Below are 576,716 nucleotides of genomic sequence, written 5' to 3'. Positions count from 1 at the left end.
AGAATCCCACTTGACAGAGGAGCCTGGCAGGCTACAGTCCATAGGGTCCCAAAGAGTTGTACACAATTGAAGCAACTTAACACCCACACACAAGATCTTTGGGATGGGGCTTCCATGCTGGGATTCATTTCAGTTCAGTTGCTCAGTCATGTCCGACTCTTTGCGACCCCATGAACTGCAGCACACCGGGCCTCCCTGTCCATCACCAACGCCCAGAGTTCACCAAACTCATGTCCATTGAATTGGTGATGCCATCCAACCATCTCATCCTCTGTCATCCCCTTCTCCTCCTGCCCTCAATCTTTCTCAGCATTAGAGCCTTTTCCAGTGAGTCAGCTCTTTGCATCAGGTGGCCAAAGTATTGGAGTTTCAGCTTCAGCATCAGTCCTTCCAATGAACACCCAGGACTGATATCCTTTAGAATGGACTGGTTGGATCTCCTTGCAGTCCAAGGAACTCTCAAGAGTCTTCTCCAACACCACAGTTCAAAAGCACCAATTCTTCAGCGCTCAGCCTTCTTTATAATCCAACTCTCCCATCCATACATGACCACTGGAAAAACCATAGCCTTGACTAGATGGGCCTTTGTTGACAAAGTAATGCTGGGATTAGTGTCCTTCTAAGAGAAGAAGAAGACTAGAGCACTTTCTCTCTCCACTATGCGAAGATACAGCAAGAGGACAGCCATCTGCAAGATAGGAAGAAATCCCCTCTAGAAACTGAATCTGCAGGTACAACATTGATCTTGGACTCTCCGGGATCCGAAAGTGTCAAAAATATATGTCTGTTGTTTAAGCCACCCAATCCATAGTATTTTGTTGTATCAGCCCAAGCAAACCAACAATTTAGAATATAACATCTGTTTCTATAACATCTTCACTTTCGTGAATGTTTTTTTTTAATCTATATAACCTCCACTGGTTTTAAATCATTAGTATTACAACGTAATTGAGTGTTTCATTTTCAAAACAGTTTGCGAGGGTATGTTGACTGTAAAGAATTTGCTTTCTTAAAAAAAATAATGCCCTCATGTATCTCCTTCCACCCTCTAATATTTCTATGAAGCTCCCACTTTGAATAGCATTCTGACATTTGTGATCTAATTCTGAAATGTTATTTCCTCCTACATGTGAATAAACATAAATTCAGTTGTGGTTCAGGCTTGCCCTTACTATTAAAAAGAAGTTATTGAAAGCAATTGTCACAGATGAAAGATGTATTTATAAATACCATTTAAAAATAAGTACCTAGTGTTATAGAAACATTAAATTTTATTTCAAGATTCACTAATGTTTCTATCTTTGTTAAATTTGAAAAATAAATCTCAGTGAAAGCAAACTGCAAAATATTCTGCAGTATATGCCTCTAGAGAAAGGCCACGTTCTACCATGGCCATGTGTCAAGGCTAATGGATATCTTCAAAGGTTCAGTTGCAGGACCATAGACCAGGCTGGATTCATGCTGTTTTATAATTGCATGCCCGGGTCTACCCTAGTTGGCTAACACACTGTACTAATGAGGCCAATGGCAACAGTTGAAATTCCCAGGCAGGCAATTTGCTCTTCTCTGCTGGTGGTGAGGGCTGTAATACCTGTACCAAGTCCAGGCATCAGAAATGTGTGTCAATCATCTCAGTGTTGAGAGACGGTGCCAATGACTTAATGGCAATCTGTCCTTTCCATTAGAAAAATGTCTCAAAGCACATGTGCAATTCATGGAGGGAGAGAGGTGTCACCTTCAACTACAATGAGTAGAACATTTCTCATATTAAGACAACAAATAAAATTCCTGCCAGAAGCAAGTCATAACTGTCACCAAGAATGATGACCTTAAATTAGACTCCACATGAATAATTTCTTCATTTTTCATCTTTGACCAAACAGCACTAAATTTGCCATTAAGTAAAAACTATGTGAAGTACGCATTTACCTGCTTCCTTCCTGTCTCCCAGAATTGTTATGAGAGTGAATCAGATGGTATCTTGGAGGCATTTTAAAATAATAAAATATTAATCTCAATTGTCCCCTTCTGACTCAGCAGGGGAGTGGATATATTGAGTTTTTACAGTACGGAAGCAGCAGGTGATGTGCAATTCAACCTCCAACAACAGTGTATCCAGAAAAGGAAAACAGAATTTCAACCCTGCTATTTGCGTAGAACAGTTGAGTGAGTAAATAGTCAATTAGTCCATGATGTGGACAGAGTCGTGGATACTTCTGACATCATCATTCTCAGATGTTCTTTCAGTTCAGCAGTATTCACTATTGAATGGAATTCAGAAGATGGTCAGCTCACCTTAAAAACCACGTATAGCTGATTGCTTTGCTGTGCGCCTGGAACTAACACAACGTTGTAAATCAACTATACTCCAATAAATTTCTTTTAAACTATGCAGTCTTTGTTAACAAGGTCTTCAGCCTTTGTCACTGGAACTCGGTCCCACCTGAGATGTCGGGGACCTCCTTGGCGTGAAGACCCGAAAGAGATGCTTGGATGAGTGACTGAATATGCAGTAGGTCCTGAAATAAAGGAAGGGTACGAGAGAGATGGGAAGGTCCAGGGTCTAGCCTTTCAATTTGTACCCAAGTGAATTCAGAATCCACAATTCCCTTGAACTGTCTTTCCCATGCACACGTGATCATTCATTTAAATTGTTCTTCTCACTTATGTCTAATTGCTCTACTTCCTAAATGTCACTCACATCCATCCCTTTCACTCCATCCCCTCTGTAACCACTCTGGTTCTGAACACTTCCTTTCCCTTCCTGGACTATGCCAACTGTCTTGTAATGGAAGTGCTCCCTTCCATTGCCCTCTTCTATCCTCTTGGCCATATTGCTGCAAGAATGATCTTTAGAATAAAATCAAACAAGCCCTAAAACATTCAGTGCCTCCCTATTGCCCTTCAAATATAGGACAGTCTCTGTAAAATGGTTGGCAAAGCCCTCAACAATGCTTCCCTGGTGGCTCAGACAGTAAAGCATCTGCCTGCAATGCAAAAGACCTGGATTCGATCCCTAGGTCAAGAAGATCCCTGGAGAAGGAAATGGCAACCCACTCCAGTACTCTTGCCTGGAAAATTCCATGGATGGAGGAGCCTCGTAGGGTACAGCCCATGGGATCGCAAAGAGTCATACACGACTGAGCAAATTCACTGGTTCAGTACTGGTTAACATTACCACTGAAGTAACAATTCTGTTTGATTACCTCTGTTTTACAGCAATGGAACCTCATTTCAAAACTCTTCCCATTCATCTGTCAGTGAATATTTAGGTTGCTTCCATGTCCTGGATAAAGACGATGTGATGCATGTACACAAAAAGGAACAAAATTGGGTCATTTGCAGAGATGTCGATGGAACTACAATCTGTCACGCTGAGTGAAGTAAGTTAGAAAGAGACATTTCTCCAAAGACATACAGATGGCTAACAAACACATGTAAAGATGCTCAACATCACTCATTATCAGAGAAATGCAAATCAAAACCACAATGAGGTACCATTTCACGCCAGTCAGAATAGCTGCAATCCAAAAGTCTACAAGCAATAAATGCTAGAGAGGGTGTGGAGAAAAGCGAACCCTCTTACACTGTTGGTGGGAATGCAAACTAGTACAGCCACTATGGAGAACAGTGTGGAGATTCCTTAAAAAACTGGAACTAGAACTGCCTTATGACCCAGCAGTCCCACTGCTGGGCATACACACCAAGGAAACCAGAATTGAAAGAGACACGTGTACCCCAATGTTCATTGCAGCACTGTTTATAATAGCCAGGACATGGAAGCAACCTAGATGTCCATCAGCAGATGAATGGATAAGAAAGCTGTGGTAACATATACACAGTGGAGTATTACTCAGCCATTAAAAAGAATACATTTGAATCAGTTCTAATGAGGAAGATGAAACTGGAGCCTATTATACAGAGTGAAGTAAGCTAGAAAGAAAAACACCAATACAGTATACTAATGCATATATATGGAATTTAGAAAGATGGTAACGATAACCCTGTATGTGAGACAGCAATAGAGACACAGATGTATAGAACAGTCTTTTGGACTCTGTGGGAGAGGGAGAGGGTGGTATGATTTGGGAGAATGGCATTGAAACACGTATAATATCATATATGAAACGAATCACCAGTCTAGGTTCGATGCATGATACTGGATGCTTGGGGCTGGTGCACTGGGACAGCCCAGAGGGATGGTACAGGGAGGGAGGAGGGAGGGGGGTTCAGGATGGGGAACACGTGTATACCTGTGGCGGATTCATGTTGATGTATGGCAAAACCAATACAATATAGTAAAGTAATTAACCTCCAATTAAATAAATTTATATTAAAAAAGAAAGAGAAAAACAAATATCATAAATTAAGGCGTGTACGTGAAATCTAGAAAAATGGTACAGATGAACCAACAGCAGGCCAAGGATAGAGATGCAGATGTAGCGTAAGGACCCGCGGACATGGGGTGGAGTGGGGACGGTGGGGTGATGAAGAGGCGGATTGGGAGATTAGGATTGATGTATACAAACTACCACGTGTTAAATATATAGCTAGTGGGAAGCTGCTGTATAGTACAGGGAACTCAGCCCAGTGCTCAGTGGTGACCTAGATGGAAGGGATGGGGGTGCGGGAGGGGGAGGGTGGGCTACAAGGGAGGGGATACGTGTATACATATAGCTAATTCACTTTGTTGTACAATGCTGTAAAGCAATTATACTGCAATTTGGCTCAGAGGGTAAAGGATCTGCCTGCAAGGCAGGAGACCCAGGTTCAATCCCTGCGTCAGGAAGATCCGTGGAGAAGGGAATGGCAACCCACTCCAGTATTCATTCTTGCTTGGAGAATTCCATGGACAGAGGAACCTGGCAAGCTACAGTCCTTGGGGGTCACAAAGAGTCAGACAAGACTAAGCAACTAATGCACACAATTTAAAAAAAAAATTCTTCCCACTATACATCCTCTGCTCCAGTCAAACCAAGCTGCTTCCAGTTTCCCAAATGTGCCATTCTTTCCATTTCAAAACTCACGGATGTATTTCCTTCTGATGAAGCATCTCTCTCCATAACTCCCCAGTTCACTTGACTCCTACTCACCCTTTAGACATCAGCTCGAATGGCTCTCTCTACTTTATGGAGGAGCTCCCCATGACCCCAGGACTTGGTGCCAATTCCTTGTTCTCTGCTTACTTAATACCTTATACCTCCTGACACTTGCAATGAATATTCATCATACTAATTGTAGCAATCAATTTAAATGTTTTCTTTCCTGCCAGGCTCCAAGCTCAGGGGGGCAGGGATAGGATGTGTCTTGCCAACCTGTGTCTGTCATGAAACAAAAGCTCCATGAGTGCAGGAATTTCTCTCATTTCAACTATATCTCTATCACCTAGAGCAGTTCTGAAAATAGCAGACATGAAATAATTCTTGTTGAATAAATAAACTGACAGTCAACACTGAATAATGACAGTTTCAAAAGAACCCATGGTTCTTCCACTATGTGAAGGCACAGCAAGGAAGCACTGGGTGTGAACCAGGAATGGAGTCGTGCTGGTGCCTTGATCTTGGACTTCCCACCTTCTAGACTGTGAGCAATAAATTTCTGTTGTTTATAAGATTTTTTAAAATAGAAAAATAATCCCTGATGGAAGCTCAAGTACACACAGAGCTTTTTTAAAAAACGACCTCAAAACAATCAAACTCATAGGAAACATTTAAAAATCAGAATGGTGATGATTTTTTTATTTCGGGAGAATGATCTACATCTGTTTTCTGCTCAAAGCACTCTCTCTTAGTAAGCAAATGTTTTCAGAGATCAGGAAGTTATTCCACAATCAGACGAGACTGGGCATGTTCAGAGTGGCATGGCCATAGACTATTCATGATCAGAAAATTAATTTGAGAAGGGTTAGCAGTCCTAGGGGACACCTCCAACAAGCTAGGGACACCAGACACATTGTATTCCTTCTTTGTGTATGTTTCCTTTTAAGACAATTTTTATTGAAAAAATAGTTGAATTACAATGCTGTATTAATTCCTGTTGCACAGCAAAGAAACTCAGTTATACATATATGCATTCTTTTTTATATTCTTTTCTACTATGGCTTATCACAAGATATTGAATAAAATTCCCTGTGCTATGCAGTAGCACCTTGTTATTTATCCATCCTATATATACTAGTTTGCATCTGTTAACTTCAGATTCCCAATTCATCACTTCCCCCATCCCACCTCCCCCTTGGTAACCACCACCTGTGTCCCTGATCCTGTTTCTGTTTCATAGATAAGTTCATTGGTGTCATATTTTAGATTCCACATATAAGTGATATCATATGGGATTTGTTTTTCTCTTTCTGACTTACTTCACTTGGTATGATAATCTCTAGTTGCATCCATGTTGCTGAAAATGGCATTATTTCATTCTTTTTTATCGCTGAGTAACACAATGGCACCCCACTCCAGTACTCTTGCCTGGAAAATCCCATGGATGGAGGAGCCTGGTGGGCTGCAGTCCACGGGGTCGCTGAGAGTTGGACATGACTCAATGACTTCACTTTCACTTTTCACCTTCATGCATTGGAAAAGGAAACGGCACCCACTCCAGTGTTCTTGCCTGGAGAATCCCAGGGACGGAGGAGCCTGGTGGGCTGCCATCTATGGGGTCGCACAGAGTCAGGCACGGCTGAAGCGACTTAGCAGCAGCACCAGCAGTATTTCGTTGTGTATATGTAGCACATCTTCTTTATCCATTTACCTGTCAATGGACACAGGTTTTTTCCATGTCTTGGCTATTGTGAATAGTGCTGCTATGAACACAGGTTGCATGTATCTTCTTGAATTATAGTTTTGTCTGGATATATGCCCAGAAGAGGAATTGCTGGATCATACAGTAACTCTATTTTTAGTTTTCTGAGAAACCTCCATACTGTTTTCCACAGTGGATACACCAACTTACATTCCCACCAACACTGTAGGAGGGTTATCTCTAACTAATGGAGGCCACGGCTAGGGGATGGCAAGAGATGGATCTGATCTAGATATATCCAGCAAAGTCAATACTGCTGTTCAATACTGATCAATACTGTGTCTCAATGCTCAATCCTTCGTGTATGGTCAAAGCACAAGCAACAAATTCTTCTGCAAAACAGAGGGTTAAACTATTGAATATCTACAGTCTCTTTCAGACTTAACATCCCTTCAAAATCATAGAAACTCAAAGTCGAATAAAATCATGGGCTTTGTCATTAAAGAATCCATCAATATGTGACCAGAACTAAAAGCCCCAGAACTAGGAGTCTCATGATAAATCTTCTTTCTGTGCTTTCTTTATTATATTCTGAGAAGATCAGTGACAGTGTATAATTGGCCTAATTAAGAGTTACAAGACCAATTTCGAAAGACAAAACACATAATTCTAACCCTTACATTTAGCATACAGTGTAACAGATAATTTTTCTAGAAAATTTGAAGAAGAAAACCCACTTTCCCCTACTTGTTTACAGTGTTAGACTTTTTTTCTATCTCTCTGAATATCCAAGGCTGAAATATGACCTAATTTATAAAAAGAACTGGGCTCACTTGCTATCACAAAATGAATAACATTTTTTTAAACGTTGTAATATAATCAGAGACCTGAGATTATAAGGAAAATGCTCTCTTGGAGAGATAAGTTTAGTAATAAAAAGAGTTCTCTACAACACCAGGCTCCTATAACACAGGTCTGACTTTTCTTCCTTCTGCTACTGCCCTGTCCATACAAACAAGGATCTGAGACTGGAATCAGATGAAGGACATCTGCTGAAGAAGAAGAAATTAGCCTAAATGAAAGATAGTGACTTCCACTGAGTATAAGGGAGAGTCTTGATCTTTGCTATGATAAAATGCTGAAGTAGGCCAACCAGAAGTCTTAAAATTTCTATCTTTGAGAGATTTTCCATAAAGGCTAAAAAAAATTTTCCATCTGAAGCCCTTCATTCTTTGGTTCATTTCTTTGTGAGAAATGATCAATTACCCTTCGGCTGACTCTCTAAATATGTACAAAGCATGTTTCTCATCCAAAAGGCAGGACTCCGGACCACGAGTTCTCTTTAAGTTTGTATTTCTCAAATGTTGTGACGTGTGCATAAATATGTACACGGATACAATGGCTAAGAAAATATGAGCTGGAGAAGCCTGTTTACACAGAGAGAGACTGAGCCCATTGTTGCCTCTCAGCTATGGCTCTTTGTGATTGGGACATTTCTGAGAAATGAGGGTAGGTGGTCCTGTGTTAGTTACTTCAGAAGGGAAAATGGATAGTGATCTTTCCATTACCAAAGTTATCAAAAAACTGATGACCATCTGTCAGGTACTAGAAGAAAGTCCCAAATATCGTTTGAAGAGAAGGCTCCTAAAGGATACCTTCTATGAAAACCATTGACCAAATTGTTGATGAGCAATGTTAACTGTAGACACCCTGAGAGATAGAAAATGGGTTAGAGCCATTGATATGCGTGCGCGCACACACATACCACAATCTCTCTCTCGGGAAAGAATTAAGCTTAATTCTGCAGCACTAGTTTGATTTCTGTTTTTTAAAGTGTGCGATGTTATGCCAGATTCATGCTTCAGCACCCTAAAGAGGAGATGCGAGAGAGCAACCGATAGCTTATGGTGAAGGATGTCGGATTCATGATCTCCAGAGAAGATTTAGCTTCGGGACCAGAGACCAGGCTTGACCACTCAGGGCTCTTGTGTGGCAGAAGTTTTATTACAGTGAAAAGAGACAGAGAAAGCTTCTGACATAGACGTCAGAAGGGGGATGGAGAGTGCCCCCTTTGCTAGTCCTAGCGAGGGAGTTATATACTTTTTAAATTGGTTATTACAATAAATCAAAAGAATGTCTCAAGGTTGTCAAGATCTTACCAGACCCACTCCCGCAATTTACATTTTAAGGTAACAGGATTAGTCAGAAGGTTTTCAGGAAGGAAAAACTGTCCTCAAGCAGGATACATTGTTATTATATAATCCTTAGTACAGAGTTTAATCTGAGTTGTTTTGTTGTGTAATCATCAGTTCAGGGTTTAAAGAATAATTTTTTAAAAAAGTTGTATGTGATATTTAAAATACTGAAATGTTTAAAACATACATAACATACGATTATATTTTAAGACTAAGGAATGTAGAGAAAAAAAAGGCGTTTGTCCTTTCCTCCTCCTTGAGAATTCCAGACTCCTCTCTCCCCCTTGGGGACCCCAGACTTCTTATCAACCTACCTAGAGATTGACCCTCTCACAACCAAGGGTGATATTCAACAACGTATGTAGCATAGACACTAGCTAATCAGAATGGGTTGGAACAAAATCCCAGTAGTCCCATGCTATGCCAAGGGTTGACCCTTATTTACTGGGTCTGGAGACATCCAGGGGTTAGAGTCAGGAAAACTGGGGGCAGGACCACTTAAAGGGAAATTTTGAAACAGTGACTATTTATCCACTGGTTGAGAAATATTTTCCTATTTTAACAAGCAGTACCGACACAGTAGGTGCCTAACGATCAATCTTAGAACAACCACCACCAGTGTGAATCTAGATACTGTCAACCCCGTGACACCCACTCTCCTCCTTGACAGAGAGGTCGAAAGGAATGAAAAGAGAGGCAATTCAGCTTAGTTTATCTAGGCTCTTCCTCCTCTTTTGTGTGACACAGCCATTAATAAGTGGGGAAAATGTTGGTTGGATTTCACAACATACAAGGAAGATCTGGCTGGAGGGCCAAATACAGAGAGGATTTCAATGACTCCATATCAGATAGGAGAAGCTAGGAAACAATACTCCTAGCTTTTATTTTGAGATCAGTGCTGTTCACCCACTTAACAATTTTATTTCACTTTATACAATAATGCCTACAATAATTAGCACCTTTGTGGCAGCTGGAAAAAATTAAAAAATCTAATTAGGTGTTAAGGAAAGTATAAATTAGGAGTTGTGGAGAAATGCCAACTTTTTAAAAGACCAGCATAATTTCAAGTCTCATTGGCCATTCAGAAAAAGGCAAGAAAGAAAGAAGCTTCACACAAGAGTCACTAGTTTAGGTAGGAACAAATGTACAGAAGCATTAGTTGGCAATGATGTTGGCAATTTATATGTAATTAATATATTGATGCCTGCCATGCCCATCCCGCCAGCTTCACGTACTCATTCATCTACTCAAAACATATTGAAACCTTCCCATTCAACCCTCTAAATATACTTGTAAAGTGTTCTAAAAGTTGAAAACCACCATATCAATGTTTACTTTAATCTCATAATAAGTAGTTGGTTCCCCTTAAAGCAGAAATTATGTCATAGCCTTCTATAAAACGAATTTTAATTACTCAAGCAACAATAAATCTATTCTTCTTTTAAAAAAGAAAAATACCAAACATTAAGGAAAGAGTTGAGGGCTTTCCTGGTGACTCAGTGGTAAAAAAAATTCTGCCTGCCAGTGCAGGAGACATGGGTTCAATCCCTGGTCCAGGAAAATCCCACGTGCCATAGAGCAACTAAGCCCAGACATCACAGCTGTTAAGCCTGCGCCCTAGAGTCCAAGAGCTGCAACTACTGAGCCGATATGCCGCGACTGCTGAAGCTCACGTGCCTAGAATCCATGCTCAGGAGACGCCACCACAATGAGAAGCCTGCACACTGCAACTAGAGAGTGGCCCCTGCTCACTGTGACTGGAGAAAAGCCCTAAGAACAACAGAGACTCAACACAGCCCAAAATAAACAAATGCATAAAACTGTTAAGCAAAAAGAAAAAGTTGAGTGGCCACATAATGTATTATCCCAACCAAGGCACTCTTGAGGCTGACGGGAAAGACCTTTAATTGCTATACCAGGACGGCAAGTATAACCTAAGACCCATCACACAAATTGGGACATGGGTAAGAACATTAGGACAGATAAAAACCCTGATGAAAACACCATGAGAAGATCCTCTTGGGTCTTACCTAATAAAGGGTGGGTCTTCCACCTTCCCCAATGGTAACTACTCTATAATTTGAGATGAGTGACAACCTGAAAGTATTTAAAGTTTATAAAATGTTTGCTAGAAAGAGAAATTTTTATAGAGCCAAGGAAGGTAAAGCAAAATAAAGAAAATGGAACTGAAACTCCCTCCCAGAACACAGCATATGCTTATAAAACACAAATTACAATTTTACCTGAGGGACCAGTTCCATGCCCACTCCTGTACTTCTCACTTTCCAACACTTCCTACCAGCACATTTTAGCTCCTTTTAACCATGCTTAACATTGGGACTTCCCTGGTGCCCAATGAATGGTAAAGAATCTGCCTTGCAATGCAGGGGACACAGGTTTGATCCCTTGTTGAAATGATGAGATGCCTGTGTTCAGTCGCGTCTGACTCTTTGTAACCCCATAGGTTAGCCCACCAGACTTTTCTTGTCCTTTTCCAGGCAAGAAGGCTGAAGTGGGGCACCACTGCCTTCTCCAGGGGATCATCCTGACCCAAGGGGTCAAACTCGGGTCTCTTGAGTCTCCTGCATTGGCAGGCAGATTCTTTACGACTAGCACAACGTGGGAAGCCACCTGGCCTAGTGGTAAAGAATCTTCCTTGAAGTGCAGGAGACATAGGCTTGATCCCATGTCGAGGAACTAAGATCCCACACGCTGAAGCAATGAAGTCCATGAACTGAATCTACTGAGCCCACATGCTCTAGAGCCTGAGCCACAACTGGAGAACCTGCATGCCACAGCTACTGAGCTCACACGCCACAACTGGAGAGTCCATACCTGTGTCAGAATTTCACACAGGAGGCAGGAAGATCCCACCTGCTGCAACTAAGACCCAGTGCAGCCAAATCAATACATAAGAGACATAAACATCTTAAAAAAAAAAAAATGTTTAACTCTCATCAGTTTGCCTTAAGTGGTATTTGCAAAAGAGATCCACCTTACTATGAACAGGCTCTTAGAAACCTCTGATCAATTCTTTTTCTGCTTTACATGGCCTTGAAGCACTCTTATTTTCATTTTTGAAAGTAAGTCACTCCCAGATATCTCCCCACCAATACTGTATTTCCTTCTGCAACTGAGGCAGAGATGCACTTAAATTGGAGGGAAGACATTATTGCTTAACTTGCAATGTTCTAAAGAGAGCAGATAATGTGCATTCAATACCCCAGAGGTGAAAGTTATTGGGGAAAACTGCTCATCACCTTTCATTCTTTGCTCCTGTTGGCAGGAGAGACACATCCGACAGGTGAGGTCAGGAGACAGAGCTGAGCAGTGCCAGGCTCAGTCGCTTTAGGGAGACATGGCCTTCAGATGAGACATTCTGTTCAGCTAAAGGAAAGGAGCTCCCTGTTGTGTGGGCTGAGCCAGGGTCAACTGGAGGAAGCATTTTGAACTTAGCAGGAGTATTTCTAAGCCTCTTAAGCCCACATTTAAATCCATGTTTGCCCACCAACTTAATCAGTAATAAAGCCAACTTTCTTTTTACTCTCCATCTGTCTGTATTCTCTGGCGTGTCTCTCTCTTGGCTCTAGAATCTGGAGAGAAAGATAAGTATCATTTATTGGTCATCCAAAGTACCACATGGAGCTCTGATTGATGAGGTTTCATAACAGTTCTTCTTCATCTGTCAGCACCATATTCAGTAGCCGTGGGGGTGTTAACCCACATATGCCATCTTCCCTTGCAACTCTGTGACTAACATACATTTCCATGTAGTTTCCCAGGGTCAGCTGTGGAGTAGAGGGTTATAGGATAGAATGTCCTTTCTGTTCATAGCCATAGAGAGTAGAAGTTTGTCATCCTAAAAGCATAAGCATCACCACCTACTGCAGTAGACTTTCACTTTTGTAAAAGCATAGACTATTCAATGATCAAGTAGATAAGAAATGTCTCCCTAGGAAAATGCACCTATTCACAAAGTTTGACATCCAATTTTACCATCTTCCTGAAGCCCCTGAAATAATGGTTACAAGTCCTGCAGCCTACTCAGATGAGCACATGACCCACATGCCTCTAGTCTAACTGGCTGGCCGAGAAGGACAGGATCCTAGATTCTCAGGGACAAAGCTTATCAGAACCGACTTCTCATTTTAGGCTCTAGGAAGCAGACCTAGATTAATTTTGGTTTAGGCTGTGACATGCAAATCCCTTTAAGCTCCTTTTGCAGTTAATATTTCAAGTGCATAAGGCCTATTTCCCCTTGTGTAGAAACCCTGAACGTCTTTCCATCTCAAAGTTGTATTTCCTCTGTACTAACTTTACAGGCTTCCCTGGTGGCTCAGCAGTAAAGAATCTGCCTGCCAATGCAGGAGACACAGGTCTCATCCTTGGCTTGGGAAGATCTCCTGGAGAAGCAAATGGCAACCCTCTCCAGTATTCTTGCCTGGGAAATCCCATGGACACAGGAACCTGGCAGACTACAGTCCATGGGGTTGCAAGAATCAGATACAACTTAACAACTAAACAATAACAACAACAACTTATTCTACAGATGGAAAATCAGGGACCCCAAAGAAGTTCCTTCATGTTTCTGGAACAATTAAATTACCCTCATGAGGATATCTGATGCAAGTTGTCTTTTCGAAGTAAAAAGAGACCAAATATAAATAGCTTGAAAAAATATATCATGCCTAGATCTGATAGATAGAGTGCCTGATGAACTATGGAATGAGGTTCGTGACATTGTACAGGAGACAGGGATCAAGACCATCCCCATGGAAAAGAAATGCAAAAAGCAAAATGGCTGTCTGGGGAGGCCTTACAAATAGCTGTGAAAAGAAGAGAGGTGAAAAGCAAAGGAGAAAAGGAAAGATATAAGCATCTGAATGCAGAGTTCCAAAGAATAGCAAGAAGAGATAAGAAAGCCTTCTTCAGCGATCAATGCAAAGAAATAGAGGGAAACAACAGAATGGGAAAGACTAGAGATCTCTTTAAGAAAATTAGAGATACCAAGGGAACATTTCATGCAAAGATGGGCTCGATAAAGGACAGAAATGGTATGGACCTAACAGAAGCAGAAGATATTAAGAAGAGGTGGCAAGAATACACAGAAGAACTGTACAAAAAAGATCTTCACAACCCAGATAATCACGATGGTGTGATCACTAATCTAGAGCCAGACATCTTGGAAAGTGAAGTCAAGTGGTCCTTAGAAAGCATCACTATGAACAAAGCTAGTGGAGGTGATGGAATTCCAGTTGAGCTGTTTCAAATCCTGAAAGATGATGCTGTGAAAGTGCTGCACTCAATACGCCAGCAAATTTGGAAAACTCAGCAATGGCCACAGGACTGGAAAAGGTCAGTTTTCATTCCAATCCCAAATAAAGGCAATGCAAAAGAATGCTCAAACTACCACACAATTGCACTCATCTCACATGCTAATAAAGTCATGCTCAAAATTCTCCAAGCCTTGCTTCAGCAATAAATGAACCGTGAACTCCCTGATGTTCAAGCTGGTTTTAGAAAAGGCAGAGGAACCAGAGATCAAATTGCCAACATCTGCTGGATCATGGAAAAAGCAAGAGAGTTCCAGAAAAACATCTACTTCTGCTTTATTGACTATGCCAAAGCCTTTGACTGTGTGGATCACAATAAACTGTGAAAATTCTGAGAGAGATGGGAATACCAGACCACCTAACCTGCCTCTTGAGAAATCTGTATGCAGGTCAGAAAGCAACAGTTAGAACTGGACATGGAACAACAGACTGGTTCCAAATAGGAAAAGGAGTACATCAAGGCTGTATATTGTCACCCTACTTATTTAACTTCTATGCAGAGTACATCATGAGAAACGCTGGACTGGAAGAAACACAAGCTGGAATCAAGATTGCCTGGAGAAATATCAATAACCTCAGATATGCAGATGACACCACCCTTATGGCAGAAAGTGAAGAGGAGCTAAAAAGCCTCTTGATGAAAGTGAAAGAGGAGAGTGAAAAAGTTGGCTTAAAGCTCAACATTCAGAAAACGAAGATCATGGCATCTAGTCCCATCACTTCATGGGAAATAGATGGGGAAACAGTGGAAACAGTATCAGACTATCTTCTGGGGCTCTAAAATCACTGCAGATGTTGACTGCAGCCATGAAATTAAAAGATGCTTACTCCTTGGAAGAAAAGGTATGACCAACCTAGACAGTATATTCAAAAGCAGAGACATTACTTTGCCGACTAAGGTCCATTTAGTCAAGGCTATGGTTTGTCCTGTGGTCATGTATGGATGTGAGAGTTGGACTGTGAAGAAGGCTGAGCGCTGAAGAATTGATGCTTTTGAACTGTGGTGTTGCAGAAAACTCTTGAGAGTCCCTTGGGCTGCAAGGAGATCCAACCAGTCCATTCTGAAGGAGATCAGCCCTGGGATTTCTTTGGAAGGAATGATGCTAAAGCTGAAGCTCCAGTACTTTGGCCACCTCATGTGAAGAGCTGACTTATTGGAAAAGACTCTGATGCTGGGAGGGATTGGGGGCAGGAGGAGAAGGGGACGACCGAGGATGAGATGGCTGGATGGCATCACTGACTCGATGGATTGGAGTCTAAGTGAACTCCGGGAGTTGGTGATGGATAGGGAGGCCTGGCATGCTGCAATTCATGGGGTGGCAAAGAGTCAGACACGACTGAGCAACTGAACTGAACAGAAGCTCAATAGATGATCCTTATTTGAGAATTGAAAAGATACATTAAAAAAAAAAAAAAACAACCACCCACTGTTTTTTTATGTAACACTCACTATATATTTTATATAAACATATCATTACATGAAAATTTGTGGCAGCACTGAAGCTCTGGGCAAGTAGCCTAAGTGATTCTAAGCCACACAATCCAAACACCCGTGTCACAGAACTCCACACCCCTGCCACAACAGCACATCACCCTATCATGCCTTTCCCTAATTTAGCCAGCACAGCTTAAGTTCTTTCTAATTTTTCAATAGCTCTTTCTTCTTCCATGACTGTAGAAATCAGTCTTCCCTTCCAAAGTTTCTCAACCTTGTCACTTGATGAAGTGAAAGTCATTCAGTCATGTCTGACTCTTTGCGACCCCATGGATTATACAGTCCATGGAATTCCCCAGATCAGAATACTGGAGTGGGTAGACGTTCCCTTCTCCAGGGGATCTTCCCAACCCAGGGATCGAACCAAGTCTCCCACATTGCATGCGGACTCTTTACCGACTGAGCCACAAGGGAAGACGTGTCACTTGATATTTGGGGCCAAACCCATCTTTGTCAGGATAGTGGAAGTGGCACTCCCAGCCATTCTAGCATATTTAGCAGCATTTCTGGTCTCTACTCCTGGGACACTTGTAGCCCCTTTCCTCTCCCCAGCTGTGACAGCCAAAACATCTCTAGCTATCACCTGACGTCCCTCAAGGGGCAAATCACCCTTGCCCCAAGCTACGAACCACTGCTTTAAGGTAACCTGCTTGAAATCAAGAAAACAAGTCTAATTTAAACTTTGAAAAGAGCCAAGACTTGAAGGGTCCTCAGAGGACTCGTCCCTCGTGAGAGGAGGCTGCTTATTTCCTTCCCAGTGATTTTCTTAACCCAGGAGGACCCTCCATATGCAATTCACTGGAACTTATTCCTTATGACCCTGGAGCCTCCTCTGCTGTGTTTCAGGACCATTTCCTCTTGTGGTCTACCATGTCATCCTTGCTGGCTCTAAACTGTCCTGTAATAGAAGCACTCTGTGTTTGTGGGGAACACCAGATTTATTTCATTCAGACAAATAATCGATGCTGGGTTTTCTTAATGAAAGGAGATGGGGCCACTGGGAAGAGAGTGGGGAAGTGGCTTAGGGAAATGTGCCTGATGAGCAGAGTGTTTGATCCAGTGATTCTAGAAAGTACTTTGCAAAGTTGGGTATTTCTGAGATAACCCTCCGGATGCCAATCTTTTATATCTGAAATCAGAATCTAGCCAAATGGAATCTGGGAAAGAGTTTTCCAGTATAACTGCCCGTGCAGTATTTGCATTCAAATTCCCTCCATCTCACTAATTTATGGCAGAGCTCCATTCAAATCCAGAGCCAAGAGACAATAAGGCAGCTCATTAAAAGTCACCAGGGAGTATTCAGGAAACATGCAAAAGGAACATTTCCTTATTTCCTCTCCCTGGAGTCTTATTTCCACTCTAAGATTTTTTCCACTTCTGCTAGTTTGAACAATTAAAAATGAGCTTGAAAAATAACTTACTGCGATAATTCATCTCTGAACTAGTTTTTCTTTTAAACTTTTATACTTCCTAAAGGGCGTGTGATTCAGTCCCAAATTCCAAATGAGCAAAACGAACTCATGGTTTTCCTCTCCAATTAAATAATTCATGTCTCTAATTCTAAAGCATCCAATTCAAATAATAAATAGGCAGGAACTCATCTAGCACATTCATTAGAAATTCACCTTCCCCCTCCCCCCCCGCACCCCACCTCCACCCCCATCCCTATGATGGTGATTTCACAATTTTGGTAGTTGTTTAGAGCCTGTTGAGCAGCAAATCAATACCTCATTAAGTTATTTCAAATAGGTGAACTACAGCTGTTACAGCTCATGAGCATGAAATATGGTTTTATCAATAGAATCCCAGGTTCTGTCTACACAAAGACAAAACAATTGGGCAATTTAGTTAAGTCTGTTTAAAAAAAAAGTCAAATGGGTTGTTTGGTATTGGATAGGCCAGACAATAATTTGCCTGTTATTTTTGTCACATACACAGGCCACAGAACTGATGGAGACTGTCATGGTTTTCATAGTTCATTTCCTTGAGTTTCCATAAGACTATAAGCAGAAGAATGCCTCTTCCGTCCTTCAGTGTTGCCAAGAAAAGTCCCCTGCCAATCGCCCATGAGCCTGCTCCTTGCTTATCTGAAATGACCTAAGCATGAGAGTGACCAGTAATTATTCAATGAAAACTGAGCACTTTCTAGGAAGAAAGTCCAAAGTTAGAGAAATTTTTTAAAGATTATAAGATATGGATCCTACTTTCGAATGGCTTATGGTCAGGGTAGGGAGCCAAGACTGGCATACATGGAAGAAAAACCAAAACCTACCAATAACCCAAGGCAGACAGCATATAACTCATTGGTCAACAGTGAGGACTAGGGGCTAAAGTTGGAGAAATCCAAAAGAGAAGCAAGTCATCAGTAAAGGTCTTGCAACATCAAGAAACAAGCAAACATAACTTGTTAGTTAATGAAGTATTTGCCTAAATTACAAATTGATTAAGTACACTATATCTAAAGTACTATTCTTCCATAATAGGAGAATATGTTGACTTTGTTAGCAAATCAGTCTGCTGTACTGTGCTTAGTCGCTAGGTCATGTCTGACTGTTTGTGGCTCCATGGACTATAGCCCACCAGGCTCCTCTGTCCATGGGGATTTTCCAGGCAAGAATACTGGAGTGGGTTGCCATGCCCTCCTCCAAGGGATCCTCTCAACACAGGGATCCAACCCAGGTCCCCGCATCACAAGTGGATTCTTTATCAGCTGAGCTACCAGAGTATCCCAAGAATACTGGAGTGGGTAGACTATCCCTTCTCCAAGGAAACTTTCTGACCCAGGAATCAAACTGAGGTCTCCTAAACTGCCAGCAGATTCTTTACCAGCTAGTCCAAGTATTACAAATTAAGTGTATGCATCTAAAATCAGGTACTAATTGAGGGATAGAAGTGGACTCATAATTACAAAATAATCCAAGGACCAGAAAAGAAAGATCTGACTACTTCTGGCAGAGGACTAGCTCCAAACAGTGAATTCTAACCTTTTAGAGGAAATAAAGTTGCTCTTTACCTTCAACAATAACAGGAGACAGTCAAAGGGCAAACTGAGGATTCTGGAAGCCTCTCATCTACAGAGCCTTCACATGGAGGGCATGGCAACCCACTCCAGTATTCTTGGGATTCTCTGGTAGCTCAGCTGATAAAGAATCCACTTGTGATGCGGGGACCTGGGTTGGATCCCTGTGTTGAGAGGATCCCTTGGAGGAGGGCATGGCAACCCTCTCCAGTGTTCTTGCCTAGAAAATCCCCATGGACAGAGGAGCCCGGTGGGCTACAGTCCATGGAGCCACAGTCAGACATGACCGAGCGACTAAGCACAGTACAGCAGACTGATTTGCTAACAAAGTCAACATATTCTCCTATTATGGAAGAATAGTACTTTAGATATAGTGTACTTAATCAATTTGTAATTTAGGCAAAGACTTCATTAACTAACAAGTTATGTTTGCTTGTTTCTTGATGTTGCAAGACCTTTACTGATGACTTGCTTCTCTTTTGGATTTCTCCAACTTTAGCCCCTAGTCCTCACTGTTGACCAATGAGTTATATGCTGTCTGCCTTGGGTTATTGGTAGGTTTTGGTTTTTCTTCCATGTATGCTAGTCTTCACACAGCTTTGCTGAAGGCTCGTATAATTTATTTTTTACATGTAAAGTGAAATAAAATGTGCAATCAAAACCGACATCAAGAAATAGAACCTTGCCAACACCATGAAAAACCTTCGCAGTCACTGCCCTGACTTCTAATAACAGAAGTTAGTTTTGCTGGCTTTTTAGTTTATACAAATGGAATTATATGACATGTCTTGGCTTCATTTGTTCAAAATTATGTTTATGAAATGTGTCCATGTTGCTGTGTGTAGCAGTAGTTATATTCACATTGTTCTCTAGTATCTATTATATACATATTAATATGAATATACCACAATTTAGGTATCTATTCTACTTTTGAGTATTTGGGCTGTTTCTGATTTGGGGATATCAAAAAGAGTGCTGCTATAAATATTCTTGGTAGATACATGTCCATACCTCTGTTGGGTAGTACCCAGGAGTGGGACAGCTGGTTTAAGAGGCATGTATAAGTTCAGTTTTGGTAGATATTGTTAAAGAATTTTCCAGAGTGGTTGTCCCAACTTACCCTTCCATTAGTAGTCCAAGAAAATCCTAGTGTCTCCATATCTTTGGTTTACAGTCTTTCTCATTTTATCCATTCTTGTTATACAGTGGTGTCTGGTGGTCTTAATTTGCATTTTTCTGAAGAACAATAATGTTTAACCACTATTTCTTATAAATATAGGTGATTTGTATGTATTATTTGCAAAATGCCTATTCAAGTCTTCTACCTATTTTTCATAGCTTTTCTTATTGATTTTTAAGAATTCTCTACATTTTGTTGTAAACACCATCCCCATTATATGGCCTGCCCCAGTGGTAAGTAGTTTCAGAGTTAGTGAGTTCAATAGTTTACCAATATCAGCTTCTGCATAGGGCTCGTGACTTTTCCTCCATGGTTTCAAGATAGCTACCACAATGCCAACCAATATGTCCTTCCATAACAATGTTTTTGCAAAAGCAAGAAGGAAGGAAGAAGATTTTTTTTCTTACATGTTTATTTCTTTTTATCTGGGAAGAAAATCCTTCCCAGCAGACTTCTCAGGTTTTATGAACCAGATTTGGGTGGACAATTGGATGTCAACCCCTAAAACAATTACTGGCAAAGAGGAATGGGTTTGCTAAGATTGGTTAAGAACAATCTAATAAACCATCACTGACAGTTCGCTGAACAAAATTGGTATTCTGTTAGCAAGGAAGAATAAAGAAGGGAATTTGGCCTTTGGCTAGGAACCAGTCACATCCACCACACTCCCCAAGTGGAATTTGACTGAATTAGAGGAAAAAGCAAGATTTAAAAAAAAGTCACTTAAAACAGTAAATTGTTTCAATTTAATTTTAATTTTAATTGGAAAACATAATAGGGTGTTCAAGGTATTTATTTATAGCTAATAAAAATAACAAAGACTCTAGCCTAGAAATAAATCTATATCCCTAGTTATCTCTAACATACAAAGAATGGGTTTAAATTACTTTAGAAATATTAGTACAAACAGGCAAATATAATCACAGAGATAGTGGCAGGTCTTGGTATGATTTCACCATTTTAATGGAAATAACTATCCAATTAACTGTAAATTATTAGATTAGAAATTATTTGAGAATAACAATTATGTCTGTATTAACACAACACTGTGCAATTATGGACACTTTGACATTAAACCAGTGTGACTATATTGCCTCATTTGAACCTCTTAACAGCTCCATCATGTAGACAAAGCAAATGCTTTCATCTCCATATTTATAGATAGTGAAATTAAAAAAGGTACTGCTGCTGCTGCTAAGTCACTTCAGTCATGTCCTACTCTGTGCGATCCCATAGACGGCAGCCCACCAGGCTCGCCCGTCCCTGGGATTCTCCAGGCAAGAACACTGGAGTAGGTTGTCATTTCCTTCTCCAATGCGTGCATGCATGCTAAGTCGCTTCAGTCATGTCCGACTCTGTGCGACCCCATGGACAGCAGCCCACCAGGCTCCTCTGTCCATGGGATTCTCTAGGCAAGAATACTGGAGTGGGTTGCCATTTCCTTCTCTGAAGAAAGGTACTAGTAAGGTGAAATTAACAAATTAAGAGAATGCATTCTCTAACAGCACAGAGCTGATTCACATAGTCGACTGGAACTCAAGCCTCTTGCTTCCCATTTATCTGCTACATCCATGTATTTATCAATTCATCTATTGACATATGTAATAACATATGTAATAATATTGCTCATTTATGATGTGCAAACTAATAACGTGTACGTATGTTAATATTTTTAAGCTAAAGATTTTCCTATTTAACTGATGGTTATTTTGGAGGAGGAAAGAGAGAGAAAAATTTTACCTATTCATTTACTTCATTGTTTACTTATCTAACAGCCTAGAAAAGATATCAGGAAGTATAGTGTGGCCTTAAGTGTCCTGTGTAATTTCTAGGACCTGGAAGTAATAAACTTTTCTTTTGCAAAGTGCCCTGATAGTTCATCGTTAAGGGCATCTTGCAACCGTAGTAGTCCAGCCACAACAACATTAGTTACCAATGGGCTGAAACCAGCACACAACAAACGGATTTGCCCATGTTGAGAAACTAAAGGAAAAAAGGCAAAGGAAATAAGAGATTGAAGATCGAAGAAGAAGAAATCTGAGGGAATAAGGTCAAATATCCAGGTGGAAAACATAACCTTGTTAGGAGGAAGTATCCATAATTCTGGGATTGAGTGACTAATAGAAGGATGGGTTGGAGAAAATGTATAGTGAGCAAGAGACTGTGAAGATAGTAAAGTGAATGTCAACGATTTTTGGAGAGCATAAATAGCAAGATGATAATAATAAAAGTGATCAAAAGTATTTGGTGTGCAAGACATTTTGCTAATCATTTTACGTGAATCACCTTATTTTGATCCCTTTAATAACCCTATGAAGTATTATAGATACTATTATTATTATGCTTGTTTTGCAGATGAGAAAACTGGAGTTTGGGCAAGATTATCTTGCCCAAGATCACATGAGCTATAGAGCTTTTAGCCTCACAAGTGGCACAGCACTGAAATTCTGCTACACTGAGAGCCCTAGTTTCAGTGGCTCCATCTCTTAGTGCCAGAGAGAATATGAGGACCAGGACTTGGAGAACTTCCTCAGAGTGCTGGGGAGAGATGTACATCCTCACCTGGGCAAGGGATGCCAAATGACAAGTACTTTAGGTATTTTTTTAATATATTCCACTTGCTAGCAAGCATGGTGTGAAATATTCTGGGTTTGCCTAAGCCTTCAATGGTATGTGACCTTAGTGTTCTATTGTCTGCTGCTGCTGCTGCTAAGTCGCTTCAGTCGTGTCCGACTCTGTGCGACCCCATAGACGGCAGCCCATGAGGCTCCCCCATCCCTGGGATTCTCCAGGCAAGAACACTGGAGTGGGTTGCCATTTCCTTCTCCAATGCAAGCAAGTGAAAAGTGAAGGTGAAGTCGCTCAGTCGTGCCCGACTCTTAGCGACCTCACGGACTGCGGCCCACCAGGCTCTTCCCTCCATGGCATTTTCCAGGCAAGAGTGCTGGAGTGGGGTGCCATTGCCTTCTCCAGTGTTCTATTGTCTAAGTTGATTATTCTTAAAATACTGTGTAGTTAAACTAGCATTTAAAAGAGTCAATTTTTGCAATCTCTTTTGAAAATTAAAGTAGCTGTCTCAGCAACAAACCAGGAGACTCAGCATTTCAACTGAAATGTTCAATATCTTCCCATTAATTGTCTCGTCTCAAATAAGGAGCACAAATCAAATGAGTCGACCAAATCTGATAAAGTCTAGATTATTCTAAAGCAGCCTATATTGAAGACACAGATGATACTTTTGGACCACCATTGTTGAGGAACAAGCTTTTATTTGTGGTTCAAAAGAGTGAATATGTTACAGTCTTCTACAGTTTCTTTATTCACACGTTCAAGTGAACTGGAGAATTGGATGAGGAAGCTAAAGAGAGAAATATCTTACCTGGTTAGAGTTTCATGAGATCACAAGGAAGAGGATGTTAGCTCTGTGTGGGTGAGGGGTTTGGGTATCTCCAACTGCCTATTAAAACACTACCTCCTTCATCCAAGGTGGATGCTCAAAAACTGGTTCCACAAAGGAATAGAAGAGAGCATATGTGAATACCAGGAGGACTTAACATCCCTGCCAATACATACAGAATCTAAGTAAGTTATTGATTCATTGCTTCTTATCTTTCTATTTTAAAAAATTACCACACCATTTTTTATGTTATAGTCATCATTACCTGCCAGACTCCTCCAAAATCCTGGAAGATTTTGCAGTCACTGTAGCCCCCAGAGCTTTACATAACATCTACTTCATAGGAGATACTCAAACAAAAAATAGAATTAAATTGAAAGTATCAGTTGTAGAAACTAAGGTGAAAAATATTTAGGGAGTGGCAAGTAATGTTATCAGTCTCCTTAGATCTAAAATATTTTTACTATATTCACCAACTGAATATACTAATATTTTGGTTCAACATAACAAATACTTGTTTTCTTATTATTGGTAAAGATACTCCTATTCCAGAAGTTTTAACCTTTTTTGGGCCATGAATCCTTTTGACAGCCTAATGACATCTATATTCACAATTACAGTAAAAGCTCAATTTCAGTCAGAGTTCTGAAAAATCAGAAAGGTAATTTTCCCCATTCATGTCTGCAGCCTCCTTGAAAGCTATGTGGCACATGAACACCACGTAAAAAAAAGTCCTGATGAAATCAATTTGAAATACATATTATGTCTACAGTGTAGGTAATACTGTCTCTTTATTCTGGCTCCATTTTTTAAAACAATCTTCCAGATTTATTGTATATATTCTGTATTGTATATAACCTCCTACTGTTCCAAACATTTTGAAAATAAGTGACCTCTATAAGCAATTAATTTTAAATAATTTTAAAAGGTCTTTCCCTAAAACTGATGTCACTAGCCAAAATACCCCTGTGCAGGTGTGATGAAAGCAAATCTAATGACCCCCGACTTCCCTGTCTTTCTTGTCAATGTTTCCTAATCAGCCACACTTTTTAAAAATTTATTTTATTGAAGTATAGTTGATTTACAATGTTCTGTTAATTTCTGTTGTACAGCATAGCAATTCAGTTATATATATACACACACATTCTTTTTCATACTCTTTTCCATTTGGTTTATCACAGGATACTGAAGACAGTTCATTTGCTATACAGTATGGAGAAGGAAAGGGCAACCTACTCCAGTATCCTTGCCTGGGAAACCCCCATGGACAGAGGAGCCTGGCAGGCTACAGCCATGGGGTCACAAAAAGTCTGGCACGACTTAGCAACTAAACAACAGCAGTAGGGTAGGACCTTTTGTTTAATTATTCTATAGATAAAATAGTTTGCAACTGCTAATCCCAAACTCCCAATCCCCCTCCCACCTCCCTCCCCCTTGGCAACCACAGGTTTGTTCTCTATGCCTGTGAGTCTGTTTCTGTTTCATAGATAAGCTCATTTGTATCATAGTTTAGATTCCACATCTGAGTTAAATTCACCCATTCCAGTCCAAAGCCAGTGGAGGTGATGGAATTCCAGTTGAGCTATTTCAAATCCTGAAAGATGATGCTGTGAAAGTGCTGTACTCAATATGCCAACAAATTTGGAAAACTCAGCAGTGGCCACAGGACTGGAAAATGTCAGTTTTCATTCCAATCCCAAAGAAAGGCTATGCCAAAGAATACTCAAACTACCACACAATTGCACTCATCTCACATGCTAGTAAAGTAATGCTCAAAATTCTCCAAGTCAGGCTTCAGCAATATGTGAACCGTGAACTTCCTGATGTTCAAGCTGGTTTTAGAAAAGGCAGAGGAATCAGAGATCAAATTGCCAACATCTGCTGGATCATGGAAAAAGCAAGAGAGTTCCAGAAAAACGTCTATTTCTGCTTTATTGACTATGCCAAAGCCTTTGACTGTGTGGATCACAATAATCTGTGGAAAATTCTGAGAGAGATGGGAATACCAGACCACCTGACCTGCCTCTTGAGAAGTCTGTATGCAGGTCAGAAAGCAACAGTTAGAACTGGACATGGAACAACAGACTGGTTCCAAATAGGAAAAGGAGTACGTCAAGGCTGTATATTGTCACCTTGCTTATTTAACTTATATGCAGAGTACATCATGAGAAACACTGGACTGAAAGAAACACAAGCTAGAATCAAGATTGCCGGGAGAAATATCAATAACCTCAGATATGCAGATGACACCACCCTTATGGCAGAAAGTGAAGAGGAACTAAAAGGCCTCTTGGTGAAAGTAAAAGAGGAGAGTGAAAAAGTTGGCTTTAAGCTCAACATTCAGAAAATGAAGATCATGGCATCCGGTCCCATCACTTCATGGGAAATAGATGGGGAAACAGTGGAAACAGTGTCAGACTTTATTTTGGGGGGCTCCAAAATCACTGCAAATGATGACTGCAGCCATGAAATTAAAAGACGCTTACTCCTTGGAAGAAAAATTATGAGCAACCTAGATAGTATATTCAAAAGCAGAGACATTACTTTGCCGACTAAGGTCCGTCTAGTCAAGGCTATGGTTTGTCCTGTGGTCATGTATGGATGTGAGAGTTGGACTGTGAAGAAGGCTGAGCACTGAAGAATTGATGCTTTTGAGCTGTGGTGTTGGAGAAGACTCTTGAGAGTCCTTGGACTGCAAGGAGATCCAACCAGTCCGTTCTGAAGGAGATTAGCCCTGGGATTTCTTTGGAAGGAATGATGCTAAAGCTGACACTCTAGTACTTTGGCCACCTCATGCGAAGAGTTGACTCATTGGAAAAGACTCTGATGCTGGGAGGGATTGGGGGCAGAAGATGAAGGGGAAGACCGAGGATGAGATGGCTGGATGGCATCACTGACTCGATGGATGGGAGTCTGAGTGAACTCCGGGAGTTGGTGATGGACAGGGAGGCCTGGCGTGCTGTGATTCATGGGGTTGCAAAGAGTCGGACATGACTGAGCGACTGAACTGAACTGAACTGAACTTAGATTCTACATAGAAGCCTTCCACCGAGTCGATGGACACGAGTTTGAGTAAGCTCCAGGAGTTGGTGATGGACAGGGAAGCCTGGCGTTGCTGCAGTCTGTGGGGTGGCAAAGAGTCTGACACGACTGAGCGACTGAACTGAACTGAGAAGTGATATTATATGGTGTTTGTCTTTCTCTTTCTGACTTACTTCACTTAGTATGACAATGTATAGGTCCATCCATGTTGCTGCAAATGCCATTTTCTTGTCTTTTATCAGCCACATTCTTTGCTTGGGGAGCAGAGTGATGAACCAAAGCGCTACTCTATGCTTATAGCAACCACCGGGACTTTCCCTCCTGAATTCAGCTGCTCAAGCCACAGACCTAAAACATGAACGTGAATTGCAAGGCCGGTGTTTTAATCATGTGCACATCCATGCCTCAGGTTTCCCCTTCTCCCTCGTTAGTATATGCAGGTTTCTTTAGGGTACATTCTTTTTATCATTGAGGGTGTAAGACTTTCACTAGAAATTCTGAGGACAATTTGAAAATTTTCTACTGTCTTTGCCATGAACTCCTAGATGAATAATTTCTCTTTGGTAAATTGGAGAGAAGAGCTGAAAGATCATTGAAGATTCTTTACATTGTCCATTAAAAAAAAAAAAAAAAAAACCTCTTGAATTCTTTCCCCAAGTATTTCATTGAGAAACTAATTCAAATAAAGAAATCAATTCTTTAGCGGCTTCTTTTTGACAAAGTATACAAGCCTCACTGCTATATATTATGTAGTTGGACGTGGGTAAGCACTAAGCCATTTCCTTAGACTGTATTCTTGCATTAGTTATTTTAGAAATACAGAAGCTGTAGTAAGAAATGAGCTGTACCTTTTTATTACTTTTCTTCCCTCTAAACTAAATCTTCTTCCAGTGATCCGTGTCTATATCCTCCAAAAGTACGGCTTGAAAAATGGGCTCAGGCCACATTCTTCTTCAGGACGCTTAATTTGTTCTGGCCTTTCTGAAAAGCAACATCATCCTTGGGATCCGCCAAGGATTACTCCTCAGCCTGAATGGAGTAATGCCCCTGTCGCGTGTCACTAGGTTTGCAAGAGGAGCAGGAAGCATCATGGAAAACAGAGAGAATCCTTGGCTTTCAGATGGCGAGTGTGCCTGTCGAGTTCTCCACCTTGTGCCTCTCTCCAGATCCTAGTCAGCCCTGAGACATTCATTTCCTCCTTAGCTGAGGGCTCTGTTGGGAAAGAAAGGCTGGCCAGAAACGTAACCAAAACCCTCTCTGGCAAAGCGTTTTTTAAATTGTTTGAAACAGCATGCTGGCTGTATCTACCAAGGGAGCCATCTATTAAAATCACAGTGGCTTCTGCAGGAAGATCACATTCTGTTTCATTCTGTTTACAAGTTAGGGTTGAATGGCTTACAAACCAGGCCTTGAGAGCAGACCACTTCCTTTAACAGACTTTATCATATTTTGATTCATCCACTGATTTCCGTTCCCTTCACACTAATGTTTCAATTACTATCCAAGAGGAGTCAGGGCCGGGCTACAGCAGTGCCTCGCTGGACCCCAGCACAAGTGGAGCATGAGTTCTATGCACAAAAGGCCTTAGCCTGTGTCTGTTGTCACAAGACTAATTTATTCTGAGAAACTGCTTTATCACCCATGGCCCTGGCACTTACTAAAATCTCCAGCAAACTTGAAGACATGACTGCAGAGCAAAATGGATTCAAATGTACATTTTTTCAACCCCTATTCATTTAGATTTGAGATTTTTAAACATTTTTTTGTGACATGGATCCCTTTGGCATTTTTGTAAAATTTGTATGCTCAGAGTAATAACTCTACAAAATCATAAACCAATAGTGTTGAAATACCATCATCAACATATCTAAATAAAAATTTGAGAAATCTGGGTGTCTCTTCCAAAGTGTAAGGAGCTTAGAAGTTGCCTCTCAGTCTGTACTTTTAATAACAAGTAAAAAGCTGAATAACTGAAAAATCAACAACTCTTCTTAGATCTGTCAGAGAAGTGAGGTCACAGGGCAAAGTGCTGGCCCCAATATTGGAGAGACAGATGGGCACAAAGGAAGAATGACAATTTATTGAACAGAAATCCATGAGCAGAAAACATGCTGGGACCTGTGCTGAGGTAGGAAAACCCACACTGTAATTTAACTGATGGAGGCTCAGTTTAGACAAGAATTTAAGAGTGAAAAACAGGCTTTCCTGGTGGCTCGGTAGTAAAGAACCCACCTGCCAGTGCAGGGGACATGGGCTCCATCCCGGCATCAGGAAAGATTCCTTGGAGAAGGAAATGGCTAACCACCCCAGTATTCTTCCCCAGGAAATACCATAGACAGAGGAGCCTGGAGGGCTACAGTCTGTGGTGTCACAAAGAGTTGGACACACTTAGCAACTGAGCATGCATGCAAGAATTAAAAGCTACAGGAGGATTTGGTCTAAAGGTGTGGTGGTGGGGAGTTGGAGATGGTCACTTTTGTGAGTTTTACCTCTAGGAACGAGGTCCTCATCATGAATGTTGGGGAAACATCCCCTTGTGCTTCTGGAAAAGCAATCCATTTAAAATACTCCAGAGTATTCTCTTTTTAACAAGGCCTGCCCTCAGAAGAAACTTAGCCAACCAGAACTACCTGCAGAAAGGGAAATTCCCAACTAGAGCCAACTCTAGCCTTCCACATTGAGGAAAATAAATACCAAGTTGCAGCTACATTTAGCCATCCATTTCCACCTGAAGGGGAGAAAAAAAAACTGGAAGAACTGGTGAAGTTCACAGTCCAGAGTCACAGGCCCACCTAAAGACTCAAACCCAGTCATAAAACTAGAGCCACATCTATTACCACACAACTGAAGCATTTGACAAAACCCAATTACCATTCGTGATAAAAAATCTCGGCAAACTTGTACTAGAAGGTAACTTCCTCAGTTTGATAAAGAACATTTTTAAACACCTACAGCTAACTGTATGATTAGTGGTGAGAACACAAAGCTTTCTGCTCAGATTAGAACAAGACAATGATGTCCTCTCTTACCACTGCTTTTCAACATCATACTGGAAGTACCAGCTATGCAATAAGAAAAGAAAAAGAAGAAAAATGTACACAGAAGGCTGGGAAGAAAGGAATAAAACTGTCTTTGCTTGCAGATGACAAGATCATCTATGTAGAAAATCTGAAAGACATTGACTCAAAAAGATATTCTGACACTAATAGGCAATAACAGCAAAGTTGTTGTTTTACAAGATTAAAATACAAGTAAATTGCTTTTGTATATATCAGAAATGAATAAGTAGGTTTGAAACTTTAAGTTACCATTTACATTAGCATCCTCCCCCTAAAATAAAATACTTAGGTATAAATCTAACAAATACGTACAAGATCCATGTAAGGAAAACTATCAAACTTTAATGAAAAATCAAAAAAAGAACTAAATGCTGTGACCAATTCATGCTGATATATGGCAGAAACCAACACAATATATGAAGCAATTATCCTCCAATTAACAATAAATAAAGAATTTTTTAAAAAATAAGGAAAAAAACTAAATGAAGGGAGAAATATTCCATGTTCATGAATAGGATGACTCAATATTGTGATGATATCATTTCTTTCTAACTTCATTCATAGACTCATTCCAATTCTAATCAAAATCCTATCTAGCTATTATGTAAATATTGAAAAATTGATTCTAAAATTTATACAGAGAGGGAAAAGATGAACAGCCAATACTGAAGAAGAAAGTTGGAAAACTGACATTACCTAACTTCAAAACTCATTTATAAAGTTATAGTAGTCAAGAGGGTGTGATACTTGTTAACAAACAAATAGATCAATGAAAAAATTAGAGTCCAGAAAATGATTCACATAAATATACTCAAACAGATAAACCTAACTGACCTTTGACAAAGTAGGAAAGGCAACACAGTGGAGCAAAGATAGTCGAAAAGTGGTGTTGTAACAGCCAGACATTCACATGCAAAAAAATGAATCTAGACACAGACTTTACACTTTGGTTCTTGGCTGGACAATAGGACCAAATAGATTTGGTTGTTCCCAGCAGACATAAGAGATCAAATTGCCAACATTCGCTGGATCATGGAAAAAGCAAGAGAGTTCCAGAAAAACATCTACTTCTGCTTTATTGACTATGCCAAAGCCTTTGACTGTGTGGATCACAATAAACTGTGAAAATTCTGAGAGAGATGGGAATACCAGACCACCTGACCGGCCTCTTGAGAAATCTGTATGCAGGTCAGGAAGCAACAGTTAGAACTGGACATGGAACAACAGACTGGTTCCAAATTGGAAAAGGAGTCCATCAAGATTTTGTCACCCTGTATATTGTCACCCTGCTTATTTAACTTCTATGCAGAGTACATCATGAGAAACGCTGGACTGGAAGAAACACAAGCTGGAATCAAGATTGCCGGGAGAAATATCAATAACCTCAGATATGGAGATGACACCACCCTTATGGCAGAAAGTGTAGAGGAACCAAAAAGCCTGTTGATGAAAGTGAAAGTGAGAGTGAAAAAGTTGGCTTAAATTTCAACATTCAGAAAATGAAGATCATGGCATCCAGTCCCATCACTTCATGGGAAATAGATGGGGAAACAGTGGAAACTGTCAGACTTTATTTGGGGGGGCTCCAAAATCACTGCAGATGGTGACTGCAGCCATGAAATTAAAAGACACTTACTCCTTGGAAGAAAAGTTATGACCAACCTAGATAGCATATTCAAAAGCAAAGACATTACTTTGCCTACTAAGGTCTGTCTAGTCAAGGCTATGGTTTGTCCTGTGGTCATGTATGGATGTGAGAGTTGGACTGTGAAGAAGGCTGAGTGCCGAAGAATTGATGCTTTTGAACTGTGGTGTTGGAGAAGACTCTTGAGAGTCCCTTGGACTGCAAGGAGATCCAACCAGTCCATTCTGAAGGAGATCAGCCCTGGGATTTCTTTGGAAGGAATGATGCTAAAGCTGAAACTCCAGTGCTTTGGCCACCTCATGCGAAGAGTTGACTCATTGGAAAAGACTCTGATGCTGGGAGGGATTGGGGGCAGGAGGAGAAGGGGACGACCAAGGATGAGATGGCTGGATGGCATCACAGACTCGATGGACGAGAGTCTGAGTGAACTCCGGGAGATGGTGATGAACAGGGAGGCCTGGCGTGCTGCGATTCATGGGTCGCAAAGAGTCGGACACGGCTGAGTGACTGAACTGAACTGAACTGAACTGATTCTTATTTTCCTTACCAAGAGTCAAATTCACACACATCTACATTTGACATTTAAATCATCTGAAACATCTCACTTTTCTGCAGAATGAAGTGAAGTGAAGTGAAATTTGCTCAGTCATGTCTGACTCTTGCGAACCCATGGACAGTAGCCTGCCAGGCTCTTCTGTCCATGGGAATTTCCAGGCAAGAATACTGGAGTAGGTTGCCATTTCCTTCTCCAGGGCATCTTCCCAACCCAGGAATCGAACCCAGGTCTCCTGCATTGCAGGCAGATTCTTTACCAACTGAGCTATGGGGGAAGCCCACAGAATAGCTTCTATAGAATAGCTTCTAGGAAAATAAAGATAAATAGCTAGCTCCATGTGCTAGAACTGTCTCTAAAACAACTGATGTTCCATTTCCATATACTCATTCATTCAGCCAACAAATATTGTTGGGCACCTACTATATGTCAGGAGCTGTTCAGGTACAAGGATTATAAAAGTAAAAACATAGAAGCTCTGCCCTCATGGACTCACATTCTAGTTGAAGGGCAGGAGAAAGATACATAGTAAAGAAATAAACACATAATATGTCCAGAGAAGATATGAAAAAAATAAAGAAAAGAGTATTTATTATTAAGAGATAAAGGTAGGTGCAAGACAAGCTTGCATTGCTTGACATTTTCCAGTTACCTTAGAAAAAGTAGGTAATAAAACCCCATGGACTGGAAACAGCTCAGTCGGTAAAGAATCTTCTTGCAGTGCAGGAGACCAGGGTTTGATCCCTGGGTTGGGAAAATCCCCTGGAGAAGGAAATGACAACCCACTCTAGTATTCTTGCCTGGAAAATGCTATGGACAGAGGAGCCTAGCAGGTTACAGCCCATAAAGTCTCAAGAGTCGGATATGACTTAGCAACTAAATCATCATAATTATGTAAGTAGCCTTAGCCACATTACATGAATTCAGATTTCCTCAGATCAATGTATGACCTCCACAAAACCCTACACAGAAGAAATTCTAGTAGACCATGCTACTTCATGAAAGTGAAAGTCGCTTGGTATTGTCCCACTCTTTTTGATCCCGTGGACTCTACAGTCCATAGAATTCTCCAGGCCAGAATACTGAAGTGAGTAGACTTTCCCTTCTCCAGGGGATCTTCCCAACCCAGGGATCGAGCCCAAGTCTCCCACATTGCACGAGGACTCTTTATCAACTGAGCCACAAGGAAAGCCCAATTATGCTACTTCATAAGGAGATGTTATCCCCAAACAGAAACAGTAAAAAGGCATAGATTATTAAAATAATTACTGAATGTATGCATATTAGCTCCAAGTTTTTATTACATACAAAAGTTGTATTCATGAAGAGTCTAGCCAATTTTCCAAGTTTATGTTCATCTTGATATTAAAAAAATATTGTTCAAAAAGTCCAGTGACTACTTACTCAAGGAGGGGAATACAACCCTTAAAAATCCTAAAATAATGCAAAAGTTTGAACTGACATTATCTTATAATCAGAACATCCTTTCAGAAGAAAGCTCAACAGCAAAATATCTCCATAAGTGTGTTTTTGTAGTACTTTCTAATTCCCACGAACATATTGCTAGAGATTTCTGTGTGACTTCAGTACCCACTGCAGGAGGCAGAATTTATGGGAAATTCCCAGAACCTATGACTGTGATGAGATGTCACTCCAGTGACGTGTGATGTTATAAGGCACAACTAATCTTAAGCAGGTAGATTACCTGGATGGGCCTGATCTAATCACATTAGCCCTTTGATGGGTGAAGTTGGAGGAGGCCACACAAATGGGTTGGGAATTCAGCAAGTAAATGGGGACCTCAGTGTTACACCTGTAAAGAACTTGATTCTACCAACACTGTTGAGATCTGCCCCACGGCCACAGGGCCGAGGTTTTGTACCAAGGCCCAGAAGCAGAGCCCAGACCAAGGCTGTCTCCACAGCTGACTGAGCCCCTTTGTAACCACTACCAAAGACAGCCTTCCCTCACCCCCTGCCACCTCTGATCATCACCAGCAGGCTTTCTGACCAAAAATTAGGTAAAAATGCTCACCCCAGTAATCACACTATATCGCCCTAACCAATCACCAGAAATTTTGTCTTGAGGATATAAAAATTGGCTATTAACCCAGGAAAAGTGACGCCTTTCTCTGGCCTGTCAAAAGGTCGGCCCACTGCATTTACTGTGCCCTGGTTATCGCTGCTCTTTGCTGTTAATAACCTCACTCCCTTCTGAAATGTTCTGTGTCTGGAAAATTCTTTTCCAGCCCGTGCTGGGACTGCCTCAGCAACCACTTGAATGAGCTTGGAGCCTTCTCCCAGAGCCTTCAGAGCCCCCAGACGTCTGTGAATTAACACATTGTGAATTAATAAATGAGTGTTGTTTTAAAGCCACTAATTTTGCTGTAGTTTGTTACGCCGGCGTAAAGAAAATGAATACTCCCACTTACCCTCTTCACAGCAAATGTCTCTAAACAATATTTTCTGTTTCTATTGTTAGGACTGTTTCAGTTGGGTGAACAACTGAACTGGCTGTCACAGTATTTAAAGCACAGTATCATCTCTCCTTATTCCATTGACCTTGTTTGTCTCTGCTATGGCAGAGTTGGTTTTTTGCCTTGCGCTGGTGCAGTATCCATTCATTAACATTTCCTCGGGGTCACTTTATGCTCTGTATCATTTGGTGCATTGTTAGCTGCATAGTTTGGAATGCTTGAAATTTTATTAGCCTGATTTCGCCATCCTTTTAATAATCATCGCCTATATTTAAAGTTATGCCATTTTAACAAAAGTGTGATATGTCAAATCAGACTACGAGTGGAATTAGTTTTATTCTCCACATAATTAATTGTTTAAATTGTGAAATTAACTTTTGTTTTGACATTTGGCAGCTTCAGCAAGTTGAAGGAAAGTGGTGGCCCTACAAATCATTATTGGATTCTGAAGTCGTTACCGTGTGTCTTGTGCATAGCTAAGCTAGGTATATAGCTTGCTTCCCGGTTATGGTAAAGTGTGAACGTCAGGATCTCTTACAAAACTTCACTTGTGATTCATGAGCTGGACCCAGTAAAAACTGACTATCCTTTCCAAACAAACCTTGAAGTTTACAAAGCTCCACTGTGATTATTTCATTAAAGGATCTCCAACAGCAAGGAAGAAAGTCATGGGTTGGCACCAGAATCAATTCTCTACCCGATAGAGAAGAATGCCAGGAACTAGCAAATTAAAATCAGGAGGGGAAAAAGACAAAGGTGTGCAAACGAAAGGAAGCATTGAATACCCGGTCTCCTCCCACCAAAACAATCTGAAGATAGTGAATGTAAATTGAGTCAGGAGGAGATGAAGAGAAAGTCTGTAAGAAGTCAACTAAAGGACCAAACTGAGGAGTCTGTGGTGACATTAGCAGAAAATAAGAAGCAGTTTTGGGGGCCCTCCTGGTGGCTCAGCTGGTACAGAATCTGCCTTCAATGCAGGAGATCTGGATTTGATCCCTGGGTCAGGAAGATCCTGACACAACACTGTAACAAGTTCAGTAAAGGCTTCTTTAAAAATGGTCCACATCAAAAAAAAATTTTTTTAAGTTCTTAAAAAAAAAAGAATCAACAGTGTCTTGTCTGTTTGAAACAACCAACTGGTATAGCTGGATCATAAACATACAATACCTAGTCTGTCTATTATATGTGCTGTGCTTAGTTGCTCAGTTGTGTCCAACTCTTTTCTACCCCGTGGACTGTAGCCCGCCAGGCTCCTCTGTCCATGGGGATTCCCAGGCAAGAACACTGGAGTGGGTTGCCATGCTCTCCTCCAGTGGATCTTCCCGACCCAGGGATCAAACCCAGGTCTCCCACATTGCTGGTGGATTCTTTACCAGCTGAGCTACCAGGGAAGCCCAGATACAGGTAGAAGGTAGATGTAAAAATGAGAAGCCGCTGACTTGGAGACGTGCTGTTATATTTAGGGAAGTAAGGAGAGAGTCCTGTCTGATCTCCAGACTGCATCAAATCCTAAACAAGGCTGACTGCCCTGAGACTCTCAACAACTTTCCAAAATGGCAGAGCTGCTTCAGTTCCAGGATCCCATACAATCTCTTATCCATTTAAAACAATAACAACAACAAAAACACATGGGTTTTAAGTCCACCATTATTATTCTGAGGACTTCCTGATGTTTGGAGAAGGATGAGCAGATGAGCAACACCAGTGACAAGGAGGGTGTCATCACAGCAGTTCCTGAGGTGCAGCTGTTAGGAAGTCAGGAGCTCGTGTCTGCGGATCCAGGTATGTGACGTAACATCTACGTGGGGAAGCTGCCACACCCTCCTGGTCTTCCAGAGAATTCTTGTGTGAAATTTCCTGGCTTTAAGATGTTACCTCAATTTATAAGAAGATAATGCCAGTGAGGGGGCACTAAACATGCCTCCCACCTAAGCGTGGCACACCATGACCTCTAGACTAGGGTTTGAAAGAAGTGAAGACATTGCCTTCAAGAAGCTGCACTCGGAAGATGGTGCAAAGATAAATTTCAGCGCAGATGCAGTAGAATTTCAGCAAAGTTCTGCGGGAGCAAGAAGATGGACCATTTATTCCTGAGGGAATCAGGAAAATAATCATCAAAGTACCATTTGAAAAATAAATAAGACTTTCTCTCATTTTTTCAGTAATTACATGACTTTCTGAAGTAGATGAATGAGGGAAAGGCACTACGAGTAAAGCTAAGGTGAATGATATCTCTTGTAAAAGACTGTATTAGTTTGCTTTGTTGGTTGGTTAAGTTGTGTCCAACTCTTGCAATCCCATAGACTGTAGCGCACCAGGCTCCTCTGTCCATGGGATTTCCCGGGCAAGGATACTGGAGTGAGTTGCCATTTTATTCTCCAGAGAATCTTCCTGACCCAGGGATGGAACTCAGGTCCCCTCCTGCTGTAATAAAATACCACAGGCTCGGTGGCTTAAACAACAGAACTGTATTGGCTCATACTTCTGGAGACTAGAAATCTGAGGTCAAAGAGCCCACAGTGTTGGTTTCTCCTGAGGCCTCTCTCCTTGGCTTGCAGACGGCCGTCTGCATCTTCCCATGGCCTTTCCTTGCTTCCTGCATCCCAGGGATGTCTTCCTCTTTGTATAAGAACACCAGTCCTGCTGGACTAGAGCCCAACCCTAACAGCCTCATGTTCACTTTATTACCTCTTTAAAGATACTTCCTCCAAATACAGTCACATCCGAAGATACTGGGTATTGTTGTTGTTCAGTTGCTAAGTCGTGTCCAACTCTTTGTGACCGCATGGACTAGAGCACACCAGACTTCCCTGTCCCTCACTATCTTCCAGAGTTTTCTCAAACTGGGGGTTGAGGATTCAAATATGAATTTTGAGGAGACACAATTCAGTTCATAAGAAGAAATGGAAGTCTAAGGAGTTAATAGATTCAGGGTGCCTGGAATCTATACACAAAGGGAAGAGAGTCCTGGGACATAGACTAGATATGAAGTTCTGACACCTGAGTATGAAGACGGCCATGTCCTGCCAAGGCATTAGGGCTTGTCCTGTAAGCAAGAAAATGATGTGATGTGACTTGAGGCCTAGGAAGATATTACAGGACATACCTGTAGTGGACTGGAACAGGGAGGTGGGCCAAGCAGCAAGGCTCAACAAATAAGGTGGGCAGGTGATAAACTGAGGCAGCATTAGCATGGGCAAGAGGAGCTTGAGCACAACTAGTCAGGCTTAGGTGAGTGGTTGGTAGTTGTATTTAGAGATAGGAAAAGACAGAAGTCAAAGATCTCTCATAAATTCCTAGCCTGGGATACTATGCCAGGTGCATCAAGAGAAAACCATCAGGAGGTAGATCTATTTAGATGTCTTTTTTTCCCCATTTATTTAATTAAAAAGTTTTGGTGGCTTCAGGGCATAATGAGTTCAATTCTTATTGGTAGATACAAGATGCCTGGAGGGTATCCAGGGAGAAATGAAAAATACCTTCAGTTGGAAATATGTGTAGGGTAGAAGTTAGGTTGGTAAATACAGATTTGGAATCATGAGCATATGGGTAACAGCTGAAATTATAGCAGAAAACATCAGCTGGTGAGCAGAAGGGAACAACATAGGAGTAGATGGTGGTGGAATCAGTTAAGGAGCAGCTAAAGGAAAAGGAGTTGAGAGACTGAGAAGGATGATCGGAGAGTGAGGGAAGACCTGGAGGGCAGCGAGCGTCCTGGATGGTGCATAGGGGAGAGGTTAAGGAATTGACCAGTAAGGCCTAGTGACTGTAGTTCAGTTCAGTTCAGTCTTTCAGCGTGTCCGACTCTTTGAGACCCCACAGACTGCAGCATGCTGGGCCTCCCTGTCCATCACCAACTCCTGGAGTTCACTCAAACTCATGTCCATTGAGTCGATGATGCCATCCAACCATCTCATCCTCTGTCGTCCCCTTCTCCTCCCACCTTCAATCTTTCCCAGCATCAGGGTCTTTTAAATAAGTCAGTTCTTTCCATCAGGTGGCCAAAGTATTGGAGCTTCAGCTTCAGCATCAGTCCTTCCAATGAATATCCAGGGCTGATTTCCTTTAGGATGGACTGGTTGGATCTCCTTGCAGTCCAAGGGACTCTCAAGAGTCTTCTCCAACACCACAGTTCAAAAGCATCAATTCCTCGGTGCTCAGTTTTCTTTATAGTCCAACTCTCACATCCATACATGACTCCTGGAAAAACCATAGCTTTGACTAGATGGACCTTTGTTAGCAAAGTTATGTCTCTGCTTTTTAATATGCTGTCTAGGCCAAAACAGATCATCGAATTGGAAAATGAGGTTGACTACAACTGATTCAGGTCATCCAGCTTGCTTTGACGACAATACCATAGGCTGAGTGGCTTAAACGGCAAACATTTATTTCTCATAGGTCTGGACTGAAAGCTGGAGGCCCAAAATCAGAATGCTGATACAGTCAGATTCTTGGTGAACACCCTCCTCCAGGTTAACACAAGCTGCTTCCTTAACATAGTGGCAGAGATGGGGAAAGAGAGAGAGAATGAGAGAGAGGGGTCTCACTCTGGTCTCTGGTCTCTTCTTATAAGGGTACTAAGTACTAACCCCATCATAGGTGTCCTCTCCTTGTGACCTCATCTAAACCTAATTACCTCCCAGAGACCGAACCTCCTGATACCATCCAATTGGAGGCTGGGACTTCAATATATGAATTTGGGGATACGCAAACATTTAGTCCATAGCAATAACCTTGGCAAAAACAGTTTTGGAAGAATGAGGTTAGCAGATGCTCTGGAACAAGTTGAGGAACAAATGGGAGTGTAGAAAGTGGACTGAGTATGGAATACTTTTTCATGGAGCCTCATTTCAAAGGAAAGGAAAGACACAATGTCTGGAAAGACTGCTGCTCAAGCAACTGTGCAACCCCAGAAAGACAGGAAAGATGAGGCAATTTTTAACAAAAGAAATCTTTACAAGATGCCCATCAAAGAGACATTGTCACCTACACCTTACGAGTGAGGAAACTGAGACTCAGAAAGGTTAATACATATCTCCAGGTCACCCAGCTGGGTAAGCGAATGAAGCCAGGCTTTTAACCCAAGTCTTTCTGCATCTGAAGAGGCCCCGCATGTGCAAAGGCAAGTAATAAGGTCAGATGTAAGATGTGCAAAGGTCAAGTAATAAGTATGAGTTATAAATGTGAGGGCCGCAGAAGACATATTTGGGCACAGATTACACCAATCCTGAATGGTACTTTTTGGACAGAGGGGGAACTCTGTCCTGAATTGTGCTAAGAAGCATCTGTGACTTGAACTGAAAGCTCTTACTAAATTTTGCTACCAGGTGGCACCTGGCATAATGAGATACTAGTTGGCACCTTAAGAAAACGGAGTCTTACAGAAAGAATCATTGCACACCTGTGCAGCCATCCACAGCCTAGGAAAATGAAGCAACTGCTTCTATTTCTGAAAGATTCCTACAAACTCCTCCTTGTCTAGCTCCAGTCTCCCATCACTCTTTGGATAGAAGAACCTCAGCGTGTGTCAAGATGTGGTGCCATTCTTCAGGTTATGGCGTTTAACCAAAGGTTGATCTCAGACATTTCAGTATCCAGTCTTTTGCTCAATGAGATTAAGGGTAAATACACAGGCAACTGGCTGAAGAGTTAATTGTTTGACTCTCATATTTTTCCTTCATTCTAGAATATTTCACTATGCCTCTGCCCTCCATCTATCTTTGTATTATTCCACACTAGTGAAACTCTCAAAATGGCTAAGGTGTATTTTATGAGGCTCTAAATGGAGGGGTCCCATTTATAACTGGAGCAAAGCTGTGTGGTCTGCATTTAGGCTTAATAGCCAAGTCTCTTTCTCAAAGACACTATCCAGAAAATCCAATTTTGTTGAAGTTGCTTTGCATTTGGAATGCTATATATAGACAGTTATCTCTTGCTCCCAGAAGAGCTAACTAGCCTCAGGTCATTAGGTTAGAAGTCTGAATGCTTATATCATATAAAATACAAGAATAACCCAAAGTTAACAGTACATAACAGTTTATATGTATCCTCAGTCATGTCCAACTCTTTGTGAGCCCATGGACTGTAGCCCACCAGTCTCCTCTGTCCATAGAATTCTCCAAGCAAGGATACTAGAGTGGGTTGCCATGCCCTCCTCCAGGAGGTCTTCCCAACCCAGGGATAGAACCTGAGTCTCTTGCATCTGCAGGCAGACTCTTTACCACTGCACCACCTGGGAAGCCCAAATAACAGTTTGATGCAGCCATGCATTTCATATTTGCTTGTCTGAGACTGGTGACAGAAAGAGTGACTATCTTTTCCAACTATGGCAAAAGTTAAAGCACTCAATGATATGGGAAAGATTTATTTCCCAAGATGAGAAAGACAGAAACCCATTTTTGAAATATACTTGAAGTGTGGTAAATCATTTCGGTCACATCCAACTCTTTGTGATCCCATGAACTGTAGCCTGCCAGGCTCCTCTGTCCATGGGATTCTCCAGGCAAGAATACTAGAGTGTGTGGTCATTTACTTCTCCAGGGGATCTTCCCGACCCAAGAACTGACCCAGGTCTCACCTGGCAGGCAGATTCTTTACCTACTGAGCTACAAGAGAAGATCAGTCCCAAGGGGCGTGGGTATGATCCCTGGTCGGGGAACCTGGGGAAACCCCTTACAGAATGACACTATGCAGGGCCTGGGGGGGATCACCGTCCAGGAGAGGAGGAGGGCAAGGGAACTCCCAGGAGAAGGGGACTGGAGAAGGGTCTGACATGTCTGACATCACTCAGCAACCCAACAGGGCCTCTCTGGGTCAGACAGTTCCCAAAGGGCCACAGCACCAACCTGGGGTCCTAATAGCCCCAGAGCTTGTCTTCTGTATCTCTGGAAGACACTGGGCAGTTTCACGGGGTATGCAAACAAGGCAGGCTCTAAATGGCCAAAAGAAAAAATAATAATAATAAAACTGCTTCCTTGGGCTATATTTAAAAATTGGGGCTTCCCAGGTGGCTCAGTGGTAAAGGATCCACCGGCCAGTGCAGGAGACACAGGTTTGATCCCTGGTCTGGGAAGATTCCACATGCCACGGAGCAACTAAGCCCGTGAACCACACCTACTGAGGCTGTGCTCTAGAGCCCAGGAGCCACAGCTGCTGAGCCCGCATGCTCAGAGCCTGTGCCCTGCAACAAGAGAAGCCACTGCGATGAGAAGCCCGTGCACTGAGACTAGAGAGTAGCCTCCACTTGCCACAACTAGAGAGGAGCTCACACAGCAGCGAAGACCCAGCACAGCTGAAAATAAATGAATAAATCATATATATTATATGTAAGATAAACTATATATTATTACATATAATTTATTATATATTATATAATATAAACTATATTATTATATAATTTATTATATATTATATAATATAAACTATATTATTATATAATTTATTATATATACTTTATTTATTTATATATAAAAGATCCTATAAGCCACACACACACACACCCACACACCCACACACAAAGAAATAAAGAAATGCCCATGATGTTTCTCTTCAAGGTCTTTGCACACTTTCTGTCTGCTCCAAGCTTCCTCCCCTGGCACAGCTGCTTTCTCACTTCTTACCTTATTCCGGTCTCTATTCAGGTGTTATGCGCCTGGAGGGTCCGCCCTGACAGCACCCTTATGCCATGCCTCGCTCACCTACTGAACTACTTCTCTTTGATTTTTCTTCATCTTTATGTGAGACCATGTCTGTTTTGGTTACCAGTGAACACCCAGGGCCTAGAACACTGCATCTGACACAAACAGGCACTGAATGAATATTACTGAATGAGTGAGCAAATGAATCCAAGAAATGCCTGCCCAGGGAAAGAAAACTTTTACAAACATTTTAGGTTCACAGTAAGAAGCTTTCATTTAAAATATACCTTCTGCAAGTTTAACTAACACTTCTGCAAGTTTAAATCATTAAAATACAGTCATGTCTCAGAAGGGAATACAATAAAACTTTCTGTTGAAAAGAGAATTCCCACTGAGGTAAGAAAAAGCAAAAATGATATCAGTCTAGAGGATATTTTACTTGAAAGGTAAATGCTCAAAAACAGTCTTATGATGGAAGCATTTCATCAAGCATACTGGGTGCTTGACAGCGCACTTTCACATAATGTCATTTATGCCACACTTGGCTTAAGCGTGTTAAGATATACACATATTAAACATAACAACTGCACAAAAATGTATATAGAACTTGTCTCATTTTGAGAAAGAGGTAAACCTCCTGGTTGATACTCTCACTGGTATTTATGGGAATTGTGGTGTTAAGTTATATAGGGTCTTCCTTGCCAAATGATCAATTTAATATTCTGCCCCAAAGAGCATCAATCGTCTGAATAATTTCCTCCTTAGAGATTCAGGCAACGTGAGAGGGCATTTTCAGACATTCCTGGGTGAATTCCAGCCCCATATTCACAAATCCATTGATTGGGTTGGGGAAATGAGTGAGGAGAGTGGGGTTGAAGGAGGGATGGGCAGACACCCATGCCAGAGCAAACTGGCTGAATTACTGCTTTCATGCGTTATCCAGATTTACCAATAAAACACACTCTAGCTCAGTTTCCAAAGTGGCACCCCCACTCCGGGGCTTCTTTTCCATTTTAAAGAAAGAAATTCTGCTAGCTGAGTGATATCATTGTGTGTGTGTGTCTGTCTGTCTGTCTGTCTGTCTGTGTTAGTTGCTCAGTCGTATCTAACTTTTTGCCACCCCCATGGACTGTAGCCCACCAGGCTCCTCTGTCCATGGAATTCTTCATCCAGGCAAGATTACTGGAGTGGGTTGCCATTCCCTTCTCCAGGGGATCTTTCCAACCCATGGATCAAACTCAGGTCTCCTGCATTACAGGCAGATTCTTTGCCATCTGAGCCACCAGGGAAGCTGGACATTTGTCCATTTCTAAATATACATTATCTGTCATTAACTCAGCCCCAAGGTTTGGTTTCATTTTTTCATTCTGGAACCTTGGGCATCTTCTTAAGCAGAAATCTGCAAATGCTCTTTTGGAATTCCTCAGGGCAGCCTAAAAGGGAAATTTCATAAAAGTCAGAAAAAAAAGTATTCACAACCATCTTACACACTATGCCCCATCCAGCTACCCAAGTTAAATCATTTTTATTCTTTAACAAAACTTTCTAGTTTTTCAAAGCATTATAACTTATTTTCAAGATTTTAATCCATGTTCCTAACACACAGACCTGTGATAAACTCTTAACCTAACCCACATAGCAGAGGAGCTACAGACACAATTTTAATCTGATAGAACTTGAGGTTGACCTTTTTCAGTCTCAAATACAGTCCACAGTCTCCCAAGATTAAGGGACTCAGAGCAAAAAGAAGATGAAATATGTGTCTAGCATTTCAGATAATCTTGCCTTCTGGACCCTAAAGGCAGTCACTAGTTTTCATTCATTAATTTGCTCAGTCATTCGGGAAACACCTACTAATGATACAGAAGTATAGCAGGTGCTGGAATATCTTTGCAGGATCTGATGATTCAGATCATCATTCCGTGATCTCCTGTCTTGTTTGCACTCACACCCCTCTCACCCTGATAGGCACAGCCTCTTGCCCTGTGGTTTTCAGAAACCCAGTGGTCCACATTCACCTAGCAGACCTGTCAGAGAGAGGTCATCTCCTAACTTCAAAAAGCAGACATTTCTTCAGGCTTATAATGCAAGTGGATCCATAATAGTCCCTGAAAGGGATGCTGTCTTTATCTTCTAGGGTATTTCAGGATGCCTATGGGGGAATGCTCACTAAATTTATTGAAAGATCCTTGATGGACTAATTTCATTATACTACGCTGGACCCAGGAAATGATGCATCTCAAAAAGGTCAGATCAGATGCACTATGGCATTGGATATTTTCTGTAACTTCTTCCACTGTGAATAATTTATCAAAAAGCATTCTCAAATTCTGAACAACACAAATACAAAATAAATTATTAACACGCACTTCCCCAACCTAATCTTTTCTTCCTCTTTGACTTCATCCCCCTCACTGCTCTTATCATGACTCAGGAGAAAAGTCTCTATTCTGGGCTCTTCCGTCAAAGAGCTGAGTGCTCAAAAGGTTTGTGTCTTGCTTCCCTGTCAGTGAAGGGAAGGGTTGAATTAAATGAGTTTATGGCCTGTCAGCTCTTGAGAGTTCATCATTTTCATATCAAGATTTAGGAACAAGTGTGTTTCTTTTTTCCCCTAATGCAATCCAGCTGCCTCTCTGAATGAGAGTTTGAGAAATCTCCACCTAGGGTCAGGTGAAAATCAGTCCTTAGCATAGAAAGATAAGTTGCCACTGGTTACTCACATAATAATTTCTCCACGTCATTGGTCGCATTTGCTCGGAACTGGAAGAAGACAAGGAGAAAGTCAAGTGCTCACCAGTGAATTCTCAGAGAATATTCCTCCTTTGCTCCCTTACTCTTTGACTGCATCTGGGCCTTTCCTTTGATGCCAAAAAGTTGAACCTGGTGGATACGCTTTACCTTTATTTCCTTCGTCCACTTCCCATCTTCATCACTCCTCTCTTGACCCCGCCCACCCCTTCTCCTTGTTCTTTTCAGCTACCAAGCCAGTTGCCATTCTCCCGATCTGAAATGGAACTAAAAGACTGTGGAGCGAGTGGACGAGGGGGGGGAATATGTGTGGGCATTGTCTGGTGGAAACGGAAATATAATTAAGACAGGGAGTGACTGTCATGAACTTATTTTTCCTGTTTCTACTTGTTCCTGGTCCAAGAGTTTTTCACGGAGATGATGTGCACTGTGGGTCTGATGCGCATAGAACAAGAGTCAGTGTAAATGGTGGATGTCTAGCCTCTGTACTTCCTGTAATGAATGCGCAGGCCAGCGATGTGGGGCCTCCCGGGAGTCGGAAGTCTGGGACTCCACAGAGGATCCGTCATAGCATATGCAGGAGGACCGACAGGGAAAGGGAGAAGCGTGATGGAGAGAGAAACACAGGGAAGAGAGAGAGGAGGTGCTTTCAGTTCTGACGGTATCCATCTTAGTATGTCTAACCCAGGAAGAGTGGCTTGACTGCTCTTGGCTTGGCCTGGGAGGAGATGACAGCAAATTTCAAAGATCTTTTTCTTCAGTTCCTTTAAAAAGATAACTTCATCCACAAAAATTATGCTGACAGTCCAGTTTATCCTGCATTACTGAATGGCATATTATAAAATGGAAGATACATTATGCATCATTAGGAAACAGCACATCTAATATGTGTGAGTTCTCGTCAATGGTTTCTTAAGGGGCCATGCAGACGAGACTGAACTTTGTTCATTCGGGTTTAACATTTATTGTGAACACATCAGACACAAGGCACTGGAGCAACAAAAGGGAGAAGACGGGGTCCATACCCTTGAGACACTGATGGTTCTAGTGGGATAGGATATTGGTTAGTCTTCTCAGTAACAGAAACTGCTCTAGCTATTTTCAACAACACACACACACAAGAGGAATTTTTAAAGGAGGTTAGTGAAGTAGCTCAGAGAACCACCAGCCCAGCTGAACGTTTTCACTGGGACTAAGAGAGGGCACCACTGCCAAGGTCATGCTGAGAGGCGGTCAGTTTGGGCCATTGGATGCTGCTGTGGTCATCGTCACTGCCACCACCAGTGGACAGCGAGTGACCTCTGAACTCTCACTCTGAGTATTGTCAGTATCCCAAGAGTCAAAGCCCCAGGTCCAACCTAGGGCATATCTGTCCCTGAGGCTTCACCAGATGTACACAGTGCCAGACTCTCCCTGAACAGAAAGGGGAAACAGATGCTGCCAGACAAAATATTTGTAAAGGATCAGTAATTACTGTGTGGATATAGAGGCATTCAATACAAAGTGGATGGTGCTGTAATGGCAAAGGAGAGGGCTTTGTCAAGGGGTCAGGGAAGGTTCACAAAGGGAAGCTGAGTTGAAATGAACAGGCGGAAGTAACACAGGCAAAGACAGAAAGACGTGGAACAAGACGGCAATCTGCGAACGTTCAGCATAGCTAGAGCAGAGGTTTTCAGTCGTGGCTTCTCATTGGATGCTGCTCAGGGACTATTTCTGGGGAGCTGCTCAGGGGAACCCCCAGACCAGCTACACCAGAGTTTGGGGATGTGGCTCAGGCACCAGGTGCTTCCGATGGGCAGCCACAGTTGAGATGCACGGTGGTGGCGGTGGTTTAGTCGCTCAGTCATGTCCGACTCTTGAGACACCACAGACTGTAGCCCTCCAGGCTCTTCTGTCCATGGGGTTCTCCAGGCAAGAATACTGAAATAAGTTGCCATTTCCTTCTCCAGGGGATCTTCCTGACCCAGGGATCAAACCTGCCTCTCCTGCGCTGCAGGCTAATTCTTGAACACTGATTCACCAGGGAAGCCCTTGAGATGTACTGAATTGAGACCAAAAGGGCTTCTTTTCTGCCCTACTTCTCACTTAATTCTTCTAACTCATCACCACCACCATCCTGCTCTAAGGTAGAATTTTGCTTTCGATTTTTTCCCCATAGGGAAAATCAAGCCAAAATTCCCCTGAAAGTACAACTCTAGAACTGAGCAAAAACAAGGAAAAAATTATTGCTTTTAAATATTTTCTCTTTTGGAACCATAATAGATTCTTAGGAACAAAGAGAGAGTATTGAGAGTATTTTTAATTGACATAGATGAAGCCCCAGTAAATAAACTGTGAGCCGAATCGATAGGTAAAAAGAATTCGATATTTAATAGTGATTTAAAAATTGTATTGGCCAGTGTTACCAGTCTTCTTGGGCCTTCCTTGTAGCTCAGTTGGTAAATAATCTGCCTACAATGCAGGAGACCCAGGTTCGATTCCTGGGTTGGGAAGATTCCCTGGAGAAGGAAATGGCAACCCACTCCAGTATTTTTGCCTGGAGAATCCCATGGATTGTAACCTGCCAGGCTCCTTTGTCCATGGGGTCGCAAGAGTCAGACACAACTTAGCAGCTAAACCACCACCACCACCACCAGTCTTCTTAAAGAGTGTTTTATTAAATTCTACATAGAAAGATAAATTGTCACAGAGCTTGTCACAGAGCTCTCTGAACCCAAGATTAGAAGGTTTAATTTCAAACTTTCCCCTAGAGAATGTGGATCTCAATATCCTACTCATTGTGAAAATTTACTAAGAGTGCAAGTCACCTAGTCACTCATCACTATCAAGAAAATGAATCAGTGTTCAAATCTTTGTATATTAAAGAGCAATCAATACGCAGGCTTTCAGCTGACATCACTTTTTCTGAGTGATCAAACAACCATTCGGGTTTCCCAGGGACTGAGGGGGTTTCTGGGAAGCAGGACTTAACTAAAGAAGTCCTGAAGAGACCGGGATGGGCTGATCATCCATGTCATCAGCTTCTCCCGCCCAGCATTTGAAAAAGGAGAAAAGGAAAACTAGAATCTCATCATTTATTTGCTGCCTTTATCCTCAGCCTATAGAGGCAGCTGACTTCTACAGTTGCTGACAGGCAGCACTGCTCAACACATTCGGGGTGCTTGTGAAGTGTGGCTGATGCTCTGACAGCAAGACCCATATGCTGGCGTTGGTGGTTGTTCAACATCAACTTCAGGACTTCAGTAGAAAGTCTTCGAGACGTTGTTTCAGACGAATTCTCTGTGGGCTGTTGCTTGAGCGTCACCCTCTCCAATCTCTGAAGACAAGGAAACTGAGAAGGGGGTGGCTTTGCTCACCCGCTGTCTGGCAGGCGGGCCACTTGCAAGCAGTCTTCCCCGCTGACTTCAGCATGACGGGTGCACACTCCCCAGGCTTTTAGGAAGGCACGACCGCCCTCAATGCTCATCTTCCTTTGACACTACCTCCATCCAGAGCTTTCACCGTCTGTGTTGCTTGAAAATGGAGATGATGAACAGATACTTTGTGGAGGCACAAAATAGATTCCCATGGCCAGAAGTATGGTCAGAACCTAAGCCCTTCTGAAAGAATTCCAGGAATCAAGAGTAGTATATTCAGAGTCAGCATTCTCACAACCTACAGGTGGGAGGTCTGTACATTATCCTCTCCATCCTGTATGTGGTAAAAAAAAAAAAAAAAAAAAAGGAAAGAAGCTACTTTGTCAGCTGACACTGGAGCGCTCCAGTGAGTTTTCACTTATTCCATGATGTGACCAAGATTCCAAAATGTTTATGGTTTGAAGGAATTATTAAGATAGATCTTTCAGGGGCCCCACACGAAATGAATAATTTACTCAAGCTGGGGCAATAGAAGAGTCTAGCAATGGTTCTGTTTTCAAAGATGTGGGCAAAGTTCATGAAAACCAGCAAGGGCTAGTATACGTCATTCTAAGACCTAAATAGGCAAGCAGGGAAAGGCAGTGACAAGGTCCCTGAAAGGAAGTGATGAGGACCACCAGCTTGGCATGGTGGCCTTCAGTAGAGGGACACAGAAGCCCGTGGAGACTTGGCAGGGAGAGAACTGAAGGAATAAATGTCTGAATCTCCCTTGCCTCTCACCCTCTGATTTTCTAGTAATGCCCCCACACCCTTTGCCTGAAGCTCCTCAGAAGCCAGAGGACAAAAAAACCCATGGATATAGCCCACTCAGATCGCTTTCTGGGACTCAGAGCAAGGTGCAGATAACTACAGAGTTACTCTCGTCCCTATTCTGTATGCTATCACTATTTCTGGGAAGGCTGGAAATTTGCATTGCTGACCTTGGCTTCCCTGGTGGCTCAAAAGGTAAAGAATCTGCCTGCAATCCAGGAGACCCAGGTTTGATCCCTGGATCAGGAAGACACCCCTGGAGAAGGGATGTGGTTTTCCCACCATTGCTTACTTTCATTACTTAACCTATTTATTTTATTTATTTTGAGCCTCCTTGAGAATTCTAGAAACATCTACTTCTGCTTCATTGACTACGCTAAAGTCTTTGACTGTGTGGATCACAACAAACACTGGAAAATTCTTAAAGAGACAGGAATACCAAACCACCTTATCTGCCTCATGAAAAATCTGTATGCAGGTCAAGAAACAACAGTTAGAACCGAACATGGAACAACAGACTGGTTCCAAATTGGGAAAGGGGTAGGTCAAGGCTGTATATTGTCACCCTGCTTATTTAACTTTTATACAGGCTACATCATGCAAAACGCCAGGCTGGATGAAGCACAAGCTGGAATCAAGATTGCCGGGAGAAATATCAATAACCTCAGATATGCAGGTAACACCACCCTTATGGCAGAAAGCAAGGAGGAACTAAAGAGCCTCTTGATGAAAGTGAAAGAGGAGAGTGAAGAAGCTGGATTGAAATTCAGCATTCAAAAAACTAAGATCTTGATATTCGGTCCCATCACTTCATGACAAAAATAGATGGAGAAACAATAGAAACAGTGACAGACTTTATTTTGGGGGGCTCCAAAATCACTGCAGATGGTGACTGCAGCCATGAAATTCAAAGACACTTGCTCCTTGGAAGAAAAGCTATGACCAAACTAGACAGCATATTAAAAAGCAGAGGCATTACTTTGCTGACAAAGGTCCATCTAGTCAAAGGTATAGTTTTTCCAGTAGTCATGTGAGAGTAGATGTGAGAGTTGGACTACAAAGAAAGCTGAGCACCGAAGAATTGATGCTTTTGAACTGTGGTGTTGGAGAAGACTCTTGAGAGTCCTTTGGACTGCAAGGAGATCTAACCAGTCAATCCTAAAGAAAATTAACCCCGAGTATTCATTGGGAGGGCTGGTGCTGAAGTTGGCTTTGGCCAACTGATGTGAAGAACTAACTCGCTGGAAAAGACTCCAATGTTGGGAAAGACTAAAGGCAGGAAGAGAAGGGGACGACAGAGGATGGGATGGTTGGATGGCATCACTGACTTGGTGGGCATGAGTTTGAGCTCCGGGAGTTGGTGATGTACAGGGAAGCCTGGTGTCCTGCAGTCCACAGGGTTGCAAAGAGTTGGACACAACTGAGTGACTGAACTGAACCAGTATGTTATAAGCTCCATGAAAGCAAGAATTTTGACACATTTTTACTGCTGTATTCTTAATGTTTGTTGCAGTGCCTGGCTCACAGTAGGTGTCTGATAGATATTTGTCCAGTTAATTGCTGTTTAGTCGCTAAGTGAAGTCTGACTCTTTTGCAGCTCCATGGACTGTAGCCCACCAGGCTCCTCTGTCCATGTGATGTCCCAGGCAAGAATACTGGAGTGGGTTGCCAGTTCCTTCTCTGGGGGATCTTCCTGACCCAGAGATTGAACCTGCGTCTCCTGCACTGGCAGGCAGATTCTTTACCACTGAGCCACCAGGTAAGCCCCATCTAATAAATTAACTGTTCATTAATTAATGTCCGTGTCTAATACCTATGTTGGGCTTCCCTGATACCTCAGTTGGTAAAGAATCCACCTGAAATGCAGGAGACCCCTGTTCAATTCCTGGGTCAAGAAGATACCTATGTCAGCTGCTGGTATATTTCTGCATGTATGTAGTAAGTGCCTTGCAAATGCTTTTTAACATGATGTTAAAGCCTTAAAGCACATTTCTCTAGCCAAATTCCACCATTGCCCTGCTTAGGGAGTAAACATTTAAGGAGATGTTTGAACCAAACACTTTCTCTCTGACTCATGACCAAGGCCCCAAGGTCAAGATTACAGCTGTAAGTGTCAAGGGTGCCCATATTCCAAAACAGTGATGCAGTCAAGGAAGAAGGCTACATCTTCTCCAAACCAGACCCCCAAGGGAAGGTCACAGAGAGATGCCGGGTTCTACTCTGAAGTGTGAGGCACCCCTTCTCAGCTCCAGAAACCAAACCTGATAGCAGAAGCCAGTTCTGAGAGACACACCTCAGCTTTCATCTCATTCCCTGTGTCTGACCTCATATACACACAAGAGCCCCTGCAAGCCCTGAGCCTCAAAGATGTGCACCGACCCAGCCTTGCTCTCCAGACCTCTCCCCCAGGGCAACATCTGACATAAAGTGGTGCTCATCCTTCTAGTTCATCCACTAGGTGTACAGCTGATTAGAAATACTTCCATTCATACGTACCCTTTTTGTTTATGCCCAACCTCCCATGCTGGGTCCCCTCACCTCTGATGAAAACAAGAAGCCTGATGAAGATGAGACTGATTCTACTGCAATGCCTGCCGCCTCTGGGAACTAAGCAAAGTCAAAACGCTGAACTGGAATGCCTCCTGCCTCTTTATTAACATGTTTGGTTCGTGACAGGCTGCTTGAGCTGTGCTTCCTCCAACTTCTGCGGAAAAACGTGGACTGAATCACGGTTGAGTCCAATGAAGGCTGCCCTTCCCAGTGCAATCCTCCAGAAGCTGTGTCTAGGCAGTTGCCTGGCCACCTGTCATCCTGGCCCACTGCCCATGGACGAAGAATATGCCCATGGTTTCTGGCATCCAGGCTTCCCTGGTAGCTCAGTTGGTAAAGAATCCGCCTGAAAAGCAGGAGACCCCGGTTCCATTCCTGGGTCAGGAAGATCCGCTGGAGAAGGGATAGGATACCCACTCCAGTATTCTTGGGCTTCCCTTGTGGCTCAGCAGCAGAGACGCCCAGGAAGATGGAATATGCTGAATCAGTCGCATTGCCTTTCCACACTCCACCCCTCTGCCTGGAAGCCCTTCCTGATCACACCTGTTGACAATCTCCTGAGGAGCAGAGTCTGTGCAGCCCATGGCATAAGGGAGCACCAGCTACTGAGTAGGGTTGGTACCGTATTTCTTCTTGACAGCAGCCCCTACATTTTTTAAAAAAAATTGGAGAACAATTGCTTTACAATGTTGTGTTAGTTTCTGCTGTACAACAAGGTGAGCCAGCTATAGGTATACATATCCTCTCCATCTTGAGCCTCCCTACTTCCCACCCCTCTAGGTCATCACAGAGCACCAAGCTGAGCTCCTCGTGCTATACAGCAGCTTCCCACTAGATGCTTTGGGAGAGGAAGGTCTCTGAAAGCTCAGCTCCAGCTGTTAGATCAACCCAGCTATTACATTATCCAAAACCACCTAGGAAGAGTTCCCCAACAGGGGAAGAAGTGGACCAGCTGTCTTGGCCATCTGCTTGTGAGCACTGGTTGCCCATCTGCAGAAGAGAAATAATTCGGACACTGTGTCATCAACAGGACTGGGTGTTTACTTTAACTGCCAATTCACTTCCCTGTATGACTTGTCAAGTGAGAGAAAAACTTGCGTATAGAAACCACACTGCCCCCGATACTCAGTTAGCCGCATTCCTTGGTTTCTGTCTTAGGACAGAATGCCATTTGATGGAGGGAGGGAGTGCAGGAGGTAGAGTGGGGCCGTTGGGATAGAGGATATTTAATTAAATAGATGATTTTGCAATCAAATCGGGGTCATGATGAACTTGTTGCTCTGCACCATTTAATAGAAAAGAGAAAAATGTGCATCTTCAGGATACTTGCACCTTCAGTGGAGGACTCGGGGAGGTCACTGCAGTCCTATGAAGCTAATCAGGTAGCATTTAGAACGTTGAACAGAAACTTACTCTCTCCCTCCTGCGAAAGGAAGGAATGTCATAGCTTCAGTGTCATCGTTATAGAAACACTTGGTGCCAATTTGGAGGTGAAACACATGTAGCCAAGTAATGGAAGCACCCTCAGGCATGTAATACCCTGGGGCGGAGGGGGGCAAACTACCGTGAATCTGGTTTAGTTGATGTACGATCCCATCTGAGAGTCTACGGGAGTAGCCTTTCCAGGGCAGTGGGGAATGTGTGTATGTGTGGCAGAGGGATCAGTGGGGAAGGATGCCTTTGCCTTGCTCTATTCTGAAGCCACAGGAGGTAACCCATATCCTAGTTGATTCTCTGTAAATTTCTGTTATCACCACAGGACAGGCCAATAATTGGGTGAAGAGGCTTTAAGGCAAGGAATAGCAGCTTTATTTGGAAAACTAGGAGTCCAAGAGGATGGTGGACTAGTGACCTAGAATACTGTCTCATCAAAGTCTGGATGCCAGTTACTATTATAGAACAGAGGGTGGGAGGAGGCGAGGAAGTAAAGAGGCCATTCGTCTTGCAAAGTATCTCCTGGCTTGGCCAGCATCAGAGAGAGAATATGTTGATTTCTTCTTTTCTGTAGCCATTCAAGGTGGGCAGAGGCAGAATGTCTCCCTGTGAGCTGAACAAAGGCACTTAAATTTAACATTCAGGCAGAGGGGCAGGTTCCCAGAGGCAGGCCATTAGGTGTGCTTACAGCTATAGCTACAGACAGCAACCTCCAGTGATTATAGTAACAAAAGGAACGAAAAGCCAAGGTTGAAGGAAAAGAAACAGATCCAACGTGGAGTCCAATTCTGTTCGTCCCTGATACATTTCTGCCTTCATGGCATAAGGGAATTGTGAAAAAGAATGACAGAAATACCTCCCTACCAGCCATTTCTCAAATACCAGTTGATTCGTGGAATCGGTGTCTGTGTGCAGGGCAGGCTTTCTGTTTGGGGCGCACCCAGGCAGGAGAAGACCTGATTCACCACTTGCATCACCCAAACCACCGCACACTAGGGCGCTCTGATCCTGCAGCTCTCCTCTTCTTCCTTCTCCTGCTACGTTCTTCCAAGATACTCATTTATTTATTCATGATGCGTCGAAGCTTCAGTTTATGATGGTCAATAAAGCAACATCACTATTAAATGATGCAAGCTCTCTCTGCTGGGGACATTGCCAACCATGAAAACAGTACTCTCTCTCATCTTGCTGGATTTCTTTTCTCCCTTCACACATGCATCCCTGGTCACCAGCTTTATTGTAATGGCACAGACCATGATCCATGGTTTGCTGAGTTGAGACCATGCAATTTACTTTCTTTGAGACAAGAATTCTGACTCGAGCATCTCCAAGATGTTGGACACCATTACACAGATTTCCATCCATTAAGTAGATCAGGAAATTACTTATTCCTTTCACTGAGATTCTCTACATGAATTGAAATACAGAATAAGGCACAAGTGTCGATTAAGAAATAATATTGATTTTCCAGCCACAGTTTATGTACTTAAAATATGTTCATATTCAAACATACATGATGTATTATCAGAATATCATGTCACAGTCTCTTTCTATTCTTAAGCAGAAGGAGTCCTGCATCATTGGCAGACTTTCTAAATGGACTTGGCAATTGTGATAAAAAGATCTTAAAGGTCTAGGATAGGAAAAGGAATATCCTGATGGGAAGGACATGGCTCCCCACAGCTGGAAAATGGCTTCTTCCTAAACCACACGCTCCCTATGCCCTGTGATCCCCGTGAGAATTCTTCAGCCTGACTCGATATCACCTAGGAACAAACCTCTCCAAAGTAAGCTCCTCCAGCAAGCCTCTGCTATTCTGATGACACTCACTGCTTTCTTCTTTGCACAGAGGTCTTCAGTAGCCTTGCTTCTGAACATTTCTCTCATCCTCCCGTCCCTTTACTTACTTTTGTCGTGAAACCCTCCACATTCTAGGGGGAAACATCTTGGATGAATGCATCCAGACTTGTCCCTTCAGCATTCTCTCCCCTTCCCCATCCTCTCCCCGTATTATTTTGCATCACTTCATTTGCAAATATATACTTTGCATTTCTCTTGTGTCTTGTGTACACATGCATCCGTGTGCTTGTGAATGTGATGTTTCTCCAACTGGGTCTACAGATTCAGGAACTGTATTATTTATCTTTCATATCTCTGCTTTCCTAGGGTCTCTAATTGCAGCCATGAAATTAAAGATGCTTACTCCTTGGAAGGAAAGTTATGACCAACCTAGATAGCATATTCAAAAGCAGAGACATTACTTTACCAACAAAGGTCCGTCTAGTCAAGGATATGGTTTTCCCAGTGGTCACGTATGGATGTGAAGAAAGCTGAGCGCCGAAGAACTGATGCTCTTGAACTGTGGTGTTGGAGAAGACTCTTGAGAGTCCCTTGAACTGCAAGGAGATCCAACCAGTCCATTCTAAAGGAGATCAGTCCTGAGTGTTCTTTGGAAGGACTGATGCTAAAGCTGAAACTCCAATCCTTTGGCCACTTCATGCAAAGAGATTACTCATTGGAAAAGACTCTGATGCTGGGAGGGATTAGGGGCAGGAGGAGAAGGGGATGATAGAGGATGAGATGGTTGGATGGCATCACTGACTCGATGGACATAAGTTTGAGTGAACTCCGGGAGTTGGTGATGGACAGGGAGGCCTGGCATGCTGCATCATGGGGTCGCAAAGAGTCGGATATGACTGAGCGACTGAACTGAACTGAGGGTCTCTAAGACAGTAGATGATCAAGACGTGTGCCCAACTGAATGGTGGAGGGCCTCTCTTGAAATCTTAAAACTCAACTCCAGAGTCACCCTTCTTGGGAAATCATCCATCTACGTAAGTCCATGTTAGGCTTGCATTTTCCTTCACTGGGGTTTTTAGAGCACTTGACTTGTTCCTTTATTGTTATAACATCGCATACTCCATCTTGTAGTATATATAGTTGTGCATACATTTCTCCCCTCAGGACCAACTGTGTACACTTGTGCTAGCTTCACATGCATTGCCTCTAACCCATACAACAATCATTCTACGTAGATATAATCAATACTGTAGCCTGATGGGCTACAGTCCATGGGGTCGCTAAGAGTCGGACACAACTGAGTGACTTCCCTTTCACTTTTCACTTTCACGCATTGGAGAAGGAAATGGCAACCCACTCCAGTGTTCTTGCCTGGAAAATCCCAGGGACAGGGGAGTCTGGTGGGCTGCCATCTATGGGGTCGCACAGAGTTGGACATGACTGAAGAGACTTAGCAGCAGCAGCAGCATCTATTTTAAAGACCAGAAAACTGTAGCTTACAGACATTAAAAGCAATAAACACTGTATCATAACCTGAGATAAGATATTGCTTACAAGATAAGACTCCAGACCCTCTCCTTGTGTTTCCTTTCAATAAAAGTGAATGCCAGGAGTGGAACCCTCCAGGCCTCTCTCTGCCCCCTTACCTCTTCCTCCTCAGGAGATATGGAGCATCCTGATGTGACGGTTTAGTTTGGAGGGAGAACCTGGACACACTTTCCTCCTATTTCTCCCTCTCCCTTCCCTTCCTCCAGAATAGGGAACACTGAGCTTCTCTACTTTACATACCTTAAGTCTTTTGGAAGTAGCCATAGTTCCTGTGGCTAAAGGCATGAGGGGTTACAAGTGCAGAAATTAACCATTTATTTTATTATTAAAATAATAAATGTAAAGTAATAATAGTGACTGTTATTTCCTGATCACTTACCCTACACCCTAGCATTAAGACCAAAAGCTGGAAATTGCTCTGTCAATGTACTTATTGTATATTTTTGCTATTTTCTTAAAGCTCTCTTAGTGAGCACAGAATATTATTCTGACAATCATTTTGGATGTGATTTTTAAATATTAAGTATGGATGGCTCACCTTGCTTCCAAACTTAGGAAAAAAAAAAAACGGACACTCTCTTTTGTGGGTGGCAGTCATGTGTAGTTTTTGATCAGCATGTGGATAAACTGTCATTTGAGGAATGAAAATAATTCATTTAGCCTCATCCAAGGGAACTGATGTTATATGGCATGTCAGGCAATAATTCACTGGCTTAAATGAGATGATCAGTTTTGACCCACACTCCCCACCTTAAATGCCCTAACCTGTTTACTTGGAGTGGTGGGGAATTGGATATAAATTTTTAAGCGCTGTCAGAAAAGACTTAGTATTTTGATGGGAGGGAGAGACAGCTGGAATAAAAGCATGGTTTAGGAGGAGGCAGAAAAGACGCAGGGAGAACAGCCAGTAAATTTACATGGAGGAGGCAGGAGGGCAGATGAGAAGATGGGTACCTTGAGGACTGGGCTGTGATATGGGAAGTTTAATGCAGGTGTGGTGATAAGTGAGCATGTTTGCTAACGGGATTTGAGCATCAAAGAACTGAGTAGCAAATAGTCTTTAAGATGTTCCTAAAAAGCCTGGAAATTTCCTACAGTGACAGTGAAGAGGTCACGTGGCAAAGTGGCCTTTGAAGGAAATTCTCTGAAGCTCTCCTTCTGACCCAGGAGAAGAGGAAGCCAGAATTCCATGGAAGTCGACTAAAACCCAATGTGCTGAAGGAGTTCCCTGGTTGACATCACCTTCTGGTGCAGAGGATGTGGCTTCAATCCATGTTCGGGCTGGTCAGGGAGCTAAGATGCCACAAGCCTTGAAGCCAAAAAAACAAAACTTATAATTGAAGCAATATTGTAACCAATTCAGTAAAGACTTTAAAAATGGTCCATATCAAAAAAAAAAAAAGAAGCTGTTCCCAGCTCTGCTCCACTCCAGTCCTGGGCAAAAGAAGAATTATTAAGGTAAAATGTAATAGTACTCATGAACGGAGGGAAAAGCAAACTAAGATACTTGAAACTAAGATACTGAAGTACTACCCCTTGACTCAATTCAGTTCAGTCACTAAGTCGTGTCCAACTCTTTGTGACCCCATGGACTGCAGCACACCAGGCTTCCTAGTCCGTCATCAACTCCCAGAGCTTGCTCAAACTCATGTCCATCATCACCATCTACAATGATTTTGGAGCCCAAGAAAATAAAGTCTCTCACTGTTTTCATTGTTTCCCCGTCTATTTGTCATGAAGTGATGGGACCAGATGCCATGATCTCAGTTTTTTGAATATTGAGTTTTAATCCAGCTTCTTCACTCTCCTCTTTCACTTTCATCAAGGGGCTCTTTAGTTTCTCTTCGATTTCTGCCATAAGGATGGTGTCATTTGCATATCTGAGGTTATTGATATCTCTCTGCAATCTTGATTCCAGCTTGTGCTTCATACAGCCTGGCATTTCACATGATGTACTCTACATATAAGTTAAACAAGCAGCGTGACAATATACAGCCTTGGCATACTCCTTTCCCAATTTGGAACCAGTCCATTGTTCCGAGTCTGGTTCTAATTGTTGCTTCTTGACCTGCATACAGATTTCTCATGAGGCAGGTAAAGTGGTCTGATATTCCCGTCTCTTTAAGAATTTTCCATAGTTTGTTGTGATCCATACAGTCAAATGCTTTAGCATAGTCAATGAAGCAGAAGTAGGTTTTTCTGGATGATCATCAATTCCATACTTATTGCAACAACCCACAACCCCCGCCCCAACCCAGCCACCCAAGAAGACTGCTCACACAATTACAATAGATCATCTGCCAGGAATTGAATCAACTCCTTAGTCTGTGGGTTATTTTCTGCATCTTCTTAAGGTCTAGTTGTTAGTTGTTCAGTCATGTCTGACTCTTTGCGACCCCACCAGGCTCCTCTGTCCTTGGATTTCACCAGGTAAGAATACTGGAGTGGGTTGCCATTCCCTTCTCCAAGGGATCTTCCTGACCCAAGGATTGAACCCAGTTCTCCTGCTTTGTAGGAAGATAGTTTACCAACTTAGCCACCAGGGAAGCCCTGTTCTTAAGGTACAGTTAGGTTAACTCAGTAAGTTAATTTATTAGGCATGTGTCAAACTTTAATTTTTCCCTCTAGTGCCACAAAATTAAAAGACAAAAAATAAACACAAAAATATTTTCTCCCCTCTGAGTTAGTTGACCTAATATGAAATTGCCTCAAATGACATTTCCTGATATGTGTTCAGTTGTTAAGTCCAGTTTGACTCTTTTCAACCCTATGGACTGTAACCCACCATGCTCCTCTGTCCATGGGATTTTCCAGGCAAGAATACTGGGTGGGTTGCAATTTCCTCCTCCAGGGGATCTTCACAACCCAGAGATCAAATCTATGTCTCCTGCGTTTCCTGAACAGGGAGGGGAATTCTTTACCACTGAGTCAACTGGGAAGCTCTTCTTGGTACAAGGTATTTCAAATATGTTGACAGTCTAAAACAAAATGCTAAATAGCATTGCCTTCATCCTGCATTATGTAATCATGGTGGAAAGGGGTGAGGGCTGGAGTTCAACTGTTAATTAGGAATATTCTGGATACTACAATTTGGTTTTGTAAACAAAAATTACTAGCTGAGTCATATTTGTAGATTTATGAGAACTTTGGAAAAGACAGGTTTTCTTTGCTAAGCTATTAATTAAGTTTACAATTGTCAAAGTAACTGTCATTTTGATTTGTACATAAAACCAAAATGATAAAGACATCACTGAAAAATAAAGTGGGATCTTATGACTACATAAAGAATAAGCTTAATGATTTGCAGGCTCAGCTGATTAGCTGACTCTAAATTTTCCAACTCATCAGACCAGTTGTTTGACTGAATTGACTGCTAATTCATTTTAGAAAATGAATAAGTTAACCCTGTAAATAGGACTTAAATTGCTGTTTTGGATCCTGATTTTGCTTTCCAAGAAAGGTAGCTGTGGCAGCTACCATTCATCAAAGATTGCAATTTCTTTTTTTTTTTTAATTTTATTGAAATATTGTTGATTTACAATGTTGGGTTAATTTCTGCCCCTTCATGGACCACAGCCTTGTCATGGCGAAGGGGCTTGTATAACTCAACGAAGGTATGAGCCTTGCTGTGCAGGGCCCAAGACAGACGGGTCATAACGGAGAGTTCCGACAAAAACATTAACTTCTGCTGTACAACAAAGTGACTCAGTTACACTTATGTATATTCTTTTGTATATTCTATTCCATTATGGCTTATCACAGGATATCAAATACAGTTCCCTGTACAATACACTAGCAGGACCTTGTTGTCTAATCATTCTACACATAACAGTTTGCATCTGCTAACCCCAGACTCCAACTGTCGTTACAGGTCTCTTTCTTTCCTCCTGAGACACTGCTCACAACTCAGGTGAACCACATTCAATCAATGAAGAATCACTCATGTTCTTAGTAGTTATGTCATGGACTGCTATGAGACACTGCAGCCAGCCAGCCAAGATGAGAATAAAAATGGAAAATAGGGAAATAGAGGTGTCTGTTTCCAGAAGGGAGAGCGAGGCCTCCCTATTGTTCCAACTCCCTGATGAAAATTGTTATTACCCCCATGGATATTAAGGGATTGCAGGGAAGTGGACTGGCATCACTACAAATGAATGCACACAGCGATGGAAAGTGCTAATTTGTTATCAGTGTAACTACATGAAAGCTATCAACATAATTTCCTCTGACAAGTGGCTCATTCTAGGGGAAAAACATGAACAAGGAAGCCACTGTGGTTAGTTATCAGACATCTGCAAACTGGTTTTTTTCCTTCTCCGACCCCATGTGCTGGTATTGCTGGCTGGCTGGATAGCATTGACGGTAGGCAAAGGGAAGGCTGTGATTTACTGAGACATAGGCTCTTGTGTAAACACAGCAAGCTTCATTATCACTTAGAGAAAGTGTCTCCAACGGGGTGACAGCTCATGTTATAAATAGTGTTTTCTAAAGATCCAGAAACAAAGAGAGCTGGGCTTGGCATTTGCAAACACACGGCAGACAGACCTGGGTGAATTAGTATACGCCACAGAATTATCTCAGCCTCCTAATGGTGCTAACATTTATTTTTACTTAATCGCAGAGAATGACAACTGGGAGAGGAAGACAATAAGTATCAAAGAGTGAAATCTACCAGATAGAGAGAACTCACATCCTGCCCAATTCCAGCCTCTCTTGGGAGGCCTGTGTGTCAGCAATTAGAGAGGAAAGAGGGGCGGCGCCATCTTCCTTCAGCCCTGCTGTTGACCCCGTTGCCTGCTCCTTAGGTCCCAGATTCAGCTGTGAGTCATCCGTGGTAGAGAGGGAGGGGATGGGGGAGCAGAAATGGAAGCCCTCCTCTCTTATCTCTTTGTGTGGGCTTTATTTGAAACAGGCTAAATATAATTGAAGCTAATATTATTAGCGTGCATCAACTCTCAGATTGTTTTTTCTAAAGACCCATTTATTTGATACATACATTTTCCTAAAAGCTTTTGCATGACTTCAACGCTTTCGACTTTTGCTCTATTAACCTAAAGTGGTCAGGAAGAAAAGGATTATTCCAGAGCAGCAGTGGGTTCTTGATTGAAGATCTCTACTGATCTCTGACATAGACTACTGGAGTCATGTTATTTTTCAGGGTGATGTTGCAATTCCGAACAAACAGGACTGAACGCTTTATTATTAGAATGATGCGTGCATTCATGCTCAGTAGCTTCAGTTTTGTCTCACTCTTTCTGACTCTATAGACTGTAGCCCGTCAGGCTCCTCTGCCCAAGGGATTCTCCAGGCAAAAATACTGGAGCAGGTTGCCATGCCCTCCTCCAGGGGATCTTCTTGACCTAGGAATCAAACCTGTGTCTTAAGCCTTCTGCATTGGCAGGCAGATTCTTTACTACTACGGTCATCTGGGAAGCCCGTTATTAGAATGACGCTCCTCCCCAAAAAGGCCTACAGTCAGAAACATGGAGGAAATAGTTTGACAATTTAAACATGTTTATTGCTGATCTACTAACAGTTAAACCTTTGTCTCCACAATTCAAGAAACTTCTTTTTTCCGCTTTTTCCCAGCCCTCCCACATATACTCTGTGCAGCTGTGATGATACATGTAATTGCATGGCACAGTGTTCAGTAAATATAGATGCTCAGATATTGCTAGCTATTCTCCTTAAATGTGTCTTTCTAACATGGCTAACTCACAGGACTGAGGACTGATTGGTTTTGAGATCAGTACAGAACCACTCCAAGAGAATGAGAAAACAGCTGATTGCCACCAACATGGTGAAGAACGGACTTCCCAGGCGGTGCAGTGTTAAAGAGTCTGCCTGCCAATGCAGGAGACGCAAGAGAGATGGGTTCAATCCCTGGGTCAACGCTCTCCAGTATTCTTGCCTGAAAAATCCCATGGACACAGGAGCCTGGCGGGCTATAATCCATGGGGTCACAAACAGGCAGACAAGACTGAGCAGCTAACACACACATACACACGTGGTAAAAAATGAAGAGTCTATGTGTTCACATTGAACTCGAATACCAGTTTGAGCATGTAACATGACTTTCTCACCCCAACGCTATGAGTTTCTGTTCATCTTCTGTAAAATATAGTAAATAATACATGACAGGACATTTTTGAGGATATGAATTGGAATATGCAAATTAAATATTGAAATTAAAATATATAAAACCCCTAATGCAGTATCTGGCACATAGTATGTACTCAAAATGTTTATTATTAATTTAAGGAAACACATACACTGGTAATAAAATGATTTAAAAGAAACAACAGAAGTGTTTTCAGTGCACATGTCATAAAAGTGTCTTTTCTTGAAGGCATCCTTGCAGTTGCTGCTACTGCTGCTAAGTCACTTCAGTCGTGTCTCACTCTGTGCGACCCCAAAGACGGCAGCCCACCAGGCTCCCCTGTCCCTGGGATTCTCCAGGCAAGAACACTGGAGTGGGTTGCCATTTTCCTCTCCAATGCATGGAGTGAAAAGTGAAAGTGAAGTCACTCGGTCGTGTCCGACTCTTAGCGACCCCATGGGCTGCAGCCTACCAGGCTCCTCTGTCCATGGGATTTTCCAGGCGAGAGTACTGGAGTGGGGTGTCATTGCCTTCTCCTATCCTTGCAGTAGAGCAAAGCAACTCCCTGCAAATGTGTTATGTCAATTTCACTATTTGAACAGAGCAGAAAAGAGAGGGAAAGGGCCACCCTTTCAAGAAATGGGGAAAGAAAACAATGTTTCAGTGTTGGAATGTGTTCTCAAATTAACCGTGTGTTTAGACAAGGTCAAGTGAATGTAGCTGCTGTGTCTCTCGTAGGTCACGTTTGACTCTACCCCATGGACTGTAGACCTCCAGACTCCTCTGTCCATAGAATTCTCCAGGCAAGAATTCTGGAGTGGGTTGCCATTTCCTCCTCCAGGGGATCTTCCACACCCAGAGACTGAACCCTGGTCTCCTGTATTGTAGGCAGATTCTTTACGGTCTGAGCCACCAGGATTCCCAGCAGCCCAAGTGAATGCAGGCTCTTTACAACTGCCCCTTCTGAGGCCGGGTTTCAGATCTGTAGGGATGAAATCATGCCCTCTATATTTCTTGCTTAGGTCACTCTTTTCTTGGCTATAGATGAAAGGACAAATAAGCTAACGAGAACTTGAATCCAAGAGCCTACTGGATCAACATATTTTCCAAATGGCTGGAAAATCTGCAATATTTCTAACTGTAACCAAATGCAGTTTCAGCAACTGGTGACTCAACAGCCAATAAATTGAGGGGCAAGCTTCGGTAGAGAAGAAATTTACTTTTTCAGAAAAGTGGCAGTCTGGGGAGATAGTAGACTTAGGTCCAGAGACCAACTCCAAAGATCCTGCTCGGCCAAGATGATTTTTAAAGGGATAAAGGGGAAATTATCTTAATGAATCATTGAGGCAGGAGGTCAGATTTTTGCTCATCTTTCCATTACGTGCAGATTTGCTGGCTTCTCCCCATCTTCCTTGAGATGCTGTCCTACCCACATGCGTGTGTGCATGCTCAGTCACTTAGTCATGTCTGACTCTTTTGTTACCTCATGGACTGTGGCCCACCAGGCTCCTCTGTCCATGGAATTTTCCAGGCAAGAATACTGGAGTGGGCTGCCATTTCTTCCTCTGAGGCATCTTCCCAACCCAAGGATAGAACCCATGTCTCCTGCATCTCCTGCGTTGGCAGGTGGATCCTTTAACACTGAGCCACCTGGGAAGCCCCCTGCCCACATGGTTCAGCTGAAACTGGATTTTCTTTTGCCCAAATGGTCCACTTGCAAATTTACTAAGGCTAACCTGGGGGTAGAGGGTCTTTCTCTAACTACTAAATTCTTCCTTCTTACTTTTCCTAATCCAAGAAAGGAACCACCAGGTTAGGTAAAGTATTGTATATATTTAGTAATATTGGTTGTATGTTGTATATATTTAGTAAAGCAGAAATCAAGAACGAAGTTAAATGTTGCTGAATGATCTCATCTCTGTGATTAAGGTCCAAAGAAAACAGGGATGATCAAACAGAAAAGAGGCAAAGGAGCTGCTTACATACCTTTGTTTTCCCATCAGAATTACATCTCCTTCAGACTACTGATTCGAAAGGACACAGGACCTAATCTGTAATCTGATACCAATTTAGTCACACAGTCATGTTGGCAAATGACTAAAGGCCACTATGTAAGAAGCAGACATTCCTTTCCTAATTCAGCCACATAACCTCAAACTGAATATTTGAATTAAATGACACCAAGTATGAACCTGAAAGTTCAACTTCATATTTGGGTTCAGGGAACTGTCCAAATGAAGACCATACCTGTTACTTGTCAGATGTCTGCACATCCTGGCTGATTTCTAAATTCTAAATTTCTAAATATGGCTGATTTCTAAATTTCTAAATTCTAAATTCAAATTTCTAATGAATTTAGAAATTGGTTACAATACTCTAAGAAAACAAATTTAAGTGCATTAGAATATGGAGGGTAGCCGAGGATTTGGGAAAGAAAATATTGCTTGAGAGCCAAGAGAAGAAAAGGTGCAGTTTTCTTGCAAGAGGCCACCTTCAAGCCCTTGGCCTGGTTTCCCAGAGACCAATGTAGGAACAAAAAGGCTTTCATTGGTACCACTAGGGAGGCAGAAAAAGGCAAAGAAAAGTCCTCAAGGACAGAGGAAAGCTGGCCACTGCAGGGGACTCTGGCAACGGGGACCTCTTGTGGCTGCCCAGGTATTTCTGTAATTTCCGGTGGGTATGCCACCCTCCCACCTGCCTTTTCCACTTCAACAAATATCATTAAGCACCTACTGTGTGCCAGGGAGTGCTAGGTACTATGTGATCATGGTGAATAAAGGAAAGGTCTGATCTGTGCCAAAGTTCAACTCTGGAGGACGTCTCTGGTGGTTGGGTGGCTAAGACTCTGTGGCCCCAGAGGAGAGGGCCCAGATTCCATACCTGGTCAGGGAACTAGATCCCACATGGCTCAACTAAGAGTTCACATGTCGAAACTAAAGACCCTGCACACCGTAGTGAAGATTGAAGATCTTGCTTGCCACAGCTAAGACCTGGCACAGACAGATAACAACATCAACAAAAAAGTCAAAGTCCAACTCCAGGAACTATGCAACATTCACACATGTGGATCCCATCACATCCGAAAGAAGTCCCATCTTACCAAGTAGACCCAAGAATTCCAGTGGCAAAATTCTGTTTCTGGGTTTGAGCTCCTTGAAGACAATTACCACATTACATATACTAAGCCCAGTGCCACTCACATAACATATTCAGAGTGTATTGTGAATTAATTAATTAATTAACTTTTGTGTGGACATTTCAATGGATAATCTTACAGTATTTTATAATTACAAAACATCACATCAAATAAATGCTATTGTTGTTTCATTGCTAAGTCATGTCCAACTCTTTGCAACCCCATGGATTGTAGCCCCCAACCAGGGTCTTCCGTCCATAGGATTTCCCAGGCAAGAATACTGGAGTGGGTTACCAAGCCCTCCTCCAGGGGATCTTTCTGACCCAGGGATCGAACCCACATATCCTGTGTCTCCTGCATTGGCAAGATGGATTCTTTACTACTATGCCACCTGCAAAGTCCAATAAGTACTATGAGCTGTGTGCTTAGTCATGTCCAGCTCTTTTCGACCCCAAGGACTGTAGCCCACCAGGCTCCTTTGTCCATGGGAATTCTCCAGGCAAGAATACTGGAGTGGGTTGCCAAGCCCTTCTCCAGGGGATCTTTCTGACCCAGGGATCGAGCCCAGGTCTTCCACATTGCAGACAGATTCTTTACCGTCTGAACCCCAGGGAAAGTCAATAAATACTATAATTTGTACTAATATTATGCATATTATTAAAAGAATAATACTATAATAAAAGGGCTTCCCCAGTGGCTCAGCTGTAAAGAATCTGCCTGCAATGCAGGAGACTCCAGTTCCATCCCTGGGTCAGGAAGATCCGCTGGGGGAAGGCATGGAAACCCACTCCAGTATTCTTGCCTGGAGACTCCCTTGGACAGAGGAGTCTATTGGGCTACAGTCCATAGCGTCAGTCGAAAAGACTCGGAGACAACTGAAGCAACTTAGTGGGTGTGCATCAGTCAGTTCAGCAGCTCAGTCACATCCAACTTTTTGAGACCTCATGGACTGCCGCACACCCAGCTTCCCTATCCATCACCACCTCCCAGAGCTTGCTCAAACTCATGTCCATCGAGTCAGTGATGCCATCCAATCATCTCATCCTCTGCCATCCCCTTCTCCTCCTGCCTTCAATCTTTCCCAGCATCAGGGTCTTCTCCAATGAGTCAGTTCTTTGCATCAGATGGCCAAAGTATTGGAACTATTTTACACGTGGTATATCAATCCTCTTGTGCTGTTGGCAGGAATGTAAACTGGTACAGCCACTGTGGAGAACAGTGTGGAGGTTCCTTAAAAACTAAAAAGGGAATTACTCAAGCAGGCAGGCATGCATACACTGTAATAAAAATTAATTATGGTTTTCTCAGGGTATATGCCCAGGAGTGGGATTGCAGGATCGTATGGTAGTTCCCTTTTTAGTATTTTAAGGAAGCTCTGCACTGTTCTCCACAGTGGCTATACTGGTTTACATTCCCACCAACAGTGCAAGAGGACTAATACATGCTGCCACCTGTAACACAGCCAGCTAGTGGGAACCTGCTGCATAACACAGGGAGCCTGGCGCTCTGTGAGGCCCTGGATGGGGTGTTGGAAGGGCCTTCCAAGAGGGAAGGGATGTGTGCATCCATAGAGCTGACTCACTTCATTGTGCAGCAGAAACTAGCACCACATTGTAAAGCAACTCTACCCCCAATAAGAAAAAATTAATTAAGATTCAGTTGAACAAACAGAACATTTCCTAGTATTTGAAGGCCTCTCTATATATATCCTGAATTATCTCTGAATTCTCTCTCATATCTTATAATTAATATCATTGTGTAAAACCTTGGTGTCATTTAAGACTCCTACTTCTCCTTTATTGCTCAATTCTACTGGCTTCCCCATCTAGGCTTGTTGCTGGAAATAAACTTCTGCCGCTAAAGGACCTTCCATGGCTCTATTTTTCTCCTCCATTATCTCATCTAGATTATTGTATTCACTGTCTCCACCAGAAAAATTTTCCTTCTTCACATTTTCCTAATTAAATGAACCTTCACTATGGTTTTATTCCTGTAGAAGAAAATCTGAGCAGTGAGATAACTTTTGTGGCTGTTTCAGTGCATTTCCAGGCTGTGGAAACCATAGAGGCCTCTATCTCTCGGTACATACAGCACACGCAAGGGAACTGTGACGACAGATCACATTTCTTTTCAGTAGTTTATACAAATGAAAGCTGCTGGCAGTATGTCAACCACTATTATTGATGCTCTCCCTGTACAGGGCACCAGGCAATGAGCTGAGGGGCATCGAAACAAATGTAAACAAGAACCATGAGGTCTACAGTCCACACAATCAATTCCCCTGGTTACAATGGTGACTATTTGACATCTTTGTTATGTTTATGGGGACCAACAGACAGAATTGTTAATCCCCTATTGTCTCTCTAGCCTTTAGCCCTTTAATTGATAAAGCCATAAATAATGCCATTTTTGAACCCTAGTTCAAGGGGAATTTGCTTTCTCCCAGCCCTCACCCTGAGGATAACAGAACAGATAGGAAAGGCCACTGGGCTTGAAGACTGACTCGAATGCTTCCCTGACCTCCTTAAGTCTATCACACCTCTCCAGGGACACTTATTTCACCAATTATTTAAGGGAAACCTTCGAAACACTTACCCTTAAAAGTTATGATCATCCCATATGCACCTGAAGTTGTAAAGAATTCCATTTTTCCATGTTGAAAAGTACGACTGGAGGGACTTCCCTGATGATCCAGGGATTAAGGCTCTGCCTTGCAACATGGGGGCAAGGGTTCTATCCTTTGTCAGGGAATTAAGATCCCATGTGCCTAGAGTGACTAAATCTGAATGCCACAAATTCTGAGCCCAACCATCACAGCTAGAGAGTCCGTGCACTCCAACGAAAGATCTTACCTGACCAAACTAAGACCCAACGCAGCCAGATAAGTAATATATATATTTTAAAAAAATAGTACACTAAGTTTTTTTGTGAAGCTGGCAGAAAAAATTATAATGGGCTGAGAGTGGTTGTGTAATTTGATTCCTTTTAATTAGCAGGTAACTGAATGAGATTAGGATTCAGCTGAACAAACAGAACATTTCCTAGTATTTGACACCCTCTCTATGTATATCCTGAGTTGCCTCTGAATCCTCTCCCATATCCTATAATTAATGTTGTGTAAAGCCTTGGTGTCATTTAAGACCCCTGCTTCTCCTGTATTCCTCACTTCTCCCTTTAGCTCTCACCCTTGGTGATGGACAGGGAAGCCTGGCGTGCTGCAGTCCATGGGGTCGCAAAGAGTCGGACACAACTGAGCAACTGAACTTAACTGAATGAGATTACTACTGTTTGGGGAACCATCCTGGAGGGGGAATGAATTATACAAATGAGCCTGGAACCCAGGGCTGGTGCTGTTCCACCCAGAAGCAGGATCTGGCAAGTCTGATTTCTCAGAGTATGTCAGAGTTCACGCTTGTGTCACTTGACAAAAAATTAGTCCTTTTCATTTCTTATACAGTAACAGAAACAAATAAGTCACTATTCATGCTGTGTCAACTAACAAAAATGAGGGGATATGAGAGTCTAATCAGAATAGTCAAAATTCTGGAGACCGTGGTTCATCCTGAGAGCCAGCAGCAACTGCACCTTTCATCAAACCAATCGGCCTGCCCCGTCGGTTTCTCACCATGTTCAATTGTTGTTCAGTTGCTCAGTCGTGTCTGACTGTTTGCAACCCCGTGGATTGCAGCATGCCAGGCTTCCCTGTCCTTCATTATCTCCAAAAGTTTGCTTAAACTCATGTCCATTGATTCAGTGATACCATTCAACCATATTTAACATTCAACCATGTTCAATGAGGTGGCCAAAAAGGGACAAATATTATTGACTTGAAGATTCACTGTTTCAGACTAAGCTTTTGAGAGCATAGTTACTAAGTGAGTAAATTGGTAATAATTTTAGTTTGCATGGGATTTTTCAGGTTTTATCACTAAAAATCCTGGATCCCAGGAAATCCCAGTCCCATGCATACTGGGATGCTTGTCCCACTGGGAGGTGTAGATCAGAACTTAGGAACTCAGGGTTGAATCAATAGCTTTTTCCTCTTGAAGTGAAAACAAAGGGCATCTTTACAAAAGGTAAAAAACTGAATCCATTAAAGGGATTCATTATTCATTCATCAGTTTTCTTAGTGAATCATCTAGCAAGACTTCTGTCAAACATCTAATCAAGGGCAAATCTGAGTTGGGTCACCTATAATGAAACTATCGCAGGGAAAAAGTGGTTGGAAAACTTGACAAGCAGTTCATCAGGGCACAGGTGATGAGGCTTCTGTGACTTAACTCACATACATGTGTTGAAAATTCCAGCATAAGTAGAGACTACCCTTGCTGTTTAGTCTTTCAGCCATGTCCGACTCTTTGCAACCCCATGGACTGCAGCATGCCAGGCTTCTCTGTCCTTCACTATCTCCCAGAGTTTGCTCAAATTCATGTCCATTGAGTCAGTGATGCCATCCTACCAGTTCATCCTCTGTCACCCCCTTCTCCTCCTGCCTTCATTCTTTCCCAGCATCAGCATCTTTTCTAATGAGTTGGTCCTTCCATTCAGGTGGCCAAAGTATTGGAGCTTCAACTTCAGCATATGCCCTTCCAGTGAATTCAGGGTTGATTTCCTTTAGGGTTGCTGCTGCTGCTAAGTCTCATCAGTCGTGTCTGACTCTGTGACCCCATAGATGGAAGCCCACCAGGCTCCTCCGTCCATGGGATTTCCCAGGCAAGAGTACTGGAGTGGGGTGTCATTGCCTTCTCCTCCTTTAGGGTTGGCTGGTTTGATATCCTTGCTGTCCAAGGGACTCTCAAGAGTCTTCTCCAATACCACAGTTCAAAAGCATCAATTCTTTGGTGCTCAGCCTTCTTTATGGTTCAATTCTCATATCCATACATGGCTCTTGGAAAAAAACATAGGTTTGACTGGATGAACCTTTGTCAGAAAAGTGATGTCTCTGCTTTTTAATATGCTGTCTAGGTTTGTCATAGTTTTCCTTCCAAGGAACAAGCATCTTTTAATTTCATGACTGCAGTCACCATCCACAGTGATCTTAGAGCCCAAGAAAATAAAGTTTGTCACTGTTTCCATTTTTTTCCCCATCTATTTGCCATGAAGTGATGCGACCCGATGCCCATAGCCAGTCATCATTCTTCTCTGAAAAAAAATTTGAAGCCTGTTTCCCTGGTTGATGACCAATAAATCAGTTACCCTTTTCATCTGCCATGTGATTGTCACAACCTGTATGAATCAGGTTCTCCAGAGAAGCAAGAAAAAAATAAGATATAGACATATACAGAGGAAGAGACATTTTATTTTAAGGAACTGGCTTTCCTAAATGTGGAAAGTTCAAAGTCTGCAGGGTAGAGGGGCAGGCTGGAGACCTAGGGAAGAGTTGCAATTTGAGAATGAAAGCAGAATTACCTCTTCCCCTAGCAAAAAGGACTTCAGCTAATTGGATGAGGCCCATTCATCCACTTTATGGTGGGGGGTGCCAGGGTGTTAGTTGGTTTTACTGAAAGTTTATTGGCTAAAATCATCACCTTTTCTAAAAAAATAAGTTCACATAAACATCTAAAATAATGTTTGACAAAAATCTGGACACTCACCAAGTTTAACACAGAAAATTGACCAGCATGTGACCCAAGTGGCTTAACCTCTCAGTAAGAGACACTAACCCAGGGTTTCACAAACTGTAGTTGAAAATGTGGCCTCATGTCAGTTGAAACTCAGGTTATCTTTCAGGAAATAATACTCAACTCAGTAATAACCAGAGATGGGTAGGAAATTTCTGCTTTGTTTACCCTGTTTGATTTTATTATAACAAACAGGTACACATAGTTTACAATGAGGACTTGCATGCACTTTTAAAATGAGTCTCATAAAATGAGATTTCAAGGAAAAGTGTTTTTTTCCATAAGCTCTTTTGGTCTATGTGCCCCCATCTTTCCCAGATACATTTCTACTTAAACTTATTTTTCTTTGTTGTTTTGTTGTCTAGTTGCTCAGTCGTGTCCAACTCTTTTGCAACCCCCTGGACTGCAGCCCACCAGACTCCCCTGTCCATGGTATTTACCAGGCAAGAATACTGGAGTGGGTTGCCATTTCCTACTCAAGGGGATCTTCCTGATCCAGGGATTGAACCTGAGTCTCCCACATTGGTAGGTGTTTTCTTTTTTTTCAATTAGCTTATTTATTTTAATTGGAGGCTAATTACAACATTGTAGTGTTTTTTGCCATACGCTGACATGAATCAGCCCTGGATATACATTGTGTCCCCCATCCTGAACCCCCCTCCCACCTCCCTCCCATCCCATCCCTCAGGGTTGTCCCAGTGCACCAGCCCTGAGCACCCTGTTTCGTGCATCAAACTTGGACTGGTGATCTATTTCACAGATGGTAATATACATGTTTCAATGCTATTCTGTCAAATCATCCCACCCTCACCTTCTCCCACGGAGTCCAAAAATCTGTTCTTTATATCTGTGTCTCTTTTGCTGTCTTGCATATAGGGTCATCATTACCATCTTTCTAAATTCCATATATATGTGTTAGTATACTGTATTGGTGTTTTTCTCTCTGACTTACTTCACTCTATAATAGGCTCCAGTTTCATCCACCTCATTAGAACTGATTCAAATGTATTATTTTTAATGGCTGAGTAATACTCCATTGTGTATATGTACCACAGTTTTCTTATCCATTCGTCTGCTGATGGACATCTAGGCTGCTTCCATGTCCTGGCTATTATAAACAGTACTGTGATGAACATTGGGATACATGTGTCTCTTTTGATTCTGGTTTCCTCGGTGTGTATGCCCAGCAATGGGATTGCTGGGTCATAAGGCAGTTTTATTTCCAGTTTTTTATGGAATCTCCACACTGTTCTCCATTGTGGCTGGACTAGTTTGCATTCCCACCAACAGTGTAAGAGGGCTCCGGTAGGTGGTTTCTTTAACATTGTTATGAAAAATTGCTGTGGAGCGTCACCTTATTCATCTCAAGTTTTTGGCCACCTTGATTAGGAAATTTTCCATCAGCTGTCTCAGTGAAGCCTGACCACTTGGCGCTGGTGGTATAAAACAGTTTCAACTTCATTCAGCAAAGAAAATAGGGACATGATGGGGTTCATTATTCTTAACCCTAGTAGGCAAAGGAGTCAACCATGTCTGTGAACACAGAGACCTGAGTCCACAGTTCACTCAGCCTCTGTCTGCTTCCTGATTTCTGGAGGCAATACGGAGGGACAGGAAGCAGTGGGAATTATGGCAAGCCATCACTGAGAAATGAGCCAGGACATGTGTCTTCAGCAGAAGGAATCTATGAATTAGTGTTGTCAATAAAAACAAGAGCATATGTCTTCCTTCATCCAACAAACATGCATGGAGCACTTACTGTTTACTAACAGCCCTCTTCTAGGGGTGTTGGTTAGGGTATGGCTTGTATTTGGTTTGTGCTGTCGGGGTGGGTGTGGGAAGTCAAGCTGAGATAAAAGGTAAACGGATGATGGGGAAGCTACAGCAGTGGGCTTCATCCTAAGTGTGCCTGTTGCATAATTGAACTGGATCATCCATTGCAAGGCTTCATGAAAAACCAGCTGTAGAAAGCCTTTAATTTAAAATGGAAAAACTCAATGATTTCCTCCTACTGGAAATTTAGAAGGGGAAAACCTCTATTATCTAATAAATTATCTGCATTAAAAATGCATTAGTCATCAATCTTCATACCATCTGCTGACAGCTACATTGCTTATTTAAAAACAACACTGTCCCCTTTCTCTGAGCGGAATTTTTATGGTTCTTTTGAAAGAAACTCATTACATTCAGCCATGGAGGAAAGCAAACTGCTTTACAATAAATTTAGTATGTTATAAATAAGGGATTTTTTGCATAATATTTTAATTACTATTTTAATTTAAGGCCTAATGCATTGCTGCTCAAAATGTCTACTGCAGAAACCTGAGGAATATAGACCTTATTGTTGCTGGTAAACTCTAGAAAAAAGACCAGCATTTATTTTCCTTTGCTCTAACTTGATGACAGAGGATTCTTAGGTGCCCTGTGAATTATCCATAACAAATGGCATTTCCCTCCTTTCTTTGAAATGTCCCTGAGCCCAGTTGTCCTAGATACCCGGTTACCCATGGTTAGATAGGCAGATGCTTCAAAAGGCACAATGGCTCTTGTAAGTGTGTATTAATATGCTGTATTTGACTCTTTTAGAGCTCTAAGTGTTTCCATGGTTCTTTGTACAGCATTTCAGGAGATGCAAAAAGTATCATAAAAACTAATTAACAATGGATTTGTTTGTTTCAGACAAGTGGACGATTTCTATCTTTGGTTGCTGAAGAAGTATTATTTACAGCAGTAGTACCCAGCCTCTTTGGCACCAGAGACAGGTTTCACGGAAGACAATTTTTCTGTAAACCGTGGGCAGGGGGATGGTTTCTGGATGATTCAAGTGTGTTACATGTATCGTGCACTTTATTTCTATTATTATTAGATCAGCTCCACCTCAGATCATCAGGCAATAGATCCTGGAGGTTGGAGACCCCTGATTTAAACACTAGAAGAAGCTGGTACCCAATAAATGACTCAGAACTCCTTCTAGAAGGCAACAGTCCACTCTACTTCCTCTATGTCCCGAGGGACTGAGTAGGAAAGGTGCTTCTGTACAAACAAAGCAGAAGAGACACCATATTACACAACATCCTGCCAAGTGGCAGGAGGCCATTGGGAAAAGTGAATGAGAAGAAGGAACCAATCAGGGTTTGGGAGAAGGAGGAGGAGAGTTTCCCGCTGTCGGGAAGTGAGGACTCAGGAGAAGGTCGTGAGTAAAGGAGGTGAACAGTTATCGTGGAGACTGTGATGAAGAAATGATGGATAAACAGAGCCAACTTCAGAAAATAAGAGAATTTTCTCTTGTTTTGGAATACCTTCCTCTCTTTCCACTCCCAGGGAGAATCAAGTCCAGTGTTTTCCTCTTTCCTTTCTCTTCTCCACTCAAGTTTCTGTTTCTTTAGGGTCCAGGTGACCAGTTCCTTCCCATGGACAGTGGTCAAAGGAAAACCTTGAGTCCACTTCCCGTTTCCTCCATCTACTGGATCTTAGGCAAATCTCTTCCCCTCTTTGACCTCAGTTTCATCTGGTATAAACTCGGAACACCAGGACACAGCTCACAGGACAAGAATGTATAATGCTTTCTCCAACACTGTTGAGGTCCAGCCCAGGGCTGGGTGATTGCCCAATTTCTTGGGAGGAGGAATTCATAACTTTGACCCCTGATCCTCTGTGCTAACTGCACACTTCCCCTTAGTGTATCCCCCACCTGCTCCAAACCCTCGAGTCCACACTGTGACGGCAATTCCCTGAGTTCCCAACCTGCCTAACTCAGTGCAGTTCAGTTCAGTCACTCAGTCGTGTCCGACTCTTTGCGACCCCATGAATCGCAGCACGCCAGGCCCCCCTGTCCATCACCAACTCCTGGAGTTCACTCAGACTCACATCCATCGAGTCCACGATGCCATCCAGCCTTCTCATCCTCTGTCGTCTCCTTCTCCTCCTGCCTCCAATCCCTCCCAGCATCAGAGTCTTTTCCAATGAGTCAACTCTTCACATGAGGTGGCCAAGTATTGGAGTTTCAGCTTCAGCATAAGTCCTTCCAATGAACACCCAGGACTGATCTCCTTTAGGATGGACTGGCTGAATCTCCTTGCAGTCCAAAGGACTCTCAAGAGTCTTCTCCAACACCACAGTTCAAAAGCATCAATTCTTCGGTGCTCAGCTTTCTTAATAGTCCAACTCTCACATCCATACATGAAAAACCATAGGAAAAACCACTGGAAAAATCATAGCCTTGACTAGACGGAACTTTGTTAGCAAAGTAATGTCTCTGCTATTCAATATGCTATCTAGGTTGGTCATAACTTTTCTTCCAAGGAGTAAGCATCTTTTAATTTCATGGCTGCAATCACTATCTGTAGTGATTTTGGAGCCCCCCCAAAAATAAAGTCTGACACTGTTTTCACTAGCCTAACTCAGGTCACCTGTAAATCAGACAGGTCATCAGAATCACCTGTAAATCTTCCTCAAAATAGAGATTCCAGGAACCAATGAAAGCAGAACCAGTGAAATTACTGAATCAGAATCCCAGAGGCAGAAGGCAGATGGTGCTGGTTCGTGATCTGACTGATGCCCACACAGAAGACAAGGAGAGACAGAATAGAGGGAGCTGGTCCAGACTGGCAGGTGGAGGGTCTCAGAAGAAAGGGAACTCACATACCATATACGAGGCTTGCTGTGGTTCCTGCAAGACCCGTAGACCTCCACATATGCTCACATCAAACTTTATAGGAGGCCTTAACTGGATTCAGCCACTCACTGCCCTCTCACGGCTGTGTTCTGGAGGACAGCTCCCACCATGGGAACGATGGGCAGAATGTATGTTCCAAGGACAGGAAGGGGTGATGAGGAGCCTCCGATGACCCAAGTCCAGCTGGAGGGTTGACCAGTGGTCTCATCCTCTCAGTGACCTCCTGCAATAGGTGGGATATGCATTTCTTACAGAAGCTCTCCATCTAATAACTCTGATGCGTCATCAGGCTTGGGCTGCATTCAAGGTCTATTTCCTAGTGAGGAGCATTGTGTTAAATACCTGCTTTCTGTGGCCATAGCTTTTGGTGAACTGTAATGTTCTAGAAGCTTCCATGGTGGTTTTCCTCCCCTCGGCGTTGACTGAGTTCTTTTCCTCCCATTTCACTACCACATGTCTGTGCCCTGCCCTGCCTTTCCCAGACTATCCAGTCCTCTGCATCCAAGCCCAGCTTTTCCATAAGCCAAGTTGACTGTAACCTCTTACTTATTCTTTCCCCTGGAACTTAGACATCTGATTGCTCAACATTTGGAGTACAAATCTGACTATGTGTAGTGGTTACTTGCTTTAGCTCTTACTTTAAGACTGTACGGCTATTTCCTCCCAAGCCTCCTGGCTTCTGCGGCGCATCAAGAATCCTTCCAGTTGGTCATGTGAATCCAGAGGAGCAGTTTCCCTTTCCTGACCTCAATAGAAATACCTTGCATCCCTTATTAGGAGCCCACTCCTCAGGCATCTTTAGCCCTTTCAAAGCAAATCCAGCCTGTCTTGGATTTTCTGGCTAGTGCTGAGTCAACAGAGTACAAATGTCTCCTTGGCAAGAGCCTCAGGAAAGGCATGATTAAAGAGGACACGCCTCCCACACGTCTGTGAGACATCTCACTCATTATCCAGACCCCCCTGCCTCAGAGCCACTCATCTCCTCTGTCACTTCACATCTGTGGATTCTGGGCTTCATCGATACTCCCTGGGCACTTAAATACATCACACACACACACACTGAACTGAAAGGAAGAGAATGAAGGTACCGTGTGTGTGTGTGTGTGCGCGCGTGCACGCGCGTGCACGCATGCACGCACGCACGCGCACATGTCTGTGTAGTCTTAAGCCCGGTGGCCAAGGGCTATTTCTGGACTATGAACTATGTCTGTGTTTCTGATGAGGGAGCTGCCTTGGGCGTAGAAGCAAGGAGCCCGAGTGTGCAGTGGAAGTTGGAACAAAGAGACTGTACCAGGATATTTTCAGATGCAGGTTCCTACCTAATCACTCGAAAGTAGTTTGAACAATAACAACATCTATCTCATAAAGCAAGAAGCTCAGAGGAAGAGTAATTCCCAGACTGGTGTGACAGTTCAGGGATAGCATCTCAGGCTCTTTCTATCCTAATCTGCACTTCCCAGTATTGGAATGTCCCTTCTTGGAACTTCAAGAGGACTGCTGCAGAGAGCCAGGCATCACCCACAGTTATAACCACGTCCAGTGAAAAATATTGGTACTTCCTCTTATGAATCTCTTTTATTGTTGTCCAGTCACTAAGTCCTATCTGACTCCTTGCCACCCCATGGATTGCAGCACACCAGGCTTCCCTGTCATTCACTACCTCCTGGAGTTTGCTCAAATTCATGCCGGTTGAGTCAATGGCGCTATCTAACCATTTCATCCTCTGCCGCCTCCTTCTTCTTGTCCCTTCAATCTTTCCCAGCATCTGGGTCTTTTCCTACAAGTCAGCTCTTTGCATCAGGTGGCCAAAGTATAGGAGTTTCACCTTCAGTACCAGTCCTTCCAGTGAATGCTCAGGGTTGATCTCCTTTAGGATTGACTGGTTTGATCTGCTTGCCATCCAAAGGATTCTCTCTTTTTATTAGGAAATCAACTTTTCTTAACATCTCTCACATATACATACAGCATTTTTTCCTTTTAGTTCCCTGCAGCCAGGACTGGCTTCAAGAGAATCATCAAGACGATTTAGGAACATATCTGGCTTGTGTATATCATGGTGGGAAGATGGATCTGGCAGGAAATAAGAAGCCATGGGACAGAGACAGGGATAGGTTTGCTGTTGGGTAAACAGCCAACACCAGTTGTTCCAGGGGCTCAGGACTAGATGAAGAGAAGGATGGAAGAATTTCCTGCCTGAATCTTGGATGGTCCCTCTAGGTATATATATAAAACAGATTCACTTTGCTGTCTACCTGAAACTAACACAACATTATAAATCAACTGTATTTCAGTAATAAATTTTAAAAAGTATTACCTAATCAAAGAAAAGCTATGACCAACCTAGACAGCATATTAAAAAGCAGAGACATTACTTTGCTGACAAAGGTCCATCTAGTCAAAGCTATGGTTTTTCCAGTAGTCATGTATGGATGTGAGAGTTGGACCACAAAGAAAGCTGAACGCCAGAGAATTGATGCTTTTAAACTGTGGTGTTGTCGAAGACTCTTGAGAGTCTCTTGGACTGCAAGGTGATCAAACCAGTCCATTCGAAAGGAAATCAGTCCTGAAGGACTGATGCTGAAGGTGAAGTTCCAATACTTTGGCCACCTGACACAAAGATCTGGCTCACTGGAAAAGACCCTGATGCTGGGAAAGACTAAAAGCAGGAGGAGAATGGGACAAGGATGAGATGGTTGGATGGCATCACTAACTCGATGGACATGAGTTTGAGCAGGCTCCAGAAGTTAGTTATAGACAGGGAAGCCTGGTGTGCTGTAGTTCATGGGGTCACAGAGAGTCAGACGCGACTGAGCTACTGAACTGAACTGAATTGATAAGTGGAACTAATTTGGATACCAATTGAAATATATAAAATAACCAGGAAAATGTGAATTGACAAGATATCTGACAATACTAAAGAATTATTTAAATTATTATTAAATTATTAATTATTAAATTATTAAAAATTATTATTAAGAATTTTAGATGTGACAACAATATTGCAGGTATTTTTTAATGAAGCCTTGTCCTCTAGAAATGCATCCTGAAATATCTTCATATGAAATAACAACTGGGTCTTGCTTCACAAGAGCTTGGAATGGGGAGGGAATAGATGAAACAAGATTTTCTGGGTGTGGATGACTGTTGAAGCTGGTGATGGGAAGCCAGGGTTCATTAGATAATTCTTACTACTTTTTGATATACTTGAAAATTTGCTTCCCTGGGCTTTCCTGGCGGCTCAGCTGATAAAGAATCCTCCTGCAATTCGGGAGACCTGGGTTCGATCCCTGGGTTGTGAAGATCCCCTGGAGAAGGGAATGGCTACCCAATGCAGTATGCTGGCCTGGAGAATTCCCCGGGGTTGCAAGGCCTGGAGAATTCCATGGACTGTGTAGTCCATGGGGTCACAAGCAGTTGGACATGCCTGAGCAACTTTCACTTTTTTCACTTGAAAATTTGCATAAAATAATTTTCAAATAAAATTACATAAACACTTTCTAAACACAAAAATTTCACTTTTGAGGAGTGATACAAATTATAGAAAAGATGTTTATTTTAAGATTACTTGTAATGGAAAAAAACTAAATATTGAATCATGGGTTAAGTAGATTATAGTAATTCCTTTCAATATAACAATATGTGCCCTTCAGTTATGTTTAGGAATAGTGTTTAAAGACATGGGAATATACTTACATAATATTAACTAAAATATATATCAAGATTATAATATCTCAAATAAAAACAAGGTACATCACATAAAAGGATGTTTCTAAATTGCCTTATCACCATGATTTTTATTGAGGGGAGTATGACCTTGTGGTTAAAAGGGCAGGTTCTAGAGGGAGTTGGAGCCTCAGCAGAAGTGATCTTATAAAATAAGAAGTCACATTTGTATTTTTTAAAGACATGGAAACTTGGGCCCAAAGCGACCAAGTGGATCTCCCAGAGGCCTGTTGCTAGTGAGAGCAGCCAGTCCATATATTGAGACCCCCATAGACCGTATTTCTATCTCTACCCTAGAACCCCAGTTGAGCTGGAAAAAACAATCATCCATTAACATCAGTCCATCACTTACTGTGTGTGTTCATGAGAGAGAGATTTTGAAAAAAGAAAAAAAACCCAAAAGAGAGGCAGAGAGTATGTGTGGGGTGGAGGAGGAGTTTATCCCCAGATTATTGGTTTCTAAACTGTTGGACTCACCTCCTTAAAGCAGAGATTATGCTCAGTTTAGTCTTCAGTGGAACTCTATTTTTTAAATAAAACTTATTTTCATTTTTAAAATAAATATAGATGGTTAATCATTGTCCATTTTTATTGGATTCAATTGATATCTTTAAATCAGTTAGACAAGTAGGCCATTAGATGGAGCTGGCACCAAGACCATGGCAGCCTGTGTAAGCCAAAGGCATTCCAAACCTGTAAAGGCCTCAAGTTTTGAAATCAAAATCTAAGGACAACCAAACACAAATAGCCAACTAGGATTTAGGCTACAACCAACCAATCATTTTCTCACTTTGTTCCTGCCATTTCTGTATAATTATCTCCCCTGATCCTGTCAGCAGAGCATTCCTAACCACTTCCAGTTTGAGGTTGCCCAAGTGCTTCCTGTTAAATTACAAAGAGATTAAGTTTATGAATGATTATAATTATTAAAAAAAAAAAACTAAAAAAAAAACAAAAAACAAAACAAACAAAAAAAACAAATAGATTTTTGTTCCAGAAATCTCTTAAAATCTGTAATATGCCTCGGTCTTTTTTAAACAGTACTAAAAGTCCAAGGACTTCCCAGCTGGTACTAATGATAGAGAATCCACCTGCCAATGCAGGAGATGCAAGAGACACGGGTTCAATCCCTAGGTTGGGAAGATCCTATGGAAGAGGAAATGGCAACCTACTCCAGTATGCTTGCCTGAAAAATTCCATGGACAGAGGAAAAGTACAAATCAAATGACTGCCAGTAAATACAATATTTTAATGTGAAAAGAGGGGACCACATAATAAAAACTCTTTTCTTACCATATAAAACCTACTGGCTGGTGGGGTTGGAGAGACACAGGGAAACTCTGGGAGGTATTGGCTGAGTCTATTGTCTCGATCATGGTGATGGAATCACAGGTGTTCCGAGATGTTCAAACTCATCAGATTGTCCACATTAAATGCATGCAGTTCTTTGTTTATCAATTGACCTCAATAAGACTATTTTTTAAAAGAACAAGTTAAAATAATTATAAGTCAAAAGGCAAAGATGAAAGGGGTTAAAATAATCATTGGAAGATATAAACAAAGGGAATAATAGTCAAGATTGCTTAGTAGTAGGATTTCCCTGGCAGTCCAGGGGTTAAGACTCTGTGCTGGCAGTGCAAGGGGTGCAGGTTCAATCCCTGGTCGAGGAACTAAGATTCTGCATGCCAGTTGGTGTGGCCAAGAAATAAACGAATAAATTAATGAAAGCATCCAAATAAAATTTTAAAAAGAGTAAACTAATTTTTTAAAAAGGATTGTTTAATAAAAATGTAAATCATAATTGACATCCTCATACATGCACAAAAAGTGGCAAATAATTCATGTTCACCATCCTTGCTAACTTCAGCAGGACTAGAAAACTCCTGGAGTCAAAATCCAGGATCTTGGGCCCAGCCAGGAGCCCAGAAAGACCAAAACCTCCTCCAATTCTCTCCTAACAGAGGAGAATGCTCCTCCTGATCAGGAGTTCCTAACACCACCTAATCCCAAGAAGCAATTCTTACCATCGGGGTGTGTGTGGAGACCTGCAGGAAGGGATCTGCCTCTGGAGCCAATACCTATTGGCTCAGCCTGCCAGCTTCCAGCAGAAACTAACTAGGGGGTGAGGGTATTTGTAAAGGCTTTTCTTCTCCCCCAGCTCAGGAGTCATCTTGGTGATCATGGCAACACACTTAGAAATGAAACTCAAATGTGACTCAAGGGCTTTGACTGGTAAGATGGGCGAGAAGGTTCCATAGGGGGTGCACTGGCCTACAGAGGACACCCCAAATGATCTACGGTTGTCCACAGGGCCTAGCAAAGCAAGGCTGGTTCACACAGGCAGCCCCCAAGGCTGACACACCTGGGAGCTTCTGAACTTCTTTTGTACTAGAATGAGGAGGGGCAAGTTGCTACTGCAAAGGCAAGAGATCACGATGAGATGCAGACCACGAAGCAGAGCCCTCCTTCCCTGCCCACCCCACCCCCCAGTCCAGCCAGATCTGAGCCCCAAGAAAGAGGTCTTAGGTCAAAGCATGAAGTAGCTAGGATCAGGGACCAGGGGGCTGCTTATATAGAAGGCACTGTTCCATTTACTCCACATACAAGATGTCATTTAATTCTGACCATCCTTGAGGGAGGTACTGCTATTATCCAGACTTTACAGATAAGGAAACTAAGTCACAGAGAGGGTAAGCAGTTGCCTCAAAGACACACAGTAAGAGGGAGAGCCCAGATTCCAACAGAGAGCGTCAAATTCTTAACCACTGAGCCACATGGCCTCTTAACCACATGGCCTCTTAGCCGCATGGCCTCAACTCCACAGGCAGCAGTGCTGTGACATGAGACAACATGCCCTGGTCCTCCCAGGAACCCAGAGATATGAAGCGGAGCAGGACCTGGGGGAGGCCTGGGAACAGGGACTGCAGTGGCCCCTTGACCAGGACAGTGGAGCTGATGGAGTGAGCCAGAAGGTGCTGCTCACTTGGACACACCAGACACACCCAGGGTCCAACAGGCCCTGGATCTGCTCTGGAGAGACAGGTGCTGGGGTCCCGGGGACTCAGGTTTCCGGCTCTTAAAGGGAATGGTCCCAAAGAGGAGAATGAGAAACCCAGTAGCACTTCGTTTACCCCTCCTCCACGCCTTCCCTGTACCCTGTCCTATGCTTCCCAGGGCAAGGCAGTGTCCTCGACGGCTCAAATTACTACCATAGCACGGAGGAGCCCAGCCATTACCATAATGAGCCAACTGCATCATTTCAGAGATGTGCTCAAGATAACCACCAACCTCGCTGAGTCCCCAAGACTTAGCAACACCCTCTGGGCTCCCAAACTGGAGCAGGGAGACTGGCTTTTGGTGAGATGGGAGCTGTGACACATGAAATGGTAGTTTGCATTTATGATTAAAAAGAAGGAGAAGCAGCAGCCGGATCACTATTTTCCTGGGAGCCTGGGGTTGCCTGTCAGGTGCATCGAAGTTGTCTAATTGCGGCCACCAGGAGACCATAGGGTCCCCTGGGGCAGAGGGAGCTGGCAGGGGGAGAGCCAGCCCCGCCCTCGCTGGGGATGCAGATGACCATGCCATCAGGATCTTGCTTCAGTTAGGAGATGCCAGCTCCTCCTCTGCAGGCTTCCTTGTGTCGGGAAGCCAGAGCATTATCATTCCTCAGTCATTCTGCAAGTTGCTGAGGCTTGAAATCTCCCACAGAGGCGGCTGTTGGAGCATGGCTTCTGGGGCCGCCCACGTTAAATTGCTTCACACGGGAGTACCATTTATGGGGCCTTTGCTCTGTATTTAACGCCACGGCCAGTGATGGACTTTTGCTGTTGAAAAGTGCTCCGGTCCCCTGCACATCGCTTTATAACTGATGGGAGAAGATGTCCTCTCTTCGGTAAATTGTATCTGGCCTTTCCAGCCCTGCAGTAATTAATGTTTGTTCTCATCCAATGGGCAGATTCAAAGAAATACAGCTCTCATTAGCTCTCGCTCAATTAAGAAAAATGGTCCTCGGCCCCCACGACTCAAATGCTACAAAGCTGGAGTTGCTTCAATTACATGGCTGGGAGGACCAGGAGGGCATCCTAGCCATCTCTGGGGCTCCAGCCCCATCCCCAGCAGCATCCAGCCTCCTCTAGTCTCCTCCAGTGGCCCCCCCCACCATGCACATTCCACACCCATTTCCTAAGGAACCCGAAGGACAATAATAGCTAGTGTTCGTTGAGTGCTTACTAAGTCCCAGGTACCATCCTAAACAACATGCGTGGACTAGTTCATAAATGAGACATATGGACCATCACAAAAACACATGAACCAGCTTTTACAGGATGAATATGAATTAGCACATCATAAATGATGCAGATGAATCAGTTCATTTAGACATGGTCATGTATTTATGATGCCCAGAAGTCATGAGTTGGACAAGAACTATTTGGGGGATTTAAGACTATATGTTTATATTCTTCCTTAAAGATTGTGTTTGAAATAAACACATAAAATATTTATATTCTCAGAGAAAACTTACAAATCTTCTAGCATATGTTGGTGGTCTCCAGTGTGAGAATCTCTCCCTGTAACATAATAATACGTTTTCATTCTCTCTTCAACTTGAGCTGATATAAACAAAGACTAAACAGTCTTTAAAGGAATTTGGTTTTAGTTTAAATAGGCAAGACTTCTTTGAATTGTTCTTTTTTCCTCATTTATTTTTGTCAAAGTCCATGTATTTTCAAATTAATTTTTATTGGAATATAGTTGCTTTACCATGTCATGTTAGTTTCTGCTGTGCAGCAAAGTGAATCAGTTATGTTGCTGCTTTTTGGTCACCCTGTTGTGTCCATCTCTTTTGCAATCCCATGGATGGTAGCCCACCAGGCTCCTCTGTCCATGGGATTTCCCAGGGAGTCAGTTGCCATTTCCTTCTCCGGGGCATATTCCCGATGCAGGGATTGAACCCAAGTCTCCTGCCCATGCCTGTTGCATTAGAGGCAGGTTCTTTACTGCAAAGCCACTGGGGAGCCCCCAAATACATAGATCCAGTCTTTTTTAGATTTCCTTCCAGTTCGGTTCAGGTCAGTCACTCAGTCGTGTCCAACTCTTTGCCACCCCATGAACTGCAGCATGCCAGGCCTCCCTGTTCATCACCAACTCCTGGAGTTCACCCAAACCCATGTCCATCGAGTTGGTGATGCCATCCAGCCATCTCATCCTCTGTCATCCCCTTCTCCTCCTGCCCCAATCCCTCCCAGCATCACAGTCTTTTTCAATGAATCAACTCTTCACATGAGGTGGCCAAAGTATTGGAGTTTCAGCTTCAACATCAGTCCTCTAATGAACACCCAGAACTGATTTCCTTTAGAATGGACTGGTTGGATCTCCTTGCAGTCCAAGGAACTCTCAAGAGTCTTCTCCAACACTACAGTTCAAAAGCATCAATTCTTCAGCACTCACCTTTCTTCACAGTCCAACTCTCACATCCATACATAACCACTGGAAAAACCATAGCCTTGACTAGACGGACCTTTGTTTGCAAAGTAATGTCTCTGCTTTTGAATATGCTATCTAGGTTGGTCATAACTTTCCTTCCAAGGAGTAAGCGTCTTTTAATTTCCTTCCATTTAGGTCATCACAGAGCATTGAGTCAAGTTTCCCATGCTACACACTAGGCTCTCATTAGTTAACCAGTTTTATACATAGTAGTGTATAGATCAATCCCAATCACCCAATTCATCCCTTCCCCCTTTTCCCCTTGGTAACCACAAGTTTAAGAGTTGAACAGGAACTTGATTAAGAGTTCAGCTTCTACTTCTGACACCTGTGAGCTGAGTGGTCTTGGCAAGTCAGCAGGTGGAGACCTACTTTGCTGTAACTGATCAAAGCCAAATAGTCACCATGTGCAGCTCCAGTGTTGCTATCTCCATGGACCAGTTCCCTTTAATATGTTCCCTTTCCTATGTTCCCTTTCCTCAGGATACACCGTAGGCAGCAGATTCCCAAATGGTAGTGAATGGACCAGGGGCATGAGGGAACGGAGAGAATGGATCAAAATCCATCACTACCCTTGAAAATAATGCCTGTGATTTATATCTGGCCATCTGCAAGTTGGGTTTGAAAAGAATCAGCTGTGGGTGTGTTAACTGGCAGGGCCTCTCTGGAGGACAATTTGCTAGTATGTCAGAATTTCAAATGCATGTCCCCTTAGACCTAGAAATTATACTTCTAGGAATCTATCCTAAAGAATGGAGGTAGAGGGTGTATGTACCAGGATATTTATGGCCATATTGTGTGTCCTAGTGTGGGACTGAAAACAACCTAGTTGAGGGACCTACTAAATAAATTATGGTATATTTGTTCAATGGAATAGTATGTAGCTATAAAAAACAAAGGCAGTTTTAACTAAATTTAAGTGGAACAATCTCCAAGATATTTTGCAAGCTAGAAAAAAAGCAAGAAGTTATCATTGGCACATCATTTTAAAATATCCATACTCATTTGCTCATCCATGAATAGAATATCTCTACAAGAAAACAACGCTTGGTAATAGTTGCTCACTCTGGGGAAAGGACTTGGGTGGCTTGAGGTCAGGAGTGAGGGGGATACTCATTTTTGTTGTGTATCATTTTGCATCTTGAATTTGTGACATAAGATGAGCCAGGTGGGGACTTCCCCGGTAGTCCAGTGGTTAAGAATCTGCATCCAGTGCAGGGTATGCAGGTTCTAGCCTTGGTCAATGAACTAAGATCCCACATGCTGCGGGGCTATTTGTGCCACAACTGGAGAAAAACCTGAGTGGCACTACTAAGATCTGACACAGCCAAATAAATACTTGAAAGAAAAAGAAAGAGGGAGACGGTGGGCCTCATTCAATCAGCTGAAGAACTCAAGTTTAGAAAAAAAAAAAAAAAAGATTGATATTCCTCCTAAAAAGGAAGAGGGAGTTCTGTCTCAAGACTGCCTTCAGACTTGAGACTGCACCACCAACTCCTCTTGGTCTCAAGCCTGCTCGAGTGCCCTGAAGATGCCAGACTCACCAGCATGCCACAGTTGCATGCCTTATTTTAATTCCTTAAAATAATGAGGGGTGGGGGAGAGGTGTGTGGGTTCTGTTTCTTTGGCTAATACACTGTCCCGAGTACTATCACACATCACACCTGGTGTGCTGCTGCTGCTGCTAAGTCGCTTCAGTCATGTCCGACTCTGTGTGACCCCATAGACAGCAGCCCACCAGGCTCCTCCATCCCTGGGATTCTCCAGGCAAGAATACTGGAGTAGGTTGCCATTGCCTTCTCTGCACACCTGGTGTAGCCAATGCTAATCTCTTATTTCCAGGTCCAGCCAGCCAGGCTGGGAGGTCTCTGTGAACAGGCACTCTATCTCCATCATCAATGTTTTTCCAACACTCAGCAGAGAACCTGCATCAGGAATGGGAGCTCACTAAAGATGTTGCCGGGAGCCAGAGTGAGGAAATCCGCCCATGGCAAAGGTCATGAGGAAGGAGGCTCCGGCATACGCAAAGGCGGGATCGAGCCTCAGGAAACCCCCTATTCCCGAGCATCTATCCCCAAAACCAGAGTCTACCTACTTTACTGTTTCATGCTCTCACCTATACCTCTGACTTTACGGGGGGCTAACCCCTATTACCTCTCTCAGAGAAGGAGTTAACTTACAGCTCCAAGTCAATAAAAATTCCTGGGCATGACAAGAGTGTTTCAACTTATGAACTCCTCTGAAGGTTATCTAGCCTGCCTGTACAGGTTTGTCCAGCCACATGTGATTGTTTATAGCCTCCCAATCGTGAGAGGCATGAGATGTTTTAGACTTACTAAAGGCAGATTCTTTTGGGAAGTTAGAAATTATTGGTATAGTGGGTTGGTTAGGAATTATATTGGTGAAGGGTTTTTCATTTGTTGTGCCAATAATTGCTGCTAATTCCCTGCCCTGGGTGTGACAAGGGTGTCTCAGGTCAAACCTCTCTGCTGACAGACTAGCTTGTGTGACAACCTCTCAACCATAAACAGCACAGAGTTTGGAGTATTTTGAAAGTCTTAATTAGCATAGGGCTTTTCTCATTGTTGAGTCAATGATTGCCGCCAGGCCTCCATATCCTTAGGCACCTGGGAATATATTAATGTATTTGGAATATAGAAAAGGAAATATAGTAGTTTTTGATGTTAGCAATACTAGACCTTTTGAGTTAATGAGTTTTCTCTTTTGTTATAGATCACTGTACTTTGTTATAAATCACTGTGTCCTTGCTATGTAAAAATGTAACTTTATTATTATCTTAAGACTAAATAGATCTTAAGGGGAACATTGGTGAAGGGTTTTCATTTGTTGGGCTGATGTTTGCTGCTAAATCTTCATATTCCCTGCCTTTATAATGAATATAACTAGCATATAGGAGAAATAAGTATTAACCTTTAAGATTAATCATGTTAACCTTAGGTTAAATAAATTCCTTTCTTGATTGTAACCCACTACACCCTTACCCTATAGGAATGCAACTTTATCTGCTACCTTCAGAGGGTGATGCCTGGTCTAAGAAAAAACACCCTTGGAAAAAATAAGTTTTTTGGTTATCAGAAAGAAAGGATCATAAAATGTCAGCAAGCCTCATGGCCAGAAGATGATGTAAAACCCCTAAGACCTTTATGTATACTTTTATGTGGAGCACCTGATTTTGATAAAAGTCAGGACTGCTGACCCCCACATGACTTTAAAATTTCCATTTATCTCTATGTGTAACAAAAGGTATATAAGCAAACCTAAAAAATAAAGAAATGGGATAAGTTTCTGGAAAGACTGGTTCCCCCGTGTCATTCTTTATTGCTCCCCGTTTTTCTGGCTGAATTCCCATCTGGAGTGTGGGTGCTCACCACATCTACTTAATTGCCCCGGCTTTTAAGTTCCGTGTGAGAAGGAGCCCAAGGAGGGGCACCTTCCGATATTCAAGTGGCGCCGGTGGCCCAACGTAGATGGTGCAAATTCCTTGTCTTGGAATTTTATTGGTATCCCACATAAACCAAGTTATTCAGCCTCTTTTTCTCCACTAATATTTCCTACTACACTATCCATTTCTAATCTCTCTATATATCTGTAATTAAATAAGTTTTTTCGTAGGACGCCAACTCTGTCCCCACTTCGAATTACCCTGGATCCACCGGGGCTAGACCCCGGCAAGATGTGTTGTTGAAGGAAGCAGCACTTTTAACTTTTTTGTTTGGCCTTACCGTGTGGTGTGTGGGATCAACACGCAAGATCTTATTATATGAGTTCCCCTACCTGGTATGGAACTGTGCCTGGTGCAGTGAAAGCACAGGAGCTTAAGCACTGGGATGCCAGGAACGTCCTAAGGAAGCAACGCTTTTAGTGGCGAGTTCAGATACTAAATACTTGGGTTTGGCTCATCTATAGATCAGCATGTAAATGAGCTCATTGATGAGGGGAACACAAAGAAAAAGAATAGAGAAAAAACAACCTTCCCCATTTATTGCCAATTTCCAGGACACTTCATTTTACATGTTTCTTCTTATACAGCCATCTGAAGACCTGTCCAAGGCAAGTCACTGTTCAGAATCTACTGAGCTGACCATGGTAGACAGGTTTCCCCAGTGTCAGACTTAGCCTACACTGACTCAAAAAATCAAGAATTCTCCCTGGAAATAAGATATATAAATGGAAAAAATAACAAAGAAAGATGTTAATATTATCATCCTCCCTTAAACCTCAAATGTGTAGAACTTGATCAACCATTTGAAAAGAAAAAATTAGGATCCTTGACTCCAAGAGCAAAACATCATTCCTGAAATGCAGATTGAATTCTAGATCAGAAACCTCTGCAGATATCTTCCCCATAAGTTTTCATCATTTGCCATAGTTTTAAAGGATTACAGATGAATTCATCCTTGAAAAGTCACACTCTGAATCAATCTGAATTCTCAGGTGTATAAAGAACAGTTGGTTTAGTTTTCTGATTAATAAGACCATTCTCATTGTGCACCAACACCAACAACTGTGTCCCATAGGAAAACTGATTTATAAGTGTGTCAAATGGAGATTTTATTTTACTTCCTGTTTTCACTGCTCTGCCATCAGCTGTCACCCCAGAACCTACAGGCTATCCCCTAGGAGAAGGAGGCAGAGAGCATGAGGCCCTCAGAGGTTATCCTTGAAAGCAGGACATGCTCAGCTCTGACCTGGTCTGTTGAAATCAATAGAACAGGGTGTAGAGAAATGAGGCAGATGGCAGAGGGTAGGTACATCAGTATTTTTCTTTATTAAAGAATTTGTATTGAATCCTATTAAAGAACAAGGGGATTAAATTGACCATGAGAGATACAAAAAGTGTATGCAATGAATCATATCCCAAATGAATTTGCATCAGCACTATAGGATTTATTGTATAGGTTTATTTTTCTTTTAATGAAGTTATCTTGTTTCTTTCCATTCTAGGTTATGTGAAACAGTAGAGTTAGAAGTATAAACAAGAGACTATATGACCTGTAGTCCCACCATCAAGAGACACCACTACTGATATGTTAGTATATTTGATCACAATATTTTCTTCATGTGTTTTTTTAATAAAATTGTGAAGCCTGCTTTTTCCACTTAACACTATAATAAAATAATTCTGTATGTTATTGTAACTTCCTCTTCCTTATGAGTTCACTTTATCCTTGTGTTGTGAGATAAAACCTCTTCTAGGTCCCCAGAGGTAGTAGGCAATAGAGCTAGGATTCTTTTCATGTTCTAACCACCTATAAAGCCACCTTCTACTATTTCAGACAACCTTAAAGATAGCTATTCCTTTTGACCCCATAAATCACCTTTTGAGAATCTATATGGAATGTGAAATGTACAAGATGAACTTGGGATATCTCAAAGTGCAAAAAAGCAAGAAACTATTAAAGACGAAATAGATAATGTCAAAAGGAAGCCAACATGAAAGAGAGCCCATTAGGCAAAATGGAACATTATGACTACTAAAAGAATAATAAACATACTCAATTAAAATATTATGTATATATGTGATTCATGATATTTTCTTAAACTTGCTAGTTGCCACTGGATGTCATAAGGGCACTAACTCATTGCTCTGGAAATTGATAAATATATGGAAAGAATAAAGAATTGGCCTGCGTTTCCTATACAAACTCTGTTTCGAGGAAGCCAAGAAACTGATGAGGATGAATTATTCTTTATAGAAGAATTATGGCTAACTAACGCAGAGAATCATGGCTAATTTGCTGACTAATTATGGCTAACTAACTGGCAAGAGAATTGCATTCAATCCTTAATGAAACTCTGCATCTAAGCAATGGTCATCAGTGAATCCTAAAATTATAGGTGAAATGTTCTTAAGAAACTCGCAGGACATTCTGACACCACCTGGACGAATTGGTGACATTTCTGAAAGTGGGGCAACCAGATTTCCTAAGCTCTTGATATGATTCCATGGGAAGTATACATCCTAAGAATTAACATGACCCCAAAAAACATCTGAACTTAAATCAAGTCTCAGGTCTAACTACCAGTTTACAGCAAACACAAAGAACAGAGGTGCAAAGTAGAAACATCATATAAAAATAACTATACACTTCCAATAACAGGTACAATTCTATAAAGGATGAGTAATTTGATTTATCCAACAAATTCAATGGTATGAGAGGGGAGGGGGGACCACATAGATTAAAATAGTTAAGAGGTATGGCAACCATGCAGTCTATGAACGTCATTGATTCTTATTACTTAAGTAGATCAACCGTAAAGAAAAATTTGAGATGACTGGAGACATTTGAATATAGATTGGGTATTAGAATATGTAATATCTTATTGTTATTTGGGGTATAATAATATTCAGGTAGTTATATTTTAGAGCTTCCCTGGTGGCTTAGACTATAAAGAATCTGCCGGCATTGCAGGAGACCAGGGTTTGATCCCTGGGTTGGGAAGATCCCTAGGAGGAGGGAATGGCTACCCACTCTAGTATTCTTGCCTAGAGAATTCCATGGACAGAGGAGCCTAGTGGGCTACAGTCCATGGGGTCCCAAAGAGTCGGACACAACTGACCAACTAACACTCAACTCAACACTCATATATTTTTATATCAGTGTTATATTTTTGAAGCATATTAATTAAATGCAGATAAAATATTTTATGTGGAAAAGGATGCAGTGTCTGATATTTCTTCAAATATTCCAGGAAAAAAATGTGCGTGTGTGTGTGTGTGTGTGTGTGTGTGTGTGTGTGTGGTGGGAGCAGGAAGGAGGTGGTAAAGATGGGTAAATAAATAAAATTTGCAAAATGTTGATCATTGTTGAAACTGAACAATGGGTGCCCAGGAGTCTACTACACTATTCTTTCTACCTGTGTGCATGTTTGGGAAATTCCCTAATAAAAAACGTTAACACTAATAAATGATATTTAAGAGGACATCAGGACCTATAGAAATAAAATTCCAAACTTGCCAAGGACTAGAAAGTAATGAAATAAACAACCTGAGGAAAACAAAACTCTCATAAACTCTGCAACAGGGGAAGCCACCACAATGAGAAACCTGTGCACCGCAACTGGAGAGTAGACACTGCTCACTGCAACGAGAGAAAGCCCAGCACAGCCGAAAACAAATAAATCTATATTTTAAAAAACTAACAGTTCAAGAAAAAAATTCAGTGAATTGAAAGATCTACAATATGCTCAGTGAACATGTCTTTCTCTTTGCAAAGAAATAATTCGGAGGTGGAAAAAGATCAATTTGCAGATCAGTTGTCTGTGATCCTCTTTAAAGAGGTTAAGGTGATGTTTGGATTTTTTTCCCCAAAATCCGATGCTGGAAATCCAAAAGTGAAGCAAAATTAATTGTGAGTGGAGGGAAGAAAAGAACAATTCTAACAACCCTTCTCTTCCAGGGAGATAGTGAAGCAAGCTAATAGCATCCAGGGGTTAAAGATAACTCCATTTACCATCTGCCCACACAGTCTATATAATGACAGACCGAGATCAAATTTTTTTAAAAAAACTTCCTACATTAAAAAATACTTCAGAAACATCTATCCAAACAACAGATTAGAACTTGATTAAAAAATAAATAATTGAAACACCAAAAGCTCACTGAGAGATGAGATGCTGTGTGGAGATGCCTTCCCATTGAAACAGAGCCCTTTGTGTTCAGCACAAGGTTTTCTGCTGAATGAAACTACTGAATATTTTAATTTTCAATTTGTAAGGGAAAATTATTCACTCTTACTCACAGGCCTATTTTAACCCCAGAGTTACAACAACTGGGAAAATGCATTTGTAAGATGCCTAAACCAGAGTGTGGTCTTAGGTTCCTGGGGACCAGCTTCTGAGATGGAAGGTCACACGCAGGGGCTTTTGGGGGGAAGTGCTCTCACATACCTGCTTTGAGGGCTGAGGGAGGCAGGATGGGGAGTAGGGAGAAGCTGAGCTGGGAAGCAGCTGCAGAAGGAGCCTTAGTGATACCAGAAGGAGACGGCAAGTAGACATGGCCCTTCGGAGACCCTCACAGAGGCAAGGGGGCCAGGCCTTTGTGTCCTTAAGGAGCCCATCTCCAGATGCCATTGGAAATTGGCTGTAATCTTGACTGAGGCATCCCCCTTTGGCCAAGGGCCATTCCTGAGCAGGACTCACTGGTGAGTACATTTGCAAAAGTCAGTCAACCCTTCCAACTACCCAAGCAATGGATGCTTCATTCCTGAAGCAGAGACCCCCTAGATCTATTACAGCTCACTCCTCAAGCCCTCCAAATCCAATTCCTATATACACTGATTTTGACTCATGTGGGAATGCATGCGTGCTAACTTGTTTCATTGGTGTCCAGCTCTTTGTGACCCCATGGACTGTAGCCCGCCAGGCTCCTCTGTCCATGGAATTCTCCAGGCAAGAATACTGGAGTGGGTTTCCATTGCCTCCTCCAGGGGCTCTTCCCTCCATGTGACTGGATGATCACTTTTTCTGGAGGAAATGTTAAGAATAAGAGAGATTGTTGGGATGAACTCCAGCCTCTGCCACTGCAGCTGGTACCACTGTCTCCCTCCCAGCAATCCTTTCTAGAGCATCCCCACTAGTCAGGGTAGCTTACCTGTGGGGTGAACCAGTTCTCATCTCTGAGCGCTCCGAGCCCTCAAAGGGTGACCTTGAGGACATGGCCATGGTGGTAAATGACCAAAGTCAAGCCATAGCTGCTCTACTTTTTCTTTTAGCTTTAAAATGTGGCCAAGGAGTCCCAAGGAACAGCCTAGTGAATCACGTGGGTGGATGTGGCTGTAATGAGGCAGCAGCTGTAGCTTCAAGCCGAATGCAATTCTCACCGTGTCCCCTGATAGGAGCAACCTCTCCCTGAACACCAGGGCCCAAGAGACCAAATGTGCAATGACGAGGAACACAAATTCCCCAAGCAGGTCATTGAGAGTAATGGTCAGTGGGCCCGGCCTCCTTCCAATCCTTGTTTTATGGAGCAATAAATTCCACCTATTGGGAGCACAGCAGTATATAACAGACGTTGATTTAATGCCACCCAGTCTTCCCGGGGTATCATCTCCAGGCTGTCACCTTAGCTGTGTCTTCCAGAGGCTCTATTAGGCAGGTGGCTTCTGGATGGTGTGTTTCTGTGTAGGTAGGCTCCAGTTGCTACTAAATGGGATTCTTGGTCCAGGGTCACATTGTGTATAATCCCATGCCAGTTTATCAAATAACCTACAAACTCATGGGTGGCAGTTCCGACTGAGTCCATTTAGGTAGGAAAGGCAAAGGCAAAGAATACGCATTAATTCTGGTCATTGCCACTGGCAGATTGAAAGGGATCCCATGCCATCAAGTTGCTAACACGTAACTGGCTGGTCAGGGGAGGACGTAGCTTTGGGGTCTCAGAGTTGGAGTCTGTGCTGCCGGGTTGGATATGTAGCAATGGTAATGCACTAAGTCTGTTCTCAATGATCAGGATCCTGGTTTTACTTGTGTATTATTTTTATTATGTTTTCTGGCTGCACTGGGTCTTCGTTGCTTTTCTATTTATTTTTTTTCTTTTGCATTGGCTTTCTCTAGTCGCGGGGAGCAAGCTTCTCATCGGTGCCGTCTCTTGTTTCAGAGAACAGGATCTAGGTGCATGGGCTTCAGCAGTTGCATCACTCGGGCTCAGAAGTTGTGGCATGGCATGTGGAATCTTCCTGGACCAGGGATCAAACCCATGCCCCTTGTGCTAGCAGGTTATCCACTGCACCACCAGGGCAGTCCAGGATGCTGGTTTCACATGGGGCAGAGTGGCAAATTAAATGGGGGCCTGATGGGGCCCACTACCCTGGCAGTGTGGAGTCTGTTAAGGGAGCAGATATTGCCGCCACTCTCCCCATCTGTGATACAGTTTTTTTTTAACTACTCTCTCAACCATAGTGGGAACATCTCAGGGTCCTCCTCCATGTGGCCTTCTCCTCTCAGCAGCTCATTCTACAAACAAGAGAGACAATGAAGAGATTCTGGCAACTATGCAGGAAGTCCATTTACTGACACATTCAGAGACTGAACCAGTGATCACCAAGTGGACCCATGGAGCCAAAGAACCCACTGTGGACAAGACTGGGCCTGGATATCTTACTACCTACCCCCTCCCAACTAGGCCCAACTTGATTAAAGAGCCATGATGAAACACAAAATCTCTGCATATCAATGGAAACTGCCATGCCCAAGAGTCTCTGAAATCTTTGGGAAGCCACTCTATAGTTACCCAAGGAAAAGTTTACCCACAAACCTTTGGATAAAGACTAGGAAGATTATTACTGTTTGCCCTTGCCTTGGTATTGCAGGATCCTTTTTCAAACCAGCCTTCCCTTCAGGCGCCAGCTTTGAAGGTGAAGGAACAGCTCAGGTCTGGAAGATGGCCATGACTTTTCACTGGGGAGGATTGTCAGCATTATCTTAATTAGCCACTCTTCTTCCTGCCCTTAACAATATCAGGTTCTATTGGTCATCTTCATGGCTCTCTGTGAGTGAGGGGCCCCTAAACTCATTTAAATTGCATCCTCTTTGCTTCCAATATTTAAGTTTTGCTACCTGACCTCAAAGCCCTAAGAGCTATGATTTTTTTCAGTAGTCATGTATGGATGCGAAAATTGGACCATAAAAAAAAGTGAGAGCCAAAGAACTGATGTTTCTGAACTGCAGTGCTGGAGAAGACTTTTGAGAGTCCCTTGGACTGCAAGGAGATCAAACCAATCAATCCTAAAGGAAATCAACCCTGAATATTCATTGGAAGGACTGATGCCAAAGCTGAAGCTCCAATACTTTGGCTAGTTGATGTGAAGAGCTGACTCACTGGAAAAGACCCTGATGCTGAAAACAGATTGAGGGCAGAAGAAGAAGGGGACGACAGAGGATAAGATGGTTAGATGACATCATCAACTCAACGGACATGAGCTTGAGCAAACTCTGAGAGACAGTGAAGGACAAGGAAACCTGGCGTGCTGCAGTCCATGGGGTTGCAAAGAGTCAAACACAACTAAGCAACTGAACAATAATGACCTGACCTCTGACAAACTGAGATCTCATCTTCATTGTTTCCAGGGAGCCCAATTCTGTATCAGCATCTTTTATAGCATCAGCCCTGCCTGCAGAGGTCAGCCCACTAGACTCTCAGGGAAGAGGATGTCGCTCTCACCAGTTCATTGCTTATAGCCTTGGTAACCAGAGCATCCTCTGGGTGCCCCTATAAAACACAGTGAATCGGTAGATTTTCCAATCATACAGAGCATATCCACTCTGGCGTGCCTGCTTCTTGGAGAATTTTGATCCCTTTCTCCAGCGTCAGCCAAGGCACTGCTCACATATATCCTCCACTTAGCACGGTCATTGCTTTCCTAAGCTTCCAAGAGCCAACCAAGAGAGTGTTAATAAACCCTATATGTCAGGAGAGTTCTTTCATGTGGAAATCCTCCTAATCCAGGCCCTTCCAAACTCAATCCCATGTGTACTCTTCCAGTTCTGCTAGTATTTACTGGCTAAGACCTTCATCTTCTTCAGTGTATTTTCCCTTTACTCCCTTATCAGAACCGGCACTTCTCCTGCTGGGTTTTATTATGACATGACTTGAGCTCTGCTGCTGCTGCTAAGTCACTTCAGTCGCGCCCAACTCTGTGCAACCCCGTGGACAGCAGCCCACCAGGCTCCTCTGTCCACGGGATTCTCTAGGCAAGAATACTGGAGTGGGTTGCCATTTCCTTCTCCTCAGGGGTCAGCAAACTTTCTTCGTAAAGAGCCAGTCTTGTTTTAGACTCTGTTGCAATGATTCGAGTCTCTCACTCTGGCATGGCAGCAGCCACAGACATGATGTAACGGAATGAGCAGAGCCGTGTTTCAATAACACTTTATGCATAAAAAAACAGACTACAGGCTAGACTTGACCCATAGGGTGTAGTTGCTGATCCCCATTCTGGTTACTGGTCTAGTGTCCAGGGATGGAGGTAGGGGTGGATCTTGACTTGGGAGCTGGTGTCATGCTGATGGTGGACAGGCTGCTGCCTCATCTTCAAGTAAGGGGGCAGAGCTAACTTTTCATGGGGAGGAGCAGGGCCAGGGGGTTCAAGGGCATTTGGAGATTCCAGAGTTTTAATAGTGCATGAACACAGCTGTCTGCATCTCAAGTCTCAGCATCTCATTTATTCTCAATTAGGGCCTTGACCTTGGCATAGCAGACTTGCTGGGGCTGAAAAATTCAAACTTCTCTGGAGCTCTGTTGGCCTTCTAATTAAGTCCAAGTTTGAATGCTGGCATTTTTTCTTGCCTCTGGCTGCAGGAGATGGGAGTCTCTCTATAAACCTCCAAAGCCTTTTGGCTCTCACACTTAGCCTCAGATTGGTGATTAATCACTTCAGCCTTTCACTGCTTCCTCTAAGTCATTCTACAACACTCAGCAACAGCCATGTAATTCCACTGTACCTACGATTACCACTTCCCTTGAACCTCTCAGATGTCCAGATCCTCCACCCTTCTATGCATTCCCTCCTGGCTGTCTCACCACAGTGAAAGTTTTAACAATTGCAGGGCTACAGAGTGCTGGGGGCTAGCTGTTCTCCACCTACCCCCAGAGATGGTGTTCTCATTGGCTGAGGTCAGCTTGCCAACAAAGGTGCAAACATGCATACTAAGTCACTTCAGTTGTGTCCAGTTCTTTGAAATCCTCTGAACTTAGCCTGCCAGTTTCCTCTCTCCATGGGATTCTCCAGGCAAGAATGCTGGAGTAGGTTGCCATGCCCTCCTCCACAGGATCTTCCTGATCCAGGGATCATACCTGCATTTCTTACATCTCCTGCACTGGCAGACAGGTTCTTTATCATTAGCGCCACCTGGGAAGCCCCATGGTTTTTCCACTAGTCATGTCGAGAGTTGGACCATAAAGAAGGGTGAGCACCAAAGAATTGACACTTTCAAATTGTGGTGCTGGAGAAGACTCTTGAGAGTCACTTGGACTTCAAGGAGATCAAACCAGTCAATCCTAAAGGAAAACTCATTGCAAACACTATTGCTGAAGCTGAAGCTCCAATATTTTGATCACCTGATGCTAAAAAGACCCTGATGCTGGGAAAGACTGAAGGCAAAGGAGAAGGGAGTGGCAGAGGATGGGATGGTTAGATAGGATCACTGACTTCATGGACATGAATTCAAGCAAACTCCAGGAGATAGTGAAGGACAGAGAAGTCTGGGGTGCTACAGGCCATAGGGTGGCAGAGTTGGACATAACTTAGGGACTGAACAACAACAATATTCTGGTGACCCAGCTCCGGATCTCACGTAAGAGCTTCCTGGGACCTTTCCTACCACCATTGGCTTTAGTTATGCTTTCTTGAACACACTGTGAGATGGAGATTTACATTCAGGATTTTTTTTTTTTTTTTTTGTAATAGGGAGTGCCTTGGGGATCTTTACATATAAGGAAGTATAAGAAAAAGGAATCCATAGTGGGAGAAGTTGGAGAGAGGAATCCATAGTGGGAGAGCTATGTTGCAGTTGCAGTGAAGGCCTCAGACGGTCCCATGGAGAGCTCTGGAGCTGGGGAAGCTGTCAGAGTTGACTGAATCTAGGCAAGGGGACCAGCTGCTGGATGCAGAGGAGATGTGGCCTTGGTCAAGGCAGCCTCCTTCTGCTAAGGGCTATTCCCAGAGACAGGCTCAACAGTGAGATATCGGAGGCCAGTTCTCCTGGCATCTGAGGCAGTGCCTCCGTCCTGGAGGGGAGATTAGGCAGCATACCACAGTATCCACTACAACACATCATTGAATTGTCGAATGTCTCCTTCGATGGTAACGAAACCAGATAGGCATCCATGAGCCCAGGTTTACTGTCCTACACTAGTTAATACGGATCTTGGGAGAAGCCCTGGGCTCAACTAAATGCTGTGATGGTAACTGCTGTTTCTGAAAGAATTCTAGGTAATGAAGGCAATGAAGAATCAGTGGTTTACTCTCCAATAGAAACATTGAAGTCCACTTTTGAAGGGTAAAATTAGAGGAAAGAAAGAGGAAGGGAGGGAGGGAGGAAAATAAAAGGAGAAATATCAAGTCCTCCCACCTCACTGCAGAGGCAATCTCTACTGAAATAAACACCAGTAGTTTAAAAAGTTAGTATTTCTGCTCCCTTCCTTTTAGCAAACATTTGCTGCATTTTGACATGGTCCAGGAGGGGACATTTTAATACCAGGATGCTAAATTTTTACATGACAAGGAAACCTGGCGTGCCACAGTTCATGAGGCTGCAAAGAGTTGGACACGACTTAGCAACTAAATAACAACAAAGGGATGTCAGTGACTCAGTTTCCCCACTTGGATAGTTGGGGATATTACCTACCTCCCGTACTTGTTGTGAGAACATGATGGTCTAACACTTCTAAAAGTACACGCAGCACTATCCGGCACATAATACGCTCTGTTTCATTGTAATGAATGTTTACATATTATATATTCTTGTTTATATTGTGAAAAACTCCCCCATGCTTCAAGATCAATCAAAAGAAGACACTACCACATTACCCACATAGACCTCCTTCATTGAATCAGAAACCAGAAAGACATCCTGGAAGGGGACTCATGCTTCAAGCATACATGTCAGAGTCGTTCCCATCTGCTGTCGGTTTCATATTCCCATCACCAGTCCTAAGAAGAAAGCGAATCTCTTCACAAACACTACAATCCCTTGCTTCTATAGAGTCTTATTCTCCACATTTGCAGATGCTGGGTTTAGAAAATGGATGCTCTTGGTCAGGGCAACATATATGCGACACATTACTCCAGGTGGAGATGGTATTGCTGATGGAATATCAAACATGGTCATTAATAATGGAATATCATGGAGTTAACATAATAATGAACTCCTTGGATTTAGAGGTCTTATTCAATAAAATCAAAATTGCAGATTTCCTTCACCAACAGGCCTGATGTTTTAGTGTAATTTAGTGCTTTTAATATTTGCTGCTGTTGCTAAGTCGCTTCAGTCGTGGCCGACTCTGTGCGACCCCATAGACGGCAGCCCACCAGGCAGATGCTAGCAAATAATATGTTTACATAGCTATTCATCATCATAAGGAAAGTTGATTTTCTCTTACCAGAGTTATTTTTCAACAATCAACTGAAAGAACACATCTAGCAGGTCTATGCTAAATGAGCATTCTTTTCCTCCAAAGAAATGCATCAGCTTTTCTCAGGAAATAGTTTATAATAAAAGGTTGTTTGAAAGAGTTGAAAAAAAGTTTGATTTTGCTGAGTCGTGTAGTGAGTATCGAGCCCAGCGTGGAGATACTGGTTTTCCCATGCTGTCAATTACTGACGTATACCACAGAGAAGTCATGTGTCACCACCCAGAGCACCCGGGTTCTTGTGTGTAACCCAGATGGGAGGGAAGAGGTGAGTGGTGAGAATTGATCTGATTCTGTTTAGAGTGTCACCAAAGCCTCAAATTCCATGACTCAAGCAGCACAGCTAATAAAAAGCACAGTGATGAAGAACAGCAAGACTCTGGCCGCTATGCCTGAGATTCCTGAGCCGTACAATGGGAATAATAATCGCATCTACTTGATAAGAACATTGCAAAAATCAAGTAAGAAAAATAATGTATGTAAAGGCCTTGCTCTTAAAGCCATATTGACAGAAAAACTGCACCTAAAGTTGGCAAGTGGAAACCAAAATGCCAACTGGGCGAGACATGTGATGGTACAACAGTCAAGTGTGCTGATCACTGTTGTCATGTAAACCCAATGGTGTAAAACAACTTTCTGTCTTCTAAATTCTCACAGCTTCTGTGAGTCAGGAATTTGGGGAAATCTCATTTGGGCAGTTTTGCGGTGGGATCTGTCATAAGGTTATGGTCTGATGTCAGGGGACGCTGCAGTCCCTTGAAGGTTTGACTGGGTGTGATATGCAAGATGCTGACCTTGGATGCTGGCAGTTGGTGTTGGCCGCTGAGTGAAATGTCAGCTGGGACCACCAACCAGAACCCCTACAGTCACCTCTCCACATCACCTGGGCTTTTGTACAGCCTGACCTCGAGGGAGGTGGGGGTCAGACTTCTTCAGTGATCAGGGGCCAAGAAAGCAAGGTGGGAGCCAGAATGCTTTATGTGATTATCCATGGAATTGGCAGCATCACGCCCGCCACATTTTACTGGTTATGAGCAAGTCATCGAAGGCCAGCCCAGTATCAGAGGCAGGGGAGGCAGACCCTACCTCTCCATGGGAGCAGGGTCAAAGAATCCACAGGCATGTTCTAAGGTTGCCAAACAAGGTTTATAGAAAAATACTCATTTCAGTCTCTACTGTCTCTAAAAGGGCTTCCCTGGTGGCTCCAGGGGAGATCTGGGCTGGATCCCTGGGTCAGGAAGATCTCCTGGAGAAGGGAATGGCAACCTACTCCAATATTCTTACCTGGAGAATCCCATGGACAGAGGAGCCTGGTGGGCTACAGCCCATGGGGTTGCAAAGAGTTGGACATGAACGAGTGACTAACACACACACACTCTCTTAAAAGAATTTTTTAAAGTGACATATTGGACACATTGACCTGAGCAAATCCCATAAGATCATATCATGTTTCTCCTCACTGTCCCCCAATCCTGCATAACAGAACAATCTAGCCCACCTCAGTCTGAGAACAAGGGCAAGAAGAAAGAGAGGAACCCAGCAACTGTCAATTGCATCTCACATACTGTTGCCTTGTGCCAGGTCCCATTAGCATTACCGTGGGGTTTTACTCTGTTAGGTTATCAGCGAGGCAACTGTAACAGAAACTCTACCACACAGTGGCTTCAGTTCATCTCACATAACAGTCCAGCCACGTAGGGTCAGCAAGGCAGCTCCACTCCAGGATGTCATTTAGAGACCCTGGATTCTTCCGCACGATCGCCCTGCTGTCTTCTGGGGTGTCATCCTCACCTGCACAGGTGAGAGTGCCCACAGCTCACCTCCGGGTGGACAGAGGGAAAAAAAAGAGTCAGAGTGTGAAAATGCTGTTTGTCTCCAAGTCAGAGATGATCTGTACTTAGACTGAATCCAACCTCCACTCACAGCCACTGGCCCTAATTGAGTCACGTGACTGCAGCTTGCCACAAGGGAGGCTGAAAAATATAGTCTGGCTGGGAAGCTCAGTGCCCAGGAAGGAAGAACACATCTACAGAACAGTCTGCCCTACAAATAATCAAGAAATTATTATCCCTACATGGACATGTTTGCAGCATTTAACAAGCTAATCAAATCTTCCTAATCTCTATCAATTTCAGTGGCATAAATAATTCACTTACCAGCTAGAAATGACTCTAATTAAATGACAGGTACTCTTCAGGGCCTGGTGGCTCGGAGGTTAAAGCGTCTGCCTGCAATGTGGGAGACCTGGGTTCGATCCCTGGGTTGGGAAGATCCCCTGAAGGAGGAAATGGCAACCCTCTCCAGTGTTCTTGCCTGGAGAATCCCATGGACGGAGGAGCCTGGAGGGCTACAGTCCATGGGGTCGCAAAGAGTCGGACACGACTGAGCCCCTTCACTTCACTTCACTCTTCAGTGCACTTTTAAAATATCTCTAGGACCGCAAGCCATTCCCTTGCAAGAATGTCTGCCTGTTGAGTTGGAAACACAGCAATTACCTGGTCTTCTACAATTGAATAACTGTGAACTCTGAATTAATCATGGCCAATGGAATCCTATAGAGTTTTGAAATATCTGAGGACAGCAATGAAGAGTCCACAAGTGACACAAAATTGGTTGAAGGCCAAATTCGTTCACATTCCAGGTAAGAAAAAATGATATCTTCTTTTATGTGGTGACATTTATGTTAATTCTATGTGCATACATGTTAAATTTCACGTTTCTAGATTTAGAACAAGATTCTTTCACACCTGCTGTAAATCAAAGGGACCTGAATAGATGTTTACAGCCCTACTAAGTGTGAACTTCAGCATAAGAAGCTGCTAAAAATTGTTTATGAACATGCTACATTAAGAACACTGGACAGGGGCCTCCCTGGTGGTCCAGTGGCTAAGACTCCACGCTCCTAATGCAGGGGACCTGGGTTTGATCCCTGGTCAGGTAATCAGATGGCTCAGATGGTAAAGAATTCTCCTGCAATGAGGGAGACCTGGGTTCAGTCCCTGGGTAGGGAAGATCCCCTGGAGGAGGGCATCCAACCCATTCTAGTATTCTTGCCCGGAGATTCCCATGAACAGAGGAGCCTGTCAGGCTACCGTCCATGGGGTCACAAAGAGTTGGACATGACTGAGCGACTAAGCACAGCACACAGGACAGGTAACCAGATCCCACATGCTGCAATAAAAATCCCACATGCCACAGCTAAGAACCGGTGCAGTCAAATAAATATATAAATAAGAATACTGGACCAGAAATCTCTGGCTTCCTTTTGTTGTCTGCTTACCAAAGCTATTAAACTTCCCTAAATCTATTTTCTCACGTGTGAAATAGAAATATTACCTACACCTCACAGTAGAGAAACAGAAAATGTTTCTTTACACTTTGTACAGGGTACAGTGACGCACTTTACACTCCATAAAACACAAACGCAGTGTTCACAAAGCAGGAAGAGCCCACGGTGCCATCACTAGACGAGCAGTCCAACCCGTCAGCAGAGCTGCATGGGACTTGGGTAAAATTCATGGAGACGGGACGAGATTACAGTCTCTCACTTTTGATCCCAGTCTTGTTATCTCCACCAAAGTCAGACAGATCCACTTTCAAGGACCAGCTGATCCTGGGGTTACTCCCAGGATGAAAGAGTCCACCCAAGTCACGGTCAGTCAGCTGCAGCAGCCAGCGCTAACTCAGTCCTGATGCAGAACCGCTATTAAGATTACTTTCATATCTGCTGTCGGTTTAGACAACTATCTTATAGTCGCTATTAGGAAGCTTGATGAGAATGAAGTAAAAAATTTGCATTTAGTAAAAATATACTTTGGAGTTACTTTGGATAAATATTTAATTTTTAAAATGTGAACAAATAATTGGAGAAAGGGAAGCAGTATGTCAACAATACATTGTAAGTAGTCAAATTCAGAATGATGAGTGTGAGGCTAAGGATGGCAGCTTTGCCTTAGACTCTAAGCTGGTAGTCTGACAGGTTCTGCCTCTTCTCCAGTGTGACTGGCTTAAGACACCAGGTAAAGAACATGTGGCCTTGAAAGGACTGAAGCGGGGAGAACTGATGGCAAACTGCTGTGTGGCAATGGGCCAGGAAGCCCCAGGAAGCCCAACTACACAAGACAGACTTGGGCACAGTGCACCCAGAGAAAGACAGACACATCAAAGGAGAGAATTACAGGGGAATTTCATTACCAGACATGTCCTCAGTTTCCTGAACCACAAAGAAGTGCCCCCTCCCAAACCAGCTCATTTCTCATGTTCTTTATTTAACCACAAGTTGTTCAAATCTTCTTTGCCTTCATTCCCAAGCAGAAGTTTACTCCAGAAAAGCACATAAACTGAAGTTTTAAAAGTTATTAACACGATGTAGGTAGCGGTGTAGTGGATCCCTTCACAAACTTAAGTCAGAACCGGTCTTTGGAGCCTGGGAGGAGATAACAAATCAATGAAATATTTCAAACTGTCCTCATCGACACTCAAGAGGTAAAAAGGTCTCAAAATTAAAAGGGCACCTATACAAAAGAGGCACACCAACAGTGCAGGGCTGATGTGGGACCAGAGGCTAGACAGGAGGTGTCAGCTGCAAGGGCAGGGAAGTTTTGTGTGCAGGACACAGTACGGTGCCTCCCAGCAATTACATGATGAATTAAGCTTATGAGGCTTAGTGAAAAAAATACTGAAAGAGAAACAAAACTGACAAGAGCTATATAGCACAATGTCATGTACCGACTCTGTGACTCCAGGGACTGAACCCCACGAGGCTCCTCTGTCCTTGGGATTCTCTAGGTTAGAATACTGGTGTGGGTTGCCATTTCCTACTCCAGGGTAAATTCCGGACCCAGGGGTCAAACCTGCGTTTCTTGTGTCTCCTGTATCGAAGGTGGATTCTTTACCACTGTGCCACCTGGGAAGGCCACATTAAGTATAAATTAAAAACATACCCCATGCCAAGCAGTATCTCATTTCCCAGGACATAGATTCAAAGATGTCAAACACAGCAGGATGGAGGACTGTTGTGTGACAAGAATGTAAGAAAACAGTGTGGAATGGAATAAAAAACCAGGGAGCCCTCCACTGTTGGATAGTGAGCCCTGTACTAAAGAAATAAAATTAATTCAATTCTGCATCCAAGATTTAAAGAAAAATAAGCGTCTCCATAGCAATCAAGGGCTGGTGAATGTACGGTAAAGGTAAGTACGCTCTCTGGGCATCTCGGAACCCACTCCTCAGGGAGACCACTGCACTGACCAGACACCCCCTTACTCAGCGGGGTCCCTGCTCCACCCCAGAGAACTTGAAGCACTTAGTCTGTGCTGGGGACTGAGTGACTGATGGGTCCACTGCTGATTTAATTCATCACACAACCACCTGGGAGGTAATAAACACCTCACTGTACAGATTTTAAAGATCAAGTCACTTTCCAAAGTCAGAAAGGTAGCTCAGTGGATGTGAACTTCACATTTACTTTCATTTCCAACAGACCATGGCCTTTTCCCTAAACCACCTATACTGAGCATCTCTTCAGAGATTGAACCCTGAGACCGCTTTTGTTTCTAAAATGAAAACTCAACATTTTACATTTATTTTCCTCCTACTCGAAAGGGAGCACTGGCTCACAGTTAGAAATAAAGAGGGACTTCTTCCCTCGTGATCCAGTGGTTGGGAATCCACCTTGCAGTGCAGGGGACTCAGGTTCGATCCCTGCTTGGGGAACTAAGATCCCACATGTTGTAGGGCAGCTCAGCCCGTGCACCACAACTACGGAAGTTTGAGAGCTCCAGAGCCCGTGCACAGCAACACGAGACCCCTCATGACACAATGAGGATCCTGCATGCTGCAACTACGACCTGATACCGCCAAAAATAAATAATAAAGTAAAAAGAACTTTTACAGCCAGCCATTGACATGCTTTTTTACTCTGCTTGGATTTAATGAAAGTGCCCAGAGATCGTCGCCATCTCGGGAGCCACAGTACATTCCAATGAGGGACACTCCACTCTGCTCCCCCAGAAGCTTCAAAGCACCTAATGCGGATCGTGGCTCCAGGACACAGCAAGGTGTTCCTCTGAACATTAAGCCAGGCTCAGAGCAGACAAGTCACTCCTGAGTCCCCCACACTACTCTGACAGCCCTAAATCAGCTCCAAGCTGACACTACACAGCACCTCTCAGGAGCAGGGCAGGGCCTGAGTCCAGCAGAGACAGTACTCACTGGATGAAAAGATGACCCCTCAACCCTGTCAAAAAACGACACGGGAGAGCCAATTTGATCCTGGCTTTTAATATCAGGTCAGGACAGAGGAAGTACAGGGGAAGTGGCAGCGGGAGGGCCGTCGTCCCAGCCCCTGGCCGATCAGAACAGCACCTGGGGCCGGAAGTGCATCTGCCGGGTGGCGTTGTTCTTCATCCCCATCTTCAGCATCCACTTCGACTTCATCCTCTGGACATACTGCATGTCCCGCTGGCGCACCAGAGCTGCTCCTGGGGTTGGGAAGGGGGTGAAAATGAAGCAAAGGACAGTGAGCTGTGATCAGAAAAAACCCAACTTGGCAGAGAATCAAAGCTGGTTTCGGTTAAGCGGGCTCTAATACTTAAACAGGAGTTATTATCTGATGCCTCTATCCAACGAGCCCTGGGGGGTCCCGTGCGCCTGCCACTGTGCACCAGGACTGCTCTCTATATACATGCCTCTTCAGTTTTCATCATCTGAAAAGGTCTAGAAGCCCAAAAGGTGAAGACCACTGACCAAAGGCCCGGAGAAAGGCAGACTACAAACCAAGTCAGACAAGAATTCCTGACAAGACTAACAGGAAGTCTGTCCACTAATTTAAGTGGCCTCACAGCTCCCAGGGGGTCCCAGCAAGGGAATCCACGTGCATATATAAACACAGAGGCCTTGATGATGGATTTCGGTTTCGGCGCCTTCCAGGCCATTGGAAAGCACCTCTCCCCACTCCTGACTTCAGTGGACTGACGTTCTCCTTGAAGATCCAAGCATAACGAGCTGCACTCAGCAGATATCAGAATAGATTTAAATAATTTCATACTGATGATATTTCAAAGCTGAACAATTTCAGTCGCATGCTCTAGCCCTCTGAGCCTTACTAAGCTTTCTAAAGAAAAATTTCAAAACGAAGGACGATAGCCGGCCTTTATTATGTGCATGTACTATGTCACACATGCTTTATGACATTCAACCCGCACGACTCTATAAGTAGATATTATTAATACCACCTCCATTTTATCAGTGAGAAACAGAGGCCTCGATTAATTACATTACTCAGACTCTTTGTATAAGAACGTATAAGAATATCAGGTAAGTCATGTTTGACTCCACAGCTCAAACTATGTTGCCTCAAGGACATTATTTAAGTCCTCTGTATAACCTGCAAAATTTCAACCTTTGATGATTACTAAGCAATTACTTTTGCAATTATACCTCCTAAAAAAGTTAATGGTTTACAGGCAGTTTTAAAAAGCTACTGTGCTGAGGAATATGAAATTTTTAAGTCACGGAGCTTTGGGTTTATCGCCATATATGTCTCAAGTGGTCATAGGCCAAGAAGCTAAGTTCCCCCCAGAGAGGACCCATAAGGAGAGAGTGAAGAGAACCACATCGGCTGAGCCCCTTTGTGTAACCCAAGTTCCTGTGCTAGCCCAGCAGGTCCCCACGGGCGTACCTGTGCTGCCAGTCCATCCCAGGGCTCTGTACTGCTGCAGGACCCGGCCCACAGCCTTCTGATTCTTAGCAACCGCCACAGCTCTCGACAAGCCAAACCGCTGCTTGTAGTATCTCATCAAGGAGCGATGACCCAACCTGGCACCTGGTTTTCAAAAGAACAGTACTGAAGCACGGAGTTGGATCATTTTTCAAAGCAGAGTTATAAAGCAAGGGCTTTCCAAATCACTTTTCATGTTAATCTAGCTGGAAAACGCATGTGCCAGAAAAAAAAACACTGTTCTACCAGCTGAATAAAGGTGAAGCTGTATGCTAACCAATGAGGGAAAGAAGATAAACCCGAGCAGAGACACTGAGGGACATCCCTGGTGGTCCAGTGGCTAAGACTCTGTGCTCCCAAAGAAGAGGGCCCAGGTTTGATCCCTGGGCAGGGATCTAGATCCCACGTGCTACAGCTAAGAGTTCACACGCCACAACTAAAGATCCCGAGTTTGCAACTAAGACCTGGTATAGCCAAATCAATGAGTAAATAAATATTAAAGAAACAAAACCCTGGAGAAGGAAATGGCAACTCACTCCAGTACTCTTGCCTGGGAAGTCTCATGGACAGAGCAGTCCATGGCATTGCAAAGAGTCGCACACAACTTAGCAGCTAAACAACAACACCACACAACCAGGCAGACTGTGATTTGGGGAAATACTTCTTGATGGAAATGTGGCATAAAACAGAGAGTGAAGTGACCTAGCAACATGGAATAAAGAGTTTTGTAAAAAATTAAAACTTGTGTATAGAAAAATTCCATGGACTGAGGAGCCTGGTAGGCTACAGTCCATGGGATCGCAGAGAGTCGGACACAACTGAGCAACTTCAGTTTTTCATAGAATAATAGTTGCAAATATTCAACCAATTAAGTCTATGGCTAAAGGAGAAAAAAAAAACAGTAGAGACATTGCAAAACAGAGATAATGACAAGTCACTGTCAAGTGAAAAATGCAGCATCCGTACTTACAATACGTCTCCACAGAAATTCACATGGCCGTCCCTACTAATACAGATAACAGGATCCTAGGAGACAAGGAATTTTAACTTTCTTTAAAAAGATTAAGCACCAATCCTGGCCTGATGTTTAGTTCTACAAGCCACAGTCTGGGTTTAGAAGAAAAGCCAATCCACTTTCCCTTTGCTAACATTCCCTAATGCGGTGCTTCTCAAACAGGGGGGCCTTTATCCCCAGAGGACACATGGCAGTGACTGGAGTCACTGCTGGTTGTCACAGGTAGAGGGAAGCTCCTGACACCTAGTGGGTCGAGGCCAGGGATTTGGCTAAACACCATACAATGCGTAGGACAGCCCCTCAACGAAGAATTATCTGGCCCAAAAGGTCCACAGTGCTGAAGTGGAGAAACCCCGACCTACTGCTTTCTAAATGTTGACAGCTTTTTGGGTAGAAAGACCATGAACAGAATACTATAACTATTATAGATGGCTATATTTGCTTTTAGAATCTAGATTTTTAACCTACTAGAAAAAACTCTATCAGGTTATTCTGTGTGAACTCCCGGTACTTGACAAGCTACCTGTGCAACATTTTGCTCCCTACACAGGTATGAATAAGTGATTACTTCCAGGTGATTGATTTGTGACCAGACTCAGGAGACAACAAAAAGAGAAATTTTCAATTCCATGATGCTGTGGTCTCTGGATACTAACATGGATGAAAGATGTCTCCCTGGACCCGATTGTTCTGGCGGGGGAAGAATTAACAAAGCTCCCAGACCACCAGAAACAAGTGAGACAGCGATGGAGAAGGCTCACACTTACACAGAAGCTTCAGCAGGAAAGCCCAGCAGTGCTGATAACGACTTTCTATGTATAATGTAGCTCAGGACGCTCTGGGTTTGCAACAATGACTTCCTCAGAATCACTGAATGATAATGCTGCTCATTAGCACTTACTAAACTGATTTATTTACATTTGTAAGCAGCATTTAGAAATACGTAATCTTGAAGGCTGCGTTTTAAGACATGTTTGAAGAGGGTTCATGAATCAGTGCCAAGGTTCCTGATACCTGGCAGGAGAACTGTAAGCGCTGCTTAGAGCCACCCTTGTCCTGTGGCAATGACAGGAGCGCCTGGCAGTAAGCACCTAGCACAGGCGCTGAGAACAGCTCAGCTTCGCACCAGAACACAGCGTGCCTGTCCACAAGTAACAGATGGGAAGTGTCTGAGTCAGGCTGAAGCTACCACCTGTCCATCTATCTTCTGCCACAGTAATAACTGCCTACAAGACTGTCCACTCCTGATCGAAAACATGATACAAGTGAACTTAATAAAACAGAGCGGACTCACGGACACAGAAAACAAGCTTATGGTTCCCGAAGAGGAAAGGGGGTCAGGGAAGGAGAAATGAGGGCTTTGTAACTGCAGTAGCAGATATAAACTACTATGTATAAAACAGATAAACAACAATGTCCTACCACACAGCACAGCAAACTATATTCAATATCCTGTAATAAACTATAATGAAAAAGAACACATATACACATATTTATGTAAAATGTAGAATCATTTTGCTATACACCAAAAACTCACACAACAGCGTACATCAACTATACTTCAATTAAAATGAAAAAGACTGTCTACTCCTACTTAACAAACAGCCTAACATTTGACATTAGACAGTGACAAAGTATCTCTAAGAGTAATTTCCCTAAGATTGATTATGTATCTCTTGTGGATCCAGTGGCAGATTCTTCTGGCTAGTCAGCAACTAACTGGAGGTGTCCTCACACCAACCTGCTCCACAGGAACTGAAGAGCCGACCAGTCTTGGATACGAATGCTCACAGCACCCTCTACTGGAGCTCTATGTCACTGCCTCTGAGACCATCAAGATCACAGCATCTGGTCCCATCACTTCATGGCAAACAGATGGGGAAACGGTGGAAACAGTGACAGACTTTTATCTTCTTGGGCTCCAAAATCACTGCAGATGGTGACTGCAGCCATAAAATTAAAAGATGCTTGCTTCTTGGGAAAAAAGCTATGACACACCTAGACAGCATACTAAAAAGCAGAGATATTCCTTTGCCAACAAAAGTCCATCTAGTCAAAGCTATGGTTTCTCCAGCAGTCATGTATGGAGATGTGAGAGTTGGACTATAAAGAAAGCTGAGTGCCAAAGAATTGATGCTTTTGAACTGTGGTGTTGAAGACTCTTGAGAGTCCCTTGGACTGCAAGGAGACCCAACCAGTCCATCCTAAAGGAGATCAGTCCTGAATACTCACTGGAAAGACTGATGCTGAAGCTGAAACTCCAACACTTTGGCCAACTGATGCAAAGAACTGATTCCTTAGAAAAGACCCTGATGCTGGGAAATACTGAAGGCAGGAGAAGGGGATGACAGAGGATGAGATGGTTGCACGGCATCACCAACTCAATGGACATGAGTTTGAGCAAGCTCCGAGATTTGGTGATGGACAGGGAGGCCTGGTGTGCTGCAGTCATGGGGTCCCAAAGAGTCAGACATGACTGAGCGACTGACCTGAACTTGACCTGAAGCAACTACAATCAAGGAATCCCAACTACTTGCTACTTTTGAAACCAGTTTTATGCAGACTCTACTAAGGGTAGTTGATTAAATATCACTATGCTCTCCACATTAGAATCCGAGAAATCAGCTTCATGCTAACGTCCACACTGACCCAGTCATATATATATAACTGAGCATAATCAGAGGTTTCTGAATGGTGAATTTGTTCAAAGAAATAACCAGGTGATTGAATATACTGCCATAATACCACCACACGTCTAAATGGTGTTTATTTGAGAGTTCCTATTTCCTTGGTTCATTAAAAAAACCCAAAGCAGTATTGAGGGAGAAAACCAATGGACAATAAACTGTCATATCTCATTAAAACGAAGACTGACTGACCAGAGGATGACTGGTTTTTAACATGAGATAGTAAAAGTATACGTAACTGTAGAGCTGGAAAAAATTTCAGAATATTGCTAGTTTCTGGTTCACTAAGAAAGCCATGTACTATTACTATTTAAATGAATTCTATTATAAGGTTTCAGAAGTCAGTCATCTGTGAAGAAGACCCAGGAAGGCAATGAATGATGTGTATGTAGATAGTTCCTTTTCTGGCTCCAGGTCACACACGCTTTTTAGACACTACATACAGACTCTCCCCGGGGGGTGAAAGGAATACACTTATCCACGTGGTCAAAAAAATCTGTGTAGCCACACAGGTTACTTGATGCCATTATGGCCTTTCCCCAGGAAAATGTATGTACAGGAAGAGATGTGCAGAGCCTAGTCACCCCAGGTTGGGGCAGTACCTGGCAGTCGGTTAGGTCTCTCCTGAGGCTGTATAATGGTACAGAACTGCCCAGTACTCAAGGACCACAAGGGTCACTCACTACCGCCAAGTCTCCCTCAAGAGCATCCGACACTTTAAAACAGCATGACTCGGTATGTGGACAGGCAGCTGTCAGTAAGGAAGTTCATGTTTTAAGTCCAGTGGTTAAGACTTTGCCTTCCAATGCAGCGGGTGTGGGTTCGATCCCCAGTTAGGAAGCTAAGATACCACTTGCCCCAGAGCCAAAACATAAAACAGAAGCAATGTTGTAACAAATTCAATAAAGATTTCTTTAAAAAAAAATGTCCACATAAAAAACATCTTTAAAAATAAATAAAACCCAAGAAACTGGACCTACAAGTTAATCTCATGGCCCTTTCTTCTTTGATTGTGTGAAGAACAAGCAGAGCAATCTGCCACCTGGGGCAGTAGGCAAATCTGATGCGTGGTCCCTGAGGCCACACTGGAGCCCAGGATGGCTCCTTCAGCTCTCTTTACCTGCCCCGTGGCAGACCCAGGGAAGTCACCTTGCTTTTAAATCACCTCCAACTTTCCAGTCACTCAGTCAACAGACGTTTACGTGGCTCCCGTGTGTCTGAGGCGCTGTGCTGAGAGGAAAGAAGCCAGTTTGGTCCTCACAGTAACAGGGACAGAAGGCAAGCGAGTCAACAAGTGCCAAGAAGAAGAGACCCGTCGTGAGGGCCGTGCGAGTGTCCCGGGAGCAGAGGAGACTCTCCTCACCCAGGGCGGGAGCTCAGCTCAGCCGCTTGGAGCAAGGAACCCAACTTGAGTCTCAGAGGAAGACAGGCAACGCATGTACAAAGGCCTAGAGGAGGGAAACTTCACGTGGGCAGGAAAAGGAAGCACACAAAGACACTGGGTGACAAAGTGACCCTGAAGGCCAGGGCTTCCCCTGGGAATTCCAGAGGGAAAAGAAAATAGAAAGAATGGAGTTTGCTTCAGAAAGAATGTTCTGGTGGCCAAGTGGAAATCACACTGGAGAAGGCCAGAGAGGAAGCTTTCATGGTAACACAAATGGATACGGAGGAAAAAAAAAAAGAAAAAATACTCAAAAGCCAAATTCCTAACTAATTAGGAACTGCAATTAGTCACCATCTGGATTTAGGAGAGGAATAAAGGATCCTGAGAAGACACCCAGTTTTGGCTTTGGTGAACCTGAGGAGCCTGGATCACTCTGGGCAATGTGTTGTCCAGATAGCTAAGGAGTCTTTAAGCTTCTGAAATTTTAAGTCCAGGTAAAAATTTCTCTTAAAATAGGCTATATATCTTAAAAAGGATATGCTCACTGTTGAACAGACTTTTGTCATGTAAAGTGCTAAAGTGGCTGCAAAACGAAGCCCACGTCCCCAGTGATCCTGCTACAGCCAGACACTGCTGGCAGGGACTAGCTCATTCACTTTCTCAAAGTCTACTGTGATCTTAGTCTCCCAGGTGGAACTAGTGGTAAAAAACCCTGGTGGGTTCCACGGGGTCGCAAAGAGTTGGACATGACTAAAGCGACTTAGCATGCAAGGAAGGGGAACCTAATAAAATAAGGGCCCAACACATAGTTTTTGAAAAAGAAGTTATCAAACTTATTTCTGAGGTTCTGCATTAGTATTTTCACCAGGGGAAGAGGAGATTAGGTCCCTTGTGATACACTTAAGCCTGTTTTGCTACTGTGTGTTGCACGGGCCATGATATTCTGCTGCATTATAGCTTTCTTATCACTGTAGAGGAGTTATATCCTCAAGACAGGTTCTGCCAGCACTTTCCTCCAACTGTCACTGTATAAAGCTGCCCTTCACCTTAGAAGGTTATTATTCCGGGTTAAGCAGGGCTGTCTGTACCTAAACAGCAATAATCCATGTGGAGAGCAAACAGCACAAGGTGGTTCCTTCATGGCAGACGTGTATCCACTGGCAGCATGACTGCTCCTGGCCCCCATTACAGCAAATCTCCCAGGCAGTGGAGGAAAGGTGGAATGGGCTCTTCACTGACGAGGTCCATGATCTAAGGCAAATTACTCATCCTGTCTAAGCTTCAGGTGACTCATATGCCAAATACGGACAACAGAATCTAACTCACAGACTTGATCTAAAGAGAAAATAATGTATCTCCCTGAATATGCTAACTTCTCAGTAAATATATTATTAGAACCTTATCATATCATTCCATTCCCTGTCCTTCTAAAATGTATATTCTCTAGCTGCTCCCATTCCTATCAGCTAAGCATAACACTATAAACAATATTTCACACTTCTCATAGTCATAGCTTTCCTTCTTTTCATATCTGGGACAAAATTCTACCATTATGAATCCTGTTCCCCAAAGGAGAAGGCAGAATTCAAACTCCAAGTCTTTCCCTGCACCCAGAGTATGAACAGGAAGCCTAGGTGCTGTCAATCATATCCAACCATGCCAGACTAACACACACAGTCTGAACAACCATGGAAACAGGAATTAGTTCAAGGAGTAAGGGCAAAGTCAAGTTTAACAAGAAAAATCCAGAGGGACCAAAAAGCTAGATAATAAACAGAACACAAAAGGTTTATGTATTGAAAAGAAAGGAAATGGCCGATTAAAGCATTATAAATCACAACAAAGTAAGGAAAACACTGATGCAACTTAAACAAAACAGCTAAATCAGAGCTATGGGGCTCGCTTCAGAGTTGACCTTGTCCACAGGAACATAAACACACACTTGAAGTTGTAGGTTCTCTCCCCACAGCGTGGAAGGGAAGTGATGGGAACATGCTTCTCCGATAATCTCAATGGCGTGAAACTACGTATTCTGGACAAATGCACTTACCAGAAGGGAGAATCAGCTCCATGGTTTCATCGTCATAATCCAGGGTCTTTTCTGAGGGCAGCTCCTCAGTCTCATCATGGTCCTCGCCTTCTTTGTGATCAGGGTAGCTACTCCTGGAACCATGGAATGCCATTAACACACAGACCAAGACCCCAAATCTCATTAACATACTGCCAACCTACCAGATCACTAAAGGGGTGGTGGGCGGGGGTTAATGTCTACAGGGACTACACTGAAAGCTTCTGGAGAGGAAACAATTTGCTAGCATTTTCTCTTTCGGAGAAGGTGATGGCACCCCACTCCAGTACTCTTGCCTGGAAAATCCCATGGACGGAGGAGCCTGGTAGGCTGCAGTCCATGGGGTCGCTAGGAGTCAGACACGACTGAGCGACTTCACTTTCACTTTTCACTTTCATGCATTGGAGAAGGAAATGGCAACCCACTCCGGGGTTCTTGTCTGGAGAATCCCAGGGATGGGGGAGCCTGGTGGGCTGCCATCTATGGGGTCACACAGAGTCAGACACGACTAAAGCGACGCCGCAGCAGCAGCAGCATTTTCTCTTTAGTAAAGTAAGCAAATAGCCTATGAACTCAAATTGGATCCCAGACCTAAATGTAAAATACAAAACTATAAAAAATCCTAGAAGATAATAAAGGAGAAAACCTGATGACTTAGGGTTTGGTGATGACTTTTTAGGCATGACACAAAACGCACAGTTCATGAAAGAAAGAACTGATCAGCTAAACTTCATTCAAATTAAAAACTTCTGCTCTGTGAAAAACAGTATCAAGAGAATTAAAATACAAGACGAAGACTTGGAAAAAGTATTGACAGAAGACACATCTGATAAAGGACTGTTATCCAAATGTAAAAAGAACTCTTAAAATTCAACAGTAAGAAAATAACCCATTTGGCCAAAAATAGGCCAAAGACCTCAACAGACTCCTCACTAAGAAGAAACACATGGCAAATAAGCATATAAAAAACATGCCCCACAGCATATGTCATCAGAAAAATGGAAATTAAAACAGAGATACCACTACACACCTATCAGAATGGCCCAGACCCGGAACATCTAATGCTGGGGAGGGTCTGGGCAGTAGGAATCCTTCGTTGCCAGCAGGGATACAGGAGGGCACAGCCACCTTGGAAGAGCTGGCCACTTCTTGCAAAATCAAACATACTTTTACCATAAGACCCAGCCTGCCGCTTGGATTTACCCTAAGGAGTCAAAAACTTCTGTCTATATGAACACCTGCAAGTGGATTACAGAAGATTTATCCAAATTCCTACAACTTGGAAGAAACCAACATGGACTTCAACAGGCGACTAGATAAACAAACTGTGGTACATCCATGCAAGGGAATAGTTTTGGATTACACCAAAAAAAAAAAACAACAAAACAGAGCTAGCAGGCCATGAAAAGACACGGAAGAACCTTAAAAGTATGTTACTGTGAAAGAAGCCTGAAAAGGCTACATACTGTATGATTCGAACCATACAATATTCTGGAAAAGGCAAAAATATGGAGACATTAAGTATCACTGTTTTCTAGGGGTCAGGTGAAGGAGAATGATGAACAGGCAGAACACAGAGGATCTGTAAGCAAATGAAACTACTCTAATGGTGGATACATGTCATTATATGGACATCTGTCCACACTCACAGAGTAGACAACACCAAGAGTGAACACTCAACTATGGACTTTGAGTGATACCTGGTGGGTCAACTTGGTTCATCAAATGCAACATATGTGCCACTGGGGGAGGCTGATGATGAGGGAGGCTATGCACTTGTGGGGTACGGAGTACCTAAGAAACTGCTATACCTTCTGCCCAATTTTGCTGAGAACCTAAAATTGTTCTTAAAAACAGTGAGCAAATAACCTACAACAACTCTTTCACCTGTGTTGTTTCTCTCCAGGAAGGCTGGCAAACAGGGGAAGAGGAGGAGACTGCACAGTGGGAGATGCAGCTCTCAATTTAAGTCCTTAGAGAAACAAGTTCCAGAACAGCGCCGTCCAGGAGAACTCTGTGATGATGCAGATCTTCAGTCTGCGCGTCCAGTATGGTGGCTACTTTCAAAACACATCTGCTTTTAAGCACAGGTCTTGAAATGTGGGTGGTGCAACTGAAGAACCGGATTTTTAAATTTTTAATTTAATTAATTACCCCAAAGAGTGACATGAGTACATCTAGAAACTAGCAAATTAAGACACTGTAGTTCTAGAAGAATCTCTGTCTTTCACAAATACACACGGAAAATAATTGGAGAAACTCACACTAAAATGTTAACAGTAAGGCAGATAAGTTGACAGGAATGGACAAAACACCAGATCGGACACTTCACAAGAGATATCCAAGTGGTTAAGATACCCAGTTAACATACAGTAAACGGTTCTCAACTGCATTAGTTCTCATCAGGGAAATGCACATCAAAACCACAATGGATATCCCTACACAGCCACCACTTTTACCCCTACACAGCCACCAAAGTGGCTATAATGAAAAACTGTCAGGACAAGTGAGAAATGAGAAATCAGAAGGAAAATGCAAAAGGACAACTTAAAAGACCAGGGCATTTCTGAACACCTGTATCAGGTGGACTCTGCACTCCTGGCATGGTCATGACACACACCTGCTTGCAAAGCACACCTGTGCTAGGTCACAGGCACACTGACACTAAGAACCAACCACTCAGGCAAAACTGAACTTCGGACCGTTGACACCACAACCAACAAAAACAAGTTTTCAAACCAGACAAACTTAACAGTTTGGGCCCAAGATCGTCTCTTTGTCAGATATGTGTGTTTAACTCTGTGATACTCAGTTTCTCATTTACAAAATGACAGGAAATAACCACCATATAAAAGTGTTCTAAGAGGTATTAAGAATAGGATATCCGACAGAGCCAGACAGTTACCAAGCAGGGGCACAGGTGAGGACAGTGCAAATGTGATGAGTTTGCTTCGCTCCATGTTACGAACCAGACTCACCTAAAATCATAGAAGTCCGCAAATTCCAAAAGAGCGTCCCCATCTGTGAAGAGCTTACAGTGACTCCGGTCATTCATGTGTGCCTGTACCGCCTCCGTGGAGTAGAAGGACTTCCCTCTCTCGTTGCACCACAAGCAAATCTTCCCAACACCAACTTTCTCTCCTGGGGAAAAAAGTTGAGAAAAAGACATGAAAGCAGCTTTTTGGAGCCAGATTATATCTCATCATCTATCTCATCACAATTCAAAAAACAGGCACCAAGTTTTTTATTTTCACAAAATCAGCAGGTCATTCAATCCAAGACTGGTGAGAAACACAAAGTCCATGCCCCCCAATAATGCAGGGTTTCATCATTAAAAAAGAAAAGAACATTATACTCACCCAAATATTTAATCAGTCCCTTAAGATCTGAAAGATATTCTACATCAGGAATAAAGAAGCTGTGGACTTTGGTCATATGAGCCACATTTTTCGTGAGGGAGCTTGAGTGATGTGGACAAAACAAGCAGTCCATTATGGGGATGGCACCAAGCGGGGTGCTTCCTCCTGCCTCTTCCTCCTCTGCATCCTGCTCCTCCTCCTCCTCCGCGGCTTCAGCATCCTCACATTCCAAGTCCTCATCAAAATCAATATCCTCCCAGTCTTCAAGCCAGAGATTTCAAAAACAAAATTAGTAGAAGATGTCAGTGTTAGCCATTCGTTTACCACTCACCAGTCTGCATGGCTAAGGAATGCCTTAGTCTTCCTTGTTCAGGGCACAGTAAACCCCTTGAAGGGGGCTTTGGCTCCTTTTCTAGGTATATATGAACACTTTCAATCAGTGCTAGTGGGATGTGAGACGCCATAGGGGAAGAAAGGGGGAAAAAAAACCTCACCAAGTCAAGGAAGCTAGGTTGAAGGCTCAAACCTCCCGTTTCAGGTTAGTTAGCTGATTCTGAACTTCTCAGTGCACAGTTTTACTAAACTAAGTTAAGTGCAAAGCCATCATAACTAGATACCCAATAGAAATAACACATTCTACAGCAGAAGGTGTGGAGGGTAATGTGTACCCCTCTGCATATGTTAAAAATCTCCCCATTCAATAAACAGAGAAAGGATCTATTCATTCTACAAATATTTACTAATATTACCCTCCACCCATCTTATGGTTTCAGTATCTGAATCTATTTAATACAACAGTGAGGGGACGACAGAGGATGAGACGGCTGGATGCATCACGGATGCGATGGACATGAGTTTGAGTAGACTCCAGGAGTTGGTGATGGACAGGGAGGCCTGGCGTGCTGCAGTCCATGGGGTCGCAAAGCGTCGGACAAGACTGAACGACTGAACTGACAACTGACTGACTGAACTGATAAAATGCCCTGTAAGGATGCTGGCCACACCGGTCAGTTCAGAATGCATGGAAACCACCTTCACTCATCATCTTCACTTAAAAACTGACACCTCCCCGCTCCAACCTCAAGGATAAACTGAAAACCTGAGGACCAACCCCTCCCTCGCCCCGCCCCCCAGGCCGGTCCTCACCGTCCCCATCTAGGTCTTCTTCACTCTCTTCCTCCCCCTGCTGTTTCGCCAACTTCTTCGCCTGCCGTTCAAACCACCGCAGCCGGGGAGGTTTCTCGCCCGGGTCTCGCGGCTGAGTCCCACGTCCCCCGGCGGCCACGGGACACCCAGGCTCCGCCTCGGGAGCTGGCGCCGCCTTCTTGGGAGACGTGGACGGCTGAGCCTTGATGACCTGCTGGATGGCCGCGTTCACCGCATCCTTGTCCACACTGTCCACGCCCAGCCCTTTCTCCAAGTTCTTCTCGTTCATGAGCGCCACTTTCCGACTCACCGCCTGCTTCTCGAGCTCCACGTGCCGCCGGGACCTGAGGTGGTTTTCGTAGGCCTTGAAGGAAGCAAACTTCTTACTGCAGACGGTGCAGTAGGTGGCCGCGCCCTTGCTCTCCGGCTCCGCCAGGGCCCGCTGTGCCCGCACCCGCTCCTGGAAGCCCTCGAGGCTGACGGGGGCCATGCCGGCCACTTTGCGCCTCAGGTTGTAGCGGTGCCAGTCCGTCTTGTAGTGGACCCGCTGCGCCTCCGCGTCTCCCAACACCGCCCGGCAGGTGTTGCAGGTGTAGGTCGCCATCACCAGGCGGGAAATAAAGCGCGGCCGAGGCAGAAATCTAGCAACTAGAGGCCTGACCACACCATAAGAGCCGGACTGCGAGCTGACTTCCGGACTTCGTGTCATCCCCAGTCGGACAGGAAGTCCCGCCTCTCAGACTGTAGCCACGCCTCCGCTGCGGAGAGTCCCGGGAAAGTGGGGGAAGCCAGTGACGGATCCGGCCCCGCCCAGTCGGCCTGAGATGAGTGCTGAGTCAACAAAAGTGGGCGTGGCTTGAGGTGGTTATTGATTGACAGTCCTAGCCCCGGCAGAGTTAATGTCTGGGTTTGTTTTTTTTTTTTCCTGTACGTTGAAACCTGAGGCCGGGAAGGGGGCCGCCTCGCGGAAACCGGGCTTGGGGAGTCCAGAGGACTGATGCTGTTGACCACCCGGCGGTCGAGGGCTTTCTGAAGTTCGTGCCCCTGCAGCCCCGGGAGTGGGTCTCACGAAAGCCAGGGCTGCTGGTTAGACCGTCGGTTGGACCGTCTGAGCCCTCGCCCCGAGGGCTGAGAGACTCAGGTTGGAGGCTGAGGAAATTCACAGGAAAACCAGAGTCCAGGCCAGAGCCTCGGCCTTTCTAGGGCGGCCCTTCCAAGAAAGGGCGCAGGGGAAGCTCCTGAATCAGTAGTTTGCACCTGGGAGCACAGAGCCCCGTCCAGCTGCTGCCCAGTAGGAATAGAATCCCGGACATGCAGGTCATCTTAAATCTAATAGTAGCCATGTTTTAAGAAAACAGAAACAAAGACTTAAGATGGCCATTTTTTTTAACCCCATATCATGGCAAATAGATGGGGGAAACAGTGGAAACAGTGGCTGACTTTATTTTTCTGGGCTCCAAAATCACTGCAGATGGTGATTGCAGCCATGAAATTAAAAGATGCTTACTCCTTGGAAGGAAAGTTATGACCAACCTAGACAGCATATTAAAAAGCAGAGACATTATTTTGTCAACAAAGGTCCGTCTAGTCAAGGCTATGGTTTTTCCAGTGGTCATGTATGGATGTGAGAGTTGGACTATAACGAAAGCTGAGTGCAGAATTATTGATGCTTTTGAACTGTGGTGTTGGAGAAGACTCTTGAGAGTCCCTTGGACTGCAAGGAGATCCAACCAGTCCATTCTAAAGGAGATCAGTCCTGGGTGTTCATTAGAAGGACTGATGTTGAAGCTGAAATTCCAATACTTTGGCCACCTGATGTGAAGAGCTGACTCATTGGAAAACACTCTGATGCTGGGAAAGATTGAGGGCAGAAGAAAAAGGGGATGACAGAGGACAAGATGGTTGGATGGCATCACTGACTCAATGGACATGGGTTTGGGTGGACTCTGGGAGTTAGTGATGGACAGGGAGGCCTGGTGTGCTGCGGTTCATGGGGTCACAAAGAGTTGGATATGACTGAGAAATTGAACTGAACTGAATCCTGTAATAAGCCCAGTATAGCAGGCTTCCCAGATAGTGATAGTGGTACAGAACCCACCTGCCAATGCAGGAGACGTGAGTTCAGTCTCCAGGAAGATCCCCTGGAGAAGGACATGGCAACCCTCTCCAGTATTCTTGCCTGGAGAATCCCATGGACAGAGGGGCCTGGTGGGCTGCAAGCCATAGGGTCACAAGGAGCCAAACACCACTGAAGCAACTTAGCAGGTACAGCACACATCCTGAATATTATTTCAACAGGTAGTCAAGACAAAGGATTTAATGAGACATTTACATGGTTTGTTAGTACTAAATCTTGGGATTCCAGAGTGAATTTACAATTAACGCCCACCTCACTTTGGACTCAGAGAAGGCACTGGCGACCCACTCCAGTACTCTTTCCAGGAAAATCCCATGGATAGAGGAGCCTGGCAGGCTGCAGTCCATGGGGTCGCTAAGAGAGTCAGATACGACTGGGCGACTTCACTTTCACTTTTCACTTTCATGCATTGGAGAGAATCCCAGGGACAGAGGAGCCTGGAGGGCTGCCGTCTCTGGGGTTGCACAGAGTCGGACATGACTGAAGCGACTTAGCAGCAGTAGCAGCACTTTGGACTAGCTTCATTTCATGTGCTCAGTTAGCTCTGTCCTTTCATTTGTCCCAGCCCAGTTCTATAGGAGGCACTTATGTTGACGGAAAGGGGAGTTCTCATACTTCTGTGCACAGCCTAGCTGAAGCAATCAGCCTGTTTCAGAATTGAATGGCTACATGTTTTGAATACAAGGGAGCCAGAGCACCAAAGAAAAGACTTTAAAAAAAAAAAAAAATCAAGTCTAGTCTTGCATTCTTCTTGCTGAAAACCTTCCAGTGGATTCCGTTGACTCATGATAAAATTTAAACACCTTCCTGCTCTGGTCTGAATGTTTGTGTTCCCCCACAATTCATAGATTGAAAACAGTGCCCAGGATGATGGTATTATTTAAGGTGGACCTTTTGGGAGGTGTTAGGGTGTGTGGTCAGATTTCTCCCAATGGGGTTAGTGGTCTTCTAAAAGAGACCCAGGAAAGGATACAATAAGTCTGAGACTACAAAGAGGGCCCTCACCAGACCATGCTGGCACCCTGACTTCCAGCTTCCAGAATTGTGTGTGGGGAGAGGGGGGGGCAGTTGTTTATAAGCCACCCAGTCTGTGATACTTTATTGTCCATGCATGATAAGTTGCTTCAGTCCTGTCCCAATTCTTTGCGACCCTATGGCCCGTAGCTCAACAAGCTCCTCTATCCATGGGATTCTCCAGGAAAGAATACTGCAGTGGGTCGCCAGGCCCTCCTCCAGGGGATCTTCCCAACCCTGCATTACAGGCAGATTCTTTACTGTCAGAGCCACTAGGGAAGTCCAAAGTGACAAAGAGGGTTCCCTTTCTATTCTAGAATGCCCACTGTACCTACCCCTGACCTCCTGCCCTACCCTGCTTACCCCCTTTAGTCACACTGACGCTTTATCGTTCCTCTAGCAAGGCTAAGCAAGCATCTTTTTGTTGGTATTATGTCTCAGAAATCATTTACTATTCTGCTTGAATCAACTGTTGCTGTCTTGCTGCCTTACTTTTAAGGTTTTTACCCAAATGTTTTTATAGGAGAGGCCTATCCACACCCTCTTGTCATGGTAGTGCCTACTCCCAGCTCATAAATCTTTCCCGAGCATACCTTTTCTCCACAGCAATGTGTGTGTTAGTTGCTCAGTGGTGTCCAGCTCTTTGTGACCCCATGGACTCAACAGGCTTCTCTGTCTATAGAATTCTCTAGGCCATACTACTGGAGTGAGTAGCCATTTCCTTCTCCAGGGGATCTTCCTGACCCAGGGATTACACCTGGGTCTCCTGAACTGCAGGAGAATTTTTTTTACCATTCTTTACACATCACCATACTAGACATGTATTACTCCATATCACATTACCCCCAACATCTAGCAAGAAAACAGACCTTGCTTATTTCCATTTCTGTAAGTCAGGAGTTGGAGTAGCCCACCGTCTCAAAAGTTGCAGGACACAGAGCTTAAGTCACATCAAGAATCTAAGGCAGCTGAAGATCTGACTGTGGCTGGTGGATCCCCTCAGAAGAGGCTTGTTTGCACACCGATAGCAGGAGGGTTTGTGTTCCTCCATGGAGCTGCTTAAGTGTTCTTGTAACATGGCAACTGGCTTCCCTCAAAGTAAGCAAAATGGAAGTCACAATGTCTTTAAGTCATACTTGGCCATTTCTACAATATGCTGTTACTTACAAAGGTCAGCCCTAGTCAGTGTGGGAGGGGGTATGTGAGTACATGAATGGGGTGTCTTTGGGGACCAGTTAGGGAAATTGGCCACCACTAGGATTTGTTGTTTGTTTCTGATTTCCCAATTTTAGCACTGTAAGTCCAGTATCCCATGAACTGCTTCCATTCTGGGCAGACCAGAATAGTCAGTCCCATTATGGGTTAGTCCTCCATTTCCAGATTATAAGCTCCCTGGGAACAGGGATTCCTTTCTTTGCTATGTACCCCAAAACTAGAACAGTGCTGGCACATGGATTATTTAGTATGTGTTGAACGATTCTTTTGTGATAATTTTTATTCCAGAAAATTCTGAGATTATCAAAATCTTTTAAAATAGCTGAGTCCTCTGGATACCCGTCTTAAGAAATGTAATTAGTATGAATCCAGCAGGGATACACAAAACAATGTATATTTTCAAGCTTTCTCTAAAATTAAAGCAGAGAATGGTTATGTTCAGTAAAGAATTTCTGTTTTCTCTTTTCCATTATCTGTGGTTCTTCAAGCATCTGTTCCTTCTTCAGGTCATTATTTCCTCCCTGCCTCCTTCCATCTATTTCATGACTCATTTCAGCATCTTTAAACTCACCGGGTGTTTTTACTTTTCCTTCAAAGGGACTCTGCTTTCTCCATCATGTGAATTTCCCCAAGGGCTGCAATTCTATTACTTGGTCTCCTGGAGAGCCTTCTCATTCCTCTTAGTCTACCCTCAGCACACAGAGATCGTTACAATAATTCTCCTCAGCCATCTTTTCTCTCATGTCACTCCTTCTGCTCAAAAATGGTTATCTGTTGCCCATAGATGAAGGTTATATTCCTTTGCCTGGTTTTCAGTATCTCCTATCACCTCTCCTCACTACCTGTATCTCCAGGAATGTTTGTTTTTTCCCAGACTACAAAACAGTTCTCTAGCACCAGCTAGTGTCCTCCAGCTCAACTTGATTCTAACACTATCTACCTGGAGATGAAGTCAGATCCCACAGGTCAAAATGCTCAGTCCTGCATGGCTGACCCCACTTCAGAAGCCAATTCCAGGTCCAGGTTGTGGTGCTTCTGACCAACTGGCTGTAAATCAGAGGTTTCCAAGACGTCCTCTTCAGTCTTGAGTAATTTACTAGAGCAGCTCACAGAAATCTGGAGACTAGTTTACTCATTAGATTACCAGTTTACTACAAAGGAAACAGGGGTGACTGCTAGGTAGCTTCAGTCGTGTCTGACTCATTGCAACCCCCTGGACTATAGCCTGCCAGGCCCCTCTGTCCATGGGATTCTCCAAGCAAGAATACTGGGGTGGGTTGCCATTTCCTGCTTCTGGGGATCTTCCTGACCCAGAGATCCAACTCACATCTCCTGTGTCTCCTGCATTGCAGGCAGGTTCTTTATCATTGGGCCACCAGGGAAGCCCTACCAAGGAAACTAAAGGATGTAAATAAACGGCCCAATGAAGAGATACTTAGAGTGAGGTTGGAAAGGTCCCAAACAAGAGATTCTCTCTCTCTGCAGTTTTGGTTATGACATCCTCTCAGCTAGCCTACAGGGCTGTCCAAAAGTCACCTCATCAAGATAACAAAGACACATTTATCATTCTCATCATTGAAGACCTTCCAAGGGTTTTAGGAGCTCCATGCCAGAATGGGACAAAGACCAAATATCTGTATTTTATTATCACAAAATCACATACATAATATCCTACTGGTTCTAAATTAACACACCTATGTTTGAGATTTTTCTGTCTTGTTAAGGATAATAAGAAATTCACAAGTAACTAATAGAATAAAGATGGGTCAAGTACAGTGAGATACAAAGGAAGTGGCGATGGGTATTTAGAATAGAAAAATGGCATCAACTAGGGAGATAAGTTTTCGTTAAGGAGTTGACATTTCAGATGGGTACTGAGGGAGGTGGGGATAATGAAGACTTCATCTGTAGGTGGAAAAAGGGGCTAGAGAAGAGATCCTGTGGACAGAGGAAAATAAGGGGCATATTTAGGAAGATTACATACCTAGCTTGTGTGATACAAAAGATATGGTAAAGAAAGGGAAAAAAGACAAGGAAGTATTAAGGTATCACCTTTGGGTAAAGAGTTGAATTCTAGAATTTGCCGTTCACTTTGCAGTTGGTAAACAGTAGAGACTCAGAGTGTTTCTGCTTTTATGGGCATGAGGAATATAACTGGACCTTGAGTAAATCCAGCAGCAGTATCTGCAATTGATTGGAGAAACAGTAGAAAAGAGGAGGTCTATGGCCAACAGGTCCCTGATAAAAGTGAGCCCACTGACCAAGAGAACTTTGAGTTAAATTTCTCCTCAACTTATCAAGGTACTATGTTAATGTGTTTTCAAAAGTCACTTCTGAAGATTTTTAGGTGAAAACAGTAAAAATGTTGCAGAATGAGAATATAAATACTGCTTTAAACCAAGATTGACCTTCCAAAAGGAACTTGAGCCCTGCTTTATCGTTTCAGATCAAAATGCATGATCAGTGTATGCTTTTCCCATTGTATGGTTTTGCTCAGCATTTCCTATGAGAGGTGAACTAGACATCTTTCTATAGCTCCTCTACAATTAAAAAGAAAATCCATGCTTCCCATTTTAATGACTGTATAAATTCTCATAGTAGCGGATCTGTAGTTTCCCACTGAACTGAATCAATCACTAGGTTTATCGTTAGCACATCTTAAAACCAGAAACAGGATTATATGTAATGTCCCCTCCACCCCAACCTGCCAGAAACACATACACACACACATAAGATGAAAACCCTCAACATCCCGATGTTTGATAGACTTAAGAGTACCATTATTACACTGTGTAAATTTATAGTCACATACGGCTTCCCCGGTGACTCAGTAAAGAATCCGTAAATTTGTAAAGAATCTGCCTGTATCGCAGGAGACCTGGGTTCAAGCCCTGCATCAGGAAGATCTCCTGGAGAAGGAAATGGCCACCCACTCCAGTATTCTTGCCTAGGAAATCCCGAGGACAGAGGAGCCTGGCAGGCTACACTCCATGGGTAGAGTCAGATATGGCTTAGCAACTAAACCACCACCATTCTTCAATAAATACTATTAAAGTGCATATGTAGTTAGAACGCAAGTGTCCACAGAGAGTTGGTATGTCTCCACCATAGGGCTGGTAACACATTTTTCTACCCTACCTACCTACCTCCCTATCCCCAACCCCTTTTAATTTATAGTTTATAACATTTGGTTCTAGCTTTATTATTTATACCATCAAATCTTGAGTTTATCTCCTTGTAAGCTTCAGCCCATGGGATCACAAAGAGTCGGACAGGACTGAGCGACTGAACTGAACTGACTGAAGCTTGTAACACATTCTCTAATTATTTGAGTTATTTAACTTATTTTTCTCCTCATAGAAGAAACTGAAAAGACCTTTAAACTTTCTGACTTCATGGCCCAGAGTATTTTTTCCAATGAAGAAACATACACATAAAAAATGAAACCTGGTAACAAACTATTTTATAAATACGTGACTGTATTTTTCTCCATGTCCAGAAACTCTTGCTGAAACAGAAGTCAGGGATATTCCTCGCAAACCCACACAGCTCATAGATCTAACACCAGGTTTCCATTTGTACCGAAATGGGCAAGATGATGAAGGCACAGGCTCACTTTTGTATTGATAAAGGACATCAAACACAGTCATGAGGCACTAGTAACACGGAAGCATCGTCAATCACGAAAAGCAAGCGGTCAGAGTCTTCAGTCACTTCTCTCCCTGTAACATTTGGCAAAATTTAGTCTACATATTTTAATACCTCAGAAAGAAAAACTAAATATGAGATGCTACATTAAAATGTCAGATGATGTATTATCACTCTTTAGACACAGAAGGGAAGGGATGAAGTAAAGAGAGGGGACCGCAGATTTCCTGTATTCTTGGATTATCCTTCCTATCTGAGGGGCTCAGGTGTCTGTGTGTATCTGTCGAAATGCCAGCTCTACCTGAAGATTGAAGAGATGGTTGGTAGCTGCTGACATGGTCCCTCGTCACTATTAAAGGTTTCTATCGCACAGAATTAGCCTGATTTCTGCTCTTTAGTCCTTTGTTAAAAACCTAAGTCAAATTTGATGATTTATAAGTGATCTAAAATGTTTAAAGTTAAAGAAAATATATATTCTAGCTTCCTAAGAAGAAACAGATTACAGGTTTTGACTTCAATGGCAAATAAATACACTTGAAGGCCAAGCAAGTTTCTCTCCTGCCGGGGAGTCGGACTATGAAAACAGTTCTTATTTCTCTATGGTGGATGACCACATCACTCATAGAACATACCAGGAACTATTTTAAGAGACTTTTTCCGTAATATGAAAGATGAGTGTTTAACCTAGTTCTGAGCAGGCAGAAGAGATCTGCACCCACAATGTCCTTATCACAAATACATGACAACTGAAACAAGGAAGTGCAGCCTATCTCTGTTTACATCAAAACCATGTAGACACGTGATATCTAAGTACTTGCTTTCTACGCACTAATATCACCCATTGCCAAGACTCGAGCTGGCTGTCAATGGAGCATGCCATTTACAAGGAAGTCTAAAGTCTACAACTGCAGAAATAACATGGAAATGTGTCAGCCTATCCAACGTAAATATATTTTCAAAAAATTATCCTAGGAAATTGATTTTAATAGTATTTCCCAAGTCTTTCAACCAAAGTGACTTTGACAATTTTTGTCTTTTTATGTCAAAAATCCACCAAAAATTTTTAACTGTGTCCAAGTATTAGGAACAAGGAGCCAATATAGCATGTGTTCACAATTGTTAATATTTCAGTGAGTTACAATAAACCTGTTTTTGCATGCTTGAAAAATTGTGAAGAAAACGTAAGGAATACTTATGGGAGGATCTCAATAATTGGGTGTTTTCATTTTACTTTAAAAACAACCTCTAATATTCAACTCCGACAACACAGTAAGTGGGTGTGTATATATATATATACATATATATAAAGTCATTTCCATGCTCATTACATAAAAATAACTATGAGAAATATCAATCTATCAGTGTCAGCTGACATATATCCAATGAATTCACTGCAGAAGGAGGTGGGGAAAGACCAAAAAAATTCTAAAGTAATCAGTAAAGCTCACAGTTTGAAAAGATCTGATTTTCTTTTTTTTTGCTTGCTTGAATTTTTTTTTTGGTAGTTTGTGCTCTGTCATAATAAGCCGATTCCCAGACTAATGGCCTCCGAGCAGATTTGAAAGGAAACCTGCAGACTTCTTATTTTGCTGGGCTTCTGCTTCCTGGTCTTGTGACAGTCCCAATTCACTCTCAATTTGATCAAGCTCTGACTGGTCCAGGAGTTCAAAGTCATCGCCCTCCTCCGTGTCTGTGTCCTCCCCCAGGCTGGGAGCAGCCTGAGACAGCGCTTGGCGCACACCCGCTAACTGGTCTTTGACTGCGGCGGTCACTGCAGCCGTGATGACGTCCCCAGCCAGGTTGCTCATCAGGTGCAGGGTCTGGTCACTGCTCAGAGGAAGGGTGAGACCAGCTGCTGACTTCTTCTCTGTGCTGCGCCTGGGACCGCTGTCCAACTGCTCCTTTTTTCTCTTGAGCTCAGTGGGCAGGCCAAGGCTCAATTCATCTTCATCATTTGTTCCTGTGCCATTTTCTAGTGATGGAAAATCTGAAAGGTCTCGAGAGAAAACTTCCTCACTAGGTCGGTCAAGATCTGTAAAATGCAGAATAGAAGTTGAGGCTTAAGCACCATAATAATTTTTTTTTTAATGATTCAACTTTTAACTGAAGAAGCTGTTGTGTTTAGTTTTTGTGTCTGACTCTTTGGCAATCCCATCAGGCTCCTCTGTCCATGGGATCTCCCAGGCAAGAACACTGGAAGTGAAAGTGAAAGGCGCTCAGTCATGTCCCATTCTTTGCGACCCCATGGACTGTACACAGTCCATTGAATTCTCCAGGCCAGAACACCTACCCCAGGGTAACCAGCCTACTCCAGAAGAACCCTCCAGGGGATCTTCCCAACCCAGGGATCCAACCCAGGCCTCGCTCCATAGTGCATGGGGTTGCAAAGAGTTGGACAAGACTGAGCGACTTTCACTTAAGAATACTGGAGTGGACTGCTGTTTCCTTCTCCAAGCGGGATCTTTCCAACCCAGAGATCAAATCCAGGTCTCCCGCATTGCAGGCAGATTCTTTACCATCTGAGCCACAGGGAAGCCCCTGAGACAGGATGCTTAAGATCAAAGGGTTTGTTATCCTGGTCTTGCAGATGTTTAGAGCTTGTAGAGCTTGAAAGGAATTCAGTGAGCCTCTTGCTCTAATACACTTTAAAGATGAGGAAATTGAGATCCACAGAAATTATGTCACCTGCGCAAGGCCATATAGTAAGTTAATGACAAAGGCAAGGCTACACGTGGGTTTCCCAGTCTCTCAATCTGTATTATTTCAACATCACACAGCCTTCTTCCTTCCTCTAGGAAAAGGAAGTGTGTTCTTGCCTATAAAGACATGTGTAAAATAATTCATTCATAATCCTTTATTATAATTGCTTGTATTTTCAGTATATGGTTAAAATGACTTGAAATAATCCAATGAGACTAGCAAAAGTTATTGCACAAGAGTTGTCTTAAATTTTATTTTAAATTGTACTTTACCTAATTATAAAAAAGAAGAAAGCTTTTTTTTTTTTTAACTAACTTGGAAGAAGAATATGAGCAATGCTGGAGTCAGCTTTTGATTCAGGAAACGTGTCCCCCATGGTTCAGTCCCTCTCAATGAGAGCTAGCCCTGGATACATGGGATTAGCTTTTCTCTTCCTCTCTCCCACAGCTGTGGTCTTTCCTGGTGGCTCAGACAGTAAAGAATCTGCCTGCCATGCAGGAGACCCGGGTTCGATCCCTGGGTTGGGAAGATCCCCTGGAGATGGGAATGCCTATCCACTCCAGTATTCTTGCCTGGAGAATTCCATGGGATCACAAGGAGTTGAACACGACTGAGTGTGTGTGTGTCTCACTATTTCCTATTACTGCTATAAATAATGCTACCAGATATTCCAGAATTTTTTTCATTGTCAATTATTTGTTTTCAAAATAAAGGCAGAATTGGACATTGACTGGCTTAGATTTTTTTCTCACACTCTTAAATAATAGATTTTTAGATATAATTCATATCCTATAAAATGTGCCCTTTTAAAGTGTACAGTTAGGTGGTCTTTGGTACATTCACAAGGCTGTACAACATCTCCACTGTCTAATTCTAGAACATTCTCATCACCCAAAAGGAAACATATTAATTACCAATCACCCACCAGTCCCTCTTCCCCCAGCCCCTGGCAGTCACTCATCTAATTTCCTTCCACATGGACTTGTCTGTTTTGGACATTTCATATAAGTGGAGTCACACAATGCATGGACTTGCGTGTTTGGCTTCCTGCCCTCAGCATATCATGTTCAAGGTTTATCCATATTGTAGCAAGTGCCAGTGTTTCTATAGCCCAGTGATATTCCATTGCATAGTTGTAGCACACTTTATCCAGTCAGAAGCTGACACAGTTAAATACTTTTGCATGGGCTCAAAATAACACTCAGAGCATCTACAGGTGTGAGCATACCATCAGAAGTGTCTGTCTGTGGAGTGTATCCTTCTGAGAGGTTGAAGGTCCCATTGTCCGTCCAGGAGATCTCAGACACATCGGTGTCAGACACAGACAATTCTTTGGCGGCAGTGGTGAGGCTAATCTGTATTAATATAAATGCCAGTGACACATTTCAAACTTTTATGGGATGTCTTTCTAAAAATCCAACTAACACCGAAAATGTCAGAATAGTAAGAACCAGATGAGTATTTTCCTTTTAATAGTTCAATCATCTTAGGGAAATAGGAGAAGTTGTATTAAGAAAATCATTCCAGTTTTGGTACAAGTAGATACATTGACAGGCAAACCACACAGGAATGAATTGAAAATTGAACAAAAAATACCTTAGGACAAAGAGCTGAAAAGTCTAATTCACTGTCATCTTTGTGACTTTTTTCTTTTTCTGCTTCTGTTGAGAAAAAATTTGGAAGCTTTCAGTTTCCTGGCCAGCTCAGAGTGTATTTTATCCATTATTTATCCTGATCCCACAATCCTCATATCCTCCATTGCCTCCACGTAATTAAATGTTTGCACATCCCGAGCTTCACATATTTGCAAGTGTTTGGTTTCCGAGGGAAATGGTCCAGATCAGTGGCTCTCACAGTGTGGCCCCTGGACCACAGCAGTAACAGCAGCACTGGGAATCTTTTAGAAATACAAATTCCCAAGCCCTCCCAGAGACCAACTCAGTCAGACACTCTGGGGGAAGCCATGAAATCTAAACTTTAAGACGCTCTCGAGATACTTCTGGAGCTCGCTCTAGTTGAGACTCTATAAGGCCAGAAGCCAAGTTAAAATGTGAAAAAGGATCGCGCTGGCCTTCCTCCATTTTCTTTTCCTTCCCCTCTTCCATGGCGCCCACTCTCTGCCCTACCTGTGTCATTTATTATTTGCAAGCACCTACCCCAAAAGCAAACAATGTCAAGAAAGTAAACAATAAATAGCAAATAAAGGCCTCCGAAGCCTTTCCTCTTTCCCCCGATAGTTTGGATTAAAAAGCCACTTTATTATATGTGTGAGAAAAGAATAATAAATGCCTAAGTAGGAAAAAGCTATGTTACTTTGTGGGGGGATCTGCTTCTGTAATAATATGTGGTTAATGGCTAAAACACCCTAAAATGCATTCAAAGTGATTTCATAATAAATGAGCCAGCAATGCCTCATTTCAGGTGTGGAATCTAAAATCCAAATGTTACCTACCAGATCTCTCACGTTTCTTCTGGTTAATATATTCTCTGATTCCAAAATCTAGTTTCAGGAGAAATGACTTGATTTTGCTGTATATTTTTTGCCCAATATCATTACACTTGAACAGTGGACACAAAAATGCACACAGCACTGAAAGATAAGGAGGAAGAGAGGTCAGGGGAAATGACCTTGCTTTCCAACTACCTATTAGTATTTCACAAAATTATTTCAGTTCCTTTACTGACAAACTGGGGTTTTTTCCCTTGGGGAAATGCCTCTGTGAAATAAGTTCATAATTTCATTCTTCTCCTTGTAATGAAAACATTTTCTCCTACACAAACACACAGACACACCCCCCCCATGATCACTGTTCTCAAAGACTTGAAATTTGATAACTCCATCCACTCAACCCTCTTATACTCAAAATTCATACAAAGGTTACATGCTTCTCACACAACAGTCCTAGATGAAAATATCAACTCTTACTTATTTGTTAAATGACATTTCTCCATAGAAAAGTTATCACTATCCATTAGCCTCTCATCAGTCGTATTAGGATAACACCACATCTCTGGGGGTTGCTGTGAAGAATAACTGAGATGAATACAGACCATCTGAATAACGCCTGGCCCTTATTTAGACACTCTTTCCCTGGCTCTCTTCTCTTTTCTCTCTTAAACAAGGCAGCTCAAGGGCTGAAACATCCCACATGAGTTCTACTTGGGAGAATGAATTTGAGCCCTGACCATTTGCCTCCCCTTGTGGCTCAGTTGGTAAAGAATCTGCCTGCAATGAGGGAGACCTTGGTTCAACCCGTGGGTTGAGAAGATCCCCTAGAGAAGGGAAAGGTTACCCACTCTAGTATTCTGGCCTGGAGAATTCCATGGACTATACAGTCCATGGGGTCGCAAAGAGTTGGACATGACTGAACGACCTTCACTTCACTTCATCTGCCTTTTGTGCTAGGCTTTTGGAATATGAAAAGAAATGAAGATCAACACAGTATGCCCTAATCAATATTGTATGCCCTCGTGTTTATTTCTTTGCAGTTGTTAGGACACATGCCCATTTACCTTTTTTAAATAGGAGTTGTAAACTCAAATATCTTTAGAAGCCGAGGAGGTATATGTGAAATGTAAAGGCTGGTGCAAGAAAAATAGGGAAATAAGAAGGTTAGTTTAGTGGAGAGTTGCTGCCCCATCTAAAAAGGTGGCAAGGCCAGAATGTCACATTTTTCAGGAAAAGCATGAAGTCACAACTTCCTTACAGCACTTTCGAGTTATAGCTGATATATGATAAACTGCATACATTTAAAGTGTACAGTTTGAAACGTTTTGACACATGCCTATAACTAAGAAATTGTCATATTGACAAATAATGAACATGCCTGCCAACCCCTAAAGTTTCCTCCTGTTTCTCTTAGCCCTTCCTCTCCTGCCTTTCCCCACCCCATCCACCCCATCCCCAGAGAATCACTTATGTGTGTTGTCACTAAAGATTATCGTGAATTATATACAAATGGAATCATACAGTGTGTAGTCTGTTTTTTAACCTGGCTTTTCCCACTCACCTAATTACTTTTATATTTATCCAGATTATTGCATATATCAATTTTTTAGTGTTGAGCAGTAATCCACTGTATGGATATATCACAATTTGTTTACCCCCTTATCTGTTGATGGACATATGAATTATCTTTTCATTTCAACTACTACAGATAAAGTGAAAGTTGCTCAGTCGTGTCCAACTCTTTGCAACCCCATGGACTATACAGTCCATGGAATGCTCCAGGCCAGAATGCTGGTGTGAGTAGACTACAGATAAAGTCTCTATGAACATCTGTGGACAAGTCTTTGTGAAGGTGTATGCTTTCATTTCTCTTGGGTAAATAAATACCTTGCTTTGAAATGGCTGGGTCATTTGAAAAACTGCCAAATTGTTAGCCAGAGTGGCTGCGACATTTTACCGATTCATGAGAACTCTAATTGTTCCCTATCCTGCCTAATACTTGATACAGTCAGTAGTTTTAATTTCCGCCACGTTGGCGGGGGTATAATGGTGTCTCATTGTGCTTTTTTTTAAAAAAATAATTTTACTTATTTATTATTTTCGGCTGTGTTGGGTCTTCATTGCTGCTTGAGCTTCTCTCTAGTTGGGGCGAGCAGAGGCTACTCTCTCCTTGCTGTGCAAGGGCTTCTTAATGCTGTGGCTTCTCTTGTCGTGGGGCACGGCCTGCAGGGTGTGCAGCCTTCAGCAGTTGGAGCACATGGGCTCAGTAGCCGTGGCTCCCGGGCTCCGGAACACAGGCTCAGTGGTTGTGGTGCATGAGCTTAGCTGCTCCAAGGCATGCGGCATCTTCCCAGACCAGGGATCAAATCCATGCAGACGGATTCTTCGCCACTGAGCCACCAGGGACGCCCTCATTGTGCCTTTAATTACATTGGAGCTGCCAGTCATGCACAATGGCAAAGGAATTAATGTGTTTGGGGGGAGGGGGTGGAGAGTATAACTTTATTGTTTTACTGACATAATTTAAAATAAAATGAGTCGCTTACAACCTTGCTTTTTGACAGTGATTTGTACAATTGTGGAAAAGCAACATGTCTCTAGAAAAAGCAGAAACTTTGAAGAGCAGAAAATTAGTCAACTTGCTTTATAATCAAGAACTCATACCCACTCTTCTAAGCTATGGAAGTTCTTATAGACCATGAAATAACATCGTATGTGTTGTATCAATTAGCCGAACGTTCTACACACTTACACAGCAGATAGCTGAGTATAACTCCAGGAATGTAACTTCCCAAGACGGTAAAAAAGGTGCACACGCTGCAGACCAGGAGACAAAACTAGAAGTAACAGAAGTAATGGGACAGTTACTCACTCGCTCATAACACGGAGACACTTCAGAGCACAGGATACACATACACTCATTGATCTATCTGTCATCTATCCTGTTATGGCAAATGTTCTTCCAACAGTGTTCTCTGCACTCAGATCTAATGACTGCTGTGTTCAACGAGCCTTAATCCACTTTCACATTTAATATTAATCATTTTGAAGGTTCCAGAAGTTAATTTCTGGCACAGAGAACATCTCCCGTTAATCGGCTACATTGCTAGATGCGAGAGACCTGAAGAGTAGTATGTGCCTAGAAACTTCTTTCACTCATGTTCACTCTCTGAAAACAATGCAGCCCAGGAATGAAATCTGAAAGTTCAAACTACACCTGTAAGTCCATGGAAATCCACAAATCCAGCAAAACATGTTAGAGAAATTAGAGGTATTTACATAAACATAATAGCAATTTATCCAGCTGGTAAGCAATTGTGATTGCAGATTACCAGTAGATTGTAGGATAAATCTAGTGGCCATTACTATCCTCCTTTCTCATCACCTGCTCCTCAAACCGATTCCACTCCTAGGTCACCTGGAAACCTAGGGTGAAATTCAGTTATTTTCTTTCTCTCTGTCAGTTGTGGCCAAAAGAATCTCCGTTGTTTTAGGAAATTAAAACATCAAGACAGAAAAACTCTCCCATAAAGTCTTCACTTCTTTTCCATACTCTATTCTTTAAACTATCTTACTCCTTTGCTTTAAATTATGGTACTAAATTTCACTGATAAGCCAAGAAAATTCATTAAGAGAATTTCAAAATAAGTCATGAGGACAGCATGTATAATTCTGATCAATTACTGATAAAGAGAAAGAGGAAGTGGGTCTAAAATTCAGATTAATTTTGATTTTTCATTTTTGGCACAGGGTTAACAAATTCACTAGTCAAAAGGAAAACAGATGAAACTATGGGAACAAAATTAAGAGTTGTTTCTCAAGTATCAGGGGTCCTTGAAGAATATGGAGCTCTATTTGCAAAATGGAAGGGGAAAGACAGTAAAACTTAAAAGAACAAATAAAGGCATTACTATATACAGAATTCAGTTTTGCAAAGGGATTTCATATTATCCACTAAATCTGTATTAAGAGCATCATCATCTTAGGCTAACTGACTTGGGGCACATTAGTGTAACCCAATGCAAAAGTTTAAGCCCAGAATCTTCTGACAATGTGTTTAATCATCTCAGTAAAAGAAGCAACAAAAGCATGACTTATTCCACCCCCACCACCATATTGGTATCCTAAAAATTGCCTTCAGTGATTAAAATGATTTATCCATATATAATATTGCAATGTTAGTATGCTCAAAATGTGTCCAAGTATAGTTCTACTCTTCACTGAAGGTTAGATTTCCTGTAAGGAAGGGATTTTAAATGAGGACATTCCTAGGTCCTTCCTTCCAATGACAGGGGGACGTTCAAGAAACCTGGCTACAGCCCTGGAAGGGGAGGGTCTACTGATGGCGCTGGACCTCACCCGTGGTGTCAGGATATAGCAGGAGCTGCTTCTACACATAAAACACTACAGTTGCATTTCTCCATGCAGCCCCTTCAAACCACTCTTGACTCTGCTCCTCATGGGTTTTCATCTTCATTGGAAAAATACTCATTTCATTCATATGATCCCTATGGATGTTTCTGCCATAGGTTTCCTTTCTCAAGTAAATCATACAAGAGTCTTCACTTTTTAGACTGAAAGTGAGATTCAGTTACCGCGAAAAGCATCCTCAAAGGGCTACGTGTTCATTCTATCTCCCTTTGACTTGAGAACTAGTCTAGATTAACATAAACTGAAATTCTTTTTTTAATTAGTTGATTTTTAATTAAATGATAATTGCTTTACAATGTCGTGTTGGTTTCTGCCATAGGTTAATGTAAATCAGCCTTAGGTGTACATATGTCCCCTCCCTCTTGAACCTTCCTCCGACCTCCCATCCCATTCCACCCCTCTAGGTTGTCACAGAGCCCCTAACACATTATCTTTGGTCTGACTGAGTGAGAAGACAAATCATCATTCATTTTATTTTAGCTAATAAGCTACATAGATATTGATAAAATAGAAATCCAATTCCAATTAAATTATAAGGTTGAGGACTTTCTGGTGCTAACACACTAACATTTCCAGACCTTGCTAATATCAATTTTTATGGCACATTTCCTAGTATGTTACATTCAGAGTTGGAGAACTCTTACAAGCTGATGAAATAGGTTAATTCATTTGTTTCCAACTTTATCGCACATCTTAAAGCACACACATCATTCTCCTTCCCTGGAAAACTTGCCTTGCCAGGGCTCTGCTGTTTAAACACAGACATTTCTTGAAGAAATATGCTGAAGTTCATCCATGATTCTGCAAGACAGTGGCTGAACCCGGGTCTTTCATCCGGTTTAGAATTGATAACTTCCCAGCTAAAGAGAGAAAAAGAAAACAAAACTTTTAACTGAACTTTGGATAATTCACTCAATAGTCACTGCTTCAGCAGATATTCATTGAGCACCTCCTAGTGACTACACTGTCTGGAAAAGCCATATAAATTCAGAGATGGACAAGTCAGATATCTGTCCAAGGAAGTTCACAGGCCAAGGCCAGCACAGAACTCCATGATTATCTGGTCACAACAAAAGAAAAGCATAGGGTGGAGGCTCTGGGGCATCCTTGAAGTTGTCACTTTTACAGTACGATCTGGATTTGCACTATTTCCTATAAGGGCTTGGAAGGGTTCCAGACAAAACAGTGTACAGCGTGTGCAAGAGGCCCTGGTGTGAGATGGAGCTGAAGCACCATTGAGCCTGGTGTGGCTGCAGCAGACCAAACCAGAGAACGACATTGCAGGGAGCTGGGATGATAGGAAGAGACCTTGTGGGATTCTTAGCAATGTTTTAAACCTTAAGGATACAGAAGCCACAGCACCTTGAAAGAAACCTTGGAATAAATCTTATCATCCTCAACATCAAAACCAATATTGCATTTTCAGTACACCCCTGACCCTTGCACAACGCTGCACTGAGTCCATGTATGTACAATTTATTGTTGGCCCTTCATGTTGGTCGTTCCCCTGCATCCAAGGATTTAGCCAACAACAGACCCTGTATGTTTACTATTGAGAAATATCCACTCTAAGTGGATGCACACAGTTCAAACCCGGGTTGTTCAAGGGTCAGTGGTACTCCATGTTGGTCAACTCAGTAGAAAACTGTTAAGTTCAACAAGATCTCTCAATACCCCATATTTTTCTAGAGTATCTTTTCTCAATCATCTGTACTGTGGGTCCCCGTCTTCATTTTTTTCTACAGGAACTAAAAACTGTTCACAACTGCTCCAGGAGGGAGACATGCAGACACTGGGCATTTCTTACAGTTACAAAGCCATCAAGTTCAAATGCCACTCTTAAAATACTACCTTAACACATAAATATACCAAACAAGATCTACCAAGGGCCCCCAAATTCAATCATTTCATAGATAATTTTAAACCAATGTGTCTAGTAGAGGACACACTGTTAGTGAAGTGTCCTCTGAACTGTGACTTCAAGGGTGCCAGAGTGAGACTGATCTCTAGATTGGACTCTAGTACCCCTGGTGGCTCAGATGGTAAAGAGTCTGCCTGCAGGGCAGGAGACCCAGGTTCGATCCCTAGGTGAGGAAGATCCCCTGGAGAAGGGAATGGCAACCCACTCCAGTATTCTTGCCTGGAGAATCCCATGACAGAGGAGCCTGGAGGGCTACATTCCATGGGTCGCAAAGAGTTGTACTTGACTGAATGACTCACACGTCCACACACTTTCACTTTCAGTTCAGCGGTTCCGTTGCGTCTGACTCTCTGCAACACCATGGACTGCAGCACTCCAGGCTTCCTTGTCCATCACCAACTCCCGGAGATTGCTCAAACTCGTGTCCATCAAGTCTGTGATGCCATCCAACCATCTCATCCTCTGTCGTCCCCTTCTCCTCCTGCCTTCAACTCAGCCCGATGATAAATCAAAGCCACTTTGGCCCTTAGATGCTCAACTACCCAGAAACTGTTTCTTTTTAATAAGTTTTCAAATCAACACCATGACAACTATAAGCAATACGATTTCCCTTTTTAGTATAAATTTTAAGCTAATTTAAGTGAGTTCGACAGCATTAAAAGAGCATTAAAAAAAAAAAAAAAAGTATTGTCCTTCCTCTTTGCTCTATCAGCCTCGACCAAAGCTCTGCCAGACAGTCACTGAGCCTCCAGTGTTCAGGCGGATGCTACTCCATGAGGTAGACATTTGCCAAATGATTTCCCAGCTATTGTAAGAAATGAACTTTTGGGGACATTTAGCTGTCAGTGTATGTATTCATAAACTCTACCCACTGAGGACTCACTGAGCAAGCCTGTTGACACTGGTGACCAAATCTAGCACTAGGTCTGCATATCCTGTGAATGACTCCAGACCTATTAAAAGAAACAGTGAGTGCATAGCTAGGCGGTCACTATCTGTAACAAAACCTTGCCGGTATATCAACTCAGTGGGAAATGATTTTGTACAGGGGAGTAAAAACTGAACTGGCTACTAACCTATGGCTTCTTTTCTACAATAACATAGGCTTGTTAACAAATTGCCAAGGGTAGGCTCCTCTGCGGCTGGCTCAGTGCATGACATACTGGGTTGGCCAAAAAGTTCATTTGGGGTAACATCTTGTGGAAAAATCCCAACAAAATTTTTGGCTAACCTAATAAATAAAGATTTTAATTTCTACTCTCTAGGCATAGTAAGTAGTATATGAGCATTTGGTTAAATTGATTGGCAAATATAATTCTAACAAAAATCTATGAAAAACATAATGGAACTAATTTGATTATTATTATATTAATGATTAGAATGGAATGAATGAACATTTTGTATTTTGAAGCAAATTTAAGATATACTTGCATTAGGATAATGAACAAATAAAGTGAGCTGTGTTCAGAAATGAAAGACGGAATGGAAATGAAGGAACACAGGTTCCAAGTTTGTACATGAACCTTGGGATCGTAATATTGAGGGGGAAAAAAATCACAGAAGAATACACACAGCATAATTTCATTTTTATAAAGCTCCAAATCACATTAAGCTAACAGTTCTTTAAGCAAGGAAACGTTAAAAACAGAAAAAAAAACAAAATTCAGGAGAGCAGTTACCTCAGATGAGAGTATGTAAGGAATAAGACTTAAGATGGCAATTCTTGAATATCCTTATGTTATATATCTTAATTCAAGTGCTGGATACACAGGAATGATGCATCAATATCACTGTTCTTAAAGCTATATACACGTACACATTCACACCCTTGATTTAAAACTCCTTGATTGTTGCTGCCTTTCAGTCACTCAGTCGTGTCCGACACTTTGCGACCCCATGGACTCCAGCATGGCCAGGTTTCCCTGTCCTTCACCATCTCCTAGAGCTTGCTCAAACTCATGTCCATAGAGTCAGTGATGCCATCCAACTATCTCATCCTCTGTCATCCCCTTCTCCTCCCACCTTCAATCTTTCCCAGCATCAGGGTCTTTTCTAGTGAGTCGGCTCTTCGCATCAGGTAGCCAAAGGATTGGAGCTTCAGCTTCACCATCAGTCCTTCTAATGAATATTCAGGATTGATTTCTTTTAGGATTGACTGGTTGGATCTCCTTGCAGTCCAAGGGACTGTCAAGAGTCTTCTCCAACACCACAGTTCAAAAGCATCAATTCTTCAGTGTTCAGCCTTCTTTATGGTCCAAATCTCATATCCATACATGACTACTGGAAAAAGCATAGCTTTGACTATATGGACCTTTGTTGGCAAAAAAAGTCTCTGGTTTAATACGCTGTCTAGATTCGTCATAGTTTTTCTTCCGAGGAGCAAGCGTCTTTGATTTTTGATGCTTAAATGTATAATCATTCTTTTAATTAAATGAGTAACATTCTTACATGAGTACATCCCACTTTACATCTTATAGTCAAAATACAAATGTTACCTCCTGTCACAGTACTTTGGGACAACAAATTCCACTGGTTACTCATCTTTACTTTTAACAAAATCCCCTTAGGGAGTTCGCTCATGGGCTAGTGGTTAGGACTCAGTGCTTTCACTCCATGGCCAGGATTCAATCTCTATGTGGGGAACTAAAATACTTGAGGCTTATCAAAACATCTTTTTAAATGCCTTAAACTATTCTAATGATACCCGCATTACTGTAGAAATCACAAACAGAAATGAGAAATTCATTGTGTAAATCATGAAAATATCATCTAACCAAATGGGTTTTGGAAAGAGTATAAATGTCTGAGATAAAAATAATGTATAGATTGTCCTGAATAAAATTTAATGGAAATATGACTTAAGAAGAAAATGGGAATTCAAGGGCCAAGAAGAGATGTCACTCTACATGTACACTCTAAATAAAACATGCACCTGGCACAGTTACTTTCTGGGAGTTTCATAATACTTTTCAATTTTCCAGTGGCTAATTCTGAGGACCAGTGGGCTATACATTTCTATTGTCTTCCATTATATGTAGTCTACCAGTAACTGACATCACCACAGTTCTATTCAGGTAATTCAGTTACATAATATATTTGAATAATACAGTTATATAATTTAGAATGAGATGAGACACTTGATGGCAAATTTTCAAATTCCCTTCTTTTATAAATGGGGAAAGGGAGATCCCTATTTTTTCAGCTAGTTTAGGGCAGAGCCTGATTTCCATGTTCCTTTAAAACATGTGCCCTCTTCAAGGGAAGAATCCGTTCAATGACATCTTGGAAGAGACCATGTATTGTAATTTAGAACAAGAAGGAACACAAGCTGATCAAACTCACTCCTTTAGAGTCAGGGGGAATGGGTTGTGACCAAGACCAACAGGGCATCATTAGGACCAACTCTTTACAGAAAGAAAAGAGTACTTCCTGTTCAGAATCCAAATGTTCATCAGAACATAAGAGTCATGCTTGATGGGTGGTTGACAAGTTAATACAGGTTACAGTTGCACATACGTACTCACATGCATGGGTGCACACAGGCTCTGAGTTGCTCCCGAAACAAACTCTAGGTTTTCCTAGAGAGCCTCCTCTGGAAAACGCATAACCAGAGAACGGATCTGCTGTGAATACTGGACGATGCTAGGGAGACAGATCTTTTACATGGCCTGTGGCTCCCTTCCCACCATCCCTGGCGCTGATCAACGGGCAACGAAAGACCCAACCAAGAGAAAGGAGGCTGAAAAATGGTGTGAATCTTGGCCAAATTCTTCTTCTTTTTTTTTTTAATCGTTAAAATTTTTTTTAAAACTCTTTATTTTGCATTGGGGAATTGCTGATTAACAATGTTCTGATAGTTGTTAATCAGCGACTCAGCCATACATATACATGTATCCATTTCCCCCAAACTCCTCTCCCATCCAGGCTGCCACATAACACTGAGCAGAGTTCCCTGTGCTTTACAGTAGGTCCTTGTTGGTGATCCATTTTAAACACAGCAGCATGTACATATCCATTCCAAACTCCCTAACTACCCCTTACCTCCATCCTTCCCCCCAGAGATCATAAGTTTGTGAGTCTGCTTCTATTTAAGTTCATTTGTATAATTTCTTTTTAGATTCCACTTATAAGGGATGCCATATGATACTTCTGCTTCTCTGTCTGACTCACTAAGTTCTTCACCAAAAAGTGTTAAGGGTTCTATGACTGATGTTCATTCAAGAGGGAAAAAAAAATAGATACCAATGGCTTCAACATCAATATTCCAGGGCTAAGGATTTTTCCTCCACAGTTTCAGAGAGAACATGCATTTCTTTTGCTGGTCTACCATTTTTTCTTTCCTTCTTTCCTCCCTACCTTCACTTGCTTCCTTCTCCCACTAATTTTCTCTCTCTCGAAGGAATGAATCTTTGGCACACTCCTGCCAGGAGACAAGGACCACGTGAGAGTCCCTCCAGCATTACCATCAGCCCCAGCTTCCCAGACTCTCCAAGAATTCAGGTCACATGGTTCCCGGAGAAGCCATACCTCCCAGCCTTCCCATCTGTCACTTGGTCTCTGCCCAAGAGTCTGCAGCTGTGCAGAGCTTTCCAAAATGTCCATTTAGTTACATTCTCCTTTTCTTAAAAGTTGATTTATTTTTAATTGAAGGATAATTACAGTATTGTGTTGGTTTCTGCCATACATCAACAGGGATCAGCCACATGTTTACGTATGTCCCTTCCCTCTTTAGCCGCCCTCTCATCCCCATCCCACCCCTCTAGATGGTCACAGAGTCCCGGTTTGAGTTTCCAGAGTCATATAGCAAATTACAGTCTCCTTTTTAAGAGAAACTAAAGGGATAGATTTTGGACAAAGAACATGCTCAAGACAAGCAGCTGCTTACTGAAGAACCAACACGGTTCCACCAGCCTGAGAAGTTCTAAGGGAAATGGCTCCTGAGACAAGCAGCCTCACTTTGCCCCAGAAGGGAGCTCTGGGTTCCCAGGAGAAGTCGGAGCCAACATCTCTTCTTTCTGCCTCCACACCTGTTGTGTGTGTGTGTATGCGCACACCATGCACTCAATCATGTCCAACTCTTTTTAACCCCATGGACTACGGCCTGCCAGGCTCCTCTGTCCATGGAACTGAGAAAATGAAAACTAAGTGAAAATGAAATTCGCTCAGTCGTGTCTGACTCTTTGCGACCCCATGGACTATACAGTCCATGGAATTCTCCAGGCCAGAATACTGGAGTGGGTAGCCTTTCCCTTCTCCAGGGGATCCTCCCAGCCCAGGGATCGAACCCAGGTCTCCCACGTTGCAGGCGGATTCTTTACCAACTGAGCTATCAGGCAATTATTAGAATACACTTAGGCATAGATATTACATGTGGCCAAAGTAATCTCTTAAGGCAGTTACTACGTGGAAAGTATGTGTGAACTCCAGGGCACTGTTTAAACAGTGGTCATGGCCTTACTCCAGAAACTCTGGTAGAGCAGGCCTGGGGTGACCTCAGAAATCTGCCCTTTGAAAATAGCATTCCAGGTGATTCTCAGGCAGGCATTTCTTTTCTTTAAAATTAGTTTTTATTGGAGTACAGTTGCCTTACCACACTGTGTTATTTTCTACCATACCAAAGTAAATCAGCTATCTGCTGTTGTTCACTCGCTAAGTCCTGTTCAATTCTTTCTGACCCCATGAACTGCAGCACACCAGACTTCCCTGTCCTTCCCCATCTTCCAGAGTTTGCTCAAACACACGTCCATTGAGTCAGTGATGGCTATCTAACAATCTCATTTTCTGTCAACCCCTTCTCCTCCTGCCCTCAATCTTTCCCAGCATCAGGGTCTTTTCCGATGAGTCAGGTCATCATATCAGGTGGCCAAAGTATTGGAGCTTCAGCTTCAGCATCAGTCTTTCCAATGAGTATTCAGAGTTGATTTCCTTTAGGATTGCCTGGTATACATATACATATATCCTTTCTGTTTTGGATTTCCTTCTCATTTAGGTCATCACAGAGCAGTGAGTAGAGTTTCCTGTGCTATACGGTAGGTTCTAAATACTATCAGTAGTGTGTATATGTCAGTCTCAATTTCCCAATTCATCCTGCACCCCCTCCCCTCTTTGGTGTCCATTAAGTATTGGTTCTCTACATTGTGTCTCTATTTCTCCTTTGCAAATAAGTTCATCTTGAGTCAGGTGTTTCTTATCCTAAGATCAAAATAAGAAACACCCAGTGAGAAAATCACATAGCATTCTTGTTTCAAAAATAAGAGACAAGAGGGGAATTCTGCTTCAGGCAAGATGGTATAGCAGGGACCCAACTTGTCCTTCCAGAGCAGGGAGGTGCCATCCCCTCCCAAGGCAGGTCCTGGCAACTAGCCGAATTGAGGAGGCAGACGTGAGAGTAAACAGAGGCTGGAGTTGGCACAACAGTGTGTGCAGGGGAGGGGGGTAAGAGCTTGAACAGAACACAGGCCACCTCCAGGGTCCCCTGGACTCTCCAGCTGAGGGTGACCATGGTACGAGTGAGGAACAAAAAGCATCAGCAAGGATGTGAGGGAATGAGGGAAGGGAGTCCTGTGCTCACAGGGCTGGGGAGGACACTGGATCCCACCGACGGGACTAGAAATGCTCAGAATTCACACAACGGGGTAGAGTGCTCAGAGGTCCGACCTTGGTAGCGGAGAACAATGAGTCCAGACTGAAATGGACTAACACGTGTTGTGGTCCTAACACGGCTTAAAAGCAGGGTCTCAAAGGATCCAACTGATTTAAAGTAATTTAACTGTGTTATGCTGTTGTTGTTTAGTGGCTAAGTTGTGTCGACTCTTTGTGACCCCATGGACTGTAGCCCGCCAGGCTCCTCTGTTCATGTAATTTCCCAGGCAAGAATACTGGAGTGCGTTGCCATTTCCTCCTCCAAACTCTGTCATACGTAGGAATAAAAAGTGGTGAGTTTTATTATGGACCAAACAACCCACATGGTCAAACTGGGATCTAAATGATTTTCTAATTTTTTCTTTCATACCTTTTTTATGCAGTTGAGTTTTCATTTATTTATAACATAGAAACTTACACAAACAAAAAACTTTTAAGTATACAATTTACAGTCTCATCAAAAGCCACCAAATACCTAGGAATAAATATTACAAAAGATGCATAGATCGCTACACTAAAAGCTACAAAATATTAGTAAGAAAAACTTAAGAAAACCTTAGTAAATAGAGGAATATGTTCGCGGAGTAGATATATTGGCATATTGTAAATATGTCAATTGTCTCCAATTTGACCTACAAATTCAAAATCTCATCAGATTTTATGCCAATTGGCTGCCTAATCCCAAAATTTACATGAGAATTTATTTATTTTTTAAGCAACACACTTCTTTAGACTGGGAAGTCCAAGATCAAGGTGCTGGCAGACACAGTTCTTGGTGAGGACCCTCTACGTGGCTTGTAGATGACTACCATTTCGTGGTGTGCTCGTGTGACTTTTTCGTGTGCACACGGAGAGACAGCCCTGGTGTCTCGTACTCTTTTTTTTTTTTAATAAATTTATTCATTTTAATTGGAGACTAATTACTTTACAGTATTGTAGTGGTTTTGCCATACATTGACATGAATCAGCCACGGGTGTACATGTGTTCCCCATCCTGAACCCCACTCCCTCTTCCCTCCCCATCCCATCCCTCAGGGTCATCCCAGCGTACCAGCCCCGAGCACCCTGTCCCATGCATCAAACCTGGACTGGTGATCCATTTCATATATGATAATGTACATGTTTCATTGCCATTCCCTCACATCATCCCACCCTCGCCCTCTCCCACAGAGTCCAAAAGATCGTTCTATACATCTGTGTCTCTTTTGCTGTCTTGCATACAGGGTTCTCGTTACCATCTTTCTAAATTCCATACATATGCGTTAGTATACTGTATTGGTGTTTTTCTTTCTGGCTTACTTAACTCTGTATAATAGGCTCCAGTGTCATCCACCTCATTAGAACTGATTCAAATGTATTAGAACAGCCAAGGAAATCTTGAAAAAGATGCATCAAGGTTCAGACATACGCTACCATATTTCAAGATCTATTGTAAAGCTATTAAATATACATGCACACACAGATGTATATGAACATATGAGTATAATTTGGTTTTTCTTTTATCTTTTGTTTACTCCTTTTAGTATAGAGGTGATGCACCCTTCATGACATTTGTTCCTAGAAATCTGATGGGTTTTGATGCTGTCATATATGATGTACTCTTTTAATATATGCATAGTGACTTCCTTGCACAGTATTTATTCAACAAAATATCAAACTAACAAATGATAATAGTGGCACTATAGTTCAGCGGTAAAGAATTTTCTTCATCTTTTTTCATTGAAGTATAGTTACAATATTGTGTTAGCTTCACGTATACAGCAAAGTACCTTTCACTTGACTGTGTATCTTTTTTTCTTTAAAAATCTACTTAACAAAAACACTGTCTAAATTTTATATTAAAAGGCAAACTAGCCTTTGCACAGTTTAAGGGCTCCGTACATGAACCAGGAATGCATTTGGCTTTCCGGGTGCAGCACACAATTCTCTCCATTAGGGGGTTCTGTGAGACTAAGAAATGTGACGCCCGGTGCTCTTTAAAAATAGATGGTAATCCTGGAGGAAAGAACACGTGCTGGCAGCCTGTTTTATCTCTTTCACTCCCAAGTGTCTTTGAGCACAACCAAAAATAATGCTGAAATAAATGAATCCTGGCAGAGAACAAACAATGCATTTCAGTATCATTTCCCTTTCGGTTCATTTCAATCAACCTGCATTGAGTGCAGCTGTCTGTCTGTCTGTCCCACCTCAGGGATCTCAAGATGACCAGTGAGTGATCTGACTGCATCTCAACCAGTGAGCAAAAGGGTTAGGTGTGACCCCAAAATGAGTTCTCCCCTGCTCGCGTTATATATGAAACTCACTTTTACAAAACAACATTTCATTGAATTGAGGGCAATTTGCTGGGGGTTGGGGGTGTGGGTTGGTGGGGACACTCAAAAACCAAGCTGGGGATTAGATATACGAGGAGAGCCTGTTGAATATGTTACTATTGTTACATTATTGTATCTTTTATAGGATAATAAATCTTTTTAGTATATACTAGTGAACAGTGGCACCCCACTCCAATACTCTTGCCTGGAAAATCCCATGGACGGAGGAGCCTGGTGGGCTGCAGTCCATGGGGTCGTGAAGAGTCAGACACGACTGAGCTACTTCACTTGCACTTTTCACTTTCATGCATTGGAGAAGGAAATGGCAACCCACTCCAGTGTTCTTGACTAGAGAATCCCAGGGATGGGAGCCTGGTGGGCTGCCGTCTATGGGGTCGCACAGAGTCGGACACGACTGAAGCGACGCAGCAGCAGCAGCAGCAGCAGTGAACCTTGGAGAAGGAAATGGCACCCACTCCAGTGTTCTTGCCTGAAAAATCCCAAGGACAGAGAAGCTTGGCAGGCTACAGTCCACAGGGTCACAAAGAGCTGGATGTGATTGAGCGACTGAGCACAGTGAACCTAAAACTCAGAAGATATTTTTAAAACTGCAAGTAATTTTTCAAAGCAAAAGAACAGGTTTTAATATACCAAAGTTTAAATCTTTGCACATATTTCCTTTTTAATGTTTTTTTTTTAAATTGTGATCAAAGTAACATAACATACTATTTTAACCATATTTAACTGTACAGTGACGTGGCACCGAGTGCATTGACACTGTTGAGCAACTCTCACCTTCATCCGTCTGCTGAATTTCTCTCCTTCCTAAACTGAAACTCTGTCCTTGTTAAACACCAACTCCCCGTCCCCCTCCCCACTCCTCAGCTGGCCCCTGGCAACTACCCATGTACTTTCTGACTATGAATTCGACTATTTGGCCGCCTGATATAAAGAGCTGACTCACTGGAAAAGGCCATGAAGCTGGGAAAGATTGAGGGCAGGAGGAGAAGGGGGCGACCAAGGATGAGATGGTTGGAGGGCATCATCAACTCAATGGACATGAGTTTGAGCAAGCTCTGGGAGATGGTGAAAGACAGGGATGCCTGGTGTGCTGCAGTTCATGGGGTCGCAAAGAGTTGGATACAATTTATTGACTCAACAACAAGGTCCCTCATATAAGTGGAATTATATAGGTGCAGACAGTATGTGTCTGCATCTAATGCATATTGGAATAACTCTTGCACATATTCCTTGAGCTTTAGATTTGAGGAGATAATCACCAACAAGAGACAGGAATCATGGAGCAGATGGAGAGAGACAGAAAGCAGGATAAGGAGTGTGAGGAGTAGGGGTGAGTGGGGGTAGAGGCTACGAATGACTCCTGATGCTCAGTGTGAGGTCATCTGGTTTCTGTTGAGTCCAAAACAAACCCAAACATAGATGCCCTCCTTGTAGAGCCCATTCCCCCTTTTCTGGCTCTAGCTGGCTTCAGTCTGATTTCTGGCATTTACAATGTAAAACAAAGTGCTACATTTTTCAGGGAGGAGGGGTGCAATGGAGAACCGTAGAATATATTTTAAATTATAAGGTAGAAACAACTATTAAAAAGAGTTATGGAATAAGATTCCACAGAGTTTATTATGACAGTTCAGTTTCTTTTTTGCTTCCCTGCGGGCTCAAATGGTAAAGAATCTGCCTGCAATGCAGGAGACCCAAGTTCGATCCCTAGGTTGGGAAGATCCCCTGAAGAAGGGCATGGCAACCCACTCCAGTATTCTTGCCTAGAGAATTCCATGGACAAGGGAGCCTGGCGGGCTACAGTCCATGGGGCCACAAAGAGTAGGACACAACTGAGCGATTTTCAGCTTTTACTTTCTGGGGGTTTTTTGTTTTTTTTTTTTAAGTTTTTAGTACTCGAATGGTTTCATTTGTTAGTTTTTCCACCTTGTTTTATTTGTACTTAAGTATAGTTGGTGTACAATCAACTTGTAATACAGATATACAATATTACATGTTACAGGTATATAATATAGCAGTGCATAATTTTTAAGGTTATACTCTATCTATAGTTATTATGAAATATTGGCTATATTCCCTCCATTGTGCAATATATCCTTGTAGCTTATGCTATATCTAATAGTTTGTGCCTCTTACTCCCCTCTGCTCCTATTTTGCCCTGTCCCCTCCTCCCCATTGGCAACCACTAGTTTGTTCTATTTTTTTGTCATAGTCACTACTTTATTATACTTTTTAGATTCCACATATAAGTGAGAACTTGCAGTATCTATCTTTCTCTGTCTGACTTATTTCACTTAAGATAATACTCTCTAAGTCCACTCATGTTTTTGCAAATGGCAAAGTCTTATTCTTTTCATGGCTGAGTAATATTCCATCATATGTATACACCACATCTTTTTAATCCATTCATATGTTGATGGACACTTAGGTCACTTCCATATCTTGGCAATTGTAAATAATGCTGCTATGAACTCTGGGGTGCATGTATCTTTTCAAATTAGAGCTTTTTAGAAGTTCTATTTAGATGACGTTTAAATAAAGTTTTAATAGAATGGAAGGATGGAAACAGAACAAAAAACTCACACCAAAGAAGACGATGAGAAGCTCAAGTAAAGGGGGTTCCAGACAATGCGAAATCAGAATAACAACTAATTCTTACAAGGAGCCAAGCACCATGCTATGATGTTGAAAACTTACCATCACATTCAATCCTTACATCCAGCCTATGCGTGAGATGCAATTTATTATTCTGTCCTACGGATGAGGAAACTGAGGCTTAGATACATTAATTACTGAGGTCAGAGAACAAACACACACAGAAAAGGAGACCTTCATAAATGAGAATGCTGATCACGAGAAGTGAGACACAGGAAGAACTTCCCGGAATGGAACTTGGCAGCATTTCAAAGATGAGTGGGAAAGAACGCTAGAGCAGTTAACACGGATGGATTACGGACTCCCAGAATGCTGAGCTATAGAACTAGAGACGCTGAAGAAGGTTCAGCTTCATCTAGGTTCCCAGGTGAAGCTCGGGACCCAGGAGTTTAGGTTTCTATTTCCTCTCTCCACTGCTTCAGCTAATTATATTCCAAGACCCTCAAGTGATTCCATATCCCATGCCAAGTCTAATGACACCATGTATGATTTTTATTCATTTATCTGAATGCTTCTATATGTTACCTAACACAATATTTAGTGTATATTCCTTTACACATGTAAGAATATACCATAGGCAAAAAGGCTAAATAATTTGCAAACTAACTTTCACTTACATGGAATGTTTTAATCTTTTCTTCTCGGAAATGCAGCATTACTGTGTCATTAAAATTAGGTAATAAGGAAATAGGGCTCATTTATTCCAAACGTTTCCTGAACTGGCAATTGGTGTTTTGGGTAGAATTCCTTCTGGTAAAACCTGGGTCTTAATGCCATGGAGATCCCTGGATCCAGGCCTACCTTCTGTTACTTTCACGTGACTCACAAGCACCAGTGAGACCCAGGGAGACAGGACTGGGGACCGTGAAGTCATCCAGAATGTGAAACTCCATGAATATTCATCTTGCTATCGGGACAGAAGGATATGTTTGTTGCTGTTGGGCAATGTCAACCCATTAAACAATATTTTTAGCTATTGCTGTTTTCTCTCAAACACATGAACAAGTACACACACACACACACACACACACACGCACACACGCACACCTTTCTACTCACTTATAAGATTTTCCATATCCCTAAGCCCTCATATTACAATAACCATTTCCAAAGATCTTTAGAAGAACTGTCAAACTACCTCCAGAGAAAACACATTATTTTACACTTTCCGGTTTTATTTTTAATCCATACGGATTGGAAGTTGAAGCTGAACCATATTTTATAGAAAGTTAACACATCGATATCCCATATATTGACAAACTTTTGAAGGAGGGAATTTGTTATAACCTAAACTGTCACCTAGCAACTGAGACAAATAGCTGCTTCACCCATCACACCTATAAATAAACTTTGGCCCCGAGCCCTCCATCGCCCTGTCGTTCTCAGTTGGTGACTAATGGTCTCATGTTCTCTGTTGGTAGTGAACATCTGTTGATGTTAACTACTGCTGAATTTTTCTTAGAAAGGTCAGTCAGTCTCCAGTTACAGATCTGGACATTTCTTAGTGCGATGTGTTATGACTGTTTTTAATCCTCCAGATCCACGGCGTGTTCCCCTGCATGCCGGTGTGTTTGCGCGTGAGGGTGTGTAGGCAGAGAAACAAAATAAAAAACAGGGATTTGTTTCCCTGCACGAACACTCACAGAATTAGAACCATGACAAAGCAAATGAGATATGTCAACTGGAGGATTAAATAAGCAAACATGAGATTAAGAAATTATATAGCACTCCTTGTGAAGCCCTCACTTTCTCAGATCAACGAGCCACATGGACATCTTTCTACCCTGCCAGGCACCACTCGGAGGCCCACCTGAGTGTGGGCTCTTCCTGCCCTGAGAAGCTGGGCCTCACCTCCCTCCAGGCAACTTGGTGTTTATTGGAGCTCTTTCTCTCTTTTTATACCACGTCACCAAGGAATTAGAGATCAGTCACTTTGTGAAATTGCCCTTCCTTCCACCTCAACTCTGCCTTGCCACTTCCCCAGGGAGTAGAGATCATCAATGATCAACTTACCAAGGCCTTCTGGAATCCTGGCATTTGGTTGCTCATCACATTACTTTTGGAACAAAAAAAAAAAAACCTTCTTTGTATTGGGGTATAGAGATTTACAATGCTGAGATAGTTTCAGGTGAACAGTGAAGGGATTCAGCCACACATATACATGTATCCATTCTCCCCCAAACTCCGCATCTCAGTCCAGGCTGCCATATAACATTGAACAGAGTTCTTTGTGCTATACAGTAAGTCCTTGTTGGTTATCCATTTTTAATACAGCAACGTGTATGTGTCCATCCTAAACTCCCGAACTGTCCCTCTCCCCCTTCTTCCTACTCCCCCCACCCCAAAACCATAAGTTCCTTCTCAAAGTCAGTAGATCTGTTTCTGTTTTGTAAGTTCATTTCTATAATTTCTTTTTAGATGCCCATCACACTACTTCTTATATGATTCTAGCTTTTATGAACAGATGCCCGCAGTAGTTATTTTCCAGCGTTTTCAATTTTGTTAATTTTTCAACAAGTAGACTTTCCTAAGCCGAGGGCATGAACAATTTAAATTCCATTACAAGCTCCTAACAAGCTCCTACTTGAGACCTTCAAGAAAGTCAACACCCTTTCATTTGTAAACACTGAAATCTGCTTTAATAACTACCCCTGAGGAAAGAAAAGGTTTCTACTTTATCCCTGAAGGACAGACAATACCTGAGAACCAGGAAACATTCTCCAAAGAAAACAGAAATTGTTCTTGGGAAGCACGTTTGCTAATTCAGATATAAGCCTTTCTCTCCATTCTGTTTGGTATCTACATTTCCAGTGAAGTACCATCCAGGATTTACTACAGTTGGAGTCAAAAGAAAATGTCCCCTCCCTGCTTTTTCTTAAAACAAACAAAACCCTTTGGCCTAGCTGCATGAAGCCTAAGCTTCTGTGACAATACTGAAGAATGTATTTCTTATGGTGCAAAATTTTTCATTAACTGTATATTTCCTCACTTTGTTTTTTGAGAAACCTTAGCCATAGCACTGGGCTGGAACAGGTATATACAACTCAAAGAGGCTGAATGATGATCAAGTTCCTTCAAGGGGCATTTTTTTTTTATAAAGGTCAATTAACATCAATTTTGTTTTGAGAATTTGTTGGCAGCCTTTGTGTTAAAGGGATACCTTGGAATATGGCAAATGGGAAGTCAGTGGCTACCTATCATTGAGGTGTTTATCAAAAATGCTACACTGCTGGGACTCTCCTGGTGGGCCAGTGGTTAAGAATTCACCTTCCAATGCAGGGGACATGGGTTCGGTTTCCCGGTCAGCAAACTAAGATCCCACCTGCCATGGGGCAACTAAGTTCAAGCACCACCACAGAAGAAGCCCAAGCACTGTAATGAAGAATATGTCTCACTATGATTATACATATATTTCTTGTCCCTTATATTTCTTCTGCTTTTTGCTTTTGTTATCTTTGTTTCTTTGTTGTTAGGTGTCCAATGGTTTATGGTGTCTATCTTCTCTGTGAATTGTACCTTTCATCATTAAAAGTACTCATCTTTGTTTCATTTAAAAATAAATAAATTTAAACAAAACAAAGAAGACTCAGCGCAGCCACACACACACACACACACACACACACACACAAATGCTACACTGTTAAGTCACAGGCCCCAGTCTCACCTTAGGTCTTTAAAGAGTGAATTTCCCATTTATTTTCTTTTAAAAGCCAGTAAACAATGTTGATGATTCCTACAAGAAAGTGTGGGGAAGGAAATGGAAACCCACTCCAGTACTCTTGCCTGGAAAATCCCATGGACGGAGGAGCCTGTTAGGCTACAGTCCATGGGGTTGCAAAGTCAGACACGACTGAATGACTTCACTTCACTTCACTTCATAAGAATGTGCCCCTACCAAGAAGATCACTGTTACCAGTTATAGAAAAGATGAGAGTCGCATTATGATGTCTTATTGCTTGCCTAACTGGCCATCAGCCTCCCTTAAAAGCAGATTTTTAACAATGAGCTACTGTGTGGATATTGCATGTTTTAATGGTGAATGAGTACAAGGCCATATGCAACAGCAGCATGGCGGAAGGTGGGGGTGTGTCTGGCATGAACTAGAAAGGCGTATGTGGTGGGAGGGGAGGAGAGGTGGGCCTGGCACAGGTTACCGAGGAGCCATGTTTTGTCGGGGGAGGAGGTGCAGTGGTTGATGCTGTGGAGTGAAGACAAACTTCAGAACTTATTTCTCCTAGTGATAGCTTTTCTGGGAAAAGAAAAATGCTAAGAAGCAATTAACACAGCCTGTCTGCTTTTAGAGAGTTGTTATAGGAATGTATTTCCCCTACTTTATCATACACAGAGCAGCAGTAAGAATCAAGCTGATACAGAGAAGGAGAAATAGCATATTACATCCCTTATATGTGGAATCTGAAAAAAAAAACAATACAAAAGAACTTACTTAGAAAACAGAAAGAGACTCACAGACTGAGAACTTAATGGTTGTGAGGGGCCAGGGTGGGGGGAAGGATGGGCAGAAGGGATAATTAGGGAGTTTGGGATGGACACGTACACGCTGCTATATTTAAAATGGATAACCGACAAGGATCTACTGTGTAGCACAGGGAACCCTGCTCAGTGTTCTGCGCCAGCGTGGATGGGAGGGGAGTTTGGAGAAGCATCAGTTCAGTTCAGCCGCTCAGTTGTGTCCGACTCTTTGCGACCTCATGGACTGCGGCACACCAGGCTTCCCTCTCCAGAGTCTTCTCCAAGACCACATGGAGAAGAATGGATACGTGTATATGTTTGGCTGAGTCCTTTTGCTGTTCATTTGAAGTTATCACAACATTATTAACTGGCTTATCAGCTAGACCCCAATACAAAATAAAAAGTTAAAAAAAAAAAAAGAATTTGGCTGATAATGAACTAAAAAGGAGTTACCTTCAGTGCATTTTTCACCACCTTGATAACTGTTATTGTTCATTTTATACCTGAAAAGTGAAGGGGTTTCTGCAAACACTTTATTTAAACATTTCCCCCAACATTTCATTTCCATTCACAATAATAACTTGCTTAGAAACCCTTACTCTTAAAAATTCATATTCCCTTGTGCAATGTAGTTTGATGCAAATAAAGGAGACTGGAATGATCTAGGCTGAACTTCATGCCAGTGAGAGAGGTGCCTGCCATCTCCCCCATCCCCTTTCATCTTTGCAGACACTCACGGCTGCCTCCAGAATGCAAATTCCTTCTGTGGTGTTCAGGAGAATCTAAAGGCTGCCACAGCGATTTCTGGGTGGATAAACTGCCAAGCCAGTACATTGGAGAACACCTGCTTGCCCAATATTGTAACCATTTCTAGGAAGCTACCGACACTGAATCAGATCTCCTAGGAGAGTGTGTGTTCACACCTCCCCAGCTTGCTTGGGCCCCATGTTTATTCCAGTTTTTCCAAAAGAAGTTATGGGAAAAATCTGAACACACTCGGCCCAATATATCCATACCCATTACTCCTTTCCCTCTAGGTCACTGTTTACTGGACTGTCTAGTCAGTAAAACACTACAGGCCTTCATGTTTTTACACACAGAATGTATAATGATCCCATGTTCTGCTTGTACTGTATTGCAGGGGAGCAAAATCTGCCACTCCAAATTGTGGATTATTTTGAGCTGAAAACAACCAAGGCCCAAAAAACTCAGGAAGAAACTTTGACCTTCTCCCTAAAATGCCTAAAATAATGAGATAGAGGGCCTGTCCCAGGAACCAAGAGATATTGAGAATATCAGAGATATTTGAGAATCAGAGATATCTGTAAAGAACATGATCCAAGCATGGTGGGAGAAACTCGGCAGGCCTAGAGATCAGAGTCCACTCTGTGTCCCACTGCTCTGCAGGCCCAGCCAACCTTCACTTACCAAGAATTTGCTTCTGTTAAAATTTATTTGGTCATGCCAGGTCTTAGGTGTGGCATGTGAGATCTAGTTCCCTGACCAGGTATCGAACTTTTGCCCCTTGCACTGGTAGTGTGGTGTCTTAAGCATTGGACCATCAGAGAAGTCCCCAGACATTTGCTTTTCTATCTCCATGTCAACTGCCTTCTAGCCTTAAAAGTCCAAAACCACTACCCTCAACATTCTCTGTGTCTTTATCTAAAGATGGTAGTTAAGGTGAAGGTTTTGGCCATTGTGGAGAGTTACTCAGTTCTCCTGAGTAACTGTATGCACATGCTAATAAACTTCTGTTTGATTTTATCCTGTTAATCTAGCTCATGACAATTTGATTCTCAGACTTGCCAGAAGTACTTAGAAGAGTTGAGGAAAATTTATTCTTCCCCAACACTATAATATAGTTACATGAAATAAACTTGATAAGAGCCTGAGTAAGGTGAAAGAGCTGTTTGATCAGCCTTAATCATTTACTTTTTGTTGAGTCCTGCCCCAAGGCCACAGGTGTGAGGCCTTGTACCAAGGCCACAGAAGTGGAGCCCAGAACCAAGGTCGTCTCCGAAGCAGACTGAGCCCCTTTGTGACTGTTGCCAAAAACCCCCTTGATCATCACAAGCAGGCTTCCTGACTCATATTAGGCAAAAATGCCCACCCCGGAAGTCACCCTATGGCATCCTAACCAATCTTCTCGTGCCAACCTTCCAGCAGGAATTTTCCTTGTCTTGAAGCTATAAAAATTGGCTACTAACCGTCACGAAGTGTTGACGCCCCCTGGTCTGTCAGGAGGTTGGCACGCTGCATTTGCAGTGCCCTCAGTATCTCTGCCTTTTGCTTTTAATAAACTCACCCCCTTCTGAAATGCTCTGTGTCAGCAAATTCTTTTCCAACCCACACTCGGATTGCCTTAACACTTTTTCCCATGTGGAACCATCCAGAACCACAAGGACAAGACTGCTGCGACACGGCATGTAACTGGGCCTGGACATTCCCAGGGTGGTCTCCATCCAGTTAAGTAGATCAGGAAGTGAAAGTGAAAGCCGCTCAGTCATGTCCAACTCTTTGTGACCCCATGGACTATACAGTCCATGGAATTCTCAGGCCAGAATACTGGAGTGGGTAGCCTTTCCCTTCTCCAGGGGATTTTCCTGACCCAGGAGTCGAACCAGGATCTCCCGCATTGCAGGTGGATTCTTTACCAACTGAGCTATCAGAGAAGCCCTAAGTGGATCAGTAAAGTGGTGCTAAATATTCATCCTGAGCTCCATGCAAGTTCATCATCCTTGGAGAGAGTCTTAAAGATAACGGGTCTTCAGGGAACTGACCACAGCCAAAATAAAACCAATGGAGGCAGATGGTCAAAGAAAATCGTCTATAATAAAACAACATGATGACTATTTTAAACAAATATGCACTGAAAGAGAGAGGGAGATCTTTTCATCGTTGTCTTGAAAGATATTCTATGTTTAGAATTGTATGTTGATCAGGGCTGAATTTATCATGCACATTCTTTTTTTTTTTTTCCCTAGCTCATGCTACCATGCATTTTTAAGAAATGGAAATGATAGCTCATCAAAATGTTGGGTTCTAGAAAAGGTAATTGCTTCTATAGACAGATATATACCTTTGCTTCTCTTGTCATAAACAAAAGCCTATACCTTCTAATCTATGTAGCTTTTAACAAAACTATCTCATACTGACATGGTCTGAACAATCCCTGTACATAGCGTAATCACCAGACATCCCAGATGCTAAGAATATGATTAGGTTCACTTAAAAATTAAGTTTATTTTGAATATATAGCCCGAGAGGCCAAGACTGAATCAACTCTGTTATGAAGGGACTCTTTGGAATCATAAGAGGAAATGAAATTAATATTCTTTTAATGAATTATGCTAAAGAATGCACAGCGACCCCAGAAGTCACTGGGGAGCCATTCTGACTACTCCCAGGAGGAACTCAGGTTTCTATAAACTAAGGAACTGGACCAGACTGGATATTAACTGGTTTTGGATAATATTTAGCCTCCTTTGAAATATCTCAGGGATTCAGAGGGTTCATGGGCCCCAGGTTGAGTACAGCTGGATTTGATCATCAATGATACCTTCAGTTCAAGGATTTTATAATCCATCCACATGTTTACCTGAACTCAGGAAAACTCTAGATATGTCCTCTACTTTCATGAAATAAACGTTTATTTTCTACTACAAAGAGTCGACTTAGAAACTGACATTAAACTTTAGAGAGAACTGTTTAAAGCTGACAACGTCCCTTAACACATCCCTGGTGATACCAATGGGAAAAAGAACCTCTGCCATTAGCTATCAGCGACCCATCAAGTACTGACGTCAAAGTGTCAGATCTCAGGCCAAGAGAGGTTCCCAGCAAACAGACCTCCTAATAAGCTGTGAGGGCCCCATCTGCTTCCATTCTCTGAGGCTGTGAGGATATTAAAGATATAAACTGTCCTTATCTGTGGTCCTAGGATGGAGAAACCTAAAACCATATAAGGAATTTTATGAGTTGGAGCAAACTCTGGGAGAGAGTGAAAGACAGGGAAGGCTGGCGTGTTGCAGTCCACGGGGTCGCAGAGTCAGACACGACTGAGCGACAGAACAACAAGGAAGGTTCATCTCTCCTCACTGATTTCCGGGCCGGGCCCTGGGGACCACAAGGCCAGAGCAGACACCCCATCCAGCCAGCCCACCCTCTACAGGCTCAGTCAGCTGGACCCTCGAGGTGGTCCCAGGGCTCCAACCTTCACTGGTTTGTTATCTTTCTTTTCCAAATTTGCTAAAACATGTGAGTCGAAATGCTATGTCTGGTCAAAGCAGGACCTCTGATTTCACTGGAAACATTGATCAGAAGATGGCAGAGATGAGGGTCAGAAGGCAAAGGCAAATTTTCCAGAAGCAATGGGTGCTCTTTACTATCATGGCCTAATTACCTGGGAGTAATTAAACTTCCTATCTTAGATTTTCATCATGGGGATTAAAAGAGCAAACACAACCTACCTTTATCTGTTGCAAACCATGGTCACTTTTAAGCTACTTTTTCAGTATTAGATAACTCCCTATTCCAGTTGTTATTATTGTTTAGTCCCTAAGTCATCTCTGACTTTGCAACTTCATGGACTCAGGCTCCTCTGTCCATGGGATTCTCCAGGCGATAACACTGGAGTGGGTTGCCATTTCCTTCTCCAGGGGATCTTCCTGGACCTGGAAGGCAGGTGGATTCATTCCACTGAGCCACCAGGGAAGCCCTATCTGAGCTCGTGTAGATGATTAATTCTCAGCCATGCTAATGAGAAGTTGGTATGAATATCCTTAGGCTCAGGGTAGAACTTGAATGTTGACTAGAGACTGGAAAACCAAGCAGTATACTTGTGGGTCAGTCAACTCAATCCAGTAAACACTAATGTTTGCATATGTGCTGTGGGAATTATAAATGTGCCAGTTGAATTAGGGCTTAGAACAAGACTGGTGTTCTGGCATAAAATACATCCTAGTGAATTAATAATAATTTCTTGTTTCATTTATTTACAGAGGAATGAGAATTTAATAAGTCAAACAACCCACATAAAGGATCATTCTCAATTTTTATGCCTATTTCCCACGGACCTTTTTAGTTGTTTGTCCACTGTTTAAAAATAGTATTATTACTTTGTAACTGGCCCTTACTGATTCTAATACATTTAACTTAATTTTCATAAACAGCTGTATGTATTAAGAGATAAGTTTGCCTGTTGTGTCAAATGTCAAAGTGACAGGGGTTTAAACAAGAAAGCACTTCTTTTTTCCCTCAGGGACAGCAGAGCACAGTGGTCCAGGGCTGACATGAGATCTCTGTAATGTTGAAGACCCAGGTTCTTTCCATCTTGTTGCTCCATGTTCTCAACATCACATAGCCATCCCACGGTCTATGGGATGGAAGCAGAAGGCACCCCCTCTCCCTTTGAAATCACGACCTGTAAGTTGTATCTGAAGCTTCCAAGCACCTCCCACTGGCTGGAATGTAGTCACATGGCTATGTCTGGCTGCATGGGAGCCTAAGAAATGTAATTAAATTGCTGGAGGCCATCTTCCAGCTGGAACTTGAGATTCTTATTACCAAAAGAAAGGAAGTCAAGGATTTGGGGACAGCCAGTAGACTCTCTGACAACAATACTCCTTTTGATCTCTTACTTCATCAGTTTATTATAATTTATAATTAAAATTATGTGATTACAGTAGTGACAACAATGGCTATTAAGAGATTTGAGAATGAACACACGACTCAGAATGCCGACAAACAGTGGAAGCTGTTATACCCTAGAGTGGAGGAGACAGACGTGTTCTGGAAAGGGCCAGAGAGCAAATATTTGGGCCTTGCTGGCCAGTCTGTATACACAGCTCTGCTTCACAGCATGAGGGCAACCACAGACAGCCTGCAAACGGAAGAGCATGAGGTGTCCCAGGAAAATTTGATTTATAAAAACAGGCCGCGGGTGAATTTGGCCTCAGGGCTTCACTGAACTTCTGGGTACTATGATGATAAAGATCACTGATTAGCCCAGCGAGCCAACCAGGAACCATTCAAAGGACTTCTAGTCCAAGGGTACCTTCCACTTATTGTGCACATACCAAATGCGAGGAACTACATGTTGTTGTCACTAAATCGTGTCTGACTCTTTGCGACCCCATGGAGTGTAGCCTGCCAGACCCTTCTGTCAATGGAATTCTCCAGGCAAAAATGCTGAAGTGGGTTACCATTTCCTCCTCCAGGGATCTTCCCAACCCAGGGATCAAACCCCTATCTCTTGCTTCTTCTGCCTTGGGAGGCAGATTCTTTACCTCTGAGCCACTAGGGAAGCCCAGGAACTACATTAGGAGCTTGGTAACATTTTCTCTAATCCTCACAACTATCTGACAAGGTGGACTAAATGCCCCCATTTTCCAGATGAGAAGGGGACACAACCAAGAGCAGCAGCCCTCAGGACCTAAACCCAGGTCTTTTCAGCTCCAACCCACCAGCCTCTCAAGCCTGTGGTTACCAAAACTGTCCTTTTGTTAATGAAATATAAGCACACGGTTTGTCATATTACTGGTTGAAGCTGGTGAATGCCAGATTTGACCTGTCAAGTATTACGGTGAGAAAAATTTCCTCCGATCTTAAAATAGTCCTTGTCCCAGAAGTTTATCCAGGCCTTAGCAAAAGGCATCCAACCTTCAGACTTTTCACTAGATGAAGCTGCTAAGCTTCAGAACCCTGGTATCTAATGGAGTGGAAAAGTCAAGGTGCCATAAATACCACTGAAAACTTTTAGGGTCTTTTAAAGCTTATCTAAATAAACAAAGATTAGACCCCAGCCCCTCTAACTCCAACCCTGACTCCTCACCCATCTGCAGTGGGCTTCATACACATAACCACTCTACCCTCCCCAAGTACAGCAGACCGTGCTAATTTGTCATCGTACTCTTTCTAGAATCTTCCCAATAGGCCTCACAATCCCGTCAGGGCTCCAGGCCCCATTTCCAGTTTATATGAGTTGGCATCAGATAATGAAGTCATTTGCCACCAAACCCTCAACACTTATGGAACAAACCGCCTCCTATTTTCCCCTCTGCCGTGCCCAAAAAAGGAATTATATGTTTCTTCCTTTATTGTTGCTGCCAATGTCTGTTGTATCTTAGTTTACTGAGCAAATCTCTTCTTGTTTCAGCAAGCAAGTCAGTTAAGTCTAGGTTTATAATCTATTGATGTGTGTATTCCTATATCTCAAGTCTTCCTTCATACAAACAAACACACTTCTAAAAGGAAGTTTTCATAGTATTACAAAGTGGGGAAACTATGACTATTTAGAATTCACATTCACTTTAATCACTTTGGAAGGAAACTTATCTACTACTTATGTAATAAGTTACTCCAGAAACACTGAGTTAATTTCTTAGAGAAGAGAGCCACGTTTAAACATATATATGCCACATAATGGGCTTCCCTGGTAGCTCATACGGCAGGAGCTACAATGCAGGAGACCTGGGTTCAACTTCTGGGTCGGGAAGATCCCCTGGAGAAGGGAATGGCAACCCACTCCAATACTGTTGCCTGGAGAATACCATGGACAGAGGAGCCTGGAGGGTTATAGTCCATGAGGTTGCAAAGAGTAGGATGCAACTGAATGACCAACACGTTCATGCCACGATTAATGAGTTCTGCAGAGAATACTCCCAGTAGTAGATGCTAATAATTCCCCAAAACATAGAAACACATCTGTAACCCCCTCATCTTCTCTGGGCTTCCCTGGTGGCTCAGTGGTAAAGAATCTGCCTGCCAATGCTGGAAACACAGGTTCAATCCCTGGGTCGAGAAGATCCCCAGGAGAAGGAAATAGCAACCCACTCCAGTATTCTTGCCTGGGAAATCCCATGGTCCGAGGAGCCTGGCGGGTTACAGTCCATGGGGTGGCAAAGAGTTGGATATGATTGAGTGACTAACAACAACAATCACAACCTCTTCTCTGAAGATGGAGTCTATAGGCATGGTTTCTACAGGCATAATGTGAAAACGCTCTGACAGATGGGCTTGTTTTCCTTTAAAAAATAAAACACTTGCTTAGAGTTCAACTAAAACACTGACCAGAAGTTCCTTCCTGAGTCAGGGGATAATACCGGTGCATGGCTGCTCATTCAGTTTCAGCGAGCAAAGAGGCTGCATCTCGCTGGTAATTACAAGCTGACGCCTCTGATGCACCACCACAAGTGGGTGTCTGCCCAGCTCTGGGGAGCCAGTCTCCACCCTGGAAACACAGCAACCCATCATAAATCAGAGTTACAGAGAAGAGCAGGCAGGTGGGGGCCTCAGCCCTTCTCTCACCTCGTTCTGTATCTCCCCTTCCAAGGAAGACCATGTGGGCTGGTGGCCCCTCTCCAGACGCTGCTGAATCCACAGAGTAGCATCTTTGGTAGCCCTCTGTGGCACTGTGCCAGTGGGTGACAGTCACGCCCAGGGCAGGGCAACCCTGCAGAAATGAGGTTGTGGTGTGGGGGTAGGGGGCGGGTAGGGGAGCGTGTTCTGCCCGGAGGGCTCATGGGAGCCTCCTTCTAATGGTCCCACGTGTGTCCTCCTGAGCACTGAGCTTCTGTGTGCCTTCCGGGAACAGCCAGGACACGCCCTATCCCACTGTTTCCCAACGTCTGCAATGGGACAGTGTGGGACCTAGATGTACTGCCATGCGTTGCTACATCCGGGCTTTTGGCAGTTTGGGACGAAGAGGTGGGTGAGTACCATGAGTGAGATGGTAGTTCCTGGGCTGAAGGCACCAGGGAAAAGAGACTAGAGACAGAACGGACGCAGGAGAGGATGAGAGAGAAATTAGAAAAAAATGCAGGGAGGAACGGCTCAGGTAGAATCGTCCTAACTGATCATCTCTCTCACAAAACTGGATGAGATGAGGTCACTCTGGCTGAAGAACCAGAAGCCAGGACTCCCCCAGGAGGTCACTTTTATTTTCCTATTCAGAGTTCACTGGTGGTTTCACAAGAACAGCTGGAGAAACATCAACAGAGTTAACTCACTTCTGCCTGAAGGTCTTTCCTCTGACTTTGGGCTGGTTCTCATTATACACTCTTACTAGGCTGTGATGTGGCCAACCGGCCCCAGAAACCAACTGAAACTCCTTGATTTTATTTGAAAGAGCAATGTGACCGCTGAAGAAAACTTCTGATTTTCAAGGCTACCTTCGTTTAAAAGACTGTAAGCGGATGCCCTATTTTCTCAAACACAAAATTGAGGCACTGAATTTCTTTCCCCTTAACTTCAACCTATAACTGACCTTCTCCAGTACTGAATCCTTTTTGCCCCCTTGTCTAAAGTTTAAAACTGGGTGAGTGGCACACTTCATTTTCTGAGTTTTTATACATGTTGCTGTTGTGTCCGACTCTTTGCGACTCCATGAACTGCAGCACGCCAGGCTTCCCTGTCCTTTGCTATCTCCCGGAGTTTGCTCAAACTCATGTCCACTGAGTCAGTGATGCCATCCAACCATCTCATCCTCTGTCGCCTCACCCCCAATCCATCTTACTCACCCAATATCTACTGCTCAGAATTGGCTCCAGACAAAATTTAACCTCTGTTGTCCCCTTCTTCTCCTGCCCTCAACCCTTCACAGCATCTTCGTGTGTGGCAGAGGCTATTCCCTTGATAATTACTTTATCTCACTCTGGTCCAGAAAGGATTTGAGGTCGCTTATAAAAAAATACATAGTGAACAAGGGATAAATAAACAATTCAGGGAGCAGAGCCTGTTAGTCCACAGGCTGTATTTGTATAAAACGGTGCACCTTTTCCAGGAGATGAAGCGTCACTCCAGGGCTTGGGGGTGGAGCCTAGGATGGACGTCAGTGGCCCCCACCTCCACTGACTCTCTCGGCTGGATGCCTTGAATACAACCCCTGCAGCCGTGGGGCCTGTGGCCCTACAAAGGAACAAGACTAAAACGCCTGATGGGAGAGGAAATAGAAGAGCCCAGGGGAAGAAGAAGATAGAGAAGTACACCTGGAGGGTCCCACATACCATCTAGAAGTGAGCTGTGATTTACCCCAAAATGGCTAAATCAGAGATGGAAATATGACTGTTTAGAAGAATCATGGTGCCCATAAGACTAAAGCAAACCACTTAGACAAGTGGGCTTGTCAGGTCGCAAAGAATCTGCCTGCAGCGCAGGAGGCCTGGGTTCAATCCCTGGGTCAGGAAGATCCCCTGGAGGAGGGCATGGCAACCCACTCCAGTATTCTTGCCTGGAGAGTCCCATGAAAGGAGGAATCTGGTGGGCTGCCGTCCAGGATAGCAAAGAGTCAGACACAACTGAGCGACTGCCATACACACACTTAGACAAGGGACAACACGTGCACTGAACTCCCTCCTGTGGGCACTCAGTTCTCTGTCGGATGCACAGGGCAGACATCCTCCTTCCCCCAAGAAAGAGTAAGTACTTTGACTCAACACAGGTCACTGGCGTGACACACTTGCTTACCTGGGTTACATCAATCCCACAAAGAATCAAACAACGTGGACTGAACACACACCCCACTGTGGCCCTATCTAAACCGACCGTCTCGACCAAACCAAACAGGAACGGGCCAATTCTGTACACACCCAAGGGTGAGTCCACCATCTAGAGTGGATGGATTACACACATTGAACACCCTCTGCATGGATCATGACCAGCAAGCAAAATATTCCCAAAGATGAAGCCACAGATGATTGAGGTGTTTTCACTTAAAAGTGATCTATTCTATATTCCCTAAGGAAGTATATAACCTATGCAAGTATTATTATCATTAACTCTTTCTTGAGGGCTTACGATGAGCCACTTATAAAGCTAAATATTTAATGTGGATTACCATATTTCATCTATAAGACAAACTGATAAAGGAAGTATTATTAATCCCCATTTTAATGATAACAAAATGAAATTCAAAGATGCCACTCAGCTAGTCATTGGTGAAGTTGGGATTTGCAGCCAGAACTGGAAACAGCTTTGCATCATCGCACAGACCATGTCTGCACTCTACAGAGGAGTTAAAATAGTTAAGTGTTTATGTGTAAAAATGTGAGCATCAACAAACTAAGAAGTTATTCTATATAAAAAAGTCACCAAGAAACCAGACCACTGGAGCATTCCTCTTAGATGTCACTAGCCTGCAATTTTTTTTAAAAGCTGAAGAGGGAGCCAGACTGTAATTTTTACCATCGATATCCTTTCAAATAACAACTGATAACATTTTATAAAAGTCAATAGTAAGTAAACAAGTTTTCCCAGTCTACAAGTTTTAAAATAAAAGCCCCCAAATTCACTGACATTCTTCCCAAGGAAAAATGGGGTTCATGTCCTCTTCCTTCAAACTGGGATTGACTACTTGACCAGTAGGACATGGTGGGAATGATACTTGGACAGTTTCTGGAACCAGGCCTTAAGAAATTGGCAGCTCAGACTTCTTAGCCTTAGATCTAAGCATTCTCCTGAGAAAAATTAAAGTGGTATACCTTACTCCCATTTATATATGACAAAATAATCTTGAACAACAGAGTAATACTAATAAATGGGAGAAATTCAAAGGTGAGAGTATTAAAAAAGGTTCCCCAAATCTTTAATACCATTGAGAGGTGCTTAGAAGAGGAAGAAGCAACATACAAAACTGTGTGTAAAATACATAATGATTGTAACTTTGCCAAGAAAACCCGTCCAAGGAAGTACTAGAAAAGACGGAATATAATATAACAATCCCCCCCCTTTTTTTTTTTTTAGGGTAGTAAGATTATGATGGATCCTTTCTTACATTCTTTTTTGCATTCATTTTTCTCTCATACAATTTTGGTTTCCCCAATGAATAGTCATAACATCTTTAGTGGGAAAACCTTGCATATGAGTTTTTGGTTCCCAGATGAGCCTGTGCCCTCCCATGCCTTCTATGGGAATCCGATTTCTACAGTAAGGAGACACCGAGTGGCTCCAGACACAGATTTGCCCATGAAGAGACAAACAGCTGGGAGTAAGGGTGGCCTGAACAAGGGGACAGCCCCTCTGTCAGGGACAGCTTCTCGCAGCAGCCTGGGGACAGGCCTCTCGGTGGTCCGCCACACAATAGCTGTAGCCCTCCTCTGGCAATGGAAACCAAGGCCACCTTCATCACATTTTAAGGATTGCAGAGAATGAGTTACCCTGTGTTGATAAAACAGAAATGAGTTTCAACAGGGCTTGACTACCAGAAGCTTACTGGGGAGCCGTGAGGGTTTGGGAAGTTAACGGTTTGTTAACTGGTGAGTAAAGGTATCACCACTAACACACTCTCTTGAAACAAGGACTGATCACATTTTTCTCCAAGCTCTTAATCAATTTCAAATATTAGCCCAGCTGGGTCAAAGCAGGATTTCGAAAATGCTAAACATTGTCTATGCCTGAGAGATATTTTCCACGACTGCATCAAAGGGTGGAAGGAAAATAAACCATTCATTCCTTTGACAAAGCTTTCCTGAATGTCTAGTATGCCTTGAGGATATATAAATGAAGATGGAGCAGTTTTTAATAGAATTAAAGGCTGACTCTTGCACTCCTGACTACTAGGGAAGGCTGAACTTGGGCTTCCCTCACAGCTCAGTTAGTAAAGAATCTGCCTGCAATGCAGGACCCCGGTTTCATTCCTGGGTTGGGAAGATCCCCTGGAGAAGGGATAGGCTACCCACTCCAGGATTCTTGGGCTCCCCTGGTGGCTCAGCTGGTAAAGAATCTGCCTGCAATGCAGGAGATCGGGCTTCGATCCCTGGGTTGGGAAGATCCCCTGGAGAAGGGAAAGGCCTGGAGAAGCCCATGGACTATGTAATCCAAGGGGTCACAAGGAGTCGGACATGACTGAGAGACTTTCACTCCACGTGCACCACTTGTACGTTGCAGCTGACCCTTGCAGGTTTGCAAGAACCAGTTTTTCCAATCTCCTTTGAACCCCACTTTCACTGACCACATGAGGGTGGTTTGAAATTGACCACAGTGGTTGTATTTACATCACAGGAATCAACAAATGCTAAAGAACAGAGAGCCGGTTGTTGAACATTTACCAACACACCACTGACTACAGGGCCCAATGAGAGGATCCTATACACCTCCCCCTCCCACCTCCAGCCACCCTTCTCCTTTCTCCGAGTGTGCTGACCACACTGCCCTTTCTAAGTGTCCAGCCCATGCTGTGGGTCACCACCATATAACTATGCATGTGTCTGACTGCACAGACTCAGGAGGCAGCTGTCTGCCTTCAAACAGCAACTCTTTCACTTAATGGATGTGTGACCTTTATTTTTTAACTTCACCTCTCTGTGCTTATTTCAAAACCAAATGGCAGGCAGCACAAGGACTTTGGCAGGCTTGTGAATGCTGAAATATACTTGCTCAGGGAACCCATCTCAACACAAAGCTTGAGCTGTGTGTGTGGGGGTGGTGAGAGGCGTGTACTGGTCAGACTTCTTTGTGAGGCTTTTCTCATTCTAACTTATTAACTCAGATATGTTCTTAAAATGAGCATTTTTACCTTCCAAATCCATATTTCTATGAGAAATTTGAAACCATGTTAAGGTCCTGAGATCAATTCATGAAAGCATGTATCACCTCATGGCATCTCTCGAGTATTTAGGAGCCCCCCTCCCCCGGCCCCTTGTCACAGACCCTTCCCTACCTTCTCATGCCCTTGAGGACCATCCAAGCCCCTGCCGAGGCCTAGGAGGTGCTGCAGACTTGGTAACCCTCTCTCCTAGTCACTGCTCTTTTCCTGTCTGTCTGCTTCTAATGGGTGTTGGGCTTCCCACAAGGCTCAGAGGTAAAGAATTCACCTGCCAATGCAGGAGAGGCAGGTTCAATCCCTGGGTCAGGAAGATCCTCTGGAGGAGGAAATGGCAACCCACTCTAGTTTTCTTGCCTGGGAAATCCCAGGGACAGAGGAGCCTGGCCTGCTGCAGTCCATGGGGTTGCCAAGAGTTGGGCACGACTTAGCGTCTGAGCACACACACACACAGGATCTTGACCCGAGCTGGGTCTCCTTCCTGGGGAACTTACCCCTCCACATGACCACCCCTTCACATCTCAGCCCCAAAAGGGCACTTCGTCAGACAGGCCTGCTTAAAGACTCTCTCACCGCACACGCCCACCAGGTAATCTCCCACAGGAACATTCTTATATTTTATTCTAACCCTTATTATCAGAAGTATTTTTTTTTACTGATTTTTTAAACTTGTGAAGTCAATCACCCCCATTCAGACTGCGTGCTCCATGAAAGCACAGGCTTAAACCATCACACTGAGCACAGCCATCAGCTTAGATGCAGCTTGATTAAACACGCCCCAAGTGAACCAGGGGACACATTCCACAGAATGATCTCTTGTGGAAGGGCTTCTGTGATAAAACACACTCGGAACTCAGTCTGGTTGGCCTGGGGTCCACACCCTTCAAGACAGTTGCAACAGAAAAACAGAAAAGCGGTCCTTCTGTCCACACGCATCCCGCCCCCCACCCCCAACACACACCTCACTGGGCTCTGAAGACACCCCAGGGCCCGCCTGCTACCTCCAGGGGGGCCCCCAAATGAGGTGAGAGGTGGGATAAGGGACCACGCAGTGCCCAGCCCCCGGCACAAGGAAGACTCTCCTGGCGTTCCTTGATCTGGTGTGCCTCCCCGGCCGTGGCCCTCCCTCCCTTCTCCTTTGGCACTGACTCCTGGCTTTCTGCCTTCCCCACCCAGCATCGGAGTGGCCTTCTCTCACACCCTCTCCCCTCATCTCCTGACCTTGAAACTGGCGTGGAGTCTTTGGAGGTTCTTACCGAAAGGGCTTATGATTGGCGACGCAGTGAGATAAAGAGCAAGGAGGAGGGTCTCTCCCCTGCCTCCCCAGACCCCCGGTGGCTGTGTTCACGTGAAATCCACTGGCGAATGTTCCACACTGCGTCGGGCCCGCTGGACCACAGCCACACAGCATCCGCCTGTGCAGTGCCCTAAGCGTGCATCTGGATACCCTCATGAAGTCTCCCTTCGATTGCTTTCCTCTGATGGAATTCAGGGTTAGCTCACTGCCAGCTACAGAGCCACTCAGCAAATTCCAAATGGGTCTAAAATAACATGAAGGAGCCCTAAATTTGGGACTCACCCAGAACCTGCCGCAATCAAGCTCCAACAACACATTTTGTCAGCAGATTCGAGACTTACAATAGTTATTTCTCTTTCAGGAGTGACACCAAAGGGCATGTCCAGTGACATTCCATCTCAAATTTAGCAAGAGTCAGGAAGCAACAGTTAGAACTGGACATGGAACAACAGACTGGTTCCAAATAGGAAAAGGAGTACATCAAGGCTGTCTATTGTCACCCTGCTTATTTAACTTCTATGCAGAGTACATCATGAGAAACGCTGGACTGGAGGAAGCACAAGCTGGAATCAAGATTGCCGGGAGAAATATCAATAACCTCAGATATGCAGATGACACCACCCTTATGGCAGAAAGTGAAGAGCAACTAAAGAGCCTCTTGATGAAAGTGAAAGAGGAGAGTGAAAAAGTTGGCTTAAAACTCAACATTCAGAAAACGAAGATCATGGCATCTGGTCCCATCACTTCATGGGAAATAGGTGGGGAAACAGTGGAAACAGTGTCAGACTTTATTTTGGGGGACTCCAAAATCACTGCAGATGGTGATTGCAGCCATGAAATTAAAAGACGCTTATTCCTTGGAAGGAAAGTTATGACCAACCTAGATAGCATATTTAAAAGCAGAGACATTACTTTGCCAACAAAGGTCTGTCTAGTCAAGGCTATGGTTTTTCCAGTGGTCATGTATGGATGTGAGAGTTGGACTGTGAAGAAAGCCGAGTGCCAAAGAACTGATGCTTTTGAACTGTGGTGTTGGAGAAGACTCTTGAGAGTCCCTTGGACTGCAAGGAGATCCAACCAGTCCATTCTGAAGGAGATCAACCCTGGGGTTTCTTTGGAAGGAATGATGCTGAAGCTGAAACTCCAATACTTTGGCCACCTCATGCGAAGAGTTGACTCATTGGAAAAGACTCTGATGCTGGGAGGGATTGGGGGCAGGAGGAGAAAGGGACGACCGAGGATGAGATGGCTGGATGGCATCACTGACTCGATGGATGTGAGTCTGAGTGAACTCTGGGAGTTGGTGATGGACAGGGAGGCCTGGCGTGCTGTGATTCATGGGGTCGCAAAGAGTCGGGCGTGACTGAGCGACTGAACTGAACTGAACTGAACTGAAAATTCCCTCTCATGTAATATTTTACTTCTTGCCTGGCTCTAAACATCCCCTCTGTCTGGGGTGCCTTTTCTAACTCTCTTGCACAGATACGGTAGAAACAAACCGTACGAGGCAAAGCAAAGTATATTCTATAGAAACCACCAGCTGCTGAGAGGATGTCAGCAGAATAAACAAGGAGAGGCAGGGGCACATGACTTCAGAGCAGTGTGAGGGTGTTTTCCACTTTCCACAAGTTATTTTCTTTGGGAATAATTATTATTAATAGATATACATGCACTGTGTATACAGGGCTCCCCTTCTTGCCTGTTTACCCTGTAACCAGTAAAACATTCTCAGAAAAAAACTTATGTTTGTTTAGTTTACATCATAAACTGCTAGTTCAAAGTATTTATAATTAGCCACAATTAATTATGATTTAATTGAATTGTGGGAATGTTACATTTCATTAAGGCAATCTTTATTACATTTCTGCCAAGCCTCTCCCTTCAGTCTCTGAAATGATCAGGCCCCCTAGATACTTCTTACAAGTGTTCAAATGGTTTATAAATACATTCCATTCACAAATATTTATTAAAAATGCCTGCTCTATGCAAAAATTTATGCAGTTGTTAGGAATGCCATGATGTAAAGTGAAAAAGGGAAAGTCCTGCGTTCAGAAATATTAAAATGTCATAAGGGGGACACACATAATCCCGGTAGATCACCCAGCATCTCAAACCAAAACTGACATTTAAATATCTCTGAAAATATTTTCTTAACTATTTAATCAATTAGTCTGTGTCCTAAATCTAGGCACATGTATGATTGTCATCTTCAAGCACTTGATTTGATGTCTCCTTTTATATAGAAATCTCTTTTAATAGGCAATTAAATGTGAATTTCATGTCCCTTCTTAGGGACTGGGAAGGAATCTGGAAGAAAATGAAAACTAGAAAACTAAAGACAAAAGTAGCTTTTAAGGACATGATTATAGCTATATTATAGTCCACACACACACACACACACACACACACACACACACATACACACACACAATCATACAACTATGGCTGAAAAGGGATGCTCATACAATGACCAAAAAAATACTGTGTTATTCTTATTCCTAGAGATTTACCAGTTTCTGCTTTCTTTGACGATTGGCAATAATCTCTTGTCCTTTTTTAAAACAAGTTTCTTTCTACTTTTTCACATACAAATTTCAATGACCCGTATCAGAATTCCAATGACACCAATTCACACAGATTTTCACACAGTGCAGTGGGGCTAGAAATGGAAACTTTCAGTATGGACACAAATTATGTTCATATTAATAGGAATAACTACCTGCTTCCTTTCCCATCTCTATACCCCTTCTTAGAGCCAGGTATTAATAAAATATTTGGTTAATGTCCTGCATATGGGGGCCCCAATGATCATATTTTCAAAGACAAGAACTACAGTTTTTTTTAAAAAGTGTTTAATATAAAAATGGGTATATTGGTCTAATAGTTAACTTTTAGAAATGTTCAACAAGTCTTTAAAATGCAAGCATTTTTGCAAAATGTTCACTAGCTTAAATTTCTAACAACTACCACATGAAGTTAAAAATGAAACATCAAAAAACCCCAAGGAGATTTTACAGGGTGTAGGTCAAAGCACTTTTTGATAATTTCAGGCTGTCCCTTCCTCGTTCAAGAAAAGTGCTTATTGGCATATGTTTCTAAGGGTATAGTCTGTTAATTTTAGGTTTCTCTCTTCGTGCTAAAGAAAATTCCCTTTCCTGGAATTAAAGAGTGTGCACTCCTTTTTAAATTTTAATTTCAACTACCTTTTAAATTAGTTATAATTTTTTAAGAAAAGATAACTGGCATAGGAAATAAACTCAAGGAAAAAGTACATACAGATCATTATTACCTTTTGCCTGGTCCAAAGTCTTCACCTTCAGGCATTTCTGCCCTTTAAAAATAATAACCAAGTGGAGAAAGCTGCAGCCCTTCTGTGCTATGGCAGTTTCTTCTCCGCACTGATGATAATTATCAGGAGGGGGAAAAAAAAACCCAGTAGTGAAGTTCTTTCCTTTTGGAGAAAAGCACTCCTCCCCTACTCAGAAAGTAGGTGTTTACAAACTTCTGAAGCACCAGCCTGCCTTGAATGAAGCTGGGAGCCGGGTTATTAGGACTGTCCCCTTCTAAATATAAACAGGTCACCTCTTACTCTCAGGACCGTGACAGGCAGCTGGGAGCAAAGCGCTGCCTGGCTGCCCAGCATTTTCACTCCAGTCCCGTGAGGAGGTGTCACCGCCCAGCTATTAACCTTTAGTGGAATGACTTCACTGAAGCCAGCCTACCCTTTCTTTTTCCTGTTTTTTTTTTTTTTCCTGGCATTGACAAGGCACCCCTCCGAAGGGCGGCGTGGCCACCAGGGGAGCTTCAAACTTCAGCCTGGGCTATCAGATCTCCAACTCACAGGAGGGGCTGGAGGGCGGAGAGCAGATGGGCAGGACTGCAAGAGCCAGAGGCTTGTTTGCTCTGGAAACACTTAGCCACTCAGCAAAAAGATCACTTCTCACACACACACACAAAAGGGTTGGGGGTGGGGGTGAGGGGGAGATACTGATAAACAGTTGTGTTTGGAGCGATATTGTTTTGCAAGAAAACCTTCCTTTGGGTCATCTAGATTTCTCAACTCAGAAGTAAGCACACAAACATGAGCCTGTGAGTTCCTTTGGGCAGTCAGGTTTCTTCTGAGGGACCTCCCTCTGTCATTGGGGAGCAGCCTGACACTGGAACGTGGCTGAGCTGTTGGCCTGAGATGTTTTGATAGCTTGGCCCCTCATCACATGCATGTGTGCGTGCCACGTTGCTTCAGTTGTGTCTGACTCTTTGTGACCTACCCCATGGACTGTAGCCTGCCAGGCTGCTCTGTCCATGGGATTCTCCAGGCAAGAATACTGGAGTGGGTTGCTATACCTTCCTCCAGGGGATCTTTCCGACCCAAGAAAGGAACCCACGTCTCTTACATCTCCTGCATTGGCAGGCGGGTTCTTTACCTCCAGCACTACCTGGGAAGCCCCCAATATCATACACAGGTCATCGATCACCAGGTACCCTCATTTGCTACAACTTTTAGGTGAAGTCGCTCAGTTGTGTCCAACTCTTTGCGACCCCGTGGACTGTAGCCTACCAGGCTCCTCCGTCCAGGGGATTCTCCAGGCAAGAATACTGGAGTGGGTTGCCATTTCCTTTTCCAGGGGATCTTCCTGACCCAAGGATCGAACCCAGGTCTCCCGCACTGGAGGCAGACGCTTTAACCTCTGAGCCACCAGGGAAGCCAACAAAAATTACTTCGTCCTGCTTTCAAAAGAGCTGGGCAAAACGTTGAGATCCCTTTAGAAATGTAACCTGAAAGCTTTGCAGAGAAACTTGAAATCATTTCTTTTCCTGGTTGGCAAAGTAAGGCCACAAGTAAGATCTAATTATTAAGAAACAATATATTTTCTTTAGATGAATGCACCCCAGTGTTCACTGCAGCACTGTTTACAATAGCCATGTAAACAACCACATTTAGGACGTGACCTCAATGTCATCTGCAGATGAATGAGTAAAGTAGACGTGGTACATACATCCAATGAAGTATTACTCAGCCATACAAAATAATGAAATAATGCCGCTTGCAGCAAGATGGATAGACCTAAAGATTATGTGAAGTACATCAGAGAAAGACAAGTATCATATGATATCACTTATATATGAAATCTAAAAAAATTGTACAAATGAACTTATTCACAAAACAGAAATAGTCACAGATGTAGAAAACAAACTATAGTTACCAAAGGGGAAGGGGGAAGGGATAAACTGGGGAGATTAGGACTGACATATACACAGTGTGTGCGTGTGCATGCGTGCTAAGTCGCTTCAGGTGTGTCTGACTTGGTGAGACTATGGACTGTAGCCCGCCAGGCTCCTCTGTCCATAGGATCCTCCAGGCAAGAATACTGAAGCGGGTTGCTGTGCTCTCCTCCAGGGCATCTTCCCGACCCAGGAATCAAACCCACGTCTCTTTCGTCTTCCACACTGGCAGGCAGATTCTTTACCACGAGCACCACCTGGGAAGCCCAATATACACACTACTATATGTAAAATAGATAGCTAATAAAACCCACTGCATAGCACAGGGAACTCAACTCAATACTTTGTAATGACCTATATAGGAAAATAATCTAAAAAAGAGTGGATATATGTATAACTGATTCACCTTGCTGTACCCCTGAAACTAACATAACATTGTAAGCCAGCCATATTCCAATAAAAACTAATTTTAAAAATAAAAACAAAATGGTACACTTTTTTTAGTATTTATTTATTTTTAAAATTAATTTATTTATTCTAATTGGAAGCTAATTACCCCACAATATTGTGGTGGTCTCTGCCATACACTGACATGAGTCAGCCACGGGTGTACATGTGTCTACCATCCTGAAGCCCTTTCCCACCTCCCTCCCCATCCCATCCCTCTGGGTTGTCCCAGTGCACTAGCTTTGAGCGGCCTGTTTCATGCATCGAACTTGGACTGGTGATCTATTTCACATATGGTAATATACATGTTTCAATGCTATTCTCTCAAATCACCCCACCCTCGCATTCTCCCACAGAGTCCAAAAGTCTGTTCTTTATATCAGTGACTCTTTTGCTATCTCACATACAGGGTCGTCGTTACCGTCTTTCTAAATTCCATATATAGGCATTAATACACTATATTGGTGCTCTTCTTTTCTGACTTACTTCACTCTGTATAATAGGCTCCAGTTTCATCCACCTAATTAGAACTGATTCAAATGAATTTTTTAAACAGCTGAGTAATATTCCCCTGTGTATATGTAAAATGGTACACTTCTTAAAATATGTGTTCCATTGTCACAGGATTAGTCATAGGTATTCCCAGCAATATCTCTATATTCAATGTACACTTAATAGTCACAAGTCTCTGAAGTGATTTCTAGAATATAATGAAGAGTGGAAACAAATATTGTCTACTTTCTTTGAGGAGTATTAGCTATTTTGTGACAGAAGCACGTTGCAATTCAAGACAATCCTTTAGTATTCCACACAAGACCTAAAGTTTTAGACTTCAAAGGCTAAGAGTAAGTTGCTGCAGTTACTCAAATACATAACTCAAATACTGTTGACCTTGGAAGAAAACAGTTATAAGCAGAGTTCTGAACATCAGGGTATGCCCGAGCCTCCCAGGATTGGAGCAATGTGCTGTGTTAAAAATTCCAGGTCTAATGAAGTGAAAAATTCATGAGAATATTACCCATGCAACTATTTCCCTTGATCAACCACAGTGCTAATTCTATGTTCTAATTCTCTAACAATTCTATCTCATTAATTTTTACCTTTTTAAAATTCTTATAAGTTCCTCTTGTACTAATTTCTTGAATATCTATGTATGGCTGTGGCTGAACTCAGCTGTGGATGACTACAGAACTGACCACTAGATCCCTGAAACCAGTCTCACAGTTTTAAAGGACAAGTAACTGATCAGTGTGAGAAGTGAATCACTCATCACTACCATAAAATATCTTCTTTAATTTCCTTTAACATTACCTCCTTTAAGCATGCCTTCGTGCATTTTTGAATTTCTTGCTCCAACTGTAAACTCCCCTTTCAGGATATTTGTGTTAATTTCTGAAATTCACAGGAGTGAGGAGGGAGAAAGTAATGGCACAGATAACAAACTCCAGGGTGCAGAACACATGGCAAGGCTTCCTCGCCCCAAAAGACACCTGTGGTCCTGCAGGGGATTAGGATGCCCAGGGTCCCCTCGTCATTACCAATTCAAAATCTACTGGGTGCCCAAATTTAAGGTCTCATAGAATACAGACATGGGAAAGACCCCGAAGGGCCACGAAAGCCATCCAAGACTTTCAGACGCTGGAACTGGGGCCCAGCAGTGAGGTGAGCTGCTGAGGCCAGAGCCAGCAACAGCCTCCAGTCCTGAGGGCTCTTCTCATTCCTCCGGCTGAACAGATGGCAGAGCCTCTCATTCCGGCAAAAGGGCACCCAGACGGCAAGACACGTGTACAGTTCAAGTTCTCTTATACCCATACTCTTTTGAAATTCATATGCGTTTAATTTTAGTCGTATATTTTAAGTGAACATTTCCATTTTCTCTTGCTGTTTAATCACACAGTATTATGGCCTAAGAAAATAAATGCCATTCAAAGCTAAATGTCCACTTTTCTTTTTTAAAAAAATTTAAAAAAATTTTTTTTTTTTTTTTTTAAATTTCGGCTGCACTGTGTCCCTATTATGGTGTTTGGGCTTCTCTAGCTTCTGCACTTGGCCTTAGTTGCTTTGCGGCACATTGGAACTTAGCTCCCTGCTGCTGCTGCTAGGTCACTTCAGTCATGTCTGACTCTGTGCAACCCCATAGACGGCAGCCCACCAGGCTCCCCCGTCCCTGGGATTCTCTAGGCAAGAACACTGGAGTGGGTTGCCATTTCCTTCTCCAATGCATGAAAGTGAAAAGTGAAAGTGAAGTCTCTCAGTCATGTCCGACTCTTAGCTACCCCATGGACTGGAGCCCACCAGGCTCCTCCGTCCATGGGATTTTCCAGGCAAGAATACTGGAGTGGGGTGCCTTCTCCATTAGCTCCCTGACCAGGGATCAAATGGGTGTCCCTGATTACAAGGCAGATTCTTAACCACTGGACTGCCAGGGATGTCCTTTTCCACTTTTCTTAATGCACTTTTTCTCTCCACACAATCACTGGTCTGAGAGCTTTGTTTCCCCCATCATTCCTACAGCGGTGTGGACTGAGACTCTGGAACTTTCAGAATCAAGAGGAGGGACCCCCCCTCTCCTGGAAGTTACTGGGCAATATTAGGATGAATGGCTAAGAAATGGTGGTGGTGGTGGTGGTGGTGGGAGGAGGTGGTTGTCAGTGGTAGAGAGAAAATTACTAAGAGGGGTGGGTTGCCTCTTTGCTGAACTGACCTAACAAAATTCTTGCTGAAGGCTGGCCAGGTGATGAGACATGAGGGATTTGGTTAGGTATTGGTAGGTGGTTTAGTTGCTAAGTCGTGTCCAATTCTTGTGACCCCATGGACTGTAGCCCTCCAGGCTCCTCTGTCCGTGGGATTCTCCAGGAGAGACTACTGGAGTGGGTTGCCATGCCCTTCTCCAGGGGATCTTCCTGACCCAGGGACTGAACCTGTGTCTCTTCTGTCTCCTGCATTGGTAGCCAGGTTCTTTACCATTAGTGCCACCTGGGACAATACATGACATGAGACAGTCAACACTTTATTATAAAATAGGCTTTGTGTTAGATGGCGCTGGGCTTCCCTGGTGGCTTAGGTGGTAAAGGATCTGCCTGCAATACAAGAGACCGGGGTTCAATTCCCGAATTGGGAAGATCCTCTGAAGGAGGACATGCCAACCCACTCCAGTATTCTTGTCTGGAGAATTCCAGGGACAGAGAAGCCTGGCAGGCTATGGTCCATGGGGGTTGCCAAGAATCGGACATGACGGAGCGACTATTGTTTTATTTTTATTTTTTAGATGATGTTGCCCAATTGTAGGCTCATGGAAGTGTTCTGAGCACATATAAGATTGGCTCAGCTAAACTGCAATGTTCAGTAGAGTAGGTGTATTAATGCATTTTTGACTTACAACATTTTCAACTTACAATGGGTTTATCAGGACGTAACCCTATCATAACCTGAGGAAGCTCTGAGTCCTGTCACCCACTAGCTGTGATGCACCAAAGCTGCTTCTGATCTGCTCATGAAAACTCTTACCATTTCTTACCACCCCACACTCAGTGCTGTGAAGGAGGTAGCTTGCATTAGCCATGGCATGGAAACTGGCAAATGCTACATATCAGCTGCTATTTCCTACTGACAGTTGCTAGAAATGTACCCACACAAAACTGCCTGCTAGACATCTGAGTCTGTGTTAAATTAATTAAGTAGGGACGCCATCAGATCCAGGTGGTTCTAAGGCCTGAGAAGCCTACGTAATACAGTCATACCCTGAGCCTACAAATGCTGCAAGGTTAAGAAACATAAGAACAGCTAATCACATACATCCAGCCAGGATTTCCCAAATAAGGGCAACCACTTAGTTCAGTTCAGTCGCTCAGTCATGTTCGACTCCTTTCGAACCCACGGACTGCAGCACACCAGGCTTCTCTGTCCATCACCAACCAACTCCTGAAGCTTGCTCAAACTGATGTCCATTGAGTCAGTGATACCATCCAACCATCTCATCCTGTCTTTGCTTCTCCTCCTGCCTTCAATCTTTCCCAGCATCAGGGTCTTTTCCAGTGAGTCATTTCCTTACATCAGGTGGCCAAAGTACTGGAGTTTCAGCTTCAGCATCCATCCTTCCAATGAATATTCAGGACTGATTTCCTTTAGGATTGACTGATTGGATCTCCTTGCAGTCTAAGGGACTCTCAAGACTCTTCTCCAACACCACAGTTCAAAAGCATCAATTCTTCGGTGCTCAGCTTTCTTTAGAGTCCAACTCTCATATCCATACGTGACTGCTGGAAAATTCATAGCTTTGACTAGAAAGACCTTTGTCAGCAACCACTTAGGCTAAAGCCAATCAGATGATTTCCTCTCTCTGCTTCTGTGTCTTCTTTGTAAAAGACTCATTTGTCCCCAGTTCCCACCAACGGAGCATCCTAACCACTTCTGGTTTGGTGCTGCCAGGTTCAAATTGATATTTTGTCAAATAAACTCTTTAAATGCTTAATATGCCTCAGTGTATCTTTGAATACCTGGAATTCCCACAAACGTCTCTAAAAACAAGTCCAGAGAGGACCCACCGTCTCTCAGCAACTGGCTCTCCCTTATCCTTTCCTGTTCTCCTTTTTTTTTTTCTTTCTTTGGAAAAATCATTTCCCATATCATTCTCAATCTTATTTTTATGATGCATTCTCTTCATAGAATTTAGCAACATCTCCGTGGATCTTCACTACTTGTTGACATGCCAGTTATCTGAATCCCTCCCTCCCACCTAGCAGATACCCTGGGATCGTAGCTTCTTGTTCACTATTGTTTCTCAACAATAGTACAGACTGTGGTAGACCTAGCTCCTAGAACAGCACATACCATATTATCTTAGGGTGATAGTTAGTATTAGTTACATCAGTACGTGAAGAAATGTTCCACATGGTCAACTAAGACAAAAACATGGGGATTATATTCAGTCTTCCCTCTCTGTCACCAGCCAGGGGAGACTTCTCACTAAGTACTATCTACTCTAACACGTGAGCTGTATTTGTAACCACCCTGGAGGCTATGCCTGCTGTACTTATTGTCCTACTTCAGCCCAGCATCCTCTGTTGTTTTGGTAGAGCCCACCAAATGATTGTGATCAAGCACCCCTAGCAGGACACACTCTCCAAATCCATGATGACTTCATCTTCATATATATTTTGATATACATACATGACTTGCAAATACTTTATGTATTACATACATCATATGTAAAACAAAAACACATAGAGATAAAATAAATACAGGCATTCTTTATAATTGCAACCCCCCCAAAAAAAAACAAACTAGAGGCTTATCAGCAAGGGGTTAATTATATTTTGGTACAATGAAATCTTATGATAAAAAGGATGAGATTATGAAAATCTTTCCATAATATAGTCAGCTTTAAAAAGAGACTAGAAAACAAAATGTATAGCCTCCCATTGATGTAAAAATATACAGTTATATATTGATGAAAATATCTTAACAAAGATATGAATGAAGAAATGGAAACTAGGAGACAAGGGGAAGAGGGGGGGAGGGGAGAGAAAGGAAAAATGTTTCAAAGGTCCTATACTAAGCTATTAATTGTGGGTTTTTTTTTTTTCTGGCTTAAGAAAACAATAAATTTTCACTTGTATTCTTTTTGCCTGTTTTTCAGCAACAAATACAAATGGTTCATCTGATAAGAAAATGTTCTTAAAATAGGAAAAAGAAAAAAAGGTTTCTTTTAAGTGGAAGGGAAAAAATTTTCTGTGGTTTCCTGTCACTAAAGGAAAAAAAAAAAAATCTATATTCTTTCAGTTGAGAAACAAGGCTCCAGGACTTTTTCCCACAAGCCAGACCAGAAACAGTTCACGTCTATAAGCAGCTGGCTGTTCAGAAAAAGATTCGTGCTGACTGAAAGAACGAGAGAAAGAAAACAGAAGCAAGCCCTCCCTCCACCCACTGACTTGAGACGACAAGAATTCCCCTTCTCCACCTTCTTCACGTGTGCGTGTTAAGTTGCTTCAGTTGTGTCCGACTCTTTGTGATCCCATGGACTATAGCCCAGTAACCTGCCAGGCTCCTCTGTCCATGGGATCCTCCAGGCAAGAACACTGGAGTGGGTTTGCCATGCCCTCCTCTTCCCGACCCAGGGATCAAACCTGTGTCTCTCACATCTCCTGTATTGGCAGGCGGATTCTTTACCACTAGCACCACCTGGGAATCCCACTGAAGACTTTCAATGCATATTCTTCATAGAAGAAGGTGGGGTCGCCAACACAGAAACTGTTTCCCGTGAGAAGTCAGCGTATACATTATGCACTTTGCAAAAGTGGAATAAGTATGTCAATTAGCATCAAAGCCAATGCATTTCTGGAACAAAGTGGAAAAGGACATCTTTTTCCTCTTAGATTAAAAAGAAATAAAAGGTTCAAATGACTATACACGTATACCATGTGAATAATGTCATCCAGTAGTGATGATCTGATGAACAGTCATAACATCTTACACTGAGAGATGGTACCTGTCTCTTGCTTTCTGGTTGGTGGAGTCATACTGAGACTTGTCCTAGATCTGTGGCTTTCCAAGTGAGAAAAAAAAAAACCAAAACCTATTTTCCCTAAATGCTCTTATGACAAAGCTTAGTGTATAAAAGATACAACAACCCAAAGGAGTGATTCAGGATTAACTGGGGGCAGGGCACCGAGAGGTGGACTCGATTCTGCACAAGGCAGCCCCCGAACTGAGTCCTTGGAAATCCAGAGTTGCATGAGATACAGATGGAAATCTGTGACCAGGATCATCTGGATAGCCAGGAAAAGAAAGTGGGAATCTTTTTTTCTCAGTTGCTTCTTATAATAATTAGGACAGAATCAACCCAGTTGACTGGATAAAGAAGGCTGAGCGCAGAAAAAAATGATGCTTTCAACCTGTGGTGTTGGAGAAGACTCCTGAGAGGCCCTTGGACAGCAAGGAGATCAAACCAGTCAATCCTAAAGAAAATCAACTCTGAATATTCATTGGAAGGACTGATGCTGAAGCTGAAGCTCTAATACTTTGGCTACCTGATGTGAAGAGTCAACTCATTGGTAAGGACCCTGATGCTGGGAAAGACTGAAGGCAAAAGGAGAAGGGGGTGACAGAGGATGAGATGGTTAGATAGCATCACCCACTCAGTGGACATGAATCTGAGCAAACTCAGGGAGACAGTGGAGGACAGAGGAACCTGGTGCGTCCACGGGGGTCACAGAGTCAGACACAACTTAGCAATTGAACAAAAACTCAGTTACCCATTTTATTTTTCTTAAGTTTAGAGTTATGAAGCATTTTCCTCAAATTTCTTTTCATCCAAACATAGCTGGTACTCTAACCAACACATGGAGCCTCTGAGGTCCTGTCCTCCAGCTTTCTGGTCAACCTCCTTCTTCCTTTTGCTGGAGGTACCACTGTAGTCATCCTATTTCCCGGCATGGGACAGTCCTCATTTTCACCTCTTGTCCTGGTATAATCAATAACAGACCCCTTGCACTCTCATCAGTGTCCCTGCTTAGGTCATCAGTTGTAGGATAACCCAACATGTTACCACATTCTTACTTGTTAGAACTTCCATGCCACTAATTTGATCTCAATTCTCGTTTTGATTACCGCATAATTTGCTACTATCTCAACAGGGATGCCCCTCAACTGGAGCCAAGTCTGTGCCACAGATCATTCAGTTTAGCTAGGGAATGCCTCTCACACCTTTCCAGTCTGGTCCATACCACATGCATCTTCTGACTTGTCATCGCGGACTGAACTGCGTCCTTTCCTTAAAAAGATACTGCTGGAGTGAAGCTGTCTGGAAACTGTGGTTTGGACATTTGTGGATGCAGCTGCCCCAGGGATGAAGGAGGAGCCAGCACTCAGGAGTGGAAGGATCAAACTATGGGAGAAGAATCGGTGAATGGCTGAAGGGAAAAGGGGGTGAAGGAGCAGGGAGAAGTTTCGGGGTAGGGAAAAGGGAGGAAGCACAATGAAAGACCCAACAGCCCCCAAGAGGTGAGTCTTGCCAGTGCGTCTTGCTCATGCTGATCTCTGTGGGGCTGTATCTGATGCTCTGAAGTTTAAATCAAATCTTTTTATTGATGTATATTTGATTTACCATGTTGTGTTAGTTTCAGATGTACAGAAAAGTGATTCACTTATATATATATATATATAATATTTTATATATATAATGTTCTTGTCCAGATTCTTTTGCATTAGAGGTTATTACAAGATTCTGAATATAGTTCACTGTGCTATACAGTAATAGATCCTTGCTTCTTGTTGTTGCTCAATCACGAAGTCGTGTCCACGTCTTTGCCACCCCATGGACTGCAGCATGCCAGGCACCCTTGTCCTTCACTCTCTCCAGAAGTTTGCTCAGACTCATATCTACTGAGTCAATGATGCCATCCGATAATCTCATTCTCTGTCATCCCCTTCTTTTGCCTTCAGTCTTTCCTAGCATCAGGGTCTCTTCCAATGAGTCAGCTCTTTGCATTAGGTGGCCAAACCTTTAGCTTCAGCATCAGTCCTTCCAATGAATGTTCAGGGGTTGATTTCCTTTAGGATTGACTGGTTTGATTGCCCTGCAGTCTGGTTTGATCTCATCCAGCACCACAATTCAAAAGCATCAATTCTTTGGTGCTTAGCCAGAATCTTTATCATCAGTCTCCCACATCCATACGTGGAAGCTAGAAAAACCATAGCTTTGGCTTATGTGTTTCTTAATAAAAGTTCATTATGTGTTGTTAAATTTTAAATTGTGATATTTAGGAGTGAATGACCATTTGAACCTATGAGGGAAAGTGTAAGCAATACAAGTAACCATTTGCCGATTCATTCAGCAGATTCTCGGTGGGGTGATGGCAGTTGGGGAGGAGCAAGAAAGGGATGGTGAATTCGGGGTGCAGGAGTAGCCTCAGGAGACTGGAAAGGAAGAGGAGGCTGCCTGGCAACTGCTTAAGGAAGAGAGAGGAGAAGAGGGCTCTGGGAAACCAGCCAGGTGCTGGGACCTTGTGAGTCACATCACCCTGTCTCACTGGCTTGGGTTGTGTGTCTCTGTGTCATTTCAGTTCAGTTCAGTTTAGTCACTCAGTCATGTCCGACTCTTTGCGACCCCACGAACTGCAGCATGCCAGGCCTCCCTTGTCCATCACCAACTCCTGGAGTCCACCCAAACTTATGTCCATTGAGTTGGTGATGCCATCCAACCATCTCATCCTCTGTCGTCCCCTTCTCCTCCTGACCTCAATCTTTCCCAGCATCAGGGTCTTTGCAAATGAGTCAGCTCTTTGCATCAGGTGGCCAGTGTATTGGAGTTTCAGCTTCAACACCAGTCCTTCCAATGAACACCCAGGACTGATCTCCTTTAGGATGGACTGGTAGGATCTCCTTGCAGTCCAAGGGACTCTCAAGAGTCTTCTCCAACACCACAGTTCAAAAGCATCAATTCTTCAGCCCTCAGCTTTCTTTATAGTCCAACTCTCACATCCATACATGATCACTGGTGTATCATTTACTGAGACCCATTTCAATGCACTTAACAGGGTCTCTCTAAAGTCCTATTTGTGACTGCTTCTCCAAGGACCTGTTGTCAATGGTGACTGGTTTCATTCCCACTTACTTCCTCATGCCTTCTTTAGAACATTGGTGATGCTCTTCTCTATCAGAAGGGTTATTTCTTTATCTCTTCTCCCTCCCATCCTTTTCAAACTCCTCCCCTCCCAATTGTATAAAACTCCAGCAGGAGTACAGACATGGTAGAAATCAAATTCCCAAGGCTTGCAATGACACTATTGGTTCAAGCTTCCCATCACAGAATAATCCTGAAGAATAACAATCCTGTTTCTGAATAATCTTGCATGCTTATTGAAAGCTCCTTTCTCAGGCTTTATGTGTATTTCAGGGGTTAAAAGTCCTTGACAGAGAATCTTTAGTTCCAAGAAAGTTAGGACAAATAGTTGTAAGAGAGAAAGAACTCTGGCAGGTCTTACTGCTCTTAGTAAACATAAGGAAATGGAAAATTTCTAAAGCCACAAATCGTAGAGACAGAGGTTTTTGTGGATGGTAAAGCCTGGAGTGACTCAAACAAGAGTGGCACACAGCTCAAGCCAAAACTTATCTCTTGCACTTAAAAATACATTGTAGAGAGCACCAGGTTGAGCTCCCTGGGTTATACAGCAAATTCCCACTGGCTATCCATTTTACATATGGTAATGAGCATATTAAAAAGCAGAGACATAACTTTGCCAACAAAGGTCCATATACTCAAAGCTGTGGCTTTTCCAGTAGTCGTGTATGGATAAGGGTTGGACTGTAAAGAAAGCTGAGCATCGGAGAACTGATATTTTTGAACTGTGGTGTTGGAGAAGACTCTTGAGAGTCCCTCGGACTGCAAGGAGATCAAAACAATCAATCCTAAAGGAAATCAGTCCTGAATATTCACTTGAAGGACTGATGCTGAAGCTGAAGCTCCAATACTTTGTCCACCTGATGTGAAGAACTGACTCATGGGAAAAGACCCGGATGCTGGGAAAGATTGAAGGCAGAAGAAGGGGACAACAGAGGATGAGATGGTTGGATGGCATCACCGACTCAATGGACATCAGTTTGAGCAAGCTTCAGGAGTTGGTGATGGACAGGAAAGCCTGGCGTGCTGCAGTCCATCGGGTCACAGAGTCAGACACGACTGAGCCACTGAACTGAACATATCCGTTTCCACACTCCTCTCTCAATTCGTCCCGTTCCTCTCCTTCCCCACTGTGTCCACAAGTCTGTTCTCTACATCTGCATCTGACCCAATTAAAAATTAATTAATTAATTTTAAAAAACACAATGAAAAACAGAGGGTAATTACAACCTATGTTTAACCAAGGATTATGTAACACTTTCATCTGTTAACCTTCCTTATCACATGTTGCTAAGTCAGTGTTAAAAAGTAGTTTTCATTCCTTAAATAGCACCTGATAAGATGCTTCTTGGTTGTACATTTACCCAGTATTTGGTGGAGAAGCCAAACTGAAATGGAGACTATCCAGCTCCATAGCCTTGTACTAGTTAATCATTATTAGCTTTGAGGGTATGGGCCGGGACCAGAGAATCCCTTTCAAGTCCCATTTCACCACGCATCAACTGACACCCTTGTGACCTTGGCTGGATGAGTTCCACCAGCTGCCCGGGCCTTGGGGAGGGCTGAGAGATCTCAGACACTGAAAGAACCTCCCCTCCAGGTAACTGCGTTTCTGGGAATGTTCTCCAGGCCTGGCTGGCATCCGATGGCCTCCAGGCATTTCTGGAGATGAATCAGTCCCTTTAGAAATGTATGCTACAAGAAAAGCTGGGTATCGGCTGGTCTTGTTCAGTCACTCAGTCGTGTCTCACTCTGCAACCCCATGAACTGCAATACGCCAGGGTTCCCTGTCCTTTGCTATCACCTAGAGTTTGCTCAAATTCATGTCCTTTGAGTCAGTGATGCCATCCAGCCATCTCATCCTCGGTCGTCCCCTTCTCCTCCTGCCCCCAATCCATCCCAGCATCAGAGTCTTTTCCAATGAGTCAACTCTTCGCATGAGGTGGCCAAAGTACTGGAGTTTCAGCTTTAGCGTCATTCCTTCCAAAGAAACCGCAGGGTTGATCTCCTTCAGAATGGACTGGTTTGATCTCCTTGCAGTCCAAGGGACTCTCAAGAGTCTTCTCCAACACCACAGTTCAAAAGCATCAATTCTTCGGCACTCAGCCTTCTTTATGGTCCAACTCTCACATCTGTACACGACTGCTGGAAAAACGACAACTTTGACTAGATAGACCTTGGTCTCTTGCTGGTCTTCATCAGTGAAGAGAGCCTTCACTAACAGATCTCCAGTCCAGGTTCGATGCATGAGACTGGGCTGGTGCTCAGGGCTGGTGCACTGGGATGACCCAGAAGGCTGGGATGGGGAGGGAGGTGGAAGGGAGGTTCAGGATGGGGAACACATGTACACCCACCGCTGATTCATGTCAATGTATGGCAAAAACCACCACAATATTGTAAAGTACTTAGCCTCCAATTAAAATAAATAAATAATTTTTTTTTTTTTTAAAGAGAGAAGCTTCACTGCAGAGACCCATATCTGCTTCTTATGGCAGGGTGGCTCCTTCCAGTAAACTATAGGACCAGCATCTCCTTATCACCTCAGCCACTGTCTGCCCACCTGATAATAAACCTGGCCTCTCAGAAACGCAGTATCTCTCCTTCTGACCACCTCGAGGTTCCAGATAAGGCAGCCCTGAGTGAGATCGTTTCTAGCAGGCATGAGTAAAGCCCTCTCAGTGACTGGCAAAAGAGCAATGCGTTTTAAAAACCCAATGAAACAAATCCAAAAGGTGACCCTGAAGGAAGCCTTAGCAGAGAAACTGGGTCCATTGACACTGACAGGGCAGGGGCTTCCCGGTCATCCAGTGGTTAAGCCTTCGCCCTACAAGGCTGGGGGTGTGGATTGCATCCCAGGTTGGGGAGCTAAGATTCCACATGCTTCATGGTCCAAATACCAAAACATAAAACAGAAGCAATACTGTAAGGAATTCAATAAAGACTTTTAAAAAATGGTCCACATTAAAAAAAAAAAAATCTTAAAAAAAAAAAAAAAAAAACAATTGACAGGGTTCATCTCTGATCTCCAGCCTCTACAATGATTCCCCATGAGGGGCTTCCCCCGGGACCCAGCCCCTCACTCCTAGAAGCATAACAAACATGTTTTATTTTAATAACCTTTTCATTTGGGAATGATTTGAGATTTACAGAAGAGCTGCTAAGATAGTACCCAGAGCACCTGCCCACCCCCCTCACTTAGATTCCCGTGGGTTAACATCTTATGTTACCATGGCACGTCCATCAGAACTACATGCCAGCATCAGTAGATGACTATGAACACCAGATTTTATTTTTAGTTTCTTCCACTAATGTGCTTTTTCTCTTCCAGGATCCCATCGGGGCATCACAGTACATTCAATCATGATACCCCCTGAGCTTCTGTGGTCCAGGAGAGCTGCTCCTCTTCCCTTGGTTTCCTACCTAGACACGTTTTTTGTGTTTGGTTTTTTTTTTGTTTTTTGTTTTTTTATGACCACACTGCACGGCATGTGGAACTTCCCGAACTAGGGATCAAACCAGGGCCTCCTGCCGTGGAAGCACAGGGTCTTGACCGCTGAGCCGTCAGGGAAGTCCCTTTACCTTGACAGCTGTGAGGAGTACTTCGTAGCTATCAGGTAATTTTACAGGATGCCCTCAGTCTGGATCTTCCTGATATTTGTCTCGTGAGTCGACTGAGGTTATGGATTTCCCTGGTGGCTCAGCTGGGTAAAGAATCCGCCTGCAATGCAGGAGACCAGGGTTCGATCCCTGCGTTGGGAAAAATCCCCTGGAGAAGGGAAAGGCTACCCACTCCAGTATTCTGGCCTGGAGAATTCCAAGGACTGTATAGTCCATGAGGTCACAGAGAGTCAGACATGACTGAGTGACTTTCACTATGGATTTGGGGGCAAGACGATGCCAGAGGAGAAGGGCCCTTCCCATCACACTGGGGCTTTCCTTATGTCCACATGACTTCTCCCTGGTGACAGTCACTTGATCACTGAGATTACACAGCATGGCTGCCAGGTTTCCCCATTGCAAAGTTATCGCTTTTCTCTTTCCATACTCTGGTCTTGGAAAGCAACTCCATGTCCCACCCACATTCAGGGGGAGGGAGGTGGTGCCCAAGAGACACAGCTCACCCCCTGAAGGCAGGGGGAGCAACTTCAACTCTTCAGAATTCTTCTGGAAGGAAGACTTGCCTTTTTCCTCCTTCCCTCACTGACTCATCAATTCATGTATGTCAATGAGGGCAGACTCACGAGCACTCAGAGCGTGTACGTGCATGTATGTCAGTCGCTCAGACTGTGACCCCATGGACCATACCCAGTCAGGCTCTTCTGTCCACGGAATTCTCCAGGCAAGAATACTGGAGTGGGTTGCCATTCCCTTCTCCAGGGAATCTTCATGACCCAGGGATCCAGCCCTAGGTCTCCTGCATTGCAGGCAGACTCTTACCATTTGAGCCACCAGGGAAGCCACAAGCCAGTTGCTATATGATGGACTTTTTGGTTGTGCAAACTGTTCAGCTGCCAACCCTGCCCACCCTGCCCTCTTCCACGACTCCTCCTCTAGCCCCTTAAGAGACCTAGAGAGGCCACCTCTTTGCTCCCCCCTTGACTGGCCCAACTCCAGCCCTCACTCTCCAGCTGGGCTTAGGATCAACCACAGTGCACCTGAACCCCCCCCCCCAACATCATCTTGCTTCCTTCCCACTCAGTGTAAGCACCAGCCAAGGGACAATATGGAGACTGAACTCAGAAGTCAGAGATGGGCAGATATGGGAGCAAAAGCCTGAGCTCCACACGTGCATGTCCATTTCCACAGACATGGTGAGGTGGGGGCGCTGTGTGTGTCCCCCTGGGGGGTAACACCAGCCGTGAACAGTGTCCTCGGAGGTGAGCCATCTGCACACCAGCGCGTTCTTACGAAACCATGACCACCTGCTATTTTTTCCTTACTCTCATAAAACGTCCAGGTTTGTAACCAAGTTCAGATTTCCTTTCCACGTGTGCCATGCGTCCTGACGTTTCATGTGTCTTTCCTATTTTGAGTACAGAGGAAGTCCACAGTTTAAAAATGGAAAGGAGACTTGGCTTCTTCACCTGTGCCTACTTTTAGCATCAAAACCATGGCAACATCATACACATAGTTCATCATACGTTTTCACAGCAGATTTATTCTGCCAGGGACGGCTCTCTGATCTGCTTATTTAAAACCAATGCAAATTTTATATCAAACTTGACTTAACTCATGACAATGAAATCCTACACTGTACTGAAAGCTGGAGAGGCCCATGAGAGGTGAAGACGCCCCCGACCCAGCTTCTGTGTTCATCAAGAGCAATAAGAGTGTACACACTGCCTTGGTCCTAAGTCAGCAAAGAGCAAGGGATGGGCAGTGTCAGGGGCTGGAACAGAGGCCAGGAAGCAACATGTCTTCCCACACCAGCCTCGATGGGTGTGCAAGCAGGGACACCACGTTTCCACATGTCTTCCAGGGTAAGCGGGGGGTCCACTTCTCCTCCCATCAAGTGCAGCTGCTGTCACAGAAGGGGTTCACAGGAAGGCGCCCCAACAATGAGAGATAGCTATTCCTGCGGTCTCTGTGATGACACAGGAATACAAACCAGAAGGGCAAAACAGGTTCCTCTAGGGGCATCAGCCTGAAAAGTAGGCTTCACTGGATGCATGCCCACAGGCCCCCAAACAGGCACAGTTCTTTAAAACATGCTTTGCTGCATTGTGCTAGAAATTATCCCTCTAAAAGATTATTTCAAGCTAGAGAAGACACTTGAGAGTCCCTTGGACTTCAAGGAGATCAAGCCAGTCCACCCTAAAGAAAACCCTGAATTTTCTTTGGAAGGACAGATGCTGAAGCTGAAGGTCCAATTCTTTGGCCACCTGATGTGAAGAACTGACTCACTGGAAAAGACCCTGATGCTGGAACAGATTGAAGGCAGGAGGAGAATGGGTGACAGAGGATGAGATGGTTGGATGGCATCATTGATTCAAAGAGCATGAGTTTGAGCAAGCATGAGGGACAGGGAAGCCAGGCATGCTGCAGTCCATGGGGTCACAAAGAGTCGGACATGACTTGGCGACTGAACAACGACAACAAATCCCTCCAAATGAGGAGTTGTCACATGTCTGTAATCTGTCACAGACCAGGGTTGTGCGTTCAACTTTAAAATTTTGAATAGAAAAGCATTAAGAGAGGAAGAATGACTGAAATGGCATCAATCAATGCTGGTTTGGGAAGCTTTTAGATGTCACAGCGGTTGCCTGATTGATAGGGTGGGTAAAAATAATAATAACACTAATTAAAGAGGTGGGTAAAAAATAATAACACAAATTAAAGAGAAAGACATTTATCAGATTTCTTAATTATTTTGGGGTGTGCAACTTCACAGCTTAAGCGGCTGTGTTATTGTAATATAAGCTTAGCAAAAATTTCTCCAAAAAGCAATATACTAGCACATGGATCTCTGTTCAATGTTATGTGGCAGCCTGGATGGGAAGGGAGTTTGGAGAGAAATGGATACATGCATATGTGTGGCTGAGTCCCTTCACTGTCCAGCTGAAACTATCACAATATTGTTAATCAGCTATACCCCAATACAAAATAAAAAGTTTTAAGAAAATTACTAAGTATTCGTGTGCCAAAGATGGAGCCATGCGGTCCTCCAGAGATGGGGGTTGTGGGAAGGGAACTGGGTGAAGGTGGACAAAAGGTACAAACTTTCAGTTTTAAGATAAACAAGTCCTGGGGATGTAACATATAGCATGGTCACTATAGTTAATTACAGTATATTGTATATTTGAAAGTTGCTAAGAAAGTAAACCTTAACAATTCTCATCACAAAAAAAAAAGGGTAGCTGGGGGCTGCCCTGGTAGTCCAGTGTTTAAGACTCTGTGCTCCCAGGTTCGACCCCTGGCCAGGGAAGTAGATCCCACGTGCCGCAACTAAGAGTTCACGTGCCAAAACTAAAGATCTCCAGGGCCACAACTAAGACTTGGTGCAGCCAAACAAATAAGTGATGAACGAATATTAAAAAAAAAAAAAAAACTGCAACTGTACGGTTGCTGTCGTTTAGTCGCTAAATCGTGTCCGACTCTTTTGTGACCCTATGACCTACAGCCCACCAGACTCCTATCAGTAGGATTCTCCAGGCAAGAACATGGGAGGGTTGCCATTTCCTCCTCCAGGGGATCTTCCCGACCCAGGGGCTGAACCTGAGTCTCCTCCTTGACAGATAGATTCTTTGTCACTGAGCCACCAGGGAAGTCCAACTGTATGGCAATGGATGTTAACCTTGTTTTGTAATATGTGTTTGTACTCAATAATGACCTTATACACCTGAAACTTATACAAAGTCGTATGGTAATTATATCTCAATAAAACGGGAGGGGGAGGGATAAAAATAGAGTGAAAAAGTGACTGACTGAAATAGCTGTTTATAGCTTGGATCAATTTCCATGACTTCAGTCCTCTATCACAACTCAGGAAAGAAAATAACTTGTTCTGGAAAACGTGTTAAGGTCAAAAAGTGGCCCTCATTTTAATAAAATTGACTTGAAGGGAGAAGAGGAAAAACAGCATTTTGAAACTAAATATGCATAAGATATTATGCAAATGAGTTGTGATTTTATATCTATCAATACAGTGAGCTAACAGTGATTTCACAATTACTACAAGTCAAAAACTGGACCCTTTCTATTTACATTCCAGGAAGCTGACGTAGGCAAAGTGGCCTGAAACTTTTCCTGGATCTTGGCGATGGAAAGGAGAGCCAACACACATTCAAGGTGCCCTTATGTTGCATATGAATTGTATTTTGAATGGAAGGAGAAATCATCAAAATAGTCCTGGCTGCTGCATGAAGATTCCTCTTCAGGGTTAAGAGGAAGTGTGAGGGTCAGTCAGGGTAAGATCTGGCCCAGGTCCAAGGGGGTGACACAGTGGGGCTTGGGGCTCTAGGTCACATTCTGGAGATGGAGCCAAGCAGGTTTCCTTATGGAATAAAGTTGTGAAATATGAATAAGGTGAAACCACATATGACTTCAGTCTATATACCTGACCCCCATGAAGTCCTTAAAAGCACGTCTTTGAAAAATAGCTAATGGCCTAGGATACCCAACATATTAAAAAAGCCTGGAGAACTTTTCTGCAAAATGGCCCCATACTAAACATTTTCAAATCTGTGGGCCATATGGTCTCTATCACAGCTAATCAACTCCACTGCTGTAGCTCAGTTTTCCAGTAGTCATGTATGAATGTAAGAGCTGGACCGTAAAGAAGGCTGAGCATTGAAGAATTGATACTTTCCAACTGTGGTGCTGGAGAAGCTCCTTGGGAGTTCCTTGGACATCGAGGAGATCAAAGCAGTCAATCCTAAAGGAAATTAACCCTGAATATTCACTGGATTGATGGTGAAGCTGAGGCTCCAATACTTTGGTCACCTGATTCGAAGAGTTGACTCACTGGAAAAGACCCTGATGCTGGGAAAGACTGAAGGCAAATGGAGAAGGGGATGGCAAAGGATGAGATGGTTAAACAGCATCACAAACTCAATGGACATGAATTCGAGCAAACTTGGGGAGATGGTGAAGGACAGGGAAGCCTAGTGTGCTGCAGTTCATGGGGTCACAAAGAGTCAAATACGACTTAATGACTAAACAACTGTAGCTCAGACAATATGTAAAGGAATGAATGTAAGCCACAGTTGGCAAACCTCTGTTTTTTAAACACACCCCCACCACCAGTTAGAGTATGTGGTATTTTTAATTGATTAAAGAAAACCAACAGGAAGGAACTGTTGGAAGGAACCCAATATTTATAGCAATCATCTCTATGGTTTCTATTTTCTTTTGTGATTTTCAAGTATTTTCAAAAATTTCCCCACATGGATATATGTAGTCAGATAAAAATCTACCCCCCAAAAGTGTGAAATTCTACCTTTACAAATCTACAAAGAAACAACAAAGTCAGGATACTGTATTTTGGTGTCCTGTCATTGATCACACTTTCAAACAGAGAGAAATTATATTTTTTAATATAAAAATACTTATGGAAAAGGTCATCAGTAAATAAATTCTAAATCTGTAGATGACAAGAAAATAACCTGTCATGCTTCCTAGAACTGGAGAGAGCCTGTGTGAGGAACAAGGAAGGCTGTTTTTCACTGCATTGGCTGAGTCCCTGGAAAAGATTGCATCTTGACTTAGCAGCTGGATGGTGTGCAGTTCAGGTAAATATTGTGTTGCTATGACGGAAATCGTCCTGCCATGTGGGTCACCCTGTCATATAATTAGTCTCTTATCATATCAGGTGCAAATCAAAGCCGTAGCAGTCGCTGTTAATGTGGTAAATGAACAAACCAGAAACCCTCTCTTCCTGGATCCGCCTCTGATTTGAACCAGCCCACCCTGGTGGCTCAGACGGTAAAGAGTCTGCCTGCATGCAGGAGACCAAGGTTCAATCCCTGGTTGGGGAAGGTCTCCTGGAGGAGGAAACGGCAACCCACTCCAGTATTCTTGCCTGGAAAATTTCATGAAAAGAGCAGCCTGGTGGGCTACAATCCACGGGGTGACAAGCTGAGTGGACATGGACACGACTGAGTGACGAACACTTCAGCCCACCGGAGACCACAGAAGGGTCGTCTGGCAGCATTTTTCAGTAGCAAGAGGAACCTCAGAGAATATGGGCCATCTCGAGGACCCCCAGCTGTCTCACGGCCTTCATTTTTCATGTCCTTCACTGCACACCGTGGCAAACCCGTGTGCATCCACCCGTGGAACTGGGCAGAGGGAGAAATTTAACCTTGAAGTTCATGGATACCGTCTTCAGCCTCTCCCATTCACCTCATCCTGCACACGGTGAGGTTCACGGTCTTCCATCATCCGATACCGTCCTCCCCGCCCAGAAGGCTGGGCCGAGTGGCAGCTCCACTTCCTCCCTGTCCCCTCCCCCCCGCCCCCCCCCCCCAGGTCTTGATCCAGACAAACATGCTGTGGCTCATCTCCACCCCCAGTCCACTGCCAGGAAGCCCACCCTGGCCATCAACCTGTCCTCTGTTGCTGAATGTTCTTTACTTCCAATGCCATTGTGAGTCCTCACCCCCAGCAGTAAACCTGCTGGTGTCTTGTCCCCTCGCTGTGCTGGGCACACGGCATGTTCCTTGAGCAGTAGTACCAGTGACCCCCACAGGCAGCCTGCCTGGATCCTGATGCGGCTCCATCACCCACCAGCGGGGTGAGCTCGAGCAAGCGACTCGCCCTCTCCGCCTTTTTCCTAGTCTGTGCAATGAGGATCATAAAAGTACTGGCATCAGGGGCTGCGAAGACTTAAGGCACACGTAAATGTTGTAAGTGGATTAGACTGAGCGTGTAAGAGTAAACGAGATACTGTCATATGCAAAACATAGAGGACAGCGTGGGGGTTCTGACTGTCCTACGTGTCGGCTTTAAAAACACACACGAGAGACAGAGATTCAGTCTCACGTTTTCCATGTTGCTCTCTCCAATCACAACAATCTTTCCTTTCTCTAACTCTCAGTGCAATATCAATATAAGAAATGAATGACTGACTTGATGGACATGAGTTTGAGCAAGCTTCGGGGGTTGGTGATGGACAGGGAGGCCCAGGTTGCTGCAGTCCATGGGGTCGCCAAGAGTGAAACACAACTGAGTGACTGAACTGATGTTTAGGTTTCCTATTCTTTCATTTTTTTAATGTTTTTTATATTTTGTTTTTTTTTACTTGGAGGATAATTACTCCACAATATTTTGATGGCTTTTGCCATACATCAACACGAATCAGCCAGAGGTATACCTGTGTCCCCTCCCTCAAGTGCCCCTTTCCACCTCTCCCCTCCTCCCCACCTCTCCCCCCAGCCCCCTCCCCACCTCTCCCCCTGGCCCCCTCTCCACCTCTTCCCCCCTCCCCACCTCTGCCCCCAGCCCCCGGTCCCCCTAGCTGTCACAGGGAGTACTGGATCAAATTCCCACTGGCTATCTATTTTACATATGGTAATATATATGCTTCCATGCTAGTCCCGCAAATCATCCTACCCTGAGGAAACTGAAAAAGACACATGGACCCCAACGTTCACTGCAGCACTATTTAAAATAGTTAGGATGTGGAAGGAACCTAGATGTCCATCACAGATGAATGGATAAGGAAGTTGTGGTACACAATGGAATATTACTTAGCTATATAAAAAGGAATGCATTTAATTAAGTTCTAATGAGGTAGTTGAACCTAGAGACTATTCTAAAGCGTGAAGTAAGGCAGAAAGAGAAAGACAAATATTGTATATTCTTTCATTTTTGATCCTTCATTACTGCTGGCCAATTCTCCTCTTGATAATAATAATAGCACCAAGGACTGCTTACTAATGGATCAAGTGCTTTATGTTTGTTATTTCATGTAATCCTTGGAAAATCTTAGGGAAGGTGTTGTTCCAATCCCCTTTCAGAGAGGAAGAAAGAGACGGAGAGCTGCAGCATCTTGCTCAAGGCCGCAGGAGGGACGTGGAAACGGGCTGAGCCAGGGCTGTGTTTCTTCTGCTGAATCACTCCTTGCTCACAGCGCCATTCTAGACTCATCTGAGTTGCTTATTAATTCTATCGTTCGGCTACATGACTGATTCATCTAATAAGATGGCAATTATAGGCCAGACAGCAGGAGGGCAAAGATTAGAAAAGCTCCCTGTTATCACCAAGTCTGTCTGGTGGGGAAGACAACACAAATCAAGGGGCAATTACAAAGTAAGGTGCTGTCAGGACAGGTCAAGGACAGGGTGATACGGAGAGGCACGTGATGAGCACAGGAGGGGGCGGGCTAGAGAGGAATGCAGGGGAGGGGGTGGGGCACGAGATCCCCCAGGCATTAAACAGGATTTCTCCCAACAGACGAGGCAGTGGACAGCCTGCGTCGGGCTTTCCCTGGAGCACGTGTGGCCAGCAACCTGGTTAGGGAGGTCTGTGCTCCTCCGCCCGCGGCACAGTTCCTTTCCAACACGAGGAAGCGGCATCCTTGGGAACCATCGGCCCTTCCGGGCCCTGCCGCACTGTTAAAGGACTTAGACCACTAGGCTGGAGGGAATAGGCCACGTCCTCCTTGGCCTTAGAAACCGTCCTTTAAAAACAGACACGGGAAGGCAGACACTGAGCTGCATCCTGATATCCAAGTGGAGCTAGAGGTAAAGAACCTGCCTGCCGGTGCAGGAGACAAAAGAAACACGGGTTCGATCCCTGGGTGGAGAAGATCCCCTGGAGGAGGGCATGGCAGCCCACTCCAATATTCTTGCCTGGAGAATCCCATGGACAGAGCTGCCTGGCAGTCTATTGTTGAAAGGGTCGCAAAGAATCGGACACAAATAAAGCAACTTAGCAGGCATGCACAGCGTCCAATGGAGACCCAGTGACACTGAATCTCAGTAGCCTGTCTGTCACTCACGTCTGTGGGTATCAGGGTAGTGATGCAGTTTCCCAGGACATCAGAGGTTTCATCTTAATTGACTTACTAGTGTTCAAAATGTTTTTCCTTTTTCATGTTTTTTTTTTTTCCTTTCAGTTCCCTCATGCTGGGTCTCCATGCAGATGATAAAGGGAACACCTAAAGCAATTACCTAAATTAAAAGATGATTGCTCCTTGGAAGAAAAACTATGACCAACCTAGACGGCATATTAAAAAGCAGAGTCATTATTTTGTCAACAAAGTTTCGTCTAATTAAAGTTATGGTCTTCCAGTAGTCATGTACGGATGTGAGAGTTGGACTATAAAAAGAGCTGAGTGCCAAAGAATTGATGCTTTTGAACTGTGGTGTTGGAGAAGACTCTTGAGAGTCCCTTGGACAGCAAGGAGATCAACTCAGTTCATCCTAAAGAAAATCGGTCCTGAATATTCATTGGAAGGAATGATGCTGAAGCTCCAAAGTTTGGTCACCTGATGCGAAGAGCTGACTCTCTAGAAAAGACCCTAATGTTGGGAAAGATTGAAGGCAGGAGAAGGGAATGACAGAGGATGAGATGGTTGGATGGCATCACTGACTCAATGGACTTGAGTTTGAGCAAGCTCTGGGAGTAGGTGATGTACAGGGAAGCCTGGTGTGCTGCAGCTCACGGGGTCACGAAGAGTTGGACACGACTGAGCAACTGAATTGAACTGAAAGCAGTTACCTAGATGTGATTTTTAAAGCATTTTTGCCGGGTGTAAAATCTGCATATTACACTGAATTATCTGCATATTTGTGAAGAAATGTTTACCGATTATCTGAACAAGAAGATAATGGCATGAATTCTTTGCCCGAAGTGATAAGCCAGAAAATTCTCCTTCAGGGCAAAGGTCTGGGCAACCAAAAAGAATGACACGTTTTCTCTACACCCACTGATTTACAACAATGAGCATGTTATCAACAACGAAAAACCCCAGCATTAGAGTAAGTGTTCCGAGTAACCGAGGCTGTGACTGTGAGAAGTGTGTTGTCTACACACACTCTAAGACACGAGATACGAGGTCCCCATTGGTGTGATGCCGTGTGATGGGATGCTCCCCTAGGTTACTGTGTGAAGTGCAGGGTGCCCACGCTTGCCCGGCCCCGCTGCAGAGTGCAGACATATAGAGCGGGTGGAGAGGAGAGGCTGCTCTGCTTATTTCAGCCAACCTTATCAACGCCAAGACCATCAGGTGATAATGTGTGAATGAATCAGAAGGGGTGGCCCGGGGATTTCTGCACTCACAGCAACCTTCACACTTCACTCCTGGCCAGCTCGCATTTTCCTCTGCTGAGCGCTTACCAGCCGCTTTTCACAGGAGACTCAGAACACCCATCTTACTAATTTGTTCAGGGCAGAAGCCCCGTTAGAATTCTACTCTGTCATAGAGATCACTGCATTGCTACAATATCCCTGCCAAACTCCTGCAAGGCGGTGTCTCCTGCTGTCATTTTTCTTCTGGAAACAATGGCCTCTGGTCACTCATTCACTCATCAAGCATTTTTAGGGAGCACGTATTAAGGACCAGGCACTGTGCTAGGCCCTGGGGGGCGGGGGTCACAGGGGCAGATCCAGGAGACACGATCTCCACTTCATAGAGCTCCCAGGGTAGTAGAGAAGCTGAATTTGAAGCAACCGAAGACCAAGACCAACATGTGTGTTCATGCTAAGTCACTTCAGTCATGTCTAACTCTTTAAGACCCCATGGACTGTAGCTGGCCAGGCTCCTCTGTCCATGGGATTCTCTAGGTAAGAATACTGGAGTGGGTTACCATGCCCTCCTCCAGCGATTCTTCCCAACTCAGGGGTCAAACCTGGGTCTCCTGAGGTTCCTGCATTGCAGCTGGATTCCTTACCACTGAGCCAATGGGGAAGCCCACAGACCAGCACATAAAGGCCCGTTTGGTTAAGAGCTAAGACCATTTGGCTAAAAGCTAAGCTCTGGGTCCTAACAACGAAGGATTTAAAGCAGACCACCCATGTGTTTTTCTCTTCTCTCCACCCCCAAATGTGTACAAGCATGTTTGCAGGCGGCATGAGTCCTCAGGAGATCTGAGCACTGGTCAATTTCAGAGGCACCAAGGGCGGGAGCGGTCTCCAAGCTGGCAGGAGCTATAGAATAGGTGTGGGATGTACCCTGCACTGGGTCAGCAGAGCTGTCTGCCACGCCTCAGTGCCTGATTTAAAATCACACAAAGGGACTTTCCTGGTGGTCTGCTGGCTAAGACTCCACGCTCCCAATGCAGGGAGCTTGGGTTCCATCCCTGGTCAGGGAACTAGATCCCACATGCCACAGCTAAGAGTCCCTGGAGTGGGAAGTGGCAACCCACTCCAGTATTCATGCCTGGAGAACCCATGGACAGAGGAGCCCAGCAGGCTACAGTCCATGGGGTTGCATAGAGTCGGACACAACTGAAGCGACTTAGCACTTACACAAGAATTCACAGGCTGCAACTAAGACCCTGTGCAGCCAAATAAACAAATAAATTTCTTTTTGAAAAAGCCACACAGGAGCACATGAGAGCTTTTGAGTCCTTTTCTCTTCTTTGCGGCCCACCTCCTGTGCCCAACCATTTTCTGCCTCTTGCTCAAAACGGACCACCCAAATGCTGGGATTGATGACAATTTTCTGACCAGTTTTCACAAACGAAGAAGCCTGCCTTTTCCCAGGGGTGGCCTTGAAGTCCGTGAGCCTTCTTATTCATCCCCAGAGAGAAGATCTCACAAACTGCCCTGCAGCTGATCAGTGTTGATAACACCCAAACTCACTCCTTTGTGTCTCTGAATCCGATTACTCACAGTCCCAATGAGAGCAACAAGGATTATAAGTCAACCCAATCAGAGTCTGGAAGAGAATGGATACATGTATATGTATAGCTGAGTCCCTTCCACTGTTCACCTGAAACTACCAGAACATTGTTAATCGACTATGTGTGTGCACGCTAAGTCGCTTCAATCGTGTCCGACTCTGTGACCCCATGGACTGTAGCCTACCAGGCTCCTCTGACCGTGGGATTCTCCAGGCAAGAATACTGGAGTGGGCTAAACTGGCTATACCTCAATACAAAATAAAAAGTTTAAAGTTAAAAAAAATAAAATAGTTAACAACAATAACAAAATATTAGAGTTGGAAGATTTTACCAATAATGAGGCTTCCAAGTTCATCTGAGACACCTGGGGGAGGATTTTGGCCAGAAGACCAGAGGAAGGCTTTTCAAATATGGACTTGCTTGAGGGTCCCCCCAGGATGAGCTGTCAGGGTGAGGAGGGCATATCCACAGAAACAGGGCCCCAAGATGGCAAGAGGTCCCATCTCAGCCAACAGTCCTTCTGGACCCTGCCTGCTCTCCCCTTGACCGTCACCCACCCATCCCACTCTCCCTCGAGGGGCCTACCCTCCGACCCTGGACAGTGGCACAGGTCAGAGAACCGCCCTTGTTCCTGGAGCCCCTACTGGGAAGAGCCAGGCCCTTGGCAGGGTTCCATGGGTTCTAACCCTCATCGTGACCCCTGCATTAACTAGCATTTCCCATGTATCAAAAGTGAAGAAACGAGGGGCTTCCCTGGTGGTCTATGGTTAAGACTCTGCTTCCACTGCAAGAGCCCTGGGTTCCACCCCTGGTTGGGGAACTAAGATCTCTTAGGCTGCATGCTGCAGCCAAAAAAAAAAAAATGAGGAATTGAGGCTTTCAGGTTTTGGAACTTGCCCAGAGCCAGGTGCCTAGGAAAGAGAGCTGGGCTGCAACCCCAGGCGGTGAGCCTCAGAGCCCATTCTGTAAATGGCAGATGCTGCCCCTGTTCTGCTTGGATATCTGCCAGCTGCCAGCATCTGCAGTGGCTCAACTGTGGGGCATGGACGTAGGTCCTACATGGTATGTGGCTATGATCACAGATCAAACCAAGGCTCTGGTTCGTCAAAGGGAAAAAAACAGCATGAGGCATGGGTGTGGGCAGCCACGGGGTGACTTCAGGTCCCAGGGGCCCCTCATCTGCAAAGGGGAGTGTGAGGACCCTGCCCTGGGCTGCAGGCAGGGGTGCTGCTGTGGGAGCAGATGGCAAGCAGATCAAATTCAGGAATTCTCCACCCCCAATATAGCCACAGAATACGGAGGAACTCAGCACTCGTGTGTATTCAAGGATCTTCACAGGGAGGACTTAGCTCCTTTTACTGATATCTGTGGCTGTACTTAGTCTGTGATATCTGATATCTTAGGCTGTGTGACCCCATGGACTGTAGCCCACCAGGCTCCTCTGTCCATGGGGATTCTCCAGGCAAGAATACTGCAGTTGCCATGCCCTCTTCCAGGGATATCTGTGGGGACTAACAGAGAGTTCCAGTAGGACCCAAGTCAGAGCAAGACATACAGAGCCCGGCCCCTGGAGACGATTTGAAAAGTTAACCCCCCACCACTCTGGGAGAGGTGACCCTGGCTCTAGATTGCTCTGAATGAAGGGAACCTGAGGGGTGACCGCTCAGGGCAGTGGGAGGGTTAGTGCACCTCCTGGCTCCCTGTGGAGGCTTGTTCTGAGCAGGGCAGCAGCTTTAGATCAGCAGTTCCTCTCATGCGTGTGCTCAGGCCTTCAGTCCTGTAGACTCCTTACGACTCCACAGACTACAGCCCTCCAGGCTCCTCTGTCCGTGGGATTCTCCAGGCAGGGATACCGGAGCGGGTTGCCATTTCCTTCTCCAGGGGATCTCCCAACCCAGGAATCAAACCTGCATCTCCTGCATTGGCAGGTGGACTCTTTACCACTGCGCCACTTGGGAAGCCCCAGGGGCTCCTCTACGTCTCGTGAAAATGATTCCCAAGTAACAGCAGCCGTAGCAGCTGTTCTGCCATGTTTTGTTCAACACAAAACAGCATGTTCTGTTTGATGCTATACATACAGGATCTCCATCAAGCCTTCCCAGAGCTCTGGGAGGGGAATTCTATCACTATACCCATTTTAAAGATGAGCACAATGAGGTCAGGAGACGTCTGAACTCAAGTCTGTCATAAGCAGGACTCTGCCTCTTGGCATGACCTCTGGCCTCCTAGAACACCCTGCATTCTGTCCTCGGTGTCCCCAACCCTGAGAACTGAAAAGGGGTGGCAGCGCTCTTCTTCAAAAGAAAGCTGAGGCCGGCTTGTAAGAACTGGTTACAGACTCGTTTGTATTTCAAAAATTTTCAGAAATGACTGAAATCATCTCTTCAGACATCAAGTTCGAAATGTCCCTATATGCAGCTCAAAAATCTCTGCTTTGCGGGTATTCCCAGGGAAGGACCCCACACTTCACGTCCACGTGGCTGGGGACATTCACAAAGGGGACACAGAGGCAGGGAGGCCCTGACTTGGCAGTCTGTTACAAGGAGCCTGGAGGAAATAAACAAGTTATTTTGTTCCTGCGCTCACGTGCTCTGTCCCGTCGCCAGCGGGGAGAGTCCTCAGAATTCAGCAACTAATCAGATGATGGGCTGTAAAACACACCCCTGAATGTCATCAGAGCCCAGGCATTTGCACCAGGAATCCAGAAATAAGCTGTCACCGCAGGGATGTGTGCCGGCTGGAAATAATTTCCAGAACATGTTTCGTAATCTAAGGCTGGGACTCAGCGAGCCAGACAGGAAAGGTCAAGACCAGCCTCTTGTCCTGCCGGCCCGGCCTCCTCTCCTGTCCTGTCTCCGAGTCCCCTGCTTGCTGCCCGGCCCTGGGCCCCCAGGTCCCATCCACACAATCGCCAGCAGAGCCAGCTGTCCTGGTACCATGTCTCACCGTGTCACTTCACTCTCACTGAAGGCAGATCTCATTGTTTCTTTGACTTGTCTTAAACATGTTTTGAGTAATTGCCAAAATTTGAATTGTCAAGTGATTACTGCTATCAGATTCTTTACTTATCCAATACGCCTAAATTGAAAGACATGTTTTAAAATAACTTTTCTTTTCCAAGTCAGCTTTGCTCAGAGTAGAAAATGTGAATGACACGTTTAAATGAACAGATAAGAACTCTGCCGGAGGAAAGCGCACATTCAAATAATTATTCTAATGTAAAATGTCTAAGTTATCTTCTTTAGATTCTTGACTGCTTTTTTGGTTAGGACAAAGGTTGTGGCTGCTGAAAAGAAAACAGACATTCAGTGAGTAGATTTATGAAAATTGGTTTTTTGGGAATACTTCTTGATGCGGATCTAAGCGCCAAAGAATTGATGCTTTTGAACTATGGGGTTGCAGAAGACTCTTGAGAGTCCCTTGGACTGCAAGGAGATCAAACCAATCAATCAACCCTGAATATTCACTACAAGGACTAACAGGATCAACCTAAAGGAAATCAACCCTGAATAAGTATTGCAAGGACTGATGCAGAAGCTGAAGCTCCAATACTTTGTCCATCTGACGCAAAGAACCAACTCATTGGAAAAGACCCTGATGCTGGAAAAGATTGATGGCAGGAGAAGGGAGTGACAGAGGATGAGATGGTTGGACGGCATCACTGACTCAATGGACATGAGTTTGAGTAAACTCTGGGAGTTGGTGATGGACGGGGAGGCCTGGCGTGCTGCAGCCCATGGGGGTCGCAAAGTCGGACATGACGGAGCAACTGAACAACAACAACAAAAGCAAGTCAAAGTCCAGAGCTTTCTTGATGCAAACTGGGTCTCCCAACTGAAAACAACCAACACAGGCAGTTTCAGCTCCCAGGGCACTGGCCTCTACCCTACTGACACCTTTTAAACACCTGTAAATTTCTTAAGAACAAATCAATGATCTCATTATGCTTGTTTACGATCACAGTCATTCGTGAAGTCAATCACTGATAAAACTTGAGAGAACAAAGTGTACCAGCCTAAGGGGGAGAGGGAGACAGTGGGATCTGATGAGGCTGGACTCAGGGTTCATGCTTCTGTCACACAGAAGCTCCTGTCTCTGCAGACACAGGCCGGAGCTAAAGAATGAGCTCACCTCTACCACAGATTCAATTATGAGCGACAGGATCTTAAACACTGAGAATCTGAAACCCTTTGGTTCTGACCCCTTTAGGAAATCCACATACCTGTAAATGATTCACTTGGTCACTGTAGGAAAATCAAATCTGAGAAAGATTTAGGCTGGTAAATGAGTAACGTGGAGCTGACTGATGATTATATAACAAGGGAAGGGAAGGAGAGGGCTATCGGGGAACCTGTGCCTGACAAGCAGGGGTGCTGGGCACTCATGTCCATCAGTGACCCTGGGATCCAGGGAACCAAACAGAAATGACCTTTCTGAGCACAGAACTGGGGATGCAAAGTGACTGGGAAGACATTCGCCATGGCTGGCTGATACGTCCTGTGTGTGTTTTGTGGGGATCAGGGAAACAGCAGTTGCGTAAAAGGATGATTCACAACAACTAAATCGGAAAAAAAAGCATCAATTCCTTCAAGTGACAAGTAAACAAGAAACATTTATCATGTGGTATCATTGTGCTTGGGAGATTCCAGGACAAGCATCACCTTTGACCCTGCCCTGGCCCAGGGCTTGCTTGTCTGAGGAGACATGACTACGCATCACTTTCTCTCCTGTTCCATTAGCTAAACAAATGGCTACAATTTCACACTGGACTTTGTCCTTAGAAACACAGACGTAAAGGAAGAGCATCCAAGTTTCACAATAAAATCTAATGTACCTGCCTATGCTTTCTTGTTCCAAGAAATACCAAGGGAGGCAACAAAATTATTATTTTATTAAAACATAATCAGAAGTGTGTGTGGAGGGGCCATTATATTCTAGAGTTGAGAGCTGAGGGCAGACAAGGTACGGAGTTCTAACAACTTGGGACTTCCCTGGTGATCCACTGGTTAAGAATCCGCCTTGCCAATGTGGGGGCTGCTGCTGCTGCTGCTAAGTCACTGCAATCATGTCCGACTCTGTGCGACCCCATAGACGGCAGCCCACCAGGCTCCTCCTGTCCCTGGGATTCTCTAGGCAAGAACACTGGAGTGAGTTGCCATTTCCTTCTCCAATGCATGAAAGTGAAAAGTGAAAGTGAAGTCACTCAGTCGTGCCCGACTCTTAGTGACCCCATGGGTTGCAGCCCACCAGGCTCCTCCATCCATGGGATTTTCCAGGCAAGAGTACTGGAGTGGGGTGCCATTGCCTTCTCTGGCCAATGCGGGGGACACAGGTTCAATCCCTGGTCTGGGAAGATCCCGTGTGCACTAAAGGCTGCCCCTCGAGAGCCCAGGTGCCGCAACAAAAGAGTAGCCCCCACTCAGTCTGCGTGCCCCAAAGGAGACCCAGCACAGCCAAAGATAAAAATAAAATACAACCTTAATAACAACTTCATGGGGATAAAATTTCAGAGAATAAACTGCATGCATTTAAAGCATAAGACTTCCTTGGTGGCTCAGACGGTAAAGTGTCTGCCTACAATGAGGGAGACTGGGGTTCGATCCTTGGGTCAGGAAGATCCCCTGGAGAAGGAAATGGCAACCCACTCCAGTATTCCTGCTTGGAAAATCCCATGGACGGAGGAGACTGGTGGGCTACAGTTCATGAGGTCGCAAAGAGTCAGACACGACTGAGCGACTTCACTTTCACTTTCGCTTTCAAAGCATAACATCCGGTGAGTTTTGACAGATGACTGCACCCGTGGAACCACCACCAGAAGCAAGATACAGAACACTTCCAACGCTCTCCTACTGAGCACCTACCTACCTTGCCCTGGCAGCCACTGGTCAGTTTCCATCACTGCCCAGGAGCAATGGTGCCAGGGAGGAGCGCTCCACCTGACTCCTGCCCGAGGGCTTTGTGTGTGTGTGCATGGGGGCGTTAAAGCACAAGCATATTTTATTTTGCTCCACTATATACAATACTAGCAGGGGACAGGGCTTTATAAAGACAGAAGACAGGTCGGGGGTGGGGGGGCGGTTGTCTCAGTAGAACCTGTAAGTGAAAGTGTTAGTTGCTCAGCAGTGTTTGACTATTTGAGACCCCATGGACTGTAACCCACCAGGCTCCTCGGTCCATGGGAATTCTCCAGGCAAGAATACTGAGTGGGTGGCGATTTCCTCTTCCAGGGGATCTTCCCGCCCCAAGGATCGAACCTGGGTCTCCTGCACTGCAGGTAGATTCTTTACTGTCTGAGCCACCAGGGAAACCCTGGTGTCCTCCAAACACCCAGCCGTCTTTGGTGATGGTCTTCCATGAAGGGCAAATGAGAAGATTGAGACCCGCAGCCCAGCGAACTCAGCTCAGAACTCAGGTCTATCCTGTCCATCTCTGCACGGTGCCTCCAGAAAGCATTTCTTTTTGTTTTTGAATGTATGACACATTGTTTTCATAAGTCAAAGGGCTACTTAATCATTTCAACTAAAAGAAATACATGCCACACAGCACATGTGAAGGGACATCCCAGCCACATGGAAGGGTGTGGGAACTAGCTTTGGGATTACCTGGAGAAAACTTCAGAAAATTCCGATTACCTGGAGAAAACTTCAGAAAATTCCTGCCAGGATTTTAGAACTGTCCTGTTGTGTTGGACTGCAAGGAGATCAAACCAGTCCATCCTAATGGAAATCAGTCCTGAATATTCATTGGAAGGACTGATGCTGAAGCTGAAACTCCAATACTTTGGCCACCTGATGCGAAGAACTGACTCACTGGAAAAGACTCTGAGGCTGGGAAAGATTGAAGGCAGGAGGAGAAGGTGACAACAGAGGATGAGATGGTTGGATAGCATCATTGACTCAATAGACATGAGTTTGAGCAAGCTCCGGAAGCTGGTGATGGACAGGGAAGCCTGGTGTGGTCCATGTGGTCGCAATGAGCCGGACAGGACTGAGCGAGTGAACTGAACTGAACTGTGTCTGTTTGCACAGAACAGCTCCTACTGTATTTGTGTCTGTCTCACGTATTGGTATCGATTGCTGTAGCCACTTTGTTTTCTCTTATGAAGTGTACTTGACGTACAAAAACCTGCATATTTAAAGAGATCTATCTGATAACGTCTGACACATATACACACCCAAGAAGCCATCACCGAAATCAATATAATAAACAATCCGTCATTCTCCCCCAGTTTCCTGACACCCTTTTCACTCCTTGCCAATCACCCTTCCCTGACCACCCCACTCCATTCCAAGGCAAGGACTGATCTGCTTTTTGTAACATAGATTAGCTTGCATTTAAAAAATTTGCTACAAATGGAATCTTACAGCATGTACTCTGTTTTGTCTGGCTTCTTTTATTCAGCACAATTATCTTGAGATTCATCCAAGTTGTTCCATTAATTCATCCTTTTTCACTGTAGCGTGCATGCGTGCTAAGTTGCTTCAGTTGCATCCAGCTCCTTCGCGACCCCACAGACTGTTGCTCGCCAGGCTCTTCTGTCCATGGGATTCTCCAGGCAAGAGAACTGGAGTGGGTTTCCATTTCTTCCTCCAAGGGATCTTTCCATCCCAGGGATCGAACCTGTGTCTCCTGCGTCTCCTGCCTTGCAGGCAGATTCTTTACCCGCTGAGCTACCTTGGGAAGCCCTTTTCATGGTCGAGCAGAGTTCACTGTATGGATAGACACAATTTACTCATCCGTTACCTGTCACAGAACAGTGTGGGGCTATTACAAATAATGACACTGTGAACATTCACGTCCAAGACTTTGCGTGGACACGTTTCATTTTTCTTGTGTAAACACTGAGGAATGGGATGGCTGAATCACATGGCAGGTATATGTTTATCTTTTTAAGAACTGCCCAGCGGATTTAGCAAACAGCTGTATATAGTCTGACATTCATTCCATCGATATGAATGTGAGGACACGACAACCACAACTGCTCCGCATCCTCATAAAACAGGGTATACTCAGTCCTTTTTAAAGAAAAAATGGCCATTCTGGGAATTCCCTGGCATTCCAATGGTTCAGATTCCTTGCTCTCACTGCCAGGGGCCCAGGTTCAGTCCCTGGTTGGGGATCTAAGAACCCACAAGCTTTGCAGTGTGGTACAGAACAGAAGAAAATAAAATACCGTTTGTCCATTGAAATTGGTATGGGGGTGTCTCACTGTGGTTGTAATTTGCAGCTCTAGTGACTAATGATGGTGAGCATCTTCTCATGTATCTTAGTTGACGTATCTGTTTAAACCATTTGGACCTCTTTTATTGGGATATTTATTAAGTTTTAGTTCTTTATAGACTCTGGGTATGATTTTTTTGGCAGCTATATGACTTACGACTCACCCCCATCTGTGCCTTGACTTTTTATTCCCTCAACAGTCCAGTTAAAGAACAGAGGTTTTTTTAATCCTGATGGAGCCCACTTTGTCATCTTTCTTCTTTTATGAGTCATGCCTACATCATTTTATCCAACAAACCTCTCCTTGACCCAGGATGATGGAGAGTTCCCTGATTTCTCTTCTGGAAGTTTCATAGATGTAGGTTTACACTTAGGCCTGTGTTTTAACGCCCTTTTAAGTTATTTTTTGTGTGTATTGTATAAGGTATAGATCAGAGTTTATGATTTTGCATAAGGATATTCAATTTTTAAAATACTATTTGTTAGAAGCCATCCTTTTGTTTATGATTTTTAATTCAACTTTTTAAGCACTATTTGTTAAACACCATCCCAGGTGGAGCTAGCGGTAAAGAAACCACCTGCCAATGATGGAGAGATGTAAGAGATGCACATTTGACCCCTGGGTCGGGCAGATCCCCTGGAGGAGGGCAGGGCAACCCACTCCAGTATTCTTGCCTGGAGAATCCCATGGACAGAGAAGCCTGATGATCTACAGTCCATGGGGTCACAGTCGGACACGACTGAACTATCTTGACTTTCACTTTCATCCTCTCTCCACTGAACTGCCTCTGAATCTTTGTTGAGAATTAGTTGTCATATATGTGTGAGTCTATCTCTGGACTCTACTCTGCCTGGATTAGCACAAGTTTTTAAGGAAAAGATAATTCAAAAACCACTTTATTTTTATTTTTTTGGAGCTACACCGTGAGGCTTGTGGGAATCCTAGTTCCCCAATGAAGGACTGAACCCACGTCCCCTGCAGTGGAAGCATGTGTCTTAACCCCTGGACCACCAGGGAAGTCACAGCATAGCTTTAAAATAAGCCTGCTCACTTGGTTTAGCTGGTAAAGAAACTGAGGCCCAAGAGTCGATCTTGTTTACTCAAAGTCCAAACTGTCTTCCATTGGTGACATGTCATCTCTTAAGAGTCAATTCTTTTACATGCAAGGAGAAAGTCTATGCCAAGAAAAAAATTCATTGAAATGACAGAAATCAACATATTTTTATTAAAATACAATCTCATTTCTGTTTACAACCATGAACAATCAGCTTTTAACAAAAGCAAAGACATACATAAGTATATTTCAGTCACAAAGAAAGCACAACTCTCTAAATTTCAGAGACCCCCTTCCCATCTCATTGGCTCCCCTGGTGGCTAAGACAGTAAAGAACCTGCCTGCAATGCAGGTGATCCAGGTTCGATCCCTGGATCAGGACGATCGCCTGGAGAAGGGAATGGCAACCCACTCCAGTATTCTTGTCTGGAGAACCCCATGGACAGAGGGGCCTGGTGGGCTACAGTCCATGGGGGCAAAGAGTTGGACAGGGCTGAGCATCTAACATTTTCACTTTCCCACCCCACTGCCCCTAGCTCAAGTGTCCCCAAGGGCCCTGAGCATCTCTAATCCTTGCACAATAATGCCACCAGCATTCCATTCATTTCTTCACTGCTGGCAAGAGAGGTGGTGAAAACATTTTAAACTCTTAACTATACCTTAATTTGCCTATATACTGTTTAAGAAGCTATGCTCTGGGAGGACTTCCCTGGTGGCCCAGCGGTTAAGAATTCGCCTTGCAGTGCAAGGGACTCGGGTTCAATCCCTGGTCAGGAAACTAAGCACCCACATGCCTTGGAGCATACACCACAACCACGGAGCCCTCCTCCCCTGGAGCACGTGCGTCACAAGGAAAGATCCACACAATGCAGCGACAATTTTGTGTGCTGCCACTAAGACCTGATGAAGCCAAATAAGTGAATTTTGAAAAAGAGAAGCAGCAGCAGCAATACCCTGGGAAAGGAAATAGAAGCAGTTTGGTAAGAAGTGCAGCAAAACGCTGAGGTAAAGCCAGCCCTTCGGAGGTGGACATGAGTCGATGTCTTCCCTCCATCACTTTAATCAAGTTCACCAAGCTGTGGCATCCTTGTGGTATTCTTTTACATGGGGCCAGCACTTCCTGCCTCATGAACTGTCAGGCGGGTAAATCAGGTAAAGCTGAAAGTATAATATTTAGCACATGTGTGCGTGCTCAAGGGCTTCGGTCGTGTCTGACTCTTTGTGACCCTATGGACGGTAGCCCTCCAGGCTCCTCTGTCCATGGGGTTCTCCAAGCAAGAATACTGGAGTGGGTTGCCATGCCCTCCTCCAGGGGATTTTCCCAACCCAGGAATCAAACCTGTGTCTCCAGCATTGCAGGCGGATTCTTTACCCACTGAAGCACCTGGGAGACTCTTTGCGAGTCCATAGACTATACAGTCCATGGAATTCTCCAGGCTAGAATACTGGAGTGGGTAGCCTTTCCCTTCTCCAAGGGACCTTCCCAACCCAGGGATCGAACCCAGGTCTCCCACATTGCAGGCGGATTCTTTACCAGCTGAGCCACCAGAGAAGCCCATATTCAGCACAGCGCCTGGCATATGTTTGGCACTAACAGATGATGGTTCTTCGCAAGTTACCATCATGTTCATCCCAGGCCTTCCCCTTCTATGAGTGTCCCACAAGTCCCCTCTGACTCCCGGGGCACCGTCTAGTAGCTTCTGTTCCAGTCACTTTCCAGCTCCTGTTTCCTTACGTTTCAGAGTCTCAGGCTTCATGTGATACTGAGTCCAGATAATAACCTCTCCTTCTTGAATGCTGGATGGAGGGGTTTCTGTCTGTTGTTATCATAGACACTTCCTTGGGAAGCCATGTGAATTAGCATCTCCTGAGTGTTGTTCTCATGGTGCATCTCACTCCCCTGGGTCACGTGGGGACACTGTTTCTCCGAGGGGCCCGGGAGGAGTGCTGGGCTGGAAGCACCACTGGCTTCTGATGAAATGCATCATACACGTGGTAAGCTAAAGACTTTTATCCCTCAGCATCTAAACAAGTCTGATCTTCACAGGTCATAAAAAGCAAGGCTTTGAGATTCAGATAACTGAAATGCCAAGAGAAAAAAAAAAAAAAGCACTAAAAAATTTTCTTTTGGTACCTCTGTTTCCCACAGAAGAAATCTTGAAAATTCATATTCCTGATAAAGAAACATTTGACATTTCAAAAGAGGTGCACTTTAAAAGCAACATGTTACTTCGAAGATGCTATTATGGTTTAAATGAGATATAACAGGTGACTGGAAAACAGGAATAAGATAGGGTGCAGATTCAATACACACAAAACTTAATGCCACATTAATCAACATGCAACATGTACAAGATAAACCTGGTGGACTTCTTCAAGTATCCCTCCCTTCCTTTTTTCTTACTTTCTCTCAAAATTACCATTTCAAAAAGCAAAACTGAGTCAACCTAAATATAACTGCAGACTTTCTCCCCTCAAGACACAAAGTACCAATGAAAACTTTTCCTGATGATGTAATAGAGCTATTTTCATTCGGGTCCCACTGGCTCTCTCCCTTTAGGAAGAGCAAGCAGCAACAGACTCTCTTTAGAATTATTTAAAAGTGAACTGACAGCTTCAACCCAATTCTGACAATGCACAACTCTCTTATTATTTGTACCCCCTTCTCTGATGTCTGAGAACTTTACCCCTTGTGCCAACATCAAGGGAAATACAATCAGCTCTTGACAGAACATGAGGGGCCATGCCAGACGTCCAGTGGAGTGCCTTATACACAGCAGGCATCTACTTAATTTTGGAAGAATGGAGCTGCTGATTCAAGCTCAAGACACCAACAGGGCAAGTGGCCCCAGAGTTTAAGCAGGAATCCAAAATAGCAGCTCTGTAGAGACCGAAGGTGACCGTGGACACCGTCACCTCCCCTTCTCCATTCATGACCCAAAAGATAGGCATTTGTAAAGTGTTTCATCCCATTGCAAAGATCACAAGATGTTCAAGTGCAGAATTTCAGAGTCAGGCCCAAGATGAAAGAGATTTTAAGGGAGGGAAAGCACAGAGGGTTAACCATCTCCTCAGCAGATCACAGGAGACCTGGGTTTCCTCGGAACAAAAGGAACAGTTTTAATGCATCCCACGTTCACTTCCCACCACCCTCTCACAGAGCCAAGCACATAGCTGGCTTTCTGCTATCTTGTGTTGAATAATAACCATGAGCGTGTTACCAACCATGGAGACAGTTTATGGTCCCCAAACAGTAACTCTTGCTTCAGCAGGATGAATTCTGGCTACAGAAATAGTTGGATGGTTTGGCCAAAGAATATCTCTGGTTCTTCCAAGTTCTCTTTTCAATGTGTACAATGCAACCTTTCCATAAACACAAAGGTATATAATACCTTCAGTTCTGTTAACAGTAGCTTTTACAAAACCCTTCAGCTGTGTCTGAAAGAATATATACAAATACAGCATCATCATGTCAAAAGTCCCAACAATCTCATATCCAGAAATCATGAGACTCCAGGATTGAGGAGAGGAGGATGACTAGGGTTGACAGTCAGGTCTGACCACGATATTGTCTTGACTCTAGGTGTCCCCACCACATGACGCACTCCTCCCCTCAGTGCCTACCACAGAATCAGACCCAATCTAGTGGCTATAAAGTTATCTTCCAAAGGAGTCCAAATTTAGGGACTTCCCTTGTGGTTCAATGGCCAGGACTCCACGCTCCCTATGCAAGGGGCCCAGGTTCAAAGATCCCGAGTGCCACAGTGAAGACTTGGTGCAGACAAATAAGCAAGTAAATAAATAAATATGTAGTTTTTATAAAGAAAGGTGTCAAAATATAAATGATTGAAGGCAGTATGTGACTGAAAATGGCTTAGTCCCCTGCGGTCCACACTGAAATATCTACCACGTCCCTTAAAATAACCCGTGTAATTCGAGAGTCCGAGAGCTCAATTGTAATAGGCAGGAAAGAGAGTCTGTAAAGAATATGAAAAGGAGTGTTTCTCCTTTGTATCTCAGGGGGTCATGAGATGCTAGAACAATTTAACCAAGGGTAGCTGCCTGTGTGTGCTTAGTCGACTGTTTGCAACCCCATAGACTGTACCCACCAGGCTCCTCTACCCATGAAATTTTCCAGGCAAGAATACTGGAGTGATTACCATTTCCTTCTCCCGGGGATCTTCCCCACCCAGGGATCGAACCCAGGTCTTTTTCATCTCCTGCACTGGCAGGCAGGTTCTTTACCAGCTGAGCCACCGGGGAATCCATTTAACCAAAACTGACTATGAAATAATCCCTTCTGTAGGAATCTGAGTGCTGGACAGATTATCTTTATAACTTTGTTTCATTAAAATCTTTCTCGGAGGCTTGGATTACCTGTAGCTTCATTTTACTCTGTAATTCTGTCTTCTTTATGAATTGTATCAACCATTTCAATTCCCTTTCTTATCCTCATTATTAAATTCAAAAGGGTAAAATGGAGGAGATGCACAGGAAGAGAATCTGAGGCCAGGAGGTCACATAAAGTCTAAGTAATGAGCTCAGGCAACATCCAGCCTCACTCAATTCTCATTGGCCTCCCTCTCTCTCTCAAGATCACGTGCTTAGCAGAGGAAAGTTGCTTTTTTCTTTTAATTCTAGAAATCAACTGGCAGTATTAAAAGGAAAAAGCTTTCTCTAGGATTTTACAAATAGCTATCTGTTATTGATTAAATTATTAGCCCCACATTTTAATGAGCAGGATAAAATTCATTTATTGTAAGCCTTACATTCTTTCACCGTTGGAGGACTTCTGTGCCTCAAACATGGGACAAAGACAAACTTATAAGTCAGTCTCAAGCTTTCTATGTGCCCTACACAAAGAGCAGACAAATTCCTCAAACCAGGGTCACTTCCCTCCTTCCCTGCAGGTATGCATGCTCAGTTCATTCAGTCATGCCCAATTCTTTTCGATGCTATGGGCTGTAGCCCGCCAAGCTCCTCTGTCCATGGGATTCTCCAAGCAAGAATACTGGAGTGGGTAGCCATGCCCTCCTCCAGAGGATCCTCCCAATCCAGGGATCAAACCCGAGTCTCCTGCATTGCTGGCAGAGTTTTTACCACTGAGCACCCCCTTCCATGAGAGAAGCAGAAGTGATCCAACCCAGTCATCTCTGTATTCAGGGAACAGCTCGTCTATGGTCAGGAGTGTGGAGAAAGGCAGTCTTTCCAAGTCCAGTTTACTGAGGACCTAGACTTAGGACAGTCCTGCTGTGACCACAAATCAATTTCAGATCGCAATTTTAAAATACAAATTTCTTTTTCATTTAAAGATCATCTCTATTACGGAGTTTTCATTACATATTCTAAGCCTGGTGCATCTATTAAAAGCCCTATAAAGGAAGATTATTTCATTCCAACTCAGCCCCAGGAAAAATAAATGTATTTAGGAGTGTAACTCATTCAAAATAAACATCCATTTCTGACTTGGGGATGTTCAGCTTGATGAGCTTCAGGATTCAGTTAGTTCTCTTTCCAGAGCCGGTGACTCCTGAGTCATGACTGAAAATATCACTCATTTTAATTAAGATAACAACAACATCTGAGCCCACCTTCCCAGAAAAAACCCCAAACATCATGGAAAGGTGTTTTCAGCAGAAGCAAAAATCCTATTTAAAATCAAAAACTTGCACTTGGCCAGAAATGGATACTGAAAGCACTTCTTGTGCTTTAAATGACATTAGAGGGCTTTGAAAGTTAAGAGTTTAAAAATACTCTCTAAGAATACATGCCAAATGACTGCAGGATTATAAGTTCTCTCCCAGTTGTTCAGGTATTAAAAACAGGCACAAGTAAGAATAGCCTTCAAAAAAAAATCTAAAACGGCACATGAGTAATGCAATCTACCCCAATAAGGGGACGGCACCATGGCCCTCTTCCTTCTTTTATGAAGTACCTCTAAGTCATAATGCTGTCCCCTCCCACTCCCTAACTGCACAGTCCCCTTCTCTTTCAAAAAAATATTAAAAAGGACACATGACTAAAATGACAAGTGAAGGGCACATTCTTGGATGCCTCCTTCAGAAGCAATGCTCTCATTGCCGGAGGCACGCAGCCTGCCTAGAATTCAGCTTCCCCAGCAGGCGTTCCAGCATTTGCTGAGTTATCTCACACTATCTTCAATGCTCTAGAAGAGATTTATGGATGAAAAGCAATGCCAATCACCTGCCCAGGTCCACCTCTCCCCCAGACATCATCCTGCCCCGCAAGTGACTCTCCCTGCAAGTTCTACCCCAGCGACTAGGCAGCCTGGACCACAACAGTCCCTCCAAGTACGGCGTCTTCAAGACTCTTTCAGGCCATCTTGACCTCGTGTTCCCTTTCCAAGCTCTCCAATACCTACTTGCCAGTGGGAACATTCTCCCCGGCCATCCTGGGTTCCCTGTCCTTTCTTGGAGCTGCGTCACCTTGCCTGGCATCACTCGAGGCTTCCTGGTTTCAGGAGGTGCTTCTCCCACATCCTGGGGTCAGACAGCATCTTCTTCAGGGGGTGGAGATGTGAGTCGGTAAACCTACCCTGAACCTTTTCAAACAAAGCTGGTTCTTTCTCATCATAAGGAACACTGTAGAGTTTCCCATTGCCGCTATACAAGTTACTAAATTAGTAGCTTAAAGCCACACAGATTTATCATCGCATAGTTCTGGGGACCAGAGTCTAACATGGGTCTGCTCATCTACCTTCCTCCTAGAGGCTCTAGGGAAGGATCTGCTTCCTAAGCTCTTCCAGCTTCTAGAGGCTGCCTGCCCTTGGCTCGAGGCCCCACACTCCATCTCCAAGCCCAGCAGCATCTTTTCTCCTGTCTGCCTGCCTGCCTCCCTCTCCTAAGATCCTTGCGATTATACTGGCCCACGTGGATGATCCAGGATCATCTCCCATCGTAAAGACCCTCAACGTCATCACACCTGCCAAGTCCCTTTGCCATGTTAGGAATAAATTCACAGGTTCTGGGCATTGCATATGGGCATTTTTAGGTGGGTGCTGGGGCGTGACTTGGTCTAGGACACACCTCAGCAAGCCCCTTCCTTTCTTTCTCACGTTTCCAACAAGCAAGGACCTTTGTCCTCAGTATTTCACAGATCAGTTGCTCAACAACTGACCAGAAGTTGTTCTGATCAACTTGTTGTTGTTCAACTCAGAAGAAGCCCTCTCTTCATGAAACTGCAAATTAAGCCATTTTCTGGGATTCTTGATCCAAGGTTATTTACAGCTCTGGTGGGTAGTGGGGGAGTACATATCCCTGGAGGCTCAGCGGTAAAGAACCTGCTTGCCAATTCAGGAGATGCCGGTTCAATCCCTGGGTCAGGATGATCCCCTGGAGAAGCGAATGGCAACCCATTCCAGTATTCTTGCCTGGAGAATTTCATGGACAGAGGAGCCTGGTGGGCTACAGTCCATGGGATCACAAAGAGTCGGACACAACTTAGCAACTAAACAGCAACAACAGAGCTCTGTGGGAAGCTCTTCATTTCCAAGAGAGGAAAAAGTACTAAGTGAGGGAAGGAGACTTTGGAAATCACATAATAGAGAACGCTCAGAAGATTTCTTAAACACTGGGTAGAAATACATAGGAACAGGGTAATACACTCAAAATACTACCGAGTCCTTAGAGGCTTTGAACATCAGCTTGTTTCTCATCTGAGAAGCAGAGTCATCTGTCATTGTTTTGGGTCATCTGTATGTGAATTTCCTCTGCACCCAATCCGTCTTATTCTTCTTTGATGCTACTCTTCATCCTTATTCATTTCAGAGGATGAGATGGTTGGATGGCATCACTGGCTCAATGGACATGAGTTGAGCAAACTCAGGGAGATAGTGAAGGACAGGGAAGCCTGGTGTGCTGCAGTCCATGGGGTGGCAGAGTCGTTATGGTGTGGCTTGACGACTGAACTAACACACACTAAACTGTGGGTTTAACCTGGCATAGACGTGTACAGATACAGATGTGACTTTTGATTGGATTTTCTTGCTGTAACTGGAGCGATACGGATGTTTTCGCCCTGCTAAAATGTGCACATACTGAAAACACTGGTGCCACGGGTCTAGGTTTCAACAGCAGTCACCTTATTCTAAGCTTCTTCAACACCCTGATGGCCCAGGTCTTCTACGCCCTCTAGTGGTGGCCAGCACTAGAACACTGCCAAGAATCCAAGAGAGCAAGGCAATCATCATTCTACTAAAACAGCTGTCTGAGCCAAAGAAATGACAAAGACTTTACACAAGCTTTCAAATTACAGTATTCTGGCCTAGAAAACCATTCACTTTGTGTGCTAAGTATTTGCCTTTCCCCATTTTCTGAGCTTTGGTACTGTCATACGGTAAACTCAGAAAGTGACAGAAGCAGTGGACAGTCTGGTAAAAAATGTCCCAAAGTCCAATGAAAGAGAGCATATAAATCAATTGTGGTATAGCTACAGAGTGGAATATTATATGGCAACAAAAGGAAGGACCCACAGCCACACACAGCAGCGTGGATTCATCTTTTTGAAAACGGTTTAGTGTTAAGACACTGGTTCTAGAAGATGACGTAATTATGGTACCATTTTTAATAGACTTCAAAAGTGGTGCAGTGGTAAAGAATCTGCCTGCCAACCAGGAAACAGAAGAGATGTGGGTTTGATCCCAGGGTCAGGAAGATTCCCTGGAGTAGGAAATGGAAACCCACTTCAGTACTCTTGCCTGAAAATTCCATGGACAGAGGAGACTGGAGGGCTACAGTCCATGGGGTCACAAAGAGTCAGATACGACTGAGCAACTAACACTCACATCCGTACATGCTAGTGGAAAAGCTACATTCTTCAACATGTCAAATACAATCATTAAAAGATAATTAAGGAATATGCAAAGGTATAGACTATGCACCCTAACTAGGTTGCATAGACAGAGATGACAGACAGACAGACAGACAGACAGACAGGACTGGCCTACATAACCCAGAGATGGGCTATTCAGAAGAGAACACAATGGCTTCTCAGGTTCATTCTTATTTGAATTGTCCCAAGACTGCAGTTTGGAGCATAAGGATTGAGATATAAATAAGATATAAATCTTATCTGGATGATACAAAGTTTCCAAATTTTACTGCAATAAGCTTTCCAGGAGCATCTGAGTCAGGAAGCTATGCACCAGGGCCTTTCACCTGCGCCTGCCACCGAGCCTCAGAAAGGAGGAAGCACTTTCATCCCACCCTCCAGTATCACCTGACCTTGGAAATTCATCATTTTAACTTATCACTTAATCACACATTAATCATTTTCTTTACCCCAAACCTCAGAGGCTTAGTATCAAGCGACACTTGGGCTGGTCAGTGCCCCCTGTAATGCCTCTGATGTATCCCTGAGGCTCCGGCCTCTCCTCTGAGCCCCGCTGCATCTCTGGACTTCAGCCCTGACCTGTCTCCAAGGCCTGGGCTGTGCCATCCTGGTAACCAGAGCCCCGTGTCTGAACACCAGCTCACGGGCCGGAGCCCTCACATGAACTGAGTACCTGAAGCGATGTGTCACCCCCCAGGCCCACAGTCACAGGCCTCACCTGCCTGGTGGGACACTCTCCCCTCTGAGTACCTGTCATCTCTCTTCAGGTTAGCTGTGCATGCTCATTATAGGGGGAAAAAATGTGATAAGGATAAACAAATCAAGAAACTAAAGACTACCTGTTTTCCCCTCACCCAGAGCTCCTAGACGTGCACCAGCATATAGCTGCAATGTACCATGTATGACATCACCCTACAATACTTTACATCTACACAGTTTTTAAAAATTAGCAGTAAATGATACATTTTCACATCCCATATTCCATTTTCATACTCTTTACAGAGTATGAAATTAACTTAATGAAACACAATGAAATATGATCTTAATCAGATACATAATATTCCATGTATTCTAGTTACAATAGTTGCATTTAAAAAATAAAAGTAATGATGTAAAACAAAAATCACCCTCACATACAACTCCTGCCCCAGGGTCTTTGCACTTGCTGATTCCTTTGCCTAGAAGCTCTTCAACCAGACATGACTCACAGCCTCACCTCTTCCAAGTCGTCACTCAAAAATAATCTTGCTGAGGACTTTAATACAACTCAACCCTCACTTCCCACCTTCACCCTCCCTAAACTCCTCTCCTGCTTCAGTTTCCCTTAAACATGGCTCACCACTTAACATTATATATCGTAGCAATTTATTTATTTTCTGGCTTCACTCACTAGAATGTGACCTCCAGGAGGGGAGAGTTGTTTGTCTGTCATTGTTTTTATTTAATTCCACAAATGCCTAGAAGTACTGGCAACAAAGGCACTCAATAAATAGTTATTGAAAGGATGAATGAACAACTGGGAGTCCCACGTGGCTCAGTGGTAAAGAATCCACCTGCCAATTCAGGAGATGTAGGTTTGATCCCTGGGCCAGGAATATCTCCTGGAGAAGGAAATGGTAACCCACCCCATTATTCTTGCCTGGGAAATCCCATGGACAGAGGCGCCTGGTGGGATATAGTCCATGGGGTTGAAAAAGAGTTGGACACGACTAAGCAACTAAACAGCTAAAAACAACAAAAACAACCAGTACATTCATAAAAAGACTGGAAAAGCATAAAATTGAAAATGAGTTTAATTTCTAGGTGACAGTTTATAAGGTTTGTTTTCTTTTTTTATCATCAGTTCAGTTCAGCTGCTAAGTCGGGTCAGACTCTTTGTGACTCCATGGTCTGAAGCACAGCAGGCCTCCCTATCTATCAACAACTCCCGGAGCTTGCTCAAATTTATGTCCATCAACTTGGTGATGCCATCCAACCATCTCATCCTCTGTCGTCCCCTTCTCCTCCTGCCTTCAATTTTTCCCAGCATCAGGGTCTGTTCCAAGGAGTTAGTTCTTCACATCAGGTGGCCAAAGTATTGGAGTTTCAGCTTCAGCATCAGTCCTTCAAATGAATATGCAGGGCTGATTTCCTTTAGGATTGACTGGTTTGATCTCCTTGCAGTTCAAGGGACTCACAAGAGTCTTCTCCAGCACCACAGTTCAAAAGCATCAATTCTTTGGTGCTCAGCTTTCTTAATAGTCCAACTCTCACATCCATACATGACTACTGGAAAAACCATAGCTTTGACTAGATGGACCTTTGTTGGCAAAGTAATATCTCTGCTTTTTAATATGCTGTCTAGGTTGGTCATAGCTTTTCTTCCAAGGAGCTTTTCTTTTATCTTTTTTATCATAAGTTTCCCATATTTTCAGTTTTCTAAGTTAGCAAGTATTACTTTTTAAAATCAGGAAAAATTGTTTTAAACGCTACTAGAAAATATGACTATAAATATTGTTTCAGAACAATAGAGAGAGACAAAGAGAAGGACAGAGAAAGAGACAAAGACAAGCAGAGAACAGAAACCTTCAACTACCTGTGAAATTTTAATTTATGTTCAAATAATCACAACAAAGGTCAGGGCAAGTTAAGATAAATATTATTAACTACTGATCATTCTTCCTTCTCTGGTAATTTAAATTTATTAAAGCAAGACTGCTATTAGGTAACAATTAGTCTAGCCTAAGTATTTTATATATTTATAAGTGAACTGTATTCTCAAATCCTTAATAATACAGGGAAAAAATGTAGTGAAAGTGTTAGTCACTCAGTCATGTCCGACTCTTTGCGACCCCATGGACTATATAACCCACCAGGATCCTCTGTCCATGGAATCCTCCAGGCACAAATATTGGAATGGGTAGCCATTCACTTCTGCAGGGGATCTTCCTGACCCAGGGATCCAACCCGTGTCTCCTGCATTGCAGGCAGATTCTTTACTGTCTGAGCCACCAGGGAAAACCAATACACAAGGTCCAGTAGCAAATCAAACCTAATAAGCAAGGAGGCTAAGAGAATCTGAAAACATGAATTAAAATGATCAAAGCTAGAACTTTCATTTCTTATCAAGTGGCTGTAGACACCTGTGGTGTGGCCACAGGACACAGTGATGGACACACAGTTTGAATCATGCAGAAATGGAGTAGCTCTAAAATAATGGGGGGAAAACTAATTGGACTCATTAAACCAGATTATCAAATTAAGGAACAGCCCAAATTATAAAAACCAAAAACTATAAATTATTATAAAATATAATATTGAATGTTTTTCACTTAGGAGCCCTGAGTATTAAGTAAGGGGCCGCTGCTTCCAGACTCACCAAGAGCCTGGCCTGGGGTTTTCCACCCACATTCTGACCTGATGAATCTGCTTGAATATAAGGAGACTATATTACTCATGAAAGGACTATACAGCCGGAAACAGGTCTAGCAATTTATCTCCCTTGTCAATGAAACGTACTTCCTGTTTCATTTTCTTCATTTTATTGAGGTGTAATTGCTGTACAAAGTTGTATAAGTTACAGGTATACAGCACAGTGATTCATAATTTTTAAAGTTATATTCCACTTACGATTAATAGAAAATATTGGCTCTATTCCCTGCGTTGTACAATATATCCTTGTAGCTCATTTATACATAACAGTTTGTACTTCCTGTTTCATTTTATTTTTAATGCCTAAGAAATAGATCCGTTTGCAATTGTGCAGATGCACGTCAGTTTCAAGTAGGGTTTTTAGCTTGATGGGCTCCTGAGGAGGGGGTAATGCCCTTAAATATCTAGCATGAAGCTTTTTCAGGAAGTCAACGCTCTTTATGTAGAGACCCCACTGATGGTGAAGAGACAGGAAGCAAGCAGAATTAGCCCTCTTGTTCTCAAACAGCTTTAAGAACAGTTTGCAGGAAAGACATTTTTTAATAAAATTTTTAAATTTTAAAGTAGAAAAATAAAATGTAAAATTTTTTTTTAACTTTTTTTTTTTTCCAAAAAAGGGGACTTCCCTGGTGGTCTAGTGGTTAAGACTCCATGCTCCCAATGCAGAGGGAGTGGGTTTGATTCATGGTCATGGAACTAAGATTCCCACAAGCCATGAGTGGCACGGTCCAAAAAACAAAAAAGAAAAAACTTGGCTTGTCCTTTTCTCTGTACTTGTCTTCAGCTGGTCTGACTGTCAAAGCACGACTTTAAAAAATGAACACAACAGACTGGAATCTGGATGAAGAATTCTGAGAAACGTTCACACGGCGGCAGCGCTGCCTAGGAGCTGGCCATCTTTCAGTCACTGAATGGGTCTCTTCTTCCCCAAGAGAGGGGAATAAAAGGACTTCGGCCCTCCATGCTACAATAAATGACTACAGAGTTGTGCTCAGTTATGATTTTTGAAAAAAGGAATAAAAGGCCTATTCGCATTTTTTGTGTTGGCAGGGTAGAAGCTTTCAAGGCGGCGCTCTGCCTGCAGGCTGGCCAGACATCTGCAGCCTGAGATGCCACAAGCTCCGATACGCTTGTGCTAAAATCCAGCAGGTTCTGAATTGAAGTCAGCATTTTTCTTCTGAGGAAAAGAATTTTTTCATTCATTCCAGGTAAATGTATCCTTCATATCTAGACTTTCTTTTAAAACTCATGGAGATATGGCTCCCTAACTATAGTCCTGGTTGAAGTTAAAAAATATAGCTTCAAAACAGGATGCCTTATGAAAAAAGGTAACAAAATACAAGTTACGAGGTGATTTTAGACACTTCTGAAAATACTAAAAACTGTGAAATCTAGTAGTTTCAGTGCATGAGTCCAGAATTCCTGCTGTGCCAGCCTGGAGGGCTGCAGTCCATGGGGTCACAAAGAGAGGGACACAACTGAGCAACTAACACACACACACACACTAATAGCAAAGAGGAAACTTTTTAAGCTACCATGTGACTAGTTAATTCTTTTTACTTGGTAATTCATCCTGGCTGTGGAATTTTGACAAGTAATGATGATTCATAAATAAGAAAACGCTGTTTTCACACTGAATGCTATTCCTCAAAAGAGACAATTTAGTAAATGCTAGATGACTCTTCACTTTCAACCAAGGCACGGGTTTGTGCTCCAGGGTTTAATTAATTAGACAGCCCTCAAGTCAATGCTCTACTTGGTTCTGGGCCTATGAGCTGGGGCCAGCTCAGGACTCGGGTTTACAACCAATAGTTCTTGGCTCCTTTTCCTCGGGAGAAAAAAAAAAAAAAACAGAATCAGCTAGAATGCTTTGACTGGCAATGATCTGGAAGCTGACAAGACAAAAGGGCATTTCACTCCACAAAGTGAGGGCACAGAACTGCTTCTCCTGAGAGCAGCAGGGCGGGGGGAGAGAGAGAGAGAGAGAAAGAGAGAGAGCAAGCTCAGAGGAGTCCTGAGATTTGACTGAACTGGAGGTAAAAAGCCCACAACTCTCGCTAATTGCAGCTGGCTCTAGAAAGGCAGTATCTGCTAATTCTCTGCTGTGCCCCCCAAGAGTCAGCTCGAGGTCAGGCACAGTAGACCTGGCCCTCATTACACCCCTGGACAGCTACTCCCCACTTTCTGTGAAAGACAACAGCCAAAGTATCGGGGTTCCAGGGGTGTCTGTAAGAAAACCCCAGGGTTCTCAGCCATAATTCCCCAAATTAACGAAAAAAACAACATTTTCTGTAAACTGACACTGAACCGTAAAACAGAGTTTATGATGAAAATAATTCTTTAATCTGGGTTATAACTCTTTAATCTGGGAAATTTTACATGATCAGTATATACATAAGTAAAAGTACTTCTTTCTGATTTATACTTAGTTACAAAAATCAGGCCAAACTGAAACCAATTTTATGGTTTTAAAGGTAATGGGGACAATTTCTCCTATGTTAACAGGGGTTTTATTCAGTCACGGCCATGGTCACACGAGAATTAAGAGCGATGATACCCCAGGTCAGCTTTCATTTTACTAGAAATGAGCCACAGAAACTGTTAATTTGGTTCAGTTGACAGACCACTCCGTACAAATCCTGTTCAGAATGCAGAGCTGGGCCTTATGTTTATTAAAGAATAAGGTCAAGCACAAGCTCTTCTCAGGACTTAACCACTGAGAATCATATTTGCACAAAATGAACTTTCCAGGTACAGAAACTGGTGTGTGAATGGCATCTGATTAAAATGATCCAGTTTTTATTGTTGGTAACATCAGACATTTGATGCTGGCTTTACTGTTATTTACTAGTTAACTGTAACACATTATATTTGAGAGCATCCTTCATGCACAGAGACATCAGGGCTTCCCAGATGGTGCAGTGGTGAAGAATCCACCTGCCAATGCACGAGACACAGAAGACATGGGTTCGATCCCTGGGTAGGGAAGATAACCTGGAGAAGCGAATGGCGACCCACTCCAGTGCTCTCGCCTGGGAAATCCCACGGACAGAGGAGTCCCGTGTGCTACAGTTCATGGGGTTGCAAAGAGTAGACACGAATGAGCATGCACGAACATGCACACACAAACATGCATGCATAGAGATATCATTATCTTTGTGCTAAATTCTGGAGGAAGTACTTTAAGCTTAGCTGACAAAGCAGATTTTCTCAGACTCTATGGAAATAAGCCATTAGGACTGTAGGAAGGAGAAATTACTTTTCTTTCCAGTTTTATTGAGATATGATTGACATGCAACATTGCACAAGTTTAAGTGTACAATGGTGATCTGACAGACGTACCTGCTGAAAAATGATGACCACAGCAGGTAGTTTACACGTTCTTTACCTCACATTATTATCACTTTGTCATGGTGGTGGTGGAAGCATTTAAGATCTACTGTCAGCAACCTTCAAGTAAACAATGTGGTACTGTTAACTACAGTCACCATGCTGCATGTTAGGTCCCCAGAACTCACTCACCTCATGATCGGAAGTTTGTACCCTTTGACCAACAGCTTCTCACTTCCACTCCCCAGCCCCCTAGCAACCACCATTCTACTCTTTTTTTTTTTCCAATGAGTAACATTTTTAGATTCCACATGTGAGATCACACAGTATTTGTCTTTCTCTGTCTGATGTATTTCACCTAGCATATGCCCTCCGGGTTCATTCACGTTGTCATGAATAACAGAATTTCCTTCTTTTTTTAGTGGCTGAATAATATTCCATTGTGTACATATACCAGTTTTCTCTATCAGTTCATCCATTGGTGGACACTGAGTTGTTTCTATGTCTTAACTACTGTGAATAATACTGCAGTGAACATGGGGCATAAACATCTCTTCAGGGCAGTGATTTCGTTCCCTTCAGATCTAGACCTGGGAGTGGAATTACTGGACCACCATCAGAATGGCTTATTTTTAATTTTTTGAGCAACCTCTATATTATTTTTTGTAGCAGCTATGCCAATCTACATTTCTAGCAACAGCGCAGAACAGTTCTCTTTTCGAGGAGCTCTTTATTAATGGAAAAACTCTACAATGGCATCATGAAGGTAAAGTGGTCCACTCTTTTTTTTTTTTTTTAATTGGGGTAAAGCTCTGCTTTGCAATGTTGTGTTACCTTCTGCTGTACTGTGAAATGAATCAACAATATGTATACATATATCCCCTCTTTTTTTGGATTTCCTTCCCACTTAGGTCATCACAGAGCATTAAGTTGAGTTCCTTGTGCTATGCAGCAGGTCCTCATTAGTGATCTATTTTATACATATTAGTATATAGAAGTCAGTCGCAATCTCCTAGTTCATCTCACCCCTTAGTGCCTCACCTTCCCCGCTGAGGGTCCATACATTTGTTCTCTACATCTGTGTCTCTATTTTTGCCTTGCAAACAGGTTCATCTATACCATTTTTCTCGATTCCACATATATGTGTTAATATATGATATTTGTTTTTCTCTGACTTACTTCACTCTGTATGACTGACCCAGCAATCCCACTATTGGGCATATACGCTGAGAAAACCAAAGTTAATAAAATACACGCACCCCAGTGTTCACTGCGGCACGGTTCACAGTAGCCAGGACATGGAGGCAGCCTAGATGCCCATCATCAGATGAATGGACAAAAAAGATGTGGTATATATATACAACAGAATATTACTAAGCCATAAAAAGGAATGAAATTGAGCCATTTGAAGAGACATGGGTAGACCTAGTGGCTGTCATACAGAATGGTCCATCATTCCATCCACCTTTGAACAGTCGACTTCATGGCCCTTAAACACAGCCCTCAGAGAAGAGGCTGGGTTCATTCTGGGACCAAGCACAAACCACTAGTGCAAAGCTGGGGTGAGGAAGAAGAAAGCTAGGCTGACAGACCTGGGAATCCAGCTGTATGGGCTGTAATGGGAGAGGGGAACGAGAAATGTTGATGTCTAACTACAGCCAAGGGGGAGAGAGACTTCTGAGCTCAACACCGCAGACCTTGCAAGTCAAAGACCCTCATCTGACCCGCCTCACAGGAGCAAAACCCCACCCGCTTCTGCCTGCAAGGATCCTCCTACTCATCACTGCACTTTATTCTTAAAATAAGATGGTTTTGAATGTTTCAATGCTCAGCATGGTGCTCTGTGATGACCTAGAGAGATGGGATGGGGGATAGGTAGGAGGGAGGTTCAAGAGGGAGGGTATATATGTATACTTATAGCTGATTCATGTTGTCATACCACAGAGACTAACACAACATTGTAAAGCAATTATCCGCCAAAAAAAAAAAAAAAACTATGATAAACCATCTGGAAAAAAATACTTTAAAAAGAACGTGTGTGTGTGTGTGTGTGTAAAACCAAATCATTACCCTGTAAAACAAGAATTAATAACATTGTAAATCAACTACTTGGGCAGGTGTGCGAAGTTGCTTCAGTTGTGTCCGACTCTTTGTGATCCTGTGGGCTGTGGCCTGCCAGGCTCCTCTGTCCATGGGATTCTCCAGGCAGGAATACTGGAGAGGGTTGCCATGCCCTTCTCCAGGGAATCTTCCTGGCCCAGGGACTGAACCAGTGTCTCCTGGGTTTCCTGCACTGGCAGGCAGGTTCTTTACCACTAGCACCACCTGGGAAGTCCAAACAACTATACTTCAATTAAAAAAAGAAAAAAAGAAAAAAACCCACTGTACTAGCCAGTACCAGATACTAAGAATCACTGTAAACAATAAACCAAACCATTGAAGAAATGAGAGAAATCCACATTTTAACTTCACATCTCCAGTGTGATGAACAGAAGATGGAATGCAATTATACAGTGGAAAATGCAGTAAGAAAATTGAGGAAAGTATCCTTCTAGTGGTGACTGCAGCCATGAAATTAAAAGACGTTTACTCCTTGGAAGAAAAGTTATGACCAACCTAGACAGCATATTCAAAAGCAGAGACATTACTTTACCAACAAAGGTCCGTCTAGTCAAGGCTATGGCTTTTCCAGTGGTCATGTATGGATGTGAGAGTTGGACTGTGAAGAAAGCTGAATGCCAAAGAATTGATGCTTTTGAACTGTGGTGTTGGAGAAGACTCTTGAGAGTCCCTTGGACTGAAAGGAGATCCAACCAGTCCATTCTGAAGGAGATCAACCCTGGGATTTCTTTGGAAGGAATGATGCTAAAGCTGAAACTCCAGTACTTTGGACACCTCATGTGAAGAGTTGACTCACTGGAAAAGACTCTGATGCTCGGAAGGATTAGGGGCAGGAGGAGAAGGGGACGACAGAGGATGAGACGGCTGGATGGCATCACTGACTCGATGGACATGAATCTGAGTGAACTCCAGGAGTTGGTGATGGACAGGGAGGCCTGGCGTGCTGTGATTCATGGGGTCGCAAAGAGTCGGACACGACTGAGCAACTGAACTGAACTGAACTGATCCTTCTAGTGAGAATTAAATCACTTTGAAAGAAGCACTGGCCAAACAGAAAGGTAAAAGGGTAGCAATCCGAAGGGAACACTGCATGCATACATGTACTCGCTCAGTCATGTCCGACTCTTTGTGGCCCCATGGACTGTGGCCCTCCAGGCAAGAATACTAGAGTAGGTTGCCATTTCCTACTCCTGGGAAGCTGAAAGTAACCCTAATCCCCTTGAATCACATCGCAGACTTTTTAGGGCTGAAATGAATATTCGAGATGATTCTCTCTCTTAACTCTCACTTTGCAGACGAGAAAACTGAGGCCGAGAGAGCAGTAAACTTGGCAAGACCACTAGGAGCAAGGTTAGGACCAGTATGGAAAATCAGTTGCACTTGAATATCCAATCGGGTGAAGTAAAAGAGACCTCCCTAGAAAGGACTATTTCCATGAGCATGGCTCCTCTGGGGACACACAAGCACTTCCCCAAAGGGGTAGAATGTTACAAGTCTTTAAAAAGCCACATTATAAGGAGCTAACCTGACACTGGCAAAGTGAGATCCTTGGTCCTGCCGGGCTCACCAACAGCTAAGGTTTTTCTCCAAACCCTTATCAAATACTCTAATTTCCATGCTAAGAGAATGTGTGCCATGGAAATTCTCCCAGGCACCTTGCAGCTACTTCATAGGGCTGTGGATGGCAAGGGCTATAGTAAAGATAGGCAATGCCTTAACCCGTCTGAGAAGATATTCCATCAAAGAGCTTTTAAAATTCCTTTGAAATTACACCCGCTGACTTGGTCAGATCTTCCCCCAGCCAGAAACAGGGAGCATGCTCAACTTCTCCACCTGACATTTGGGGAAACATTTGCAGACACGTATCCCAGGAGGCTCAGTGTGTCAGCAGGGACAAGACAGAACCCAGGCCCTAGACGGCCAGGCTGGGGTGAGTCTGTGCCCGGAAGGTCACATTTCCCTTCTCAGAGCCAACGTCTCCTTCTGCTGAGTCTCTTGGCAAGTTTACATTGCCCCCCACAACCCTCCCCCCCTGAAAATACGGGCTCCAAAATGAAGAAGCACACAGATGTCAACTGGTCATAAAATTGGCCTTTACACCTGAAATAAACACATAGCTTTTAAGGGTATGTTATATACCAGGTTATGGTTTTGTTTTGTTTTGTTTTTTCATGGATTTTTATAGGCATTATCCTGTCTCCTTTTTGAGCCTTCACTGCACACAGTCCACTTGGATGTAAGTTGAGCACTCAACCCTCTCTTTCAGTCATATGCAAATAATTTGAAGGCAAAACTTAAAAAAATAACTACAAAAATTGGTTTTACTGGGGTGTTAACCCTTACATCTTCTTCACTTTCCCACTTCTCATATATGCAGTTCGTGATATTGATTACTTTCCCCACATAACCTACCCCAGCTCTCTCCTCCTCCACACAGCAGAGCACCTTTACTTCCTAGTGGAGCACCTTTACTTCCGAGTGGAGCACTTTTACTTCCGAGTGGAGCATCTTTACTTCTGGGTAGGGCCTTTTACTTCCGAGTGGACCACCTTTACTTCCAGGTGGAGCACGGTGGATGAAAACGGAACTACTTTGCCTGTGGCTGCACCAGGAGCCCAGAGGCCAGTGGACATTCGCTGCCCCGTCAGGCTTAAATGAACCTCCCACTCTTCCTCGCTGTTCCCAAACCCAGAGCTCTATGAACCGACAGCTCTCTCCTGGTTAACCTTCAGGATCATTCCAGCAGAGTTCCAGGCCTCAAGGTAACCTTGTTTTTCACCCACCTCAGCAGTGATGCTCACACCCCAAAATAAAGTTGGAGAGGAAATCCCCAATGAAACCCATCCCCCAAATCTTCCCTCTCCATACTCCTTCACACACTGTGACTCTCAAGCATGCTTGTAGCCCAATATTACAGCAGTATGCGAGCTACTTCCAAGAGCTAGTCCCAATTTTTATCCTCATCCTCAGTTCAGCTGTATTTTTTTTCCCACTCTTGTAGATTACTTTTTTCATTCTTGTCGCTAAACTATGATTTCAGAGATGCATCTAGGTGGCCCAGTCACCTCCCCAACCCGCCCTTCATCAGTGGTAACATTGAAAGCAAGTTCCCTACCTTTCACTGAGGCTCCTCCACAACTGTGCACCTGCAATAGAAGTAAATGTGAAACGTTAGTGGAGGTATTTTCCTCTTAAGGTATTTCTCAACTTAGAAAGTCTCTGGGCTATTTACAATGGAATGCTTGGATCTTTAAACTCTAGAAACTCTCAAATCATACAGTGTCTACCTCTGGTAACCATAACTCATTCAGGAAAATTGTCCACAAATATCCATTGAGATTCTAATATATGCAAAACCGTTGGATAGGTAGCAGGAGAGATGGAACAGCAGAGAACACATGGTCCTGCCTGGAGGCCTGTACTGTCCCATGGGGCAGACCGAACCTGCACTCAAGTGAACATGAACCAAGGTAGGGGATGTAGGAACTCTAAAAGAAACATAAGCCATGAGAGTTCAGGGAGGACAGAAAAATGTGGCTGGTCATGAAAGCACCAGTGACTGAGGTGGTATTTGAGGTGAACTCTGAAATGGTACTGACAAAAGGACAACTGTTACTTGAGAAAGGAGATTTTTATCTATTCATTCTTTAAGTGTTTTGAGTGTGTATCTAGGCTGAAATGAAATCGACATTAAAATATATATCATGTATATATGTATAAACATACACCTAGATCTCATTTGCTTTCTTAATTCTCCGATGACTTTCTTCATTGGACTATGTCTTGATACTATGTTCCCAGATACCAGCTTTAATGAAGTTCAAGAAAAGAAATGGCCATGTGGCAGTTTCTGCTTTTTTCCATCAAAGAAAGATGTTGTCCCTCCTGTACTTCACTGCATGCTTTTGTGTGCTCGGTCACTTCAGTTGTGTCCAACTCTTTGCGACCCTATGGACTATAGCCCTCCAGGCTCCTCTGTCCACGGAATTTTCCAGGCAAGAATACTGGAGTGGGTTGCCGTTTCCTCCTTCAGGGGATCTTCCCAACCAGGGATCGAACCAGCATCTCCTGCATTGGCAGGCGAGTTCTTCACCACTGAGCCACTTGGGAAGCCCCTCTCAAAGATCTATGTGATAAATTCTTAGAATTCAGCCCCAGGAAGATTCTCAAAATTGCTTACATCCTTTTATCAGATTATTAGAACTGTATAATTGATCTGGGTTCCCTTTCACCTAGATGAACAAATAAAGAAGATGTAGTGTAACATCTTATGGAAAAACTCAAATGAGCTTTTTGGCCAACCCAATATACATATATAGTGGAGTATTACTTGGTCATGAAAAAAGAATGAAATCTTGCCATTTGCAGCAATGTGGAAGGACTTGAGAGTATTATGCTAAGTGAAATGAGTCAGAGAGAAATTCCACATGATTTCACTTACATGTGGAATCAAAAAAACAAAACAAATGAAGAAAGAGAACAGAAATAAATTGATAGATACAGAGAACAAACAGCTGATGGTTGCCAAAGGGGAGAGGGGTCGGGGAGATAGACAAAATAGGTGAAGGGGATTAAGAGGTACAAACTTCAAGCTATAAAATAAATAAATCATGGGAATGCAATGCACACACAGAGAATATAATTAATAATACTGTAACAACTTTGTGTGGTAACATGATGGATGGTAATTAGTCTTACTGCAGTTATCAGTTCATAATGTATAAAAGAGGGCTTCCCTAAGCGCTCAGTTGGTAAAGAATCCATCTGCCATGAAGGAGACCCCAGTTCAATGGTTCAATTCCTAGGTTGGGAAGATCTTCTGGAGAAGGGATAGGCTACCCACTCCAGTATTCTTGGGCATCCCTTGTGGCTCAGCTGGTAAAGAATCTGCCTGCAATGCAGGAGACCTGGGTATGATCCCTGGGTTGGGAAGATCCCCTGCAGAGGGAAAGGCTATCCATTCCAGTATTCTGGCCTGAAGAATTCCATGAACTGTGTAGTCCATGGGGTTGCAAAGAGTTGAACTGAGTGACTTTCACTTTCAATGTATAAAATATTAAGTCACTATGCTATACACCTGAAGCTTATATTGTATGTTAATTATAACAAAAAAAAAAAAAAAGGAAAAATGGTTCCGGCCTAAGGGAGCGAAAAGATTAGAATGATGAAGACAGCAGTACCACCATCATTGAACACAGACTAGGCTGTGGCTGCTCAGGGCTGAGGATGGGGCAGTGGTGAGAGGCTGAGCAGAACACTTGAACTGGGGGCACAGAGCTGGTTCAATGGCAGTGAGGCTGAACAGAAGGAAGCACCCTCCAGCCTTGGCAGGGGTTGGAGACAGCACTTCCAAAGGCTGAGGTCCAAGATGCGATGACAGTCGAGGGGACCAAATCCAGGCCTTCACACAAGCCATGAGGGCACAAGCTGGAATGACAGCGCAGAGTGAACACAAACGCCTACACTTCATAGGCCGTGATTCCAGGTGGGACCACGTTCTGTATCAAATGGATCTTGTAGATTTGGCAGGAGGAAAAGCATAAAGGGACTGTGGTTGGCCATGCTCCACGGGGAGCACATGGGGCTCTGCAGAGTGAGCCCTCCTCCACTGCCCAGGGAAGTAGGTGAAGAGCATCTCAAGACAGTGAGGGGCAGGTGGGGCAGAGTGTGGAGATGACTGGTTCTTTAGTAAAGAGAGAGAAGGTGGTGATAGAGAAGTTGAAGGGTGTGGGAGGAGTTTCCCACACTACAGATGCCTGCCCAGGAACCAGACTAAGGGGTTAATGCTGGGAGCAGGCACTTGGGCACAAAAAGCAAAACAGAAATCTATCACAGCCAGGGGGCATCCACACTAGTGACTCAGAAACCAGAGACATGGGGCCCCATGGGTTTTACAACGATTAAGTTCCAAGGCAGTACAGCCACACTTTGGCTCATCTATTTCATATTAAGTGTCTGAGATGGTGTTAAAGATGTAATGAAGGGAAAGGAGGAGCCAGAAATGCTGTGGGAAGCAGGAAAGTTTGGGGAGAGACGAGGAGACAGATGAGTCAGGGGTCCTTTCTTCACCACTCCTGCTGGCAGGCCAGGGTGTCTCATGAGAACCCAGCAGCTCTAAAGAAAGCCAATTCCCATTTCTGGGTCCAACTTGAAGCCGATTCTGTGCCTCCTGGAGACCAATTCATCACCACAGGGCCCTAGGCTGAAGGCCTATAAGACCAGGCTCCTGCCAACCACACATGGGATTCAATGGGCCTTTGTTCTAAAAGACTGGATCAGAAAGGATGAAGCAAGCACCAGGGCTTCTTCAGCCACAGAGAGGGAGCCCTGGGAATGCACGGGAATGAATCTTGTTTCTCCTTTTCTCCTCATGCAGCAGAAACACTGTATTGAGAACAATGTCCCCCAGTGAAAACTCGGACAGAAAGATTGGTCCATTCCAAATTCCGGCCCTACAGGCAGAAGCGTGAGAGCTGGACTTGGTTAGAGAGGCACTCACAACAGGCCCTGGCTAGAGGAAGGCCCTCAATATGGACAAACTGATGGGTGCCTAAACCCGTGATATTCAGGTGATGGGCCAGAAGCTGAACAGAGGGGCCCATACTGGTGTAGGTATTTCTTTTTTAATGCTCTTGTCTGACCTCTACACAACCCGGTGGTATAAGAAGGATTTTTCATCATAGGATAAAGAGGTTCTGATTATGTAGGAGGATGAATAACAGCCTGAAAAACTATCAGGCCTTAATCCCTGAATCCTTCAAAATGTTACTATATGTGGAAAATGCTATGTGTGCACATTCAGTCATGCCTGACTCTTTGTGACCCTAGAGACTATAGTCCACCAGGCTCCTCTGTCCCTGAGAATTCTCCAGGCAAGAATACTGGAGTGGGAGCCATTTCCTCCTCCAGGCAGTCTTCCTGACCCAGGGATCAAACCCCTGTCTCCGGGAGCTCCTGCGTTGCAGGCAGAGTCTTTACCACTGTGCCACCTGGAAGCCCTCAGATATGGAAAATGGTATTAACCAAATGTGACAAAGTTCTGGGCCATGAGATGGAGACACCGTCCCAGATTATCCACATGGGGCCCAAATGGAATCACCAGTGTTCCTGTAAGACAAGGAAGGCAGAGGAGGATTTGACTCAGGCAGAGAAGGAGGTGTCAGAACCACAAAGCAGAAATTGGAGGGATGTCCTACAAGCGAAGGACACCAGGAACCGGCAGAAGGCAGGTCAGACAAGAGATCTTTCCCGAGAGCCTCTGGAGGGAGCATGGCCCTGCCCACACCTTGATTTGGGCCCAGCAATACTGATTTTGAACTGTAAGTGAAGACATTTCTGTTGTACTGAAGAACCAAACTTGTGGTAATTTGTCACTGCAGCCAGAGGAAGCCAATAGGCTATGAAGAGACCTCTCCACTGCTGTGAAAGGGAAGTCACTCAGTTGTGTCTGACTCTTAGCGACCCTATGGACTGCAGCCCACCAGGCTCCTCCATCCATGGGATTTTCCAGGCAAGAGTACTGGAGTGGGGTGCCACTGCCTTCTTCATAGCTTGCAATTCTTGATATGAAAGTTCCACATGTGCAACAGCATCAAGCTGGTGAGTTAACAACAGGGAATGGTCCTTGTAAGAGTGAGAAAAGGAACAGTTACGAAGTCGAATTTCCACTTCATCTTTGGCCTCCCCATTTGTCCATTCCTTATAACTAGTGCCCGGCCTTGGACCAGATCTGTACACCAATGCAAACATTGGGATGCTCAGCTTGCTATGTGAGTCCAGTTACCCTACTGAGCTAGAATGACTGCAGGTAAAATAGGTAAGTGGTTATTTTCTTTCTTCCAAGAAAGAATATAATCTTTCCTCTAAGATTCCCTTGAGGGAGCTTCTGGAGGGTGAAGATGTTACCAAGCCTATTTGAGAGAAACAGGCTCTTCTCTATTAGTTATAACCCAGGCAGAAACACAGGTGTCGCCATGGGTTGTTCCCACCAACCTGAGTACAAAGCTCTACAGCATGGAGATGCCCCAACTCTGTGCTGTGCTTAGTCACTGAGTCATGTCTGACTCTTTGTGACCCCAATGGACTGTAGCCCACCAGGCTCGTCTGTCCATGGGGATTCTCCAGGCAAGAATACCAGAGTGGGTTGCCATGTTCTCCTCCAGGGCATCTTCCCAAGCCAAGGATCGAACCAAGATCTTCTGCATTGCAAGCAGATTTTTTACCATCTGAGCCACCAGGGAAGCCCCAACTCTAGGCAGAATTAGTATTTCTAGGGCGAACAGAGGGGCTTCCCCAAAGGCTCAGCGGTAAAGAATCTGCCTGTAATGCGGAAGACGTGGGTTTGATCCCAGAGTCAGGAAGATCCCCTGCAAGACCAAATGGTAACCCACTCCAGTAATCTTGCCTAGAAAATTCTATGCACAGAGAGCCTGGCAGGCTACAGTCCAAAGGGTCACAAAGAGTTGAACACAACTGAGCATGCACGCATGTGTTAGGGTGAACAGAAAGCATCGGGTGCCTGGTTAGGGTTAGAAGGGAGACAGTTAGGAGCCTATTCTCTGAAACAGAAAAGAGGGGCATGGGGAGGAGGGGGACAGAGCAAGAAGGAAAAACATGTACAAGAATATAAACCAACCTATATAGATTTGAGAAAAGTGGTAACTGGACAAAACCAAATCTGTTCATGTTCCCAGAACAAGCACCTCCAAACCTTGGAGGTATCACCTCCAAGGAATCACCTCCAAACCTTGAAACACGGCCATGTGAAACAATCTTTCTAAATGGTTTACGCATGAGTTAATTTAAGAACCATATAGACTTAAAATATAAACCGGATTTAAAGTGAACTATAGAGCACTGTGGCTTCCCTGGTGGCTCAGAGGTTAAAGCATTGGCCTGCAATGCAGGAGACCTGGGTTCAATCCCTGGATCGGGAAGATCCCCTGGAGAAGGAAATGGCAACCCACTCCAGTGTTCTTGCCTGGAGAATCCCAGGGACGGGGGAGCCTGGTAGGCTGCCATCTATGGGGTCGCACAGAGTCGGACACGACTGAATCAATTTAGCAGCAGAAGCAGCAGTCCATTTTCCAATGGCTCAGTTTCATCAAGTGGGATGTAATAAATATTTAACTGTCATCCTCACTGTGGCCTACTTGAATATCAAAATGCTATTTAGAATAACAGCGCTCAGAGCCAAAAGAGAAACCAGCACACACAAACCATTTGCCCAGCAGCAGCAGTATGACTAAGGACACATCTGTCAATAAATGATAAATACCTAAATAAATTTAAAAAATTTAAAAGTAACACTTAACAAACATTTAAACTAAAAAAGCCAGTGCCTATACAATCTGTTATTTTGTTCCTTTTCAAAGACCACTTAGTTAAAATGTCTACACAAAGGTCAGACATTCAGGGTCTAGAAAATTAAATGCTATAAAAATGAATTCAAAGTTTTCTTACCTCTTGTTCTAGACAAAATCATATCCTTTATTATCTGCATAATAACACGTGTAAGGATCATGACGGAAATCAGGTGATACACTCTCCATGGAGTCAGTGCAAGGAACCTATCACAGCAAAAAACAGACAAATCATTGTTTCTATTTGAGGATTTTACCTTTTTTAAACAATTAGGTTTACTTTCTGCCACAGAAACATAAAATAGATTCAATAAATGATTTCACTTGTCAAAAGCACCCACAACGTGACCATATGAAAGTTACCTGGGACTTCCCTGGTGGGCCAATGGTTAAGAATCTACCTGCCAATGCAGGGGACACAGGTTCAATCTCTGGCTCAGGAAGATCCCACATGTCTCCGGGCAACTAAGCCTGTGCACCACAGCTACTGAGCTCGTGATCTAGAGCCCACGAGGTGAAACAACTAAATCCTGTGTACCTACAGCCCATGCTATGCAACAAGAAAAGCCACCACGAGAAGCCCGAGCACCGTAACTAGAGAACAGCTTCCACTCGCCGCAACCAGAGAAAGCCTGTGCAAAGCAACCAAGACCCAGAGGAGCCAAAAATTAAAGAAGAAAGTTACTTAATACGCATTAGAGACAATGAAATTAAAGCACCTGAGCCATGTGTACTTTTGTGCCAGGCTTTTCTGCTCTAACTGCCCATCTGGGCAAAGGATTTGCGATCTTGGGTATGGCCCAAATAGCACTCTGCTAGATGGAATAGAATTGACCTGGAGCAGAATCATTATAACAAAGCCAGAGCTGCAGGGTCTTCTCAGGCACAGTCAGTCAGTCAGTTCAGTTGCTCAGTCATGTCCGACCTTTTGCGACCCCATGGACTGCAGCATGCCAGGCCACCCTGTCAATCACCAACTCTTGCAGTGCACTCAAATTCACGTCCATTGAGTCGGTGATGCCATGCAAACATCTCATCCCCTGTCGTCCCCTTCTCCTCCTGCCTTCAATCTTTCCCAACATCAGGGTCTTTTCAAATGAGTTAGTTCTTTGCATCAGATGGCCAAAGTATTGGAGTTTCACCTTCAGCATTAGTCCTTCCAATGAACATTCAGGACTGATTTCCTTTATTTTTTTTAATTTAAATTTATTTTAATTGGAGGCTAATTACTTTACAATATTGTATTGGTTTTGCCATACATCAACATGAATCCGCCACAGGTGTACACGTGTTCCCCATCCAGAACCCCCCTCCCACCTCCCTCCCTGTACCATCCCTCTGGGTCATCCCAGTGCACCAGCCCCAAGCATCCTGTATCCTGCATTGAACCTGGACTGGCGACTCATTTCTTATATGATATTATACATGTTTCAATGCCATTCTCCCAAATCATCCCACCCTCTCCCTTTCCCACAGAGTCCAGAGGACTGTTCTATACATCTGTGTCTCTTTTGCTGTCTTGCATACAGGATTATCATTACCATCTTTCTAAATTCCATATATATGCGTTCAGTTCAGTTCAGTTCAGTTCAGTCACTCAGCCGTGTCCGACTCTTTGCGACCCCATGAATCACAGCACGCCAAGCCTCCCTGTCCATCATCAACTCCCAGAGTTTACTCAAACTCACGTCCATCAAGTTGGTGATGCCATCCAGCCATCTCATCCTCGGTCGTCCCCTTCTCCTCCTGCCCCCAATCCCTCCCAGCATCAGAGTCTTTTCCAATGAGTCAACTCTTCGCATCAGGTCGCCAAAGTATTGGAGTTTCAGCTTCAACATCAGTCCTTCCAATGAACACCCAGAACTGACCTCCTTTCAGATGGACTGGTTGGATCTCCCTGCAGTCCAAGGGACTCTCAAGAGTCTTCTCCAACACCACAGTTCAAAAGCATCAATTCTTCGGCACTCAGCTTTCTTCACAGTCCAACTCTCATATCCATACACGACCACTGGAATAAACCATAGCCTTGACTAGATGGACCTTTGTTGGCAAAGCAATGTCTCCGCTTTTCAATATGCTATCTAGGTTGGCCATAACTTTTCTTCCAAGGAGTAACCGTGTTTTAATTTCATGGCTGCAATCACCATCTGCAGTGATTTTGGAGCCCCAAAAAATAAAGTATGACACTATTTCCACTGTTTCCCCATCTATTTCCCATGAAGTGATGGGACCAGATGCCATGATCTTCATTTTCTGAATGTTGAGCTTTAAGCCAACCTCTTCACTCTCCTCTTTCAATTTCATCGCATTAGTATACTGTATTGGTGTTTTTCTTTCTGGCTTACTTAACTCTGTATAATAGGCTCCAGTTTCATCCACCTCGTTAGAACTGATTCAAATGTATCCTTTTTAATGGCTGAGTAATACGCCATTATGTATATGTATCACAGCTTTCTTATCCATTAGTCTGCTGATGGACATCTAGGTTGCTTCCATGTCCTGACTATTATAAACAGTGCTGCGATAAACATTGGGGTACACGTGTCTCTTTCAATTCTGGTTTCCTCGGTGTGTATGCCCAGCAGTGGGATTGCTGGGTCATAAGGCAGTTCTATTTCCAGTTTTTAAAGGAATCTCCACACTGTTCTCCATAGTGGCTGTACTAGTTTGCATTCCCACCAACAGTGTAAGAGGGTTCCCTTTTCTCCACACCCTCTCCAGCATTTATTGCTTGTAGATTTTCGGATCACAGCCATTCTGACTGGTGTGAAATGGTACCTCACTGTGGTTTTGATTTGCACTTCTCTGATAATGAGTGATGTTGAGCATCTTTTCATGTGTTTGTTAGCCATCTGTATGTCTTCTTTGGAGAAATGTGTTTAGTTCTTTGGCCCATTTTTTGATTGGGTCATTTATTTTTCTGGAATTGAGCTGCATAAGTTGATTGTATATTTTTGAGATTAGTTGTTTGTCAGTTGCTTCATTTGCTATCATTTTCTCCCATTCTGAAGGCTGTCTTTTCACCTTGCTTATAGTTTCCCGAATAGCCAAAGTAATCTTGAGAAAGAAGAATGGAACTGGAGGAATTAACCTGCTTGACTTCAGGCTCTACTACAAAGCCACAGTCATCAAGACAGTATAGTACTGTCACAAAGATAGAAATATAGATCAATGGAACAAAATAGAAAGCCTAGGGATAAATCCACACACCTATGGACACCTGATTTTTGACAAAGGAGGCAAGAATATACAATGGAGAAAAGACAATCTCTTTAACAAGTGGTGCTGGGAAAACTGGTCAACCACTTGTAAAAGAATGAAACTAGAACACTTTCTAACATCATACATAAAAATAAACTCAAAATGGATTAAAGATCTAAATGTAAGACCAGAAACTATAAAACTCCTAGAGGAGAACATAGGCAAAACACGCTGACATAAATCACAGCAGGATCCTCTATGACCCACCTCCCAGAATATTGGAAATAAAAGCAAAAATAAACAAATGGGACCTAATTAAAATTAAAAGCTTCTGCACAACAAAGGAAACTATAAGCAAGGTGATTTCCTTTAGAGTTGACTGGTTTGATCTCCTTGCAGTCCAAGGGACTCTCAAGAATCTTTTCCAACACCACAGTTCAAAAGCATTAATTCTTTGGCATTCAGCTTTCTTTATAGTCCAACTCTCACATCTGTACATGACTACCGAAAAAACTATAGCTTTGACTAGACAGACCTTTGTTGGTAAAATAATGTCTATGCTTTTTAATATGCTGTCTTCTCTGTTCAGTTCAGTTCAGTCGCTCAGTCATGTCCAACTCTTAGTGACACCATGAACCGCAGCACGCCAGGCCTCCCTGTCCATCACCAACTCCTGGAGTTCACCCAAACCCATGTCCATTGAGTTGGTGATTCCATCCAACCATCTCATCCTCTGTCATCCCCTTCTCCTCCTGCCCCCAATCCCTCCCAGCATCAGGGTCTTTTCCAGTGAGTCAGCTCTTCGCATCAGGTGGCCAAAGTATTGGAGTTTCAGCTTCAACATCAGTCCTTCCAATGAACACCCAGAACTGACCTCCTTTCAGATGGACTGGTTGGATCTCCTTGCAGTCCAAGGAACTCTCAGGAGTCTTCTCCAACACCACAGTTCAAAAGCATCAATTCTTTGGCACTCAGCTTTCTTCACAGTCCAACTCTCATATCCATACATGACCACTGGAAAAACCATAGCCTTGACTAGATGGACCTTTGTTGGCAAAGTAATGTCTCTGCTTTTGAATATGCTGTCTAGGTTGGTCATAACTTTCCTTCCCAGGAGTAAGCATCTTTTAATTTCATGGCTGCAATCATCATTTGCAGTGATTTTGGAGCCCAGAAAAATAAAATGAGCCACTGTTTCCACTGTTTCCCCATCTATTTCCCATGAAGTGATGAGACCAGATGCCATGATCTTAGTTTTCTGAATGTTAAGCTTTAAGCCAACTTTTTCACTCTCCCCTTTCACTTTCATCAAGAGGCTCTTTAGTTCTTCTTCACTTTCTGCCATAAGGGTGGTGTCATCTACATATCTGAGGTCATTGATATTTCTTCTCCCGGCAATATTGATTCCAGCTTGTGCTTCCTCCAGCCCAGCATTTCTCATGATGTAGTCTGCATAGAAGTTAAATAAGCAGGGTGACAATATACTCCTTTCCTGATTTGAAAACAGTCTGTTGTTCCATGTCCAGTTCTAACTGTTGATTCCTGACCTGCATATAGGTTTCTCAAGAGGCAGGTCAGGTGGTCTGGTATTCCGATCTCTTTCAGAATTTTCCACAGTTTATTGTGATCCACACAGTCAATGGCTTTAGCATAGTCAATAAAGCAGAAATAGATGTTTTTCTGGAACTCTCTTGCTTTTTCCATGATCCAGCGGATGGTTGGCAATTTGATTTCTGGTTCCTCTGCCTTTTCTAAATCCAGCTTGAACATCTGGAAGCTCACAGTTCATGTACTGTTGAAGACTGGCTTGGAGAATTTTGAGCATTACTTTACTAGCGTGTGAGATGAGTGCAATTGTGTGGTAGTTTGAACATTCTTTGGCATTGCCTTTCTTTGGGATTGGAATGAAACCTGACCTTTTCCAGTCCTATGGCCACTGCTGAGTCTTCAAATTTGCTGGTATATTGAGTGAAGCACTTTCACAGCATCAACTCTCAGGATTTGAAATGGTTCAACTGGAATTCCATCACCTCCACTAGCTTTGTTCATAGTGATGCTTCCTAAGGCCCACTTGACTTCACATTCCAGGATGTCTGGCTCTAAGTGAGTGATCACACCATCGTGATTATCTGAGTTGTGAAGATCTTTTTTGTATAGTTCTTCTGTGTATTCTTGCCACCTCTTCTTAATATCTTCTGTTTCTGTTAGTTCCATACCATTTCTGTTCTTTATTAAGCCCATCTTTGCATGAAATGTTCCCTTGGTGTCTTTAATTTTTTTTGAAGAGATCTCTAGTCTTTCCCATTCTATTGTTTTCCTCTATTTCTTTGCATTGATCACTATGGAAGGCTTTATCTCTCCTTGCTATTGTTTGGAACTCTGCATTCAAATGTGTATATCTTTACTTTTCTCCTTTGCCTTTCATTCTCTTCTATTCACAGCTATTTGTAAGGCCTCCTCAGACAGCCATTTTGCTTTTTTGCATTTCTTTTTCTTGGGGATGGTCTTGATTCCTGTCTCCTATACAATGTCACAAACATCCATCCATAGTTCTTCAGGCACTCTATCAAACCTAATCCCTTAAATCTATTTGTCACTTCCACTGTATAATCGTAAGGGATTTGATTTAGGTCACACCTGAATGGTCTAGTGGTTTTCCCTACTTTTTCATTTTAAGTCTGAATTTTGCAATAAGGAGTTCATGATCTGAGCCACAGTCAGCTCCCTGTCTTGTTTTTGCTGACCATATAGAGCTTCTCCATCTTTGGCTGCAAAGAATATAATCAATCTGATTTTGGTATTGACCATCTGGTGATGCCCATGTGTAGAGACTTCTCTTGTGTTATTGGAAGAGGGTGTTTGCTATGACCAGTGCATTCTCTTGGCAAAACTCTCTCTGGAGTCTCCTGCATTGCTGGCGGATTCTTTACCAACTGAGCTATCAGGGAAGCCTCTCCTCGTGCACAGAGAGTAGATAAAGTAGATGCCCTTTACTTACTATCCTGTCTTAGCTTCTGTTTTATGTCGTGTTCATTTCTTTAACTCCTACCCGTTTTCCCACCCATCTCTTAAAAATAGCAGTTATTAGGAACCCAGTTTGCCAGCCCTTTCTAATATCACTGCTCTTTTGTCTATCTGCCCACTTCCTCTCCAGAAGAAAACAAAGAATTCTTTATGATGAACAGCACACAAACCCTACAGTACTTTTTTGGCTTGTTTGTTTTTGATTGGTTTTATAAAGGAACGGAAAGGCAAAGAAGTCACAGGGAGCTTAGAGTCTTCATACAGAAGTTGAAGCCCATTTTACATAAGTTAGTTGGTTAAGCTGCTAATTAATAGTTCTTTGCAAACCCGTGAACTGAAGCCTGCCAGGCTCCTCTGTCCATGGGATTCTCCAGGCAAGAATACTGGAGTGGGTTGCCATTTCCTTCTTCAGGGGATCTTCCTGACCCAGGGATTGAACCCAAGTCTCCCACATTGCAGGCAGATTCTTTACTGTCTGAGCCACTAGGGAATCCTTTCACTTGGGGCAATCATAACTGAGAAAAATTAACAGATTTATCACTTAACACTAACTGTAAAGCAGTGTACAATGTATTAATATAAAAAAGCAAAGAATACATGAAAACTGCCTTCTAGGAACTTACTTCCTCATCAGAGAAATGAACACAGGCTGTGCTAACAAAATCCAAGGCAATGAGTCTTAATGCTATAGCAAAACATGGGCAAAGAGAAAAGAGAAGCAAAGGAGGAGAAATTATTAACTCCAAATCAAGGAAGATCTAGAAAAGTGGCATTGAACTTGGTATGGGAGGATGGATGCAATTCAGAGGAAAATAGAAGCTAAGTTCCAATTAGTGGATATAACATGAGTAGAAGACTCAGACAAGGGTGAGGTGTGCCTGGGGCATGCAGGTGGTCTGGGATAGCCCCAGCAGAAGCAGAGGGATAAAGAAGAGAGTTGGGAGACTGGCAGAGAGAAGAGATTGAGGTGCCAGGCTTAGGGCTGACTGTGGCAAGCCCTGAGGATATAAAGGGAGTTTGGTTTTAACACTACTGACAGTAGAGAAAAAGCCAAAGATATAGGGTAGGAAAATGAAATTGAGTGATTTAGGGAAATGCCTGAGGGCAGCAGAGAAGATGAAGTAGATAGGAAGGAAACTGGCATTCAAGAAGGTTATGCAGTGTGCTTGGTGAGAAGTGGCCAACATGAGATGCTGGTAAAGTATGGGTAAACCCTCTCCCAGAATGTGGGCAACCCAAGTTCAAGGTCTGGTTCTTATGCTAATTGTCTGTGTGTGACCTGGGCCAGAGTGGGTAAAATAGGTCAGTGCTTCCTAAGTATAGTTCTGCCAACTGTTAGCAGCCTGCCTGCCTGGAAAGCTTGTTAAAATACAGATTCCCAGACCCCAGGCTCCTCCCCCCAGATCCTCTGAAATAGGTGGTTTAAATACTAGTATTTACATTCAATAAATATCTATTTATGGGGGCCTACACTGGGCCACTTCATGGCAAATAGTTGTGGAAACAATGGAAACAGTGAGAGACTTTTATTTTCTTGGGCTCCAAAACCACTGCAGATGGTGACTGCATACATGAAACTGAAAGACGCTTGCTCCTTGAAAGTAAAGCTATAAAAAATCTAGACAGCATACTAAAAAGTAGAGACATTACTTTGCCAGCATGAGAGATGGTAAAGGACAAAGAAGCCTGGCATGCTGCAGTTCATGGGGTTGCAAAGAATTGGACATGACTGAGCAACTGAACCACAACACACTGAAGTGGCAGTTCTCAGAATTTTTGATAATGATCTACTGTAAGAAATTCATTTATATCTACATACATACAGATGAAACCAGCTTCAAAGTGATATTTGTCCTTATAATGTGTGATGACTTCTGACACTTTCCTTCAATTCCACTATATTTTAAAATGCTGACTGCGATTCACTTAAATGACTCCACAAATGAGTTGTAACTCAGTGTGACTCACATTGCATCAGAAGGAATCTGCAGATGTTAGATTATTATGTTTCATTAGAAAGGCCTTTGCTTCAGAGTCAGGTAAAGACCTAGGAGAGAAAGTTCCCTCAAGTTTAAAGATCTTTTGAGATAACCAGGAAGCCATTTAAGGATCTCTTAAAAACCAAAGAAATGCAAAATGAACTGAATCAGTGCTGGTCATTACTTATTCTTTTAGTGGAAATTACAATCTTCCAGGAAGACAAAAATTAGGGAATGATAGGACTTTGACCCATCGCCCTGGCTGCTAATAGCTCTCATTTAGAGGGCATTGCCATAGCAACTCCAAGAGCCTTGAGAATGCCCCTCATATGCCCTGAGCCAGGGACTAGTTGGTATCTTGCCCAAGGGTCTCATTGGTCATTAAAGATCCTCAGCCAAATGAGAATGTAACCCAATCACTATTCAATACTTGGAGTGGAAATGCCAAAATTGTATGGGATTGCATGTCTCCTTGGTGAATGAGTGTCTTTGCAGTCCAAGAGTTAAGAATAGAAATGTCTAAGAAACAAAGTCCTAATATTAATAATTTGTACCTAGGAAAAACCTGCATATTTTTGGTATTTTAGTTATTTACACTGCCTATGAGGATTCATCTCATGGTTCCAATGAAAATATGTAGCATAATTTAGATTTCTGATTTGAAATTCAAATCATAGGAACACTTATGAATGTATTTATTTTATGGGAATTGCCTAATATTTGGCAGATCTTGGTTGTCAGACAAGGTCATTTTTTAAAACTTTTATTTTCGTATCTTTCAAACATATACAAAAAGAGAAACTGAAGTAGAATAAACCCAGCTTCAATAATTCTCCATTCATGGCCAGTCTTGTTTGTTTATATTCCCACACACTGAAGCTCTCTCCTATTTCTATATCTATTTCTGCTTTATTGACTATGCCAAAGCCTTTGACTGTGTGGATCACAAGAAACTATGGAAAATTCTGAAAGAGATGGTAATACCAGACCACCTGACCTGCCTCTTGAGAAACCTGTATGCAGGTCAGGAAGCAACAGTTAGAACTGGACATGGAACAGCAGACTGGTTCCAAATAGGAAAAGGAATACATCAAGGCTGTATATTGTCATTCTGCTTGTTTAACTTATATGAAGAGTACATCATGAGAAATGCTGGGCTGGAGGAAGCACAAGCTGGAATCAAGATTGCCTGGAGAAATATCAATAACCTCAGATATGTAGATGACATCACCCTTATGGCAGAAAGTGAAGAACTAAACAGTCTCTCTTTTTTTAAAAAAAAAATATTATTTTTACTTTATTTTACTTTACAATATTGTATTGGTTTTGCCATACATTGACATGAATCCACCACGGGTATACATGCGTTCCCAAACATGAACCCCCCTCCCACCTCCCTCTCCATAACATCTCTCTGGGTCATCCCCGTGCACCAGCCCCAAGCATCCTGTATCCTGCATCGGACATAGACTGGCAATTCGTTTCTTACATGATGAAAGGGAAACAGGAGAGCGAAAAGTTGGCTTAAAGCTCAACATTCAGAAAACAAAGATCATGGCATTCAGTCCTATCACTTCATGGCAAATAGATGGAGAAACAGTGGAGAAACAAATCTAAAAAATAAATAGATTTATTTTCTTGGGCTCCAAAATCACTGCAGATGGTGATTGCAGCCATGAAGTAAAAAGACGCTTACACCTTGGAATGAAAGTTATGACCAACCTAGACAGCATATTCAAAAGCAGAGACATTACTTTACCGACTAAGGTCTGTCTAGTCAAGGCTATTGTTTTTCCAGTAGTCATGTATGCATGTGAGAGTTGGACTATAAAGAAAGCTGAGCACCAAAGAATTGATGCTTTTAAACTGTGGTGTTGGAGAAGACTCTTGAGAGTCCCTTGGACTGCAAGGTGATCCAACCAGTCCATCCTAAAGGAAATCAGCCCTGAATGTTCGTTGGAAGGACTGATGGTGAAGCTGAAACTCCAATACTTTGGCTACCTAATGAGAAGAGCTGACTCATTTGAAAAGACCCTGATGCTGGGTAAGATTGAAGGCAGGAGGAGAAGGGGACGACAGAGGATGAGATGGTTGGATGGCATCACTGACTCAATGGACATGAGTTTGAGTAAACTCCAGGAGTTGGTGATGGACAAGGAGGCCTGGCATGCTGCAGTCTGTGGGGTTGCAAAGAGTCAGACGCGACTGAGCAACTGAACTGAACTGAACTGAACTGAAGCTCTCTCCACCACATACACAGCTAAATTATTTGAAGCAAATATCAAACTTCACAAAATTTTATTTTTTGTGTGTGTTATTTGCAAATGTCATTTATCTTCAAAAACAAAAAGGGCCTTTTAACCTAACAACAATATCACTATCACATCTAATAATACTGCTTAATGTCCTTAATGCAAACATTCTTTCATGTCATCAGGCACCTGTCAGCATTCCCAATTGCCCAGTCATCTTTTGCACCCATGTGCACACACACACATGAAAATACTGAAAGACTGAACCAGAATCTGAAAAAATCATACACTGAAGCAGACAGATGTGAGTTTTAAGTTTCCTGTAATTTGTAGGTTTCCTGTCTGACCCTCATCTCTCTCTCTCTCTTTTATTTATTATTATTACTGTTTCTGCTTAAAATGATCATGGAAGAAACAGACTCATTTTGTCCAGTAAAGCGTTCCAAAGTCTGAGAATCATTTCTTGTATCCTTGTGGTTTAGTGTAACATTTTCCTTTAGCCCTTCTGCAGACTGTGAAAACTGGTGGTTGCATCTACTGTCTTGACCAGATTTCAGCTCAGTTTCTTTTTCTACAGAGCTGCATGACAGGTGGACCTGTGTGTTCCCATCAGGAGGTACACAGTGACCGCTGTCTCGATTCTGTGACATTAGCAGCCGTTGGTGATGGCTGCCTGGCCGATACTTCCTCAGGGGCTACCCGGGGGTGGGAGCACTTCGTTCTTGCCTCAGGTGTTAGCTGGGTCACGTCAATCAAGAGAAACTTCCCTTCGTCAATGTCGGATGACCAGGAGAGATGGATCTCAAGGCAAAGGCGGGATCAACACTTGATTCCTTCTCTTTATTTACCAGCCTTCAAGAAAATGAGACCTTAGTGCTCTCTAATACTAAGATGTAAGGCAAAGGTAGAGAGGCTGCTCTCCTTCATTCCTTTTCAGTGTTTATGAGCGAGGTGCCTCAGCCCCCGGAGTCTCACCCCTACAGACCCTCAAGTGGCCCATCTTGGCTGGTGAGAGCTTAATCAGGTTGGTTCCTGAGTCCCTTTGGTATAAACTATAGTAACCTTTGATAATAAAACACTTTAAAGGAACAGGGAAAATATAAACTTTACAAATGCAGTTTAACATGTGGAAAGGAGTATAACGAAACTTTTTAATGAAACCGATCTCAGATGATAAAGAATCTGCCTGCACTGCAGGAGACCTGGCTTCGATCCCTGAGCTGGGAAGGTCCCCTGGAGAAGGGAATAGCAACCCACTCCAGTATTCTTGCCTGGAGAATCCCATGGACAGAGAATCTGGCGTGCTGCAACCCATGGTCACAACGAGTCGGACATGATTGAGCCACTAACACACACAATCATTCATCAAAGACTCTCCTGAAAATGACTGCTATAATTTGTTGGATTTATAAACAAAATAATGCTATGATAGCTAAAATTGAAAGCTCAAGAATAACAAGGGTTGCAATCTGACTAAACCAAATTATATTTTTTTAAAAATAGTTGAACAGAGGGCTTCCCTGGTGGTCTAGTGGTAAAGAATCTGCCTGCCAATGCAGGGGACATGGGTTCAATTCCGGGCGCTGGAAGATCCCACGTCTCAGAGCAACCAAGGCTGTGTGCCACAACCTTGGAGACCATTCGCGTAGAGCCTGAGTTCTGCATCAAGAGAAGCCACAGCAATGAGAAGCCCCAGCACCACAACAGAAAGTAGCCCCCGCTTGCTGCACCTAGAGAAAGCCCTCCTGCAGCAGTGAAAACCCACTGCAGCCAAAAATAAAATAAATAAGTAACATCTTTAAAAAACAAATAGTTGAACAGAGTTGTTTCAAACCAATCTTTTCTTTTCTGAAAACTGTCTTATAGGACATCAAAAAACAAAAACAAAAAAAAATCCCTGCCTGCCAGCCGTAAGAGATTCTGATTCTGGCACTCTGTGGCACTACGCAGAGAAAGACTACACTTTTTCATCCAACCCATGATTCCCTCGGTAAGCATCACCCAGTCCTACTGAAACACATCTCGTATGGGGAAGCTCAGCATGTCTTCTGCACCCAGTTCCCTACAGTGTCCTTTCATTACTGGGGGGAAGGGGAAATCCCATTTTCTTCCATAACCAGTGACTGTCGGGCCCTGGGCTAGCTGCGGGGATACACTGATGACTAAATCCCAGAGAAGCTGAGAAGCAGACAAGTAAACAGCTATGTTTAACCCAAGTACTTTCCACAAGACTGTGGAAACAGGAAACAGGACTGATGACCACATAAGAAAGGCAGAGAGAGCTCTCGAGAGAGGGTGGCGTTTAAGCTGTCGACTTCCCTAGAGCAGCCAGACTTTGCCAGGTAAAAAGGCACCAAAGGCATTCCAGGTTGGGGAACGGGGTAAGCAGGGGAACAGCGAGAGGCTTGGACAGGAGAGGGAGAAAGTGCCCTTAACACCGGCCTCCCTCGACCCAGAGGCTCAAGTTCTGCCATCCAGAGCCACACTGCAGTGAATAGCACGGCTGATGTCTAGTGAGTGCAAGCATGGTTCTAGACATCGTTTAATGTAGGTATTCACTCGTTTAATCCTTATAGCAATGTATGTATTCGCTCATTTAATCCATATAACAATCCCATGAGGAAGCTACTACCATTAGCCTGATTTTGCAGAGGAGCAAGGAGAGGTTAAGAAATTTGCTCAAGGCCTCAGGATCAGGGGAGGTGGGACCAGGATTCAGACGGGATCTGGGGATCCAAACAGCTTGGCTCTAAGCCAGCTCTCTCATCACCTTGCAAAACACCTCCAAAACACAAGCTCCTCTTCTTCCTCCTCCTGTTACTACATGAAAACAGCTAGAAGGGCCGTCACCGAGTTTGGAGAGTATGTCTGCTCAGGGTGTGCTGAACTGACTCAAGAGATCCCAAGAGCACTCCTCAGTGACACCGGCCACCAACACCAAGGTTGCAGAAAGTGGGGGTCGTGATCATGCCTCGTCAGGACAAACAACCCTGGTCCCGTCACCTCTTCCCCATGTGTCTAATCCCACTCTGCCCGGGCTCCAGGGTTGACTCTTTTCAGACCAAATGCTCCCACTGGGCATCTGTAGGGGAGCCAGGAATCCCTAGGGGCCTTGAATCCCTTTGTTCTGGATTCCAAAGCTCTACTTATACAGTTTTTTAAAAATTAATAGGCTGTATTTTTAGAGCAGTTTTAGTTTACAGAAAAACTGAGTAGACTGTGCAGAGACTTCCCATATCCCCTCCTCCCCTATACTACCATCCCACATGCAGTGTCTCCTAGTATTAACATCTTGCTTCAGTGTGATACATGCGCTATGACTGATGAACCAATACTGATAGGTTATTAACCAAGTGCATAGATCACAGGAGAGCTCACTCTGTCACACATTCTGTGGGTTCTGACAAATGCAGAATTTCACATATCCATCATGACAGTGTCACCCGGCATATTTTCACTGCCCTAAAAATCCCTGAGCTCCACATGGTCATGCCTCTCTCTCCCCATAAACCCTGGTGACCACTGGTCATTTTACTGTACCTACGAGTTTGCCTTTTCCAGAACGTCATATAGCTGCAATCACATAGCAGGTAACTTTTTCAGACTGGCTCTTTTCACTTAGTATTTATTTAAGTTCCTCTGTCTTTTCATGGTTTGATAACTCGCTTCTTTTTATTACTGAGTATGGAGAAGGCAATGGCACCCCACTCCAGTACTCTTGCCTGGAAAATCCCATGGACGGAGGAGCCTGGTAGACTGCAGTCCGTGGGGTCGCTAAGAGTCAGACAGGACTGAATGACTTCACTTTCACTTTTCACTTTCATGCATTGGAGAAGGAAATGGCAACCCACTCCAGTGTTCTTGCCTGGAGAATCCCAGAGACGGGGGAGCCTTGTTGGGCTGCCGTCTATGGGGTTGCACAAAGTCGGACACGACTGAAGTGACTCAGCAGCAGCAGCAGTAACATCCCATCATATGCTGCACCACCGTTTATCCATGTACCACTGTTTGTCCTCCTGAAGGACACCTTGGTTGCTTCCAATTCGGGGCAATTACAAATAAAACTTCTCTGAAAATGTGTGTGCAGCATTTTGTGTATTCATAAGTTTTCAACTCATTAACTCACTTGGACACAGCCTTTTTAAAAATAGCTCTATCAGCATGCTTTTCAATTTATAAGCAGCTAAAACCTTCACGGATTTTATTTTTCTGCTGCAACTTTTGAATCTCAGTATGCCTTATTACATTGATGCCTGTTTGACAGCCCATCAATCAAACCTACAGCCTTTACTGGTGGCATCAACCACCTTCGTTCTCTTACCCAGTGCCATGACACCCACACATCTGACGTCTGTGTGTCATCTGTCCTCATCCTCATCAAAGACGGATCAGGACTGGGGCCTGGTGATTCCCACGGAGACCTAGTTTACTATTATTAATCAGTACTGTATGAATATGACAGACCATCCAGCTTGCCATTACCTTCCGCCCATGTTAGTCCATCCTGTCCATAAAGATATAATGAGAGACTTTTCTTAAACACCTTGTTGAAACCTGCTGCATTCCTCGGGTCTGAGTGTCTATAAGTGCTGACCTGCTTGGCTGACACTGAGGATCACACTGTGAGGTTTGGGAACATTCTCAGTAGAACCACAACGTTAGGACCTGCCAGCAAATATCACATGGCACAGCCTGACCTGAGTCCAAGACCCAGGTGATCCTGCTGATCCACCCATTCACAGAATTCACGGACAGACACAGTGAGCCCCTCACCCACGGGGGAGTTTTGAAGCAGAAATGGCCACACCCAGGTGGCCAGAGGATTCCTGAACGCTGCTGAACAATGATTCAGAGACGGATTGCGGTCACAATGCAGGATGCCCATGAGGCCCCAGGAAGCAGAGTGAAAAAGCACAGACTTTTAAGAGGAAGAGGCTGTGGACAGGAGTCTCTCATGCTGGGGCCTACGTGGCTCTCCCAGTCCAGTGCAAGGTGAACATGCAGGCGCTGGCAGTGGAGAAATCAACCCCCCCTTCCCACCAGGCTGCAGGCCCCACCCCCAACCAAGGGGGTGCTCCCCAAGACACTGCAGCCCCTATTCCAGGGTGGGTTCGGGACCTGGATCCAGGGCAGGGGTGAGGCTCCTGCCGACTGGTCACTCAAAGCACCGGGGCACTCGGGGCCAGGGCAAAGGTGGTGGTCTGTGTCTCACACCTGCACCCCCGTGAGGAGCGGGGGTTCACAGTGGAACACAGGCCTCCTCTTGTTGATGCAACCCAGCCACCGCCCTGGGGCAGCCATCCTGGGTGGGGTGGGGAGGGGAAGGCTGGCAGCACCAGCACCCAGTGGCAGGGAGGGGATGCCCATACCCCACCCTGGGGAGGAGACCCCACACGTGAGCTGAGGCTCCTTGCTGTCCTTGCTTCACTGTCCTGTTGCACTTCACAGACGAAACACAAATCCCACAACAGAATCATAAGAATCAGAAGACTGAAGCCTCAGAGCATCAGTCTCCAAGTGCAGGGCCTTCTGGGCACCAGGCTCTGCATGTCTGCATAGGTCACACGCCCTTTCAGCCAGCCCTGGAAAGGCTTTTTTCTTTCACTTTAAAATCACTGTTAGTTTGATAAAAAGGTCATAGACACTTGTCTTTCTCCAAATTAGCCGGGGATCCTGACTGTATCACCAGATGCTTCCTAGAAGTGAGAACAGTAAGAAGCCCTACCAGCCCTGTCTCTGGCTCTGATAAACATTGTTCCGCACACGAGCTTTTTATAACCGATTAAATTCAGATACCATTTTAAATTAAAACATCATTTCTACTTACTAAGACAGTTACATGCATATATTTTTTAAATCTTTTTGTTTTGTACAGCGGTATGGATGATGAACAAGGCTCTTAGAGTGTCAGGTGAACAGCCACCGAAGGGACTCAGCCATCCATATACATGTCTCCGTCCTCCCCCCAAATCCCCTCCCATCCAGGCTGCCACACACCACTGAGCAGAGTTTCATGTGCTCTACAGTAGGTCCTCGCTGGTTACCCACTTTAAATATAACAGTGTGTACTACATGCACTTCTTTTATCTGACAATGGATAATCCAGACTCAGAAAACCAAGACAGGTACATACTACACATGACAAACTATAATATACATATACACATCATGGTAGGTGAGGCTTGCCAGGTGGTGCTAGTGGCAAAGAACCCACTTGCCAGTGCAAGAGATGTAAGAGACGCAGATTCAATCCCTGGGTTCGGAAGATCCCCTGGAGGAAGGCATGGCAACCTGCTCCAGTGTTCTTGCCTGGAGAATCCCACAGACAGAGGAGCCTGGTGGGCTATAGTCCACACGGTTGCAAGGAGTTGGACTGAAGCAACTTAGCATGCACACATCATGATAGGTCAATACTACGTATGACAATCATACGTTATATACAAATATATTAAATTATTTATGCTTATACGTATAAAATCATATGTATATATGAATACCCCTCTGTCTTATAAAGACATACTGTGTGGTTTAACAGTTATTGGGAAGGTCAAGTTCTGCATCTCACTGTGTGTACTTTCTTTTAGCAAGTTGTGTCCAATTTCTACATCTCAGTGCAATGATTGCTTTAAAAAAACACTGCATGACCAGGCTGACTCATGTCTAGCTTGTGATAATTACAGTTTACAGATGATTTCCAGCCATACTAGTATAGCATCATTTCTGATTCATTTTTATACTGGAATAAATACATTTGTCTATTTGTTTTTTTCTTTCTGTCCTCTCTCTATTCTACACTTTCTTCTCCAGTTTGTGTACATCAATTTGCATTTCAATCTAGTTTCCAAGTCACCAATGGCCACAGTCCACTTGGTATTGTTGGGATGGTTTATAACACTAGTCTCTGCTCTGCTAAGAAATAAGACCCAACCCATCTGCTCAGAGACAAGGGAGGGTATAAGGAAAACAGACTCAGAGAAAATCTACATGACTGTGACTACAAGACTCTTCTAATGGTGAAAAAAAAAAATAGAGGAGACCAGGGAACTCCCAAATGATGTCCATTTTGGAAAGTACTATGATTTTAAGTAGAAAAATTTCCAATCAAACTATGGGCTTTGACTAATATAAAATCAGTCTGAAATCACTGCCTATAAGCCATAGACAGGGGGATCTTCCCTCAAAGCTCAGTTGGTAAAGAATCTGCCTGTAAGGCAGGAGAACCAGGTTTGATTCCTGGGTTGGGAAGATCCCCTGGAGGAGGAAATGGCACCTCACTCCAGTATTCTTGCCTGGAGAATCCCATGGACAGAGGACCCTGGACACCCCTCCATGAAGATGCTCAGAAAGGAAAACAATGCGGTGGGAACTAAATTACACTCCAGTCTCCCATCATCTCAGCGTCCTGTGCACACGGCATTCAGGGCCACAGCTTCTCCATGGCCCTGCACTGGTTTTAGGCATTGCAAAGATGCGTGGGGCTCCAGGGTGCCTGCTTCCAACTCAGGACTGGGGGCAGGCAGAGCACGGGGCCAGGCTGGGAGAGCCCCAGGAAGGGCTGTGTGGACAGTGGGCACGATGAAAAGGAGGCAAGTGACCTTCTGTGAACCTCTCGGTGGCCAATTACAGCCTGTAAACCTTTTTTTTTTTTTTTCATTAGTTGTGCATCGATTTGATAAGGAAACACTAACTGAATCTTCCATTACTTCATGATGAGTTTTGCAAGGTCAAATTAAATGGCTTGACAGGATACATTTCTTAAGAAGCAAAGAAAGGGATAATTCACAAAAGGAAACAACCATTTCTTTGTTAATGGATGAAAAGGACAATATTTAGCCCAACCCACATGTAAAAACCTAACCCTCCTTTCTGGGTAAAGTATAACTCACTACTTACAATGAAATGAAGGCTGTTGACAGGTAAAAAACACATTTTTTTTTTTTTTGTCTCCAGAGAAAGAAAGACAAAAGCACTGAAACTCTCCAAGTTCTCATGCACAAATTCATCTATAGTGTTAGCTTTGCAGCTCTTTCACAACAGAGGTCTAAAAAGGAAGTTTAGTTTTTTTTTTAACTGAAATATACAGAACCATAGGCTTTGCCTAGATAGAGCTTTATTAAATATTATATTAACATTACATGGCTCTAAGCATAAAAGGGCCTCATACGACTTATCCAACATTATTCAATCTCCAGATCACATTTTTCTGAGAAATAATTCCATCATCTTGTCAAGAGTTAGGCGTACTGGCAGCAGTCCTCCTTAATATCACAAAATTCTGAATCTTCACTGAAGTTGGCTTTAATTTTCCAGCAAAAATACTGTCTGAAGATGCCATGTGAAATTACACACCACCAATGGGGAAAACACAGGCGACACAGGTTCAATCCCTGGGTCAAGAAGATCCCCTGGAGGAGGAAATGGCAACCCACTCCAGTACTGTTGCCTGAAAAATCCAATGGACAGAGGAGCCTGGCGGGCTACAGTCCAAAGGATTGCAAAGAGTCAGACACGACTGAGCACGCACGCCACAAAAGGGAAAAAAAATCTGCCAAATACACTATGATCCTTTGAATTGTAAAATGCATCCCAAATTCAAATCTGTTTAAACATGAAGATATGCCAAGGGGAGGAGGGGTGTATTTCTTAGAAATCAGCTAAATACACATTTTAAATAATTGAGAAAGAAGAGAGTAATCATGCAAACCAGTGAGATAAAGTAACGACTCAAAAAACTGCAAATCAGAGACAAAAATTCTCAAGTGTTAGTCTCCCAAGAAGTGCTTTTTTTTTTTTTCTTTTTCCAGAGAAGTACCTTTGTTGCAATGACCAAAAAAGTGAATCAGAAGCAAGATAGGTGAGCAATATGAAGAAAAATAAAGAGGTGAGCCTCTTGACCCGTGGAGATGAGACATTTTGGAAGCCATCCACAGGCAGGGAAGCATCAGAATGAGGCAATCAGAATGGGTCCACTGCAGTGGAGGAGGGAGTCGGGCTGGCTCCAGGAGAAACCAGTGGTGATAATCCAGTGAATTCAGAGAATGTGCCCAGCTCAGCAACTCACGGTGGACAAACCACAAGACCGTGGGGAGGAGCAGTGGGGCATCTGTGTTCTTGAGCCCAGGGAGTGGGAGAAGCCAAGGGCACAGCTGGAGAGGAACCAAGTCCAACTGAGGTCAAGGCAAGGCAAAATCAGGCCTGTCCTACCCCAGCTCTGCAAAGGAACTGGGAGAAAAGCCACGGGTAAACCAAGTCAGGAGCACCCGGGTGAGCAGTGGGTTTCTCGCACCACCACCTGGGGTACAATATCTGCCCATCCACCATGCCCCACTCCTGTCCCAGGTGGTCTCCGCAGCTCAGTAGAAGCTGACTTCCAAGTAGGGTGAGTCAGTCAATCTCTACAGCCCATTCCAGCTAAGTTACCAGTAAGTTAAAGACTAACTGCAAGACTCTGTCACAGAAAGGAGCTAGAAAAAAAAAAAAGAGATGCTATCAAAGCCAAGCACTGCAATGGGGCATGACGGAGGGAAAGCAAGGGGAAAGGGGGTTTGGGGGGTCAGGGATGGTGGAGACCAGAAAAGGGACAGTGGGACCCAGAAGCACAGAGGAGGGAAGAAAACAAACACAAGGTCAAGCATCTGTTTTCAGCATCACTGTTGGTTTTGTTGTTCAGTCACTAAGTCATGCCTGAGTGTTTGGTGACCCCATGGACTGTATTGCCCACCCCCTCACCGCCAGCTCCTCTGTCCAGGGAATTTTCCAGGCAAGACTACTGGAGTGGGTTGCCATTTCCTTCTCCAGGGGACCTTCCAGACCTAGAGACTGAACTCGCGTCTTCTGTATCAGCAGGTGTATTCTTTACCAGTGAGCCACCTGGGTTTACACAGGCTTTTATGCCAATAGCAAGGAGATATATGGTGTGTCTGCCCAGTGGCAACTGCAAAGTTTGAATTTCAGCCCCAAATCACATGGCCAGTGAGAAACACCTCCATCCTCCTCTCTACACCTCAGTATTTTCATCTGCAAAGTGGACACTGGCTAGATAAGTCCTTCCCCAAACTGACTGACCATCAGAATCACACAGGACACTTTTTCTAAATACAGATTCCTGGGCTCCACGCTGGACCTGGGAGAGCAGAATCCTTGGGGTGGGGCACAGGAGTCTCCATGTTAACAGCCAGGTTTGCAAACAGTGAACCGCAGTGATTCCCCTGGGCATTTCCCATCCAAACATCCTCTGAGTTCAGGAACCATAAACATAGAAGTAATACCTTACGGCTGATCCAAATCCGAGCTGAACTTGGGGCCTCTTCCTTCATAAATAAATAAATGAAAACACTGGTGCAATGCACAGTGGCAGGGGTGGAGGATTCTAAGAAGACTCGCTCTTGGGAAGGGGAAAGGGGGGCCAGACACACAGTAAGGAATTCAATGAACCTTTATGGGTGAGCCTGAGAAAAAAAGAAGCTGAGGTGTCATGAGGACTTACCATGCGCTAAATATTTTCACATGTTCATCTCATTTTATTGTGTTAGTTTCGGGTGTATAGCAAAGCGATTCAGTTATATATATATATATTTTTTTTTTCAGATTATTTTCCATGATAGGTTATTGCAAGATACTGAATATAGTTCCCTGTGTTATACAGTAAATTCTTGTTGCTTATCTCTATGTGTGGGCTTCCCAGGTGGCATGAGTGGTAAAGAATCTGCCTGCCAATGCAGGAGATGTAAGAGACACAGGTTAGCTCACTGGGTCAGGAAGATCCCCTGAAGGAGGGCACAGCAATCTACTCCAGCATTCTCGCCTGGAGAATCCCATGGATAGAGAAACTTGGCGGGCTACAGGCCATAGGGTTGCACAGAATTGGACACAACTGAAGCGACTTAGCACACACAGACACACACCTCTCTCTTGAGCATAGCAGTTTGTATCTGTTAATCCCATACTCGTAATTTATCCCTCCCTCCCACTTCCTTTCCCCTTCGGTAACCGTAAGTTTTTCTACATCTTCATCTCATTTAATGCTCCTACACAACCTGGGAAGCTAGGTATTTGGAAATCACACACTCATAAATAGACTAGGTTAGAGCAACTTGTCAGAAAACGTGCAGCATATAACTGAAAGAGTTGCATCTTCTTGATTCAAGTCCATTGCTCCATTTACATACCATCTACAGAGTCCCTTGGCCTCCCACTTTAACCAACCAATCTAAAGCACCGGAATGTTCTAGATAGCAGGGGAGTGGTTGTTTTGCTTGGATTATTTTAAAAAATTGGGGGCCCTGGTGAGGCATGCAGGGGTCCTCATTCCCCAACCAGGGATCGAACCCACACCTCCTGTGGTGGAAGTGAGGAATCTTAACCACTGGGCCACCAGTGAAGTCCCTAGAGAGCAGGGTTGAAAGAGCAGCTGCCATATGAGCTCCTCTCATTCTCATTCCTCCCCAGACCCCGTTCCAATGCACCCTGTCCAGGGCCCCACAAGGGCCAGACACTCCGCAGTTCTGACAGCACTGCCCCAGCTGTCGATGACCTTACTCCTCCAGCTTCTTCACTCTGAAAACCCGAGGATGGAAGGAACTGGACACCCTAGTCCGGGTGCTTCCATGTGGCTCCCGCCCCACTTGGTCTTGCCCTGTTGGTCAGCCTGGTTCTCCAGCCCATCCCTACCCTGGCCCTTCTCTTGTTCCTCATAAGAAGCCTGGCCAGGACTCTGCCTCCCCAGTTCCAGCCAACCCCTCTCCAGGTGATCAAATCTTGATCACACCGTAATAACATACTGTATTATTAGGGTGTATTATTATTAGTGTATTATAATAATACACTGTACATATATCCTTGTACACTGTACACAGGATCACAGTCTCACCTCAATGGGCCTCCTGGAATGACCGTTCCCTGAGTCAAGATCCTAGGCTCAGCAACAAGATTCACATAGCCCAGACTCTCGCCTCGTTGGTCTGAGCCCATAATGTTCCAGAACTAGGACTGAGGCTTTTACAGCCCTTGGGCCAAGTGTCTGGACTGAACTGCTCATGGCAAGGTCTACTTCTGTGTCAAGGTAAATGAGCCTAAAGTTGCCCCAGGGCCACCCTGCAGAGCTGAGGACCATGCTGTCTCTTCCCTCCCGGCTAGGGAAAAAGACATTCTCTCAGGCTGCTACACTCAGTTAACAAAGACGCCAAGGCTGAAAGAGCTGAACAAACTATAAGAAACTGCAAATTAGAAGAGACAGGTGACTTAAGACTAGAGAAACCATAGTATTCCACCTGACACTTTGTTCGGCGTCCTTAGGATTGGACAGAAGATCACACACTCACCCACTAAAGAGCCAAATATACAACACAGAGAAGCACCAGTTTAATTTGTTTCAAATATCAAAAACATCAAACAGACTGAGCACTGAGTTAGTAACTATGCCATCCTGGAAGGGCCATCTATCGGAAGGCCAAGATCCAGTGTCCTTTATCAGTATACTGAAGCCTCATGGAAGAAAAGTTATGACCAACCTAGACAGCATATTAAAAAGCAGAGACAGTACTTTGCCAACAAAGGTCTGTCTAGTTAAAGCTATGGTTTTTCCAGTAGTCATGTATGGATGTGAGAGTTGGACCATAAAGAAAGCTGAGTGCTGAAGAATCGATGCTTTTGAACTGTGGTGTTGGAGAAGACTCTTGAGAGTCCCTTGGACTGCGAGGAGATCCAACCAGTCCATTCTGAAGGAAATCAGCCCTGGGTGTTCACTGGAAGGACTGATGCTGAAGCTGAAGGTCCAGTACTTTGGCCACCTGATGGGAAGAGCTGACTCATTTGAAAAGAGCCTGATTCTGGGAAAGATCAAAGGCAGGAAGAGAAGGGGCGACAGAGGATGAGATGGTTGGATGGCATCACTGACTCAATGGCCATGAGTTTGAGTAAGCTTCAGGAGTTGGTGATGGACAGGCAAGCCTGGCATGCTGCAGTCCATGGAGTTGCAAAGAGTCAAACACGACTAAGTGACTGAACTGAAGTGAACTGAAGCTTCATGGATCACCCCATTTACCAACATGCTCCCCTAAGAATACGAGTAAGCAGCTTCCCCACACAAACACTCCCTTAATATCAGGAACACCATATTCAGGAGCTATGCCAGGAAAAAAAATCACCCACCTTCATCTGATGCAAAAACATTCAAAAAACTACATACTACCCAGAAACAGTCATCTTGTCATCACATCAACCCAGAATCGTGTCATCACAGTTTCCACAGGTTCTTTCAGGGGACGCAACAGTGATGACACAGGTGGGCGTCTGTCCCCACAAAAGGCAAAATGGGGACATGACTGTTACTTGTTTAGTCATGTCTGACTCTTTGCGACCCCATGGACTGCAGCCCTGCCAGGCTCCTCTGTCCATGGGGATTCTCCAGGCAAGGATACTGGACTGGGTTGCCATGCCCTCCTCCAGGGGATCTTCCTGACCCAGGGACTGAACCCAGGTCTCCGGCATTGCAGGAAGATTCTTTACCATTTGTGCCCCAAGGGAAGTCAATGCCAGTCAAAGCTGAAGACAGTCATCCTACTTGGGTGACTGCCTGACCCACACAGGGTGGGAGATGTTTTCCAAACTTGAGTAGAAACCAAAAGCATGTGTGCAGGTCCAGTGGATGTCCTTCCAGTTGCTAGCACAGGAGGGGAGAACCCAGGCCACCAGAAAGGCCCACCCTGGATTCTGATTGACAGGGCTGCCTCCAGGCTCAAGCCTGTGCTCTGTCATCCAGGTAGGAAAACCCTTTCTGGTTCTTTCCTATGGGTCCAATCTAAAGAGAAAAGAGAGATAGAGACAGATATACGGGGCCGGGAAGAGGGGTTATGCTATTCATCAGTACACAAGGCATGCAAGAGGACCAGCAGCTGCCTCACGGATCCCTGGCCTCAAATGTGTTTCTGGAATGTTCCAAACCAAGAGTAAATTTTGGATATGAATGAATTTTAAAATTTTTACTGTTTTGGCCATGCCTCGCAGCATGTGGGAGCTTGTCTGATCGCAGATCAAACCCACATCCCCTGCATTGGAAGCACAGAGTCCTCACCACTGAGCTGCCAAGGAAGCCCCAGGAACGAATCTTTTTTGATGGATGTCAATTCTTCAGGGTGCCCAACTCCAGCCCCTGGTCCTGGGACCTACAGGACCCCTGAGCAGGCCTCTCCCACCCTCCCAGATGGAGAACACGTGGGAACTTGCCGGTGGGAGGGAGCGCTACTGTCACAAAATTATTCTGCCCTGGATTGGTGGAGCCTGCTCCTGGAAGTGCAGGGCAACCTATAAATCAGGCCTCCAGCCCCTAAAAAGTTATTTTTATTTAAAAGACTATTTTAATGTCTTCTTTCACATCTTATGATGAAAAAAAGAATCACTTTTGATACATAGCACAAACAAGGGGTAACATGCAATTTAATGGAGCATTTTTAAGTGGGAAACTGTGATTCTGAAAATAAGCCACGAGGCCAGGGCACGGAGCCTGAATGAGTTCACAGCCGGGGTGCTGAGAACGTGAGGCGTCTGGCTCCGTAATCCTTACAGCTTTTGACATGCGAGCAAACCGAAGCTCAGAGAGATTAAGTCCTTTAACCGAGCTCATCTTGCTAGAAGCTAGTTCACCTCCAGTTCACCCCTCCTCCTTAGCCTCACACAAGCACACACACAAACACACACACACAGTGAGAGAGGCAGACACACACGCATACACTTGTCTGCCTCCATGAGCATTTATTTCTACTCTATCTCAATCCAAAAAGCAACTGAGAGAGGAAAAATGAAGAAAAGACGATCACTCAGGTTAAGTTTAGCCCACGAGACATCAAACCAAGAGTCGAGATGCAAAATGACAGCCACAAATTTGGTTCTGAGATGACCTCCCTGGGGTAAGAACTTGATATTTCATCACTAGAAAAATCCTTTCTCACCCCCAATAGTAGAAGGCAAACTAAAACAGTGAACATTTCCTCATCTTCTTAATAGGAAAAGAATTGATCAATTAAAATATAGCTAGAAAAACGCCAATGCAGTATACTAACACATATATATGGAATTTAGAAAGATGGAAATGATAACCCTGTATGTGAGGCAGCAAAAGAGACACAGATGTAAAGAACAGACATTTGGACTCTCTGGGAGAGGGAGAAGGTGGGATGATTTGGGAGAAAGGCATTGAAACATGTATACTATCATGTAAGAAACGAATCGCTAGTCTAGGTTCGATACAGGATACAGGATGCTTGGGGCTGGTACACTGGGATGACCCAGAGAGATGATATGGGGAGAGTGGTGAGAGTGGGGTTCAGGGTTGGGAACTCATGTACACCTGTGGTGGATTCATGTTAATGTATGGCAAAACCAATACAGTATTGTAAAGTAAAAATAAATAAATAAATAAAATATAGCTAGTGGGTAAGTGAAGTAGTGAAATCGTAGCAACCACATCAAGCTCACTTTGAAAGCCTGGGAGATGCAATAACGACCTGAACGACAATGCATCCCTGACTTGTTAAAAGTGAAGTCAGACAGAGAAAGACAAACATCATACGCTATCCCTTGTATGTGGAATCTTTAAAAATGATATAAAAGGTCACAGTTACAAAACAAAATAGATTCACAGACATAGAGGACAAACTTATGGTTACAAAAGAGATGGGACGGAGACAGGGTTTGCGACTAAATATAGACACTACTGCGTATGAAATAAACAACAAGGACCTAACATACAGCACGGGCAACTATACTCAGTATCTTACAACAGCCTACAAAGGGTCTGCCTGCTGGCTCGGACTGTAGAGGATCCCCCTGCAATGTGGGAGACCCAGGTTCAACCCCTGGGTCAGGAGGATCCCCTGGACAAGGGAATGGCTACCCACTCCAGTATTCTTGCCTGGAGAATCCCACGGACAGAGGACCCTGGAGGGCTACAGTCCATGGGGTCACAAAGGATTCAACACGACTGAGCAACTAACACTGTCACATTTTCGCCTTCATAGAGGAAAAGAACCTGAAAAGAAGATAGATGTGTGTGTGTGTGTGTGTGTGTATGTGTGTGTATAACTGAATCACTTTTCTGTACACAAGAAACTAACACAACATGATAAATTAACTATCCTTCAATTTTTAAAATGGTTACAAAAAAACGGGAATCTCTGGAGATGCTGGGGTTTAATGCTTTTGACTGTCTGTCCAAAAGGAGCAATAAAAGAAAGACAAGATAAATGGTGGTTGGAAGTGTTATAGGAGGAAACCAAGCCACCTGCTCTAACACACATAGTTTCAAAACTCCCGTGGGTGTGCTAGGAGGTGTGAGCATCACCCGACAGGCCTGCCCTCTTGTGCACACCTGCACAGTGGTGGTGCAACTCTCTATAATTAAACAAGGGTGACAAAGCCGTCCCCTAGCACAGCTCTCACCAACCTCCAACGGAAAATACATGTCCTCCTGAGAATGCCACCTGAGATTCCCAGCGCCAAATTAACTCTCTAAACATACAGACAACACCCGTGAAAAACAATGCCTGGAAGCAGACTAAAAGCAAACATAATGAGCAAAGACAGCAGTTTCCCACTAAGGTCTCCAAATGAGCGACTCCGCCTGTGTTTATAATACCTGACGTTAAACATGAACGATAACGGAGAACGCCTCAGTGCAACGGCAAACAGCAGACACAAGGAGCCTGACACCGGACAGGATCCACATTTCACTCATAAGCAGACATTTCAATCAGATGAGAAGTGAATGTGAGGTAAAATTGCCTCCCAGGTGGCACAAGGGTAAAGAACCCCCCTCCCAACGCAAGAGATGCAGGTTTGATTCCCAGGTTGGGAAGATCCCCTGGAGGAGGAAATGGCAACCCACTCCAGTATCCTTGCCTGGAAAATCCCATGGACAGAGGACCCATGGTGGTCTACATGGGGCTGCAGAGAGTCAGACAGGTCTTAGCACACATGTGCACGCACGCATACACACACAAATGGCAGAAAGATGCCTTTGGCCAGTTGTTAACATGTCTTTTATTTTTTTAAATTTTATTGGGGAATAATTAATTTACAACGTTGTGCAAGTTTCGGGTGCAGAGCAAAGTGAATCCACTATACACATGCCCACATCCGCTGTTTTTTAGATTCTTCTCCCATACAGGCCGTCACAGAGAACTGAGCTCCCCGTGCTAGGCGGCAGGTCCCCAGTAGGTCCACAGTAGTTATCGATTTTATATACAGTAGTGCACAGGTGCCAATCTCAGTCTTCCAGTTTATCCCTCTCCTCCTTAATCCCCGGTCACCCTAAGTTTATTTTCTAAAGCTGTAACTCTGTTTTGGTTTTATAGATAAGCTCGTGCTTGAGTGCTAAGTCGCTTCAGTCTGTTTGATTCTTCACAATCCTATGGACTGTAGCCCACCAGACTCCTCTGTCCATGGGATTCTCCAGGCAAGAATACTGGAGTGGGTTGCCATGCCCTCCTACAGGGGATCTTCCCAACCCAGGGATGGTTTAATCTGTAGCCTTTTTTTATATTCCACATATAAGCACTATCACATAATATCATGTCTGACTTATTTCATCCAGTATAAGACTCTCTAGGTCCATCCATGTTGTTGCAAATGGCGTGGTTTTATTTTTTTTCCATCTGAGCAATGTTCTACTGTATATACGTACCACATCCGCTTTATCCATTCTTCTGTTGATGGGCTTTTAGGTGGCGTCCGTGTCCTGGCTACTGTGTACAGAGCTGCAGTGAACACTGGGGCACATCTATCTTCTCGAAGTATTTTTTCTCCAGATGCATGCCCAGGAGTGAGATTTCTGGATCACACTGTAGCTCTCTCCACCCTCCAGAAAACAGGTACAGGTACCAGTCCCTCCCAACACATCTTTTAAAAATGACCCCCACCACGCAGTCAGCTACATCAGAAGAGCAAAACTGCTTTCTCAGAACGGATTGGCTATTTTGCTCAAGGATGATAGGAGTTCTCTGGCGAAAGGCATTTTCAAAAGCTTGGTAAAGGCACCCGGTCAAAACACTGCCCCGTGGTCACGCGCAGTAGCAACAGAGCCCAGAGAACTAGTCTCCTTGGCTGACTGTGATCATGTTCGTCACCCTTCTGCTTTCCCAGAAAAACGTTTATTCCTTTCATGACTCATCCTGAGTCCTACCTGTACAGTCATTTGCTTGTGTATCACTTGCTGACACCAAACCATTAGCTCCAGGAGGGAAGGGTCCCCTCTGTCCTGTTCACCAATGTCACCCCGGGACGAGGTCACCACCTGGCTGGTCGCAGGTGCTCAAGAATGCCTCTTGGCATTGTGGCTCATTCAGTGTTTACTGAATGGATGGGTCAATTAACATAATTAAATAATTATGCAAGTAATTAACGTTATCGAGAATCATGAACTCCCTAAAGCACACCATCATACTATCACAACAGTAACAGCTTGCCAAAATGGAGGGGGTGGGGGAAGGAACAGTAATTGCCTATGGAGGATAAATATTTCTGCAGAGTTTTGGAAGACCTTTTGAAAAGCAACTGATAAGATGATGGCCCTGGGACTCTGGCCTAGGTGAATATGTATCTCTCTAATGGGAAGTCAGTCTGGCCCTCTGAACTTGCCACGGTGCTGAACAAAGCCCTGCTGCAATGATGTGATTGGTCAGGTCCCCGAGGACGGTGCCCTGGCCGATGATGGCACACTGTCTAAGCAGCCAGGCTTACGTGAAAGCAGTATGAGCTAGGGCTTCTTTCCACACATCCAGGAGCTCTAACTGGAAGCCAAAGATCGTCTTTGACACTCTGAAGACAATACCCAACAATGGGTCTTCTCTTAACAGCCTCACTTTTGGATGCCAGAGGCACGCGGCAAGCGTGGCATGAATCAGAGGCTGTTAAGGCTTAAGACATCCATGTTCTGCACCAGGCAAATCCACACACAGCAGAGATTCCACGGACAACATCAGAGCTAAAATACTCAGGATATTACTAAAACTGAAAATTTTAATGGAAATGATCAATTTCCACTTTGATAAATGAAAACTAGAGTCTGCTCCTACTAGTGAATTAAAAAATCAACGTAAGATCATATTTTCCATTTCCACTAGATTATAGTTTAAAATCTAAGAAACTTAGAACTTGAGCAAAAAGGGAAACATCATTGTTAAATATCTTTAAATATTTGGATGTTATTTATAAGAAAAAGGTTTGAAGTTTCACATACGTACCATATTTTTCACGTTATAAAAATAAACCGGTTAAAGTGCCTCGCTATAACTCTCAGATATCCTACACAACGTAACAATGCAAGCTATTGTTTTGAACTTATCCCAAAGGTATTTAGAAGTTAAATCCATCAGGTATGACAAGAAAATATATATTCATTCTAAAAAGATGACTTAGATGAAGTAAGGTTTCCAAGCTACAGTCAATAGTCCAAAACATATCCATTCAACGACAGGAACTCAGCTGCAGAAGGAATTTCATTACCATTCCTTCCTCCAGTTTATGAGCCATTCCCTCCATTGACAAAGATGGATTTGGATTTTATGTAACTCATGAGCAACAGAGCCCCAGGCAAGAGAGCACAAGGCCACCTCCGGACTACCTGTGAAATTCCCCTGGGGGGACCAAGGTTGGGCAAATCAGTAGCAGCTGCCATCTTGTGTACCACAGTCCCTAAACCTCATTGCTCGAATGAATAGCTTTAATCCTCATTTTTTTATTTGGCTGTTATTTCCCCTGAAATTGTCAACTTTTTAAAAATATTGAGTGTGCGCATAGTTTTTTTTTCTTTTTTATTATGTGTAGCAGCTACAGGAGAGCTGGAGGGGAAGAGGTCAAGAGCTCTTTTCAAGAGACTTTATTACCAACAAAAAAGTCCTTCAGCTGGGTTTGGAAACAAAGTTACCAAGTACGTTGTCAATTTTACCAGGTCTCGATGATATTTGAGCAAATGTTATCCATTTGTAGTTCAAGAACATATAAAAATATTTCCTTTGAATAATAAAGGCATATTCAAGTGACACGAATTCTCCCTCAGAAAGGTCTCCCAGGATGGAATTACCTCATCACTTGAAAGAAGGCGGATCTCCATCACCTGGACGGTAGACTTTTTGTTTCCAGTAGACGCAGTCAAACGCAAGCCTTGACTACTGCGAGAGGAGAAAGCCCCTTTTGTCAAAAGTGACTTTTATGAACTGGCTCCTGTGACAGTAGGTAAGAAGTGAGGGTGAAATCTGGAGGAAATGCCTGAGGTTCACAGCAAGGAGCTCTGGAGGGGCCTGGCAAGTCTTGGGAAGACCGGTCAATATACCTACTGCAGACGCTTAAGACCCCCCAAAGACATGGTTGGATCAACTCAGCAAAGACTCTATACAGGCCTGCAAAATCTGAAGGGCGATTCTGCCCTGGGAACCTTAGGATTCCACCTTCCTAAGTTTCCTTGCTCACTGCTTCCACCCTTGGCAGTGTGCAGTTATCAAAAGGGGTTGGGTTGGACTTCCCCCTGGCCATCCAGTGGTGAAGCCTCCACGCTTCCACTGAAGGGGGCACGGGTCTGATCCCACATGCCATGAAGCCAAAAAAAAAAAGGGGGGGTGGGGAGAAGAAAAAGAAAAATGTATTGAACGGAATAAAACCAAAAATACAACATATCGACTTTAAAAAATATTTTTTAAAACTGGAGGAGGGTTTGGATTGTCACCAGCTCTCTGTGAGGCCTCAGGCCTCAGTTTCTTCATCTATAAAATGAGGTGATTAAACTGAAGCAAAGATCGCCTCCCTTTTATTTCATCACACAGGTGCCTGCCTTTGAAAGGTTTTAGTTACTAATGAAATAAATAATACAGTTTACTAGGTCAGAGCAACTGCAACTTGACTGTAGAAGTAAGCCTCTTCCCCAGTTGTTTGAAACACAGAAAGCAGGTCCGTACTGCCAGAGAACTGGGGCGCTCAGGGTCTTACCTGATTTTAATACATTTACTCGATGACTCTTGGGCTGCAACCTGCGACTCCTGATGTCCATTTCATCCAGCGCTACACAGGTCAGCAAAGCACACACATGGAAGCACCCGTGAGGCTTTATGGAAGCAGACAAAGCAGAAGTGGGCACCTATGTAGCATTCGGCTCCACGCCAGACCCAGAAAGGGAGCAGTGACTCTGGACTCAAGCATCCTGGTCTGTGACAAGCAAGGAAACTATTTGTTCTGTGGTTTTCATCGTTCAGTCGCTAATTTGTGTCTGATTCCTTGTGATCCAATGGACTGCAGCACACCAGGTTCCCCTGTCCTTCACCATTTCCCAGAATTTGCTCAGACTCATGCCCATTGAGTTGGTCATGCTATTGAACCATCTGTTTTGAGCGCTGGGCTAACGAGGTCAAGGTATGAATTCTCCTGGCCTTTTAGTTCCGTTCAGTTCAGTTCAGTCGCTCAGTCGTGTCTGACTCTTTGCAACCCCATGAGTTGCAGCACGCCAGGCCTCCCTGTCCATCACCAGCTCCAGGAGTTCACTCAGACTCGCGTCCATAGAATCAGTGATGCCATCCAGCCATCTCATCCTCTGTCATCCCCTTCTCCTCCTGCCCCCAATCCCTCCCAGCATCAGTCTTTTCCAATGAGTCAACTCTTAGCATGAGGCGGCCAAAGTACTGGAGTTTCAGCTTTAGCATTATTCCTTCCAAAGAAATCCCAGGGCTGGTCTCCTTCAGAATGGACTGGTTGGATCTCCTTGCAGTCCAAGGGACTCTCAAGAGACTTCTCCAACACCACAGTTCAAAAGCATCAATTCTTCAGTGCTCAGCTTTCTTCACAGTCCAACTCTCATATCCATACATGACCACAGGAAAAACCATAGCCTTGACTAGATGGACCTTTGTTGGCAAAGTAACGTCTCTGCTTTCGAATATGCTATCTAGGTTGGTCATAACTTTCCTTCCAAGGAGTAAGCGTCCTTTAATTTCATGGCTGCAATCACCATCTGCAGTGATTCTGGAGCCCCCAAAAATGAAGTCTGACACTGTTTACACTGTTTCCCCATTTATTTCCCATGAAGTGATGGGACCAGATGCCATGATCTTCATTTTCTGAATGTTGAACTTTTTCACTCACCCAACTTTTTCACTCTCCTCTTTTATTTTCATCAAGAGGCTTTTTAGTTCCTCTTCACTTTCTGCCGTAAGGGTGGTGTCATCTGCATATCTGAGGTTATTGATACTTCTCCCGGCAATCTTGCTTCCAGCTTGTGCTTCTTCCAGCCCAGCGTTTCTCATGATGTACTCTGCATATTAGTTCAGTTAGGCCCAGCCTATCCTAGGATGGTAAGTTTCGACAAAGCCAGGTCAGGTACCAGGCCTGACGCCCCGGGGACACGACTCAGCCAAGTTTATGGGACCAGCAGAGTGGGCATGGGGTGGGGCAACAGGTGATACTCAGGCTCATTTCTGCGTGAGCAACCCTGGCAGGTACACAGAAGCCCGTGTTCAACTCCATCCACCTCGAGAATGGACCACTGAAGTCAGATGCAGCCTTCACAAGACAAGAGGACTTTAGGTCCCAGAAGTAAGTCAGGCAAAGAGGAATGAGCTTGCCCCAAAGATCTAAAGCACGAGCTATAGCAACAGCACTCAGGCCGCCTCCTTACCCCAATACCGGAAATGATAAACCATCGGGTGGACCAATTACAGACGATCCACCAAGATGGGGCACTGGAAAGGTATCCATCTGTGAAAAGCAACCCTGGATGCGAGTGAGAGAGGGTGGTGCTTCAAAATTCTAGAGGAAGATGACTCCAAGCTCCGAAATCCAGGCCAAGCCAAACCAGCAGCCTGCTGGATGGGTGAGATACGGACGTTTCTGCACACAAGTTCTCAAAATGCGCTGTTTCCTCTGTCCTCTCTCCAGGGTAGAGGGTGTGCTTTCTCGGGACGAAGAGCCCGTCAAGAAAGAGCGCAGCAACAGAGAAAACAGACAGAGCCAAAGCGCAAACACGAGGAAACCTTCAACCACCAGGAATAACCTCAAGGAGAAGAAACGGAGGCTCCCCCATTTCAGCTGACTGTCCCGACCCTGCTCTCAGCAGTGGGCCAGGAGCAGAGGCTCTCACCCTGCAGGTGAGGGTGGAGTGATGATGCAGATATCCTGGGGGAGAGGAGGCCCAGCGGAAAATGTGAGGGGTGAGGACTCCGAGAGGGGGCTCCCTGGGAAAGAGACAGAGAAACTAGTGTGGGCCTGACAGGCTTAACCTTATCAGAAGGAGTTTTCTAGAAATGCTCGAGAGTTACAAAGACCTAAGAGAAAAAAATGCTAGGAGCAAGGGCAAAATATTTGTACCAGAAAGGGACCATGAACATGGCATCCTCCTCCAGCTCGCGTACAAACCACGCTGATGTTGAGACAGAACCCGAAACAGTGACCTCATTTTAGTAGAGGGAGGAGGTCAACGGATTGCTACATCCAGAAACGGCATTGTAAAAACTTTTGTAACTGTGCGTGGTGATGAACTTCCCTGGGGGCACAGTGGTAAAGAATCCTTTACCACTGCCAGCGCGGGAGGTGCCAGAGACACGGGTTCGATCGCTGGGTGGGGAAGATCCCCTGGAGAAGGAACTGGGAACCCACTCCAGTATTCTTGCCTGGGAAATCCCATGGACAGAGGAGCCTGGCGGGCTACAGTCCACTGGGTCGCAAAGAGCTGGACACGACTGAGCGACTAAGCTCAATTATACCCCCCAAATTTTACTCATGTAAATGTAAAAAAAATGCAGGGGGGGGAGAAGAAATGGCATTTTAAGCACAGTATCTAGAAAAGCCTTGTTAGAGCTAAAAGCAGAAAATTAACAACAGTTTCTCTGAGAAACAGGACTTGGAGTGGGAAGAGGTGAGCAAGACACTGCTCTAATTTTATTAAAAATCTGGTGGAATTCATTGATCTAATTAAGAGAGAGGAGACGAAAAAGAGTACTTTATTCTCCTGTATAGCCTTCTTCAGGCTTCCCGATGGTGTTAGTGGTAAAGAATACACCTGCCAATGCAGGAGACACAAGAAAGGGGGGTTTGAGTCCCAGGTCAGGAAGATCCCCTGGAGGAGGGCATGGCAACCCTCCCCAGTATCCTCGCCTGGAGAATCCCCATGGACAGAGGAGCCTGGAGGGCTACAGTTCATCGGGTCACAAAGAGTTGGACATGACTCAGCAACTAAACAAGAAGAAGAAGATGCCACCTGGAGTGAGAGGCAGTCACACCTCGCTCCACCTGTTTCCCTTTCGGGAGTGCTACCTTCATGCCCGAGACAGAAACACTTACTGCTCCAGTGAACTGAAATCGGCAGAGAACAATGAACTGAAATCAGCAGAGAACAAAGAATCTTTGAAAATACCTGCGTTGTACACTTCTGACAGCATGTGTGTAGTACCATGTGCAAACCCCAGACACAGGCGATCTCGCTTCTTCAGAAAATGGGAAACTTCCCCTAACATATTTCCTGTTAAGCTCATAGAGCACAGAGGTGACCACAACACTAAATTTGGTGCTGTTCTATGAAACCTGTACCTTGAAAAATCATTGGTCTATGAGGACAAAGATGAAAATACACGACCCTGATAAAAATGCATTCACTGAAGAAACAGCCCAACAAACACACATAAAGCCAAGAAAATGTAACCGAGCTTCCCCCCAACACCGCACCCAATAGTTTCTGGTTTCCTGTTATCCTTCCCCATGAAATCAACAGTCAGTCTCCTCCCTCCTAAGCCTCCTCAACCTCAGGAGCTCATCCTCTTCCTTCAAAGAGAAATTAGCCACCAATGGCAGGGGACCCCAGTCACCTGCGCGCCAGGTGCACCCAGCGTTGCCCCTGGTCCTCAGGGGTCAGAGGAGGAGGTGTCCTTTAAGTCCGGCCCCCGTGGGTTCCCCCAGAGCCTCTGCTGTCCCTGTCCCCCTGATCTCCACCCTTCCTTCTCCCTTCCTCCAACCTCACAAGGGCCCACGCCCTTCACAGGACCTACCGAGCATCTGGGGAGCAGCCGGGGGTGGAAAACGGCATGGGGAGGCAGTGAGAACTCTACGGAAGGAGTGAACATGGCAACAGCTAAAACCCTGCCGCTGACATTCAACATCAGAGATCTTGATGGGCCTGAAGGGCAGGCGCTGGGAAGAGAATGGATTTCCTGTGCTGCCTGGACTCAAATGCTGGCTAAAGCTAGAGCTGGTCAGAGGACCTAGACAAAGAGGGGACCAGGCGGACCGGGGCAGGGAATCTCCACAGAGACTGGGTCGTGATCCTGGGGCCGGAGGAGGCAGGGAGGCGCTGGGAGGAAGGGAGGGCCCCCCTGTCTGGGGTGACGAGGAAAGCCAGGCTCTCATGCTGGCCAGGGAAGGGCACTTGCTGGTTGGAATCCTAGCAGACCTGGCTGTGAGCTGACCTGGCCCCTTGGGGACACCATGCTTTGACCCCCCTGCCGAAGATGCTCCTTCGAAACCTCCTTCCTGCTGTCGGTTTTCTCCACCCTCCTGGACTCTCTTCTCGTTTGACCCAGAAGGTGGTCCTGGGAAATGTCACCACCCCAAAGCTGCATCCCAACACACCCAAATCTGTCCTTCAATCCACCCTGTCCCTAGGCATCACCCATATATCAACCTCGTGGGGACTGACTTGGATAACTTCAGTGGATGGCCCATGGGCACAGCACTTACCCCCCACCCAATCAGGAAAACACCCTCCTCCCCCGTGACCCCAAACTGCAGAACCCCAGAGACCCTCAGAACAGTTAATACCAGCTACTCCTCACTTAACCTGAGAGGCTGAGTCACTCCCCCTTCCTCCTCCCACCTAAGAAATCACTCAGCCCCCTCGATGTTACCTCCAGAGTCTCCCCCTCACTACCTGCCTCTCCTCACTACCACATGCTCCTCCAAAGGGGTCCTGACCCACCTCTGGCTCTGGGTTTTCCCTCTCCTAATTCATCCGAGGAGGGGTGATGGAAAGCCTGCAAGCAGAATCTGGTCCACTCGCTGCATGAAGCTCTGAGCTAGAACTAACAGTGTCCCTCCCTTGCTCACCCAACCCCAGTCACACTGGACTCCATGCTGTTCTGTAAACACCCCAAGCTCACTCACCCCAGGGCCTTTGCACATCCCGTTCCTTGTGTCAGGAGCATTCCATCACAGAGGCAGCTGCTTGGATCCTTCCCTAATTTGCTCTTTGGACATCAGCTCATGGTCGCTCCTCTGAGAGGCCAGCACTGACCATCCTCCAGGAAGGTAGCATCTCCTTGTCCCTACCTGTCCCTTGTCTGTGCTTTAATTTTTGCCCAGCACCCAACATCCAGCTTTTCCTATTGGACTTCCACTGTAGCTCAGATGGTAAAGAATCTGCCAGCAATGCGGGAGACCTGGGTTCGATCCCTGGGTTGGGAAGATCCCCTGGAGGAGGGCATAGCAACCCACTCCAGTATCCTCACCTGGAGAATCCCCATGGACAGATGAGCCTGGCGGGCCACAGTCCATGGGGTCACAAAGAGTTGGACATGACTGAGCGACTGAGCACAGTATGTATAAATGAATATAAGCATTTATAAGCAGTGTGTCGACATTGTTCAAGTGTCCCTGAATTAACTGAGCACCCAGCATATAATAACTACTCAGTACATATTAGTTCTCTTCCACTTTTATATACTGATCATCCTGTCTTCTCCCCAGTCTCCATACCCTCATTTGCTGCCTAAGGAAATCCTATTGGCTCCTCTTGGCCCATGTCTGATAATTTAGCGCTCACAGCATAACCTTAGAATTACTTGCTTACTAATCTGCACGTCTCACCAGGGTTCAGAATGTGTCTTAGTCATCACTATATTCCCAGCAGCTGGGGATAATGATACAACACATTTATCTGTACTCATTTGGATCAATCAGGCAGCTTAAAAACATTCATGCACAGCAGGACAAGAAGAGAAAGAGTAGCAAGAAGCTGCTGAGACAAAGTTATTACCCAAATAAGCAAAACCATAAACTGTGAGAAATCACTAAAGATGAGCTTTGTGGTTATTACACTAGAGAAGAAAACCTGATGGGTTTCTGGAATAAACATTAATCTGGTTAAAAACAGCCCTCTTTCTTAGGACCTCCCACCAGCAGCTCCTGGTCTCCAAAGACCAAGATCTAGAGAACAGCCTTACAGAGAAACTCGTGCAAGGTACTCCGGATCTAATAAGAAGCACATGTGGCCACCACTCAAGAAACGTTTGCTGAAAATAGAAACTGTCCACTATTTTCAATAACCTGAAGGTTCTCTATTTTGCAAGGCCTTCCTTAAACCATCCTCTCCCTATCCAGGCTAACCATGAGCATCTTTAATCGTTTTAATAGTTGTAGTTTGACAGACTATACCTGCCTATATAGTTACACATATACAAGAATGGTATAGGGGAATATCCTCTGCTGCTGCTGCTGCTGCTGCTGCTAAGTCACTTCAGTCATGTCCGACTCTGTGCGACCCCACAGACGGCAGCCCACCAGGCTCCCCCGTCCCTGGGATTCTCCAGGCAAGAACACTGGAGTGGGTTGCCATTTCCTTCTCCGATGCATGAAAGTGAAAAGTGAAAGTGAAGTCGCTCAGTCGTGCCCAACTCTTCACGACCCCATGGACTATAGCCTACCAGGCTCCTCCGTCCATGGGATTTTCCAGACAAGAGTACTGGAGTGGGGTGCCATTTCCTTCTCCAAAATATCCTCTAGTCCACCCCAATTCACTAAACCTTTGTGAGTATACCTATAGCATTTCAGACCCCACGATGGTTTGAGGTATCTGAGAATAAGAATTTCTCAGATATATATCCTCAGCCTGAGGCAGGTGAGTCTCCCTAGACTGACAACGCCCAGTGTTTGTCCCCCATTTATTCCTGGGTCTGTCCCACACAGAAAACCCACACTGTTAACCTCACTTTTACAGTTGCATCTTCTCTTCTAGGCCTCTTTTGTTGCAGTTGTTTAGTCACCAAGTCTTGTCTGAATCTTTGGCAACTCCATGGACTATACTCCGCCTAGCTCCTCCGTCCACAGGATTTCCCAGGCAACAATACTTTAATGGGTTGCCATTTCCTTCTCCAGGGGATCTTCCCGACTCGGGGTTTGAAACCATGTCTCCTGCATTGGCAGGAGGATTTTAACCTATAAGCCGCCAGGGAAGCTAGGCCATACATACAGTAAGTCATACAAAGCTTTTATCAATGATGCCAAACCTTTCTGATATTCACTATTCCTAAACTGTAAAGCCCCAGAGAGCCTGTGGCATGCAATTTAGAAGTGTGATACATTGTTTCAACCAATTCACTGAACCAGCTATATCTCTAAAAGCAGAGAGCAAGCTCTCAGAGCTGGGTGCAGACCGGGGACTTCTGGTATACCCTCTGGGCCCAGCACCATGTAGGCCTGAAGCAGACACTCTTCCATGGCTCCTCATGCCCAGACAGAGCTGAGATAAGTGGAGGATGTGAACCAGACTTGCTAATAGGCTTAAAAAGATGCCTCTCAATGTAGAAACAATCCTCTCCCAATAAAATTATTTTCACCCATGCTGAAACCATTAAGTGAAATTCTGTAATATTTGTAAAATGTAAGCCCTAATTTTTGGCTCCTATGTATGCTCTGCTGTGCTTAGTCGCTCAGTTCTGTCCAGCTCTTTGCGACCCCCTGGACTCTAGCCCTCCAGGCTTCTCTGTCCATGAGGATTCTCCAGATAAGAATACTGGAGCGGGTTGCCATGCCTCCTCCAGTTTGTTCCCATATCTGTCTTCTATTATTCTTTAGAGTGATAGAATGAAAAAAAAAGAAGAAGAAGAAGAAGAAAGTACGTGGCTTCATGACCTAGGCCAATGAGCCAGGTTAGGATTGTGTTATTGACTATGGTAGCCACTAACCACATGTGGCTATTTCAATCGAAGTTTAAATTCGAGAAAATTTAAAATACAGTTCCTGAGTCATACTAGCCACACACTATAAATTCAATAACCACAGCAGGCTATTTGCTACCCTACAAGGCAGAACCAATGTAGACTGTTTCCATCACTGCAAATTTTCTATGGAACAGTACAAAGTCATCTTTAATAATTCAATTAACTTCTACGGGTCTGTTTCCTCTTGTGTAAAAAGGGAACAATATCTGCTTCCTTGGTTGTTGTAAGACTTAATGAGGTGCTAACTGTGAGCGTCTTTAATCATTTTAATATTTGTAGTTTGACAAACTCTACCTGCTTCTACAGTTATACATACAGGCATGGTTTGAGGAGAGCCGCAATCATTTATAGTAGCGGCTGTCAAAGAAGTTACTATCAAGTAGAACAAAGAATTTATATTTCAGGCCATGTGAACAGAAGGATGCTGTCCAGGAGGATGAGGGAAAATCCACACTGTTCAGATCATCTCAGAATGTTGCATTTGAGGAGGAATGTGGATAAACTGAAGCATGTTCAGAAGAGCCTGGTGAGTCAAAGGAGCCCAGGATTTTTCACCTGGGGAAAAGAGACTCAGTGGAAATGGAGAACAGAACAAATCTTGAAGCAGATAAAGGACTGTCGTGGGGAGGGAGCCTGGATCTTGGACTGCTGGAGAGGTAACAAAGAGGTGAGTTTAACTCAGTATTAGAAAAATAGTTGCTGGTCAAGAGTTGTCCGACAGTGGAAGTGCTGCCTTATGGAGAAGAGTTCATGATCCCAGAGTGCGCTCAAATGCAGTGATTCTTAAACTTGAGTCACCTAGGGAGCTGGAGAAAACTCAGATGTTCTGGCCCCACCTCCAGGGATTCTGGTTCAAGGAATGGGGTGGAGCCCACGATCTGCATCTCTACAAGCATCCCGGAGACGACCAAGATGATGCTGGTGGCTACTGGCTCTTTGAGGGGCACTACTCTGACATCAGCTGGCCCAACCCATCAGTGATGGCATAGAGGGAGCTCTTGACATCAAGTGAGAGTTGGATTCTGCAACCTTCCAAACCAACTCTAGATTACGGGCCTCCAAGGACTCCCAGTGGGTCCTGGGCATTCCAGACTGCACGGGTGCCCAGTCTGAGAAATGGCAAAAGTCAGAGGACTCAAGGTCTCCTGCCAGGCACACTCTTGCATCATCACCTCAGGCTAATCACTTTCTTGCAGTTGAACTAACTGCGTAAGTGGAGGGTATTGTTATCATGTGAGCGTGAAAGATGCTCTGAGGAAAAAGGCCCAGCATAGACTTCTCTGAATGCATGGTCTCCAACTGCGGGTTCAAAACTAAATCACATCAGAGCAGCTTTCTAGGTGGTATCGTGAAGGACTCAATTTCAGTATCATGACCATCATGGAGCACAAGAGGGACCTTCTCCTCCAGCCCTTGCTAACCAAGGCAATCACCATATGGCCATACAAAGCACAGTGAGAGCTTATCACTCCTTTCACCAAAACCAGACATTTCATGCAAAGATTTGTGCCTGAATTTTTTCAGTAGCTTCACTCATAACAGCCAACCGTGAAAATAACCCAAAAGAACATCAGCTGGCAAATGGATAAACAAATTGTGGTATATCCCCGAAGCAGCAGTGCTGTGCTACGCTCATTCAGTGCTGTCCGACTCTGTGCGACCCCCTGGACTGGAGCCCGCCAGGCTCCTCTGTCCATGGGATTTTTCAGGCAGGAATACTGGAATGGGTTGCCCTTTCCTCCTCCAGGGGCTCTTTCCAACCCAGAGATCAAACCCAAGATTTCTGTGTCTCCTACATTGACAGGTGGATTCTTTACCACTGAGCCCTCTAGAAAGTCCCAAAACAGGCAGACTGCTGCTGCTGCCGCTGCTAAGTCGCTTCAGTCGTGTCCGACTCTGTGCGAACCCATAGACGACACCCCACCAGGCTCCGCCGTCCCTGGGATTCTCAAGGCAAGAACACTGGAGTGGGTTGCCACTTCCTTCTCTGATGCATGAAAGTGAAAAGTGAAAGTGAAGTGGCTCAGTCGTGTCTGACTCTTAGCGACCCCATGGACTGCAGCCTACCAGGCTCCTCCGTCCATGGGATTTTCCAGGCAAGAGTACTGGAGTAGGGTGCCATTGCCTTCTCCGAAGAGGCAGACTCGTCAGCAAAAAATGAGAAACAAGCCACTGATAAACACAATAGGGACGAATCTCAAAGCTTTACGCTGGGTAAGCAAAGCCAGGCACAAAAGACATCATATTATAAGGTATCATTTACAAGAAACTTTAGGGAAGACAAATCTAATCTACAGTGAGAGAAAACAGATCAATCCCTGGGGTGGTGGATGGGAAAGGAACTCTAAGTAACCTTTAAGAGAGATGAAATGTTCTAGATCTTGATTGCCATTTTGATTCCACAGGTGTTTACACTTGGCTCTTCCCTTCGAATGTGTGTGTTTTTATTGACAGTATACTGCAAGAAGTTATTTCTTTAAAAACAAAAGCAAATGGGGCATTTTCTGTTTCACTGGGTTCATTCTATTTGATGGTGTACTTAAAACTGGTGTCACTGGTTGCCTCAGGGAGGAAACAGGCAGTCAAGGACAGGCGTGGGAAAGACATCTAATTTCATACTTTAAAACTTCTGAACTATGAGGCAGTATTAGCCATTTTTAAATCCATAAAATTTAAGATAAGGAAAAGAATTTATAAACATGTCCCTCATTGGTAAAGTGAGAGAGACCCAACCCTATGACTACTGGACTGTTGCCCAGTCTATTTCAGGTTGTGGAAACCCTGCTTCTTGAGACAGGAACTATATGGTCTGCATTGTACTAAACTCCTCTGAGCTCTGAGTAAATAACAATTGTTTAAAGCATTATTTAGGAGTTTAGTATTTGTCAAAAATACATCAAAGATAAGAATGTGCACACACAACCACAGTTTTAAAACAATTATAACTTGAACATCAGGTAACTACCACCACCAAGGTCAAAAAACAGAACACTGCCTACACTCCAGAACCTTTCACGTGCCTTCTGTGATCAAACCTTCTCCCTCTACTCTTGATTTTACAGATAAGAACGTCTTTTATCTATATATCCCTAATCAATACTGTTCAGGTTTGGACATCTTAAAACTTTCAAAAAACTGAATCATTCTGTACATGTTATTAAAGGTGCTTTTCTTCCCAAATTGCATTTGTAAAATTTATCTACATTGTTGCCTATAGCTCTAGTTTATTTTTATTGCTCTATGGAAAGAATTTTATGGTAAGACTAAATGAATAAATCACAATCTACCTGCCCACTAAAATATTCCTGAGCACTTACACAAGGCATCTTGGGGTCTCCATTGCCTATAGAAAAACAGATCCTCGAGGCAACCACTGCCCCCAGATGGGTCTCCAAAACACCTAGCCAGTCTCATCTCCCCTACTTTTCTCCACCACCTCATGTGACACTGCACCAGTTGAATATACTGGTGGAAACATTAAGTACAATTCCTTAGGCCTGGAGGGTTGTCCACCATGCACGGCATCTACCCAAATCATTCCTGTCCGTCAAAATCTGATTCACGCATGGGGTCTCCTTAAGAAGACCCCACAGTCTCATCTATCCAGGATGCCACCTGCCCAACAAAAAGCTGTAGCAAAATGAATGATTCCTTCTCTGACTCTTCAACCACACTCATGCCATTCAGCCTTGAGTAATACCCAGACCGTCATGCCCGTCTCAGCTTTGTCCTTCCAAGACACAGCACTAAAATCTTGCAAAAAATGGGCAGATAATAAATGTTAGAGCTTTTGAACTCAAACTCAAAATCCTGAGAGCTACTGCTGGTACCAGGTACTGCTGCTGCTGCTGCTAAGTCGCTTCAGTCGTGTCCGACTCTGTGAGGCCCCATAGACGGCAGCCCACCAGGCTCCCCCATCCCTGGGATTCTCCAGGCAAGAACACTGGAGTGGGTTGCCATTTCCTTCTCCAATGCATGAAAGTGAAAAGTGAAAGAGAAGTCGCTCAGTCGTGTCTGACTCTTAGCGACCCCATGGACTGCAGCCCACCAGGCTCCACCGTCCATGGGATTTTCCAGGCAAGAGTACTGGAGTGGGGTGCCATTGCCTTCTCCAGGTACCAGGTACTAAACAGTCAAAAATATGTATTTAAAAAGTTAATTTTCACAAAAATAACATCAGTGAAAGTGAAATCATCATGATTGCTTCATACAAATTTGGGTTCTTCATGCTTCTAACACTGATTTTTTATATAAAAAAAAAAAAAAACAGAGCTTTATGTTATGCCATATACTTAATTATACTTTGCCAACTACATGATCTACTCTTTAGACATAGTACTTCAGTTTATGAACCCACTCTTATGTTTTGTCATTTAAGTTTTATTCGATTTTCACTATTATAAATAAAACATTAGTGAGCTTAAAAATAGAGTTTTAGAGTTCTTGGGACACAGAATGTCAGTGCCACATAATTTAAGATAGCTTGATAAGAGGTACATTATCTAGAGAAGACGAAGTCCTTGAAAGAATATTTCAACCTGGGAGCAACAATGGGGAAAACTACAACATTTTAATGAAATTAATAAATGGGTCAGAAATTCCAATTAACAAGTGCTTCAAATTTAAAAAGCAGGACAGTCATTTTTCTGTCCATGAAAATATACACATAGGATTGTAAATTCTCCAAAAAGGAGAAATAAAACAGATAAACAGAAAACCTATGGCCATTGTTTGCCTTGCTATCATACTTATTAAAAAAAATATGGATGGAAGACATCATTTCCAAATAAAATTAAATATGCCTTTCAATTATTTAATGCAAAAATCATTATTTTCAATAGACATTCAAAATACATCACAGGAAAAAATGTTTGCAACTCATGTTACAGAAATTAGGCTAAAGTTATTAATATAAAAAGAGTTCTAACAACTCAGTAGGAAAAGCCTAATGACTCAATTAAAAATATGGATAAAAGTTTTCTGTAAACAGATAATGCATAGAAAAGATAATTATAATGGTTCCTGAACATAATAAAAAATACTCAAGCTCTGCTGCTGCTAAGTCACTTCAATTGTGTCCGACTCTGTGTGACCCCATAGACGGCAGCCCACCAGGCTCCCCCGTCCGTGGGATTCTCCAGGCAAGAACATTGGAATGGGTTGCCATTTCCTTCTCCAATGCATGAAAGTGAAAAGTGAAAGTGAAGTCGCTCAGTCATGTCCGATTCTTCGTGATCCCATGGACTGTAGCTTACCAGGCTCCTCCGCCCATGGGATTCCAGGCAAGAGTACTGGAATGGGGTGTCATTGCCTTCTCTGATGCTCAAGCTCAGAGAAATGCAAAACCATAAAACCATACTGGATAGCCTTTTTTACCTATCAGATTTACCAATCAAAATGTTTGATAAAATGCTGTTGGCAAGGGTATAAAAAGAAATAGGCAGTCACATGCATTGTTGCCAGCAACATAAATTGGTAACACTCCAAGGAAGTATAATAATACAATGATGGCCATCAACACTACAAGGGCGAACCCCCTCTGACCCAACAATTCCACTTCTGGGACTTCCTCCTACAGCAATACTTGCTTACATGCGAAATAATGCATGTTCAGACCCTTAACTATAATGCTGTCATAGCAAAAGTTTGGAAAGAATCTTATTCTGTCAGTAGGAGACAGGTTAATCTGTGACATCCATACAGTGGGATTCAGCTGATCACAAGAAAGTGATCGCCAAAGTGCGCTAAGAAGAAATATAGCCCAGATAGTAGTCCACAATTTGCAGAGAATATTTTGTATTTGTTGAAATATGCACTATCTGGAAAGATACACAGGAAACTGATAACATTGGTTGCTTCTGGTAGGAAAGTGGGTAGCCAGAGAGAGGCATGGGAAAGACATTTACAGACTGTTCAACTTTTTGTACCTTAAACTTGTGAACTCTGAGGCTATTAGCTATTTTTTTAATAAAGTTTAAAATTAAGAATTTTAAAAACATGTTCCTCATTGGTAAAATGAGAGAGATACAGCCCTATGACTATTGTTGCCCAATTTAGCATCATACATATATCTTCCTGATTTTGAGTGTTCACTATAACTTCATAACAGGTTAGAGAAATACAAAATAAGCTCTAGAAACAATGATAGCTAAGAGACCCAAAGTAAGGTTAATTCACACTCGGGGGCTCTATGAAGAAACTGTTTCAAGACAAGATCAGTCTGGCACAGATCTGCAGAAAAACATTATGGTTAAACGAGCTGACTGAGGAAGTGGCAGGTTGTGTATGTTTTGTTCCTTTATTTATTTCCTAACTTTATTAAGGTTAAGAATTCAATGTCCTGTGGCAAGGTATGGGTCACTGAAGCTCTGCTTATTCTGCACAGTGTCGGTCATGCTTGTTATGAGAACACAGGTGCAAACAAAGAAGCTTTTTCTCCACCTCCTTAGACTGGTAATAGATGACCAGGCAGGGGCTTCCGTGAAGGAGCCAGACGTTTCCCCGTCTTTAGGGCGAAGGGCGCTTTTGGAAGAGACAAACCTGTTGATCAGGGGCTTTTCAGAGAACATTCTTGGGTAGTCTCTTTATTCTTCAGCTAAAAATAAGACTGTTTTCTACACTATGCACACCTGGGGGGCGGGGTGATGTCCATAATCCACCTGTCTGCCTCCTGTTTTCTTCTCGGGGAGTAGAGACAGTACACCCAAGCCTCCGGGTGGGATAGAAAAACAAATCACTCGGTGCCCGTCTCAGCTGGCTGACGGCGATGGCTCAGTCTTGAGCGTGTGCCCAAGCTGGTCCAGATATGCCCTCTCTGGGGACAAGAACGGACACAGGTTCAAGTGCGTGTGGTCCGGCGGGCTTTGGGCGAGCAGGTCACGACCTGCGAGTTTCAGAAAGCCAAAGGTCCAGTGCGCTCGGGGGCACACCTGCCGGTCCAGGTGCGTGCGGGGTCAGCCCATCGTCTCGCCCGCGAGGCTGGGCTACCCCCACGGAGGATGACAGCTGCTTACAGGGGGAGGTGCGTCTGGAGGAAAGTTGGGAGTGGGCCAGGGCGGACACCTTCCTCCGCAGGGTCCGCCGTGCACCGCCCCCCACCCCTCCATATCGGGCCCCCGGGCGCGCCCTCCGTCCGCTCCCGGGCGCCCCAAGGTCACCCGCCCGCACCCCCTGCCCCTGGCCCCCCGCCCCACCCATCCCGAGCTCTCACCAGAACACCAGGTTGGCCCCGACGAAGGCGAGCAGGCTGTGCAGCGGCCTCTTCCAGCTCAGGAGCTCGTCGGCGCGGCTGCCCAGCCACAGCGCCGGCTCCCCCAGCAGCCAGGTCACCACGGCGGCCACCCCGCCCGCGGCCTCCTCCACCTGCCGGCCCGCGCCCGCCGCCGCCCCTTCCTCTGGGGGCGCGGCCCCCTCCGGCTCCTCGGGGGGAGCCCGGGGCGGCGGCTGCGGCGCCTGCGGGGCGGCGGCGGGAGCCGGGGCTCCCTGCTCGGCGGGCTCCGGGGGCGCCGGGCTCGCCATCTTCGGCGGCGCGGGCGGGGACGGGCTCGGGCGCGCGCGCGCGCCTCGGGGTCGCGCGGAGAGGGCGGCGGGTCCCCGCGCGGGGCGCGCACCGCGGGGCGCCGGCGGCTGGGTGCCTTGTGACGTCAGCGTCGGCCGCGGCGGGGCGCCTCCCGGGGGAAGTGGGTGCGGCGGGGTTGGCGCGGGGCTGGGCGGGGCCCGGCGGCGTCCCCGGGGGAGCGGGGTCCCTCAAGCGGGGCCGCCGGAACGTGATCCCCTTTCCCCTTCCCAGCCTCCGTCCGCCCGCTTATCTAAAAGGGAGTCTCCCGGGCCACCGGCGGAAGCAGTTGGCCGTCCTCACTTTCTCCGGCCGGGGCCTCCGATCGCCCATCCTGCAGCCTCAGAGAGCATAATGGGGCGCCTCTGAGCCTGGCAGCGTGTTTCAGCCCCTAGTTTCCCGCATCCCCACCGAGTGCCCTTGCAGGGGCAGATTGCACCTCCATAGCCGAAATCTTCAGGACTCTTAAGAACAACGTGATGATTTAAAGGCTGGATTGAGAAAAGAAAGGGCCCGGGAGGAGGGGGGTGGGGGGCGAAACATTTTGGGTCCATTCGGAAGCACGTGGCCCTCTGGTTTTACAAATTAGGAACCGCCAGGCCACCGCGTTGTGGCAGGGGGCTTCCTCTCTCCGACTTGTGGACAAAGTCATCTGGCTCCAAAATGCACGCTGGTCTATGGAGGGCACAGGTGAGCGGGGAGCTGAGACGCAGGACCGCTTGGGTGTGTTACACAGGTTTGGCCAGAGTCACTGTGGTCACAGCAGTCATCAGGACAGGGGTCAGGTGCTGTGATGGGGTGACCAGGAGTTCTGAGATCTCTCAGACCTGGCCTCACTGGCCCTGGTGCTTCTGGGTGATTGGGGGGGCGGCGGCTGGGATGAAAGGTAAACGTTTATGTTCACTTTTCCCTATTTGCATTTTCTAAATGTTCTCTTCCTTCATCCCCATTGTCACTTTCCTCTAGAATGAAATGTTCCTTCCCTTTGCAGAGCATTCTACATTGATGAATCAGAGCATCTTATATTCTCTTGGAGTTTACTACTGGCAACCAACTTCTTTCACAGGATGGATGGGGCTCATTCTCAGAGCTATTTAAAGCCTGTTGTTTCCAGGGAGCCTCTGGAGAATGTTCTAGAGTGTTCATCTGGGGGTTATTATATATGTTTATACCTCAGTGTACACAAATGAAGAAATTCACTGATGTACATTGCAAATGTATGCACTTTCGTGTGTGTATGTTATACCTCAAAAGGGTGTAAGCCTAATTTACTTAGAGGTTTATTGAGCACCTACTATGTACCCAACCCCTTGCTCAGCTCGGTGGGTATGGCTTCCACCCACAGGAAGCTCACAGTCCAAGGAAGGGCCAGTGACAATTGTGATCACTGCCGTGATGGAAATAATCACTCAGGGCTAAGAGTCCTTACTTCAGTCATGTGTCCAAAATTAGGGACAAGTGGAGGAGTCAGGTTTCTGGGAGCTTTTTGGAATAGAGGTTGTCTGTCCTGAATTGTAAGCAGGAGGGCAGCAAAGGAATATTTATTGGAAGGACTGATGCTAAAGCTGAATCTCCAACGCTTTGGCTACCTGATGTGAAGAACCGACTTATTGGAAAAGACCCTGATGCTGGAAAAGATTGAAGGCAGGAGGAGAAGGGGACGACAGAGGATGAGATGGTTGGATGGCATCACCAACACGATGGACATGAGTTTGAGTAGCACTTGGAGTTGGTGATGGACAAGGAAACCTGGCTTGCCACAATCCATGGGGTCACAAAGAGTCAGACACAACTGAGCGATTGAACTGGGCAGTAAAGGCAGGATAGGGTAGGGAAGAGGAGGCAGTCATGTCTGTCAGGAGATCAACACAAGCGAAGTTGTGGACTTACAGGTGGAGGTCATGGTTCCTTGTGTGTATCTGCAGCAGATCGCTTCAACTGATCCACTAGAGGAAGGAAGTTTGGTTTTTGACCTGCCGGCAACGCAGAGCCTCATGTTTCTGGCTTGTCTGTGAGTAGATTCATGACAACCCAATACAGTAACCAGGGAGGCATGAAAAAGCAATATGGAAACAGTTCTGGTGTTTTTACCACAAAAGAAGAAACAGTCTTTCCCTGGGGCTTCCTTGGTGGCTCAGTGGTAAAGAATCCACCTGCCAATGCAAAAGACGCAGGTTTGATCCCTGGGTGGGGAAGATCCCCTGGAGAAGGCAATGGCAACCCACTCCAGTATTCTTGCATGGAGAATACCATGGACAGAGTATCCCAGTGGGCATGAGGTCACAAAAGAGTGAGATACGACTTAACGACTAAACAACAATTTTTCCCTGAGTGTTGTGCACTCTCTTAGCATTAGTGCAGGAGCTTTTGAAAGATAAAGGATGCTTTATTGTGTCATCTGGCCTTTGCTTAGCAAAGGACTGAGACAGCCCAAGGGTTGCCCTAGACTCTGCAACTGGAGCGAGGAATTGAGAAACCTGATATCCCCATTTTCCAAACAGGGTGATGTGCTTCTAGAAACATGTCTGCAAGATCCTACACATTCCTCTTCTCCCTGGAATTTAATTACTGTCATCAGGCTATGCTGAAGTAGTAAAAGCTGTTGACAGCCAAGACACATAGAAGCTCAACTTCAGTTGCTACGTGTGGGTTGCAACGCTTACCTCCGCTTATTGATAAAGCTCCCTCCTCACACCTCTGTGAAATCTTTCCTTCTCTCTTAAAATGCTACACAGCTGGAGTAAGTGCTGTCATCTGTCTTTTTCACCTCTGACCTCTAATGATTACTAGCAAATAATGTCACAGGAGCAGATGCTGGCCTAGACACATAACCGGGTGCTATTGGGTGTTTTTGTCTGATTAACTTTGCAATGTGTGAATAATGTATTCAGTGCTAAGACTGCATCAAAATAATACTAATGATGCTTAAACCTTGTCCCCTCATCTCTACAACATGTCACATTTAAAACTCCTGTGAGTAACCTTATGGTTTAAGATTCTTCTGAATTTTGCATCACCATGTATGGGGAACAGAGTGATTCACACTAATGAGGTAGACAATTTGAAAATATAGATCCAAGGAAAGCAAGGAGACTGGAGATATGTCAGAGGGGAAAAAAAAAGAAGAGTGGGAGACAAAGAAAATAGTTGTAGCCACTGAATCTAAGTGACAGTTTAGAAAATAACCAGTCAGGCAAAGAAAGCCAAAATACACACAAGAACTCTTAAAAGAGGTCACTCACCTTTCTCTTCCAAAAGTAGCCAGAAAGTTTGTAATAGAAAAAAGCAATGAATAATTAATTCCTACTCTAGGAGGCCACATAGGCAACCTCAAGCTAAAGCCTTAGGACGAGAGGGAAATGCCTCCATATTTTCTTCCCCTAAAATGTTTCATGTTAGACTCCTAGGTCCTTACATGAAGGAGCTGTGTACCCATGTTGTGTTGTATTGGTCTGGCAGATTGATGTTTGTGTGCTGATAATTTTGTTAAGCTTTGTTAATTTTGTGAAGTTCCAATACATTGACTACTTAATGTGAAGAGCCAACTCATTGAAAAAGACCCTGAGGCTGAGAAAGACCGAAGACAAAAGGAGAAAAGGCTGGCAGAGAATGAGATGGTTAAATGAGATGGTTAGATAGGATTACCGACGGAATGAATGTGAATATGAGCAAACTCCAGGAGATACCTCCGGGGAAACCTGGTGTGCTGCAGTCCATGGGGTCACAAAAAGAGTCAGACGTGACTTAGCGACTGAACAAGATCAACAAGAGAGCCTGATAGATCGCACTGAGCAGAGAGAAGTAGGAACACCACACCACGGCAGCGACAACAGAGGGAATGGAAAGGAAGATTGTGCCTGGTTTCCAAGGCCCAAGTCACAAAAGGAATTGGCTTTCTGTTCGGGATTGACTGTTGTGCTTCTAAGAACTGGAATATCCAAACCAGACTAACCTAATTTGACAAGCATTCTGTAAGGGGATGCTTACCAGAAATGAACTCTAGTATGGTGGCCAACCACACCAAGTTGGGGTACTCAGTGTTAGGTATCATTCCCTAATAATATACAAAATAGCTTTTGCAAGTCTTCAGGAGGGTTTGTTGAAGGGACCTGGGGTCACACTGCAGGAGTGGATATCCTGGAAAGGTACTCTTTTATCCACCCACAGGCACACACATCAACACAGACAGCAGCAGCAGCAATGATTTCAGAGCATTAACTGTCAACCCCTTCCCATGGGCCCAGCAGTTACACTCACCTCAGTGGAATGGCCACCCTTCCGGTCCTATTGAAGGAGTTCACCAAGAGGAAGTGACCTCTAATTGACACTCAAACTGGACCCAGGTGATTGGAGGCACCGCATCCCCTCCTCTGTCCTGGGATGTATGTTCTGCCCACTGTTCCCACAGCGGGAGCGGTCCCGAGGACACGGCCGTGAGAGACAGGTGTGGTGTTGAGATCATTCGGGTGGTCAGTGTGACTGAGCTCCATTAAGGCCTCTGTGGAAGGATACAACTTAGGGACTAGACACCACCACCAACAAGCTCTCAGGATTCTGGCGGGTGGGGGTGGAAATCTACTGTCTCCTCTGATGGACCGCTAAGAAGTCTGAGCTTTGGGACCTTGGGTAGGCTTCCAGTCAAGTGGCCTGGCTGGTGTTGCAGAAAAGTATCTGGGGTAATGGATTATACAGAGCCTGGCAGAGACCCTGGGACAGATTTTTTCACTAAGACCGGGGAGACAAGGAAGGGCAGGTTTGGAGCATCTTTGGAAAAGCCAGGTAGCAGGTGGGCAACGGGATCTGTGGCTCGGAGAGCAGCAGGAGTTCTGAACAAGAGCCGGATCAGAGGTAGGAAGCAGCCTGTATGAGAACTTGGCAGAGGGGCGAGGTTGGTGTGAACTCACAGACCAGATCAGGTTGACCATGTGCAACAGAAAATGCAATGACACTTTTGGACAGACAGATCAACAGAAAGGAGTTTTGAGCATCATTTGCCAAGTTTAGACCCAATTCTGTGAGCAAAGGAGGAATCCTGAAATTTGTGAGTTTCTTTTTCTATTGTCTTTTCCTTTGTTTTTTTTTACCGCAGAACAGATAGAATTCCAGTGCCTGAGGCCCAGGAATTCCAGCTGGACGTCCATCGTCAAAGCAAAACTGTGAATATGATTGTCTCTAAATGCAGGTCTCCAAATCAGGCCTTCAGTCTCGAGGGGTATTCTCGAAGCTAAAATTAGAGTGGCGGAATGTCATGGAATCACTGCAAGTGTTACATCCCACGGACATCCCTTCAAAGTCTGAATTTGGTTTGTCACCTCTTACTAATTTTAGTTCATTAGAAATTGGGCACAAAACCTGGTGACTTTTTGGGCTGGCATAGTGGTGCAGGCACTGCCAAGGACTTGCAGTCAGGCTGTGTCACCTGCATCCTCTGAGACCTGTGCATGGAGGGGCCCAGCCAGGGCTGTCCATGGGGACCCTTAGGCTTTACAGGACTCAAGTGCCCTCTGAGTCATCAAAGGAACTAGGAGATTGCATTTAATATAGTTCATAGTATACTACCAGAGAAGGCAATGGCACCCTACTCCAGTACTCTTGCCTGGAAAATCCCATGGATGGAGGAGCCTGGTGGGTCGCACAGAGTCAGACACGGCTGAAGCAACTTAGCAGCAGCAGCAGCAGCAGCAGCAGCATAGTATACTACAGGGGCTTCCCCGGTAGCTGAGTTGTAAAGAATCCCCCTGCAGTTCAGCACATGCAGAAGACATGGGTTTGATGCCTGGGTCAGGAAGATCCCCTGGAGAAGGGCATGGCAACCCACTCCAGTATTCTTGCCTGGAGAATCCCATGGACAGAGAAGCCTGGCGGGCTACAGTGCATGGGGTCACAAAGAGTCAGACATGGCTGAAATAACTGAGCATGCATCCACAGTGTACTATATTGGCTTGGAGACCAATTTATTGAAAATCGATGGTCTCTGTCTCCCCCACTGCATGCTCACTCTTGTCCCACCCCTGCTCTAAACCAGGTCCCCCAAAATGGCCTTGGGAGCTTCCTCTGGGTTGCCTGGACAAGGACTGGGCTGGGACTGAAGGCCTTTCTCTTTTCTCCAGAGAGAAGACGCATGTGAACTTAAGGTCCCACAGACTCAGGGGCCTCCGCTTCCAAAGCCAGCTACCCACAGGCTCTCATATTCCCCATGTTCTGGACAGCTGGATTTCCCACACTCTGCCAACCACTGCATCCAGTGGCCCTATAGACCATTTTTTCTCCCACTGATGAAGTGGTTCTCACATGTCACTTTGAGTGATAGTGATAGTTGCTCAATCATGTCTGACTCTTTGCAACCCCATGGACTGTAGCCTGCCAGGCTCCTCTGTCCATGGGATTCTTCAGGCAAGAATACTGGAGTGGACTGACATGCCCTCCTCCAGGGGATCTTCCCAACACAGGGATCAAACCCAAGTCTCTTTCATCTCCTGTGTTAGTAGATGAGTTCTTCACCTGTAGAGCCACCTGGGAAGCCCCGAATTGGTTGTCACTTTTGCCCTGTAAAGAAGGGAGGGGACAGAGTTGGAAGGATGCGACTCCTTCTTTGGGAAAGCTCCCCCACCATGGGTCCCAGAGAACTCCCCGGCTCCAGTATTTCTTTTGAGTTAACCCATCCTATGTGGGACTGATTCCTTACAAGCCCTGTTGGAGAGGAAGAGGGGAGATCACAAAGAGAAATCCCACTCCAGCACAAGAGGGAACATTTATGACTGCCTTGTCAACCACAGTAACACGCAGTCTCCAAGGCAAGAAACGCTGGGGTGAGTTTTGAGTCTGGTTTCGCCCTCCTTCTCTGTCTGGAGTAACCATATGTCGGGTTTGCCCACAACAGCCCCAGCTTATGCTTGCTGTCTGGCATGGTTATTAATAGCACTTTGCTTTCTTTCTCAAGGTGTCCAGGTTTGGATGATAAACTATATAGACTCCCCATCCATCTCTCATTTGTCAGCGACCGCTGAGAACCCTTCTTCCCAAATGTTCCCATGCCCATCTCTCTTATTCTCCATTCTCAGAGCCACCTTCTCTGTCCCAGATTCATCACTTGCTGCCTGTCTGAACTGCAGTAACCCCTTCTCTTCTGATCTATACCATGCATGTCTCATCCAAAACACGTCTTGCAACATGGAACACCCACCCAAACGCTTCCAACGATGCCAGTTACCCAGGACCCCTAAACTGAAATAATTATAAGCCACCTTCTAACGTCCTGGGTCACCTCTCTCTAAAAGTCGCACTTCTTTGTAGGCAGATTGTGCTACTAAGCCACTTCAGTCGTGTTCGACTTATTGCAACCCTATGGACTGTAGCCCTCCAGGCTTCTCTGTCTGTGCGGTTCTCCAGGCGAGAATACTGGAGTGGGTTGCCTTACCTTCCTTCAGGGGATCTGAACGCAAGTCTCTTATGTCTCCCGCATTGGCAGGTGGGTTCTTCAACACTAGGGCTGCCATTAGCTAATGCTAATCTGAACACACAGCTGTAGTCAGATTTACTTTTCACTGAGTCCACACTCGAAGCAAGCCCTCTCATTACGCCTTTGCTGACGCAGTAAAACCTTTTCCTGTCTTCTCAAGCCCTAGTTCCTCAGTCTGTAGCTTTCCACTCCTTGTCCAGAAATCCTTCCTCAAGTGCAAAGAGCCTGGTTTCAAAATCATGAAGATCTTACATTAATTGTAACTCTTAGTGTCCAAGCACTGAAAGTGAAAGTGAAGTCACTCAGTTGTGTCCAACTCTTTGTGACCCCATGGACTGTAGCCTACCAGGCTCCTCCATCCATGGGATTCTCCAGACAAGAATACTGGAGTGGGTTGCCATTCCCTTCTCCAGAGGATATTCCCAACCCAGGGATCGAACCTGGGTTTCCCACATTGTAGCCAGACGCTTTACCGTCTGAACCACCAGGGAAGTCCAAGCACTAACCACTGCATTTTATCGGTTTTAAGACTCAGTTTTCCGCTATATTTATTTGCTTACAATTGCACTATGTCTTTGTTTCCGCTCGGGCGTTGCTCTGACTGTGGTGAGCCAGGGCTACTTTCCTTTATGGTGCGTGCACTTCCCGTTGCGGTGGCTTTTCTTGCTGTGAGGCACAGACTCCAGGTGTGGCTGCCTCAGTAGTTGCAGCTCCCAAGCTCTAGAGCGCAGGCTCAGTAGTTGCACTGCATGGGCTTGGTTGCCCCAGGGCAGGTAGAATCTTCCTGGGCCAGGGATCGAACTCGTGTCCCCTGCACTGTGAGGAGGATTCTTATCCACCGCACCACTGGGGAAGTTCTCCCCCCTCCATTTTAACATACCTGAGAATGAAATATACCTTCAAATCTATGCCATCTTAGAATCAATATAGTGACTCTCCGGCTTTCTGTTATAACACTAAATCTTGGCTTCCCCATCTTTTTTTTTTTTTTTAATAGGTGTGTGCTGTGTGCTTAGTCGTGTCCAACTCATTGCGACCCTATGGACTGTAGCCCACCAGGCTCCTCTGTCCATGGGGATTCTCCCAGCTAGATTACTAGAATGGGTAGCCTAGCCATTCCTGAGGGAAATTTCCCAGCCCAGGGATCAAACCAGGCTCTCCGGCATTGCAGGCAGATTCCTATACCAGCTGAGCTATATATGTATTTATTTGCCTGCACCAGGTATTAGTTGCGGTATGTAGTATTCAGTTCCCTGACCAGGGATCAAACCTAAGGCCCTTGCATTAGGAGGACAGAGTCTTAGCCACTGGACCACCAGGGAAGTCCCCTCCTCATCTTTTTCTTTTTAAAAAGCTTTTTATTTTGTATTGGGATGTAGCCTATTAACAATGTTGTGATAGTTTCAGGTGAACAGCAAAGGGACTCAGCCGTGTATATCCTTATATCCATTCTCCCCAAACTCCCCTCCCACCCAGGCTGCCACATAGTACTGAGCAGAGTTCCCTGTGCTGTTCAGTAGGTCCTTGTTGGTTATCTGTTTTAAATACAGCAGTGTGTACATGTCCATCCCAAACTCCCTAACTACGCCGTCCCCCCATTCTTCCCCTCTGCAACCGTAAGTTCCTTCTCCAAGCCTGGGAGTCTGTTTCTGTTTTGTAAGTAAGTTCATTCATCTGATTTCTTTTTAGATTCACATATAAGGAATGGCTTATTTCTCCTTCTCTCTCTGGTTTACTTCACTTAGTGCCATCTCTGGGTCGATACGTGAGTCTCAAGAACGTTGTGGGAATGACTTGAGATAATATAGTCATGACCTGGGGTGGGGAACCTAGATGCTATCCCCAGCCAGTCTGTAATCATCACCCAGCATCTCACAGGAAGACATATACCACGTGCAAAAGTTGTTGCAACACATACTAAAGTTTGTGTACTAATAGAATCTCACAGCATCCTTTGCACTGTGCAAAATCGGAAAGAGAAACTAGTCTCACCCCCAGGGGTGGCTTAACCACAACATGCCACTGAAAACCCTGTTCAGAGGAAATAAAGGGAACCTCTCTCCAGGGGGTAATGTATCAAGTAGCTTTGAGTGGTAAAGATGGAAACAACAAAAGCAGCTTTGTCCTTAATTTGTTCCTAAGTAGAAAAATCTTCAAAAGCTGAAAGAAAGTGAAAGTGTAAGTCGCTTCAGTCATGTCTGACTCTTTGCAGCACTATGGACTGTAGCCCGCCAGGCTCCACTCTGTCCAGGCAAGAATACTGGAGTGAGTTGCCATTCCCTTCTCCAGGGGATCTTCCTGACCTGGGGATCAAACCTGGATCTCCCCCATTGCAGGCAGATTCTTAACAGTCGGAGCCACCAGGGAGGCCTGATTTTATGTTGAAAAAAAAAAAAAAAAATCCCCAGGCAAGTAAGTTTTGGATCCCAAGTGGCTGTTTTGATAATGTTCATTTGGACAGTTGCCTTCCCTTGTGAGAGGTCCCTTGCTTTCTGTACAGAAGCCCAGCAGGCAGCCACCCTGGTGTACAGCTAGCTGACTGGCAGGGAATCTTTCCTTCTGTGTCATTTTGCCACCACCTTTGTGCTGCTAGTGGTAAAGAACCTGCCTGCCAACGCAGGAGATGTAAGAGATGCCAGTTAGATCCCTGGGTCGGGAAGATCCCCCAAAGGAGGAAATGGCAACCCACTCCAGCATTCTTGCCTGGAGAAGGCCAGGGACAGAGGAGCCTGGCGGGCTGCAGTCCACGGGGCTGCAAAGAGTCCGACATGAGTGAGCATGAGCACGCACACACAGGTGAGGCCCAGCTTTTGCAGAAAAGCCTCAAGTCTAGATCATCAAAGGGCTGAGGTGTAGGGTTTGAATTGGAGATATCAGTAAGTATGAGGTCATGATCTGACAACATTCTAACTCTGCCCGCAGAAAGAGCCTGATTCAACGATATCCTGAAGCAATGAGCTCACTTAGGGAGCAGATGGCTTCTAACTTATTGTTATTGTTTGTTGTGGTTATTCAGTCACTGAGTTGTGTCTAAGTCTTTTGTGACCCCATGGACAGTAGCCTGCCAGGCTCCCCTGTCCATGGGATTCTCCAGGCAAGAATACTGGAGTGGGTTGCCATTTCCTTCTCCAGGGGATCTTCCCCACCCAGGGGGTGAACCTGCATCTCCTGCATTGGCAGGCGGATTCTTTACCACTAAGCCACATAGGAAGCCCCTGATTTCTACCAAAAAAAAGCTAGGCTCCTTAGAGAATTGGCTGATGCTAGGTCTGAGTTAGGAACATGTTGCTAGCCAGAAAGCAAAGATGTGTTCGAAGATGATTTACTAGTTTATATCAAAAGGACACAGAAGCCAACTTGAAAGGGATTCCATTGACCAAATCTGGGAAACTGTGAGGATCAAAAGGAATAATCTTGGCGAATGATTACAAAATATTGAATTAAAAATTTTTTATGATTCCATAGTGACTCATAAGAGAAAGAGACAAAATTCTGCTTTACAAAAGATTATAAGCTCTCTGCTACTCTTTCTGTACATCTCACCCTCATGGAAACTTACATTACCATATGTAAAATAGATATCCAAGGGGAATTTGCTGTATGGCTCAGGAAACTCAAACAGGGGCTCTGTATCAACCCAGATGGGTGGGATGGGGAGGGAGATGAGAGGGAGGTTCAAAAGGGAGGGGATATGTGTATACCTATGGCTGATTCATGTTGAGGTTTGACAGAAAACAGAAAAATTATGTAAAGCAATTATTCTTCAATAAAAAATAAATTAATTAAAAAATTATAAGCTAGTAAGTATTGACTAACTTACAGATTTAGAAAAGCACCCTTTTGCAACTCTCAGTGTAATAACTGATTCAAGCAATGCTCATCAATGAAAAATACAAACCACTGGGGAATACACTTTAGGAAAGAGGGTATAGACATAACCTCACGGCTACTTTTTAATTACAAAAGCAAAAGTGTGTCTTTGCACTGGAGAGACCTTATCTGCTTCTCGTCATACTTGGCATCACCAGTAGTGTGACAATCTGACCTTCTGAAGAACGGACCTCCTGCCATGGGTGAGACACAACAAAACCTGCTGGAAACATTTGCTCTCGATCAAATCCTGACAAAAGAGAGGAATCCGGAACTTAAGATGTTCTGCAGGTCAACTGGATTGGGTCTCCCAAGTGTTTGGCATCAAGAATAGAGGTAGAACTTGAGAATAAAGGAATACGACAGCCAAGTTGGTGTGTGAAACGTAATTGGATTCTGGGTCAAAAACTAGCTGTTAAGGACATTTGGAGGGGAAATTAGGGAAATTTGAGTCCAGACTGCACAGGAGGTGATTTTGTTGAATTAATGTTGCTTTTCTTAGGTGTGATAATGGTGTTGTGGTGGTGTAAGAGAATGTCCTCCTTCTGAGTGGGGCAATATGAAAAATTTAGAGGTGAAATACCAGGGGGGCAGCCATCTGCTTTCAGCAAAAAGGAAATGTGTGTATAGAGAGAGGTATATAAATACAGAAATAGAGGAAATGGGTGTGGCAAGACACTAGAGTGTCTGTATGAGAGGAATCTGGGTGTTCACTGTTGTGTTCTTTCGACTTTCCTGTGGGTTTGAACGTGGTCAGACAAAACAACTTTTTAGAAGACTATGTGAGAGAATAGAACTAGAGAAAGTTTTCATATATAAATATCTTAAAACACACATCACTTCTATTTTCTTCTGCCCAAGATTGTGACCTTTGATGATTTCTCCTTTCCAAGAACTCCTGCTTGACTTGAAATCATTGTGACAACACAGCATGGGAATCAAATGATTTCTAACATATGACAGCAAAAGGAAATGAAATATTTAGGTTTTCTCCAGAGAACTGTAGCTTATCTATGGAATTTAATCTTCTTCCATTGAACATCAACTATACACAAGATCCTCTGAGAGATACCATGCGTGCCTTCAAAGGGCTTAAAAATATCACGTAAACGTGGACTTGACATGCTCTGAGTGGTTCGTATGAGCTAAAGGAAAGACTAGGACTGGGGATATGATTATGAATAAGACACAGTCCTGGCCATCAAAAAGCCCCTTGTCTTTTGAGAAATACAGATACATACATGAATATCAATATAATAAGATTTATGAAAAGATCTTTATCACGGTCTAAAAATTATGACCAGGCACCAAGGCACAACTTTGTTTTTTTTTTTTCTTTTTTTTTCTTTTTTTTTTTTTATTAAATTTTAAAATCTTTAATTCTTACATGTGTTCCCAAACATGAAACCCCCTCCCACCTCCCTCCCCATAACATCTCTGTGGGTGATCCCCATGCACCAGCCCCAAGCATGCTGTATCCTGCGTCAGACATAGACTGGCGATTCAATTCTTACATGATAGTATACATGATAGAATGCCATTCTCCCAAATCATCCCGCCCTCTCCCTCTCTCTCTGAGTCCAAAAGTCCGTTATACACAGCTGTGTCTTTTTTCCTGTCTTGCATACAGGGTCGTCATTGCCATCTTTCTAAATTCCATATAACTTTGGAACAGAGTAACTGAAAGCTAGAACTTGAAGAGGAAGTCGGAATATTTTCAAGACAGACTGGTAGGCATTCCAAGCAAACGGAACAAAGTGTGCAAATGCATGAAGTTATCAAGGGATCACAACATGTTTGGAGATCCCCAAGTAGTTAAATAAAGCTCATATTTAGGGGATTTGTGGAGGAGTAAGAGAGATGGAGGCTAGTTAATCAGCAGATCTCATGTTATGCTAAAGAGTTTGAGTTGTATCCCGTAGATGCTGGGAAGGTTCTGACGGTAAGTGACGTGATCTGATTCTTATCTTGAAAGATAACCCTGGTGGTGGAGTGGCAGGAGATTGAGAAAAGATGAGACAGAGAGACTAATAGACTTTTGTAATAGTTGAGATGAGAAATGCTAAGTGAGAGCCTAAAGCAAGACGGGGTAGGTGGAGGCAGAGAAAGGGTCGATGCAGGAGACATGACAAAGCACTGACTGGCTCTCAGGACCGAAGGAGGGCTGGGAGGGGAGGAGAGGGGATGGGCCAGGATGACCCTGGGAGGGGAGGAGAGGGGATGGGCCAGGATGAGCCCTGTAGTATTAGGGTTCTCCAGAGAAACAGAGCCAGCACGGTGTGTGTGTGTGTGTGGCGACAAAGGGAGGCAGGTTTAAGGAATCGGTTCATGAAGTTGTGGGCACAGGCAAGTCTGAAGCCTGTAGGGGAGTTTGGGAGGCTGGGAATCCCCACATGAGTTGATGTTCAGCCTTGAGTCCACAAGTAGTCTGGAGACAGAATTCCACCTTCCTTAGGGGATTTCAGGTTCTTCTCTTAAGGTCTTCAACAGATTGGTGAGGCCCACAGGAATTATGGAGGGTAATTTGCTTTACTCAGGGTCTACTGCAGATGGTGACTGCAGCCATGAAATTAAAAGACGCTTACTCCTTGGAAGAAAAATTATGATCAACCTAGGTAGCACATTCAAAAGCAGAGATATTACTTTGCCGACTAAGGTCCGTCTAGTCAAGGCTATGGTTTTGCCAGTAGTCATGTATGGTTGTGAGAGTTGGACTGTGAAGAAGGCTGAGCACCGAAGAATTGATGCTTTTGAACTGCGGTGTGGGAGAAGACTCTTGAGAGTCCCTTGGACTGCAAGGAGATCCAACCAGTCCATTCTGAAGGAGATCAACCCTGGGATTTCTTTGGAAGGACTGATGCTAAAGCTGAAACTCCAGTACTTTGGCCACCTCATGTGAAGAGTTGACTCATTGGAAAAGACTCTGATGCTGGGAGGGATTGGGGGCAGGAGGAGAAGGGGACGACAGAGGATGAGATGGCTGGATGGCATCACGGACTCGATGGACGTGAGTCTGAGTGAGCTCCAGGAGTTGGTGATAGACAGGGAGGCCTGGCGTGCTGCGATTCATGGGGTCGCAAAGAGTAGGACACGACTGAGTGACTAAACTGAACTGAACAGATATAAATGTTAATCACATTTATATTTATTTAAAATTTTATTTGTCATATTTATATCATTTCTTGATATTTATATAATTTATTCATCAATAAATTTATTGTTTATTTTTTTATAAAAGTAACTTCACAGCAATATCTAGATTAATGTTTGAACAGCTGGGCACCAAAGCCTGGCCAAGTTGACACATAAAATTAACCATCATCATGGCCCTTTTAAGACTGGTTATATTTTTGTGCCCTTACTAAAACGTGAAGTAGAGGGAAATGGCTGGGAACAAATCTGAGGGGGTGGGCATGGTAGGAATAACATCAGCTTGGAAAATGTTGAATTTTAGTTGACCCTGTTGCGTGGTCAAATACAACACAGGGACAGATCTGTTTAATGGGCCAAATTTAGAGAGCTTACTGGAAGCCAGAGGACCAGATGCGGCTGTTCCATAAGAGACTGTTCATTCATTCAACAAAAAATGTCTTCTGGGTGTCTCTGTGCTATGGGCCAGACAGACTGGGGGACCATGGTGTACCCAAGGTAAAGTTCCTATCCATCACAGAGCTGAAATTTTAGAAGGGTTGGCTGGCAATGAGCAAATCTTCATGTAGATATAAAATTTCGAATAGTGACAGGTACAATTTACTGCTGAATAACTGCTGCTGCTGCTGATGCTAAGTCACTTCAGTCATGTCCGACTCTGTGCAACCCCATAGACGGCAGCCCATCAGGCTCCCCTGTCCCTAGGATTCTCCAGGCAAGAACATCGGAGTGGGTTGCCATTTCAAACCATCCCCAAACTCAGGGGCCTAAAATGACTTTCATGTGCTCATGATTCCATGGGTTGGAGACTGGGGAGAGGCTAGCTGGAGAGGCATGTCTCAGATCCACGCCATGGTGTTGCTGCCTCCACTTATGCATTTGCTGTCAACTGGCATTTGGTGCACCATAGCTGGAGGAGGCTGCCAGCTGTCCCCGTATGGCCTCTCCAGTAGGCTAGTTCTGGCTTCTCATTTGGCAGCTGGGGTTCCATGAAGGCAATCTAAGGTGCAAGGTTTTATCTGGCCTCTGATTGGGTTAATCCTTTAATATCCCAATGGCCAAGGTAAATGGCATGGCTAAGCCCAGAGTCGTCATGAGAGGGGACAACACAAGAGCATGGGATTCATTACGAACTGACCATAAGCAGTGGAAACAGTGACAGACTTTATTTGGGCAGGGGCTCCAAAATCACTGCAGATGGTGACTGCAGCTATGAAATTAAAAGACGTTTGCTCCTTGGAAGAAAATTTATGATCAACCTAGACAGTATATTAAAAAGCAGAGACATTACTTTGGCAACAAAGGTCCATCTAGTCAAGGTTATGGTTTTTCCAGTAGTCATGTATGGATGTGAGAGTTGGACTATAAAGAAAGCTGAGCACCAAAAAATTTATGCTTTTGAACTGTGGTGTTGGAGAAGACTCTTGAGAGTTCCTTGGACTGCAAGGAGATCCAACCAGTCCATCCTAAAGGAGATCAGTCCTGAATATTCATTGGAAGGACTGATGCTGAAGCTGAAACTCCAATACTTTGGCCACCTGATGAGAAGAGCTGACCCATTTGAAAAGACTCTGATGCTGGGAAAGATTGAAGGCAGGAGGAGACAGAGGATGAGATGGTTGGGTGGTATCACTGACTCAATGGACATGGGTTTGAGTAAACTCTGGGAGTTGGTGATGGACAGGGAGGCCTGGCGTGCTATAGTCTATGGGGTCGCAAAGAGTCTGACACGACTGAGCGACTGAACTAAACTGACTGAACATAAGCATAACAACCTAACGTGTGCTAAATGCAATGAAGAAAATCAGAATAGGGCAAAAAGACAATTAACTCAGAAGAAGGGGCTTGAACAGACAGGGTAGTCAGGGGAGTGACTTTTGATCAGAGACCTAAATGAAGGAAGACAGCCAGCCATGTGAAGTTCTAGAGACAGGGACATGACGGATGGAGGAAGAGCAGGTGAATGACCCTGAAGCGAGGACCAGCTTGGCATGCCCACCAAACAAGAAGAAGGTTAAAACAAGGAGAGCAGGCTGCACCCAGGCAGTGAACAATTATTAATTACTGCTGCGAGGCCAAGCTTTACTTCCTCACAGGTATTTGGCCGTGTTCTGAATTACTGAGCTTGCCAAATAAGTACCATATGGAAAATTTATTATTATTATGTCATTTATTAAGCTTCAATTATATAACTCTCTTTGAAAACAGTTAACCCTTTCCTAAACATCTTGTATGGGCTTCTCTGGTGGCTCAGTGGTAAAGAATTCACCTGGCAATTCAGGGCGTAAGGATTCGATCCCTGGGTCTGGAAGATCCCCTGCAGGAAATGGAAACCCACTCCAGAATTCTTGCCTGGGAAATCGGACAGAGGAGCCTAGTGGAGTAGAGTCCAGGGGGCTGTAAAGTCAGACATGACTTAGCGACTAAACAACAACAACCAAACCTCTTATATACCTTCAGACATATAATTGTATCTTCTGATTTTAGCTCACTTGAAATTAGTTCAGAAAACAATTCCAAGGCAGAATGAATGTTAAATCACACACAGCACACACTGAGGCCAGGCTATTCTGAGCCGGCCGTGAGACCACATCTGTCACAGCGATTGGGATGATGTTTGGTTGACTTTGCCATGGTTCACTGGACGTGTTTGGTTTTCTCAGGGTCCAGACTTGTGCATTAAAGGGCAGCATGGTGGGAGCCTCACCCTGATCCTCTCGGTCTTTAGGGATGACGCTGATTTCTGCCGTTCTCCCCAGGGCGCCCTGTCAGGTTTGACTCACCATCTTGGTCAGGGAGGGGATCCATTTCAGAGCACTCTCCCTGGCCTCTGCACTCTGGTGGTCTTACTCGAAGCCAAGGAACAAATGTAAGGTTGTGCAACTACTAAGCATTTAGGCTCCCAGGAAATGACCACTAGCTGGGGCCACAGACACAGTGGACCCACTGGACGTTGGATCTGGCCAGGTCTCCATTTCTAAGTGTGCCTGCTCAATCACGTCCAACTGAACAGCAGAAGCTCTACAGGCTTCTGTCTATGGGATTTTCCCAGCAAGCATACTGGAGCGAATTGACATTTCCTTCTCCAGAACTCCACTTGTATTCTAGTTCCAATATTCTTGTACTCTGACAGAGGCCCCTGATTGTGATTAGTGTTTCTAGGTGTCAGTGTCTACTAAGACCTTGCCTGCTGGTCACCAAAATTCTTGGGCAACCTTCAGAGTTCATTCAAGTTGTGCAAGAAGGTCCCTTTGGTAAAGGACTGGGAGACCCAAGACCACGTACACTTGTATAATGTTGTAGGGTTCCGCCTCCTGCGGATACAGTCTTTCTTCAGTCAATGGGCCTGGGTCCAAACACTGGCTCTGATCTGGAACCTGGACAAGTGATGGTGACTTTTTATTGGGATGGCAGCTTCCGCCTTCTGATCGATCATACATCCTTGGCTCCTTTTCACCGTATAGGCTGAGCAATCTCTTGTTGGCTACCCATCTGTCTTGCTCCTAGAGACTCAGTACCTAATAGGATTTTGAGTTAATTCCCTTTTTGTTGTTGTTTAGTCACTAAGTGGAAAATTCTTAAACAGATGGGAATACCAGACACCTTACCTGTCTCCTGAGAAACTTGTATGCAGAACAAGAAGCAACAGTTAGAACCAGACCAGTTCAAAACTGGGAAAGAAGCAGGTCAAGGCTGTATACCATCTTGACAAATACTTGCTTATTTAACTTATATGCAGAGTACATCATGTGATGTACTGGACTGGATGACTCACAAGTTGGAATCAAGATTGCCAGGAGAAATAGCAACAGCTCAGATACGCAGCTGAAACCACTTTAATGGCAGAAAACAAAGAAGAAATAAGAGCCTCTCAATGAAGGTGAAAGAAAGTGAAAAAGCTGGCTTAAATTTCCTTGGTGCCTTGGTGTTTTTTGTTTTTTGGCTGGAGGAAGAGTTTTCCGTATTTGGGGGAAAGAATCTTCATGGATAGTTCTTGTCTGGAGGAGCAGCTATCCACCAAACCTTCAGTCTCCCCTTATCTAATGTACAGTTGTTACCAAAAAGCCTGAAACTATATTTCCCAGCATCCCCCGCATAGAAGTAATGCTACGTGACCAGATATTGCTGGAGGGTTGTAAGCAGAAGTGATGTCACTTGCAGGCCGTGGAGGTTAAAAGGTGAACTTCCTTACCCAACCAACTGTTCCCATTCTGCCACCTATTTATAAGTAAGATGGCTTGAATGGTAAATGTAGAAGAAAGCAAGGCCTGCATCTGCCTGGGCCCCTGAATAACCACAGGAGCAAAACCATCACCCTCTCTACAGGACACCCATATTGGACGGATATGTAAGTAAGAAATTACCTTTAATTGTATTAGGCAGTCAAATGTAGGAGTTTGTTTGCTAAAGTTACCCTCATACAGTTCAGTTTAGTTCAGTCACTCAGTCGTGTCTGACTCTTTGTGACCCCATGGTCTGCAGCACGCCAGGCCTCCCTGTCCATCATCAACTCCCAGAGTTTACTCAGACTCATGTGCACCAAGTTGGTGATGGCATCCAACCATCTCATCCTCTGTCATCCCCTTCTCCTCCCTCCTTCAATCTTTCCCAGCATCGGGGTCCTTTCCAATGAGTCAGTTCTTTGCATCAGGTGGCCAAAGGATTGAAGTTTCAGCTTCAGTCCTTACAATGAATGTTCAAGACTGATTTTCTTTAGGATGAAATAAATTCTATATCAAATTTACATTAAATAAAATTGTTTCTGCCTCAGTAGATTGTGACCAGATTTGAAGGCATGTTTGTGATGGTCTGACTCAGATACATATTATGGGACAGTATTGAATTCACTCTGGAAGGCCCAGGAACCTAGACAGCTATTCCTCACCATGACTGGAGAGGAAGTATAATAAAATGCACTATTAATGCAGTCAGCATGTACACATTTCCTCCAGTGGCTCAGTGATAAGGAATCTACCTGCAGTATAGGAGATGCAGGAGATGAGGGTTCGATCCCTGGGTCAGGTAGATCCCCTAGAGGAGGAAATGGCAACCCACTCCGGTATTCTTGCCTGAAAAATCCCATGGACAGAGGAGCCTGGCAGGCTACATACAGTTCTTGGGGTTGCAAGAGGTGAGTGACCGAGCAGACAACTTCTTAATTTACGTGGTCATTTAAAATACCAGTCCCTGGGACTTCCCTGGTGGTCCCGTGACTATGATTCTCCTCTCCCAATGCGGGCAGCCCAGGTTTGATCCCTGGTCAGGGAACTAGATCCCACATGTCACAACAAAGACCTAGCATAGCCAAATTTCAAAATAAATAAATGAAAAAATAAATAAATACCAGTCCCTGTATTGTGTACACATCACATACCTCCTTAGGTGCCCTGGCCTGGTCGGATGCCAGGCTCTCAGAGTCAAGTAGCTGATGGCCATTCTGCAGGCCCATCCTTTTCCACCCCTTGAGACTGACCTGTGTCTGTTATCTGGCGGCCTCTGGATCTTCCTGCCACAGATTTGGAGGAAGAGCTCCCCCTACAGGGCATGTGTGTTAATTTCCTGTCGCTGCTGGAACAAGTTAATGCAAACTCAGTAGTTGATTCTCTTACAGTTTAGGAGCTCTGACGTCTGAAATGAGGCTCAGCGGGTAAGACCAAGCTGTCAGCAGGGCTGGTTCCCGCTGAGAGCTCCAAGGGAGAATCCAGCCCACTCCTCCCCCAGCTTCCAGAGGCTGCCAGCATTCCTCGGCTTGTGGCTCCTTCTTTGCATCACTCCAACCTCTTGCTTCCTTCTCCTCTCCTCCTGCTGACTGTGATCTCCTACCGCCTCCTTATGATATGTGAGTACATTGGACCCACATGGATAATGCAGAATAATCTCAAAATCCTCAATTTCATGACATCTGCCAAGTTTCATTTGCTTTCAGTTCAGTTCAGTCGCTCAGTCGTGTCCGACTCTTTGCGACCCCATGAATTGCAGCACGCCAGGCCTCCCTGTCCATCACCATCTCCCGGAGTTCACTCAGACTCACGTCCATCGAGTCCGTGATTCCATCCAACCATCTCATTCTCGGTCATCCCCTTCTCCTCCTGCCCCCAATCCCTCCCAGCATCAGAGTCTTTTCCAGTGAGTCAACTCTTCGCATGAGGTGGCCAAAGTACTGGAGTTTCAGCTTCAGCATCATTCCTTTCAAAGAAATCCCAGGGTTGATCTCCTTCAGAATGGACTGGTTGGATCTCCTTGCAGTCCAAGGGACTCTCAAGAGTCTTCTCCAACACTACAGTTCAAAAGCATCAATTCTTCGGTGCTCAGCTTTCTTCACAGTCCAACTCTCACATCCATACATGACCACAGGAAAAACCATAGCCTTGACTAGACGGACCTTAGTTGGCAAAGTAACATCTCTGCTTTTGAATATACTATCTAGGTTGGTCATAACTTTTCTTCCAAGGAGTAAGTGTCTTTTAATTTCATGGCTGCAGTCACCATCTTCAGTGATTTTGGAGCCCCCCCAAAATAAAGTCTGACACTGTTTCCATTCTTTTGCTTTACAAGGTACCATGTTCAGGTCCTGGTGATTAGGATGAGGATTTTTTTTTTTAACTTTTTATTTTATAATTGGAGTACAGCTGATTAACAATGTTCTGATGGTTCCAGGTGGACAGCAAAGGGACCCAGCCATACATATACATGTATCCATGCTCTCCCAAGCTCCCCTCCCATCCAGGCTGCCACCTATCACCAAGCAGAGTTCCCTGTCCTGTATATAGGGCCTTGTTAGTTACCCATTTTAAATACAGCAGTGTGTACATGTCCATCCCAAACTCCCTAACTGTCCCTTCCCCCCACCTTTCCCCCCATGCCCCTGGTAACTGTAAGTTCATTCTCTAAGTCTGTAAGTCTGTTTCTGTTTTATAAGTAAGTTGATTTGTATAATTTCTTTTCAGGTTTGGCATATATGATTGGCAAGTGATAATCATATGATATTTATCTTTCTCTGCCTGACTTCACTCAGTATGACGGTCTGCAGGTCCATTCATGTTGTTTCACATGGCATTATGACATTCTTTTCAATGGCTGAGTAATATCCCATCATATATGTGCACCACATCTTTCTTTAGGATGAGGGTATCTTTGGGGACCACAGTTCAGCCTGCCACTGTGGGGAATAAGGCTTCCCACGTGGCTTAAAAGACACCAGATGACATGGAAAGGTGAGGGAGGAAGTGCAAGTCGCTCAGTTGTTGGACTCTTTGCGACCCCATGGACTATACAGTCCATGGAATTCTCCAGGCCAGAACACTGGAGGGGGTAGCCTTTCCCTTCTCCAGGGAATCTTCCCAACCCAGTGATTGAACCCAGGTCTCCCACATTGCAGGCAGATTCTTTACCAACTGAGCCACCAGGGAAGCCCCAGAATACTGGAGCGGGTAGCCTATCTCTTCTCCAGGGGATCTTCCCGACCCAGGAATCGAACCGGGGGCTACTGTATGGCAGGTGCTTTCTTTACCAGCTGAGCTATTGGGGAAGCCCAAAGGTGAGGGGACTGACTCCCTATGTGGCGAAATTCAACCAATGGGAACCAGGAGGCAGGACCTATCCAAGAAGACATTTCTTTCCTCCTTCCTGGAGGAGAGCTCCAAGGCAGGAATTCCCTGGGGGACTTGTGTAGGGACAACGCCCATGGCCCCAGAGAGGCTCCCGCTGAGCACCCGGGGGGTCTCTCACGGTTCCCTGGGAGGCAGCGGCTGGCACAGTGACAAGGTCCTTTGCCTTGCCTCCCATCCTCCTCCACCTCACGGCCTTAACCTTGCTGCCCTGGCATTGGCCTTTTTAAGCCTCAGCAGTTAATCTCTGCCGTGGGCTGTGTTCTCCAGGGAATCTCATCTGCTGTGCCTCCTCCCCCAGCTGAAAGTCACCACTTCCTCCTTCACTGATTCAAGAAATAATTACTGAACATCTACTAAGTTCAGACACCGTTCTAGTTAACAGAGCCACAGTGATAAATATAAAACAATTTCTGTTCTCCTGGAGCTTACACCCTAACTGGGGAAGACATGCAAGAAACCATTAAATAAGAAAATACCATTTGTGGCAAGTGCTATTTAAACCACAGGGATGTGATAAAAGTCTCGCCATTTTATATTTGGTGGTGAAGAAAGGCTTTTCTAGGGAGATGATAATCAAACCAAGACCTGCATGACAAACAGCCATTTGTGCAGAATGAGGGGAAGAAGAGGCGACCTTAATGGCAGGTATCAATTTGCCATCTCACATGGATGATTCTGGGCAGCATGCTCTGGGTGAATAGCAGCAGAAATTTACTTTTAAAAAATTCATGATTCTACCAAGCAACAGAAGGCCAGATGGTTTAAAAGACAAACATTTCAAGCAAAGTCTTCCAACTTACAATAAATGGGATTTTCTTTGTCATGAAAGGATATATTTTGTCTTATTAGAAATTAGATTATTTTTTACACCAAGCATCATTTAAGAGGACCATGAAATTAAAATGATGAGTCTAGCTACTTTACCTGTATAATAAACTGGGCTATAGACCAATTTCCTCCTATTTTTGTTTCTAGGGTTAGCTGACATCTGGTGCCTAAGCTATCTTTCTCCCTATAGATTTTTTACCTGGTGACTCCAGTACGGTGACTGTTGTACTCCGAAAACACGCATCCCACAAGAGAGTCAAAAAAACTGTGGTGTCCATTTTCATGACTTGGCTTTGGGAGCTGAACATTGGTTCTCTGCCACAGTCTGTTTTTTAGAAAGAGAGGAGAATCGAACTCCACCTTCTTATGGGAGGCTTATCAGAGAATTTGTGGATGCATTTAAAGCCACCATGATTGGTCCCCTGGTCCAAATTATCGACTTCTCTCTTTCATGCACTTCTGAAATTCAGCTAACACACAGTCAGGACTCAGTCCTACTAACTGGGAATCATTCTCCGTGGGTTCTTGGGTCTATCCTCTGAGTCACTATTCTCTCTTTTTCTCTTCATTTTTAGTTGAAGGACAATTGCTTTATAGTATTGTGTTGGTTTCTACCAAATATCAGCATGAATAGGCCATTGGTTTACCCGTGTCCCCTCCCACTTGAACATCCTTCCCACTCATTATTCTTTAAATGCTATGGATTAGTGACTGATAAGAAGGCTGAGCATGGAAGATCAAACCAGTCAATCCTAAAGGAAATCAATCCTGAATATTCACTGGAAGGATTGATGCTGAAGCTGAAACTCCAATATTTGACCACCTGATGTGAAGGACTGACTCATTGGAAAAGACCCTGATGCTGGGAAAGATTGAAGGCAGGAAAAGAAGGGGACGACAGAGGATGAGATGGTTGCATGGCATCACCGACTCAATGGACATGAGTTTGAATAAGCTCTGGGGGTTGGTGATGGACAGGGAGGCCTGGCATGCTGCAGTCCATGGGGGTCGCAGAGTCAGACACAACTGAGCAACTGAACAATTACAACAACAGTAATGGCTATGTGCTTCCTATCCTCCCTCCTTTAAAAATTAATGTCCACAGCTGTTCTCTTTTGCCAGTCCCATTATGGTATTGGGAGCATAGAAAACTTGTCTCTTTAGTGCAGAGACCTTTCAATCAATAAGACTTTAATCAATGAGCTATACCCGGGGACCACACCCAAGGAGCCTCATTCATAGTTCAGTTCAGTTCAGCTGCTCAGTCATGTCTGACTCTTTGTGATCCCATGAATTGCAGCACGCCAGGCTTCCCTGTCCATCATCAACTCCTGGAGTTCACCTAAACTCATGTCCATTGAGTTGGTGATGCCATCCAGCCATCTCATCTTCTGTCATCCCCTTCTCCTCCTGCCCCCAATCCCTCCCAGCATCAGAGTCTTTTCCAATGAGTCAGCTCTTCACATCAGGTTGCCAAAGTATTGGAGTTTCAGCTTCAGCATCAGTTCTTCCAATGAACACCCAGGACTGATCTCCTTCCTAGGACTGGTTGGATCTCCTTGCAGTTCAAGGGACTCTCAAGAGTCTTCTCCCACACCACAGTTCAAAAGCATCAATTCTTCGGCGCTCAGCCTTCTTCACAGTCCAACTCTCACATGCATTCATGACCACTGGAAACACCATAGCCTTGACTAGACGGACCTTTGTTGGCAAAGTAACGTCTCTGCTTTTGAATATGCTATCTAGGTTGGTCATAACTTTCCTCCCCAGGAGTAAGTGTCTTTTAATTTCATGGCTGCAATCACTATCTGCAGCAATTTTGGAGCCCCCCAAAAATAAAGTCTGACACTGTTTCCACTGTTTCTCCATCTATTTCCCACAAAGTGATGGGACCAGATGCCATGATCTTCGTTTTCTGAACGTTGAGCTTTAAGCCAACTTTTTCATTCTCCTCTTTCACTTTCATCAAGAGGCTTTTTAGTTCCTCTTCACTTTCTGCCATAAGGGTGGTCTCATCTGCATATCTGAGGTTATTGATATTTCTCCCAGCAATCTTGATTCCAGCTTGTGCTTCATCCAGCCCAGCGTTTCTCATGATGTAGTCTGCATAGAAGTTAAATAAGCAGGGTGACAATAGACAGCCTTGACGTAACTCCTTTTCCTATTTGGAACCAGTCTGTTGTTCCATGTCCAGTTCTAACTGTTGCCTCCTGACCTGCATACAGGTTTCTTAAGAGGCAGGTCAGGTGGTCTGGTATTCCCATCTCTTTCAGAATTTTCCACAGTTTATTGTGATCCACACAGTCAAAGGCTTTGGCATAGTCCATAAAGCAGAAATAGATGTTTTTCTGGAACTCTCTTGCTTTTTCGATGATCCAGCGGATGTTGGCAATTCATTCACCGTGGAGCTTGATTTAGATGACAAGGTCTTAGGCCTCAAGCCTGAACTTGATGCCTTGGATAAGACACTGATGGGTCTGGAGAGGGAGGGAGTGGACTTTGTATGAAGGGTGATTTAAAGTTAGCGGCTGAGGAACTCCCCTAGTGGAGGAGGAGTAGGAATCCACCTGCCAACGCAGGAGACCCAGGTTCGATCCCTGATCCAGGAAGATCCCACATGCTCCCAAGCAACTAAGCCTGTGAGCCACAACTACTGAGCCCGTGCTCTGCAAGTACTGAAGCCCAAGTGCCTAGAGCCTGTGCTGCGCACCAAGAGAAGCCATCACAACCAGAAGCTGGGGCACCGCCATGAAGAGTAGCCCATGGTTGCCGGAACGAGAGAAAAGCCCAAGCAACAAGAAAGACCCAAAGCAGCCAAAAACAAATACAATTTTTAAAAAACATTTTTTAAAAAAGTAAAAATAAGTTAGTGGCTGAGATGGTCTAAAGACCCTCACACATTATGGTTGAGATTTACGAGACCAACAGTGGGTGATGGTCCACTTGGGGCTTGTCTATCTCTACATGGCCTCCTGACATGATCTTCTCAGCACTGCCGAAAAGGTAGGGGGATTTCCTGTCAGTTCAGCACACTTAAGGTGTGGTTCCCAAGAGAAAGAGCAGGTGAAGATAGGCCATCTTTGCTGGCCTGGCTTGTAAGCTAGGCAGGATCATTTTCACCACATCCCGTTTATTAGAAGTGGAGTCACTAAGCTGGTATTAGTCGCTCAGTCATATCTGTTTGGGACCCATGGACTGTAGCCCACCAGGCTCCTCTGTCCATGGGATTTCCCAGGCAAGGTTAGGAGTGGGTTGCCATTTCCTTCTCCAGGGGATCTTCCTGACCCAGGGATAGAACTTGAGTCTCCTGTGACCCCTGCATCGCAGGCGGATTCTTTGCTGCTGAGCCACCAGGGAAGCCTGGAGTCATTATGGCTGGTCTTTTATTCACAAAGTGAGACCTCACCTTCTTATGGTCCAAATATGAGGAAGTTGCAGCATATTTTAAAACTACTCCCCCACACACACATAGACACACACACACACACACACACACACACACACACACACACACACACTAAGCTGCAAGGGAGGCTGGGAAATGTATTCTGTAGCTGAGTATCTGTTGCAAGCTAAAGCTTAGGGGAATTTTATTACTATAAGGTAAAAGGAGAGAATGGATAGATGCCTGGTGGATGGTTCGCCATCTCTGCAACAGTCAGCTTTGTGGAGGAATTGACATCTAAATCAGATTGCCAAAGATGAAGAAAACATACAAGGGGAGAAAGGGCGTTTCAGGCAAGGGAAGAACATGAACAGAAACTTGGAGGAGGGAGTAATGTGGGCATGTGTGTCTGTTTACATTAAGAGTGCTTAGCTATTTAGAGGAAGCTGTTGGTGGGATGCTTGCAAACTATGCCCCCTAGGATGGGGGTGGCCTTATGAAGAAACAGAGAGGAAGTATTTGGATTTTAATATAGCTTTGTGATGCGAGCAGGATTTCACATGAACCCAGGTTTGAATTCTCTGTCCATTGTAGTTTTATGATTTTTCAGCCAGCAAGGCAGATTACAAAAATGGCCACAATTCTCCCCACTCTGACTGAGTGACTTGGCAGCAACTTCCATTAAGCCATGGAGTCTGTTCCCTCATCTCTTCGTTCTGGTCTGGCATTGGGTTTTGGTTTAGCCAATAGAACGGGGCAGAATTAATCATGTGACTATTTTAAACCTAAGTCTCAAGAGACTTTGCCTGCTAGCTTTCTTGAGGTCTTGCCAAAATGTCCTGTGAATCAGCTAACACTAGTTAAGTAGTGGACAAGAGACCCCATAGAGCAGAGCTCAACCACCCATCTGAGGCCTCAGTTCAGCCGCTCAGTCATGTCCTACTCTTTGCGACCCCAGGGGTTGCAGTATGCCAGGTTTCCCTGTCCATCACCAACTCCTGGAGCTTGCTCAAACCCATGTCCATCGAGCTGGTGATGCCATCCAATCATCTCATCCTCTGTCATCCCCTTCTCCTGCTTTCAATCTTTCCAAGCATCAGGGTCTTTCCAATGAGTCAGCCCTTCGGATCAGGTGGCCAAAGTATTGACGTTTCAGCTTCAATATCAGTCCTTCCAATGAACACTCAGGGCTGACCTCCTTTAGAATGGACTGGTTGGATCTCCTTGCAGTCCAAGTGACTCTCAAGAGTCTTCTCCCCCACCAGAGTTCAAAAGCATCAATTATTCGGTGCTCAGCTTTCTTTATGGTCTCTCACAGGCACAGGACAAAGACAAGGCAAGATCAACAAAGAGGACTGGCTGCAGGTGACTTGCAGAGTCATGAGTGAGAGCATCAGGGAAACTGTCCCCTATAGAATCACGCTCTCAATAAAGGCTTGTTGCATTAGCCACTGGGTTCTAGAGTGACTTGTTACACAACAAAGCTGTTACCGCTAGTTAAATAAATGACCTTCTACACCCCAGTGTCCTCAGCATAAAATAGATTTGCCAGCAACTACATCACGGCCACTGAGGGGACACAATGAGATGATGATGACTGTGTACTTGACACCAAGCCTGAACCATTACATGTGCTGAGCAAATGCTAACTAAGGCCACTGGTCACATCAGAGAGAGATGGTCAAGGGAAAGCCACAGTGAAAGGGGAGTGTGAGAAGGAATGACTCGTCCTGCTGGCATGAGCTCACATCACACATCACAAACCTGCATTTTCTGACTCATCATTTACCTTTGAAAACTTTCCTCCTCGAATTCTTGTTTTCTGGATGTTTCAACACATATCCAATGGTCAGCATATGTTAGAATCAACTTCTGGATTCATGTTTTTATAGATTTTATCTCCAGCTAGGCTCAGTTTCTCTCCTGGCTCAGATGGTAAAGAATTTGCCTGTAATGTAGGAGACTTGGGTTCGATCCCTGGGTCAGGAAGATCCCCTGGAGAAGGGAATGGCTACCCACTCCAGTATTTTTGCCTGGAGAATTCCATGGACAGAGGAGCCTGGTGGGCCACAGTCCATGTGGTTACAAAGAGTCGGATGTGACTAAGTGACTAATACTTTCAACTTTCAGGCTCTAAGCAATTTAGATAATTCTTGGGTTTCCTTGGCAAACCCCGCTGAGATGGTGTTTTGCTTTTTTATCCAAACAGCAAGAATGTAGTAAATAGTAAATTAATTATGTTCTGGTTGGTGTTATTCTTGGGGTTATCATATCTTTAATCAAGAGGACTATTAAATTTCCTCAGTGTCAAATAAATGTACAGAGAATGATTTCCCCCAAGACATCAGGGTTAGAGGAATTATTCATTTTCTTTCCTGGCATTCCCAGGAGGGAATTAGGGAGACCTCTAATCTGGCAACTGGTTCCCACCAAACAAACGTCTGGATGCCTCTGGGACAGTAGATCCTGTTTATGTCTCAAACTGCTCATCAACTCTGAACCTGTTATTACCTGAAAGAGAAAATAAAAGTGCCTGGGTGAAGTAAAGATAGGCACTGTCTCTATACTTTGAAAACATCTTTAATTTCCCCACATCTTTCCCTCACTCAAAATGCTGCAGGCTTTCTAAGCACCTTCCTTTTTACTTCCTTCAGAGGGTTTCCTCTAAGATGCTGCTTTTTATTGAAAAATTATTTATTGATGTGTCTTTTCTGTCGGGGGTAAAGGACCCAGCTTCTACCAGCTTTGGGGAGCCGACTATGCATCTCCTTTCAACTCTGCGTGCAGCAATGTCACCTCGGAGTTTGCAATCAGCCATAGTGGGAATATTGCCACCCTGGAAATCAGCAAACACTACAAAGTGAGATTGTTTTCCCTGGGGAGCCTGGAGATGAATTTATCTGCCAGCAAGTCACCACTGCCAGAACATCGGGTGGTGAGGAATTACAGCTCTTGTCGTCCTGAGCTCAGACACTAGGTCTCAGCAGTAAACGTCAGGGTCATCTTCCCACTGCTGGGCAGAAGAATGCTCTAAGTTGGGCTGACAAAAGGGGGGCAAAATTAAAGTAGGGCCAGCTGGCCAAGGTATGTGCCACTGAGTTGGAGCCAGCAATATGGGCTGACACGTGGGTGAGGCTGAGTGTGCACGTCAGACAAGGCTGGACGCAGGCGGGCAGAAAGCACAGGGCGTGTAGTAGAGATTCATCGTTTGGTTAGGTTATAGGAGAGTTTTCAGTGCAAGCGTGTATTGGGCTTCCCAGGTGGCACTCTGCCAATGCAGACCTAAGAGACCTGGATTTGGTCCCTGGGTTTGGAAGATCCCCTGGAGTAGACAACCCAGTCTAGTATTCTTGCCTGGAGAATCCCATGGATAGAGGAGCCTGGTGGGCTACAGTCCATAGGGTCACCGGACACAACTGAAGTGACTGAGTACGCATGCGTATTTGGATTTATGTTTGATAAAGACATTCTGGGCATCTTGTCTGTGGAGAATAGCATATGGGGTTGGGGTGAAGGGTACCAAAGATGGAAGTATGGAGACCGAGAAAGATGCCATCTGGGGCTGGGGGCTATGACATGGCTTCTGACCTTTGTCCTGACACCTGCTCCATGCCTACAGCTCTGTGCTCAGGCTCCTTGAGGGGCCCTACCCACCCCCCCCCCAGGAATTCCTCCCCTCTGCCACAGGGCAAGACCCACTCAAGCTGCCCCACTCCTGAGGCTCCCCCTCAAGGGTGCCCCCCAACCTGCTCCCAGTCACATGGACCTACGTGCTTTGGGCACCTGGAACACTGCTTCCTGGACTTCCTGGAGCTCACCCGACCACCGCCGTGCCACCTCGTGTGGTCACAGAGCATCTTCACCTGCATTTGTCTGATCTCCACAACTCCTGGAGAGTTGGGGCTGGGACTTGATCACTATGTCTGGCTAAACTCAGCTTCTGGGGCGTTCTCGGAGGGTACCATGCTGGATTTCTTGGGCACATGGACAGAAGACATTTTCTGTCCTGAAGAAGCTCTCGTCAAAATCTAGGGACTGATCAGGTAGAAACCAGATCTGTGCTGAGAAATGCAAGGAGGGCTGATCAGGAAGATCATTCAATACGGTGGACAAGACAAAGCAACAGATCCAAAACCAGGGGCTCTATTCCATGTCCGACATGTGGAATCAAAATCCCCACCAAAGCCAACAGTTGGTCACAAAGGAGATGGCATACTTCTGTAATTACTTAAAAGAGGGGTCCACAAACTCCGTCCACAAAGGACCAGAGTGTAAATACTTGGGCTTTGCAAGAGCTCCTGTCGCAACTCACCAACTCTGCTGTTGAACGGTAATCACACTTCTAGATACCACACAGATCAGCAGGTAGAGATGTGCTCCAATAACTATTTAGAAAGCAGCTGGTCTCTGCTGTAGTTTCCTGACCTCTGACCTAAAAGACCAAAATTACAGACTTGAAAATGGTAATGCCAAACTTAGAATCCAGATGCAATGCTTTCCCAAATATCACGATGTTTCTCTGGTCAGTTGTAGAAAATAGGCATAAAGGTGCTGGTTAAATTTGGGTGAGTGAGTGAAAGTCACTCAGTCATGTCCAGCCCTGTACGACTCCATGGGCTGCAGCCCGCCAGGCTCCTCTGTCCATGGGATTCTCCAGGCAAGAACACTGGAGTGGGTTGCCATTCCCTTCTCCAGGGAATCTTCGTGACCCAGGGAACAAACCCAGGTCTTCAGTTTTATATATTATTTTGTTCACTATTATTAATAGATAATAAAGTTTAGTGGATGAGAATTTTTATGTTCTTTAAAGCACGCATTTGTATACCCAGAGGACACATGTATTTCTAGAATATATCAAAGATTCCAATGGATGAGATAGATTAAACACAGAATTTTACTATAAGTGTGTATGTGACCCAACTTAAGGTGCTTAGTAAAAAGTCTCACAAATGTTTGCTTTCTTACATTTCTGAACTGTTTTTAGAGATAAATCAAGTGGGCTTTTTTTTTTCCCTCTCCAAAACTGTCTAGGACACAAAAAGGACTAGGCAACTCTAGAGATACCATGGGCAATCATATCTAAAATATCCTGGGAGAAAAGGAAGGTGCAAGAGAGTTTATGCTTAAAATGGAAGGGGTTGGGAATATTTATGTGAGTATATGCTTGGAATATTTCTGGAAGGACATTCTAAAAAAATGGTAAAAATAATTCTTTCTGGGGAATTAAATTGGGTAAACCAGGGGATCACAGCTGGGTGGAAAAGTCATTTTACTCTCAGTTTGAATAAGAAAAACCCCACCCATGTGTATTATCTTCTAAAAGAATTAAAAATTAGAACAAATGAAAAAACTAGGTTGTCCAAGTTGATGCCTTTCTCTGTAGTAAGCAGAGACTCCACATTACTCCACAGGTCACATGCACAACCTATTAGTCTCACACACAATGAGTGCGTGTCAATCTGGTGAAATCAGAATAAACTGCAGATGGAGGAAACTCAGTTTCTTAGCTACGATCTTTTCCGCGACTGTGTGAGATGTTACCCCTGGCGACACCCAGGTGAAGGGTGTAGAGGCCTTTCTGTACGTTCTGTTCCAATTTCCCCTGAATCTGTAATTACTTCTAAATAACATGTTAAGTTGAAGCTACTGATGGGTAAAAGCTTCTGTGTAGAGAGACCTGGGTCCAAGTCTGGCGCTGCTGCAATGCCTGAGTCAAGTCACTTTGTCTGTCTCTGCCCACTTCCTCGTATGTGATTGGGAGGGTGGGGCACCCTTCTGGGGTATGAGAAGTTATAGAGGAGGTCCTGAGCGGTCGGCAGGGGAAAAGGCACTTCTGCCTCCTGCTCTTGGGGCCTGAAGTGAAAACAATGACAACAACAAAATACCGGAGTCTTAGCTCACCTTTGTTTGGCCACCTTCAGGCCAAGTGCTGGGTGGTGGGGGTGGGGCGGGCACTTGGCTTCGGATCACCTCCTGATCGCTCCTGGGAGGAGGCAGCTCCAGGACACACAGGTGATGAGAAGGACACTGGGGGGACCAGTGACGTCATCTGCCATGTCTGATTGAGGAGCCTGTGTAGGTTCTTTGGGGGAAATTTGTCGCTAAACAAGTTCCCTATGTATTCTGCTCACAAGCAGGTGAGCGGGGCTGCAAGGAGGTGGCAGGACAGAGGCTCTGCCATCAGGCGTCTTGGGGGTCAGCTACAGGAGACAGTCCAACATCCACAATTCAAGTCCTCAGATTTCTGTGATTTCACTGAACCTGGTGTTTTACCTTCTCTGCTTTCTTGGGGTCATGCTCTGTGTCTAAAAAAGCTGCTGAAATGACTATGTGGTTGACATATAGTCCTGATGATCAAGTGCATGAAACACACAGCTTTGGCCCTTTGAAGCCTTAAGCATTAAAATTAAAACCCAACAAAAACATAAACAAACCCCAAGTGGTATTGAGAGCCACCCCATAAAGAAAAGACACTGAACGTTAGCTAGTATCTTTTATTGTCAGATTTTCTTGAGCCAAGAAACAATGATTCCGCGTGGCTATCCATAGGGATAAGGCAAGTTTCTTCTCTTGTTGGGTAGACTTAGTTGGCCTAAGTCTTTACAAGTTTTCTGTATAAAAATAGAAGTCCAAGACCAGATTATCTTTTGTCTGGTCATAAATGCTGATTTATTTACAGGGGCCTTGTTCAGGCCACCATTATAAACTTGGATAAAATAGGTGTGTATTTTATTAAAGCCTCAGCATTGAACGTCTGGGTCCTTTAAAGATTTGCTCAAGTTGTTTTCAAGGAAGATGACAGCTTTCCCTCATATTCAAACAGGGTTAAGTCACAATCTACCCACAGAGTGATTCAAGCTAACCTTCCAGAATTTTAACTTAAACCTCTTAGAAACTGAAGACTCCAAAGTGACTTCATACAGTTCTAAAAACAGCCTTGGAGCCAGCTGTTTAAGAGTGGTTTATAAATACAGTTATATGCAGGCTGCATATCTGTTTATAATACAGCAGACACAGATTGCAGACTTTGCTACACGTAAAACAAAACTGGAGTCAAAAATGTGGCTTTCGAAATACAGCAAAGACAGGAAAAATCCAGGATTCTGGGTTGTTAATAAAAACCACCTTGCAAAGTAACAGTTGAGGACTCTTGACTCTGAACGATTAAAATATACAGATGCTACACAATTCATTGCACATCCTCTTTCCCTTCGCTTTCAAGGCTCGTGGAACAATGATGAAAGTGATGTATGTGTTTATGAACACATGCGTGCACAGGCAAGCGCATGCACATTAAAGATGAAACAAAGAGAAAAAGTTAATAGGCGTCTGTGAGGAAGGCTGCCAGCAGCTCTCCACCTAAAATAGACCATCCCCTCACGCTCTCTCTCCGTCCCCCTCCCCACTCCCTCACCTTCCCTCCCAGGGGAAATCAGGTTAGTGCAGAATTGATGGATCGACGCCCCTTCCCCACCCCAAGCTCAGCAAGCCTTCCCGAAAAGCAGGGGTGAGCATCTATCTCCCTTCAGTAGCACAGTTACGGGGGTCCGTGTCGGCTCCACGGAGTTAAGGCACTTCTGGCTGCTTTGGTGGCAGCGTGGGTTTCGTTTCCTCTCTTTTTAAGGCATGTATCATCTAAGAGAAGTAAAGCTTTGGAAACTGGTGGTACAGCTGAATACACCGATTGCTGGAATGGACAGGACGAAAGGTCCCCAAGACACCTCCCTCTGACGAGGGGCTTCTGGAAAGTCTGGGGCAGCCGCAATTCAGACAGCAGACGCGGGCGCCGGCGGGGGCCGAGGAGCAGGGTGGCACGGGCAGGTTTTGAGTTCGCGTGGACTGGGGCTCCCTTCACCTGGAGCTGCCCTGGCTGCTCACGGAGCGCGAGGTGCTGTAGCGCTTCTTCACGATCATGCTGATGTAGGCTTTCATGAGCTTGGCCACGTCCACCACCTGCCAGGGGAGCAGAGTCAGACCACGGTCACTAAGTGTCCGCAAGGCCAGGGGGCCCAGGCTAACAATCAGACATCCTCCGCCCAGCACGGGCAAGCGGGGGTCCGTCCCGCCTGCAAAAGCCAGCAGCCTGCCAGCGTGAATCCACTGTGCAGGCCGTGGATTCGGCCAAAAGTTCAACTGCTTTTGCTCCTTTTGCTTGTGGTGGGGAGAAGGGACTCGTGGCCTTTCCCCCTGCACCACCTGGTGGTTGCTTGATGTAAAACTGTCACATTTTGCAGATAAAATAAAGCCCCCACCTAATCACATAAAGGGTCTTGGTATGATCAGGGCTGGGATGACTGTCCCCATTGAAAATAAGGGCAACACGACAGAAGCCACAATCACAGCTTTTAAAGCCTGGATCCCATCCTGCCGGTCAGCACCTCGTGATACAGCTGGAGAAACAGAACTGAGGGCTGGGGGGGGGGGGCGGTGGGGGTAGGAGTGGGGAACACCACCTCCCACCCCACCAAGAGCCACCCATGCACGCTCTGCTCTCTGCCAACTCCGCATGCACAGCAGCTCTTTCATGGTGTGTTCACTGCCGCCCCTTCTGGCCCATTCCTCTTGATGGTTGGCCTGGGTCCCTGCGGAGACATCCTAACTGGCTTCCATCTCCCTGATCCCTCGTCTTCCTTCTAATGCCACCGGACATCCCTGTGAAAGTGCTGTCCTGACACACTATTCACAAAGATCTCACAGCGGTTCTCTGCTCTCTACTGGAGTTGACCAAACCCAGCAGCCGGGCACCAGGGACCCTCCCGTAAGAGCCCCCACCTCCTCCCATCCCACTGCACGCCTCCTGCACCACATCTGTGGTCCAGTCATCACCTCCCAGCTCCTCGCCCTCACTTTACACCAGTAGCCAAATGGGAGGCATGGGATTCACGCCCATTTCTCACCTTTGCTTGTTAACAGCTCCCTGCATGGAGACCTCAACAGGCTTCCTGCATTCTCATCATGATTACTACTACATTTTATGCTTTGGAGCGGGACGGCATATATACAGAGGTGTTTTTGTGATTTTTTTTGTGTTGTGAGAATTAGCTCTTCCCAGGACGGTCTGCCACTCACTCCCTCCTGCTCCTTGGACACTGCCTGGCCCCAGTCTCATGGCTGTGATCCACTGCCACCTGGTCTAACAATTTTTGCAAGGCTTTATTGCCAATATATATATATATATTTTTTTGGTACCTCTATGTCACTTCCCTTTCTCTTCCTGCAAGGGTAAGACGTCCCCCCCCGCCCCCCCGCCCCCCCGCCCCCGACAGCTGGAAACCAGATTTCTTCATTTCTGTGTCACTTCCTTTTCCCTTCTTTTCCTGCAAGGGTAAAATCCCCTGACAGCTGGAAACCAAATTTCTCCATTGCAAAGGTATACAGAAGAAACGTGGGACTGTCAGATTTTGGCCTGTGAGAAACCTGCAGCAGGGGAGGGACCACCATACTGTGTTTTCCTATGTCTCAGAGCGAAATATGCAAACAAAGCTATTTGGTCAAAGGCATCAGGAAACGGGATGTTGTCTTGCTAGTTCATCAAGGCCACAGACGGAAGATTTGCCTCCTACCTCACTGGTTTCAAAGAGCAGCTCCCTCTCATCGACGACGATCTTGTAGGTGTTGGCCAGGGGGGCACCGAAGGAGAGGATGTGTTCGTACTGGAAGACTTCCAACGGCCTCCCCTCCCCGCGCTTGTAGACAGAGACCGCATCGGCGCTGACGCCCAGCCAGAGCTCCTGGGGAAAGCCACCTTCCTTGCACTGGGGGGCAGGCAAGAGTCGGGGCAAGATCAGATCAGCAAAGTCAGAAACAGGACACAGAAACCACAAGATGGGTTCTGAGCCCAGCCCTCTGCAGAGTATTGAACACATTCAATGTGTCTTTATGCAGAGGGCAACTGAAATACAAGACATGAAAAATGGTAGTTCTCTGGCTGTCTTGATTGATTTCTGACCAACTCACCAACCCCATGCATTTGGAGAACACCAACTGGTAAATTCAGCATCTTGCTTGGACTTTCCGCCTGTCAATGTCACCACCGTCTTGGCCATGTGAATTAGCTATGAGAAGGTGGCCACAGGCGAGAAACTTGACAGTAATTTCCCATCAAATCAAGCAGCCTGTCTATCACTGCATGCTAAGTGACTTCAGCTGTGTCTGACGCTTTGCACCCTACAGACTGTAGCCCACTAGGTTCCTCTGTCCAAGGGACTGTCCAGGCAAGGATACTAGAGTGGGTTGCCATGCCCTCCTACAGGGGATCTTGCCTACCCAGGGATGGAACTGGCATCTCTTATATCTCCTGCACTGGCAGGTGGGTTCTTTACCACTAATGCCCATTCCTGTCTATCTCTAGTTCCACCTCAATCCTGTTTTGGATGGTTGTTCAAATACAAAATCTAAGATCATAGAGGGAAATTCTCCAAATATGTGCTGAGCAGTTTCAGCTCCTCCTGAAAAACACATCTCGTGACAAGTAGCAGCAGTGACCTTTTGTGTGTATGGTGGTTGATCTCATTGGTTTACCAACAGACTTTTTTGCACACATAAGTGGAGAGATAGGAGCTAGGATATAGGGATGACAACACCAGGCAATGGGACTCAAGAGGGATATGCATCAGAGACACAGGAGACGAGGTACTTGTACAAAGCATCTGACTTATACTTAAAAACAAATGTAACCGACTCAACCAATCAAGCCACCCACCCAAAGATGGCATCCAGTGAAAACTCATGGAATAGAGATCAATTATTTAGGGTTTTATAAAGCCTTCTTTAAAAGTCAACAAATAACATGCTGAATGACTCTGATCATAAGAAAAATAGATGCTCGTCTAGACCAAGAGTTGGCAAACTTATCTGTTAAGGAACAGAGAGTAAATATTTTAGGTTTTGTGGTATCGGTCACAGCTATTCAACTCTGCCATTTCAGCCTGAAAGTAGCCAGAGAAAAATACATAAAAGAAAGAGCACTGCTGTATTCCAATAAAACTTTACAAAAAAAAAAAAAAAGGCAGGCTGCAGTTTGTCAAGGCTTGATCTTGATCATTAATAAAATTTTCTTTCAATAAATGGTCTACTTAAAAAAAAGAAAAAGGATATGAATCAGTACTAGGTTGATGCAAACTTAGCCAAACTCCAATTGTGTAAAAGAAACTTTTCCCTACAAATAGCCATGGGAAAAAAAAATTAAAATCCAAGTATATCCAAATTTTCTAATTTTATGGACATAGTGCTAAGATATTTTTAAAAAAGTTTAATGCAGATTTTTACCAGCACTTTTTCATTGGGTGTACAGCTTGAATAAGCAAGAGTCAGTTATTTAAGAATACATAATATCTTAATTTTCCACTTGCTTCTAACATTACAAAAGCATTTACCAAAAAGGAGGAAGAATACTTTGGGTGGGTGGGGGCTGAGGTTAAGGGTAAAACTGGGGAGCTCTAACCTACGAGGGCTGAGCTTCCCAGGTTGCGCTAGTGGTAAAGAACCCACATGCCAAAGCAGGAGACATGAGAGACATGGGTTTGATCCCTGGGTGGGGAAGATGCCCTAGAGGAGGGCATGGCAACCCATTCCAGTATTCACCCCTGGAGAATCCATGGACAGAGGAGCCCAGTGGGCTATAGTCCACAGGGTCGCAAGGAGTCTGATATGACCAAAGAAACTTAGCATGCACGCAACCTCAGAGGGTAAGAGAGCCACATGTTCTACCCAGTACTCCTTCCCCGTGACCTTGACCGAGGTCACACTGACTCAGGTGTGCAGCCTGGTCCAGGAAGCAGCAGCCCGCTCTCACCTCCACGTCGAAGAGCGTCGACCCGTACCCAGGCCACTCCTTGATCAAGGCCATGTATTTGGCCATAGCCTGTTCCTGGCTCATGCCCTGGAATTTCTTCCACTTGTCCAGGATGCTAGCCCGCGCGGAGCACACCTCCTCCTTGACCCACATATCCACCATCTGCTCCTCCTCTGCCTTCTGCCGTATCGCCGAGCCCGTCCGGAAGCTCCGCCGCAGGGTCCCCTCCAGGAAGCTTGTGCGCCTCTTCTCCAGCCGCTCCCCTGGCGTGAAGCTCTTGGTGGACTGGCTGATGCGGGCCTTGAGCCTCTGCAGCGAGTAGACCTCCTCCAGGGGCGGCACCGGGGCGTGCGGCGTGTAATCCCCCTGCAGGTACTGGAGCCGCAGGGCAGCCAGCACCTGCAGGTTCTCCTCGGGGGCCGGGTAGTGGCCATGGATGACGGCTTCGTGGGCCTGCAAAGAGGCGGTCGATGGCTTTACAGGGCCAGACACTGCTGTGCGACACGAAGCCCGCCTGGCTTGCTCCCTCAAACCATCAGGATTTCTCTCAAATGCCATCTTCCATAAAAGGGTACCCTAACGCCCCTTCACTGTTTAAAATGTCTCCCTGGCAATGGGTACCACTGGACACGTGTATTTATTATTTCCTCTCCCTCTCACTCCTCCCTATCCCCAACTAGGACAGTTCCTGGTACAGCAGTTCACATAGTACGTATGCAAGTTTCCCTCTACCAGTGAATAAAAGATCATCCCTCCCTGGTTACACTGAGAATTCTACTGCCACGCCTGGTTTCTAAGGACTAGCAGTTAACTTGAGAAGGGTAGGAATGGGTTCACCCCTGCGTGTCTGCAAAGGAGCCTAAGAACTCCATTTACCTGTTCAAACATAAAGGCAAATTCCACGCTGTCTTTTGGCACGTTGTCTGTGTCCAGGAAGCAGTAAAGTTTGAAGTAGAATTTCCAGGGCTGCTCGCCCGCCTCTGAAGTGGCGGCCAGCCTACAGATAGAAGTGGAGAGAGACACAGGAAGTAAAACCGGATACGGGCCAAGGGTGACCCACAGGGCCATCAGCGCATGGGATGTATTCTACGTCAGGATTCAGACACCCTGTCTGAGCTCAGAGCAGAGTGTGGAGGTGGGGTGGTGGGAGAGAAAACAGAAACAGAGTGAAGCTTCTGAGAATTCCCTGCTAACTTATCCAGAGGCGAAAAACACGCTTTCATCCTAGTTCTAAAGACAACAAACAGGCAGCCTTCAGTTAAATTGAGCTAACGAGTATTTTCTGAGTGCCCATTCTGGTTAGTTCCAGCTAAGCATTCTGCTGCATTCAGAGGAAGAAAAGAAACAAAGCCTATTCCTTCATTCCCTTTGCCAACTCTCAAATGTTTATAACAACTGACTTGAGGAATTCCCCGACAGTCCAGTAATTAGGACTCTGCCCTTCCACTGCCCAGGTTTGTTTGATCCCTAGTCTACTAAGATCCTGCAAGTGCACAGCACAGCAAAAAAAAAAAAAAAAAAAAAAAAGCCCGAACAAAAACTGACATGAATATTAGGGAAGCTGTGTTTATATAAAGTAGAAATCTCTTTTTTTCCCCCATTTTGGCTTATTTCCAACAAAGCACTTAGACGAGGCCCACCCAGAAGAGAAGATGTCACTTCTCAGAGACTTGAAGCTTGGAGCTGCTCTAAACCTCGTGGTCCCCTGCCACGCTTCTAACGTAAAGCTGCCTCTGCCCCTTATGCAACTGGGGAGGGCGAGGGCCCAGCCTGGCTGGAGTCTTATAATTGGCACTAGCATCTTTCTAGAGTAGGAATATCTTCTGTGTAACTTGGGGGCTGTGAATACTGTAGGTCCAAGAGATACTAAATGCGGTTTGAAGAGTTTATAAGCTGGCTTCTGTCTACTCGCCCAGCTTCGAAGCTAATGACAAGTGAAGATCTGAGAAAATCAGAAAATTCCGAGATAATGGGAACAATAGGGGACTGAGAGAAAGAATGGGGTGGAGGAACAAGGATGAATGAATCCTATTTGAGACAGTGGCTCCGTAGGGAAACAGGCAGCAAAGAGAGATGAGAAACCAAATGTGCTTTAACACAGGCAAAATGAGGCAGATTCAAACACGTGCTGAAGCTGAAAATGGAATAGAAGTTCAAACCCTCTTTCTCTTAATTTATTTCCTCTAATCTGCTGGCGCTTCAGGGAGAAGGAGCTTACTTTTCAAACTTTGCCAACACATCTGCTACGATGGTCCTGCTCTCGATGGCTTTATCGACGTGTCCATTGTACTCAAAGAGCGCGAACATGTTTCTGCTGTCCTCCATGGCCAGGCCTCGGATCAGCTTCTCCACCACCTGGAACACACGGGGTCCTCAGCTGTGGTTCTAGAACATGCCTTTATCAGAAGCCAGAGGGCGCTGCCGGCACATGCGAAGGTCCAAGCAGCTTTCCGACACCGTTGTGTGTGGAATTTCAAAGGTGCCGTCTCCCCTGGTTCTCTTGAAATCAGTTCTTTGTCTTCCTTGCCAAAAAGAACACAGGCTATTCTGCCTCCTGGTAGGGGCAGATACTGGGCCAGTTTCTTGCAAACTAGCCAAGTGCATGAAACTAAAGTCCTTTTGGGGACTTCCCTGGTGATCTAGTAGTTATGAATCTACCTTCCTACGCAGGTGACGTGGGTTCGATCCCTGGTTGGGGAACTAAGATCCACATGCCACGGGGCAACTAAGCCTGTGTGCCAAGACATGAGAAGCCCACACACCGCAACAAAGACCCAGCTCAGCCAAAATAAATAGATAAATAAAACTGTAAAAAACAAAAACAAAAATAAAGCCCTTTTGTCTAATGGTGATTTCCGTTGATATTTCTGCTACACCAGCTTTCCTGGGTTCTAGAAATTCCACACACAACGGTGTCGGAAAGCTGCTTAGACCTTCGCGTGTGCCGGCAGCGCCCTCTGGCTTCTGATAAAGGCATGTTCTAGAACCACAGCTTTTAGCCCATTAGTTTTACAATATTAATACTAAGTTTACGTTGAAAATAGAAAGAAACTGTGTTCCCCTCTCCTAGTGTTCTGGATTGTTGCTCTTTAGTCAGTCAGTCATGTCCGACTCTTTGTGACCCCATGGACTGTAACCCGTCAGGCTCCTCTGTCCATGGGATTCTCCAGGCAAGAATACTGAAGTGTTGCCTTGGTCTCCTCCAGGGGATCTTTCCGACCCAGGGATTAAACCCATGTCTACTGGGGCCCCTGCATTGGCAGGTAGATTCTTTACCACTGAGCCACCTGGGAAGACCCCATGGTCCAGATTATTTGTGTGGTAAACAGAAATACTTTACTGCAGAAACGATTAGATACACCCTTGTATGGCGGCTGAGTCAGGTCCATAATCTCTAATCACTCCACTGCTTCTCAGATTAGCAGGATTACAGGCACTTCCTTGTTTACTAAGCAGCTGCAGTACGCCAGCCTAATTGCGCACAATTTTCCTGATCTGAGGAAGCGCGTGGGCACTTGGGCCTCCCGCTTACCTCCCCAGCCGTGGTGTGGGAGTTGATGGTGATCTTGCAGGAACCCCCACCATGGCAGTAGACTGTGGACGTCATCTCTTGCCGATGGATCAGAGCTTCTATCTCATCTCGTGAAGGCACAAACTCTCTGCATTTCGTTTTCTTAAGAGATTCGTAAATGAAGAGGGCGTATTTTTCCATCTCAGTTCCTGGAAACTGTTCCCGTATCCTAGGAGACAAACACCGACTGTTAGTTGCCAGACTGAGCATGGCTGGCTAGGGAGAGTTGGGCAGCTTCAAGGTGCCGCAGACCAAGGTGGCCAGTGGGGTCCCAGTGGTGAGTGGAGCCAATGCCAGCCACTTCTGTAGTTCACCCTGTGCCGTTTAAAGACGAAAGCAGCAGAAAGGGAGAGAAAGGAAGCAAGAAAGACAGAAAATCGAGAGACCAAAGAGCCCAAGGATGACTGGGAGCAACTTTCGCTACCAGCCGACCTCTGCAGAGCTATTATGTTTGAAAAAGCCACGTGCCTCATACTGTCCTGTGAAAATCCCTTTTTCACAGTTAATCTGCATCTGAATCAGACAGTTTCCACGTGCTTGATTTGAAACAAATATCTAAGGTTTTTTTTTGTTTTTTTCCTGTTTGTATAGAGTTTGCATGTGCTAAGTTGCTTCATTCATGTCCGACTCTCTGCAACCCCATGAACTATAGCCCGCCAGGCTCCTCTGTCCATGGGGATTCTCCAGGCAAGAATACTGCAGTGGGTTGCCATGCCCTCCTCCAGGGGATCTTCTCAACCCAGGGATCGAACCCATCTCCTGCATTGCAGATGGATACTTTACAGCTGAGCCACCAGGAAAGCCCTCATATAGAGTGGTGGCATTTAATTTATCCAACATCCTACCCATCAGGACACAACCCTCAAAGTGACCTGGTCCGTGGACCAGCCCCGTGTGGTTTAGAGACACGAAGGTCGTCTGCCCCTGGTAAGCTGCTCAGGTGACCTAGGAGGCTGACCCACACCAGGCATCTTCTGCTCTGGGTCTGAGTTTTCGGAGCCATGGGCCACTGCACCCCTCAACATGGGCAGAGCCGCCCAGGCCACCTCGTACCTTCTCAGGTGGAACTTGAGGTACTTGAGGATCCCGCGGCTGGGCAGGAAGGTGCAGCTCAGGCAGGTGAGGATCTGCCAGCTGCAGAGGTTGCCCACGCTGCCCGGGTGGGGCACCTTGTTGGTCTGCTTGATGAGCTGGCAGTACAGCTCGTCTCGCAGAGGCCGGAGGTCGTGCCCTGTCTGGAGGATGCCCTGGATGATGGGAATAGGGTCGGACATGGACTCCAGCTGCTGGAGTGAGTTGAATATCTTGATGGCTTCATCCTGAAGCGTCGTGTAGCCCTTGTCTTTAAGCACTAGGAGGAGAAAAACAAACACGAGTCACACGAGGGGTTCGGAGATGGTACCCTCTGAGCAGCGCCCACCATGTGAAGTTCGGAGAAGGTACCCTCTGAGCAGCGCCCACCACGTGAGGTTCGGAGAAGGTACCCTCTGAGCAGCGCCCACCACGTGAGGTTCGGAGAAGGTACCCTCTGAGCAGCGGACAAGAGGCAGGACTGGGGACTAGAGCTATTTCAGGATGCAGTGCCCACCATGTGCCCGGGACCCGCCAATCAGCCAAACTGAGGCAGGCTACACTAAATTATTTTTAGTTGTTTAAACTATTTAAACACATAACTTAACTATTTTACTGTGCAAAATGCTTACCGAGAAGCTGGTCTATGCCAAACAAGCTCCACATTTGACAGGTAAGACATCTGTTTAGGGCCTGCTTCTCACAGCGTTGTTCCCCGATCGTTTTCGCACCAGAGGCTGAATTTGTGGAGGACAACTTTCCCATGGACCAGGTGAGGTGGGTGGGGATGGTTTGGGGATGATTCATGTGCGTTACATGTATTGTGTACTTTATTTCTATTATTATTACATCAGCCATCTCCAATCACCAGGCGTTGGATCCTGGCGGTTGGGAACCCCCATTCTAGTATACGAAGGGTACCGTGAGTTCCTAGGGAGAACTGGCATGTTCTTTAATACAACAATCCTCATGCCCTATAAGCAATCAACGCGTATCTGATGAAGCTCAAGAGTTCACAGGGAACCGCAGCACCGTGTCCTGGGTCCGGGTGGAATCTGGGACTCACGGTTGAGGTTGATGTCTCCGTAGGGCAGGGGCAGGAGTGGCGAGTGCAGCGGGTGGTGGGTGTGCCTCAGGATGGGGTTCCGCTTGTATATCTGCTCCACCACGTCCGAGTTCAGGCAGTTCTCCTTGAGAAGAACGGGGCCATGAGAGAACGCCCACAAGCTTATCATAAGAAGCATACACGTGAAAGAACAAAGCCACCCGTATCCACCTGCACATGAACGGTGTTCATACGTCACAAAACACCTGCAGCTTGGGATGGTGGTGGGAAGCCAGCATTGACCATCTCAAGCACCAAGATACCAAACAAGCAATGTTTCAGCACAAATCACACATTCCTGTTTTTCTTACATAGCTTATTCTCATTCTCTTTCTTTGGTCTGCATATATTTTCCTATGTTATTTAAAAACCTTCCCTCTGGAGATTGTTGGTGGTGTTGTTCAGTCACTAAGTCGTGTCTGAACGACCACATGAACTGCAGCATGCCAGGCTTCCCTGTCCTTCACTTCACTCCTGGAGTTTTGCTCAAACTCATGCCCACTGATGCCATCCAACCATCTCATCCTCTGTCATTCCCTTCTCCTCCTGCCCTCAATCTTTCCCATCATCAGGGTCTTTTTCAATGAGTTGGCTCTTATGCATCAGGTAGCTAAAAGATTGGGGCTTCAGCATCAGTCCTTCCAATAAATATTCAGGATTTGTTTCTTTTAGGATTGATTCTCTTGATCTCCTTGTGGTCCAAGGAACTCTCAAGAGTATTCTCCAACACCACAATTCGAAAGCACCAATTCTTCCGCACTCAGCCTTCTCTATGGTCCAACTCTCATATCCACACATGGCTACTGAAAAATCCATAGCTTTGATTATACAGACCTGTGTCAGCAAAGTGATTTCTCTGCTTTTTAATATGTCGTCTAGGTTTGTCATAGGTTTTCTTCTAAGGAGAAATCTCTGGAAATTACATATACTTAAAAAATTAATCACTTCTCTTGCTAATTATTTAGCCATAAGTCATTTGGCAAATCATGCTATCCTGGTTTGTAATTCATTTTAAAAATAGGAATTCCCTAGCTGTTCAGTGATTAGGACTCTGAGTTTCTACTGCAGGGGGGCCTGGGTTTGATCCCTGGGTGGGAAACTAAGATTCTGCAAACTGTGTGGGGTGGCCGCTATGAAAAAAAAATACATTTTGCTAGTTCTCGCACTGGTCTTTTGTATCTTCCATCTGAAAATGACACTGTAATATGCAATCAGTGAGACTGTTCTTTCCTGAGAACTCCTGAAATATAAGAGCTCCTCTCAGAGAATTTCATCATGTATTCATGTTCCTAAAACATTAATTTGGGATCTGAAAAAGTCACAATTATTTTTAGAACTTTGAATCAACAGAAAAGTTGGAGGAGAGGCAATAAATCATTAAATTGTGGCAATTTCATTTCCACTATGAAACTTTTTCAGTAACATTCAACTGAAAATGAGAAGGAAATGTGTTTTAATTACTTTAAAAAATCTGATAAGGAAATAATTAGGGCAACTTGACTCATTTCTTAAGAAGCATTGCTTCATATCGAAAAATTCTACTTACTTTTTAAACATCTGATTTCAAAGGAATTAAATGTATTTGTCTAAGTTAAGAAGTGCTTCTAAATGTTAAGAATCACATTTTCACAGTTAAAAACTATTTACTCTTTCATGTTTCATTTTTATAGTAAACAGAGGGGTAGATAAGATATAGCTTTGAAGAGAAAGTTCAGCTGATACATACTTTCTTCTTTCTTTTCTCACAGGAAATCTTCAAAAAATTCATTTTTTTTTTTGACAAGAAATGACATTATTAGTTTCAAGGGTTCCCCAAACTTCTCTGCAGTTTGTAGGATAACTGACTTGCAGGAATTTGACTCCAAATGCCCAGAAAACATAATTTTGGAATCAAGAGGCTGACTTGAATTTAGTGGGTAATAATACCCTATCAATGCATTAGACCCTCTCCCACCTTTACAAAGGCACAGCTTCCCTCCTGGATCTGATGAGTTCCTTCCCTTTGACGTACATCAGTAAATAAATTCCTGCCTTACTATCATTCTGGTAGCTTTTCTGTCATAGCTCTGGCTCTTTCCTTCGTATTGGAATCCTGCCCATGTGGAAAACTTGGAGGAACAGCATAAAAATAATTCCCCTGACTTGCTTCAGCACGAGGGACTGACCCATTATGTGAACAGTGCAACCAGAACATCCCACGTCTCCGTTTTCATTCCTGGAAAATGAGCGCCGTGCCGCCATTTAATCACTCATTCAATATCTACTCAGAGCAAGTAATCTTGTCAACAGAAAATCACAATGTAACAAGGTCAATGTTGGTCCAGAAACTTGGGAGCTTCTTCTGTGAGTTTAGAAGCATCTAACAAGGATTCCAATTTTCTAGACCCATCTTGAGTTTCTCCCTGGTGGCTCAGGGGTCAAGAATCCACCTGCCACGGCAGGAGGCATGAGTTTGGTTGCTGGGTCGGGAAGATCCCCTGGAGGAGGAAATGGCAGCCCACTCCAGTAGTCTTACTTGGAAAATCCCATGGAGAGAGGAACCTGGTGGCCTATAGTCCATGGGGTTGCGAAGAGTCAGACATGACTGAGCACTAGGAATGAGTTTTGGATTATAGGCTCTTAGTGAATCCACCTGTGTGGTCTAGAAACCGTTGAGTGAAAGTAGAATTATTTTGTGACTCTTAGAAGGGCCCCAACTTGGGCTCAAGTGGAATCTGCGACATGCAGGTTGTCCCCGACACAGATCACACCACGTCCCTGCGACTGGGGAGCCCCCACCCCAAATTACAGACCACTGTCCCTCTGCCTACACAGTTCTACAGCTGGGTTTGCCTCGGTGGCCACACCTAACACCCCCCATAGAGACATGATAGCTTTAGCATCACATTCCACGTGCAGTCGAGCATTTGGATTTTTTAAAACCCGGATGCACAAACGTGAAATTGACTAAGAGTTCGTTCTGATTACAGAGTGAAAATGAAGGGTGACTAATGCTGACGTCGTGGTGTCTGGAGGGTGAGAATCTGTGAGCTACCATGCACCTCTATGGCCACTCTCACCTTGATATCTTGAATCAGCTGCTGCGTGGGCGTGTCAATTGGGGCCTTGGTGTCGGTCACGTTCTGAATGGCGCTGGACCACCTGGTGGCCTCGTTGAGCAGCTTGGTGTAAAGCCGGTAGCAGTGCTTGCGTCCGTACACGGTGACGTTCCAGTAGCCTGTGAGAGCAGGACACACACATACCACTCTTGGGGGCCAAGCTGGCATCCCGTACCAGAGTCCCAGAAATCCAGCACCCACTTCGTCTCCACCTCAGTCCCTTATTATTTAGTTCAGGAGCTACTCGCTGACTTCTTCCAAATGCCCTGCCCTGCACTAGATACCCAAAGTCACGTGGAGGTTACAGTTGAGAGGGAGAGACAAACATTAAAAGGATAAGCCCAGAATCAAACATATAATTAGTACCATCTGCTCTAAAAGAAGCAACAGGCATAAACTAAAGCCTTGTTCAAGGCTCTAGAACAAGAGTAAGAACTCTTGCCTCAGATTTCTGACTTTCTTCCCCCCATTCTGTTCCTTCTCTTCCTTTCCTTAGGATTCTCCCTCCTCCCTTCAAAAGAAACTGTTTATGCAAAGCAAGCAGTCCAAGTGTTCAGACACCAGACGAAAGTGCAATGCAGTGATTTCAGTCAAAAAAAAAATGAGTATTTTTTGAATGGAGTAACTATACTAAAAAAACCACAAAGTCACAACTAGCAACAAAAATCAAAATAAACAATCTAGAAACATCTTTCATAATACCCAAAGGGGAAAAGAAAAAGAAGCTTGTGTGACTGTATTCTACTGGGTTATGTTCACTGACACTCAGAATTTACCTTGTTTTTCGGCTGCATTATGACTCTTAGGGTGCAACAGTGAGAAAGACAAAAACAAGCACAGAAAAACAAGGCATTCTGCAGGAAAACCTTTGTTTGTTTACATTTCATTGCCCTGAGAAGAATCTTTCTGCAACTCAATAAATCAGGACCCTTTACTATGGTTCACATTATCAAGTGTTCATATAGGTAACCATGGATAGCCTCAAAAGATAATTAAGCAAGGAAAGAGATATTTTTGGAGGGGAGAGGAGAGAACATACACACGCTAGGTGGGGACCTCGCCCCTTTGCTCTGAGCAAACCCGGAACTCCTACGATCAATCGGGCCATGTCTCAAGCATGATCAGCCTGAAGCACACAGCACCGCTTACCCGTCTCTTTAAAGATCTTCTCATCAGGTGGGACGACCGAACAAAGACTATTGAGAACCAGGGTGCCCAACTTCAGAGCGTTCTTCTCCGAGCTCTTGTAGTAATCCAAGGAATTGTGCGTGAGCACAAACCACCGTTTCTTCAGTTTTAGGGAAGACATCTTCGGACTGTTTTTCACTTCTTTGTGCAACCACCCTGGAAAGACAGACTGAAGTGTTAATTCAAAACCAGGATGAGCAACATCTCATACCAGGCGACAATCGGCTTACAAATGGAGCGTCTTTCTACACATCTGCTAGCAATGGCCACAATCCTTTCTTATTTGATGATTTTTAACAACGCCAGCAGGCAAAATCATCCGAGGAGGAGGGGATATATGCACACACACGGCAGATTCAGTTCTTTGTACAACAGAAAACAACACAGTAAAGCAATTATGCTATTGTTCAGTCACCGAGTTGTGTCCAACTCTTTGCGACCCCACGGACTGCAACACGCCAGGCCTCCCTGTCCCTCACCATCTCCCCAAGTCTGCCCAAATTGATGTCTATGAACTTGGACAAAGCAATTATACTCCAATTAAAAAAAAAAAAAAAGAGGCAAAATTATTCAGAAAAGAGGCTCAAAATGGAAATGCAGCAGATACTCGTGTAGATGAAAACAGGGCTCCCTAAGTCAGAAAGCCTCAGGGCATCACCTCTCACTATGAATTCCTGGCCTTCCACTCTGGTGTCGCCCTTGGACCTCTGCAGCAGCGTTATCCAATGGTGCATCTCCTCCGGCGTGTCGGCGTTGCAGTGAAGCACCCGGTTGGCCGTGATGATCACGAACGAGTTGGGTCTGAGCAGCGGGGAGAGAAGGAAGCAAAACCGCTTAGCTCTACTGAAACCGTCACCTCCGTGTGAACCAAGACTGAACGTCTTTTTCCTGGCTTACGGCTCACGGGGAGAAAAATGGCAGTGCTATTTGTATTTTCTGCTGAGGCAAACCTCGCTCATTTCTGCAGGATTTATTTCATGCCTCATTAACCTTTACACTTGGAGCAACACATTCTGAAAGGTCCTGGAAGGGAAAACATTTCTTCATGCAAAACTTTCCAGATGAAATTTGGTTCCGGGCAGGCTAACCAAAGTGACTGTGGGGGAAAGATTTTTTTTGGATGCCTCTCCAAAGTAAATTTCTTCCTGCCTTGGATAATATTTCTGTGGGTCGGTAATGAAATGTCAGACACCAGTAACAGAAGATCAGTAAATAGCTGTAAGTGGAACATCTTATACACTTGACTATGCCTGGAACAGAGAGCCACCTGGATCCATGACCTCAGTGTGAGCTGACAAGGGGGCCTTTTCCAGGCAGAGATAAATTAATAATGGAAATTTACTTTCTCCTGCATCTTTTTATCTGGCAATGCCCTGAATCTCTCACAGGACCTTGCTTCTATTAATTCTTAATCACTGGAGCTAGGAACTACGAACAATATTTTGCAACTTTTCAAATGTTTGCTGAAGCTAAGTGCTGCAAAAAGTCAAGGAAAAGAAAGAGGAACAGGACTATAGTATGGACAGACAGGTGGTCCTTAAAAAACAAGATTTTTCTAGAGTTGGGAAAGGAAAAAGGGGAGCACTTGGGGAAGAGGGAAAAGCCAGGTAGGGATGGAAATTTCCCCCATGGATCATCACATGCCCAGCGTGCCAGATGAAGGGGTTTAAAAGAAGAGAAACGCAGGCAGGAACGTGACCGTCAGAATAAGGACCTGGGCTTTGATGACTGACATGACATGCACGTGTTCAAGGTTCCTGAGCCAGGTACGAGGAGGTGCAGGGTGACTAGTAGAAACAAAGAATATAGTTCAGAAAAGCCTTCACGAATGGTGAGTGACGGACACCTCAGAACTCTCATTTGGCCCAGGAGATATGATTTTTGTTGTCAATTTGAATTCATTTCTATTCTCTCTAAAGCAATGTTATTGAAGGCAGAAGTCACTTTCCACTCGTACTCAGAATTCTTAAGTGGAGAAGCAAAATAAAGATGGTTAAGATGATGGTCACTGGGTACAAAGACCCCTGAGACCACTGCCAAAGATGATCTGCCTTCAAAAACAAAAAAAGCAAAACTGAAAATATGCTATTTTTAAGGGCATGGGTAAGGAAGGCATGTCAAGGAAAATAAATGACTGTGGTTTAATTTATTAATACTCTACATATAAACTTCCATCAAAATCCTCTTCCAGTTCATTATTAAAATATAGAAGGGGGGAGTTCACCCACCCCTGCGCTGGGATGCAAGCATTTTCTTCCTGTATGAATCCCAAGTTCCTCCCTGTTTTCTTATTGTTATTGTTTAATTGCCTAGTTGTATCTGACTCTTTTGTGACCCCAGGACCATAGGTTCTTCTGTCCCTGGGATTTCCCAGGCAAGAATACTAGAGTGGGTTGCCATTCCCTTCTTCAGGGGATGAACCCCCATCTCCTGCACTGCAGGGAGATTCTTTACCACGGGGCCACCGGGGAAGCCCGTTTGTCTCTATGATTGTCTAAATTAGGTTTCCATGGTCTCTCTCACCCTGATCCCCCGCACACCAAAGACACCCAGAGAGGAAGACCGTGATTGCTGAGTGGACCAGGTGGGAACACGAAGCCTGGAGTCATCTCCAAGACTAGAGCATAGAGGCCTGTGGGTGCCTGCAGGTAATGAGCAGGTACTTTTGTTAACCATCACAACTGAGCTTACCTATCTGGGCTGTCCGAGGCGCACACAGAATCGATCAGCCCCACGTCCAAAGTGCCCTGGAAAGGAGCGAAAAGCAGAGAAACTCAGAGAACCACTGGAGTCCAGCACGCATCATGATAACATCCCTAGATGATGCCTCTCCAAGCAGGCAAACAAAAAAGGCTCCTCCTTTTTGTGTTAACTGTGAAGTAATAGTTATCTAAAGAAACATTCCCCTTCATTCAGTACAGACAGCCTTGAGACAGGGCAGAATCTACAGTCTACTCATTAAATAAATTATAAGCGAATCTTTCTGTCTTGCTCCTAAAATACTTTCAGTAAAGGGTGTTTACAAACTTATTTCAATCGTACCAATTTTCTGATTTATATTATGATCTATCTTGAATTTTATATTTACATGAAAAGGAAACTACTTCTAAAATATAGTTTTGCGGCTCTGTTTATACATGTCTAGGATAGAGCAATGACAGAATGAATATGATTTGTAATTCAGTAAATCTTTTGAAGAAAATATAATACAGTTTCATGATTTCATAAAAACTGGAATTTTTTTTGTTCAAGATGGGCAAACTGTAATCTATTACTACTTACAGTCTTCTATAATTTCTTGTGTTTTTGCATGCTTTTTACCAAAATGTTCCTGCTTCTCTCTTCCCTTATTATAGAGCGTGTGTGTGTGTGCCTAGTTGCTCTAGTCATGTCCAACTCTTTGCGACCCCATGGACGGTAGCCTTCCATGACACAGGACACAGATCCGCTGTCCGTGGGGATTCTCCAGGTAAGAACACTGGAGTGGGTAGCCATGCCCTCCTCCAGGGGATCTTCCCAACCCAAGGATCAAACCTGCATCTCCTGAATCGCAGGTAGATTCTTTACCAACTGAGCCACCTGGAAAGCCCAATTATTATACTATTACTTACTTAAAAAAAAAAAAAAAACTGCCCACAAGTTCCTGGTCCCCTTGCCCCCTTCACCCCAGCGCAGCTTACATACCACAGCGTTTTGTGGGTTGGCCTGCTCATCATGCATCTCCCGAATCTCCTGGTCTGTGGACGCGTGGACCTGACTCAGCACACTGAACCACTGGCTGTGGGAAGGAGACAGCGAGGGTCAGGGGATGGCCAATCTCTGCACTTACGGAACAGGGACACCCTGTCCCACCTCCCCTGAGGAAATGACATCTCCTCTGAGCAACTTTCTTAACTTGCCTGTTCCTCGCGGGTACATGTAGATAAAATACTACTACCAAAGGAGCAAGGGTAGAACAGACAGCCAAAGTACCTTGAAGTACCATGTGATGCGACTTCCAATCAGTGGGAAAACCCTTTTCTCTGCCCTACATTCCCATGGACATTTAATGGTGATAATGAGTTTCTAGAGAAATTGGCAGCAAGAAATGAGACCCTCATTTCTATCCAAAACCCTGAGGTCAAGAGTCTTTACTGAAGATATTATTTATAACCTACAGAACATTCAAGTGCCTTCTCAGTTTTAAAAAGTATATTCCAAGATAAAAAGGCCTATAATATAAAGAGCATCATCTTGGGTGTCTACTCAGTCCCAGGATGAGGTTTCCAAACACCTGATAGGATTTCTGCCTAGGTGCATGAAACCATAGGAGAGCTGGAAACAGAACACAAATGTCTAAAGTAGAAAATTATTTTGACTAGAGAACTCTTCTGTCTTCATTTCAAAAGGTTTTTGGTACTTCCAGCCTCATCAGATTCAGATAATGAAGGAAAACAGGTCAATTCCAGAAAAGTCAAGCCGAACAAAAGTTATATTGTAACTAGAAATACAATACACGCTTGAGAAAAATGACTATGCATATCCAGTTGTCTGTTGGCCCGTCAATCCATCCATCCATTATTTACTAAGCAACTACAAGTGAGAGGTACCGAATGTGAGATTCCACGACATCCTTCTCCTGCAGGGGGCTGATCAGACACATATACACACTCCTGTAACTAAAGCTGAGAAAGTACTTGGTATCCAATGGCATATTTAAGTAAAAAAAAAATTAATATCTATATTTAAAGGTAAGTCATGTAAATTATTTATAGCAAAGCACTAACATTTTCTGTGATTCCTAAAGCAGAAACATGTAACAAAGAGCTTGAAAATAAATACTCAACACAGAGAGACTCTTAGGGAGACCAATGGAAACATTTTAATATGAATTTGTTCGTCAACTCTAGTTAATCCAAAGGCAAGACTTTATAAAGCTCAAAAACATCCCAAGTTAAACACTGAGCAACATATACATTTAAAATGTAGTCACATGGGATCAGACAGACAGACAGACAGACACACACACACAAAATTTGCTGCTGTTTCCATCTGTACAGGTGACCCCCTCAAATTAAAAAAAATCTCTTCTCCTAAATCAAGTACAACTCAGAATCTGAAAAAGAATTTGTAAAAAATGTGCTCCACTGGTCAGGGCAAAAATTCCTTGGCTACAATATTCCAAATGTTAAATTTAGCAGGTTCATTATGGGACAAAACAGACAGGGCTGCTGCCAAGCGCTGGGTCTATAATTCAGTTGCAAAGCCGTGGGCATTCCCTGGACCGCAGAAAACCACACGTGGTCTCCAGGAGTCTCAGACAGAATGATGGGGTTGTAATCCCAGGTCTGCTTGTTTTTCCAGTGTGTGTCATGATTTATGGATCTCAGCGGGGGTTTTAGTTCGTTCCCATGGGAAGAATTATTTTCTTTGGCCTTAATGCTGCTGCCATGGTGCTGTATCAACAGAGAAACATCCAAAGGGCAAGGGGTCATAAAGGCCCCGAGAACTCTCTGGAAGATTCTAGTGATTTCTGAGCTGAAAAGTGAATTCTCCAGGCAAGAATACTGGAATGGGTTTGCCATTCCCTTCTCCAAGGGATCTTCCCAATCCAGGGACTGACCTGGGTTCTCCTGCATTGCAGGCAGATTCTTAACCATCTGAGCCACCAGGGAAGCTCTGAAAAGTGAAGAACACAGGCCAAAGGATGTCACCCTCGTAAATTAGAAGGTATTTTGTGGCATTGCTCAGATGAGCATGTTGAGCTCAGACGAGCTCCTTTTGTTGGCATTGGATGACAGGCAGCTCCAACCTGACCCAACACACCCAGAAAGCAGCAAGGTCAGAAAAGACACAGGCTCTCCTGAGTGATCCTGCCACGGGTCATACTGAGGGGCAGACCCCAGTCCTTAATCGGTGCCCACTGGCGTAACAATGGACATAGAGGTCCAGGAAAGTCAGACAACCTGCCACAGCCAATAAGAGACACCACTGTCTTCTGAGCTCAGTCAGAAGTCTAAACTCCTAATGGAGGCTTTCTGCCTCTGTTCAACAGAACTGAGCTTGCCCTACTTGACAGATTATACTAGCTTTTCTCTGTACCTCTGTCTCCTACGCTATAAAATCAGTTAATAGTAACTCCTGCTACCCCGTCGGGTTGTTGTGAGAATTAAATGAGTTAGTACACATGAAGCATTTTGAATACTGCTTGGAATGTAGTAAGTTCCCTCTAAGTGTTAACTAACTCTCCAGCCATGGAATTTTTCACTGTCACAGCCTTAAGCACCCTCCCAAAAGCCACAATCCTGGCATTTGTTTAAACAGCCAGTGGTGAATGATCCTGCTTTTTCAACCCTTAGGCAAACAGAAGCTGCTCCCTTCCAAAGCTCAGAAGCTTCCAGAGGGTGGCTTTCAGCTGTGTGTAGGAGCGCAGTTTCCATATGCCGCTGGTGACCGTAAAAGCCAGAGGGGACCCATCAAAGGGTCTGTCCAGTGGCAAGTGAAGCTGGAAGTCCATGTGCTTTGTTATTGTAACGGACATAAAGCCAATGAAAGAGTCCCCAGGAGACAAGTATGCAATGCATTCAGCTCTTCTGACTCAGTCCTTCAACCATCCTATCAGAAATACCCAACTAGAAAAATCAGCTAAGAGCTTTCCAGGGCTGGTCAGCTCAACAGTGACCCATGTGACATCCAGGCCGGCAGAGGAACGAGGATGTAGTTACGACCGGGTCGACAGCACAGCGCCTCACCTGGCGTCTTCTGGGGATTCCGCGATCAGATGGAAGGTCCTGTCGGCCATGATGATGTCAATCCCATTCTCTTTGCTGGTGTTATCTATGATCTCCCTGCAGGGAAACAAGCACCCAACGCAGATCAGGAACAGAGAATGAATGCTTAAGGAGGGGCAAGAAGAGAAATTTCACAGTAACTGAAAAATCAGACACCAATCCTTTCAGCCTTTTCACTTTGAGAAATGATGAAGGGGCCTCTGGGGGTGGAAGACTCCTTCTTGCTCGAAAATGGAGGGGTCTGCCGGAGGGGGTGTGGAGGGGTGGGAATGGGGTTAAGGGGCATCCTTGACTTCTCTAGGGAGGGGCCTCTCTTCTCCCACTGGCCCATGCAAGGCCCACCCAGTTCAGGTGCCCCAGTCTGCCTGCACCTTCCCTTGCTTCCCCCACTGCTCTGTAAAGGACCCGCACGTTGCAGCCAATCTGCAGGAGCTCTTTCAATCATCACAGCACTCTACCAAGGTTTAAGGCCGCCGCGGACACCTCTGACTTCCTCTGGTAAGGGCACACTATTTCCACTAGGGGCTTTGGGGTAAAGAGCAGGACCTGAGTGTCTCTAGATCTGAATTCCACCTGGATCTGATCCCAACATTCTTAAACAACCCTAGAGGTTCAAACTCAGTGGACCAGGCTAAGAAGAGCAGGGAGAAAGACAAGCAGCTGTTGGGATGGGAGCAGAGGTGGCGATCTCCTTGTGGAAGAAGGGTGTTGGGGATATAGACAGCTTGCTTTGACAGCTGAAGTAGCACAGCTGTTTCCAGTAAAACACTTATTTTACAACTAGAACATTCAGCAGTCCGCTTAGAAAAAATAAACACGGTATGATCTTTTAGCTAGAATCACTGAGATGAGATTTCTTAAAGGAAATCAACCCTGAATACTTATTGGAAGGACTGATGCTCAAGCTAAAGCTCCAATCTTTTGGCCACCTGATGTGAACACCCCACTCACTGGAAAAGACCGTGATGCTGGGAAAGATGGAGGGCAGGAGGAGAAGGGAGCGACAGAGGATGAGATGGTTGGATGGCATCACTGACTCAATGGACTTGAGTTTGAGCAAACTCTGGGAGATGGTGAAGGACAGGGAAGCCTGGAGTGCTGTAGTCCCTGGGGTTGCAAAGAGTTGGACATAACTTGGCAACTGAAGAACAACAACTAAGATAAAATATTTTGAAAAACCAAGAAGATCAGAATTCACACAGGAGTCTGTGATGCCTTCTCAAGAGTGGAAGAGAGAGGTGACCCTGATGGGGGAGCGATCAGCCAGATGTCTGATACTGTAGCCTCTGGAGCAGGGTGACAATTTTCAGGGGAAATCTAACCAGACCACATCATCCCAGACCAGCCCCTTAGATTCCTGGGAACTCAGTTACCTTGTGTATAAAATGAGTGGGTGCCATGGTTCCGAGCCACAGCAGGTCCACCAGAATCCTGGGGAACATTCAGAAAACCCAGGTGGAGTTTTTCAGGGTAGAACCCAGTGACTTGCATTTATAAAAAGCTTCCCTGGAGATGATGATACTGTCAGGGTCTCAATAAACACAGCGTGTCAACTACAGGATATGATCTGTCAGCTGATCAAAAACTATGAACCTTATTTGGATTCTGATTTGAAGAAAGAAACCAACCCGAACCAATAACACTATCACCTCCATTTATAAGATAACTGGGGAAATTTGAATAATGACTAGAATTTGGATGACAGAAGGAGTTCATTTTCCTTTTTAAATGTGATAATAATATTGTGATTATACATTTTAAAACGTCTTAATCTTTAAGTGAATATCAAATATTTACAAATGAAATTATATGGTTAGGGCTTGCTTTAAAAATGTAGTTGGGGGAATTCCCTGGCAGTCCAGTGATTAGGACTGGGTGTTTTCACTGCCGTGGGTGTGGGTTCAAACCCTGGTTGGGGAACGAAGATACCATGAGTCACATAGCTCAGTCAACCACAACAAAAAATGTAATTTGCAGGGGGGAAGAGCAGGGTGGGATCACAAATGAAACACCACTGGCTGGGAGTGGGTAACCACTGAACGCTGAGTAATGAGCACATGAATTTCATTCTAGTCTCCAACCTATGCTTGCATATGACTGAAATTTCCTGTAATACAAACTATATATTTTTTATATAATAAAATAAAAAATGAAGAAAACTTTATGATGGTGAAACCTTAACAACGCATTGCCTTCTCTCTACAGAACGTGACCAACAGCTGAAGAACTAACACTTCCTTACCTCTATAATTTCTACAGAACACCTGGAGAATAGGGCTCTATTAAGCATTCGTTTGCTATACAGTGAGCAGCAAAAGGAACATCGAGCAAATTTACACTGGTGAAATTCACGACCGTAATTGCCTCTCTTAGCCTGCTGGCATCTGTGACTCCCCCCCGCCTATGGGGTAAAGAGGACCATTGTGGTATATACAGCAGGGGGGAGACTGCAGGAGGCTCAGAGCTGGGCCACGCTGCAAACGCTTGCAGGACTCAGACTCAAATTCCCACGAACCCATCTGACTATGGAACATGGAATCCTCCTAAGGAACTCCAAAGGGGCAGCCTGGAAAGTTCCAATACTTTGCTGTTTGTTCCAATTTCAGTGTTTGTCCTTAAAATTAAATACATAACTGATTAAACTCTCCACCTTTCAATGAACCATTTTCTAAAGTTCCTGATGCTGGTTGAGTAAAAACAGGATGTCGTTTTTAGGTCTCATGAATTCAGGGGTTAATTCAGTCTCTCAAAGCTTATTTTTACCCATTTTCTAAACATACATGATTGCTCAGTTTGAGTGGGGAGTAGCTCCATGACATCCCCAAATTTTATGCTCAGTATTTAGTTATCCCAGAAAACCAGCTACTCCTCAATTCTCAGTATTTTCTGAAAACCTTACTTAATTTTTAACAAATACAATAGGCCCTCAAGAGTTCAATGCTTTGATTCATAAGAACCTAGAAGAAGGGAATTCCCTGGTGGTCCAGTGAACCCAGCCAAGGTGGGACACAAATGATTCATTTCACTCCCCTCCAGATGGACTGTCTGCTCCCAGGATAGCCATCTGTTGGCTACAGTTGGGCATGGGAAGAAATAAAAGTGATAGGCTGATCCACAGAAGGATGACAAGATGCTCAACCAATGGATCAATATCCACACCATGAGTCGTGCGTACGGCCAATCACATTTCCAACAGGTTAGTTCTATGTTCAGCGAGCATCATATCATCCAGAGCTGAATGTCTGAAAACTCAAGTGAATTTTCCCAGATGGTCTTATTTCTCTGATTTCCTAATAATTCAACCCACTGAAAGGAATGGTGAGGACTCTCGATCACCTCCTCCAACCTACTGCTTCAGAGAACATGTCCCAGTCAGCCTGGAATCAGGGGCCTACTTGATGAAGCAGCCCCAGGCCCCTGCCAGGGCCCATCAACGTACTTGGCTGCCCGGACCTCCACGGTGCCCTTGAGTTTCTCCTCGCTGTCGTTCTCGAAGTACATCAGCTTGGCCTGGCGGAGGACGAACCAGCGCTTCTTCCAGTTTCTCCTGGACAGGGTGGAGGAGCCACCGCCCTTCTTGTGCAGCCAGCCTTGCTTGAGGGCCTCCTGCTTGGAGCGGAACCACAGGAACGTCTCATCCTTGAGCACGCACCAGCGGCGCTTCCAGGAGTTCATGAGGCCACCTGGGTTCGGGTGGGAAGGGAGGGGTTTGAGGAAAGTCCATCAGGTTGGATGTTAAGATCAATAGGTCTTAGGTTCAGCCCATCCTTAACTTTGCACCAAATGTCCTCCCTTCAGACATGCTCCCAACGATGGATCATAGCACTGCAGGGCCATGTTCAGGGGGAACAGGGTAGGGACCACACTGGCCTGCTTGAATTACATCAGAAGCCTTCCTGGGACTTCCTGGGTGGTCCATTGGTTAAGACACTGCACTTCCAACTAAGATCTTGCACACAATTAGATTCAGCCAAAAAAAGAAACATAATCTTTCCTTATTTCCAAAGAAGTTCCTACTCACTTAGCTTAGAATTCTTGGTGAGGAGCTTAACACCAAGACTACAAAGGGACTGATATTCTAACCCTGGAGTGAGGCAGGACCATGGGGGTCGGGGTAGAGGGTCGGGGAGAACCCTTTCCATATTTATGGATCGTGTTTCTGTCCAGACACCCCAGGGAGGGGAAATTAGTTTAAAACTGTGTCCAAGTTAACACTTTCCTTCTTAGTTGAGTCAATGTCAGAGGAACAACATCTGTAAGATTCAGGAGTTCAGCAATAAACTCTAACTTACATAGGAAAATAACATGTCCTCTTTTTTCCAATAAACATCTTTTCAGAGAAAGGCATCATTATCTGAAAATGGTTTACATGTACAAGGTATAAAATTTAGATTACGAAACAAAGACTCTAAACTGTGATAGCACTGTGAACATGAGAATTTAGCTATAATTTCTTTCATGGAAATAAATCTGGTTGAAGGAAACTAGACCAGGATATACAGATATTATCTTTTACAACATAAAAAATATTTCTAATAGCCTTCCAGCGGGATAACTTTATTATTCTTAGATTCCCAAGACACTCAAGAGTGACATTTTGCCACCATGAGTCACGAATCTGTTTTAACAAATCCACCGAAGAATGCCACATCTACTTCAATAACTGTAAAATGTCCATAAGTTATCTCTTTGATCCACCAGTAACACAAATAAAGAGTATCTAAATGTGGATACTGAAAATGAATATAGAGGAAATGCTTTCCTTTTACAGATTAGAAATATATTTAAAACAGACATTCTCAGATTAATTTTTTCAATGGTTGCTCAGTGATCACAGATCTCAATCTCACAGTGGAACAAGAGAAGCAAAGATAACGCTGGTTTGTGTGTGCGTTGCAAAGCGCACGTGTTTCACTGACTTGTACAGACGGCAGCCCTGTCTCGTATCTACAGAATGTCTTGCGTACCTAGCTGACAAGCCTTTGTGCTCATGCCAAGCACCAGAGCTGTTTCCTAACAAACAACAAACTTGCCAGGGACTACCATAGAAGAAAACTTCTTTTCCTTCTTGATTTGTGGCTTTAATCTAAGTTTCTCAAAATGAGCCAAGAGGAAACTGCGGGACAAAGTTATCCTATTATCTTATCGTCTCTGAATGATAAGGGTTATTCAGTTGTTTCAAAGACACGGATTACAACGGTCATCACCGCCAGTCACCCTGTTGTGCTTCCGGTATCGATGGGACTCACGCCCAGCCCTCCCTCCCCTTTTCCGGGGGCTCCCTTCATATTTCATCTAGAGAATCTGATCAGTGTTCTTAGTTTCCTGACTGTGAACACCTTCAGGAGGTTATTAGGCTGGTGCAAACTGATTTACACTCACAGAATATAATCTGATGGTTAGGTTTGCCTTATCACTCGTTTCTTTGAAACTTTTGGTCACAACTTAAGGCCTTATTAAACATCAAACAACAATGTATCGGAGAGTAAATGGTGATGCAGTTACACAATAATTTGTTTTATTAAGAGATGAGTTTGCCAAAAGTTCACTTGCTTACCTTCTTGAGCTTTTAACGCTTTAATGTTGGGATCTGAGTGCTCTGAATGTATATTTACTTTTTCATAATCTTATTTGTTTTAATCAAGACAATTATATAATAAATGAATGCTATATATTACAATTAAGAGTGATTTACAGGCAATTTTTAAGCTAACTTAGAGAACTAGATTAATTAGGGGGTGAGGAAAATATAAGGATAATAAAAAGTTTATCTTTATTCCAGGAAATGCATGAGGAGATCTTAAAATGCTATGATTAGATACTTACTACATTATTAGACTCTGCTCTGTGAAGACATTTTTTTTCCTCATCCAATGAACACTCGATTATTTGGTTAGAATTCCTCAATCTTTTTCATCCCAACGCAACTATAAGAATTTCCATCAACAAGTACCTTTCACCAATAGGAAGATCTCCCCTAAAACAAACCTGGAGAGGTTTCCATGAGCCCTTTGAGGCTGAGAACAGCAGAAATTTGAAAAAGTGAGTGACTGATGTTAGCAGCTACACAGATGTCAAACAAGGAAAGTGAAGTAAAAAGAAACCAAGTTAAAAGGAAAAAAAAAAGAACACACAGAAAAAGTATTAAGGAGAACAAAAGAGATATGAGAAAAGAAAAATATCCCAACAGAAAAGAGAAGCAAAGGCAAAGCACAGAAACAAAGGGTCAGAGAAAACACAAAGAACCTAAACCACCTGGGGAGGGTGGGTCTTGTTATCTCCACCTGACCCACAAGACTTGGCCTCTCCCTTCATCCAGTCCAGGGCCGAGCAAGAAGCCAGACAATGCCCTCTTTTGATGACCTACATAAAACTGGTGATGATTATGCTTTCTCTCGATCCCTCTCACTGATTTGGAAGTCAAGGTCGAGAACATGAATAAGCCACAGGGACAAGGTCCTGATTAAGTACTTTTCCAGAAGGAGGGTGCTTCAAGGTCCCCAAGCATCAAGACCCAGTTTGATACATTCCAAATTCCATGGCAATGAGAAAATAGAATTAAAATTCTCATCACGAGCAAGGGACAGACAGTTGATGTCATAGGCAGTTCAAGCCAGGGGCGGCCCGCTCTCAGATCTTTACTTTTCTGTGTATAAGACATCCCTCCGGGGTCTCTAAGACTCCTATGGGAGGCAAAAATGCAGCTTTAATTATTGTAATGGGAAATAATAATGGAGGCAAAAATGCAGCTTTATTACTGGAATGGGAAATAATAATGCCACACCAACCACAGCAGCAGCACACAAGTGTGTCTGTACACGTGTAAGCAAGAGAGAGAGGGGGAAAGATGTAGGGACAGAGAAAGGGAGGGAGGAAGCCAGCACAGATAGGAGATGCGAAGGGCTGCCCTAGTGGCTCAGATGGTAAGGAGTCTGCCCGCAATGCAGGAGACTTGGGTTCAGTCTCTGGGTTGGGAAGATCCCCTGGAAGAGGGAAATGGCAACCTACTCCAGTACTCTTGCCTGGAGAATTCCATGGACAGAGGAGCCTGGTGGGCTACAGCCTACGGGGTCATAAAGAGTCGGACACGACTGACTGACTAACACACACACATGAAACATGGAGGCGGCAGAGAGAGATGGCTTGAAAATGGTGATGGTGGCTGCAGACCCTTCGTCCTTACGCAGTCTGATCGGGTCACCAATGTCACACCACCATGGCGTCCCCTCCATCCACCCGACAGGGCCTAACACCAGGGAAGGGGGATGTGGGGCGATTTTCCCCATCCCCCTTCCATCAGCCTTGGTTTCCCATCGCTTCACCCCCTAACCCAGGTACCAGGACGGCTGCAGGTCATACCTTTCATGTACAGGAAGCTATGGAAGTAAGGCAGCGTGACACAGCTGTACACAGAGTCCCGCCGGTACGAAAGCTCGTCGTCTGTATCAAACCGAGAATCGAAGTCCTCTTCACTATCTTCAAACTGAACCAGGAGAGAGAGAGCCAACAGTGAGCCAAAGGACAGAAAACAATCACCAGAAATGCCCAGCACAGATCAACACTGAAAAAATAAAAGTAACTGACAAAGAAGCCACAGGCCGATTTGTCACAATACAATGGAGTGTGGTCATCAAAAGAATTCAGAATTACGAAATACTGACTGCTGGTGAAGAGTGGTCGGTGGACTTGAGATGGAGCACACGAGACATATTTTAATCCCAAGACTCTGTTCTAAGTACAACACTACTGCTTAAACATATAATTTTAATCAAACCACTCAAGAGTTAATCTCCTCTAGGTTACTGTGCTAAATGTATCTTCAAATCTTAGAAAAGTCCAGACAGTATTTAACACATGGTCAATGAAAAAAAAAAAAAAAAAGTAAACTACAAATAAATCCAGAAGCTAGAAAGGGGCTGCTGAAGCCTGCAAAGTTTCCTCTCTTACAATGAGAACAATACACAATATCCTGCAGTGAGCCTGAACCTACTGTCTGGAGCTTTCTCTGAAAGGTCCCTGGTGAGCCTCATTAGAGATTACAGTGGGCCTTATTTCCCAACCTCCTGCAAAGCCAGAACAGACACCGGCCAAATTCTCCACTGAGCATGCCAGTTTTCTTAGACTTTGGGCAAAATGCAGTTCTCTGGGTTTTGTGTTGAAGCTCCAATAGGCCCATTTTCTCACCCGATTGCTTCTGGCAAGAGAGATGGGTCTCAGACCAGCTCTAAGAGCCTGCCTTTGGCCCATCCTGTGGGGGGATGTCTTCATCCCAGGGAGGGTGCAACAGGGGCATGGATGACAGACAACTTCCAGCCCAGTGAGGGCCGGCAGGGGGCGGGGGTCGAGGAAGTGGGTGGCACCAGGCCAGCGGGTACTCACCGAGGACTGGGCGCCCTCCGAGCTGAACCGGTAGGCCCCGGAGCTGTTGTAGGTGCCCCCGGAGCATCGGTAGTCTGGGGACCACTGGCTGCTGCAGGAGTTGGAGAAGGTCACGCTGCTGCCGGAGGTGATGGCCCCATCCTCGTAGTCGTCCTGATCGTAATCGTAGTCGCCCTCTGGGGCGGGCAGGGCCCCCGGGGTCTGGGGCAGGCAGTAGGTGGACTCCCCGGCAGAGGAGTCGTGCTCCGAGGGGGCCAGCAGCACAGTGCTGTCGGCGCTGGGGCTGGTGGGCACCACGGTGTCGTTCATGTAGGGGTCCTCCTCCGAGGACTCGTCGCTGGTCCGGATGCCGCTGGTGCGCTGGTCCGAGTGGCCGTGCTCGCTGGGGTTGGGCGAGTCCTTGAACGCATCGTCGTCAGCCTCAAAGCCCTCGTCCACCTCCTCCTCCTCAGGGTAGGGCTGGCTGAAGTTGAAGCTAGGCTTCTCTGCCCCAGCAGCCTGCTCGCCCGCGCACCCGCTCCCCACCGACAGCGAGCGCTCAATGTTGCGGACGCACTCGTCGATCTCGTCGAAGTTGAGCGACTCCAGGAACTCCTGGGCGGCGCGGCAGGCCTCGTCCTCCAGCCGCCGCAGCTCTTCGTCCCGCAGCTGCTGCAGCTTCTGCAGGGACGCCTCCGTCAGGGAGAGCTCCTGCCGCTCCTTCATGCGCTGCAGGTCCTCAATCTCCTTCTCCAGCCGCAGGATCTCCTCCACCTGCTTGTTCTCCTTCTGCTTCTCCAGCTCCCGGCTCAGCTCTGCTGCCCTCTGACTCTCCTGCTGCAAGGCTTCCAGTTCCCGCTGCTTCCGGGCTGCTTCCTCCTGGATCCCGGAGGAAGGAAGAGGTCAGGAAGTGACCCTGCAGAGAAGGGGGGCAGCGGCCCTCCTGCATGATGCGATGGGGCCCGCTGTGGGCTGACCTGTACCCCTCCCTCTGCCAAACTGCCATGTGAAGCCCTAACCCCCAGTTCAGTTCAGTGGCTCAGTCATGTCTGACTCTGTGACCCCATGGACTGCAGCACACCAGGCTTCCCTGTCTATCACCAACTCTTGGAGTTTACCCAAACTCATGTCCATTGAATCAGTGATGCCATCCAACCATCTCATCCTCTGTAGTCTAACCCCCAGGACCCTTGGAATACACCTGGATATGGGGACAGGACCTTAAGGAAGTGATAAAGTTACAGTGAGGCCCCAAGGTAGGGCTCTAAGCCAATCTAACTGATGTCCTTATAAGAGGGGACACACACACAGAGACACCAGGGAAGTATGCACTTAGGTGTAAGACCATGGAAATGACACACCACGAACCTACAGGGAGAAGCTTCAGAAGAAACCAGCCCTTGCAGAAACTTATCTTGGATTTGTAGCCTGCAGAATTGTGACACAATCGACTTCTTTTGTTTAACTCCCTCCGGGCTGTGGCACTATATATTATAGCAGTCTGAGCAAATTAGTACAGTGGTGCTACCGGTTTAGAGCTAGCATGCTTTTGTGACTGGCACAAAAAATCTGAAGACATTCACACATTTTTACCCAACTGTAATGGGTTAAAAATGGCAACAGAAACATCTCCTCTAAAATCCTTCTTCCTGGGTCTTTAGTTTTGAATCCTTCTCCCTATATCATTATTTTAGTTTCTCATCCCTGAGGCAAAGTATCAGTGAAACTGTTAGTCACTCAGTTGAGTTTGACTCTTTGTGACCCCATGGACTGTAGCCCGCCAGGCTCCTCTGTCCATGGGATTCTCCAGGCAAGAATACTGGAGTGGGTTGCCATTTCCTTCTCCAAAAGTGTCAGTAGTGGGAAGGTAACAGACAAGATGCCACGTGGTCATGGCATTTTTCACCTGTTGGGCGCGGAGCTCTGCTTCTCTTCGTTCCCTCTCTCTTTCTCTAAAAATAGTCAAGAAAAAAAGACAGTGAAAATAAATGAAAGCAATGAAAAAAAAAAAATCTGAGAACCACTTTTCAGAAAGCCAAGGTTTTTTTCCCCCAAGATTATTGTTTAAAAAACAAGTCACAACACTAAGCTTCTGGTGCATTCTGCCGATGCACAAGCTACAAATGCTTGCTCAGCAGTTGAGGGGCACGCTTTAGTAGCATGCTTGAAAAGTCAATAAAAATCCACATAAAACAAATATTCAAATGGTTTCCAGAGGAACATAGATTACTGTGATCCCATCTCCCAGTTTTCCACATCGTTGCAAATGTGCCAACTCTATTCACATAGACATCTCAAAACGAGCACTAACTGGGCTTCCGTGGTGCTCTAGTGGTTAAGAATCTGCCTGCCAAAGCAGGAGACATGGGTTCGATCCCTGGTCCAGGAAGATTTCACATGGTGCAGAGCAACTAAGCCTGTGTGCCCTAACTACTAAGGCCTGTGAGCCTAGAGCTGTGGCCCACCATAAGAGAAATCAGAAGCCCACACACTGCAGAATAGCCCTGCTCCCTGCAACTAGAGAAAGCCTGAAGGTGGCAATGAAGACCCAGCTCAGCAATAAATAAACCTTAAAAAAGAAAAAAAAAACTAGCAATAATTAAGTCAACGATCCTTCCCAAACCCTTAAATCAAGCTAAACTCACCGTTAACGGCTACAAGAATGGCATCTACCATTACTAGGAGCTAACAGTGAACTTTTTAACAAAAGCTTTGCTAAAGACGACTTAAAAGGCATGAAGGATGAACGGGGTGTCTTCCTTGGGCAGTACAGACAGCTATTCTTTGCATGAATAGAAAATATGCACGAAACTGGGTCTTCAGTGGTGCCAAGGAATTTTATCTGACCCACCAAAAGGTACTGTTTCCAACCGCAGGTTCAGCAGCATGCTCTGGGAATTACAGCCTCAAGGCTGGATCCAGAGCATAAAAACTCCAAAGGTGTCCTGTCTGTTTCATGCAAAGAAGGGAAGTCCATACCTTTCCTCCTCCTCCCGTTTCCTCTTTTCTTCCTCTTCCCGTTTCCTCTTTTCCTCCTCTGCCCGTTTCTCCGCCAGCAGCTGTCTGTAAACTCTTCTGGCAATCTGACCTCGGAGCTGCTTCTGGAAAACCACAGCTGCTTTTTTCAGGTGCAAAAATCTCCTCCTCAGGAGGAAGGCCCTGTAGTTCTTCTGTATGATCACTACACAATCAAGGATCTTCTTGTACTGCTTTCTGAAAAACGACAATGAAAACAGCACAACAGTATCGCTGAGGACGGAATGAGGCCACGAGCTCTTCACAGGAGTTTACGTTAATGTTACACGACAAGAGAGCAGGACCTTATTTGGGGCTGATCCACTCATTACTGGGACTCATTACCGGGAGCCAATGAGCAGGCCCTTGTGGGCAAAACAGAAGGAAAACAAAAGAATAATAACAGAACTCAAGCAAGAAGCCTGCCATCATATTGGCTAAATAAACACATCGCTCCTAAGAACTGACTGCAAAGTCCAGGCAGGAAGTGAGGCTGTAAACAGAACCAAGGGATGTGATACTTTCTGCTGTTCTTAGGAGCAAAAGGAAAAAGGATTCATCACAGCAGGATGGTTTTTATGTTCGAGAAAATGTAATGTATGATGATGAGATGATGACCAGCGGAACAGCCCGGGAGAGGGGGCCGCTGTGGAACCCATGGGTCAACACCAAAGTAAACAGGCAAGCTGCCTGTGGCTTCAGTATATGGCTCCAAGGAACTAGGGAAACTATTTAAATACCTCGCCCAGTGCCCCCTAGTGACGCTACCGCTCTGAGACATCACAAGCCCCTGTTCCCACTTCCTGCTCAGGACAAGCTAACTGGCATCACCAATTAGGAGTGCTGCCCTGGCCCTCTGCTTAGCCTGGTCCTGATAGGAAACCGCCTGGGTCTATTTTAAATGAAAGCATATAATAGCCAGCACCACCGGGTGAAACATGCTAGACACCCCCCCTCCCCTCCGCACACTTCTTACCTCGCCAAGTAGCCCAAGACGTGGGCCCGGATCACCATGGCCGCCCGCGTCACCTCCTCTTCCCGCCGCTTCTCCAGTTTCTGCTCCAAGGACTCACGAAGGAAGACCTGCCCAGGAGGGAGTGACATGTCACAACCGCAGAAATGTGGCAGGTATAGGGAAGGCCTCTCTGAGTCAGAGATCGTTTGGGGGTCGGGGGGGGGGGGGGGCAGGAAGGCTGTTTCTCTCTCCGATTTTTGCTCCAAACACAAAAAGCAATGCTGCCCAGCAGAGGGAATCTCAAATTCCCAGTGGGGAAAGGATTTTTTTAATATCCCATCTGTCAAAGACTAAGACTTTTGTAAAATGTAGTCAAAAATATATTACCAGAAAGAAAAAAAACTAAAGGATATTTAACATAGAAGTCTACTTTTTTGGTTATTCTTAGTTGAATAGGCGTAAGATGACTGCGAAATTGCCACTGAAGTTTATAAACACTTATCTCATCGTGGGCCAGAGCAAACAGTTCAGAGACCAGCACTAGTCTGTACTAAGTAACAAGAGGCATGAAAAGGCTCCCTGACGAAAGAAAGACATGGAGGGGAAAATAACCAAGACTTTTGTAAAACGTTATTTGTCATCACGTGGGAAGTCTCTCTTTACGCTGTCAAGTGATTACAATCAAGCTTCTTGGCCTCAAAAATAAAGCACATAAAAAATTGACATTTAAGAGTAATTCTGTAAACTGTTTGAAATGAGCACTGAATCATTGACGTTACAGCCCAAGACAATCAGAATCAGGACTAAACAGATGGTAGCTATCTGTTGGCCCGTTTCTGGCTATGGGCACTTCAATACTAAGCTTGTCATTTACATAAAATAAGTGTGCTGGTAACTGGCATTTGTATCAGAATCCGTAATATTTAAAAAAGTATGAAAATAAAAGACCCTCCCCTCAATCATGGCAGGGCGTCCCTGGTGGCTCAGACAGTGAAGAATCCACTGGCAATGCAGAAGACCCAGGTTCCATCCCTAAGCTGGTAAGATCTCCTGGAGAAGAGAATAGCTACCCACTCCAGTATTCTTGCTTGGAGAATTCCATGGACAAAGGAGCCTGGCAGGCTAAAGTCCATGGGGTCACATACAGTTGGATACGACTGGGCAACTAACACTTTCACTTTTCAATCACGGGAGCTTTTAATTTTGTAGTTTCCAATGTGATGCACATCTAAGAAGTTTTGAATTATTACCTAAAAAAACTAATCCCAAATACTGGTCGGGGGTTAAATGACACACTCCCTCATTCATGATTTCTTGACTTATGCTCCTGTGACTCATTCTGGCCTACAACGATGCATCATGTCCCCTGATGGCACATTCTTCCAGACTTTCTGCTCTGTTTCTTCTAAGACATTTGAGCAAAAAAGCAAATAAAGAATTCTACCACCATGTGACTCACAGAAACCTTACCTACTCCTGCTGTGGATTTCTGAGCATTTGTAAAACTCTCCCACAATACCTCTCCCAAAAAACCTTTTCATACAATGCTCTTCCTACAATTACAAGTAATATGCTCCACTGATGCATAAAGAGACTGCAAGTTTAGTAAAAAAAAAAAAAAAAAGCGAGAGTAAAAAGCAGAAGCTACAAGCATAAACTGTGTTTGTTTGATAATGATAAAAAGTTTCCAGAAATATGAATCTCTACCAAAACTATGGGTTAGCAGCAGTTTTCACCAAGACTGGACTTCAAAGAATTATTTAAACTTCTCTTTGAGATGACTCTTCTACATTAAGGAGCTTACTCAAATGCTTCTGCTTACTGTTTAAAAGAAAAAGTAATAAAGTCTTTTTTTTTTTTTTAACATTTGCCATTTACTTTTTTTTCTTTTGGCGGAGCTGTGTGGCATGGAATTCCAGATTTTAGTTCCCTAACCAGGCATCAAACCTGAGCCCCTTACAGTGGACGTGAAGCTGTAACTGCTGGACTCCCATGGAATTACTAAAGTTAAATCTTGATGAAGAGTGATGATGGTGGTGGTGACATAATAAAACAAAACTAGTAATTCCAAAGAGCCATATATTTATCATACGAACAAACAGGAAGCTTTATGAAGGAAAAAGATGCTTGCTTCTTAGAAGGGAAACTATGACAAACCTAGACAGCGTATTAAAAAGCAAAGACATCATCTTGCTGACAAAGGTCCATATAGTCAAAGCTCTGGTGCTTCCAGTAGTCAAGTAGGGATGTGAGAAAGAAAGAAAGTGAAAGTCGCTCAGTCGTGTCTGACTGTTTGCAACCCCATGGACTAACTACACAGTCCATGGAATTCTCCAGGCCAGAATACTGGAGTGGGTAGCCTATCCCATTTCCAGTGGATCTTCCTGATCCAGGAATCGAACTAGGGCCTCCTGCATTGCCGGTGGGTTCTTTACCAACGGAGCTATCAGGGAACCCCAGGAATGTGACGGTTGGACCATAAAGAAGGCTGATCACCATTGATGCTTTCAAACTGTGGTGCCAGAGAAGACTCCCAAGAGTCCCTTGGACTGCAAGGAGAGCAAAGCAGTCAATCCTAAAGGAAATCAATCCTGAATACTCATTGGAAGGACTGATTCTGAAGCTGAAGTTCCAATACTTCGGCCATCTAATGTGAAGAGCCAACTCATTGTAAAAGACCCTGATGCCGGGACAGACTGATGCCAGGAGGAGGAGAAGGCAGCAGAGGATGAGGCAGTAGCCTCACTGACCATGGACGTGAACTTGGCCAAACTCTGGGAGACAGTGAGGAACAGGGAGGTCTGGCCTGCGGCAGTCCATGGGGTCAAGAGAATCGGACATGACTTAGTGACTGAACAACAATATGAAGGGGAAAGCGTTTTACACCGTATCAGAGGTCTAAAGACTCTCTTGATTGGATCAGAATCAGAAATACCTGTTTTAGTTTCATGCCCATCAAAGAGAGCTCTCTGCTCTGCCCATTAGATTTACATCCACATCTTTATCTAGATCCTCTTTCCGTAATGGAAAATGGAGCAAAATGCTTTAGAGACCTGACTTGGCTTCATCAAGAACATCTACCCTGAATTTACGCAGTGACATGTGGGAATTGATGCCAGTTCTTCCAGCGCAGGGTGTCTTTTGCCACGTCACCATGTTCCCAGGACACAGCCAAGATAAAGTTAGCAGGATCCAGCTGCTGTGAGTGGAGGTCCTTGTCGGGAATCATCAAACAGCTTAGGAAAGGTCAACACCCACTCAGGGGGCTGCTCAGCCAACCTTGACTCACTACCCAATATGAATATTTTCCTGTGGCTCTTTTTTTAAAAAAATTCTTTCTTTAGATAGCTTAAGAGCCTATGGATTATTCTAATAAACATGTCTTTTTAGCACACCTCTTGCAGACTTTATTGCCACAGAAGAAGTAAGGTCTGGCAGCGTAGTCCAGGTGACCGGAAAAGTGCAACGTCCTGGAATCACAGGGCAGAGGGAAAAGTCTAAGCCAGGAAAAAAAAGAGGGGAGCAGCTGTCCACCTCTGCCTCCCTAAACTCAGCTTCTCAGTGGGGACACACATCACATCTCCTGCTTGGGCTGCTCCAGGGGCTCAGCTAGCCTCCCGTCTTCTTTAGGGGTGCTTCCCCAGCAGATACGAATCCTTGCCTTCCGACAACTAGATGTGTTTTTAAGCCTGTGAATTCAGACCTGGTGCCATGTTGAATTTTCTGACTACAGCGCTGCCCACAGTTCCCTCTACCGTGTAAGTGTCGACAGAAACTTCTTATCCGATGTTCCTTAGTGGTTTACGGGTTTAAATGCAAAGACCTCTGGCAGTAGCACAGACAGAAACACTGCTAGCATATAATTAAGTTAAAAGTTGGTCAAGGTCAAAGCTATTTAGCAGATACAATTCAAATGCTCTCCATGTTTACATTTACTTCCTAATATTTACATGAAATGATAAGCCTCCATTCTACTGCCAATGTGTCACCAGTTAAAATTTAACTCCTCTTTAAAGACTTCCTTTTCTTGAATACTTTTCTGATTGTTTCAATTCACAGTGAGCTCTCTCCTGGAGCTGTGTCCTCATTCCTTAAAGAGATCACACTATAATTTATTAGTTGTATTGGAAAAAACCCTGATGCTCGGAAAGATTGAGGGCAGGGGACGACATGGTTGGATGGCATCATCAACTCAGTGGACATGAGTCTGAGCAAACTCTGGGAGACAGTGAAGGACAGGGAAGCCTGGAGTGCTATAGTCCGTGGGGTCGCAAAGAGTCGGACATGACTGAGCAACTGAACAACAATAATAATGAATGACATCTCCCAGCAAATAAGTAAACCAGGGGCAATGCCTTAATGTCTCTATATCCCTGTGCAACACCCAGGTCTAAGCTGTGCTGGGGCCTGACTTCCATTTGTAAATGAAGTTGGATTGGGTTTTTGGTGCTCAGTGCTCAAAAAAGTGATTGCTACTTGTTCGGTAAGTCAATGATCTTTGATATTATTCCACCATACAAGGAAGTGAGATAGGAGGAGGGTATAATATAGAGAATGTAATATAGAGAATGTAAGATTGCAGGGAATCTTCCTGAACCAGGGATTGAACCCGGGTCTCCTGCATTGCAGGCAGATTCTTTCCAACTGATCTATGAGGGAAGCCATGACAGAGGAGGGGGCTTAATCCAATTTAGGGATGAGTCTCGGTGCAGGGTGAGAAGAACACGTCAAAAAGGATTCCCAGAGAAAGGCAAATACCACGTGATGCCACTTACATGTGGAATCTACACTGTGTCCCAAATCAAAGCATCTACAAAACAGAAACAGACTCACAGACATAAGAGAATATACTGGGGGTTGCCAAGGGGGTGCAGGGTGGGAGAGGGGTGGATTCGGAGCATGGGATTGACAGATGCAAACTATTATAGGATGGATCAACAACCAGGTCCTACCGTATAGTGCAGGGAACTATATTCAGTATCCTGTGATAAACCATGATGGAAAAGAATATGGAGAAGCAGGTATATACATGTATAACTGAGTCACTTTGCTGTACAGCGGAATTAACACAACACTGTAAATCAACTATACTTCAATTCAAAAAAGAAAAAAAAAAAAAAAAAAAAAGGATTCCCATCAGTCTGCATCCAAGCAGACCTGAAGGATAGACTGGCTAAAACAAGGAGAGGGGAGAGTTCCCAGTACAGAGATCTACAAACCTGCGAGGACACACACCCCAAGGGACCCCGAAGGCCCCAGTGGGTTATGCCCTTGCTTAATCCGACTACGGTGGGTGGAATCTGTGACTTTCTTTTAGGACGTGGCACAGGGGAAGGGGTATCACTCTTGGGAGTGTGTTATATTATATGTAAGACTCCACCAAGCTTCTCCTGCTGGCCCCGAAGAAGCGGGTGGGCCCAGGGTGAGAACACCAGTGGGTGTTTTCCTGAGTGACTAAATGTATAACAATCTCGTGTCATTCCCTAACAGTGTGTGTGTGTGTGTTTTGATTTAAGCACTTGACACTGACTGAGCTCCTACTGTGTGCACCGTGTAGTACAGTGTTCGTGTACTACATGGGGTAAGAAACAGGGTGGGAAGCTGAGAGTAATTTCAGGGTAGCAGCCTGCAGGAAAAAAGAGACCTGGGAAAGACTGAGGGCAGAAGGAGAAGGGGACGACAGATGAGGAGATGGTTGGATGGCGTCACTGATTCAATGGCCATGAGTTTCAGCAAGTTCTGGGAGATAGTAAAGGACAGGGAAGCCTGGTGGGCTACAGCCCACGGGGTTGCAAAGAATCAAACACGACTGAGTGATTGAACAACAACAGCAGTCCTACAACCACAAAGAACTCAGTTCTAGAGCCACATGAGCTGGGAAGAGGACCGCAAGCTCTAGAAGGGAATGCAGCCCTAGCTGACAGACTGAGACCCAGAGAGAGGACCAGCTACGCTATGCCTGGACCCCTGACCCACAGATACTAGGAGACCCTGACTTGTGCTGTGAAAGCTGCTAAGTTTATGGCTGATTGTTACACAGCAATAGATAACCAACACAATACCTCTGCATGCTATTTCTACCCTAACAGATGTGTACTAAGTCACCTCCAATTGATGCCTAAATACTTGTCATTAATTTCACATCAGTGTTACAGACTGAATGTCTAGCACCCCTTTGCCCCCAGTTCATATGCTGCAGCCCTAACTGCCAGTGTGATGGTATTTGAAAGTCGGGCCTTTAGGAAGTAATTTCATTTAGGAGGGTGAGGTCCCATGATGGAAAGAAGGAAGACAGATCAGAAGTCACTCTCCACCGTTTGAGGACATAACAAGAAGGCAGCTGACTGTAAAGAAAGAAGGAGCCCTTTGCTAGAACCTGACCACGTAGGTACCCTGATCTCAGAATTCCAGCCTCCAGAACTGTGTGAAATAAGCGTGTGTGTTTAAGCCACGCTATGCTATTTTATCAGAGCAGCTCTAAGGTGAAGATAGTCAAACTGCAAGATACCTGTCTCTCTTTCCCTCTTCTTCCTCTCTTTTTATACTAAGAAACTCCTAGGTTAAAAACATAATCTGAGCAGCGACTTTAAAATACTTCTCTGACCCTGCCCTGCTGCTTGCAGGGTCAGAAGGTGAGGTTCGAGGAATACCTCCAACTCTGAGGACATCCATATACTCAAAGGCCAAGCCCCAGCTGCCTGCATTTCTGCCTCTCCCGTGTGATAAGACACTGGAGGTGGGGCGGGAGACAAAGCTGGAAGCCCAGATGGGGGTTTTGGCCATTTCTGATCCTGGGAGAAAAGGTTGCACTGCCAATTTTATGGCTAATTTTTGCAGTCGAGGCCAGACCACTCACCACTTAGCTAAGGGGTAAAGGCTCCATACCTGCATGTGTAAAGAATGGATTTTACCTCGGCTTTCGGGACTGGACTTTGGGCAACCTACATGATTTCAGACAATTTCTGGTCTCCCACACGACAGCTCCCGTGGTGCACAGGGAACGTGCAGCGTTACGACAATGCAAAGTTAGAGGATCTGGTGCCTCACTTCTTAGATGCTGGAGGCTGCCTAGCTCTTTGCTGGCACTGAGCTGCTTATCAGCCAGCATCTGTTGACCGATTGAATGAAAATATACTCAGGACCTGATGCTTCAGTGGGTCCCCAAGAACACAGTCTCCAAAGAGTCAAGGACTTCAAATACAGGTTAATGGTGGAAGGACAAAGAGTGTTGGCCAGCGTGATACCACGATACCATCTTTCTAATGCTGACAAACAACTGATTAGCAGTCATCACAGGACACAGAACTTAAACATCTCTCCGGGGGCTGACGGGCCAGCCATTCGCCCTCTGAAATCTTACCTTCGTCTTCCCCAGTTGCCACTCACTGTTGGAGGCGTCGTAGAGCTGCAGCAGGGCCGTGCACTTGCCCCTGATGTCCTCAGGCAGCGCCACATTCCTCATTAGCACCTTATACCTGCAACGTGAGAATGCCCAGCATCACCGTGGGTTACAACCCTTTCCCCAATCACTTTGAAAAGAAAGAGGGTCTCTGCAGCTCCATCTTGCCTTTTGTAAAAGTCCTGGAAGGGTCTCCGGACGGCATAGCCAGCTTTCCGGATCCTGACCGTCTCCAGCATCCCGGAGTACCGCAGCTGGTTGACCACAACTGCCTGGTCAAACTGGTCGGGCATCTAAAATGTGCCAAGAGGTGAGAAGATAAGGTTATTAACAAGACCACCCACACCATAGCTGTACACACGTACACTTTGGGCCTACACAAATACATAGAAGAGAAAATGAACTCAACCCGTGTACCTATAGACTTGTCATAATAGCCAGCACTATCAACCCTGCCCCATCCATAGCCCACATACTCTTTGTTCCTGGATTTTTTTGGGAAACAAGTCCCAGATAGCACACCCTCTCATTTGTAAACATTTCAGTATCTTTTTTAACTTTTTCTCTTTTTTTTGACCACACTGTGTGGCGTGCAGGATCTTAGTTCCCCAAATGAAGATGAAACCTGTGCCCCTGCAGTAGAATCATGAAGTCCTAACAACTGGACCACCAGGGAAGTCCCCCCATCAGTATCATTTTTAAATAGAACTACAGCACTATTAGGAGTCTTCCCTGTAGCTCAGATGGGAAAGAATCTGCCTTCAGTACAGACCATGGTTCTATTCCTGGGTCAGGAAGATCCCCTGGACAGAGGAGACTGGCGGGCCACAGTCCATGGCGTTGCAAACAGTCGGACACGACTAAGCAACTAACCCTTCGATCACTTTTCATCACAATACTATTATATTTAAAAGATATCAAAAATTCCTTAATATTGATATCCAGGTTCAAATTTCTGATTATTTTACGAATATCATAACCAGACCACCATTTTTAATTCTATGTTTTCCAAAGAAGCTAAAGTGTCATACATTTATCACTTTGTTTTTAATACTGCAATTTCCAGGCATTTTTTAGCTGAAGAATGCAGTGAAGTGACCCAGGGAGGACTGGGGGAAGAGTTAGGGGCTAGAGGGGAAAAGGAGAGATTGTAAGTGGAGAAAAGAAACAAAAATTCTCAACTTCTAGTCAAACACGCTGTTTATCATGCTCCGTACTATGATCACTAAATCTATTAATCCCGGAACATACAAATGAAAGGCACAGGAAATCAAACCAAGACTTAACATTCTGAATCGTATTCTCAGATCTGCTCAGTTGCCAAACAAACTGGCACTGCTGACAGGACAATGGTCTTTCAGGGAAAAGCCCCAAAGTAGGCCATTTCCCATTCACAGCTTTTTGAGCAGTGATTTGTTTTTTAATCCAGACACCCCATTTCCTTTAATTAACTTGTATTTTGTTATCTTACAGAACTGGGTATAAGATGGCTGAAAAATAGTGCCATAGGACCCAAAGATGTTGTTAAAAAGTGCAAAGACATAAAGTGGCTTAAATTTGTGAGCTGTAAAAACACAGCCAGTCATTAGCACAAAATCAGGCTGAAAGGCACATTATCCTGTTGGCTTTCCAAACTAGCAAAACATAAATCTGAAGAATGCTCTGCAAATCTTTGCAGTGTTTGATGGAAAAGTTGCTGTCCCATGCAGCAGAATGACTTCTCTCGTATTTAATTTCTCCTAAAACACAGTAGTCAAGCTGTCTCTGCTTGGCAGTATTCTGCCCAAATCTAGCCAATAAACTAGGGCAAATACCCAAAGAATTGTGGCTCATTGCTTTCTAGCCTTAATTACTTCAAATATTCTTAGACAAGAAAGAATAGAATAAAAGCATGAAAAAATTAGCCTTGGTTACTCCTCTACTTAATCTTTGGATTTAAAAAATGGAGAGGTGCAACAGTTCTGAAGGTATGTGGTTAAAAGTTCTTACATTTATTTGGGGATATAATCTGAATCCACAATGACCACCAGAGAGCTAACATAAAACAAACACTGAATAAGACATCAGGCTTAGTTAACTGTTAAATTCATAGTCAGAGAAATCTACAAATTTCATGTTTAATCATTTGATGCTTCGAGACTTGTCCAATTTTTAAAAAATCTCTCTGAACTTTCACCATTCCTCACCCATACTGTTTTTCCCTTCCTCCTTTTCTTCCGACCTCTACTTAACAAAGTCCATACAATTCCTTAGCTTGGTACTAGTTATTAAAACTCTGAAAAATACTACTAAACGGACACCCCTATCCATAAAGTCCAGCTGCACTTACCATCTTCCAGTCCCTCCGAGGAGCATTCCACATTCAGTTTCGCTCTCAGGCCAAAATTCATATGGAAAACAACTGCCACACTGACCTTTTCGCCACAGCTAAAGACACTGAACAATAATGAACACCATTCCTGTGCTTTAAAAAGTGCTCGGTCGCCATGACAACCCCTTCCATTCTCGGGCTAATTAGTGTGGTGTGGTTGTAGGGTTTCATAGAGCCCAGGGAGGGGAGGGCGGGAGGCAGCCACCAGGAGTGGCCACTCTTTCCAGGCTCCCATTGTGAGTGTGCTTCTCCCCTTCACAGAAATTTAACCAGGGGAAGGCGGATCTCTGGGCAGACTGTCACCCTGGGCAACCCACCGGGCCATCGCGACGGGAGTAGACCTGTATTTCCATTGGTGGGTCTCTTCTGAGTTTTAACTTCCTTTCCTTTCTGGTTCAAAGATGACACAGCTAGGAGGGGTGGGGGACAAGTCACAACTCAAAGGCATGTGTCCTTCTGAAACTTGCCTCATGGCCTCCAGTCCACACTGGTAACTGGTTGTCCAGAACCGGAGGCCCCTTCAGAGACTCCCTGCGGTGTCCTAACTGGGAAGTTTCGCTGGCCAACAGCTAAGGAGGATTTGGGAAATAACAGCCATGAACTAGGGTAATTAAAGTCCCGGGAGACCCATTTACCAAATATTAAATGAATAAACACCTACTATGCGTCAAGGTTTTGTGATTCATGCTTGGGGAGAAAACATTAAAAAATACCTGCTAGATTCTTTTGTGTCTTAAACCAACAGCCTCACCAGAGTAGAGCATTCATTATAACTGATGAACCCACAGGATACATCCTAATCACCCTGAGCCCACAGCTGACGTCAGGGTTCACTCTTGACTGTTTACATTCTGTGAGTTTTGATGAGTGTGTAATGATACGTGTCCATCATCAGAGCCTCACACACAGTGGTTTTGCTGCCCAGAAATCCTGTGCTTCATCTAGTCACCTCTGCCTCTCCCCAACCCCTGGCAACCACTCATATTTTTACTGTCTCCACGTTATTTTTTTTGTTTGTTTTTCAGAGCAGTTTTAGGTTCACAGAAAAATTGAGAGGAAAGTACAGAGAATCTCTTATACCTTCTGCCCTTCACTTGCATAGCCTCACGGGCTGATTCTGTCTCCAATGACCCTGGAATTCAGGAGGGTGACAGGTATGCCAGACGTCAGTGTTTATATAGTAGACAGCCTAATATCAAACTTCATCTGTCTGCCAACAGATGAATGGATAAAGAAGTTGTGGTACATATACACCATGGAATACTACTCAGCCATATGAAGGAAGGCGCTTGACTCAGTTCTAATAAGGTGGATGCCTATTATACAGAGTGAAGTAAGTCAGAAAGAGAAAGAAAAATATCGTATATTAGTGCACAGATATGGAATCTAGAAAGATGGTACTGATGAGCCTATTGCAGGGCAGCAATAGAGACGCAGACATAGAGAAGAGATTTTTGGACACAGTGAGGGAAGGAGAGGGTGGGACAAGTTGAAAGAGTGGCATCAGAACATACACACTACCATAAGCAACATTAAACAGCCAATGGGAATTTGCTGCATGACGCAGGGTGGTCAAATCTGGCGCTCAGTGACAGCCCAGAAGGGTGGGAAGGGGTGGGAAGCAGCAGGGAGGTTCAAGAGGGAGGGGACATATACATATACCTATGGCTGATTCATGTTGATACATGGCAGAAACAGATACAATATTGTAAAGCAACTGTCCTCCAATTCAAAGTGAATTTAAAAGCACATTGAAAATAAAAATCGTGTTCCTTGGGAATGCAGAAGAAAGAAAAGTATGAAGATGGTACAGGTGGTACATGAATTTGAATTAAGATCCCACAAGTCAGAGTCTGGACTCTCGCATCTACAACTCAGTGCTGGGGGGATCGGACATTCTACACAGAAAGCACAGCTCACACCAAAAAGGCAGAGAGGGAACCTGCACTGACAGTGGACACGGCACTCAAGTCTGAAGCAACTGCTTCCAGGTTCAGGGGCTGCTGGCCGGGGTCAGATCTGGGCTATAGACGGACCTCCCTCCCCTCCCCCTTCCCTTGGTAGTGGCAAAACTGGAAACAAGACCAGAGGAATGGCTGGGTATACGATGACATCATGCCCATCATGAAATGTTATGTGCCCATTAAAAAATAAGCACAAATTAAAAATGCCCCAGTAGGGACTTCCTGGAGATCCAGTGGTTAGGATTCTGTGCTTTCACTGATGAGGCCGTGGGTTCAATCCCTGATGGGGAACTGTGATCCCACAAGCTGAGTGGAGTGGTAAGAATAAATTTTAAAAAAATTAACAAATTAAATAAGCAATAAATATTAGATACAAATAGTATATAAAATGATTAAATAACATATAAATGGGCTTCCCTGGTGGCTCAGCTGGTAAAGAATCCACCTGCAGTACAGGAGTTCTGGGTTTGATCCCTGGGTTGGGAAGATCCCCTGGAGAAGGGAAAGGCTACCCACTCCAGTATTCTGGCCTGGAGAATTCCATGGACTGTGTGGTCTATGGGGTTGCAAAGAGTAGGACACAACTGAGTGACTTTCACTTCACATAGAAATAAATACTAAATGTATTTTTAAATACCCCAGTTAACTCTCAAGCCTTTTGTAAGGTGAGAAAAACGATGCAGAGAAGTATGTATGAGAATCTCATGACTGTAAAACAAACAGTGGTCCCATTAAACATGACGCCTGTTCTACGTATGCACATGTGTGTGAATATATACATCTAGATACACGGTGTGCAGAAAAGGACAGGAGGCGACATGCCAGGCTGTTGTGGAGTGGGGGGCACTATTATGGGTGGTGGGAAGAAGAGACAGCTAAGAAAAAATGGGGGAAATCAGATGGCACTAAAAGAAGGAAATAATCACATACATACCACATAAGAAATTTCTGTTTGGCTGTATATCTTTGAAGACACTTAAAAATTTTTTTTACAAAGTAAAAGAAAAAATCAGGTACAGAATGGATTCTAGAGGTCCTTCATGGAATAAGGTGGAAATGGGGGCAGAGAAGCAGGGGAGAAGCTGCTGGAAGGGTACTTTAAAGTAGAAGCAACCCAAATGTCCATCAACTGACGAGCAGACGAAAATGTGCTTCATATCCATGACAAGGAATATAATCAGCCATAAACATGAAGCGCTGTTACCTGCTACAACACGGATGAGCCTTGAGAACACTACACTAAGTGAAAGAAGCCAGCCGTATAAAACACCACATGTTCCATGATTCCATCCACGTGAAATGTGCAGGACAGGAAATCTACAGGGACAGGAAGTACAGTGGTGGCTGCTCGGGGCTGCAGAGACAGAGGGGCAGCAGCTGACAGGTAAGAGGGCTTCTTTTTAAGCTAATGAAAATGCTTTAAGTGTCGGGGGTGAGGGTTGCACAGATCTGTGAACATGTGAAAAATGACTGAATGCTATGCTCTAAATGAGTCAACTGTATGCAATTCGATTTACAGCTTAATAAAGCCTAGAAAAAAGGTATTGTAAAAGCCAGACTGACACCGAGGCATTTAAAATGGACAAAAAGAGATGGATGCAAGAGAAAATTTGCATTCTGGAGACAGAACTAAATACATTTAGCTTCAGGTAATTTAATTCTACAAAACAAAACAAAACAGAAAATAGAACTTTTCCCCTTACAATCTGAAAAAATAAGATTTCATAATGCTTCAATAAAACAAGTGATGGATAACAGAGCATGCTAAGCCCTCCACAAAAATCAATTATGGGTAAAGGCAAGCTTTGGTAGCTAAATGTCTACATAAAGGGCAACAGAAGTTCTGGCAGACAGGGACACAGGACAGGGAAGGTGTTTTACAACAAAAAAAGAAAAATGCATCTGTGTGCTGATGAACACGATTACCCTGAATATTACCTAGCCTTCCATAATTCCAAAAATAAAGCAGAGACAGTAAGAAGTATGACAGCGGGGCTTGGAAATAGTCACCTGTCCATAGTAAGGGGCTGCTCAATCTGTGCTTATTTAACTAATGAATACAGAAGGAGTTAATTATCTGTGGACCCTTGAAGTTCTAATGCTTTTCAGTGTTTGAGACCTCACGGATCTGAGACGTCCTAGATTTGAAACCGAGGAGCCCTGAGAAGGGCCCAGGGAGAAGGGGTGGGAACGCAGCCTGCTACACAGAGGCGGGGGTGTGTGTGTGTCTGGGACCAGCCAGGACTGCAGACAGAAGGCATCCTCTCTCCTCTGATGGGAAAAGTCACACAGACACACACACACTGATTAAGCACTACACAGACACAGACACACACACACAGACACACACACACACACACACAGATTAAGCACTACACAGACACAGACACACACACACAGACACACACACACACACAGATTAAGCACTACACAGACACACACACACACAGACACACACACACTGATTAAGCACCACATAGACCAGAAACAAGGCGGGGGTGGTGGGGAAATCCAGTCCTCCTGCTAAGGTGAGACCCTCTCCACGCCTTGCAGTCTCCTGAAGAGAAGACCCCTGAAGGCAGAGGGCAAGCTGGACCAGGACGCCGGGCTGGCACAGAACCAACTCTTACGGCACTCTGCCGTCATCCGTTGTCACGTTGTATCACTTAACATGGATCTATGAGACCAATTTTTTAAAAAATTTGCCATGAGGGGAGAAAACTATTCTCTCTAGAAGAAATGCTATGCTTTACCTGACTATACACTCATAAATTGATGACTATCATAACTCACTGTGATTTACTTAAGTACACTGTGCCAAAGAGGAATTAGGCAAGATAAAATAAACTGGAAATAAACACAGTGATTAAAAGGGAACAAAGAGTAGAAAATGCATCGCATTCACCTTTTTGCCTTGGTTGACAGGAAGCTCAAACTTAAATTTACTTCTCAACAGTAACTTTTGTTAACCAGGTATTTTATTTTTCCTTAATTTTTGGCAAAACAGGCTTCACAGATGTTAATCAACAGATTATCAGCTTCTTTTATGGAAGCTATGTTATTTTTATAGTCTAAAATAAGAACCATAAAAACATAATCTTAAAAACATTAATAATTTTTAAAAAGAATTCTATTATTCTACCCTCAAAGAACTACTGATGAGTATACACATAGAATTTCAAATGGTTTCTTAGCAGCCTTGCAGGAATCAAGTCCTCTTATTCGATACATGGGAGATTCCCACAGCCATCCTTCAACTCATAGAGCACTTGAACGCAGAAATTTGATGGGGTGGGTGTAATGAGTAATATTATTCCATTTTGCAGATGAGGAAACTGAAAGTGAGTAAGGCTAAAAGACTTGTTCAAACCAGTTTTAATATTTGCTTAAATCACACAAAGTTCAAAGTGATTTGCATTCCTGAAAACTAGTATGTGAATCAAACTTGATTCAAGCCATATTTTCCAACTGGTATGTTATAAAATTGGAGGCATATTTCCATAGGGTCCTATTCTCAAAGGAGTGAGCTGGAAACTTCTCTAGGGAAAAGAGTACAGTGAAATCTAGGCAGAAAATGTGCCCTGTATTGTAGCATTTCCAGAAACTCTGGGTCTTCTGGGCACAGGGAGACAGTATCTAAAAATAGTAACACTGAGGAGGGGGCCTTAGAAACAGCCTGTCAGGAACAGACACGATGTAAACGCGGGCGATCTAAGGTCACAATTCTAAGGCCATGACAATGCAAAGCAGAAGCTGGTTCACTGCCCTGTGAGTTCAGTCAAATATCTATATACGGAAATAACGAGTGGACAGAGGAAACCTTTTGGAGAATCTAATAGCGAATTCTGAGCAAATCCATCTTTGGTAACTGTTAACACAGACAATGAAAGGCTGACAACATGTTTCATTGCATCTGAGCCCAGAGAAATGACAGAATTTAACTGTTCCTTGAGCCACTGGTGGCTGCCACTCCTCCCGCCTCTCCTCCTCCCTCCTTGGGTACCAGCTGCCATGGACAGGGGCCGGAGAAGAGCTGACCCACAACAGACACTCACTGAACCCCACCCCATGGCATGAGCCTGCCTGGGCAACACGTTTCATGCTGACTGCGCCTGCTTTCCCAACAAATGCAACTTGATCATTCAAGCTGGTGCTTCTGAACACAGGCTACAACTCATTTCTAGAATGAGTCCTTTTCTCCCTTTTAAGGAGATGCTTAACTTATTCGAAGTCTAAAAACTAACCACTTGATAGGATCACAATGTCTTAGAGATGAGGTAAAAGTAAACATTACTATTTTCATCAATCGAAAGTATTTATTAAGAATCTTCCATAGCCTGGGCGCTTCTGTGGTGGCTCAGATGGTAAAGCGTCTGCCTGCAATGCGGGAGACCCGGGTTCGATCCCTGGGTTGGGAAGATCCTCTGGAGAAGGAAGTGGCAACCCACTCCAGTACCCTTGCCTGGAAAACCCCATGCCTGGAAGAGCCTGGTAAGCTACAGTCTACGTGGTCGCAAACAGTCGGACAGGACGGAGCGATTTCGCTTTTACTTTTCCATAGACTGAACAAGCACAAGCTCTGGGATGCACCAGAGCAAATCCAGTCCCTGCTTTGACCAGCAAATGTAGGCTTTCTTTGGTTCCAATCTGCTTGGAATGCAACATGGAGGCGAACCCTGGGTCTGGCACTATGAGTCCCCAGAACACAGAATAACCAGACATGGGATCTGAGCCTTATACCGAAGTGTGTCTTACTGTCCTGCTTTAGTAGCCTAATACATTTGTTTTTAACTTCATATTCCAGGGACATTCCTGGTGGTCCAGTGGTTAAGAATCTGCCTGGCAATGCAGGGGACACAGGCTTGATCCCTGGTTCAGGAGGATCCCACATGTTGCCGGGCAACTAAGCCCGTGTGCCACAGCTACTGAGCCTGGGCTCTAGAGCCCAACAGCTGCCACTACTGAGGCCTGCGAGCAGCGCTGAAGACCCAGAGCAGCCCAAAATCAATCAATCAATTAAAAACAAACTTTATATTCTCTAAGACTTACCCCTGGCCCAACACTCGTAGACTGAAACTGAGTGGTGTAACATTCTAAAACTAATAAGGAGTTCTATTTTTTTTATTGTGTTTTTTAATGGCTTCTGACTTGCTTCCTCGATGAAATATTATCAACTTTATTTATGTACATGGCAGCTCTGCAGTGGAGGTACAGTCCATATTATGGAGGATTAGTACCCAACATCCCAAGAACTGTTAAGTTGATTCTTGCATAAAACCATTACATGACTCTTCATTTTGATAAGCAAACATTGTGGAGTGAAAGAGAGACACCAGTGTAATAGAGAGGACTTAATATATTAGGTATATTTGTGCTAAGATCAGATCATGGGATATGGGCCTCCTTGGTGGCTCAGACAGTAAACAATCCACCTGCCATGCAGAAGACCCAGGTTTGATATCTGGGTCGGGAAGATCCTCTGGAGGAGGGCACGGCAACCCACTCCAGTATCTTGCCTGGAGAATCCCGTGGACAGAGGAGCCTGGTGGGCTACAGTCCATGGGGTAGCAAAGAGTCCGACAAGACTGAGGAACTAACGCTCACTTTTTTCATGGGATATACCTTTACCTTAATTCAACTTTAAAAGCAAACAAATATTAAGAAGGCTGATAACCCTTCATCAACTTTAAGAAGTAAAAATACTACAGAAGGGTTTACCTAAAATTGATCACACTAATAAAATATCATTCCCAGCCTTACAGTGACTGAGTCTCCGCAAAACTCCTGTCCTTATGTCTTACTAATTACAGAAAATTAAGACCTAAGACCTCTCAATCTTTATTGGTTGTTTCATTACATCAAATTCTCAAAAGCAGTTAATAAATAGTGGACAGGGGTTTATCCTGCTTTTGAATGATTTTCAAAAGCACAGTTCCTGAAGCAGCAGTGTAAGTTTCCTGACCTTGAACAGGAAGTAAACAACAGCCAATTAAACTAGAGACAAAGATTCTTTGTCTCACATCAGTGACTTCTTTCCGGGGCTGTTCAACATTAAAGGCAGTTATTGCCACTTGTTAAGTTTTTCATTTTGAGAAAGAGGCAGAAACAAATTTCCCCTGGAGAAGCAAGCCTACTCGCCTTCCAGGTGAGGAATGGGAAGCATCTTGGTTACACGAGTGGCTGAAGCTGTCAGTCAGTGCTGGGGGTCAGATTATAGAGCCTGGAAATTTCTCACCCACCAGATACAGCCTTCAAACCACACCCTTCCCAGATGAGTGCAGTTTTTAAAAAGCAAGGCAATCCAAGCTGTTATAGGTGGGCACTGTGGTCCTCACCTCGGATCCACACAAATCCCAACTACTTAATGGGGAAGGGAACTCTGAACATAAATAACACACAGGCGCATCATGAAACCTTTCTAAGGCACTGTGTTAGCACTGTCTTCCCCCGCCTGTTCATGAACTGACCATACACACCAAATTAACACAAAAGCTTCAATTTCCCATTGAAGCCCCCCACCCAATATGTTCCAATCTATTTTCCCCGTCAATGCATCCCACCCACCTTCTACATCTAATTCAATGAGAAGTAACTCTAGCAGCTCCTTGACTAAAAAAACTTCCTGTCTTGGCTCAGCTGAAGCCAGCTTCCCCACCTGAAATGTTGCCCCGTTGTCTCTGTTGAGTTCCATGGGTCTTTTAAGGGCTTTGCAAATACTCCCTCCTTAATAAAATTGTCCTGGATGCATCAAATTCGTGCCGTCTATGACCTCGTCATGCTCTTTCTCATTTTTTTAACTGACAGTGAATTTACAATCGTGTTAGTTTCAGGTATATAGAGACGCGATTCCGCTATTTTATATATAAAAACCAGATTTACATGTATTACATTTATATATGTATATTACATATATATTTACATATATGTATTTCTTTTTCAGATTCTTTTTCATTACAAGTTATTATAAGACACTCCAAGGGCAACCCACTCCAGCATTCTTGCCTGAAAAATACCATGGATGGAAGAGCCTGGCAGGCTACAGTCCATGGGGTCACAAAGAGTCGGACACAACTGAGTGACTTCACTTTCTTTTCTTTATTACAAGACGCTGAATATAAGGCCCAATACTATACTGTAGGTCCTTGTTGTTTCATAAATTATGTGTGTACCTGCTAATCCCAAACTTCTAGTTAATTCCCCCTCGCTTTCCCCTTTAGTAAAGGGTAAGTCTGTTTTCTGGGGGCTTCTCAGGTGGTGCAGCAGTAAAGAATCTGCCTGCCAATGCAGGAGACCGACGAGAAGTGGTTTTAATCCCTGGGTTGGAAAGATCCTCTGGAGTAGTAAGCGGCAATCCACTCCAGTGGATTCTTGCCTGGAAAATTCCATAGACAGAGGAGCCTGGCAGGCTGTAGTCCATGGGGTCCAAAAAGTTAGACATGACTCAGCAAATGAAGCATGTGTGTGCACACACACACACACACACACCTGCATATAACTTATACAAATCCTCCTGTATAATTCACCTCAGTGCTTAGTTGCTCAGTCATGTCTGACTGTGTGTGACCCCATGGACTGTAGCCTGCCAGGCTCCTCTGTCCATGGGGATTCTCCAGGCAAGAACCCTTGAGTGGGCTGCTGTGCCCTTCTCCAGGGGATCTTCCTGATCCAGGGATCGAAACCCAGGTCTCCTGCATTGCAGGCAGATTCTTCACCATCTGAGCCACCAGGGAAGCCCATAATACCTGATACAATGTAAATGCTACCTAGATAGCTATAAAAATAATGTAACTGCTATGTAAATAGTTGCTGGTAAATTCATGTTTTGTGTTTTGGAACTTTGCGGAATTTTTTCTCCTGAGTATTTCTGATCTGAGGTTGGTTGAATTCCCGGATGTGAAACCCTTGGATCAGGAGCGTTAACTATATTTACTCAATTGCGTTGAACACTTCCATTCACACAAAAACATACACGTGAATGTTTATAACAGCTGTATTCATAACCATCAAAAGCTGGAAGCAATCATCACGCCCTTCAATAGGTGAATGGAAAAATAACTGCGGTATTCATTCAATGGAATTTTACTCAGATTTTTTTTTTTAACTCTCAAGTCCCCAGAAGACGTGGTGGAACCTTAAATGCACAGTGAAAGAAGCCCCTCTGAAATGGGCATATATTGGGTTAGCCAAAAATCTCATTCAGGTTTTTCCATAAGAGGTTACAGAAAAACTTGAATGAACTTTCTGGCCAACGCAATACCGTGTATGTGATTCCAATTACCTGACATTCTGACTAAGACAAAGCTATAAAGTAGGGGTCCGCAACCTTGGGACTGCAAACTGGTGCCTCCTGTCAGCGGTGGCGTGGAATTAGAAATACAGAGCACAGTGCATGTAAGGCGCTTGAATCATCCTGAAATCATCCCCACCCATCCCTGGTCCGTGGAAAACCTGTCTTCTATGAAATCATTCCCTGGGCCAAAATGGATGCAGACCACAGAGAGATGAGTGGCTGCCAGGGCCTCGGGGAGGGCTGAGCAGGCAAAGAGTAGGACAACTCTAGGGTGAGGAAACTCTCATATGATACTATAGCTGACCTGATACATATTAGTCTTTCCGTTATGCGGGATCTCGAAAGATGGTACTGATGGACCCGTTTACAGGGCAGCGATGTAGACACAGGCACCCAGCACGCACCTGTGGACACAGCGTGGGAAGAAGAGGGTGGACTGAACTGAGACGGTGGCATGGAAAAACATATACACTACCATACGCCAAACAGATACGATGCAGGGAGCTCAGATCAGGTCCTCGGTGACAACCTAGAGGGGTGGGATGGGGTAGCAGACGGAAGGTGGCTCAAGAGGGAGGGGACATATGTACACCTGTGGCTGATTCATACTGATGTCTGGCAGAAACCACCATAGTATTGTAAAGCTACTACCCTCCAGTTAAAAACAAACAAAATTTTAAAGACATATAGAACTTTACAGCCAAAGAAGGAACCTTGGCGGATCCTATGAAATAACTCAGATTATCACAGAAGAATCTGAATGTATTACAAATGTATGAAACAATATCGCGGGAAGGACTGAGCAGAAAAGCTGCAACTAAAGGACAATAGCGTTGGACACGGAGTCTGCTCTAAGACTCAGGGGCAAAAGGAGTCACATAAAAGCACTATATTGTGGTGGATAAAGTGGTTTCCTGGGGGGGGGGGGTGTAAATGAACATTTCTGATACCACTGTACCTTTACACTGGAATGGAACAAATAAATAGATGCATGGTGGAAGAAGTCCTTAAGGAAATGAATTCTGCCCAACTAGAGTTGACTCACTTGCATGTAAACAGCAGCAGAAAAACCCAACTCTGATGCTTCTCAACCTCAACTCTAAAGGATGCCAGTCACAAGGTCCAAGCTGTCCTCAAAATGTGTTTCCAGGGAACAAGCTCCAAACTCAGCTCAACACTCACCTAGTTTTTCAGTGATTTACAGGACACAACTGGAATGTATTTCTATGGGAAGGAGTTCAGCCCAGCATGTACCGAAGCACTTTTTGGCACAGAGTTTAATGAGGACAGATGTAAAATACCAGGAGATGCAAGCAAAGTCTGGTTTTCTCCATTATCGTTGAAGGAAAGAATAATGCATGCCAAGGCATTTTAAAATAAAAAATATAGAGAATATATGCAATGAAAGCCCCACAGCTCTCCTGGAGAAAACCACTCTTGCCAGCTTCCCAAGCTTTCTTCTGGATGTATTCTATGTGCACACGGATACGGACGTGCACCTGTGCACACAGATGAACACATTCTTGAGGTGTTGTGTGTTTTTTTCTTTTGAAAGCAAATAAAGACACGCTCGACGTTTTGCTCTGTTCACCGAAGGTAATCTTGGAGAGCTCCCTGTTATGACACACAGACCTCCCATGTTTTTTTCACAGCAGCACACTATGTCTTTACCAGAATGGGTGTGCAATCAGCTCCCTATGGAGGAACACTGAGGTTGTTTCTCCCATGAGCTGTTTTCTACTCCACTTTTACAGAATGAAAGGAAATAAAGTGGAACCTTGGAGTCCCCACACTAGAGAATTTCCTATCAGTACCTCCATCCCGGGCCCCCTCTTTGCTTCATGGTGAATGAATCCTGTATCTCTGATTCCAATGGTTAGAACCCCAGAGAACAGAAGGTGATTACCCCAGTGTGAAGTCTTATAACCTCCTCCAAGATGGAGATCATCCCACCTCTACTGTCAAGGAAAAACAATTACTAAGACGCCTGATATGTGAGACAGGCTCTTGATCTATGAGAAGATTACACCATGGACTCCCAGATTATATCAAGTGTCAACAACACTTCGGTACATTTTAGTCAAGCAATCAGAAACTACCAAATGAGATGATTAACTAGCAACGCAATGCTGCAAATTTTCTGTTATGTTCCAGCATCTCAGACCATGGAACTTTGGGAGCTTATCTGCCACCCTTTAACAAGGTCATTTAATAGTTATTTCTAGTCCACATGATGGATAGAAACCTAAAGAGATGGGTTACAGTAAAAGGTTGTATCTTAAGTAATTTAATAATAAAAAAAATAGCAGCTACCCTACCCATGGAACAGGGACCTCTTTCCACTTTACGAGTATCTCAATCTTTACAACCACCCTCTGAGTAAATTAGTCCATGACGATCAAATGAAATGTGTGATTAAGGTGAAGGGAGGCAGACATTCAGGAAACGCTACTAGCTGACATTTGCATAGCACTGCGTAGATCAGATGCCACGCGTTCATCTCTCCCGCCCTGTGAGGTGGGCAGGGCAGCAATTAGCATCTTCACTACACAGGTGCAAAGGATGTGAGTGATCTAACCCGAGTCACAGTTACCAGGACACAGGAATGATAGGTACCCACTTCTAACATCAGAATTTCTGCAAATTCTGCCGAAACTTCCCTAGAACGCAGGAACTCCTCTACTCATAGACAAGTTCAAGTCCAAACTGACATCATGTGAGTAGCTGCTCTGATGGTCTGTGAGTGGCTGATGCACTTCTGTTCTGGTGCGTGGATTAGTCTGTATTTATGAATCTTCAGGGTGGTGGTGTAGTAGGAACAATACTAATACTACTAGTCGTAACAGACTAGTAGCAGCAGCCATCAAGGCAGCAGTATAATGACTGCTCACATGTAAGTGTCATGCTGTACGCTCCGCTCATACTACTAGATTTTATTTTATTCTTTTTGGGAGCATTTGGATCTTAAATTCCTTGACCAGGGGGATCAAACCCTCACCCCCTGCAGTGGAAGCTCAGAATCTTAACCACTGGACCAGCAGGAAAGCCCCTAGTTTTTATTTAACTTTAGCAACTCTTAAGGTAGCACTCATCATTCTCATTTAACAGATGCACAACCTCAGGAACAGAGAGGTTAATTAACTTCTCTAGGGTCACAAACCTAGACAGCATATTAAAAAGCAGAGACATTACTTTGCCAACAAAGGTCCGTCTAGTCAAGCTATGGTTTATCCATATGGATGTGAGAGCTGGACCATAAAGAAGGCTGAGCGCTGAAGAATTGATGCTTTTGATTGTGGTCTTGGAGAAGGCTCTTGACAGTCCCGTGGACTGCAAGGAGATCTAAGCAGTCAATTGGAAAGGAAATCAGTCCTGAATATTCATTGGAAGGACTGATGTTGAAGTCAAAGCTCCAACCCTTTGGCCACCTGATGTGAAGAGCCGACTCACTAGGAAAGACCCTGATGCTAGAAAAGACTGAAGACAGGAGGAGAGTGGGATGACAGAGGACGAGATGGTTACATGGCATCATCGACTCAATGGACATGAATTTGAGCAAGCTCCAGGAAGTGGTGATGGACAGGGAAGCCTGGCATGATGCAGTCCATGGGGTCGCAAAGAGTTGGTCAGAACAGGACTAAACCACAAGGGTCACAAAGCTCCTCTGAGACAAAGTCCAGTGAGTGAGGACCAAGCCTGCACTAGACCCACAAGCTATCCCGCTGGTCTGCAAGGTGCTCTTTTAGGAGGCAGGGTGGGAAGTTCCTGCAGTTGAAGAGTCTTCATTATTTAACAATGGAGTTTGTTTCTTGATACATTTGCCCTAAATATTTCTGAATGAAATTCATCACAATAGCTATCTTGGTAGCAGACTTTAAGCCAAAACAGATACCAATTTCTTGGATTAAAATACAAATGAGACAATATATTCAGCTGGAGCAGGGCCTAGCAAAGGACAGCCTTGGAGTCACATCTGTCTTGCCACCTGGTTTGTACATAAAGTTTTATTGGAACACAGCCATGCATTGTGACTACTTTCACAGGGCAGTGGCAAAGCTTAAAATATTTACTGTCTTGCCAGTATTTGAAAAAGTTTGCCAACCCCTGAGGTGGAGAATCAAAGCCAGGGAAAAGGTACACTCAAACAGCATAAATTGAATTGTGTTCCAAGGGTAACTCTACACGAGATTTTGAGAAATCAATATGCAAATAAAATATAAAATGTCAATAATTTTGAAATGTATTACATCTTGAAATAACACCTCAGACTTATTGGGCTAAAGCCTAATTCCACAAAAATTCCTTCCTTTAAAAAGTGGCTACTGGAAAAGTTTTAATTACATACATGACTCACATTGTATTTCTACTGGACAATGCTGCTCTAACAAATTAGGCTGAACCTCTGCCCTGTAATGACTTGGGGAGTGAAAGAATAACAAAGCTTAATACTGTAATTCTACTCTGAAACTTGGAGCATCTTTTATATAAATGAACTGTCAAGACTGTTTTAATACAAGGCTTATAGAGAGACAAACACCACCTATCACTTCTCATTGAAAACATTATCCATTGTTCAAAGATGAAAATTAACACTCACACAAATAATGTGAAATAGAAGAGACCTCATGAAGAAGTTTTCATGAGGGCAATGACGCTACACAAAGAAATGAGATGTGAAGAATTTCCATTTACTTCAAACAAAGTGTAAAATACCAATACAGTGATTCTCCAATGAAATATGTTGATCTCATTTTCCTAATGAATTTATGTTTTGTTTCCAAAATCACTCCAGAATATTTCAAGCAATTAAATGTGTTTTCTTGTTTGACAAGTTAATGAACCTAGCATCTCCTGCACCTATGGAGATGATGAACCAGAGTACCACAGGGGCAATCTCTCATAACATCAGACTGAACGGGCCAAAACGGGAACACATCCATTCTCATCTTTCCCCCAAACTTGGCAAGTAAATGCCTGGAAAGGCTACACAAGCTAACAGCTCCCAAAGCTTGGCTGGAGCATCTGAAGTGGATCCGTGGGGCATTTTCCTCCTTTGGTTCTTAGCTGCCATTGTACCCATGTCCCATACTTGTTTCCAAGTGCCACAAATGGCCTGAAAACTGCACGTATTTAACATTTGGTCGAATGGTTCCTTGAGTTACAAGAATACAAGGCCCCCTCACCCCCCATGGCTTCTTTCTTCCATTCTTATTCCTTTCCGGTTTCCTGCCTTTAACAACCAGCCTTGCACCTGCTGCTCTGACCGCCCTTCCTCTTCTTGCTTGCTATGCACGTGGAATACAGCTCACTGCTGAGTTTCCTCTCCTCTCCTGCATACAGGGAAGGCACTCTGACTCCCTTTGGGCCACGGATCCCCAGGAAACCCTGCAGGAAGAGCCTGGTCTTCAGGCCTGCACATCAGACCCCTCTTGGGGACCAGGCACCCTAAACTTTTCTAGTATGCCCTCTGCCTCTCACGTGGGGCAGACGGAAAGAGTTCCTGCAAACTTGAGACCCCTGGATTGCTAAAAGTAGAGCTGGCATTTAATTCTCATCACTGAAAGGAAGTGATGGTTTTCTTCTAAAATGCAAAGCAGCAAATAATGGTTATCTATTATTTAAACATGAGTGACTCTCTATATAAAGGATTTTGGTACCTTATTTAAACCTGAAAGAACTCTATTAAGAGAAGTGGGCAAGCCAGAATGATTATTCCATCGCATGCATCGGATACAACTTGTGTGCTGTGTCTGAGGTCCTGTGACTGGCAGGCACTAGGATCTGTGCCTAGACTCTGGGTCTTCCTTCTTGTAGAAAAACCAGGAAGGCATGACTCCAAGCGTGGCCTGTGACAGGTGCTAGTCCATGAGGAGATGGATCCCGAAAAAGAGAGGAAGCATTTAGGAACTTTAACAGCGTAAAGAAAGCTGAGTGCCGAAGAACTGATGCTTTTGAACTGCGGTGTTGGAGAAGACTTTAGAGTCCCTTGGACAGCAAGGAGATCAAACCAGTCAATCCTAAAGGAAATCAGTCCTGAATATTCATTGGCAGGACTGATGCTGAAGCTCCAATTCTTTGGCCACCTGATGTGAAGAGCTGACTCATTAGAAAAGACCCTGATGCTGGGAAAGATTGAAGGCAAGAGGAGAAGGGGATGACAGAGGATGAGATGGTAGGATGGCATCACCGACTCAGTGGGCATGAATTTGAGTAAGCTCCGGGAGTTGGAGATGGACAGGGAAGCCTGGCGTGCTGCAGTCCAGGGGGTCACAGAGAGTCGGACATGACTGAGCAACTGAACTTTGAACTGAACAACAAAATGACATGGCCACATCATTTTTTATTCTGTTTTTCAGAAGTACCAGTCCACAAAGAATTAGCAAGAATTAAAAGGATTCCTCTCTTGCCACAGGTATTTTGAGAAGTACTGCTGAACTTGGGGTAGTGCTTATCACAAATTTCTTGATAATCATGTGTACACGAATCTGCTGTTATTAAACCATGATCAATGTTGCATGAAGGTACTGGACTTACTCCCCTTTCTATTGTTTAACATCAAATCAAGCTCAACAGATAAGGAAAATGTACTTATCTAAATCCTTCCTCAAAATTGTCAACAAGCACAAAGTACCTATTCAGAAATTCTGATATCACATTTGTTAAAGGTTCTCCGAACTGTACACAAGATATAATTCAAACATTTTTGTAGTTCCTTATTTCCAGCTTCATCCTTTCCACTCTTCTTCTAAACTTTTATTTTCCAGTGGGACCTATGAACGCTCCCTTGTAATGGAGCTGCCACTGTACTCAGGGCAGCTGTCCTGGGAATGAGATCATTCTAAGTGAGCTCTGCAAACCCATTCCCCTTTGCCAGATATTCACTCTAAACTTTCTATGGAGTGAGGCTCAGCAACAGGCTTCAAGCTGGCCCTAGAATCAAGCAGAGAAGCCAGGACCAGGGAGATGTGAGGCAAATCTACTGAAAAAAATTTTTTTTCTTTCTAATTAAAGGACAGCTGCTCCTTTTGGCACAGTCCAGATTCCTTTCAGAAGTAATGTTTACTCCAAGAGGGCAAAGCCTTGATTTGATTTATTCAGAGATGCATCCCAAGAGTACAACAGATTCTCAAAGACTATCTGCTGAAAGAACTAAATGAGGATGTTTTGTGAAGATGTGATGGTTGCCACTATGGCAGCCATTTTGTGACCTTGAGGAAGGACCAATGGAATTGCATATGCATCAATGTAAAGCCCTGATATTGCAAAGTCTCTGAACAAATGCTTCTTATTAAATGTGATCTGTATATTCTTGTGTAGGTCACTGTTGGCTGAGTTATTTTGTCTTATCACTGGAGAGTTGGGGCTCTGCCCAAAGGGACACTGAGGGGTATTGTGTATGTGTGTGACACACCTGTATGGTCTGATGGTAGACGGAAGAGGTTCAATTTTAGAAGCGAAGGATCACCCCTGGGAAGTATGGGGTTCCAACAGGGAACAGACTTAGACCAGAAAGATCAAGCTGTGTGGTGAAAATGCAAGGCTGATATATAGCTTAAAACTCTACAGTGGTTAATACTGTCGGCCACGAAAACAGCCAGAAGGCAAATGAGCCGTGGAGCAGAGGTCAGCAGTGGTAACGTGAACAGACATCCCACGGTTGTGGTCAAGTTCAAATCTAGGTCTGGAATGTCGGAATCAAAGACAGAATGAATGGGATCCAGGTTCTGTGAGCACAGTGAGGACCAGTATGTGGTGGTCTCATGGGCAACAGCCAGATAGGCAGGAGGCTTGGGACACGATGGTTTGAGGAAGGAGGTTCTCAAAGTGTAGCGAGGACCTGCCGAAGAAGGGGAAAGAGGATGTGCAGGAGGAGAAGGAGGGCGGGGGAGCTGGCAAAGAAGAGATGTTCTCAGGCCTTGGGTGGGTCACGAGGTGAGGTAATGTGCAGGAGTGGAAAGGCTGACATCAGGTGAGGGGTGTGGGAAGGCTTCGAAGGAAGGAAGCAAGGGCACGGAGGTCACCTCCAAGGCTGGTGCCAACGTGCCCTAGAATCCACTGGAGCACTTTTCTCAATATTGTCCAGCAAACCATGGAATCTGAGACAGAGGAGAACATGAGTATCACCCAAGACAAGGCTGTCCATCGGGAGGGAGGTGAGGTCAGTGAGCCAAAGGCACCTCACAGACTCGGCAGGTTCATAACTAAACGGCTCACCTGTCCTCCCAGACCTGAGACGCTGCTTCACGCCTGGGCTCACCATGTGATTATACAAAGCTGTACACGTAGGGTTTGATGGCTCCTTAAAATATGTGATCCATGTTCCCATTTTTTGAACACGAAAGGCCCACAAATGAATCCAACTGAAGCCAGAAAACAGTGAAATCCCAACACGGGTTCATGAGCAAGAGAAACTAAAGGACCCAGGTCTGTGCAAAGGAAAGGAATGAGTTAGTTCTCTTAAACAAGGGAGTAAAAACAACGGAAGAATGAGAGGGCAGGTTGGATGGCAAATTTAAATTCTGAAGAGGTCACATATATGTAAAATCAGAGATTTAGTAGTTCAAGATTAAAAAAAAAAAAAGATCCTGAGAGTCAATTAATGTGTTGAAAGACAGCCTCAGAAAAACACAGAGACAAATGGGGAGGGAGGGAAGGACTAAAGATTTGTTTTAAATCAGACCACAAACCCTGACAGAGCCAACAGATGATCCAAACCTAACCCTATAAACCCTATCTGGAAATCCTCACAGAGCAGCCTCCCTCTTGGGAATCGTCTGCTGCGATTTTATCTAATGGTTGTAAGTAAACCCTTGTGATCTTGCCAAACTAAGCCCTGATCTCACTCTATTCACTGCTGGACTATTTCTACTTCTCTGTCCACCATATAGGACAGGTCATCGTCCCTTTTATTCAGACTTGCGGAGAAAAACCATCCTGAGAAATATCAACTGAGGGGCAGCTGTCACTCTTTGATGTCGGCAAGAAAGCTCAAATCAGTCCTGAAAATGCTAAAATAGCTGTGAAACTTACCAAGTCGCTTCTGCAATAACCCAGGTCATGTCGATATGACAAGGATGCTGAGGCAGAGAATGTAAAGCAGGGGATGAGGAGGAAAGACAGGTGGGTGCCCAGGAGCCAGGCATCCAGGAAAATGTGTCCACCTGAGAGCTGTCATAGTCCACCAGTCATTACTCTTATGATGTTGATCAGCTGGGACTAGGGCATGCCATCATGATAAATCAGCATACAGATAACAATCAGGAGAATAAACTTGTGATTTCTTGCTTTAAGGTAATTGAACTTCTGAGACAAAACACTTCTGACCCATTGAACACTAGAGACTGTTCACCATACTTAAGTTTCAAAAAATTGTTCTTTTTAAAACATCAGGATACACAGAAAAACAGCAGTTCTTAGAGACAGAAAAACCAATGGTTCTTAGAGACAAGAAGGTCAAACCAGTCAAGCCTAAAGGAAATTAACCCTGAATATTCACTGGAAGGACGGATGCTAAAGCTGAAGTCCCAATACTTTGGCTGCTTGGTTCGAAGAGCCAACTCATCAGAAAAGACCCTGGGAAAGACTGATGGCGGGAGAAGGGGATGACAGAGGATGAGATGGCTGGCTGGCATCACCGAATCAATGGACATGAATTTGAGCAAGCTCTGGGAGATAGTGAAGGACAGGGAAGCCTGGTGTGCTGCAGTTCATGGGGTCACAAAGAGTCTGGCAAGACTTAGTCACTGAACAGCCACAGACACAAATAAATAAAAACTCACATTAGGACCAAAGAGCTTGAAATGTCAGAAAGCAAGAACATAGCAACTCGGAAAATTTTGAGCTAAAACCTAGAATGTCATTAGAAAGACATTATTAGTTACTAGAAAGAATGTAATTTCATCAGATTCTCAATTGTTGGTTGAAAGCTGGAAGGAGCTTAAGAAATTATCCCATCTCATCATCCCATTTATACAGGAAGAAATTGAGAAGAAGCAACCTGTCTCAGTTCAGTTCAGTCGCTCAGTTGTGTCCGACTCTTTGCCACCCCATGAATCGCAGCACGCCAGGCCTCCCTGTCCATCACCAACTCCTGGAGTTCACTCAGACTCACGTCCATCGAGTCTGTGATGCCATCCAGCCATCTCATCCTCTGTCGTCCCCTTCTCCTCCTGCCCTCAATCCCTCCCAGCATCAAAGGTTTTTCCAGTGAGTCAACTCTTCGCATGAGGTAGCCAAAATATTGGAGTTTCAGCTTTAGCATCATCCCTTCCAAAGAAATCCCAGGGCTGATCTCATTCAGAATGGACTGGTTGGATCTCCTTGCAGTCCAAGGGACTCTCAAGAGTCTTCTCCAAGAACACAGTTCAAAAGCATCAATTCTTCGGTGCTCAGCTTTCTTCACAGTCCAACTCTCACATCCATACGTGACCACTGGAAAAACCATAGCCTTGACTAGACAGACCTTAGTTGGCAAATAATGTCTCTGCTTTTGAATATGCTATCTAGGTTGGTCATAACTTTTCTTCCAACCTGTCTAAGCAACCTGTCTACATTTGTCTAAAAGAATGTGCTGAGAAAAGAGTTACCTCATTGATAATAGATGTGGCTGGTTTATATTCATCAATACAGGTTGGGCTATCGGAAAAAATCAAACAGAGAACATTACTTGAAAGCCTTTTGGTGCAGTCTGGCCTGAGAGAGGTGGCATCATATTGGCAAGTCCTTGGTAAAGTCTACTCTCCAGAAGGAAAATGAGGGCTTGATGAGCACGGCCTCTTAGGAGCCTTTTCTCTTGCTTATTCATGTATTAAAGTGGCTGTCTGCAAGTCATAATGGGAGATTAGCCAGCCTTAGACATAGCCAATATCTGTTAAGTATAAATTAGGAACACCACAAAATATTCCGCTGAGCACTTGAAAGTTGCTAGGAAACAGGAGGTCAGGCGATGCCCAAAGGCTAGGTTATTCCCATCCCCAGGGCCTGGACAGGACTGGTTCTGGCTGGAGTCCCAGCATCCCAGAGTTGTGTGACTCAAGATGCTGAAATCTAGAAGCTCTTCTTGACGCCCCTACCTGGGGAGAGGACCCAGTGAGAAAATTCAAGGAAGGCACAGGAAACAGAAAGCATACTTAAGACAATAACATGCTCTTTCTCCTCATCCATCCTTAGAAAAACATATTTCACACATTTCCCCTGAAAGTGTTAGTCCCTCAGTCGTGTCCAACTCTTTGTAACCCCATGGACTCTAGCCTACCAGGCTCCTCCATCCACGGAATTCTCCAGGCAAGAATACTGGAGTGGGTTGCCATTTCTTTCTCCAGGGGATCTTCCCCACCCAGGAATCGAACCCAGGTCTCCTGTAACCATCTGTGCCACCAGAGAAGCCCAAAAGGGACGAGGATGGGACTGGAATCCATGCGTGCAGAGAACAATGGAGTAGTCCATCACCAGAAACACTCGGCCACCTCGACACACTTCCCTTAGCAATCCAATTTACTTATTAACACTCAACATGTTTCCCATTCACACGCTAGTAAAGTAACGCTCAAAATTCTCCAAGCCAGGCTGCAACAGTATGTGAACCGTGAACTTCCCGATGTTCAAGCTGGTTTTAGAAAAAGCAGAGGAACCAGAGATCAAATTGCCAACATCCACTGGATCATGGAAAAAGCAAGAGAATTCCAGAAAAACATCTATTTCTGCTTTATTGACTATGCCAAAGCCTTTGACTGTGTGGATCACAACAAACTGGAAAATTCTGAAAGAGATGGGAATACCAGACTACTTAACCTGCCTCTTGAGAAATCTGTATGCAGGTCAGGAAGCAACAGTTAGAACTGGACATAGAACAACAGACTGGTTCCAAATAGGAAAAGGAGTAGCTCACGGCTGTATATTGTCACCCTGCTTATTTAACTTCTATGCAGAGTACATCATGAGAAACGTTGGGCTGGAGGAGGCACAAGCTGAAATCAAGATTGCCGGGAGAAATACCAATAAACTCAGATATGCAGATGACACCACCCTTATGGTAGAAAGTGAAGAAGAACCAAAGAGCCTCTTGATGAAAGTGAAAGAGGAGAGTGAAAAAGTTGGCTTAAAGCTCAACATTCAGAAAACAAAAATCATGGCATCCGGTCCCATCACTTCATGGGAAATAGATGGGGAAACAGTAGAAACAGTGTCAGACTTTATTTTGGGGGGGGTCTCCAAAATCACTGCAGAGGGTGATTGCAGCCATGAAATTAAAAGATGCTTACTCCTTGGAAGATAAGTTATGACCAACCTAGACAGCATATTAAAAAGTAGAGACATTGCTTTGCCAACAAAGGTCCGTCTAGTCAAGGCTATGGTTTTTCCTGTGGTCATGTATGGGTGTGAGAGTTGGACTGTGAAGAAAGCTGAGTGCCAAAGAACTGATGCTTTTGAACTGTGGTGTTGGAGAAGACTCTTGAGAGTCCCTGGGACTGCCAGGAGATACAACCAGTCCATCCTAAAGGAGATCAGTCCTGAATATTCATTGGAAGGACGGATGCTAAAGCTGAAACTCCAGTACTTTGGCCACCTGATGTGAAGGACTGACTCATTGGAAAAGACCCTGATGCTGGGACAGATTGAAGGTGGGAGGAGAAGGGGATGATAGAGGATGAGATGGCTGGATGGTATCACTGACTCGATGGACATGAGTTTGTGTGAAATCCGGGAGTTGGTGATGGACAGGGAGGCCTGGCGTGCTGCAGTCCATGGAGTCGCAGAGTCAGACACGAGTGAGTGACTGAACTGATGTTTCCCATTCTTAGATTTAAAGCATAGTTTTCAAGGTTCTGGTAATACTTTTTCCATGAATTTACTTTTCCATACATCTATCCCACATCGATGTTATGTCCTTCATAAATTCTATCTGAGGGTGTGGTCCCAAGTTCAGAAAGTGGTGAACAAGTTCAAGAAGAAACAAAAGCCTCTTCACGCTGGGACAGCCACAGTCAGTGTGGAAGGGCTCCACCAATGCACAGATGCTGTCTCTTTCCAGAGAGCTGAGTATGATCAGTATTATTTATCTACCACCACGGCCAGCGGTGGCCAGTGTGTGCCAGAGTCTGAGCCAACAGACATGAACACAGTTAACCTTGCAACCACCTTAAAAATGCGTGACTTCGGTCCTCACACCATCAAGGAGGCAACTCGAGTGGCTACACCCATGTTACACGGCTGGTGAAAGGGAGGGAGTCCAGCATTTCCTATAAGATTTCACTCTGTCCACCACACTGAAGTGAAGTGAAGTCGCTCAGTCACGTCCGACTCTTTGCAACCCCATGGACTAGTGCGCTCCTCCATCCATAGGATTTTCCAGGCAACAGTACTGGAGTGGGTTGCCATTTCCTTCTCCAGAGAATCTTCCTGACCCAGGATCAAACCCAGGTCTCCTGCACTGTAGACAGACACTTTACTGTCTGAGCCACCAGGGAAGTCCACCACACTACCTGGCTTCTAATACATCTTTGCTAACCATTTTCATCTAGAACCATTGAAAGACAAACCAGTTTTATCAGTCTGTGTACTATAGAGTGTCTGAAGGACAGGTTGCCTTATTCACTAGCAAACAGAAATACAATCAACTTGTCCCCTGAGAATCATAAAATCTTATGCCATCAGTTCTAGAATGTGTAGAAAAACAGGCTCAAGTTAACTGACAGCTATAGAGTTGCTGGGCAGGCTAGGATTAGGTTTGAACTAGAGGTTAACTTTTGCGACTCAGGCCACAAAACCACGGAATCGGGCCAGGCAAGACCAGTGTGGTGGAGAGACACATCGTACACTGGTTAACTGTTCTCAAAAGTCCTCCTGGGTCTGGCTTCACCTTTTCCCACATCCATGATTTGGCCGCATCATCTATATCTGAGGCCAAAACATGATGTATTCACCTAAATGGGAATGATTTAGAGACAACCTATTCATCAATTCATTTCCTCCTGTACTTTTGCACCCAACCCCTTAAATACAGTTACTAGTCAACCAAAGAGTATTGCTTTATCTATGCCCATACGTCAGGAGGAGAAGGGGGCGACAGAGGATGAGAGGATAGCATCACCAACTCAATGGACAGGCGTTTGAGCAAATCCGACTGAGGGAGTGAATACCAACAAGCTCCATCCCATTCACAGTACCATCAAAAACAATAAAATGGTTAGGAGTAAGTGTAACCAAGGAAGGTCTGTACTTTGAAAACTATGGGGTCGCAAAGAGTCAGACACGACTGAGTGACTGACAAGTGGGGATACGGCAGTTAGTCTATTCATCTCTCTCTACACCTGCTCTCAGCTCTACAGTTTACCGACCGCGCGGCACTCAACAGAGTGCAATCCGGGTTTTAGGCTCAAAGCAGAACCCAGGAGAGAAAAGCCTGCACACCCTCGCCAGTTGCTGAAGGCCCTTTGAATATTCCCAAACCGCTTTCTCAACTGTTTCAATACTTCATGCCAACATGTTGTAACAGGGAGAGTGGATGTGCTCTGGGCAGGCAAGGTGAGTAATGCAGAACAAGTGGTGATTGTATTGTAGTTCCTTTTTTTTTTTTGGATCAGGCATGAGAAGGGAAAGGCTTTAACTCAGTCGACATTGGCAGAGCCCCAAGCCTGTGTGAACCAGGAAATGGCCCAGCACAGCTGCAAATGCAACCAGCGCTCCTGAGCGGGAGTGGACCGTGTGCTGATGCAACGAGGCGACAGACCATCGCTGGCCCGAGAGCTGGTCAGCGGCACTGAGATTTGCAGTGTTTTGTACATCTGATCCCAGACCCCGGCACTAATGGGCTAGGTCTGAACCCTGGAAATCCGAATCACGTGACATCACTACCAGGTCCGACCTGCCCTTCCACCTCCACTCAGGACTCATTTTCCTAATCTGCAAGGCACCTCCAAGCAGAAGGCTCTCCAGGGTGCCTCCATGTGCACCCGCAGCTCAGTGTAAACTGAACAGTTCACACTTCACTGGAATCAATGTAATGAAGGCATCAAACACGGACACCAACTTTTCAGAGTTAATACCAAAATCAACAAAAGGAAAAGAGAAAGAAAAAGAAGCCAAGCCAGGCTAATTTCCCTTCTGTAATTTCTCAAGCCACAATCAACATATTAAAGATTCTTTACATTTGGGGTTGATTTCACTGGATCAGTACAACAATTGGCCTCAGTCCTCTACTTCTGTAGTGTAATGACCTTATTTAAATCATCATCTACTTATATGGCATCATCGACTCAACGGACACGTGTTTGAGCAAATTTCGGGAGACGGAGGAGGACAGGGAAGCCTGGCGTGCTGCAGTCCATGGGATCACAAAGAATCTCGGACACTACTGAGCGACTGAACAAGAATAATCACTCATATGTGTTACCACTTTATTTAAACTGTTCTGTTGAAAACAACGTCAAGGGATGCCTGAAAGATTTCATATTCAAGCCTCTGTCCTGTGCCTAAAGCATGAAGGCTGAAATCGCAGGAACTCAAACTTCTTGTGCATATTCCAACTTCACCTCCTGGTTTCTAAAGACTTTTTACAAAAGCATCACTAAACAGTATCTGAAACATTTGTTCACTGGTGAAATTTTCACCACATTTTTAATAGGGACACTGTCATTTCATAAAGGCAAACTCTTTGAGTCTATCACAGAATTCGAAAGCTGAACAGTATCCCCTTTTAAGTGAAATACTGGCAAACGAAGCATCTGGCGCACTTTAATGGGCTGTTTTATCCTTTCACAGTGGCTGAAACTAGGACAGCCATTCATCTGAGCAAGCGGATAGCACAGAGCAATTACGTAATCCTTCAGGGCACACTGATATTCAGGGTGCTCCACACCTCCACCCAAATTGAAAATTTTCTAGTACTACTTACGAGGAAAGAAAACAGTAATACACATTTACTTAATGACTCAATACCTGTGAAAAATGTGAAAGGACACTCTTTTTACCATAAATTCAACAGTTAAAACAAGGTCCAAAGTCATAACACATGTTATAATAAAAATTCAATTGTGGATGTCATTTTTTTTTCTTTTACTAAGAGCAATGGAAAAATAAGGATAAAGCCCAAGAAATAATCAACATTGATATCTTAACCCAGTGACTTTCAGCCAGGGGTAATTCTGCCCTCTGGGGGACACTTGGGGGAGAGTGGTTTGGTACTGGCATCTATGGGTAGAAGGTAGGGCTGTTGTTACAAATCCTTGTAAGATGCACTGGACAGAACCTCCACCCCACCACCAGCAGAGAACTGGGTCAACAGTGCCAAGGTTGAGACACTCTGCCCCAAACCGATAAATTAAAAAATATTTAAACAAGGAGGTGGAAGGAAAAGGATGTGAAATTCAATTATGGACACCTTTCAACTTTGAAGCACAACTCAGGGGAAAAAAAGTAGGTTACAAAGCTGGACTAGGAGGCCAAAGCTTAGAGGGGGGGCTGGGGGCTGGAAAAACACAAGGGAAAGGTACTCACCTGGGCTGAGAGCAGGACAGGAGTGAGTGTTCCTATGGGAACAGCACAGGTGAGGAGTTGAGGGCAGGCCCTTGGCCAAGCCCACACCCAGGGAACCAGTTAAGAGCGGGAGGGGGAGGGGTGGGGGAGAGGCTTGGTCAGAGAAGTGCCAGGAAGGAGGGGGTGGCTGGTGATGCCACGGGGGTGGGAGGTAGGGATTAGGAGGGCAGGGCAGGGAAAAACTGTACCTGCAAGCTTTCAGCAAGACAGAGGCAGAGGCAGCCTGGATGGCAGAACCTCGGAAATAAGAAAATGTGCATGGACTCTTTTCAGCAATGTTTCAGCACTGAAAAGAAGGCCACTCAATTGAAGCTCCTATTCATTCCTACCTCCTCTTTCTTTTACATAAATAAATACGTATATTTAAATACAGGAGGAGTATGTCTTCCCTGCTGGCTCAGATGGTAAAGAATCCACCTGCCATGCAGGAGACCTGGATTCGATCCCTGGGTCAGGAAGATTCCCTAGAAAAGGGAATGGCTATCCACTCCAGTTTTCTTCTCTGGGAATTCCCGTGGACAGAGGAGCCTGGAGGGCCACAGTCCATGGGGTTGCAAAGAATCAGACACGACTGAGCGACTAACACTTACTAGATGGGATCCCCAGAGTAAAGTGACAGGGAATTCATTCCCCGTGGATGAAACTCCAAGACGAGAATAGGACAGTTAAGAGAGGTGGCTGGGCCCTGGCCAAATCGCAAATTTCTCAATCTCGAAGTAAGAGACCTCCCTGATCACACATGTGCAGAAAGGCTCCTTGGAGGTCAAAGGGGAGTGATGTTAAGCTACCCATAGGCCCTTTCAGTAGAATCCATCTTGGCTAAAAGAGGCACGTGCGCACATGGGAGGATCCTGAGAGATATCAAACATGGGCTGTGAATCAGGCAAATCAAAATGACCAGCCAAAGGAAACCCAAAAGAAATGTCCCATGAGAGTAATTCAAACTGCCACAAGGGTGGGACTCAGTGACTCTCTCCCTGAGTCTGCCTGTGTGTCTATCCATATGTACCGTACTTTTTTCCTCTTAATAAATATTTTACTACTTCACTACTTTCCATCTTTGTGGGAATTCTTTTCTGCAAAGCCAAAAGGCCAGGGCCCTTGTTACTGACCACGGGTCTAGTGGGTAGGATATGGTGCTTTCGCTGCCACAGCCTGACCTCAGTCCCTGGCTGGGAACCCAAACTTCACTCCAAGCCATTGCAGGCCGAGGCCACCTGAGATCAAAAGTGTCAGCCAGGAGATGGGCTCCAAGGAGAAGGAACTCTTTACAGCCCAACAGAGGAAAAATGATGGACTATGGTCTCGAGAGAAGCAAGAAAATGTTAAATCAAGACAACAAGGTGAGATTGTTCTTCAGAAAGCCTGCAACAATGTAAACTTCCAGCAGCAAAGTACATGAATGCGAGTTTTCTCAAATAGTCACAGTCTCTGGGATGTGTTACTGATAACAGAAAACCAAAAACTCATCCAGTCTTCACATCAGCAACGTTATCTCACTATTTTATGTTTTACTTCTCTGATGATACTATTGAGGTTGTCAGGTTATTTCCCATTTGTACTATAACTTTTGCAAATTGCTTGCTCATGTGTTTTACTCATTTTTCTGCTAAAATATTTATTAGTTTCTTATTAATTGGTGAGGGCTCTTTACATATTAAAGCTCTAAATCCATTATTATACTCTGCAAAAACTTTTTGGGTTGTTGGCCTTAATGAAAGGCATGTTGCCCGTGTGTGTATACGCCAACAGCATAACAATGTGCAGACTCTCATTTTAGCATATAAACTTCTGACAATTTACCTTAAGGAAACAGTCTTAAATGAACACAAGTATTTACATACATGTGGATAATATACTAAGCAGCACTGTTTACAACAAGAAATAAAGGAAATAATCCAACAATAGAAATCTGACTTAAAGCAACACCACTGATAATTATATCATCATGGAAAAAAAGCACAGCAATGTTTTAAGATATATTAATAAAAAAAGTAAGTTACTAAAAACAAAATTACCATAAGATCTAGCAATTCCAATCCTGGATATATATCCAAAGTGAAGTCGCTCAGTCATGTCCAGCTCTTTGTGACCCCATGGACTAGCCTGCGAGGCTCCTCCATTCATGGGATTTTCCAGGCAAGAACCATGGAGTAGATTGCAGTCTCCTTCTCCAGGGTATCTTCCCGACCCAGGGATTGAACCTGGGTCTCCCACACTGTGGGGCAGAATCTTTACAATCTAAGCCACCATATCCAGATAAAACTATAATTCAAAAAGATTTATGCACCCCCTATGTTCATAGCAGCACTATTCACAATAGCTAAGACACAGAAACAACCTCCATGTCGACAGGTGAACGGATAAAGATGTGGTATATATATACAACGGAAGACTACTCAGCCACACAGAAGAAGGAAATACTGCCACCTGCAGCAACGTGGATGCAACCGGAGATGATCACGCGAAAGTGCAGAAACAGACAAATGCCAGATGATATCACTTACATGTGGAGTCGAAAGCACGGCACAAACGAACCCATCTACACAACAGACACAGACTCACAGACCCAGAAACAGACAGGTGTTTGCTGAGGGAGAGGGGGTCAAGGGAGGTAATGAGTGGGAGACTGGCGTTAGCAGATGTCAACTTTTACACGTAAAATGGATAAACAAGATCCTACTGTAAATGTATAGCACAGGGAACTATATTCAATATCCTGTGATAATAATGGAAAAAGAATTTTTTAAAAAAGAATGTATATATGTAACAATCACTTTACAGTACAACAGAAATTAGCACAACATAGCAAATCAACTAAACTTCAGTAAGTATCTCTTGGTTTAAAAAACAGGTTGACTATGATCCCAGTTTGGCTCTAGATTAGTGATCACATCATCATGATTATCTGGGTGGTGAAGATCTTTTTTGTACAGTTCTTCCATGTATTCTTGCCACCTCTTAATATCTTCTGCTTCTGTTAGACCATTTCTGTCCTTTATCGAGCCCATCTTTCCCAGACATCTTGGAATGTGAAGTCAAGGGGGCCTTAGAAAGCATCACTACGAACAAAGCTAGTGGAGGTGATGGAATTCCAGTTGAGCTGTTTCAAATCCTGGAAGATGATGCTGTGAAAGTGCTGCACTCAATATGCCAGCAAATTTGGAAAACTCAGCAGTGGCCACAGGACTGGAAAAGGTCAGTTTTCATTCCAATCCCAAAGAAAGGCAATGCAAAAGAATGCTCAAGCTACTGCACAATTGCACTCATCTCACATGCTAGTAAAGTCATGCTCAAAATTCTCCAAGCCAGGCTTCAGCAATATGTGAACCGTGAACTCCCTGATGTTCAAGCTGGTTTTAGAGAAGGCAGAGGAACCAGAGATCAAATTGCCAACATCTGCTGGATCATCAAAAAAGCAAGGGAGTTCCAGAAAAACATCTATTTCTGCTTTATTGACTATGCCAAAGCCTCTGACTGTGTGGATCACAATAAACTGTGGAAAATTCTGAAAGAGATGGGAATACCAGACCACCTGACCTGCCTCTTGAGAAATCTGTATGCAGGTCAGGAAGCAACAGTTAGAACTGGACATGGAACAACAGACTGGTTCCAAATAGGAAAAGGAGTAGGTCAAGGCTGTATATTGTCACCCTGTTTATTTAACTTCTATGCAGAGTACATCATGAGAAACGCTGGACTGGAAGAAACACAAACTGGAATCAAGATTGCAGGGAGAAATATCAATAACCTCAGATATGCAGATGACACCACCCTTATGGCAGAAAGTGAAGAGGAGCTAAAAAGCCTCTTGATGAAAATGAAAGAGGAGAGTGAAAAAGTTGGCTTAAAGCTCAACATTCAGAAAACCAAGATCATGGCATCTGGTCCCATCACTTCATGGGAAATAGATGGGGAAACAGTAGAAACAGTGTCAGACTTTATTTTTGGGGGCTCCAAAATCACTGCAGCCATGAAATTAAAAGACACTTACTCCTTGGAAGAAAAGTTATGACCAACCTAGATAGCATATTCAAAAGCAGAGACATTACTTTGCCAACAAAGGTCCGTCTAGTCAAGGCTATGGTTTTTCCTGTGGTCATGTATGGATGTGAGAGTTGGACTGTGAAGAAGGCTGAGCGCCGAAGAATTGATGGTTTTGCACTGTGGTGTTGGAGAAGACTCTTGAGGGTCCCTTGGACTGCAAGGAGATCCAACCAGTCCATTCTGAAGGAGATCAGCCCTGGGATTTCTTTGGAAGGAATGATGCTAAAGCTGAAGCTCCAGTACTTTGGCCACCTCATGCGAAGAGTTGACTCATTGGAAAAGACTCTGATGCTGGGAGAGATTGGGGGCAGGAGGAGAAGGGGGCGACCCAGGATGAGATGGCTGGATGGCATCACGGACTCAATGGACGTGAGTCTGAGTGAACTCTGGGAGATGGTGATGGACAGGAGGCCTGGCGGGCTGCAATTCATGGGGTCGCAAAGAGTCGGACACGACTGAGCGACTGAACAGAACTGAACTGATGATCTCAGTTTAAAGGAAAAGCTACGCATACAACAAAATGTAAGCAGGATTGTCTCTTGGTAGTAAAATTACAGGTAAATGTAAAGATTTTTTTGGGGGGGATTCTGCATTGTTTCCAAATATTTTATATTCAATAAGTATGGCCTTTGTATTGGAGAGGGGTGGAAGAAAAACCTAGTGACTACTGTGATAATGGTTTTATTATAGCTACTCTTCATGGCAGTAGTATTTTTGAGTATCAGGGAAAAAATTGGCCTGAGGAAGGAAAACAGGAAACTCCCCAGGGTCAAAGGCCAGCACAGGGAAGTGCTGAGGAGAGAAGGTGACAGACCGAGCTTTCTCCAAGGCTTTGAGAAAACCCAGGGACACTAGACTCTGAGCCTAGGCACCACACTGCAATCAGCCTCCCGCGCCCACCCTCTGGGCTCCAAAACCTGGACCCTTTGCTCTAAGGTTGCGGAGGAGAAACACAGCTTTTAGAATCCTTCATCCAGATGCTGGGTGAGCAGGGTGGGCTTTACAACAAAGTCACAAACAGAAATCACACATTAAGGAGGCTGCTCGTGAAACTGCTAATGCAGAGCCACTCAGCCTGCCTATGACTGACAGGTAGTCTTGGACTGGCTCAAACACTGTGGCTCAGATGGTAAAGACGCTCCTGCAATGCAGGATCCCTGGGTCGGGAAGATCCTGGAGAAAGAAATGGCAATCCACTCCAGTAATCTTGCCTAGAGAATTCCATGGACAGAGGAGCCTAGCAGGCTACAGTCCATGGGCTTGCAAAGAGTCAGGCATGACTGAGCAACTATCACTCACTTTGGTTGGATGCTATTCAAGAAGTTCATCAAGACCAACCAAAATAGAAATGCACCACTGGAGGGCTGCAGGGAGGTGGCATGGCTCTCTGGCATGGTGGGAACAGGGGAGACATGTACCCTGTTATGGCAGACGGCACCTTCGAGGTGGGAAGTGAGCAGGTGGGTTGGGCTGCCTTTGCCAACATGCTCTTCACCATGCCGTGGTACTCTTCACAGTGAAACAGTATTCATCCAACAAGGAACGTATTCTCTCACTGCAAACAACAATAGGATTCTGGAACTGGGGTTCCACATATTGAAGCACAGAAAGACAGGCGAGAAAACCCAGAAGTCCAATACAATGAAAGAGCCAGAAACATGTGCCCCTTCATCCTTCCCTTATGATGTTATCAATGTTATATCTAATTAATTTCCCCTATGGTGGCTCAAATGGTAAAGAATCTGCCTGCAATGCGGGAGACCCAGGTTCAATCTCTGGGTCACGAAGATATCCTGGAGAAGGGAATGGCAACCCACTTCAGCATTCTTGCCTGGAAAACTCCACGGACAGAAAAGACTCCCATGCCACAGTCCACAGGGTCGCAGAGTCGGACACAACATAGCGGCTAACACACAAGACTGAAAAAACTCATGGTTAAAAATAAAACATTCTAACATTTAGCATTCAGTTGGCACTAGGAATTTATTTCTGTGAAGGCAGATTTGGCTAAGTGGCAGTCGGCCACATTATTATTCATTTCTTTTAAATGCAAGTCAATTTAATATGAAAGCCCACCTTCACATTTAAAACACTTATTCTCTTAAAGGGCACTTTTAGCAACTGAATAGAAATCAGCTAAACATATTCAAGTGGCAGTAGAGGCAGAGATTAGCATTTCAGACGCTCTTTTATTATGTTCTTTAAATCTTTAGGGACTTCTACTCCGAGGAACAAGAGGATCTCAAGAAAATGGGTCTCACCAGGTTTCTCCAGGCAGATTGCAAAATATCAGCAAGTTCAGGCTCGCATGAAACAAGCACAGGATGTTTAACAAATGACCATTCAGTTCCCGTAACTTCTCCCAGTCCCATCCTTGTGTACCAACCGGTTTATAATCCAACTTAGAAAGATGCTGATTCTTGTGCCCATTTCTTTAAAGGTTGGTATAAAGCACAGGGCAAGAAAAAGCCCCGGAACTATAGCATATACTCTTCCAAAGGGAACTTCTTTGACATCACAAATTCAAACAAAAGAAACCCTCCCCTCACCATTTCCCAGAACGACCTAATAAGACAAATGATTTTTTTTCCAATAAAAGATGAATTCCATAAACAAAATACATTGCATCACCAATGCCTTATCCACATGGTTAAGTCTTTTGTTTTTACACAGCAACAGTAGTTCAGACTTGCTTATACAATCAAAATCAGCACTTACCCATTTGTTTAGAAATTAAACACTTCTGCTGCTCAGGGAAACCTGAGGAAAACAGCAAAAACCCTGTTTTCCTCAGGCTTGAAAAACTCCTCCATACAAAAATTTCAGTACTGCGATCATCGTGAAACTTTTAAACGGTGCAAATAAAGAGAAAAAAACCCTACCTTGGGTCTCTTTTGCCCCCTTCAGCTTTTGTCCACTGTAAATGGCTGCATCTTTAGCAGTCCGGGCTGCAAGCATCTGAGCCCACAGACACAAAAACGGGCTTTCTTCAGCTCGCTGCTGTTCACAGTCTTTTATGTGGTGTCTTGGGCCCTGCTTGTTCAATTCCTGATTTTACTGAAAGAAGTCCAGCCTGGCGAGGCTGGGGCGGGAGAGCGACTGCCCAAGAGACTTTCAACCATAGAAGCAAACGAATCACCTTCTACGCGCCAACACGTGTGCGGAGACATTAGGAAGGTCCAGAAAGTCTGACTTTTCAAAGATGATTAATATTAAAAAGAAAAAAAAAAAGTCCCGGGACAAAACGCCACAATTTAGTGGTGACCTTGGAAACTCCACCCTGAGAACAGCAGCCCTCCCTTGAGCCCCGCTTCATTTATGGCTATTTATCCTGGTCTTTGCATTTGGCTCCTGAATAGTTGCCATGACAACTCAGTAAACAGGATTCAAGTGACCACTGAGGGGTTTAGTGGGATTGTTTTGTTTAGGGAGAAGAATGGTAGCTTTAAAGCTTCCCCTGCTAAAATTTCCTGCAAAGGTAGAGCTGTCTTTTCTTAGACTGTGGTTAGGTGATGTTCTCAAAAATCAGAGATGCAGGCGATGAGTGCTCTGGTTCCAGGAGAAGAGGTGACAGGAGTCGCAATCAGAATGACAGGAAGAGTTCTGGAAGGTTACTGCTTCCAAGAGGGCTTTGTCCAGTATGGATGCAGAGAAAGGCTGCAAGACTAAGTGAATGTAGGGTGGAGTCAGTCTGATAATCCAGACAGTTCTAAAAAAAAATCCTGGCTCCTGGATTCTCCTTTGCTCTCTCTGTGTCTCCATTTTTTCATTTAGTCTCTCTTCAATAAAGCAATGGCTCAGTGGTAAAGAACCCTCCCGCAATGCAGGAGATGTGGGTTCGATCCCTGGGTCAGGAGATCCCCTGGAGAAGGAAATGGCAACCCACTCCAGTATTCTTGCCTGGAGAATCCCATGGACAGAGGAACCTAGGAGGCTACAGTCCGTGGGGCAGCAAAAGAGTCAGATACAACTGAGTGACTCAACAACTGTAAAGCACTATCAATCAGATTGTGCACCACAGAAACTTCATTCTCAATCTTTATCACTTGGCCAGGCAATCGAAACTATCCTAGTCTTATAAAATATTACCTGAAAAAGTGCTCACCAGGTTGTAAACAGATGATGAACATTAATATTTTGACACATCACGATGGTACGCCTTTGTCAAAACTCAAAAGAATCTACAACACAGTGAACTTTAATGATAATTTTCCATTCCAATAATAATGGATCCATATTGGTTCACTAATGGTAACAAATGTACACTAACGTAAGAGGTGCCTAACAGGGGAAATTGTGTGTGTGTCTGTGTGTTGGAGGGGAGAATAATATGGGAACTCTTTGTACGCTATGCTCAGATTTTCTGTAAATTTTAAAATATTCTAAAAAATAAGGTTTATTCATTTTTTTAATTTATTTTTAATTGGAGGATGTTGATGCTCAGTCATGTCCAACTCTCTGTGACCCCAGAGTCCACAGGCTCCTCTGTCCATGGGATTCTCCAGGCAAGAATATTGCTTCTCCAAGGGATCTTTCTGAGCTAGGAATCAAACCCAGGTCTCCCGCATTGCAGGCAGATTCTCTACTGTCTGACCCACTAGGGAAGCCCCAAGTTTCAACTGGAGGATAACTGCCTTACAATACTGAGCTGGCTTCTGCCACACATCAGCATCAATCAGCCACAGGTGTACATATATCCCCACCCTCTTGGACCTCGCCCCACCCTCCCCATCCCACCCCTCTAGGTTGTCACAGAGCACCCCATTGAGCTCCCTGTGTTAAAGAGCAATTTCCTATTAGCTGTCTATTTTACACATGATAATGTACATGTATACGTGTCAATGTTACTCTCCCAACTCTCCCACCCTCTCCTTTCCCTGCTGGGTCCAAAACCCTGTGCTCTATGTCTGTGTCTCTATTCCTGCCCTGCAAATAGGTTCATCAGTACCATTTTCCTTGATTCCATGTATTTGGGTTAATATACGATATTTTTTTTCTCTTTCTGACGTACTTCACTCTCTATAAGAGGCTCTAGGTTCATCCATCTCACTACAACTGACTCAAATGTGTTCCTTCAAAAAAAAAAAAGAAATTAAAATGTTCATCCATAACCATGTCAAAGGCTAAACGGAAATTAAAAAAAAAAAAGATTAAGAAGCTAGTTACAACAATCTTCCAAAAGTATTCTATTTAAAACTAAACTCTGAAAGGAGGAGGTCTGGACAGAGTCTGAGATTTTCCTTGATTCAGCTTAAACTGGGGGTTAAACTTGTGAGGATGAAAGGAGCATGTTTTTCACCCCACACATGAAGTGCAACTATGGACTGTTACACACTGAAGTGTAGCTGTTTCATGTCCCTGTTACCTCATTTAATACCCACAGCTGCTCTTCTAAGCGAGGCTTCCCTGGAGGCTCAGACAGTCAAGAATCCGCCTGCAAAGTGGGAGACCCGAGTTCGATCCCTGGGTTGGGAAGATCGCCTGGAGAAGGGAATGGCAACCCACTCCAGTATTCTTGCCTGGAGGATCCCATGGACAGAGGAGCTCAGCAGGTACCTTCACTATGCACATTTGGGAGAGTAGGCAACAACCCCAAGGCCATACGACTGCTTGGTGATAAGAGGCTGGACGGACCGGGCACACACCTTTGTCTTATATCAATTCCACGCCAGTGCTTTAGGGGCCTTTGCATCTGGGCGGCTGCGCAACCACCTTCCCAAATGGGTGGGGCCTCGGGGTTTCAGAACTCCCCAGACCCAGGGCACCTTGCACCCCGTGTCTCAGCAGCAGTGGAGAAGAGTCGCCTGTGCCCTTGGTGCGGCGCATGAATGAATGACCTAGTCACCCAGGTTCCATGGGTGACCCGGGAGCACGCAGAGGGCAGCTGGGGACATGTGGGGCAGAGGTAAGAGCAGCCGTGGGAAAACAGCTGCACTGAAAAGAACAGGAAAAGCAGAGGCGTGAAAGACACAAGCAGAGTTAGGAATAAGGCGAAGCTCTACCAAACCCAGCTGTCCTCAAAAGCCTAGAGATACTGCAGTTTGATGTACGGATGTGCGATGGAAAATTCTAAGATAACATTTCTTGCAGGCGGCTGGTTACTAGACCAGGAAAAATGTATACTTATTCAGAGCTTAAAATATTTGACATATCCATATGAATAAATATTTGCCATTTTACTTTCATCTCAAGTGACTGGATAAAAATCAGCAAATGGAAGATAAAGACGTGCAGATTTCTTTCATTATGAGTGAAGACCTTTCTCATAAATAGTAAGGGCATAAAAAGAAAGAAAAGATAACAGGGTCCCTTTAGGTGTAAACAAAGAGTAAATTATCCATTCCTGAGGATTAGTTTAGGAAAAGGGAGGCGGATCCTTTGGTGTATCATTTAAAGGGGACAAACAGATCATATTTCATCAATTCTTTATGCAAACATGTTCCTTTCTCCGTACGCCTGGATGTGTCCATGGCTTGCTGACGTCCAAACAGCCATCGTGATGCAATTCCATACCCGCATGTGCATGGATTTCATGACAGCTTTTCACTGTCTTTGAAAATCACAGGCACTGAACTACTTGCACTGACTCCAGCTGGCCTTTAAATGTAGCCTAAATATTCCTCTTTAAAGTCATCAAAGAAATGGAAAGTCATTTTATCGGCAGAAAGGCCTGGAAATGGAGCGACAAGGTGTAATTCTTACCAGCAGAGCAAGGATCTGTGGTGGACGAACGACCCCCATTTCATTGACCATTTCAAGGACCCCCCTTGCAAAGCAAAAAGCAAGTGCCTGGAGACAGGGCAGCATGGTGCTCTGGCTAAGTGGCTTAGGAACAGCTTCTGCTTTTAGAATGATGTATAAATAATGGTGCTTTTACAACCATGGGAATCTTTGAGTCAATAAAATACGGTAATAGATAATGTTTGAACTGGATGATGTATAATTCTAGAAAGTGAAAAGTGAAAGTCTCTCAGTTGTGTCCGACTCTTTGCAACCCCAATGACTATAGAATCCATGGAATTTTCCAGGCCAGAATACTGGAGTGGGTAGCCTTTCCCTTCTCCAGGGGATCTTCCTAACCCAGGGATTCCACACTGCAGGTGGATTCTTTACCAGCTGAGCCACAAGGGAAGCCCAAATTCTAGAAAGTTCAATCGAAATGCTAAAATAAAGCGTTTAACCTTTCAGGTTCAACTCTTGTTATCCAGCAGGTTTGTAGACCCAAACCTCCTCACGAAATCCTGGCAGAGAACACATTCCCTAGGGGAATTGCACTTAAGAATTTGAGTGTCTGCGTATGAAGCAGCAAGCCTAACTCTCAATATTTGTGAATGAGTCTCCTGTGCTGTGATTGGCTCTTTCAAAAGGGCTCCAGATCCTAGGGGCAGGGGACATTGCATCTGAGAAGGGGTCATCTGGGAGAGAGAGAAAGATAGCATATTAATACAGAAAGGATGAATCATAGTAAGAACATCACTGTAATACTGACCTACTGGTCTAACCCCAGGGTAACTTCCGACTGCAGAAATCAAAGATGATCCAGCAAAAAACAGACCAGAAATAACTAAACTAGAATGGAACCTACAGCAGTAAGAATTAAAGATGGTGCATAAGTCTTATCTCTGGCAAAGTCAAGTATTCACACACCATGAGCATCATCATGGTGTCCTTTGACGAGCAATTCAATTCAACATTTACTGAGCACTCATGAGGGCCTGGATGTGGACTGGGCTACACAGCAGGGTGCAAAGATGGAAGATACAGCCAGCAAAGCTGTACATGGTCAAGATCTTTTGTATTTATGGAATACCTTATTCAGAAAATAAGCCAGCCAGGGCTTCCCTGGTGGCTCAGATAAAGAATCTGCCTGCAATGCAGGAGACTTGGGTTCAATCCCTGGGTCAGGAGGAATCCCTGGAGAAAGGAATGAGTACCTACTCCAGTATTCTTGCCTGGAGAATTAATTCCATGGACAGAGGAGCCTAGCGGGCTACAGTCCAGAGTCGGATACAACTGAGCGACTAACTCACTCACTTACTCAGAAAACAGCACTGGTGTAGAGAAACCAAAGCCTAAAAAGGAATGTAAAGGGTCACTGGAATAAACTCAGAAAGGCTCGTGAGAAACAAGATGAGTAAAATGAGAGGGAAAAAGATCTAGAAAGAATAAGACAGGACAAAACAGTCAAGGTAGGAAATGCACTATAATAGTATCAGAACTTTCTAATATGTGGACTCTGTTAAAACAAACAAAAAAACCTAAGGAAAAATATAGCAGGCAGCATTCCTGGGGACCACACAAACATGAATCCCTAGGACTAAATGTGCCGGATTCATGAAGCCGTTCATCAAATCACGATGCCTCTGGAAACAAAAGGCTCCAGTTTCCGTAACACTACATGGCACTCTCAGTTCGTGTGTGGTCCTGAGTGTTGTCTTAAAGAGGGACCAGTGGCTGCATGAAGAGAGGGACACAGGTCAGCAGGACTCACTTAAGGGGAAAAACTGGCCTCCTCTGAAGCCTCTAGACGACGACTTCGGTGTGAGACGGTTGGGCCGTCCTCCTATTTCAGAGCCTGGAGACGGTGCTTTAAGACAAGGCCATCACAGCCAGGCCGGCCCTGTGTGTCCAGATCCGCTGCCCTACTGGATGTTCCATTTTCCAGCAAACGTGGCTGCAGTCCAACTCACAGCCTGCAGGGCTTCCCTCCTGGGACGCCTGGTCCAGCGCTCCCCTTGGCGTGGACACCCCTCTTCCCTTAGAAAAACCTGACTCCACGCAGCCACCTCTGCTAGAAGCTTCCCCCCAGAGGCCCGCAGGGTCAGGGCCATTCAGTTGACCCATATCCTGCCTTTTTAGAGCAGACCTGATAGAATCTTTGAGGATATGCTTATGCGGGGTTAAAACTTTAGGTGACCTTACAGGAATCAAAGATACTTCTGCCTAGAACCCAAGAGCTCTTCACATCAAAAGACAGAAGAAGAGTGAGGAACGCCAGCCAGGTCCTTTACATTTCCTTTTAAGCTTTGGCTTCTCTACCCCAGTGCTATTTTCTGAATAAGTGAGTGAGTGAGTTGCTCATGGCCTCTGACTCTGCGACCTCATGGACTGTAGCCCACCAGCCTCCACCGTCCTGTGAATTCTCCAGGCGAGAACACATCCTGCCTCTCCTGCAGCAAGTGGGCCTCGCGCTCGGGGCTGGGAAGTACAGAGAACCAGTTCTCACACCCGGGAAGGCTCTCCTGATATTTATCCGTCTGTTTCCTGCTTTAATTCTGAACTGAGGAATGTTAATAATGGAATTTTCTGACTAAAATTACTTGCTGAAACAACAAGCAAGGAGAGAAGACAGAGATCACAGGCCACAGGACACCCTGGGGGAGAAATTCTGAGGAGGCAAAGCAGGTTTCTCCTGGTACTGATATCTCCTGGGGTTGGTCTGGACACATCTGGCCAGAAACTACTACTGCCTAAGCAAATCACAAAGGTCCATCTAGTCAAAGCCAAGGTTTTCCCAGTGGTTAGGTATGGATGTGAGAGTTGGACTATAAAGAAAGCTGAGCACCAAAGAATTGATGCTTTTGAACTGTGGTGTTGGAGAAGACTGTTGAGAGTCCTTTGGACTGCAAGGAGATCCAACCAGTCCATCCTAAAGGAGATCAATCCTGACTATTCATTGGAAGGACTGATGCTGAAGCTGAAACTCCAATACTCTGGTCACCTGATGAACTGACTCACTGAAAAAGACCCTGATGCTGGGAAAGATTGAGGGCAGGAGAAGGGGATGACAGAGGATGAGACGGTTGGATGGCATCACTGACTCGATCGACATGATTTTGAGCAAGCTCTGGGAGTTGGTGCTGGACAGGGAAGCCTGGTGTGCTGCAGTCCGTGGGGTCGCAAAGAGTAGAACATGACTGAGCAACTGAACAACAACAAGCAAATCACAATAGGAAAAGGCTACACAGTCACATCACCAATTGAAAACTGTCTGATGGAGAAGCCTGCCCTTCATAAACTGAAGATTCTAAGCTGACAGGAGGACTGCACTCCCCAGTGTCTTCTGAGGCAAAGAACTGGCTGCAGGCCAGCCCCTACCAAGAGGTATGCCTTTATTTTCTTCATAACTTAGTGCCAGGAGGACTTCCCAGTGACGCTAGTGAAGTGCCTTCTATACAATACCCAAGGTTAGCTCCAAATCATTCACAACAAAGGCCCACAGACTATTATAGCGGAACTGACAGAACTGTTCCAGCAAGTCAGTTATATTCTCCCCGCTTACACCAGCTTTTCAAAGCAAAACACATGGGCTTCCCAGGTGGCTCAGTGATAAAGAATCTGCTTGCAATGCAGGTGACGCAGGTTCGCTCCCTGGGTCGGGAAGGTCCCCTGGAGGAGGAAATGGCAGCCCACTCCAGCATTCTTGCCTGGGAGAGCCCATGCACAGAGGAGCCTGGCGGGCACAGCCCACGGAGTCGCAAAGAGGAGGACACGACCGAGCACAGACACACAGGACTTTTTTACGCCAGTTTTTTCAAAGCAAGACATAAAAATCTCCAATAATGAAAACCCATAATATTCCCCAAAGAGGACTTCTAGACGCTTCAGGCCAAGTCTCCATCCTGAGTGTCACACTCTTGCCAAGGAGAGGACGCAGCCTGTAACACAGGCCTGGGGCACACAAGCCGTGTATGCGTGCTCGCCGGGAGCCTCGGATGTGTTGCACAGGTCCCTAAAAGCATCAGGCAGCTCCCCCACTCTTCCTGAGGCCACAGACTTTACAGCCATTGTTCTCACCCCCTCTCGGGCCACAGAATTGCCAAAAGGAACCTTTAGAAGCTGCCAAAACCCGTGATCTATGTTCCTGAATGATGTACAAAACAGCTCCACATACATGCATTTTTAAATACATCCCCAAGACGTCTCTGGTGGTCAAGTGGTTAGGACTCCACGCTCCTACTGCAGGGGGTACGGGTGCCACCCCTGGACAGGGAACGAAGAGCCCTCATGCCAGGGGATATGGCCAAAAAATAATACATCCTCTCAAGGCCCCCTGATGAATGTCTGACTTGAGAAAGGTATGAGATGAAGCCTGGAAACACGCATTCCCCATGACTGGGCAGAGACAAACAAGATTTTCCCTGTGACATTTCCAGAAGCATTCATCTTTGGACAAAAGTCATAAGAAACTACAAACGAAGGCTGTTTACATACATTTCCTATCATCACCAGGAGCACTCCAATATGTCCAATGGAACTAAACAAATGCTAAGAAGTGAAGAAGAAGTGAAGTTGCTCAGTCGTGTCTGACTCTTTGCGACCCCATGGACTGTAGCCTACCAGGCTCCATCCATGAGATTTTCCAGGCAAGAATACTGGAGTGAGTTGCCATTTCTTTCTCCAGAGGATCTTCCTGACCCAGGGATTGAACCCGGGTCTCCCGCATTGCAGGCAGACACTTTACCTTCTAAGCCACCAGGCTAAGTGAGTCATAATTTACCTTTCCCATAGTCTAATTAGACCCTTCACACTTGGTATCACACCTACATCTTAGGCCTGAAACAACTCAGTTCTCCTGTCTGACATGCTGGGTGCCTTTAAAATGGTACCGAGATGTGTTTTCAAAGTCTTTGACAGTCCTGTCCATCTCCTGGTGGGTTATTAATTAGTGCCTGCCATAGGTCAGGAGGTAGGAAGGGCTGTGAGCCAAGAGAAATAGAACCGGAAGCTGGATTGGCACTTTTTTTTTTTTTTAATGCAAACATGAAAGCAATTAGACGCAACCAAATCTCAATAAGGAAAACTGAACATTAAAAAGAGGCAGTTTCTTCAACATTCTGAATGAAGTGCTTTCAAACAGGCCTAATTTCAAAAGTGATTACAATTTACAGAAAAAAAACTAACTCCATGCCATCCAAGGGGGAAAGAAAAATCACAGAGGACCAAGGTTTTAAAGTTAAAATTTCTATCCTTATAAATAAGGCCTGGCAAGGCCGGCCCCCCTCATTTCATTGAATCTAAGATGCCAACGGCTGTAAAACTGCACAATTACTACATTACTAAGAAGAGAGAAAAAGTTCCCAATTAGACTGTGGTTTGCCAAAAAAGCTGTACATTGTATCTCAATACTCATGGCCTTAAATTTGGGACAAACATGTAGGTTCAAATTACGGTATTATTGGGACTTCCTTGGTGGTCCAGTGGGTAAGACTCTGTGCTCCTGGTGCAGGGGACCTGGGTTCCGTCCCTGGTTAGGTAACTAGATCCCTGCACACGTGCCTCAACTGAGAGTCTGCATGCCTCAATGAATATCCTGTGAGCTGCAACTAAGACAAAGAACAGCCAAACAACTATTTTTTAAAAGATATATAAAAAACCAAATTATGGCACTATTAACATTATCCTTGTTGTAAAAAGAGGAAAAGAAACACTGGCAGAGGTTAACAGCTCCTGTAAGTATAGATGCAAACACAAAGCTCCTCTATCCATCGTGTAGATACTGCCAATTAGGGTTTTAGAAACCGTGAAAGTGAAAGTCGCTCAGTCGTGTCCGACCCTTTGCAACCCCATGGACTATACAGTCCATGGAATTCTCCAGGCCAGAATACTGCAGTGGGCAGCCTTTCCCTTCTCCAGGGGATCTTCCCAACCCAGAGATCGAACCCAGGTCTCCTGCACTGGAGGTGGATTCTTTACCCAGCTGAGCCACAAGGGAAGCTTTATAAAGCACAGCTGCTGCTGTCGCTAAGTCACTTCAGTCGTGTCTGACTCTGTGCAACCCCCATAGACGGCAGCCCACCAGGTTCCCCTGCCCCTGGGATTCTCTAGTCAAGAACACTAGAGTGGGTTGCCAATTCCTTCTCTAATGTGTGAAAGTGAAAAGTAAAAGTGAAGTCACTCAGTTGTGTCCGAATTTTAGTGACCCCTTGGACTGTAGCCCACCAGGCTCCTCCATCCATGGGATTTTCCAGGCAAGAGTACTGGAGTGGGGTGCCATTGCCTTCTCCATAAAGCACAGCAAAGGGATATAAACCAGCTGACATGGGACATGGTTATGTTTAACTTTTATGTTGAGCATAGTTGATTAACAATGCTGTATTAGTTTCAGGTGTACAGCAAAGCGATTCAGTTAATACACATACATATATCTACTCTTTTTCAAATTCTTTTCCCATTTAGGTTATTACAGAACATTGAGCAGGCTTCCCTGGGCTATACAAAAGGTCCTTCACGGAACACAGCTATGTTTTAGCTATTAACTTTCAACATTCTGTCCAAAAAAACACCTATGTATTGTTAAGATGCTGTTATTTTGTGATAATCTAACACATTTTATTAAAAATTTGAAAAACGAAAAGACGAGCTACTAATTCAACTGCCAGACCTGATGGACCATAAGTCATCACAGATCTACAGAACCACAATCTCAGTCACTTTAGGCCACACAAACGACAAATGCTCCCCATCACACCTCAGAGTAACAAACCAAACAGATTATAATCTCCCCTCGTTCAGTTTTTGCTTCCTAGAAGACAGAATTCAAAATTGTGGTTCTTAAAAAAACACCTTAAATTCTAAAGAAGAAATGACTATAGTATTAAGTCAGAGATAACTGGAAAATAAGATAAAAGATCCGCACCAATGAAGTTATGGACACCAGCGTTAGGGACCATAGGACAAGTCTCTCGGGAAACAGTCGAGGTCAGATTCCTTATCTGAGGCCTTATGAGGGTGGCATCTAGTTCTTCCCCACGAGGGGCCTTGACATTATTATTTTGTTGAGGGATTTCCTTTCTTCACAGGGCTAAGAGCAGATGTTTGCCAAATCAAGATCGTGTCAATTCCTTAACAGCACTTGAAGGCAAGTTACCCATTTAGCCTTAGACAGAGCAGCTCTTTCCACCTAATACTAAATTTTCTTAATTGAAGACAAAAGGAGATGGAGGTGGCAGATCATGAGATGGTTAGTATCACAGACTCAATGGACATGAATTTGAGCAGATTCCGGAGACAATGAAGGACAGGGGAGCCTGGCTGCTGCAGCCCATGGGGTTGTAAAGAGTCGAACACAACTTAGAGACCAAACAACAAATTTTCTTTTCTTTCTTCAGATAGATTCTCTGTATAAAATGCACACTGTTTCTGATTAGGACATGGCATTAAGAAGCTAAAACTGAGAGCCGAGACACTAAAACTTTTGATGACAGGAGTCCTCTGATTAGTTACAACTAACTAAAGTCCCTGAAATCCATTATTTACTACATAGAATACAGACTCTTTGTCATGTTTAACAATAAAGCAAAAGAAAAAAAAAAAGAAAAAGAAATCTATCGAAACAAAAAACACACCAATCATTTCTTCCAAAAGGTATATATCACATTCTGGAGCTTGCCCAAGAATCTGAAAGCAATGCTAAAGCAAAAATGGGAAGGTTTCGAAATGTTTCCTTTTAGACTAGGTTTCTCTAAAGTGTAATGGCATCATTCAAAAGCAAATAGGTCCAAAAGACAAAGGGATTTTTTTCCCCACTAAATGTTATAATAATGTCAAATCCAACCATCTATAATGAAAGAACTTTGGAGAAATCAAATCAGCAAGTAGCCATGCCGGAAAGCAGTGGCCTTAAATAAGACAGTCTCAGGGGAGAACTGTCGTAAATCTTACCTTCTGCATGTTTGGCTTGATACAGCGAACAAAGAAAGGATTAGAGGCGCTTAGCGTTGCCATTAAGGAATGCAGGGAGTCCTGTGAGAAAGAAAAAAGTATAGGTTGATTTGGTCTCTTTCTATGTCTTTAAACTTCTCAGCACCCTAGGCACTCATCAGAAACAAGAAAACACAAACCTGAGGAATGATAGTGATTTTATTTTTAATCATGTCACTCTAATAAAAGTATTATAGTTGTCATAGAAACTATTTCACATATGCAAAGCTCATTTGTTACTTCTTTGATATATACTGGAGTGGATAGCCAGTCCCTTCTCCAGGAGATCTTGCTGACTGACCCAGGGATCAAACCTGGGTTTCCTGCATTGCAGGCAGATTTTTTACCATCTGAGCCACCAAGGAAGCCCCTTTGATTTTTAATCATGTTATTCTAATAAAGGTATTATAATTATCATAGAAATTATTTCACATATGCAAACATTTATTACTTCTTTGATATAATACCATTAAAAAATACTATTCTGTTAACCAACAAAAAATATAAAAAATAAAAATAAAAAATACCCTGGGATATTTCAATGTTTATACAGAAAACCTGAGAAGTATCAACTCTCCTTTGGAGTTGTTCCTTCTCATTAATTATTTCCATGGAAATGACAGCTTCCACAGCGACAGCTTCTCACTGGTCTTTGAACCACCATCTTTCAATCACCAGGCAGATCAATCTCCTGTAATACTGCTGTCTTTTCTTTAAAACTATTTTTTTTTAATTGTGAAGAATTTTTAACATTTACCAAAGCAGACAGAGCATGTAAGGAGTACCCGTCATCAGCTTCAACTCCTGGCTAATCTCATCTCCTCTGTTCCCTGGTCTCTACACACCACACCCACTTCTAGCAGAAAAGCAAATCCCAGACATTGTGCTGTTTCATCCTTTAATATTTCAGTATGTATTACCAAAGGCTAAATACTTTAAAATGTTACAGAGGTAACCACAATATCATTCCTGAAAAGAATTAACACATATTTCTCACTATCAAGATGAAAAGGTACAATGAGTTCAGGATTCATTTTTAAGTACTCAACTGTCTCAAATTTCATAATTTTTAAATGGCTTATTCTTTGAAATCAGAATGCAAATAATTAGATCCATGCAGTGCAGTTGGTTGATATGTCTTTTCAGTCTATTTCCCTCAGTCTCTAAATTTGTCTGTTTCTTTCTTATAATTTTGCTGTTGAATAAACTGGATTGTCCACTATATTGACTCGTTACTTCTGTGCTCAGAAAGCCTTAGGATTTCTCACAGATGACGGAATGTCCTGGAATTCATGGCCCCTCATACTCTGGAATCCATTTATCATCATACAAGGAGTCCAGTCCTCTGGGAATAGGACTCATTCTTGACTTGGGACCCTGCCTCCTGCCTTTGTCTCTACCTAGAAGCTCCGCCCATTCTCTTCCATTGCCTGATTCCTAGTTCAATTTAAGTCACCAACATCGCAAAGTCTTCCAAGACAACTCCAGGCAACACTGACTTAGAAAAAGACGACATAATGACCCCACTGGATGAATAAGAGCCTACGGTCGAGAGTCAGATAGACTCAAGTTCCATTCAAATCCTAGCTTCAGTCCTCGGAGGGACTGGGCAATCCTCCATTCCTCTAAACCTCAGCCTCTTCATCTGTAAAATGGGGACAATAATACATACTTCTAAGATGATGAGCCAAGTGAACAAGACCGCATATGTAAAGGTATTAGCCCCATGACTGTAACATAAGAGTATATAATAAATGGCAGCTGTGATTATTAAGCTATTATTAAATTACATCCTATCAGGCTCACACCTGCCAGTACTGTCAGCAATGGGACTGTAAGTCGAACTGATCCCCAAACACATCGAACAACAAACCTCACAGAGCACCCCCCAACCCCACGGCATCCAACTGAGTAGCTACATGAAAGAGTCTCCCAGAGGGCAAATTTAATAAAGGTCTGATGACTGACATGCCTCCATTCCCCCTCATGTAAGGATCTGGGGGTAAAACAGGACAATTAAATTAGAGAAATGGCCTTCTTGAGCTCTGCCTCTAAACTCTCTAAAAGGCTTAGATATTTATGATGCAAATAAGAACGTTCCTTATTTTCTCTGAATTCTGGACATCTGAACAAGGTGACTGACACTGATCTTATTTAACCATGCACTTGGTTACTCTTCCTAGTTATGATACTGTAAACCTACTGAGGAAAATTTTTTTAAAAATCCAGACACAGGAAGAAATATACCTTATATGCACCTGAGCCTTTAAATACAAATCAGAGCAATCCCAAATAACCAAACAGTCCTTAAAAAGAATGACTATTTCATAAACATAGAGTAAGTAGTTATTTATCTTTAATAACCCTTTTTAAAAAAAATCTGGCTCAGGAAACAAAAGTATATTTTTCTTCCTAAAATCCTGTTTTAAAAGGATGATAGAAAACAAGTAAACCCTTTCATAGACCTCATAGATGCTCATTCTGATTATAAGTTCCTAAAGTCACAATAAAGATGGGTCCATCCAGACCAGCAGCATAAACTAACCTTGAACTGCGAGCTGACCGTGGGCCGCCGGTGTTTGCTTCCACATTTCAAGGTATCCTGGTTATTGCGGCTGGAAACATGTTCGAAGAGGTCATAGATGAAGTCGAATCTGTGTGAGCAGAGAGCAGGAGGGCCATGAGGGGTGCACACCCAATTATTAGGTGCCCGATCACTATAATTATAATGCAGGTTCCCACTGAAAATAACACACCAAGGCCTGCATGAGCTAAGACAGCGTTCCAAGATTGCACAGCCACCACCGCCCAGGAGCTTCAGGCACTGAAGCAGATGTGGCCGCTTCAGAGTGCTGGAGTCTCACCGGGGAGAAGAGGACGTGTGAAAATGACCCAGGTGACCAGCTACTCCGGAGCTGAGCTTTGCAACCCAGTGGAAGGGAAGTGTTTCCCTTGTGCAACTCGGTGTGGCGAAGATACAGTCAGTTAACAGGTGGAAGGGCACCAGGCTGGAGTGAGACTGACTTGGTTCAATCCTGCCATCCCCTCTTCCTAGTTGTATGACTTGGATAAGATGCTGGTCTCTCTCCACACCTGTTTTCTCACTTGGAAATGGGAGTCATTTTAGGATGTAACCTAGGAAGCTGGGGTAAGGATGAAATGAGGAAATGGAGGCAAAAGGCTGAGTGTGACGCCTGGCTCATCCTAAGTGTTGATGATCACTGTTATTATTATTAAAAAGTTCTAGAAAATCTATTGCCACTACTGACAAAGTAAAAGACTTCTCAGGAGCTTTTAATTTATATTTTTGGCTGGACTAGGCCTTCGTTGCTAAGAGGTCTTTTCTCTAGCTGCGGCGAGCAGGGGCTACTCCCCAGCTACTGTGTGTGGGCTTCTCATTGTGGTGGCTTCTCTTGTGGACCACAGGCTCCAGGGCACATGGGCTTCAGTAGTTGCAGCACTCAAGCTCAGTTCAGTTGCTCAGTCATGCCCGACTCTTTGCGACCCCATGAACCGCAGCACGCCATACCTCCCTGTCCATCACCAACTCCTGGAGTCCACCGAAACCCACGCCCATTGAGTCGGTGATGCCATCCAACCATCTCATCCTCGGTCGTCCCCTTCCCCTCCTGCCCTCAAGCTCAGCAGTTGCGGTTTGTTGGCTCTAGGGCATGCAAGCTTCAGTAGTTGTGGTGTGCTGGTCCAGTAGTTGTGGCTCGAGGGTTCTAGCACAGGGCCTAATTGCTCCAAGGCAGGTGGAATCTTTCCAGACCAGGGATTGGACCCGTGTCCCCAGCACTGGCAGGCGGATTCTTATCCACTGTGCCACTAGGGAAATCCTCAGGACCTTTTTGATCTTCTTTGAATGGAAGATGTTCTGGGCTATAAAAACCAGGGGTCAGGGGTGTAGTGGGTAATGGCTTTGCTGGAACCAGGAGAGAAACAGTCTGGCTTTCGTATCCCATCAAGGGGACAATGAAAGTGCTTCCCTCATCACTTCTCGTTCTGTTCAACTCTCTCTCACTTTCGTCCTTGGGTGATGTTTCGTTCATTCTCGCTCTTCGAAGTTCTCTGTACTTTGAGCGCTTTGGAGAAAAGCTTTGGGTGCCATTAAAATGTCCCACTGAAGGAAGAAACAGCAACCCAGTCCGGTATTCTTGCCTGGTAAATCTCATGGACAGAGGAGCCTGGTGGGCTACAGTCCATGGGGTCGCAAAGAGTTGGACGTGACTAACGAGACGGAGTGCAGAATGTCACAGATGCCAAAGGCAAAAGAGAGCAGAGAGGCAAAGACACCAAGCCTCTCCTTCTGCAGAGAGAAACCTGGGCTAAAACAGCGCTCTTGCCTCCAATTCCAGTTAACGTTATGATGGCAGCAATCAGTGGAAGGCCATCTTGCTGGCCTCCAGGCCTCGGCCCTTCTCATCACCAAATGTTCCATTTAACCTCAAGACCCCGCTTTTACTTAAATGGAGCAATTTAAATCTGCTTTGAGAGAGAGGTTATCTGCTGTGGTTAAAACATCGCCCCTTTTACAGGTCTGAAAACGCACCTAAAAATAAAATTAGCCGACAAGGTTGTAATTAGGGAATCTTCATAGAGGAGGATTAAGACACATTGAAAGATCAGCCACTTCCACCCTGGGCTTCTAAGCTGACACTTAAGATGGGTTCTCTTCACCCCAATTCACAGCTATTTGAGCGAGAGGGTGGCCACCTGGGACTTTCATTTCTAAAAGTATTACAGCTTTTTAGTGACTGTGCTACTTTCCTTCCTTAGATATTGAAAATTTGTGTTAGAGATTCACACTGGATCTAAGACACATATTGATGACTTTAAGGGCTGTTTCCCCCTCTTTCTCTCTCACAAAGCCTCCTAAAAGCAGGAAGCCTCCTGGCTTAATATATACGAACAAATGAATTCATCATCAAAACTTTTCAGCATATTTTCCTTAACTACTGATTTAATGATGTGAATTTACAATTCATGAATGAATGAATGGGTAATTTTAGCTGAATATTTATATATTTATTTCTCTTGATAACCCTTACACTAACTAGAGACATAAGGTCCTACAAGACCCGAGGCTGACATCAATTTAACGCATAGCTCTAAGCTTGCTATGAAGAAACTAGGTCATGCTGGTTAAAATCTTAGATTCTTGAACCAAGCAGAAGAGATCAAATCTAGTTGAAGAATCCTGGGCAAGTCACTTAACCACGCCATGCCTAATCTCCTCACCTGCATAACAGGATGAATAAAAGTATCTAATTTATGGGCTTGGTGTTCCAATGCCACCTCATTAAATGGTAGCCACTGCCACTAGGGCCATTCATATATCTCTCAGGTCACTTTACTGATCAAATATTGCCCAGGGAAGAACACACGACATCAAGCTGCCCCCATATTAAGTTTTTCTGTGTTTGTGAATTAAAAGCATCTGCACAGACATCACTCTGACATCTCAGAAAAGAGACCAACGCACCGGCTTTCTCTCAGAAGGTTGAGAAGATCGTCCCTGAAGGTATCTCTGTTCTTCTCCAAGATGCCCCGCACGTCATACTGAACCTGGTTTGCAACAACAAATGAGAAAAGGAAGAACTGGTCAGAAGAATCATCTCAAGTCAGAAGCATCCCCTTTAAAAGCTGGACGCATCATTCAGTATATTTATGATCAGCTTCTGAAATTACTATTGTCTAAATACCAAATGGGCAAATATCAGCCGGGATCTTGATTAAGAAGTTGCCTGTCTAAGGGTGTGGGGAACCCTCCTACACTGTTGGATGGATTGGTTCAGCCACTATAGAAAAAAGTATGGAGGTTCCTCAAAAAATGAAAAACAGAGTTGCCGTATGGCCAAGTAATCCCATTCCTGAGCATCTATCTGGACAAAACTCTAATTCCAAAAGACAAAGGCAGCCCTATGTTCATAGCAGCACTATTTACAACAGTCAAGACATGGGAACAACCTAAATGCCCAGCGACAGATGAATGGATAAAGATGAAGTACACGTATATACAGGGGGATACTACTCAGCCACAAAAAGAACAAATTGCCATCTGCAGCAACAGGGATGGACCCAGAGATCACCGTACTAAGTGAAGTAAATCAGAAAGACAAATATCACAATATCGCTTATATATGGAGTCAAATGACACAAATGAACTTATCTAAGAAACAGAAACAGACTCACAGCGAGAACAGACCCGTGGCGGCCAAGGGGGAGCGGGGTGGGAGTCTGGGATTAGCAGAGGAAAACTGTTACATGTTGAATGGACAAACGGGGTCCTACTGTATAGGGTGGGGAACTATACTCAATATCCTGGGCCAAACCCTAATGGGAAAAGTATATATATGTGTGTGTAACTGCATCACTTGGCTGTAGAGCAGAAATTAACACCATACTGTAAATCAATCACACTTCAATCATACAAATTCAAACAGGAGTTACCTCTCCAGCATAGTGTTTCACTCCAAAATTGTTGACTGCAACTCTGGGCTTCACGTAAAAGTGGTTATTCTAAAAAAATAAAAATTAAAAAAAAAGTAAATGCCCAATTTCACTCACTGATTTCCTGACAGTATAACTACAACTGCCAGTGAAAACAATTTCAAAATCCACGACATAGAAGAGCTTTGGGACACATCATGTGTTCCACTTCATCAAAATCATGCAACTCTGGTCTGTGTCATTACAGTAGGTTAAAAAGGTTAAAGTTTATACTCAAAGTAAACGTGGGCATATTCTGACAAGTAGCCTCAAATCTATGCCTTTGGCTTATTTCTATTTAGTTCTGGCAGAGCAAAGCTTCCGTTTGAGAGAGAGAAAAAAAAAAATTCAATGTGAGAGACACCGTGGGGCCAACAGCCCCTAAATCTGTCCTATATCATCTTAATCCACAGATGAGCTGCCCAGACACAATGGGGAGCTGGCAGGTATGGACATACAGCATGCTGATTGTGCAGCTTCTCCAATAAGGTGCTATCAGTGGCTTGAGGAAAATGGCTTTCTTCATTGATAAGGGCTAGGAGGCCAAGTTTCTAGAAGAGAGGGGAAAAAAAAAGGTTAAATATGAATTAAACATTGAATTTTTGCCTCTAAGTACTTTTACAGCTCCTTTCCTCTATACTCTCTATCAAGTGGTAAAAAGGGCATAGCTTCTCAGATTGAAAAATTCAGAATGACCCACTATAAAGAACTCCAAACTCATTCCATACTGCAAACACTGAACCCCCTGTAATCTGGCGACCAGAACGTTTACAACTGGCCAATCCACAACCGGGAGGGTAAAGTTTCTGATGCTGACTTAGAATCTCTGGGAAGCCACTCTGCTCACTGTTGATCTTAAAATATCGACTTCAAAGAGACAATGGGCTTGAAGCAGCCAAGTCCTTAAATTCAACCTTGCACAGTTACATGTATGCTTCCAAATGGTCCATTGTGTTCTAAACATTCACATCTTTCATGTGCGTGTTCGTACAAGCTCTTTTGTTCCCGTAAATATGAATCAGCCCAGCTGGACACCCTTGGGACTGTAACAATTCTTCAACAGTGTGTTACCTTCTCAATCAAGTCCAGGCATTCTCCATTGTCTATCCAGTCAATATCTTCCCACACTAGGCCTTCTCTGTACAAAGATTAAAAAGGTCCAGGTTGTAGTAAAATATCACTTCAAAACTATCCAGTGTAGGGACTCATTTTCTTCAACATTTTGAAATGCAATTCAATGAGTGCTTACCTACTATATTCCAGTTGTTCTAAAGAAAAGATATGTTTGTTGAAATATTCCTGAAGTTTCTCGTTTGCATAGTTTATATTGAACTGCTCAAAGTGATTCACCTAAGGGGGGAAACAATCCAACACGAGTCTTTAGCACTCTCGCTCTTACATAAAAAGGTAAAGAAAAGGCCAACAAAAATCTGTACAGAAAACATAGCAGAGTTTGTTTCATGAGATCTGCTTAGGAGGATCCCACTCATTGGAAGCACACCTCAAAATTTTCAAATCCAAAGATGTCCAAGATGCCAACAGACTTGAAGTCATCTTTGCCTTTGATCCTGCCGTTGATCTTCTTGATCACCCACTCGAAGCAGCGTGCGTAAAGTGCCATGGCCAACGAGTCCCTGCTGTCTGCCGCCTGAGGGGAGAAGAGACAGAGACGCGGGTTCCCTGATGACTGCAGGGAACCGGATGGGCATGGCTATCCGTGCTGCACACAGGAGCCACTCAGTCTATATCCACGCAGCCTGTGTCAAGTGAATCAATACCATCCAGGAAAACACAGCTGTCTAAAGAAAGGGAAACCTGAAGCTTGCTTATTTGCAGCAAGATTCACCTTGAAGCACCAGACTTTCAAACTCAGCTTTACATATTGAATTATAAGAAAGAATTGGAACCAATATATACAACTCTAAATTTGATCAGATTTATGCCACTAAGTGCACTTTCCAGGTGGCTCAGTGGTAAAGAATCTGTCTGCCAATGCAGGAGACTAGGGTTCAACCTCTGGGTTGGGAAGATTCCCTGGAGAAGGAAATGGCAACCCACTCCAATGTTCTTGCCTGGAGAATCCTATGGACAGAAGAGCCTGGTGAGCTACAGTTCATGGGGTTGCAAGAGAGTGGGAAACGACTTAGTGACTAAATAACAACAACAATATGACATTAATTAAGACCTGATTTCACTCATTATCATCTTCTCATATTTTACTTTGTGTACATACAAGTTTTCTTCATGGTATGGTTAGCATCTAGTGCATGTAACTGGCTCAAGGCAAGTTGCAGAGACAAAAATAAATCATACAACATATTGTTGCTTTGCTTTCATTAAAAATAATAATAATTTATTAATTATAATAAAACTAACACAATTAATAATAATTATTATTACATCTGTTTATTAACTCTTACTCTGCACCAGTCACTAAGTTTTCAGTTTGGTAGCTCAGTTGTGTCTGAATCTTTGTGACCACATGGACCGCAGCACACCAGGCTTCCCTGTCCATCACCAACTCCTGCAGCTTACTCAAACTCATGTCCACTGAGTCGGCAATGCCACTAAGTTTTTAGCATTTATGTATTTTTTACTATCATCCTTATACATGGCAACCCACCCCAGCATACTTACCTGGAGAATTCCATGGACAGAGGAGCCTGGCGGGCTCCCGTCCTTGGGGTCACAGAGTCGGACATGACTGAATGACCACTACCTTCACAGCCTTGTCTTGGGGCTTCTCTGGTGGCTCAAAAGGTAAAGAATCTGCCTGCAATTTGGGACACCCAGGTTTGATCTCTGGGTAGGGAGAGCCTCTGGAGAAGGGAATGGCTACCCACTCCAGTATTCTTGCCTGGAGAATTCCATGCACAGAGGAGCCTGGTGGACTACAGTCCATAGGTTCACAAGGAGTCGGACATGACTGAGCAACTAACACTTTATTTTCATCCTTGTCTTACAGAAGGGGAAACTGAGGCACCGTGAATAAATTCCCAAGACGAGAATATAATAAGCTGAAGACTCAGGACTCAGACTCAGAAAATCTCCCCCAGTCCTATTCTTCTTAAAGATTCTGCTACGCTGTCTCTAAGATGACCACTGAACCACTTTGCCTATCTCCTCAACATGGATGTCTTACTTTGATCCTGAGCCAAAAGCATTCAAATGTATCGCTGCAGTTACTTATTCAAATCAAAACCATGGATCTGCAGACCCAGAGGTAACTTTAGAAGTTGCTCTGAGGGTCACACACGTACCTGCTGAATGTTGAGAGGTGTAAGGATCTCCTCCCCCCGGAGGAACATGGACCTCTGGGTCAAGGCGTCTGTGAGCTGTGCCGGGTCCAGCCCAAGTAACTCTGCAGACCTGCCCAAGGCTGGGGAGGAAGGACAAGGCGAAAATGGATGCACAACCCCAAGAAGGGACAGCCCATGGGACCCCAAATGGGTGCAAAGCCAATGCCACCAAGCGACACAGTAAAGCAGAGAATATTCCTAAGTCCCTCAGGCAGGACCTAGAGGACACATGTTCTACTGGCAGGCTTTTCACTCCCTAAATGAGTCTTAGGTTTATGGCAAACAACCTGGTACTTGGAACAAGTGAGGTCCAGAGAACCCCCCGGCAGGTTCCCAAGACGCTATCAGAGGTTTGCAAGGTCATAACTATTTCAACAGTAAGACTAGCTTTTTTTTTAGTGATAAACTCTGTTATTTGCTTTTTCACTCTCATTCCCTCACAAGTATACAGAAGAATATTCCAGAGGCCACATGACATGAGTAGCTCAACAAGCTGAAGGCAGAAATGGAAGCCAGCTGTCCTTCATTACACCAGATATTTCAAACAGTTACAAAATCATTAGACAATGTCAGTCGTTATTGACTTGCTCTTTTTTGTTTTGGAACATGGCCTTTCAAATAAAATACTACTTATTTTACTATATGCAAGGGGTTGGTTACGGTTATTTTAAAGTAAATCTATTATTATTTTTTAACTATCTCTGCTTTTATTTCTAAAGGGCTTCCCTGGTGACTCAGACGGTAAAGAATCGCCTGCAATGCAGGAGACCTGGGTTTGATCCCTGAGTCAGGAAGACCCCCTGGAGAAGGGAATGGCTACCCACTCCAGTTTTAACTGCCTTTGTTTTCATTTCTAAAGCAGTAAACATCCACAGGTATGATCCATGGGAAGGAGAACTACAGGCCTCTAGCCCTGGGCAACTCGAGGGCCACTCTGAACTTACACTCATCCAGTTCCCAGCCTCTATGCCCTCATCCACTGCATCCATCAGAAAAGTTTAAAGAATAAATCACTCCAGGAAAATGACAACTGACATTGTAACATGTATGTTAACTCACTTAGTCTTAAGCCATCTCTGCTGTGCACTTTACAGTGAGAAGTCATGAGTGTTGAAGGGATAAGTAACCCAAGGAAACAGCTTGTGGCAGAGCTGGGCTACGAACCAGTCATCCTGGCTTGAAAACTAACGGTCTTAACCGTTCCACTACGGCAGCCCTCGGTAGCCAGGAATTAACTACAATGACACTATACGCCTGACTCAAGACATTCTTCCTACATCAAATTCTTGTTGCCTCTATTTCCTCTTATTGGCCCCACTTTCCTTCTTTCTTAGCAGAAAATGAGAACACAGCCACCATTCCATGCAGTAATCACTTGTTTGATGCTTTGACCGTTTATTAGCTGACCTTTCACATCAAACTTCTGTAGCTCTTCTTCTAGGGCTCAATTTGTCAAAGGCCAGACAGAAAATATTTGAGATTTACATTTCTTATGAGGCAAAAGCCAAGGAAGTGAAGCAGGGAGAAGCAACCTTACCCGTTTTGAAGGAAACTTGCGCCCCACCAGCAGTGATAAATTCTATATTCCCAAGATGTAATATACCAGCAAGCAACCTCAACACGTCCCGAACTTCTTCCTTGCTAAACTGCATGACCTCCATTGCCATCTGGAAGGAAACAAGGTTAGTTTTTCATCTTTTTTCATACTAAAAAAAATGAAAATGGTCAATACTCAATAAAGTTACTAAGTACAAGGCAAGAAAGCAAGAAATATTGGGGGTTGGCCAAAAATTTCATTAGATGCTGCAGGAAAAAAATCGAACACATTTTTCGGTCAACCCCTTTTATATGACAAACACTTTAAATGGGTACACATAAAAGAAAAGCAAGACATTAGGAAAGAACTGTATGATACTTAAGAGATAACCCAATCAATAAGATAAAAAAAAAAAAAAAAGTATCTGCTTTACACACAAGACTCCTGTTTATGCCAGAAAAGAATTACTCCAGAGAGTCATAGTAATGATAGTGACAAAAAAATTCTTTCTATGTGTATCAAAATGTAATAGAACATTTATTTTCTTACACGTAAAAAATAGGGGGCATGGGGTGGGGAGGGAGGTGGGAGGCGGTTCAGGTTGGGGGGACACAACTGCACCCGTGGCTGATTCATGTCGATGTATGGCAAAACCATCACAATATTATAAAGTAATTATCCTCCAATTAAAATTAATTAATTTTTAAAAAAGAAAATGTCAGGGGTGGGGGATACTTCATGAGACTTCTCCAGTATAAATTTGGGGACTTGTCTTATCGGTTAAAAGAAGCAGGGACCCTGATAAGTAGAATGAAATTCTCCATCAGGGGTTCTAACAAGAGAAGAAACTTCTGCTCCTTTTGTAAAAGATGCTGATGGAAAAACTGAACGGATCTAGATTTGTCTTCCCTGACAGTCATCACACTGCTATTCTCCATTTCTCCAAAGGATTTTTAAGGTCTTACTTTGGCCTCTGGATACTAAGTAGAAGTTAACACAATGCTGATTTGAAACAAAAAATAAAAAAGAACAAGCACCAATAGGGGCTTTGTTCCCCAGAAAGTTTCTGAACTGAAACCAGGCATCTTCTGAATCAGATCAAAGATTTGCTCATTATCTCTTAGGATTTAGGAGACATATTCTTGTCAAGAAAAGAGCCAGCTACCCTCTCCCACTCCTACTCTACACATACGCACACGGATGCATGCACGCACACACACGTGCAGAACAGAGGACGGAACTGCTGGCAATATGGATGAAAATAACCTACAGAGAACGCAGACCCATGATCACTACAATGACCACTGGAACGGGAAGAAGGAAGCCACACAGCACTGTGAAGCCACAGAAGCTGCAAGAGGAAACGACTGGAGATTTTAAAATATGAAAAGTAATTTCTTTACGAGGAAAGAAAAAAAAAAGCCAGAAACAAAGGGCAAAAACAATAAACAGGAAAACAAAATTAAAAGAAAAAACTGCATAAGGCAAGGAACCAACAGCTATATTAAGAGACACATGACGCAGTAAAATAAAATAGGCACCTTTTGTAAGAGGAAATGCAAATCCACAGAGAAATGTTTTCCTTCCTAGAAATCCAACACGTGCATATTGAAGAAAATGAGATAACTTCTATTAAATTAACAAAAAATGATAAAATGGGTAAAAGTGGGGTATTTATGAAGTGGTCACTCACTGGTAGTATAAGTCAGTATAATCTTTTTGGAAAAAACAAGATTATGGGTCAGTGTTGGGCTGGACCACCTAGGTACATAATCTTAAAATGTTCAGAGAAGTTACACAAGTTTCTCAGGGTTACAAAACCAAGATTCAAAGTCAGGCCTGACGAACACAAAGTCTAGGAACTTACTCTCCATTCGGTTGTATGCTTTTTTTTCTTTTTACATCCTTAGAAAGTCAGTCGCCTATGTAATCACCCTTAATTTCAGTGCTGGAATTTTTTTATTTTTAGCTACCATATGTGGCATGCGGGATCCTAGTTCCTTGTGCAGGGATCAAACCCATGTCCCCCTGCATTGGGAGTGCAGAATCTTATCCACTGTACCACTAGGAAGTTCCAATGCCGAAGATTTGTTTCAAAGAAAATCTCGACAGGAAAGAAAGCTTTTTAAAATACTCACTATCTTAACAACACTTTCAGAGAAAAAAAAGTTCTAGCTCTTCTACAATCAGACAAGTCAAATATAGTAAGTAAACTTGTTATAGAACAGTATACAGTTTTTAAAGGAAATTATCAACATTACATAGACACATGATATTTATGATAGCTTTATGCAAAAAGTACTAAATTATATTTGTGCAACTAATTTTTTTTAAGAAAATCAGGCTGGGAACAAAATCTACAAAATTGAAAATAGTTGCAATGTTACCACTGGCAGGCTAATAGACATTATATTCATATCTTTTAATATTGTTGACATGTTTTTACTATAACAGCTGAGTCTGTTAATGGGTAAATGGATAAATAAATTGCTGTCTATTCAATGGAATACTATTCATTGTAAAAAGAAACAATTCTGTTAGGTGCAGTTTGGATGTGTGAAAGAAGCCAGAGAGAGAGGAGAAGAGATTTTATACGATTTCATTTTCAGGAAACTCTAGAAAAGACACATTTTTCTAGGTTTCCTAGGGCTAGGGAGTCTGGGATTGTCTAGGAAGGGGGACAAGAAATCTGTAGGGTGTAGAATCGTCCTTCAGTTTGATCGTGGTTGTGGGTACACAAGTGCATAAATTCAAATTTTACTTTATATGCTTTATATGAGGGCATTTTATTATATGTACATTATAACTTAATAAAAGGGACTACAAAAAAAAATAAAAATAAAAAGGCCATGAATTGTTTAACAGAGTAAGAGAAAAGACTATCATTTTATGGGTACAGACAAAAATTGATGCCAAGAATAAGAACTATCGGTCAAGTGCTCATCAATTTTTAAAAACCTATGGGAAAGTAATTATTCAAATTTACTTATTCTAAAAGCAAAGAAATATGGCTAAGAAATACAGAATATCTATTATGCTCAAGACTTTATAACAGTAGTAGTAGTAGTAACGTTAGTCACGTCTGATGCTTTGCGACCCCACGGACTATAGCCTACCAGGCTCCTCTATCCATGGAATTCTCCAGACAAGAATACTGGAGCCGGTTGCCATTTCCTTCTCCAGGGGATCCTCCCAATCCAGGGATCAAACTCGCGTCTCCTGCATTGCAGGCAGATTCTTTACCATCACTGCCAGCAGGGAAGCTTTTCAAAACAGTGGTAAGGACCAATTTAGATGTTTGCAAAATAACTATAAAGCATCTATGCCATGCTAAAGTTAATAATTTTTTTTTTATTAAAGTTTTCCTCATGTAGCACAGGACCTCTTCAACACTAATTTATAAAAATTTTCTAAGCTCGTCTTAGAATGACCATAGAGATAAAAGATTTCACTGTAACTCACTAGCCTGGACTTTATATAACACTAAACAAATAAGACCTTCCATAGAGAACAGACTTGTCAAGGGGGAGGGGAGTCAGGAGAGGGCTGGATTGGGAGTTTGGGATTAGTGGATACAAAATATTATATACAGAATGGATAAACAAGATCCTATTGTATAGTACAGGGAACTATCTTCAGTATTCTAGAATAAGCCATAATGGAAAATATGAAAAAGAATCTGTATACATGCACACAAATAACTAAATCACTTGGCTGTACACTAGAAACTAACACACTATAAATCAACTATACTTCAAGTTTTAAAAATCTCCTCTCCTCTATACTTGCAGGGAAAAAAAGGAAGGTCTTCAAAAAATAAGTTCACAGTAGCAGAAAACTGCAAACTGTAAAATAAAAAATATCAAAAGATGCTCCACGGAAAAAATTCTTGGTTAAGCTCTGAAAATACAAAGATTACATACGAGACATGAAAGCAAATGAATAAAGTGTGCTTTCTGTATGAAATTTGTGACTTCTTCACTCTCAAGTTTAACTCTAAGTGAATTAGGAGTGTGGTGACAAGCATCAATCACGTGCCATGGGGTAATATGATGGCTGGAACCAATTAACACCAACCAGCACAGGCGTGGCCACTCACCCCTGCCAGCCAGAGTCTCCATTCACTGTTTACTACCGTCCTATTTGCAGTCTTAAAGTAGCCACTTAAAGACTTTTCTAAACTTTTTATTGAAATACAGTTGATTTACAATGCTGTTAAGCCTCTTTATAATTATCTTTTCTCAACAACATGGCTCAAGACTTAAAAAAAAACAAAAAACCCTGGGAAATTCTCAGTACAGTTCAGAAGCATGAAACAGCAATTTAGCTATAAAACTGGCACAAAGTCATACAAAATGTTTTCAACAAAGTCTTTAATAAGCACATAAAAAACAGGTGATTGTGAAAGTGTGGGGTGGGAGGGGAGTGATGACAAATACGTAATACAATCTCAATCAGGTTTGGGGTCAGAAGGAAGCCAGGCTTTTCACAGTGGAAGCAAACAGGGAAGAGGAGTGAATTTCAGGTACAAAAAGTAAATCCACTTGGGTCTCAGCTGTGAGGTGGGGGTACCATCTAAGGAAGCCAAGGGTCCTCGGGTGAATCGTGAATAAATGGGTTGAATAAGATGGGGTGGGAGGGAAGGTGTCTGGGCACAGTAAATCACGAGTGAAGGATCAACACTTTGAAAATTTATTATGTAATTTTATACTAAGAGAGATTATAGCATTGTATAATAGATAATTAGCTTCTACTCCCGAATTTTCCAACACTGAAAGAGACTGAAGTTTTCAAATGTGGCAAAATCGAGGTATAAAGTCAGTCTTTTACTTTAAAATTTCCACGGGGGCATAGTTGATTTACAATGTTGTCTCAAGTTTCAGCTGTACAGCACAGCGAATCAGTTACACATATACATGTATCTACTCTTTCCTGGATTCTTTTCCCATATAGACCATCACAGAGTGCTGAGTAGGGCACCCTGTGCTAGACAGTAGGTCCTTAGCACTTATCTATTTTATACCTAGTAGTATGTATGTCGGAGAAGGCAGTGGCACCCCACTCCAGTACTCCTGCCTGGAAAATTCCATGGACAGAGGAGCCTAGTGGGCTGCAGTCCATGGGGTCATGAAGAGTCAGACACGACTGAGCAACTTCACTTTCACCTTTCACTTTCATGCACTGGAGAAGGAAATGGCAACCCACTCCAGTGTTCTTGCCTGGAGAATCCCAGGGACGGGGGAGCCTGGTGGGCTGCCATCTATGGGGTCGCACAGAGTTGGACACGACTGAAGTGACTTAGCAGCAGTGTATATGTCGGAGAAGGCAGTGGCACCCCACTCCAGTACTCTTGCCTGGAAAATTCCATGGACGGAGGAGCCTGGTAGGCTGCAGTCCATGGGGTCGCACAGAGTCAGACACGACTGAAGCGACTTAGCAGCAGCAGTGTATATGTCAATCCCAATCTTTCTATTCATCCCTCTCCCCGACCCCCCAGTGACCATAAATTTATTTTCTACAGCTGTAAGACTTTCTGTTCTGTGGATAAGTTCATTTGCAGCCTTTCTTTAGATTCCACAAATAAGTGATGTCATATGCTATTTATCTTCCTCTGTCTGACTTACTGCACTCAGTATGACAATCTCCAGGTCCATCCATGTTGATGCAAATGGCACTATTTCATTCTTTTTTTATGGCTGAGAGCCCTCTAAATCTTTATAAGGTCAGACTGATGAGGAGAGAACGTAGGGGTAGATGGGTTCACACTGTTAAAAACACAGGTACATCCAGTAAAACCTACATGGTCAGGAAACCCCAGTCCTGGTAGATGGCTATGAACACCATTACCAATTAATATTTGTGGAGTCAAAAGAATAAAGAGATTATCACTCAAAGACACTTGTTATCCTCCTCACATTTCAACAGCCACCATTCTGGTAGGTCAAATGCAGGCAATGAAAATAAATTCGTTGTTACTATTTTCTTGAAATAGCTTTTCATTCTGACTCAGCAATTTATAGTGCAAGCTGGAAGACTACAAAGAAAAAAAAAAAAAGAGCTATGAAATTTAGTCTGTGTTCACTGTGTCTCCCCAGGAAAAACTGGATCCCCTAAGAATGGCTCAGGATCCTTTACAGGTACATATTTATAGTAATGTCAGGTGGTATCAATGAAGAATTTTAAAAATACATAAATTCTCAATGAAATAAGCAAAATTCCTGAAAGGTCCTATTGCCAGAGTATGTTGACATTAAAGCTGATAAAAAGAATAATTATCTTTTTTTAGTAGCTGAAAATACCAGAGGTGATATTTTCATATGTAATTCACAGGAATAATTTCTCTCTGTTAACATTTTAACACATTCTGTAAACCAATGTTCTTGAGTCCCAATAGGATGTGGTCCCTTCCCTTTCTTCAATCCCGAAACCTCTGGGAAAAGGAGCTTTATGGAATTAAAAGCAGGAAGATACAAATTTCAATGGTACTTGATTTTGGAAGGAAATTGAGACAAAGCTATGGTTTTTCCGGTAGTCGTCTATGAATGTGAAAGTTGAACTATTAAGAAGGCTGAGTGTCAAAGAACTGATGCTTCCAAATTGTGATGCTGGAGAAGACTCCTGAGAGTCCCTTGGACCGCAACCAGATCAAACCAGTCAATCCTAAAGGAAATCAATCCTGAATATTCATTGGAAAGATTGATGCAGAAGCTGGAACTCCAATCCTGTGCCTACCTGATGCAAAGAGCAACTCACTGGAAAAGACTATGATGCTGGGAAAGACTGAGGGCAGGAGAAGGGGGCAACAGAGGATGAGATAGATAGATAGCATCACCAACTGAATGGACATGAATTTGAGCCAACTCTGGGAGATAGTGAAGGACAGGGAAGCCTGGCGTCCTGCAGTCCATGGGATTGCAAAGAGTCGGACTTGATTTAGCAACCGAACAACAACAGGAGACAGATTACATGATGAAACAACAGCATAATCTATCCCAGTCATCCTAATTTCTTTAACAGAATATAGCGATTATATAGATGGTTTGCTCACTACAGTCTCCTTGTTGCTAGAGCAGTGCCTGCCTGGCACACAACAGATGCTTAAAAACGCTGAAGGCAGAAAATCAACTTTAGAGCCAAAAGTGTTCAGTGTCTCTTTAACCACCTGTTATCACTCTTGGTTATAGAGCGCTATGCAAGACAGAAAGATGGGTTGGCTGGTACTGATATGATACTTTATACTCCTGTATTATAGAAATCATGATTTGATAAAAGTGTTAGTCACTCGGTCGTGTCAACTCTGTGCAACCCCATGGACTGTAGCCCACCAGGCTCCTCTGACCATGGAATTCTCCAGGCAAGAATACTGGAGTGGGTTACCATTTCCTTCTCCAGGGGATCTTCCTGACCCAGGGATTAAACCTGGGTCTCCCACATTGCAGGTAGATTCCTTACTGACTGAGCCACCAGGGAAAGACCTATGATTTGGTGATATAATCATATAATCATTAAAAATGACATAGTCATTGTAAAAATACTCTAACAGAATAATAAAGAATAAAATAAAACCCTAGAATTCTGCTCTGAGATAACACTTTTGAATTATTTTGGCATATTTTCTGCATACATACTATACATACATGACATATATATGCTTACTTTTCAAATGAAAGATTATATCATGCTGTATTATGCTTTCCTCACTTATAGAATAAACAAGTTTTTCCTTACTGTTAAACATACATGAACATGGTTTTGTGAGCTACAATGGATCTTAAAGATATAATAAATTATTTGAGCCATCCCCCAACTGATTATTTTTGTAGGTTTTGGAGGAGAGAATTTCACTTTTTTATAGAAAAGAATATTTTTCCTCCTTTCTGAGAAGTAGCACATTATTGTTTTTTTTTCTGGCTGCATTGCTTCAATCTTCCAGAAAAATGCTAAATAAGAGCAAAAATCACATGCTCCTGATTTCAACGAACACCAGCTAAGTCTTCACTGACATTTCTGATGGGTCAACACTAAGTAATTGCAAAGCAAATATTTAAGAATCTATAAATAGAATTCCTCTAAGTCTGTTGTGTACATTCATTATGTCAATTTCACATCTAAACTTTTCTTCCCTTCTAGATGACATGTCCTTTCATCGCAGGACCAAATTCCAAATGCCAAAAACCTATCATTTCAACTTAAAAATAAAAACTAGCAATCACTGCAAGAGGGCCAAGCTCCACAAGTTTCCTTGTAGCCTTTAGAAGCAGTGCAGTTTTGAATCAGAAAATGATGCCCCCAGAGGAAGCCATCAGACTACCTTCCCCGAGCACTCCTAGGACTAGGAAGGGGCCTCGCTGTCCACTGCACCCTGGCGGCCAGTGAGCCGCTCAGTGTGGGCCTACAGTGACTCTGTAACTTGGATAACAAGGAGTATCTCACTGCAAACATCCACTTTCTAGCACAAAGTGAGTGGAGGAAGCTCATGTAGTGAAAGACGTCTCAGGCATCAGAAGAAGATTGAGAGAAAATTTTAAATAAATACTTGAACATTTCATAAAATTCAATTAGCAGGGCCAAATCCTGTACTGCCTAGGGTAGATACACAGCAATGGTGCTGTTAGCAGAGGTTTTTTGGTTAACAGGTTGAAGGAAGGAGAGAGGACAGAGACATCTTTTTGCATTATATGTGGCAGAATGTGACATCTTTAAAAGGAAGGCTGAGGTGAAGGTGATCATGATACTATAAGCCTAGTCAGGTTTTATTTTCATTTCAGTTTAAGGGCACATACATTAGACATTGGGAAATGACATGTGATATATATCCACTTAAAAATATACTTTGCTTCCATTCCAGAAGGTATCCTCATGAACAGTCTAGAAGAGCAAACGGCGATACAGAATCAAGTTGTTGACAACAACTACAAAGACAAATCTAGGTGCGTGGAAATCAGGGGCTACCTACCTGCCTCCCGGTCAGAGTCTAGGATTTGAAGTTAGACTCTGTCTAGATACTGGTTCTGTTAGGTGCTGTGTGTGGTTAGGCTGGTCACCAACCTCTCTGAGTCACAGAATATAGACAACCATATTTCTACCCTCACAGGGTTGTTAGAAGCAGAGGGATGGTTAAGTCCTCATAGTAAGCACTCAATCAGTGTTAGCTCCATTTATGAATGAATTCTATCTACAGACCGGACATTCACCCATCTTCTAAGAGAGAGGATTCTCTTCCAGGACTTGGAATAAAAATAAAGGACCTATTCTCACAGAGCAGTACAAATGTGATTATTAAAAAGTTTTTTGAAACAGAAAATGAAAGTTGTCAATTTCATTCTTTTTTTTTTTTTGCAGGGGTGGAGGTGGGGTTGGAGTCACCCTTATAAAGGAAGATAGGCAAGTAACTTACAATTACTTCCCTAAAGGATTCCTGGTCACTGATTGTCCTGTCTGTCACACATCCAGACTGATTCAAGTAGTGGTAGTTTTCTGGCACAGATAAATAAAATTCTTCTACAAAAAGAAAAACAAAAACATAACATCAGTACTTGACTGGCCAGGATAAGACAGAACTCAAAAGAGTTTCCACTTTGCAACTTTATTTTTTAAAGTATGGAAAATAATTTTATGCTTGTAATAGCTCACTAATAAGATGAAAATGTTCTCAGACTGTATGATTTCAATACCTTTAGACCATGACATTTTTGTACCTGTTTTATGTCCCTGGATGTGCTCTAGTGTCTCCCAGTTTATAGTCTATGGGAACTTGAATGGAATTTGTCTCCTACCGTTGTGTGAAAATTGTACAAATCTTAATTATGTTGAATTGGCTCATGCTGCTTTTCACATCTACTATATCCTTCTACTTTTCTGTACAGTCTTTCTATTAATTTCTGAGAGTTTGATACTGAAACTCTAACTAAAAATCAAAATTTATCTACTGACATAATTGTAATATATAGTGAAATTATATGTAACTTTGTTCTATATTTTCCAAGTCTCCTGCCAAATGTGTTATCATACTTTCATAATCTAACAAATATAAAAGAAAGAAAAAAAGATTAAAACATTCTCTCTTCATCATCATCTAGGGAAAATAAAATTATCAGATTAGAAGTGGTGGAAGAAAACACTACTGAAAAAAGCAACTGATGTGGATCCTGTGCGTGTGTGTTTTTTTTTTAATCATATGTTTAGAAATTTGCTTTATTAGCGTAGGATTTAAAAGTAAAGCCAGTTGTGATACATTATGTATTTTTCACAAATATACTTTAAATCAGACAAGAACTAAGATGCCAAAACATATCAAAAAAACTCAAGCTTTCTCTACTGATGATTTTCACTCTATAGCATCTGGTTCTACATGCACTCAGGATCTTTGATCATCTCACACATTTCGTTTCAAATGGTGGAAGACCAACAAAGTCCAGTCTTCTCTTTCACAGATGGGTTGTAAAGGGAAATGTCTCTGCAGCGGCTCCATCACTCACCTCTCTCTTCATGTCCTAGCCCTGCCAGCAGCGCATAGAATATGTGATAATTCCTTTCCCCAGGGTTTTGCCTTACTACTCGGTTCTGTGAAGAGAAGAGATCAGATTCCTATTCAGAGATGTTTCCTCTGATTAATGACCAAGAACCATAATTGCTGAAAAATGTTAAAGATAATGTGAATTAAATCATGCTCACTTACTTTTTCTAATAAATCTTCATGTGAAAAGCAATGGCAAGTCAAGGAACAAAACAAGGATACAGGACGCTTCATTAGTCTTTAGTTTTCTACTTTGTTACCCAAATAATTACAATTCTTTGTGTCTTGGACATTCTGACTTCCGGTGCCAAAAGATAAGCAAACAAAACAGACTATTTCATCAAAATCCAACTTCAAACAGGATACGTGTGCCCTAGAAGGCATCAAACCTATTTGAAACAACTGATTATTTCAAACAACTAATTGCTCAGTCATGTCAGACTCTTTGGGACCTCATGGACTGTAGCCCGCCAGGCTCCTCTGTCCATGGAATTTTCCAGGAAAGAATACTGGAGGGGGAAGCCATTCCCTTCTCCAGGGGATCTTCCCAACCCAGGGATTGAACCCCAGTCTCCTGCATTGCAGGCAGATTCTTTACCATCTGAACCACCAGGGAAGCCCACGATATTTGATGAGAAGTCCAAATTTTCAGATTAGGGACATGAAATCAGAGATTCCCAAAAGAAAGAGGGCCCCTTATTTCCTAGGATAATTAACAGGTCAAGCAGAGTAAAACAGGAGCAGTAACGAGGTAGAACCAGAAATGAATGTTTCATATTCTATGTGTTTTAAGAAAAACCAAAGAACAGTTTCTACTAGAGAGTCAAACACTAATACACAAAAGCCAAATGAAACAGGATACAATCTACAATTCTACCGCCCTGGATGTTTCCCTTCTGGCCGATGTTCAGCTGAACAAACTTCCCGAAGCGACTGGAGTTATTGTTGTACACAGTCTTGGCATTGCCAAAGGCTTCCATGATGGGGCTGCAAAAAAAAAAAAAGAAACAAAAACCCAGGACAACAGTGAGAGGCAATCAGGGTCCATGTAATTAACCACAGTCCTCACCAATGGCAAAATAGACAAGTGCAGGAGAAATCTGAAAGCAAAGGGCCCTACAGCAATTATGTTTATTTATAGAAGGACCAGATTTCCCAGCACTTGCTGAAATGGGTTTATAATGTGAGTCCATCTCGAGGGGGAGAGCTTGCAGCTGGTTGTGTGGGCAAAGGATGCTACCAAGAGTCAAGGAGGCCATGCGGGCTGGTCCCCACCCAAATTAGTTTATTTACGCAAGTCAAGGGTTGTATGTGCACACACACACACACACACATACACACACAAACCCACACGAATTCTAGGAACTGAAAAATGCCCCAGTCCTGGAAATTTCACTCATTTGTTGTATGTCCCGGGGGAGCTCGTTTAACTTCCTTGGGTCTCCTCCAGCTGTAAAATGTGGTCAGACTAGGTCTGTGGTCAGACTAGGTCAGGGGTCAGACATCTTTTGCTGTAAAGGATCAGATAATAAACACTTTTCGGCTTTGTGGGCTATGTAGTCTCTGATGCAATTACTCAGCTCTGCCATTAGAGTGCAAAAGCAACTACAGACAAGATGGCAAACGAGTGTGTCTGTGTTTCTATAAAGTTTTATTTATAAAACCAGGCTGCAGGAGGAAAATGAAAATGGCCCAGAGAAAGACTGGTGGTGATGGCTGCACAACAACACGAATGTACTTAATGCTACTAAGCTGCACATCGAAAAATATTTAAAGTCATACATTTTGTTATGTATATTTTAGCACAATTTTAAAAATAAATTTTGAAGTCTAAAAAGACAAACCAAAATAGGCTGCAGGATACAGGTGTCAGGCTGGAGTCAGCTGACTTCTGGACTAATTTTTAAATAATAGGACCTATAAAGTCTCTATGGGTTCTAGGACCTTAAAAGGTACCAATCAGACATGGGACAATTACACATTTTAATTAGAATTTCAGAGAGCACTGTACCAAGGCTCTCTTTCAAGCTCTGAGGTCATTGCCATTGATGCCGAATTGTTTTGCCACCTGAGAGGCTGAAGAAGCGACGTGGAAGTTGCTCAGTCACGCCCAACTCTTTGCGACCCTATGGACTGTAGCCCACCAGGCTCCTCCATCCATGGGATTTCCCAGGCAGTAAGGCTAGAGCGGGTTGCCATTTCCTTCTCCAGATCTTCCTGACTCAGGGATTGAATCTGGGTCTCCTGCATTAAGGGCAGATTCTTTACCACCTGAGTCACCAGGGAAGACCCTGGTAAGAGGCTACACAATACCATTCTGCCCACAAGACACCTCCCAAGAGTTGACTGCTAAGCTCTCTGCGACATGCTGAAATTTCTGCTGATAACAAGGCCTCCAAACAGCGAGTCAGGAGCTGCCCAGCAGGAGGCAGCTCTGAATGCTCCCTCACTCCTTTGCTCAAACCTGGCCCAGCAACAGAGGGTCAGGTCACCGGAAATCTCCACCTGCGTGTAGAGACTTCTTCTTGAGTGATCATGAAAGCCACGTCAAGAAACAGGGCAGACAGAACCCCGAGTTTCAACTACTTTCTGAAATCAGTGGTACAGTGAGGACCATGGATCCTGTTTGCTGGAACAGGAAACACGATGGGAAAATACCTGCTCTCAAGAATGGCTTGCTCGACAGACGAGGTCTTCTCCTTCGAGGACAAGTCCACAGACTGCTGACTGATGGCTGATAAAAACTTGAGGATCAGCTTCGTGCTCTCGGTTTTCCCTGCGCCACTTTCACCACTGGAAGATAAAATGGAGACGGTTATACCGCTAGTGAAAAAAATAAAATAAAATAAAAACCAACTTGGCCGGAGTCACTCCAAGGTGTCCACAAAACAACTCTTGAACAGTGGAAAAGAGACTCAAGTGCTGAGTTACAGGGAAGTGAGGATCCCTCCTCCTGCTAGCCACACGGCCTAGGTGTTGCCAATGCCTCCCACTAAACAGAAGCCTCCTGTTTGACTAAGCTCATGTAATAAGATGGACGGTGCCTTTCATTTCCCTGGTAGCTCAGTTGGTAAAGAATGCACCTGCAATGCAGGAGACGTGGGTTCGATCCCTGGGTCGGGAAGATCCCCTGGAGAAGGGAACAGCTTCATCTGGGGCTTTTCAGATGGCGCTAGTGGTAAAGAACCTGCCTGCCAATGCAAGAGATGTGAGAGACGTGGGTTCGATTCCTGGGTTGGGAAGATCTCCTGGAGGAGGGCGTGGCAACTCACTCCAGTATTCTTGCCTAGAGAATCCCCAAGGACAGAGGAGCCTGGTGGGCTACAGCCAATGGGGTTGCAAAGTGTCAGACACAACTGAGCGACTAAGCACAGCACAGCAAGCTCTGCAAAGGCCGGAATAGGGGTTTTGTTCACTGAACTGTCCTTGCTGGTGGCAAGCACTTAGTAAATATTAACTATATGAATGAGCTCAATAATGGTATCTTTCTGGTAAGCAAGTAAATATTAAGTATATGAATGAGCACATTAATGGTATCTTTCTGGTAGACATGAATAAAAATGCAATCTTTCATAAATATCGAGGGGACAAAGCAATGAGCCTGAAGGTGCTTGACCCACACTTAAGCATTTTATTCTTGTAATAATACCAGGAGGTGGGCAGTGGCTAAGTGTTGGGATCCGAATTGAAGAGCAGGTCTGTTTGCATCTAAAGGAGTAGTAAAAAGACAGAGAACTTATGAAAAAAGTAAAGCAATCACATACCAGCACCCAAACACCAACACCATCATGGGGTAACAGGCTCACAACTGCTCAAGGGGTGAGATAAACACACGTGGTCCCAACAAGTTCTAAAGAAGCAGTCCCCATTGAGTGTCAAAAGCTGGGAGGCTGTGAATGAGGAATTCTGCAGAAAACACCATGAATGATTAAGTGCATGTAATGAAGGAGAGGAAATGACTCAGAGATGACACCATCCATGCCCAGCTGGATACTGCAGGAATCTCCATCGATCGAGGCCCATCACTGTAACTCCATTCCCTCTGCAGGTGACAGGGTGGTTGGTCATGGGAAAGGGTCAGGATTCCAGCCAAAGAGACTTAAAGTCAAGCATGCTGAGGGTTTCCTGCATGTGCGTGCGGCGTGTGGGTGGGTGGGGTACGCGCACACACACGCGTGCACACACACACACAAGACCAAGCAAAGTGTCCCTCTGACTGCAGATGGCAAATACCCACAAAGGTGTGGGAAGCCACACCTTTCTCGAGATCAGAAAGCAAAAGCCAAGATAATCAGAGAAGCGCCCAGAGGGAGTGGCTGAACCCACAGCCCTGGCCCTGCCCTGCCTTGCTGCCTTAGATGATAAAGCCCCACGCAAGGGACACCAATTCGAGCCGCCTTTTCTGTTGTCAGCAACCAGATGTGGGGCTGCACGTTCAGCTCTGCTTCTCTGGTACCAGCCGAGCCTGGGAGCTGGCTCACAGGAGGCATTTAGCAGGGAGGAGTAGCAGCAAGTAAGAGAAAGTTGCAGGAAGAACATTTAAATAATTCTTGATATTTAAAAATGCACATACCATCTCCCTAGCAGTTAAATTTTGTTAAAACAAAGCTGAAAGTGACAAGTTCTCTAGTTACAATGTATGAAAGAGAAATATTGTTTTACACGGTCCCCAAACCCATCTCTGTATCTTGCAGCACACAGAGGGGGCTGGCATTTCAACCTCCCTTGTATGAAGGACAGTGATCAGTAACCAGGAATGAACGTGGCCAACTGAACAACACAGCAGCTAAACTGAGCCAGAGGGGTGTATGTTACTTCCACGTCGGGTGGCTAAACCCCCTCAAGGTCCTCTGGGCTCCCTATCTTACCAGCCTGGCATCTAGGTGCCCTCAGGATGGCAAATCTCCAGAACAAAGTGATGGGTACAACAAAGTCAGGGGTCTCACCTTCCCATATGGGGCTGTGAAAGTTGCTCAGTCACGTCCGACTCTTTGCGACCCCATGGACCATACAGTTCATGGAATTCTCCAGGCAAGCCCCCGTTACAGCCATCAGCACAGCTATGACCCTATCGTGATGAACATGGTAACCACATAGCCGTGGAGAAGAGGCTGTTCGAGGTGGATGGCAAAGACTCATCAAGGAGAAGAAAACCCAAAACCTGCACTGTCCTTCACCAGCCTAGGATACTGATCTATCTCTAGGCTTCAGCCCCTGTGTTTTCTCACTGTAGCGAATTTGTTTCAAGCATCTTCTATAAGTACATCTCTGTTAAAAATTGGGGGTACAGCTGCTTCACAATGCTGTGTCGGTTTCTGCTGTACAGCAGAGTGAGTCAGTTATGTGTATACACACCCCCTCCCTCTTGGCCATCCGTCTCACTCCCACCCCGCCCTATCCCTTTAGGTCATCACAGAGCACTGAGCTGAGCTCCCCGTGCTACAAGAAGGTTCCCACTAGCTGTTTCACACATGGCAGTGCACATACGTCAGCCCCAATCCACCCCCACCTCGAAAAATGGTACCGGTTCCCCGGTGGCACTAGAGGCAAAGAACCCGCCTGCCAATGCAGGAGTCATAGAGATGGGGATTCAGCTCCTGGGTCGGGAAGATCCTGTGGAGGAGGGCATGGCAACCCACTCCAGTATTCTTGCCTGGGGAATCCCGTGGGCAGAGGAGCCCGGTGGGCTACAGTCCATGGGGTCACAAAGAGTCAGACACAGCTGATGTGACTTAACACAGCACAGAACCTATTTAGGCTCATCATTGATCCGTAAAGTAAAACTTAAAAAAGGAACTCAGATTTGTGCAACAGTAATTCTCAAAACTTGGCTGTGCATGAGAATTACCTGCTGTGTTCCTAATTTGAACCTGTAAGGATAGAACTTAATCAGTAAAATTTTTTTTTTAAACAAATTTCCAAGTGATTCTACTAAGAAGTCAAGGCTGGGAACAACTATTCTCAAAAGCCTTTTCACATAATTCAGATAGGACTGCACCAGGTTACAAAGGGGACATATATAGCGGGCTGGGGAAGTGTGCCATGAACAAGGCAAAGAATAAATAAATGACTCACAAACTGTCAAAACTCGGAAATATGCCAGATGTCCCCAGACATTAGCATCAAGGTACCAGGACTCACTTCTGTCTTGCCCTCCTTGTCCTCCTCCCCTCCCCACCCCTACCGGTGACTGTGCTGTGTGCTAAGTCGCTTCAGTCGTGTCTGACTCTTTGTTATCCTATGGACCATAGCCTGCCAGACTCCTCTGTCCTTGGGGTTCTCCGGTCAAGAATACTGGAATGGGTTGCCATGCACCCTCCTCCAGGGGATCTTCCCAACCCAGGGATCGAACTAGCATCTCTTAGGTCTCCTGCATTGGCAGGCGGGTTCTTTACCGCGAGCACCACCTGGGAAGCCCATTCCCCATTTACCGAGGGTCACAAAACACCATCTTTGAAGCAGTGGACAAAGAGCATCTCTGCAGGGACTTCTTCCCTCCTGAAGCATCCACGGGGCCATGACGCAGCAGGCTGCACTAAGGGCTGGGAAGACAGTCTGGAGACAAACGGCCACGGATGGTATTTATGACCCAGCAGCAGCAGGAGATAAAGAGCCACAAATTATGGCTAACGCTGTCAAGTATGAACCTCAGGAGACAGGAGGAGGCATAATTTAGGTGGAGTAAAGGTTCAGCGAAGACCTTTCCCAGGAAATGACATGTGGACTGAAATGCAGAGACACGCACAAAAGTGAGCTGGGGGAAACCTGAAGGATGGGGAGGGGAGGGTTTGGAGCCTTGAGGGAGGGGGAGATTCCCGCAGAGCCATGGGGAAAGAAAGCGTGTGCTGGGTCCCACCGAGAGGCCACTGTTTTCCGGGCAAGTATGGAACTGGTTTTTTTCCATAGGAGAGAGGGGGAGAGGCTGGTGATGGACTTTCATGGCTAAAGGGTTAGTCAATACATCAGACTATGGAATGAATCCTCCATAAAATCCAAAAGGATGGGTTTGGAGAGGATCTGGGCTGGGGCACATGTGGAGGTGGAGAATGGCTCCCGAGAGGGGGTGGGAACTCCTTCCCTTTCCCCATACTCTGCTGGGCATCCCCTCTTCCATCTGCTGTTCCTGAGTTAAACACATCCTTATATAATACAGTGAATCCCTCCCCCTCCACGAAACTTCAAAGCTGCAAACGTGCCCCTGTTTGCCAGCTGTTGTACTGTACCACTGTACTTCCCAAAGTACTGTACACATTCATGTGTTTCTTTGCTGTGGTTTTTCATGTATATTACAAGACAGTACTACATAGCGGATGGTGTGAGTTGGGGGTGTGTGTGTGCGTGGGTGTGTGTGCGCATGCGCTAACCAGGTGGTGCTAGGGGTCAAGAATCTGCCTGTCTATGCAGGAGACATAAGAGATGCAGTTCCGATCCCTGGGTCAGGAAGATCCCCTGGGAAGTGGGCTTGGCAACTCACTCCAGTATTCTTGCCTGGAGAATCCTGCGGACAGAGGAGCCTGGAGGGTTACAGTCCACAGGGTTGCAAAGTTGGACACAACTGAAGCGCCTTAGCGTGCGTGCACACATTATATAGCTGATTGCATTAGTTGCATACCTAGGCTAACTCTGTTGGACTTAAACTAGACTTTAGTCCAATTGGACTTAATTGGACTTAACGAACGTGCTCTCGGAACAGAATTCATTCCTACATAAGGGACTTACTATAACTGATAATCGAGTAACTAAAAGGTTTGAGTTCTGTGAGCTGCTCTAGAAAAACAATTTTTTTTTTGCTCTAGCAAATTAATCAAACCCAAGGAGGGGGTCATCGGAAGCTCCAACCTAGAGCTGCTGGGTCAGAAGCACAGGTGACCACATGACCAGCATCTGACGTGGAGGGGGAGGCAGTCTCGGAGGACCAAGCTGTTAACTTGTGGGATCTGATGCTGTTTGGTGGTGGACAGCGACAGAAATGAGTTACTTACTTGGGGAACCTGATAACACATGCTATGTGATAGACAGCATCTATATGATGGCATTCGAAGGATATAATAACTAAGTATATCTTGCTTTGCTTACTGCACCACAGAACTATGAAGCCAAAATAAATGTTAGACTCCTGAACTAGAATACCTATAAAATCTAGATTAACAAGACTACCTTAGCCCCCTGGTTAATGTTGCTTTGCTGAAACTGAAGCGCTCTTTGAACCGTGACTGCCCACTGCTTCCCGGTGAGCCTGGCGGCCTCTTTGACCACAGGTGCTGCGATGAGTCATGTATTCCACCTTAGCTCCTCTATTCCAGCCTCGATAAAACAGTCACTCGCACAGCAATCACGCTGTTAATTCCCCTTCACTGACAGCGAACACATCACTGGCATATCCAGTCCTGCATTTGTCCCATTAGCCCGAGACGATTACAGTCTTAACCCTGGGCGCCAACGTGACCACAAAGACAAACATGGGCTTCAGAGAAAACATGCATGGCCAGATAAACCAAAATGAGTTGATGCTGTTAAAAAAATAAATAAATAAAACCTTTATAAATAGTGAAAAGTTTAAAAAAGGGAAAGAAAAATAACTACGGCACTGATATGGGGCCTGGGGGACCATATTAGAAGTTCTGAGAACTCTGTAGGCAGAATGGAAAGTTTCAAGAATACTTTTTAAGCAGAAGGATGTCGTGATCCGGTTCAAGGTTCTAACGAATCACTCGGTGTGGAGAATGGATTGAGGATGGATGGAGAGATATGAGAAAGGAAGTCGGGGAATGAGGGCAGAGGATAAGGAGAGCGGGAGCAGAGGGGAAAGCCAGAGGTCCCCAGAGGAGGGAGGGGATGGCTGTTGGTCTGGGTGCTCGGTGACAGGGAGGTGGGGGAATGAAGGAGAGTCCAGAGAGTTTCCCAGCCAGTGTGATGACCTGGACGCTGGTAGCACAGCTGGGCGTCTTTGTCAGTAATCACTGAACTGTATATATGAGATCGGTACAGCTGACCGAAGGGAATCTGACCTTCATGTTGGGGGCGGGGTGCCTCACATTTCCAAGATTAATGTCCTGATCTCCGGCTTGAGACCTTGCTAAGAACAAGAAGCATGACAGGAGGAACACCGATTTTCTGGGAGGAAATCGGGGTGAACTGAGGAGGGGTCACCCTTGAGATGCACAGAAGAGACCTCCGTGACGATGCCCTGGGGGCGGTGGACACATGGGTGGGACACAGCGGAGAAGCTGGCAGGGGAGCCCTGAAGTCTGGGGAGGCAGGGAGACCCACAGAAGGAAAGGCAGGCTGGTAGAAGCTGAGGAAGATGAGCCAAGAGAACAAGGAAGAGTCCAGAACGGTGGAGGAGCTTGGAGGAGGGTGGGGCAGTGTGTGGAAGGGGCTGTGGAGTCAAAGATGATCTTGTTTTATCTTTTCTTATTTCAAAAATAAAGAAAATAAGTAACTGTGTTAGTCGCTCAGTCATGTCTGACTCTTTGTGAACCCATGGACTATAGCCCGCCAGGCTCCTCTCTCCATGTGATTCCCCAGGCAAGAATACTGGAGTGGGCTGCCATTCCCTTCTCTCCAGGGGATCTTCCTGACCCAGGGATCGAGCCCAGGTCTCCTGCATTGCAGGCACATTATTTACTGTCTGAGTCCCCAGGCAAAGAAGTTCAAGAAACCTGTAAAAGATACTAGAAATTGTTGGGTGATAAAGCCAATGGTCCAGTAGAAAAGGAGAGATCCAAGAACCAGCGGCAGGGAGGCTCAAAGGTGGAGAAGTCCCCAGGAAATCAGGGAGGAGGGATCAAAACACACCTGAAGGAAAGCGCCTCTGCTGTGAACAGGGCCCTTTATCCACCCGGAGTCTCCCCTCCAGCGCACGTATTGGCCAACTGCGGCCCCCAGATCTGCCCTTCTGCTTTTATAAATAAAAGTTTTATTGGAACATAGCCTGGCATTTCACACATGCTGTCTGCAAGCACTTCCACACTCTAAGGGCAGAGCCGAGTAGTTGTAACAGAAATGATCTTGCTCACTGGGCCAAAAATATGTCCTCTTTAGAGAAAATATGACCATCTAGAGGCTGTCTCTAGATGTTATCTCTAGATGTTGAAGCTGAAAGTCCAATACTTTGGCCACCTGATGCAAAGAGCTGACCCATTTGAAAAGGCCCTGATGCTGGGAAAGATTGAGGGCAGGAGGAGAAGGGGATGACAGAGGATGAGATGGCTGGATGGCATCGCCAACTCAATGGACATGGGTTTGGGTGGATTCCAGCAGTTGGCAATGGACAGGGAGGCCTGGCGTGCTGCAGTTCATGGGGCAGCAAAGAGCTGGACACGACTGAGCAACTGAACTGAACTGAGAGGCTACCTCTGCGGACACCTGACAACCATTCTCCATCCCGTGAATCAAACTGTCTTGATCCGTGTGATTTTCTCGGAACACACACTGACCACTCCACTGCTAACTAAGACGACTTTGGACACTTCTCTACTGCCTACAAGATACAGTCGGCAGGTCTTAGCAAGCAGGACAAAGCCCTTAAGGTGTGACCGTGCAGCAGGAAGTAGGACTCTGCTCTGAAACTAACACAAGGAGAAAAAAGTTCACGGTCTCCTTGGCAAGCCACTCCACAGCTCCCAGCCTCAGCTTCCCCACAACGTCTTGTCTTTCTCAACGAACAGCCGTGCACCATCTTTGCCTTTCCAACCAAGCCTGGTTCCTACATGTCCTTAGCAAATCCCACACTTTACAGGCATGCTTTCCACTTGCTAATGATCCTCGTTCCTCCAGGGCTTCCCTGGCAGCTCAGCTGGTAAAGAATCTGCCTGCAATGTGGGAGACCTGGGTTTGATCCCTGGTTTGGGAAGATCTCCTGGAGAAGGGAAAGGCTACCCACTCCAGTATTCTGGCCTGGGGGATTCCATGGACTGTACAGTCCAAGGGGTTGCAGAGAGTCAGACACAACTGAGCAACCTGCACTTGTTCTTCCAACTCTTTCAAATGCTTCTGGGCCCTTCCCCCACTCTGTGCCCGCTGTGTTCCCACAGACTCTTGGGCGCAGAGCCACACGGCCCTTCCTCTGTGATATATTTTCTCAGGTCCTTCCTGAGCATCTACTGCCATCTTCTCTGGGCAGCCAGGTACACATTTCTCAGACAGCACTGGCAGACTGTACTGAAATCGCATGTTTACATCAGTTTCTTCCCATCAGAGCAGAAGTTCGTAAAGGACAGTGGTTGGGTATTTTTGTTTTTTTTAATCCTAAAAGCCTAACAAGGTAACCTTCCATACGATATGAGCTCGAGGCATGCCCCATGCCTTATTCCAGGTAGTGACTTTTTAATCCAGGAATGCAAGCTTTGTTTACTATTCCAATTCAATGATTTCTAAATATACCACTAGTATTAAAAAAAAAAAAAAAGCCTGAGAACCCAAGTATTGTTCCAGAAGATAAAAGACATGATGTTGTATAGTCACTAAGTTGTGTCTAGCTCTTTCGCAACCCCAAGGTCTGTAGCAGGCCAGGGTCTTCTGTCCATGGGATTTTCCAGGCGAGAACACTGGAGTGGGCTGCCATTTCCTTCTCCGGGGGGTTATTTCTGACTCAGGGATCGCACACACAGCTCCTGCATTATAGATTTCTTCTTCTGTTAAGAAGAAATCACTACTGTTTTGGAAAAACAAAACTTTTCGCAAAGCAAGCAGAGGTCCTAAACCAACAGCTGCTCTGCCCATCCATCCTTTGATTGACGGATGTTGGATGCTGACCCCTCTATCAGGCACTGTCCTGGGCCCTGAGTTGCACAGATGAATTAACCACACGACTTGACATTAAAAGTTCACATATCCAGAAAAGACCATAGGAGACCAAACAGACTAAACTCTGCTTGCCCCAAACTGAAGTTAACCTGAAATGTACTAGACCAACCAAGATCAAATGCCCACCCTGTTAGATTAAAAGGCTCATGGGGGTTTTAAACACATATTTTAGAAATTATAATAGTGTAAGCATTGGCTTAAACGTACATAATCAAGTAAAATAAAACTAGAGCTTAAGGGAGGTTCAGTTCAATTCAGTCACTCAGTCGTGTCTGACTCTTTGCAACCCCATGAACTGTAGCACGCCAGGCCTCCCTGTCCATCACCAACTTCCGGAGTCCACCCAAACCCATGTCCATTGAGTCCGTGATGCCATCCAACCATCTTATCCTCCGTCGTCCCCTTCTCCTCCTACCCTCAATCATTCCCAGCATCAAGGTCTTTTCCAATGAGTCAGCTCTTTGCATTAAGGGAGGTAAACTCTTTAAAGTGAGACAAACAATAAAGACTTGGACTAGAATCCTGGAGATTGGGAGTAACAGAGGCCCATAAAGTGAGAGAAAAAAATGATCTATGAAGTCCCTGCCTAAATCCAAATAGGCTTATTTTCTTAGTTTCATAGGTAATTAGCCTGAAAGTTTTCAAAGTAGTAACATGTTGTAGCCACCAGGGGGCAGATCACGCCCGAGGAAATCTAAAAGGGCTACTGTGCCCTACAGTTTTTATTTTTACACTCAATTTTCTCTTAATTCAGACAGCCCCAAGTTCCACTTAAAAAAAAAAAAAAAATCCTGCTGGAGTGGTCTATTAAAAACCAAAACACATTTTAATAAGAAATCTATTCTTAAAAATGCCGTTTCCTGATTTAATTTAAATACTCTTCACATCAGAATTACACAATGAGAGCTTTCTGTTTGGGGTCCCCTCTCCCTCCCGGCTACCCCCGATTTCATTTTTAAATACCACAGTCTTTGGCAGGAACATGCTAACCCCTTTCCGTTTTTATTACACACACATATATATGCACAATGATCTCATTTGATTTTCACTTTCTTCCCTAACTGCTCTGTCTAGCAAGTGATATATTAGTCATGCCCTCACGTTTTCCACTGAAAGTAATAAACACAGCCAATTATCGATGGCAAATATTTAGGTACCTAAGTGTGGAAACCAGCTTGATCTTCTAAACTCTGTTAATCTTATCAAATTATATTCTGTAATCTTATTATACTCTGTATGCTGGAACAGTGATCTTAAATTCTAACTTCTAAACTTCACTTTCAACTTTCGTGAAACTATATCAAAAAGCCCACAATCAGAAGGCAAGTCAATTCATTGGGAAGGTGACTCTTAAATGCTCTGTGTTTATACCAAGTGTTAGCTTTATTTTTTTATTAACTGCAAGTTACAAGGATTCATATTTACTTAACTGGATTAACGGACAGTCCCTCTATCCAAGTTGTTTCCACAACCTGGTGAGTGAGCATAGTTAAGGTAAGAACAGAGAATATATCTGCCCAGGTCTTCCCTTTCGTTAAAGGAAGTAACTGATGAAAGAAGCAGGGAGAGAAAAGATGAAGGAGAAATGCATTGTTCTATCCTCCACATTCACATAATTTTGATTTATTGCAAATGAAGGATCCATGAACAAGGGTAATGGGTAAACACTGCCAAGAAGAACACAGTCCCGTACGTGGCACTTGCAGAGCATCCGCGTCTAAGGGCTGCTGGAAGGCCTCAATGAGCTGATGCAGGGAAAGTTCTTGGCACAGTGTTGAAACCCTTTGGAAATGCTGGTCATTATCTATCACCCATCGTCCGTCAGATACCATGTAGGTCAATGCCTGTGCGTGCTCAGCTGTGTCAGGCTCCTTGCGACCCCATGGACTGTGGCCCATCAGGCTCCTCTGTCCATGGAATTGTCCAGGCAAGAATACTGGCGTGGGGTGCCATCTCCTCCTCCAGGGGATCCTCCCGACCCAGGGACTGAACCCATGTCTCCTGCCTCTCCTGCACTGGCAGGCGGATTCTTTGCCACGGAGCCACCTGGGAAGCTGGGATGTCGGTGGACAGTGTGAGGACCTCCCAAATGGCCTCCTTTCTCTTTCCTGGAGTTCCGAGGAGAACTCTCCTCTGGTACGTCTGCTCCTGACTCCCTCCCCGAAAGAGCTGCGGTGGTTTCCTAGACAGGTGAACTGGGTGGGCAGAAGGGCTGGTCAGCTCACCACCTGGGGACTGGTTTCGACAGTGATCATGGCCACCAGTGACCTGCCTGAATCCTGACCAGGGGGTCTGTCTGTCTGCAGTTTGGGGCTGGGAGTCTAAAGCTGACACATGGCTCTCCACCTGTCTCCCGAGCCTCACTTCCACTGGATCAAAAATCAGGGAGTGGGGTCCTGATATGATGTCCTCTCTAATTCCAGACACCTTTTCTTCTCCCCTTGAAATAATAACAATCATTTTGCCACAAGCTTGGAAAGAAGATCTTGACCTCTGTTTCTGATGGCTTTCCAGTCCCATCAGCAGTTTTAGTAATACAGTCGGGTCTTAGCAATAGCCGAGCTCCATGAACGAGTGCCTGGACGAAGTGCTTGGATATTCCAGGGCACTCAACATGTCTGCTCTTGATCTCATCCAGGAGTGTTCTGATCACCACTAAGACACGTGTGTGCGTGCGTGTGTGTGTGTGTGTGAGTGTGTGTGTAGTGTTCAGTCGCTCAGTCGTGTCTCACTCTTTGCAGTACCATGGAATGTAGCCTGCCAGGCTCCTCTGTCCATGGGATTCTCCAGGCAAGAATACTGGAGCAGGCAGCCATTTCCTTCTCTAGAACATGATCCCAATATAAATAATATAAGCCAACAGGATGTCACTAGAAAATAGGTGATAAGGGCAATTTGAATTATTATTCAATAAAAAGTATGTATGATTTTTGTAGGTAGTTCCTAGTAATAAGTGTTTTGAGAGTGAGGCATCTGGTAGTTTATTTTAATAAATGAGTAAAACTTGGCTAAAATAGATGGCAAGACCCTTTTTCCTCACCTCTCCCCAAAATTAACGGAAATCATTATGCCTTTCTATCATTGCCTCAACATATAACAGAGTAAGTCCCTCTTCTGTGGCTAATTCAAAGCTCAAGTTTAGGAACATGCAATTATTAAATTCCCTAAAAATCCTTAAATTTGGGAGATTCTAGGGTAATCTGATACTGGCAAAAACCAAAACCTTGCTCGAACAAGCAAGCATTCTAACGAGCACTCTAGAATACAGAAAACGTTTTAAATTTGGAAGTACTAGGCAATGCTTCCATAAGTCAACAGAAGGACAATGACTGATCATTGGAACAAACCAAAGAATAACTAGGTAAATAAAACAAAGAACCGAAATGGAGAAATCACACTGAGGACAAGAGCCAGCAAACATGGTCCATCCTGCTTTTTTATCAAGTCCTCAGTTTCTTTCCAAAGCTGTAGCTGTTGGGCTATTCAAAACGGAAAACTCTGGCTGGGAAACCTGGGGGTTGACGTGCTTGGAGGCGGGCTCTGTGTTTGGGGGCTGGCTGGTTACCTGATGAGCACGCACTGGTTGTCGTGGCGCTTCCACAGGCAGCGATAGCACTCGTTGGCGATGGCGAAGACGTGGGGGGGCAGCTCGCCCAGGTGGCACCTGCTGTAGCGATCCACGGCATCCCTCGAGTACAGGCCCGAGATGGTCTTGTAGGGGTTCACGGAGGCGATGATGGAGCCGATGTAGGTCTGCAGGGCAGGGGGCGAGGAGACAGGAACTCGGGTTACAGGTGGCACTCGAGGAGGAGAAGGGGGCACCCGGGCACGGGATCTCACTCCCACCCGCCCTGGGGTGGAGACAGAAGCAGCTCAAGGCGGCTCCACACTAAGAGGGGAAGAGATACCACCTCTCACTGGGGCCACTGTCTGAGCCTAAACAGAATCCACTGAGTGCATGTTAAAGGGATCAGGGACTCCTGACCCCCCACTCACACTTTTCCCTGTACTTCTGGGGACAAATCTTGTGCAAAAGAATGAAGCCACCTCAAAGAGGGCTGCAAGTAAACAAGAGAAAGACGACGGGGACACGTCAAAGCCCAAATCCCTAATTCTCCGGGGACCTCCTGACCCCATCAGGTGGCTGTTAGGAAAGCTGGGATCAAAGCAATAAGAGAAGGCAGGGGGGTGGGGGGTGGCAGGGACAGGGAGGGTGACTGCTTAGTGGGCTTCTGTTCAGCATGGTAAGAAAGTTCTGGAGGTAGATAGTGCTTATGGTTGAACAACACAGCAATGGTATTTAGTACACTGTACTGCACGCTTAAAAAGAGTCAAAAAGCTAACTTTTATGCTATAAATCTTTGACTTAAGAGGTAACAAGAACATTGTGAAAACACTCAGTATTCTTCCGGTAATCTCAAACACCTCATGAAATGCCATGTAACTTACCTGGAAAAATAGCTGACTGGCAATCTTCCCTTTTCTGGAACCAAATCCAGGCCAGAAATTAAGCAAAATCTTCAGAAGAGCAAAACAGAGGCTACCGAGTTATCAAAGCAGCACGCTTCATGCCTCCTCCATGTGGATACAGACTAACTCACCTGTCCTTCTTTAAGAAAGGCTAATGAAGCTGGGTTGCTGGTTCCCAGGCTCAGACACAAGTGGAGCAGCAGATGAGAAGGGCAGGCGCTAAGGTCCTGCAGCCTCCACCATTCACCTGCCTGCCTCCACGGTGTGTTTGTGGAGCCCTGGGCTTGACAGCCTGCTATGGGCTCTGTCTCCTCCTCCAATTCATGTACTGAAGCCCTGACCCCCAGCACCCCTGAATGCAACTCTGTCTGTAGACAGGACCTTTTAAAGATGACTAAATTAAAATGAGGCAGTTCAGGTGGGCCCGAAACTTGTCCTTGCATGTGCTAAGTCACTTTAGTCATGTCTGACGCTGTGCGACCCTGTGGACTATAGCTCGCCAGGCACCTCTGTCCACGGGATTCTCCAAGCAAGAATACTGGAGTGGGTTGTCACACCCTCCTCCAGTTATATTCCATGCTCAGGGATCGAACCCACATCTCCTCCATCTCCTCCATTGGTTGTTTAGTTGCTCAGTCGTGTCCAGCTCTTTGCGACCCCATGGACTGCAGCCCACCGGGCCTCCCTGTCCATCACCAACTCCCGTAACTTCCTCAAATTCATGTCCATAGAGTCAGTGATGGCATCCAACCATCTCATCCTCTGTCATCCCCTTCTTCTCCTGCCCTCAATCTTTCCCAGCATCAGGGTCTTTTCCAATGAGTCAGTTCTTTGCATCAAGTAGCCAAAGTATTGGAGCTTCAGCTTCAGCACCAGTCCTTCCAATGAATATTCAGGACTGATCTCCTTTAGGATTGACTGGTTGGATCTCCTTGCAGTTCAAGGGACTCTCAGGAGTCTTCTCCAACACCACAGTTCAAAAGCATCAATTCTTCGGTGCTCAGCTTTCTTTATCATCCAACTCTCACATTCATACATGGCTACTGGGAAAACCAGAGCTTTGACTCGATGGACCTTTGTTGGAAAGTAATGTCTAGGTTGGTCATAGCTTTTCTTCCAAGGAGTAAGCGTCTTTTAATTTCATGGCTGCAGTCCCCATCTGCAGTGATTTTGGAGTTCAAAAAAAATAAAGTCTGCCACTGTTTCCACTGTTTCCCCATCTATTTGCCATGAAGTGATAGATGCAGAAACAATGGAAACAGGGAGAGACTTTATTTTTGGGGCTCCAAAATCACTGCAGTCACCATCTGCAGCCTGCATTGGTAGTCAGGTTCTTTACCACTAGGGCCGCCTGGGAAGCCCAAACTTGTCCTTGTAAGAAGAGAGAACCTGGATACACAAAGAAACACAGCGGATGTGTGTGCACAGATAGACCACGTGAGGACCCAGCAAGAAGGTGGCCATTTGCAAGCCAAGGCAGGAGCCCGCAGGAGAAGAAACCAACCCTGCTGATACCCTGACCTCAAACGCTGAGCTTCCAGAACTGTGAGAAAATAACTGTCCTGTTGTTTCAGCCAGCCAGTCCGTGGCCTTTTGTTATGGCAGTCAGAACAGACTAATTCAGAGGGCCTGAGACTGAAAGTACTCAGAGTACTCCTAAGAGATTCACGGTATTATTGCGCCTATTTTTCAGATGAGCAAATTAAGGTAGAGTGATAAACTTTTGCATTTGGTCACACAGTCAGTAAGGGGCAGAGGTGAGACGTGAATGCAGGCCACCTAAATCGAGAGCCTTCTCTTCACATTTGCTAGCAGGGGGTGTTAACACAGCAGAGTTCAAGAAAACCAAGCAACACTGGACAGAAAGCTCAAACATCCTGAGTGCATCTGTACCATATGAGAGCCATTTGCAATCATCTATATTTACAGTGACTTCCAGGAACATCAAGCAAAATACCCTGTGTCCCGTGTCACTGCTTTCAAATGCAAGATGGTTCAGAGCACGCTTTGGGAACATTTTAAACCAAAACAAGGTTGAAAAGGTCAAAGAGTTGTTAGTGTATGACCCAACAGTTCCGCTCCTAGGTATGTACCCCCACAGAATTAAAAACAGGTACTCCCCAACAAACATACAGCAGCATCATACACAAGAGCCTAAAGGTAGAAACAACCCAATGTCCACCATCAGACAGATGGGTAACAAGATGCAGTGCGACCACACTGCAGAATATCATTCAGCCGTGCTAAGGAAGGAAGTACTGATACGGGCTGCCATGGAGATGAACTTTGAAAGCATGACGCTAGGTGACGGAAGTCAGACCAACACTGGAGGTAGTTACCATGGGCAGAGGGGAGGGTGGGGGCAGGAAGGACTGAGAGCTGACTGCCTGCAGGCACGGGGCTTCCAGTGGGGTGATGAGAACATTCTGGTGCTGGTTGTACAACACTGGATGTACTCAATGCCACTGACTTTACCTTCAAGTGGTTAGTTTTGTGTTACATAAATTTCACTTCCATTAAAAACCAATGAAAAGATGCAGAGCTTTCAGGAGGGAATTTTCAGGTCTTCAGAAACCTGCACTCTCTAGAGGGCCCCCTTTCCCCCATCAGAGCATCAGGGGAAGGATGTGGCCGGAAAGAAGAGTGCATGCAGCCTTTTCCCTGGGGAAGTAAAGTGCCCTACTTCTACAGGCGAGCAGAGAATCACATGGTCCCCTGGGGGATGCCAGATACCTTCCATCGATGGCTGGACCACGGGTGCTGGCAGCTTCTCTTATTAGAGTTGCAGAGGTGAGGAAGGCAGGCAGGTTGGTGATGCTTGAGGCTCTAGGAGTCTGGCTCCTTCCTCTTGTAGGTCTAGAATGCCAAGCTTGTTCTACCCTTTTGGCAGCTGTCTGTATTATTATTATTTTTATTCGGTGAAATACCAAGACTTCATTTTTCTGTGAAACATGTTTCCCCCCTCCCCACTTTGGCAGAACTCAAGACAATCAGTGAAGATCCTCTTTATACAGATAGGGAGGCGTGCTGCCCATCCCCTGTCTCAGCTACAAGTAAAAGAGAAAAGCCACACTCAGGGCATCAGTTTGACTATTAAACGAATATTAGAACAGTAACCCATCATTAACATATCTGAAAAGAGAATAATATGCCCAAATTGTGAAAATGTTGGCACTCCTGTTCATATCCAGGAGATGCAGGTTCGGTCCCTCGTTCAGGAAGATCCCCTGGAGGAGGAAATGGCAACCCACTCCAGTATTCTTGCCTGGGAAATCCCACGGACAGGAAAGCCTGGTGGGGTACAGTCCATGGGGTCACAAATAGTCAGGTATAACTGAGCGTGCACTGCCTGCCTGCCTCCCGTTCACAGCACACTGGCAAGGTGGTTATAAAATTCTGAGGTGAGTTTTTTAAGTATTGATTTATACATGAAAAACATCATAACCTTTTAATACAAGCTTTCTTTTGAAAGTGATGACTAGTCAAAACCTCATAGGCATGCTCCCCTTTCCTGGTTGGGGAACCAGCCCCCCAGCATCACTTAAGAAACAGAATCTGCCTTCCAACACAGGGGTAAGGGGTTCAATCCCTGGTCAGGGAACTAAGATTCCACCTGCTGCAGAGCAACTGAGTCCAGGTGCCACAACAAGAGAGTCCATGTACCACATCGAAAGATCCTGTGTGCCACGACTGAGACCCGACACAGCCTAAATAAATAAGTAAAATTAAAAACAAACAAAAGAAGTCACTTACCCTGACACAGATGACGTGGATTCTGTATGGGGGCAGGAGACCCACAGGACATTAAGTTTGTTAGTAAAGGTGAAGACAGAACTTCCAAAACATCTTATGCCTAGTTTTGTGTTTGAGTAATTCATTGCACTTGGCCCAGTGAAGCAGTTTTAAGGTCTTTCAGAAAGACAACAAGGTCCATGGTGTAGCGGTTACAGAAGACACACCCGTGCCTCCTCCCAATCCCCAGAGATTCTAGGTGCAGGAAGCGGGGCTCTCCGAACAGCAGGTGGTCAGCACTAAGGCAGCCCCTAGGAGGGAAGGATCATGCCAGTGGTGGTTATGCCTATGACCCACTAACATTACCCTACCTTCCCCAGTTGAGCCTGGTCCCCAACACACAGTTAGAGCTGGTCTGTGAGCTCACGCCCAGCTAGTGTCTCTGGCTCAAAAATCATTCCAACCCGTCTGAAGACTGTCCCACTCTTGAATACTTTGTCGTATAGATTTTGCAGCTGCCCATAAATTCAACCAATGGACTCCCCTGTGCCAACAGGGGGCAAGAGAAAACCAGTCTGAATTTGAGCCCAAATTCAATCATCTGAATCTCTCCCCACCTCCAAAAAAAAAAAGAAAAGGAAAGCATATGTAAAATGCGTGTTTGGCTGGTATGGAGAAAGAACCCAGTTTTTCACTGCTATTTTTTTAAGATTGTGGGAAACCGTGCCTCATGGAGGGTTCAAAATGCCTCTTACTGTAAGCACCTCCACTTAGTCCCAGAGGTAGGTTAGGCTTTTGTAACATGAAAGCACACGTTTTACAGTTTCACCTCCTCACTAATGACCTGAGTCATTCATTTCTCAACAGGCCTGACACCAGATTTCAAATCACAATTAGCTCTATGTGTTTGCAAAACAACTTGACTGATGTTTCAGAACCGCGGGGCACAGAGGACAACTGACCTACGCAGACACGCTGCGACATAACCTTGACCTACAGGCAGCCCAGAGGCCACGGTTCAGAGGGACAGAGCTGCCTCTGCTGACAGAGGAAGGAAGAGAGCCAGCGAGCAAGGGCAGGACCCTGGATCCTAATCGGGGGGTGCTTTCCCACAGGTCTGCGGTGACGCCCCCGTTCCCCACTCACCCACGAGCATATAAGACGGGAATCGTCCCACTTTCCAGCTTCACAGTCGCTGGCCACTGTCTCCACATGCTGGCCACACCCAAGCACGTGGAGTTGTTTAACTCTACAATCAACCCCCTCTTTCTCCATCCACACCACCCTGACCACACTTGCTCAATTACCCCCGAGTCTCCTTCCTCATTCATTTCCCACTCAAGTCCTGTGTGTTCAATCCTAGCTGTACCCTTGACAAATGAACACCTGAAGACAGACACTCCTCTGCATAAAACTCCTTCATAGCTCCCACAATCTTCAGGGTCAACCCACAGAATATTCGAGAAAAGAGTCTGAGCACCTCCAGAAAGGTGACTGAACACCTACATCCTAACAAATTTTTCTCCTAACAGTTACAGAAGTGGGGGCAGCTTCAGTTACTTTCTCATCTTCATTGTTTGTGTCCATAGTCAAAGTCAACGTCGCTCTGTCGTGTCCGACTCTTGCGACCCCATGGACTGCAGCCCACAAGCTTCCTCTGTCCATAGGACTCTCCAGGCAAGAATACTGGAGTGGGCTGCCATTTCCTTCTCCAATGTTTAGGTCCATACTGGTGCCAAATGATATTTTTGGACCCCCCTCCCAAAGGAAGGTATAAATCAACATGGCAACCAAAGTCATAGTTCCTAACGGTTTCTTCACATTAGATGAAGTGGTTGAGGTCCATCAGCAAAAATATTTACAGCCTGAGGCACCTTTATCTTTTCTCCCACCACCTTGAACATACCACCCTGCATGGATTATTTTGTCACTAAAACAAAGGCTGCATGGATAAGAGATTTGCTGAATAACAAGGAAAGTTCGACATGGAAGTGAACATGGAGACAGGAGTAGAGGGGGGAGGAGATCAGCCTAGTTGTAAGTTAAGTATCAAGGGATGCAACAGACACAATGCGGTCAGAAGTCACAAGAGTGGTGAGAAAACATGCGTTCCATGAGTGTGCCACGGACCACTCCCTTGCCGTTCAGCCGTGTCTGACTCTTTGTGGCCCTGTCGACTGTAGCCCGCCAGGCTCCTCTGTCCATGGGATTTCCCAGGCAAGAATACTGGAGTGGGTTGTCAATTCCTTCTCCAGGGGGTCTTCCCGCACTAGGGATTGGAAGGGCATCTCCTGCACTGACGGCTGGATCCTTTACCACTGAGCCACCCGGGAAGCCCAATAATACCATAGCTGTGCTTATTTGTATTTGAGTTATAGTCATTAAATGCTACAGTCTGAGTTTGAATGCTGGTTCCACTGGTTCAAGCTACTTAAATTCTTGGTGCTCCAGTTTCCTCAATGGTAAAGCAAGGATAACAACATTAGTAGCTGGTAGAATTAAATGGATAGACCTATGAATTTAAAAACCTTGGACTGCAAGGAGATCCAACCAGTCCATTCTGAAGGAGATCAACCCTGGGATTGCTTTGGAAGGAATGATGCTAAAGCTGAAACTCCAGTACTTTGGCCACCTCACGCGAAGAGTTGACTCATTGGAAAAGACTCTGATGCTGGGAGGGATTGGGGGCAGGAGAAGAAGGGGACGACAGAGGATGAGATGACTGGATGGTATCACTGACTCGATGAACGCGACTCTGAGTGAACTCCGGGAGTTGGTGATGGACAGGGAGGCCTGGCGTGCTGCGATTCATGGGGTCGCAAAGAGTCGGACACGACTGAGCGACTGAACTGAGCTGAACTGAACTATAGTGAAAGTTAAATGCCTCAGTGAAGAGCCTGTGTTTCCATGCTCACTCGATAAAAAGGCAATTGCTGTCAAAAACGGCCATGAACTCCGTGTACTTTGGGACTCAGGGTACATGCAGCTTTCAGACACCAGGTGGGGCCATGTGCTGCTTTCCTCATACCGGATTCCAAATTTCATGAGAATAAATCGCCTGGTCATTTTAACGGCTTTTCCGAAATAGAAAGTATATTCTATTTTGAAGCACATAAAAATTTTTTTCTAGTCAGAAGAGTTCCACACAACTCACCAAAAAAATACATTTCCTTGTTCATTTTAATAATCGGGAACAGCTGCAGTGCCTATTGCTACAAAACGTTGCGAGAGACTCCCTTCATTGCTTTAAAACATTGCCTACCAATTCAAGGCTTCAGAAGGCTTAAGTACGGCAAAGCAGAGACATCATGACGAAGGCCCGTGTAGTCAAAGCTATGGTTTCTCCAGGGGTCGTGTGCAGATGTGAGAGCTGGACCATAAAGAAGGCTGAGCACTGAAGAAATGATGCTTTCAAACTGTGGTGCTGGAGAAAACTCTTGAGAGTCCCTTGGACAGCAAGAAGAGCAAACCAATCAATTCTAAAGGAAAGCAATCCTGAATAGTCATTAGAGGGACTGATGCTGAAGGTGAAGGTCCAATCCCCTGGCCACCTGATGCAAAGAGCCGACTCAATGGAAACAACCCCGATGCTGGGGACGATTAGGGCCAAAAGCAGAAGGGAGTGGCAGAGGATGAGATGGTTGGATGGCATCATCCACTCAATGGACGTGAGTTTGAGCAAACTCTAGGAGATAGTGAAAACTGGGGAAGCCTGCGTGCTGCAGTCCATGGGGTCACAAAGAGTCAGACACAACTTAGCAACGGAACAACAACAAAGGCTGTCATACCTAGTATCTTGCCCCCCACTAAAAAAAAAAACAGAGTATGAAAGATCACTAAAAGTGACCCAGTAGCCTCAGATACATTCTGCTGGTAGATATGAAGCATCCATGTTACTGTTAGAAAGTCATTTTTACAACACAAGAAATGATGGAGACAGCAAGGTGTGGTCAGGTTAGAAGACCCCAAGTCCTCATCCTGGACCTATCTTCCCTGGTTCACAGCTTAACCCCTCCAGGCCCCAGATTCCGATCAATAACAACAACACACCCTCTGTTACTCCACCCAATTATGTGAAAGTGTTACATAAATCACAGGTAAATATTATTGTTTTTATTCATGAAAATAAAGCTACAACGGTCCTGAAAAGCTGGATATAGATCAAGTAACCTCAAATGCACCAGGGAAACTGGTTCAAGTCACTGCCATGTCTCCCCTACAGGGAAGGTACTTGTCAAGAAGTGGGGACCACCATCCAGATTTATTTTCCACCCACCCTTCTCCGGGGCTTCCCTGGTAGCTCAGCCGGTAAAGAATCTGCCAGCAATGCAGGAGACCCTGGTTTGATTTCTGGGAAGATCCCCCTAGAGAAGAGTACAGCAACCCACTCCAGAACCCTTGCCTGGAGAATCCCCATGGACAGAGGAGCCTGGCGGGCTACAGTCCATGGGGTCGACTCACTTCTCCAAATCGCTTTCTGGAGTGCAGCTTTGGTTTTAAGCTGCGGATCTGTGTACTCAAGAGTCTGCTGGGCATCTGCACTTGGCTGCCCTCAACTTGGCTTCCTGCAGAACATCTGCTTCTCTACGTACAGCCACATCTTCACAAATGGCACCATGGTCTACCCAAGTGGATAAACCAGAAATCCAGGAGTCATCCTATAGCAATACAACGTGCTGCCCCCAAACCCAACCAAACACCGAGATTCTACCTCTTAGTAAACATCATGCTCTAGCTTCCCAAGGACTTGTTTTGAACCCCAACACTTCCCACCTGGTTTGCTGGTCACCTCTCAAAAGCCTCTTGATGAAAGTGAAAGTGGAGAGTGAAAAAGTTGGCTTAAACTTTCAGAAAACGAAGATCATGGCATCCGGTCCCATCACTTCATGGGAGATAGATGGGGAAACAGTGGAAAGTGTCAGACTTTATCTTTTTGAGCTCCAAAATCACTGCAGATGGTGACTGCAGCCATGAAATTAAAAGACACTTACTCCTTGGAAGAAAAGTTATGACCAACCTAGATAGCATATTCAAAAGCAGAGACGTTACTTTGCCGACTAAGGTCCATCTACTCAAGGCTATGGTTTTTCCAGTAGTCATGTATGGATGTGAGAGTTGGACTGTGAAGAAGGCTGAGTGCCGAAGAATTGATGCTTTTGAACTGTGGTGTTGGAGAAGACTCTTGAGAGTCCCTTGGACTGCGAGGAGATCCAACCAGTCCATTCTGAAGGAGATCAACCCTGGGATTACTTTGGAAGGAATGATGCTGAAGCTGAAACTCCAGTACTTTGGCCACCTCATGTGAAGAGTTGCCTCATTGGAAAAGACTGATGCTGGAAGGGATTGGGGGCAGGAGGAGAAGGGGACGACAGAGGATGAGATGGCTGGATGGCATCACGGACTCGATGGACGTGAGTCTGAGTGAACTCTGGGAGTTGGTGATGGACAGGGAGGCCTGGCATGCTGCGATTCATTGGGTCGCAAAGAGTCGGACACGACTGAGCAACTGAACGGAACTGAACTCTCCTCCTAGACTGGATACACCTGCTGGACTCACCCATCACCCACAGTCAGAGTGAGCGTTCCCAGAACTCACCTTTGACGTTGTCCCCTGCCAGCCTTCACGACTGACTTCAAGGTCACTAACTCACACACAGCACCCTTCCTCGCCTGCTCCTGACCACCTCGCCTGCACAAACCTTCACTGCAGGTTCTTGCCTGTCCTGCAGGTCGACAAATCACGCTATTCCAATTCTTTGTTGATCTTCTGCCAGGAAGAGCCACCCTCCCTCTTGGCTGAATTCCCCTAGGAATGTTTCAAAACTCAGCACCAATGCCCCAGCTGGGATCCTTTTCTGACCCCCTCATCTCTTCTTGTGATGCCCATTCTTTGTGTCCCCAGCACTTTTATCACAGTCATTGTTGCCCCGAGCCGTTGTCAAAGGTATGATGTGTCTGCTTTCATCAACAAGCTAGGAGGTCCTGGAGGGGCGCTGTATTTTGTTTATTCATTATTTCAAGAAAAAGTTACCACGATGAAGAGGAATTTTGCATCCTTGGAGCCACAAGCACAGCCTGGCACACAGGCTGGGCTGAGTCAATATAGAGACATTGGAGGCACCTAGATTTATTACCAATGCACCAATAAGTTCCCTTTTTAACTGAGTTCTCATGCTCCACACCCACCTTCTTCCCTAACAAAACTGCCTGCCACCCTCATCCGATTAAACAGTTCAAGTTCATTGAAAACTGGATCACAACCAGTAACTCAAGATATATGACCAAAGTCAAACTTACATTTAGACTCTTACATTTAGCAGTGACATTTCCACTTAATTTGAGTGTGTTTCTGACTCATATTCCTCCCTTGTTGAAAGGAATCTGACCCAAAAGAGGCCGGAAAGGGGAGAAAAATGAACAAAAACAAAGCTTCTAATTGCCACCACCATGTGCCGATGTAGAAATGGCAACTCAAGAGGATAAATGTTTGGTCAAGTTTAAAAATACACAGAGTCAGACAGATGGTTACAATCATCTTCTGGCAACACCAGTCTTGATTTCATGTGAAGAACAAAACCCTGACAAACCACACTGTATTCAGCTGTTCCCGGTATGAGACAAATGCCAAGCCTGCTGGCCATCCAGTCTTCAGGACATCCCTGAGAGGCGCGCTGTTACTTGACACTGGCTTTGGAAAGGGATGGGAAATAACCCCCAAAAGTCTCCTCTGGGAAGACTGAATGAATCCAGGAAATGAATGGCAGGTTGAGATCCGCACACTGAACCCTGCAGCGTGGCTGGCCTGATGGGAACACGGTGGGCAGCCCAGGTGAGCTCACTTGTAATTCACATGGCTTCAACAGGCAGCTGCCTGCCAGCACCTTTTACGGGTTTGGAAGTTAATTCGGGAACAACAAACTCATTTACACATTCAGTCTGCACGGCCACCTTCCCAGAGGAGGGTTTTATTTTTGAAACACCTAAAAATACACGAGCTGTGAAGCATGTTCTGTGCTTTCACAACCGTTTATCTTTAGACACAGCTCCACATCTTAAAACGGACTCATCTGACTCTCAGCTCTGCCGTTTGTTCAGCAAGACCAACAAACGAACCCACGAGGTGGGTGGAACAGAGCGGGGCTTCCTCTGGAGCCATCCTCAAGCCCATAATTGCAGCCAAGCTGTGATGCGGTTTCCAGCCCGCTCCTTAGACAGGAGGCTCCCACAGGCAACTGACTGAGAGCACGACAAACCCTGCGATAGAGACAACGGGTTTCTCTTCTATTGGACAGAAAACAAAACTGCCACACCACAGAGCTGGCTGGGCCATCCCTTCACTTTGGACACAGAGCTGACGGTCAGTGCAACAGAGACCTCATCTGTTTTTGTCCAGTGGGTGCTTAGATGCTGGGTACAGAATGTGAAATGATCCAGGCTCCACAGAATACGATGCAACAGGCATCCAAAACCCAACTAGTCTCTCCCACTCTCCTCTCCTGGAGGAACTGTCAGAACTGTTCTTGGGGACATCAGGGCATCATTACAGCCAGCCCTGCCTCCCTCACCCCTTCCCCATTGGGTATCACATGCAATTTTCTCTTGCTCACTCCCATCTCTGCTGCACTTGTTCAGTCGCTCAGTCGTGTCCAACTCTGTGACCCCCACAGACTGCAGCACAACAAGCTTCCCCATCCTTCACTATCTCCTGTGGCTTTCTCAAAATCATGTCCATTGACTCGGTGATGCCATCCAACCATCTCATCCTCTGCCGTCCCCTTCTCCTCCCACCTTCAATCTTTCCCAGCATCAGGGTCTTTTCCAGTGAGTCAGCTCTTTATATCAGGTTGTGGTCCAAAACCCTCATATCTATCCCCTTTGAGATATTGTAACACTCTCCCACCCAACCTACCCTCTGTAGACTATTACATCACTTCCATATCAACCCTTCTAAACTTTTTTCAGGGAAACTGCCTCTTCAAACGGAGAAGGCAATGGCACCCCATTCTAGAACTCCTGCCTGGAAAATCCCATGGACGGAGGAGCCTGGTAGGCTGCAGTCCATGGGGTCGCGAAGAGTCGGACACAACTGAGCGACTTACCTTTCACTTTTCACTTTCATGCATTGGAGAAGCAAATGGTAACGCACTCCAGTGTTCTCGCCTGGAGAATCCCAGGGACGGGGGAGCCTGGTGGGCTGCCGTCTATGGGGTCGCACAGAGTCAGACACAACTGAAGTGACTTAGCAGCAGCAGCCTCTTCAAAAGCCTTTAGCAAGGACAATATAGTCTCTTTACCACCAAGCCCAAACACTGCTCCCTAGCTTTAAGTAAGGCAGGGTATCTCAGCATGACTGACATCTGAAGCCAGATAACGTTGCAGGGGGGCTGTCCTCTACACCTGAGCATGTTTAGTAGATCCCTGGCCTCTACCAACTATTAACAGATTTCAGCAGCATCCTCTGCCCTCGCTATGGCAACTGGAAATGCCTCCAGGTATTGCCAAAAGTCCCCTAAAACCCATGCATCTGGTCCAGAACCACTGCTTTTAAAGGTGTCCTGACCCCTCCCTATGGATTCCACTATTAGATGTTACCCAAACATCAGACTCCATAAACAAAGGAACTTTCTCCCAGTTTAGCAAAGCCATCACACCAAATACACTCTCATCTCTCCACCTTCAAAAAAGGCATTTCTCGAGCCTTTTCTTCAAATCAAAACTCTCAGCCCTCCTTTGTAGTATCACTGCTGCCGCCCCTTCTCCAAGAGAAGCCGGCTCTCCTCCTCACGCACCAGTTTGTTCCCTACCCCCCACCTCTTATCAGTCTGTGCAACACACGCCCCTCCTCTCCAAGTCTTTAGGGACTTACAGGTGTGCGGACTTGTCCGCATCAGGCCTCACCAGTGGTGGGAAGAGACACTTCTTCCCAGGGTGGGACTCAGGGGACCCTCTCCAAGCTGCCGGGAAACCCAGAGACAAGAGGTTTGGGGTGAAAGTCTGGGGCAGGGCCACAGATCAAGAGCTGCCGTGATAAGCAGAGTTCTTATCTGGGAAGTCGCCAGAGGATGGGAAAGCTGACTAGGTGGAGCATTAAGTGAGAGAACCTGAAGTTCTAGGAAGGGAATCCTGCATTGGGGCAGGAGGCAAGGGTTTGGGGCAGGCCACTGTGGGAAGAACAGAGCTGCTCTAACCCGAGTTGTTGTTGTTTTTGTTTACTCACTAAATTGTGTCTCACTCTTCTGTGACCCCATGGACTGTAACCCATCAGACTCCTCTGTCCCTGGGATTCTCCAGACAGGAATACTGGAGTTGGGTTGCCATTTCCTCCTCCAGGGGATCTTCCCCATCCAGGGATCAAACCCAAATCTCCTGCATCAGCAGGCAGATTCTTTACCACTGAGCCACCTGGGAAGCCCTCTAACCCGGGGGTCAGAGCCAAATTGGACCAGCGGCAAGGCTGGAGCCACAGACACCAACAGACCCCAAGGTCTGCAAAGTCTCTGTGGCCAGAAGGAGCAGCCCCAAGTTCCAAGTGGGAACTTTCCAAATAACAACCCATGGTATTAGATGAGTAAGACTGGGAGAGGTACTGATACAAAGGTTAGGAAGGTTCTTAAAGCTTTCACCGGCCATTTTATTGTAAAACAGCCCCATCAGGTACGAGGGGGGTGAAAAATCAATAGAAAAATCAATAGAAATTTGGCAAAAAGATGAATATAAAAATTGTAAAATGAAGTCTAGATCTTCACGGAACAGTCTTAAAGGATCAGAAAACCATTCATGTTAGTGCGTGCTAAGTCGAATTAGTAGTTTCTGACTTTTTGTGATCCTATGGACCATAGTCAGCCAGACTCCTCTGTCCAAGGGATTCTCCAGGCAAAAATACTGGAGTGGGTTGCCATGCCCTCCTCCGGGGATTTTCCCGACCCAGGGATCAAACCCGTGTCTCTTATGTCTCCTGCAATGGCAGGCTACCTGGGAAGAAAACCACACAAAAGCCTAAAAGCTTAGAATGTTCAGATCCCTGAAGAAATAAGGATACTATCAGACGACACCTGACCTTAAAAAGTTTTTAAACTGACACAAAAACTTAAATGGTTAATATAGAGCCCAAGGGGAGGTGAGTAGAGAAAAGTGGACTCAACTTTGATTTGTCTACTGAGTGCTCTATGCTCTACCCACATCTGAATTGTTATTTAATCATTAAGTCATGTCCAACTCTTCTGTGACCCCATGGACTATCAAGGACCCCATGGACCCCAAGGACCCCAAGCTTGCCAGGCTTCTCTGTCCACAGGATTCTCCAGGTAAGAATACCGCAGTGAGTTGCCATTTCCTTCTCCAGGGGATCTTCTCAATCCAGTTGGATCAAACCCATGTCTCTTGCCTCCACCCACATCTGAATGGAGGATGCTAAAAGCTAGAAGAAATATTTTATTGAAGTCTTATAATGTTCTCAGGCAATGAGAGCATCCCTCAAGGAGAAGAGAAGTTAATGGTCCTTCTTAGCACAAACAACAGACCCCTCTACCTGGAGATGGGTCTGTTTACCAGCAACCTGTGTTGCCCCAAACAGAAAGCCAACAAATGATCCAGAGTGGTGCGGGAGACACAGGCAGGTTCCTTCTCAATGACAGGACTCGATGGAGGGCACCTGTGGTGGGCAGAGTAATGCACCGCTCCCTGCCCCACCAAGTGATCCTAGTAGTGTTAATCGCTCAGTCGAGTCTGACTCTTTGTGACCCTGTGGACTGTAGCCTGCCAGGCTCCCCTGTCCAGAGGATTTTCCAGGCAAGAATACTGGAGTGGGTTGCAATTCCTCCTCCAGGGGGTCTTCCCAAACCAGGGATCGAACCAAATCTCTTACATCTCGTGCACTGGCAGGCAGGTTCTTTACCACTAGCACCACCTGGGAAGCCCTTGGGAAGATCCCCTGGAGAAGGAAAAGGCTACCCACTCCAGTATTCTGACCTGGAGAATTCCATGGACTGTATAGTTCATGGGGTCGAAAAGAGTCAGACACAACCAAGCCCCACCAAGATGTTCACCTAATTCCCAGAACCTGTGACTTAAGCGATGTTGCCACATAAGAGACTCAAGATATGATTAAGGTTGTAAGCTCTGAGACTGGGAATTAACCCAGGTGAGCCCTATCTAATTACATGAATTTTAAAACCTGAGAACCTCCCTTGGCTCTGGTCAGAGATCAGATGAAAGGAGGAAGAGATTTGAAGCATGAAAAGCCTAGCATGGCCACACCTGGAGTTTAGTCTGGTAAGACCCCTTCAGACGAACCTAACTAAACTGCAAAAAAAAAAAAAAAAAAATTCATAGCTATGGTAATTTGTTACGTCAGCAAAAGAAAACTAACACAGCACCTCTGTTACAAGTCAAGCCATTTTTCCCTCTTTTAAAACATGGACAAGCATCACTTTAGGGCTGAGATAAAGGTAGAAAGCTGTGCTTTTCTGATAGGTGGTGGTTTTGTCTCCTCGCGGCAGCATCTGACAGGTACCAGCATCCAGTGAAAACAGCTTCACTAATGGACATCAATATGGCTGCTTTCTATACAATAGTACAATTACCTAGGTTCTAAAAGGAAGGCATATAGGGTATAAATAACTGACCTGAGCTGTAAATTGGATGTACAAAAATCCTGTGTTTTTCCCTCAAAGGGGAAAGAAAAGATCTTCATTCCAGAAAAAAAAAAAAAAAAGAATCAAGATCCTATTCATATGGTTTATTCAGGTTTACAACATCATCATGGTGGAGGGGAGCTTTAAAAGGCTCTGTCCTTTAACCTTCTTCAGTAGTTCTCCCCCTAATTGACTTTTTCATGACTATTAAATGGATAACAAAAACTTACATCTAAAGACAGAAGGATATGAATTCTGAAATATTCATTTATAAGAGATAGGTACCAATAAAGAAATTTTAAATCCAGCTTCACTTTTACCATCAACTATGTTGCTTCTAGTATGAATGGCATCTATTTTACAAACATATGGCACAACTGCCAGGTGCCTGACTCTGCCCTTGGCTCAATAGAGACAAAATCAGTCCTTGACAAACTGAGCAAGGAAACTGCTGTGTAAACAGTTACACAGCAGTGTCAAAGCCTTAATGCTGAAAGCACAGGCATGGCACATGGGTCCCTGGACACCTGTGTAGGTGGGAAGGAAGCTCCTTTGAGATGGGATCAGGAGAAAACCCATGTTTGCTCAACAAGTACACCCACAAGCTATGACACGCAGCCACTTTTACAGAAACATGTATGAAGATGACCTTTTCTGCAGAACATTTGGAAAATGCGTTCTCTAAAGACTGAGTGTAAGCAAGGTTAGTCAGAGGACTAGAAAGCGACTCCATTTCTCCATACAAGGCTGTCTGAAGACATTTGCCAAGCATTAGGTCAATCTGGCAAAGATGCCACCTTCCCAGGATTAAATGAAGGCAAATAAACACCTTCTTTTCTTGAAGCTGGGGAAAATTTTGCATTAACAAATATCTAATTCTTCCCTCTTTCCCAATTCTCCTCTCCTGGTCTAAGGATGGATAAACTAGAGCAACCACAATACTAAGAGGATCCTGAGTTTCAGTTAGCAGCTGCTAGCTATTGGAAAGTGAAAAGTGAAAGTTGCTCAGTCAAGTCTGACTCGGTGACCCCATGGACTATACAGTTCATGGAATTCTCCAGGCCAGGATACAGGAGTGGGTAGCCTTTCCCTTCTCCAGAGGATCTTCCCAACCCAGGGATCGAAGCCAGGTCTTCTGCACTGCAGGCAGATTCTTTACCAGCTGAACCACAAGGGAAGCCCAAGAATACTGGAATCGGTAGCCTATACCTTCTCCAGCGGATCTTCCAGACCTAGGAATCAAACCGGGGTCTCCTGCACTGCAGGAGGATTCTTTACCAGCTGAGCTATGAGGGAAGCCTAGTTATTGGAATGGCTGATATTATTATTTATCATAATCACAGGCATACCACCAAAACTGAGTGTTAACTCCTAAAGAATAAAAACTACTGCAAGATGAAGGGTTTTTACAATATTAAAATTTGGTTTTTAAAAAACTGCATAAATTTGAACTTGACAAGAAAAATAAACATGTATCAGCAGTTGCCCAATAAAGACCTGCTAACAAAGGCAGGTGGAAAGGAGAAACCCTGAAATCATTCTTGACAGATGATGTAATTTATACTTTAATGTCAGAAAGGGATGACTACAGAAGCGATTTTTAGGTATTACTTTTATAATATAGGCACAGAGTTCATAAAAGTTGAGGAGAAATGTGCATGACCGCTTTTTATACCAGGACGTGTCTCCAATCAAAAGAGCAATCCCAAAGTGAGATGGGTCCCCTTGAACCCAAATGTCCCTTAGATGGAACCGTCCTACACGCTCGTGGGAATGTACATCAGTGCAGCCACTATGGAAAACAGTATGCAGTTTTCTCAAAAAACTAAAAACAGAGCTACCACATGACCTAGGAATTCCACTCCTGGATATGTATCTGGGAAAAAAAAAAATGAAAACACTAGTTCGAAAAGATGCATGCACCCCAGGTTCACAGCAGCATTACTTACAATGGCTAAGACATGGAAGGAACCTGTGTCCACCAAGAGATGAATGGATAAAGAGGATGTGATATTTACACACACACACATACATACATATACACAATGGAATACTACTCAGCCATAAAAAGAATGAAATTTTGCCATTTGCAGAACATGAATGGACTTGCAGAGCATTATGCTAAGTGAAGTAAGTCAGACAAATACTTTGTGACATCACTTACATGTGGAATCTAAAAAATACAGTGAACTAGTGAGGGTAACCTAAAAAAAGCAGACCTGCAGAGAGAGAGCAAACTAGGGGTTACCAGGGACGAGGGGAGGGGTGCAACATAGGGGTGGAGGAGAGGGAGGTCCAAGACAGACGCAAGGATGGACTGCATAACATGGAGAATATTGCTAATATTGTAATAATTGTAAATGGAATGTAACTTTTAAAAATCATATATAAAGAAAAGAAATTTCTCCATGGATGGGCCTCGGAGCCAGAAGAAAAAAAAAAAAGTGAAAATCCATAAAAGGAGAAAAAAAATCAAGAAAATGAGAGAAAAAAAAAAAGTTTGAGCTCAGGTCTGCTTGTTTGTAAAGCCACATTTCTCCTCAGCCCTTAACTGAGGAAGTCAAACCACTCTGCGTGACTTCTTTATGGAACAGAACACTCAGGAACAGAATGCACTCGGGAGAAGAAAGAAGTCAAATTATCCTTTGCTGCAAAGCCATCCCTGCTAATAAAGTCCAGGCAATCAACACGAGAACATGATTTATGGACCCACATCTCTAATTTGGCAAAAAAAAAACCAAAAACTAGAAATATAGCTTTTACTTAGAAGAACGGGAGGTTCTCAAAAAGGAAATACTCTCTGAAAACAAAAATAAACAGACTCAAACTGGAGGGAGTTTGGAAACTTCCCTGGTGGTTCAGTGGGTAAGATGCTATGCTTTCACTGCAGGGGGCATGGATTTGATCCCTGGTCCAGAAACTGAGATCCTGTATGCCGTGTGACCCAGCAAGAGGAAGGAAAAGACTGGAAGGATTTTTAAGGGACTGAGAGCGGAACTTACATAGATTTGGTTTCTCTTGTAGCGCTGGTACAAGTTGTGCATGATGGCACCCCCGTGGAGCTCTGTCAGGGTGGCCATGTCATCCACGCCCTCCTCATCCATGGCGTGCATAGGCATCACCTTCTGGTGTGTAATTGTGCTCTGCTTGTACGTGAATACCTGATGAGGGGGAACGAATTCACAGCTTAATTATGGGCAATGAACAGTTTCCACAGACCGTTTCCCAACTTACAATATAATCTCAGTACAATACCAGCAAAAATCAGACTGCAGAGAACACTTTAATTTCCTTCATGCCACCTACCTATTTTTGTGCCAGGTCGCTTCAGTCGTGACTGACTCTTGGACCCTAAGGACTGTCGCCCAGCAGACTCCTCTGTCAGTGGGATTCTCCAGACAAGAATTCTAGAGTGGGTTGCCATTTCCTCCTCCAGGGAATCTTCCCAACCCAGGGATGGAACCCACATCTCTTATGTCTCCTGCACTGGCAGGAGCGTTCTTGGCCACTAGCGCCACCTGGGAAACCTCACCTATTTTTAAAGGTAGCAAATTATTTGGACAATTGACATTTGATGTTCCTAAAAGACATTGGTTCAAGTACTAACCCTCCTACGGAAATCACAGAAATGATAACTTTTTCAGTTCACTTTTCTCCCACTGATGCAAAGCAGTAACAGTTAAGAAGCTGGCTGACCAATCATTCAGAAAGTAATTTGATTTCACTGTATAATATGTTCAAGGGACCATGGGATATAGTTCAAAGCAAAGCTCTTCAATTTAAGTGTTGTCACAAAATTCACCACACAGTCTACATTTGTTCAGAGACTGAAACACAGCTTCTCAGGAAAGTCTGAAAAATATTCTCCCTTCTCAACTGAGATCTATAAATAGCATTCCTGTGATCTTTAGGAAAACAAATCCTCTCAGGTTTAAAATACAACTGATTTGGGACTCCTCTCGCTGTTCAGTGGTTAAGACACCACACTTCCACTGCAGGGGGCACTGGGTCAATCCCTGGTTGGGGAACTAAGATCCTTCAGGCAATAGGGAGCAGGCAAAAAAAAAAAAAAAGTTAAATAAATAAATTACAATTGCTTTGCTTGCTTGACAGCCTGAAAGTGAAAGTCACTCAGTGGTGTCCAACTGCAACCCCATGGACTATTCAGTCCATGGAATTCTCCAGGCCAGAATACAGGAGTGGGTAGCCTTTCCCTTCTCCAGGGGATCTTCCTGACCCAGGGATCGAACTGGGGTCTCCTGCATTGCAGGCAGATTCTTTACCAACTGGGCTATCAGGGAAGCCCTATCTTGCTTTAAACTCCAAGACCAGTGGTGGGCGCTGCATATGTGCCGTTGTCTGTTTACTAAGTCATGTCCGACTCTTTTGCAACCTCATGACTACAGCCCACCAGGCTCCTCTGCCCATGGGATTTTCTGGGCAAGAATACTGAGTGAGTTTCCATGTCCTTCTCCAGGGGACTTTCCAAACACAGGGATTGAACTCACATCTCCTGCAACGGCAGGTGGGTTCTTTACCACTGAGCCACCAGGGAAGCCCATTGTATTGTGTACCGGAGACAACTCAGACACTGCAAGACTGATTATAGAACATGCATGGACTTCTAAAATCTACACAGGGTTCTTTCACCACCATTGATTGGGCAGAGTAGTAACTGCACCCATTCAGCTTCATACGCTGACCAGTTTGACCAGATTTACAAACTCCGGAACATTAAACAATCATTCAATGATGGAGTCTACCCCCTATTTATTCACTGTATCCTTTTATATACAGAGAATAATCACAGAAAACTAATCAAACTGATCACATGGACCACAGCCTTCCCTAACTCAATAAAACTATGAGCCATGCCGTGTAGGGCCAACCCAAGACAGACAGGTCATGGTGGAGAGTTCTGACAAAACGTGGTCCCCTGGAGAAGGGAATGGCAAACCACTTCACTACTATGCCTTGAGAACCCCATGAACAGTATGAAAAGGCAAAAAGATAGGACACAAAGATGAACTCCCCAGGTCGGTTGGTGCCCAACATGCTACTGGAGATGAGTGGAGAAATAACTCCAGAAAGAATGAAGAGACGAAGCCAAAGCAAACACAGTACCCAGTTGTGGATACGACTGGTGATGGAAGTGAAGTCCAATGCTGTAAAGAACAATATTGCATAGGAATCTGGAAGGTTAGGTCCACGGATCAAGGTAAATTAGAAGCGGTCAAACAGGAGATGGCAAGAGGGAACATCAACATTTTAGGAATCAGTGAACTAAATGGACTGGAATGGGTGAATTTAACTCAGATGACCATTATATCTACTACTGCGGGCAGGAATCCCTTAGAAGAAATGGAGTAGCCATCATGGTCAACAAGAGTCCAAAATGCAGTACTTGGATGCAAACTCAAAAATGACAGAATGATCTCTGTTTCCAAGGCAAACCATTCAATATGACAGTAATCCAAGTCTATGCCCCGACCAGAAATGCTGAAGAAGCTGAAGTTGAACAGTTCTGTGAAGACCTACAAGACCTTCTAGAACTAACACCAAAAAAAGATGTCCTTTTCATTATAGGGGCCTGGAATGCAAAAGCAGGGAGTCAAGAAACACCTGGAGTAACAGGCAAATTTGGCCTTGAGTGCAGAATGAAGCAGGACAAAGGATAATAGAATTTTGCCAAGGGAACACATTGGTCATAGCAAACACCCTCTTCCAACAACACAAGAGAAGACTCTACACATGGACATCAGCAGATGGTCAATACTGAAATCAGACTGACTATACTCTTTGTAGCAGAAGATGGAGAAGTTCTACACAGTCAGCAAAAACAAGACTGGGAGCTGACTGTGGCTCAGACCATGAACTCCTTATTGCTAAATTCAGACTGAAAGTAGGGAAAACCACTAGACCATTCAGGTATGACGTAAGTCAAATCCATTATGATTATACACTGGAAGTGACGAATAGATTCAAAGGATTAGATCTGATAGACAGAGTGCCTGAAGAACTATGGACAGAGGTTCCTGACATTGTAAAGGAGGCAGGGATCAAGACCACCCCCAAGAAAAAGAAATGCAAAAAGGCAAAATGGTTGTCTAAGGAGGCCTTACAAATATCTAAGAAAAGAAGAAGAGGAAAAGGCAAGGAAAAAAGGAAAGATATACCCATTTGAACGCAGAGTTCCAAAGAATAGTAAGGAGAGATAAGAAAGCTTTCCTCAGTGATAAATGCAAAGAAATAGAGGAAAACAATAGAATTGGGGAAGTCTAGAGATCTCTTCAAGAATATGAGATACACCAAGGGAACATTTCATGCAAAAATGGGCACAATAAAGACAGAAATGGTATTGACCTAACAGAAGCAGAAGATAGTAAGAAGAGGTGACAAGAATACACAGAAGAACTATACAAAAAAGATCTTTACAACCCAGATAAAAACAAGGGTGTGATCACTCACCTAGAATCAGACATCCTGGAATGTGAAGTCAAGTGGGCCTTAGAAAGCATCACTACGAACAAAGCTAGTGGAGGTGATGGAATTCCAGTTGAGCTATTTCAAATCCTGGAAGATGATGCTGGGAAAGTGCTGCACTCAATATGCCAGCAAATTTGGAAAACTCAGCAGTGGCCACAGGACTGGAAAAGGTCAGTTTTCATTCCAATCCCAAAGAAAGGCAATGCCAAAGAATGTTCAAACTACTGCACAATTGAACTCATCTCACATGCTAGCAAAGTAATACGCAAAATTCTCCAAGTCAGGCTTCAACAGTATGTGAACCATTAACTTCCACATGTTCAAGCTGGATTTAGAAAAGGCAGAGGAACCAGAGATCAAATTGCCAACATCTACTGGATCATAGAAAAAGCAAAAGAGTTCTAGAAAAACATCTACTTATGCTTTATTGACTGTGTGGATCATAACAAACTGTGGAAAATTCCTAAAGAGATGGGAATACCAGAGGCAGGAACACCTGCCTCCTGAGAAATTTGTATGCAGGTCAAGAAGCAACAGTTAGAAATGGACATGGAAGAACAGACTGGTTCCCAATAGGAAAAGGAGTACACCAAGACTGTATATTCTCATTCTGCTTATTTAACTTACATGCAGAGTATATCATGTGAAGTGCCAGGCTGGATAAAGCACAAGCTGGAATCAAGACTGCTGGGAGAAATATCAATAACCTTAGATTCACAAATGACAACACCCTTATGGCAGGAAGTGAAAAGGAACTTAAGACCCTCTTGATGAAAGTGAAAGAGGAGAGTGAAAAAGCTGGCTGAAAACTCAACATTCAGAAAACTAAGATCATAGCATCCAGTCGCATCACTTCATGGCAAATAGATGGGGAAACAATGGAAATAGACACTTTATTTTTTTGAACTTCAAAATCACTGCAGATGGGGACTGCAGCCATGAAATTAAAAGAGCTTACTCCTTGGAAGAAAAGTTATGACCAACCTAGATAGCATATTAAAAAACAGAGACATTACTTTGTCAACAGAGGTCCATCTAGTCAACGCTATGGTTTTTCCAGCAGTCGTGTATGGATGTGAGAGATGGACTATAAAGAAAGCTGAGCACTGAAGAACTGATGTTTTTGAACTGTGGTGTTGAAGAAGACTCTTAAGAGCCCTTCGGACTCAAGAAGATCAAACCAGTCAATTGTAAAGGAAATTGGTCCTGAATATTCGTTGCAAGGACTGATGGTGAAGCTGAAACTCCAATACTTTGGCCACATGATGCGAAGAACTGACTCACTGGAAAAGACCCTGATGCTAGGAAAGATAGAAGGCAGGAGGAGAAGGGGACGACAGAGGATGAGATGGTTGGATGGCATCACTGACTTGATGGCTATGAGCTTGAGTAAGCTCCGGGAGTTGGTGATGGACAGGGAAGCCTGGCATGCTACTGCCCATGGGGGTCACAAAGAGTCGGACACACTGAGCAACTGAATTGATTCTTTTCACTGATATTTTTATGTTTGTCCTTCAAATAAAAACACCAAGATGTAAAAGCAAAATGTAAACAACACAAAAAATGTGATCTACACCAGCTCACATGTGCACGTACATACAAAGTAACTTTCCTGAACAGTACCGGCAGATTGGGGAATTCTAATTTTCAGTATCAACCAGTTGTCTGAATATTCATTGGAAGGATTAATGCTCAAGCTCCAATACTTTGGCCACTGATGCAAAGAGCTGACTCACTGGAAAGGACCCTGATGCTGAGAAAGGCTGAAGGCAAAAGGAGAAGACAGCAGCAGAGGATGAGATGGCTGGATGGCATCCCTGACTAAATGGACAAGTCTTCGAGCAAACTCCAGGAGATAGTAAGGGACAGGGAAGCCTGCAGAGTTGCAGCTCATGGGGTCACAGAGCTGGACCCTAAACAACTTAACAACAACAAATTGCCTATATGGAGACAAGTAGCATGTTATTGCAGAAGGAAATGACACAGTAAGAAAAGCAAAAGTGCCAACCCGATGGTTTCCATAAACCATGGAAGAAAGTGGCATGTTTCTTTTATTTTCCAGAGAAAAATGAAAACTTCAGTGGTGGCATTTCTGCCACATAAACCACAAGGGTCGGTCAGAACCAGTCCTGAGAGACTCTCGAGGCCAGGGCAGACCCCAGCCATCTCTTCTGAGGTCCAGCCACTTTCCCAGCTGTTTCCCGGGCCCAGACACCTGCCAGGAAAAGTGCTGGCCCCAGCGGCCCCACCTCATAGGGAGGTGGCCACCCCACCACATAAGTGCCCCCCATGGGGTAGGACAGGTCTGGGGCCACTGAGGGCATGGAAGGGGGCTATGCCATAGCCAAGATGACCAGGTATTAAAGGAAAATACCAAGAAATTCAAGAGTGTAGAAACACAGGATATCAGACCCTCATTTTAATTCATTAACACCATACAAGAAAGTCAAATACATTTAGGCTAACAGTAGTGGCCATCTTGGGCTTCACAGGTAGCTCAGCAGTAAAGAATCCATCTGCCAATGCAGGAGACACAGGTTCAATCCCTGGGTCAGGAAGATCCCCTGGAGGAGGAAATGGCAACCCACTCCATGGACAGAGGAGGCTGGCGGTCTATAGTCCATAGGGGTCACGAAGAATCGGACACGACTGAATACACACACACACACACCCCCTACAGGTGACACTTAAAAAGTGATATCCATAATGACTAAGTATTTATGTCACATTAACATTCTGTTGCCTTTTTTCACACCCTGGGAACAGTAAGACGATGTATAGTCCAAGTGAGCAGCTCAGAGCTGGGCACGTGGTCTCTGAAAAAATGGCTACCACTGTAAATTGCGTCCCAACCTTAGCACATGTGATTTCCTCGTATGTTTTCAGATACACGCAGTATCAGATGTGGGCAGGTGGCCATTCTAGGAGTGGGACAATCAAGAGAATGAGTGCTATTCCTTCTCCTGACCTCAGAGAGAAAGAATCAGGCTACATAACAGTTACATAAATAAGAGGTTATGTACAGAAAAGAAATATGCCAAGACAGGGCTGCAGCTGTTCAAAACAGTGATTATTTCAAAGAACAGTGGGTAACGCAGAGAAAATATATGTGTGAAGGAAAGGCAGAAAGAACCATCCATTCAGAGATGGGTTAACATTTGCAAGGATTTTACAGTGATGCCTGGTACATTGATAAGTGTCTGATAAATTAACAAAGAAAATCCATACACTCAAACAAATATTTACTGATGTGTTCTAAGCACTGGGAATGCAGTGTATTTCTAATAAGGGGAAGCAAAAAGTAGAAATGGAGAAGTAAATATAACACTGTGCAGATGGTGATGAATATCTATGAAGGCATAAATGAGGGTAAAGGGATTAAGCACCCAGAGGGGTTACTTTATGTTGTGTTTAAAGACACCCTCACTGATCAGGTAACATCAAAGTAGAAACCCTAAGGAAGTAAGGAATGGAAGCAGGCTCCTGCATTCAGTGTGTTAAAGCATATTGGTTGAATAAATAGCTAATTTGTAAATATGTCAAAAGATTAATAAGATTCACAATCTTGTTCAAGAATTTTTAAGGAGAGCCCCTTGAACTACCTGAAGTCTTTCCTGTGCAACAACAAATGGTACAAGTTGCACAACTTTATCCCCAAACAGCAAAAAAGAAAATTTCAGGGCTAAGGAATGGAATTCTTTTTACAGGAGTTTTTTGGGAACAAACAACAGCCAAAATGCAATAGCAACGTGAATTCCTCCAAACCCAACTCAAAACAAACTGAGTGACTTCAGTGGGGCATATATTAGAAGAAAGGTGGTAAAGGTTAAGAAACAGGGCAAAGTATAGAAGATTAATAGACAGGAAATCAATTTAGAGAAAACGGGGCCTCAGAACAAATAGCTCCTGTTATAGAAATAAAAGCCACTGGTCATAAGATGGACTGGATTAAGCGTGGGAACAAAACTAAGGCCACCCATCAACCCTACTGGGGCCTCAGAGAAGGTCTGCCCAACACTGGGTCCACCTCTGTATGAAAAAATGAAAATCAAATAGTTAATTAGGTTTTAAAAAAATAGCTGAGCCATTTTCAATCCCCTTTTAATTCTAGGAAAGTACACATATGGCAGGAAACCCTCATCAGGCTTATGTGCAAGTTCTTATAGTCTATAGGGGCTTCCTGGTGGCTCAGCTGGTAAAGAACCCGCCAGCAATGCAGGAGACCACAGCTCGATTCCTGGGTCGGGAAGATCCCCTGGAGAAGAGATAGGCTGCCCACTCCAGTATTCTTGGGCTTCCCTGGTGGCTCAGCTGGTAAAGAACCCGCCAGCAATGCAGGAGACCTGAGTTCGATCCTTGGGTTGGGAAGATCCCCTGGAGAAAGGAAAGGCTACCCACTCCCGTATTCTGGCCTGGAGAATCCCACGGACTGTATAGTCCATGGGATCCCAGAGAGTTGGACACGACTGAGCGACTTTCACTTCACTTCACTTCACAGTGACAAACATAGATTTCTCTTATTACAATTCGTTAGCAATGCCCAGTCACAAAAATCTAACTTTTCTGATCAAAGAGAAAAAAAAAGAAAAAAAGAAATCTTATCACGTCCTCTCCTGATGGACAGATGGGACAGACAGCGTTCTCAGTCTGGGCAACTTCATCTTCCGTGAGCTTGGCATTTCTTCTGGAGAAGTCCTCAGTTTTGCTCTCCAGGGTACAGCTGGCAAGATTCGTAAACATTTTCGGCTGTCACAACTCTGGGGTGTGGGGGGAAGGGTGGTATTGGCATCCAGTCGGCAAAGTCAGGAATACTGCTATAAACATCTGAGAGTTATCCAGCCCAAATGTCACGAGGACCAGGTGGAGATATCCTGGTCTAGGAATGCCCTGATGTGCCTTCCAACCAGATGTTTAGGTAGATACCAGGAAAAAAATGATGAGTCAGCCAATGCCTGTAAGCAAAAGCTTTCATAAAACACAGGCAAATCTTTTGGAAACAAGTTTAAAGATAAAAACATTCAACTCAAAGGTCAGCAGGACAATATTATATAATTTAGTTTTTGATTCTTATTTGACCCAAGTTAAGAAGGGGGATGGGGATGATGATGGTCACTAAGCAATGGGTTTGCTTCTATTTGTTACTGTTTTCTCTTTTAAGGAAAATTTTTTACTGGAGTATAGTTGATTTACAATGTTATGTTAGTTTCAGGAGTACAGCAGAGTGAACCAGTTATACATATACAACTATCTACTCTTTTTCAGAATTTCCCCTTATAGGCCATTACAGAATACTGAGTAGAATTCCGTGTGCTATACAGCCAGTCCTTATTACTTACCTATAATGGCAACCCCACTCCAGTACTCTTGCCTGGGAAATTCCAGGGACAGAGGAGCCTACAGTCCACAGAGTTGCAAAAAAGTTGGACATGACTCACCGACTGAATAACAAGTGTGTATATGTGAATCCCAATCTTCCGATTTATTCTTCCCGCACCTCCTGGTAACCACAAGCTTATTTTCTACATCTGTAATATTTCTGTTTTATAGAGTTAGAGATAGTATCATTTTCTAATTGGACTGTATTACGGTCGGACAACACGTTCCACACGATTTCCACCCTGTCTCCCTGACCCAGGGCTCTTGGACCTGCTGCTTCTGTGTCTGGGCCGCTGACATCCCACTAGTCTCCCTGACATCTCCACCCAAATGCTACTTCTCAGAAGGCACCGATGCGTTTGTGTGAAGGACACCCTGCCACGTTCCTCCTGATTCTATCGCACGTGCTGTCGCTCCTGTGACAGTCTGCAATCCCTTATCTATTATCTGTGGCTTCCCTGGTGGCTCAGACGGTAAAGCGTCTGCCCGCAATGCGGGAGACCCGGGTTCGATTCTGGGTCGGGAAGATCCCCTGGAGGAGGAAATGGCAACCCACTCCAGCACTCTTGCCTGGAAAATCCCATGGATGGAGGAGCCTGATAGGCTACAGTCCATGGGGTCGCAGAGTCGGACATGACTGAGCGACTTCACTTTATTATCTCCCTTGTTTCAAAACCATCTCACTCCCAACTCAGAAACCTCTGGTCAGTATATTTCAGCTCTTTGGACCACAATCTACAGGGAAAAAAAAATGCGTTTTACACTGTGAAGTACTATACATGTTATTTCACAAGGGTTTCGTAAAACACCGTGAAATTTGGTGCATCCCAGGATCTTCTCTTTCTTTTAAAAATCCGTTGTGACTCTCTAAACTGACTTCACACCTCACTAGAGAGAAGACTCAGTCTGGAAACTCTACAAAGGCAGGGCACACGCCTATCTCATTTCTCAGCGACCAGCCTCCGCCCACCATAGAGACTCAATAAATATTGAATAAATGGTCCTGGCCTTCAAAACGGGTACAACACACAGGGAGAGGCGGCGTTGAGTAGTGACCAGACACAGCCTTGGAGTCAGACCTGGCTGGACTCTCTTCTCCTAGACCTATGATTTCATAGCCCAGGGATAATGAGCCAGACACTTAACCTCCCTGGCCTGTGACTTTCCCCACTGATAAAGTAAGATTGGTGATGATAATCCCTCACTCACAGAATTACTGTGAAAACTAAAACTAATGTGGTAAGTGTTAGTCACTCAGTTGTGTCTGACTCTGTGACCTCATGGACTGTAGCCCACCAGGCTCCTCTGTCCATGGGATTCTCCGGGCAAGAATAGTGGAGTGGGTAGCAATTCCCTTCTCTAGCGATATTCCCAACCCAGGGATCAAACCCAGGTCTCCCGCATTCCAGGCAGATTCTTTACCAGGGAAGCCCAAGAAAACTGGAATGGGTAGTCTATCCCTTCTCCAGCAGATCTTCCCGACCCAGGGACCGAATCAGGGTCTCCTGCATTGCAGGTGGATTCTTTACCAGCTGAGCTATCAGGGAAGCCTATATTGCAAAGAGCAATGATTTCCACCCTGTCTCCCTGACCCAGGGCTCTTGGACCTGCCGTTTCTGTGTCTGTCTCTGTGGCTACGCTCTTACGACAGGCTGTAAAAGGAAGCCACTTACTTACCTGAAACTCTGCCCTGACCTGTTTGGTGGCTGCCCCAAGGAGACTGGAGAAAGTATTTGGGACACAAGAATGTAAAGTTGGCTAGAAAGTTCCACTGGAATCTTATTAACGGCAAAATGATACACGTCTACTCTCCTAGTGAGCAGGGGGGAAAAAAGGCACCAGCGCTTTGCTTTCAGCTCAAATTTGTCAGAGTAAATACATCTTAATTACACGGCCCAGGGGGGTAAAATGATCTTTATATAAGTAAAGATTCTGTTACTTTATCCTCCCCCCTGAGTTTGTGAGATGACTGACTTTAATTATAGATAAAACAAGATTATTTCCTTTTTCGGAGACTCAAACTAGTTGTGAGATTAAGTCATTTAAACCATCAGTGGGTTTGCAATGCACAGCAGGGCAAGGTGCATGGCATGTGGGTGTCAAACCAAAATAGCAAAGAGAGGTGGGCAGAGGGCACTGGTATTTATTGAGCACTGACTGCATGTATTAGGCACATTTGATTCTCAGGGGCAAGGGAAACACCACTGCTCACTTCTTACAGAAGCCATTCAAGAAGATTCAGAGAAGTTGGGAAATCTACCCAACCGCACAAAGCACAGTGAGCAGTCAGTTCCTTGAGATCATGGCAAAGGCACATCCCACCCTAGAGAGACACTAGGTCAGAGACAATCCTGCCTCTGCCACTAACTGGCTGGGACTCCCTGGCACATTCAGTGCAGTCAATGGTTACGATCCTTAGTCCTGCGGAGGAGAGGAGAGCAGAAAGCACGTGTGCACTGCCCTCCCAGCGTGCCAGGTTTAATTCTCTCACTCACCCTGTGATTTTCCGTTTATTTACTCTCTCCAGTTCCCTCGGTCATTCGTGCCAGGCTGTGAGCTGGACCCCAGGAATACAAAGATGAATTAAATGGTCGCTTTTCAGAGGGCTTATCGACCACCAAGGGATCAGAAAAATAAACAGGCAATCCTCACCACATGGTGGGGGCTGTCACACAGTCAGATGGGAACTGGCCACGTGGGATGGCCCAGGGCCAGGCAAGAGCACACAGCCCAGGGCATCCGAGTAGCAGAGTATGGCTGGGAGGGGGGTGGGGGGCGGAGTAGCCCTTGCCCTCTGACCTAAGGAGCAGGGGGCTACGTACGTAGCTAAGGAAAGGGGGGCACACACTTGTTATCTATGCGTCATCATGAACAAGGCACCAAGACTGTCTTTCAAGAGACAAAAGAAGAAATCTCACTACAAAATGCAATTCAAGGAGATCGATTTTCTAGAAACTCCACAGGAAAGCAATGTCTGAATCAACGCTAGGAGAGATCAGTACACACACGGTTGTCCCCAAATGGACAGTGTGTCTTCCCGCTTTCATGTGCACAAATATCACTAACAAATGCATCAGCGATGACAGGTACAACCCAGAGTCAGGAAACTCCAGCTACCAGTCACTGACGTCAGACTTAACCACTGAGCCCGAATCTTTCTGATGACACTGCAGAGTGTGCAGGCAGATGAAGAGGATTAAGAATCCAAGAAGCCTAAGACAGCCAGGAAGCTAATCTGTGGACAGCACATCTGCTCAGGCACCCAGGGAGCCTTGCCACACAACATGAAAAAAAAATGAAGTTGCTCAGTTGTGTCTGACTCTTTGCAACTCCATGGATTGTAGCCCATGGAATTTTCCAGACAAGAGTACTGGAGCAGGTTGCCGTTTCCTTCTCCAGGGGATCTTCCTGACCCAGGGATCAAACCCAGATCTCCCGCACTGCAGGCAGAGGCTTTACCTTTGAGCCACCAACCAGCAGACAAATGCAACTCACTCACTCGTACCGGCAACTGCCTGCCAGCCAGGAAGCATTCGTTGCTCAGTCCTGTCCAACTCTGCAATCCCATGGACTGCAGCACACCAGGTTTCTCTGTCCAGGCAAGAATACTGGAGTGGGTTGCAATGCCCTTCTCCAGGGGATCTTCCTGACCCAGGGATCGAACCCAGGTCTCTCAGATTGCTGGCAGATTCTTTCCTTACCATCTGAGCCACCAGGGAAACCCTGCCAGCACAGAAGACCCAGAAGATTCCTTGGCCCTGGCCTCTCCCTGGTGAACCTCAGAGGAAAAGGTTAACAGTCACACTGACCTGGCATGGTTGTAAGAAATGACTAACACACACACGAACATATTACCATATTTATATATTAAGGATAATAAGATCTCCAATCGGGATTTATACACACATTAAGAATTGTGATTTTTATAGAAGAATTTAGTACATGTTTCTTTTAAACGCTAAACTATAACACCTTCTCTCTTTTTTTAGCCATTAAGAAAAAATTTTAAGAAAATCATCTGCACAAAGAAAAGTCACACTTGTTCCAGCTGAGCTAGGTTCTAAAACTTCCTCGTAGCTGCTGTGACCACCCAGGCCAAGTCTACCTAGAAAAGGACCACCTTCACGCTCCATAGGTCAGTCTTTCCACATTGAAGAATTCAGCGTTCAGAAAACAATCACTATATTTTAATGTGTTTTCATTGTAGAGTTACACTGAGTTATGGTAAGATAAATCTATGACGATATTAGACTACGCACACACATAGTATAATCCTAATTTTTTTTTTAAATACACACACAAGGACAAACACACAGGCACACACAATACGCACAGACACATACCAGCAACTGTATTCCTGGGCATTTGCTCTGAAGAAATGAAAACTTAACACCTGCACAAAAACGCACACATGAATGTTCACAGCAGCTTTCTCTGTAACCGGTGAAAGCTGAAAAAGTTGGTCCCAGAAGGTTACATGCCCTATGATTCCATTTCCATTATATAAGATTCCCGAAACGACCCAATTACAGCAAATGAAGGACAGACTGATATGGCTGGAAGCTAAGGAGGGAGTCGGGGAGGAGAAAACTTGCTGGATCCTTGCGCTGATGGAAAGGTTCTATATCGTGATTATCTCATACCTTGGTTGGGATACCGTGGTTCAGTTTTGCAGGATGCTATCATCAAAGGAAACTGGGTAAAAGGGTATGCAGGATCTTTCTGAACTAGTGCTTACAAATGCATGTGGATCTATAATGATCTCAGAACAAAACACTTAATTTAAAAAGAAAAAAATTAAATATGTGCCAAAATCCTAGAAGAAAATAGATCACAACTCCAATAATGGGTCACAAACTGATAGGTGTTTGTGTTTTAGTACTTTTCCATGATTTGTTTCTGTTTTCTAAACTTCTTAAACAATTTCAGGCTTAAAGAGAAATCAGTCCAATCAAAATTATTATTAATGAACATACCCGGATACATGCAACTAATTCAATGAATCTTTGAAAAATGAGTACTGCAGAACTGCTTTCAAAAAATCACAAAAACAAAATGAAATAGTAAACCTCCCCCAAGGGTCACCAGCTACTGGAAAAAGAAAGGGCTTCCCTGACCCGGTTGTTTTACACAGAGTAAATTCAGCCCTTTACACAGAGTAAACTTTACACAGAGTAAGTTTCTGCAAGTCAAGAAGTGGGGATATGACGAAAGCCCAGGAATTCCAATTCTTGAGACAAACATTCGACAAGCTCTCATTTCCTCAGTTCCTTGCCTTCACAAGCAAATTCTACCAAAAGTTTAGAGAAGGGCTAACACGTATCCTGCTCAAATTCTTCCAGAAAATCGTAGAGAAAGGAAAACTCCCAAATTCATTTTACGAGGCCACCATCACCCTGATATCAAAACCAGACAAAGATGCCACACACAAAAAGGGAAATTACAGGCCAATACCACTGATGAACATAGATGCAAAAATTCTCAACAAAATTCTAGCAAAGAGAATCCAACAGTTCATTAGAAGGATCATACATCATGATCAAGTGGGCTTTATCCCAAGGGTGCAAGGATTCTTTAATACATGCAAATCAATCAATGTGATATACCATATTAACAAATTGAAAGCTAAAATTATATGATCACCTCAATAGATGCAGAGAAAGCTTCTGACAAAATTCAACATCCATTTATGATGAACACTCTCCAGAAAGCAGGCACAGAAGGAACATACCTCAACATAATAAAGGCCATAGAGGACAAACCCACAGCAAACATTATTCTCAGTGGTCAAAAGCAAAGCATTCCCTCTAAGATCAAGGATAAGACGAGGGTGCCCACTCACACCACTATTATTTAAAATGGTTTTGGGAGTCCTAGCCACAGCTATCAGAAAAGAAAAAGAAATAAAAGGAATCAGATTGGAAAAGATGTAGATTCGGTTTGCAGATGACATGATACTATGCATAAGAAACCCTAAAGATGCCATCAAGAAATTACTAGAGCTAATCAATCAATATAACAAAGTTGCAGGATATAAAATTAATACACAGACTCCTTTGCATTCTTATACACTAACAATGAAAATAAGAAAGAGAAATTAAGGAAAGAATCCCATTTAGCATTCTTAAAAGAATAAAATACCCAGGAATAAACCTAAAGAGAAAAAAGACCCATATGCAGAGCTAACTATAAGCCACTGATGGATGAAATCAAAGATTACACAGAGGAACAGATATTCAACCATGTTCCTGGATTGGAAAAAAAAAAATGCAATATTGTGAAAGACTATACTACCCAAAGTGACCTACAGATTCAATGCAATCCCTATCAAACTACCAATGGTATTTTTCATAGAATTAGAACAAAAATTTAAGAATTTGTATGGAAATACAAAAGACCTTGAAGAGCCAAAGCAATCTTAAGAAGAATGGAGCTAGAGGAATCAACCTGACTTCAGCCTATACTACAAAGCTACAGTCATCAAGACGGTATGAAAGAAAGAAAAGAGTTAGTTGCTCAGTCACGCCCAACTCTTCGCAATCCCATGGACTGCAGCGCACCAGGCTCCTCTATCCATGGGATTTTCCAGGCAAGGATATTGGAGTGGTTTGCCATTTCCTTCTCCAGGGGATCTTCCCAACCCAGGGATCAAACCTGGGTTTCCTGCACTGCAGAGAAACTCTTTACCGACTGAGCTGTATGGGACTGGCACAAAAACAGAAATATAGACCAATGGAACCAAATAGAAAGCCAAGAGATAAGCCCATGCTCCTATGGGTACCTTATCTTTAACAAAAGAGGCATACTAAAGAGTATACAACGGAGAAAAGACAGTCTCTTCAATAAGTGGTGCAGGGAAAACTGGACAGCTGCACGTACAAGCATGAAATCAGAACATTACTGTATGTTAGCAGCATACACAAAGATAAACTCAAAATTAATTAAAGACATAAATGTAAGGCCAGAAACTGTAAAACTCTCAGAGGAAAACAGACGCAGAACACTTTTTTGCAATAAGTCACAGCAAGATCCTCTATGACCCACCTCCTAGAGTAATGGAAATAAAAACAAAAATAAACAAATGGGACCTAACTAAACTTAATTGGGAAGGAAACTATCAACAAGGTGAAAAGACAACCCTCAGAATGGGAGAAAATAACAGCAAATGAAACAAATGACAAAGGATTAACCTCTAAAATATATATGCAGCTCATTTAGCTCAATACCAAAAAAACCACCCAATCAAAAAGTGGGCAGAAGACCTAAACAGACAGTTCTCCAAAGAAGACATACAGATGGCTAATAAATACATGAACAGATGCTCAGCATTGCTCATTATTAGAGAAAAGGAAATCAAAACTACAATGAGGTATCACCTCACACTGGTCCGAATGGCCATCATCAAAAAAATCTATAAACAATAAATGCTGGAGAAGGTGCGGAAACAAGGGAACCCTTTTGCCCTGTTGGTGGGAATGTAAACTGATACAGCTATTATGGAGAACAGTACGAAGATTCCATGAAAAATTAGGAATAAAACAATTGATCCAACTATTCCACTACCGGGCATATACCCTGAGGAAACCAAAACTGAAAAAGACACATGTATCCCAATGTTCACTGCAGCACAATTTACAATAGCCAGGGCATGGAAGCAACCTAGGTGTCCATCAACAGATGAATGGATAAAGAAGTTGTGGTATATATACACAGTGGAATATTACTAGGCCATAAAAAGGAACAAATCTGACTCAGTTCTAGTAAGGTGGGACAAACCTAGAACCTATTATGCAGAGTGAAGTAAGTCAGAAAGAGAAAGACAAATGTCGCATATTAACACATATATATGGAATCTAGAGAGATGGGACCAATGAACCTATTTGTAGGGCAGCAGTGGAGACACAGACATAGAGGACAGACCTGCAGACACGATGGGAGAAGGAGAGGGAGGGATCAACTGCAGAAGTAGCACTGAAATATATACTTTCAGTTCAGTTCAGTTTCAGTGCAGTCGCTCAGTCGTGTCCGACTCTTTGCGACACCATGAGTGGCAAAGCCAGGCCTCCCTGTCCATCACCAACTCCTGGAGATTACTCAAACTCATGTCCATTGAGTCAGTGATGCCATCTAACCATCTTGTCCTCTGTCGTCCCCTTCTCCTCCTGCCTTCAATCTTTCCCAGCATCAGGGTCTTTTCAAGTGAGTCAGCTCTTTGCGTCAAGTGGCCGAAGTACTGGAGTTTCAGCTTCAGCATCAGTCCTTCCAATGACTATTCAGGACTGATCTCCTTTAGGATGGACTGGTTGGATCTCCTTGCAGTTCAAGGGACTCTCAAGAGTCTTTTTCCAACACCACAGTTCAAAAGCATCAATTCTTTGGCGCTCAGCCTTCTTCACAGTCCAACTCTCACATCCATACATGACCACTGGAAAAACCATAACCTTGACTAGATGGACTTTTATTGGCAAAGTAATGTCTGTGCTTTTTAATATGCTGTCTAGGTTGATCATAACTTTCCTTCCAAGGAGTAGGCGTCTTTTACTTTCATGGCTGCAATCACCATCTGCAGTGATTTTGGAGCCCCCAAAATAAAGTCAGCCATTGTTTCCACTGTTTCCCCGTCTATTTGCCATGAAGTGATGGGACCAGATGCCGTGATCTTAGTTTTCTGAATGGTATAATTAGATAGTCAGAGGAAATTTACTGTACGACACAGGGAGCACAAATCTGGTGCTCTGTGATAACCTGGGGGGAGGGGAGGTGTGGGAGGGAGATTCATGACAGAGGGGATATATGTATACCTATGGCTGACTCATGTTGATATACGGCAGAAACCAACACAATATTGTAAAGCCATTATCGTCCAAATAAAATAATTAATTAATTTCCTTAACGTGGTTTCCCTACAGTGCCTTTCCCAAGGGGTCCCTGTAGCTTCTCCCAGCAAGCTGACTCCCACCCCAGCAGTCGCTCACCCTCTCCCCCACGCTCCCTGGGTTCCACATTGTGATAAACCTCCCTGGGCACCATCCTTCATTTCTCCAGGTCGCCCCTCCTCCCAGCCTCAGGCCCCAGTCCCCAGGACTGCAGTGTACGTCTCTTCCACGGCACCTTGGACAGATCCCTCTCAAGTCACCACAGGACACTGTCTCCCTTTTCCTACCTCTGCCTAGGAACCAGGAGTAGCCCATTCTTAGGTTCCCGTGCGGAAGTGGCTGACTTCCTGGAGTACCATGATGACTGCAGATGGCCGGTGAAGAACAAATCGTGGTGTCTACAAGCAGTGAGCTGCTTTCCTTATACTGGACCTAGACCGGGTCTCCTGAAAACCTCTGGGTCCTCACTGCCTAGTCAATCATCTGGCACCAGTTGTTTAGCTGCTCAGTCATGTCCAACCCTTTGTGACCCCATGGACTGCAGCACACCAGGCTTCCCTGTCCTTCACCATCTCCTGGAGCTTGCTCAAACTCATGTCCATTGAGTTGATGATGACATTCAACCATCTCATCCTCTTGTGGTCCCCTTCTTCTCCTGCCTTCTGCCTTTCAGGGTCTTTTCCAGTAAATCAGCTCTTTGCATCAGGTGGCCAAAGTATCGGAGCTTCAGCGGCAGTCCTTCCAATGAATATTCAGGACGATTTCCTTTAGGATGGACTGGTTGAATCTCCTTGCAGTCCAAGGGACTCTCAAGAGTCTTCTCCAACACTACAGTTCAAAAGCATCAATTCTTCAGCGCTCTGGCACAGTTAGTAAGCAGTTTTGGCACCAAAAGCTGATTACTAATCGTCTGTTAAAAGGATGAGCACCTTGCCCTTCTGGGATACTGAGGTCATATGATGAGCATCTTGCATTTGTCACCTAACTCCAAAGGCTGAGTTGTAAATGAATATATTTCATTTACTGGCTGTCTTGAAACTGCTTTTACACTAAATAATATGAGAGCAATGCCTTGGCTACTCTTAAGTGAAATGAAAAAAAGCATAGTTGAGCCAAATGCATCTTGGAGTTACAAAACAAAGTCAAAATCAAATTTATGAATCCTACCTTTAAGCATTCCATTTTTTGCATGCCAGTCATTTCCAAGTGTCAAGAAAGAATCAGAAACCATGCAAAGTATTTATTAATTCGGTGAACAAAAACAGAATCGGAATGACTCCAGATTCCAGACTGAAAGCAGAAGTCATTTTTGGCTGTTAGTTTGGTAAAATATCTACAGAGGGGCAAGAGGTCAGCCTGGCTCAAAGGGACGGTACAAGAACTAGGAGAAAACACACCATCAAGAAGATAATAGGAAAGGCCAGAAACAAACAGAAATTTGGAACATGGAATAGTGAACTCCCACGCTTTCCCTGCATGCCAAACCCACTCCCGCTGCCAAGGAAATCTCTCAAAATGTCAGGAAAACGCTACTTGAATTACTGAAAGGACTAGGAAGGGGCAGAGACTAGGAAGAAAAAAGACTGAAAAATATATAGGTCACCAAGACGGCAAGATATCTTTTAAAAACTGTAATTAATAAGAAATGTTAATGCTAGTTACTGAGATATTTTTGAAGATAAAATTGAAGGCAAAAGGATAAGAGGACAGCAGAGGATGACATGGTTGGATAGCATCACCAACTCAATGGACACAAACTTGGGCAAACTCTGGGAGATAGTGAGGGACTGGGAAGCCTGGTGTGCTGCAGTCCATGGGGTTGCAAAGAGTCGAAAATGAGTTAGTGACTAAACAACAACAAAAACTGAGATTTTTTCCTATAACACAAGGACCGTGAATGAAATAAGCTGCTGAAAAGAATTCTGCTTGTTTGTTTACCCCTGGAAGGTATCAACAGGAATTGTTTCTCAGTAAATTTCTGTGAATGAAAAGGATATAAACTCTCCACACACCTTCTGATAGAAATCTGGTCTGAAGATCTAAAAGTCAGAGCACCTGAGCTTTAGAGAAAATGAAGGGAATCTGGTTGAAGTCTTAATCTTAAAAACAAAGGTTATACAGGATAAACTTAGCCATGTTTATCAATTTTTTGTCAATATTATCATTCTCTGTATAGCTTGCCATCCTCCATTGAGTTTTTCCCAAAAAGGACAGTTTGAGCATCCTGCCTTTCCTTACAAGCTTGCATCTCTTCAAATTCCAGTTTTAGAATGCATAGACTCAAGCACAGTACAAAGACAAAGGAGCCCTTACGTCTTCGCACTTGCTCCCAAATGGTCTGTATCTCCATCAGAGAGCAGCTCCTCTTCACAGGTGCAGACCCAGCACTGTAAGCTTGACCCCCCCCCTCCTGCTTCACCGTAACAAACCTACAATGCTCAGGCTTCACCCACCCACGGCCATCCACCCTCATCCACTCTCCGGGGGGCAAAACCAACAGAGAAGGGCAGATAGAAGCAGATAAGAACACGATGATGAAAACTCACCGAGTGAGAGCCTCCCACCTCATGGACCACTGGAAACTGAGCACCTGCATCAAACTCAAAGCAGTCAGTTTCCTCAAAGACCCTAAGATCTGCATTAGCAATGACTGGATAAATCCACATTATCCACAAAATTCTTTAATTCCCCACATCTTGATAGCTACGTAAGCTCCTGTTAAAAGTAAGAGTTAACACAGTGCTAGAAGGAGTGTAAAATGGGACGGCTGCTTTGGAGTTGCCCAAGAAAAAACCAAACAAATGTACCACCTGTCTCAGCAATTCCACTCCTAGGAATATACTCAAGAGAAATGAAAACAAATATCTATGGAAAAGTTATACACAAATATCCCTGGGAGCATCATTTCTATACACCTCAAAGTGTCAACAAAAGTCCATCCACATGGATAAACATCGTGTGGTCTACCTATACAATGGACTATTATTCAGCAATAAAAAGGGATGAAATACTGATATATGCGAACACGGATGACCTTGAAAGCATTCTGCCAAGTCAAAGAGGTCAGACCCTAAAGGCCACACATTATATGATCCTATTTATAGCAAATATCCAGAATAAGCAAATCTCGAGACAGAATGCAGATTAGCAGTTGTCAGGGGCTGGGGAGGATGGGAAGGAGGAAATCGGGGATGACTGCTCATGGGTCTGAGGTTTCCTTTAGGGTGGTGAAAATGTCCTAAAACTGGTTGTGGTGATGACTGCCCAACTCTGCGACTCTACTGAAAACCACGGAACTGTACACATTCAATGGTACCATCTATGGGATGTGACTCACATCTTAATATAGCTATTGTTTAAAACATATATATATACTGGAATTAAGCACTTGGTCTAGAAGGTGACAGAGGCAGAAACTCCATATACACTGGGCACTGGGACTCTGAGCCTCCTCAAAGGCTGAAACTCACCAGCTGGAGCCCCTCGGACACCACGCTGACCACCACTCTGCTGAGTAAAAGGCAGGTGCCAACGGGACAGAAGGGAACTCAGTAAAGCCGGCTCTCCTGGAACGAGGAAGGTCTTCCCAAGCATGACAAGCAGACACATCCCGTAAACATCAGAAGCCCAGGGCTGATCACAGAGCAAGGAAGCCAAGCCCCCAGCAGTCTGGAGAGGCTGGGCCAGAAGAGGGCAAAGGAGGGAACAGGCTCAGGATGCCCAGGTCCCATTCACACCAGTCCGGCCTGGTCCCTGTCCCTGGCTGGGCCCTGCTTCCTCCCATGCCCCTCACTCCCTGGCAGCTCTCCTCCACACACATCTCCACCAGCCTGCCACCAACTCGCCCCTCTCTGGTTTTACATCTGTTTTGTAAAAAGAACTGCAACGCTAACAAGGTCTCGGAATACACGTTTTTGTCCAGGGCAATGCGCATGTCCACTATTTAGACAGGATGGACCCTTCACTGTCCTTGTTCCGGGTATTTAGCACCCAGACCCGGGCCCCTAAATGACTCTGGCCTTGGGATCAGTGGCAGCGGGAGAGAACCCCACACACTGCTAAAGGTCCTGAGGCCCCTCTCACAACAGCACTCAGCTCCAGAAAGCACGAGCACCTTCACTGTGGCCACGAGAGGCAGATATAGGTACCCTGGGCCCCTGCGCCAGAGGGTGTGCCTGGGCAGAGGTTTGCAGTGGAGTCAATCAACAGGGTTTCTGGAGTCAGCTAAGAAGAGAACCATGTGGGTGTCAGCTGAGAACCCCTGAAGAGCCACCCAAGACCAGTCTCCCCTTGACCGTGGATCACAGTCTGAAAGCTGCTGCCGTGGACGTGCTGGGACACTGGACATCACTGGAGCAGAAGGCTCGTGGGTCAGTGAAATAAGGTTATAAAGAGCTTGGCGCAGCACGCAGCTATGGTCCACACATGCTGACTCATTACTACTAATGCCCTCCTGAGGTGGCCTCGTGGGACTGGATGGGGAGAGAGAACCCAGGAAAAGGCCCATGAAATAATCAGCATGGACAAATGTGGATCTGAAGTGAGGGCATCATCCACGGGACAGAACCTGATAGAATATGAACCAGCCAAGCATTAGGTGCTCCAAAAATAAGGAGCAGCTTCAGTATTGACGTGCCTGGGTGGTTTACTAGGACATTTCAGGAAATAAAAAAGTGCGGAAGAGGAAGATTTCAGAGATTCTGGTAGCAATTCAACACCTACGTAGCGAAAAAAAAATACCCACCTTCCCATTCAACATTATCTATAGAACTGGGTTCAAGTCTCCATTCCCCCCCATGCCCTTGACTTTGGCAAACTGCTTTGTTACAGTCACAAGAGGCTCTCTATGTAGTTTAATTGCAAGTGCAGTGGGTGGCCAGGTAAAGCAGGGAGACGTGTGCATGCATGAAGCAGATGAGAAGAAGTGGGATGAACAATCTAGCAAGCTCTGGCAATCTCCAGACAGGTTTCCTACTGACAGGCCGTGGCCCAGTGATTCAAGAGCAAAAATAAAACAGAAGCGTATAAGCATACCTGCCCTAAGAGACTCTCCGCTTTACAGTTTCACTGGCGACATGTCATTCTTTCTGTTGGTAGAAGACCTTGTGAAAAAGGCTGCAGTCCAGTACTGCGTTGGCCATAATGTTCATTTGGGATTTTTCTAGATGTCATGGAAAACCCTGAACAGACTTTTTAACCAAACCGGTACTTAGCATTACAGGAATAGAGGTTTCTCCTGACACACCGTAAACTGCATCAAAGTCCTCACATGTTTTCAGAGGAGATGATACAAGTTGCCAATATAGTACAACAAAAAAATGGGCTTATAAACCCTTATTTTAAAGGTCTGGCTGCTACAAATAAAGTTAAAACCAATATATATATATGGGAGGGGAAAAGTTTCAACATAGGGATAGCTGTATCTTTGTTTAAAAAATAAAAGAGGTGGTTAAAATGTTTAGAAGCTGCTTACATAACTCTAAAGACAGCCCCCCACCCCCACAAAAAATATTATCCAGAAACAATGCACATTTTCAAAGGAATTCAGTTTCAAAGCTGTTACGGGCTTTTCATTGTGTATTACAAGAATTGAGATATTATGGGTAATTATTTTGTGGGTTGAGCTAAGCCTATTAAAATGGAGACAGTATTTCTATACTAAAAGTTGGAACAAATTATTAACAACGTGAACAATTCGGTTAAGTGGGATAAAACTCAGCCAAGACGGATTTTTAAGATTTTAAGAAAATGGCTTAACGTGTCTTTCCTTCTACTGACACCGAAATTTGCCTCCATGAATTTAATACCCTGTAAATAATGCGCAAGCAAGCATAAACGGCAGAGCTGGAGGTTTGCTTTCATTTGAAAATTTTTAAGATTTCTCCAAGACAGAAAGGATGGTTATATTTCACAAGCTCCACGGACCATCAGAATGGGGGAACCTTTGAGGTCTGAGACACTTAATCACTAATTCAGGCTCTCCAAAAGAGCCACATTCTATCTGAATTCTTTAACAATGGCAGCTGACTTCTATGCCAACTTTACTCGCAAACTTAAGTTTCCATTAATAAGCTTTTTGTAAGTGTGTCTCATAATTAAAGCCCATGACCTCTTTGTCCTGGCCTCTATTCCAGACTCCGCAGGCTCAGAATTCTTTCACTGGTCCGTCCAGTGTGTATTAGCTTATACCCAGGCACAGACGTAATGTTTTCTGTTGAGATGAGCACAGTATCTGATAACATAAAGAGGATGGGGTCAGAGAAGCCAAGAGATTCAGCTTTTGGGAGGACTGAGAGGAATTTGAATTGTATTACTACGGGATCAGTCCTGGGTGTTCACTGGAAGGACTGATGTTGAAGCTAAAACTCCAATACTTTGGCTACCTGACGCGAAGAGCTGACTCATTTGAAAAGACCCTGATGCTGGGAAGATTGAAGATGGGAGGAGAAGGGGATGACAGAGGATGAGATGGTTGGATGGCATCACCATCTCGATGGACATGAGTTTGAGTAAACTCCGGGAGTTGGTGATGGACAGGGAGGCCTGGCGTGCTGCGGTTCATGAGGTCGCAAGGAGTCAGACACAACTGAGCGACTGAACTGAACTATGGGATAAGTAGAAAATGAAATGGACATTATAGTCTTGGTTTCACAGTATAAAATAAGCCCTGAGAAAACAGCATCTTATGGAAAGTCCTTTATAAGCATATGTACACTTTCAAAAATGTGTCTTCAACCCTATCGAAGTTTAAATAAGTGTCATTTCTGATGCCATGTACTGACTGGGATGGGGGTTTAAATCTGCTCACCTGCTTTTTGCAAAAGCTCTTTTGTGTAAAATGCATTACCTCCAGACTTGGCCCTGTGCAAGAAGCCGAGGACATAGACAGATGAGAAAGGATGCCAGGAGCCAGTCAATGGAAGGGGCAGATGGGGAAACTGATTTTGAAATTGCCTCTAAAAGGTGCTGTAATAAACATGCCCCGGCTCTAGGCAGAGGGAGACCAAATCTTGTCAGGAACACAATCTCCTCGGAGGGGTCCCATTTCTCTGGTGATGTGACCTGCTGTGAGTCACATGTTCAAAGCTGGTAAAAAAAAAAAAAAAAAACCCTCCCCAGTTACAGGGCTATGCGAGTCTCAGACAGGTGGTTAGCAGGCACGGGTGGAAAGGACGTGGGAGCTTAGGCATCATTGCTGCCAGTACAAGCTGCCCACTTGTTCCCATCAGCTCAACACTGGAACTTGTTTCTTTGGCAATCCTGCTGTGGACTCAGGCTTTGCTCACCTCCTTCCCTCTTGTCTCCCTTGTACCCTGAGCTCATGGTCACTCATTTACGAGGCCAGTCCCGCCAGTCCTGGCAGCCAGTCAAAGCCACACACAGCTGGCCCAGGGTAGCACCCACCTCCACACATCACAAAACCTCCCCTACCTGCCCCATTTAAGTGTTTAAGTGTTTTCCCCATTCCACCCTTCCCTTTTAAAATTCTATGGAAATGGCTTCCAACTATTTCTGTAATCTCTGTGTACATATCTACACACACATATATGCATCAAAATGTACACATGCATTGGAAGGACTGATGCTGAAGCTCCAATACTTCGGCCACTTGATGTGAAGAGCCAACTCATTGGAAAAGACCCTGATGCTGGGAAAGACTGAGGGCAGGAGGAGCGGGGGAGCGACAGAAGACAAGATGGTTGGATGGCATCACTGACTCAATGGACATGAGTTTGAGCAAGCTCTGGGAGACAGTGAAGGACAGGGAAGCCTGGCGTGCTGCAGTCCACGGGGGCGCAAAGAGGTAGACATGACTTAGTGACTCAACAACAACAACTTACAGACATGATTATGGCAATTCTTATCTACATAACCAGGAGATACCTATACTCTGTCTGACAATCAGTCTTCTAGGAAGGTGCTAATCTCAACTTTCTAAGTAACCGAGAAAACTGAGACCCAGGGAACCCACTTAACTTGGCCAAGGTCAAGCATGCTGACAGGCAGGGTTGGTACCAAACGTTCATCTTGGCTTGTGTATCCCCAGTGCACGTTATATTTTCCTATTTCAAAATACACTGCTTTGTTTCCCCAAGGCCCTAGAACCTCCTTATCTAACTTTGTAAATAATAGGAAAACAGTCACTCTTGTCTGCCCATTGCTAACAACCAAGTTCAAAAGAAACAGTATTTTAAAACTACATGTGTGAGAAGTACTTGGTCTCAGCACATCAAATATATAGTGATGGTAAAATTAGTTTTTGTTTTTTAAAGGAGAGAAATAGTCATGGGACACAGAAAGTCAGACACTTAACCAAAAAGCTTCTAGGTCTCCTGAGGTTCATTAAAAGCATCAAAACTAGTTTGAACAAGTTAAGCTAGGAAGGTTAAGTGAGGACACCGATAAATAAAAATTACCTGGTTGCATAAGAGCTTCAAATACTTAACCCATATTACTTCATTGCAATTTATCCCAACAAACAAAATGTCTCACACACAGGAGGAAGAAAGTGGGAACAAGAAAAATGGGCTGGTCTAAATCACTCAATGAATCAGCTGCAAACTAGTTACGAATCACAATTCACATCCCCTTTTCTGTCGCCCCCTCAAAAAAACACCTCTGTTCCATGTTTCTACCTAGTTTTCAACCTGAATCCTTAAAAAGATTCTTTCAAATCATATACCAGAAAACCATTTTCTTCCAAGAAATGTTATCTACTTTTTTCCTTTGAATAATTAATTCTTTCTCTGGTTCAAGGTTGGTCAGTTGGACCCTGAGTAATTTACATAACTGAAGAAACATACAAAAATAAAAATAAAAGAAACATACATTTCCCTCCTATCAGATCCACATCACATATTAACACAGATGTTTAATTTTCAGTTTTATATTTTCAGTCTCAGAGCACCTTAGTGAGGTTAAGCAAACAGAAAATAAAGATTCCTAAAAATAAAGATTCTATCCAATGACTCCAAGATTTATCCACAGACTTTTCCCAACAACTTTAATAGTGACCATTTTTTTAAAAATAGCCCATCAAAGCAGGCAAATATAGTTATGAAAGTAATTACAGTATGAGATGGAGAGTACTGAGAAATGAAGAAAACGTACTCACTCTATTTTTCTGCTAGTTAACCTGCCAGAACAAAATATCTTTTTTTTTTTAAGAAAAGAATGTGCAGTCTTACAGCATTATTAGAACACAAAACTGGCATAAACAGGATCCTAGAATCTAATCCACATTCAACCATTAATTCTAAGTTTCACCTTGGGTACTAGTTTTTGTCCTTAAAACTAATGTTAACCCAACTGTGAAATTAGGTGAAAGTTATACTGACATTAAGAACATGTGTTATATTGACTACATTATTCTCAATTAATGGTTCTTAAATCAAGGTCTGTACAACTCTGAAGGCGTCACAAAAACCACAGTTAAGAAATGATTGGGGGGAAGTGGGGGAGGATTTCTGTCCACTCTTCCTTACATGGTGTGTAAAATTTGTAAATTCTCCCGGTAAGATTTCACCCAAAACAGAGGTGCTCCAGATATATATATATGTATGCATATGTGTATATATACATATATACACACACACACACACACACATATGTTTTAAAAGGATATATAATCATTGCATAATTATATAATTAAAATAATTTTAATTATATTTAAAATTATCTTTTATATTATATGATTAAATTACTAATTATAAAGATTTAATAATGAAATAATGTAATGATTTAGTTTAATAACTAAATATAATTTAACTGAAGCCTTAACTAGAAATGTTAAAATGATCAAAACCCACATCTTTAAAAGTACTGCCACAAAACTAAACCTCTCATTGAGACAAAGCCCAGAAACTACAAACCTGGAGTTGGGAGTACATTTCTCCCATTAGGTCAAAGATGCCTATAGTTGAATTAACTGTAGCAAGGACTTTCAAATGCTTAATTGGGGCTGCTAATATTCAATGGCCAAATGAGATATCTAAGGCAATGCAATGAGTTTTTCATAAAGCTTAATTTCTTCCATTTCAAAAGTTATCCCTTATTCTGAAAATCTCCACTTCCTGCTTTCTGTGTGTTAAAATTGCTTTCAAAATTAAAATGATGGCCAGAGCGTTATTAAGTGTCCTTACCCGTCAGTGTAAAAGACGGGATAATTCTTTGCTGGTCTCCTAAAATATCTGGATGTAGGAATCCAGAGGCCTGGGAACCACTGAGCTTAAAGGATCCCAGTCACAGGACAACATAAACTACAGACCAATCGTAGCAAAGTCTTTGCTGTATATGGATTTTGTTTCTCAAGTAAAATGAGGCCAAACAGAAAGTCAAGCTATTGGAGGACTAATTACAACATTACTTTTGATTCAACAGGATTTGGATGAAGTTTCCCCCACGCCAAGCTTTTCCCAACTGTGAAAGCCACCTTGAAATCACTGAAGGATGACAGTCACTTCCAGATGTGAGACAAGATGTTCTAGGATAAACATGTCGAGTCTCTCTTATTCTTTCTCACTTCTATGCATAAAGACTAATTCCTGGCTCCAGAGAGTCCATTACCCTAACAAGAAATTCTCTGAGGTTTGGCCATTCCAAGAAAGCACATGTTTCACTGACCATCTTCTGACACCTGTATTACCTTGGTTCTTTGCTGCCAAAAGTAGCTAAAATAGGACGAAGAGAGGCTAGATGGCCACAGACAGGTTTACAATGAGCCAGTTGGTGCTAAAAGGTGGGAAAGAGCATCGTGCAGGGCTTGCCTCTGCAATGATGCTTCATTAATACATGGCAGGTATTAAGCGCACATGACGTCAGCACATCCCTAAACACTCTCACACTCCCTTCTCTATTCCTCAAGCCAACTCTGAAAGGTAAGTATGACCATTTTACCAATTGTCCAAAGTCGCAGCTCAGTTGGTAAAGAATCTGCCTGCCTTGCAGGAGATCTGGGTTTGATTCCTGGGTCGGGAAAATCCCCTGGAGAAGGAAATGGCAACCCACTCCAGTATGCTTGCCTGGAGAATCCCACAGACAGAGGCCTGGCTACAGTCCACGGGGTCGCAAGAGCCAGACACAACTTAGTGACTCAACCACCACCAAAGTCATTCAGTTGCTGGCAGAGTCATGTGGCTCTGTGCTTTGTCACCAAGTTCACTTTTATAAAACACACCTCTTCAGTGGAGAATGGAATGGCAACCCACTCCCATACTCCTGCCTGGAAAATCCCATGGACAGAAGAGCCTGGGGGTCTATGGTCCATGCGGTCACAAAGAGTTGGACATGAGTGAGACTGAGCATGCGTGCTCACATACCTCTTCAGACTGTCATAAATCATTTCCCTGTAAACTCGACACAGTTGTAACTAGGTTCCTCTTAGGATGCTACAACTTAAAACGTACACAGTCCAGAACACCAATCCCATCCTCATTTCCAAATTCATTCAATATTTATTGAACACTTATTTATGGGGCGGTATTCTGGGAGGCATTGGGGTGATGCAGAGAAACAAATAGGTCTCTATCCTCATGGAGCTCACAGTCCAGAGAGGGAGCCACAATAACCATTTTTTAAAGTTATTAGGGCCTCCCTGGTGGTTCAGGCAGTAAAGAATCTGCCCGCAATGTGGGAGACCAGTGTTCGATCCCTAGGTTGGGAAGATCCCCTGGAAAATGGAATGGCTATCCACTCCAGTATTCTTGCCTGGAGAAGCCCATGGACAGAGGAGCCTGGTGGGCTACTGTCCATGGGGTCACAAAGAGCTGGACACAACTGGGTCACTAACACACACAAAAACAGTAAATAAAACATCTGAGAGAGAACATGTGTAGACTCATATACCAGAGAAGATAATATTGGTATTAGCTGATTAACATTGATAATAAGAACCCAAATAAAACCCACAACCACAAAAAAGGAAGCATCCTCTGACTCAGAGGTTCCCAAAGTGAACGTACATTAACAGGGACTAATTTTAGGAACCACTTCTCCTGCTGTTTGGGAAGCACTATTAGGAATGAAACCCTTTCTTAATGCCTTTCTTCTTTCTTTCCACACGTAATTTCTTTACTACAGAAATAAATTCACTGCATGCTCTTAATTTCTGAAAAATGCAGCTATTCCAAACCTTTAACCCATCCCACCCCCTGCTTCTCTCAATTTCATTTAGGACTGGTGTTCCCCAGTTAAGTCTTTGGGAAACAGCAGTAGCTAATACTGCTGGTAGGCGATGGTACCTACCAACTATATACAGAGGACCAGGATCTCCACCAGACAACTTACGAGACTAGTCTACATCAGCATCACCACCAATATTACCGGTTGCAGTTACATGCATGCTAAGCCACTTCAGTCGTGTCCAACTCTTTGCAACCCCATGGGCTGTAGCCCACTAGGCTTCTCTGTCCATGGGATTCCCCAGGGAAGACTACTGGAATGGGTTGCCATTTCTTACTCCTGGGGATCTTTCCAACCCAGGGATTGAACCGAGTCTCTTACTTCTTCTGCATTAGTAGGTAAGTTCTTTACTACTAGCACCACCCGCGAAGCCCTTGTGCTAAGTCACTGCAGTGAAGTCAGACTCTGTGCAACCCGCTGACTGTAGCCCTCCAGGCTTGCCTGCTTCTCCAGGCAAGAATACTGGAGTGGTTTGCCATGCTCTCCTCCAGGGGAAGGCTTTTACTAGGTATAAGTTCTCTAGGGTCAAGACTATGACTCTTCTTCCATAGCCATCAGCATATTTTGTGGGCATATGAGGTTTTTCAACTACATTTGGAAATATGATTATTATTCAGGAAAGTTAAAAGAATCCACCTGCAATGCAGGAGACCTGGGTTCGATCCCTGGACTGGGACGATCCCCTGGAGAAGGGAAAGGCTACCCACTCCAGTATTCTGACCTGGAGAATTCCATGGACTGCATAGTCCATGCGATCGCAAAGAGTCAGACAGGACTGAGCGACTTTCACTTTCAGGAAGGTTAAAATCTCAAACTATTTGCAGTCCTTAAATTCTTTGAATTACCTTTAAAGCATTTTTCTCCTTCCATTCCGATAACTTTAAAAATAGCTTCAGGCCATAATTTGCACATTACTTGCATTTACCTATTGCTACAAACTAATCCCTGGCTGGACAACAGTAAAGACAATCCTCAGCCTCACCTTAAAAAAAAAAAAAAGTATACAAAGGCTGGTCTACAGGTAACTAAAAATAAACTCAAAAGATAGCTTCTAGGTTTAAAAGTATTCTTAAGAGTAACATTCATATAAAAGTCAGTTAAGACTAAATTTGCATCATTAAAGAGTGTCTTTATCTCTGCCATCAGAATAAACTACACACCTATAAAAGCACAAGTCAGCAAAGAAAAAAGGCTGAATTATGAGGATGCATTTAGAGACTGTTGCAGGGTTTGTGGTCAGTAGGGAAAACATGTCACAACTCATTAATACAAGACCAGAATACTTTAGAACCTGGCTTTCTTTTCTTGTGTATACTGAAACCAAATCCTGGTTGCACGATTCAGACATAAGTTAAACATCTGGCCAAAACCCAGACGAACAACAAATTTAGAGAATCATCCAGTGGTGTTAAATAAATGTACTTACCTCAGAGGACACTTGTTCACAAAATATTTGAACTAGTAAACTTGGTTGTGTGGGGGGACTTATTTTTTTCTTCCCCAACTTGGTCTGAAACCTTTCCAATGTTTCAAAGAAGCTAAAATACATGCCAACTTGAACAAAAGAAGTTAACACGGCAGGCTGTACACATCTGACTTAACCTAAAAACAGAAGCCATTTTGGTCTTAGAGCCTGCATAAAACAAGCACCAAAACCCCAGATGGTTTAGATTCTCTTTACACAAAGTAACTGAGAAGACTGACATCTAAACTATTTATTCAGCAAGTCTGATCCTAATGGCAATTTTAGACCTGGAATTTCTATTAGACAAATAGAAATGCTTTCAGGCAAGTAAAAACTTAACTGTTCTACACTGATATCCCTCTGCATATGAATCCCTCTTGTCTAGCCCATCAATTGTAGGAAAGATGCTTTAATCAAAGAGCATCATCAATTTATTCAGCTATTTCTTATTTATACCAGCATGACATATTAAGTCTGACACTCCAACCCCCAACGGCTAAGCATTTTTTTAAAAAGAATTTTACAAAGCAAAATAAAATAAATTCTCAGTTAAAGAGCCTATGAAGAGGAATGGACATTGGCAGGGAGAAAGATGTGGAAAAGCCCCTTCTAGGTGACCTCAATCTACTGGCAATTCTGACACCTTCTAGTGGATGCTCTGAAAAGCTGCTGGAGGAGAGGGAGTGGTAAATAATTTACCCTGGGTTTTTCCTGCCATGTAAAACGATTTTTCATTAAAACAGCAGACAGCATAAAAACTTTATTTCTACCCTGGGGTCAATTTTACATTTTTGAACTTGAAGACTTTCAGGGAGAGGATGAAAAAGTAGCCATTGTGTTCTGGCCGATTCCACCCGCCCACCCCCCTCACCTTCCACCATGAATTCATACTTAAAAGTTACACTTAAAGCCAGAAGTGGGGGAGCCCCTTAAGAATTTTACCCCAGCTGGCTGGCTTCCGTTTATACTAGAGAGTCAAGTCTCAGAACTGACCATCCTGAAACTGCTTGTCTACACAACGGAGAAGCGACAACGCACATATCTGTATAAATGATACTTTTAAAATTTGAAATTTGGGTCACATGGTTGTGAGGATCAAATCGAGAGCAAATAAAAGTGATCTTTCAAGCTGTGGAGAATTATGCAAATGTCAGCCTTATGCAACGCTGTCAACCCTTTCTCTTAGTGCTCACAAGGAACAATGTGGGACAGTGACCTAGGGAGACTTTCCAGACGTGCAAACCCTCCTGAGTTTTCTTCTTTTTGCAGACTTCACTTCTCTGGGAAGATTAAACCAAATAAACTCAGAAAAACACATCAGTATCAACGAGTATACACGCATGATATTACTGGTTAATTTATCTGAGAAACCAGGAAAGATTTGCAAATCTTTGGCTGCAATGGATGGACGGATGGACCAGAGAGACAGACACAGATGTAGCGGGAAAGTCCTATAAAATTAGAATCTACATTAACTTTAGGCACATTAAAAGGGCAACACAGTTGAGGGTATAGATTTTAAAAGTCACAAAATAACACAAGTATAGATTTTAGGTCACCCATGACATTTATTTATGCTGTCCACAAAGGTCTATGCACACCTTACCGTGGATGTACAGTCCTTCTCTCCAAGCAGATGTAAATTAACTTCCTCATTAGGGTCTTATTTTCAGTTTTATCCTAAGTGCATCCATTCACAAGGCTTTACTGGATAGCAGGTACTCCTCCCCACCGCAAAAAAAAAAAAAAAAAAAACCTCACTTTTTTGCCTCTGGCTTTCAGACACTAATCGAATTTCTTAACAGTTTGTGAATCACTGTTGTGATTCCCTAACTAGCTGGCTGACTACTGAATGTCAGCACCACTCTTCAGGTTCTGTTACTCTCTGAAGCTCTTCACATCCAAGCAGGAGACGGCTGCACAGAACCAAGTTTGGCCTGGACCACATATGAGAAGCTCTCTTTGCTGCCAATGTCTCCTGTTCCTCACTCAGGTAACCTTGATCAAAAAGTGCTCTGGGCCAAGTTCACTCATACAGAAAATGCAGCCAAAACGAGACAATCCTGTAAGTTCTTTCCTCTCCCCATTCCCTCTGTTCACCCAATAAATCCTTGAGTTAAAATGTCCTGTAGAAACCCCCTGGGAATTTCTAGGAATTCTTCAAAAGTCTTTGCCAGACAGCCATTGGCCAGCTGAAGAATCACAAGTACCCGCGGGGACCGGTGAGGGGAAAACTGGAAATGTCACTTAAACTGGAGACGTCACTTAAAGAGAATCTCAAAACTTCATTACAAATAATTCACTATTTCTTAAAATTACACCAGGGGCTTCCTGGTGGCTCAGATGGTAAATGATCCGCCTACAATGCAGGAGAACTGGGTTCAATCCCTGCGTCAGGATGATCCCCTGGAGAAGGGAATGGCTACCCACTCCAGTGATCCTGACTGGAGAAAGCCCATGGACAGAGGAGCCTGGCGGGCTGCAGTCCATGGGGTTGCAAAGAGTCGGACATGACTGAGTAACTAACACTGTCACTTCGCTTTTAAAGTTACATCATCTCTCTTGAAAAACTGCTCCACTTGGACGAGGTTGTCTAAAGTCAAGCAATCCGCAGTGACCATTGTTCATCCCTCTGAAGTCAGGATGATAACAGTCTCAAGGAAACAGCCAGGACAACCTCTCACCTGCTCAGACAGTGGGAGCAGGAGGAACAAGATCCCTGGAGATGCCAGGGCTAAGATCTATGGCAGTAAGGGGCCAACTATTTATTCTCAAAGGCTAAGTAAGCCACCCCTCTGCAGTCAGACCACCCTGTCCTCAAGTTCCTCGGTGTCCTGATATTGCTCCTTGGACCTCCAGCCATCCCATCTGGACTGGCCCATTCTTCCCAGTGGGAGAGAACAGCTAGTCCACACCATCAAAGGATCCTAGTGTCCTCCTCGCTAAATAACCCACTTCCTGGGCTGCTTCCAAAGAACCCGTTCTGTGAGCTTTCATCGCTTTTCCATCTCCTCTGAACTATGGGAGGGAAGGGGAAGAAAGGTGCCCATTTTCAGATATGACATGATAACTAGAAATAGTACCTAAGTCTGAACTTGTTTTAAAACACTTTATTTACCTCACTGCTCTTAACTGTTACTCTAATCTTGAGCTTTCACATTAAAATATAACCTTTAGAAATATTAATGTGTGACCCACTATAAACCCTATAAAAAGTGGCTGTATATGGTCAGCCATGCTCATGCTTTTTACTTTGTTTTTTCTGTTCTACTTAGTTTTAAAAGACTATTCCTTTTAAATAAAATGTGGCACAACCATACCATGGAATATTATGCATCAATAAAAAGGAATGAAGAATTTACTATAACATGCATGAATATTGAGAACATTATGCCAAGGGCAAGAAGCCAGTCATAAAACATTCCATTTTGTATGATTCCACTGAAATGAAATATCTAGAACAGGCAAATATTAGAGAGTATTTGCAACTGTAATTGTCCTGGAAGATAAGGTGGGAAGGTTTAGGGGTGACAGCTAACAGGTGCAGGGCTTCTTTTCAGGGCAATAAAGATCTTCCAATAGTTTGTGCTGTTGGTTATACATCTCTGCAAATATAATAAGAGCCACTTAATTGTACACACTAAGTGGGTGAATTGTGTGGGATATGAATTATCCCAATTCAGCTGTTAAAAAAAGCTACTCTTTTTTCAGACTATAGCTCAAACTTCAGAAAGTTACTAATCATATTCTTTCTAGGTGCTAAAATGTGGCCACAGCCTCCCTTGCTCTGCTAAAAGTAACATCTGCGAACTATTTTAAAATCTTCATCAAAGATAGCAAAGAGCCAATAATGGATATTTCTGAGTATGACTTTCCTCAAAAGGAAATTTTTTTTATTTTCTCTATGGTTTTTTACATCATCTTACCATTGCAGAGAGATATATCAAATAGGAAGCATCCAAAATAAGGCTGGGGATCTGGGTGCCGGCTGGAGAAGGACATGGCTATCCACTCCAGGATTCTTGTCTGGAGAATCCACGTGGACAGAGGCGGCTGGCGGGCTACAGTCCATGGGGTCTCACAGAGTTGGGCGCTGAGCGACTTCCACTTCTGGGTGCCAACACCTACTCTCCCTAGTGGCCTCCAACCAATGTTAATGAGACTGTATACTATTTTTCTAAGCCAAGTTAAACCCCTTTGGTGAAAGGGGGAAAAAATAAAGCTCAATAAATGTTTGAAATGAGCAATGTTTACATTTTAATTTTGGATGCTTTTAAATCATGAAAAAAAAAAAAACCTGTGAAAGTTGAAAAATCTGCAATTTTAATCTCCCTGGTGTTTTGCTACTCAGAGAAGGAAATTAGGTTATTCGGACAGGATTTGCCCTACCCAGAGGCATGCTGGCCATATTCCCCAGTGGCCTGATCTCTTTTGAGTCCTCTGTTAACAAAAGCTTCCTGCGACCGGGAACAGCATATGCTCCAGCCCATTGTCACAGCAAAGGGGGGCTTCTCAGCATCAGCCAGCAAACATCTGTCATCAGTTCCTTTTGCAAGAGCAAAAGCAGATGCTTGGAGCGAGCCCACTGTGAACTCTGACATGGCAGGAAGATGGATGCATTTCAGAACAGAAGATCATTGCAGAAGACAAAAGTCCTTGCTGTTTCTCAAAGGGCTACCTACGTGCTTACCCTCATTGGAGGACTCAGAAATGCTATTAATTATTTCAAAATTATTACAAGAGCCACTTGGAACACCCAAACAGCAGCTAGATTAAAGACCGACTCAAACCTCTGAAATGAAGCCACTGCATTTGGCAATTCTAATACAGGCCATGTGCTGAACTTACCAATGGAATGTTAAAGAGTTTTATGGGAGAATGCACACGTCCGCTAGAAAGGCTTCATCTCAGAAACCCTTTGGGGACATTTTCCCCCTCAAAAATTCATGGGAATAATCAAACCCATCATATTACACAGGGCAGTGCATATTGCAGTAATTTAATCATAAACAAGTTCACTAAGATGTACTGAAGTAAATATTTGAAAAGCATCAAAGAAAGGACCGTTCAAAATGAGTCACTTCTGAGAGTATTCTAAAAGTATCAGGGAATCACTTAAGCAAAAGGAGGGGAAGACAGGCATCTGATTCTGCACATGGGTCTCTTTATTAGGGTTATTGTTGTTTAGTCACTTAATCATGTCCAACCCCGCCACTCCATGGACTGACTGTATGTAGCCTACCAGGCTCCTCTGTTCATGGGATTTCCCAGGCAAGAATACTGGAGTGGGTTGCCATTTCCTTTTGCAGGGGATCTTCCCAACCCAGAGATCAAACCTGCATCTCCTGCATTGGCAGGCGGATTCTTTATCACTGAGCCACCAGGGAAGCCCCTTTCTTAGGGAGCCTTGCTTAAGCTCTGAGGTTCTGATCAGGACTGGGAGTAGGCTGAGGCAGGTTGTCTGATGTGTTCAATTTAAGGATGAATCAATCCTGGGCCTCGGGCAAAGGTAGCTCCAGCAGTTGCAGTAACCCTGGGTGATGCTTTGCTCCCTGGTACCCTGCTTGCCTTATCCCATGTGGTGCAGTGGTAAAGAATCCTCCTGCCAACACAGGAGACACGAGAGACTCGGGTCCGATTTCTGGGTCAGGAAGATCCCCTGGAGGAGGAAACGGCAACCCACTCCAGTATTCTTGCCTAGAAAGCTCCACGGACAGAGAAGCCTGGCAGGCTAGAGCCCGTGGAGTTGCAGAGTCGGACATAACTGAGCAACTGAGCACAGCACAGGCCCCCTTTCTGGTTACCAGTCCAATATTCCCTACGCCAGAATGGCATGGACAGTGGTTTAAAACAGCATCTTAAAGCTAAGACTATGGAGAGCATGGGAGTTCTAACAGCATCTTCTAAGCATGGACTCACCCTCTTTCTTCTCCGGCTTGGGCACCCCACTAAGGAAATGAGGGCAATACGTTGTAATTGCCTAGTACGGCAAATGGTAAGTTCACAATTTAACTGCCCTTCAATATTAAAAATAAGCACTAACTCTCCAACTTACACAGCAACCTCAGAAGGCGTATGAGCACAATCACCTCCCTTTTGAAAATTCTTCAACAATCAACCTTCCTTGGAAATGTGCTTCACACATAACACAGACTTCTCTTATTTTTGCTGTGCCTGGGTGCGGCTCCCCACTAACCCAGAAAAAAAAAAAATCCAGTTACAGACAAAACCACTGACAGGTGTTAGTATTTAAAACTAAGATCAGCAGACAGCTTCTGCCAGGATACTGTTCAAGAATGAGTCCTTTATGGCTGCGGGAATCAGAAAAGGTACCTGGACTGTGAGAGTGACCGTTGAGCTTTTAAAAAACACGCTTTGGGGGAAGTCTGTGTATTAGATGTTTTTATTTAGAACAGAGATTTTAAAAGGAAAAAAAACCCACACACAGCCTGCCAAGCCCTACACATTGGCCCTCCAAGTTTGCCTGCCAGACCAGTGGCATTGGCAGCACCTGAGAGCTTGTTAGAAATGCAGATTTTCAGGCCGCACCTGAGATGTGCTGAGCCAGAAACTCTGGGTTGAGTCCTAGGAGTCAGTGATTTAATAAGTGTCTCCAGGGGATTCTGATGCCTGTTCAGTTCGGAGCATCAACTACCTACAGGTGGCTCAGAGGGTAAAGAATCCACCTGCAATGCAGGAGACCCGGGTTCAATCCCTGGGTTGGGAAGACCCTCTGGAGAAGGGAATGACAGCTCACTCCAGTATTCCTGTGTGGAGAATCCCATGGACAGAGAAGCCTGGCAGGTTGAACAGTCCATGGGGTCGCAAAGAGTCAGACACGATTGAGTGACTTTCACCCAGTCACTTTCACTTACTTTCGCCCTACAGGTAGGGGTCTTGGTAGCAGGACACAAGGGTTTTACCACTGTCAATCTTTGTCCTTTTGGGGAAGTCATCTCCCTTCGTGCATGCATGCTAAGTCGCTTCAGTCATGCCCCTCTCTTTGCAGCCCCATGAACTGTACCCTGTCAGGCTCCTCGGTCCATGAAATTCCCCAGGCAAGAATACTGGAGTGGGTTGCTATTTCCTCCTCCATGGGATCTTCCCAACCCAGGGATCAAACTCATGTGTCCTGCGTTCCCTGCATGGGCAGGCAGGCTCTTTACCACTAGTGCCACTGGGATGCCCTCTCTAAATGATGGGGTTGAGGACTTCCCTGGCGATCCCGTGGTTAAGAACCTACCATGCAAACACATGGGATGTGGATTTGATCTCTGGAACTAAGATCCCATGTGCCATGGGGCAACTAAGCCCGCATGTTGCCGCTACTGAAGACTGCACACCACAACTGGAGAGTCGCTGTGTCATGACAAAAGATCTCACATGATGCAACAAAGAGCCCACAACCAAGACCCAGTGCAGCCAAATAATTAACAATTAATGTTTTTAAATGATGAGGTTTAACAATGGGTCCATCTAAGGCATAGAGGTTCACAGAATCCTGCTGGCTGGCTGCACTGGTTTCAAGTACAGCTTCCTGAGCTCACCTCCGGAGAAGCTGTACCACTGGGTTCCAGGTTCCCCTGTATCACTGGGCAAGGCACAGGGGCCCAAGCATCCCCATCACTAGTCCCTCCAGCGGTTCTGATGTGTAGCCAGGACTGGAATCCACTAGAAGGCCTCCTGCAGTGCTAAAACATCACATCAGAAGTAACTGGGGAAAATGATCCGTTAGCTAAGTTTTCCTTCCAAGGACCAGATGGTTAACTTCAGGCATTCTGACTCGCAGACTGTGCTGCTATGGCTGGAACTCAGTCTCAGACAAACCAATGAATGGGCACGGCTGTGTCCAATACGACTTCATTAAATGCGACTTTCTTTATCATCTTTGTGTCATTAAAAAAAATCATTCTTTTGATGTTTCTCCAAACATCTAAAAATTTAAAAAGCATTCTTAGCTCATAAGCTGTACGGAAATAGGCAGTAAGCACGGACCGTGGTTTGCCACTGTGCCTTAGTTCAACACAGAGTAATTATACCAACTTTACTTGGTTCAGTCAGGCTGTGTTCGTGACACATGTAACTTCAATAAACACAGCTGCCTTCAAACAAGCTAGATGTTACTTCTTAGAAAAATACCAAGGTTTAATGTGCACACAGCACAAACGGACAGCTTGACAACTCAGAGTAATATACTGAACATACCGGTCATCTCAGAAAGCTTAGGCATGCCCTTCTAAGCAACATGCCTCCCAACTACCCATGCAGTTTGAATCCTTACCTTTAAGACAGCAGTGCAATCAGTCTGAAATAAAAGCTGGGGAAGTCATTCATGCTTTCACTGCAGTTCTAAGTAACAGACACTTCTTACGCAGAAGTTATAAATGAGCCCCCTTCCTCTCCAAGGTGGGGCAGCTGTAACATACACACCCCTCCACTGCTCTGCCTTTCATGCAGCCCGGGTGGGGTCATCCAAGCCACAGGACACGTGTGGGGCTGGAGGGGTGGACAAAAGAAGCTCATTCAAGGGACACTGTCTTTGCCTGCATCCCAGGGTCTTATCCTTCCTTCAGTCCCCAACCCGCTTTCTCTTTCCTTGAGGTAGAAACAGGGAAGGTTTCATTAGAAACGTAACTGAGTGGTTTGAACTCAAAGACCATTACTAATGGCCTCCATGCATGGAGCTCAGTGGAGGGATTTCAGGAAACTGCTTTACCACTGGGATTTCTCTCAATACGAATCAGAGACACCTTCACAGCATCTCACTGCCAGAAGGAGAGGTGCTTCTAAAAGCCCCGGGCTCTGTTCCAGACACGGAAAGAAAAGGAGGCCGGACTGCGGAAAAGAGAAAGATGCAGAACATGAAAGAACCAAACCCGTCTGCAGAGTCATAGCACTGAGAAGGCCAGGTCCTCCCGGGAGCCCCGACCTCACAGGGCAGGGAGCAGCCCAACAGGAAGGAGACAGCAAATGGTGTGGGAGGGGGTGGGCGGGATTTGTCTCACGCCACAATACCCACTGAGTCTGTGGTTTTCCACTTTCACCATGAACAGCACCATCCAGGAACCTTGTTAAGTCACAGACCCCTGGACCGCATGCAGAGTTGGGGGTGCAGCAGATTGGAAGTGGGACCAAGGAAGCTGTATCTTTCACAAGGGCCCCGATGACTGATTATAGCAGCTAGTCTGAGAATCACACACAGACAGACACCATACTAGCGTCTGCGACATTTAAACCCACGTTCCACTCAAACAGAGCATCTAATGAGAGGGTGAGACTAGAGAGGTAAAGACCGAGAAGACCAAAAACAGATCAATTTCCCAGAGAAACAGGAAGACCCATGCACTTGGGGACCCCCTGAACGAGTGGACGGACAGAAGGAACTGACTTCACAGAGACAGGGCATCAGAGACATTCCACAAAACCACCTAAGTGTCCAGAAAAGCAGCTGTACAAGAAAAATCAAAGCCTAGAAATCATGGATAATATGAGCCAAGCTTTCTAAGCTCAGAATGCAAAAGTTGTGCCTTCTCAACAAATTTCAACTTTCCTACTGTATGGATAGGATGTTCATTCAGTCTATGAAACACTTGTGAGCTTGCCTGATTATTAAGTGGCACCCAGAAAGCTTCCTAAAAGCACACCAGGGGTCCCAGGGGAGACTCTGAGTTCACGGTTTGGGGGCAGAGCCAAGGCTCTTGGCAAAAGCTTCCCAGTGAATGTACGGTGTGTTGGGGTTGATGCAAAGAGTCTTTACCTCTCTAGTCTCACCCTCTTGTTAGATGCTCTGTTTGAGTGTGACATGTGGGTTTAAATGTCGCAGACGCTAGTACAGTGTCTGTCTCTGTGTGATTCTTCGACTAGCTGCTATAAACAGTCATCGGGGCCCTTGTGAAAGATACAGCTTCCTTGGTCTCACTTCCAATCTGCTGCACCCCCAACTCTGCATGCGGTCCAGGGGTCTGTGACTTAACAAGGTTCCTGGATGGTGCTGTTCATGGTGAAGGTGGAGAACCACAGACTCAGTGGGTATTGTGGCGTGAGACAAATCCCGCCCACCCCCTCCCACACCATTTGCTGTCTCCTTCCTGTTGGGCTGCTCCCTGCCCTGTGAGGTCGGGGCTCCTGGGAGGACCTGGCCTTCCCAGTGCTACTGGACTCATTGGAAAAGACCCTGATGCTGGGAAAGATTGAAGGCAAAAGGAGAAGGTGGGCAACAGAGGACAAGATGGTTAGATAGCATCACCGACTCAATGGACATGAATTTGAGCAAACTCCAGGAGATAGTGAAGGACAGGGAAGCCTGGTGTGCTGTTGTTCATGAGGTCACAGAGAGTTGGACACAACTTAGCAACTCAACAAGAGCAAGGTTGAGATCCCCTAGAGTAGGAAGTGGAAACCCACTCCAGGATTCTCGTCTGGAGAATTTCATGGACAGAGGAGCCCACTGGACTACAGTCCATGGGGTCACAAAGAGTTAGACATGACTGAGTGAGGGTGCGCGCGCATGCACACACAGACACACACAGGGCTGAGAACCACTCTAGCAGAAGCCTGAAAGCAAGACTGTGAACACAAGGTGATGAAATGTTAAAATTAAAAAAAAGATGGGAATGTTCACTCGCCCTTCTGTTGCCCTGGAGCAATAAAACCAAATAAAGCAAAAAAACCACCACAAAGGAGGGACCTGGGTAGGTGGTCTGATAAGCCACCGATCTTGAAGAGCAACTTCAAGAGAAAACACAAAGGTCATGATCAGAAAGGAGCCAAGGATAGTCAACCCCGGGGACTGAAGAGGGAAAAGAAATGACCCCGGGGAACAGCCAGGATGGGGAGGCACAGGGCCTGAGAAAGTCAACAGGCAACAACCCCCATCACACACCATCTCCCCATCCCCCCTAACGTTCCTCCCTAAGAAGTAACGTCATCAAGTAGAAAGTCGATCAAGTCTGGATCCGAACCCCACCTCTATCAACTCATCACCGACCAAGCGCGGCTCTCGGACATGTTATTTCATGGAAGCTCCACCTTCATGTCAATAAATACAGCTGACCATGCCTTCTTACAGGAGTCACGAGGACTGAATTGAACAAACAGAAGGAATGTGCACCAGCACGGTGCCTGCTAGAGGGATGTCTCCCAGAAAATAGCACCCTCTCCCCTGTAACCCCTGGTGGCTCAGTCAGTAAAGAATCCGCCTGCAATGCAGGAGACCCGCCTGGGTGCAGGAGACCAGTGTTCCATCCCCAGGTTGGGAAGATCCCCGGGAGGAGGAAATGGCAACCCATTCCAGTATTCTTGCTAATGACAACCCACTCCAGTATTCTTGCTAATGACAACCCACTCCAGTATTCTTGCCTGGGCAATCCCCTGGACAGAGGAGCCTGGTGGGCTACAGTCCATGGGGTCACAAGAGTTGGACACGACTGAGCAACTAAACCACCCCTTTACCCATCCTCAATGCCAACCCTCATGAGGAGGACATGGCTTAGAAGTGGGGTGTCTCCATTTACCACAGCTCTCCAGGGAGGCGACCTTGGGAAGAATGCGGTGGAGAACTCAGCACATGTCTGAAGCTGAGCTCGTGCAGGAGAGGTCTGTCATACCCTCCTGAGCCTTGCATTGCAGGTACTACCTACCGTAGGTCTCTGTAGAACACTGAGAAACCAATTCCCTGTGCATATTACTGAGTCTTTCAGAAAGCTAGTTCCAAAAACAGGCCCATAAATGAATTTCTCAAATGCATTTGCACCTCCATCATAAGCCAACAACTGCCTAAATTTGTTCTAATAAATGGCCTCTGCATTTTCTATCAAAATTATACCCAGCATCCAATGGTGCTATGTCTGCCTGCCATAGATAATTTTCTGAACTATTTTTGGTTTCAAACAAGATCTTCACATCGACTTTTCACATAATGATACTTATTATAAAGGTATAGTAGTTAAGCCTCAAAAAAATAAATAAACAAAACTTGAGTTTTGATTTAATCAGTTCTCGACATTGCCTCTTCCAAAGTTACCACCTGGTCTGAGCTTAGCATCCAACATTAGTGAAAACTATTTTTTCAGCATTCATAGGTATCAAGAATGCAAGGCACCATCCTACTCACCCTCAAATATGAGCAATCTGAGTTCCTCACCTACCTACAAAATTGAAAGCAACCAAAGATCCAATGGTACAAAACCACCAAAAGGGACCATGGATCCAGTGGTACAAAATGCCAGCCCGTTTCTGCTTGGACACACGTGTCGCAGGACCAGGAATCCCGGGGACTGCAGAAAGGGTCTGGACATACCACAGGCTCACAGAGGCACAAGCCGGCTGAGCGACCCAGAGCAGAGCCTGGAATCCAGAGGTTGACCAAAGAGGAGATGCCCAGGCAGGGCAGAGTCAGGCTTGAGTCCAAATAAACAGATCAAGCCAAAGGAATGGGGAGAGGAGGCTCCAGTCGAGAAACAGCCACAAAGGAAAAAGTCAATAAGCTGACCCGACCGGGGACAGGGAGCCACAGAAGGTCATGACCCTAGGCAGAAACCATTTACTCCTTCCTGCAGAGAGAGAGAGAGAGAGAGAGAGAGAGAGAGAGAGAGAGAGAGAGTGTGTGTGTGTGTGTGTGTGTGTGTGTGTGTGTTCAACCAGAGGCTCACTGGGGCCAGTAAATACTGTTTACAGAGATCCAACCCTTCCCTACCCATCCACCCACCCGATGGGGGTGCCAGACAGGGAGAGGCCTGGCTGTTCAGTCCAAATGGTCTAGGCTGAGGGGAAAGGCAAAAGGCTGCTCTGAAAGCAAAGGTCAGAAATAAACTGGATTCACTTAAAGGAGCAGGGAGACAGGCCCCAGAGACAAGGGTTTCTTAAGGCCTTGTATGTGTTAGCCGCTCAATCATGCCCAATTTTATGTGACCCCATGGACTGTAGCCCTGCCAGGCTCCTCTGTCCATGGCATTCTGCAGACAAGAATACTGGAGTGGGTAGCCATTCCATCCTCCAGGGGACTGTCCTGACCCAGGGATTGAACTTGGGTCTCCCAAATTGCAGGCAGATTCTTTACCATCTGAGCCATTACTGATGGATTTTTCAGATGTTGGGAATAGGGCAGGTAATGGAAATGGTGTGCACCCTTGGCAAGCTAAGGTGTATGACACTTGATACAACTCACACTCATTAGAACACCAATGTACCTAATAGTATTTGTTACTGTGAGCCACGTCCTGTTTCACTGTAGATGTTGAAATACCTAGAACCATCTCAGGTTTCAAAATGTCAAACTGTGGGAAAATACTCTGAACCAAACTCAACAGCCAACCACTCCTCCTCAAAAAATGAAAGTGCATGTTATATGGTTTTGGAGTCTATCAAGTAAAATAATTCCTTTGAAAAAGTCATTCCTTTTAATTATTTTCAATGGCTCTTTATTTTGCTCTGGTCTTGTACAGCCTAAGGGTGGTTCTTACGTGGCCAAGACAGAAATAATCCAGCCAAACTCCCAACATGACTCTTCTGACGAGGAGGTTTTTTCTTCTGTCACTTGTGGTCCTTTCAGACTTGTGATTTCCTCCTTAAAATGTAATATGATAACAGCCTCAACAGAGCACACATCCTTCTAATGACGCGTCCTCCTAACTGGCTCCGTGCTGACTGCAAATAGAGCTTCAGAGGCATTCAGCATTCAAGTGTCTTCATGGGCCAGCTCTGCTCCCTGATGCTGAAGTGAAACAGTGTTAGTTGCTCAGTTGTGTCCAGCTCTCTGCAACCCCATGGACTGTGGCCCACCCAGGCCCCTCTGTCCATGGAATTCTCAAGGCAAGAATACTGGAGTGGGTTGCCATTTCCTTCTCCAGGGGATCTTCCTGACCCAGGGATCAAACCCAGGTCTCCTGCACTGCAGGCAAACCCTTTACCATCTGAGCCACCAAGAAAGCCCGAAGCGCTAAGGACCCAGCAATGACAGATTCCCATTCTCAGAAAGCTTGCTGAGGAGACATAGAAAAAAAAAAACAACAACAGATAAAAAGTCAAGGTAATGGTCCTCTTGGAAACAGGTTGGAAATGCCTCTGTGGAAAGGTCTTCGTCTGAGTGTTCATCCCTGGGTGCAGGTGGGCAGGACCAGAAGCATCTCTGCAGGAACCAGGTTCTCGAAAATGAAATACAAGCCCTCAGCCTGCATGAATGACAACCTCTTCCCAAGTTACAGAAAGCAAGTGTCTAAGCAGAGCTATGCAGATTTACAAATATGCACTTTTTTTTTTTTTCCTGGAGCTAAGTGCACCAACAATCAGACATTGTTTTTTTTTTTTTTTCTCTATATATTCCCAGAGTAAAAATTAATGGAAACATCTGACTTTCCATCTTTGAGCCACAAGATGCCAAACCAGATTCTTGGAAGAGATCTAGAGAGTCAATCACATGGTTTTCAGGCCTAAAAACATTTTTCTTTCCCACTCTAAACCAAGTCAGTTGGACAAACTGTATTTTACTTGATCTGTAAGCAAGACAAAGCTCCAGTGGCATTCAGTCTCTGGAGTATATTCTGACTCTAAGAAACTCCATGGGCTTGTGTTTAATATGCATCTCAGAGACGGGTATTTTCAGGATGAAACAGCGAAATGTGGGAAAAGCACAGAGAATTTAAGAGCTTCCCAGCTCAATGCTGACTTTTTAATACAGCTGCACTGATTTATGGCAGTGAATTCCAATAATAACAGATGGACCCATTCTGAAGTTAACAAAAGAAACCAAATACATCTGATTTTTTAAAAATTATCTGCCACTTCTCACCAGCACCTCCCTCTTCCCTCTCATTTTCTGGATGAGTGTGCAGCCACCTTCCTCTTGAAAAGGGCCCTTCATCCACCACAGGGGTGGGGTCTGTCCACCACCGAGCACACATCACAAGCTCAGTGCCAAATGCATTTTGGGGGTTAGCAGATTCCAGTCACCATTTAATTCTCCATCCTTGGACTCTGGAGCTAAGTCGACAACACTTCTTTCTTGAGATTAACGTAAACACACTACTATATATAACATAATCAACAAGGACCTACTGTATAGCACAGGGAACTCTGCTCAGTATTCTCTAATAACCTATACGGGAGAAGAATCTGAACAAGGACAGACACGTGTACATGCATAAGTGAATCACTCTGCTGTGCACCTGAGACCAGCCCAACATTGTAAATCACCTATGGTGCTGGCGGTGTAGTTGCTCAGTCGTGTCCGACTCTCGCAACCCCATGGACTGAGGCCCGCCAGGCTCCCCTGTCCATGAGATTCTCCAGGCAAGAATACTGGAGTGGGGTGCCATTTCCTTCTCCAGGGGATCTTCCTGACCCAGGGATCGGACCCACATCTCCTGCACAGCAGGCAATTTCTTTCCCAACTGAGCTACAAGGGAATCCCCAAAAGAAACTATACTCCAATATAAAATAAAATTTTAAAAAAAACACACATCAAAACAAAGCAGTTCTTTCTGACAGTGTCTATTCCTTACAGAATACAAACCAGAATGTCTAATGCACTTTTATATCCAGGAGCAGCACAAAAAAGGTATCCAAGAGGAAAGTAGGTTAAAAACAAATTGCTTAGGAAGTTAGTGCTTACTGGTTACAGAGTTTCTGCTTAGGATGATGAAAAAGTTTTGGAAATAGTGGTAATGGTTGCACACATTATGAATGTAATCAAAGCCACTGAATCATACACGCAACAACAGTTCAAAGAGTCAATTCTATATTTACCACAATAAACACACATACACAAGAAAGCCCAAGTTCCAGTTCAAAAGATCAATTGTAGACTTATCCATCCATTTTTCTTTCAGCTCAAAGTCAGACATTTATTGGGAGTCAGGCAGAGATAGACAAAATCAAGAGCTATCATGGTCATGTGGAGTAAACAAAACAAATGATACAAATGAACTTATTTATGAAACAGACTCACAGATTTAGACAAGGAATTTATGGTTACCTGGAATGTGAAGTCAAGTGGGCCTTAGAAAGCATCGCTACAAACAAAGCTAGTGGAGGTGATGGAATTCCAGTTGAGCTGTTTCAAATCCTGAAAGATGATGCTGTGAAAGTGCTGCACTCAATATGCCAGCAAATTTGGAAAACTCAGCAGTGGCCACAGGACTGGAAAAGGTCAGTTTTCATTCCAATTCCAAAGAAAGGCAATGCGAAAGAATGCTCAAACTACTGCACAATTGCACTCATCTTACATGCTAGTAAAGTCATGCTCAAAATTCTCCAAGCCAGGCTTCAGCAACACGTGAACCGTGAACTTCCGGATGTTCAAGCTGGTTTTAGAAAAGGCAGAGGAACCAGAGATCAAATTGCCAACATCCGCTGGATCATGGAAAAAGCAAGAGAGTTCCAGAAAAACATCTATTTCTGCTTTATTGACTATGCCAAAGCCTCTGACTGTGTGGATCACAATAAACTGTGGAAAATTCTGAAAGAGATGGGAATACCAGACCACCTGACCTGCCTCTTGAGAAACCTGTATGCAGGTCAGGAAGCAACAGTTAGAACTGGACATGGAACAACAGATTGGTTCCAAATAGGAAAAGGAGTGCATCAAGGCTGTATATTGTCACCCTGCTTATTTAACTTCTATGCAGAGTACATCATGAGAAACGCTGGACTGGAAGAAACACAAGCTGGAATCAAGATTGCCGGAAGAAATATCAATAACCTCAGATAGGCAGATGACACCACCCTTATGGCAGAAAGTGAAGAGGAACTAAAAAGTCTCTTGATGAAAGTGAAAGTGGAGAGTGAAAAAGTTGGCTTAAAGCTCAACATTCACAAAATGAAGATCATGGCATCCGATCCCATCACTTCATGGGAAATAAATGGGGAAACAGTGGAAACAGTGTCAGACCTTATTTTTTTGGGCTCCAAAATCACTGCAGATGGTGACTGCAGCCATGAAATTAAAAGACGCTTACTCCTTGGAAGAAAAGTTATGACCAACCTAGATAGTATATTCAAAAGCAGAGATATTACTTTGCCGGCTAAGGTCCGTCTAGTCAAGGCTATGGTTTTTCCTGTGGTCATGTATGGATGTGAGAGTTGGACTGTGAAGAAGGCTGAGTGCCAAAGAATTGATGCTTTTGAACTGTGGTGTTGGAGAAGACTCTTGAGAGTCCCTTGGACTGCAAGGAGATCCAACCAGTCCATTCTGAAGGAGATCAGTCCTGAATATTCATTGGAAGGACTGATGCTAAAGCTGAAGCTCCAGTACTTTGGCCACCTCATGTGAAGAGTTGACTCATTGGAAAAGACTCTGATGCTGGGAGGGATTGGGGGCAGGAGAAGAAGGGGACGACAGAGGCTGAGATGGCTGGATGGCATCACTGACTCGATGGACATGAATCTGAGTGAACTCCAGCAGTTGGTGATGGACAGGGAGGGCTGGCATGCTGCGATTCATGGGTCACGAAGAGTCGGACACGACTGAGCGACTGAATGAACTGAACTGAAGGGGAGCAGGGAGGGGTAAATTAGGAGCTTGGGATTAACACATTATACATACCCTACTTTATATAAAATAGCCAACCTATAGCACATATATAGTATATATTCAATATATATAGTATATATTCAATATGCTGAATAGTCACTATCTGTGATAATCTAGAAAAGAAATCTGAAAAAGAATACTATTTATACATGTATAAATTACTTTGCTGTACATTTGAAACTAATGCAGTATTGTAAATTAACTGTACTTCAACTTAAAAACTGGTGAAAATTTTTTTTTAAGATTTGGACATTTGTAGCAGAGATCGTAGCAAATGTTTTAGACACCCATCCAAAAAGCTGAAAACCCAAAAGGAATACAAATGTCACAGCTGTTAACACATATACATACCCACAACAGAATTCAAGATGCAACAGAATTCAAGCCCAAAAGCCAAAGCTGTATATCCTTTGAGGGACACACTTTGCCTCTCAACTGGACTGCAAAAAAAAAAACCCACCTTCTTTGTTCAACTTACTGTCTGTCATCAGAAAAATTCTATCTTTAAATCAAACACATTGATAAGCTAAAACACACAGTTAAAACAGAGGGCAACCTACTCCAGTATCGTTGCCTAGAAAATTCCATGGACAGAGGAGCCTGGTGGGCTACACTCCATGGGGTTACAGAGAGTCAGACATGACTGACTGAGCATGCACACACACACACTCTTAGGCTCAAACAGAGTGGCTGCAGAGTCAGACGTGACTGAGTGTGCACAAGCGCGCACACATACACACCCCACACTATTAGGGTCAACCACAGAAAACTGCAAGTATTCAACTCTTTCATCCTACAGAGATGGCAACTTCCCACAGTTCAACCACACCCACAGGTTAATCTGGCCGAAAGCACCGGCTGCAATTCAAGGGCCACCGGAGGCTTGAGAGGCTAAGATGAGGGAAAATACGTTTCTTTCAAGGGAAAAAAAAAAGTTCCTCAAAAGCTTCCCCCAAATCAGTGCATTAATATGAGAATGCTTCTCTTTATGAAAAAGGAGGGAAAAGGTTGAGAAGGAGCTAGAATATACATTTTGTTTTTTAAAAATAATGTAAAAGCAAGGGAGTCCTGCGCCGGCCACAGAAAGAAATCTGTCCTGTGGTCCCAGACTCCGGCTCTGAGCATCACTGAAAGCATCTGAAGACACTACTTCTACATCATTAACGTCCCCCAAGCTCCTTCTCCTGCATCTTCCTAAGTTGAGTTGTCTCCCTGTTGGTTCTGGAGATGCCTGGGGGGATCCCAGATGGCCCCACCTGACGTGGGGATGCTAAGCCAACTGCAGCTCACTCACTCCCCAGGCACTCTCGGAGAGGGGGCTGGCGGGCAAGATGTCTTTACCCGGCAGCTGCCTCAGCCAACAGCTGGTTCTGCCTGCGAAGCCAGGAATGCCACTTCTGCAGCTGCTGACAAGGGTGGGTGTTCCTGGGCTCCCGGGGGCCCGCGTGCGCAGCCAGCTTCCTTGCAGATCAAACTCTTAACTCAGTTAAAAGATGGAGGCTCCATCACTTCCCTTCCAAAAGCTGATCTGACCTGTTCCATCAAGCTGAAATCACTGAGCGCGAGCTGTCTGATTCCTAACAATCAGTGGAGCTTCAGGCTGACATTTGGACTGTGAGATGGGACACGTGCTAGGGGGTCCCATGGTCAAGTTCCCAGCCCTCCACAGGCTTGAGGGAGATTCCCCTGCTCCACACCGAGGGCTCGTACAGGGTGTGGCGAGGTCCCAAAGCTGCCACATCCACATGCCATTCAAGGGACACAAAAGGGCACCAATGGGGACAAAACGAAGGAGTGAAAAAAAGCAAAGAAAAGCAGCTGCATAGAGCAGAAATTGTATGAAAAATAACCAAAAAAGTATGCAAGGAAAAAAATCACTACACTAACTTATCATCAAATTTCACAAAATTAGGCCCATAGTGATGCCCACTGTTGGATGGCATCACCAACTCAATGGAGATGAGTTTAGGTAAACTCCAGGAGTTGGTGATGGACAGGGAGGCCTGGCGTGCTGCAGTCCATAGGGTCTCAGAGAGTCGGACTTGACTGAGCAACTGAACTGAACTGAGGCCCACAGCATTAATTCCAACAAGTCAAAGTGAAAGTCAAACCTGCAAAGATTACAGATGGCGTTAAATGGGGGAAGTGATTATTAATAATCATGGGTGATGTTTCCTCTCTGGCCTGGGGAAGTCTATCTGGGTGGGGTTGAGGGAGGCAGTACAACTTGGGAGTACCAGTCAGTCTAACGGCCATTTTGTCAATTAATAAAATGACAAGAATAACATTTAAAACCAACTCTGTTTCGACATAGTGCAAATAAGCGAAGGGCACAGAGGAGGGCATGGCAACCCACCCTAGTACTCTTGCCTGGAGAATTCCAGGGACAGAGGAGCCTGGCGGGCTACAGTCCATGGGGTCTCAAAGAGTCAGACACAACTGAGTGATTAACGCTTTCACGCTTTCACAGAGTAGGGCATTTACTTGTCGACTGGGATGACAAATTCCCCAGCCAGCAAAATATTTCAGAAGACCCCACAGAGGGACAAGGCAGACAAAACAGCCAACAGGATGGCTGCAGACAGTTATAAAGTCCTGAAGTTGACCGGGGCAACTTAAAGAACTTTCCCTTAAAATCTAATCAGGTAAACTGCTATCACTCTAAGCTATTTCAGAGCTTTCAAATTAGGCCCTTTTCAGGACATATCATAAAATAGTTGTCTCTCAAAGTGAAAAATCTAATCAAGATGTTATCAGTAAATTCTACACTGTTTCAAAAGGATGCTTCCTGGATTGCCCACCATGCCTGGTGAACATTATGGAAAAGACACACATTTAGTGCCAGCTTCCATCCTATCCTCTTCACCAGAGTCGATCCTACAGCCAGATCTGCTCCCTATAGAACCTGGGACCCGTGGTGCTCTTTCCTACATCTCTGTTCAAGGCGTGCTGTGCCAACAGACAAGTCATGGCTCACTTCTGGAGCACGTGCTGACCTGCCCACGTGCTTCCTCCTCCGGAGGCCACAACTATGCATTTTTTTCAACACAGCATGTTCGCATGTCGCTCGCACATTTCTTTTTCCATCTGCAAATACTTCACGGCGAGTATAACATAAGTTATGAGTCAACTGGGAACGCTTTGGTCCTCTGTATTCCCGGGACCAACCTACAGTAGTTTAAGCTTTGGCCTGGGATGGAATTTTAGATTAATATAAAAGTTATCTCCCTGAGGGGAAAAAATATAGAACAACTGAGCACATGTGCAAAATGTGAAGAGACGGAATGAAAGAAGAAAACAAGGCCCTTCAGGGCTCTTACCAAAAGAACACAGTATTATCTCCGACCTATCCCACGGCCCCGCCGCCCCATTTCAGGATTTTAGTTACTTGTGGCTCTGCTTGGTTTTCAACACAAAAACAGGATTTGGAAAACTGCTCTTTAATCCACCTGAGCATTACTTCACTGCAGTCAGCACAATCCCAGGTCACACTTCAGGTGAAGTAACTGCTGGAATTAGGGGGTGCACACAGGGAAAACAGGCTTCCCTGGGGACTCAGAGGGTGAAGAATTTGCCTGCAACACAGGAGACCCTGCGTTTGATCCCTGGGTTGGGAGGATCCCCTGGAGAAGGAAACAGCAACCCACTCCAGTATTCTTACCTGGAAAATCCCATGGACAGAGGAGCCTGGTGGGCTATACTCCATGGGGTCAAAAAGGGTCAGACAGGTCTGAGTGATTCACTCACACGCACACGCACGCGCACGCGCACACGCACACACACACACACACACACAGAAAGGGGCTCAGGCAGCAATGCAAGCCATGAGGGTGGCTGTCAATAAAACTGAAGCGTCACTCAGTCACCCACCATTCACCTGCTATGTGGCCCAGGTTCTAACAGGCCACGAGTCAGTACCAGTCCATGACCCAGAGGCTGGAAACACTTGATGTAGGAGGAAAGAGCACGTCCCACTCCTCACTGGAGAAGCGAAGACTCTAAGGCAGTTCGCCGCAATGTCTCGTAAATCCACTCCAAATGTGGATCACGGACCAGCGGCACCCACAGCACCAGGAAGCTGGTGAGAAACGCAGACTCTCAGCACTACCAACCCCTGCCGCCCCCCAACCCCGGACCCGCCAACCAGAATCTGCATCAGAAACAAGACCCCCGGGTGATTCCTGTATGTAGGGTTTGGGAGGCACTGCTCTAAACCAAAGGAGACTCAGCTAACAGTCTGAAAGCTGTTCATGGATTCTGAGAGGTCATATTTTGGTAGCATAAAGATACAGAAAATACCCATGAGATAGCTTTTACCTATTACCATTTGATCAAACACTGGTATCTTTTTAATTTAAAATTTATTTAAATTTTGGCAGGGGATGGAATTCCAGATTGTGCTGAATGGAAGAAGGAAACAGGCCGTTCAGGGCTCTCACCAAAAACAATACAGCATTAACTCCTCTGTACCCCACGGCCCTGTGGTCCCATTTTAGGGACCCATTTGTGAATTTTTATAATAGATGGATTTATTCATTTAGTTGCACATTGCCTTTTAACCTCACAGAGACCGGACTTAGAAATAATCCGCTCTTCCACACACATTTCATGAAATAATTTTGTTCAGCCTCTTCTCACCCATGTAAGACATCAGTGTTTTTGTCATCACCAGAACCCCTTGCTGGATCACCTAACAGGTTTCTAGAATTCATCATCATCACTTTGGTTAAAGATGTTGAAGGCACAGCACTTTAAAAAAACCTGCATATGATTCTGTCCCTATAAAAATGCATCCCAACCACAAGCAGCCATTCTCCTGATGCTAGCACGGCTGATGTCCTTCATCCGTCCTGTGGCTTATCCGTGATGTGATCCCTAACCACACTGCCTTTGTGTTGTTGTTTAGTCGCTAAGTCGTATCTGACTCTTTTGAGACCCCATGGACTGTAGCCTGCCAGGCTCCTCTGTCCATGGGTTCCCCAGGCAAGAGTACTGGAGTGGGTTGCCATGCTCTCCTCTGGGAGATTTTCACGACCCAGGGATTGAAACCGTGTCTCCTGCTTGGCAGGTGGATTCTTAACCATTGAGCCACCAGGAAAGCAAACTGCTTTTAATTACCTTTAAAAGACTTGTTTACAACATGCCAACACTTAAAATTGTGAGGGTCTAATCCCAAGAATAACTGCTAAACCTTGTAACATTCTCTATCATTCTTTCTCTTTTAGCCAGGTGTCCTTTGCATTAATTGCTCAGCCATGCCCAATTCTTTTGTAATCCCATGGACTAGTCTGCCAGGCTCCTCTATCCATGGGGATTCTCCAGGCAAGAATACTGGAGTGGGTTGCCATTTCCTTCTCCACAGGGTCTTCCAAACCCAGCGATCGAACCTGGGTCCTCGTTCATTGCAGGCCGATTCTTTACTGTCTGAGTCACTAGAGAAGCCCTAAGCAACCTTTCAGTTCAGTTTAGTCGCGTCCGACTGTTTGCGACCCCATGGATCGCAGCACGCCAGGCCTCCCTGTCTATCACCAATTCCCGGAGTTCACTCAAACTCATGTGCATCAAGTTGGTGATGCCATCCAGCCATCTCATCCTCTGTCATCCCCTTCTCCTCCTACCCCCAATCCCTCCCAGCATCATGGCCTTTTCCAATGAGTCAACTCTTCAAATGAGATGGCCAAAGTATGTGAGTTTCAGCCTCAGCATCAGTCCTTCCAATGAACACCCAGGACTGGTCTCCTTTAGGATGGACTGGTTGGATGATCTTGCAGTCCAAGGGACTCTCAAGAGTCTTCTCCAACACCACAGTTCAAAAGCATCAATTCTTCAGCGTTCAGCCTTCTTCACAGTCCAACTCTCACATCCATACATGACCACAGGAAAAACCATAGCCTTGACTAGACAGATCTTTGTTGGCAAAGTAATGTCTCTGCTTTTTAATATGCTATCTAGGTTGGTCATAACTTTCCTTCCAAGGAGTAAGCGTCTTTTAATTTCATGGCTGCAGTCACCATCTGCAGTGATTTTGGAGCTCCAAAAAATAAAGTCTGACAGTGTTTCCACTGTTTCCCCATCTAATTCCCCATGAAGTGATGGGACCAGATGCCATGATCTTCGTTTTGTGAATGTTGAGCTTTAAGCCAACTTTTTCACTCTCCTCTTTCACTTTCATCAAGAGGCTTTTTAGTTCCTCTTCACTTTCTGCCATAAGGGCTACCTTTGAAAGCATTTAAAAACCAGCACTAAGTTAATACAAGGCTTAATAATGTCTTTTCTAAATGATACTTTATTTCTCAAAGTAAAGAGGGCACCTCACAAAAGCTCTTTGTAAAGGATTTGAGTGTCAAACTCTTTGTAATCACTTTTAAGTGTACCTTTCAGTGGCAGTAAGTACATTCACATCATGACCAACACCATCGTTCATCTTCAGAACATTTTCATTTACTGAAACCAGAACTCTGGACCCATAAAATAACTCCCCATCCTCCCTTTCCCTCTGAAACACCAATATCTTAATAATAACATAACCAAATTGGTCTGAAATTGGCCAGTACTGTAAAAGTTACCACGTGTTTGACCAGGACAAGGCTGTGCTCTTCATCTCTGACCTGATTCCCTCAAGATTCTCTGTTCAAATAAACAGTGGGTGTGCTGGGCCTGGGCGCCAGGACCAGGTTCAATTCAGTTCAGTCACTCAGTCATGTCCTACTCTTTGTGACCCCATGAATCACAGCACGCCAGGCCTCCCTGTCCATCACCAACTCCCGGAGTTCACTCAGACTCACGCCCATCAAGTCAGTGATGCCATCCAGCCATCTCATCCTCTGTCGTCCCCTTCTTCTCCTGCCCCCAATCCCTCCCAGCATCAGAGTCTTTTCCAATGAGTCAACTCTTCGCATGAGGTGGCCAAAGTACTGGAGCTTCAGCTTTAGCATCATTCTTTCCAAAGAAATCCCAGGGCCAATGTCCTTCAGCATGGACTGGTTGGATCTCCTTGCAGTCCAAGGGACTCTCAAGAGTCTTCTCCAACACCACAGTTCAAAAGCATCAATTCTTCGGCACTCAGCCTTCTTCACAGTCCAACTCTCACATCCATACATGACCACAGGAAAAACCATAGCCTTGACTAGACGGATCTTTGTTGGCAAAGTAATGTCTCTGCTTTTCAATATGCTATCTAGGCTGGTCATAATCCTTGGTGGTTATGCCTGTTACATTCTGCTGTGAAACTGTGCTGTCAGGGTAGGAAGAAGTAGTTCAGAAGAAAAAGAAACAAGAAGTCTTTCGGCCACTGCCAGCTCTTGAGCCACGTCAGATCCACGTGTTTCCAACCTGTCTCACTTTCCTCATATTTCAAATCATTTCCTACATGGGTAACCAAGTTAATTACAGTTGTTATACTTGGGAATGACAGAGCAGACAACGTAAGACCAAGGGTTGATGACCGATTAAAGACTCCCAGGTTGGGAGTTGCTTTCATGTTTAAGTATATACTTTTCTGGTTTAGTTCTTTCTGAAACCCACGGTCCATAAATACAAGTCAAGAGGGAACAAAACTGCTGGCTTGACCATCCCTTTCAACACTGAGGGCTACCCATCGACCAGCTGGCAACAGTGTCACACAACACCAACTGCTGATATAGGCGGTAAGCTTAGAGGCTGTTAGAAATGCTGTGCGAGAAGCCTCTGCTGAGCAAAGCGTAGTTCAATAGAAATCGAGAGCATCTTTGGAATATTGAGGATGCTACATTAAATAAAACAAGCCAATAACAAAAAAGGACAAAAACTATGATTGCACTCATATAAGTATTGAAAAGAATCAAAATTATAGAGATAGAAAGCAGAAAGGTGGTTACCAAGGACTAGCGGAATTACAGGTTTGTTGGATACACTGTCTCAGTAGATTATCACAAGGTGGAAAAGTTCAAGAGACCTACTGCCCAACAACGGGAATGCACTCTACAGCTACTGAACGGTACACTTCAACACGGTTAAAATGGGAGTTTTAACATTATGTGCTTTGCATCACAATTTTTTAGAGGAAAAAGGTGGGGGGTGGGAAATAAAGTATCTTTGGGATTAAAAGTAAGTTGGAAAAAAAAAGAATTCCACTAAGCTCTGTCAGGTCAGATACACTGCTTAAGTTATTCTGTCTTTTTCCATCATCTTGAGAAGTATGTACAAGGACTGAAAGGAGCTGAATTCTCATCCGGGGAAAGGGAGAAGGCAAGACACAAAAATGCTGGCCAGGTCTCTTGGTCCTTAGTTTATAGATCACATCACCCTACCTGAGAACCTGATGAGAAAGAGCCCCGACTGTGCAGTGGTGGCTGTAAGACAGGTGGTCTCTTCGGACCCCTCTCCCTGCCCCCAGCACCTCTACTCTGTATCTGCATATCACACCTGCGTCGTCACCACCAGATAAATCCTGAAGAGCATTCAAGATGCTCAGATGAAAAAGGAACTGAGAAACTGCCAAACAGCCCAGAAATATCACTGCTTATCAAGCCAAGAAATGAGGAGTGTACGACCAAGAGGCTCATCTCTGTTCAAGGTCTCGATAGCCAAGGAGCCCATCAGCCGCACACTACAGAACACTGACCTTGAAGCATCTGTTCTCAAAGCAACTCGCCAACAAAATTCAGAAACTATGAATTTTAAATACTGGCACACAACCTCCTTTCGTTTCTTTATGTCTTAAATTTTAAAGTCCCTCTGAAGGAGGGACCCACTTGTATAACATTAAAATTGGTTTCCTTCGGGATTAACAAACTACTATATATGAAATAAACAATAAACACATACTGTATAGCACAAGGAACTGTATTCAATACCTGCTAATAATCTAGAAGGGAAAAGAATTTGAAATATATATGTACGTATTTACATATAACTGAATCACTTTGCTGTATACCTGAAACTAACACAACATTGTAAATTAACTATATATGTGTCTGTGTGTGCACTCAGTCATTCAGTCGTGTCTGATTCTTTATGACCCCATGGACGGTAGCCCACCAGGCTCCTCTGTCCATGGGATTTCCCAGGCCAGAAAACCGGAATGAGTTGCCACTTCCTACTCCAGGGGATCTTCCCGACCCAGGGATCCAACTTGCATCTCTTGTGTCTCCTGCATTGGTAGGCCCATTCTTTACCACTGAACCACCTGGACTTCAGGTTTTTTTTTTTTTTTTAATTGTAAATTGGTTTCCTTATAAAATGGAGAAGCTAGGCTCCTTTTCAACTGTCCAAATACAATCAATGGGCCAGTTTGTAGATTCAAGAATTCGTTCTCAGTCATTTTCACTTGTTTTACACTAAAGAATGGGCACCCTGGAGCAGTGGTTCCTACAGACAGAGGAGCTTCTTCAGTTGCTTCACAAGGTGGATAAGGAGGCTCAGGAGACGTGGTTTGCTCCATCCTGTCTTTATAGGGACCAGGGCACCGCTACAGTCTCACTGGCAGACCAGTACTCCCAACACTAGCCAAGTTTACAAACTTGAAGGGAAGGTCGCCATGAAACCAGTTACCACCCTAAGCTTCTGCTTCGTCCTGATCCCCAGGAAGGAAACCAGCCGAGGGCAGTGTTCTGTCCTGTCCTGGTTGGGACACTTTGCATTCCATTTGGGAGAATTTTTTACTGTGTCTCTCACACACTCGAGGTGTCGATCACACATTCTTTTTAGGATTCTGTTTCATCACTGAGAAAAGATGCCTAGGGCATGAGGGGGTGGGGAGTGGACACACATGCCCTTACTCAGGGCCCCCCGAGGAAGCGAACACGGCTGGTTCGAAGCTGCAGGCTCTCTGCTCACCTGACCATAGTCCGTCTGGAAGACCACAACGCCCTCTGCGCAGGAGTTTACAGTACTGGGGAAATGCTGGCCATTTTCTCTCAGCCAGACTCGCGTTCCCTGTAAATAAAACAGACAAAATATAACTATGTGTTGGAACTGTACTTTGAGGCAAAACACCACCCATAAAATTACTATACTTAACTAAATTCCTTAAAAATCACTTTTTGAAAAGCAAATGTCTTTCTCAAATAAGCAAGGAATGAAGCTTCAAAGAAAGCATCACCCACAGCCTTGTGTGTTAGTTGAGCAGCCGAGTCCGACTCTTTGTGAGCAGCCCTCCAGGCTCCTCTGTCCACAGGATTTTCCAGGCAAGGATACTGGAGTGGGTTGCCATTTCCTTCTCCGGGGGATCTTCCCGACACAGGGACTGAACCGAGGTCTCCTGCGTTGCCAGTGGATTCTTTACCATCTGAGCCACCAGGGAAGCCCAGATATACCCACAGCCTTACATATATACAGTGTGACTGAGAGCCCCACGAGACAGAAGAAGAAAAGGACAGAGAAAATCGCACTAAAATGCAACTGATTTCTGTGGATTATCTCATTTCATTCACACACACCCTTTGAGGCAAGCGTCGTTATCATCCCATTGTACAGATGGAGAAGTGGAGATCCAGAGGTAGCTTGCCCAGCATCTCACAGGAAGAAACTGCAAGTTTAATCAGGTCACCACACTGCTTCGCCCCAAGTTCAGAACTCTACAGGACGTCCAGGCTTCAACTTCCCGAATCCAAGCCCCATGCACTGGCCCACTTGGAGGGCACGGACTTCCTCCTTGTGTAAAATCCACTGACCTCTCCAAAAGAGGGATTCCGTTTTAGTAAGTATTACAACCCAGTCCCACTGGTATGAATTTTGGCAGGATTCCACCAGATAACAAATGCACCCCAAAGTTTGGAATTACAGCCCAAGAGATAGCAACTTCCAGAACCTACTGTTTTAATCTAGGGCAAAATGTTTTGGCATCGATTTTATTTCTCCTTTTTTACTTCCCCACTGGATAAATGAAATGACAATCAAAATACTTAGCTTTCCAGTGCTGAATTTCCTCTTTCTTTGATTTCCCAACATGAAAACCGTTTGTTTTCAAGGACAAGTGATAAAAATGTTTGCAGAAATTACTGGGTGTTCACTGGTCATTCAAATTATAAACAGTTACCTTTATGGCAATTCTTATACATGGTGATGGGAATGTAAATTTGTGCAGCCACTATGCAAACAGTATGAAGTTTCCTTAAAAAACTAAAGTGGAACTACCACATAATCCAGTAATTCCACTCCTGAGTATATAGCCAGAAAAGAAAAAAAAACATTAGTTCCAAAAGATACATGCACCTCAGTGTTCACAGCAGCACTATTTACAATAGCCAAGACCGGAAAGCAACCCAACTGCCCATCAGACAACTGGATAAAGAAGATGTGATGGATAGATACATGAAAATTACTCAGTCATAAAAAATAATGAAATCCTGCCATTTGCAGCAATGTGGATGGACCTAGAGGAATTATGTTTAGTAAAGTCAGAGAAAGACAAATACTGTATGATATTACTTATATATGGAGTCTAAAAAAAATAATACAAACAAACGTATATGCAAAATAGAAACAGACACACAGGCATGGAAAACAGACTAATGGTTACCAAAGGGAAAAAGGAGGGAAGAGGGACACATTAGGGGTGTAGGATTAACAAACACAAATTGCTATATAAAACAGATAAGCAAAAAGGATATACTCTACAGCATAGGGAATTATATCCACATCATGCATTATACCCATTAATCCACAATGGCATATAATCTGCAAAAATACTGAACTACTAAGCTGTACACCTGAAACTAACTCAATCATCTACATCAACTACACTTCAATTAAAAAATACTTAAAATTTTTCCAGTAGTCACATATGGATGTGAGAGGCGGTCTGTAAAGAAAGCTGAGTGCCAAAGAATTGATGCAACTGTGGTGTTGGAGAAGACTCTTGAGAGTCCCTTGGACTGCAAGGAGATCCAACTAGTCCATCCTAAAGGAAATCAGTCCTGAATATTCACTGGAAGGACTGATGTTGAAGCTGAAACTCCAATACTTTGGCCACCTGATGCGAAGAGCTGACTCACTGGAAAAGACCCTGATGCTGGGAAAGACTGAGGGCAGGAGGAGAAGGGGACGACAGAGGATGAGATGGTTGGATGGCATCACCGACTCAATGGACATGAGTTTGGGTAAACTCTGGGAGTTGGTGATGGACAGGGAGGCCTGGCATGCCGCAGTCCATGGGGCTGTAAAGAGTCAGACATGACTGAGCAACTAAACTGAACTAATTTAAAAAAAAGAATTACTTTTATGACTTAATGTATACCCAATATGCTGCAATCACTTTAGTATCTCGTATTATTTCTACTCTGCTCAATTTCATCAACTCCAACAAAAATGAAACAGTGGAAACACACCAAAATTATCATTTGATACATTAATAGTACTTAAAGCTCCTTTTACTAGAATTTTCAACCTCATTTCATTGATCTGCTTATTAATTTGTTTTGAGATGTTAGATGAAATATTCAAATATATTGGTTATACATTTAACTTCTCATGTAAGGGACTACTACTGATCTCAACACAGAGATGGAAGGGGATAAACAATGTAGAAGTGAACTAAGTATACTCAGCACTTTATGCTACTTTAAATTATGTTGTTACTAACATAAACAGTAGCTTCCAGTAATGGGGTGTCCATGAGGTGTCCCAATCATGTGCTAAGAGCCTCAATAACACTGATACTAACTTAACCTTTGGTAAGATAGGAATCCTTGCCCTGAAACTCAAGTTCAGAGCTTAAGTCCTTATCTAAAGTCACACAGCTAATGACCAAACCAGGTCTCAAATCTTTCCAATTCCTTATTCCATGTTCTTTCCACACATCACACGATTTGTCTCCTTAAAGTAATTCATGAATAAATAAAATGCACTAGTAGGTCAGAAAACAACTAAAACATACCAGCACACAAAGGTCACTTTAAGAGTCCAGTTATCACACACAACTCCTACTACAAGGGAAAATTTTAAGACATAAAAATCCAACTTACAAGTTACTCCTTCAGTGCCAAAGACAACTCTGTTTAAAATACACCAGCCAGGATCTAAAACACTTGTTGTCGCCACTGTGACCTGGGGTCCCCAGGAAGTCAACCCTGAGTTTGATGAAAGTATTTAGGGCCAGCAAGCTAGACCTCAGGAATCTGGGAGGAGGGGGACCCAAAGATGGGACCACCCATTTGTGAGGTTCTCCAAGCATTTCCACCAAGACGATCAAGGTGACTGGAGCCCCAGGTTGAAACACCACCAGCTCCTATTCCTCTTATGGGTTCTTGAGTTCCCCCAGCATCCCTACTGCCACTCTATAAAAGGACCCCCCACAATGGGCATCCCCTTTCTCTTTAGTGTGGAAATTCGAAGTTGTTAACTCCCAACTTCAACCTTCCTTCCACGGAGGGGTTGAAATTTTCCATAATGAAGATGGAAAAGAGCATCCAAAGTGAGTACGAGGGGTTTCTTTACAAATCCTGAAGACCACCTTATATAGAGGACACAGGTAACACCAACAGGGCTGAGTTCCCATCCCCGCACAAGTCAGTCGGGAAGCTCCAACGCCCACTTCAGCTTGAGATACTGGTAACATCCAAAGAGAAGGACGCAACTGCTGGGCAGTCCTTATTTCTTTATTAGCAAACAGCTCTTTTCGAAGAAGAACATTTACTGCAGGCATCTCTAAGACTGCTCTTTCAAATACCATTTCACACCAAAACTACAGTATTCGTAATGTTCTAGATAGAGATTTCCAAGTGTCTTAACTACTTTTTCAGCCTTTTTAAAATTCACAGGTCAAGATACTGCAACACTGAAAGCTTTCAAATACCTACATGTAAAGAATCCACCTGCCAATGCAGGAGACTTAGCAGACTCTGGTTCAATCCCTGGGTCAGGAAGATCCCCTGGAGTAGGAAATGGCAACCCACTTCAGTATTCTTGCCTGGAAAATCCCATGGACAGAGGAGCCTGGTAGGCTACAGTCCATGGGATCACAGAGAGTCAGACACGACTGAGCACGCCAACACACACTCAAATGCAAACTTTCAAGGTCACAACACAAGAGCTTTTACTCATTAGGTAAAACCATAAAATAATCACAGTGGACCTCCATCCCAGAATCCTGAGTCCAAAGCTTTCTGTTTGCTATGACTACCACCTGCATTGCTTTGATCGAAAAAGATTTCACGTCTGTTTCTCAAGCCTCAAAATTGTCTATTTATATGAATTAAGGTTCTGTTATGAAACATTACTGAATTAATATAAATTGTCACAAGGATTAATATAAACCTCCCGACTCCCAGAGGCTACACAGTGTGCCGTTTCTTTCTCTTGAGTTTTGCTGTGGCTCTTTTCGAACCTTCTCATTTGAAAGTATTACCAAGCTTTTTGTTGACACAGTCCTGCCTACATGATCAAACACACAATTCAACTTCCTTAGTCCAAAGGTCTTTCTCAACAGGTGTGAAGAGCTGCTGATAAACAAATCTTACAAAATCCAGCCCTGATTTCCAATCCAGAGCCCCCTGACCAGTTTTCCTAAACAGTGTCTTCCCTAGATAGGAAGGGAAATGCATTCAAAACACCCGCTTTGTTCTCTGAAAAAGTGTAAACAGGCAATTTTCATAGAATCAGACTTGCAAAGTAAAACTGGTGCAATGGATATTTTTTACATAGATTGTTCTGGGTGGTTTCTCTCGGCCCTCAAACTTTCTGCTTCCATTCTATTCGAAAAGAACACATACACCCTGGTCCAGAAAAGAGGCCACCCACAGGCATTTGAAAACGAAGTCACAGACAGACATTTACCAGAACATCCAAGTTTGAGTGGAGAAGAAAAACGTGCCCAACCATATGCAAACCATTATATTCTGTCATTGTTAAACAGGCTGATAATTTAATGTACAACACAGGCATATGGAGAAAACTCCTAGCATATGGGGAAAATTCACAACTGGAGTAAAAATATGCCTTTAAAAGCAGGTGGAACAAGTTGTATCACAAAATAACACGTTTTATTAACACTCTGGACGTTTTCATCTTCATCTGAGACAGGTATGTGTTAAATTCAACTTCTAAAAATCTTTTCTGCACACAATCACCATTAACAGTTTTACAAGATAAAACACTTGCCCAGAAATTCCCATCTCTTTGAACTTGCAGGCAATATTGTAAGATAAAGAGACAAGTAATACCATTCCTTGAAAAAATAGGTTCACAGAGATTCCCTTTTTCCATTGCCAACAAATGACTTCCTGGCTGTCCTGAAAGACCGACCATACCAAGCGTTGGTGACAATGTGGAAAAACTGGTGGTGATATAAAATGGTATACCCACCTTGGAAAACAGTCTGGCAGTTTCTTAAAAATCAGAATATAATCTTGCCTTATGTCCCAACAATTCAACTCTCAGAGACCTACCTACTCAAAGTTTTTCAAAAGCCTTGTAAGCTAATATTCACAGCAGCATTATTCGTAATAGCTGAATTCTAGAAATCACTTGTCAACAGAAGAAAAATGCACAACCTAAAGTTGCAGGTTAGATTTAATTTGGGGACCTTACGGAGGATTACTGCCCGGGCAACGGCCTCTCAGATGAGTTCCAAACAAGCAAGGGAGGAGCCAGGACATACTGGAGGTTCTGCTGGGGGGAGGAAAAAAAATGTGGTCCAACACCAAGAGATTACTGCTAATCACAAAACCTAGCATCTCAAGTTAACAATTATGCTGTTTTTCTATATATGGGAAGATGCAAGAGTCTGGGCTCATTGGATTTATTCCCCAGATATGCATCTTAACTATCTAGGGCCAGGATCCTATTTTTCTCCCTTCTGAATCCCCTCAAGGTACACCATTGAGGGTGGCTACAGTGGCTGATGGTGGGAACCCTCATTATTTTTTTTTTTTACGGGAAAGGCAGGCAGTATTTTTTTTTTTGTCCACACATTCAAATGTCCATCAACTGATATAGAAATAAAATGTGATAAATCTATACAATGAAAGGCTCAACAATAAAAAAAAAAAATCACAGAATCACCAAAAAGGATGAAACTCAAAAATATTATGCTAAGTAAAAGAAGCTACACATAAATAAGTATATATCATAGAATTCCATATATACGAAATTTCTGGAAGAGGCAAATTCATAGACACAGAAACTAGATGAATAGATGCCCAAAGCTAGGTGTTGGGACAGGGAGACATACTAACTGCATGTGGAAGAAGGAACCTGGGTGGGGAGGACAATGGAATCACTCTAAAACGGAATTGTGCTGATGGCGGCACGACTGTCTAAATGCAACAACTGTCTAAATGCCCTCAACTCCATTCAACCATAAATCTACAATGGGTGGATTTTCCTGTATGTAGTTATACATGGTCACTTCAAACCATTTAAAAAATTTAAATCCCAGTCTATATACTTCTCAGTGGTACATGAATATTCTTAACGATTCCATAATGGGAAAAGTCCAGTCATGTCTCTATAATTGAGCAATGGTGATGCCAAGAAACACACACATAGGAATGATGAGTATGTGTGCGTGCGTGCATACTTAGTCGCTTCAGTCGTGTCCGACTCTCTGTGACCCCATGGACCATGGCCTGCCAGGCTCCTCTGTCCATGGGATTCTTCTCCAGCTGTGTTAAAACTCTGAAGACTGATCTGTGTTGGGTTCATTAAGTCCCCACTCTCTATTAACATAGACTAGGAGGGGCTCAGAGACACAAGGCTACCAGGAGCCATGTCCAAGCTCATTTCCAGATAAGACCGTTAGAGAAACATGTTGTTGTTTTTTAGTCACTAAGTCGTGTCCGACTCTTTTGTGACCCCATGGACTGTAGCCCATCAGGCTCCTCTGTCTATGGGATTTCCCAGGCAAGAATATTGGAGTAGGGTGCCACTGCCTTCTCCAGGGGATCTTCCTGACCCAGGGCTCCAACTCGAATCTCCTATATCGGCAGATGGATTCTTTACCACTGAGCCACCAGGGAAGCCTGTGGTAGAGAGTATCTCTGTTGCAATTATCGGCCTCCCTCCCTCGAAGATAATCATAAATCCCTAGCCAGCTGTGTGTGACCTGCATTAACTCCTTGGGCAAGCAGTTGTACCTGGCACCTTCCTGCGGCCCTTCTGCATAAAAAGTTGACTGACTCCCATTTAAGAAGCTAAAAATCACTATCATAGATTCCAACCTGTTGCTCCCCCATTAAATTTTTTTTTTCTCCTTTTAACGACTACATTTCTCTTCTGATTTCAAGAATGATTTTCATCCCTGAACTTTGAAAAAAATTAAGTTTAAAAATAAGGTAGGAAAACAACCCTAAAAAGGGATAATGATGATGGACTTTAAATACCATACTGTGTGGCATGTTCTAATTACAGATTCACAGAGAAGAGGACATTCTTTAGTCAAACACACAACTCAGCCTCAGACCCACAACAGGGCACCGCACCTATTTTTCTCCCATAACTGCCTACTTGGCCCATGTTGAGTGCCACGGTTCAAGAGTCCTAACAAACCTACACGATAAAGTCAGATTGTTTCTGGAATGTGATCTGCCTTTAAAAAAAAAAAAAAAAAGTCTAATACACTGTAATGGATAAATTAATATAGCTATTTTTAAAAAATGTATCTGGAGGAAAACACTCCATCTTGAGATAGAGGAAATTAACCAACAACGTTTCCCTGCCTACCTATCTACCTATCCACCTACTTAGCTGCCCTGAGTCTTAGCTGCAGCACACAGGATCTTTGATCTTCTAGCTGAGGCATGCAGGATTTTTAGTTACAGCATGTGGGATCTAGTTCTCTAATGAGGGATCAAACCCAGTGCCCCTACATTGGGAGTGCGGAGTCTTAGCCACTAGACCAGGGAAGTACCTAACACGGCTATTTAAATCCGCAGTATTTTCAACAGCCAAAACAAAGCTCTTCTTTTTAGCCTGCAATGACTTAGCGAAGAAGTAACCTGGATTTGAAGATGTCTAATATAACAAGTGGGCTGGTGGCTCAGTGGAGGATTCGATCCCTGGGTCAGCAAGAGCCCCTGGAGAAGAAAATGGCAACCCACTCCAGTATTCTTGCCTGAGAAATGCCATGGAGAGAGAAGCCTGGCAGGCTACACCACAGGGTCACAGGAGTCAGGCACAACTTAGCAACTAAACACCAACAAATGTGGCAGGCTGGGACACAGGAGATCCTTGTTCTTGAAGATACTGAATTCCAGAAAGGAGATGTGGGTAATATATCATAGTACAAGAATTCAAACAGCATTTTTAAAACTGAGATATAATCAACATGCAACACATTAGTTCCAGGTATACAGCATGATTTGACATTAGTATCTATGGAGAAGTGATCAAGACAATAAATCTAGTTAATATCCATTACCACACATGGTTTTTTTTCTTATGAGAATTTTTAAGATGTACTCTCTTAGCAACTTTCAAATAACCATACAGTATTATCAAGCACAGCCACCATGCTGTCCATTAGATCCGCAGGGCTTATTTTACAAACAGAAGTCTGTAGCATTTGAAGCTGTCCATTCAATTCCTCTGCCCCTCCCTCTGGCAATCACTCATCTGTTTTTCTGTACGAGTTCAGTGGGGTGGTTCTGATGGGGAGGGTCCACATATAAGTGAGATCTCTCCTTGTTTATAGTTATCTTTGTTGTTGAAGTAGGAATACCTTTTCATCAACTGAACAGATCTTTTTTTTCCTAATCCTTATTACTCAAATCCGTCTCAGAGGACACACGGTGTTTATAACATACAAAGTTCTAACACAGGGTCCTCCACCTCATCAGTACTGACATTTTGGGTGAGGGAATTATTTGTTGTCGGGGAAAGGACTGTCCTAGTTGAGAACCACTGGTCTAGAGTGAATGGAAAGTTGAGAGTCACAGCCAAAGGAAAGGAGCTTTCAAACCCCATTAACCGAAAGCAGACTCCACTATTTCAATTCTAGGAATTTCCACAACCTCCTGAAGTCGGATCAGCCCAGACATGACCTACCTGGGGCAGATCTAATTTCCGGTGACCTTGGCTGGGTTCTTACAGAAGGAAGGGGTTGGGTGCGGGGAGGGAGTGCTGCAGAATGTGATTCAAAACATCTGACGGACAGAACGAGCGAGGTCTCCGAGGCAGCCGGCTGGACGGCAGTACTAGGGGGCCTCTCTCCTTTTCCTCTTTTCTGTCCACTCGGCCGTTTGGGGGGTTTTTTTTACAGGTATTTTTCATGTTTCCTGGAGAAGGGAATGGCAGCCCACTCCAGTACTCTTGCCTGGAGAATCCCATGGCGAGAGGAGCCTGGCGGGCTTCAGTCCATGCGGTCACAAAGAGTCAGACAGGACTGTGTGACTAACATACTTTCATGTTTAGAACTAACAACGTTTTTATGCAGACAATTGGAACCCGCACAGACAAAAGCCCGCTCAAAACCTGTGCTCTTCCATCTCGGGGGAATTTCAACCCCAAGTGCTTGCAAACCTCAGTGCAAAACTTGTGAGGAGGTCTGGAAACAGTGAAGGTGAGAACAAAGCACAGCGTCATCACGTGTCCAAAGTGAGTATGAAAAATGCGGTGTGAACAAGAGTGGCGGGGACAAAAGGGGCCCTGCTAGCTGGGGATGGACCAGGAAACTCAGAAATGAAAGGAAAAGGGGCAACCCAAGACGTCTCCCCTGCAGAGACAGCTGCACCTCGGGAGGGGACCCGGGAAAGCGAAGCAGCTTCGGGGCCACTGACCCCAGCGTCCCGGCTGCCATGGGTGATCTGCAGGTCCACCCGCCATGAAGCAGGCAGAGCAGAGCACGGGGCCACCAGGGTGAGTGGTCCCCGGACTCACTTCCTGCACATGACTGCAGGGCTTCGGACCTAAGGCTGGCACCCTCTTCGGCACCACTGCCTCAGAGGCTGAAAAGCAGACGGTTTCGGGCTCAGTTCTCAAAGGATGCAGAATTCAGCTAGTGCGGGGCCAGCACCAACCACTGAGGACAGAAAAGGAATGTGCTGTGAGCATATCGCCCGGGGTGTCAGAAATACACGTGCCCAATGTGTCCCACGTCACCGGGGCTGTGGAGCAGCAGTGGTATTTGCTTTCTATAATAAGCAACGCCAAGGACAACTGTTCTACACCCCTCAGAGCTGAGGCCACCATTAATTTCCAGGGAAAAATGCGTGGCTGACACTTGTTCAGGACTCACAGACATAACCCGTCCCCTACAACCACTCCCAAAGGCTACGTGACAAGCACTGCGTAACTCCCCAGACTGGCCTATAGAAGCCCTTGAAGGCACTGCTCTTTCAATAAGGAATGTATTCCAGCTATCTGTAGCTGAAATGTGTTTGCAGCTATCAGCTATGTCATCGTTGTCATCATAAACATCATTTCTTGGAAATATGAGCCTCAGTATCATTTACAGCACTCTCACAGCAAGATGTGTCCTGTCCCGAACACCTGACCATAAACACACCTAAACACAGTACGGCTATAAAATGAGGCTGCCTACATTCAGTACTATAAAGTTCACCATCTGTCCCATGCCTGGCCACAGTTCCCCGTGAGAAGGGCCACATGGCATCCATGTTATTTCCCGCTGTCCACCCATAAGGTCAAACTGTCACCACCGTGAGCCACTGCCTTCATGGGGACAATGACATGTAAAGTACATGAGCAGTAGGAGGTGGAAAGGAAAAGGAAAAAAGAAAACGGTGAAAGATTTTGCCAACAATAAACTAATCTTTGCTCACTGTTCCTCAGGTAAAGATGCAAAGACTCACTGGTGTCCCCCACTCGTAATCAAAACCAAAGCAAACTATGCTAAACGGCAAAACACCTGACTTATGAAACTGTAAGTCTTTCGCTGTTGTTCAGTCACTATGCTGTGTCCAACTCTGTGTGACCCCATGGACTGCAGCACGCCATGCTTCCTTGTCCTTCCCCATCTCCCAGAGCTTGCTCAAATTCATGTCCATTAAGTCAGCGATGCCATCCAACCATCTCATCCTCTGTCGTACCCTTCTTCCCCTGCCTTCAATCTTTGCCAGCATCGGGGTCTTTTCCAATGAGGCGACTCTTCGCATCTGGTGGCCAAAGGATGGAAGCTTCCGCTTCAGCATCAGTCCTTCCGATGAATAATCAGGGTTGGTTTCTTTAATGAGTTTATTCCCAATTCTGGGCTTCCAACTTGCCAACTGATTCCATCCTGGTTTTTTATTTTGATTTTCCCTACCTTCTTCTCAACTCCTCCTAACAACTTTTCAGTTACTCTACTGAACTACAGTGACTAGAAGTAATCCCAGAAAGAGGAACACTGAAAGAAATGAATCATCTCCAAGTTGCTGAGACAATCACAGTGTAGGAATGTGACAATCCAAGGACCAAAAAACAAATTATTCTGTCTAGTAGCTAACCAATCATCACACAGCCAACACATGTGTCTAAAAGAAAACAGAAGATGAACCCAAAGAATCAGCCAACACATTTAAAATTCATTCAATCTGTAAGTCACTTCACCCATAAATCCATCTATCCATCAATCCAGCCACCTTTCCACAAGTCCATCCTTCCTACCAGCATCTTTTGAGCCCCCTCATATGTACCAGGCACTCTGAAAGATTCACAGGTCTGTAAGTACCCTACATACAAACAAGTTTGGTTCCGAGAGCGTGTTTATAAGTTCAATTTGTTCATAAATCCAAAAAAGTTAGCCCAAGTACTCAACTACAATTAGACATATAGTACTGTAATAGATTTATAATACTTTTTATGCAAATAATACACAAAAAAGTGTCTTACAAAAAATGAAACATTTTTAATCTTACAGTACAGTACCTTGATAAGTACTATAGTACAACAGCTGGCATATGGGGGCTGGCATTGAGTGAACAGGCAAGAAGAGTCACTGACTAGAGGGGGAAGAGGTGGGAGATGGTAGAGCTGAAGGATTGTCAGCAACAGAAGACAGAGGACCAGCTGCAATTGTCCTGATGCTGACGGAACAACATCATGACAACTCATGCCTCATGCTGACGGAACGCGTGTTCACATCTTGGAAAAGTTTGCAACCTGAAGGTTTGTGCGTAGGGGACTTACTGTATATAAAGTCATTCCTGCTCTAAAACACTTATATTGGAGGTAAAACTATGCCTATTCTAATACCCTCTACCTATAGTCTTTCTTCTGAAGCAAGAAATTATGTAACAGGAGGAGCCGAAGAACAAGACAAGAGAAGTAGGTAGCTGGGAGAAGGCCAAGCAGACTTTATACAATGAGCACAACTGTTCTAAGAACTCTTTAAAAATAGTGGGAAATCCTCTCTCAGGGACACAAAACAACTGGCTTCAGAACTGCATTCCATTCTTCCTTTTAGTGGAAACAGGAGGAGATACAGAACAGGAGGGGCAATGAAAGGCCATCACAAGATGTTTCACTCCTCATGGAACAGCACACCAGGTGTCCTTTACCTCTCAGTTCCTGGAGGTTTGTCCTCTCCTATTCTTTACAAGAATAATTAAAAACAAAAACAAAAACAAAAACTGGTTAAGATAATCTTGATGAAATCCTGGCTGTGTTCTGGCTACCATCTGTTTTTAGAAAAAATACACAAACGTACTCGAAACAGGAGTTTGTCATTACTTCATAAAAATGAATGACCCAAGAACACAGTAGGAAGTAAATAAACTTAAAACAGCTATTTCTCATTTCAGCTGCGTGCATACTCATTAATTCCTCTGCAGAATTTTATTGAAGTTCAAGAACATTTAATCTTTTTCATAAAATCCCACTTCCTGAATTAAGAGTTGCTTAAGAGATCTTCTAGCACCATCAAAGAGACAGACAGCATGTTGGTGAGAACGTGAAAAAAGCAGAACACGCAAACCCTGCTGGCGAGAATGTAAAATAGTGCAGCTGCCATGGGAAACAGTCTGGCTGATCCTCAGAAGGTTAAACATAGTTACTATACGACCTGGGGATTTCACTCCCAGCTATATATCCACGGGAAATGAAAACATATGGCCACACAAAAACCTGTATATAAATGTTCCCAGCAGCATTATTCCCAAGAGCCCAAATGGGGAAACAAACAGACAGAAGGACAGATTCTTTCAAAATGTACTCAGAAAAGGGAGTATTACTCAGTGATTAAAAAAGAATGAAGAACTGATACATACTACAACATGGATAAGCCTTGAAAACATTACTCTAAGTCAAAGCTCTGGTTTATCCAGTAGTCATGTATCGATGTGAGAGTTAGACCATAAAGTAAGCTGAGCACCAAAGAATTGATGCTTTTGAACTGTGGTGTTGGAGAAAACTCGAGAGTCCCTTGGACTGCAAAGGGATCCAACCAGTCCACCCTAAAGGAGATCAGTCCTGAATATTCATTGGAAGGACTGATGCTAAAGCTGAAGCTCCAACACTTTGGCCACCAGATGCAAAGAACTGACTCATTGGAAAAGATCCTGATGCTGGAAAAGACTGAAGGCGGGGAGGAGAAGCGGACAATAGAGGATGAGATGACTGGATGGCATCAACGACTCGGTGGACATGAGTTTGAATAAGCTCCGGGAATTGGTGATGGACAGGGAGGCCTGGCATGCTGCAGTCCATGGCGTCACAAAGAGTCGGACACGACTGGGCGACTGAACTGAAGTCAAAGCACCCAGCCTCCAAAGACCACATACTGTTTGATTCCATGTATATGAAATATCCAGAAGGAAAAGCCAGAGAGACAGAAAGTAGATTGCTGGCTGCCGAAGGCAGGTGTAGAAGTGACTGGAAACAGGGGGTGACTGCTAAGAGGCATGGGGTTCCCTTTTTGAATGATGAGAATATTCTAGAGTTAGAGACTGGCGATGGCTACACAACTATTAGTATATATTAGTAAGAAATTGCCTGCCATGCAGGAGACATGGGTTTCACCCCTGGGTCGGGAAGATCCCCTGGAGAAGGGAATGGCTGCCCACTCTATTCTTGCCTGGAGAATCCCATGAACAGAGGAGCCTGGTGGGCTATGGTCCACAGGGTTGCAAAGAGCTGGACACAACTGAGTGACTAACATGCAAATATTCATTCTAGTACTATATTTAGTGAATGTACTAAAAACCACGGAACTGAATACTTTAAAAGGCTCACCACTTTATGTGAATTGTCTCGCATATAACAAGAGGAGAGGGGGAGAGAGACAAATGGCTGCAAGAAAAACAGGCTTGTACCCTCATTCACTCCCTGGATCCAGTTATTTTAAAATCCATCTTCACCTCTGGCCTCACTCACGGCATAGGCCAAGAAAGTCCTCTTTCCAGTTTACACTGGTTTGGACTGAGTCACCATCATTTACAGGCAAGGGAATATCAGCTATTACTTTTGCAGCAGACAAATGCCATGACTTTCAGAAACCGTCTACAGAGCAATGCACTCAGTCCTGTCAACAACCACAAGTTGATATGTTTTCCCTAGATCACCAAAACAAGAGTTATTTCAGTGCTTTTACTAGAACTTTTATCAGCGGTATGATAGGAGGTAGGCTTCCCTAGTAACTCCGTTGGTAAGAACTGGCCTGCCATGCAGGAGACCCAGGTTCGATCCTCAGGTTGGGAAGATCCCCTGGAGAAGGAAATGGCAACCCACTCCAAGATTCTTGCCTGGAGAATCCCATGGAAAGCGGAGCCTGGCATGCTACAGTCCACGGGGTCACAAGAGTTGGACATGACGTAGCAACTAAACCACCACCACCATGATAGGAGGCAAGACTGGATTTGTTTCACCAGCCAGTGAATTCCCAGCATCTGGAACAAGTGACAGATAAGTGTTCATTCACTCAAGCCCAAATCCTAGCTCGGCACCTGCTCACACATCAGAGAACAGACACCTGCAGGAATGGTGCTGCTCACAGAGAGACAGAAGGCCACTCAAGACGTCAGGAAGTGGCCATAGAGACCGCACGGAACACTCCCCTGGAAGGTGTGGACTCAAATCCAGCCCTACCACACGTAGCTCAGAACCGCTGTTAATTACTAGAGACTACTCCACACTAAACAAGGAGTCATTCAATTTGTCTGCTGTATGAGAAGATCACACGAGATGGCTTGCCAAAGTGCTCCAAAGCCACAGGGCCCCTGACACTACGTGGCAGCGTCTATATTTGGGGTCTTGCTGCCAGCACCTCCTATGTCACACCCAGGATGGCTTTCATTTCGCTTTCCTCTAAACACCGTGCTACAGAACCTAAGAACACACAGGCCTCGTTTAGCTAACCACAGGAACTAACCTCTCCTCTTAACCACCAAAACTACAGCATCGGCTGTATTCCAGCCACCAGGCACTTAAAAATAACTTACAGACACGCTACACCCATCAGGAAGGTGACCGGAGGGTACTGGGGAGGATGAAACGGTTTAAATGAACTAAGTGCCTGTGTGTGTTCCACTTGAGATCTACCAAGATTTTACCTAAATAAAATGATTTCTCTCCTGTGACAAAACTCAGTCCATCTCCTCTGGGGTTCCAGAGGGATTTAGGTAGACGTGACATTTTCTTTAAGAGGCAGCCCATGTGCCAGCCCCGTGGCAATGCCAGGTTATGTCTGCATCACTACTCGGGCTGAGATCCGAGATTCTTCTCCAAGGATACAGACCTCTGTGTCCGAGGATGAGTACAAGACATGGAGGAGGGCATACAGGCATCGGGCGTAGGAGAAGCCAGAGAGGCTGCAGAATGCACTGGGTTTTGTGGTGGTGGTTCTGCCGTTTAAGCCAAGCTTTTCTTTTTCAACAGTTTTGGATTATAATTTATAGAGAAGTTGCAAAGCTAATACAGATGGTCCGCACACATTTATTCAGGCAGGTTCCCCCGACTGCTGACACTTTACATTCATCACAGCGTAGGAGCCAACACAGATGCGTGACCATGAATGCAATCGAACAGTCCTGTGGATTTCACACTAGTGTCTCCCTAATGTCCTTCTTCCACCTCAGGATCCCATCCAACACACTCTACCTACTTGTCACGCCTCCTTAAGGCTTCTCTGCTCTGTGACAGTGTTTAAAGGCCTGGACAGTTGTGAGGAGTACAGGTCAGGTGTTCTGTAGAATGGTCCCTCCAAGCAGGCACTGTCTTAGGTTTTTTCCTCCAGGTTAGATGCGAATGTCGTGGTTTCCAATGATGGTTCAAATCCAGCGGTCCAACTGCCTGAATGAGAATCCTGGCTTCACTATCTCTTAGCCTCTGGAACCAATTAACCTTTCACAGCCCTCAATTTCCTCATCTATGGAAGAGCATAAATAAACCCTCCCACCCTCCAGGGCACTGTGGGGCTAACTCTGAGAAGGAAGCGGGTGGATAATCAGGACTTCTCCACCGAAACTGTAAGTGGCCACCGATGGTTTAAACAAAGATGCTGGGCCAGAGACACAGAACGAAGACTTGTAACAGACAGACCTGGCTTCCGGAAACCTGCCGGCCGATGGAGTTAACATGGATCATTTAAAGTTGACGCCATAGGACTAATCTGGGCACAGGTACAAAGTGTCCACATGTAGGGGTGTTGGTGAAGGAAGCAGGCCTCACAGGAACAGGATTCTGAGAATGAACAGGACAGACCCCATGGGCCAGGGGAGGTCACAAGGTGAAAGGTCCCATTTTCTACAAATCAGCCAGGGACCGGTGTAGATGCAGATACGCTGGCTCACCTGCTCTGCTTCATCAGCACGTGTATTATGACCCGGCTTCCCAGTGGCGCTAGTGGTAATGAACCCACCTGCCACTGCAGGAGGGCACAGGTTCCATTTCTGGGTTGGGAAGGTCCCCTGCAAGAGTAAATGGCTACCCACTCCTGGAGGATCTCAAGGACAGAGGAGCCTGGTGGGCTATAGTCCACAGGGTCACAAAGAGTCAGCCATGGCTGAGCATCTGAGCACAAGAGCACAAATTACAAAAAGCTTAGCACGTCGAACGACAAAGGGATTCACCTTCCTCCAGTCTAAGAAAGAGAAGTCTCAAAATCCAGCCAACCAAGCTCGAGGAACCACTGAAGTCTCCCCAGTTACCCATAAAATGAGGCCAAATTACATTGTTTTCCAATGCAACAGATTTTTTTTACAACTATGCTTGTTAAAAAATACACAGAAAAACCCAGCAGCCCAGTCTTTGAGAGATTAACTTTTAATTCCACCTCAGTCCATAAGACTCAGTCACTCATAGCTTGGAAATTCTCAAGCTCTTGTTGAGTAGAATCGATGGGTAGGCTGAAGCAGCGGCTAGGGGCTGTAGTAAGACCCCACTGGGGTGGACAAGAATAAGCCAAGCCCAGGGACAAGGGGGTGGGGTGAAGTCTGGGGCCTGCAGACAAGGAGGCGCCAGGGCCCATGGGGGCAGGTAACACAAAGGCCTGGGTCCTGCCATTCAGGGAAGTTCCTCTGGGCTCCTCGGCAGCCTCTCCCCGACCTCTGAATGCCAGGCCCCACCTAGACCAAAGTGGTCTCCTCTTTCCATTCCTAGGGAACCTCTCACTACCTGCCAGTCAATGGTTGGAACAAGCTCAGTCCTACAAAGAGTCGCTTTCCCAGCCATAGACCTGAGGAAATTTCCTAGGAGGGGAGTCTTCCCTCCCACGCCCCCCAACTCCACCCTTCCCAAACCACTCCAGCCACCGCTGAAGCCAAGCTCTGGGGATGGACACACACACACACAACCCACATGCACACACTCCACACATACTACCCCACTCAGTCAATGCCTCCCAACTCAGCCAAGCTCTGGGGACACACACACAGACACACAGACACACACACACACACACACACACACACACACTACCCCACTCAGTCAACAGCTGAATTCATAACTGGGAGCAAGGGCATGCACGCACTACTAACCCACAAGGGTGACATAGAGGGGCTCCTCCTATGCAGCAGAGTGGACAGGATGGGGGTGAGGTGGGCCCAGCAAGAGCTCCACTGAGCAGGACTTCACTCCTGAAGCAAGGCCAGCTTCCGGTCATTGCCCAGCTCCCAGCCTCACTTCTCACCGTCCTCCCAGCCTCACTCCTTCTTTCTCCAAAATGAAGTCCTCCTCTGCTTCACAGCAGGAAAGCAACTGCAGGAGAGGAAGCTCGGGACTCAGATGTCAGGCCCAGCAAACGCCCCACGAGCCACCACAGCACGACCAGTCTAGGAGGCTCTGGTCTCTGACTCTACAGCCGATCCAAATGCCCGTGGAGCTCGGAAGCCCCTGCAGCACCCGGGGACCAGCTCCAGATGGGTGAAGGTGCAATGGTGGGGGCCCCCAGCTCTGGGCCAAGGCCTTTCAGGGGTATCCAAACAGACCAGGGCTCCTTCCTCCCCTCCATCCACAAACTCACCAATTCAGAGATTCTCCCACCTCCTCTGACTCCCAGGAAACACCTGATGCCTTTTCTGCTGCTTGCTCCAGCGAACTCCAGCTTAAACTATTGCATCGACCAAAAAGTTCCCTCCGGTTTCTCCATAACATCTTATGGAAACCACTGATCTGAACAGCTACCCCAAGAGAGGAAAGCATTAGATTCAAGTAAAACCATGAAAGAAGAAGGGCAGTGAGGGAATAAAGAAAAAGAGGAGGAAGTGGAAGGGAAAGGAAGTCAGTTAACAGTAAACCGTCTGCCCCCTAAGCAGAATGCATTGCTCCCACATAATTCACTACACATGTGGATGGACATCTCCACCATTCTTATTTACTCCAATAACTAATGCTCACTGCAATCCAAGTGTTTGTCTTGAAATTATTTAGCTGAAAGTCATTTCCAAACATGTTATTTAAAAATCGTTTTAGACGTTGCTACAAAACTATGCCTATAACAAAGGTTGCTTGCTAAACATTATCTAAAAATGTATGCTTCGTAACTGAATGTCCTTTATAAGCATTATTTAGGGACTCTGCAGTATTATCAGCATTGCATTGGCCTGCCAATAAAACACCATAGTATCCAACTCCAAGATATACAGGACAGGAGTGAAAGTCGCTCAGTCGTGTTCCCTTCTTTGAGACCCCATGGACTGCAGTAGCCCACCAGGTTCCCCTGTCCATGGGATTTCCCAGGCAAGAACACTGGAGTAGGTTGCCATTTCTTTCTCCAGGGGATCTTCCCAACCCAGGGACCGAACCCAGGTCTCCTGCATTGGAAGCAGACTCTTGACCATCTGAGCCACACGGCACTAATGCATGAAACCAGCGTGTGTGCGTGCTCAGTCCCTTCAGTCGTGTCCAACTCTGTGAGACCCTACGGACTGTAGCCCGCCAGACTCCTCTGTCCATGGGGTTCTCCAGGCAAGAGTACCGGAGTGGCTGCCATGCCCTCCTCCAGGGGAACTTCCCGACCCAGGGATCGAACCCTCATCTCCTGCATCTCCTGCATGGTGGGTGGATTCTTTACCGCTGAGCCACCGGGGAAGCCCTGCATGAAACCAGCATCCCTGGACAAAGCCACATAACTCCAGGTTTAATCACAACTTGGCTGTTCCAGCGGCCATGCGTCTTCCTTCCAGACTTCCACAGAACGCCTAGGTACTACTCTCTCTTGCCAACACCAGGCCAACTCAAAGGCCTCTTATGTCATATAATCCAACCCTCTTTGTTCCCCTATCAAGCGACAGAGATTTGTCCACACACACTGGAAACCCAGAGAGACCTCCATTCATTTCCATGGCCCCAATTCACGGGTGACAGTGATGGGTGCCCCAGGGACATCCCTTCTGGGCTCCAAAATCCAATCTCTCTCCTTCAACTGACTAAAAGAGCAAACCCTCCTCCCCAAAGAGGTTTGTTTAAAACCTAAGTGAATCACAGAACACTAGCAAGGCCAAAGTACTCCTGCCTGGAAAACCCCAAGGACGGAGGAGCCTGGTGGGCTGCAGTCCATGGGGTCGTTAAGAGTCACAACTGAGCGACTTCACTTTCACTTTTTCACTTTCATGCATTAGAGCAGGAAATGGCAACCCACTCCAGTGTTCTTGCCTGGAGAATCCCAGGGACGGAGGAGCCCAGTGGGCTGCTGTCTCTGGGGTCGCACAGAGTCGGACATGACTTGACGCGACTTAGCAGCAGCAGCAAAGACAAAAAGGTGCCTGGTGGCTAACCCAGAATTCAGCCCGATGAGGGCGACCCACCAAAGGCCATCAAGCATTTAAAGAGTATCCCTACAACTCACAGACCCTCCTCGTTTCAAGAACTCCTTGAACTCTTTTTGTTCTAAGAAAGCGCTGACCTACGAGTTTGGGCGTCCTCTCGCGGTCATCCATCACAGACAGGGAGATAAGCTGAATTCTTCTGAGAAGCGCTGCTTGCAGGCCGAGAAGGCCTGGCGCAGCTGAGCCAAGTCATGGACGAAGCTGTGCTGCTCTCCCTGGAGGTGACAGCGGTAGGAATCACAACGAACAGCTCCTTGGATCTGGAGAGAACTTTCAGGGGCTCCTTGCCTCCCTGAGGGCTCAGATGGTCAAGAATCCGCCTGCAGTGCAGAACGGTGTTTGATCCCTGGATTGGAAAGATCCCCTGGAGGAGGGTATGGCAAACCACTCCAGTATTCTTGCCTGGGAAATCCTATGGACAGAGGAGCCTGGCGGGTTACAGTCCATGGGGTCTCAAAGAGTCGGACACAACTGAACGACTGACACTTCCCTGCTCCCTGGGGGACAGGTTCCTGGGAACCCTACTTCCTCCTGGGTAGTTTTAGCTCACTGCTGCCCAACAGAATTGATGCAAGCCACACAGAGGATTGTAAACGTTCTAGCAATCACACTTTGCAGGGGGTGCAGGGAGGGGAGAAAGTGAGATTAACTTTAATCATATGTTACTTAACCACAAAGATTGCATGCTTTAACTTCAATACACAATCAACATAAAAATGGAGAATTTAATCTCATATTCTTTTGTCCCCCTCCCCCTACAGTAATTCTCAAGGTCTGGTGGGTATTTTATATTCACTGCACATCTCAATTCAGAATAGCCATTTTCCAGGGGCTCACTAGCCATGTGTGACTACCGGCTACAGCACCAGACCATGAAGTTCCATGAGACATGAGATGTAATTTGTGAGCTAAGGCAGTGACGTGTGTACAAAGGCATGAACGCAATGTCTTCTTTTTATTTGCTTTTTCCTTCATTTCAGGGAACATATAAAACTTCCCAGTGACAACCAGCAAAAGTATGTACGAATTACTCACCCTCACCTGCCCCAGCCTCACCTACCTGAGTTCAACATTCACCTAGTGGAGATGAAAAAACAACCTTTTTCTCTAATCTCTGAAATAACAATAAAAGAATGTGATAAATCAGAATTACTCTAAGAATGCAAATTCTACATGCCCAGTATATAAGATGATTAAAACAGCTTGGGGGAACACTTGGTACATAAATTGCCCTGTGACTTTTTTTTTTGAACCAAAGGGAAGAAGCAAAATATAGCATGTTTACTGTTATACGAAACCCACAGCCATTTCAGCAGCTTCGTTTTTTTTAATTCTTGAACTCTTAATCGCACATGTCAGCTCATTATCTGAGTTACTGGTGGCTTAGGGTTAAGACAAATAAAACTAGACAATTAATTATACATCAAGCAGCAGAAAGTATGTGCTTTTGCCCCGAAACTTGCCCTCTCCTCCTCCCAACCATCACCAGATATTTGGACTGTGATAACAAGAAGAGGAAAAAGTCTTACAGATGCAATAAGAGTTGTCCAGAGCAAATGTATTGTTTAATCGGGGTTTCCATGAGCTAGAGGCTGGAAAGTGGAATACTGGAGAAACAGTAAAATCTACCCTGGAACCCAGTGTGCAGGGATCCGAAGACAGACAGCAGGAAAACTGGTAAATTTGCCCCAAATACCCAGCAGAAAGGGAGGCGAGCGGCTCTGAGAGGCACACTGGCTTTTCAAAATCTGGAGGGTCGCCTCAGTCAAGCCATTGGTACAACCCAGCCAAGCCACTTGTTCTTGCCACTCCCCCATGTCCGATCCCGACCCCACCTTCCCCTCCCGCCCCAACACCCAATCTTATCCCTTTTTAATCTATAAGCTGCCTCCTCGGAACCAGGGTGATATTTGCAAACCCACCTCCCATCATTGCTTAAAGCCTCTTGCATTCAGACAAAAATCTCTCTTGCAGCCAGTACATGCCCCAGCCCCTTCCTCCCCGCTTTGGCCTCATTTGGATTTTTGTGAGGTCCCATCCAGCTTGCACTGAGTCCCTGCCTGCTGCCCTACCAGGAAAAACCACTACACCCTTCTAGCCTGGTCATCAACCTCACCCACCTTGGGAGGCCCTCGCCTGCTCATTGCACCTTTGTCCCATGACAGAGAAATCCGTATATAAATAACTCACACATGATGCCAGCCCTCCCGGCTAGATGGGAGAGCCGGCACCACCTGCATAGGAAGGACAGAGGATGGACTTCTAACAGTGACCTAAGAACGAAGGACAGTGTCTTTTTCCAGCCCTGCTCTATTAACAATGACCCTGACCTTCCGTGCTGTCCTGAGTGTTCATTGGATGGACTGATGCTGAAGCTGAAACGCCAATCCTTTGGCCACCTGATGCGAAGAGTTGACTCAGTGGAAAAGACCCTGATGCTGGGAAAGATTGAAGGCGGGAGGAGAAGGGGCCGGCAGAGGGTGAGATGGTTGGATGGTATCACCGACTCAATGGACATGAGTTTGAGTAGACTCCAGGAGTTGGTGATGGACAGGGAGGCCTGGTGTGCTACAGTCCATGGGGTCACAAAGAGTCGGACACAACTGAGCAACTGAACTGAACTGACCTTCTGCGCCGTACTTTCCCCTAAACTTACTTCTACAGCATTTAAACAGACGAGAAAACTTGTATTACAGATTCTGAGGTCCACATTTGTGGAAACCAATGATAAAAGCTATATCCTAAAAAACATAGCATATCTTGGATAATCTACCGACAACCACTGTTGCCCAGAGCTCCTACCACTAGCAGTCCAGGGTTCCTCACCTTGGAACCCAGTCCCTGGGCCTGCTCACCACCAGCTGTCCTGTGCTACTCCCAAGGCTGGCCAGAGTCCTCTTCGAGACCACGGAAGGATACTCGGAACTCCTACTCACCTGCCCACCTCCTAATGCCTGGGTTCCCTGGAAGCTTCTAGAACCAGCCCATCATGAAGCCACACTCTCCACAGTTAAAACGACCTGACTCGAGAAGCCGTTTGCTGTCTCAGCCCAGGGAAAGGTGTGCAAAATGATTTTCCAGAATTCTGACCTGGTGTCCTACTTCTTTCACAAATCCCAAGGTAGATTCTCCTCTTTTAACAAACTCATGGCATCTAGAGGACCACCACCACTCAAATTCCAAATGCGCTCACTCACGCTACAAATGTTGACTTAGCCCTTGCTGGCCGACGTGGCACCATGTCAGGGTCATGAAGTGACAGAACTCAGTGACGAGAACATGGGCTTTGGGATTCAGCATCCCAGACTCCAATCCCCCCACCCCACTGACCATGAAATCCTAGAGAACAGCAGTAACAGGAGACACCCGTGTCAGCCACTGTTTCAAGAACTTCACTGACCAGTTTAACTCTAATATCCTATGAGTGAGCAATGAATAATGCCCCCATTTAACAGATGTGAAAAACGAGGCATAAAGCAATGAAAAAACCTGCCCGAGGTCCCAGAGCTAACAGGTGTTGAACCAGGTTTGTTTTTTCTTTAAAAAAAAAAAAAAAAGCTTTATTAACATTTAACTTACACCCCATTAAATGATTTGCACCCAAAGCAAGTCCATCTTCATTATCATTCCACATAATTCTGCCTCTCCTGTCACTTAGCTATCCCGAGCCACAGTTTCCTACTTTACAAAATGCAAATGATGAACAGTCAAAGGGTGAAAGACAGGAATGCATCTTAAAACAGCCCAGCCGGGCACCTGGCTCAGGAAGCACCCAACTGCCTGAAAATGAAGGAAAGACAGTCTGCGCTCCAAGAGCATAATCTAATCACAGACAAAACTAGTAAATACAGAAAATAGCCATAATAAAACGCAGAGAGAGAGAGCAATGACCCAAGAAGGGCAGATTAAAATACAAAGGGGAATTGTGTGTTTAAATGGGAGGATCGGTGTTCCTGGAGCTGAGATATTAGCAACAGAGAAGCTGGGCTGGGGAATGCTGAGTTTTCCATCACGCCATCACTCAAAACACAAACTGCAGGAAAGCGGCCCAGAGCTCTGTTAACAAGATGAGTCTTGCATATCTGACACGAAGAACACGAGGCAGTGAATCACGCTTGCTGTGGAGGGAGGTCTAAATCCCCTTTTTCCAGAGATGGATTTGACTCTTTCAGCAAACCAACACATGCCTGGAAACACTACCGAGAACAAACGCGGTGTATTCAACCTCATCCACATGTCTGGTCTCCCACTAAGCTCACTGCTGTCTTCCGAGGTTCATCATCTCCCTTCTGACCTTGAAACTCTCTCTCCCAAACTGTTACTGACCTTGGGGCCAGAGTCCTACCCATGTCAAGAGGAGAGAGGGAGGTTAAGCAGAGAAGAGGGGTGCCCAAGGAGCGGGCCTTCCACCCTAAGGCCAGCTGCTTTCACTCAATCAAAGCCCCCACCCGCCAGGGCCATGCCTATGCCTACTTCAGCTCCACTGACTGACTGGGGCCACCAAGCACGGGAGTTCTGCAGAGGCCAAAGGCAGGCTTACTTTAGACGCAACCCACTTTCAAATACGTTTTTATGGCTCACAGGAACCCAGTTACATTGAGGGATCATTTGCCCTTTGCTTTAGAGAATAAACTCCCTTCTATGGGAGAAACTTTTAAAATTTAACTCCCAATTTCAAAGATACTAAATGGCCGGTGGTGGCTCAGATGGTAAAGCGTCTGCCTGCAATGCGGGAGACCCAGGTTCGATCCCTGGGTGGGGAAGATCCCCTGGAGAAGGAAATGGCAACCCACTCCAGTACTCTTGCCTGGAAAATTCCATGGACAGAGGAGCCTGGTAGGCTACAGTCCGTGGGGTTGCAAAGAGTCGGACACGACTGAGCAACTTCACTTCTTTCTTCTTCAGCACCTTTGCACGCAAATCACCCTGTGGGCTGACCTGCACATAGACACTGCTGGGTCTGGGGCGAGAGCTGGGGTGACGGGGAGCTGGGCAGGGGGCGCTCGCTGTGGGGGGGAGGTGAAGAGCAGCTTGTTTAATAAAGTGACATCTGAGGAGGGAGAACAATCCAGGCTTTGTTGAGTCCAACTTCCTGTTCCATATCTTCCAAGGCAAATTAAAGAAAAAAAGAAAAGGAGAAAAGCCCCCTTAGATTAGGACAGCCCCATCATCAAGGGCAGTCTCTGTCAGAAGCAGCAGAGATTTCTGGGCATTTTCACAGCAGTGGTGTCTGTCACACACACAGCCCATACCCATGACAGGCCCCGAGGGCACCCACTGGCTGGCTGAACAGCAGCTGTCCCATCCCCGGGCCACCCACAGGCTTCGGACAGGGGGTCCCTGGTGGGAAGAGGGGCAGGATCTCGGATGAGGCTTCCCAGCCCTCCATCGCTACAGAGTGAAACGAGCAGTCAGCAGGTGGCTCTGAAAACCAAAGGAATTGGCTTCAAGAAGCCCACTGAAGCTCCACTTCAAGAAGGGCCTGAGGCAGGTTTCTCAACATCAGCAAAACTGACAATGTGGTTGTTCAGTCACTGCTCAGTCGTGTCCGATTCTCTTGCGACTTCATGGACTGTAGCCCACCAGGCCCCTCTGCCCAAGGGATGCTCCAGGCAAGAATACTGGAATGGGTTACCATGCCCTCCTCCAGGGGATCTTCTGGACCCAGGGATTGAACCTGGGTCTCCTGCATTGCAGGCTGATTCTTTGGCCACTGAGCCACCAGGGAAGCCCAACACTGGCAACAGATGCAGAGAAGTCTCTGGTGTGGGAGGCTGCCCTGGGCACTGTAGGAAGTCTAGCAACATCTCTGGCCTCTATCCACTATATAACCCCTGCTCTCAGTGTGACAAGCACTGTCAAATGTCCCCTGGGACCAAAATCACCACCCTCCCCATTGAGAGTCACTGGTCCGAAGGAAAGAAAGCTGTGTGAGGCCCACTGACATCCCACCCGAAACTCATTAACCAACAAGGACTGCAAGAAGCCAGCATGGCCAAAACCCACCTCAAACCAGCTCTCCAGGCTCCCTCCTCTTGACATCCTCAACCATCCCATCTCCCAAGGCAAGAAGTGCAAGAATGCTGTAGATCAATGGTCCCTGACCTTTTTGGCGCCAGTTTCAGGATGATTCAAGCGCATTTCATTTTTTGGGCACTTTATTTCTGCTATTATTACATCAACTCCATCTTAGATTAGCAGGCATTAATCCCAGAGGTTGGGGAGCCCTGCTATAGACCCTGCTAGTCCTTCCATGGGATGTCTCCTGACCCACCCATCCCCCTCCTCTGAACCCTCTTGGTTAAAATGGAGAAATCTACATTCAAGAACCCAGCCCCATTTCTAAGCCACTTGAAAAACTCTGCTCCCTCTGTTTCTGCTCTTTGCTTGCTTCTAACTTTATTACACGGCAGAGCCAAGATTCAAAACAGATGTCATTCCAGGGCACGTGTTCCTGTCATCACACCACACTGCCTCCGGAGTGGGAGACAGAGGACAGCCACCAGAGGAAACAGGAGGAGGGAGAGGTGGTCCCAGGAAGCACAGCAAAGCCTGGGGAAACCAGTGGAGAAAGTCAACTGCTACGGAGAGGGCCAAAGAAACGACCGCTGGTCACTCGACCTGATGGCCTGATCACGGCTGATGGCATTTCATTTACAGTGATTTCCTGAAACATGAAAACCCACAGGACAATTCCACCCATCCTGAAGCAGGGCCAACTGCTGCCTTAAGGGCAGGGGAAGGGAGGGGGGATGAGTTGAGAGATCGGGACTGACATCTACAGACGACTACGTATAAAGCAGATAACTAATGAGAACTTGCTGTATAGCACACGGAACGCTACTCAATGCTCTGTGATGGTCTATATAAGGGGAAAAAAATCCAAAAACCAGTATGGATATATGTATACACATAAATAATTCATTTTGTTACATGGTAGAAACTAACACTATTGCAAAGCACCTACACTCCAATTTATAAAAAAAAAAAAAAAGGGACAAAGTGGGACCTGTGTTAAAGCCACCCTGACACTCTGCTCCAAGGCCACAGAAATACATCCATTCCCTTCTAACTGTAGACTTCTTGCCAGATAGAAACCAACATAAATATAGAAATATACATATATATATATATATTTATCATGCTTCCCTGGTTGCTCAGATGGTAAAGAATTCGCCTGCAATGTGGGAGACCTGAGTTCGATCCCTAGGTTGGGAAGATCCTCTGGAGAAGGGCATGGCAATCCACTTCAGCGTTCTTGCCTGGAGAATCCCCATATACAGAGGAACCTGGTGGGCTACAATCCACAGGGTCACAAAGAGTCAGATACGACTAAGCAATTAAGCACACACACATACATTTATCAATAAGCATTTTATATACATTTAAAATCAAAGCCCACACTGGCACATTATTCAGCTGTAAAATGGAATGAAGTACTGATACAGGTTACCAAGTGGATGGAACTCAAAAACACACCAAGTGAAAAAACTCAGACACAAAAGGTCACATTATTGTATAATACCATTTACATGAGATATCCAGAACAGGTAAACCCAGAGTGACAGAAAGAAAATCGGTAGATATCCGGGGCTGGGGGAGGAGTGAATGGGGGATAAATGTCGAATGGGTTGGAGGTTTTATTTGAGGGTTAAATTAGGTCATAAGGAGGAGGCCCTGATCTAACAGGATTAGTGCCCTTCTCCGAGACCTCACTCACACCCACCTGCTCGTCTCACATCCATGTGAGGGCACAGCCAGAAGGGGGCCCTCTGCAAGGCAAGAAGAGAGTCCTCACCAGAAACCAATCTGCCAGCAACTTGATCTTTGAGCTCCAGAACCACAAGAAAATAAAAGCCTGTTATTCAAGCCACCCAGTCTGTGGTATCTGGCGATGGCAGTCCAAGCTAACTAAGACAGTGGAAAGTGGAAGCCTTAGTTGCTCCGCTGTGTCCAGCTCTTTGTGACCCTATGGTCTGTAGTCTGCTCAGGCAAGAAGACTGGAGTGGGTTACCAGGACCTTCCCTCTAAACTATGTTCTATAGGGAGATGCCCCATCTTGGTGAATGAATGTAAAGTGATAAAGAGGGATGACAGAGAATTTTGCTATAGCACACAACCCTCCAAACCTCACACCTCTGCAAAAAAAAAAAAAAGCAAACTTTAAAAACTGAAAAATAAAGCTTTATCCCCCCGACTCCAAAAGACAAGATTATCCAGCGTCTATTCCTGGCTTAGCCAAGTAAAACAATGAATAGGCAAAAAAAAAAAGGAATCATGTGGGGATCCACTCAAAAACACAGAAATTCAACCTAGATATCACTCTTGCAAAATGGTTTCACAATAAACATTTTTTGGAAGCAAGCTAAAACTAACCCAAAAGAAAACAGAGGCCATTCCAGTCCCTTCCTCTGCTCCAAAGTTAAGAAACATCACTGCTTCACTGGGTGGAGAGTGCAAGCCCAGTCAAGTTTTGTTTGGTCCACTCAAGGAAAACCAAAACATTCCGCGTTACTTCTCAACACTTTACACACTGGGAAAATTCACAGAAACCTACTTATCTAGTTCCTCTGTAAAAATGAGAAGACCTGGCAAGACGGAGCCTTAATTCTCTCAGGTCTGTGAGAGTCTGGAGTGCTGCAGCTCATGGGGCATGACTTAGCAACTGAAAAACAGCAACATTAAGGTGGTTGACCCTAATTCTGTTGACCACAGTCCCCACACTCCCTATAGCACACAACCTGCATCATCTCACTTACCCTTCTTACCCCTAAACGGCAACTCTTTTACACAGTGCTTCTTTTTTTTTGGGGGGGGGGGCAGTTTAGCTGCTTTATGATGCTATTTTCTGCTGTACAACAATGTGAATCAGCTACATGACATGCATATCCCCTCTTTTTTGGATTTCCTTCCCATTTAGGTGGTCACAGAGCACTAAGTGGAATTTGTGTGCTACACTGGAGGTTCTCATTAGTTATCTATTTCATACATAGTAGTATATCCATGTCAACTGTAATCTCCCCATTCATACCAGCCCTGCCTTTCCCCCCTTGGTGTCCACACATTCTCTACATCTGCGTCTCATAACTTTGCTTTGTAAACAGGTTTATTTGTACCACTTTTTAAGATCCTATGTGCATTAATATATTTTTCTCTTCCTGACTTACTTCACTCTGTATGACTCTCTCTAGGTCCATTCATGTCTCTGCAAATGGCATGATTTTAGACTGGGTCCCAACACAGGTTTTTAAAAATGCATTATTTTGTACATAATGCCTCCATTCATAGTAAGATTTTTGAGGAAAGTGTTTCAATTATTTAGTGGGCCTGTCAAGCAGCGCTCTTAATTAAACTTGGCTCAAATCAAAAGAAAAGGAGTATGTTTTTAGACCTGGTCTTGGGCATAATACATTAAATCATATCTTAATTCTGACCAAATGGCAGAATAAAGCCCTTTTTAAAAGCATGAATTTTAGCCACCCAAGTGAGTCAGTATTCCATTTATAGCTGCCATGGGTAAAGGCTTCCAACGTCTTTCACCCACCACCCTGCCCCACCACTAACACACACACCCCATGTCATTGCCTCAGTATTGAATTTCAGCCTCCAGCAAGACAGACTGTTTCCATTAGTTTGGTTTGGGATGATTCCTGGGCTGTAGGCACGCTCCCTGGCCAGCTGCCAACTGAACACCAGAATGCAAGGAAATTGTTTATTCCTCAAAAAAATGAAGAACTGATTCTATCTTCCCTTTGGTTTTCATAAAAGTTCACTAAAAAGGAGCCTACATTTCTCACAGTGTTTCCATTCTGTTGGTATTTAGGTCCTAATCCAAATCTCAAAAATTGCTGTTTTCTCCCCAATGATAGAGTAAACAATTTTCACATTAAGAATTGAAAGGTGCTAAAGACAAAATTTAAATGGTCTAAGCAGCTATCAATACTTTCTTAATAGTCTTACTGATTAATTGAAAACTCCAAATCTTTGGTAACAATCAACTCTTCTTTGACTCATAAGAGAGCAGGGAGGCAAATGCTTGGGAACTTTGGAAAGGATCCAAGTCTTTGTGCCATGAATTACCTGTGAATATTTCAAACTGCGATTTTCTGCTTCTCCTTGCCTGGCCATCTGAAACTCAAGACTGAAAGATTAATTTCAAGTTTCACCCCCGGTGTCACAGAACCTCCTTCTTCACAGCTCTGCAAATAAGGTTAACTTTCTAAGAAATGGCACGTGTAGGGTGGATACTCCAGGTGAAGAAGGAACAAGAGATCTGTCATCACTGAGACCCCCCAGGACAGCAGTGAGTCAGAGGGTTGGGGTGAGGGGGCCAGGAGGGGACAGGCACACACAGAAGCAAGCCCTCAGCAGTGGCCAAAGCAAGGGGCAGGTGTGTGACTGAAGGTGGCCAAGGAAACTGTTTCCCTGGTGGGCTTCCCTGGTGGCTCAGACAGTAAAGAATCCACCTGCAATGAGAGAGACCTGGGATTGATCCCTGGGTTGGGGAGATCCCCTGGAGGAGGGCATGGCAACCCACTCCAGCATTCTTGCCTGGAGAATCCCATGGACAGAGGAGTCTGGCGGGCTACAGTCCATGAGGTCACAAAGAGTCAGTCACACACGACTGAGCAACTTAAAGCACAAGGAACCACAAGAGCTGGAGTCAGAACAAGAAAGGTGAGAACTCCAATTAATGTGTATGCATGATGGTGCAGAATGAGGACAGAAAAACCAGAGCTCTAAATACAACAGGCAAAGCCAAGCTCAGATCTGCAGTGGGCTGGGGGAGTACGTGGGACGCAGCTGCTGAAGAGACACCAGGAGAAGGAGGAACATCCATAATGTGGGTTACTTTATGCACCTCCATGCTCAGAAGTTTTTTATCATCTCAATCAAGGTGAAAGAAACAATACACCATACTCATCTAGCCTGAGCTCCTTATGGGCAATAAGCTAGGTCAGGAAAGGCAAACGCACGCTAGCAACTTCTGAATCTGATCTCAACAAAACGATAAAGACCTTAACATTCCAACGTGAGAGCAGCTGGGCCAAGAATGCTCCCGGCTGATCCCCACTATTGGCCACACGGCCACTCCAAGTAATCCTCACCCGTGACAAGCTTTCCAAGGACCATCATAAGCTTCTGCTGGAATCCTCTATGAAGCCTGCATGGCCCATTTTTGAGACCACCTTAATGTTGCTGTTTTTCAGTTGCTAAGTCGTGCCCAACTCTTTGCGACCCCATGGGCTGCAGCACATGAGGTTCCCCTGTCCTTCACTGTCTTCCCAGAGTCTGCTCAAACTCATGTCCATTGAGTCAGTGATGCCGTCCAACCATCTCATCCTCTGTCGACCTCTTCTCCTGCCCTCAATATTTCCCAGGCTCAGAGTCTTTTCCAGTGAGTCAGCTCTTCACATCGGGTGGCCAAAATATTGGAGCTTCAGCAACAGTCCTTCCACTGAATATTCAGGGTTGATTTCCTTTAGGATTGACTGGTTTGATCTCCTTGCAGTCCAAAGGATTCTCAAGAGTCTTTTCCAGCACCACAATTCAAAGCTTCAATTGATACCCATCGTCAGTAAAGCTATGCTCTCAGAGTGGCCAGCAAAAGGGCAAATCAAAATGTCCGTGACAATCTCCTCGTTGGGACCAGAGATGTCCCAACAAGATGGCTATGTCACAGTTAATTCTGCCAAGTCCACTATTTTCATTTTTCCAGTTTGCAAATATTGAGTTCTGAGCCTCAGCTAATGTCCTATATTTGAGAGAGCCCTAGACAAAACACCCTCCACTAGGTACACAAGCCACAACAATAACCTTAAAATAAAATTGCTGCCAAGTGTGAGATCCTACCGCCCTGGGAAAAGTCCAAACACTTGATAAGACTCAGTCTTCCAGACTGACAATCCACCTGGCTGGAGAGCTGTGATAAGCTTGAGAGATATCAACCTGGAAGAAGAGAAATGAACACACAGGCCCCAGAGTCAGCCAAGAGACCTGGAATCCCATCTACCAGCTGGGCGACTTGACTAGTTACTGAACCTCCCTAAGTCACAGGGTGTTCAGCTCTCTATGGGGTTAACAATAGTTCCTAATGTACAGAATATTCAATGAGGTGATGTACATAAAAGGCTCAGTACAGCATATGGCCTTAAATAAGTATCTCATAAGTGTCCTCTATTCTTGATATCAGTTTTAGAGGCTTATAGCTTCTAGATAAATCTGAGGGACCTTTCAAGGTGCATCAGTTGGTCAGCTATACTTCCTTGGTGTCCTCTGGAGACACCTCCATTGAGTCATGGACTCAGTAAGGGCAGGTGGGAATCCCACCCACAGCCAGATGCCAGCTTTAGCACAGCCTTAGACTTCTCTGGTGGCTGAGATGGTAAAGAATCTGCCGGCAACACAGGAGAACTGGGTTCGATCCCTGGGTCAGGAAGATCCGTTGGAGAAAGGAATGGCAACCCAATCCAGTATTCTTGCCTGGAGAATCTCATGGACAGAGGAGCCTGGCGGACTACAGTTCATGGGGTCGCAAAGACTTGGGAACGACTGAGAGACTAACACTTTCACTTGGTCTCTGACAAGCATTCCAGGTTAATCACAAGTCGGCACAGCTGGATCACGCTGAATTCTTGAACAAGCAGTGTTCTGTGAAGCAAAGAAATCACTCACCATACTCGAGTTTCTTATCATTAATCTGAACTAACCGAGCTGGTGACTAAGTCCTTGGTGCATGTCCCTTACCACGCATGGCTTGGTCCGGAGTGCTGAGTCCAAGCCTTGGTGATGATGTCATTGCCGAGGTCTCATTACCAATATCAAGCCCAGATTTCTGTCATGAAATCTAGAGTCCTTAATTCCACATCAGGGTCAGTTAATGCCCAACAAATTATCCACTTGGTAAATTAATGTTATGTTAGCAGATAGTGGTTTTGACTCTTGTTCTAACAAATCAAACATCCCATTTAGAGCCCCAAGGAGTCCTTTTATTTAAATGGTTTCCAAACAACAAACAAAGCATGAGTGACACTAAAGCTCATCTAGAAAGATGTCTCATTCACCAGGTTAAAAAGCAACAAAGTCAACAGAAAATAAGATTATTTCCTATTTTTGGTGTACCTGCTAGACGAGGGGGAAAGGTGAGAAGAATCATGAAAAGAATTCACTCCTACTACAAAGCACACTTAATCTTACAATTTTATATGTCAGTTACATCTCATTGAGCCAAAATTTAAAAAAAAAAACCTCACTCCTCAACCTCAAATTAAATCCAAGAATTTAAAGATGAACCCAACCTCATTTCCCTCCTGCCTGAAGGTCTGGCAACAACAACAGAAACAGTGTGAATTTCTAAGTATTTTTCCATTGATTTTCAGCAAATGAAAGCTGCCTGCTGATTCAACCACCCTTACCAACTTTTTCAATGATTTATTACTGTGGCTTGCAATAAAGACACAATAGGTGAAAATTAAGCAGAAAGAAAAAAAAAAAAAAAGTCACCCTTACTCATCAAAACTGGGAGAAGGGGAAAAGAACGAAAAGGTGTGGAATTTGTTGATAAAGGTTCACTTATCCTGTTCCAAGAGGCTGCCTCGTGCATGATCAGGGTTGCTACCCTCTGTGCTTGGTAAGTAATATTATTAAATGTCAAGAGGCCCAGAGAGAGAGGGCAGATCTCACATGCTGGCCCCTGCTAGCTTTCTCCCATCTCAGAAATAGACACATCCATTTTCTCGGTTCTGTGACCAAACGTGTCCTGCTGCCTGTTCCTCTGCTTTTTAGGACAAGAGAAAGCTCATAGTTTAAAAAGCCAAGGAAAATTACTTTATACCCTACTACATAAATAAATAGATTTGTGTGTGTGTGTGTGTGTGTGTGTGTGTGTATAAATATATGAAAGTCAAAGTGTTGGTCGCACAGTCCTGTCCAACTCTTTGCGATTCCATGGATTACAGCCTGCCACGTTTCTCTGTCCATGGGATTCTCCAGGCAATACAAGAGTGGGTTGCCATTTCCTTCTCCAAGGTATCGTCCCGACCCATGGATTGAACCCAGGTCTCCTGCACTGCAGGCAGATTCTTTACCATCTGAGCCACTGAATGAGCATATACACACACACACAAGCATAGAAAATTAAAATACAACACGGTTATAGAATCAAGCCAAACTTTCACCCCAGGATTTCCCAACCTTGGCACTGCTGAGGTTTGGGCTGAATCAACTTGGATAGTGTGGGGCTATTCTGTGGTTTCTAGGATGCTGAGCAGCAGTCCTGGTTTCTGCCCAACTAGATGCCAGTAGTACCCTCCCCACGTCAGTGGTAACAGCCAAAAATGTCTCCAGACACTACTAGACGTCCCCGGGAAGGCAAAGTCACCCCCTGTTGAGAACCACTCGTCTGTATGAACAGACTTCTAAGTCCATCCCTAATGATACCAAGCCCTTAACAACATCCAAAGTGTACACGTGATGACAAAGAACACATCTGCTGATTCAACCAAGCTAGTATTTTCCTTTTCAAAATCTGTGACTTCTTAGGAATGAAAAACATTAGCAGCTACCATATTGCCACCTTAATTGAATTACTGCTTTGAAAAGTTGGTTGCAACATAAACCATTATCTTTTAAAAATCTCACATCTGTTGAAAGAGGGTAAAAGCCCAAAATGGTTTCTTAAAAGTTTTATCACTTGCTGTTAACCTAAAGCTGCTCTGGAAGAATAAATTTTTCACCACACACACACAAAATGCATTCTTAAACTTGAATGACATAGCAGTTTAATTAATCCCTGCTAGGAAAGATGTAAATAGTCCAAATGCCCTAAACCTTGATCAGTCAGCTGAGGGTCACCAACATCTCAGGGTTGTTGTGGTTCAGCTGCTCAGTCGTGTCTGACTCTTTGCGACCCCACAGACTGCAGCATGCCAGACTTTCCTGTCCTTCACTATGTCCCGGAACTTGCTCAAACTCATGTCCATTGAATCGATAATGCCATCCAACCATCTCACACTCTGTCGTCCCCCTCTCCTCCTGCCTTTCATCTACATCTGCAGGGCAGACAGAGCAATCAGCAGCACAGATGACCAGCAGGATTCACAAACTGCCCACAGACCCCAAAGCAAATACGCCTTCTCCCAACATTGTTCCGTGGGAATCTGGAGTTTATCAGAAACAGACAAAAGCCAAGAAAAATGACTCCAGAAATTCAGAGTGACCTTCGCCTCCGGAGAGATGCTCCCCAGAAACCTACAAATATGCCATTGAAACTATTCTTTGAATCTTCTCTCCAAACTCAACTCCTACTGCACCTGTCACTCAGAATGGATGTTCAGTTGCTGCCATCACAAAAGCCATCAGAAGGACTGTCTCTTTGGTTTGTTTGATTACAGGAAAATTTTTTATCTCCTGTTGCAGTTGCTGACAAATTAGGTCATTCTCCTGGGGCTTGTATCACACGACTCTGGTCTGCCCTCTGGGGAAAGGCAAATATACATTCCCAAAGCTCTCCACACGGATTCCATCTTCACCTCCTGTAACACAAACTACTGTCATCACCTCCAAATGGATTCTAGCTTCATACAGCTGAATATCTTTGTGTTTAAACCCTGGTTCCACCACTGCCCAGCTGTATGAACTCAGACAAATGACTTCACGTCTCTAGGACTCTATTTTCATATGTGAAACGGACATGAGAATGGCACCAACCGTATAAAACTACCGGGCACATTAAATGAATTCATCCACATCAAGAATTTAGCAGAACCACAGCTCACGCCGAGAGAGTGATCAATACACTTTTACAAGTTAAAAAACTGGATAAAAGAAAATGCAGATGGTGTGGAAGCTGGAAAAAGCATGATGGCAAAGCCACAAGGCAGATTCCATGTCTTCAAATCACTACCAACATCCCACACTATATTCAATCTAAGTCTATATCATAGTTCCTCCTTGGACAGATAAACCACTGCCTTGAGTAGATGACACTGGTGGAATGTACTTTTTTCTTTAAAAGGTAATTTTTTCCTAAGCTGGGACAAAAAGACAGGATATACCATTTTTTAAAGCATATTTTCATTTTAAAGACAGATTTTTAATTTACTTTATGCTATTTATTTGGGGGGATGCACTCTGCAGCATTAAAATTAGCTTCCAAAATTCCACTTTCCTTGAGGGAAGAGCTATTCAACTTCATCAAATATTTTATACTAATGCAAAAGGACACCCTCAAGGGACCTTTTATTCTTCTGACAGATCCTGTTTCCTCATCTCACATGCACATGCCAACTCTAAAGATCTCCATTTAGGGATCCGCTGGAGGTTTCAAAGCCCTCAGAGATTTTAAGAGATTCAAAGGACACAGTCTAAGTTACATTTCTGATCCCATCATCTGGTGATAAACCTTGGGTCAAGTAACCTTGTCCTCTGCGCCTGGGGTTAAAGGAATCCACCTGACATCTCATAAAATAATACATGAATAAAGATAAAGTTACACTCCCACTGAAGAGCCACCCGAGTTCTCTAAAAGATTTTACCTATTCATTTCAGAGGAACATTTTCTCAACACTGCCTGCAAGCCACAGAAGACCACAGCCCAAGGTAGCCAAACTAAACCGATTTTGCCCCCCATGTTTACTCTTAGAGCCAATGACTCGTGTTTTAATTTTTTGTAGTAAAATACTGGAAAAGAACTATGGTGAAAATAGATGACCGACACCCTTCACAATATATGCAGAGTCCCTGACTTGCTCGTTCTCCAGAATCCTGTCTGGCGGACACCAGTCCTGCTAATGTTACAATCTGGAGCTCATTTTATGTCTTTTCTTCTCATACATACTTGGAACAACAACAAGAGGTTCCATCTTTAAGATGTCCATCAGCAGATGAATGGATAAGAAAGCTGTGGTACACATACACAATGGAGTATTACTCAACCATTAAAAAGAATACATTTGAATCAGTTCTAATGAGGTGGATGAAACTGGAGCCGATTATACAGAGTGAAGTAAGCCAGAAAGAAAAACACCAATACAGTATACTAACACATATATATGGAATTTAGAAAGATGGTAACGATAACCCTGTATGCGAGACAGCAAAAGAGACACAGGTGTATAGAACAGTCTTTTGGACTCTATGGGAGAGGGAGAGGGTGGGATGATTTGGGAGAATGGCATTGAAACATGTATAATATCATATAAGAAACGAATTGCCAGTCTAGGTTTGATGCAGGATACAGGATGCTTGGGGCTGGTGCACTGGGATGACCTAGAGGGATGGTATGGGAAGGGAAGAGGGAGGGGGGTTCAGGATTGGGAACACGTGTATACCAGCGGCGGATTCATGTTGATGTATAGCAAAACCAATACAGTATTGTGAAGTAAAAAATAATAATAATTAAATTTTAAAAATATTTACAGAAAAGGTGCACTGGCCTTTTCAAAGAGAACCTTAAGTGAACGTGGTCTTAGAACCTAAAATACAGTGAGCTAGCCCACCAGATCTACTTAAAGGCAAGAAAGAATTTGTTACAGCTGAAAAGCTACATTACCAAGAGACACATCCAAGAATCTCACTGGTTCTCAAGGTCTGAAAATGCCAGAATTTGCCATCTGCACCTGACTTCATATCCTTGAAGTCGAACTTGGCATCTACTTTTGCAAGAATTCAGTATTTCAATGACCCCGTCCTAACAAGGCAAGTTGTACTGAAAACAGTGGGAAGGCTGCTTCTGATTCTCATCTTCTTAGAAAACTGTAAGTTCAGAACCACTGCCAATACAAAGTCTGCTTCTGGACACCAAACAATATGTCTACTAGATGTGACAAAAACCCTAGGTAACGTGGCCTCGGTCAAGACACTTCAGTCCCCAACAGCTCTGCCTGCCTCAGTCAGAAACCGTGACGCTGTGCTGTGCTGAGTCACTCAGTCGTGTCCGACTCCTTGTGACCCCATGAACTGTAGCCCGCCAGACTCCTCTATCCATGGGGATTCTCCAGGCATAAGATCTTCCCTCCAGGAGATCTTCCCAATCCAAGGATCGAACCCAGGTCTTCCAAACTGCAGGCAGATTACCGTCTGAACCACCACTGAGCATATATGTGTATATATGTTTTCATAAGGGATTTCCCTGGTGCTCCAATGATTAAAGCTCTGTGCTTCACTACAGGGGACAAAGGTTTGATCCCTGGTAGGGGAACCAAGTGGAGAAGGCAATGGCAACCCACTCCAGTACTCTTGCCTGGAGAATCCCATGAATGGAGGAGCCTGGTAGGCTGCAGTCAATGGGGTCTCGAAGAGTCGGACACGACTGAACGACTTCACTTTCACCTTTCACTTCCATGCACTGGAGAAGGAAATGGCAACCCACTCCAGTACTCTTGCCTGGAGAATCCCAGGGACAGTGGAGCCTGGTGGGCTGCCGTCTATGGGGTCACACAGAGTTGGACACGACTGAAGTGACTTAGCAGCAGCAGTAGCAGCTGGGGAACCAAGATCCCACAAGCCATCCAATTATTGAGAAGGAAATGGCAACCCACTCCAGTATCCTTGCCTAGAGAATCCCATGGACAGAGGAGCCTGGGGGGCTACAGTCCCTGGGGTCTCAGAGTTGGGCACAACTGAAGCATCTGAGCATCCATGCACATGTTTTTATATGTATGTATAAATTACATATATTGATACATATGTACACATGCACATCTATGACATGTTAATTTCATATATATAAACCAGTCTGGGGCTTTCCTGGTAGCTCAGACGGTAAAGAATCCATGCCTGCAATTCAGGAGACTTGGGTTCGATCCCTGGGTCAGGAAGATCCCCTAGAGAAAGGAATGGCTACCCACTCCAATATTCTTGTCTGGAGGATCCTATAAACAGCCTGGTGGGCTATGGTACATGGGGTCACAAAAAGGACACTGAGCAATGAAGCGTGCATGCTAATCCAGTTTAAACCAAAAAAATCTCTTTTACACTTGAGAAGTAACAGCTCACCTACTTGCTGTTGAAACACCGGTCACACTCTATACACATCCTTGCCAAAAAACAAGAGCAGGTGGACATTATTCATATAAAACAGGAGTTACAAAGAGAAAATTCATATAGACAACCCAGGAAGCGAGAAGCAGGAGCACATGCTAGGATGTGGGGCTCACTCTGGACTCAGATTTTTGTCACAAAGGAAGCAGGCAGCAAGGGCAGAGGGTAGCAGGCGGAGACTGCAGACCTGGGCAGAAGGCTGGCTCGGAAGCCAGCAGGAGGTGTCAATGGAGTTCAGACTGTGCCCCCAGACCAGGGGAACTGTCACATGGCCCCTCACCTAGGGGATTTTAAAAGGTATCAAGAGTTCCTTTTCTACAGATTTACCTAAGCTCAGTTGGGAAAGAATCCGCCTGCAATGCAGGAGACCCTGGTTCAATTCCTGGATCAGGAAGATCCGCTGGAGAAGGGATAGGCTATCTACTCTGGTATTCTTGGGCTTCCCTGGTGGCTCGGTTGGTAAAGCATCTGCCTGCAGTGCAGGAGACCTGGGTTCCATCCCTTGGTTGGGAAGATCCCCTAGAGGAGGGAAAGGTTACCCACTCCAATACTCTGGCCTGGAGAATTCCATGGACTGTACAGTCCATGGGGTCACAAAGAATCAGACACAATTGAGTGGCTTCACTTCACTTCTTCACCTCCCTCAAGATTTTTTCCCTGTGCCCAATAAACTTTTTTCAAAGCATGGGATAAAAAGAAGCAAGAAGGCGGCAGTAAGGAGAAGCCAGTGACCAGTGAAAAATAACTGGGCAATCCTCCCCTCTCTGCTGGTCATCCTCACTAGGGACTCCTCCCAAACTGGCCAGACCCGGGACCAGAGTGAGGGTGCTTCTCTGCTCTGTGCTCCGAGCCTCCCAGCCTGCAGGGCGACCAGCCTTTAGGTGGAGGCTGGACCTCGTCCGTTCCACTTCTCTGCCACACCTCCCAGCCGGATGAGTCCTCCCTGCTGCCAACACCACCTACCCAACAAGTCAGGGCACTTTCCCTGCCCTTGGACGTCTTGTGTGCTGTGTGTCACGTGCTAAGTCACTTCAGTTGTGTCCGACTCTTTGTGACCCCATGGATTGTAGCCTGCCAGGCTCCTCTGTCCAAGGGATTCTCAAGGCAAGAATACTGGAGTGGGGTGCCATGCCCTCCTCCCCAGGATCTTCCTGGCGCAAGGATCGAACTTGCATCTCTTACGTCTCCTGCACTGGCAGATGGGTACTTTACCACTAGTGCCACCTGGCTTACATTAAAAATACCCACCCTTCCATGCCGTCCTGTTGAGATACTTATGGATGGTCAGAATATCTTGTCACACTCTTGTTCAGCATCCCAAGAAGTCTAGGTTCTAGAGAACTCCAACACTGCTCACCTGGCTGTTCCATGTAGGGCCTGTCACGTGTGACCTTGAAAGTTTAGCTATCAAGTCATTGATTTCACAAAGCTTCTGTCTCAGGGAAAGAGACGACGAGCAGGAATCTGCTGCTTGGTAACCAAGGGTTCAAACGCACTAGGTCTGAATGAATCTACCTCAAAGTGCTTGAGATGGAGTCACCAATCAAACCATTTTTTGACAGCAGCAGTGAAACAGACTGCAAGGAGTAAACTAGAAGGGCCGTGAGAATCTGAGCTCCCAGCAGCCATGGGACAGAGTAACTTACTACGCAAACAACTGCTGGCCTCAGAATGATAAGGGATGTTAGCACAGGTATTAAAAGGGTAACAGTCCACCGGAGTATTGCCCAGCAATAAAATGGAACTAGTGATGCACACCACATGGATGGGTCTCAAGAGAAATGAGTGAAAAATGCCAATCTCAGAGAATTTACACACTGATTCCATTTAGGTAACAGTCTCGAATGAGAAAGGTATAGAGAAGAACAGATTACTGGTTACGAGGGACTAACCAGGGGTAGCATGGAGCAAGGGGAAGTTCTGTATTATGGTTGTGCTGGTGGTTTCACGAATCTATAGATACGGTAACATAGCCTAGAACTACACATGCGCACCAACAGATGAACAGATGTAAAACATCTGAATGAGATCTGCAAACTGTACCCTGATGCTGGCAAAGACTGAGGGCAGGAGAAGAAGGGGTAACAGAGGGTGAGGTGGTTGGACGGCATCACCGACTCAATGGACATGAGTTTGAGCAAACTCTGGAAGATGGTGAAGGACAGGGAAGGCTGGCGCGCTGCAGTCCATGAGGTTGCAAAGAGTCAGACACAACCGATGGCCAAACAACAACAAACTGTACCAATGACAATTTCCTGCTTCTGATTTTGTACTACTGTTATCTATTGTTATGTAAGACATCACTCCTGGGAAGCTGGGTGACAGGTACACAGGGCCTCTCTGGGCTATTCTGGCAACATCTGAGTCCGTATTGCGCAAAAAAAAAAAAAAAACAAAGCATGCCAGAGTAAGACTATATGAAATAGAGAGGGAGAAAGCAATAGATATAATTTACCTCAACATGTTCTCAAAACTTTGAAAAAATATGGCCTCCTTTTATCCTAGTGGAGAACAACGGCTAGTTTGATAACACAGTATAATAAACATTTCTCTAGTGATCTAAGCAGAGGACTTTGGAAACAACAGGTAAAATGCTAGGAGGGAGACCAACAAAAGCCTTAGGGCAGAGAGCACAGCTGGAAGCGAATCGTTAGTCCCACCAGATGGAACAACACAACTTAGATAACGTGCATGCATGCTCAGCTGTGTCCAACTCGTTGTGACCCCATGGACTGTGAGCCCACCAGAGGCTCCTCTATCCATGGACTTTTCCAGGCAAGAAAACTGGAGTGAGTTGCCATTTTCTACCCCAAATTTAGATGATAAACCAATTCTAAGCGTCCAGGTCTCACGGCGAGAGTTTGGATCCTAAATAGAATAAAATTTCAACACTGATAAATATGTGCTTCCCCATTACCCAGACAGACAAAAAAAAGCAATCAGGAATGGATATAAACAAGGAAGGGTGAAAAAAAATTCTGCAAAGATCCAAATTTAAGCTGTGGCTATAAGAGCACGGCCATGGTACAAGGCTTCTCCACTACGGCGATTCTGCATCCCCTTTCTGACCAGGAAAGAAAGTGTGAAGTCACCCAGTCAAGTCCTACTCTTTGCAAGCCCATGGACTGTAGTCTGCCAGGCTCCTCTGTCCATGGAATTCTCCAGGCAAGAATACCAGAGTCAGGAGCCATTCCCTTTCTCCAGGGAATTTTCCAGACCCAGGGATCGAACCTGAGTCTCCTGCATTGCAGGCAGATTCTTTACCAGCTGAGCCACCAGGAAAGGATCAGAGGCCAGGGATGCAGCCCAACACTCTCCAAAGCACAGGACAGCCCAGGGCTACTATGACTAACCCAGCTGGAATGTCAAGGGTGCTGAGGTTGAGAAGCCCTACAAAGAGGGTGCACTGGCCCACCTCTGAAAATCTGAGGCTGAAAACTACAGGAAGGCTGTGCAAAGCCTAAAAGAACAAACTGTGGGCGGAGACAGGCAGAAGCTGACTTGCGCTAAATGACAATGGTATACACTGAAAAAGGTAGAGTGTCTTTTTCACAAAGCACTCTCCACTTCTATTTTGGAGTCCATGGAAAGATTTCCTGAGGGTAATTAATAAAAATAATAAGCCTCAGGACCTCCATGGTGGTCCAGTGATTAGGAATCTGCCTGCCAAGGCAGGGGACCTGGGTTCAGTCCCTGCTCTGGAAGATTCCACATGCCTCAGGGCAGCTAAGACTGTGAGCCACAATTACTGAATCCCGCAAGCTCTGGAGCCTGCAACTAGAGAAAGCCCATACACAGAAATGAAGGCCCAGTGCAGCTAAGATAAATAAGAAATAATAATAAGCCTTAAAGTCACACACACACACCCCTCAACAGAGTTGCATGTTACCTAAATCCCTACAGTTGGAACCACCTCCACATAACTGTTACAGCCCAGGGTTAATTCACAACGATACTTACAATTCAAAGGAATGAGAACTTAAAAGAAAATTCATACAAAAATTCCCCAAACAAATGGCCAATGGCTCCCCAGGCAGCATGAAGCCAGGACCCTGTTCGTGCTTTGGTCTTAAATGAACATCAGGAACCACAATGGGATTTTCTGAGGTTGGATGTGGATAAACATTCCACTAGTAATTAACTGAGAGAACGCCTCCCTCCTCCACTTTGCTTCAGAGAAGAACCCAACCCACCAGTGGACACAGAAATCAAGTATCATGTGTTTCCCCTGTGAAACAAGGCATGTCATCAAGACTCTAATAAGACCCTGCTATCACAGGTACGTCATGACAGGTTGTCTCAGTTGTGTCTGCTCCAAGCTGCACAGACACCTCTCAGAAAGCTTTCCTGCCAAACGGTCTAAGTAAACATGTGCAAACCCTATGAGCCAACATCTCTACTCCCGGAAAATCTAACCTCAAGAAATAATCAGGCAAGCGTGCAATGACCTGGGTATAAGAATGCATGTGTGCTATTTTCTGTAAGAGCAAGCACCAAGAAACACCCAAAATGGACATGTACATACGAACACATGCCCAGGAAGATTAGCAGGACCACTGAGACCAGACCACCCACGACACCTGTCTTGGACTGTAGGCTTTAGAGTAGAGCCCTGTACATCACAAAGATAAAAAAAAAAAAAGAAGAAGTTAACAAACAGAAGTTCCTCCAATGAGTGAATCCAATCTTTGGTGGAAAATTATTAATTCTGAACTTGCAGTAGTAGCAATTATTTGATATAAATTCTTGCTTACTATAAATAATAGCAAAAGCTTCCAAAACCCCAAACAAACCTAATTTGGCCACTTCACTTTTTAAAAACTGTGGGTTTTTTTAATTTTAGAGAAAAATTTCTTCAAATAGAAACTATCAATACACATGAAACATGCCAACAAAATTGATATTTTCAGGAAAAGTAAGGAAATAAAAACATTTACATGACGAGAAAGAAAGATTAACACATGCATAATCCCTTAACACATCTTTATATGTAAACTATTTTCTGGCCAAGACGGTTAAGATTTAGTCTCATCTAAAAACAGATTTTTAATGAATTACTTCTGCTTTCAGTTTCCTTTATAATATATACAAGATTGAAAAGTTTGAGGAATATTTTCAGAAACAGTGGAAATTCACAAGATTATTTACATGACTCATACAATAAAACTAGAATATTGTGTACTTCTTGCACTATCAATAACCTATATCAGGTCATCTCATTCCTTTTTTTAACCTAAATATTGCTGTAGGAATTTTGTTGACAGTGCCAACAACTAATGTCTGCCTTAGCAAAGCCAGCCTTCCCCAAACTGAAATGAACCAAAGAACCACAATGACTCAAGAAAGGTCTTCTACTTTAGTGTTACTGTCAGTAAAACAAAGTTATTGCGAAAATCTTGACTGCAACCATATAATTAATGATTCTACTGAAATATGGGCAAGAAAAGCAGGTCTGTGGAAAATTTACTATGAAGATATGTCTATTATTCATGCAAACATCACTTGTCCATCAACAGAACACCCACATACGTGCAACTATAATTATCTTTGTTCGTCTTTGATGATCTGACTTTCGGCAAGAAAACCCACAGCTTTAGACATTTTTTTATTACATCCCAATGAAGGTATATCTGTCAAGGTAGGAGATTAGAAGACACTTATTTACCAATTTGGAAGCTTGATTTACAACACATATTTAGAGATGTGATTCAGGGTGTGCGTTCGTACTCTTGTCCCTGGCCCTGAAAACGATGGGGGCTGCCTGTATACATGCAAGATTCTTAAGATCTAATGCTTTTCTCAAGTAACTCTTAAGTGAAAAACACTGCATATGTGCTTTCACAGAAACAGATACAGACGCAAACAGAACACTAACAGTAAGACCGAGGAAGTTTTTGTCCTTTGTTCATGGCATTTTCTAAATTTTCTAAACATAGTACATACTCTATGCAGAATAAAGCGGGGCGGTGGGGGGGGGGATGGTTGTGAATGAATCTAAGAATGACACGGAAAAGTAATATGTTGTATCTATGTTTATCAAGGCTTTTTTTTTTTTCTGAAGCAAGAATACTCTTAATTCTAAATACTGATATATTTCTAGTAACCCAATTTAAGTAAATGAAGCTGATAAACCCAAAAATCAACAGTAGCCACACTCATAAGCATGCAAGCTACTAGAAAAGCTTGTTTTAAAATAGACCCTTTTTATTCTTGAAATTTTCTTTTCTAATACTTTTGTGAATGGAATTCCTTTCTTATTTACTTTCAGATAGTTCAATAGCATAAAGAAATAGTTATTTTTTGTATATTGATCCTGTATCTTGCAACCTTGCAAAACTCACTTATTAGTTCTAACATATATGAATACATACATACATATATACAATCTTAGGATTATCTATATGAAAAGAAAAGTGAAAGTTGCTCAGTTGTGTCTGACTCTTTGCAATCCCCATGGACTGTAGCCTGCCAGGTTCCTCTGTCCATGGAATTCTCCAGGCCAGAATACTGGAGTAGCCTTTCCCTTCTCCAGAGGATCTTCCCAATGCAGGGACTGAACCCAGGTCTCCTACACTGCAGGCGGATTCTTTACCAACTGAGCCACCGGGGAAGCCCCCTAGGATTATCTATTTATAAAAGTATAAAAGCTTTTAATTTCTTTTCCTTGCCTTATCACACTGGCTGGTTTTAACAAGGTAGACACCATGAGCACAGACTCTACAATGAGGTATTTCTATCTCTCTCCACAATGCACATCACTGTCAATGGATACTGCTTACATGTTATTAACTGACCCCCCAAAACGACACAAAAGAACTATGGGATTTTTTTGGAACCCAATAGATCCAACCAGTCCATTCTAAAGGAGATCAGTCCTGCGAGTTCATTGGAAGTACTGATGCTAAAGCTGAAACTCCAATACTTTGGCCACCTCATGCGAAGAGCTGACTCATTGGAAAAGACTCTGATGCTGGGAGGGATTGGGGGCAGGAGGAGAAGGGGACACAGAGGATAACATGGCTGGATGGCATCACCAACTCGATGGACATGAGTTTGAGTGAACTCCAGGAGTTGGTGATGGACAGGGAGGCCTGGCATGCTGCGATTCATGGGGTGGCAAAGAGTCGGACGCGACTGAACTGAACTGAATTAGGTAAGAGGCCAAGTGAAAAAGCCACTGTCCATGCCACCTTCCAAACCTCATCTTACCTTCCCCTTTAATCACTGGCAGGTAGTCAAGATAAACATTCCATCTCCAAAGTATAAAAATTCAACTTTACCTACCTTTTCTGATATAAATCTCTTTAAAAAAAAAATTATCAGAATGTTAAATGCCTGTATACAGAGGCAATTTTCATCCTGGAAGAATGGATCCTGAAGCTGGGGGGAAGGTAAAACTAGGAAATGCCTAACTGCCATCTGGTGGTCCCCTGCTCTGGCCATGCTTCAAAAGATGCGTCATGGCTTTGCCACAAGAACGCTAACACTTTTTCCTATAACTGGCAAAGTCAGATGATGTGATGTCATGCAACATGAGAGGGTAGGTTTAAATTGGGAGTTTTGTACATTAAGCCTGGCGGACACATTTTCCGAATGGCTCTTAGCGAGGCAGAAGAATGTTTTATTCAAGGATGCTCCTTCGAAAACGTTCCACTCTGCTGTCAATGATCAGTCCCCTCACAAACATTCATAAGCTAACAAGTAAAACAACAGACACAGAGGCAAGCCTGGAAGGTAGCCAGAATCTTTGACTTAAAGAAGATTCCATCAAAAAACCTCCAAGAGGAATTCTCTGATAACCTGAGAGTTAGAACTGGGGAGACAAATGAGTTCTACCCTTTCTTTTAATTAAAAAAAGAAAAGAAACTTCTCAAAACTCTAGTTTTCCAAGGGCCTTATTATCTAAATTTCCCTACCATTCTCATAAGCTTGGGGCCTGCAGCTTTAGAAGCTACATTTTATGAGGATACATGTCTTTCCTGAGTAAAAAAGGCACACCAAATAAAAATTAGGGGCATGCTCAAAAGCTGATCAACATTTTCCTGCTGGGTTTGCAGAGTTTCTGGGAGGGTGTGGGCCACTTGTTTTCCCAAGCCTCCAAGCAGTTTTCAACTCAAAACTTAGGTACTAACTGCCTAAGTTTGAAGGTACTTCAACAAAGAAACAGTGATGCCAGCATAATACGAATGACACCCACGGAAAAGGAAAGCGTGGCAGTGAAGAGCGCAGAGGCCCTGAGACAGCCTGTCTGGGGTCAAAGCCCGGCCAGCACTGTGTGACCTTGGGCCGATCACTTAACCTCTCTGGGCCTCACTTCCCTCATCAATGGAGCCCTACTCATAAGGTTGTCACTTACTTACTGAACGAATTACTGAATGTAAAGTGCTCAGAAATATGCCTGGCACATAGCACTCAATAAACTGCAGAAGTACTTTTCACTGTCTTCAAAGAACTATAAAATACTTCATAATCAAAAGGAAAAGTCAGAAGCATCTCCGCTCCTGACACTGAAAAAAAGAAAAAGAATCTGTACTTAAGAGGAAAATAACAGCTACATAGGATAGCATCCCATGGTAGAGGACCTTTGAGTGCAAACACGGTGATAAAACTTATAAATCAAATATTTAACTTTACACACTTGAGAAGGAAGAAAAAAATCAACGTCTCTAGCTAAAAGGGGGAGAAGGCAATGGCACCCCACTCCAGTACTCTTGCCTGGAAAATCCCATGGACGGAGGAGCCTGGTAGGCTGCAGTCTGTGGAGTCCTGAAGAGTCGGACACGACTGAGCAACTTCACTTTCACTTTCATGCATTGGAAAAGGAAATGGCAACCCACTCCAGTGTTCTTGCCTGGAGAATCCCAGGGATGGGGGAGCCTGGTGGGCTGCTATCTATGGGGTCGCACAGAGTCAGACTGAAGCAACTTAGCAGCAGCAGCAGCTAAAAGAGAGTAAATTCCTAACACAGTTCAGTTCAGTTGCTCAGTCGTGTCCAACTCTTTGCGACCCCGTGAATCACAGCACGCCAGGCCTCCCTGTCCATCACCAACTCCCGGAGTTGGTAATGCCATCCAACCATCTCATCCTCTGTTGTCCCCTTCTCCTCCTGCCCTCAATCTTTCCCAGCATCAGGGTCTTTTCAAATGAGTCAGTTCTTCACATCAGGTAGCCAAAGGATTGGAGTTTCAGCTTCAACCTCAGTCCTTCCATTGAAAACCCAGGTCCTAACACAACCAAGACAGAAAGAAATAGAGCCAAGTCCACAGGAAAGAGAGGAGTGACCATGTACTAGACCTGTGGAGATGGTTTCAAAAAGGAGCCAGACAGGCAGGACATCAGATCGGCAGAGAGGACAGGCCAGACAAAGGTATGGTGTAGGCCAGGTAATAGATCCTGTGGAATCCAATTCACAGAGGAGGAAAAGAATAAAGAGTTGCCAAATCAGCAAGTCTTGGAAACTAGACTAAGAATGTGAACTTGACTTTATAAGCAACGTAGACATGCTTCTGACAGAATTCTGGAACATCAGCCAGACGTGTGTTGGTCAAAAGCAAGAAAATAAATGCAGTCGAACACCAGAAATGATACTGGAGACAGCCCTGAGGCCAAGATTTCCCTGCTCCATTGAGGACTGGAGTTTCAGTCACTATCAGAGGCCACTTGTTCTTAATTTCCAAGTTACTCTAACCTTGTATTATTACTCACCTACCAAGTGCCAAGTGCTTTGTAAATCTTATCTTGAATTCTCTTAATAACCATGCAAGGTCAACACTACTAGGCTCACTTAAGAGACAACAGGAATTGGGCACATTCTGGGAGATAGTGAGGGACAGGGAGGTCTGGCATGCTGCAGTCCATGGACTCACACGATTTAGCAACTGAACAACACCACAGAGAAATGAAGCCCTGGAAGGTCAGATAACCTGACTGAGAGCCTGTAAGTGCAGAGGGGGTGTGCAGCCAAGCTCCCAGAGCCCCCATCTTTTCTACTGTGAGTGATGAGGTGCTTTCCTCCAACCTAGGGGCATGCAGGCCCTCGGAGTGAGGTCCAGCTTCCTGCAGACGGCCCGGATGGCTCCTGCTTCAGTGTATGTTAGTCTCTTAGTCATCTCCAACTCTCTGCGACCCCATGGACTGTAGCCCACCAGGCTCCTCTGTCCATGGGATTCTTGAGGCCAGAATACTGGAGTGGGTTGTCATTTCCTTCTCCAGGGGATCTTCCCAAACCCAGAGACAGAACCTGGGTCTCCTGCACTGCAGGCAGATTCTTTACCATCTGAGCCACCAGGGAAGCTGGAGTACTCCCTGCAAATCAATGACCTGAGAGCATTATCCAGCAGTTACTCTGAAGACAAAATTTTGAAACCCATTTATAAGAAGGTATCCTACGTCCCCCTGCCCAATCTCCACAGAAGAGCACATTCAAGGTGCCTGTCCTTAAAGGTGACCTCACTTAAAAGGCTGCTGGAGAAGCAAACACACCGCCCTCTCTGTCTGGCTCTAGTTAAACAGTGCTTGACCCGCCCACGCTGCTCGGGGCCTGATCTGGTGAGAGGTGAGCACCCAGAGGACCAGGGCTCCCTGCTCGCCACTGCTCCTGCGGCTTTGCTGTACTCAACATGGCAGGGCCAAAAAGTGCAAGAGAAGTCCTTGCAGGTGTGCAGAAAGGGCAAGGCACTGTGACTTCCCTGGTGGTCCAGTGGCTAAGAATCCACACTCCCAATGCAAGGGACCTCGGTTCAATCCCTGATCAGGGAACTAGATCCCGAATGCTGCAACTAAAGATTCTGCATGACCCAACTGAGATCCCATGTGCCCAAACTGAGATCTGGTGCAGCCAAATAATTATTTTTTTCATTTTTAAAAAATTAAAAGAAAGGGCAAGGCACTGTGACTTCACTGCAGGACAAGAAGACACTAGGGAATGCTCTGATTTCATTTTACAGTCGTCAAAGGGGTCACCTGCAGGATGCGGTGGGACAAAGAAGTCCTGAATGGTTGCCTTTGCCCTTGAGGGACGATTGCGGCGGGGGGGCGGGGGGGCAGCTGCCAAAAACAAGAGTCTTCAGTTTTGTTTTGTTTTTTTTTAACAAGACAAAACAATACCAATAAGATGTGGGGGAAAAGGGGGAGAAAAATAGGCTTAAGAACTCATTCTAGCTTAAAATAACTATTTGAGCTTCCAGGTAACAACCAAAACTAAGACACCCTTCCAAATTAAGTGGAAATAAGGAAGATGTTTCCACGTAACACCTTGAGAAGTGGGTTTGTTCCCGCCCAGGCTGAACCAGGCTGTGAGAAACAGGGACAGCTGGAATGTTTTCCACTGACAACGTAGTCCTTAAAACATCAATACCTGCTTTATGTGTTTATGAGAATCTTGTGTACGTTTTACATATTCTGAAAATCAAAGTGTTCACCATGTGTCCCATTAATAGCCCTCAGATCTTTCGCTTGATCAGCCATTATGCCACACCTGTTCCTATGACAGAAGACAGAGAAGTCCAGCTCGTCTGAGGTCCAGCCAGCACTGACCGGCCTTTCCAGTATTGTAGGCACTCTACCCAGCCCTGGAGGAAAACAGCAGCCACTTCAAAACATCAACACATCTGTGTGGTAGCCTTGCCACTTTTCCTAGCTGAGCCCTTTCACTTTTAAAAGTGCATCTGGTTTCAGACATACGTAACCTTATGTTCTTCCTGAAGTCAACTTTTGAACAGCTTACCACTAAACGTTGAAAAGGCAAATTTCCTAGAGGTGTACGCACAGTTCACTCGCGAGAAGTCATAAAGATCTAAGACAGGGCATGAAGAAACTGAAATGCAGTTGGGAAGCCTGGGGCCCTCAGTTTCTCCAACCCCCGGGTACACTGTGAAGTCAGGAGCCATCAGCCGCCGGGCACAAACCTCATGGGCTTCCAGTTGGGCGGCAGCCCAATGCTACTTAGAGCAGACAAGAAGGCTGTGTCCGCAACACACAAGGAATTAATTCCACAAGGAACTGCTCCACGGGTGTAGCCCAGCGGTTCTCAATTGTGAGTGATTTTTGCCCCCCGTGGCTCATCTGGCATCATCTGAAGACACTTCGGTTGTCATGACGTGTGGATGCTACTGACACCTAGTGAGTCAAGACCAGGGAGGCGGCTCAACACCACATGATACACAGGACAGTCCCCGCATCAAAGAACTGATGGATCCAGAATTTCTGTGGTACCCAGCTTGAGAATCTCTTGCTCTAAATGGCAGCTGCTAGTCACAAGGAGCTCCTTCCTTGCTATTTGGCCCTTCACACAGAAAGCTAATACATGCAACGTAATTTTTTTTTTCCCAATTGTTAACATTAGCTTCAAACTGCTGTCTGACAAGCAAAAAGTCATTATGGCTAAATCACAAAGGGAAAAGATACCAAAGAACAGGACATCACTTGGCAATACAAGAGGCCCTACAAATCTGTTGTCCTTGGAAATACATCACTTGCACACTTACTGTTCCTGCTCTAATAGGACATTACAAGATGTTCTTCGCTGGACAATTTAACAAAAGAGTGCTCTGTTATAAGATACTTAAGAGAGACAGGATCTACGGTAGAGGAGTATGTCTCCAGAGAACACAACACTGCATAGCCGATCTGGCCCTGCTGACTTCCCATCCAAAGTAACTATGGTTAGGGGAGGAACTCTGATTAGCAATGAATATTGACTAGAAATCAATTAATCAGAAATTTCTGATTAGAAATTAACATTGCAATACAAATGCATTACAAGAGTAAAAGTATAACTTTAAGCCCATAAAAATTTCCCCCAGTACTAAAGTCACCAGCAACAGAGGATAAAGGCTGTGGGTTCTGTAACAACCTATTCAACCTTGGGCAAGGGTAAACCCTTGGGTTAAGATTTTTCATCTAGGACAGGCAGGGAATGAAGAAGTTGATCACTGAAGGCCAACTTCAGTATTATGTTACTCATGGATATAAAATCCAACAACCAGGTCTTACACTAGACAAAAGTATAGTGTAAGGAGAGAGTTATTTCCAAGTCCAAGGGTAGGATCAGGGCAGGAGGCTGCAGCTGTTCCACGTTATCCTGCAGTTCTCCCCACGTGCACTAGGGGGCAGAGTTCTTCCAAAGGGGAGGTCACTAGCCTCCCCCGCGGTCCACGGACAGGCTTCATGGGGACCCGGACCCCAACAAATCGAACACAAATTCTATGTCCGATCAAATTTCCTAAGAGACTCACAACACAAAAGCAAAATAAGGGCCTCCTTCCTGCCACCAAAAAAAAAGTTAAGAATTGGCGTCCCGCAGGCAGAGCCTCAGGTTTTCTTACAGATGAAAGCAATTAAACATAGCCCGCTGGTCTTCCATCACTGGTTAACCTGCAACTCCTGCAGAACGTTCTGGTGCCTTCTTACAGGCATGAAAACAAAGGTCTATGGATTAGGAAACGCTAGTCTCACAGTTATGGTGTTCATTTAAAAACAAAAGTGGAAATATGCATTAATGAATGATTGATTACTTTCCAATTCACTTTTTCATCATGAATGTGGGCATCACACGTGAGAAGCCACTTTTGGGGGAAAAAAATGGATATTACTATTACACAAGAATATACCACTTTGGCAATTATAGACTATTTATATTACAGTAAGTGGGCACCTGGAAAGTACAATGACTTGAAATAATAAATCCAATTAACTCTGATAAAGCCAGATAGCCAATACAGAGGCAAACTCTAAATTGCTGGAAGGTTCCAAAACTGTCCCAGGTTTACAAAACATCCCCTGGCTTTCAATGAAAGTCACATCAGACTCCTTAAGCTAACTAAGTTTACTTTGAGCCACTTTAAACCTCAAACTTAAATAGAATCTGTTAAATAAACACAACCAAGAAAGGAAAGGGAGCCAAGAAACCACAGTAACGCTCGATCCCAGGGAAAAAAAAAAAAAGGTTCTCAAGTCAAGGGTTTCAAGTAACTGTGGTGTCCCGCCCTCAATGACCCTAAAAGGAATATCAGTTCCATCTCTCAAAATAACCAAAGTGCGCCCTAAACGATTTTCTTTACATTCGAATTCAAAATCTGCCAAGGACAGTCAGCACAAACATGTGATCTTTTGATCTCACGCTCTGGAATGATCTCAAAGCCTGAAGGAGCACTTCTTGGGGAGCACTCCACTCCAAAGGTCCGACAGGCGAATAACTCAAGTCAACGACTGAACGCTCGCCGCCCCCTTCTCACACTTCATTAAGCGTCTCCTCTGGAAGTGTTTGCGCCCTCTCACAGGAAGCCGGCACGTTTTGCAAAGGAAATACCAGACCAGACCTTTCTTGGAGAAAAGGCACGTCCCCGATGAGCCTTTTCATGGGGTTTCCCGCACCCCGGCAGCGCGGCGGGCAGCCCTCCGGTCGGGGCCCTTCGTCCGCCGGCTCACCTCGCCCGGGGCGCCGCGGGACAGCCGGTAAGCCAGACGCCCCTGCGCCAGGACGCTCACCTTCGCGGCATCCCGGAGCCAAATGAGAGCGCGGGACAAAATAAAATCCTTCCCCGGCTTACTCAGCCGTGAGACTCCCCACCCCGGGGCTCGATTTCTGGCGACTCCCCGAAAGTTTCGCCCTCTCGGGCTTAGAGCGCGCGGTAGCGGGTGTGCGCGCGGCGCGGGGGGCGCATCGCTTCCCTTCCCGGAGGCCAGGTCCCCGGCAGGAAGGGAGCCCGCGCCCGCCCTCCCGGCCGCGAGCTCACTCACCTCGGGGAAGAAGTTGTCCATTGTTCCCCGTGCGCTCCCCAACTTGCCCAAGTCCGGCTCCCAGCTCTCGCGGAAGTCAATGCAGCCCAAGGTCCGGGGGAACCATGCGTGTCACGGCGCGACTCCCAGAAACTCGAGCCCGCGGGGTTCCCCCGCTGCCATCTCCGTCTCCCCCTTCTCGGCTTTCGCACCTTTTGTTTGCCCAAACCCCAGTCTCTTAACGCATCCGTCCCAACTGCAGCCTTTGTCTCCTCGGGCTCCAAGTTCCTCACTCCTGGGCGCAGCGCTCGCGAGCGGAGAAGAACAGCTGGTGGCACATTCTTCCCCCCGGCTGGGGGAGGGCGGCGGGGGGCGGCTGGAGAGTGCGCCCCACTCCCTCTGCGCTCCGGCCCGAGGCGCTTGGGGCGGGCAGGGAAACAGCGGCCACAGAGCGAGCCCCGGAGGTGGCTCTCCCGGCTCGAGCGCCGCGGCGGTGAGGATTCGGGCGCCCGGGTCTCACCGGCTCACGGTCACACCGAGACTCGCGGACAGGGGCGCACGGACCGCCCCGCCCTCTCGTCCGGGCCCGCCCACTCGCTCGTCTCGCCCCGCCCACAGATGAGCCCCGCCCACTCAGCCGGCCCACCAGAATCTCGTTGGCCACACCCTACCCCTCCGGGAGCCCCCCCCACAGCCCGCCCCTCCCCGCGCTTCCGCCAGGTTAGGCCTCGCCCGGCCGGCGCGACCCGCCCCCAACTTCGCCCAAGCCCCGCCCACTCCGCGCCTCGGGCCGCCGCGGGCTTGGAGACTCGCAGGCTGGTGGGGCCCTAGCGCTTCGCGGACTACCTCCCCGCCTCCTCCCCTCTGGAAGTTGACTCCCCTCTGGTGATAGAGACCTAATAGACACCGAGGAGGAGGAGGGGTTGGGGGATTTGTGTGTGTGTGTGTGCCTTTGATCTTTAGCAGACCCTGGAACCGGCTCAACGTGGATCTTATTAATGCAGCTCGGCAGATGAGCGACCCCGGGGACGGAAGCGCGATCCGAGGAGCTGCCCCGGCTGTTGGGCCAGATCAAAGCAGAGAACGAAGGCTGATCAGAATTTCTGGAAGCCGCCTACCCGTGTGGAGTTTCTCTCCTGCACTCAGGTTACAAGAAGTTTTCGTCGCGGCGGGAAAATTCAGTTTTGTAAACTGGAAGAGGACGTGGCCAATTACACCTTAAAAAATATAACCGTTTCCACAGACCCAAAGGAAGCAGATAGCCAAATGGAAGTGGGTGAAAG

The 576,716-nt window shown here is 44.4% G+C and overlaps 3 protein-coding genes across 3 annotated transcripts; all 3 read right to left on the bottom strand.

The window, feature by feature from the left end:
• Positions 1–106,210: 106,210 nt before the first annotated feature.
• On the bottom strand, positions 106,211–119,974 carry ZNF622 (zinc finger protein 622). Its single transcript, XM_068990699.1, has 6 exons — positions 119,285–119,974; positions 118,139–118,399; positions 117,758–117,920; positions 114,762–114,874; positions 107,587–107,730; positions 106,211–106,387 (listed from the first exon to the last, which is right to left on the bottom strand). Exons 1-6 carry the CDS (start codon positions 119,886–119,888, stop codon positions 106,260–106,262), a joined length of 1,413 nt encoding a protein of 470 aa, XP_068846800.1. The 5' UTR covers positions 119,889–119,974; the 3' UTR covers positions 106,211–106,259.
• Positions 119,975–127,195: 7,221 nt separating this feature from the next.
• On the bottom strand, positions 127,196–283,590 carry RETREG1 (reticulophagy regulator 1). Its single transcript, XM_068990620.1, has 9 exons — positions 283,283–283,590; positions 236,759–236,865; positions 230,412–230,442; positions 137,612–137,738; positions 135,200–135,284; positions 132,451–132,588; positions 131,595–131,659; positions 131,227–131,353; positions 127,196–129,330 (listed from the first exon to the last, which is right to left on the bottom strand). Exons 1-9 carry the CDS (start codon positions 283,588–283,590, stop codon positions 128,837–128,839), a joined length of 1,482 nt encoding a protein of 493 aa, XP_068846721.1. The 3' UTR covers positions 127,196–128,836.
• Positions 283,591–317,434: 33,844 nt separating this feature from the next.
• MYO10 (myosin X) lies at positions 317,435–524,925 on the bottom strand. The gene is made up of 41 exons (XM_068990481.1): positions 524,905–524,925; positions 521,375–521,473; positions 462,651–462,809; positions 443,379–443,566; positions 430,664–430,798; positions 428,868–428,992; positions 428,168–428,181; positions 427,968–428,052; positions 426,887–426,990; positions 417,490–417,619; positions 415,914–416,032; positions 414,155–414,301; positions 413,903–414,003; positions 413,725–413,791; positions 413,112–413,204; positions 412,615–412,683; positions 411,647–411,729; positions 408,707–408,815; positions 406,123–406,203; positions 358,422–358,546; positions 358,215–358,329; positions 350,876–350,982; positions 349,864–350,097; positions 348,791–348,836; positions 346,906–347,763; positions 345,886–346,009; positions 341,966–342,209; positions 338,488–338,583; positions 335,441–335,534; positions 334,448–334,503; positions 332,415–332,557; positions 331,718–331,912; positions 330,530–330,687; positions 327,432–327,555; positions 326,348–326,645; positions 325,256–325,463; positions 323,942–324,078; positions 322,600–322,720; positions 321,724–322,176; positions 319,493–319,684; positions 317,435–317,882 (listed from the first exon to the last, which is right to left on the bottom strand). Exons 1-41 carry the CDS (start codon positions 524,923–524,925, stop codon positions 317,781–317,783), a joined length of 6,159 nt encoding a protein of 2,052 aa, XP_068846582.1. The 3' UTR covers positions 317,435–317,780.
• Between the last annotated feature and the right edge of the window lie 51,791 nt (positions 524,926–576,716).

The sequence above is a fragment of the Capricornis sumatraensis genome, chromosome 18 (genome assembly GCF_032405125.1).
Source record: "Capricornis sumatraensis isolate serow.1 chromosome 18, serow.2, whole genome shotgun sequence".
Taxonomy (NCBI): Eukaryota; Metazoa; Chordata; class Mammalia; order Artiodactyla; family Bovidae; genus Capricornis; species Capricornis sumatraensis.
Note: the sequence above shows the minus strand (reverse complement) of the source record. Positions and strands in the feature narration are given on the sequence as shown.

Coding starts and splice junctions, on each gene's coding strand:
- RETREG1 (XM_068990620.1), bottom strand. CDS start 283,590: ATGGCGAGCCCGGCGCCCCCGGAGCCCGCCGAGCAGGGAGCCCCGGCT. Junction 230,443..236,758: donor GATTTTGTCTAGAACAAGAG/GTAAGAAAACTT, acceptor CTTCTATTGCAG/GTGCACAGTTGTGGAGGAGC. Junction 131,660..132,450: donor GAAGAAACGTGAGAGATCTG/GTAGGTAACATT, acceptor TTTTCTCAACAG/AAGCAGAAAAAGAAAAAAGT.
- ZNF622 (XM_068990699.1), bottom strand. CDS start 119,888: ATGGCGACCTACACCTGCAACACCTGCCGGGCGGTGTTGGGAGACGCG. Junction 117,921..118,138: donor GGGACTGATTAAATATTTGG/GTGAGTATAATG, acceptor TTTTTTCCCCAG/GAGAGAAAGTTGGTGTTGGG. Junction 114,875..117,757: donor GCGGACTTCTATGATTTTAG/GTGAGTCTGGTT, acceptor CCATGGTTCCAG/GAGTAGCTACCCTGATCACA.
- MYO10 (XM_068990481.1), bottom strand. CDS start 524,925: ATGGAAAATTTCAACCCCTCC. Junction 347,764..348,790: donor CAGAGCTCCGCGCCCAACAG/GTGAAAAATGCC, acceptor TCCGGGATCCAG/GAGGAAGCAGCCCGGAAGCA. Junction 334,504..335,440: donor CCAACCCACAAAACGCTGTG/GTATGTAAGCTG, acceptor GCTCCTTTCCAG/GGCACTTTGGACGTGGGGCT.